Genomic DNA, 576,716 nt, shown 5'->3' with positions numbered 1-576,716 from the left:
TGTGGGTTAGAGCAGTGGACAGTGAGGTGGATTGAGAACTGGCTGAAAGGCAGAGCTCAGAGGGTCATCATCGGTAGCGTGGAGGCCAGCTGGAGGCCTGTGGCTAGTGGAGTTGCCAGGGCTCAGTACTGGGTCCCATCCTGTTCAACTTCTTCATCAATGACCTGGATGAGGGGACAGAGTGCCTCCTCAACAAGTTTGCTGATGATACCAAGCTGGGAGGAGTGGCTGACACACCTGAGGGCTGTTCAGCCATTCAGAGAGACCTGGCCAGGCTGGAGAGCTGGGTGGAGAGGGACCTCCTGAGGTTCAACAAGGGCAAGTGCAGAGTCCTGCACCTAGGGAAAAATAACCCTAGGCACCAGTACAAGCTGGGGGCTGACCTGCTGGAGAGCAGCTCTGCAGAGAAGGACCTGGGAGTGCTGGTGGATGGCAAGTTGACTATGAGCCAGCAATGTGCCCTTGTAGCCAAGAAGGCCAATGGTATCTTATCAATATCTATAGGTACCTGAAGAGAGGGTGTCAAGGGGATGGGGACAAACTCTTTCTCAGTAGTGCCATGCAACAGGACTAGAGGCAACGGGCACAAACTGAACCACAGGAAGTTCTGCCTGAACGTGAGGGGGAATTTCTTCACTGTGAGAGTGCCAGAGCACTAGAACAGGTTGCCCAGAGAGGTTATGGAGTCTCCTTCTCTGGAGATATTCAAAGTCCACCTGGATGCAACCCAGTCTAACATGCTCTAGGTGACCCTGCTTGAGCAGGTGTGGGGTTGGACTAGATGATCTCCAGAGGTCCCTTCCAACATTACCCATTCTGTGATTCTGTGATTCTGTGATGGTTACCTCTGTTAACTGCACTCTTCATAGCTGCCATGCCTGAGTTGCCATTTTGCTGACATAAATAGCGATTTGGATTATCATTAGCTTCTAGAATATAAATACTGGAATTATAATTTACATAAAAAGTATTTTTTCTCCCAGGATCAATATAAGAATCATATCAAAATTGGAGGTTAGGTAGTTTATCTGGTGTGCTCCTATTCCCTTGCAGGTGGAAATTTATTAGTTAGATGTATTTGAAAATATTTATGGCACATGTCTTACAAAGTGTAAGTGGTAGAAGACGAGTCCAAAAGTGCAGACTGAGAAGATGGTCAATCTGGAGAAGGCAAGGAAGCAAGGTAACAGTACCAAAGCAATGAAGAAGTAAGAAAAAGCAGAGAGGAGCCTAGAGAGAAAGTTAAGGTCCAGAAAGTCTAGTATGAAATCCATTTACTTGTTGAAATAACTACTATTTGCAGCTGAGAGTGTTCACCAAGTTCCAAATATTTGGCTGTGGTTCTCTTTCCATAAACATTGGAGACACATCATACATGTCTACAAGTCTCAGCCACACCTCTTCTGCCTTTTTCCTCAGAATCCCTGCCTCTAGTCATCCAGCCAACACGACAGTCCAGCACACTCTCCTTATCATTTCCAGTTCCTTCTTTTAAAGTTTATTTTGGGGCAGCAACAGGCAAAGCCTTTCCCTATGCCTTTCTCCAGTCTCAGGGTGAGTGACCTCTTTGGACATTGGCAGACCATTCTTTTCTCATGCTTCATGAGATCCTGACCTTAAACTACACGTTGATAGAAATAGCTGATGATGTCTTAACTTTCAAGAAGAGTTTGAAGCTTTAGGGCATATCTCCACCCTGTTGACCTATTTAGCCAAAATAAGTTGCCAAAGCTTTGGGGTTGCCAAAGCTTGTGCTATCTAGTTCCATTTGGGTCTCCCACCCAAACAAAAGGGTGGAGAATTCCAGACTCAGTGTGATTCAGGAAGGCCAAAAACTCTCTGTAAGATTCCATAAAAAATATTAATTTTCATCTTTTTAAGCCAATCCAGAAGAAACAGCACATCCTTTTTGCCTTTCACTCAGGCACAAGAGAAATTTGAACCACCACTGCAGGTGGAAATGATGTGGACTTGATCTTGTACGTTTTCAAGTAGAACCCTGACAGTTTTAAGTGGAGTGTTTTGGTTAAAAACAAAGATCAGGCTACCACTGGAGATGTTTTGGTTGTTCATGTTTATACAATTACATTAAAATATTGTAGAAACAGCTCTTTGCCTGTGTATTAACAATGTAGACGCAAATAATGTGTAGTTACTGTGCAAAAGGCAAATCCCGGGAAGTACCTACATATCCTGATAGCACGACAGTCTTCTGATGTCTCTGTATTTCACATGCAATGTACATATGAAGCTCAGCTTGTAATTGGTGCTAACTGTCTGACTTCTTATCCTTCTCCTGACAGCTATCTGAAGAATCCTAGGAACCATTTCATTGTACCAAAGATATCCTGACCAGGTGCAGTAAAGAACTTTCTTCAGTGGATAGTACAGATCATAACTACAGATTTCCTGTTGGAGGTTTTCCGTATTCAGATTTGAACTGCCACATGAGCCCATCTGTCTCTCTTCTGAATCCCTGAAAATTACATTACAGAATATGGTTTGGGTACTCATCATGAATATGCACCTACAATGTTTAACCAGCCTTGTTTCTGCTCTGGTGTTTACTAACCAGTTTTATTCCACTGGTAGCTGAGAGAAATAATAGATGAAGTGGATGAAATTCATCTGACTAAATATAAGCATCTACAATAAAAATAATTGCTCTTGGCTTGCTTTGTAGTCAATGAAGAGAAACAGATATTTGTAGAGTGTGATTCATCTCATGAGGTAGGTGTCTAAACTAATTTGGATGAATCATGTCCTAAAGATGCCTAAGTCTTTCCACAATGAGAGCCTTTGGTGACAAATTCAGATGTAGTTGTCTGCACTGTAAACACTGTAGGGAGGATGAGATGAATATCACCCAAGTAGATCGTAAGAAAATATAAACTACTGCATAAAGCTATGCTAGCTAATTCATCAATGGCTGTGGCCTGAGACAACATGCTTAAAGAATAATGCAAGACTAAGGCAAGTACCGAGTTATCTTTCCTCGTAATGGTCTCCCAGCTTCTGGCAGTCCGCAGATTAGAGTCTACCTGAGCCAGAAATTTTGCCTGGATCATTGCTTATTGTAGTTACTAGTCTTCCATACACTTGTTTAGCTAGTGAATAAATACACCTCACTAGCCCTCACCATCATACCCTCCCCCAAGGCTTCAAGATTCTTGTCCAAGATTAATAATGTCCTACTAGTCTTAGTCTGCTCATGCACGAAAACTGTTTTAATCTGATCATTCTGATACTTTTATTTATACTTTACCTAGTTCTGTTATGTCCTCTGAGAAGCAGAATTGCATATTGTATTTAGCATGTAGGGTACCTCATAGATTTATATTAATCTTTTTATTCTCACTTACTTTCCTAATATTGCCTAATATTCAAGCTCTTTTTAGCACCACTGGATATTAAACTATCATTTTTAGGTTGTTATTTAGCATCACTCCAGAACTGCTTTCCTGAACAGTGAGAGTAAATAAATGAATGAACCGTAAGGTACTTGTTTCTGTGTGAATTGCTTTGCACTTGTCAATACTAAATTTCAGATTCCATTTTTCTGTATTTGTCCTAAAGTATTCTGAAATTATTCTGCATTTTTTGCATTTATTTTGGTTATGGCTACTCTGCTTCTTGTTTATCCAAATCCTGTGTAAATGTGAATGAAAAGAAGAGGTCTCTGCATAGACTAGTATAGAAGAGAGATATCCTCCTATAAAACCTGACCTCTTAGCCACATTCTTTGCTTTGTATATTTCAATAGTTGTTTATCCTTTAACATTTAAGGTTCTGTATTTTTCTTTGATAAAAATCTCTTAAATTTTATGATATTTGATGTATTGCCAATTAGTGAGTAAAAGGGATTTACATCATAGAATGGGAAAGTGAGCTGTAGCATCATACTCGCAGAGAATTGGTGTATCATATAGTGAAGAAGAGGCATAGAACATCATTTTGTAAGAAATAAAAAGATAGGATCTGGGATTCTGTGTCTTGGAAAGAATGGAAAAGAAAGGTAATTGCTTTCATCATGCAATAAATTAGTTTAAATAGGCTGCAATTCTAGTATTTGGAAAGAGAAAGAGTCAAAGGAGAAATCTTCCCTCTCTCCCTATTTCCAGCCTGCTGCTTTAGATTCTGTCTGCTTCTATTGTGAAACTGTACTGCACCATGCAGAGTATAAATATGGATTCCTTCAGAGATTTGATGACATTTTGTTGGAAGACATAGACATGTTTCTTGCAGATTTGTGATCTGCAAGAATTCCATGTGCGCCAGTGCATTGGGGACCGTGCCATAGATCACAGTTCAAAATTGCCAGTTCACTCTATTTATTTACCTGGGTTAATAGAAACAAAAGAATATTGAACTGCAATTAAACTAACTTGGAAAAGGATTTATGAAACCTTGTCAACTCTGTTATCCAACACAATACCATTTGTGGGAGAGCAAAGATTGTTCACTTAGAATATGCTGAAACCATAAGTGAAATCACCTTACAAATATTTTTCTCCTTGAACGGATAACATCTGAAAAAGGGAAAGGCAATGCCTAACCCGCTATTAACCATTACCAGGTTACCATTATAGTTAATTAGCAAGGCATTACCTGTAATCCTCTAAAGACAATTGTTTTCTGGCTGGCACCCAACCCTGTGGCAGTATAGGCGCACTGACCCCAGAAGACTGGCAAGGTCTTTGTCCTGGAAGGAAAAGTATGTTGGGAAAGAACCCTGATGAAGGTGAAATACATGTTACTACTTCAGCTTTAGGAGACGAAATTGATCACATTGCCTGTAGTCATGTCCATTTGACAGTCATGGCTTTCTGCATCAATTTTCAAAAAATAACTCTACATACTAATTGCTGTTTCTTTTTGGCAGATACAAAACTTTAGCTAGGAACTAGTTTGAAACCTGTGCGCTTGTTGAGAACTCATCAATAGATCATGAGAAATCAGGCTACAGTTTAAAAAACTGCAAATTTTTTTCATGGTTATGGAGGGAAGAGGCTATTACCTGCTCAAAGCATGCACTTGTTATATAGCAATGTGTGTAATCTGACTGAGGCAGCTACCTTTTCATATATTTACATGAGTGCCTCCATTATCCCTGACAGCAGCCCTAAAAATGTCCCCGTAGAGCAGAGTAACTAATTTCTCTTTTAGGCTACTTCTCTCCAAGTTCCTCACCATTTTCTGCTCCCTAGTTCCTACTGCTGTTGGTCTCAGCAGAGTCCTACTTTGCTGCTGACCAGTATATTTTGTCTTGTTGGACTTCTCTAAAAGGATAGCCTGACGGTGATGCTGAGCATGGTTACGTGAGCACGGTTATGTGGAGATAGCATTACTATGATAGCAGCACATTCAGCTGCTGAAGTAAACGAAGTGCCTTGCAGCAATCCACAGTGACATATCCCGATCACCAAGATACAGAGTTAAGGCCTTCAGAGAGGTGGCTCTCGGGTAGCTCGCTGGCACATGGCTGTACGTAGGCATGTCAGCAGACTGTCAGAACTTTATCACACACAACTTGAGAACAGTTCAGCAAATATCAACTCTGACCATTCCAAATAGGAAAGGAACAAAAATAGGGATTGATAGGGTTCTGTTCCTAACAGTACTTCTGACTCATGTTGGTAAGTTATTTCTGGTGTACATCCTGGGATTTAAGCCCCCACATTTTCATGGTGAAATTTCAATGACCTTTCAAAGAATTCTTGCTTTTCCTCTCCTTTCATACTTTTGGTCCGTATTTTTCCATAGATATTTTAATAATAATATGTAATAGTGTTGATACCAGAGGAAGTGAAGATCAGAAAGAAAGACATACGTTATTTGTCAGGAGTCTCATTGTTCAACCAGGGTGCATTCTCCATAGCCTGTATTCAAGGCTTTGCTCATGGAAACAGCAATGTGCAGATTTCATTGCCCAGAACCTAAATTGCATTCTGAGACCTGTGTCTGGGGGTATTGGAAAAAAAAGTCATGTGACAGTCATTGCGTAGGAAAGAGTCTGAGAGCCTATACAGGCTAAAGCAAATGCTGGAAGAAAGCATGGTGATAAAAAAGTGCCATCATGGTGGTAATGGCTGCAACAGAGCTGTTTTGTAGCATCCTGCAAGGCTTACCAATAACAAAAGCAAGTGGTATGGTAGCTGAGCACTCTCACTGGTAATGTGAGGAGGAAAAATTATTAAATAGAGAGTATATATGTGGGCTTATTCCCCTTATCTTCTTCCTGTCTGGGTAGTGTAAAGGTAGAGGGAATACAAAGAACAAGTTTTCACAGCTGTACTGGTGACAAAGGATCCCTATGTGATTTTTGTTGTTAGGGTGCTGACAAAAAGCCCCTTGAAATACAGTATAATTCTGTGGGTTGGGGAATGGTGAGTCCCTCAAATCAAGGATATGGGAGAAAACTGCCCCGGTTAAGCTAATTAGTCTAGGACAGACGTTATGCACAAGCTCAGCTGCGATTCGGAAGGTAGGTAGTTCCTCATCAAAGCGCACAGAGCAGCTTTATCTGTTAAGCAGGATCTACTCAAAGGTACTGACAAAGGCATTCCTCACAGAAAGTGTCTGCAGCTGCCATTTTTAATATTAAACTGGAGCATAAGAAAACCCTCATCATCCTCCTCTGTGTAGCAATCTAAAGACATGAGCCTCCAGCCTGCAGCTGTGAGAAATCTCGATTCAGGACCTCCTTATCTTAAGAACATTCAAATTCAGATCTCCCACTAGAACGCCTTAATCTGGCTGTGGCAGAGCATGGGGAAATGATCTTTGTGCATTTTGTCAAACTAAAGGCAAAAAAAGCTAAAATTCAATGAGTCAGAGAAAAAGAGGGAGATTTGGGCAATTTAGTGAGCAAGAGAAGAGTCCTGGGCTCTTGATCTCTACTTTCAGAGAGCTGGTTCTGTTTATTGTATCAAAAAGTCACTGGATAAAATGAACTGAATTAAAAAAAAGGAAACACCCAAACAAACCTTTCTCAGAGGCCCAAGTCCTTTTTTGATTTGCCCATAGGTCTTTTCATTGCTAACTTTTATGGTGTTATATTGCTTTGATGACCCTGTTGTGAATTCCCTTAGTTTTACTGTAGCGAGCATGGTGGCCTGTTACTACAGTTTTCCTTCTGCGAACAATGACACGATTGTAATCCGTGCATGTACATTCAGAATGTGTGGTGCACATTTTAACCTGACTTCCTGGAGCAGAGGTATTATTCTTAGCTTGGCTCTGCTAGTAAGTTCACAGGGTGGGGGAAGAATAACGTAATTCTGGAGATCTGGCTCATGAGATCCAGCTGTGTGCTGTGAGTGAAGCCCCCTTTGGAGATATCTTTAGAGGCCAATTCCTTTATTTTGTAGTTAGGCAAAACTCCCATTGACGTCAATGAGAATTTTCCTTCCATAAAAATTGGGGACTTAGGTTTGGCCCTGATTTTCTTTATCAGCTTAGACCACTTAAAATAGTGCCAGTGTTCTAAACATCTACTGGTGGGCAGAAAGTTTCTAGATCTTTCAGGTAGTTAAGATGTCTGCAAGTTGGCATAAAAGAGTAAAGAAGAGGAAAAACAACTCATCAGCCAGTTTTTGCCAGTATTCTCAAATGTATCCTGGTGAGTAGCTGGACCCCCCTCAGATTCATAAGGGTAGCAGGTATTTTGAGTTTAATCTTTGAGAAATGCATTTTAAGTCAGACATCTGGTAATAGCTTGTAATTAGAAATGTTAATAAAAACGCATCATATTCAGGGACATCTACTGTTCGAACTGCTTACTCCACACCAAGCTTAGGAAAAATAAATGTTATCCATTTTCACATAATGTTTTTTAGCCAAAGTCTTTTAAGCATATAACTTTACAGCTTTCATAAAAAGGGCTTAATAATGAAAAATATGTTTTGCAATGAATCTGCCACTGATACGAGTGTTCAATTAAATGGACCATGCAAGAAAAGAGGAAAGATTTGCTACTGGGATATTGCCAATGATATCCTTTGACACTTCTATGGTCTCATGTGTTCCTGATCAAGCAGCACAGAGCACTGGAAAATCCCAGACCAATAAGCCTGAAACCAGAGCAGTCTGCATACATTTGATATGCAGTCAGGAGAAGCTGATTTGAAATGACTGGCACTGAACTATGGCCTTTATATTAATTTACCTTAAACCATTTTTGCTCTTTCGTTGACATAGAACTTCACCGACTCTATTTATACCCTGGAAAACTGAATCTTTCTGCTTAGACAACAGAAACAAATGGTATTTTTATTAGCAGCAGCCATTTGGAATTCCTTCCTACCACATTGTATTTCATTTCACTTTAAATCTTCTCTTCTGAATACATACAAAATTCATACTTCTGTAAAATCTAGTTATCAAGTTGGGTAATTTATCATTGCTCTTATCCAGTGAAATATGTAGTTGATTTTAGTCCAGTTCCTGAGTAGCGTGTGCTTCTTTCACATCACAGAAATTCTAGTGCTCCTGACATGCTCTGGGAGATCACTGCTGAGTTCTCATGGCTTCTCTGCCCGTGATCTTTTGGTTTTGATGCAACTCCTTGAACACTGGATTCTGGGAGAGCCAATAGGTTTCGGGAAAACTGCTGCTCCATCACAGGGACAGCACCTACACGTTCTGCCTGAAGAAAGAAAACACTGGGAAAAGCATGCACAAATGTTTCTATTACCTGCTTTGTCCCATACTTTTACACATACAAAGATCCATTTAGAGAGTAGTAAGAACTCTCAATAAAGAGTAAAGATCAGTTAAAGAATAAATAATACAAAGACCTGTTTTCCTTGTAAGCCTGAGAAGTAGTCCCTTAATGTCCTTTTGAAAATGGACAATAAGGCTATTTGCACCGTTGCCACTGGCTTACCTCACATAAAACTGTGGTCTTCCTTTTCCAGTGCTACAAATCTGGCACCTTTCACTACGATTAAATTCTCCTAAAGTTAAATGAAAAATAAAGAGAGAGAAAAAGAACTATTTTTTATTGCCAGGGAATGCATAAACAACTGGAAGAAGATTTTCAGAACTGTTTAACGCAACATAACAGAAAAATTATGCCAGTCTTCAGGATGAAAAAAATCTCAAGAGGAATTCAGCTTATTATTTGCTGTCTCATGTAACTGCATTCTCAAGCATGCAGATTCTGCTTAGTTTCTAAGTATAAAACTAATAGATTTTTATTTCATATGCAATAAAGCCTAATTCTATCAGTTCAAGAATCATCTGCCATAACTGAATTTGTTTTCTTGTGCATGAGGAAAGATATGTAACTCATTTTTTTCATACATTTTTCACCCAGACAAATGACATGTAAAGGGCCTGGTACTGTTCTTCTGAACAAGTCCAATTCAGATGTATCTTGGTCTCTGCTGATGAAGAATGTAATTGTCCAAGGCCTGCCACTCTTCATGGCAACTCAAGTTCCATCTCTGGCTACACTGACCACTGCACCCCCAGGAAGGACATCTCCCTCCCTGCCCTGCATATGGACTGCTTAACCCAGAGAGAAAGGGCAGATCTCAGTCTCTGGGGCCGGTGCAATGGCATGCCTTGTAACAGCTACACGCATTTCTTCTTCCAAACATGATAGCCTTGTTCATGCTCCTCCTGAGAACAGTCCCTGCCCAGTGCTACGCTGTAGCTCACACCTTAGCATTGTTGGGGAGAATATTAGCTGGCACGTGCCAAAAACAGGGAGCATTCTGACAATAAAATGTAATGGATGATCCTGGGAAATTATTCACATCTATGTTCTGACTGTGACCGTTTTACTAGTATAAATGTAGTCTAAAACAGCTAAAATCTACCCCATTCAGCCTAGAAAGCTAAGGCATGAGCTTGAATTAGTTTGCAAGGGAAGTACACAGTTTACTGTACTAGGAGTTCTCATGGGTCTTCCTGACTTAAATTGAAACTTTGCTGAATATTGCCACTTCAGGAAATGAAAAGGATATTGCCATTTAATGATAATTTGGGAAGAGAAAAAAAATAGTAAAGATGAGTAAGCGCATTATTAAGAAATAAACCCATGTCTTTGCAAATGTTGAAGAAACTTACCTATATAACTGTTCAAACAAATGATGGTCAGCTCTCTTGATCGCTGGAGTAACATAATCTCTCTTTTTTTTCTATAACTTTTTCCCCTTGTCTAAACAGGAATAATTTGGTGCAGCTGAAATTCAGGAGCTGAAATGAAAAGCAACTGGGACTAATCCCAGTAAAGTTACTTGCCTCATTCCAGCCAATGACTTCATTATGATGAGTCATTTTAACTGCACCATGAGTGTCCAAAACACCTTCTGGTCTACTGACCTCATGTAAAAGTGAAGGCTTCTTGTTGAGATAAGTTCTTTTCATTTCTTTCTGTCTCACACTGTATGAATGTTTTTCTATGAGACATATACAGGACTGTAGAAAACTGAATCATCAGATTCCAAAGTTAAGAGTGATGCTCACAACAAAGCAAGATGACTGACAAACATGCAAACCTTTATGACACCATTTTGGTCCAAGTGGGGAAATAAATAGACTTGACATTACAAACTGAAAGAAAAACTACTTATATTTTGCATATTGTTATATGAACAACCTCAGACATGAAAACTTAGCATTCTATTTCACATTTTTAGAGATAACAAAAACAATAAAAATCTGTATTTGCTACTATATTATTTTCCTTAATTATTTCAGACTTTTCATCTGTTGCATCACCAGCTTCTTTACAGAGAAAAACCAAACAATCTTATAATGTAATTTATGCAATTTCATGGCTCTAATTTCCTTTTTTTGTGAAATGGTCAAAAGAGTTTATTTACTCTGTTTCAGTTACAGAGCATTTTGGCAAAAAACTTTCTGGAATAATTTCATTGACATTTGACTTACCAGTGTAAAGGAAAATGGAGAAGGAGAAGGAGGGATTTTCATTTGGAGTTTGTCCATTTCTTGCTACCACTTATTATGTGACAATCAACAGCTATTCAAAATTCAGATTAAAGCAGTGAATGGCATTTGCATGTTCATACGTATTTTATTTTACGTGTTACAGTGTGGTTTGTTTTCATGCTAATAACAATTTGCAATGATTTAAGAAATATTATTTAATAAATAATCTAAACATGTTATTTGTTTGCATGAGAATTAGGTACTAGGCTTTAGGAAGTGAAAAGAACTCCAGAAGGACATCTCTTTTGAAGAAGATCATTTTTACAGGATCAGGGCAAAAGTGGAACTGGAATTCTTTCTCAGTAGAAGATAATGTTTCAGAGCATCATCACTGGGGACAAACCATGCGTGGTACATTGATATGCAAAATTCCTGCACAATGTTTCAGCATCACAATAAATCCCACTTTAGCCCTATTTAATTTATGTAAGGTATAGGCTTGAATAGGCCACTGCACAGTTAAAATGGATTTATAGAGCAGTGTTTTCTTTACTTGTCAAGAGAGTTGTTGAAAACCTACCCCATAATGGCAGGAAGTGGGAATAAAGTGGGAATGTGGTTGCGTGTAAGGATAGAAACCCCTCGTAAAAACCATACTCTGAGACTGAAAGACTATGGACCTGTTATTAAGTTAACAGAAGGACTTCTGACCACAAGAAATGAGTACAATTCATATGCAGAGCTGGGCTCAGTGAACAAGTTTGCATAAATGGAGCAAACTTCAAACCTTGCAAAAAAACTTGAATCGAACCAAGTGTTTTCCTGAGAGTTGGAAAAAATTTGATTAATTGTTTAATTTTCACATTCCTCATCTTTTCCATTTTCAGCTGGGAGAAAAAGTGGACAAGAGACTATTTTGTGGTATTTTTACTGGCTGGAATGAAGCTGAAGAGGTATTAAAGGTAATCTCATGAGAAAGTTTGACCTTGCAAGATTTCCAATTGGTTTTCAGAGCCAAGAGATTCAGATACATTTGCATAGACCTTGAATAAACATCTAGACTTCTGCATGTTTGTTTGAACTGAAGATATAAATGTCTTAATACTTTTCCCTCCTTGATGAACACACATGTATATTTTGCACAGATTTTCCTGTGTTATTTGTGAATCTTGGGAAAATACATGTACATTTAGGCCTTTGTTAGAGGATTTTCTGGGATGAAGTGTTAATTCATTACTGGAAATATATGTTGATATAAAACATAAGTACAAAGTACTCCAGAAAGTACATTAGGAAAAATAGCTGAGCTATATGCAGTCTTCAGTCTCATTAGGAAGTGAGAAAGAGATCACATGGAAAAAATTAACTTGTCAACATAGCCATATATAATTTTCAAAGAGCACAATGTGAACACAAGATGTTGCACTGACCATTCAAATAAATCAGAAAGCTGTGAATTGTTTTAGAGATTTATTGATTTAATTACTGATCATAACACAATGTGTTTGTTCTGAAGTAATCCTATAAAGAAAGGAAAACCATGATGTATTTATGCAGCTATTGGACAGAAAAGCACACCCTTTGAAACTGATGACTTATCGACCGTATGTGAATCACTCATTTACTACACAAAGCTTCTAAAAGATTTTCGTAGAGAATGGCAGCATCAATAGGGCATGTTAAATGTTACAGAAATTCCAGTGGAGATCTTTTTGACTTCAGAGTAGCTGAAGATTTCTCTCTGATTTTAGTTATCACTGAAACCTGAAGCAGCAAAGAAGGTGATCAGGAAGATAATTTAGCACAGGAAAATCACTGGAGTTTTTCAGCCTCACATACAGACAGCATCTAAAAATAACAACCTTGCAAAACGTGTACAGAGACAGAGATAGTCTACAGAAAATTACCTGATGCTATTACCTGAATATTTGCCAGCATTTCAATATTTAAATGTTATTAGAGTTAAGCACAAGCTTACATTTCTCGAGGCAATTCACATGCTGAAGGTTATGAATGTTCTTAAGTGCTGCCCCGGGGCAGAGCTATGTCTATACGGAACCCAGTATCCTGCAGCAGTACTGAGAAACAAGAGAAAAAGAACAGAAGTATGAGCATGTATACAGAGCAAAAAAGCAAATAGCCACAAAATAGTGGAAGAGAAGGCAGAATGAATGCATTTACTGTCATACAGTGAGTCCCTTTCTCTAAAGAAGGTTACCTCCACAGGACATGCTATTGAAAAGCCCTGATTGGGATGTCCAAGGAATTCACAAGGCACATTAGAGATCCTTATGAACAGCACAACATGGATTATCAATATTTATACAATATTTGTCATGCATAAATTTCAAAGGCTTTGTTTTTCAAGGACTTGGTTCATCCAGAATGGGGCCTGGGAGTAAACCTGTGTGTGCGCAGTGTGAGCAGTCAGGGTATGCAGTTAAGTGAAATGGGAAATAAACTACATTGATTGTATAGATAGAAGTGTATTAGACTAAAAAGTATCACCTCATGTAAAGGATGGGACAAGAACTTAATAAAGCCTCAAGGTCAAGACAGAGACCTCTCTACTTATTATATCCATCCTACGTTATATACACAGGGAGATGAAATGAAATATAAATAAATGTGAGTACTTTGAGGTAAAATTTAATTTTCCAGATTGTCCACTGGAAAAACTAATCTCTAAACTAAACCTCTGAGATTTAATTCAGGCCTGTTTTTTATTGATCCTCAAGGAATAAGAGTTAGTAACATCTAAAATAGTGTAACCTACCTCTCCCTCAGAGCTGGAATAAACAGAAATTTTAATGATCTATAAAGTTTTATGAGTGACTGAACTTTAGTCAGCAGTATTTTAACAAGATTTCTAAAAACATCAAAAGAATAAGAAATCCAAATATAACACCATTCTACTTTGGTGGCTATGAGTTAATAAAGTTGAAACTTCTTCCATGCTCTCTCATTTAACTCTATATCATAACTCTTGTTTCAGTAAGGTTTATTGCCAAGAATACACGCTAGTAGAAGAAGCAAATGAAAAATGGCCAGAAAGACCACAGTTTTGTTAAGCAAAATAGCCCAGGTACAAGAATTGGGCTGCTGTGAAAGAAGGGGAGGTGGCCAAAACTGCTTGAGTACTGCCTCCCCATATTCTGCAATTATACAACAATGAGTCTAGTCATTAATATCCATTAGCTGTCTCAAATCGCTGAGCAATCCAGTAGTACAACCCTTCCCAGCATGCACCAAGCCAACAGCCTAAAGAGGTTCCCAAGACCTAAGCGAGCAGAGTAATAATGATAGCTGGAAATAAACACCTTTGTTCAGTAAAATTAATCATTGAAATGCTAGAGTCTATGACCAGGTCATTACCTTAAAGGCAGGTCCTGACTGTGACAGTTGAGCAACCATAGTGGAAAAGTTCATATGCATAAGGCATGAAGCAGTTCCTTGTACAACTTGTAACCAGGCCAAGGGAGTGAGCGCTTACAAGTGACAAGCTAAGCTGGAGCTGGCCTCCACATTGCTAGTGTAAGCAGGAATAACACTATGGCTGTGGGATACTGCCATTATCTAGAGCTGACTTTTGCTGAATGGCAAAAGAAATGAGAAGAGAAAATGGTAACTTGGTATATGGCAGAAAAGAGTTCTGTCATGGCAGTCTGAGACTAATACAACACTGTTTCTGAAACTGAGATTTCTTTGCTGAGAAGAGAGGCAAAGTTACATAAAAATACTCCCTCCATAGCTGTGCATAGACAGTATTAACCACCGACAGCCTCTGCGGCAGCTGTTACTAGGCTTGTGGTCTCTAAAGCACACCTGCAGAGCTATGGGTGGCTCCAGTTTCCATAAGGTATCAAAATTACTATGGACTTCCAGGACAGGTTAGGTATCTAAAGAGGAGTTAGGCACCTAAACACCTTTCATGGACATAGCCCCCAGCCCCTCCAAAAATCAGATGATTTAGGATTCCTTAGTGAAAATTCCAGATAAGGATTCCTGGTGGTTGCTACTGCCATTTCTGACAGTAGTAAGGGTTCACATGTGAAGTGAAGGTCAGAGGCAAACAGAAAAAGATACAGTTTCTCTCAGTAATGGTGGATGAACTCTGTGGGAGTTAGATGAAAGGATAAGACAAGAATAAAGTGAACAGGGCTAAGCAGGTATGCTGAAATCACAGCTTTCCACTTGCTTGGCTAGTGCAAGAGAGGAGTTACGGGAATTACTTTTCTGTTCTTAGATGGAAGACTGGCAGGGGGGTTGGGAGCGATTAAATTAAGAATTCTTCATAGCAGTTTTCCTTACACATGGGGGGACAGCCAGATGAAAGCATAGAGGTGGCTGAGGAAGAAGCAGACATGATGATCAAGGCTGTCATCTTTGTCAGATCACAGGCAGCAGCTGACAGTTTGATAGGCCAATATATTTGACAAATAGAGTGAGGCTAAATGTGAAGGGTCTTAAAGGCAAAGGAAAGAAGTTTGTGTTTGAAAATGCAAAGCCACTGGGAGGACGCAAAGAGTGTGGTGGTACAGCCAAAGCAATGAGCCAGGAACGTGGTTCTAATCTCAGTGTTTTGGATGGAAGTGAGGGCAGCAGTAGGGCTGGAACATGGCTGGAGACCAGATTATTACAGACAAAGTGCAAAATGATTGGATCCTGCTATGAGCCTTAGCAGGCTGTTGAGGGAAGGGAGGAATCTGTGAGCTATTATGTATGAGGAAGCAACAAGACCTGGATCATACAGTGACTGAAAGAGGTAGGAGAATCTAAAATTTTGCCTTATCATAGGCTGGAGGAAGCGAGGTTAAGGGCAATGAAAAAATCAGGAAAGATGAACAGAAAATTAGGCTTTAGCCAATACAAGTCAACAGTTGTCAGCGATGTGGAAGTCAAGTGACAGAATGAGAATTACATGGGCAAGGAGGTAGTGAGAGACATTCGGGAATCATTTGCAGAGATTAATTTTTAGGAGAACAGTACCTACAGACAGGGTGCAGGTAGAAGACCTTTGAAAAACTCCACCTCTCTGTCCCTCTTCTCTGTGCTGCCCACGCAGCAAGAAGAGTCATGGGCATCACCAATAGCAATTCTTCATTGCTCTGCATGAGTTAAAGCACCAGCTTCTTAATTTAGTTACGCTTTTCTCACTTCTAACATAGGTTATGCTGGGGCTGCACAGCTAGTTGATTCTGCTCCATTGGAGGGTCAGGGAGTACTGTCAATACCAGTCACAACAGAGATTGTGAGTTTTATGGAAAAGGATAGTAGTTTCAGTGTGGTGACAGGAGCCACCTCAAAGTGCTGCAATCTATTGGATGCACAATGGTCCATTCTTCTGTGGATGTGATACAGAAGTACTCTGGATATATATATTTGGTTACAAGGTCCCGGGTATTCTTAAAGCAGCTTTATTTGGCTTCTTTAATTTTTACAGTGAGATAATGCCATGCTTTTCTGACTGGTCAGCAGTGAGAATCCTGATGGGAATCACCAGACTGACAGACCAGATAAGCCTCTATGGCCATGTCATTCTTTTCAAAGCCACCAGCTTTTCAGCCATGTAGGAGGAAGCCCCATCTGCATGCCGTTCAGCCTTTTTGCGCTTCCCAATACACTCTCCTGTTGATCTTGTTAGGAGATAAGACACTCTCCCTGCCAGCCTCAAGAGGAGAGGGGCAGGAAGGGCTTCCACGTCTTCTCCTGCTCTCCTAGAATAGCAGAGGGTCCTTGGTTGTCTCATTCTCTGCTGCTGAACATCAGGATGAGACAGCCTTCAAACTTGCTGCAGGAACCATCTCATGACAGGTTTTAACTTCATCAAAGAGTATCAACAACATTCTTACAGATTTCTGCTGACGAACAGAGGCCAAAAGCCAAGGAAATTATTTGAAGACAAATTAGTGATTCTTTTTCCCTACTAAATTTGTAGCCAATGTCTGAAACCAGGATGATGGCTGAAGTGCTGAGAGTAATAAAACAGAATAGTTTAGAGATCATTTTGGTTTAAGAGAATAAGAAAAGCAGCAAGTATTTGTATAGTTGCAATAATTATTAGCAGTTTTTATGAGAAAGAAACCAAACTTGTTCAGCTTCTTTTACAGTAAACATGTCTGGTGAGGTGGAGGGAAAACCATATGTATATTTTATACAGTCTGACTGGATAGTTGGCAAGTGTACCTGTAGGGCATATGTGAATGTATAAACCCACACATGTTCACTTAAAAGGACACCGTCAGCTTGCTAAACAAAACAGATTTTGTTTGCTCTTTAATCTGCATTATTTTAATATCCTTCTTAGAAGCTTAAAAAACATTATTTATTTCCCTATTGATTTCCTTCTTCTCCTTCCCCTTGTCAAACCCTTTTTGTCTGTGTTTGTTTTGCTTTGTTTTGAATGGAGATAAAATTAACACAGCTGGTTTTGTTTAACAGCCCAAACAACTTCAATTTGTACCACACATTATCAGGCTAGTATGAGTGAGAGTGAGAGTATCAGTGGACAGCGAGCCAAGTAGGCATGTGGTATGAGTGCCAGTTAGTGGCACTGTGCTTCGACTGCCCTTTGATGGCACACCAGGGCAACACAGTTCCTGTTTACAGTCATCTAGGGATAGATGGGAAGATAGACGTATTAAAGCTGTTTAGTCCGTGTAAAAGTGTGTAGCCACTTGCTGCCTCTTCTTGAACATCATGGGTAAGTTTAAAGAAAAGATGGTGGCCTTTGCAGTCAGTTTAACAGTCCAAAAAATGTCCCACATTAGTGAAACTAAGTACAAAGGCCTGTATTTTCCTCCAGTACTGCTGTTTTGAGCATAGGTGCATTTGTCTGATGCAGAGCACCGCGAAGAGCCCTGAGGGCAGAGGCTGCCCATCCTTGTGGTCACCTCTGGGTGCTGCCAGCAGCAGGCACACAGGGAGAAGCAACCTGGTGAGAGATCTTTAGTGAAAGTCACCTGCTCCTTGCTGTCCCTGTATGTAGGGGAAGCAGGGTGTAAAGAGGAATTTGCCAGAAATGCAGTGATGCGAGGGATCCATTCTGACAGCTGAGCTTTCCAAGCAGATTGAAGTGGGGAGAACGGAGAGAATGAAGAGGTGGGGAGGAGTTTCATATTCCATCCACTGTAGAGTAGTCCTTCTGTGGGCGGTCCAGCTACCTAAGGAGATTTAGTTGTGTTCACTGCTCACTCAGTGACTGCCTGGATATGTTCAAGAATAGTTTAGTTTTGCTGCTGAGTCTCATTTTTAAAGATTTGATCACATGAGGAGGTCAGAGGGACATCTATTGCTCAATATATGTTCAAATATCAAATCATGTGTCTGTCTTCAGCCTTACAGGCTTTGTCAAAACCTAGCAACTCATCTTTGAAGTTCAACATGGATGAAAGCATTTTGTGATTTCACCCAAGTGGCAGACACATGGAAGGATCATCACCTTTAATAACGTGGTTAACTGGATGAAAATGACAGTGACTGACACTGGTCACTGCATGGTTGTTTTCTTCTTCCTGATGGAATGATGTGACCAGCTTGCAAACAAACTGTTGCAAGCAGAAAGCCCAGGAAGGTCTCATTAAGGAAAATACCAGGCTAAAACATACCAATTCTGCACCAAAGCCCCAAATCTGGTCTTTCATCTGTTTCTGAGAATTTGTATCCTTTTGGAACATGACTCTTCAAAGGTTACCACAAAATAATAGATTCTAATCTCAGCAATATCCATAGCTACAAAAGCACTACAAAATAACAGGGTGACAAGAGAAATTCACACTCAGTCCATTATTGGATTAAACGTTTCATGTTCTCGGACAGTGTTCAGCTATTCTCCAGTGTCTCAGGTATCTGAGAAACATAATACACCAAGGCAAAGAAAACACTGTAAAATGCCTAAATGAAAAGACATCCTCACCTGGAAGTCAGATGTGACTATTTCTTCGTTTGTGCAGAGCAGCTCTGGGCCCGGCTTTACCACCTGTGTTGGTGGGGATGCCATTTCAGGGCTTCCTTCTGCCATCTTCTGCCTCTTTGCAGTACTGCAGCTCAGCAAACAAGCTTCTGCCTCCTGCACAGTTCTTTGGTTGGCAGTAGGACCCAGGCTTCTACCCAAATGCAGAAAACCTGATAATATTCGCACACTAAAAAGTAACTAAGAAAATTGTTTGCTTACAATAGTAGTTAATATTTACTTAGATTACACTCTAAAGTGCTATATAGGCATGCTCACCTGAACGTCCGTAGCCTGAGCATAGAGAGATAAAAAAATAGCTGACAAAAGTAACAGACCACCTTTCCCCTGAGACTTTTCATTCTGATCTCCAATTTCTAGCTACATATCCTCTGCTGAGGCTCTCAACAAGCTTTGTGCATGTGAATGAGGTGAGGCAGCTGAGCTGCCCAGCAGTCCTGCAAGGAGGTCTGGGGTTTGCATTCTTCGAGACACTCAAGAGAGCAGAAAGGGAAGGAAGCGAGAAATCATCCGCTTCTCCGTGACAGTAGATGGATGCACACTTCCGCGGGTGCCCAGGTGTTTTGCTACCTCCTAAAAAATTGCACCCAGCTACAGTATGCACCACAGAGATGGTCGACTATCTGACAGACCTGGATTACAGTGATCACTTTAATTTGGTTTGGCTGGTTAACAGTGGTACCGAAGACTGTCTTGTGCCTGGGCTTTAAATAGGGTTTCTCTCCTTCAGCTATTATGGCAGAATTATACACAGCAGTAGTTACCATTCCTGATCCCTTGGGATAGGATAAAGACTGAGGAACCCTCCTTTGGCCTCCTTTCTCTAAACTTTCCGAATGAAGGATAACACTTATTCTGGCAGGTGAAAGGCTGTTGGTTGGGCACCACCAAGCATAGAAGCTTCTGGATGTCTGCCCCCATCTCGGTACCGATTAGCCCTGGCCATTGCTGGGTTAGATATAAATATTTGAAGAGCTTTTGCATGCGTAAATGTGACATATAGTATTACTTCCTTCCAGCTGCAGCCATCCATCAAACTGGCACCTATCTCACACCTTCCATGATTTGCATTGCTATTCTGCCGCATTTATTTTCATATCAGTGAGTAACGTTTTCAGCTTTTGAGAAGACTCCAGCTACAAGATAGATACACACACATATTCTGCGAGGCATTTGCCTCTGGCATTTGAACAACAGTAACAGTGACAGCTACCAGTTTTTCTTTCGACTATTTGGATCTAAGCTACAGTTCTACATGAGAAAGTGGAAGGAGTTCAGCTATTTTCTGCTGTTCATAAGAAGTCGTTTTATCGTTTCCCCAAAAGCTTTCTTCAACTCATTTGAGCCCTGGATGTGTCTCTCTCTTGCCTCTGTTTACAAATGTTGTCCCAGAAGCATAAGGTTAAAATAGTGGCCACCCCATTCACCTCTGACTTGGACTTACAGACATAGATGTGCCATCCCTGCCAATTCCTATGAACAGCTGCCTCTAAAACCTCATCAGGCTTTGCCGGCAAAATGTTGCTTCTCATTTCCCTTCCTTTGTTACATTTTTGTCTCTGTGCAAAATAATTAATACTTTCTGTTCTGCTTTCGCTTACCTTCCACTCATCTTTATTTCATTTTGGACTTTGTAAATTGGTTTTAGAATAGAAAGGCCTTTCTCTTAGCTCTTTCCAGTAACCTTGCACATTACATTTTATGAATGATTGTGACTTTTACAGAGAACTGCCTACTTGTATGTGTGATTTTGTAGTGCTAAAGTTTTCAGCAGAATTCCTATATTGCAGAGATTTAGTTAACTGGAAAAACGAAGTTTTTTCCAGTTCTGCTTGGGATTACTTTCTTGTGCTGTTATGTACATCTAATCAACGTTGGCACAATGATTTTGTCATAAAAGTTAAGACAATACAAGCTAAATAATTCTTGCCTAAGATCTCAAAACACAGAGGATGTTGTTTCTTGTGGTTACACTGTAATTTATTTTAACGGAAAACAATTTACTCCACCAAGTCTTTTCAGACATTCTTAACCTGTGAGGTTTGTTTCCTTGTTCATGAACACAAATATTTACTACATCAATTTTTTGCCATTTTTGAGTGGTTAGGGGGAGTCTCTGTGCAGTCCTGTCCAAGTAGTCGTGTTTAATGTGCCTGGCCCCAGAAGCAGCCCAGGTGGCAATGCATCTTTCCAGGCAGCACGTCCTGGCGCAGAGACACAGAGGTGGTCACTGGGGGCTCAGCAGGACTCTGATCTAGCACAGGTGCGGGAGACTTTCACGGCCAAATCCAGAAATAGCATAAATATTGCTGCCAGTAGTAGAAAGGCATGTTATTTACACACTGAGGAGTAAGAAATGCAGAGATCTGGAGAATCAACTGACAGAAAGCCTCCAAGAAATGAATTAAAAGCTGGTTAAGCTGTAAAGCATTACGATAAATTTATGTTTAGTTTATAATTCCTGGGACAGCATTACCTCACTAAAAGTTGCTAAAAAGTGTCGGTTGCACCCTTAGTGAACAAGGAGGACACACTTCTTTACATGCTGGGAAAAAATAGACTTTTGTCGAAGAACATTTTATCTGCCATAGTATTCCTTTTCCTTCCTGATTCTTCAACAAATGTGTGTGTTACAGTACACACCGTGTTTTCACCTAATCAGTAATGTACCAGTCACCAAAGTTACACATCATCACACATGCATTCTTATCACCTTTCAAGGTGTGTTTTTTGATAAAATTTGTAAATGTAAGTGAAGTCTCCATCGTTACACAAGTTATACATACCAGTAACTGTTATCTAGGAAAATTATTTATTAACAGAACAAGGGAGGGGAAAGGCTGGGTGCAGTTGAAAACTAGGTTTTCTGTTGCTGAACCTTAATTACATGACTCACAAATAGAGGGGTCTGAATGTGTGTCCAGAGCTGTGCCTTATTGTTTAAACTATGAAAATGCTCAGGAATGTTTTAATTTGTCTGTCTCTGATCTCTGTTATTAACAATCTACTCTGTAGCCTTGCCTATGTTAGCGCCTGTCCTCCTTGTTTTCCTTTGCCCTAAGTAGCCCACAGTATTCTTCCTTCCGCTGATTTCTCTGGTAGCTTCCTAGTCATGAGTTCTCTGTCTTGTTTCTGTTTCTTGTTGTCCTCCCCACTCCTGGTGCTGGAGCAGAGCATTTGGTTTGGAGCAGGGTCAGAACTGAAAAAATCTACTTAGAGTGCTGTTGTATGCCAGAAGTCAGGGTCGCTATTGCCTGGACATGCTTCAAAAGACATTTGAAACCAGAACAGGTGACAGAGTAGTTATGCCCATTTGGTGAAATAGAGGATTCCTCTGTGCACTCATTTTGCTATCTGACTACCTTAAAGTTTTCTCATGAGAGCTTCAATGGCACCCAAACAAGCCTAATGTGGTTAAGTATTCAGCCCAGTGATCTCACATCTTCCACGGCAGCTGAAGACTCAAAAACACATTTTATGTTTGCATTGGTATGTTGTCATAATTTGGGAGACACATTGCCTAGGAACACAATAGCTGGACATGAAAGTCTAGTTAAATGCTGAGAAGTCTCAGCCAGATGTTGCATTCCAGTAATCAAGATTAAGTTATTGCAGGAGCAAATAGAAAGTAGTGGAAAGTTAACTTCATATAGCCGTTTTTCTTTTTTTTCTTAAAAATACAATCTATTTTGGCCTTTAAAAACAAGCAGTACTAGGAGAAGACAACAATGCCCACTGTGGTAGGGGAAGAGGAAATCTGTTGTAGGATCAGTAGAGATACTCGGGGAAGAAAGTATGTTATCTTGGAATGGCTATCTCATTGGAGCTTTAGGTATAATGCAGCAGAGCTCCAAGAGAAGAAGGTGTGGGGCAGGCTAAAGAATCAACTAGCGCAGGAGTACAGATGAATATAGAAAATATGGTAGAGGAAAAGTTTCATCGACAACTCAAAATTTATTGATACCTAATATACAAGACCATCTAAAGGCTATTCTAGATAAGTTAATAATGTTAACTAAGGAACAAGTTTTCTGTTCTGTGAAAAGAACAGGCAGAGAGAGAAGATGGGAGAGAGGGAATTTGGAGAAGAACAGTTAGCTTCACAAAAGATAGGAGGAAGAATGGAGATAGCTGGCAACCACCGCCTGAGGAAGAAGAGGAAAAATATTCAGAAAAGTGTGAAGAAAAACAGTAGGAAGAGATTTCCTGTAGAAAGAGGAGAGGCTGTTTTCCAGATCTCATCTGGAACTCCATGACATGAGTCTCCCATATTCAGGCAAGGTGACCTCAAGTGGGAGCAGGTGCAGAGAGACACTGTTAGGGGAATGACAAGCATCTTGCAGGAAGAAATTGGAAGAATATGGTGTCTTTAGCAAAGCATGGTCTTTCAGTTCATAAGGATGTTGCAGAAAGAAAAGAACAATTTAAGATAAGGTTGGCAGAAAAATCAAGGATAAATTGTATAAATGTAAACCGGTCATGAGCAATATGGTTTCTGTGACCCATGAGGACTTTCTGAACTCAGGGGCCAGTTTCTTAACTTAGATGTAATTTTATAGTTCATTAAATCAGCAATCATATGGCCATGAAGCACTGTCTAGCTAAATGAGACTGGATTCATATGTTCAGGTGAGGAGAGAGCATTAAGATCATCTATTCTGAACTCTAATGTAATACACTACGTAGAAATTCACTCACTCATTTTTTTGCTTAAGGCCCAGTACTTCTCTTTGATCTATAGCATATCTTTTCAGAAAGGTATCCAGATTTAATTTAAATGCTTGAAGTGAAGTAGAATCTACCACATTTAACAGCAACATCTATTGAAACTGCAGTGCAGATGTGCTTTCAGAGAACAGATTTTGACCTTGGTGATTTTTTTTTTTTTTTGCCATTGTTGACAGACATTAAGAAGAAATACATCAGACAGATCATTGTGGAAGATATTAAACTTCCAACATCTATTGTGATCTGATGAATTCCTTTTCAACAGTCTTTGAAGAGGTTAATGGACTGTGGTATGTTCTTTCTGCTGTTGAACTGAATTTTGAAATCAGCAAAGCTATTCCAATTTACATGAGGTGAGAATCTGATCTTTTATTCACATCCATAACAGACCTTCTGAGATGAGTGTTTTTTTCATAAGTAATCCATCAGGCTGGAAAAAAAAACGCAAAGAGAGATATGATTTCTATGGGATGGGGAAAAAAGACAGGAGAGGTACCCATTCAGATCTGGGAATAAATCTGACTCCTTATAAAGAGCTACAAACCTTTAAAACCAAGTATGGAGCTGAACTCTAGCAGAGCTAAATAATGATTAGATTCACGGTTATTCTTGCTTTACAACATTTCTCTTTGGTTGAAGTATTTCACTGTCACCCCTTCCAGAGATCTCAGCCACCCTAGAAAGCAGATCTGTGCAGCCAGGAGGATGCTCCCAATAGAAATGACATCTTTTGACAATCAGCTTATTGTTTGCCCTGCTGTGATTATTCTTTATTTGTAGTGAGCCGATGCCCAAAGTCTCTTTCAAGAGCAAGGTGCAGTGGTGCCTAACTTTGAACTGAATCTCAGACTAATCAAAACCCGTGCCCAAAGGGCCCTTTTTATGTATAGTCAGCATACTGTCAAGCATGCCTTTTATAAGGATGGTTTGAATATGTTTAGTCTATACTACAGTGATATGAAAAGAGAAACACTGTGTCCAAATTCTGCTGTTAGCAACGCCAGTCAGCACAGCCATCTGGAGGTCAAGTATTTTTAGTGGTCTGACTTGGATTAGAGTATGACCCCCATGCGCATGAATCATCACAAGGATTAATGAAGTGTATAAAGTGTGTGTGCTTGTTAATCTCTTCTAGGGACATGACAAAGGAAGAAATACTTCACTCTGAGGTAGCAAATGGTTTTGCACAGAGAAGACACAAAGCTTAACCATATGCTGATGGGGACCCTGCAGCTTAATGGAAGTGTCTTTTATTAACCTAACAGTTGAAGACTACAGCAATTATGCTCAAAGGAGGCCTGACATGAAAATGATCTTGTTTTACTTATAGCTGGGAATTTTTCACTCAATTCTTCGTTTTGGCACTCCTACTTCTTTTTTAAATGTTATCTGTTATATAGATTCTGTTTTAAATTAAAACTCGAGTTGCATAATTTACATTGATTTTAATTCTCACTTCCTCTAAGTTCCTCTGTCCCATGTCATCGATACAAGCAAGATCACTCCAGATTTGGCTTTGACTTGATCAGTTACTAGCAGGAGCAAGTATTTGTCATAGCAATCGTGATAACATAAAACCTTCCTAACTTAATTTTGGCCTTAGTCACCACATCTGTTTTCTAAAGGGCTGCACCATGGTGCTGTGCATGCTTCCTACCTTAAGCTTAATGAACTTCTGCCATTTGAGTTGTCTGTCCAGGGTAGACAGTATGAGGGTAGTTCCATCCTTCCCTGGCCTTTTGGAGAAGGTTTTTAAAATTTCAAAGTCATCTCTGAGAGTGTCTCCGAGCAGAGCAGTGAAAACCTTCATGAATACCAGCAATCAGACACTCTTCTTCAGCAACTCCTCTCTTCTGGCACTGCACAGTTTGATGCAGAGTGAGCCAAGGGGATCAGAGAGCAAGTGAGGAAATATAGCAGGGTCTCAGAAAAGCTGAGATGGTCTCTGGGAACTTTAGATTCAGAAGCCCCTGGTTTATTCCAGAGTATATCTTTCCTTCCTTCTCTGTAGAAACTAGGACAGTTGGACATGTAGGACACTTCTTGCAGCTTTAAAAAAGTGAATCACCTTTATGCATGAACTAAGTTATCTCCTGCTGTGATATCCTAGTTCCCTGGTCTCTCTATGTGCTTGTCTGTTCAGATGGAGCTAGATAAACAGTTAAAAGTGAAAAAAGGGAGCTATTTCTACAGTAGTGGCTAACATTTGGTGCTTGATGCTAGATGGTACTGAATTCCTCTGAAAGCAGCTCAGCGTTCTCAGCTCTGATTGCAGTCTTGCGAGACTGACAGTTCCCCAGCATGAGCGTCTTAGTTTTGCTGAGGCCTGGGTTCTTTACAGTATCTTTCTTCAATGGTTTCAGTAGGAAATTAGTTTTTAGTACAAATGTGAATCACACATGTGCAAGTTACAAATCTGGAATGTTGCCCATAGGTAGAGTCGCTAACTCTGCTCTTTGGTAGTTATTACAAAGTTTTCAGTAATACCCTTCAGTTCTCTTCCGTCCTTTCAGGGACAGGAAAAACATTTGGAAAGTAAAGAACCTTTTCATGTATATTGGGGATAAATGAATAGCACTTGAGAGACAAAGATGAGTGGGAATGAAATTGTGAGTTTTTCAGCAAACGTTTAGTCTGCAAATGATAAAATTTTCCTATTTAAGCTTTGAAAAATACAACACTCAGGCAGAAATGAAAGGTTCATGTGTGAGTGGATTAAACTGAAAAAGCAATACAACTGTCCAATTTAGAAAAGATTTCAGTGTCTACAGAGCACTGAAGACCAGCAAAGTTTAATGTCAGTAGGATTGTGAAGGTCAGTGAGCAGATGAAGGTGGAAGGAAACTCCTCTTTGGATTGCAAAAGGACTGTACACATCTGGTAGAAAAGTCCCAGGGGATCACGGAGTTTGAATGGGATGTGTAGCCCATAGCTGACATATATGGTGTTAGCATTACTCTGCCTACAGCAACCATAGAGAGATGAAGAAGCTTCCATTCAGCTTTCAGACCACTGACGTTTTACACCAAATGAGACTTAAGGAATTAATAACCTTGAAAGCTAAAGCTTGCAAATTTATGTTTGTTTTTGTATTTTTTGTATGTGTTTACTTACTTTGCCAGACAGAGGTATGCCTCAGTGAAAGTGAAGATTGAGTGTCATATTATCCTGAAATAGAAGAAACACACTTGTCAAAATACATATCAAATCTGCATTTTTGGAGCAAAATTTCATGACAGATGCTATGTGGTTCCCATTTGCTAATTCTAAACATCACTGGTGACCACATTGCCTGCATGCCCATATTATGCAGAAAGTTTTTGTAAAAGACATTAAGAAACCTTGAAGTGATTTTAACTATCTTTATAAGGAATAATATCATTCTAGTTACATAACTGATATCTAAAAGACAGCAACAGAAGAGCCTAATCCCCATTTTCTAATCCTATTAATACCTGGGTTTTTTTGGATCACAAAATATTAAGCTGTATACCTGTCTAGTGCTCATATAATTCAAGACTAAGAATTTTCCCACCCATGACTAGAGGGCAGCACTTCATGAAGGAAGTGCCACATTTTTTTGGCAGGTTTGTTCTTTTTCCCTTGGAAAGATTAGGGTAGAGAGGTGGGTTAAATATCTCGTCTCTAATCTGTACTGACAACAACTTGCCTTATAAACTTGTCCTGATTTACGTGAGCATAAATAAAATTAGAATCAAGTTCCTTGTGTTTAGAGCTGAATATGAAACCTGCACGTCCTTCTCCAGGAGAAGTACTAACTGATTAGCTCCTCCTTGAAAAGGAAGGAGACATCTGAAGTCTTTTGATGCTTCTTTGAAAATGGCTGTTCTCTATGTTTTTAAAGCATCTTTCTTCATAGTAGTCTCTCCTGTACCCTGCAGATAGTCTCAGGACGTACTGAGAATGCCTAGGGTGAAAACCACTTCTTGCGTTAGTAACAGTGCCCATACACTGTGCCCTGCTCAAGCAGTACAAACCTGCAAAAATCATTCCTTAGCAAGGATTTTGTTAACAAAGTTAGTCTTAATAAATGGTTTCCATACTTACAGGCTAGATACTGATACCCTTACTGACATTGATTAGCGGGCTTATCCATGAGGGATTCGTTCTGAAACCAACAGAATATTTTAAACCCAGAGTCATTTAGCCTAAATGAATCCTGACCAGGCCCTGGGAAATAGGAAATCCCTGACATGAGCCTTGCATAAAAGAACAGCTTAGTTCATGAAGTAGGTAAATAACCAAAAAGGATGTAAAACAGCCAAGAAAGCTAGCAGTAAATGAAAAGGTCAGGGTGGGGGGTGGGGCGGGGGAAAGGGGAGAAGGGAAAATAGAAATGTGTGGATTAGGTATGTGACTTTATTAGTACTTAAGGACTTATCAAAACTTTTCTTAGTTTAATATGAGCCAGATATCAATGAAAGCTTAAAAATATGTATTCTGCATGTGAGAATTCTCAGATGAAAGGCTTGGAGGAAAACTGCCAGTATATGGGAAGAGGAGACTGCATCCTTTGGGACGGAGTAAGAGTGGAGCTGCGTAGTTGGTTTCTGGTGGAAGAGTTGTTGCTTTAGGGGAAGTGAGAGCATTCAAGATACTTAGACCTTTCTAAAGCAAGAACATATGAGTGATGTTGGCATCAGGCCATGGAGCGCCTGGATAGAAGTCCAGCACAGAGCTGGCTGGGAATTTTCTGATGAAACTGTTTTGTCAGAACAGAAACCTTTTGTAGAGATATATCCCCGTTTAAACTCCCTCCTTCCTCCCCAGGGAAAAGGTTTCCAGCACTAAAACGAAATGTCTAGTCAGAGGAAGGGGATAATGTACCTCTGACAAATATCTCAATGGTTAACTCTCACCTGGGTTAGAAGAGCCTGGTTTGAAGTGCCTGTTCTGGGATGAAAGGTAGCATATATACACCCTGCCTTTCACCAGCCCTAGCGAAGGAGGGAGAGAGAGCATTAGGTCCACCCAGCAATACATTTCCTAGACCAGAGTTCAGATGCATCTGTCCAGCATGGAACATTGCAGGATTTTCCTTGCTCCTGAATATAAAGACATGTTTTGGACATCTAGGTTTTTTTTTTGGTGGTCAGGCCATTGCCTCTTCTGAGCTGTACAACTCACCGGTTGGGCTGTATCTCGTATATGAGAGTTGCATTTTTATTGGCTGGAATGCAGAGAAATATAGTGGTCATGAAGGAAAGGGGTTACACTCTTAATGGCTAGAAATGCTGGTTATTATAAAGTAAAAAGAAAAGCTCTAACAGGCAAGAAATCAGTTCCCAGTATAACACTAACAGGAGCCCAGTATACTCCTTTGGGCCACAAGAAACTGAGTAGCTCCAGATCCCACTCAGAGCTAGGACTTTGTTCTGCCATGTGCCAAGTGATATCCCAGTTATATTTACCCCAGATAATTATTCTGAGGTGGGCTTTTGTTCATTTGTTTTCATGAAAAGCATCAGAAATTCTAAATTTCACCCCCGTAGCAGTTCAGTGTGTGGAAGGGGGGGGAGGAAAAGAAAGCAGAGAAGGCAACAGCAGTAATTCTCACCGAAGGACCACACAGGACTGCTTTTTAGGTGGATTCCAGCTAGCCTTGAACTTGAACTGGGGTAGCTATGGTTAGTGCACTGCTGAGCTGCAAGAGATCAGCGCCTCCGAGAAACTGGGCATGCCGCTTCGCTCTCCACGTCATGGAACGGTGGGTACCTGGCTTCGGGTAGGTCATGGCAGAGCCACCTCATGGGAAAAACTGTGCCGACCTGCCCATAGTGTTAAACACTAAGGCCAGATTCTCATTTCCTCTTTTGCACTTTCCACAACAGCCTCACAATGTAAAGAAGTCCTAAAGTGGAAATAAGCCTGTTCTTCCTTTAGAGTACTGCTGATCTTTTTTCTGGGCTGCAAACTTCACCCCAAATATGGTTCTTACCCATAGAACCATGGTCACGACACTGATCAGAAATTTTGATGGTAAAAAACTTCTTTACATCCACTATCCATAATGGACTGTTCAAAGAGCAGGCTGCTGCTGAGTACAAACCGGTTTTTCAAGTTCAAGCCTTAAGGAAGGAGTGACTAAACATAGAGTGAATCATCTGATATGGAGCTTTGGTCTCTTAGTCTCTTAGCCTGATCATGGAAGGCGACCTTACACAGGAGGAACTGGAGATTTTTTTTTTTTTTTTTAATCTTTATGTATTAGCGAGAAGACATACAAAAAGCTGGGAGAAGCACATACATGCACTGCTAAAGTGAGAGAGAACTGCATATGCAAAAGGAAGAAAGATCTTAAAGGTCTCCAGCTTAATCAAAAAGATGCAGGCTGATGGGGACACTGAGGCAGGAAAAAGGCTCCAGGTGTGTATTACGTGTGTTAAGTGTCTCTGGGAGTGTGAAAAACAAAGAGCACACATGTATTTCTTGTACAGGGCAAGCTGAAGAGTGATTTTTCAAGTATCCCGACAAAATCTGTGTACCCTTTATCTAACATTTCTGAGAAGAAAAGAGCTGTTCAGTGTAAACCCGGAGGGCTGTAAGGCCGGTGCTGTTGGAAAAGATGTGCGTGGAAGAGAGCCTGGGAGGTGCGTGAGGCCTGGGGAAGCTGCCCGCAGCTCTCTTTTACCAGAGAGATCAGTAAATATGAAGCATATATAAAAGCAAACTTGGTCATTCTGTTCAGGCAACTGAGGAGGCCGTTCTTCAAGGTTTAGGGAGAACTAGATATTACTGGAACTTGCTTGTGTTTAATATTCATATTAAAAAGTATATATATCCTAGGATTCCTGGCAAATTATTCCCAGAGGTGATGCAGTGCACACTGCGTCCCAGGCAGGTCTGGGGACTTCTGGCCATTGCCCTGGAGGTCAGTCCGTGGGATTGTGGGCGCAGACCCTACTCCGTGCCCAAAGCCCAAGAGTGATGTGAGGGAGGGCAGGGAGGTGAGCAGGAGCGGGCCTCAAACACATGCCAGGTCTTTGCACACCAGCCGCTCGTGAAGGACCAGTGTGTGCACGGTCATGCTTGCTTGCTGCGTTACAGTCCTTCTACCCAAGCACAATTTACTTTAGAGATCTCTTACTGAGTGCCTGGAGTAGGCATTTCATGAAAAACAACGCTTATAACTCATGCCTTTTCTAATGAACATCTGCTGCACGTGGCAATTTATAACTGCAGCTTTTGGTACAAGAGAGCTGTTTCTGAATTCCTCTGATAGTAAACTCAGTTTACTAAAATTGCTGGTCTGATTTCAGGCTTATCTCCTCAAATCCTGTGTCATCTGTGATTCTTTTATTACCCTTCGTGGCTCTTGTCATACGATTTTATATGGCACTTTAAACTATTCTCATGATTCATCTGTGGCTATGGCGCCTCTCCATAAAGACACCCACATTTCTCAACTTACTTATTTGTTGAGTGCTTTAGATCTAAACCATACCACACAGTTGTTTCTCCCAATCCATACACAATCTGTATTTCATGAGTGCAATTATTTTTAGGAACATTCTCAGATTAAGGGTGGATATTGTGAAATAAACTAGTCAGCCAGCCAATCTCTGCGAGTTAGTAAAAAGAGAATTACTCCAGAAAAGAGTCCAGAAAGTTGAAGGCAGATATACAGCCACCCATAAAAGTGGAAATAGTTATGTCTGTTTAAATAAAATTAGTGAAGGTGACCAGAGAGATCACACCTGGACATCACACCTTCATTAAAAGCTGGTTTAGAAAGCAGCCAGAGGAAGTTATTTTCTATGTGGAGTAGATTTTTGTAGCTCCTACAAAAGCGAGGCTTTAAGTTGCATCTTTTTGTCACCATCTACAGGTGTGTAATATACTAACATGTTGCCCTTTTTTCAAACACAGACAACAGAATTGGAGAATGCAAACTGACAGTGAAGACTAAAAATTGGACTTGTACCAAAGGGGCTTCATAAATCAATTCCATTCAGCATGTTCCTCATCTTTCTCATTTAAATCTTTTGTGCTCACCTACAAAATAAAGCCTCCTTCTTATGAGGAACCCAGGGGAACATGGGTGTGACCCTTATCCACCCGAGGACCGGCGTATTGGGCTTTGCTAGAAAACTGGCAGATAGAAAAGACAGAGCAATGATACTTTTATATTTCTCTAATGATTTCTAGTTTGAGAAACACAAAAGAAAACAAACAAGACATAAAACAAAACTAATGAAACAAGTTTATTGCCTTGTCTTCTGGGACAAATCTGGCTCCTATTGCCAAGAGATATCCTGAATCTGAAGCCAGAATTGTGATTGCCGTGCTGCAGTTCACAACACTTTTTGAAACCTGCACAGCAGGACGTTCGTGCACCACAACGCTCAGGGTCCCACTTCGGGGAGGAGGAGGAAAAAGCTCTGAAACCAGACAGCAAGACAGATGTAAGGACTGCAGATTCCTTGCCCTTCTTTTGCAGGGATCGTGCAGACTCATCCCTTTATTCCGGCTGAATAGCTAGAGTGCAATTGCAAACATGACTGAATGAATTTTGGCAATGATCAGTGCAAAATGAAAGAGAGTAAGAGTTGTAATTTCAAAGCATTAAGAAATGCAGTCATTTCTTCTCTTAAAAGCAGCTCTGTGAAATACTTGTATTTTTACGTCTCTTTCTCTTGAAACTATGACTTATACTTCTAAGTATTTATTTACTTTTGGGGTGTAGGAGAAGACTAACAACTGTAAAAACATATAACTCACAAAGATACAATGAGAGTCTGGAGACTCAGCGATAACACTTGGTAGTGCTTCCCCAGTGCTTCAGTTAATATTTACCTGTGGTATATGAATTGTTTAAATAATCGTAGCTGCCTTAGTCACCATTTTTGCTTTAAGCAGCAGAGAACAGCGCATTTGACTTGGTCTGAGAGGTTTTCTGAAGAAGGAGAACCTTTTATTGAGCACAAACTCTTACAAAAGCTTCTTCCGCAGTTCTCATTTTTATCTCGGCTTTTTGAAAATGGCAGGGGTAAGCAGCTGCATGAAATATTCCATGTTCATCTTCAACTTCTTTTTTTGGGTAAGTTGACGTTTAAATTGTTATTAGTGATGCATGAAATGTGTTCAGTGTTATCTGAAGGCTGTAGCTGAGAATTTGTGAAGAAAATAGAGTATAAGTGGAACCAGAGTATGTGTCTAAATCAGGGAGAGGAGAATATTTTTTACCTTCGTCCTTCCCTTTCCTCTTTTCTTTTAAAATAGACTTCCCTTCAATTCAAAACTAGAACAGCCTGCAGTCTGTCTCCCTGCCTGTAACATACCCCTCGCTTCAGTCACAAGACAACAAGACACTCGCATAAATGCATCATTTGTCTTGCTTCTGTTGACTACTGTTTGCACCCAAACTGCACAATCCTGCAAGTGGAGTAGCAGCAAAAGAAAACCCACCTGTATTTGTAGGCTCTTACTTGACAAAAAATTTTTTTTGTGTGTGTGTGTGTGTCCTTCTTTGTGGTTTTCTGTTGTATGTTCGGTTTCATACTTAGTTTTCGACAGGGGACAGTGAATGTCAAAATGGTATGGGCTGGCAGTACTATTAATAGCTGTGCTAAATCGTCCTGGCCTGCACTCAAAACAGTGCGGTAGGCAGCTTTCTAGTGCAGCTTGAACTGTATTTGTCTATTTGTCACATCTCATCTGATCTGCAAGAATTTTAGACCTTGGCAGTTTTGGAAAGGTTTGAGTTAAAAAGCATTTTCCTCATGGTTCAGCCTCACTGTCAGGTTTCCTGCCAGAGATTTGCTAGGTTCGCCAGAAGTTCACTGAAACCAGAAGTGGAACTACTAGCCACAATATGGGATTTGCCTCAAGGGATTTCTCTTAGTGAAAAGGTGATACTGTTCAAAAGGGACCACAAACAGTAGCCCTGGAAAACCTGTGGCTAGCCAAAATGAGCAAAAGGATTAGCAAAATTCTTTGATCACTTGTGGACCTCGCAAATATATTCCTAACAGGCCAGTGATGATTTACAAATTTGGACTGCCTCCCCATCTTCTTCCTCCACCTCCAGCAATGCAGATTGAAGATATTTGACATCTGTATTGAAGTTTTTTCTGCAATAGTACTTAAAAAGGGTTAAGTATAGGACTTTAGGAGAATTCCTGCTCCTCAAGACATTTTTTCTATTAATATACATCTATATTTACTGCAAGGTAAAGCATAGGCCAGCCTCTGGCATTAGGAAAGCCCCGGACGACTTCTGGAGTGAAAACGTGAATAATACCCCAAGACTAAATCTCTAGCGGCTACGTGAGTTTCCTAGGAAAAGACAGACGTGATCCTTGGGGAGACAGAAAACAGTCAGGCTTGGAACAAACCGCCGCAGCCTGTGTTTATGTCAAAAGTAGCAAAATATCTACTCCGTTGTGGGGAGGAATACGGTGAGAGTGTTTGCTGTGCATGTGACGAGACTGGGTGGGACTGAGGAGGATAGAAATGCAGATATTTTAACTTTTTTTAAAGGAAGGCTTTTAGCACTGCCAAGGTAGGGAAGAACAGGCCATGGTACAAACATGTACCATAGGAGTATGTGCAAACAGAATACAATTAAACCAAATTCTTTAATTCACATTTCTGTCTCTAATCCCTGGAAAATGTTAAATTGCTGTGGTAAAGCACAGAGATTAGTGATGTCTTTATGGCTACTGTTCCCACAGTTGCTCTTCCAGGTGCATGAGGCAGTTGGCAGGTGGAAAATTAAACAGATACTGGAAAATGAAGGTGACTTTAACTAGACAATAGCAAATGCTGCATATTTATATGATGTCCTTTCATTTTTAAGCCTTTCAAATCCTTCTGGGAGTGTCCTCTCTTAGGGGGATCAGGAACGTGCTTTCTAGCTTCCCTGTGCCTTTTTCCCATGGCTCTTACAGCATATCTCTCAGCATATGAGCCCTGGAAGAGACTAAGCTGCATCTACAAAGGGGCTTTGGCTTCACCATCCTCAGCCTCAGCTGCCATGTGACTTGCACCACCCAGGAACCCACAGCCCCATGCTGGGCTTCAGGGTTTCCAGAGTTTTGCATCTTCCTGGTATAGTAAAAACTGAGCATGAGTTATGAAGATACGTGTTTGGGAGCTGAGTACCTATATAAAGCTTTAAGCTTCCTCAAGCCTCAAGACAGTTTGGTGTACTAAACCTGACAGTTGGGTCGGATTTTTTCTCTCTCCCTTCTGCAGAGCTTGCAGGCTGTCCAGTCTCCCCTGCTGCTCTCACACTTTCAGCCTCTGCTGCTCCACATCATTCTTATTTTTTGTACTAAATGTCGATGTCTAGTTTGATCCACTCTTAGCAGTAATAGGGTAATCTTTGACCAGTTGTTGATACCAGCCCAGACATGCAGTCCCATCTACAATCAAAGTGGCCATTTCCTTATACCTTACAGCAGGAAAGAAACTGAGCCCCTCTGTCCCTGTGAGCAGCAATGTAAACTCAGCGAGTACAAAGAGCCATCATATTCCGTCTTCTCCATAAGACATTTCTAGTACTGTTCATTTCAGGCATCTCAGGGAGGTATTTCAGTCAAATACCTTCCTCAACAGGGAGCAAGCTTGCATGAACCTCCTTCTTACACCCTTAAACTGGCTGCTTAAAATGTATGTAGCAGTGGAGGGAGTTCCCCGGGGGCCTGGTATGCCCAGGAAAGGCAGAGCTGGTGTGCTGGCCCGCTGTCACGGCAGGCTTGTCTGAGGTGGTATTACCTGAGCTGGACAGTATTTCTTTATTGCACCAAGACTGAGGGGGTCGAGAAGAGAAGGACGCACTGAATTTGAGGGACAAGAGACCTGTTCCTTTACAGTTTATGAGATTGTGATGAGATGATTGATTCTTGGTCAAGATTTGAGGCCAAGCTATGTTAGTTATCCAGTTTTGGGAAAACAAATGAGGAGCTTTTCGAAGAAGTTCTTCTCCTTCCCATTGGACAATATTAGTTCATTAAAAGTGAAACAGTTTCCTGAAATGTGTTTCTTTAACTAAAATTTTATTTCAGGAAAGACTGATAATTAGGATGGAGTATTCAATAAAAATTAAAATATTCTATTTTGGCCCTTTGGGAACAGAACATTTTGATTCATTATTTAGAATTTTTTCTTTGTGCATGATTATATATTTTATACGGTATAATGTTCAGAGAAACATGACAAAAACAAAATATCAAGATTTTTGCTGAAATGAAGCAACTATTTTTATAATTAAAATATATATGCCTTATGGAAATATTAATTTATAACCCTTTTTTGAATGGAGGAAATTAATATTGTAGAATTCTCATCTAATTGATTTGTTCCTTTATATTCAGCTTTATTTACTTCTACTACTGTGTTGTATTTTTATGGGAGTTCCCATACAACAGATAAGGAGATGGCCAAATTCTGTTTGGGTTTGTAGCAATTGCTACAAATATGCAATACAAATGCAGTAGCTACTCCAGTGGAAATTTTCATATTAGTGATCCCATATTGTCTGGTGTTGTCTAACTCGATTAGTGTTGCTGAACACATAGTGCTGCTGAGCAAGACCCAAATATAGAGTCATGATACCATCAGTTTCTGGGCAGATTCAGTGGGACTGAGAAGATTTCAGTGGGGAATTCTAATAAAATTTGATAACATGATATAGCTGTCATCAATTGTACAACTTTCTTTTTCATATTTATAATGTACTTAAAGGAACTTTACTTAGAGCGGGAAAATGTGTGGTATTCATGTTTGACTGTTGGCCACGTTCCATATTAAATAATCTGCTGTAGTCATTATGGTCTTTGATGCTGAATATCATATGAAACCTTTTGAGGGGAAAGTATTTTTTAAGAAAAATTACCCAAAACATATAAAAATAGCTTATTTAATTTTGAAGAGGAATAGTCCAAGTCATCACAGGAAGCTCGTATCATCCCATTTCAGGGTCATTTATGACTTTCAAGGTTATTAATGACATACAGGAAGAAAATTATGAATATGATGGGACTCTGGTCCTCAGTTATTCCTCTTTCCTTCCAGTCTTCTTACAGCCTTTACTCCTGCTTAGCCTCTTAATTATCTGTCTTCCACACTTATTAATAAAGAGAAACTTTCTGTGGGAATCATCACAGACAAGGTTAGGAGTAAAATGACTGACACATCCTGGAATGGTACATCAAAGATCAATGAAATAGGAGCACAGCTAGTAATTAGGAAACATGTCAAGATTCATCTGTCTTGACCTTAACATCTTAAAGCAAGTCATTCTGGGCTTCTTTTAAAGCCAGCACAGAGAGGCGCGTGGCCCCTGTGGGTGATTTAGCTCATCTGCGGACATGTGCCTGTGACGGGTCTGAGGAGTTAAACATCCCCTAGATGTTTAACTTTTACATGTGTAGGGCTGAGCAAGATTATTTTGGAGTGGGAATAATAACTACCACAATGAGCAGTTTAGAGGAGAAACAGTCTAAGGAATGGAGATGGTCAGATTATGACACAGCAGAAAAATTTCATTTTGAACTTTTTTTATGCTTGTTTTACCATGGAGAATAGGTTTCTAGAAATGTGTCCTGAATAATTCTAGAGATAACATTTATATCAATATCCCATATCAAATCTCATGTATTTCCATTATGCAAGAAACAATGTTCTTTACAACTATGTTATGTCTATATTATATTATAGCAATTTATATCACTCTCTCAGCAGACAGAATGTCTTATGTGCTTCTCAATCACATGCATAAATCATCATTGAAACATAAGTTCCTCGGGGGTGGAAACATCAGGGATTTAGTGCGTACCTGAAGATTTAATTATTCTTATGAAATTTCCTGACTATGAACCAACATTCTGTGCTCTAGCATTTGATATTTCTTTCACTTTACCAAACAAATGATTTCTTTCTTTCTCTTTCTTTCTTTCTTTTTTTTTTCTTTCTTTCTTTCTTTTGACAGCATCTAGAGCAATTTGAAGGCTGAATTTTAATCTGAAATTGCTCATCTTTCTAAATATTTTTTGTTTTCTCCTGCAGGTGTGTGGTTGTATTATTTTGGGTGTCTCTATATGGATACGTGTTAACAAAGATGCTCAGCAGGTAAATGTATTCAGTCTTACCAGATCCATGTTAATGGTGGAAGCTACTATATACATTTTAATTTCCCATGCTCATTTCCACCGATTTGTTTTTGTTGAGATGGTTTGTGTGAGCAAAGAGTAATGCATTTTATGATTAAATAAAATGATGCAGATAATCAGATTGATTTAAGTACAGACATGTGACCACAAGAAGTGTCACCTAGTGATTTCTGTTAGAAAATGTGAGCCCCTTTCTATTCTAATGAAAGTCATGATATTTTTATTATTGATTTCAATATTAGAGAGAACAGTGAGGAGCCATTCACCTTCTAAACTTTTCAGTGTCTTTCCCCATCAGAATAGCCACATACAGTCTTAACAATACTTATATATATTAAGTATATATATATTATTATTATTTATATATAAAGGATTTTTCCCTTGTATTTTTAGTGGCTTCTTAAAAATAGTTTCACTTGCATTTATAGAGAAAGAGTTTTAGGCACCCAAAAACCTTTACTTAAGATGAAATTTTCCTAACAGCCCTCCTAGAGGGGAGAAGAAAAGTTCCTGAATTCTCTTCCTGGATTTTATCTGGGTCGTTAGATTACTTCAGACTTTATGACTGTCCCTTCAAAGGTAGGAAAAATACAGTCTTGAAGAGCTCCTGAGCAGCTGGGCATGTTTGTATCAAGGCTCTTGGTGCCTGCAGGCCCTGCCCATATCTTGCCAGCTGTGCTCCCAGTGGCACTGATATCTTCCTTGGAAGGTGTTTTCTGTACTTACTGTGCTTACTGTAGTGAAGCCAATTCCAGAGCAAGGAGATGCTTCTGGAAAGGCTGCTGTGTAATCTCTGTATCTTGCTGCTTTCGTATCATAACAGGAAGAACAATTGAACTCCAAGATTTAAGCAATGTATTTCTTTTTGTGAGTTAAGGCCATAGAAAGGTAAATGAATTCAAAAATTTGATTTATATACTTTTATTTCCAAAAAGGCTTTATGCCCGTAGGAGTGCAAAAATAGCCAGGTGTGTCATGGAAGCATTTTACACAGTGTGCAGGTACAGTGTAGCTTGGGAAACCAGATCCACTATTTTTCTTTCTTATTTCTGGGGAGATTTCCTATTCAGAAAAGCATACTTCAGCATATTCCAGACTGCTTTCCTGAAGTGACATCGAGTACTCCCCAAAAGCCGTGAAATTAAGAATAGGGGCCGAAACTGAAAGGATTTTCTCTTGTTTTTGCCCCTATGCAACCAAAGATCCCTTTCCAAATCAATGTATGTTTTGCCTGACTAATAATTGAACAGACCATAAGCATTTGGCTGTAGATGAATAGAGCTTTCTAAGAATAAATAACAGGATGTACGGTCCAACTTGGAAGGGGAAAGAACAACACGTTCTTCAAATTATGCTTGTCTATATACCTTTGCAATTTCCATCAGAAGATAAATGTGACAACTTCCAGACATTTTTGCTAATCTTGGCACCAGCCACATTGGAAAATATTCTTTGAAGATTTTTCTCCATTTTGACCTTTGGCCATAGTCAGTCCTGTGGGAACTGAATAATTTGATATTTAATAATACTGAGCTATATGAATTGTTTAGTTGAATGTTCCACACATCAAAATACAGTCCTCATCTCTGAGAGTAATATTAGAAATCCTACATAAAAAAGGAAAGAAAAAGAGATCTGCATTGGAAAATATATCTAACTTTTTTTCTAGTATATCTAGCTTAGCTCTGAGAAGTGTTCTCTCAGAAACAGCAACAGAATATATTCCTGGCCTTATAATGACAAACAGAGGTTTTGTTTCTTCAACTTCAGGTTAATGTAGGAGAGATTTCAAGATAATCAATTTTGCTACTTGCAATAAAAAGCAAAGATTCATCGACTGAAAACAAAGCTATTTTAAGGGCAATCGATCTTTATTTACTGTGTAAAAGTGACTTTCATCTTGTGAAAAGACAAAGACACTGTGATAAGCTAAGTTCTACTGAGCTCCCAAACAAAAGAAGGTGAAATAGATATATATTTTTGTATGGTACAGAGCTTTTTCATGATTGCTAATAAGCATATTTCTCCATTACAAAATAAATCTCTTCTTTTGGAGGTGGGGTACAGATGTTTTTAGGAAGAGTTTTCTTGTAGCTGAAAGATTTTTTTCCCTTTTCTTTTCAGGAGTTCCAGGTGGACAGCAGCATGTTTGCAGGAGTTGATCTACTAATAGCTGTGGGCTCCATCATCATGGTCCTCGGATTTCTAGGGTGCTGTGGGGCCATAAAAGAAAGCCGGTGCATGCTGCTCTTGGTAGGAAGCAAAAACCATCAGCTAAGCTTTTACTGACCAAAGCTACATTTGACGGATAAAGTCCTTGCAAGTGGCCTTAGTTGAGGATGGGAGACACTTTTGTTTAATCAAATGCTTATTTATGATTATAATTATGAAATGTATTTTCATTGCTTACCTTGTACTTGAGACCCTGCTAAGTTCTAGTGCAGAAGAAAAGATGGGTGGCCTCAACAGCAAAGAAATTAAGTCCAGAGAGCATCTAGCAGGTCACTCCTTTTTCCTCATCCAGCTATCACAGAAGTTGCTGCCATCAGTCATCCCCTGCTACCTATCCCATTTCATCTCTATCCCATTTCATCTCCTAAATTTGCAGCTGCTCCCTCTGCTAGTCCTCCCAGAACTTCCTCCCTGTCCTTCTGCCCACAACTCTCATCCACACACTGCCCATCATGCAACTACTCTGATGTGCACCTCGTATTGATCACCCTGGAGGATCAGAAACACACTCTGTCTCAGGCACCCCCTTTTCTCATCCTCCTCAAAAGAAATAACTTGAGCAGCACTGACTAGAACTTAAGTTCATTCTACCTAAATGTTTATTCAAGCACATGAGAGCTTAACATTCACTTAGAAGAAATGATTTTGGTAAAAGGTTTTATAGTTTTCTCCTCCTCTGTTTTCTCACTAGTTTTTTATTGGACTGCTTCTGATCCTGATCCTTCAAATCACAGCAGGTATCTTAGGAGCAGTATACAGATCTCAGGTACAGTATTAGGCTGAATTTTCTTTGTAGTGTTCCTCGAGTTTTGTTTCTACAAAGCAAATAATATAATATTCGTACTTACAGATTGAAACAGCCCTTAACACCATTCTCCAAGAGAGTGTTAAGACATTGCAAAGCTCTACAGAAGAATCAAAAGCATTTCAAGAGACGTTACAGAAGTTTGAGAGTAAGGTAATTAAAATGTATCAAGGGGCAAGGGTTGTTATTATCCATCCAGTCTCTAGCATTTGCCATGCTTTATTTTACAGCTACTCTACCAAAGTTTTGGATTTCATTCCTGTGGATAAGGAAGAATCTGACTTAAATACAAGTTAAAACACTAACTACACAAGGTGTTTTCTGGTCTTTTTACATGGCATGGGCTTTCTATAATAATTTCTTTGCATGAAAGAGATGGTGAGAGAAATGAGGCAAGGACACACGACATGCAGTGAATCTATTGACAGATTTTGTTGTGTTTGAAAAAGTTCTTTTAACATACAGAAAGGACAGCATTCCCTGTGAGCCACACTGGGATTGTCTGAAAGACTGATTCTGGAGGAAATAGTTTCATAATCTGGATATCTGTATGTCTATGGATCATTTCCTTGTGTCCACATCTCCATGGTCTCAGAACAATTAGCTGTTTTTTGAGATTTAGACATTCGGAGAAAGGTTTTACGAAAGATCTCTTTCTATTTGTCTGTACGTCTGTGTAGGACTATTTTATCAGCTTGTGTGGCAGCTCTAAATATGTTTCATATATTTTTATTCAACAACAAAAAATGCATAGGATGATGTCTTAAATATCTGGGTGGTTAATTTGCAACATATATTTGAACTCTTGAGTAGATGATGAAAAGCCTTTAAAGGCAACACAAGCTAATGAAGTCTGAAGGCTATACATACGCATTCTTCCTAGATCCATTTGCCAAGTTCCACCACCTGAAACCCCATAATTTTGCATCAGTGATTATAAATTCCTCAGTGCACTGAGAAAAATTATAATTCTCTGAAAACAAACAACACAACCAAAACAAAGGTCCCCTTTCACTGGGAAGTGGTTGTTAGATGTTATCAGTTCCTTCTTTGAGGCCATGCTGTAGAGCTCATAGAGCCTACAGAGCATGCCTGTGGGGTTTGGAAGCCCCATAATTGCTATCGGACCTTTACAAACTCTGCGTGTGTTTGTATTTGCTTTTCATGGTTCTTATACACTTTGTCAATCTAGCAGCCTTACTGCAGGTCACCAGAGAAATTTGTGCATATGTTGGAGGAAGGATAATTTTAAGGTTTGTAATTCTCTGTGGAATGTGATAGACCAAATGTGCAAGTTCAAACAGCTTTCAGGAACCAAGGAATTGGACTTTGTATCTTGGCCATAAATCTACTGATTTTTATGAGACTGTTGTGTAATGCTAGAGCTGCCACTCTTGCACTAGCTAGTTAGCTAGTGGAAGTTATACATTTTATAAAGAATAAGTTTTGTTCTAGCCATGGTTACCTAAAAGGTGCAGCTTGCTTTATCTACCTGTAGCAAGGGGTTTTCCTCAGGGTGGCTGAGATTCTGATTTTTAGTCTCCTTTTCCAAACTGTCTAGGCCTTCTCAGAGCTTCAATTAGATGAACCTATGTAAGAAATGCTTAAAGATTTCTGATCCCTGTCTCAAGTTGGGAACAAAATATTAAGCAATACCTCTGGTTTTTTTTCTTACTTTTTTTTTTCCTTTTTTTTTTTTTTTTTTTTTTTCTTAAAAGCACTGCAGAATTTTTCAGTGTCCAAAACTCCCTGCTTTCTCAGATGCTTGGATCACTTTCACATACAAAAACTGGCATCTGTTTGGTCTGGTGATGGCCTGTTCTTCTAATGCCTGAAATGTCTCAGCAGTATTTCCTGATCTCTGGAAAATCTTCCTTTCCAACTCAAATGTGAGATAAGAAGACGGAATGTAGAGCAGTTTGTTTAGCTGCAGTGTTTCTATTTCTTTTCAGTAGAATATGAAAGATGGAGTTGCTTATCACCTACTGAAATTAGCCTTCTTACTTTAAAGCAAATAATCTTCATTCCATTGTTGACACAGTGGCAGGCATTTTTACAAGGCCTATATTAATGATAATGCTAAACAAAGGGTTATAAAATTTTAAGAAGCTCTGCTATCCCCACTCTCCCTTTCTTTCCTAGTCTGAGTTCATCACTTCACAGGTCCTTAATGAGATGATAACATGGAGCTGGATAGCTGCCACTGCCTGGGAGGGCTCGTGTCCCCATCCACAGGAAGCTGTTTCTGCATCTGGTTGCCCTCCGGGGCATACAAGCCTGTCTTATCACTAAGGGGATGACAGAGCCTGGTCTCCCCTTACATATGTCCCCAAGCAACGAGATAAAGTTAGATAAAGGCTTTTAGGAGAAGAAGGCTGCCTGCTACTTTTCTTTCCCTTCTGGAGGGAAATTGCTCCTTTAAGTATCACAGTACTGCTCCCCATCCAGTACTCTGCAGGCAAGAAGGTTACTCCAGGGACAAGGAAAGCTTTTAGGGTATATTTCATTTGGAATAGTCTCTTGCAATGCCATGTTTTACTGTATGAGAAGGGGAAAGAAAATACAATACAAAGGAGGTTTGTTTTCCCTGTGCTTATATTTGTTCAGACCTCTCCCACTCGCAGGACACCGGGAGGTGGACACTTAGTGCCAGCCTCCTCCTGTATATCACACAAAAAATACCCTTGAATCTCACTGATATCACTGGTGGTGTGGACCTCCCTGTGGACTTGATGGATAAGCTTAAAGGACACCTATATTTTTAAAAGCTGATGCTGTGAAAGGAAAGGAAGCAAGAGATGATATTTGAGTAGTTTATATTACTTCCCTTTCTTCCCCATTCTACCTCCATCCCGGTCTCCTGCTTCTGAGCCAATTTATTTCTTCTAATAAAATAAGCAGGTCCCTGGAGAGATGAGTGAAGGGTGAGCAAAATGAAAAAGCCCATAATTACTATATTAATTTTTAAATAGACCAAAATTGCTTTTATTATGTCCCATAGCTTTGCTTTTATACAAAACAATGTGAACATTTCCAGCTGCCTTTTCAAACAGAGGACCACAAACCCAAATCTGCACCTCTGAGCTTTAGTGGCTTGAATAAAGTGGAACCTGAAATGAAACTGCACCTGGTTTAGGTTTCACAGACCCCAAATGGACCCCTGGCCTCCTCAATCCATTTCTAATTTAAAGGGTAAACCATCATTCAAGGTGGTTATTTTTCTGGATTTCACAGTTTTATGTATCTGAATTTTACTTCTTCAGCCTGGCTTCTTAGGATGTGATTTACTGTAGATGTTACTTACCCACATGCAAGTATAACCTGCAGAGAACTTGTGCACTCACCATTCTGATAACTGGCATGGAAATTTAAACAGTATTTGAGACAGGCATCAATTTGGGAAAATTTCCACATGGGAAAAAATGGAAGGACAATTTCTCCTCCTTTGTTCCCCCCAGCTCCCTTCCATACTCTCCCCTCACTGCAAGTCACCACTTTTATCCTCATCTTTTTCCTCATTTCTTGCAGAATCAGTGCTGTGGTTTGCTGAATGGGCCAGAAGACTGGGGAAAAAATTTGAATAACTATAAAGCCTGTGAATGTGCATCAGAGAACCAATCAACAGACCTCTGCACCTATGCTCAAGGCAGATACATTTATAAAACGGTAAGAAAAATGCAATGCCCTGTTCTTCGTTCCAAAAGAGGTTTTAACACGAGTTTGTCTTTAGTGGCAGACACAGTCAGCACTCCTGCTCACACCAAAAAGACCAAGTTTTGCCTTCATTTCCTTTGCCAGAATTGCCCCGGTCCATCTGTTACGATATTACTGTGCAACATGAAATGTGCTGCTGCTTCCTCTTCCTGAAATGCCTCTATTAAGCCGTACGGTGCTGTACACTTAGGATCTCAGCAGTCTGCCTGGTTACTACAGGTGAAAACTGCTATTACGGATTCTGGGTTAGCATAGGCCACTTAGCCAGAGCAGCAAGTCGGCTACCCGTTGCCTCTCCTTGCTCCCTCAGAATGTAATGATCCTCCCCAGCCTCATTTTGATGGTAGACATGTTGGCTCAGAGTTTGACCTAGTGCTTTCAAAGGCAAAGGGTTATTGAAAAATGAACTAATTAAATACAAGACCTTTGTTTTTTGATATTTTTTTTTTCTAAAAATATCACATTCATTTTTCAGAATATGCTGGAAAGGAACCTTACACGATGTAGGCTTCCTGGCAGCATACTCAAAGTATAATTTCCTACAACTATGGCCTTTTGAAAAGCTTGTGACAATTAATATAACAATAAAGCAAAATGTCTGCTGACAGACACCAATGAAAGAGTACTCAAAAATTGATGGGTGGGCAGCAGAGATCTCAGTTCATTAATTACAAGCTTTAGCTGTCTCCTAATATGGAAATTTGGACTCCATGCATAGAAATAAAAAGCACACACACACAAAAAAGTGGAAAACTAGCACAAAATAGCTGCATTTTTGGAATGCTAGTGGTGTGAAGTTTACCAGTCTCTGCATCTAGTACAAATCAGATTTTAGCCAAAGTCCAAATTTGGTTGAATATAAATGCACACTAATTTCTTCCCTGTGCAGTCTCATGGAAGCAAATGCTGCTTTAAAACAAGGGAACAGTCTGATCAAGCAGAGGTGCCAGAACCAATCTGAAAATAAGTTGTAAACAAAGAGGCTGTTTTGACCATGTTTTTATGTCTTTGGCCTCAGACAAACCCTCAAAGGATACATGAGAAATCATCGGAGAAATTACTGCAGGTGCAGGATGGGTATGGCTCACATAAACATGCACATTTCATGGTGGTGTTAGATGTTAGTAGAGGCAGTCAGTTCTTGTGATCCAGGAAAAATGATTTGAAACTCAGATCAGTTTTAAGTCAACTTAAATGAAAAGTTTTCTAGAAGGGCTGGAAAAGGAAAGAACCTATGTGTTTGCTGTGAGAGAGTAAACATGGTGAAAGAATATAGCTACACATTGATTTTGGGGAAAGGCAGATATAGTGTTGGAACATAACTGTGGTTTTGATGGATTTAAGCCACACTTGGCTTTCCCTACAGTTTGCAAAAGGAGCATTGTCAATGCCTGGAGAAGATGTAGTCGTTACAGGAACAGATGTATGCATTTATTAAAAAGGAGAGTAGCTCTGCATACAACTTCAGACCTGATTACTCACTCTTTCCCAGCTCCAGTCCATAACCACCAAGCATTTGTCAAAATTAATATTTAAGCTTGGTTTCATATCCAAATATTGAGATAAATCTGATGCTAACGATAAGCTTGATTAGAGGTCTCAATTCCAAAGATCGGCTTAGTAAGAAATTGAAGCTCTCTTTCAAATCTGATCTTTGCTGCATGGGCCATTTCCTAGTAATGAATGATTACCAAATGAAAGTAAGAATAAATGATTCTTTCCCTGTCAACTGAAAATCATTCAAACCTTAGGCGTTACGTTCATGTGTCTTAGTTTGATTTCATAGCTTTCTATGTTCAGCTACTAAATTCATATTCATGTTTGGGAAGGCAAAGACTAGACATCTGTTTCAGAGCACAAGCTATGTATAGCTGTATACTTTGTGTTCATTAGCAACAAGTCAGAGTGAATTCAAATAGCCTTTTTTTTTTTTTTTTTTTTTTTTTACAGAGAAAGAGTAGAGTGATTTTAGAGGATGTATTTCTAATAATAACCTTAGAATAATAAGAGGACTTACCTATAATTAATCATTTTGTCTTATTTTTCAGCCTTGTGGAGAGATAATAATCAAACAACTTAAAGACCATATGATCATAATTATGGGGATAGCATTTGGACTGGCAGTTATTGAGGTACCAGTATATACCATTAAAATATTTATTAGCTGACAAACAATATACTCTACTTCAAGATGCACTAGGAATGGGATAAAACACCTGGCTCATTCAATCAACAGATGAGGGAAGACAGCCTCTAACTTTAGCCATAATCTTACTGTCATTTCATATAAACCGTATATGGTTGCAGAGCTAAAAACTTCAGGTGGGATCAGACCACCCTTCTGCCTGTATAAGCATATCACAAGGGACTTTTCCTCCAAAGATTTAACAGCCTTAGAGCCAGACCGTGACATGAGAGTAAGCCCTGAGGATGGAGCAGTATGTAGATTCTAACCCCAGAAACACATGGGGCAGAATGGCTGATCTTTTCTTCCTCATTCCCTTCCTCATTTGAAGGAAGAGTCAACTCATAAGAAAACTTACTGTTATGAGATTCCCATGCAACTTTCTGATGTCCAAAATGCTTGTCTGAGGATCCAAACTTCTGGAGAAGCACCTAACCCAAGCTCACTGTCCATTTTCTTGCAACTTTCTATATTGACCCATTGCTGCTAAGTGCAGCCTGAAGTCCATTGTCTTCTTTTTCAGTTTAGTCATAAGTGGGCTTACACCAAATCTTATTAAAGTCAAAAGAAAATCCTCCTTTTGAGGAGGATTTGAGCTTCCTCAAATCTTGACTGATGTCTCTGATGTGCCTTTAGTAAGAATTCAGACCACTCTCTCAACCTCTCTTTATTCATGCTGCACATAAGCTAGTTTTCTTTTTCTGAAAGCTAACTCATTTTCCAAGAGAAACCCTCAGCACAGCTGAAATAAGTGACCTTATGTGCTCCTGCTTTGGACTGACTTTACGGACACAAATGCATTAAGTTTGGGTCCCTGTGTTAGGACCATTCTTTCACTGCCCTCATTTCATGCCCTATGCCGTATGCACTTCATGCTATAAAAACGCCACTCCTCAGGTGGCTGTACAGCCCCTTCATTATTTTGAGAAATGAGAAGCAAAGTGAGGAGAAAAAAATTGTTTTGAGGCCACATATCTGCCATACAGGCTTAGAGCAGAAATGACCCAACTATGCTGTAAACTTCAACTAGTGAGAATATCAGCCAGTCCTCACCAGCTGGCCTTGGAGCTTTCCCTTCAAGACAGGAGAGAGAAGGCAAAGACTAACTGACCTAGTTCTTCAGTAAGAAATGCCTGGCATTTATAATAGTTCAAGGTAGTTATATCTTAGTGGTCTCTAAAGTGCGTATTTGTATAATGGAGAGAATACTTATATTATTATATGAAATTATTATTTCAAGGGCATAATTTAACCATCTGGATGGTATGTGAACGTATCTGAGTGCACACCTGTATTGCTTCGTATATTCCTGTACTTAAAGAAACCAGAGTATGTGAGCTCTTTCTTTTACTTGTTTCCTCATTTACTGAAGAATAACATGCAGAATTTTCCCAAAGAGAGAAGGAAAACTGAGGTTATCCAACCAGTTTCTTGATGAATGATAGGCTTTGATTAGGAGAAAATGACAGAGAAACTGGGAGTTTCATCAAATTACTTTCTTCCGTCATTTTTCATTCTTTTCACTATTCCTTTGTGGTTTCTGCTCCCCCCCACAACAAGTGGATGTTTGAGGTAAAAGCAGAATGATGAAGATCATTGTGCAGAGTTCAATCTGTTATTCAGATTGCAGACTTCTTAACATCATTGGCAGAAGACTGTTCCTCGTGGTCCAAGAGCGGGCAAGAGCCCCAACTCAAAAATACATTTCCAGGAAAATAATAGTAAGCAGGAAAGAGTTATGCAGCTGCAGCACTGAGATGACATGCCGCTAACTTCTTATTTGGCATCAGCTTAATGTTATTTAAGATACTATATGGGGGGAGTGGCAAGTTTCTTGTCTGTATGTAGAATTATGGGGGAAAATATATACCGATATTAAAAGATAGCTTTTAAAAATAGAAGTGTTGCATATCTATCCAGAAAGTAACTTGCAAGTCGCTTTACTCTAATCTAATATAATGAGTTATATCCTTCAGTTCACTGGCCATGATTCTTCCCTGTTCTCCAGGCAGATTCTTTGGTAGTTGCCTCTCCCAATCATAAAAGGATTAGAAAACAAAATGAATAAATAATATGAGAAAAGCTTCAGCTGATACAAATAGTCAGCTGGCAATTAACACCCTCTAAAGATTTATCCCTTCCAAAGATAGACAAACATGTTATCACAGCTCAAGTAACTGTAGATCAAAGGCTACATGCTTAACCATTTTCTCCTCTGGAAAAAAAACCAAAAAGAAATAGAAAAGGAAAAAGGTTCCCTAGCATTCCCCCTTTGCCTGCTGCTTTTTGCCACTTGTGGGCTGCTAATTATTTTAGCTCACTTTATCAGTGGAAATAATATTGAGAAGAAGGACTCAGTTTCACTTGGGCATAAGTGAAAATGCAGGCATGATTCATCAGGGAAGCTGTGACAGTTTATTCCAGCTGTGAGCCCAACTCCTTGTCTTCCTTTTATTCCATATGTTCTGTATGCTCTCCACTGTCCCTAACCTGAATAAATGAAACATCCTGGTGCACATAGATTCATAATAGTCAGTTGGATACTTCCTAGTTTTGTGTAACACCTTCACAAACTGATTAGTTTCAAATCCAGAAGGAAGCTTTCTGATCTTCTGATCTTACCAGCTGTCAGTCACAGGCTATGGAATTTTACCCAGTAATTCTTACAACAGGGATGATCCTACTGAATATTTTGGACTATAGTTCCAGCAACAGCTTTTCTGTGGACTCAGTGTTTCCATCCCAATTATCTTGCTGATAAATGAAAAATTGTTGCATGATGGGGGATGTATGTGTATATAGAGGTATGCCCATGTATGTATACACATGAATACACATGTGCATATATTTACAAAGAAGAGAGTGATAGCCAAAAAGAAGAATTCAAAGGCAAAAAAAATCTGTGTGTGCTATAGAATCAGAAAGTTCTTTCAACTTTTTAGAAAATAAAAGATTGAACTTTGGTCAAAGTTGCTTAAACTTCTATGTATGTGCTGCTTCATTGCAGCTAACAACTACATTTAAAAAATAACGGAATTATAGGACTCCCCATCTACAGGGGCATCTATCTTTTAAAGAAATTAAAGCTTTCTATTTGCAATCTTACCTGTGGTACATACTGATTTCATCAAAATGGCAATATTGTAGAGTCATGTTCTTTAAGAATTACATTGAAAAAGATCTTTTGCATAGCTGATTTAGCCTGCATGTAAATCCAAAACATTTGCAAACAAAATGTTCCCACTGTGTATCAGTTGTATCCTGGGATTTCCAGAACTGCCAAGTAATACCAGAAATGTCTTTGTTTTCCAGATTCTTGGTTTGGGGTTTTCTATGAGCCTGTACTGCCAGATCCAGAGAAAATGAAACTGTGGAAGTGTCAGAACAATGTCACCAGCCAAATCAAAACCTTTATAGATAGAGAGATATTTAGCTTGGCACTTTCAGATAAATACATGCATGTCCCAGACAGCTGTTCTGACGAAAACAGCAGCCCTTGTGTGCACAGAAACTTCACAAATTGCAAAATGACCTCTTTATAATTCATAAGACTTAATGATGTGAATGTGAATTTTTATTTGCAATAAAAATGTCTTTGTTTATATTTCTGACGAGTTTATTTTGTCTGAAGATAGCATTTAAGTCACGCTGAGATTTTGAGTTTCCCATACATGTGTCTATATGGGTGTTACACCACTCATAGCAGAGTCTTCTTAAACAGCTGCAAAATAATATTGCAGTGGTTTGGGGAATCACATGATTCCAGGCAGCTTGGTCTGTGGGGCAGGGATTTTCATTACTAGTGTCATGGGTCAGTCTGATGCTCTGTACAGTATTATGGACAGAGATTTGTTACTTGTGAGAAGCAAAGGTCCTAACTTTCATTCAAATAGGAAACCCGTATTTCCCTTCAGGGATGTTTAAATCAATATCCTTGGAGCTGAAATGGTCACTGATAGGTCTATATCATGCTTAGATCGTGTGCAGGAGTTGGATTTAGTGGGCCATGTTCTGCAAATATGCATTGAGGGTGAAATCCAAATACATACTGAGACAACTTTGGCCCAGGGAGCTGCCAACCCCCCAATCCTCTCCCCCCACTTCCCCCACCAGCACCCTGCAAGAAAATAAATGGCATCAGGGAACAGAATTTTTTCAAAGGATGAAGACATCTAATGATGCCAGTTGGGATCTGTTGAGATTTCCAAAGCATGTGGGTGGCCTCAGTGCTGTGAGTTAGGGGACTAATAGTTCTGTCATGTCACATTAGACCCTTTTTCTCATCTTTGCCAGCAGATTTAAATATCTTTACCCAGGTGGTGTTAAGGGAAAACTATGCACCATACTTTTCTACTTTAAGATTCCTCTAGTGCCTATGACTGTGTCTCAAAGCATGCCCAGACTGCTCCAATGTTGGCAGGGTCATGCAACACATGCCCGGCGGAAATCTGACTGAAGAAAGCGAGTATTGTTTTTTAAATATTTTAAAAGCTTTGAGAACTTTAAGAGGAGAACTTTACCCATGCCTTATACTGAGAAGTCTGGGTTAATGTAAAATTCAGCTGCAGCAATCACTTTTAAAACACATCCAGAAGAAAAGGCTCTGACACATCCTTCCACTCTCCCTAGGTTCCTTAGACTATTTGACCAAATAATGAGAGCTGTTTTCAGAAATTCATGTTTCCCAGGTAAGTTTTCTAACTACCAGACAACTTGGGCACTTTCCCTTCGCTCCACTGAACCTGGGAGACTGTGCCAAAAGAATTTAACTTTGTTGAACCAAAGAAAAAAACATGACTCTGTAGCCCAGTCGTTATGGTACTTCCTGGGAAGGAAGGAAGGAATATTTGGTTCTGCTTCCTGTTCCCCCAAATATTTTTTGCTCTATATGTTACCCATGATTAGAAATCCTTCAGACAGTGCTGGGAATGACCCTGCATCACACAGATTGTGGAATGGCAGCTTGACTCTTGGATTATCACTATAGAAAAATTTGGAAATGAAAAGGCAAAATACAGAAAGAATTGCATCTTTCTCATCATCCTCCTTCTCATGAGAAAGAATGCTCTCTTCTTTGACTATAGCGTCCATAGAGCCTCTCATAGAGATAGTTTAGAGCTGTGAAAACCTGATGGATGGACATGAAGAGGAAATCACAGCTCACGTTTCTTCCCAGAAGTGGTTAGCTTCAGGCAGCTGCAGACTGTTGCTCTGATAAGCACATAGGAGAAACTTTGTGAAAAGCATTGATGCTAGGTGGGCGCAAGGGTAGGTAGGCTGGCTTGGATACCAGTCTGGTCCTGTACACTACTCTGGGGGTGACAGATATATAGAAGTAAGGTGTTAGGATATCTAAGTTTTGGTTGTCCACAACTTTTATTGGATAAAGTCCCTAGATATCTAATTTTTGCAACAGAATAATGACACATGATACCTTAGACTTTTTCATTGAAACTATGATGCCATTAATATCAACAGCAACAAGTTCATTGTCTTCAGGGAGGAACTTTTTTTTTTTTTTTTTTTTTTTTTTTTTTTTTTTTTTTTGCATGGAGCTGAGGTGAATAGTTTTTCTGCTTATTTTTTGAGTTTTTTCTTTATTTCCTAATACTCTTAGGAATAAAACTGAAGTACTATGATTATAAGCTACCATGACCCTTTAGATGGGATTGAATGGCCAATAAAGCCAATCAGATGATTACTAACTAGTTGATGACATAGGTTTGTCTCTGAAACATGTCCATTGCCTTTGACATTACACAACTTCTTTACGTGTAATATTCTGTAGCCTCCTGAAGTGTTCTCTTTCCTGTGGAAATAGCAAAATACTAAGGATGACCGCTGTAGCTTGCAACAAAGAGAAATCTGTCTGGATGGGATTCACCTGGCCATACGTACATGCCAACAGCATAGAATTCATATCTGAGCTACCTGTTATAATCAATGTAGAGAAATAAGCAAATCTAGGCTGAGAGTCATTTAATTATAAAATCGATGTCCAAAGAGGTTAGATGAGTTTACATTGTAGATATGTAAAGTTAGGGTGAAACAAATCACAATACTGAACTTATTAAAATCAATAGAAGCAACGGTCAGTCAGCAAAGAGCGTGAGTATTATATTCCATAAGGATGCCACGATTACTCATTGATTCACTGACCTTTTTGCTCAGCCATAATCCAGCCTGCTAGGAAATAAGCCTGGTTACTTGCCAGGCTGGTACGAGGAGATTCTTCCGCTGTGCTGAAATATCTCTGTTAGTGCCATGATGTTGTAATAGAGATTCCAGCACCACCAAAACAACTCCTTCACAGACACCTCCTGGTATTCTTATCAGAGAGCACTTTGCATTAGCAAATGACTCAAAGTAACAAAGGGACATTTTTTTGAGCCCACATCCACTTTTTAATCATGATGTCTGGAATCATTACAATGGAATTTGACAATAAATCCTCAACGGAACAATAAAACTGTGAGGGTTTTGTAGGGTGGCGTGGGGAGGTTATTTTTGCTTTTGAACAACAATCTCATCCAAGGTTATGTTCTTCTCAGTGTTACCCAATAAAATCAAACGTACAGAGGAAAGACACGCAGCCAAGACCTTAGCCCTTTGGAATAGCAAAGGGACAAAACATACATCATTATAATCTTAAATAGTATAAGAAAAGAATAGTAGGAAGAAAAGCAATGAGTCCCTGCCTTTGCAAGGGGAGATGAATCCCAACTAAAAAGCATGTCTCTTTAATGCAAGCTGGTGATTTATCATGCCAAAGCCAAAGAACTATTTAATGGCAACAGATCAGATATCGCACCTGGGTCAAACTATCTCCAAAGAATAATTTGTTACATCATTTAAGGGATTTTGGGGGAACGTGTTGTTCTCAGAAGGGATTACATTTGGGGGGAAAATACAGCATGAATAGAAAAAGAAAAAGTTATAGTTTATGGTAATGTGAGTCAGTAAAGCAATGTCAGGAATGCCATAAACATACAAGGGAGTATTAATAGGTCCATTACTGGAAAGAAAATCAACAATGAAGAAAAAGACAGACAGACAAACAGACAAAAGGAAATCTAATTTTGAAAAAGAAAGAAGAATCAAGCAAAACAAGGAAGTTCATTAGAAAGAAGAAAGAAGAAAGATACTGAACTTACGATTTGCTGCACTTAGCTCGGTGTGAGGGCCGTTTGACACCGATCCACATTTGTGTCCAGTCTGCCATGTTGAAAGCCAGTTCAACCTTTTCTTCAGGCAACGTCAAATCTCCCCCAAATTTGATGGGCTGTCACAACCTCTAAGAAGCCAGTGTCACAGGTGGTGGTCACCAGAGCAGAGTCTGGCAGCCAAAGGCTGACCCCAGAGACAACTCTGCCAGGTGTATTGCCTCCAGCGACACTGTCAGAATTTGCCCGAGGAACTGGAACCACTGGATTTCCACCTGGGAAGGATCCTAGGGCACAGCAAATCTGGCCCAAGTATTTTTAGAGACATGATTAAATAAGGCAACAGGGTTTATTTTAAAATTAATAAGGGGGATTATCAGTTTAAATTCTGAGAGAGGATTGAAACCACAAAATTAAAAGCCAGATCCTTGGCTCTGCTATAAGACCTGTCCAGATTGCTTAACAAAAGGTTTTCTGGTATGGGAGAAAATTCATCCTATTTAAGCTGATTTAGGCTGGATTCAACTCTCCCCAAACTAGAGGATATGTGACTTTGAGCTTTTGGGGTCAGCCAATTACACAGCAAATACCTAACCCTGCTGTGGGGCCAGAACTGAAAACCACCCCTGTAAAGGTTCGGTCTGGGGAATCAACTGAAAAACTGCTCCACCAGGAGGGACAGAGCTGTCCAGATCTGTGGAAATGTTATGCTAGGACTTCATTCGGGGACCAAGAGGAGATTTGGATCTCTTCTGATGTTATCCACGGCAACTTGCTTACTCTTGATAATTATATATCAAAAGAACTGGCAGGTTTTTCCCCCCTGCCAGTAGCAATATTTTCAACCTTTCACTGAAGGGCTCTCTTTTTGTGCAGTGGTTTGGATTAAATTGCTTTTTGCTCTTTTTGAATCGTTCTCTATTGAACTGAAAGCTGACCCTTGGTAAATTTTGTGAAATGCTGAACCTGCTTGGATTTCTCTGGGAGGTAGAAGAGTGATGTCATTCACCACTTGATAAGACTGAATCCTCTATCTCTCTGAACTTGGACATTATGGAGGAATGGGAAAACTCTGCCCCTCCCTTTCTTTCTCAGATCTACTCACATACACTTTTTCCTTGTACAGAATAACAAGTCTTCACAGCAATATCCCTTCACCTCTAGATTTTATAAAATTTGCTAGAGCAGTCCAAAGTTCTTTAAAAGACAGGAACTAGAGAAGTAGAAAAGGCATGAAGAGATGACAGGCAAGAGGAGTCCTTGAGCAGGAAGAGGGATAAGAAAGGTATAATATTTTCCTTCCCAGGCTGTGAGGAGCTCAAATTCAGCTCATGTATTTTATCAGAGAATCTTCAATTTCTTCACCTACATTGACCAGTGCAAGGTTGGAAAAAACTGGTAAACCCATTTTTCATGAAGTCTAAAGTGCACTAAAAGACTTGCAAATACAAGGTCACGCAGGAAACTGTTTTTTTGCCACCAGGCACTGAGTACTGGCTGATGCAATAGACTCAGGCTCTCACCCACATCTCTCTCAGCCCAGCCTCACCAAACAGTCTCAAAACATTTCATCATGTTAGCCATTTACATTGAAACCCTGTTATCTCGTTAACATAAAAAGGTTAATTAGTGGAGAAGGCTCCAGGGACTGAATTAAGAGGATCAAAGTATCAGCAGCTTCAAACCTGCAATTAAATGAATATAATGTGACTGTTTCTAAGACTGCATTTTTGTGGTACTTGGTCTCTAAAAGATTTGCCAGGACAGCTAAACTCAGGTTGCTATTGACTATTTTGTTTCCGTAATGCATTTTCTTGCTTAACTTTCAGCTGAACATGTTATTTCACTGTAACATAAATGTTTCCAAAACTCCATTTCATTACATTCATGAACTAAAGCAGCTGCTATATTCTGAACCATTGAAGTTATCGTTATTCAACTCGGCATTAATTTCATTGGTATTACAGTTAAAATCAGACCAGGAAAGATCATCTGTATATTTGATTCTGCTTGGATTGAGAAAGAGGTTGAATGTACTCATCATTGTCTTTGTTAAAAAAAAAATCTGTTAAATAGTATTGTTTTTTACTTTAAAATTCTTGTCAAATGCATCTTTGACTAAGTCTTAGTATTATTGATTGGCGCTATATTAAGAATGATGACTATTAGGACATGAAGCCATGGAAATGAGTGTTGGATAAGGCATGCAGGGATCCATTCTTTATTTCTATTCCCTGCCTGGACAAATGTCTACTGCTGTAAATAATTTTCCCATGGATACAATCTGTTGCAAGTACAGAATTCATTTTATGTTGAGACCCTCTAACACAGGATCAAAATTCTCTCTTTCAAGAGAAGCACTGACTTAGGACCTTGTATAATGAAGAGAATGAACATAGTAATGGAGCATACACCAACAAAATATGCTCACACTCCATTACCGAGTAGGAACTGTATTGCAACCACTTTTCCCTGTGCTGTAACAAAAGTGTTGTAAGCACACTGCATTGCTACCTGCGCTATTGTGGTTTCGTATGCAGGCAGGCAAACAGACAGATCCTGTGGCAACAGGGCTCAAAACATCAGGGAAGGAAGTGGATGAGAATGGCATAACTAATTGCAACCGGGAGAGGAATTTAAGGAGCTGGAATGGAAATTGTGTGCACTGCCATGCGACCAGAGTGACGAGACAGAAGCTTACAAGCTAATCTGATGGGAAGCATGATGGACCCCTGGAGCCTCTGGCAGACGGATCAAGGTCCGTAGTGTTTGTCAGCACAGATGAGAAATTACAGACTACTGAACAGAACAGTGTGTGCTGAAAGGGGAAGGAAATGAGGGCTTGTTTTATAGTGGCTGGATTTCAGAAATGTCCTCTGTGCTAAGAGACCTTCCAGACTCTGAAGAGTTCGTCACATTAGGTACAGGAAATTGTCTGTCAGATACTGTTTTGGGTATTGTGATTGTGGTACAGAGGATCCAGATGTGCTATCTCCGACACGCTTAATACCACGGCACAGCGATGATGGATTACTTTCTCTCCCTAATTTCAGATTCTGCTCTTGTTCTATGCATAGACTCCTATTATCACATGAAGAACTTTTCTGTCATTATCCTTTTGGGATTGCTATCTCTCAACTTTTCAGTCGGTGGACAAAGGATTTTTGAACCTGGAGTTTACAATGTGGCTAACTTGTTTAAATATAATTAAATATATATATATATATATATATATACCCACACATACACACAAAGAAATACACAAATCATCTGAGAAGAAAAGAAATACCAATAGTTTTAGGATAGGAAATGCACTACAGATATGAAAAGTTGTGGACAAAAAGACTTCAAGAGCAGTTTTTCAGATCTGAAATTGGTTCTACTTCAAATATTCTCAAAGGACTAATTTTTTTTGGATGGCAGTGACTGCAAGTTGATTTTAATAATGTGTGGTTCTAACTGTAATAACTATAACAAATTTATACAAAAGAAACCCTGAATTTCATGCTGGTATGAAGACTTTTGTGAGCAGGCGGAGTGTGTTTTATATCTTCCAAGAGGGGCACTTGACATATTTCTAGTCATATGGCAGCCATTCCTGATGTTTGAAACTATAGATTGTACAGGTGGTACAAACTTTCTGTGCTTGCAAATCCACTGTTTGAATTTATGCATGTTCTCTGATGGCTATACTCTAAGTTATATTGGAATATAAATGTATTAGAGAACCAGGAACTATGTAGGCAGAAACTAGAAATATGTACAAGAGATGAAACCAGCAACAAATGTTGAAACTTACTCAAGAAAGGCAAGCCACCAGCTTGAATATTTATATAATTCATAACAAAATTAATGTATTGTGACATATTATGGAACATCATATCACAAACATATAAATATCTCCAAAATACAAAATACAGAGGGCTTCTCTGAGCTGTTCTGAACTTCAGTGGAACTATTTATCAAATTAAGATTAGATAAATGAAGTGGAATTCAGTTACCTAACTGCATTTAGTGCCTTTTTAGACAGACCGTTGAGGTCTTATGCTTGGGCTCCAGCTGCTGCTTGCAGAGACCAGGTGTATCTCTTGGGTACTGTGTCGCATCTGGCAGCCCTGTGCAGATTTCTTGGTCAATTGAGGAGATTCAAAATGAGATAAATATTTTCAGGCATCTGATTTATTTTCTTGGTTTCTAGAAAAGAGTTTGTCTCAACTAGCTGCTATTTAGGTTATCCTGACAGTCAGTCAGGCTACTTTGATGAAAAAGTTAGAAGTCTAGAAAAGTTTGGCTATGCTGCCTATAGGATAGTTGTGTCTAAATTCTGCTTTAAGGTAGATATCCAAGAATGTTCCTTTGGGAATGCTAATGGGGCTATGCTGGCTCATGCTGTCCTGGAAATAGGAGGACAATATGGCGTGCAACAGTTGACCAAGCTCTGAGGCTGAGAAACACACAAAAATGCTCTTGATCATCTTGCAGAATTAGTGACTTGTTCACACGAAGACATGCCAGGGAATCAGCAAGGCCATATGCATTTTGACTGAATTAATTTGGTGTGCAGCAGTGAGGGAGAGAAGGCTGCCAGGAGGGAACAACTGAAATATTTTAAAGCTGCAAAGGGCAATTCAGCTACAGTTTCCTTGGAGCAAAATTATATTGGCATGGGAAATACTGGGCTATTTGAAACTCAGGTGACAGAAGAAAGCAAGGCAGCACTGGATGCTGAAGTTAATAGTGGTGGGTTGTTCCTTGAGGCTCTTCCGTATGGCTGGGATGGCTTTCTCCTGCATTAGAGCTGTAAGACATTTGGCAAATCCATGACCCCAGATTTCTACTTTCCATTGGCTCTTCAGGGCATGTCTCTTGACTGTATCTTGCATGAGGTATGTGTCTTGCTGCTCTAATCCATGCAATGGTGTTGCTGTGCCTGTTGCAGGGCTCAGAAGTTCACCCCTAGCTTACAGTGTGACAAACTCTAACATGGATACACAATTATTAGGGCTCAGATGCACTGAAAGATGTGCCAGGTCATCACTGGAGATACAGGTTACAGTAGCCTTCGTGCCAGTAGCCTCTTGTGAATCACAAAACACAGTTCAGACACACTTAAGAGCCTAGCATCCGCATGCAGGCAACACCTACCTACCCCATTGGAGCACTGCACGTGGAAAATAACCTTCCACAGCACCTTATGATTTGTTATTTTGACTTGTCCATAAAAATTTGCAACAGGTAGAGAGCAGAACTAAGACTGAAGGACTCTGCAGGGCAGGTGAGGTGGTAGCAGATGAGATGAAGTTACAGAATGGCAAAGAACTAATAAGATATCAGGATCAATTTGCAGATTTTTCAGCTGTGCTCTCTACCTTTTTCTGAAGCTGCAGAATTCTGCAAAGGATGATACTTTCTTAAACACTTAAGCTGTTAAAACTGTTAGCATTTGTTTCTTAGAAAAGTATTTATTTTTAAACAAAAATTTGAGAGTGTCAGTTTGGTGCCTAGACAACCTTCACAGGCAGGAATCCGTGTTCAAGCAGATACAGTGGATTTATACAAGCTCAGAGCAGTAACAAATAGTGCCACATCACAGTCTTGTAAAAAGGAAAAGCTATTTGTCCTGTTCACCCTGATTTAGACTAAGGAATCTTTGGGAATGCAAAAAAATGAATAAATGTTTACGGCGACAGTGCTGCGCCATTTGTGGAATAATAATGTTTTCTTTAATGCAGAAAATCTTATTCACCCAGGAGACAAAACAGGGCCAAATCCTCATCTGATGTCAATCAGTGTGATTCCTTTGCCATTAGCATGGCTCCAGTGTGCTCAGTGGAGCAGCACCAACTTACAGCTGCGGAGGGCTTTGGCCCTCCATCTCCTAGCTCAAAGAAATTAAGTTGCTTTCCAAGTCTTCTGACTGAAGCTGTGTGCAGTTTAAATCTTGTTGCAAAAAGCCTGTTCGGATATGTTTTTCCTTTCTGTTTCACATGATTTTGCACATCCATCATAGGAGTTTAATGGAATCTGTCTAATATTCACCAAAGCATGGAAAACCAAAAAATGTTCACAGGTTCACGCCAGAGTCTCATTTTGCTGAAAAAAATAATAATGCACTTAAGTTAAGTTTAATTTGCAGAAGTGATTTCTCTCTTTTTTCCTTTTTTGTAATTTGTAATGAAATGTGAAGAAAGTTAAAGTATGAGCAATTATACACCTTATTAATAACACCTTACACACTCCTGCTTTGAAGGTCTTTTCAAAGTACTGTTGAAAATCCAAGAAAATCATATCAATATTATTTTAGGTTAGAAAAGCACTCTTTCTTTTTCCTTATTATTTCTTTTTTTCTTTCAGGTGTTACGTTAAAAAATAGCCTGGCTTATTTTTAGAAAATTCTGAAAATTCACTGTTAAAGATATAACTTTGTCTTTATTGAAACTAACAGTTCCAATATTATATTACCTTGTTCTAAGACCTCAGCACCCTAACTCATCTCACAAGTCAGGTAAACGATGATGCTCCTACAAAGCAGAAAGCGATAGGGCTTGCCATTTGCCATTTTACGCAGCAGGAACACATTTTTAGCAGCAGATATCAGGAGTTTTGTACCTTTCTTCCTGAGGTGATTATGTTTGGCGGTTATTTTTGCAAGCCTCTGCCTTAACAAGTTAGCGTGTTATTAACTGAAGTAGGTTTGTGCATTCATTTCACTATGTATTTTTTGTGGTATACCTAGAAAACCACTCCATAGATGGTGAGTCAAAAGGCCAAGAGGCAAGATCTACGGGGAACGTAGCAGAGACCCTGGAAGAAAGACGTTGAGGATGCTGCCCAGGAGGATGCTGCAGGCGCCTTCGAGGGGGCTGAGCCACCTCTCCACTGGGTGAGACTCACCTGGGTCTGTCTCTGACCCTCAGAGGGGAGAAGTTGCTGAGGGAGAGAGCCCCACGCGCCGCGGTACCGCTGGCATGGGAAGGGCCCTCGCCGGACTGTGGATAGTCGTTGGCGGTGTTTCCCCGCCGCGACTTTCATCCCATTACCAGAGGTTTACGGACTCGGAGCAAACATCTGGCCCGCTTTAATAGGGACAAGAGAGAAAGCTGGATATGAATTTTGATTATGAGAGTAAAGCAGTTCATACTGACAGAGTCGCCGTACCATTTATGATCTCCTAAAGTAAATTGATTTTCACACAACCCTAGCAAGATCCTATTAGGGCTGGCAATTAAGATTATAATGCAGCCAAGCCTGCTAAGAAGCAGTAACTTCTCTGGAACTTGGTTGGTTGGTTGCACTGATTTTATATTAAGTTAGAGAAAATTTTAGTCATGTAAAGGCAAAAGCAGTTTAAATCTGTTTCATACATTGCAGCGTGGGTCTCACTGATTAAAAATACCTGGGCCTCTTCCAAACTTGTCGTCATACTGGCTACATGACTGTTATAAGCAAACCCCCGCAAACAGAATGATCTGAAAGTTCAAAGCTTATTTAGCTTGAGAGCTCTTGTAAAAGGGGAAAAATGCCATTTCTGCATGGAATAATGGCTTGTAACTTTTCCAGCATTATTTTTTCATTAATATCACCTGAATCTGATATGCGTGTTTCACAGCAGACTCTAAATAAGAAATCTGGTACCTTTTGGCCTGTTATTCCTATACCATCTGGCTAACAGGTACTGTACTGTTCTTGCAGCGTGACACACCAAATAAAAAAGTCAGATCTTTTTAAAGCCACAATAAATTTCCCAAATGAGTTTGTGTGAAATGTTAAAAAGCAGAAGATAGAGGTTTTGGGTTACATTGCCTCTAATTTGAAAGGGGGATAAGTGGAGCCAGGTGGGCTACTTAGCCAATACCTGGCTGTTCCAGCTTTTTGAATCTGTGAACATTACACCCGGATACAGATGGAAATTGGAAACAATAAATAATTATTACAGACACTTTATCATCCTGTAACTCGCGCACAAAAGATGAGCCACTCCTAAGGACACTTTGAAAGTGCGCTGCTTAGGTATATATCCAGACAGAGGTATGGGAGTAGGAATGTGCTATATATCAAGTGAGAAGAATAAGATTTCTTAATTCCACTGTGACAAGCATGAGTATCTTTTTAAAAATGATCCTTCCCTTCTCAGCATTAATGCAGCTTCCTTCTGATGTCTCTTTTTGGTTAAGATGAGCATCCGCCCATTTCCAGCAATCTGCTAGCCCACAGCTGGAAGCGGAGGATGGTATAAACAGACAGATGCTAAGAAAAGTGGTTGACAATGTCTTACTTGGGTTATTAGTGCAGAAGATTATGGTAACCTCAGACAATTAAGTCCTCTTCCACTGGCCACTTCCAACTTTTAAGTCCATATTCTCATTAATGTTTAAAAAGCAATGCTTCAGGAGAATATACAACAATTAAAAGTAATGTTGGCTTAGAAATTGCTCAATGGCATACCACTCCTTTGGTTAGTCACAATCAAAACTTTCCACAGGGGTGGCCTGACTCGGGTGAGGAATGGAAGGGAAGCAGAAAATTTTCCATTACAATGTCTAGCTTCCTTCCAAATGGCCTGGTAGAGGCAAACCACCCCATGGCCTGCTATACAGCAGGCCTCCCCATTCTCCATCATCTGACATCTGCTGTAGGAGCAGAGGCTGAAGGAAAAGCCAGGCTCTTGACAGCAGCTTGGTCCAGATTCATCTCAGCCTCAGGCTGACATCCAACTGAGGCAAGAAAAATCATTCTCTTGAAGCATGTATCTTTCTCCATTAGTTGGAAAGGTGGTCCGAACACGTGCAGACATCAAGAAAAGCCAGCCAGTTAGGCTGATGTGGTGTTTGAGAGAAGAGAAGAATTTTGAGCTGGTGACAAAGCAAAAAACTGAGACACGAAAATAAATCCTCTCCATCATGGGATGATTTTCTCTGCACAGCTCTAATTATAAATGACTGCAGGGCATCCTTTGGGATGGGAGTCCGCCATGGCCAGCGCAAGTTGTGGTGGGTGTGATCTGAAGCGCTGAAGCACCAGGCAGGTCTTTATGCTTTTACCTCTGACTCTAAGCAAAGTTCATCTGCATGAAGAGACTTGCTATTTCTACTCCATTTTAAACAAACATACAAAGAGACTGATCATCATGATACTCAGTGGTGCAATGCTAAGGGCTGGGCTGAAGAGGAATTCGTATATCCAAGGTGTGGCCCAAGTTAGCTGTTCTCTGTGTAGATCATGAGGTCCATAAGAGCACTGGCCATGACAGCCTGGACTCCAGTGGGCTGCGAGGCACCTTGCTGGGGAAGAGGTGCAGGCAGGGACCACCTTGTCCCTGTGCTGGGCTCCTATTTGCAAAGCTGGGATACAAAAACCTCCTTCAGAGCTCCAGTCTGTCATAACAGACTAACCTGTTGTTGCAGGGGTCAGACTTTACTCTCTCACAGTATTGTAAGGCCTCCTTAGTAACTAAGAGGCTCCAGAGCCATGGGCAGTTGTGCTTGCTAACTCCTTGCAGTAGTATGCACGTTGCACACCTTCCTGCCTGCCAACAAACCACCACCTCCCCATTTTGCAGGCCTGAAAATTAGGGATATTTCCTGATAATGAAGACAGGTGGGTTTGCAGCCATTTAAGCAGAGGAAGGCCTAGAGCTCAGTGGCCCTATTTGCCAGAGGAATGTCCTAACCTAACCAACAGCTTCATACCAAGGTGAGGGATGTAACGCAGACTCTGAACTGCTGTATGAGTGAGGTAGGAAAGGGTGGAGAAACTGCGGTTCTGGACTTGGGTGACTAATGTCCCTCATGTTTTTTTTTCTGCATCTCACTCTCAAGCTGGCCCTTGGCACACACTTTGACACTTTCTTCTGTTGTCAACCTGTTTTCCTTTACAATGGTCAGCTCATTTCAGCTCTCAGTTCAGTGTTACCGAGTATTGCGACACTATAATTAATTAAAAGAACAGAAAGAAATTGCAGGGCTGAGAACAATGCAATTCATCCATTTTCTAGTTGTTTTTCTTTTTGCTTAGAGAAAAGAAGCATGAGCTGGAACAGCAGGAGTACATTTAAAACAACAACAAAACCATCTTCCAAAATATGTGCATGTATAATAGTAGGAAATTATTCCTTGTGAATCAGATTGAATCAGGTTATTTCACAAAATGTGAGACTCACCTCAGAAGGATCTGCTGGAACAAAGTGGAAAGAATGGAAAGTGTGGTGCCATCCTAATTTAAAAAGAAAAATGAAATCTTACAGATTGATCTTCATTTTATGAAAAATCAAATAATATTTTCAACATTTATATTCACTCTGGGTTAGTGAAAATGCCACAGTGATGATAATTTTTTTGACCTAGCTCAGAAAATGCCAGTTTCGTAACAGCTGTACATGTTAACTTACTTGTTCCCTTCAGGGTATTTCTATGTCTTACCAGCTTAAATAGCTCTGCTAGTTACAAACTAGTATACAACATCTAACAGATGTACAAGTTCACATAAAAAGGAATTAAAAAATGCACAAAACTTACCACTTCTTCTCAACTACTCTGCTTAAACGTAGTATACACAGTCCACTTGTGCTTCCTTGACTGCAAATGCTTTCTTATACTGTGGGATCCCTGAATCCCAGCCTCCTTGTTCTTTCATTTTTGAAATAGCTGTTAGACTTTTATAAATGCCCCATTGGTCTTTTTAAATTATCTCATGAGACCCACTATTCTGAACAAGCATTGCTAAATTTCTTCAAAAGCCTAGAGATGTATTTTCTGGAAAGGCTGAGCTGGGTACCTTCCTAGTTGCACAACAGCATAGGATCTGTGACCTTAAGCAATCCTTTCCTCCCCTCATCTTGCTGCATTCGTCTCTAAACATTTTGATTTTTCATTTAATTAGCACACTGAAACAGTTTTGAGCTCCTGGTTCTTCTTCTTCTTGGTGCCTTTGTGCCCTTGGGCAAAGGGAGATATATGGACCTGATGATACTTCTTTCTCCCATCTCCTGTTTGTCATGTGTGTTCTCCACGGAAAGAATGAGTTTCATGTGCATTTAACATAGACATATGTCTGTATCAAACAGTGCAGTCCTGCAAAGATGTGGTCTGAGCAGGCTGCCTGTGAACAGGCTCAGGTGCTGTGAGCACAGACACCATAGCACAGAGCTCTTTGCAGGATAAACCAACCTTCAGTTTTATCTGAGGATAAATTTATCCTCAGAATTAGAGTAAAATTATCTCTCTGGAGCTCAGTGTGAATGTGGCTCTATTGTTTCTACTGTCCAGTTAGCTTGTGTAAGGTCAAGGCAGACTGTATGGCAGTGGCATCACGAACTACATAACTCTAATTTGGCTCAGCAGTGGAGAAGACAGGGTGACTCTTCACTCAGGTGAGTTTCTCCCTCCAACTATTCAACAGACCATATACTCTTATGTGCTTTATGATACTGAACTTATTCCTGTATTCAGCAACAGTGTATCTTCTGAAAAAGAGAAGAAAATGGTTCTAGACCAATTATTAGCCCATGCTTGCTGGGGAGAAAATGAGAAATACACACCTGTCACTTCAGGAAACAGCCCAATGCTCTTTTGAGCATCCATTATCTTTGCTATCATCAAGTTTAACTGCATCCCAGTACAGGATTGCAAATGTCTTATCTTTAACAGGCCTGTGGATCTTGCTGGTTTAATGGCACCAATAGGACCAAGACAGCCTGTAATTTCCCCAAGGTTCTTTGCTATAGTTCCTGCCTATGGCTTTTGGGCTGGCACATTCTCCTTCACCAAGAGGAGCAGTAAACAAGCTAGTAACTCTGTCCTCTGAGTTCTCAGATGTGAAGTTATATTGCATCTGTACTGTCTTCTTCATTTCATTTTTTAATAATCTATTGAGTTTGTTTGTTCAAGTTAATGAAAATGGTATGTTATTGTTATGTAGTTATGCCAAAACACTTCACCAGAAATTTCATAAATGTTTTCTGGTATGTTGCCCAGTTTCATGTGGTTTCACTTTTCTCCTTCACACAGAGGAAGATCACATGGAAGATAAAGATCCTGGGGTTAACACAACTTGAAAAAGCTTTCAGGAGATTCCCTTAAACAGCAAAAAGGGAGTTAATGAAAAATCAAGGACAAATGAATTATTGTCTGTCTGGCTAGCAGAAAACCTTTAAGGTCTAGATTGCAGTGGTAACTTTCAATGGCAAGCATTTATTCTCTGCAGGAGTCCAGCCAGTTTTGCAGGGACTGTTTGTATGAGAAAGCACACATCACCGCAGGGAAAGGTCTCGCCATCTAACACTCACAGTTTCACAAGGTTTCAGAATTATCTTTTCCTGGTAGTAGCACACCTCTTGAGCCAAGCAATTTCCATACAACTAAAAGGAGATGGTCTCTGCCTCCTGGAATTCACATCTAAAGGCCAAAAACCCCAAAGGAAATCAACAAAAGGGTTTTGTGCAAATCAGCAGGATGCACTACAAGCAGCATTGCATTAGCTTGTCTTTTAGGATAACTCAGACTTCTGTTAGTCCAAAGAGGCTATTTTCCCCAAACACTTGATTATCTGTGCAAAAACACTAACTTGGAGATGACACCTGAAACATTCTGTTGCTTTTAGAAAACAAACTGTGAGAAACTATAGTCTGTGTTTATACATAATGCAAAATTTGAAGCTAATAGAATTGCAAGGAAGGATATGTATCCAAGTGTAGAATTTATCCGACTGATTGTAAGTATACCTACTAATTTAAATTTAAGGGCTGAATTCTGATATCAGCCTTATATCTCATCTTTGTGACTTAGTGGTATACATCTATTGAAGTTCAGGGCTGTGGAGCTTCCTGGATGAAGCAGCGAAATATTCCTCATTTCTGATTTCTCTGCTGTTCATGTTATAGTTAATGGAAAACTCTTTTTGACTTTATTCAAGTGGGATCAAGCTCTCAAATATAATTTAAGACCTCAGCCAGTTCTCATTGCAGCAACTAGGCCCAACAGCTAGCAGCTAAAGTTGCACATGCAGATTGCCAAATGGAAGGAAAACAGGCTGAAGGAAGCATAAATATAAGGGGCACTGAACATAAATTTGTTTGAAATGAATACTGAATCTGAATGAAACCTGAACTGCTTCCAGCTCAGTTTCAAAGAACTGATACAGGAAAAAAATGTCTTCCTAGCCAGCATTATGTCCCTTACCTTAGATAAACCAACCTATTAATGATGTATGTGGAGTCACATTTTTTTTCTCTGATGCTTCTGCCAAACATCTATATGTGCAAGTGAATTCACAGCATCTGGATTGCTTTCAGAGAAAGAGATGTAGATGTTTAAGCTCTCAAGACAAAGTAATCTGATAGTCCATTTGTATGCTTTTTGTAGGTGTTTGCATCCAGTCTGAAGCCATATATTTTTTGTTCTTGTAGTTTCATATATTCTAAGGTAAACGTCCCAAAGAACAGCCACAGCTGCATGGAGAAACGTGATGAGGGGTGGGCCTACGAGTGCCATCTATGGCAGCTGGCACGAGTGCCAACCATGCCAGCCTAGGAGAGCAATTTCTGAACATGGGGCCCAGGTTACAAGGTTGGATCACAGCCTTTCCCCTGCTCCAGGACACCTTTTGCCTGATCAGCTAGGTAGACTTTAGATCAAGCACATGAGCTGCATTTAGCATTTAGTTAAAGCAAAATTAAGTAAAATTGGCAGGAAAGGAAATGAAGAGCCTCACGTGATGGCAAATGGACTACGATCCCAGTCTAGCATTATTGGGTGGTGGAGAGAGGTCCCATGCTATCATTCCTACCTACCCCAGGGCTCTCATATTCCTCTCACCCCCATTTTTTTCAACCCTGATCCTCCAGCCCTTTTTATTTTGCAAGTCTCCAGACTCCTCCTTGCTTCAAGCCCCTCCACCCCTGCCTATCCCCAAATTCTCCTGCCCGGTACTCCCAGCCCTCCTCCTTGTGCCTTTCCTCCCAGTGCTCACATTTGTCCCTCTGCTGTAACTCTGCCCGTTTTCAGAATGATACTGATGACTTTCCTCCCTACCATGGGGAAGGTGCCGTGGTGTTGCTTTCCCAATACACAAGGCACCAGCTTTGCTGAGGGAGAGCACGAGGCAGGAGCCAGCTGCAGGAAAGGTCAGTCCTTGAGGCTTGACCAACCCACTAACAAAGGGCAAATAGTCATTCACCAAACTTAAAATAAAAGTAAGAAAGATTTGAACATTTGGAGTTAGAAGAACTAGATATGGAGCGAAGAGTCCTTCAGGGGGTTGCAGAATAAATTCAGTTCTGTGAATTTCCTCTCACAGACACATGCTATTTAAATGAACATGTGTCTATCCTGTCCTCTTCCTCCCACATTTTCACCCTCTTTCTCCACCAATATAGGCACAGCAATAAAACAAATTTGCTTTTGTTTTTTGCTTGTGGAAAGCTGAGCTGCACATTAGTAATTTGCCTTTTGAAAATCTAAATTGAAGAGTTATGTGCACTACCAGACCATATTGTGCTCTTATTTTTGAAGCCGAACTCCCCTTGGATAGCAACAGAGCTTAAAAAGCAGTGACAGGATATACAGCTGGATAGAGTATTTCCAGTGGAGCCACTTTCCATTGGACAGTGACATTTTGGTGGAATGTGTTGATTTTGTCAAAATTTGCACTGGGAGCCAATGTGGTAGGCAGGTGGGTGGCCTGAGCCACAAAAGCCATTAAAAAAAAATCCATTACAAATTTCTTTTGTCTTTCTGGCTTTTCTTTCCAATTTGAAATAAAAAATAAATGGTAAATGGTAAATTTTTCTATGGAACAGGAATTCCTGCAGCTCCAACCAAAAAAGAAACTATTTGTTTATTTTTCCGTTTGGCTCTTTCTTTTTGCTTCTTTGGCTTCTCTCACTCAGCTACCCTTCCCACTCCCTTTTTTTCCCCTTATGCTCATTTTTCCCCTTTCACCTCTTCATTTCTCAGATGAATTGTTTTCTCACTCCTGGCTTTGCAATTTATTTCACAGCTGATCCTTTGCTGAGCATGAACTCAGTAACACTGGAGGTGAACTTTCATGGTCATGTCGATTCAGAGGATTAGGATAGACAGGTTTGCCTCTCTCTACTCAGTAGGTCAGGTTAATGTATAAACTTCCTCTCTCTCTGTTTTATATTCTGCTCATTTTTATTATCTTAACTTAAGTTACTGTTACTGCTTTAAAACTCTGATCCATATCTAAACACAACCTCATGTGAACTGCCTGGCCACCACCACCATCACCACCACTTCACCTTAGCCCAGCTCCCTTCTTACAACAGCAGAATTGCTATTTGAAACAAGACTGAGAATTAAAAATGACTTCAGCGTTCACTGCAGTACCTTCACTAATGTAGTTCAGTAATGGAGTTCCTGTTGTATGCACCTTTTTCCTTTCAGCATGAGAAAAGTTTTAACTCCCTTATTAGTTTCACTAGCAGTAGCACAGGTTGTTTTAATATTCTGTGCTGCCTGTAACATATTGCAGATGTACCTGTGTGAAATGGTCTCTCGTTATTGGAATGCAATAAAAAGAAAACAAGCTTCTCAAGAGGAAAGATAATAAAAGAAAAAAGTTAACCTGGTTTGGGCCTGAAATTCTCCAGATTTTTATACTAGCATTAACATTTTATAATACAGCTATTAAATTACCCATAGAAGTGCATTTGAAAGGGCTCTAGGCCAAATTCCGTAATCTTGACTTTACTCTATCCCTGTATCTGTTGCTGAAGCAATAATAGAGCTTGCCTCACTAAAGCTGAAAAGTAACATCTTCAAAAGCACCGAAGTGATTCTTGGGACTCTTCCCTGAAGTTTTGAAGCCCAGGGATTTGCTTGCGCTGTGCCACAGAGAACGATGAGGAGTTATCTGCTGTAGCAGGCACCATGCTTGTCCCAGCAGCAGCAGGAGTGTGGCCATCCTGACTGTGCTGTACCACAGCTGGAGGCAGAGCTTGTTCACTCAGCTGACACAGCTGTAGCACTGTGGACACCAGAGCTGGTATTCACACACATTTCTGCATCAGCCTGAGAGTTTTGTTACCTGTATGCTATTTGCTTGCTTAGTGTAGATCTGTCCTGAGTCAAATTTAAAATGGGACTTCAGCTCCTAAGTTAACTGGACACTTCTGCAAAATTTCCTTGGAAATCATGAGGGCCAAATGCTTTCGCCTGGAGGAAAGCCCTCGGTGTAGATCTGATATGCTATGCCTTTCCTCATTAAACATGCATTGTACTAGGTAGCTCAAATAGGGCAAGATAAATCCCTTTATTGGTTGTACCTAAAAAGGAAGGGTCAAGCAGTCCAACAGAATATTATCCATGCTGTTCTAAGGTATGTTAGATGCAGCAAAAACTGGCAACACGATCAGATGATGTGGCTGTGCATTTGCTCTGTGCACCCACTGCCATCTCTGGAAGAGACTTCATCCAACTGAGGTGTTGGCACCATCTGAGCAGGCAGGCAGACTCATTCTCAAATTCTGCCCCCTTCAGAGGGCTGCCATGCATATGTAGAGGTCTCCATCTCTCTTGCAACATGTGGCCAGTACAAACAGGTTAATTTGTTTTAATTCAGAAGGTCCTTTTCTCCCTCACAAGAGCACAAGACAGTGCTAATCCATTTGTCATGGCAAGCAGGTTAAAATGTTTGCAAAATGCATTATTTCACTCCAAGTTCTGCAACAGTTTCTTGTAAACACTCAGAGTTCCTTATTTTAAAGTTTGGAGTGTGCAGTTGAGCTCTTCCAGTTAAAATGCTTTGTCACCCATTGACTGTGGAGTTATAAACAGGAATGGTTTCTTACCATTAGAATATCAAATGTAGTCTGAATGGACTCAGTGTACTAAAATGTAAGGTTTGAATACAAATGTGTCGTTGGTCCCATGTCAAAAAGAGTTCACTAGAAAACATGTCAGCATAGCCAGGATTATGACTTTTGTTTGTGTAAATCCTATGACTTTGGTGATCTAAACCAAGGAAAAAAAAATCTGTGTTTGTCTGTTTGTGCCTTGAGAGATGAATTGTAAGAAAGAAGCTGACTTACAATAGAGAAGAAAAAAGCCTGATGCCGCAGCTATTTGTAATGGGGTAGATCATCAACCTGGTATAACTCGGCAAAGCTCTGCTGCCTTCAAAGAAGCTGCCTTAGCTGATGCCAGCTGAAGACCTTACTTGCTATAATTTATCATTATTGTCAGCAACCCCTGTAATTTTAATCTTACAGCATCTATTAAGATCAGTGTGGACAGCTTTTTTTCTGGGCCACAGGGAATCATAAGCCTTCTGGTAATCTTGGATAATCCCTGAAGCTATGAGTCACTAGAAACAGAGGCCCTTCATGCATCGTTTGAACCCCTAATTATCCAACACATGTGGGTGAAAAGTGAGAGGCAGCAGCAGGGCCAGCGGCAGACAGAAAATACTGGATGAGTGATTTTGAAGGGAACCTTCTGTTAATAAAAACAACCTTCTTTCCTTCCTAATAATGCACCTGCTAGCAAATATATTCCTGGAGAGCTGCTCATGCATCTGCTTACGACTTTGCAGAGGAAGTAGCTAATTGACATTAGGGGACTTAGAGGTGTTTCCTGACTGTAACTGTGCAGTATTTAACACTGCTTTATGGAGCACAATGCTTAAAACACTGCCAAAACTCCAGAGCCCAGCTAAAAACGTGGAAGAAGCAAAAAGCTTCCATGTCCAGAGCGGTGACCTCAAATTTAATCTGTTTCCAGGTAGATTTAATAGCACTCTGGCATGGAGCCCAGTTCCTTCCTCCACATAGAAAGAGTCCTGATGAGAGCTTTTTTCCTCTTTGAGAGACTAATCACATCTCTTTTCAGAGTCGTGATTCCCTTGATCATCCTCTGTTCCTCAGGGTCACAAAATCTGAGCTATTGAAGAGAAAACCGAGAAACTGTAAGAACATTTTAGAGACAGCGTGCGGGCAGTGGCAGCAGGTCCCACTTTGTGCCGGGCTCAGTACGTGCTGCACACAAGGAAGGAGTCATTTGGCCCTGCAGCTGTGAACTGCTTTGAAATTGCTTGTGTCCCTAGTTGCATCTGCTTCCCAGGCAGGGGCCACGCTCTGATCTGCAGCCTCCTGAAAATACAGACGAGGAGAGGGTGGTATTAAGAATCCAAGCTCTTCTCTGAGCATTATGTTACACAACTCAGTAAAAAGAAAACAATTTAGCTGAATCTCCTGAAGAAACAGGGTTTATAAGGTCAGACAATCTGCGTTGTTTACCCCCTATCTTTTGAACATATTTGGTGATTTCAGTGAGATGTGGTGGAGGTTACAAAGATAGCTTAGTCACACGAATTCTGGAGAATTTACCAGAAGAAGAAACAGAGAGATTTATCATTGCATCAAGCATGTGAAAAGCTGCAATACAACTCAAGTCGTCTCAGATACAGATGTCAATGGAGGCACAGTTGAAACGAGGCTCCTCAGATCCTCTTCTAATTTAAATACTGCTTCTGCCATGTTTCCTGCGAGCCACATCCGAGGCTGACAGAACTGAAGGAATTTCTCACAGGACGTGCAGGCCCTGTGACCTTAGTACTGGACAGGGCCTTTTTCAATCATTCCTCTAAATTCTGGACGTTGCTCAAGACTAAGCTGGACATTTATGCTTTTAAGATGGGATTTTAGGGAGAAATAGGCTGATCAAAGTTCAGCCTGCAAGAAGGTTGATAACTCTTAACACTCTGTACTCATATGCTGTGGAACTGTGGTTGGTTTTAAGACATCTGTAAATCAACTCTGCCTATTTGGTGTCTCGGATTCACTGGAATAACTTGAGCAATTGCAGAAGCATTGCTTCTTTGAACCTTAAACTGACTGGTACAAGTAATGGGAATGGATAGTCACGGAGTATGTGTCTGAGGGAAAGATGGGACTCAGAAACTACACCATCTCTCAAAGGCATTTTAAAATTTACCCCAATGGCTGCAGACCAAAGTTTACTGGTGAAAATCTTGTGGCTCTGGTCTACTTACATAAATTACTGCAACAGAGCACCCTCAAGCAACAATCTCTTGTATTTCCTGGAATACTTGTCACTGTAGCTTGGATTTTTGCTCTTTCTTTCTTTTAGCTTGGTCTCTTGCCCACTTCTCTCTCTCTCTCTCTCTCTCTATTTGTTTTTAGGAAATTCATTTGTGAGTAATTTCAAAATGGAAAATATTTTTAAAGCTATAAACAATTTCTTTTGTTTTCTTGTTGGGGTCTGTTAGCTGGCACTGGTCTAAAGAACTCTTGCCACCAATTTGTTTTGGTTTCCTCCTTTGGTTTATTTTCTAATTATATGGGCCGGATGGGTGGAGATCAATATCATTGTGAGCCTTGTTACAACCGTCATCCCACAAATTTGTTTGCTTTCCAGAGATGATTGCTGTTGATTTCAGCAGTTCTATGAGTTATTGTATCATGCCACTCAGTGTTTCTCTCGCCAAAACACACCTACTTTATCCATACGCAGGAAGAAGTAGGTTACTTACTTACAGTTCGTGTGTGCATCAGGAAAGCTCGAATATCTCTCAGTACTGTGAGAAGGCCTCTCTCTTCTCTGTCATGTGTAAGTTTTCTTTTAATTAAACACCTCTTTCTTGTCTGCCAGTATGACAGTCTCTATGCAGAAGAGGCAGCCAAAATTTCGCTTTTCTCACTTAAAAAAAACCCCAAACCCAAACCCTAAATCCTTTGTTATGTTAAAGACATTAGAAGCAACACTGGGCTAACTGAAACCAGCGGTAACGTTGCCATATACGTTGCTAGGTCTATGCTCTCATTCAGTAATATTATGCCAGAGTGTACATCTCCAAATAATTTTCTCATTTGAGATTTTTTTCAACTTCTACTTTCATACATCCAGTCAGGATGGGAAGTAGATGCTTCCCCATTATTTAAAATGCTGCTTGTCTGGATGCCGTAGGCTTAGATCAAGACAGCATCAGGCTTGTCACAGGAGGATTTGGCACCTATGTCCCCTTTGTGAAGCCCCAGAAGATGCAGACACTGGCACCATACAAAAATAGGTAACAGAGGAAATTAAGACACTTTATGCATCCTGCAGCCAAGAAACCAGACCAGTTGCCTTGATCTCTGTCAGATAGGAAGAGGCACTAACTATAATGAAATAAAAGAAGCCTCAGTCATATTTCTTTGCTCTTTCTACTACCAGGTTCTTATGAATAGATAAATAAAACACTTTTGGGGATATTTAAACTATTATAGTTTTCCTTGACTAATTTTTCCCCAATTCTCTTGGGAAAAAGTATGCAGTAGCTCAGGACAGGGAGTGAAAGACGCGTACAGTGGCAATCTGCATTTTGACAGTGACAGCACTCAAGACTAAGATAGCTAGTGGCCAGCCCATGGAAGAGTCTGGGCCAAATTTAATGTTAATTTAAATAATATATCAGTGCCAGGGAGGTAGGAATCAGAAGCTCTGTGGACCTAGGTATTATAGAAAAATCATATAGTTTTGGCCTTCAGGGACAGTGAATAAAAATACAAAATAAGAGAATGTCAGAAAGAGAGTTGTAACAACTGACAGGGAAGATAAAAGATAACATGAGGGAGAAATATCACCTAACTCTTATCGGCAGCATTGCAGGTTTATTCTATCAAGTACTATCTCTCATTAGGTAGTGCATCTGAGAAAGACACTTGAGAACATGATATGAGTCTTACAGAGAAATAAGGATGTCATTTAAGGCCTCAAAATTGACATTTCAGTCCTTTGGTGTATGCTTATATCTTCGGTAAAAGCTGAATTCATCACATACTGTATTCAGAACTATTGGATGAATCAAAGCTGTAGGCATAAAAAGAGAGTTGCTTTTTGCTAAAATGGTTGGTTTTGTGTGACTAGAGGAAATAAAGTTGTGGATCTTCTATTATTTTTCAGTTGCACTGCATTAAAGTGTGTTCAGAAGGCTTGATAAGTATTTTTCATAGAACCATTATTGTGTGGCTTATTTATGTGGCTACTTTGATGGTAAGGAAGTTTAATTAGTAATAGCTACAGATCTTGAAGAGAATTTTAACAAGGTGCTCCACATATGAAAAGCACAGAAGTCTCTTTGTTCTAAACAACCTCTAGCAGGGCTATAAGGAGACTGTTGCCCACTCTACTCATTCTGATAAATTAGTAGATTGCTTTGAGCAAGTAAGTGGAACAAGATCACAATACCACTGAGTACCAAATCTTGGCCCACCAAAGGCACAGTTGCACCTTTGCTGAATTGCTGCAGAAAACGTTCCCTGCTATAATGTTTATGTTGGGATATTCCTCTTTGCTTCATAGAAACGAAACTTAAATTTTCAGAGAGCTTTTCCTAGCTGTCTCAATACTAAATAGCTAAAATCTAAGTTAGTTATTCTATTACTGGTGGGAATGAAGAGAAATTGGTACATCTAGAGGGCGAGTCACCTCATTCAAACACAGGAGTTCAAGATAAGTGAATCCAATTGCTTTAATCAAATCTACGGGAACAACCTTTTATTGTTTTAGTGTGTGAAGAACATAGGTGGGGCTGGTATTGCAAGGTCCTGCTCAGGCTGAGTAACTATCAGGAGAACATAATGTATTCTCATCTTTCCAGGTACTAGAATTTGGAAAGAAGACTGATAAACAGTTTGTTTGATATAACTTGTAACAGAAATTTTGGTGTTGTCTGAGAGGCAGTGCCTGCACCACTAAACAAAGCAGGCCAGGGAGCGTTCTCTGGAGTGAAGCTAGCAAGACACCGATCTCACCTACGGAGCTGAACTCACCTCCATCTCAAAACAGAGGTGCCAGATGGCCTGAAGGGAATGGGCCCTGGCTCATGGGCCATGGGAATGGGCCATGGCAAAGTCTGTGAGAATGCAAATAGGCACAAGTCAGAACCATGCAAGAGTGTGCTAGCCATTTAACACCAGAGCTGTGCTCTGGCTGCTTTTCAGTTACTAGTATAGACATAGTCAAGAGGCTTTATCCTTAAAAAAATATTTTACATTGAGCTTTCATGATAAATGTCTTCACCTCTTCTTCTCTAATGCTTTTAACAGCTAAAACCAGGGCTTTTGCTAATGGTTGAAAGTGAAAGCAAAGGACCACAGGCCCAAATGGGACACTGCTCTGGAAAAGCCTGGTTATGGTTTCAGGCCAGAAGGGCTTCCCGCAGGGTTAGTTATAATTTTGTAAGCTCTTTAAGAAAGCTCTCCAACATCAAAAGTTACACTGCCTATATTGTCTCTAAGTGAATCCTGATTGAATAACTTTTGATTACTCCAGTTGTCACAAATACAGTACCTGATACTATCTTGATGTCTTGAGATGTAGAGAGATGGCAACTCTCATACAGTTTGTAAGTGCTCTGAAATCTTACAGCTGTCCCAGAAGAGAGTGGTGAAATGGAACAAGCATTTATCTCTAGTGTCTGAAATGTGTGACACACAAAAGAAAAAAAATAGGCTAGACATTGAACAGATATCAGGTTTTACGGTAGGAGTACGAGATGCTAAGAATAATGTCCTGAATTCTATCTTTTTGATGAAGTTATTCAAACTTCTAAAACCTAAGACAGGTCTGAGGTCCTCAGTTTTGAAGGGATAAGGAACTACAGTGAACAAAACCTCTTTCTGCAGCATCACTAAGGAACTACCTCACTAGCTCTGAGATCCAAGGAGAACTGTACTGTGGCAATGTCATGTGAGAATTGAAAAGGAGAAGAATGTACACAGGAGAGGAACTAAAATCAGAAACCATAAATGTTTTCCATAGTGTCTAGAGCTAAAATGAATTTCTTTAGGTTAGTGGAATGATTTAGAAGATCCTGGCTTGCTACTATACTCCTCTGGACAGAACACTTCAGAAGGACAACTTGGGCTAACTCTAGCTTGGCCAGGTTAGTTTTCTTAACATTCCTGTCATCAACATAGGATTCTCTGAAGAGTGAAATAGCATTAGCACTGAGTATATAGAGAGAATAGTATTACTCATCTAAACTCAGCTTTTGTGAACATCTCCTCTCTGCGCTAGGTATCCACTGATTTACATGCTGATGTACATGGAATAGAAAGGTCATTTTATGACATTTAATCTTTGCCTTAAACCTCCAGCACATGAAGTCTTGTGACTGTACAACTCCCACATTTCACTCAAAGCAATAATAATAAACTGCTAATAATAAAAGGATGATTGTTAATGATGGAGACAAATAGGTGAGTTTTAATTAGATGATATGTTGCCATATACAACCATATCTGTGACAACTGGAATACAGATTTTTTTTTTCCTGTGTATACTTGGAAGAAATCAGTAAAAGGGTTTACTCCAAAACAGGGCTACCAATTTCTAACAATGCAAAGCTATGGATGTACAACCTTTAAGGCAAGGAGTTCTTGTAAGCTCTTATAAGCATATACATGGTCTGAAAAAAAAGACAGTACACAGATTCAAGTAGAATTTTTGGTCTTGGTTATACATTTTACTGTGAAGAAAATAGGATTCAGATGTGCCATTAAAAAAGCAAAACCAAACCCAAACACATGTATTTCGTAGGCGGCATGAGATAAAGAGCTATATATAGCCCCTTACATTCAAAGAGTCAAATAATCAGATAGGAGATTTTAGGCCCACAATGATGCTAATGTCTAAGAACTTTCTAAGAGTGAGGAAACAGACAGCTTCATTTATTCCTTGGCCATTCTGTTGCAGTACAGCACAGATGCCCCTTGTGATAAGGGCTATTTGTAATGTGAACAGTTATCCACTCTTCTAACCAGAAATACTGAGCCAGATTGCCTGGCACATCGCAGGCACTTTGTGCTGAGCCAGTGCCTATGTTGCTACCTGTTTTTCCAGGGTCACAGGTATGCAGCCAGAAAGCTACTACTCTCTCACTCGTCTCAGCCAGCACACAGCGCTGTGGGAGCCATTGCCAGCTGGCTTCTCTGAAGATAGGATTGGGCTTGGTGTTGCGTTGGCTTGAGACCTGGGAGCTACAAGCAGCTCCTCCCCACCTAAACTCAGCTGAAATCTAGAGAATATCTCCTTCAAAGAAGGAAGGATTAAAAAAAATCAAACAGAATGTGTAGGACCCTCTCCAGTGGCTATTGTTAGTTTATTGGGTGGATTCCTAAGCTGCTGCAGAGAGAGACAACTGTTTCACATGGATCTGTAATAAGTGATGCAAAGCTCTCATAGTTCTCAAACCTCAATGTGTTCCTACTAGTCAGCTGATAAATATTTCATTAAAATAACTGGTATATTAAGGTTAAAATTGTATTTAGAAATTTAAAATCCTTTTTAGCTTGTTAGTCTTTCTCAAATGCTTCTTTTTTTTAATAGTCTCATTTGTGAGCTTGTAAAACCTCTGTAATTTGTGGCTTCCTACATTTGTTTTGTGCAAAATGTTATAAATTAATCAGAGACGTGAAAAATCTATTAACTACAGATCTTTACAGTGCATTTCCTGGCACTCATACTTCCGAGGATCCCAGGGAAGCCATCTAATTGCAAGAAATCAAGAGCAATCAGAACAGATATAAGAAAAACTGGCTAAAGCAAGAGTAATTATGTACGGAGAACAAATTGCTGAATATATTGGAGCAAACAGAATTCTTTTGTTTAGTAGAAAAAGTACACATAATTAGGATTAGGAACCAATTAGTGTATGACAAGGAAAAATATTGAGGAATAGGGCAGATGAAACAATTAAATTATGCAGGTGAATTGATCTGGGAGAAAGAAAATGTGGGTAATTAACTGATTGCCCTAATCGAACCTACCAGGTGACTACAGCATGAGAGTTGTACGTCAGTGCGTGCACAGTTAAAAGCAAAAATGTCTGGTATTACATAGACTTTACAAAAAGAGTGGCATTCTACACTTGGTTATATGTATTACATATTACCTATTGTCTTGCAAGGAACTTTATAAATTTGGACTCTTTTCAAAGAACAGTTGCTGTGTTCATATCAACATATAACTAACTACTTTGTCAGTTCACTCCAGAAGGCTGCCAGTGCAGATTCATCTCTCCATGGGCATCTGCACTTCAGATCTTGCTGATACTTTCAGAGCATCTCAGGTATATTCAGACTGGACCATGCTCTCCATGTGACACCCATCCCGTGGCACTCATAATACTCTACAGTGGCCTTTTTAGTGCTGTCCTGGACTATTTAAAAGATGCTGCCTATATTATCTGCCAGCACCACCCAAGAGCTAAATGTTTGTTAAGAACAGCCTTTCACACCCTTCCGCAGAGCCTATGTCTACCTGGACCTGGTAGACTGTGATGTATGCCCACAGGCAGCCCTCTACTCTTCATCGCATGTAGTCTTTCCTTAATGAGGCTCTGGTACAAGACTGTGCTGTGAGGCAAGTACTCCTGATGGCAGAGCATTTGGCCTCTTAAACAAGAGGGCCACATACTTCATGGGTACTACCAAGCCCTTGAAAAGTCTCGTTGACTCTCCTGGGCTCTGGTATGAATAGCCATATTTAGTCATATTCTTAGGGAGCACTGCTAATGGTGGGGTCACCCAGACAGTGCAAGAGAGTGCTTCTTAGGGTAAAGTATGGTGTATCTGAATTGGACATTCTCCCTCCCAGCAACCCCATGGGGTGTTCTTATTACTCAGTCCCCAGTGCATTCTCCAAGACTAAGACTGAGGCCATCTAGGGTCTTGGAGTAACAGTAGCACGTAGACACAGTTTAATACATTTACAGCATCGTGGATTTTATTCTTTGTTTTTATATCTGTTTTTTTCTCTCTTTTTTTCTCTGAATGATGCATTGGGAGTATACAACAGTTCTCCAAACCTGTGTCTGTATTGCCGAACATGTTTAGTGTTCTGCAGTTTTGAGCAGTTATACTAGGACCAGATGTTCAACAAATACACTGGAGCCTGAGTTAGCACTTACAAATTTTTTTACTATAATGTGAATGCCTGTTGGCAACACAAAGTTATATAGCATAGGCCATCAAAGTACAGTAAGATGGCAAATTTTTAACTGGTGATTGCTAGATGAAAGCTCTATGTTCTACTGCTGATGGTCAGGTATCTTCAGTTGCCCCAGGATGGATTTTGCTGAGGTACAGAAAGAGAAGGCAGTAACAAGGACAGAAGCCAAAGACTTGTACAACATATTGCTATGGTTTGTGTTTCTTTTTTTCTTTTCTCTCAATCTTACTGTGATTTTTATTTGATTTTCACCACTTCTTTCAGGAGTTGTTCAGTTCTTGATTGCTGAAAACTGACAAGTGATTATTTTTATGATGCGTAGTCCACTGCTTTGCAGTAAAATGTGAATATTTTTAATTAGCTTTAATTAGCTATCAAGAAGATAGGTCTATTAGAATCAGAAAGGGTCACCAAACTCTTCTTAGACTAGTGCTGATGAGATTATTGCTAGTGTTCCAAGTGTCATACTGATTCTTCCTTTATTGTAAGAGCTCAATTGCATATTGCGTCCACAGCAGTGTGGAGGTACTTAGATGGCCTGTGCAAGTTCATCTTCTCTAACTCTCAACAAACATGATCAAATCTGAGACTCTGATTCTGGTTTTAAACTGCATTATAATACTATTTACAAATATGGATTCATTTTTGTTGCCCTGGAAAACAGTCAAACACATGCTTCTATGCTTTCCTTTTATTAAAAAAAACAACAGTGCCTGCAGCTCAGACATTACTTATAAACAACTGTAATAAAAAAAGGGAACTATGTGGAAGAAAAGGAAACCCTACACAAAATGTAATCCCCTTATAGAGAAATAGGAGCATTTGTATGATATTATTTCATTTTGTCTTAACAAAGGTAATACACTAAGGTTGAGAGCAACATTTTATAGGAAGATAGTATCTGCAGGTCGAGGCAGTTTGACTGCCGTTTTCAGGCTGAGCTCAGAATGCAAACTGGACTATTGCGCTTGGTTATCTGTATGCCTGTAATTATTCTGACTCTCCACTGGATGTCAATACTGCTTAATACAAATGTTGGCTCAGAATTCATTCCTCAGAGCACAGTAAGCCTTGCTTGTAGAGGTGATTATTATTAAAGTACGTATTTAGGTAAGGGATGTAGCTATAGCAAGTGGTAACCTGGCTCATTTGGAGGCAGGCAGAGGATAGGCATTAACAGCAAAGGTGTTTCTGTCTCCCTTCCTTGAAAAGTTAAGCTTGCAACGGAGCCTCCGTTACATAGCTGATGTTCTGCATCGCTCTGCTGATTTATCTACCCCAAACAGTTTGGCCGAATTGGGAACCTGATGTCTAAAATTTCTGCTAAATATAGAACAGATTTTCTAGGAAAAAGAGTATCCTAGAAACATTGTAAGGCTATCTTCCACTTTATACAGCAAGGAGACTGACTTATTCAGCTCAGACACTTGAGACCTGCTGCACAAAAGAAAGGCACACATTAAGTTTTCATTTTCAAAGTTGCTACGACCACATGGCTAGTGTTAAGGCTAGGATTATTGATTGCTTTGGACGAGCCTTATTTAGGCTCTGAACTTCCAGGAGCTTCCAACCCTTTTGCTCCTACCCAGAAATGATCCCGAGGTAAGTATAGCTCTACTGCGGATCTGTACTCCTGTGCACAGCAGAGGTATAGATGGTGGGGATGTTGAGAGAAGAGCTGAGAGCCGCAGGACTGCTGAAGTAGAAGAGAGGCTGGCATGAAGATAAAGGAGATAGAAGGAAGAAAAATTCCCTGTCCAGCAGATATAGGGATTTAGAAGATATGCTGTATTTCCTCTGAATTGCCAGTGAACTCACCCTTGTAAGAACTGAATTAAACGAGTAGCTCTATGGTGCAAGTTCAACACAGTTTAGTGATTCTCCACGATCCTCCTGCTACTTTCAACACAGGTGAAAACATGATGCCCTTCAAAGAGAAGAGGGAAATGGTGCTGATGATCAAATCCAAGTTAGCAAAGTACAATTTCAAAATGAACAAAATGAAAAAGAAAGCAGTCTTTTTCTTGGCAACCAACTCTGAAAGACAACCAGTTTAATATGGTACTTTTGGCAGAGTAGGGGTTTTCTGGTTTGTTTGTTTTTTTTCCACTACCATATGTAGAAAAGCAGCTGAAACAAAATGTAGAAAACAAAATGAACAGAATTGGTGTTTCAGTGATTAAGCTCCCAGAGCTGATTTGATGCCAGTGGCACCCCATGCTTCTGTGATTCTGCCTAACTGTGCCTGTGGTATTTAACTTTCATAAGGATTTAATATTTGACACAGTGACAAGATTTTTTCCAAGCATGCATGGAGTGATTTTTATACTCTTTTTTGGCATATTTATTCAAAATGTACTATATTTAAGATTGCTGTAATCACATACATACATTGGCTACTAGCCATAATGTTCTAACTATTAATCATATCCCAGAATCCACGGCAGATGTAAAAATTGTTTTATTTATCAAAATTACTCATTGGAAATGGCAGCCCAAGAAATTTGCTCCTTAGGATTTTGACTTTTCTTACATACTTCTGGCAATGGGTTCAAGTTCTAGAAAGGTGTAAATCATATTTTTGCTCAGTCCAGACAGTGTTGGCACAAAACTAAAATTATTTTTCCAGAAATGCAAACCCCTTTGTTTGTATGGCCTTTATTTTTCTGCCAAATTATACCACTGTTGCTATTTCTTTAGCCTAATGCTATTTTCCATTATAATCCCCATTAAAATATAATTTCCATCTTTCAAGAAACAAACCAAAGCACTCTACCCTTGCAGAAATTTCAGACCCACAGATATGACCACCTTTCAACTGAGCTGGGAAAGTAGTCTCCAGTGACAGTTTTGGAGGATTGTGGCTACTTTTTCCATAAATACTTAGATGAAAAGACGAAAATAACCTGATAGGGAAAAACAGGTTCCGGGGGAAGATTGTTTCCATTGTACGACCCACAAAACCTCCAGCTCTGAAAAACCTGGTATATGCATTTATTTATTAAAGATAGTATCTATGAAAATATCTTGCAGGAATACTGTTTAAGTGGAAAGGGCCCTAAATTATTGAGATGCTGTTTCTGTTATTTACTAGCATAGAAAAAGCTCCTACAACCTGCACATTCTGGAGTTTTCTATTAAAAAGAACAAATTATGCACAAGAACACAGAAAAGAAAAAAACCCAACAAATCTAGCATTATGGAACAAAAATGCACCCACCATATGAGTGTACTGAGTGTTGCTGATTTGTTCCTATTTTGCTTGTAAATTGTTTTTGATTTACAAGCATTCCTTTTGTATACATATATGATATATTAAATTGTAAGAACTAAATTAATTCCAATTGTCGCCTACTTGGACTGGATGTAAACCTTATAATGTTTGGACTTTATTATAGTGCATTTGTATTCCAAATGCTGTCATACTATATCTTACTGTTCTCTGAATGACAATAGAGCATTACAGATCTATATAGCACATTATTATTCAAAAAATCAGTTCCTTTCTTGAACAGCTTGTAAAATATCTCAAATGAAGAAGACAGCTGAATAACAGGATGCAAGAGAGGGCATGGACAACCCTGGAGCGTGTGTTAGCATAAAAGTAGCTCCTCCACCAAGATGCAGCAGCATAGGTGTCTGGGCTTAGTTCGTCCAGTCCAACCTGCCACTAAACTGCTGTTTGTGTGTTAGAAGTGTGGCTATGCTGACGTCTATTTATGAAGAGTGAAGAGAGGGTGATTCAGGTATTACATGAGCTAACTCAGTGCTTGATGTTAAAGGGGGTAAATACTTCATGTCCCAAGAAGAGAAAACTGTCACAAGTACATTGACTTAAAAAGGAAGTTTTCCAGTTTGTAGGAAATGCTCTTTAAAACATACATGGGTCATAGTCTAATCCAGAACATTGCGGTTGGTGATGCCAGTGCTTTCCAAGTAGGCAGATATTCCTGCTGCCAAAACTGGCATCTCCCCCCCTCCCTGGTGGGAGGGGGGATTAGACCCCCTAATGTTGGATTATTAGACCCCTAATGTTCCATTAAACCACCTCACGTAATCCTTTCCATGTACCTGGCAGAGCTGCTCTGCTCTGCATCATGCACTTGAAGCAGCTTTATGGAGGGAGAGATGGGGCAAAGAGGGGAGGTGGAAAGTGAAAGGATGAAAGTGCTGCAGTCTGTGCTGCACGTTGGGTGAGACGGTGACATCATTCCCCTGTCCCCCCCATAGCTGTGATCAGTCAGATGTATATAGCCCACTATATGCAAGGAGCACAGCTTGCTTTCTGGCCAGGTGGCTGAACTTCTCACCTGCAGCGAGGGAGATGTTGGCTCCAGACTACCTGCTAGGAAACATTTAATTTAGACAGGGTGGTGAAGTCTCACAGCTCAGGGGATGTGCTAGGGAAACTGATAACATCTCTACAGTCTATGTGTGACGATGCTTTCCTAGGAAAGGGAACACGAATGCTCTCAGGAAGAGGACAGGACACTACCTGTTTTTTCCTTTCTACTGTGGAGGGTCCCAAGATATGCACTGCTGGATGAAAGCACGGAGATTTCCCCTGCAACATTAGGGGTCTAATCCTTCATTTGCCTGTTTTATTTTTAGTAAAGCAGAATTTTGGCATTTTTTCACTTTGGTGAGGAAAGCAAATAAAAAGAAAATCTAAACTCAGTTCAGTATGAACCAAATCTGTGTATAACTTGGCACCCAAACTGAAATATGGACTATCTGCAAAGCCCTAAAGGAGGCTGTCATGCTGATTTGAGGTAGGCTGGTATAAATCCAACAGTTTCAATAGCCCACCTTAGGCATTTTTGTGTTAATATCTGTGCAGCTGTTACGAGGGGAAGGATAAGTAGTACCTACCAGGCTCTGTCCGTGGTTCAAAAAGTGATAATAAAAATTAATTACCCATGGTGCTGCTCAACACAGACATTATTTATTTGTTCCTAAATAGTCCTCTCAAGTTTTGCTTTGTAAGTTTTTCTACATTCCTCCTGCTTCAATGTCAATGTGGTTTGCCAGCATCGAGCTTGTACTCAGAGTGGGTAAGATTTGTTTTCTGAAATGTCAGCATTTCCAGGTGTCAATTTTCTTCTTTTTTCAGAAGAAGAAGTGCCAATGAAAGGTTGGCTCTCTCTTTCTGGCTCAACTGAGAATTAAGTTGAACCTTTCCTTAAAAAGGTTTGTGTTTCAGAACAGCTCATTAAAAAACCCTACCCAAGCCCCCAGACAGGATAGTTTAATGGAAGCAAAAGCTCTAGGCTTAGGTTTGAAAGTTCTTCAAGAGTAGGAATGCAAAGGAACTAATGAACTCAAACTCCCATCTTGCCCCTTCTCCATGCCAGCATATTTTTTTCTCTTCCAACTTCTGATCACAAATTAGTAGTTTAGTAACTGACCCTGTATTGTTTTGGATGATTATTCTATTTGGGTCTGCTTTCACCTAAATAACAACCATCTGGTTGTGTCTCAAATCAGATTGGTGTGATGGACTGTATATAATAACCAGTTCAAGGATTGTCAGGGGAAGGGTTAACATTCTTGCCCTGAGCAGAAGGACCGCAGCTGCATGCCGTAAACTTAGCACAAAGATTGCCAGGGTAGAAGGGCTGGGTCAGCTGTAAAGAATTAAGCAAATCCCCCTACTACAAGATGAGGGAAGAAGAAAAGTAGAATCAAGAAGTCCTTTTCTATTCTTGTGGTAGGTTCATAGTGAAATAGATAACTGAGAACATTTGAGGCATATCTGACCCTTAACTTCTACACATTTTTTTCTCGTGGAGGGTCTTGCTCCTTGATCTTATAGAGCCTGAGTAATTCATCTGCTCTTCTAGGAATTTCCAAGGTTTGCAGAAGGTGTGTGAAAAAGATACATCGGGAGCCTGCAATCTTTTTTGCTGCTTTCCTGGAAGTCTGTATCCTCTCAATCTAATGTTATGTTGCTAAAGGAAAGGTGCAAGGTTGACTCTATGCTGAAACGTTCATTGTGCAAATCCTTCTTCAAAGACAAGATTAAAACAAAGTAGCATAACAGTGTTTTGCTTCCCACCAAATGTTAGAATCTTACTTTGATGCAAAGATCATTTCCAAAATACAAAGTTTCCTAAAAAGTTTCTCACAGAGATGTAGGAAAATAGCAAATCTTCCTGCTAACAGTAAATCATAGGGCAACTGGAAACCAAAAGATGTGTCTCAGGATGCTAGAGATAGGAAAAGAAAATAAGGGCTAGTTAACTTTGCTTATCAGAAGTCTGTTTTGTGGAAAGGAGAAATGTGAAAATGCTGGACCATTTTGCAGAAAGGAGGGTTATATCCAGAAACACTTCTGAGGGATGCTCTTGGTAAGGATGTAGTTTGGATTCCTTATGATGTGTGGGGGAGGCCACATTCTGGTTTCTTGGATTTTTTTTCTGAAAATTTCTTGGGTTTTCTGAGTTTGTAGGGGTGCCAAAGAGTTATTGAGCTTTGTACTTTGTTCTTCTTTAGCTGCAGGTTGGAAAAAAAGCTTTTCTTTGTGTGTTTGTGGGAATGCATTTTATGTTTGTATACAATATAATTATGTATATATAAAAATATATATACATATGCATGTGTGGGTGTACATATGAAAAACTTCTTTAAGAATAGAACTTCTTATATACCAAGCTGTGCAAAAGCACAGCCACATGCTTATCTTTCTAACCATAAATAATCCTACTGAAATCAAGATTACTTCCAGTAAAGGAGGATGCATAAGGTAAGTTTTGACAATTCAGAATACAGATTGGCTTTTTCGGTTCTGAGCCCAAATCCAGGCATTTGATTGTCAGAAGACTGCTGAGTCTCTGGTGTTTTTAGAGAAGCTGCCTATGGGAGTAGCAGCCTATCTAAACGTTTGCTCCTGCTTTTCCTAAACTGTGTGAATTGAAATTTTATGAGCTTACTTGTTTTCTCTGTAACTGTTGCTGCACTGCTTGTCTCTGAAGCTGCTGTCCATCTGCAAGTTTTTTTAAAAAAGACTTTGCCTGTATCTGCTGTTGACAATGCAAAAAGCAGGTTTCTTCTTACTTTCTATTTTTTTTGGTTAAGAATATATTTGATATATGAAAATATTTTTGAAAATGATTAGATCAATCTCTCTGTAATTTGATTTGCTAGGTGGGAGGAGGGGAGGTGCTGTGAAAAAAATATTGTAGAATGTTTTTCAATAAAACTGCAACAACTAAGACTGCAGACCAACAAACACTTACACATATGCTTAGCTTTGAGTTTGTGTTAGACCCATGGGGCCTATATTTGTATTTGATTAATGACAGTTATTTGAAGAAAGATGGACTGGGTGGAATCAACTGGAAAAAATACGTAGCTATAAAAATGTATACTTACTGTAACCTATTTTTATACTGTTTCAGTTCTTTTATATTCTTTTATCTTGAATATTTGGCACACAGATGTAGTTTCCTAACATAAGGAAAAGGTTGCACTGTCAAATTCTGTTTAGCTTTAATTAGACATGTATAACTAAGCCCCCAGTTGCTAATGTGAGCCCTAGAAAAACCCTATTAATAGGAGGGAATCTGGTTGCAGAATTGGGACTTTAATTTGAATGAGTTCCAGTGGTTCATCTCCCTTCCTTGGTGTGGTAGCTCTGATGAGTTCAGTAGCTCTGCTTACCTGGTTACAAGGCTCAGCTCACAGTATTATTGCCCAATTGCTCAGTAAACTATCTGCTGTAATCCTCACATGTGTTTCATCTTGTCTGTACACGAGCTTAGCTGTTTGCCAATAGGTGTATGGGAGTTAAGTTAGGCAGAGCCAGCATCCTTCTGACAAGAACTTGTCACAGCAAACTCACAATACTGTAAGATGTATTTTAATGTAATGAGAAGTGGTAAAGTCCTGGGACGAGTCCTACTCTTCCAGGTTTATCAGATCACAGCCAAGCTCCTAAGCTCCAGGCACACAGGCTATGTTTATGTGGGTGAGCATCCAGTTTGCAGGTGAGGCTGCCTGCATGGGTCACTGTCTTCATCTGTAGAGTAGCCCTGACAAAGCCAGCAGCCTGGGTGTTCCTGGTCCAGCCTGGCACCTCTATTAATGGCTTCTGCACTTACAGCACAAACCAGCTTTGGGAACTTCTCAGGATGGCAGGAAGAGGCTCCTAACTAATCATTTCCTACTGGAGAAGGGCAGTAGAAAGTGTGCAGCAGACAGAAAGAGGAAGAACCTCTTTCCAAGCACCAAGACTCAGCCTGGGACCTGCTCGGTCTGAGCTCAGTTTTGCAGCTTGCAAAAAGACACTGATTCAAGAGCCCAGCTCACATGAGAAGAGAGAGACATCCACCTCTAGCTCAGCTCACCTTGTAGTGAGTGGCAAGAAAATGGCTGTGATTCATCTCAGCCTTAGAGTAGGAGTAGGATTCTGCTCCAGACTGACACCTGAATTGAGGTATCTACATGCAGGTTGCTACTTGTGAGCCAGGTTTTCAACTGTCCAATATACTTAGTGAAGAGATGGTCTCTACAGTCAAGGCAGATGAGTGGGCAGTTCAGCCCACTGCAGATCGTCTGTTGTAGGGTGAACTGAATTTTTCTCTGATCTTCACTGACTGCATGGTTCCACGATTATACTAGAAACTTAGACACCTTGCTTATACTTAGGTGCCTACTTTTGATATGATGTTCTTAAACTCTATCCTACCTTAGGTGTTTACAGTTGGTCAGAAAAATCAAGTCCTATAAGAACCTACTTCTCTCCACTGTTTTCAAAGGTGGCCAGCAGGTGGCTGCTGGGTGACACGAAGTGAAAAGCACCCTCCTTGCTCTGGAAGGAGCAACAGAGCAGTGACAGCTTCCTGGAAAAGACCTTCCTGGGGGTGATAGTGCCCAGCTGTGTCAGGGTACGAGGAATAACAATTTCTTCTAGCTCGGGCTTCTAGTTCTGACTGAACAGACATCCCCGGAGGACACTTCAAATGATGCTAGAGAAGTATATTTTGTTAAGTGTGTGATATTTTTTTCCTTATGAAAAATGAAAAGCCAGATTAGTTTAGTTAATTATAAAATCTCTTTTAGAGTTAAATCTCTAATTCACTGAAGAATTCAAAGAGAAATGAAGACAGGCTTGAGATGTTTGAAGCCAGAATTGCAGCTTCATTTTCTTCTGATTTCAAAGGTACATACTTTTTTGTCATTTGTGAGAAAGGAAGTTCTGGCTCTGTACATGTTAAAATGTGCCTCAGCCCTTGAGATAGCCAAACAAGCCCAGATGCCAAGGTAATGCCTAACCCTGTTGCACTAAAATAGCTGATTCTGATAAAAATTGCTTTGGTACCTTGGCTGCAGAAGACAGTTTAAGACCATGAATGCTGCACAAAGCGAGGGTTTGCCCTCAGCACAGGGAAGACACACCTGGCCTTTAACTTTCAGTGTAGTGAAAATCTATCTAAAGCATGCAGATTATCAGGACTGAAGATGGCCCTCTTTAGTATTCCCTAGATTAAACACTCTGTGTAGAAAGCCATTTTACCATGTGAAATCTGGTCTGAGGAATGTGAGTGTCTCCAGGTCTTATGTAAGGATGCTACCACCTTACTGCATTTCAGAGATAGGACTCAGAAAGGTCAAATGAGATAAAAAAATGTGCTGGCACCCAAGTTCCTTTCTGAAGCTGGCACTTAGCTCTGCCTCTGTTGCAAACCACTTATGGCGAGTAGTGTGTCTTTCTCTCTGAACTGTTGGGTATTGTACAGTGTTTAAACAGCTGCAGAGCTTCCACTCTGGAAGGACCTGCAGGCTTGCACTGGGTGAAGTCTTGTATACACAAACATAGTTTTGTATACTTCTTTGGAATACATCTGGATAAAAGGTGCTATATAAACAGAAGATTATCTTTGCTGTACAGTGAGAATTGCAAGTCTTAGCCCCGTTAGCCCCACTATGGTTGCAATAGATTTTGCCTTTTCTGTAGTACTGCCTAAATGGAAACCACTGAGATGAGACATCTACCCCAGATTTAGGCATTTGGTTATCCTGTTCTGACCAAATTTTTGGATTCTGCAAATGCATCTATCCATATTTGACTCTAGATCTTGAACTGATTTCAAGAGTCCAGAGCTGTTGAAGGCAGTGAGTATAATCAAAGCATATTCCTTGTAAAATGATTTAGGTAATGGCAAAAACTAATTTCAGTCCCTAATGTTCTCCTGAACTGACTCAGAGAGACCGTCCAACCTCTATCACAGTGGGCAAGGCCCAGTGGCAAACAAGTTAGCAAAAATGACACTGCATCTGTCTCTAGTGCAGTAAGGTCTGGTACAGAGTTTCTCAAAGTTTAGGACATTAGACTGTGAGCAATATATAAAAAAAAATCTGCAACTCAATACTTTAAATTCAGCAGATGTAACAGTAGATGCAAAAAAACTATCCTTGCAGTAAAAAGACTTTTTGCAGGCTACTCTCTAACTCCCAGTCTCTTCTTTCTGGTCCCATTGTGGGACAATTCCTGCTGCAGGAGCACAGGGTTGTATTGCTACTATTTGGTTCACACACCAAGAAAGAGTTTTGGCTTCCCCAAACCTATTATTCTGTGCTATAATTGCATGCAAATGTCCTGCAGAAACTATTTGACAAACTGTTGGGGAGGCACAGGAGCCATAGGAAAGTCATTTAGTAGAACTTGCTATATTTGACATGTCAGGGGGATTAATAAAGTGCAATAAAGAGCAAGAGAGGTTTTGATTTTATTTTCTATCAAAATGTGTTTTGCATCTCTTTAAAGACTCTAAAGTAAATAAATTGAGCAGTGCAGGAATAGCCTAATGCAGTTGTTACGCCAGTGTGTTTAGAAATATTCTTAACAATATATTCCAGAGCCAAGCAGAGACGTCTAATCTAGCACTGTCATGCATTTATAATTTCAATACAGAAACTGCTAAAGCTAAAGTACCAGGTGTATATGTAGTAATGGAAAATTACATTCCACATACATTATCAAGTGAAAATACTATTAGGTTCTATTCAGGTCAAACTTTTGCAGTTCGCTATGATGACAAACTATAGAAAATCAAAGTTTTGGCTTCCAAATGTTATCTCATTATTTAGCAGCTATTGGACTTCAGGAGAGTCTGTGCTGGAGAAAGAATTTGAGCCACAGACCTCGCTCATCTTAGGTGACTATTCTGACAGCTCCATTTTTAGCTATTCTGTGGTGGGTCCCTCTGTAGTTTTGAACAGAAATTCTACCCTCAAGCAGAGAACTCTTTCCTAATCGGTGTTTCATTGAAACTGGCACAGCCTACAAAAAGCTTTAGTTTCAGTGAGTCAGCATTTTCTAGCAAAAATTCATCTTGTCAGAAAACTGCATACCAGCTTGCACTCTGTGGCAGCTGCATACATCCCTTGCAAAGCAAAACCCCAGCTGAAAAGGAAGTTCCAACTGACGTAGATGAAGACAGACAGGCAAGATACCTGGTCTTTTGCATTCCGTCTTATGGGTGCAACTTGCTGAGCATTTCTGGCTCTCCTCTGCTTTCTCATCCAGCAGCTTGCTCCCTGGTTCATATGGATGTGATTAAGAAGAGAAGTTTCCAACCACACAGATGCCTAATTAGAGACACAACACATGAGGGTGTACTGAGTGGAGTAAAAGAGGGAAGAATCCTGGAGGACAAGTATACATAAGCTTAATATGAGATGTACGCTGCTGCTAAAACAATGATTTTTACATTAAGGTCATAGGTGAGATCAAGGTCTTGTCAATCTTTAACACAGAGCTTCTGTTGTCCTTCAGGGTATTTATTCTATCTTTAAGCTTTTTAGTAAAAAAATTTATACATTTTTATATTTATAAATGTATATATATTTTTTGCCAATACAACTAGGAACAAAACAGAATGCAAAAACTGATTAAAAGGACAACTGTATCTGACCAACAGAGTCAGCTTAAAAGTTTACCATATACAGATTAGGAAAGGCGTTTACGGAAGGAAGGATGTGGGAAAATATTTTAACATGTGAACAGTGAAGTAGTGGTATCCGAGAGAAAAGGTTAACTACTTAAGCAGGTTGTGAGTGGGAATAATAAGGTGAAAACTGAAAACTACAGAACAGAAAAATTCATACCACAAAATATTGCCAGAAACATGACAGAATTGAACAACTTGCCTCATACATGAAAAAAAAAAAAAAAAAAGAGAGAGAGAGAGAGAAAAAAAGGCAAAATGAGAATAGATAAAATCTAAGAAGCCCAGATCTATTTTTGTCGAAGATGATGACAGTTCTCAGCAGTTTCAGTAGGAGCTGCTTTGTGCTGTCCCAACGGGGTCACCATAGATCAGGTTGGGGAATGGTGTAAAATGTATCCTGGCAGTGAGACTGAAGGAGCAGGATTAGAGGAGATAGAGCTCACTGCCCTGTGCCTTACTAGGCAAGGCCTGCCTGGCAGTAAGGTGGTGCTGCATAATCCTCCCTCTTCCTCCTCTCTCCTATCACTACCAGAGGATGTGCATGAGGATTCAGCACCAAAAAACTGCTGCAATCTAACTATCCTTTTCCTTACTTAATGTACATTCAACCCAACGTCTAGGTTGTGCATGAATTCGGCTACAGTACAAAAAGCCTTATAGTGAGTGATGTGAAACAAGAGGAGCAGAAGTTGGTATTTCTCACCTTGCAATATGCTATTCTGATCAAAAATAATTTGATAGAAATATGTGTATATTCGTTTCCTATAATTTGTCTGGAAACCCATTTACGTAGTCCTTTATGAGAACTGAAATGTGGTTTTGTTATTGTACCGCCTTCATTCATAAATATTTTGCCTTAATAAAGTTGGGAAGTCTACAGTACTGAATGCAGCTAACACCATATTTCCAGTAGTAGTCACACATCCCATCTCATGAGGCCCTGCACCTTTCATAGAATAGGTAAGGTTGGAAGGGACCTCTGGAGATCATCTAGTCCAACCTCATACCTGTTCAACAGGGTCACCTAGAGCATGTTAGACAGGGTTGCATCCAGCTGGCTTTGAATGTCTCCAGAGAAGGAGACTCCACAACCTCTCTGGGAAACCTGGTCCAGTGCTCCATCACTCTCACAGTGAAAAAATTCCCCCTCGCATTCAGGTGGAACTTCCTGTGCTTCAATTTCTGCCCATTGCCTCTTGTCCTGTCACATGGGACAACTGAAAAGAGTTTGTCCCCATCCTCTTGACACCCTCCTTTCAGATACTTATGCACATTGATAATGGGCTGAGTAGAGGGGCAGGATCACCTTCCTCGACCTGCTGGCAGCAATCTTCCTAATGCACCCCAGGATACCATTGGCCTTCCTGGGTTTACACTAACTTCATCTGAAGAATCTGTATCTGGAAATACTGTGGACACCAGCTGCACTGAGCAATACACAGCTTGGTGGAATTTTGTCATCCACAACAAAAAAAAAAAAAAACCTCACACACTCTCCATTCACAATGTGCATGGCTGCCTGTCATGGCACCTTCCATGGACATTTGATGCTAACTAAACCCTATGTAGATGATGGAAGTTATGGCTGTCACGTGGCACCAGTTAAAACTATGGTATTAGAAATAGGCCGTGTTGCACATACTGTATTTTTATTCTTGGCATTATCCAGTGTCTCTGTCTTTACTTTCATCAGAGAAGAACATTAAATACTTTGATATTCCTTTTATGCAATTCTTATTATATTCTTAGTTCTCAACATATAAAAACCTTGAATCTTGAATACTGCATAGTTCCCTTTAAATATATTTCATAAGTTCACTTTGGGAGGAATGAAAAATACAGAGGTCTGCAAATAAAATTCTGATAAGCTCAGCTTTGAGATAGATTTGAGAAATACTTTAAATTACAGATAAGTGTGTGTTTTCATGAGTTCTCATGGCAGGAATATTTAATCAGAATGCCTCTGCTCAGATACTACATAAATAAGTGGAAAAAAATCATCATAGCATTTTGAAGGGGAAATATAACTGCATTTTATTACTCATTTAGGCAATATGAAGAAACACCAATTTTAATTTGACTCTTTAGTGTTGATAGCAAGTTTTGTTTAGTTTAATAAAAATATCATTATCTTTGACTTAAACTGCAACTCTAAGTAATTATGAGAGCTGGGCAGAAAAAGAAAATTCCATTTCATATAGTTCTTTGCCATTTCAAATTAGATTTTATTCTGATTTGGGAATGAAAATAAAATAAATGTGAACTTTCTCCAAGAGAGGGAGTTGAAGGTTGGCCAGAAGGTCTTGGAGCCATTGTTGGACCTACCTGGTTGGAAGCTGAGGAGCCAAAGCAGAAAGTGGCATGAAACCAGGCAGGTTCTCTTCCTGTAACCATTTTTATTTAGCAAACCCACGCTTAGCTTTCTGTATGTGTTTAAGTACTGCTGACTTTACTAGAATTAAACTCATATTTAAGTTTCAATGGGGATGAATCCAAGCGAGTTCATAAACTCTCTACTGTGAAGTAGGCGGCTGATGGCTAGAAGCCAGCACAGCTGTACTGTTGGTGCTCCCCAAGTACGTATAAGGACATGTAAAGCCTGCCAGCTGAGTAAATACAGGTTCCTTCTGCTTGAAATGGTTTGACTGGAGGTTGGAAACCCTACCTCATCTTTGTACACAGCTAGGAAATAGAACTGATGCAAGGATACCAAATACTAGTCAAGGGAGTTATTCCTAAAAGTAGATGGAAGTCTGCACACAATTCAACTCTAGATAATGAAACTTGTTCAGGAGGGAGCACTGCAGACTAAGAGTCTGCAATGTGTAGTATCTCTGTATTTCTCTATATTTTAAGACCTACCAACTGCATATGAGATGCTAACAAAAAAAGAGATAGTATCTTAGTATGACCTATTCTCATCTTTCATCAACACTAAGCAAGATCCCTCTTTAATCTGCTTAGTCTGTGTTGGATGGAGGCCTGGGAAGCAAAGCCTTCACTGGCAGCACAACAGCCACTATTCACTACTATCTTGGCTGAGTCAAATTCATTTTTATTAGCAACTAATTTATTGTACAATATAGGCAGCAGAAGGATATCTCAAAAACAATAAAGAAGTCTTCAAATATTTATAATCTGCTAAAGACAGCAAAATATGCTTTATACATAAACTATGAGTACAAAGAAATTCGAACTGTCTTGAGGCTGAGTCACAGATATGGCTGATCCTGTAGAGCAGCTACTTCTTTATATCTGTTTGTTTGAGAAGCAACTGGTTTTTTGTTTAGATATTGTTGAAATCAAAATCATAATATGCATCATGTTATGGAAATTCTATTATAATAGTATTTACAATTACCATGGTCAGGAATTTCCTTTGATTTAATATTAGCATTTGATATGCTTTAAAACCTTGTAAAGAGATGATATGATATTAAGAGACAGAAAAGTAAAGGTTGAATATGAAATAAAACTTAAATGTGAAGTAATTCTTGCCTCTCTGTGCATATGCAACATAAAAAGGCCTTAGGAGCTTTTTCCTCCCTTTACTTATACTAGAAAAAGTATTCAGCAGAATAATGAAATATACACTTTAGAGTTAACTAAACCTATTCACAGATATCTGATGATGGACATCTGTGACACTGTCGTTCAAAACCAGAGGCAAGCAGACCCAGATTTTTTTTAAAAAGATGGTAGATTGCATTTTGTAGTTCTTGTACTAAATTTTTGTACTAGTATTATTACTATCCAAGTTTTAAAAAATCATTCCTAAAAATCCTGAAACATAAACTTTTTCTCCCAGCTCTTCATTTCAGTGAGCAAACTGAAAAATCTGGTATACATAGCAAATTTAAATCAAGTACTGGGGGTACATTTGCCCTGGAAATTATTTTAGATGAAAAACCGCGTTTTGTGTTACATGATATTCTTCATGAACAATACAAGGGAGAAATATAACTTTTACTTGATAAAACATGTCCAAAATGAGTGGTTTGGGGAGTTTTGATCAAAACCAGAACACTTCAGTTAAAATATGTTAAGACAGTGGGTTATGAGAGAAGCAATGTATCCTATATCTGGCTTCCCCGGCTGAGCTATGTTCCTGCCTTTCCTGCTGCCACAAGGACTTTCAAGATCCACCCCAGCTGGACAGTCGTAGGACTGTCCTGTGTCCTGGGAGATACAGTCCTGCTGAGGAGAGGAAATTCCACATCTGTTGGAATATTCTGGGAAAAAGAAATGTAGCCTTACATTAGCTAAAGAGGACCAAAACAGGTATAAATATCTGCACTCCAACCAAATGATATTCATGATACATGCAAATGTCTTAGTTATTTCTTACCTCTCTAACAGTGAAATGTCACAACTTGTAGCTTTTGTTGCTTCTAGTCTTTCAAATTGGGGTAATTAGATCAAATACAAAGCTCTTAGCAGCTCAGTGCTGTTGCTGCTTACTTGTACATACTCCTGATACCCTCTTTAATAGTATTAAAGTGTTATTGCTAAAGAATATACACTGAACCAAAGATACCTGTTCAGACTGTGTACAAAACTTTCAGTAGAACGGAACCTTACTTGTATGGTTTGCTTATCTTTTCTTCTTCTCCAGAAAATCTGTATGGGTCTGTAAGAAACAGAACTAAGAATGACTGGTTTCTAATCACTTTATTCTTATGGTTGACTAAATTTTTTTAATGAGTTTTGCGGAAACACAATCTTATACTTTATAACACAACAAGGAATTCACATTGACCTTCAATGGTCACATTACAAGGATCTTTTTCCTGTATCTGAGAGCATATTTTCATGATGTCTTTTGAAACCTTTACCTTAATATCAGGTTAAGTCAAAACTGGTTCAAATACTTTTAGGAAGGAAATGGAGATAGATGAGTGACTGAGCAAATGAGCCTTGTCTTCTTCAGAAATTATGTTAAAATAACTCCACACCCATAGGCATGGGTAAATTTGATATTTAGATTAGCATCATTTATAAAGCTTTTTGGTGGAAAATTTAATTCTCATATCCTCATAATTTATTTCAATTTGCAACATCTTCAGTTGTCATCTCATTTTATTGGAACTTTTTGAAAAGAAAAAAAGGAGATATGTAATACTAAAATATCAACTCTGCCTTTGTCAAAAGTACCAATGATTTGTAATGACGGGAAGTTCTATGTGGCTGAACTCTACAGTGAATTAAACCCTGGAAGCCTAACTGTATTTTAGTGCTGAGCCATCAGGTGTGAATATTTGCCTGGCTGAAAGAGCCCTCATTTGTTAGTGCTGGCTGCCCCGCTGCTCTCCTCAGCCACTGGCTAGACGTGCTGATAATAAATCTAAGGCAAGGAAAGGCACAAGGATGAGCTGGCATCCCAAAATGTGTTGTAAAACCCTCATATGTTTGATTGTGTGCACCCTGAAAGGTTGACGCTTGTCCGAGTGGAAACTGTAACCTTTTATGACTGTTTTTAGACATGGGCAGCAGCATGGAGAATATAAAGCCAAACATTTGAGGGGCAGTTTATTCTACTGTCTGTAGCTATGACTGCTTTAGAGTTTGAATTAGCTCTTTTCTTCCATGACAATTATTTGCTGAAAGCCAAAGTATTTTGCAAAACATCCTGGTTCCTCTGAAAATTTGATTTAAAACGTTCTTAGATTCAGGAGTATACCAGTGTTAAAAGAGTGATGATGGCATTTACCTGGAAGAACAGAGGATCAGACTCAAACCACTTCACTACCTGGTTCTATGGGGGAGCTGAATTTGTCTCTTTTTATAGTCCAAGGTGAATAACAAATTTGTAGGTTATAGATTATATTCCAGTGGGTCTCCTGTGGTTTTTCTTCAGCATAGTTTGAAAGGAGATGCTGGTTTTGTTCACATTGGAACAAACTTTGAAACCTCAGTGAGCTGGAATTACTGCCTTTCAGCCAGCCCTAATGTGACCTTTGTTTTTACCATTCCCAAGGGTAGTTATTGTGATGCTATTTGATAGGTTTCTGGTAAATCCACATGAAGGTCCAACAGGGAGGAGATGAAAAGTAGCTGCAGATATAGTAAGCTTTCATCAGTCTAATATCTTCTCTTCTTTGGAGCTAGATGATAAAGACTGCAGTTATAATGCTTATTCTGACTATGGGAAATAGAGAAAAGGTGTATTTGTCTAGGAAAATAGAAAAGATCTATTTATCTAATAATCAAAATAAAGGGATATAATATTAGGAGTTTTTTCTATATTGATGGGTGGTCAGTAGGGCTGGCTAATAAATCCTTAGTACTACTGCATGGGCCAAATAAATGAGAGAGGCCTGACATGAATGAGAGGTGAAGAGTTCACTGAAGATCACGTACTGAACCATGAGGTTTAACATCAACCTGCCAAACCCCAGTCACTTGGAGACTAGTGTTGTGTACTCAGCTGCTTAAGGAGAGACTCTAGGCAGTTGTCACCTGCCTACAGAGTAGTTTTGCATATACCACAGACCTTTCTGTAGTGCGTGTGGTCAGAGGCTGAGCCTGTCACACAATAGATAGGAAAACGTTCACCACGAATAAACAGCCCAAACTCTCTATCCACTGAAAATGACTGTGTGGAATAATTTTTACTGTTGCTTATTCTGCTGAGTAAGAGATCTTCACAGTTTGTGATATGGATGCTACTTCATGTCCTGCTCCCATCAACAAGCATTAATACATCTGCTAGGACACCCAAGCTACAAACTGCCTGCCAAAATCTGGGTCACAGGCAGCTATATTTGTTAGAAAAACATAGTGCAGTATTGACAGAAGAAATATTTAAGGAGAATGTCAAACTTTTTTAATAATGCTTGACCTAGTCATCTTCATTTAATGTGAAAAAACACCAGACATAGATGGAAAGGAACAACAAACAGGACTGCAGCCATAAAAGCTACTATTTTTTGTGGATTTCTTCCTTGAAACAGAATTGGCAGTTAGACACTCTGCAGTATTTCTAGTCTAAAATAGAGAGACTACAGTCATGTTGCTGTTGCTTGTTTTACCACCATCTGTTTTTAAACTATTGTGGGTCTTCTCTTTCTCTCTCTCTCTTTTTCTCTTGAAGCCATGAAATGGTCCTGTACCATTTAAACTAAAAGGAAATATTCTCCATTATCTGTACTAAATGACACTGAGCCTTCAAATAGCAGTATCAGCATTCAGTCACAGAACAATGCAGATAAATAGCATGGTAAGTTGTTCATGTTAAAAAGAAAAAAGAAATAAAAGCTACAAATGGCCTTCTTGCTTCGTGGCCCCTTTTGAAAATCATCTCTATCTGTATTAAATACACTTTCATTAACTAGATTATTCCCAGTTGAATGACTAAAGCTGCTTGAAAAGCATTGGCATGATCTTATTGGATTATTAAATGTTAAAAAGCTGAATTATATTCTATTCTAGCCATAACTATGGTCTCAGCATGAACTGCCTGTGCTTCATTATATATTGGTTTCTTTTTGCTGTACAGTGTATGCACACTGAAATTCAATTCCTTAAGAAATTTCTACAATTCCCTACATAGTCAAAAAAATCTTGTTTATGCCTTTAGTATTTTTCCTGCAAATGGAAGAGGTAGAAAATATAAATTAAACCTTGAGGCATTTTATTTCTTTTATCAATTCTCCTGTGAACCCTTGAAAGAGAGATTTTTGAAAAATTAAAGGCTGACTAGTACTTCAGTATAAGATTTCTTTCTACTGATGCAAAGCATTGTTAAAATGAAAAAAAAATCATGATATGACAACTACGCTTTATAATGGTCCTTGGATATATTCGTATGAAATAGGAGCTGTCATTCTTACCTTTAGACACCTAAATCTAAAATGTAGATCAATGGTCTAAATCGTTCATCTAGTCTCCCATCATAGATGATAAAAGGAGCATATTTCCTGCGGGCAACTCATTCCATCCCACAGACATGTATTTTAAATTCAGATGAATTACCTTTTGGAAATGTCACTACACTCATTGAGGAAAGAGTCTGTGTCTTAGATTCAACACCCAGACTTTTCAATATCTAAGATTAGGAGGGCTAAGTCTCACTCACAGAAAGTATGCTACTTGGTTAACTGGGATGGGCTTTGTCCTACCAAACCTTAGATGTCAATAACCCAATCAATAATCTGAAAAAGTCAGTTTAGTCTGATGCACAATGTACAGTAGACTTCTAAAACAAGTTAGAGGAATTGTCTAATACCAGTTCTACAAAAGCGATTCTTTCTGGAAAGCCTTGGAACAAGCTGCCCAGAATGGACTTGACACCTCTGTCCTTGAATATTTTCATGACAAAGTCAGAGTTGACTTGATCTAGTGCTGCTGACCCATTCTGAACAGGGAGCTTGACTAGCTGACCCCCAGTAGATTCCTTGCAACCTACATTTCTGCCATTTTTTTCCCCCGCTGACTACAAAAGAGGTCCTGGTGACTCTGATACGGACATTGACAATTAGGTGAGATGAATATCAGCTCTAATCTTAGGCTGCTTCTATGCACAATTTGCTCTATTTTGATTATAAAGAAGTATTCTTGATAATCTATGCCAACTGGAAATAAAGTCTTCAATAGCAATAAGTATTGATTAATCAAGTGTGTTGACACCTAAATGTAAAACTGTAAAGAGCTATCTCTAGTTTGTCTAATGTAGGGCAATCTGAGAAAGGCATTTATGTTGAATGATGTGAATTCTTCTAAGGAAATATCTGCTTTCATTACTGTAGATGAAGCTTAGATAAATAGCTTAAACTGGATGTCTAACATGTAGAGATCTAAATACAAGTAATAGATCATAGTTCCAGTACCCAGGAGGTCAGCAATTTTATGAAGAATTTTCTGCCTCCTTTTCTTGCCTTTTTCAATTACCAGGGAAGCAGAGACTATATTATAGACACAAACTGTTGGAAAGAAAAAGAAAATTTTTCTAAAGAACAAGGGATTTATCTGCTCTTTTTATTAAAAATAATTGATCTTAGAATTCAGTTATTTTTTTCATAATTTTTTTAGGCTTTCACCATGTAGTGGCTTATTTGTTTCACAATAAATGAAGATATTTTAAGCTGTCATTGAAAACACAAACATCTATGACAAACTGGATTTTTCTTTCCTCCAAGACTCTTCAATAATGTACATGATCTAACCGAACAGGAACAAGGGTGTGGGATGTGTACTTGGGTAATGACAGTGTGCAAATGAGGAGATGGAGAGAAACAAAACGTTTAAGGAATAGGATTGAGGTAGAACCCCAAGGTGCAGCGGAGGAGACAGCAATGAACAGAGCACTTCAGGTTACTGCATGAACATTATTACTATTTTGGAGCATTACATATTAGCTATCTAGTAGAGGTATCAGTAAGTAATCAAAGATTTGATCAGTTTTACAGTTCCAGTACATGTAATTATTTGTAGAAGAGAGCTAGCGGTTTGTCTGGTTGGTTGGTTTTTGTTTCTTCACCTGTACATTTAGCTGTTCTGTTATCTCTAACTGTCTCCAACTCTTCTCCCATGCTCAGGTATAGCATAAATCCTATTTCAGGAGCTTGTGCTGTCAGCCACCATGTTATCTGAGCGCTTGCCATGTAAGTCGAAAGTGAACTCCTTGTTAGGCTTTATGGTGTTTCTGGCTCTTCTCCTCTTTCTGTTCTAGAAAATCCTGTTTGCCATGGGGTGTTCTTTAGGAGAAAGAATGAGAAATGTTCTGGTTATGATAAAACGTACTCTATCGAATAAATGGGGCTGGCAGAGTTTCTTAAAGCATGGTCTGGATCTGTGAAAGTTCATTCCATATTTTCTTTCTGTAATCACACATTAAGGACTAGATCCCCAGCTGGTTTAAGTCAACATAGCTTCACTGACATCAGCTCTCTGTTACCGAGGATAATCTGGGTGTTACAACACTCTGGCACATTGAAACCTAGACAGCACTATAGTTTCCAGTCCTGAACCGACTCACACAGTACTAGCGTAAGTGTCCCTGCACTGTACTCCCCCATGTATCTGATATTACTTAAGGTGCTGAGCCATGCAAACATGTGAGAATGGTGAGAGTTGAAACAATCTGGTTGTTGCTGTGCCCAAGTTTTTAGTAACTTGGGCCTTCCAGATATGGATATGCTAGAGAGAGAGAATCGACACTGGAGTAACAATGCAGTGGAGTCCAGGCCAATATTAGACCTAAATTTCAGGTATAAGCTGAGCCAGCTTGCTCCCCAACCGTGTGGAGTCTTCTGGGTAGTGCTAAGATACCCATCATGGTTGGATCGGTGATAAAGCCATGACATTCAGCCACATTCCTAAGCTGCCAAAATCCAATCAGGCACATGATGGCTTCTATGGAACCAGTTCAAATGTGTCTTTACATATGGATATAGTATATCCTAAAGCCTATCTGTCTATCTAGCCTTTGTATACAATTTGTTCCTATATAATGGAGATTTATCTGTTTGTAGCTTTGCAAGAACTAAAGCTCCTGTCCTAAGGCTTTGGATATAGTTATGTTCTTCTCTAGTAGTTGAGATAGTATCACCTTTCATTCCATAAGTAGAAGTTGGATTTTTCAACTTTGAGAAAATACTTTTCAAATTTCTCACTGAAAGCATCACAGAAGAGAAGAGAACAGAACTTAAAAGAAGTAGTTGCATAAACGTAGGGCTCTAATGCCAAAGCAGATTACTGAGGACATCTTCTTCAGCCTGCAGATGAGCAAGGATCTTCTACAGGTACTGACAGCTCCACATGATTGTGCTAAGGCATTTCAGACAGCCTTATGCCTTTTTTGAGACAAATGATTTGAGCCCTAAGACTTTGGTTTTAGGGCCTTCGGGTCTTTGCTGGATGCTGGGCTAGATCTTACATCAGCAGTAATCGAAGAAGGCAACCAACCACAGATACCAAAGATTATTCCATGTAGCCAGGAAACATGTCCTGCTAGCTTTGTTTAGAGAGGCCTAAGTGTTTAGGAAGAAGCTGACCTCTCAGGCTGTGATTAACTTGTGCATCTCCATGAACAATGTGAATGAACTGGAGAAGCTGAACATGGCTGCTGCTATGAGAAGAAATGCATTGTTTATGGAAGCAACAAATAATGCGTTTATGGAGATAATGGTAGATCCAGGTTACAGTGGCAGGGATGAAGAGAAATTCTCTATTTGTCGTAGAAGAAAACTAGAAGCTCTTGAGGAACATTTCACCCTGGAAACCTGTCTACTAGTGATCCAGAAGGAGCAGAGCGGATGATTGATTTCTTCTTCCCTTCTCTTTAACATTTCAGTACGGGTACTTCTTAAAAGAGGCACAGAAGGAGGGAAGAGATCCTGTCTCTTGCTGCAGTTCTAAGGACTGACTATTCCTAGTGACTGTTTTGAGCAGAGAGGCCAGAGACCAACATTTAGGGGAATAATGGAGCTGCATACGTCATTTTCATTCTGGCTGTAGCCAGAATCTTGTGTCTTACAGAAAGAAACACAAGAGATGGTAGTGTTAGATGTTAATTATTTATTAATTACAACTCCGTCCTTTTTTCTCTTTTTTTTTTTGCTTTTTGACTTTTTCTGGAAAGTAGGTATATCTATCATGTGGTCCTTCAACTTGCTGGAGATCATCCTCTCATACTGCTTTATAAAAATAACCTCTGTCTACCAAAGAATCTATGGCTCAGTGCTTCTGAGATGGGACATGAGGTCCCTGAAAAATGAATGATAAGAAGCAAAGAGGATCATGTGGATCCAGAAGGTGCTACAACTGAAACTCAGAAAAAGCAAAGTTGATTGCCTTTAATTTGAGAGAAAATCATATTTGTTTCCCAGTTTATACTATTTTCTATATGTTACCAAGTACCTGAATAGGTGTAGCACTGTACATACAAAAATTGCAATCCAAAGGGAGGCAGTAATAATTTAGCTCAGAAAAACAAACCCATAGAACTCTATTTCTTACTGAGTTGGCAGAAAAGCCCTCCCATATCCTCAGACGAAATGGAAACAGATGAAGAAGTCTTTCACAGTCCATTCTCTAGAAGGAAGCAGATCATATTTCTAACATCTGTTACCAACATGGCTCATCTGCTCTGTTTCCATCAGAGGGATAGTCAGGATATCTATGATTTGAGGTTTTGCTGTTTTAGGAGACATATTTTTCATCTTGTTACGTCTTTTGTTAACTTTATAGCAATTTGATGCTATGAAGTAGCTCCTCCTTTTCTGTCAATAGTACAAGGTCATTCTATCACTATAACATAATGTATTACCAGTCTGCATGCTTCAGCCATTTGTATAGTTTATTTTTTTCTGGCAGAATTTAACAATGCATCTTTACTTCCTGCTTTTCTATGAACAGTCAATCAATGGTAATGTCAAAAGTAACAGCATGTTATGGTAATACATTAGCCCCCAAAATTTCAAATAATTGAAAGATCTGAAAGTACAATGTTAGAGTTTTAGTTCTAGGAAAGAATTTTAATTTTATGAGCTATAAATAAGTTGAGTAATAGAAATCAGCTAAATAGTTTATTAATTTGTCAACTTGCCATCATGCAGCAAGGAGGGAAAAAAACAGGTTGACAGGTCTTCCTGTCTGAATGCAATACAGAAAGAAATTCAAGGATGAAACTAAAGGACCACAGTACAACTGTAGTTCCACAAATAACAAACTGTATAAATTGCCATATGAAACACTTCTGCAATATCGAAGTCTTTGACAGATCCAAAGATCTATCCCCTTCTACCTACAAAGGTTTTGAAGTATGATGAGTCTTAGTAATTTTGGAGATGGAAATTGCCAGAATAAGTCTCTATATGTCCTTAAAAACTTCATATTCTAATAAAATCTTAGTGTTTCTTCCTACTTCAACAAAAAATTTGGAGCACAGAATAATAATTAATATTAATGTGTAAGGCTGTGATTAGAAAAGGCCTAGGAGACTTTTTTAATAATTAAATAGTCAATAGTGAAATCTATCACTTACAGAAATGATTTTAGAAAAGACAAATATTACATGAAATAGATGCAGAAACACTGTGGGATCACTAAAAAGTGATAACACAATATTTGTTCTGTGTATGTTACTTGGTACAGAGTGAATACTCTAGGATATGTCAGAGGAGAAGTACAGAGAAGTAGTGATCAAGCACAGTAAGCTGAGCACCAGTCACTTGTTCAGAAAAATACGTAGAATGCGAATCTAAACAGAATATAAAGTAATGAAAAGTAAGGAATGTTCTTCATTTTTTTAATTGTTATTTTTAAGGTTGAGGTAAAGACAATTTAGAATGATTTTACAGTCACCTGTAAATGCCAGACATGAGATATGTTGAAGACCCAAGAGTTTACTTTATAGAGTGAAAGAGAAGCAGAAGAACAGAAAGCAAAGAGAGATTATCTGTCATTTTCTGCTCTGTAGACATACTTGTCCAAGATGAATTGTCAATTAAATCCTAAATTTGGGATAGGGTATTTTGGAGACCAAAGAACAGATTTTTAGTGGATCCTTTGAGAAATGTAGACTCCGAGAACAACAGGAGAATCCGCTTCTGCCCAGACAGACGTTACAGATGTACGTATCTTTAAATATCATAAATAGAAGCAAAAATTTAGATAGCTAGTAAGAAAACTACATCTTGTTTGTGCCATCTACATAGCCAGAAAGAAAAAGTGGGTGCAGCTGCCACTGCATAATAATTTTCATGCAATTTATTCGGTTAATGCAAAGCACTTGTTTCTGTTTCTGCAGAAGAGAAAAAAAATGTGTCCATTTCAAGGTAAAGAATCATCAGGGCTTTTGGTTCCAAATCAGGATATCACTTAAGGATTAGAACTCTCTTTATTCTTCCAAGTGACTAAAAAAAGCTTATCCTTACTTTGTATCTTAGTTTTTGGATGTCAAATGCATTTTTAATTATGATGTTCTTTCTGCTATGATTAGCCTTGTTAGCAGATGTTTTTGCTCAAGAATCAAGAATATTGGAAACCAATATGTTTCTTAAACTAGCTATGTTTTCCTCAAAGAGAATTCTGATCTAATTGGCATGTGTATTAAAAGGATTTCCTGTTCTAAGTATACTAATTTCCTCAACTGTTGTGACTAAGTGTAACATATGTGTCCAAAAGCAGAGTATCCTCAATTACCAATGCTCCAGAGTTCATGATGTGAAAACTCAAAAGATTTCATACAGTTTTAAAATTTCACTTTTAATTTCTGAGTTCAGTGGGATGTAAGGGCATTTATGACCTGTTACGATATTTTCAATATGTTGCAGGATCAGGCCCTTGAGTATTGCCACAAGAAAATATTCAGAATACGATTTTCTGGATTTTGTCATTCAATTTGTCATAGAACTGGCTCAACAATTGAAAGAATTTCCAAAACATCTGGAAGGTATCATATTTCATACTGATGGCACCTACTAGATTTAGGTAGGAAAGTTCCAGGTAGGTTTTTTTTTTTTTAAAAAATTTTTTTTTTTTTTTTTTTTTTTTTTGATGCTAGCCCTGTTGGAAAGCAGCTTATATGAATGTAGCTAGTTCTTAAAAATGTAGAAAATCTAACCAGATCTGAATAAGGGTTTAACAGAAGGATTTAGAAGAGACTATTATAACAGCCTTGGGCAAGTCATAAATGGGTCAGTTTGGATATTGTAGAACAGATAGAAGGTGAAAGAACCAAGATTTGTAAGCAAACTGGAATCTTAACAAGAAATATTAAGTGGAATATAAAATATTACATCCATATGCTAGAAAAACCACATGTCGAACAGAAGGAATGGTAGACTATCAAAGCAATGACTTAAAATTTGTTGGGTTTGGCAAAGCAAGTCATAATCAGTACAATAAACAGAGCACTTGAATGCTTAAATAACCTTGAAGAAATGTTGTAACTGCAAACAATATTTGCCAGTCTGCTTGATTAAAAAAAAAAAAAAAAAAAGAAGTGGGACCAATTCTGTTAGGTAGTATTAAATTTTACTTCTAAAAATTGAGGATACTCAGCATTACTGCATTTTGTTTTTACAGAAAATATATCTCTCTTGTGAAAACACTACCACTTACTAAATATTGCATGAAAAATATCTACACTTTGTGGGCAGTAAGTAAAAACAAGCAGAGCACATGCAGCAGTAAGTTCCTAATGAATGAAAGCGCTATGTGTTACCTTACAGTATTATTCCATATAAAAATACTATGCATTATTTATAGAGTTGCCTCACTGCATGGAAAGTTAGAAGCTTTTCAATTTTTTAGAATTTTTGAGGACACCATATCATCTTCAGAACTCTTTTTTTCTTTCAGATATTACAATATGCTGCACTAAACATATGCTACCTGCAGTCAGAAGCTTAAATTGTTTCTTCTTTTGCTTTACTGTGAATTGAAACAAATATCTTCCATGGCTTTCAAAGAAATGTCACAAAAAAGAGAGGTTACTTAAAAAGCTTCTACAATGTCTCATCATTTATACCAACAGTCTGATTCTAGGAATTATTACTGGTATTTACAAGCAGAGATTACATCTGAGCCACAGCACTGCACCATGTAGGCTGTATCATACATCCCTAAAGCCAGTGACTCTTTGAGAGATCATATATCGATCTCTCAACATATTTTTGTGGCTTATGAGGAATCTAACTCACATTTGCCGAACCTTACAAATGGTTTATCTACCTGTCCATGCATTAAGATAACAAATCACACAGGAACTGGTCAGCAACAATACATCCTAAATAATGTCCATCAATCAGTTTTCCATAGATCATTCCATGGTAAATCACAGTAACTGTCTGAAAAATGGAGATGTTGACGAAATCATAATATTTCTTGCAGTTTCACAGAAATGAGTCAGCACTGAGGCTCAACTCCAAAGGTCCAGAGCATGTGTGTTATACCACATCAGACAAGAGGCAGTCCCAGACAGGAAGACATTGATTGCGATCCAGTCTTTGTTTTCAGCTGGAATAGAAACAGACCCACACTGTGAATGTTTTGATTTTGAAGGGCCAGAATATAGGCACTTCCTCATTCATGGGAAGGGGTACATCCTGCAAGTGGTCTCTCCGGTAAGACCCTCTCCTGAGGCCTAATTCAACTCTAAACATCAGGGCTCACTGCAGCCTGAAAATGAAGTTTCCAAAAAGAATACGATATGTTTTCTAAGGAACTTGGCCACTATTGGTTCTGTTCGCCAGACACTGCAAGCTGCTGTTTCAGGACATTTTATCGTGAAGTTCTGAAACATGTCCTGTCCATTATGCACAGGAGAAAATGTATATGTTTACGTGTTTTTAAGTATCTTTATCATGAAATAACTGAGAGTTATCCATGGGGTTACTCTTGAAAGGAGAGGGACCACTTATAAGGGTAGATTTCCTTGGCAGTATTTCATCTGTGAAACCATAGCTCTTACAAGTGGTAGACTTTTGTATAGGCCCTGTAGTTGTGATCTTAGGACTTGCCTTACTCACCCAGGGAGGCTGGGCGTGTGTGAACAACAAGGTGGTAGGAAGCTTGCACCTGCTTCTGCTTTAACAGAACAGTGACATTCCTTAGCTCTAGCATCTTCTGTGATAGTCACCCCAGTAAACCACACTGTGAGAATAAAAATAACGTTTTGAGCAATTTTCTACCAAAGTAGATACACAATTCCTTCAATGAACTTTAATGGTTAGTTTTTCCCTTTTCCCCATCAAATTCAAGGCAGAAACTGTTGTGCCACCCTCTGCTAGGGCCTAATCTGTATTTCCAGCCCACAGGAGTGCATCAGCAAATGTTCAATGCAGAAAATCGCTGCTCTGCCCTGTTGCTCCTGCCAGGTTAGAGGGTCTCCTTCGTGACTCCTGAAGAGAAGGTAGAGGAAGAGGCAGAGGGCTCTGTCTAGATTAGGGAAGGTGGAGGGGGAATAAAGGCAAGAGGCAGAAGAAAGAGCTTCATCTTTCAGCCTAAAGCATTTCAAATAAGATTATAGTTCCCAGTTCAATAAGTGGAGTACAGCTTTTGCTTTCCAATTTGAAATTGACAAGTGTGTAATGAAGACTAATTGCATATTTTGCATATTAAAAATATTCAGTTTTACCTGCACACTAGAATCTAGATTTTCTAAAGCTGAATATGTCTTTAGGGAATTTTAAAATCACTGTTTAATGGGAGTGATTCATAAAGGATGTAGACATCAGTGACTGCAAAGATCTTCCCTTAGCCTCACTGTTTGTTCTCTTTCTCCTTTGTACCAGCGTAGTAGTCTTGGCTTGCTTCAGACATTGTTAATGATGGTACTATTGCTGGCAATGATGATTAGGAAGTCTTGGACCTTAAAAGAAAGAACGTTCCTGCAATCTCATTACTTATTATAATTTACATTATCAGACACTTTCAACCTATTAAATTGCCTTGAAGTGTATGAAATTTGTTGGAGGGGAAAGGTTCACCTCCCCAAAAGTAGATCCTTTGTTTAGCCAGGCTGCCCTGAAACTTCTTGTTTCCTGATTCCTAGACCAAGGGCCAAGTCATAGCACAATTTAGAGCAGCCTGGAAGGCAGATGATCATTTCTGCCCTCTGCTTCACTATGGAATGGCCCATTTCTGGGACCCAAGGGAGTAGGTGGTACAGACATAAACAGAATGATTTTATGGTATCCAGTTTAATGCCTATACATATGTTGGGAAATCCCCAGCTTTCCATTGCCTTATCATGACTTACCAGTGCAAGGAAGACTGAACCCAGAGCTAGAATCAAGCTTGAAATCTTCAGTTAGTTTTTTCTGTACTTTGAATAAAGGCTCACAAAATTCATCTGGAAACTCATCTGCAAGTCTAAGCCAAGAGCATTCAAAGGGAAGCTCTTCCTCAGTTTATCCATTCTGGGGTCACTTATGTTTTCTGTAAGGTTTTTAAATGCTAGTCTGTTGCTGGCTTTTAGCCAGTGCAGTATTGCTGGCGCCAGAGAGACTCATCATTTTATCAGGCCTGCCTCTGTTACATGAACATTTAATTGTTTGAGGGATATTCTTAGAACACAGAAATGATAGATCTTTCTGACTTTGCAGATTAATTCATTCATTTGATTTATTTGTTTTCCCTAATAGTACAAGAGGTTTCAGCTGAGTATTTGTTTGGAAGGGCTTGGTATATAGAGAAATGTGAAGAAAAACAAATGTTTTTGTTCCATTTAGATTAGCTGGCTGTAGTGCACATGGAGAATACACAGCCCATGCAGATGCAGAAGAGAAGCCAGTATAAATGTTTGCATTAGAGTATTCAATAAGAGCTCCTAGGTGCATAGTTTGTTCCTGGGGAAAACTGCTTGAGCTCTGCTTTCAGCACTAGCCACATGGTTTTCTGGTTTCCAGACTGGGGTCCTTCTCTGGTGTTAGTCTATAGAGGCCATGACTAAGAGCAGGGCATCACTTCAATGCATGCAGAATATAGACAGAGCAGTTATATCAATGTACATGCCTTCTCAAGAAAGGATGGGAGTGTGATTCCATTTTCTGGAAAGAAGGGGGGCTCAGCCGACTATATCCAGAGTGTCCACATGATTTAGGAACTACAGTATGATGGTGTTTACACTAAAGAGGGCAATAACTAACACAAACTTTCTACTCTCCAGAGTATCATATGCAGGAGGGAAGAGGCACAAGAGAGAAGTAATATAGTAAGGCAACCTTAATCTAGGCCCCTATAATTCCTAATTTAATCCATCTAATTTAGATGTTGGGGTTCCTCTCCACTGGCTGTATAGGAAGCAATGATTGGCAGCCTTGGTGAGAAGACAGTTTCAGAAACACTTGTTGCCTTGTCCTGAAAGATGTCATCACAGCAGTGAAGACAACTGAGGCTAACTTGTGGTGACTAAGATGGCTGATTGTAGCAGAGGCAGTGCAGTAAACTGCCCAACATCATACAGGCAAGCCTACGGCCTGCCAGAAAACTGTCCCATATCTCCTAAATCTGGCTGCAGAGTTGTCACAATAAGAAGCAGCACAGATCGAAATGACAGGGGTTGTACAGCCTATGGACATATGGTACAATGTAGGAGACTGTGCCACATTGTCTAGTGTAAATGAATGAGGCAGGAAAGGAAAAAGGGACTTGTATGCCTCTCCTCCCTCGTATATCTGCATCTGACCACATGGTAACGTTTCTCTTAACATAATGTTTAAGTGCAATCATGGAGCATATGAACATGCAACAGTGCTATAGATTTCTTCAGTATACAGAGATCTTCCAGTTAGTTTTTATTTTATTTTCAAAGGATTTGGACACAGAACATTGTAATACAAGTGGGAATGTCAGTTTTAGTTTTAAAATGCAACTTCTAAATCTCATATATGTAGCTAGGAAAATATTTAATGGTACAGTTTGCACCTGGAAAATAAAGCTTCATCAAAGTTTATATCAGAGAAAATAATTTCAATTTTCCCATATTGATAAAGCCAAAAGTTCATCTGAACTTATATTATGTTTATAATAACAATATTTCAACATTATCAGAATGAAATATGTCTATGTTTTCTTTTCTTTTTTTTTTTTTAAGAAATTATGTTTTACCATTTTTTTAACAATTTAATTATTTTGTCTGTTGAGGACAGAAATTCCATTTTATGGTTAGCTCTAGTTGTGAGGAAAGCTGGAAAAAATTATCATGGAAGGCTCAAATACCAGAAGACAAATAAAAAGAAACAAAAAATGTAGTATTTCTTAATATTTGGATTTTATACCAGTGCCATGAATGCTGGTGGCCTGATACTGTGGTTTGGCAACCCTGCATTCATTCAAATCCTGAGTATTTTTCAGCTCAGTTGTTCTCTCAGACATTTGTGCATATGAACAATTTACATATGAACGAGATGTCTGTCCACAGACGAGCCCATTTGTTCTTAGCCATAGTTATTCATTATTGATTATTTCTTATTCAGTCACTTATTAACAGCAATACATTGTGGAAACTTGTATTGTTTCACAAATGCTATATTAGCAGGACTTGCCAGTCCCCAAACCAAATCTTTAATGCACATTGTGATAAAAACTGTAACTCTCCTTTTGCTTTTTAACCAGAGGTCTTGAAGAGCTGTACAGAGGAAAAGTGTGATCATTACAGAAATGGGAAACTGAGGCACTGAGAAGTGGCTTCTCTGAAGCACTGCAGTAGGTTAGTGACAGACTCTTGCACCTTTTTGGTTAGACTGCTCAGCGTCTCTTTACTTCAAAAGATGCCTTCTAGTCTTATAGCAGTGTTAAAGTGCCAAAGTGCTTTAATGACCTTTTTATTTCTATCTTTTTTTTTTTTTAATTGTTCTGTGTGTACTTGTCCAAAATGGATAAGTATTGACTTACACTGGTAGATTCAGATGGGATAGATTAACTTCTAAGCTGTAATTTTTCACAACTAAGATGTTCTTAGCATAACAGAAATAGTTGCTAATACAGCGGTTGTGCCAGGAGAAAAAAATTGAATTCACCTAAGACAATCTTAAAATATATATTGAATTCTTCTTATTCTGTCCTGTATACTGAAACTTATTATAGTTTCCCTATTTTGATTCCAAATTTCTTCTGTACTGTTCTGGTCGATATTAAGATTTGAGTAATGCCAAAGTTTCATTTCATCTAAAATTAGAAACTATCTCACTATGGGCCCATCACAGTTAAAATTGTAAATAGTTATGGCCAACAACCATGCATATATGGTGATCAGGTTTCAAACTAAAAATGGTGTGTCCCACCTGTGACTTTTAATGTTTTCTCCATAAATGCTGTAACTTTTAAGACATCAGAGTCAAGACATGTCTTATTAAATAACATGGAAGGAATAGGACGGGGGCCCTGGTGACAAGGGATACAGAGAAGGCAGAATTACTGAATGCCGCCTTTGCTTCAGTCTCCACTGCTAAGGGCAGCTCCCAGGAATCCCGGAGCTTAGACATGAGGGAGAAAGTCTGGAGAAGGGAAGACTTTCCTTTGGTTGAGGAGGATAGGATTAGAGACCTTCCGGGCAGGCCCGGAAAATCCACAAATCCATGGGCCCGGATGGGATGCACCCACGGGTACTGAGGGAGCTGGCGGATGTTGTTTGCAGGCCGCTCTCCATCGTCTTTGAAAAGTCATGGAGAACTGGAGAGGTGCCTGAGGACTGGAAGAAAGCCAATGTCACTCCAGCCCTCAAAAAGGGCAAGAAGGAGGACCCAGGCAACTATAGGCTGGTAAGTCACCTGCATCCATGGATAGGTAATGGTAATCTCATTTTGGATGTCATCTACAGGCATATGGAGGAAAAGAAGTTATCAGAACTGGCCAGCATGGATTCACAAAAGGGAAATCCTGCTTAACCAATCTGATAGCCTTCTAGGATGGAGTGACTGGCTGGGTAGATGAAGGGAGAGCAGTGGACGTTGTCTGCCTTGACTTCAGCAAGGCTTTTGACACTGTCTCCCATAACATCCTCCTAGATAAGCTCAGGAAGTGTGGGTTAGACGAGTGGACAGTGAGGTGGATTGAGAACTGGCTGAAAGGCAGAGCTCAGAGGGTCATCATCAGTGGTGTGGAGGCCAGCTGGAGGCCTGTGACTAGTGGCGTTCCCCAGGGCTCAGTACTGGGTCCCATCCTGTTCAACTTCTTCATCAATGACCTGGATGAGGGGACAGAGTGCCTCCTCAGTAAGTTTGCTGATGATACCAAGCTGGGAGGAGTGGCTGATACATCAGAAGAGAGACCTGGACAGGCTGGAGAGTTGGGCAGAGAGGGACCTCCTGAGATTCAACAAGGGCAAGTGCCGAGTCCTGTACCTAGGGAAAAATAACCCTAGGCACCAGGACAAGCTGGGGGCTGACCTGCTGGAGAGCAGCTCTGCAGAGAAGGACCTCGAAGTGCTGGTAGATGACAAGTTGACCATGAGCCAGCAATGTGCCCTCGTGGCCAAGAAAGCCAATGGTATCCTGGGGTGCATTAGGAAGAGCCTGTTGCCAGCAGGTGGAGGGAGGTGATCCTGCCCCTCTACTCTGCCCTGCTGAGGCCTCATCTTGAGTACTGTATCCAGTTCTGGGCTCCTCAGGACAAGAGAGACATGAAGGCACTGGAGAGAGTCCAGGGTAGGGCTACAGAGGGCTGGAGCATCTGTGCTATGAGGAACGGTTGTGAGAGCTGGGCCTCTTCAGCCTAGGGAAGAGAAGACTGAGGGGGGATCTTATCAATGTGTACAAGTACCTGAAGGGAGGGTGTCAAGGGGATGGGGACAAACTCTTTTCAGTTGTCCCGTGTGACAGGACAAGAGGCAATGGGTAGAAAATGAACCACAGGAAGTTCCATCTGAACTTGAGGGGGAATTTCTTCACTGTGAGAGTGACGGAGCACTGGACCAGGTTTCCCAGAGAGGTTGTGGAGTCTCCTTCCCTGGAGATAGTCAAGGCTCGCCTGGACGCAACCCTGTCTAACACGCTCTAGGTGACCCCGCTGAGCAGGGAGGTTGGACTAGATGATCTCCAGAGGTCCCTTCCGACCTTACTGATTCTGTGATTCTGTGAATTGTTATTATAAACGGATTTCAGGAACAGTTATTGTACAAGCTGTTACAGAAATTGCCGGGCAAGTGTTGGAATAAAGCAATGTAAAATTAAAGCTAAATTTTACTGACCTTAAATTGAGTAAGAACTGAAATTATTCTTTCACATCAGAAAAGCTACATAAGTGCAGTTCTGATGAGATGACAGCTGAAAGAGATTTGAGAAAGGTTTGCATGCTGTCACTTAGACATTAGGGCTATTCTTTTCAGAGTATTGGCAAAATGAGTTGGCTGCAATCAGGCTGAGGTTTAAAATTTACATAATTCGTTATATAGTTGTCTTATGGTTTGGATTTGGTTGAGAAGAGCAAGTAGGCATCATTGAAAAATGGACATTTTTCATTCTGCTCTGTCAGGAGATCCTTAAGATCAAGATCTGGCTTTTCATGTGACAGATTTCATATAGAATCTGTTGTGAATTTACAATTTTTACATCAGCAATAATCATTTTGCTTCCATCAGAAAGGTTAGAGGCTGTCATTTTAATTTTTTTCTTCCTGCTTGTACGCTACAGCATTCACACCTGCCAGAAAATGTCAGAATGTTTATTCCAAGAAAAAAAAAATACGGGCATACGTCCACCTCCCAAAATAAATAGTATAGCAGATATATTCTGTAGCCTCTCCAGTACTCACAGGTTGGAGTTAGTCATTCTTCCTATGAAGGGGTGACAATCAATCTCTGTCAAAGGGAGCCTTGACTTTGCAGTCAAGAGCAGGGGTAGCTGCATCAATGGATAAGGAGCACTAAACTGCCTGTAGGAAAAAGGTATGTTTTTTCACATGTGTAAGTGGCAACACTGTAAATTCCCAAAAGCATCTGGGCTTGAGGGAAGAAAAATTGCAGAACAGAGGGTTTTCTCATTTGCCAAACAAATCATCTCTCAGTTCCAACTTTCTCCTCCCACAAGGTTGGAGGATGAATATTTTCATTTAGAAAATCATTAAATTTTTGTCCCTGACAATGGAATATATTCAGAAATCATCTGCATTGATTTACTGGAAAAAAAGAAATCTTTGTTCCATTGTGAAGTGGTACCACAATTTTAAGATGGCAAATGCCTAAGAAACAACAAAAGTGATATTCAGAGAGTAATTTAGTCTATCAAACTTGGCCTTTTCAAATGATTTGGATCCCAATAAACTGGTCTACTTTAAAAATCTTTCATTTAAGTGATCCGAAACTGAAATAGAACAAGTCACAAAAGCTTAACAGGGAAGGATAATCACCTTGTATTTAAAGCACTGGAACAGGAATTGGCTACATTTCTATCTCTCACAAACTCCTTGTGTGACCCTAGTGAATCATTTAACCTCTCTTTGGCTCAGTAACTAGAAAAGAAAATACTTTGTCTGCACTTGTTGCTTTGCAAAACAAGATTTGGGGGTGCAGGCATTATGGCTTAGATTCACCTGACTTAGATAAATTGAACAGAGGTGGTAAAGCAAAGAACATGCCAATTTTAGGCTCTCTCTGCCTTCAGGAATGAGACTGAAGAATCCCTGAAGGGCAAAGCAGCTTTGGTGTGAAAGGCCCTTTGGTAGCATCTCTTTTTATGCATTCACAGTAGAAGAAATTTAGGGTGATCACACCTCTCACTCCAGGCACTACTATCATACAAGGAATATTGTTAACTAAAATAGAAATCCTAAATGGCAGACTGAATGGTTTTATCCTCATAGGGATATAATGACTAGGCAAGACTTAAGCATCTGGCTGGAGAATGGCTAGGTTTACATTACATAAAGAGTTACCAATTTGAGGTCTCAAAACTGTTTTTCAGCTGAAAAAAGTCTCTTTTCTCCCTAAAATATATTTTTCGTAACTGTATTTTCTTTGAAAAATGAAAATCTTCATTACAGAATAAGTTTTGATTCTATCTAAAAAAAAAAAAAAAAAACAACAAAAAAAAAAACCAAACAAAAACTTTCCCCATCCTGCTATGCTTCAGAAGAGCTGACAACCTCTTTCTTCTTTGTGTTTCATGGGTCAAACTCCATAGCTAGACTCACCCATGAATGACTACAGGACAAAACTCTCATCACTCATGACCTTTTCTAAATAAAAAGAAAAAATGGTAACGCCTGGGAATAGTTGGTCTGTTTAGGAAACCTGTCCTGTAGAGAAGAATAGCTCTAGAAGTCTTTACTGAAATATTCCTTAATGTAGACTTAATTTTTAATTTTTCTTAAGATGTGGAAAAAACATATTCTATCTAATCAGACCTAAAACAGTTTTGGGTATATACTTCCTCAGTGATAATTTACTTGCTTTCTTGTTTGTTTTTCTTTTATTTTTTTTTCTGTTCTGTGGAATTATTATGCCCTACTTCAGATTATTCTGCAGTTCTTGTTAACTCACCTACCTATTTTCACTGAGATCAATGGACTATTCTCTTGGGTAAGATTTACTTACATGAGCAAGGATTACAAGATTGTAACATTAAAGTTGAGATATATACTAGAGGTTCTTTAGCAATTTTAGTGAACAGTAATTAAAGTAATTTCAGAAAACTTAAAAATGTTTCAACACCCGAAGAAACAATGTAGACAAGATGACTTAGTCTCCACACATTAGCTATATGATGGCCTTGAAAGTCTTTTATTGACCCCTCAGGTGACTGAAGTCAGAATTGTAGAAACAACAATTTTCCCTCTGTCAGTTTGCTTGAAGGCATTTCAGTGTCTGCAGTTCTCTCAAATTCAGGACTTCAGTGTTTTCAGCTTCTTCTGAAATTTATTTTATAAGATGTCTCAAGCAATCCTTTGGTCAAAGGACTGTCAGTATCAATACTCAGACTTTCTGTATTGCACCTAGGATGATAAGCTGAAAATAAGCATGACCCCTTTGGCAGCCACTCATTCTTACAGCATTTAAGTCTATAGCTTTCTACAAAAAACTTCTTTGAAACAGCAAGCCTTACAAGGGGCTGAAACACTGTGACCAAAGCCTAAGAGCAATGCAAGAAGAGATAGGAAGCGGTCACAGAATTTTATTGCAATATTCATACTATTTACGTATTTTACTATGTCAGACTAAAGAAAATGAAAAAACATTAAGTATTCTGTTGGCAAATGATGGCTTGAGGATATGCAGCAATGAAATGTTTAGCGTTTTTACAAAAAGAGCCTGTATTTATAAAAGGGATGGAAAATCCCTAGTAGACCTACTCAAAGCACTATCTGGAAAAATGGAAGATTAGAATCAAATCCCGGATCTGATTGCAAATTAGAGGGATCTGGAAACACAGCTTTCACATCCCAGCTGAGGTTCTGAACCTGTCCTGTTTTTTTCTTCCTTTCTACGTCTTCTATTTTTGTGCTTCAGATCTCTGAACCTTGGTGAATCTTTTCTGCATTTCCACTTCTGCAAATTTGCACTTTTGTCAATTTCCCTTGACCCCCTGAAAACCTCCAAAAAGTAAGGAATCATCAATCTCTCTAAGAACCAATAAAATCAGGATAACAAATTAGGATGGTTAGCACGTTCCCAATAGGAGATTGTCCATTTCCTTGCCGTGTAAACCACAGTCAGAGAAAACTTACTGTCTCTCATTCCTGGGGGAGACATGGGGATCCATGGCTCTATTGAGTGCCTTTCTTTTTATTATGTATAATTATATATAGATATGGTGATATCTGAGTAGGGGAGCCAAAAATTGCTCACCTGGAAAAAAATAGCATTTATTTTAATTTTAGTGTTCTCCCATGCAGGTGAGTATAAATAACCACTTCATAACCACATACTTTTCTAGGTCTCCGGTAAATGCTTGCTCTCTTCAGAATCTCTGGATTTATCATTTATTTCTCAGTATGTAGGGTAACCAAGGAGGCACATACTCCCAGACAGAATATCTTAAAGTGGCATAGACTCCTATACAGGAATAAGGGAAGTAGGGATTTGCTTGCTTGTGGCATATGAATCAATGTTATTGTGAATATGTTTTGTTAGAAAATAAACATCTTGCAGAGAAATCCTACAGATGATTGGCCAAGGCAAGCATCTGCACAAATCTGACAAATATCCAGTCAAATACTTAAAAGAACAAACTTACTAGCTTCATCCTAAGTAAGTTCAATGAAATCTTTGAATTTCTTTGAGAAATTCCACATGACAAGAATTTCAAATCACATAAGACTCTTGATGCTACTGGCTAGTTAAAAAGGCTTTGATTTTTGTCTTTCTCATACTTGCTCTTAGCAAAATGAAGAATCAGTCTCCCAGAGTACTTGGTGCTTTGTAGTGCAAAAGACCATCCATGAAATGTTCTGATATGGTGTCAAGAATGATGTGAAGTTTCTGGACAAAATGAGAACAGATGACAAGCTCAGGTAAGTAGTAATGACTCCTTAGTTCAGCTGATATATACACTTGGCAGTCAAACATGGGTTTGAAGTTTTTGATTTTTTCCCTTCAGTAATTTAAAAGGGAAACAGCTTGATCTTTTGAAATTAAATTAGACAAGCTGCTAATAAAGACTAATTTCTTTGCATAATTTAAAATACGAAGAGAGAGCCCCCTTGATCTGTGCAAGCTGTACTTGGGTTAGGATTTGGACTGAAGACAAAAGATTTCTACAAGCCATTCTTCATCCTCTTAATCTGTAACCAAACTGAGAGACAAGATGCCCCTGAGTAATCTATAGCAACCTTGAAATACACCTCAGTGCTCTCTTATTCTGCCCTGCCATATATCTTAGCTGTGCTTTAATGTTTTACTCACAAGGGAATATATGAGCTGTGTGTTCTCCACTTGGTGCAGGATTCTCATTTCATTGGCAGAGACCCTTTTCCTGCTGTGATGGAGAAAATCATGTTACTTCATCAGGCCCAGGAGTCAGAATCTGTCCGGTAAGTTTTACACTTCAGGATATTTGTTTGGGGAGTGGAGACCAAAGATACCAGGGAGAGGTCATCTTGCCCATCCTAGGCTATGTTAGGCACCTACTTACAGAGGTGGGTCCCTGGCATCACGAACAAATCTAAGTCAGGATGACTCGGGTCTTGTGTTCTGTCATCCTGACGGCACATTCCCTTGTCTCCCTTCATTAATGCCGTAGCCAAACAACAGGTCTCTTCAGGGAGCTGATCTAAAACAGAAAACTAACCTCATTTTTTTCTCTGGATTAATATTTGGCTGAACCATCTCACTCACCACCTACCAGACACGAGGGAGAAGGGCAAGAATGTGCAACTGAAGGCAGAGGTGGGTTTTGCCACACCACTGACTTAGATCAGCTTAAACTGCTGTTGAACTATGTTCTTGTGGGTGATTCACAGCCTGGTTTCTCTATATGAAAATAAAGGAGTCACTGGAGAACAGTAGACTCTACATAGTGCAAGTCAGAGCACCTAAGCTAAATGACTCAATTCAGTGTTGTGACCCCCCACGTAAAAGCATGCTGTTATTCACTAATGGTGTCCTGGACACACACTGGGTGACTGCTTGGTTAGATTTTCTCCCCAATGTTTATTGATTTAGCAAACATGAGGAACGGAGTGTCAAATATGGCAGTTATTACTGAGTCCATGCTTTAGCCTGCTTGTAAACATTTAATGTTCTGGAACAATTTCAAAAGCACCTAGTTTAACACAGCTTAATTTAATTCAGTTACCCTTTTCACTCAGGTTATCTCACTAGCAACGCCTCTGTCCTCTTCTTCCTTTCTGTTTTCTTATTAGTAGCATCATTTCTGAACTAAAATACAGGGATATCATCCAAGTTCCCTATATCTGGGAGCATTCACACTAACCAGTTTTAAGCATGTAACTTTATATGCCCAGGTAATGAAAATCAGCTGCCTGAGCTGCTGATGTACTCACTGGAAAAAGAGAAGCTCTTCCAGAAGCACCTGAATTGAGCTTCTTTTCTGAATCACTCTGGAAGACTCAATTGCTCTCTCTGATCATACAGAGAACCTAAGGAAACTAATTTCTAAGTCAGATATATGAATTTAAGTGCCTAAGTTTAGGCACTTGACCAAAGTGGCATCAAAGTATTTTAAAGTTTTATCTGCAGAGTGAAAAAATATGCACACATACAGCCATGCAGTATAAGTGCTGCATTGTCCATTTTGAGCTCACCCCATCTCTAAAGCATATGTGTCATAAAATGAGACTGTGTAAACAACTGAAAGGTGGCTGGAGTCCTCTCTGGCCATGAACCAGCACCACTTTTCATTTTTGAGTGAAGTTATTCTTTCTTTACACTGAGGTAAGTGAGAGGAAAATTAGAGAGTGCTGAAGTGAAATAAGGCATTTGGAGAGAACTTTTAGCTGAGCTATGTACATTTTGTTGATGAGCTCAGTTTCTGAAAATGTGAGTTGCTGCACTACCTTGTTAAAGACCCACTATATTTACAGCCAGAAAAAAGTGCTCACACATTTATTTGTGGAGAACAGTGACATCTAGTGAGCATTCTGACCAACAATGAGTATTCCCTGGGGCGTTCTTTAAGATTGAGCTTGCTGCTTGGATTTACTTTGTTTTGTGGCTATTTGAATGTTGCAGTCCCTTAAATCTCAACTGCATGAGCTGCTAAACTCTGGCAAGGTCAAATAAATATGAGCAGGAACGTATCTGTTTACCAGAGTGGCAAGGGAGTTGGCTGATTGAGAACATGGGACTTAAACATGGTAAATAAAATACAGGGAAGTGCCCCGGTACAGATTTGCTCCACGGCCTGTGCAAAGAGAGGCAAGCACCAAGCTGTCAAGTGGTCAAAAGCAACATCAGCCAGGAAACCACAAAGGCCAAGTGGTTCGTGAATTTAGGTACTGGTACTACTTTTCTGCTGGACCTTCTGTTCCTGGGCTCCTGGGAAGCTCCTGTCAGATTGTACAGCTGCCTTCTCCTGCTGGAGATCCTGGAGTGTGTAACTATACTCAACTTGCTGCCTTCTTAATGGGAACATTACCCTGGATACAGGTCTGTATTCCCCTCTCATGTAAATTCCGCACTTTCCTGGGGCTCAGCCTGGGACTGTAAGAGTGTGTGTGCACATCCACGTTGGGGTAAAGAAGTTACAGCTTTAAAATAAAATTCCTTTGGAATTAAAAACGCTATTTCACACAGTAGCTCTATGAATATGTGACAGGGGGGATGGTCCTCCAAGCATCCTAGGAGAAGGGTCAAAAAGGAATGGATATGTTGCTTAATTCTCAAAGATTGTGTTGCATAACTCGGTGATTAGAAATGGTTTTGAGGTAAAAGCCATCAACCTGGAAGTCTTCAACACTCCATCAGCCACTTCATTAGCAACTGGTCTTTAAAAAATGGAGAGGTGATCTTTTAACTGTGTCATAAATGACCATTATATAAAATCCTATCTGTTCAGATTATAACCATATATTTTTACTATATAAATTAGAAATATTTTGTTAGTATTCTGAAAGATACTGGGCCAGATTGAGCTGTAATTTTTTAAAGCAGTTTAAGTCTGAGGAACCTGTTTTTCTACATCTATGCCAATTTAACAGGGCAGAATCCTTTACGTAGCTTATCAAATGGTGAAAATAGTTGGGAAGCTAATGATAATTAAATCTTTACAGTATGTGCTATGTAATTCGTAGAACCAGAGGATGAGAAGTTTATTGCACATAAATATCTTATCATAAACTACCTGAATGAGTGAAATTCCTGCAGTAATATTAGTTTTGATGATTTCCTGTGACATGGCATTTATATTTTTTGTTTCTTTCTTTCTTTCTTTCTTTCTTCTCCTGCTTGTACTTGTACTGCAAATGCTGGAAGTATGTACATTAGAGAAAACTTGTGCAAATACGTCAAATGCCAGTAAGACAATTGGAAGACTATCTTACTGTACTATGTCTTTTCCTGTTTTATCTCAGGGGAGAGTGTGGCATGTGATCATCTCATGAAGGCTTCATCTTAACACATACGCACATCAGGACCACAGTAATGCTGGGCAAAACCAATTTTGATGATTCCCAACTTCTATGCCTTTGACTGTGCTACTGTAATATTTTTATAACACTGTAACAGAGTCAAACATGCTTCTAGTATTTTTTCTAAACTTCATAAGACAAATACATTGAATTTTGCGCAAGATAACCGTTGAGCCAAGAAAAGGGGATTGACATCTTCCAAGAAGAACACGGCTGACTGTCATAACTGGGCTGCAACCATCTCTCAAGTACTCACTGACTCTCTTTCAACAAGAGCTTTTCTGTAGAGATCTACTGAAGAGTTTCCTGTGATGATGGAAAAGACTGAAATGTGTCAGGGACACACAACACAGGAACCAGACTGTGTGGTAGCCAGGTTTTGGGGGCCAGTCATAGACACGTAACAGAAGGGGTTTTTAAGACAGAGGGAGTAGAACTGATTTTCCCCTTTCCACCCCCAACAATCTGACAAAGGCACTGCAAAAGGAGTGAGATCAAGGTGTGAAGAAATTTTATCTTATGGTGAGGTCTTCAAAAACCTGAGTGGCTTTAAGAATAAAGCTTCAGTGGTTAATAAGTTTTGTCATGTACTTTGCCCTTTTCCTTCCTTCTTGAAGTATCTAGCTTAGTTCCTTAGAGACCATATTTTAGATGAAGCAATGGATGTAAAATATTTAATGGGTGAGAGGGCTCTTGGACGCTGATTTGGGAATCCACTGCAGCTTCCTATCAGATTGCAAGGGAGGCTGTCAGATGAGAGGTCTGAGATGAGAAGTCTGACCTAGGTGCATATCCAAGAGACAGACCTAGACCACTAAGACTGTATTTAGCCATTCTAAGCTGGTTTAGAAGTATGTAAGATTTTTCAATGGAGTCTAAATAATGAGGTATTTGGCTAGACTATGTAAGTGTAAACACAACATTTCAATTTAAACCTTCTGTATCTGATAATTTTTCTCTTCAATTTGCATTTTACACATAATACAGAAACTGTACAGATTCTCAAAAGTCATCAACAGATGAAATCATTACACTGACCATGACTTACTGACACACTGACAGTGGCTATGACTTTAGCCACTTTAAACATTGTAGGCTATTTTTCCTCTCAGGGTACCAGCTGCTGGAGGGTGACTGATGAAATCTGACTTTGACTTTGACTTAGTAGCTGTTTTCTGATAGAAAAGTATAGGGAGAATCTTCAATACTGATGCAAAAATGGTTATTCATAAAACTGTAATGTTAAATTATTCTCAATTTTAAAAGGTATCTGTGATTACTTTTATATCACTGGTGACTGGAGAACATAAAATAGGTGTTTATGGGTTAGGTTCTGGGGGGGATTACTTTATACTAGGAAATGCCCTGGATAAATAAGGGAATTCCTCATCCTTTGTTAGTTAAGGATCAATTTCAAGTGTTAAAAGATGGAACACATTGCCATACACCACTAAATATATTTTTATGCAGGCTCAAAAGCTTTTTTTTTTCCTTCACAATTCTTTAATTTTTCACACTATTTCCTTTCATGTTACAAATTGGAAATTGCATAAAAAGCTTTGTGCTTTGTATATAATATTTTGCCTTTAATGATGTTTTGAAAGTGGCTTATATACCACTGAAGTGTAAAAGCAATTGTAAAGTGAAAAAGCAACCGATAAACAGTTAAATCATCATTGTGTGTTACTGAAAAGAGCAAGGCCTTTCACAAAGGACTCCTGTTAGGTAAAATGATCCTTATTTCAAGAAAATAAAACCTTTCAGCAGAGTTGAGCATCAGACATATTCTAGAATTTAAAAGAATCAAAGTATATTCTCTTAGAAACATAAGAGAAAGTAGTGACATGTTGGTAGCAAAGGTGGATAAAGCTTTGGTTTGGTGCTACATGATGGGAACATGTCAAAAGAATACTAGGAGTGGACCCAGGCTATGAATCTGAGACAGTAAGAAGCCCACACTTCTGACCTGATGCATACATGGGTTCCTCCTGTCATGAAGTTATAAAAAACTGATTATAAAACAAGTGGCATAGGAAAGCATTTGTTCTTAACCTGAACTCTACTGCAATATTCATAGTTTATCTGTTGGCCTATACAAATTATTAATAATCAGATATATGAAAAAGAATAGAAAAATGAAGAAGCTACAACCTACCACTTCGGAACAGTGATTTTCATTTCATGAATGTTTCTGCAATATGATGACAAAACTGCATTGCTATGTGAAAGACAAGGTAAAAAAAAAAGGTAAAGCACTGCCAAGGAACTAAACTGAAATTTCTGTTTTGAAGACCCTACCAGGATATTGAGGTACTATTTAAAACGTTGTCGTGGGGAACAGAGAACAGTAGTATGCTTTGTTTTTGATATAATTATTGATATTCATTCTTTTGATTATTATTTTTGATGACAACTCCACAAATAACTTATTTTTATAAAACCACATCTCAGGTTTTGTAAGACTTAAAATTTCTCTCACTTGATTATCTGTAATCCTACAGTTTGGGTTATCTGTGCTACATCGTATAGCGTAGATCAGTCCTCAGATGGAATTTCTGTTCCACCTATAGACTCTCTTTTTTACTTATGATACATGAAGACAAAGACTTGCAGCTACTTGGAAGAATTAAATGGTCTGGACTCCATATGGGTAGACCACACTCACTGATTTAGTCTTTGTTAAAAGCTTTCTACAAAAAGATAAATAAAAAGAATGCAAATGAACTAGTTGTTGCTCTTGTTTGTGCTCTGGTTTTAATTTTTCTTTCCCTTTTTTATCAATAAAAAAGTCATGATTAATAAGCATAATTATTTTCCTTGTCTTTAATCACTATATCCCTTAAGAGTTGGCAAGGAAGCCCGTGTGACTAAAATAGCAGGAGTCAAGTCCCTGAACTGGCATTAAGAGAAACAATTACTGAATGTTGGACTCTCATTTTTTATTTCTCCAGATTATATATTACAGAGGGGAGCTTTGTTTATTTCTTTGTTTGGATAAAATTGCTTGATGCTCAGCAAATTGAAACATGCTTTTTAAACCCACAAAGAATCTGGCATTCTTTCTCCAACTTGAGTGTGTGCTCTGCTGGCCACAGACTCTAATGCTTCTTGCTCCATCTCCTCCTGTTTCCCTGACTTTTTCGTCTTTTTTCCTGTGTTTTCCCCCATCCACTTCTGACTTCAATTTTTCTTTTTGCAATCAGACTGTACCAGGTACCAATGCCCCTGTTGTCTCCTGTTGCTAATGTCTCCTTCTCCACTCACCACTTCTGTTCTGATACTACTTCCCTTTGAGCAGTACTTCTTCCCGTACAGTGTTGGGAGCAGGTAGGGAAAGAAGCTTCCTGCTTTCCATTTTTCTGCCCTGTGGTTTGCTGGCAGTTAAGAACAGTTGCAAGGGAATTCTGCCTACCTTTATAATGAAGCATGCTCTTTCGCGCTGAAGGAGTGGTACACAAACATTCTGGCCATCAACTAAAACAGGAGTCTATCCAGTGCAGAAGAGACTTTAAGAGAATTTTGTTTCCAGATGAAAACAAACAGCAATCATTACTGCCAGAAACCCTCAAGTATATACACACACTGAAAATGTTAATTCTTATGACTTTGACAAATTTGGGACAACTTTTTATGAGAACAACAATAGATACATCCTGACACCAGAATGGCTGTTAGCTTCGATCAAAAGCTTGGAGATTTTAGAGATTATAATACCTTTTTAATGGCTACCTCTTAGTGTTAACAGGTGCAGTCAGATTTGTTGCCATAAAACTAAGCAAGAAATCCAAAACAGACATGGAAAATTTCAAGTCAAATTTTAAAAAATGAGAAGTTGTAGAAGCAACCAAAAATGAGAAGCAATCTCTAGTAGAGTGTGCCAGGAAACTTTAATTAGAAATTTACTTAAAAACTGCTGATGATTTGAAATTTTTGTTTAAGTTTCCTCTCACTCTGCCCTAAAGAATAAATTGTGTTTTAGTTGTAGATCACAATAACACTTTCAGCTCACAAAAAAAGCAATATAATTTGGTTTCTGGGCTTGCTATGAAATTACCATATAGTTCTCATAATTCATAATAACAGTTGCAACCTTGCAGTCTAGAACTTGGTTAATATTTTGCTGTAAATGATTTTATTTAAAAACTGTGCACACTGGACTTAATTGAGCTTGCGATATTAAGCTTGATATTGAGCTTGCTTTCCAGCTTATATCTGCAAAACAGTAAACAGTCAAAACACCAAGAAGTAATACTTCTAATAATAATATATCTAACAAAATGTGTGACTTCTTTAAAGATTTAGGAGCATGCTGCAAACTCCTTAAACTCACAAGTGTGTATTTCCTTATTATTGAACTTCATACACTAATCTTTTGCTGTGAGATTGGTCTGCCTTCCAGAATTGCATTAAGCAACATGACTAGCATCTGCCTGATGCAGTTTATTCTTTTCCTCATCTTCTGCCCGAGGGGAAAACTATCTGAGTGAGATTTTAAAACAAATATTATGTGCATTATACTGTGTGTTTATGTTGGATAAGGGAAGATTGAAAAAATATGACTTTGACTTGGAACAAAAGTAAATGAGCTTTTGTTTAGGTTCTTAACTCTGGTGGAATTTCCTTCCATGGTCTTGACTGGTCACTGAGAAAGACTGGTTTAGGACAGCCATGAACTTCAGCGTGACTGTGTGCAACTGCCAGCAGTTTGGGTAGAAATGTCAAGATCTGACACATATCTATTCTGCATTTGTAGTTATTATCCATCAAACTTTAAAGAAATGACTAGGGATTCTTTGTTTCTCAAGCATATGTGTGTATATAGTTTATCCAGGGATTTTATGGTGCCTAAATTCAGATATCAAAGGATGATCAGGTACCAGTAAAACATTATTTTGAGGGGTTTGAAATCTTCATAAATAATACTTAATGCCAGTTCCACAGGATGCATGAAACAGCAGTGTGCGTGTACTGAAATAAAATTTCAGTCCATGTGATGTTTATAACTTCTCCTATGGGTAAGAGCTGTAGAGCACAAGCTGTGAAGATCTGAGAATTCGTGGGCATTCCTGAACATGCTGATGATGTGCTCCTTTAGCACTGTTAACTCACCTGTAGCTGGAAAACTAAAGCACCCAAAGAAAATAATAGGTTCTACTGGGCTATTTTTGAACCCTGTATGATACAGGGAACTTTTTCTGGGTTGAATTTGGTAGGTGGTCCATCTGCCTGAGTCAGGTGAAGTGAAGTGTCATTTGGGAACGAAAGCAGCATCTGTGGCAGATGTGCACTATTCACATTGTATAGCAGTCTCAGAGCACATTACTGATTTGTTTGAGAAGAAATCAACCTGGGAAATACATCCAATGCAGAAGTGCACCTAATGAAGTTCAGCTGCTAAATAGCATCCAGTCTGAAGCAAAACCCCCTAAAATGTGTATTGTTTGAACATCCGGTCATCATCACCAATCATTTTGTCCTATTTCTATTGTGCTGCACTACTTAAAATCATAGAAGACTTTGGCTGGAAGGGACCTCTAGAGATCATCTGGTCTGATCCCCTGCTACAGGCAGGATGAAGTTTGAAATTAAAGCAAACTTTGAAAACAGACTATGTTCAGAGTCTTGACCAGCTGAGTTTTGAATATCTCCATAGACAGAGATTCCACAGCTTCTCTGGACAGATTCTTCATGGTGATTCCTTTTTTCCTAAAGTCTAGTCAGATTTTGTGTTCTTGCAGCTTGTACCAATTCCTTCTCACCCTATCACTATGCATGTCTGAGAAGGGTTTGATTCCATCTTCCCTCCATCTTCTCTAGGTTAGATAGCAATAAATCTCCCTTTAGTCTTCTTTTCTTTAGGTTGAACAAATCCAGCTTTTTTGGTGTCTCCTTGTACGCTGGGTGTCTGATCCCCAACCATCTTGATGGCCCTTCAACGAACCTGTTCCAGTAAGTCAATGTCAAAATTGATCTTGTCCTGGAAAGCCCAAAACTGGATATGGTATTCCAGTTGCAGTCTCACAAATGCCAAACACTGGGGGAAATAATCACTTCCCTTGACCTGCTGGCTACAGTCTTAAAAATACATCCCAGTACGTAGTTAGCCTTCATCACCACAGAGACACGTTGTTAACTACGAATCCCCAAGTCCCTATCAGCAAAGCTGCCTTCTAGCCAGTTAATCCACGGCTTGTGTTACTGCATGAGTTATTCCACCCCAAATGCAGGACTCTATATTTTCCTTTTTTGAACTTCACAAAGTTTCTGTCAGCCCAGCCCGTCAAGATCCCTCTGAGTAGTGGACACTTTTCCTTGAAGATAGGTGTGACATTTGTCTTCGTCCAGTCATTAGGATCTTCATGTAGACCTAACCTTTGATTTGCTCCATCTGCCATTATTCAGCTTTCAGACTGTCCTGTTTAATGTCTCTTGAGTCTTACGTCCTTACGCAAATGATGTGTGCAAGTACAACTGACCACAGCTTTTAGTTCCATTACAGGCTTTGGTATGGACATATCCTTCATAATTGGATGTTTGACATATGGAAGCTACTTCTTCACTTACAAAAACTGCTTTTGCTTCAAACTGTTGATTCACTCAGTGGATTTGCATATGTACATCACTTTCCTCACTTTAAACAGAATTTTATTCTTTTCATTTCTCCATCAAATGAAGAGCTTTCAGAATTTTTTTATAACTATTACAGAAAAAAAAAACTTTCTATTCTACACCATCTAACGAAAATGTTTTTTTCCTGAAGTATAAAAACAGCATTTTGACGTGGTGCCATCTTATTGAAACTTGCAGGAATGACTCTCAAAGATGTCCGTGATAGATTCATGAGTTTATTCAGGCTTTCAACAAAAGAAGTGACAAAACTCCAAATCCTATATTCCAGCATAGCTATTGATTCCTGGCATTCACTCAAGTACTTAGTTTCAAAAAGAAAGCAGTGCATATGGGGTGGTGTGTATGTGTGGCACAGACAAATTGGATAATGTTTTAGGTTTAAAATGTAATAGTTAAAAAATGTAAACATTTCATAACTCTCCAGTATCCCATATGCAGGGGTATAAAGGGAATTTTTAATACCACGCAGTTTACCATTGTGATCAAGTTCTGTCCCCTGTGTAATCAATGCTTGGTATGTGCTAACGGGACAAGACATCTGCATATGGAACTCCTAGATCAACTTGGAATATGTTGCATTCACTAGAAATTCCTTTACTTCAACCCTACCACCAAATGCCAATCAACCTCTGTTGTGTCCCTGTAGCAGGACTTCCACAGAAGTGAAGTCATATGAGTTATGTTATCAAAATTGTCAATTTAGATTATTTTTGATTTGATTTTTGTCCTCAGCATAAAGTCTTCCCCTTTACTCAATTACTACTACAGGACTATATCTCCCGCCCTTTTTTTTCCCTTAGCGAATGTATTTGTAAGTTCAGCCTGGCATGAAGTGATAACAGAGTCCTAACAATTATCTAAACTTTCTGGCTAGGGCAATTACCTTAAGATCTTTACATTTACAGTATTTCTTGTACCTAATCCAAAATAAATCAACTGATACACTAAAGCAGAAAAAAATAATGAAAAAAATGTTTCTACCCACTGCATCTCTGAATAGTGTCAGGCTCAATTTTAATTACACAATATTCTTTACTTGTTTTTTACTGAAGACAACTGCTATCACTCTAATCCTCTAATGTTTGATGAATGCCTATTTGATAGCGACAGTTTAAAATTTTCTGTCCATGTTCTTTTCATTTACACTAAGGTACTGTAATTTCTGGTGCACTGAAACCTCAACTGTCAGTTGCAAATATATATTAACAATACTGTTTGAAAAGCAAATTGGGCAGTCAAATCCAGGAAAATTTTCATTAAAATCAAGTTTTATGTTTATATGTGAAAACAGTCAATGTTAAACCAGTCTGAGAGAGATGACTGGCAGTTTGTTCTTGTTTATTTGGTTTAAGAAAAGAAAGTCATCTTCACACAAATATGCAATATTCAATTAATAAGATTATGACCGAGTTTCCATTCATTTCTTATTTCAAGGAATAGTACACTTTTTGAAATGTATCATCAAAGTAAACCATTTGAGGCTAATACAGCAATTAGACATACATCTAATTTGCCTAACCTTATCTGAATCCGAGTTTACCCTAATGACTGTTTCAGGCTATTTCAGAGTTGCCTGAAGTTTGACTCACTTGAGACAGAAGCTCATTATTAATATTATTTCCATGCAAGTCTAAAGTTACTCCTATGTTGGGAGGCTTATATCTGGAGTTAAAATGTACTGTGCAATTTACTTTAAATCTCAAGTATAACTGCTTAATTTAGAGATGTATTGTGTAGTTACTAGTAATAAGTAACCTGCATTCCATATTTAAATGTATAAATACAGACATATACACACTTCTTTCTTTACCAGTATCTTAGTAGAAAGGTTTATCATATTAAATCACTCACACATAAAGTAAATTAATATACAATAGGTATTATTCAAGAGACGTATTCCAAGCTTTGAATAAAGATATCTTAAAGGATAGTCTGAAATTTCTATCTTTTCTGTCAGTGTTGTAACTTCAGTATCTGAGTTTATGAATTTTGATGTCCCTGGTAGAACATTGGAGGAAGATATCTTTACTGCCCTCTGGCATGGATAGCATAAAAGAGAGAAGAATTGGAAAACAGAGAAAACTCAAAAAAAAATATTCAAAATCTAGCTGGTGAATGGCAATCTGGGCTGTATAAATTGGAGCTGCCACTTGCTGTTCAAGCTATCTGCCACGAATGGACCTGGTTAGAGTCTACTAACAGATTTGTTGATTCCATCCTTGTGAAGGGCTGTTCATCACCAATTTTAAAACACAGATTTCTCCCGCCAGTCATACACAAGCACTCAGAAGGTGACCAACTTTGTAAGAAAGTGTAAGTAAGTGTCTCTGAGCAAATATACGTGAGCTAATGATCTTAGTCCTCCTCTACAATCAGTGGAGAAAAATAGACATTTTGGGGCATGATTCATCCCAAGCTAGGTATCTAAAGTGGATGAAGTCTGCTCTAGAAGTGCCTATTTCTCTCTTTTGATTACAAAGGCAGCCCAGCATGATTACCTCAGAGGAAGATATCCGTATTGAAAATGCCTCAAGTTAGGTGAGATGAAGCCCACACCTGTATTTTGAACACTGACCCATGCTTACATGTCCCACTTTCAGGAAAAACAATGGAACAGCTAATGCAGAACAGCAGAAAGCAAAGCTAACATTTCTGGCACATTTGCACAAGGAGGCTTCAGATGAAAGCCGTGCTAAAAGACATGTCCTTAGTCATGAGCAAGAAGATAAATGGCCATTCTTATTTTTTCGAAGCTGTTTCGAAGCTGTTTATAGCTGTTTATGTTTTATAGACTAAATAAAAGATGCTAAGACAAACTGTCATCAGCCTGATAGGAATAAGCAGCTCCACATCACATTTGTTCCTCTCTTCCTTCACATGGAAGGCGCAGGGAAGACCATAACCAGCATTTGAACTGCCAGCTTCGTTTCCCCTCCCTGTCTGCAGCACTGAACACTCCTGGAGATACTGCAGAATACCACAGCTTTCAGGCACTGTAGTGGAAAGCAGGTGACTTGGAGGAATATAACTTCAGATCAAAAGAAAATAATGTAACCTTGCTAGCAATCTAAATGTATGAATGAAACTGGCTGCCAGAAGTGGAGCAATTAGTATAGCTAAATACATTTGTTAGTACTCGTGTGTTGTCTTTATTACCAGTTTGGGCTACTCCAGCCCCTTATAGGTCTTAGTCAATACTGTAGCTGCTCATTCTGGGGGTGAACAGTCAATTGCTTTACATCTTTAATAAGCAGCTTTTGGTCAGGTATCCTTTAACTCATTTGATTCTTTCCAACCTGCCTCACCAGCAGCAAATTTTTGCCAGTTTAGCTACAGCTACTGTCATTAGAAAAAAAAATAAAGTGTCACAAAAATTTTAACATGTTCTTGCCAAAATAAGTTTCAGACATACATACAGAGGCACAAATGAGTCCACTCAGAGAATAAAATATCCTTGCATACTCTCTCTGTTTTGTCATCAAAGTTTGTGTTTCAGCTAAGTCAGTGTCACTCTTTTTCATGCCTGTATTAAAGATTCTATCAGAAATACACGGGAGAGTCTCAGACCACTTTAGAAGTGCTGTAATCCTATAATGGCAATACTCATTAAGGAATATGATACATTTGCATTGGTACAATAATGATTTCCCCCACAGGCAATCTCTCAGGACACAAGCTGCTCCCTGACACTTTTCCTGCAGTTGTTACCTTTCTGCATTGTATTAAAGGGGTCTATTCCCATCTTAGCAATATTATATATCTCTAAATCTAGTCCTTTGATTTATGCATATAAATATATGCATAAATGTTCTCTATATGCCTTCCTCCTTTCTCTTATTCCTACACAGTGCTTCTGGTTTCTGCTGAAACTCATCAAGGGTGAACAGATGCATGCACCTATGTTATCTTGGGCAAAACTGTGATCTCTTCGCTGGATGTTTTCTTCTGTTTGCTAATACACGTATCACTGCACTATTAAAATAAAGACTCTTTCTCATTTGATTTTAATTGTTTAGCTTTGTCTTAAAGCATTTTGTCAATGGAAGTCTAGTGCAAAATGATCCTCCAGCCAAGAAGCTGGTCTTTCTAGCATGGCTGGTGAGAAGCAGTAAGAGCAGTAAGAGCAGTAAGAGCTCTAACATGTGGAACAATCTCTCTTAATTGCATCTACTATCAAACACGAGTTCTCAGCAGCGTACTCAACCTGTCACTTCAGAAGAGAAGAAGATACTATGGAAAAAACATTTAAAAGAAAATAACGCCCATAAAAGAAAATAACTCTCATATCATTTACCTCACTGACAAATATTGGATAAAGCTAGCATTCAGCTCAAGAGTCACTCCAGGCTTAATACATTTTCTGAGAATAAGCCATACACTAGTGATCTCTACTGCTAATACTACGTTCTATATTTGGAAAAAAAAAAATTACTGAAGCTAGAGAATTCAAGCTGATGCAACATGCGTTAGCTCATTTTTTGTGTAGCAGCTCCACAGTTATGCTTTCATTTTGCATTGATGAGACCTTTCTTTATCTGCTATGTTTTAGAGATGATGCATTGATACAAAACTCAACAAATGATTTAGAGGCTTAGCTTCCCATTGAATTCAATTTGAGTTAGGAGCCTAAATCTGATGTTGGATATGGGCTCAAAACCCTATCTAAAAGCATTTCCCCAGTGAAAACAATTTTCCGACAGAGTGGTGGTGAGTTATCTGGTCATTGTGCCTTTAGGCTCTACAAATGAGGTGAGTAGATATTGCTATAGTGCTCCATCATACAAAACCACAGCTGCCTCATTAGTAACCACATGGGGACAAGTTAATCCCGTTAGCTTCAGCAGAGTTATCTTGTTGACATATTTGACCCTAAGTCCTTGCCTAGAACACAGAGGCCTAATGACTTCTGGATAATAACAAAACATCAGAGGACTGTAAGTAATTTTTGTCTTTTCCTAGGAGTTAGCCTAGGAGTAGGCTAAATTGTAATAGTCCATTACTTATGCATACTTCTGAGGCCTAGGCACACAGGAACTGCAGTTGTGGATACACAAATAGGATGTACTGAATGGATACACTTCACTTACAAGTTTTAATTTCTACTAGTCAGATCTAGCAGGATTAAACTGGAACACAATGTGCTGCAATTTGTATATATCCACAGCAAATTACCAGCTCAGTACTGAAAGCGGAAGAGATCTTGTAACCTAGCAGGGCATCTGAGGCATGATACCTACAAAAGATACGAGTGAGGTGACAGGGCTCGCATACCACTTCTTCCTCAGGAATGCCCTTGACCAGCTTAATTCTCAATTTGGGTAGAGCTCAGGACCGAATGTGGCTTATGTCATTGTCAAGCCAGTGACCTAGCTGCCTGTGCATATGTGAACAGCAGTGCGGGGGCTGGCAAAGGAAGATTATTTGCATATGTTCAGCCACATGCAATTGCATCTAGAAATCAGGCCCTACACAGCTCTTCACATCATTAAAAGAAGAAAAAAAAATATGCACAAGAGGTCATTTAAAGCCAGTTAAGGGAAAGCAAACTCTGTTACTCTCTTTTATTCTTTTCTACTTCTCTTAAGATTACTTTAGTTGCAGAACTGTTCGTGGGCACACATGGTTTGCCCTGTTCTGCTTCAGTCTTTAGAGAGCTTGCCTGCAGGGTGACACACCTGCTACTTCCTTTCAAGGTTAGCCTCTAGTGACTCTTTTGGTCAAATAAACTCAACTTTAGAAAATGATCTTGCTGCAGGGCTGTTTTAAATTTGGCATCTTTACTGGGATCACTGATGTCCATGTAATTAAATTTGATAAGTGTGTCCTAGGTATGTGTGGTATCAACTGGTTTGAAGCGCTGCCTGGAGTTCAGCAGATCCTAAGCAAACGTTATTTTATTTCCCTAACAGCCATAATTTCCATCACACACTTCTGCATATTTTAGGTGGGGTTTCACAACACATTGAAAGGGAAGCTCGCTTTCACTGCACACATAAAAATACACATTATCAGAGCCCTCCTAGGCATGTCAAGTCTTTTGAGACGAACCTCATAAAGGCTTTAATGTCAGGGAGACACCAAACCATCGCCCCGCTGCAGCAGAGCCCTGCCGGCTGCCTCGGCTGGGTGCTGCGGGAGAGGCCGCCCCCCGCCTTCGCCTCCTGCCCCTGTGGGGAGCTGGCAGGAACTGGAGGTCTCTCCCTTCGCCTTGCAGCTCCGCATGCTTTAGCTCCCCAGGCTCCTCCCCCAACCCCAGCTCTCCCGGAGCGGAGAAGGGGGGGAGGTCTCAGGCCACCCCAGTCGCGGCCGCTTCCCCCTGCCCGAGCCGCCCCTCGCCCCACGCCGCGCCGAAGTGGCAGGTGAGGGCAACCACCCGCCCAACGGCCGCCCCGCCGCCCTCCCGCCCGCGCGGCGCTGCGCATGCGCAGCCCGCTCCCAGGCATGCTCACTGGCGGGGGGGCGGGGGGCAGCGGGACGCGGTGGTGCGGCGCTGCCCGGCTTGGCTCGACTCGGCTCGGCTCGGCTCGCACCATGCGGCGGGCGGCCGCGTGCCTCCGCGCGCTGTGCCTCCTGCTCCACCTCCGCGCCGCAGGTGAGCGGGAGCGCCCGGGGCCCGGCGCGGCTGCCTGCCTGCCTGCCTGCCTGCCGGGCGGCCGCAGCACGGGCCGGCGGGGGAGCCGCTGGCGCCCGGCGGGCTGCGGCGCACCTGTTGTGGCGAGGGGGGAGGAAGGAGGAGGAGGAGGAGGAGGAGGGCGGCTCCGAGCGGCGCGGGGGGCTAACGGCTGCCGGAGCGCGCGCGCGCGCGGCAGCTAACGGCTGCCGGCGCCGCCGGCCACGGAGGCAGCGCGCGGGGCAGGCGGCGCCTTTCAGCACCGCGGGCAGCAGCCGGCCAGGCGGGCAGCGCCGGGGCCGGGCGGCGGCGGCGGGCGAGCCCGCGCCCCACGCAGCGGCTGCCGCTGACCGCGCGAGTCGCGTGGGTTTAGTGGGGGGGAGGGAGTGCGCGGTGGAAGTGAAAATCATACGCGTTTGCCCTTTTTTTATTTTTTATTTTATTTTTCAGAAGGGGGTGGCGTTGCTACTTGTATTTGGTCGCGGGAGCAGGATTTTTAGAAAGGGAAATGTCAGCTGCTACAGCAGGCGTTTCGGCTGTAGCCGAGGAAGCGGTGATAATAAATCCTCTCTCTGCTTTGCTGGCAAAACGTGTGCCTCATTCAGAAAGGCGGCGAGCGACAAGCGCCCGAGTGCCTCCCTGAAGTTCGGCTGGCAGTTTTGTTCTGAGAATCATCGCCTGTATTTCTGGCTTAAATCTGGCTGCCTTTAAATCGTGAAAAACCGCTTATTTTTCCCCAGGTCTTTCTTTCCATTTCCTATGCAGAGTTAGACATTTATATTCTTAAACTAAAATAAAAATCTGGGGTAACAGTGTAATTAAATGAAGTTGGCTAGAAAAATCGAAGTGTTGCTTTGTTTTATGGCTTACTGCAGCATACATACTTCTGAAGTAGAAAATGGCTGTTGTGCCCTTAACTTTGCTGAAGTTTAATTAAAAAAAAAATTAAATGCACCCCAAGACACTGACTTTTTTGCTCCCACAAATAATATTTTAAGAGAGATGTTTCAGATGCTATTTGTTTGCATTTTCTTACACAGAATCATTAAAAGTCATATAAAAATTAATATCTCTTGTGACATGTAAATAAGGCATATATGTATATATGTCCACAAATAAATAATCTATGGGTGTCAGGTTTTGGAAACAGTTTAGATAGATACACCAGGTAAGTGGGCATGATGTTCTTTTTTTACTGTAGTCAAAAGAAATGGTTTGCCTTGGTTAGTGGTATTTTATTGCCTTGGAAAAGAGGCTACACTTCTTAAGATCTTGGGAACCTCTTTCCTTCATGTTTGTAGTTAGGAAACTCATGCTATTATACCTTATATTCATGTGACTGAAAGATAGGGAGCATTTTGTGATCCATTTTAATAAAAGCCTTTAGCTGCTTTTTAGATTGTTCTTTTACAACGTGTATTAAAATAATCATCTATATGAAATTAGTGTACAGCTTATATGCCTTCTAATCTCAATTTATCCTCTATTAATAGGGGACTTCACATCAGTTTAGATGCTTCATCAGTTTAGGTGCTTCATCTTTCCATCCTGCTAATGCAAACTAGTTTTATATCCAGCCAGGAAACCATTTGCTTTCTTGACCAAGTTTAACTGGTTTTATTAAGTGAGTGGGAATACTTGCAAACAAAACCTAGCCTTTATTATGAAAATGTCTCTAATCATGGGAAAAAATAGAGAAAAATATCCCACAGAAGTTTGTATGCTGTTACTTCATTTTTTGTGCAATCTTAGAAAATAATTGTTTTAGAGAAAGCAACAGAAAGAACGGACAGGAGCCAAGTTCAGCCTTCGTATACTTGGCCTGGCTCCCCTTGTAGCGAGAGTTGTGCTGCTTGGCGTACAACTTGCTGCTGTAGGGAGTCACTGAAGATGTGATGATGAAATAACATCGCAAGCTTAAACTTTTAGGATTTCTCTGTTTCATCTGATGCAGGTAGAGACTGGTCTTTCAAAGGATATCACTATGGAAATCTTTTATGTATAGCCTAAACATATGAATTATTGATGGTCATTTTGCAACTTGGGCTGCTATGGAATCATAAAATACATTCCATTTGCCACTAGTGGTGGGGTACAAATTACATCCCACTGTTAATTTGTTTTGTGTTGTGGTGGAAACTATTTGGCTTTTCAACCTTGGAACAAAAAGACTTACGAAAATAGAAGGGAGGGTATTTTCATGTAAGGGAATGCTAAAGAAACCATCAGTAGATACTAACAAGATCTTGCTTAATATCAATTGATGATGAAAAGTTTTAGAAAAAATATAGGTCAACATTAAATTGAACTAATACTACCAAAAAACAAATTCATTCTTTAATGTGTTTAAGTGTGCTTTGTAATGGAAAGATATAGGAGGTCTATTTGCCATGGCAAGACAATTCTATTACAGTTGTGTTACAGTAGCCAAACATATATTTGCAAAGAAAAGCAAATATTTGTGTCAAAAAAAGGAGATTAGGAATTTTCATGTGCTTAAAAAGGAACAATTTTAGTGTGTCAGTTTAGACATTGATTCCAACAAAGTGTTACAGCTATATAACATAAAATTAAGTCTAATTGTGTTGTTGCTACGCCACTTGCTGAAATCAAAGACCCTTGTGTGTACATAGCTGAAAACAGAATTAAGCTTGTCTCCTGAGTGCTGCAGGTGATTGGCCTGTATAGAGCTTGCTGTTGGATGAAGACCTAAATTTGTAGTGACTGGTTAAAGGTCAGCATGAACCTGTGACCTCTGTTATGCACTGCATGAGATGATGCCAAATAGTGTAGGTTATACTCTTTAGTAGGTATGATCTAATACATGTTCTTGCAATGAAAAATTAATGTCTCCCAAGATGACTAAAAAGCATTGTTTCCTTGTAAAAGAATAGCAGGTGGTAGCAAAAACATCAAGTGATGCATTAGCCTGACTTGTAATTAGAGCCATTTGTATCATCCAGATTACTCAACTAATTATCTATTTCACCTCATTTTCGCTCTCTTTTTTTTCAAATTTAATGAACAGAATTAAAACATACAATGGATTAAATATCCAGTCACAGAAAGTAGCCAAGGGAAATAGCTAGACTAGAATGAAATTTAGATAACAATCACCATATCAACCAGCGACCTGCCTTATGTTAAAACTTCGAGAGCCTTTTTGCAAAATTTGCTTTTAAGATGAGCAAGTCCTGGTCCTAGGAAAGAAAAGAAGTGGAGACTGAAGATTTGGTCTGATCATCTAAGACATAGTTTCTTGAGCCTTACAGTTGCTTGCTTGGTAAAGGCCATTACTACATTGTTTTATTTTCTTCATCAATGAAGAGATGCACTGACAACCTTAAGTAGATATGGACCAATACTTCCCTGTTAGCCTCTTCAGAGAGGAAGCATGCAGATCCCAGTCTCAGCCTCTTGAGGGATCTGTTACCCAAGCCCATCAGCTCAATCAGCTAAAATACGAAGTAGGAAATACTGGCATTTTATCTTCTTGAGGCAGTGCTTTAGTAACATCGAGACTGCTTACCTAAAAAGTGTGTAAGACTTTTTGACTGCAAACTAACACTCATTTGAGTAGAATTTACTAGGTGTAAAAACTTACAAATGTTCTAGACCAGTTCTCAGTTGTTATCTAAGTCCACAGGGTGGTTTTTACCAAGCTCTGCTCAGCAGAAAGTAGTCCTCCTACTTTCCTAGCTGAACGTGCATTGCATTGTATTCTTATGGCTGGAAATGACTTGAGTGGACTTCAGTTTCTAATTAAGAGGAGTCTATCTATGAGGAGTTTATTTTCTAAAAAGTGCATAAGTTCTGTCAAAAAAATAAGAAAATCTGAAGAATAAACTTCTGCAGTTGAGCTGAGATCTGCACAAAGTTCATTCATGATCAGATCCATTTCACTAGCCTCATGTGATGTGTGAATAATGCTACATCTAAATACATATAGAAAGAATGTGCAAAATGTATTGGAATTCTGCTTCATTATACTGACATAATCTGAATGTAGCTGGTACTTGCAAGTAGCTCCTTTAGAAAGCATATTGCTGCCCATACGCGAGTGTTTTTACTAGAATAGATATTTGTGCCTTTTATTGGTAGACTCATAGAAAATCAGAGGGTAGTCATCTATTTCTTTAAAAGTTCTGTTGGAGAAAATAGTTTTATAATTCATTACTTCATATTATTTTTGAACGTGTATTCAGTTGGAAAAAAGACTCTTCCAACATTCTTAAATGTGGCAATTCTTTCTACTCATACAAAGTCTTTCAAAATTGACCTACATGTACACTATATGCATTAGGAAATTACTGAGGTCTGTGATCCTGAATCATTTCATTTATTGCATTATGAGGAGACTGTAACATGTTAGATAGCAAAGTCTGGTCCCAGCTTCTCCAGAGAGTGAAGATCTGCTTAAAAACCATGAACTGTGCTCTTGGGAGCCTGTCTCTCTAGAAGGTGGCTAACTGGATGCAGTGAGTGGTGGTGTTTGCTGGTGGCCACCCTCTGCAGGACTTTTCTGAGGCCTGGGCAGGAGTGAGAGAGAGAAGAGTTTTGTTCTATATGAAACACAGTAACTGTTCTGTAGAATTTCTAGCATGGCTTTGCAATAAATGCTTGGGGAAGCTTAGTAAGATCTGTCAGAAATCCTTAGTGTGGTTTCTGGTGCAATATTACTGCAGCCTGTCCTTTCCACCACCAAAACCTTAAGACCGACCTTTACTTCCTCTTGTACCAGTTATTGAATTCCATGGAGATACTACACGCTTACTTACATGTTATGTAGAACAGAATTTAGCCACAGTCTTCACTTGGAAAACAACTAATCGCAAACTTAATGCATCAATTTTTCACGCCTTTTAGAGAAAAAAAAAGGTTTGATGTGAGACTGTACCATACATCAATGCCAAAGCATGAGTATGTCAGAATACTTAAGTGCCTGTGGGACCCATAGCTCATCTCTTAATTCACAGGCGCAGACCTAGTGAAATCAATGGTCTGTAATATCCAGTTTCATTACTGACGTATCAGGCAACAGGCCCATAAAATGAGATGCAAAGTGCATTTTTGAAAAAGATACCGCTCATGCTTAACACTATCCCCAGCTACAGAGTGAATTATTTTTGGCCAAAGCACTTTTTTTTTCTTTTTCCTTTCTAGTGAGAAGGACAAATTCAGCAAAAAGGAATTTGCAGTTGTTTCTATTTTCAGCAGATTGCTTATTAGAAAAGAAAAATTCCTTACAGTTCTGTCTCTTTCTCTTTCACATGCATTTTATTTTCTATGTGTTTATGTATTCATGCATGTACACACATATATACATCTATTACTTACATATGCACATAGGTGTATGTATATGTGATCCTAATTAATTTTGTCTGAAGTTTTCATTTTGGTCAAAAGTTCTGACCATTCTGTTTAAGGGTGAATCAAAATATTTTCCCAGATTTTTAGAACCTGCTATTACCTCTTTGCTTAGCTCTGGTGTGGGTTGCTTGCCCTGATTTTTGAGATGGAATGGATACTACTCCTTTGATTCAAAAGATCAAGCCTTTTGATTATCAGACCTAGCAAGGAAGGTTCAGACTCTTCCTGTAAAGGATTAAGAGACTTCTGTTAGCTGAAGGAGGCTGAGAAGTTATGCAAGAGTATGCCTGATGAAAGACTGTTAGGTCTAGTAGCCTACTTTGCATAAGGAATAGCTTCATTTTTATTGCTTTAACAGTTCTGGCTTAAGAGCAAGCTATGGTGTGGAGGAAGAATCTGAGTAGACAGTCTCACAGCCTGCAAATCACTCTACTATGGGAACTGTTTCATGTGGGAAAATATTTTCCCAGTTGAATTATTCTGCCAATTTCAAAATATCCAATATAGTTTCATGCATAGGCTACCAAACTAGCAAGTTGATTAATATTTTCTCCTCTTGAGATTTCCCTGGCTTGCTTCACAAAAGCACTTTTAAAGGTGTGTTCTGTTTATCTAATAGTGAAGTTACATCTTTGCCACTGTGTAACTGAATTTTATTGCTAATAGTTCTTGGATCTACCTTGCTAAAGTTAAACAATAGTTTGTGTTTGGCTAATGCTGCATAGCCTATCCTAATGAGAATGAGATTAGGCCTCCACTAGCATTTCTCCTTTGTCTAGAAATTTCCAGTGGTTAATGTCTTCTCTCATATCTCAGTCACCTAGACTCCTGAGAGCTAGATCCATGCTCATAAACTCTGATCACAATATTAAGCCTTTTAATACAAATTTGAGAGATTTTTTTTCCCTTCCTCCAGGCTAGTACATACTTGGCCCTTACATGGGTCAGAGAGAATTCTAAATCCTGCTTTGTAGAATGTGAGACCATCTCCATCTCAATAGAGTAGGAAGAGGCAGATTATGAATCTCCCAGCTGTAGGAACATCAACATTATTGGAAAGGACTAATCAGTGGTTGGCATAAATACACTGACCTGCCTCTCGGATAGGCTTGTTGGCTGTTTCAGAAAAGGTGAAACATTGTGCAATAGACTGTTAAGACTGAGCCTATCCCAAACCTGTTTGACTCCTATCAGTGAGGCTGGCCTGTAGGATGGGAAGAAGGATTGTACAGGACAAAGGCTATCTTCAAGAACAGTAAGCTGAAGAGAGAAGAAAGAAGTGTGGAGATCAGGGCACAGGATATTTAATTCTCAAAGTTAGTTAGTCTGCTTTCTGAAAATGAGAGGTTATTTGGCAACAGCTTTAAGTACTGGGAATCAAATTGCATTTGATTTCAATTTATCTTTGAAATCAATCAGCCATGCTGCAGCATGTTTTTCCCTTACGAAGTTGCTCTTTCAAATTTTCTATCCCTTTTCCTTCAATTTCCAGCTTGCTAACATGAAAATGTCAAGCTGTGGATGATACCAAGATATCTGTTGCTATAAACAGACTTTATTAAGTGTTATTATTGGCACTCATTAAGTTCTAAAACATATGCATTGTGCATGTATATTCATTTATGCATTTTACCTATTGACCAGATACAACACAGTAATTCTATCAGTGGATTTTGGGCTGGCTGTATTATTTACAGGTAGTAAATATATAGTACACCCCTCACTACAGAAGATAGTTACTTTAGGAATATTATGAAACATACCTTATTATGAACCTAATTTGTTCAGATTAAAACAAATTATAAGACTTCAGACAATGACCTCAAATTGTTCTTTCCAGACACAAATCAAGACTTTAGACACCATTATCTTGGCTCTGTCAGGACTACAAAGAATGTTGTGTCCCACTGGGACTCCCCAGTGGAATCAAGTTCTGGTTTCTGGCTCTAGAGTATGTGAGATAAAAATCTGTAAAGCTGTGACACTTAGTTTTAAAAAAGAGAAAACCCTGATACTGTGTTACTGGCCTGTTAACAGATATTGAGTGTCTTGAATTTTTTTATGTCTGTTTTAGAGAAAGCCAAGGTATTTTGGAGATTGGGAGTCTACAACAATTTTCTGTCAGGTTACTTTAAAATAAAAGGTTGACTGTGAGGCTATTCAGGTAGTCAAAACAATCTAGAGAAATCCTCAAATTTCTCTGTGATCAAGCTGAGGCCAATTGGGACAGTCAAAAGTGGCCATGGCATCTTTTACATCAGATTTACAATATATTATATGGCTTTCAGTTCTGCATATGGAATGCACATTTGTAGTATATGACAAGCTCAGCAGCATGTGCTATCTAGCATTCTTGTGTTTTATCTGCCTATTATGATGGGCAAATTTTGTGCTCTTTATGAATGATACTGGGACCATGAAGACATTTCACAGGGATTTCCCTTGACCCATTCTCCATCACCCTTCTTTAGATTGGATTTCTTTCTTCTAATTCAGGCCAGAAAGTGTTTTCTGTTGTTTGTTTCTGCAGACTGCTAAGAAAATTGAATAGTTGGAATGAGCAAACAGAAACAGTATCTGTGATTTTGCATGAAGTGTTGGGAGGGCTTTTCTTTCTGGTTTTCCTTTCTGGTAAGGATGCTGAAGATAAGGATGGCAACTGGTAGCAGTGGAGGAAATCTCAAAATTAATACGTGTAGTGAAGAAGGTTAGACATAGAATGCATGGCCTCTGCATGAGGCTGGAGCTTCTTTGTTGCACATTAGTAATAGAAGAAGTCTTTTAGCTGGTAAAGATTATAGAAATGATGCTCCAAGAATAGGAAATGCAACTGAAGATAGTCTGAAATTTTGAGGAAGGAGCTGTACAGGAGAATCTGAATTAAAGAGCAGAGTGGCAGTGGAGGAACAGGGAAACACAGGAACAGGACAGAAATAGAACAGCCAACAGGAAAACAAGTAAAACTGAAATAGATTTTCTTAGAAAGTTCAAAGAAAAAGCAATAGCAGCATGTGAGAAAGAAGGAAAAAACAGTAGGAAAGAGGAGAGGAAGAACTGGCAATGTTCATCGGGAACCTAAGTCTCAGAAAACTAGTGTTGATGAATGAGGATGATGTACAGATAGGAGAATTGGAAGACGCAATCAACAAATCATACCACTATATGTGTCACAGGGCAGCATCTGCTACTGAACAAAATAGGAATGGTTATTGTATGAGATGATCTAGATGATAGAAGAGTAGGTTATCTCCAGAAGCAAACATACATGATGCAGACCTGCTGTTGAGGGGAGTTCTGGTGTGTGTTTGAAAGTAGCCATTTATTTTTATTCATCTTTGAACAAATAGTATAACTGTTTTCCATTAACTTAAAAAATGTCTATACTTAGCTGAGAAAGAGATGAAATCTCAGCCTTTTTCTCTGTTAGAAGAAATAGAATGGAATTACGGTCTGGTAGTTGAGTGTGTTCTCTTCAATGACAAGGCAGAATAAGCTATGTTTCTTTGTAAATATACTTGAGGGGAAGGATTTTTAAGAGAAGGAATAAACTATTTTAATTAATCATTCATCCAGTGCTGATATCATTACAAATCAGTCATGAATAATCTCAGAATGTAAATTAGAAGTTTCTGATAAATGACATTCTAAAGTAGAGCTCAGATGGGATAGTGTGCACAGAGTACCAAAATTCACTTTTGGATCAAGTTTGTTAAGCTTATGGAAGTAGAAATTTTGTCTTTTTTCAAGCATTATCCTAAGCCTAATTTTCTGAATTCCTGTGTAGCTGTATCTTGTGATATCTGAAGTTTAAAGGGAAAGAAAATCACTTTTGCAATTATACTCTGTTACTTCAGTTCTTCAGAGCTTCTAATGTTTTCCCTTGGGGGCTTCATAGGAGTATTTTTTTCTGCAGAGTCTTCTCTCTCTCAAGGGCTGGAGATTCGCACAAGTGGCACTAAAGGTGACATGTAGCAGAAGTGTTAGTATGACTTCTTTGACTTCCTCTTTGGTACATGTTGCTGATCTGCTGAGAGCTGATTATTGGGGGCATAAAAAGTATAGGAAATATATTTACCCTTCTGTCAGATTACTAGGAAGCTTCAGGTTCTCCATAATATCAAGTATAGTCTATTTGTTAGGGTCACCTGAGGCATGGAGAGTTGTCTTAGGGTGTGATCTATTGAGATCAATTAAGTTTTCCCACTGGGCAGTGTAAATGAATGTAACCTTCTTCAACTATTAGGGCTGTATGGACTTCTCAGAAAACAAGATTCAGACGAGTAATTTTCTTAGAATATATTTGAATTTCTGTGCTGACAGCTGGCTTGTCTAAGTGCTAGGAGCTTGTTATGTATCTAGATTGGTTATATTTTTCCATTCCTACAGGATGGATCATTATCAAAGTATATTTTGTTGTCCATCTTGAATATCTGTTGCAATGGATCATGTATTAAATCTGCTCTAGTGACTTGTGTTTACTGCAGTGATTTTAGCATTTTGGTGGAGGAAAAGCTGTTGGGATTTAGTGAGAAATGGTGATACTGCTACTAGAAATAATGAGATTCTTAAGCAAGCAAGCTTTTCTGGGAGTTCATTCAACTACTGGCTTATCAAAAGTAAGACAGTTGTTCAGATTTTTGTAGGTTACTGTGGCTTCAGTCAGGATTAACTCTGAATTCGTACTTAGGTTTACCTTAACATTATTTAGTGAAGAATTTGGGCTAAAAATTATACTATTTTTCTGCTTCTTTAAGTAAATATAAATGACAGCAGAATTTGAGATTAAAGTGGAGAAGAAATATAAATAAATGAAATATAAAAAATCCCTGGAGAAATGCAGTACACTTGATTCCTTTGGAAACAAGGGAGGTTCTAGTTGTTGATGGTGGAGACATGTGAAGAGGATGACTATGAGAAGTGCTGATGTTTCCTTGTTTTTACATTGACATTCCCACAGCTCTATAAATTGATAGGTAAGACCAGCTCTTTGGATTGTATCGATGAAGCCAAGTTCCAAAAATCTTTATGAAATGCAAGAAAATTTAACAAGCCATGAGTTTCATTTTTCTTTAAGGCTGTGCTGTGTAGTTGCTCTTTTTTTTTTTTTTTTTTTTTGCTTTTAGTCATCTTCCCAATCAAAACATGACAACAGCTGTACAAATAATCTCAGTGACCATCTAGGAGACTATGTACGTGTCTTTACCATTTAAAAAAATAGCCTTAGGTTTAGTATCGTACTTTATACTGGGGGCATCTCTGAGTGTTTAAGTGCAAAATGTGTGATTTTGTGTTCTGTCGTTGGACAAGTTTCCTACTCATTTCTGCTCATGAATGTTATGAATTGCTTCACCTCCTATTAATGTGGACCCACTTTTGGCAAAGGGTGCAGTTCCCAATGATGCATAGCAATATCATAGCAAAGATAAGATACTGTCCTTGATTTTCCTAAGTTAAATTTCGTGAGGAAATTAGGTCAACAGAATGTAATTACCTACACTGAAATCTCCTAAGGGCACTGAGTAAATCTGTGCAAATGACTGATTGTTTTGATTTGCTTACGGAAGCAAAAAAAATCAAAGGAGAAAATCAGAATGAATAGAGCAAAATTATTTCTTGTTCAACCTGAATTGAAACATGTAGTTGGTTCTGAGCTTTTGTTCACAGCTCTTTATGAGAATTAAAATAATGTTGATTTTTTTTTCTAAAAGTCTGTGTGCAAATTGAGCATTTCTGTCAACTTCAACAACCTCCTGAAGAAGAACTTCCAGACTGATCAGAACTAGCTCTCAGGGTTCACTTCTCTTAAAACACAAAGCCCCTTTTGTACAACAGTGTTTCTTAGAGTGCTCATCCGGGAGGTAAGATAGCTTCAGTTACTTTTTAACTAGAAAGGCTGATCCTTGCATGTTTTTCTGCTCAGAAGGGCAACTTCTCTTCAGATGAGCTGCCAAACTAGGCTATTCCAATTGTTCTGTTCTGCATAAAGGAATTGAAGATTCACAAGGTTTCAATCACAGATAATTTGCAATAAAACTTTAGTTTTGATTCCTCTAGAAAAGGCATCATTAGGAAGTACTTTGACTAACCAAGGATGTTTTTATTAACATACAGGATATTCGAAACATATTAGCTGAAATAGTTCTTTGTTCCCAACATCATATTTTTAGTGCAAATTCCATCAGTGGTATGCAATTTACCTTGGACTTCTTCCAGTGAGGTGGCCTGATGAGTACCCCTGATGATTCAGCTCTCTCCAGTTCTGTTGCAAGGTATGGCTAAATCCACATGCCTCTACATCCTGTGCAGAGGCCAGGTGCTCTGTTGGCTGGTCAGTCAGTGTCTGGCTCTATGCAGGGCCATAACAAGAGTGGCACAGGGGACTGTAAGGCCTCCTGAACTGAGCACCAATTGTGGTAAGAGGAATCCAGGTCCCTGCTTCAAGATCTGTTTATGCATCTCTCTATTAATTAGTTAATGTAAAATACAGAAACAAAACAGCCAATGGTGTAAGATTCCTCGCACTCTCCTTTTATGTTTCAGCCAGCTGTATGGAGAGCTATGCTCATTCTTTGTTTTTTTCTGTAGCCTGGTGAATCTTGATTGCTTTGTTTTATCCTGAGGAGTGGAGCAGCTTCAGGCATCAGAGGAGAGAGCATTCCCTGTCTCAGAGCAGCTCTCAGCTGCACATCTCATAGCAGCAGGAGGGAAGGTTTGGAGACTTAAAGATGGATGTATACTCTGTATACATTGCCTAATGGGAAGGGAGTGGAGTATGCATCCCTTCAGGGAAATCCCAAACTGAGTCGTAGCTGAGATAGTTAAGGAGTTTAGGAAATTCTACACTTAATATCAGCTGAATTCACAATTACAGTTTTGGACTTAGGCACCTGAACTCTACTTTTTTTTAACGTGTTTGGTTTTTTTTGGATCTGATTCTTGATGTCTTCCCCTCAAATCTCTCTATATAAAAGTTCACAGCAATCTTCATCTTCAGTATTGATACTTGATTAAATACATCAGAAACTGCGTTGCTCATGTTTTGATATTGGAGTTGATACCGGTATGGAAAACAGATTTGGCTCAGCATGTATGTGTAAAAATGTAATATACTTCATATGCTTGGTGTATTCTGTGATACTGTTGAGCTATTGCTATGGAAATATGCATTTATGGGCTTCTAAAGGATTTCTTGTGTTCAACAAATAATCCTTCCAAATCTTGCAGAACCCAGTGACCACTTCAGCTTCCCAGTACCATCTACAAAATATTCAAGAAGAACATTCTAATCTTACTCTTTTTTTTTCCTACAGGCTCTTTTTCTGGAGACAATGACCACTTGCTGGCAATTCATCAGCGAAAGAGTGGGAAACCTGTGTTTATTTATCACCATGTACAAAGTTTGGAGAAAAGTCTGGATACAGACAGTTATAAGAATTCCAAACACAATTTTCATTCTTCTTCCCACACCAAAATAAGCCAGTTGCACCCTGCAATAATTGTTAAATCAACATTGCCTCGACCTGCCTATGACCCATCCCTCAATCTGTTAGATATGACTGGTCAAGATCCAGAAGTGGAAAACCTCCCCATTCCTGCAACAAATGTAATTGTTGTGGTAAGTGCCTTTTTATATGTCCTCGTATTTTTATGAATAAATATACCTATAAAGATACAGATTTTTAATGTGCAGTATCCAAAGTTCACATTACACTGCCTGGCATCTGAATAATAACTATCTTGTTGCTCTACTTCTCATTGAAGTAGTGCCCCCATTCACATAGCCTCAACATGATTAACTAGCAGTCTAAAAGTGCAGAATATAGCTTTTCTGTAGGTAAAGAACTTATCTTTGCCTCAGATGCCTTTACTCCTTTTGCCTTGATTGGTACATGTACTGCTTTTGCTGGATGGGTTTTAAACTTGCTCTGCATAGAGCACAGGAAAACGTGCCTCAGGGAACAATCCTGGAGAGGCAGGAAGATTTTAAAAGGCTGACCCAAAGGTCATGTTCACTTCTGTTTCTCCTGTAGTTCTATCATTATGCTTATGCAGCTGTTTGCAGACAAATGCATAAGGAGTAAGAACTGTGAGCCACATGTGCTCTCTGGGAGATATGGTCTGGGACCCTCCTTGTTCATTTACCTATGCTGGGAGGAACTTACTCATTTTCAGCAAAGTGTTGGCAATATTCCCTCTGGATGTAGAGGGCATTTGTCAGTGGTCTGGGTGCCCTGCTTTCCTGCTCTTCATGCCTGTGGGACAGGAGCCCTCTGTGGGGTGCACAGTGCAGTCTGTGTATGTTCTGTGTAGACCTTTCTGCCTCCCTCTGGTGCATTGTTAGCCCTGCTTGATTATGGAGAATTGCATTTGGCTTATTCTTCTCCTTCCTAAAGAGAAGAATAGTCATTCACAAGGCTCATCCACTCATTAGGGTGAACTAATTAAAATTAAATTGAAACAATGTGACTAATTACAATCACCACTGATTTGCCTAATTCTGTAAATTGCTCTGAATGATAGATGCTAGACTAAAAAAGAATGGCCTTTACAAACAAGGAATGATGTTTGAGTGTACAGCACTGGGGCATATTAGTACATGAAGTGTTGCAGAATAGACATTATTCCTCAGCCTTTTGGTAACTCTAGAGATCTGCACTGATGAATTCACCAAGTAGCTGTTTGTTTGCCATTGAGGTAATGGGAACACAATAAGGGCTAGAGACATGGAAAAGAATAAGGAGGGAAAAAAGGATTCCCGTGATAATTATTTTTGTTAGTCTTGCATTAATGTTTTAAATAGCTGAAACATACTATCAGAGAACTAGCCTCAAAAAGGCATGTTCTGGACATCTTTTCATCCTGCATGAACAATTCCTTATTTGAAACTAGATGATCAGTATAATCAGCTGATTAGATTCAGCTGTGTGCAAGTATGCTACTGTAAACCATGTCAGTGCATGAAAAGGGTCTGACAGCCTTGCTTCACTGAGGACATGTCAGCTGTCTACACAGTCCCCAATAGCAAATGATGCTAATCAAAAAGAAGAGGGGATATGTTTATGCCCCAAACCAACCTCAACCAGCAGGTCTCTAGTAAAGTCTACCTCCAAACTAAAGGTACGTGCTTTCTTTCCCATAGCAGGTGTTGTTTCACCTCCTGTGAAGGTGAAACCTCTCTGTCAGTGCTCATAAAAGTAGAAGCGTAAGATATTCAGAATATGGATGACTTCTTACTCTTTCATGAAATGGCCCTGTTACCTGTGACCTGTTGTTTTAGTAGAGCTTTCTACATTTTTGCAGAGTCAAAATCCTCAACTTTGAATGGAAGAATCCTGCAAAATCTTCTGGGGATACTCTGTTTTTCTCTTGCTAGCTCTGTGCCTGCATTAAAACTTAAACGACGCAGATTTTCAATTAGCAGTCACATAAAAACAGATCTATTAAATCTACATTAAGTTCTCATTAAGTGACCATGGTCTGAAGCTTCTCTACTGCATTCTATGATGGAAGAATCTGCTGCTGCTTTGAGGCATTCTGTTCTGGCTAAGAACAGTATATGCTCTAATGTGAGGGTGTAACAGTGTGAGCTAAGCATGGTGTAAAGTTGTTGGTTGGGATCTTCAACTACATCAGGGTGTGTTGAAGGACAGTATTTCTGGTTTGGTTTTAATGCCATCTTTTCAGGAAAAGCCTTTGGGAAAGCATATGTTTTAATGTGCTTTTAATGTAGAGTGCTGAGAGAGTCGAATAGCTCAGTGGGCTAATCCCACAATAAACATTTCTGAAAGTATCTTCCTCCAAAGGGCAGCTGTCCCACAGCAGGGTGGCTGCCATAATCCAAGCACAGCTCTGCTCCTTCCAGGTCTTTGCACTTCTACATTTTGTTTCTCCCTCATGAATTTCATGTTATTAGATTGTAATGTTAATGTCATTGCAAACGGAATCTGTTTTGTTTTGAATGCACATGTGTCAATTCCTCTATGTTCAGAACTAGAGCCTACTACTTGTTGCTTCTTTTTGGTTCGATCATTTAGGGCAAATGACAGCATTTGCTGTTTTGCCCTGGCTGACCCTTTCTGTTCAAGCCTTTAGCAATGTTGTTGGTTGTTCAACTTGAAAGGGCAATTGCTAGTGTTAATGCTTCCTGTAATCCAGTTATGTGACTAGTGCTTACTGTGATTTAGTATGAAAGCCTGCAAAGGAGGTTATTTTTTTAAAATAAATCAATGCTATTACAGCTCTGCAGAGGGAAGGAAACTGATTTCAATCTAATTTCAGTGAGTTAAGGTCCATTTTCTTCATGATAGAGGTGGAGAGGTAGGGTAAATGGATGCCTAATACATAACTATTGCAAGGTTACATTTTGTGCTAAGGACTAGATAATCTAACAAGTGAAACATTGCCAAGGCACAGAATTCCTGGCTTCACAGCACTCTTCTGTAGGTAGTGTGTCAAAAAGTGATGTTTTGTGACTCTTTCAGCAAAGAGTAATCTTACTGAACTTAGGCAAGCTGAAATGCTTGTGTCCCAAAGGGAGGAAGAGGAGAGATTTCTTCTTGGATAGTCAGTTTTTAAAAACTTAACACTTTCCATCATGTTGCCTAGTATTAAATTCGTGACCTTTATTGTCCACTGCTCATTGTTAGGGAAGTGTGGACAGTTGATATCCAGAGCTCTTAGAGGCATTTTGACTGTTGTATAAATGCTGTACTGTTTAGCTGTATGTTCTCTCTAGCTGTCTGTCAAAATTACATGAGACCCAGTCATCTAAAAATTTTTCAGTTAATACAGGGAATTGTTTACTTTTTAGGTGACACTTTTCAGACCTTCCTGTTTGTAGGGGTTTATTTTGGACCTTAGAAGCTATACATGCAATAAACAAGATAAGAGAGTTAGTAGTGAAATGAAGAATGTCTCCAAACAGATCTGTATTTATTTCAAGTCTTTTCAATACTGAATGGGAGTGCCTCCAAGGGCAAGGCAGTACATGGAAGGAGTAAATAATATATGGATAAGCTTTTATTATTAAAGACATTACTATCTAACACACTTGTTTAAAACACTCACACAACGTGTGTGTGTGTGTGTTAGGGTCAAAGCAGAGAGAAAGGCAGAAGGGCTCGTAGTAGTGGTTATGTCTCAGTCTAAAGTATCACCTCATGGAGATGATAAAGCATCATAATTTCTAACCTAATGTTGTTTAGTCTGTCCAAAGCCTCTCACAGATACACAGGTGTGTTGCACTGAGATTGGGCCTAGGTACTTGGATATCTTTTTCACTTGTATCTTATGAAGTGTATATATTCTGTCCATTAGAAATGTAAAGCTGATTAGCTTGCTTAATATACCAAGTTTTTCCCATTCACCCCTAATTATAATTTGCTTCCTTATATAATTTTTTGTTGTTGATGCATATATTCCTGAGGGCCCAGTGCTATACAGTAGCCTGAGATTCAGCAGATCTGTACTATTTTGTTTTTCACCAGTGCTACTGAACTGAGTTGATTTAATTAGAATTTCTCTCAGCTAATGCGGTGGGACATAAAATGCACAGACAGCTGCACAAAGCTTCTCTTTGCCTTTTCTATGGCTTTTTGTGTAAGCTTAAATTCCTCAGAGCTGTAGTAGCACTGCCATACCATTATGTCCATTTTGTCATCAGTGTCTGAACCTTCTATATTGAAGCAAAATAAAAATAAGGAAGAGCTTCAGGTGCTAGTGCTTTGAGATAGGATTCAGTGGAAAAGTAAAGGGCATAAATGTTTGTTTCTACAAGGAGACATCCACATGTGAGCTAGTTTTTCAAGCTTCAGTACAGGCAGTGGAGTCAACAACCCAGTCAACAGAGTCAGCAAAGCCTAGAGAGTTGTTAAACTGATAAAATGCTAAGATTATATCTATACAAGTAAATTAGTAGTGCCAAGGAATGTTCCCAGGCACTAGAACTTGATAGTCTTTTAAATTGTTGAATTTTTAGTAGGATCTTTGACATAGTTTTGGGTCAGGTGGACTAGCAGTTTCCTAAACAGTTTCTATATGATTACAGAGTTCATATAGGTCAGGGACCATTTCTAGCAGTCAAACTGCATGATGCCATCCTCTACTGGAGATTCAAGAGTTTAATAGTATGGCCACAAGCCGTTTCCATGTCAATTCAATCAGTGCCGGAGAACTGTACTGGACACATTTAATTTATCAGTACAACATAGCTTGATGTCTGTTTCAGGTGAGCTGAATATTTCTCTAGGCCCAGTTGTGTTACTGACAAGATTTCCCCTGATGACGATAGGTACAAAGACACCTGTACACTGCTACCTATATGTGTACATATTTCTGTGTATACATGCTCATGCACACGCACTCACGCACAGAGAAAAGTATCTCTAGTGACATGTTCTTCTAGTGCCATCTTTATCTGGAGCTGATTCCAGCTTAAATGACAGGTATCTTGAGATAATTTGGAAATCTTCTCATTGAGACGGAGCTCAAGTAGGTGATCTGCTTCTAGGTGGCTTTGGCTAGCTAGAGTCCTTCCAATGCTGAGGCTGTGAAACCACCGCAGAGCTGCTTTTACACTTATGTCAAGTTTATCCCACAAGTACTTCTACGTCTTGTTGTCTGACTTCAGTGTCATGCTCTGTTCAGGGAAGGTGCAGCTCTGAATTGCTCATTGATATGGTCTTACACATATGTTTCTCCCTCCAACAGTTCCCTATTTCCTATTGCATCAGGTTTGAGTACCAGTGTCAAAGCCTAGGACCTCAGCTACCATATTTGTTCATATGTTTTATTACATTATACTCACCACTACTACTTCCGCAAATGTCTATTTTCTGATTGTTTCTTCCAAGGCATGGCTTCCACATGGAGTGTCCTCTCTGAGTTCCTCCTGTAATATGTGAGATGTCCTGCCCTCCTTTCCTTCATATATCCACTCAGGACTTATTTCGGATTTAAGACTTGCTTCCTCCTTTTGAAGACTATCTAAACAAAGGGAATTGGACGAAAAAAAAATCTTTTGTCCTTAATGTTGAAACTTCTTTTACTGACTGACTTTGCTGGATTGCCATGATAAGAATTGTATGAGCTGAATGCCAAGGCAGGGGCATTCAACCCTTCCAGTCATTTTCAGTTCAAAAAAATATTCTCGTATATGTACATTTTTGTGGAGACATTTAATTTAGCTTCTTTTCTCTTCATAAAAATTAAACAGTATGTATGGAATTTGCCTTTTTTAACACAGAAAATGCATGTTGTTTCTTAGGAAGCTGTGAGATTTTGGTAATGTAAGAACCTCCATTCTTCAGTGCTAAGTAATAAAAGTTTTGGCTGCTGGTTTCTGTAGGTTTTAGCACCCCAGTGAATCCCTAGAAGATGCACTGATAATATTTTTCACTAATATGCTGTTTTGAGCCTTTCCCAGCTGTTTGTCTCACTGACTGTTTCTCCATAGTCTCTCACTACTGTTTTTCTCCTATGTTGAATACCTTACTTCGATATAAGATAAGGGCTCTCACTGTTCTGATCCTCCTTGTTATGAACTCTTTCAGCTTTCAAATGCTGTGGCAGCTTCTGCTGACACATTGTCAGTCCAGTTAACACATAACTGGACACCAATCTGCCTCTCTGAGCAGTGTGGTTCCTGAACTGAATTTAGTAAGGACATGGTGAACAATCTATGAAGTTATATTTAACCATGTTTCTGACACAGTCTGATAAAAATGCATAGAAATTGGAGGTTGGACTAGATGATCTCCAGAGGTCCCTTCCAACCTTACTGGTTCTATGATTCTATGAAATCTATGAGAAACTTTGATAGCTGAATGTGCTCCGCTGAACCAGATTTAGGAACTCCTTTTAGGGTACTACAGACCAAAAGTGATTTGTATTTTGGGGGTTGAGGTGGGATGGATGATGGTTAGGGGATGTTCTTAATAAGGAACAGACAGAATTTCTGAAAGCAAGTGGTAAATTATAATTGTCTGCCCTCCTTCTTCTGGTGTTTGAAAAGTTATACTACATTTGATTTAGAAGTTCTTCAAAATGGTAATTTTATCTTCCTTATTGCACCCAGTGCAGTAATGTCCTAATTTTCATTGGGATTCACTAGATGTAGTTATGCTGTATTATGGAGGTGACTAAGGAGATGCTTTTTGAATACTGGCTGAACCTAGGGTCTCAGCCCCAAATCTGTCAAACTCCTACTCCAAAGGCATTTACCTTCTGGTGCACAGTAAGATCACATGCAGCTTGGTACTGTGACTCAGATGGCTTTCTGTATCCTAATCCTCTAGTTCAGTAAAAATACCCTAAGTCCACTCCCTCTGTAGGGTTTGTGAAGAGATGATCAGAATACTTTTGAAAGTATATTAATCTACAAAATGGGGGGAAATAGGGCAAAAATATGTTATTATTCAAGAAAACAAATAGTCTATAAACTGGCAGGTAAGTTAGTATTGACGCAAACAGCCAAGCTGTCTATGAAACGTAACAGAAAGTCAGATGTCACTTCTTGCCGCTTAGCATCTGAGGCCTGTTATTGCCAGCCTAAGAGAAGAGTTGGCACTAGGCCAAGCAGAGGAGGTATAAATAGGAAATTGTGTCTTGCAGTGACTTTGCAAAGGAGCTTTCTGAGGAGTAAGATCTCCAAATCCAGCAAGGTATCAGATGTGTCCCTATTTCTCTTCAGGTCATTTACTTGCCTGATGCTTGAAACAACAGAAGGCAAATGCTGCACTGACAAACGAGGAAGTTTTAAGACCTTATAATAATTACAGTTCTGTATTGCTAACAGGCTCTGAATGTTAGTCACGCATTACAACAGTGGACAATATCAGTTACTTCCCTTAGAGTGATTGTTAATCACTGTTATGTCCTTTTACATCTTACATCACGACTCCGAACACTTTTGGTCATGCCAAATCTTCACAGTATTTGGCTCTTAAAATCCAAATCCACCTTCTAATAAAAGACTGATGCTCCCCATTATCTTAGCCTTTTCTTAAGTAATTATACTAGACATAATGTATCTGCAGCAAGCCTTGCAAACAGACCTAGTAGCCTGCAGCTTTGTCATTCTGGATTTCGTTTGCACAAAGAAGTTTAGAGAGTCTGCATTAGTTGGCCTCATTTGCTTTCTGCTCCTTCTGTGCACTTCAGCAGGGATAACTGCATGCTGAACCATTATCATGGTATTGTGTTTGCTGTCAGTCTTTGGAAGATGGCTGAAAAGATTGCATTAGGTTGTAACATGCACTGAAACCTCCTTAAGGCACATTTATTTTTATTTTTGTCATCTGACTTGCAAAATGTTAATAGAATGGTAGTGGGATATTCAGGAACCTGGTGCTTTAATTGCACCACTTAGTGCTGGAAGCTTGCCAAACAGCTCCTACAAATTGGGATTATTTTCTGTATCATTTCGTGGGATGCTAAATTTTGAACCAAAGCTAATCATATCTTTTAAAAAATGCCCAGTTCTTCTTCTTGTGGTCACACAGTTTTCCTTCACTTTTTTGCTTCGCTTTTTTTTTTTTTTTTTTTTTTTTTTTAGTGAAAGTAAACTGTTTCTTCAAGTCATTTAGTCTTCTTCACAGTTTAAATTAAGACTGGATTTTGGGAGCAGGCCTGTTTAAAATTTAACCTTTTATTTAAAAACATACCATTGACAGTTAGTATTGTGCGGTTCATCTGTAAAATAAAGATATCTAAGTGCCAGCTGTTCCATACTTCCCCTTTCAGCTGTATGTTCCTCTAACTAGCCAGTCCCAGCTATAAAATAGATACCTGTGTGTGAAGAAAGGAATTTGCCTATGCTTTTCCTTTTTTCAAGTGGTTCATTTTTTTTCTCTCATGAAAGACTTCATTAATTCAAATAATATATTTTGGCAAAGCAGAAAGTCTCCACAAAATTGGATTGAATTCAGCAACAGTTGCAGCCAAATCAAAGATCTTTATTTTTGCTTAAGCATTTCCAGGAAGTTCAGGTTTCTCAGAGACACAGGGGAACTCTAGTATGAGAGAAGAACCCAGTAGTCAGGACACTATGCCAAGTAAGACCTGGCTCAAAGCCTTGCTCTGAGGGAGGTGGAAGAGGAAACTGAACCTGAGTCTTTCCTATTTCATGTGATTTAGTCAGTAAGGGGTACAGATTGAAAATCTGTCTCGTATACAGAGATGAATGCATTGTTTCCGCCAACTGAAAATTCAAAAAAGTGTTAATCTTTGACTGACTTTTGGTTGAGACTCTGAAATAGGAAAAAAAGAACCACAGACAATCCCCTCACCACTTTCCTGTTACTCAACAGACCTACTTATTCCTCTGGTTGCAGCAGACTTCCGTACCATTTCTGTGCCTTGCTTTATTGAATTCCAGGAGAAAAGACCCAGAGATTTAGACAACAGTGAATTTTCCAAGCAGAGGAAATCTCTGTCCTCTGCTTGTCTCCTTTGGGATACCCCAAAGCTATGCTTTGGGTGTTATGGTGAAACCCTTTGCGTGGTTTAGTGTTTTGCTTTCTGAGGTAGGTTTGTATCCCTTATGAGTTGGAAGTCTGCCAACTCTGCTACCCTGAACAGTATAGACAGATCTGTATTTCTGCAGGAATTCAGATTGCTGTACTGTGATCTATGTTATGTCTTCCTTTTACAAAAGAGCTGAAACCTATTACTGCCTAAATTTGACTGAGGAAAGGGAAGAGCATCCTGTCACATATGGTTCCATTTACCATCATTGGAATAGCAGGTGCTTGACATCCAAAATCATAAATGAACAAAATGGCCCTGCTGGGGTCATGAGACCCACCAATAACAAATCGGTATGTTGACTGCTCCCTGCAATGAAACCATGCTACATGTTGATAGTGTTCAGGAATAAAGGGTTAAGAAGTGAACATTATTTGCTTTCTTTTTTTCTTTCTTTCTTTTTTTTTTTCTGTTTTATTATTCTCTTCTGTTGGAGCCCTGGGAGAACTATCTTTGTAACATTTAAAAGGCAGATAAAAGGCACTCAGATAGGAAGACAGCATGTGTTTCCTTATCAGTCAATGTTTTGTTGGATCTGGCAGTTCAGCCTCTGGAATAGTCCCTTTGGTTCTTCACTTCTGACATAGTTGTTAGGAAAAATGACAGCTTCTCAAAAATTCCTCAATGGTTCAAAGTGTGTGGGGGTTGCACGTAACTGTTTCATTGTCAATATTATAACCTTTTAAATAGCTTTTGAAAAAGAAAAATAATAAATTCTCTCTCGAAATAATTACTACATCAATATATGTTTTTTTAAAAAAAACAAGGTGATATTTTGTGTGAAAGAAACATAGTATTAGAGAGCAGAGTAAGATCTTTTGAACATACATTTCAAAAAAAAAACCATCATAATACTTGTTTTAACCAAACTTTAACTTTGGTTAAAGTATCCCTTTAACCAAAAAGAAATGCTGAATTCTGAAAAGCAGTGTGTAGACTGACAGCATCTTGATCCTGGATGAGTTTGAGAGATAAGATAGCTGTCAAATGTAAGAGTTTTTTTTCTTTTCAAACACCTCAAACTTGAAATGGTTAATGGAAAGGGGAATACCCTAGGGAAGTAGGCAGAGAGGTATTGAATCTTTTTTTTAATTTTTTTTTTCTCTCCTCTCCTCTAAAAGCATTTAAGCAATGTTTTGCCGTCCTTCTTTTGAAGGTCAGTCATGACTGACAATTAGTAATTGAGCTAATTCTTTTTTGGTTCATCATCACAGTAAAGTGGTATAAAATACTTTGGAATTAATTTTCTTAGTCCAGTATATGGTAGAAGCCTCATGAAAAGTGTGTCCAGTAAACATAAAGATTTGTAATAATGTAATATACTGGATAGTGTGGGATAGTTGTTGACAGCATATGCTGTATCTTCGTTTAAATAAACAGACTCACATTTTCAGCCTTTATTAATGGTTGGGAATATTATTGGAATGTCTACTTTATACAAATTTGGCTAAAGATACACATTTTATTTGGGAATGGTCATTGCATAATACACTGTAGCACAGAAATCAATGACTATGAATCAAGATTTTTACATTTACAGTGTGCTAAAGTCTGTTTTGTTTCACTTACACAATGTCATTGATTGAATATCTTCTTGGTTTTTTTGACCATTTTCCTGTTCCTGTCAGCATATGGTGGTGGTTTATAACAAGAGGTTATCCTTTTGCTGGGACTAATTGTACTAGTAATGTTGTTTGCTTTTTTCAAAGCACACTAGCAGAAATAATGATGACTTCTGTTACAGTCCTGTAGTGCTCTGGCAACATTTATATAATTTCTGCAAATTGTTGTTTATATGCTTTCTTTCTGCAGCACTTAATGTATTGGCTAATTAAGAACACAGTTCTCGAGGCTAATAATTACAAATATATGTGATATTTCAATTTAATGTAATGAAAATGATACCATGTTCTAATAGATTAATTTCAGTTTCTCTACCGTCTAGTTTTCTAGTCATGCAATATTCTGATCTGACAGGTCATTAAAACCCAAGTATTTTTGGCTAGAGGAAGAATGACCTAAAATACTACATTCCTCTTTTAGAATCTTTACATCCTTTAGGCAAAATAAATCTGCTTTCTATAGCATTTTAGATTCTTCGTCTTGAGATGATAATGAAAGATTAGCATGAAAAGTGCTTTGTCCTCTCCACTTCTCTCAAGGGCTATCTCTGGAATGGTTCTACAAGATGCTCTGCCTACTTACCCTAGTAAAAATATATATAGGCAATAGAAATCAACTAGCAAATTAAAAATTCTCTCTTTCTCCCACTCTTTTCTGTTTAGATTTTAGATACTCTAGTTGAAGACCTCTCTCTTCTCTTTGTCTTTAGTGCCTACTAAAACAGAAACTTAATTTTAAATGTTTCTAGATTTACCCTGATAGAAAAATTGTTAAAAATTGACTGGGGGAATAAAAGGTGGTTATTAGCTGTGGAAACACCTCTTTGACATGCTGTATACATACTTTTGTGGTTGAAACAAGTGACTCTTGACTGGAATTGAACAAACAAGGAAGCATTAACTGCAAATTTAAAAGACCAGCTAGATCATGAAACAGGAAAAAAACTATTGAATGTTGATCAAGAAAATAAAAAAAAAAAAAAAACAAATACAACAACTAACCCCTCTAAAAGTAGATAATATGATGATAATTAAATAGATATTTTGAAATCCATATACTACATCAAAAATTTGATTGTAGCTTTAATTTTTAAATATGTTTCCTAAGAAACTGTCTGAAAATGAACATAACCTATAATGAAATAACAGTAATGTGAAGCTCTCAGTAATGAATGAATTAAAAAAAAACATATGGATGCATTAAGTAGAATAATAAATGTGCCATATACAAAAATAGGACATCCACAAATCATTTGTGATGTCCCTTCTCATCAGTTCTTGGCTCTTTGAGTCTTAATTGAAAGCCAGGGTGGCTGGATATTAGAAAAACTACATTTGCTAGTCAGATAGCAGGCAACTTTCATTAAAGCTTTAATTAATTTTAGAACACTGAGGGCTTGACACATTAAAAATGCTTGCAGAGCAGTGCTACTTTAGTTGTGTTTTTTAATTACTGTCTTTCTCTGGTCATTGAAATTATTTATATTCTATGTTAACTTGCTCATTGTGTTTATGGAGTAAAGTGTTGTCCAGATCAAATAATTTCAAAAGTTAGAGTGATGAAAGAAAGATGGTGATTGTTATGGTAAGTGTGAAAGAGCTTTTTTCCACTTTCAAAGGCAAAGATTTAGAGAACAGCCCATGTTGAGCAGTTTACCCTATGTGGTCAAAATCCTTCATGCCCTTAGGTGAGCACTGCAGAAAATCTCTTTTTTTCCCCCACGTTTCTTGTTTATAAATGTGTTAATTTAAACTGTTTATATCATCTTAATAGTTTCCTTTCTGGAATCTAATTTTATTTAAAAAATAGCCAAACTAAACCCTTGGCAGCATCCTGTTGTAAAACGAGGGCACAAAATACATGCTGAAATTATTGTGAAGCCTAAGCTATGAATTGACTCTGCCAAAGAGTTACATGTCTACATTGAAATGATCAGGGTTGCTTCAATAAAATATTTTAGGCAAGTTCTGAATAAATAGGTGGATTTCCATTATTGATTCTAAAAAGATAAAAGATTTGGTCTAAGAATAATATTATTCAGTATGATATTATTCATACCTTGGAAGTAGCGATATGTATGCTAATAAAAAGTAGAGATAAACAGTTTTGTTGTTTTCATGGATCATATTTATTCCTGTCCAGATGTTAGAGTGGGACATTTTTTATAATTAATTCTCCATTATTCAAAATGATGGGTGAAGTATGTGGGAGAAAGCTGGGATGTTGTGGATAATGGTAAAAATCCTGATAGCATAATATAATGACAGATGGCACAAGAATGTATGAATGAGACATAGCAAAGGCATGATGTAGATGCAGCAGACATAGCTCACATCTACAGGGCTTACTAGCTAAGGCAGAGCATGAGTCCACAGAGCTAGCCATCTCTAACTGAAAATTCCCTTGGAGTCCCCAGTGCCAGAGAACATGTTGGAGAATGTGAGGAGCATCAACACTGAGTTAATGTATCCTCCTGACTCTGAGCTATGGCAGCTTTGAAGTCTCTTCATTTGTGCACAGTTAAACTGAAATCCAAGGATAACTGAGCGTTAACTGTATTTCTGTAGGCTAGGGGACATAACTCGGATGTTCCCAGCTGTCCTATCCACAGTCAAATCCTGTTTCTAGTTCTCATGTTATTTACCTTTTTCCTCCGGTAACACTACCAGTTTGTTTGGCTGGCCAACTGGGAGTGTTGAATGGCTGGCAATGCTTTCTCTTGGCCCATATAAAATCCACTTTTGCTTTCTCCAGCTGTCTTTCAGTGGACTAAAAAGAGGCTTGGCTTACAGCTGGAGGCTTTCCCAGAGGCCAGCCAAAGTTTCCTTGTGTGCCTTGTTTGACTCGTGGGCTGCCGGTTGACCACACCGCATCTGTTATATGAACATGGTCATATAAATTCTTTTTGCTAAAGGTAAGAGACTTTAACTAAGCGCTTTTGGCAGGCTGTATAATTGGCTCTTTTGATCAACCACTGAAGAAATTAAATGCTTCAGAAATACATATCTGCCGTTTGAAAAGAACTGTTCAATCACTGTGGCCTCATTAACTTGTGCATTGCCAGTCCCAATGATCTCAGCTGTTGCCAAACGTAGTCGTATATTTGGCAAAAGCTGCTAGCTTTTCCTTAATGTTGTTATAACTCTCTCCATCCACTGCTCTGCTGCTATTGATCTTTGGTCTCTCTTTGGCCATGTTATTACTAGCATGGTTTCTTCGTTTTTTTTTTTTTATAAAAAGACATACACTAGAATCAAAGATGACAGTCTATGGTAATTTGTTTTATTGGTTTTCCTACTTTTACACATAAGCTACATCTTTGCTTTCTTAATTATTCTGCCTGGAGGCTTGACTTAATCTGATCTTTGGCTTTCTTTTCCTTCCCTTGTCTATAATTATGAACTTTTGCTTTCAAAATTACTTTGAAGCTGATGCATTGCAAAAGTATCTGCATGTAGATATCACCTCAGCTCCCAAACAATTCTGTGATCACCTACCAGTTATGGAGTGAAACATTCATTCCTTGCAGCTATTGAGCTATACAGGAGACCACTGAAGTCAAGACTTTCAGTCAAAAAGTCAAGAAAGGCAGCCAGAAAAACAAGATTCCTTTTCACAGAATTTTGAGATGTCAAAATATATTTTAACTGAAAAAATGGAGCTATTTAGACACTCTACCTGGGAGGTGAGGAGGAGGTGAGTTATGCATCCCAGTATGGCCAAGATCCCGGTCCTCAGGGCATAGAGCTATAATACAAGCTCAAGTGCAAGCCCTCCTTTGCCACCTGGTAGGAGCCAAGACCTGCAGAGAGGAAATTAATTAAACCACCCAAGTTAGGTTATCTGGTAACTTTGTTTCCTCTTTAGAGTAGCCTGAGATAAGCTCATGCAGTAGATGTTTTCTGTTTACTTGAAACTGGTCTTGCCTTTGATATATGGGAACTCTAGGAGGACAAGTCTCTTGGATGCTGTAATTCCCCTACCTCTTTCAAGGCCAATTATTATTTAACTATTTGGACTGAAGGGAATTTGTGGTGTTGGGGAAAAAAATTGCCTTGAAGTCTAGTCATTCAATCAATCATGTGGAATGTAGAAGATAAAATATTAATTCTTTATTCTGAAGGCTGCAGATCAAGGACTTGAGTTCAGGCCTGGCATAACCACTGTAAAGCTCCAGCCTCTGGCCTGTTGCCTATTCTGAAATAAGTAGATCTCCCTGTGGTCTTTAGCAGGTGGCCCTGAGTGAGCTTATTAGCAGAAGTTGTGTCCTGCAGCACATTATAGCTCACTTAGATCCATAAAGACATACTGGGTAAAGTAATATATTATTTCTCTGCAGTATAAGACTCAATTTTAAGATGGAATTCTGGGGACAGGAGCTGGACAAGGAAGCTATTCTTTTACAAAGTTTCTGTAAAAAATCAGAAAGTAGTGTACTGGCTGAAGCCTCAACACAGATTATTGGGATAAAAGCACACTGAGATTCTTACAGAACTCTAGGTAGCAGGGAATTTCTGTATCATTGTTGGAGAAAAACGTGAAGAAAATCCTATAAAGTAAAAAGACAGACAGGTATTTCTGTACAGAGGGATAAGACTATATGTAGTCCAGGTACTTTTTCTGGTGAAGTGAGGAGACAGAAATTGTTTTTCAGAGGTGATACTGGACAGGTTACGTAAACTGAAAGGAATGAATAAAACTTTAGTGCAGTGAATCTAACAAGCTCTAATAATCTCTATTTGGAAAGATCACTTATTTATCCAAATAAGCTTTTAAAAAATCCTCCTTGTGAAATCAAGAGTCATTTAGTCAAAATCGGTAATGTCAGCTGGACAATAGTTTCAGCCAAACTTGCACTAAATTGCTTCTCTGTTATTCATTGTTCCTTGAATTATGTTTTCTGCTGGGACTTATGCTATTTTGCTACTGATGTGAATTGATGTGAAATTTATGAGAATGAGTCCTAAACACGTGATATGTTTTATGTTGCCCAGTATAAAACCTGTATTTTTCTCCACCTAATCAGGTGTGTAACATACTCAAAAGCATTGATTCAGAAGGACATTGCAACATTTTTTACACATTCTTTCTTTTTTATCCCTTTCTGTTATTGCTTTGTTTGCACTGTTTGGTGCTTACCATGCAGTATTCTCTATCCGTTTTGTCCTCTCTTTCATCCCTGTAATGATTTTGCTGGAGATCTTGCCCTCCTCCCACTCCCCGAAATCTAGTTTGTAGTGCCTAGTCACTACATTTGTCTCACTATTCATCCACTCCGTGTTGATTTTGCTCTTTCATTTACCCCTCTCTGACTCTGCTGTCTGCAAGTCATATCCTTAATCCTTTCCTCATCTATTTATTGTCTTTTCTCTTTTTTTATGTGTGTGTGGATTTCCTGCTATAACAGGGCAAGTATTGAATCTGATCCCAAATCCTTAATCGTATATTCAAACTTGGGAAAATACTTTAAATAGCACATTCATTTTCCTTGATCATGCCCCCATCTAGCTGCTGGAAGTCAAGTTCTGCTTTTCTCTTTGGAGAGCGGCATTGTTTTCCTGTGCACTTCTTTTTGTGCACGCAGCCCTCCTCATACTTTCTCTTTATTCTCATGCTCTGCTACTGTCCTCCTTTTTCCATCTCCTCAGTGTTACTCCTTACTCAGACTACTACTGAGGTCTTGACTTGCTTTCGTTTTTTAATCACCTACACCTTTTTTTTTCTTTCTGTTTCCCTTTGTTTTCTGCTTCTTCCTTTAATCAGGTAGGCTCAAATCATTGTGTAGATTTTTCTTCTTCCTCTTTTTTATAACTTTCTTGGCCCACACTTCTTCTCTTTTCTTTCCATGACAGTCTTTCCCTTTGCTGTGCGTGCTCCTTTTTTTGCACTGACCCCTTTCCGTTACCAGCTCTCTGAGGACATTGTTGAGAAGCAGATATTTTCTTAAATTGTAATGTACATTTTCTCTTCATGACTTGTGATAATGTGGCAGGTGTTCTCATCTCTGCTTTTAGTCACACGCTTTGGTCTGATATATTATTTTTATTATTATTTTATTCTTGGCTAGTAACTGCTGTGTTTTATTGTGGACACTCTGCAACCTATTTGCTTCCTCTGTTAAGCTAGGAAAAAATGGACTAGAGCAGATTCCTTCTGCTGGCGTAGGGTTGCCGTGCTTTTGCAGTCCTCGACAGACTTCTGGATTTCATTTGCTGCAGGGGGGTTATTGAAAGGCATGTAACACCCATGTATGTAAAGACTTGAAATTAAATGACATAAGTGGTTTCTGAAAATCCCATTTAAACTCAGGATCAAAATATACTTTAATGTTCAGGATTAAATTTTGCTGTTTCTGATAAAATGTTAAAGAAAATTTATTTTGCTCAAAAAGAAGTTTATGATTACTGCTTGAGTGCTGACTAAAATAATGTTTGCTGAAAGACAATGAAAAGTGATCTCATTTAAGGCTGATTTATTTTAAGGTGTACATTCCAAGGCCCCTTAGTAATAGAATAAAAAACATGATCTTCTGTAAGTGTGGGCCATTGCATAGATTAAATTTGTTCTCTATAGAGTTTTGGAGGAAAACCTATCTATTCAAAATACATAGAAAAATACCAAATAACAGTATTGTCCAGCAGATGTCCCTGGCTCATAGGTGGTAATGAACAATATTCATTCAACTATCTAATTGCTTTTATTAACGACAATTTACACACACTGTGTGTATTTTTCAAGTCTCTGTTAACTATTACATAATCAGATCATGAATAAATGGCAGTTACACTACCAATATTTGAGAACTGTAGTTATGTAAAAAATGACAGGAATTCATTGTTACATTTCTACATGTCACCTCAGTTTTGGGTACACTTCCTTCCTTGTAATCAGTTCATCTTTACCATGCCTTGCACAGTAGACATGACAAATATTAATCTTTTGTATTTGAAATATATAAATATGTACATATATGAATATAATTATTCATATAAATATTATTAATCCATGTATTCCTACCAACCTATCGATTTATAAAAGACTCTACTAGAATTAACAGTACTAGCATGCTAAAGGAATGCGGCTTTTGTGGAGATTTCTGTTAATTTTGGTAGACATTGGATCAGACTGTATTCATGGTATGTGTATTCATGCGGTATATATCATTTCTGTCAACAGCCCTCTAAAGTTACCATGCAGCATGCTCCAGCCAGATGCCTGGCCGTCAGCCACCCATGCATGTTTAGGGACTACAGCCGAGCTGTAGAGTGTTTCTCTTAAGGTGGGGGCATAGGCTATTGCCCTCAAGTTTTGTAGATAACTGTATGCCTGACCTACAGCAAGGATTGGGCAGGTCTGCCAACGTGTACGCGCTTAAGCAGTGTGGCTGGGTGGATATGGTTATCCCTAGACACCACCTGAATCTTTAGCAATGCTGTGATACAGGCAGAACATTCACTCTTGCTGCAGTGACAAAGCTGCCACAACAGCAGCTGGGAACAAGGCCTTGGTGTGATAGACATCCCACCTCAGGCACCCACTGTGGCAGATGTGTGGTGGTGGCTATCCCTAGAGAGACAGCCCGCATCAGCCCCATGGTGGCAAGCAGTTGGTCCAAGGACTTATATCTGAGATCTCCTTTTGTTTTCTATGTTGGTGCCCCTACACCCATTTGAGACTGCCTAATGCCCTGTGACCAAAGTGGGCTGAGCAACCTGCCATGACATAGCCACATTGGCAATGTGCTGTTCCAGAGAACTCTCCGTATCTGGCAGCTACTCTTCGTGGGCAAGGCAAGCGCCTCCTCAGACATGCCTTTCTCCAGCTAACCCCAGAGGCTGCCCTGGCCTCCTCCCTCATTTCCAAACAGCAGCTAGGACTGCCAAGAGCTAGTCTGCTTAGACACACAGACCCATAGGCCCAAAGAGTAAGAGTAGCCAAAGAGTAGCCCTTTGACTTGGAGCAATTTCCTTCAGAGTACAAAGCATCTCATGCAAACAGGTCCTGAGAAGAAAATAGAAAAGGCCATGAGCCTGGCACTCTGACTGCTGCCCCAGGTTCTTTTTTCTCTCCTTTTTGGTCCAAGGAGCTGGTGAATGATGGAAGGGTCCTTCATAGGCAGGACCCTGCAGGAAAGGCATGCAATGTTTGTGATGCTGATGGTGTCAAAAGTGTTAGTAGGACCTCAGGTAGATACTCAGTAGACCCAAATGTTATGCAGTGTTGACATACCTAAGCTAATCTAAGATGTCTTGGGAGCTGTAAAGTAGAGCTAGCTTTAGGCCTGAGGTATTCTTGCAAGAATCCAAAAGAGCATGAAGTAACTACAGATTTACAGAGCCAGTTCTTATATATCTGCTAAACTATATACGCATACGGAAATCACATATCTAATGGGAATCATTCACTTAAGAGTAGTCAACACTCTGCAAGTTCTGAATGTGTATTTGCAAAAATAAGTCTTATATTTGGTTATGATTAATCAACCCAAAAGTGTGGATAGAATTACGATATTTAGAATTGTAGTTGTGACTCTCCAGACATTTCTATGTTTGACAATATGAGTATTAGTTGATTAGGACATTCTATTTTAATAATGATTTTATAACCTTAAACCATAGTTACAAAGTTTTACAAGATGCATTACCTTGAAGATTTCAGTTTAATGTGTATGCATTTATTTATGGGTACTTCTGTCACCTTCTGCCCTTTTAAATAGTAGCTAAAAATTCCTAGTAAAATAAGATAAATGTTTAATTCCCATTAATAATGCCTTCTCATAATGTTGGTAGAGCAAATGTTACTGTTTCTATCATTTTTCAATGTGTGTGTGACTGTGTATTTTGGAATATAAAAAGGGACTTTCCTGTTTGGCAAGCAGCTATGTAAGTTTTCATAATACATATATAGATGATTCATCAGTAGGAATTCTGTCTTAATAAAATGACTGATTTCTGGTGTCTGTGCACTGTAAGCTTGATTAGGTAAAGGGAAATCAGCGGGAGCCAAGGGGGGCAGGAAGGGAGTAGGAAAGAACAAATTCCTTAACAAATATAGAGAAATTAAGCTACTGAGAAAAACAGACATCCTTATCTTGGTGGGTGTGCTAAGATTTTACCCTTCTTAAATTAAGATATCAACAAGCACTTTATATTCATTGCTTGAAAATATATCCTGTATTTATGTATATTTGTTTGTATATATTTTTAAATGACATACTGCTTGGCAAGTTAAGTGTTTTCTTTTGACTTTTTGGTGGCAGATTTATCTTTGTCTCCATAAAGCATATGGCTTGTCTCTCAATACCAGCTATCAAACAAATAATATAAAAAATGTTTATTGCAATAGTCCAGTAAACAAGATACGAAAACTTATTCCAAATTTTAGTGTTACAAAATGTTTCCTATGTATTTTCAAATCCATAGACCAACACAGAACTAGTTTTTAATTTTCTTCTGTGCTAAATATGTGTATATATTTATTAAGTGTTTTCCATTTATGATATAGCGTGATATAAAGAAGCTCTCAGGAAGAATTTTTAGTGGAAGAAAAAAGGTTTCATATGCATTTTAGCCAAACAGAGTGAACTAAATTTGTTTCAATCCAGTGAGCTAACTATATATTTAATCCTGTTATTTTATTTGCCATTTCCTGGATTATCTCTAGCTCTGTAATCTCATGAAGTGCCATGTTTCTGAAATTGCTTGCATGCATTGGGGAAAGATGTTGACTGAAAAAGGGATAGAGACAACAAAATTTCTTGCACAACTTTCTTAATTTGAAAGTAGGAATGTACACCAGCTACTCTATAGCCAGTAATGAAGTCTGATTATGTAAGTATTTGTCATTTTTAAATAGCTTTTGTGCTTAAACCTAGAAGGAATGCTATAAAATGTGCAAAGGTATAAGAACCAAACTGTGACTCATCTCTGTTTTAGCAGTATATTGCTAACGCTGCAGTAAGGTGTATTTTTAACCAGACCTTCACAATATAAAGCTTAAAAAACAGACAGACAGATATCTCAAAAAGATGTTTACAAATTGCTATTTTCTGTAATTACTTGAAAATGCCCATTATATCTTGTGCTTTTCATGAACTAAATTTCAGTTTACAGACCAGTCTAGCACTACTTATCTCTGCAATGATGTTGGTTGTAAAATATTACAAAAACTGTACTAACCTTGTATAAAGTGGATATCATATAAACATGGATGATTTTTGTTCAGCAGAGGCCTTTTTTATAAAATTTGCTTCTATAACGCTATTTTAGAGGAATTAAAATCCTCATATTGTGACTTACTCACTAGAATTGTTTTTACTGACATTGAGTTTAATATCTTGTTAAAAACTTTTTGAGAAGAGTTTTACAGTGGATTTTTAAGGGGAGAAAAAATACAGGAAGTAGAGGAATTGCTTTAAATAACTATTAACCATGTATACTTAGTCAACAATAGCTTAGTACCATTGAGTAAATAAATAAAAACATGTCTAGAAAAAGTGTGGAACATTTCAGTATCTCTGAATGTTATCGATCATATAGATACAACGTCTGTACAAAGGAAGAAAAGTCACATGTGCTTTTTCCCTTAAGCTAAGGCCCATATTTTCTTGGGTAATATATTTGCAATTATTTCTTTTCATTCTCTTCTTTCATCCTTACTGTATCTCCATGCCTGTACATTTTCATATTATCTTTGTATGATTAGAATATGCAAATGTATGAAAAATACTTGTGCATACTTTGGGTGTCCAGTTGTAATTTCTACCTACATCTAGTTATATCTTTGGGGGTCTGTACAGACACTGGGGCATCTGTTTGCCAGTATCTTCCTTTGGGAGTGGAGCCAAAAGTCCCATCCTATAGGCTCTTGCTCAAACTGAATGTCCCTTAGATAAGCACTAATGTCTAGCGTGATGATAAAAGATATGAGAGACTCAAGTTCAGTGAAAATTTCTGCCTTGGCCAGATTGAGATCTTAGCCCATATGAAAATGAAAGCTACAAGCCAACAGTGCAATGTTGTGAAACAACAGATGAATTAGGAACATAAAATGGACTCAAGCAGTACAGTCTGTTTTAAATTGTCATTATGAATATGACCATGTATTTTACAAATATGATCATGAGTATGTTATCTTCAAGCTCTCAGATTTCAGTGAATAAGGACAGTTGCACATTTTTGCTTTGAGCACTTGTTGAGATTGTATCTGCAGTGCCAGAATGGCTTTCCATTCACTAGAGTATCTGCTTAGCGTGATGCTGAGCTTTGTCTGAGAGCTACCTGCCTGCGTCTTCAGATGATTAGAGCTGCCCAGAATGCAACTGTCCTTCATGCCTTGTCTTGTCCTTTCTTTCTTCCAATAAGGGCTAACAGCACTCATGATATCCTGTTCTGAGGACAAACTTAACACCTGATTCTGAGTGAACTAATCTGTTTACATTTGGCTTCGCTCCATCAATGCAAACAGTATTAAGTCTGTTAAATAACATGCAGGTATTTTAGACCTTTGTGCATTAGTTTGGCAAAACAGTGCTTGAAGGTGCTTACACAATGAAAAAAGGAATGCTCCTAACTTAACATATTAGTTACTTCTGAACATAATATTTGGACACCAGTCCAGGAGAGATGTGATATTTTCACAGGGCAAAAATCCAGGAAAAAACTTTCCTTCAGCAGAATAGCTAAAATTAAGAAAATGTTCCCGATTCTTTAATTGCCCCCCACTTTTTAATGACTTGCCATATCATAGAATAACATCTATGAAATAAACTAAAACTCTGTCGGTCTCATCTTATAGCACTCATTCAAGTTGAACTCCCACATACTTCAATTTCAACCTCTCCCTTTTGGCTGAGCTCCCTTCTGCTACAAAAATAGAGGTGAAAAATGCATGACAGAAGTGCTAGTAAAGAGATGATACATGGGAGAGCAATAGTTCAGGTGATAACTACTGCCATATCAGGAAGCTCCTTTGATTCAGTTTTGGGAGGAGAAGATTGGGAGAAGTAGATTCTTCTTTCTAGAGAGTCAGAGCTCTGCCATACAGCCTGCTTTCTCTGGAGCAAGGGAGCTTCCGAACACACATTTCTTCTGAATACAGTCTTAAATCTTGCAAGGTATACTCATGTTTAAGAAAATCCCATGCTCTTAGGCATTTTAGCCAAGTTCATCTATATTTTCAGCCTCCATATAGAGCCTTCTCCTGAATGTCCGCTCACTAGTTTGAGCACTAGCCCCTTAGAAGTCAGCGCTACAAATAAGGTCCCATTTATGGTGCATTTAGTGAAAAGCTAGTTCTAAATGAGCCAGCTTGCGTACTGAAAGCAGTCTCACCATCATAGCATTGACAGCCATAGCCAGAGCTAACTTACATGTGTCAGGAAGCTATTTGGGCATCTCTGCACTACACATCAAATTGTCATGACTCAGAAGATGAAATTTGAGGGCATTCAATGCACTGAACAGGACCATGTGGCCCTAAAATCTCTTTTCTTCTAGCTCTTCTGCACGAGTGTGATTAGTACCACTGAATGTCCTTTGAGATACAAAACTATAGAGCAGTTTGCAGAAGAATGCCTCTGTTTATGAAGGATATCAAAGTTGTTGCATGATGCATATATGATAAATAGTACATGCTTATTAATAATTGTGATTAAAGGGAAAATGCAGTTTTTGTTCTCTGAAATTAAAAAATTTAATGAAATTCTGTTCAGGAACCTCAGCATAAATGGAAATGAGATACTCGGTGGGAGATGTTACTTTATTGCTCATAAATTACAGATGAGTAGTACTGGTATGGGTTACTGTTTTCTAGGGAAGAATTATTAATTGTTAATTATTAAGTCAAAAATGCCAAAATACTAATGTTACTAAACATTCGCTGGATAAAAAACAGAGATCAGATTCCAGGACTTGCCTCCTTCTGTGCCTAAAGCAATCACTAAACTGTTCTTTCTTTTCCCTCCAAGATCTAGGCTTCTTATCTGTGGAGTGGATTTGCTTTGAAAGAATAGATGGAGAATGCCCAAAGTCCTAGAGAAACCTCAGGCCTGATAGACAAGACTCATTCTTGGGAAATGTGGATCAAAGTCCCTTTGTAAAAAGGAGAGTATTGGACCTATATCATCAATATTTTGGATGACATCCCTAACCTCTAAATTACTGCAGGGAAGGAAGAAGGATACAATTACTACCATATTCTATTAGATGTAGAAATAGGCTAAGCGTAAGCATGCAAGCAGAGTCCTTCTTGAGAGCTCTAGGTGGGAGCTCTGGTGTATCCTGTCTGATACACAGGAGAATGTAGCTGTAATCCCTCTAGTGTGGAATAGAGTTTAAACTACACCACTATCCACAGTGATTTCAATTTCAGCACTAGTTTCAGCACAGACTTTCTGCATGGCCTGTTTATGCCTCCTCCATTCAATCAGGATATTATTGGTATTGCCATATTTAGAGTTAACTGCATATATACCTTCCTTAACTATTTGTGAATTTCCAAGTAAAGTGGTAATGACTTCAGAAAAAAAAGAAATAAATTAATGCAGAAGGAAAAAAAATCAACAAGTTTAAAGCAGTACACAAATAATTCTGAAAACGTGCTTGCAAAGTGGATTTTCTCACAATAACAGCAAGGAAAATCTGTTCTCCCTGAGTTTCACAGAGAAAAAATATTGATCAAATTACACAGCTTTCTGAATTCCTATAGTATAAGTTTATGATGGGTTTGTAAGACTTGGTTGAGTTCAATAGCAAGAAACTTGATCCAGAAACCTGGTAGGTATTTTCCAGTCCTATTTTTCCTGACATCTGATAATTCAACTAAAGACATAAGCAAGTTTCCACTGCAAATTCTAGAAAATTCAATCAGTGTGTTTAGACTTGAGCAACATCACACACAATTTGCCTCCAAACTAGAATTCTAGGAAATTCATTTCTTTTAATGCTACATGCCACAGAAAACCCAAAGCTTAGAAATTTTACATGCAGAATGTTCCCCAAAGTCATAACACTTGAAAATAATGATTCCCACTAAAGGCCATTTATATATACACCCTGTTACTGCAGCTGGTGTAAGCCTTCCTTCTCTCCATAAGACAATAAGAGCTAATCGGTGTTATGTCATGGGTAAAACATTCAGTAGGCTGGATCTGGCCTTGCTTTGTGAAGATGGATCATTTGTTATGAATTCATCCGTTACCAAAAACCACTGCATTAATATAACCACAAAAAATCTGACATAATGAGAGATGCCTTATGTAGAAACAAATCTACGTTTGCTTTTATGACAATTTAAGGAAAGCATTTTAGTGAAACTATTGGTAAAACTGTGAGTCAGACTATAAATATGTTTATTTTTTTGAGTGAAAGGCTTAATTTGCAAGGGAGGTACTGCATGCAGATGTTGCAGGTGAGGCAAAAGCAGAGCATGAAATTACAGGCTGCCGTCTGCTTTCAACAAGTTAATTTTTCACTTCTGCCAGTCAAAATTCATCATTAATGCTTAGGGCTCAGTTTGAAGCTGTTGAAATGACAGACTGTTCAACACAGAGTTCTGCTGTAACTAACAAGGCTGATATGTGAGGTCAGAGCTTATTTCTTGTGGTCTGACACAGGCAAGAAAATCATTCTCTTCATCTTCTCTCTCGATTTCAGAGAGCTCACATCATTTCATCATTTCTGGTATGTTTTCTCGAAAAAGAGAAGGCTACAGAAAAGAGATCGTTGGTGAAGCCCCATTCATGTCACATGTCTTCTGGTATTTTGCAGAGGTTGGTGATTAAAATGTAGATAATCATTCTAAAACAGAGAAGGTCTGTAAGGATTGATGATCATTATAAATTACAACAATTCTTTCACAAAGAATAGGGATTATAAAGGTAATTGGGAATTTTTTTAATCTCTCATATTTTTTTTCCTTTTTTTTTTTTTTTTTTTTTTTTTAGGAAAACCTCTGAAATTCTTTTTTTTCCCCCAAATTTTGGATATGTTATAGAACATTTCATATGATTGTTAAATTGAAGTTCACTTTATTTTAGTTTTTAAACTTTTCCCAGTTTTATAGTTTCTTCTCATTTCCCTTTGCTGTTATTTAATTCAGTAGAATGAATTGTACCAATGTTTTTTCATGGCTATTTTTTATTCCTCTTTTATTTTTCATTCTATGATTCTTCAAAACTTTAAGCAATTTTGATATGTTAAAAAAAGTAGTAATAAAAAGTTACAAAGCACAAAGAGAAACATAGGAAAACTGTTAAGGGAACTGAAATAAATTGCAAACCTGGAAATCATTTCTTCTACTACAGTTGATGGCAAAAAACGTTGGTTGGGGATGAAGAGTTAGAAGAGGAAAAAGATGTATCATATTCTTTGTTTTCCAAAATTGAATCAAAACAGAAATTCCAATTGGGGTAAGGTAAAGTTCGCCAGTTTTTTAACTTAACAATTTCATATTAGAAACAGTCAAATGTTGTTTTCTTGAGTAAAAGAGCAAGACCAAGCTACTTTACACTGGGAAAACTTTCAAAGTATGTCATTCAGTCTTCTTGTGCTGACAGTTTTTTGGCTCTTGTGGGTTGTAATCATGTGTTTGAAATGTTTAGGAGCTGTTCTGATTGCAGCAGTCTGAGAAACATCTCTCAGTTGCCAGATACCATGCTGTGGTTCCAAGAGGTTATAACCCCAGGCAGCACAGTTTAATCTTCACTAATTTCGTCAGCTAAATCAGCTGGCCACAAGGAAATTATAAATTGTATTTGCCAGGCCGCTTGGATTCAGACCACTTACAAGCTCCATAAGAATGAGGTGCTTCTCTTACTAACATATCATCTACGGTTTAAAAGTTAAATGCTACCTATGCTATTGATCTCTTTGAGACTGTAAACTTTGCCACTATAATTTTTCAAATTAATACTACTGTGCATTGTCTTTTATTTGAGTTAATGATAGTGTATGTGGATGATGCATAGTTAAGGAAGAAAAATACAATCTCCATTAGGAATAAAATACTGTGGGAGTAAAAACCATATTGAAATTTCAAGTACTAGACTGTACACTTGCTTGAAAGAAAGAAAGCAAGCAAGCTACAAGAAAGAGCACTTTAGATTGTGGCTTATCTTGCAAAGTCTGTCATGGAGAAACCAGTAAAGTTCTAGGTCCTCCACTGATACTGGAGGTTTCTACCTTTCCTAAGAATTGTTAATTGTATTTGCTATGTTGCCAGCACTGCCTTCTTGAGGTAGCAATGGCTGGGTGAAGAAGATCAGTTTAAGTACAAGGTTTTACACATGATAGTGTTCTGTGGTTATAATGGAAGACAAGTGTATGGCCTCTGAGGAGTGTGTGCTGGCAGATCATACACTTGGGGAATTGCTTTGCAGAGCTTTAACCAAATAATTCAGGTCGGGTTCATCATCTCTTGTGTAAAAAGTTTGCAGTGGAAAGACATACGTGATTTAACAAAAAGCATAGTTCTGTTTTTCAAATTAGCAGACTTTTTTCTCATTGTTGTTTTTAAAATTGTGATCCTGTTTCAAGTTTTCTAATAGCATGTTACAAACTTAGAATTAATTTCTATTTAAAAAGCTTGTATCTTCTTACAGAAAAAAATTCCCTTAAAAATCAAAAAAAAAATGTTGTCTTGTTTAACTCTTGACCTTACCTTAGTAACAGGATAAAACAACTTGATTCAAAGCTAGTCTTTATACAACAGATTTGCTAATCTAGAATTTCTCTAGTTTACAGATTACACAAAGTGTATATAAGGCTTTCAAAACATGTAGCATCTTTTTAATTCCAGCTCTTGTGTGTGTGTGTGCATCTGTCTTACAGCACATTTACTTAAATGACAGAATAGTTAGAAAGGTAAATATGTGTGAGAAACCGATATCTATCTGCATGTTGAATTTATGGAAATATAATGTCCAACATTTAAGAAAAATACATAATCGCACAAAGAAATATAGCTAATATTTAATATGTTCTTTATTTTGTGTGTATGTGTGTGGTATCATTCAGTGAGAGTTCCTCTTTGAAGCTGATGTACAAAGCAGTTTTCCACGTGTGATTTGCACAAAGGCTACTCTCCACAAAACAGCATCCCATTGCCCCGCCCTATATAGCTCCCTATATATGCATATGGCTAAACTTGCATACATCTATGTATATGTTTTATATATATCCATGCTGATATACACATATTGTATATATACATTTACACAATTGATGACATGTAGTTAGGTGTAGTTGTGATACAGATCTCTAATATGATTAATGAATTTTATTTTCACAGAACAGCTGGGTCTGTCACAAATCAGACATTAGTCTAGCATCTCAAAATTGTGAGAATTTTACAGCCACAGTGTTGAATGAATAGTAATTTTAAAATGAATTTGCAAATTTACTTTGCAACCAGCAACTTTACATATGCAAAATCTGTTACTGTTTCAATGCTTCAAATGTACACTGCAGAGTTGTCCTGAAGTTAAAAAAAAAAAAAAAAAAAAAAAAAAAAAAAAGTTGCTTCTAAGTTGTTCTTTGTTTATTGTATTAAAAACTGCGGTGTAGTCTTCCCTGTACGCACACATGTAATTCCCATTGGCACTGCAGTAAATATCACACAAGCAATGAGGAGACACAGTAGTTCCCCAAGGCCTTTATGTTATTCTTCATGTATTAAATCTTGTGGAGAGCAACAAAATAATCTGAAAATATGAAGGCTTTTGAAGTAGAGCTATTAAACTGCATTATCCTTGCTGCACGAATTCCACAGAATTGGCAGCAGTAACAGAACTGATCTAGACAGAACCAAAAAAGTATACAGATCTTGTTCTAGCCTTCTAGAAGATAGTGAGGGACAAAAGGCTATTCTGCTCTTGTAGATCTGGCTGGTAAATAATATTTGTGTATCCCACTAGAAAGGAAAACTCTAAACAATTGGCTGTAAGAGAGAAACTGCACAGAACATGCTGAAAAAATGATGTTTTGCTATTCTGTACTGCCTTTACCTATGTATATATAGTATACAAATATTGATGACTTCGGTCTCTTAATAGGTTATCAAAGATAAATTCATTAGTGTTCTGCAATCTTAGAGCTGATTGAAACACAAAATTCTCATTCTGAGATTTTGAAATTGGCTTGATCTTAGAATGAATAGTCAATATTGTTAAATTTCAGAATGATTTTGTCTGAATATATTATTAACTTATAATATTACAAAGTCTAGATAATTTGGGGGGAAAAATCTACAATAGCAAAGTGTTCTGCTGAAACAGCATTTTAGAATAAGAAATTGTTCTGTCAGAAAGCTTTTACAAAGTGTTTAGGGTGTTACTGAGCAAAACTAAAATATATAGCCACATTTTTTGGCTGGTAGTTGAACTAGCTCTAAAGCTAATAACTTCTGTAGGCAGTTTCCATCCTGCAAGATGTGTCAGACTGTTCTTTTAGAGGCTGATTTAAATGTGACCTCAGTGAAAGATATTGGTTACTCTTTGTGGAAAATTTAGAGAAAGCTAAAAATTCTAATGAAGATGTTTCTTGGAAATGGCAAAAAAAAAAAAGAACTAATTTGAATTTTTTAGAAAAATGTTTTGGGTAGACATTTTGCCTATATCTTTATGAAAGATATGATTTGAATATTCCTGGTACATTCTGAATGAAATTTATGATCAGATCAGTAATTTAGTTTTACTAATATATAATCTGCATTATCATGTCTTCCCCTGTGTAGGTTCATTTATTTTCCTGGTTGTGATCATGAGCTCTTATGCAGTAACCATAGCTTGCAAACATTTGTTCACTTATTGCTGATTGTTGCCCTCCTTACCTGTAATAAAACTAGGTGAATAGCTACAGGTGAAGTTTGATTTTTCTTTCCTCATTGATAGGCTGCAAAATGATGAATTAGAGAGAGTAACTATTCAAAAAATAGACCCTTTCAGAGCAGAGCAAACTACTCACCTTGTATCATCTTAGAGTCTTTTAAATATATCAGGGGAATATTGTTAGGAAGGCCAACTGATCCAAATTAATAATATGCTAACATTTATTTGTAATGTAAAGAGACAAAGTAAAAGGTCATCGAAAAATTTTATTACTATAAATCTGCCAAGATGTAGCTTCCCCACGATGTGGGACAAACTGTTCTTTAAGAGCAATGTGTTAGCAAATCTCATTTTTATAGGACTTGTCTCATTACTGACCAAATTCAGTGGCAAATGTTTTGATGACATTAACAGTGTACAGCCTGTCTCCTATAAAGTGTGCTCATCTCTTACACCTTCAGGATTTTATTCAGCAACTAATCCCTCCACTAATGTTTGAGAAGGTTGGACTCTCAGTGGATTGTCTCAATACTGGGATGCAAACCTAGCATGAGAGGTTACGTATAAGGTCAGGACTGGTGTTGGGGTGGCTACTGCATGAAAGAAACTGTGTTACAGTGTTAGGTGAAGTAACAGAAGAAGGAAAATAACAATAAGGTTGTCAATATAGAAACACCAGATTTCTTGCTTGCTTTCTTTACTGAAGATCAGGTGGCTCCCAGTTTAGTTTTTCTTGCATTACACATTGGTGACTGAAGGTCACTTCATCCTTTCATTCATGAAGGTCACTTCATTCTAGTCCGTTTCTATCATTTCTTCCCCATATTACATTTCTTCTTGTATTTCTTATGCTGCCTTATTTCCTATCTCCCTTCTATTTATTTCATCCCCTAGATTGGGAATAGACTGGTATTGCGGAATAATAGCTTTCTTTAGTAGTATTTCTTGCCCTTAGATCTATTCATAGAATCATAGAAAGGTAAGGTTGGAAGGGACATCTGGAGATCATCTAGTCCAACCCTCAGCATAGCCCCATTAGCAGCACCACGCTCTAACCAACTGAGCTAAACCTCCCCCCCATTCATGTGACTAACCTATATTGTTTCCCTAATGGTTAATACTAAATTTCTTCTTTTTCCACTTCACCATGTGGAAGGGAAGTGATGGTTTCACCATGTAGAGCCTACAGACCTGAGTGGCAATTGACTGAGACCAGTAGATAAATGGAGGTTCCCATTCCATCTACGTCTTCCTTTACCAAAAGGCTGTTAATGGAGTACCTCATATCTTCTCTTTAGGGGTCTTTTCTGAGGATACTTGTGACTTCCTTCTTCCTAATAAGAAGGCCTTGTTAGAGGAATCTAATCTTCATATTCCTTCCTATTTGTCCCAGTGCAAAAGCTCTTTAACTCTAAAGATTCTAATCTATATTTCTATTCAAAGAAATTCCTTTTTTTTCAGTCTTCTTCGCCATCTAACATGCTCTAGGTGACCTTGCTGAGCAGGGAGGTTGGACTAGATGATCTCCAGAGGTCCCTTCCAACCTTACTGATTCTGTGATTCTTCAGGTCTTGGATTATTCTGCTATGCTATATCACTATGTATTCCCTTTCCATTTTTGTTATAACTTGTGAGAAAATCAGCTACGTACACTCTGTAGAAAATTGCTATGAAATATTTCAGTATCCTCCCAAATCATGCCATGACTGGACTCCTTGTTTTTTTCCATTAAATACTGTGTAGCATTCTATTCAAAATTGTTGTGCACCCATCACCACGTTACCTCTATACATTTTGGTAGCAAAATGTTAAGCTTCAGTCAGATTAATTACTTCAATGCTCCCAGGTATGCCTGTGTACATCATAAAACTGTGTGAAAGCAGACAGTCATGGAGGACAACATGAAGAATCATTTTCAGACATTTTGAGTTTTTTTGATCAATCTTTCTCTTTCGTCCAATTCAGTTCTCCAGTGAATTGTGGAAAATGTTTCTGCAAAATGATTTAATTTTTTATGAAGCTATTGAAAGGTGGAAGAATTATTACCTGCTGAGGAAAAGAAAGCCCAAGTGGCCACATAACATTATTCTTTGATCCTATGTGCTTTAGCAGGAAAGCATGTATAAGATACATTTAAAAGCTGTGTTGGCCTGTCAGTGTGAACTGAGCTGTTCTCACTTGTTACTAAATTTAGCATGACTGCACAGAAACAGAAGAAAAAACATATAAACCTTGACTCTTCACTGCCATTAATAGTTACTTGTTAATTGCATAATGTCTTACTTAGGAGATTTTATTGGACAGACCTTCTTTATTTCAAGTGCTGTGATATTATTAGAGATAGGAAGAAATCGTGGAAAAAAGTCTGCAAATAAATGTGGTCCTTAGAGGAATAAAACCTTCTGAGATTTTTCTTCCTCGTATAAAACACTTAAGCTAGCCATCAGACTCTAATAAGGAGTACATTGGGGAAAGCAAATCAATGGTAATGTTTCATTAAAAAAAAAAGGAGGGGGGAGCTCAGCTGCTCTTTAAAGGTTTTGTGGTTTTGTATTGGTTGTGTTAATGAAGTTCATTCCCTGTAGATGATATAACTGCACATACTAATACTTCCTGCATTAGTGAATGAATTCTCTTTTCTCTTACTGCAGAGTGAGTCTCTGGTGAAAAACTGAATTCATGAGGAGATATAGGTTAGTATCTCCCATCAGACTAGGCTGATCCTGCCATCTGCCTGGATAAACTGTGATTAGTAACGAGAAGGGTGATGGTATTAGTGGAGATTAAAAGCTGTAATTGGTGTCAGTTTCATAGTGCTGAAGGTAGAAGCATGGACCTAGTTGAGAATAAATGAAATAAGTTCTGCTTGCTGGCAAAAGATCAGTTATTCTGGTCTTACAGAACAGGTGTTTAGGTGAAAAACACCTACGAACAGTGCAGAAAAAACAACAACAAAAAAAGTCATCAGCCCTTCTACTCTGGCACATAGTTTGTGCTATGCCTGAGAGCATTAGGTAGAAAGAAACCCTCCTTTAAGGGAGGATGTGCGTTTCTGGTTTGTTTCTGGTCTTCTGGCTCTCCCAGGACTGACAGTTTCAAAGGGCAGATAGAATGCAAAAGAACTAATGTCCCTCAGTTGCTGGTTAGGTGCCATCAGTAATGGAAAGGGTGACAAATGCAGAAGGAAACAGCAGATACTCAAGTGTAACTTATGTCATGTTTGAGATGACAGCAAGCCAGAAAAGAGATGTAAATGAGAAACAGAAGTTGTGATTGCCCTTCATAACATCTTCCAGCTCTGAAGATGTGGCTTTAAACTGTCTCTGCTTCAATAGGTGGTTTTTTCTTTCTTTTTGGTAACAGTAGGTGCTTAAATTTGATTTCTACTGAGAGTATAAAGGAAGCACTTAAACCTTTACCAGGACTCTGTAAAATTTGCATGAGTTGTGCAAATTGTGCAAGAAGACCACTTTTAAGGAAAGAAACTTTAACAGTGATCTCTTCCTAACAATGATGAGTTTATTTATATGTGAATATTTTTGACTTATTTCTGAGAACTCTATAGAAAGGGAATAGTGTGATGCAGTGGTTTCCACACAGCTAAGCAGAATGGCATTTCCGTAGCTTTAGAAGATGATTCTGCAATATAATGGAACAGAAGTTGTTCTGTATTGCTAGGGTTTTGGATTTGCCACGCAGAAATACAGCTGACCCTTTTAACTTTAAAACTGCTGTGATCTCATTAATACTCTCCTCCTTTTTTTCTTCTGGAAATGAAGCTGAAATTTTCTGTGTGGATGGCACCTTACCACTGTCAGCAAAGAATAGTCCCTTCAGCAAGCTCTAAAGAACTATGATGAGATGCTGCAGAGAGATATATTTAGTATAGTATTTCCCCGGTGTCAGAGCTGAATTTTAGAATGTCTCTTTGCATGTTCAATAATGCGCGATGCTCACTGGATAACTAATAAGTTACCTCACGTCCTCTGCACTGTTGACATGACCTAGAGTAACCAAACTGTCACAGTGTGTTTCAATTAGACTTGATTCCCTTACCTAAAAAGGTCTGGAAAGCTAATTGGCACACTGGTACTTTTGTCTCCCTGTTGCAGGGAAAGATACAATTATACAGCGGTCTAGGGAAAGGGAATACACAGGGTAATGATGTTTGCTAGTGTTATTAAAATATTAGGCATATCTAGAAGAGCAGGGTTCAGTGTTGCTGGAGATAAGGAGAGGGAGTAGTTAAATCTCTTCCTACCATGGATAGGGTTTTATATTCCATAAGACTATCTCAAAATTTAAATCTATGTTGTCTTTTAAGCAAAACAGCAGTGATATGATACATTCAAGTACTTTGGAAACTCTTATCCCCAGAGAGCAACATACATTTATTAAAGATAGGTTTAGGAAAAATTGATATAGCATTACTACCATTCTTCTTAAATACGAGTTCTTTGAAAGATATAGGTAGGATTCACAGAAAGCTTTAATTTCTAATGTTTGTAAATAAATTAATTAATTAGTAAGAATTATTTACTATTTTATGTTAAAAAGATTTTTTTTAAAAAAATCCACTCTTCTTTTTGCCAGTGGAAGGTAAATGCTAGATGATTGCCTATGCTCCTTTTCTAGTCTAGTATCCTCCTGTTTAGGACTATAGAGAGAACTATTTCATGCATTGCCACTACCATCTACTGTCATGAAAAATGCTAAGCAGGATTTGTATTGTATGTATTGAATTATATGTCCCTGGGTTCTTCAGGATAGTTGTTATAACAGAAGACATAGCTATTCAGTTACAGTATTTGTTTATTGTTCTCAAAGATTTCTGGTTTTGTGATGAGAGAGAGGGAAATACCAAAAATAGTTTCAGAGTAGATCTTCTGGTTTGCAGCTACACCATATGCCCACCACGCACAATATGTCTGATTATTCCAAAAATTGAAGTGTAGATGATAAAACACGATGAATGAAAGTATATGGCTGATATAGCACTACTGACTTCAAAGGAATTGCAGAATCACAGAATCACAGAATCAGTAAGGTTGGAAGGGACCTCTGGAGATCATCTAGTCCAACCTCCCTGCTCAGCAGGGTCACCTAGAGCATGTTAGACAGGGTTGCGTCCAGGCGGGCCTTGAATGTCTCCAGGGAAGGAGACTCCACAACCTCTCTGGGCAACCTGTGCCAGTGCTCTGTCACTCTCACAGTGAAATTCCCCCTCACGTTCAGGCAGAACTTCCTGTGGTTCAATTTCTACCCATTGCCTCTTGTCCTGTCACACGGGACAACTGAAAAGAGTTTGTCTCTGTCCCACTGACACCCTCCCTTCAGGTACTTGTACACATTGATAAGATCCCCCCTCAGTCTTCTCTTCCCCAGGCTGAAGAGGCCCAGCTCTCACAGCCTTTCCTCATAGCACAGATGCTCCAGCTCTCCGATCATCTTCGTAGCCCTACCCTGGACTCTCTCCAGTGCCTTCATGTCTCTCTTGTCCTGAGGAGCCCAGAACTGGATACAGTACTCAAGATGAGGCCTCAGCAGGGCAGAGTAGAGGGGCAGGATCACCTCCCTCCACCTGCTGGCAACAGGCTCTTCCTAATGCACCCCAGGATACCATTGGCTTTCTTGGCCACAAGGATACATTGCTGGCTCATGGTCAACTTGTCATCCACCAGCACTTCGAGGTCCTTCTCTGCAGAGCTGCTCTCCAGCGGGTCAGCCCCCAGCTTGTCCTGGTGCCTAGGGTTATTTTTCCCAAGGTGCAGAACTTGGCACTTGCCCTTGTTGAACCTCATGAGGTTCCTCTCTACCCAGCTCTCCAGCCTGTCCAGGTCTCTCTGAATGGCAGCATGGCCCTCAGGTGTGGGCCCAAGTAGCCTGTCCCCTCTTCCACATTCTGTGTACTTTCTTCTTCTGTCTGAATTTGTCCGGGAGCTCCTTGCTCACCCATGCAGGTCTCCTGCCCTTTTTGCTGCAGTTCTTACTCATAGGGATGCACCGCTCTTGAGCAACAAATCTAGCCCAGTGACCTAACAGGTACATCTATTTTCAGGCAGCTTCTTGTAGCTGTTTAGCCTTTCAGTATAGCTTAGTATCATATCAATGTAACTGAGAGGTTGTTTTCTACTCCTAGAGAGCTTCCAAACTGAGTTTGAAACTAATTGGAAAAATCACTTCTCTGTTTTTCACTCTCAGTTTCTTAAGAAATTCAACTTGCATGGTAAATGTGCCTTTTATAACTGCCATCCTCTGAGGGATTTTAATAGAATCTGCATTCTAGCAAGATGTTCTGAATATCTACTTACTGTCTGTTCATAAGTAAAAGAGTCATTTTGTTCTCATTCAGAGACACTGTTTTTGTTAGATCAGTGTTAAGGATATTAAAGACTCTAGAAATAGTCCCTTACTACCCACCTAGAAAGTTGCATGTTTGCTATTTATGCTGTATATCAACTAACTTCATGAATTTAACACATTAATCTATGTGAGGAAATACAGTGTAAAATCATTCACCAGAAGGGAAGTAACGAAGCAGTTACTGAGCCCATGATTCATAAACTAATGGACTTCAGCAGATTTTACGCAACAGTGATTTAAATCGTAACATTAAAGCTGTCAATAAACTCAACATGCCCCCTGAGAAGTAACCAACAGAAATGGAGGCTGTAGCAGAGGCTTGCATGTGAAAAGAGAAGTGATGTCTACAGTTATTAAGAATAGCCCAAAGAGGAGATGCGCAGTGACAAGCTTTGGGAGAAGTAAATGACACCTTGTGAATTATTTTTTGGCCTTATTCTGACAGAGCAGTATCGGTTTTTCTACTGTCACATTTGCTCACTTAATATGAGCCTGTCCCAAATCCATCAAAGTTAAAGGAACGATTCTGACCATATTCAGCTTTGGTTCCAATTTTTAATTGATTCATACTGTCTGGTTTGCTTACTTCTCTTTCTTGTATTACTACTGGAGGAGCATCACAGCTCTTCTGCCTTCCTCTCATAAGCTGAACACTTGATCTTAGCAGAGTCCAGATAGAAAAAAGAAATCTTTAGTTTGTGTCTAGCTGTCTGAAAGATTAGCCTGAAAATCAGTTATTCAAGGGCCTATGTTTGAACTTACCTTACTTATCAATTCTTTGACCTGTTCTTCTAGAGCTCTGCTTGATCCTCTTCTCTAAGCCTTTTATGAAGCCAGTACTAATGGGTTTGATGCTAATGCCTGGAACAAAGGAAAATAAGTGCTTTCATTCACTATCCTAAAGCTAGTTATTGGAGTCCAGATGAAGGAGAGAAGCAGGCTAACATTGCCTCTTCCCTGGGACACTGAGAGAGTCTGTGCCTTAAAAAACTCAAAGAATGATAAAGCCCTGGTTGATGTAAATCAGCAAATTCAAATCAATGCATTGGTGTCCCTTTTCACCATCCAGATATCTAGACAAATGATATTAACATTGAATACCCCTGTCAGATTAAACAAATCATGGAAAAAATGAGGGTTTTTTTTCTTTTTCATCTTTCAAACTCAAGATAGCTAAATTTGCATGCCCAGTGTGCAAGCCAGTGGGCAGGACCAAGCTCTGCAGCACTTCATCTCAACAGCAAGCAGAAAGCTCTGCAGCTGCTCCTCTGGATCTTTTAAGATGCTTTTTTTCGTGAATGAAGATGAAATGAATACTCAATACCACAGTACCATCTCTGTTGTTTTCATTTGACGTTCAAGTCTAAGTCATTCTCATTTTTGTACCAAGAACTTTGAGGCATATAGATTTTATGGAAGGTTATGCATCAGCTAGGGAGAAGAATGGTCTAAAAAGCATATGAGAACATGAATTCATTGGCATAAGTGGAATTACTAAGAGTATACAATTTTCGTCAGTGTTTGATGATATTAACGATGACATTTTCAGCCAGTGTCCTGGAGAGACACATTTCATGCTTCCAAAAGTGATAGTACAAACTGTTTGCAAAGCTCAGGAAGGTAACTCTGCATGATTTGAAGATCTTTCATGTTTGAGCAGAATTATTCTTGACCTTGTAAGTCCAGAAAGCATATCTTTAAAAACAAAATCACAAGTGATGGAATAATTGCAAGAAGTGGATTTAATGCACAGACAGCTAAGGAAATTTCATTTTTTAGCACAGTCATTGTTTTAAGAGATTCTTTGTTTCCTTCTCCAAAATTTCCCAGACTAATAATTAATGTGAGTAGGCAATTAAAGATGAAAGATAAGAGTAGCATAAAAATATAAAGGAACACTTCTTGCTGAGATAAGAACTGGAATAATTAACTGTGAAAGCCAAATAATAGTACAGGGTTCAAAATATTCCAACTTCACGTTTTATTCAGCAGCATCTTACTTTGCTCCTCTGGTTTCACCTGCTGGAAGTATACAATTAAGGAGCACTTTCTTGAACTGAAATAGAAAGATTTTAGCAGATAACAGTTTTAAAATGCAAGTCTTTCCTTTTTTTGTGAAAGTTCAGTCTGGTTAATTTAAAATTGATCTTTGTTATAGAACAGAATATTTTAGTAAGTGCCTGTTGTTCTGGTTTATTTAAGGAAACACATTCTTATACTGTCAGGTTTCAGAAAGTTTCCCCTGACTGTGGAAGTGAACAACTGGGAAGTAAAAATCTATACATTTCTAGTTCCTTCTGACTACTTTGTGCTTCAAAGAACAAAATGGTAATAAGAGGACAAATTCTTAAATGTGTGATATCTGGACATTCATATTCTTTTAGACAGATTTGTTTTTAACCCCTATCAAAATGCGCAAGACTGAGTAAAACTGACTGAAATATCTTTGGTGAACAAAAAATTTGTCACAAAGAAAGTAACCCCAAAGCAGTCCACATCCAGGTCTAATTCAGAAAGTAGCTTTGACTGAGAAAAAGAACTTGGAAGGGAAAAAAAGAGGACTGTGCAAAAACTCCAGAAAATCCCCACTTAAACAGCTAATGAGTCTTCAGGTTACTTTCTAGATATGGAGACCCTTCCTTATCTTCAGCTGATCTGAAGCATATCTTTATCTCATCTTCTAATTGGACTATCTGCTACACTGCATATAGGCATATATTCTGCATATAGGCACTTTCTTTTTTTTTTTTTTTTTGACAGTTTTTCACCTAAAGTGAGATAGTCAGACATTTACTAGAACAGTGGCCGTAGTATTCAAGTACTATCTCTGTGTCAGTGTCCTAACAGCTAGACAGCCTTCCTCGACCTTTTCCTGACTGAATGAGCTTTATATAAAATGGATCAGTGTTTGAAAGATAGATGAGGAGTTCCCTCATCTCACGTTAAGGCATTGCACCAAAGGTGCTTGCTGGCACTGTAAGTCACTTACTGCTGGGTGCTGGAAGAGAACTGATGTCCCTCTGCCACAAGCACTGCAGAGAGGTGGACCTCTTTTTAAGGTGATCTTGCTTTTCCAGAGGGGACAATTCTGACTGCTGTGCTGTTTTAGAATAGGTGGAAACATTGAAACAAATTTAACTTTTAATTTTCTTTGCTTTTCCTGTAAGCGCCCAAAAATGAAACATGAAATGGAAAATGTCAGACACAAGTTTTTGAGTTTTCATTTCAGTGGGAAGTCAAAATCTGTAGTTTTACTTCAAGTCTGCAGTTTGTCAGACAGACGAAAACACTGAGCATTTCTGGAGCCCTGCTTATCAACAAGGAATGGGACAGAAATGTTGAGCTCCAAAATACAGGGCTGTTCCACCTGAACAGAAAGAATAATTCTTCTCATGATACCAATAACAACAGACATTCATTATTCTGCAGCAGACAAGTGAAGTGATGGCATGTGGCAAACATTTTGCTATTTATTACACCTAATGCTGCAGAAAAGGGCACAGCTTTGGCAGAATGTAAACTGTTCAATGGCCATTAGAAAAAGAGGAAGATGCACTGGAAAACATACAGCATGGGTCTGCAGGAACAAGGATGGTGTAGCGCACGTTCTGTATTTCCTGCCCACATTATTTGCTTTATTTCTGTCAATGGTAGCTGAATCTCCATGCTAAATGGCAGTACTTTATATAATTAATACTGTATATATTTTGTAAGTCATTTTGTCTTGTATTTTAGATATCATTTTAGATGAAAGGTAATCACCATTATCTCTCTGAATCACAGACTCCTGTGTGGTCAAGAGATACAGTAAGGCATAAAACTTCTGCCACAAATCTCTTTCATCCCATGTCTTGCAGTTTTACAAAAAAAAATATCCATAGGAGTTGCATGTTTCATTTTTATATCATTAAACCAAATCTTTACCTCTCGGTCTCTTAACGATTTCCCTTGTCTTTCTTTTCCTCAATCTGTATCAGTCATGTTGACTTAAATAGTAGAAGATCTGTACAACTGCTAAAAAAAGAAAATCTAAACTCTTCTCCCTGTCCAATTCATATTTTATGATTCAATCAACTGCTTAAGGTATTAATTGCTAAAATAAAATAATGGCACCTGTGAACATCGTACCTGTATCTTTTTAGAAAGTTCACAAGTAACTCAATTATTCATTATATACAGAAACCTATCAAAAAAGCAGTTGCTTTGCTAAATGTTCTAAGAGTCATACACTAGTAAATAACACGAATATTTTAAACCCTGTTTTGGGTGGGAGAGATATAGTAACACATTGATTCAATTTAGATTAATGTGCTTAATCATCACTTGTGATGATTACTAATCTAACTAATACATCCATGTATTAGTTTCACATTGCCTTTGTGTATAATTCTTAGGAAGAGCAGGAAGCGTAATATGCTTCTTGATCTGCCTATTTCCTCCCATACGTATAGGGGCTTTGCAATAAGCTGCAGACTCTGCTTAGGGGTATCGAAATCAAGCAGCCACATGCAGGTACGTGCAGTCCTATGCTCTCCTGATGTGTCATTTGGCCATCCTTTGTTCACATTTCTGTATTTGATTTATTCCCTAAGAACAAAGAAGTTTGAAATGAGAATTTTATCCAGGAGTTCCAGATTGCTGGTATTTTCAGGCTCTGGCAGATAGGCGTGCTCAAATTGATATATTGCCATGGTTGCCTATCACCCTTCTGCTGGAGAGCAAAGAATAGGATGATTTTCTGTATTTTAGCTACTGAAGATCATGGACCAGCATCTTATTGCAAATCCATCTTCTACAGTGGTTTGCTTTCATGAACTAGAAGTGCATCTTTGTGCCATGTATGGCTTGGTTTTAAGTCCTGGTCTACCAGTCCAGCTAGGAGATCATTTATCTTTCTTCAGAAGAGGGGCAGAGCAGACTGTGTGAAGCAGTAACATTAAAACTGTCCTCCCCCCACCAAGTTCCCAAGTTTGTCAGAGCCTGACAGTGACATATGGCTTATTTTGAGCCTGTTGTCCATAGCTGTGCTGTATCTGCTATTACACAAACATATTGTTCAGCTGGTGCTAGTCCCAGTTAGGAAGGCAATTACACTTTTTCAATTTAAATTACTATTTAGTTTTGTTTGCTTAGATGAGGGCTTTTGAATAATGAATAGTACTTAATTATTGCCTCTGTTTGGAGACAAGGAATTGATTAAATGCTCTCTGACCTCAGTTTTTGAAGCATGCCTCTCTGAAATCTTAATTCTCTCCCACCAAGATATTGACAGATGGAAAAAACACATTTGTTATGGAGGTTAATTTGTTGGTATATGTTCGGTGTGCCTTATACACAGAGACAGCTGAACAGTAGGAGTTAAGTGATAATGAGTCCATAATAAAGATACATGCTAACAGTGGAGAACTGTTATCCTATACAGTAAAAAAAAAAAAAGGAGATTTTTATCATTTATGTGGGACAAGAAAAAGTACATTTTAGCCAACTATTTTTATGCTATTTTTACAACTATGTTAATGTGTTATGCATAATTTTCTTTGAACTTAAAGCCCAAGAGAGGTTTCCCACAGTAATCAAAGCTCAAAGCAAAATTACACAGATAAATTCCTGTTGCAGAGTTCCCATATATCACACTCGGAGAAGTATCCATTAAGTCTCAAGCCTAGTGAATGGAAATCATTTAATGGTCTTATATTTTATTTTAAATTATTTAAATATTACTTCTTTCAATACAAAATGAATGACAGAACCTTTATCAGGTCCTGATACTGCAAAGATGCATCATGTCGTTGCGGGCGTGGTGGTGGCTTCTTTATTGATCTGAATCAATTTGCAGTTAAGTGAAAGTGTGAATAACTAAACTGTACATGAAAACTATATCCTTTTTTATGGATGTTTTGCATATGTAGTCTGCACATGGGTGAATTTCTAATTATTCTAAATATACAGAAATGAACTTTTGAAAGCTAATTTTTGTTATGCCATTACAGATATCAAGAATGTCACATCTACCCTTCCTCGACTTAGCTGGAGGACATGCGATTTACCACAAGGCTTGTTTTGTATGGCTCTTGTGTTTTAATAAAAAGGAGAGAGAGATCTGAATTTTCTACAAAATCTTTCTTTGATTCACATGTCAATCTCTGAAGATAAATAGGCATGGAAAAAAACCTAGGCATGACTAAAATACTTGTCTGTTTTCATTAGTCTCAAATTTAAACATCCTATTATGTCACTAAATTTCAGTCTACAGTTATCACAGAGGTGGACAAAACCTGCATGTCCACCATAAATATCAGGCACACCCCACCATTCATTTTAAAAAAACCCAGGAAAATAACCAGCAGCAATGTGGGACTTCCCTGATGCCAGTCTCTTCTTTTTCTATGATTTCTGTGATTTCTCTAGTTTGTTATTCTTTTACAAGTATTTGAATTCTCTTAAGGAAATAAGCCTTAAAAAAAAAAAAACTTGAGATCAGAATATTCATTTCTTTTGTGATCAGAAATCATAGTAGTCTTTTTTTAGTAGGGGATATCTTACCTTCTGTTAACCTCTACAGAAAATGTGGAGATCTAGTGTTTGTTTAAATATCCCAAAACACATGTAGGTGTCTAATTTTAGCTGATTTTGACGTTTGCCTCCCTTATCTTCTTTTGTTTTATTTGTAAAAGGCCACAAAGTGATGTCAAGTACATGTTCATTGCACAGTTACCTAATCAGGGTTGATGTTCACATGGAGAGACTGATAGAGGGAGCGAGCTTTTCCACCGCCAAAATTTACATGGCTTTCTGTGTCCTCCTTGCCTGTCGTCTGGTCTGTGACTCCCTGGAGACATTTTCAGGCCCTTTACCTGGAACTGCTTTCAGGCCCTTTACCTGGAACTGCTTTCCCAGTAACTTGTGTCAACCTGCAGTAGTTCCTGTCTTTTATTAAGTTGGAAAAGCATTAGAAGACAGAAGGGGGTTAAGTTGCAGATTCATCTACCTAGTTGATTCCATGTTCCATTAAATCAGCAACTGCTTTCCACTCCTTAACAGAATGAGTGAGACTGTTCTAAGCTAGGAACTTTTTGCGGAGGATATTGTGCAAAAACGTTGTGCTACAAGTAAGGTGAGAGCTTCGCTGTGTGCAGTGAACACCTCCTCATTGTAGCTGTGTAGGAAAAGAAGCTGTGTTTTGCACTTCCTGTCTAGTTGCTTGTATGTTTGAAAGGGGTCATGAAAGTACAGTAAATCATTTGCTCAAATATTTTGGGAGGAGGGGACACATGTAAACCTCATGCACCAGAAGCATAAGAAGGGCAGAGTGCGTTGGGGGGGTGGATGGAGACAAGTGCACCTTGGCTGCCCAACTGTGACACTGGCAACAGTGACTGCTCCTCCAGTGGCTGGAGGAGGCTGTGAAGGATGTGATGGGACAGGAAAGGCAACATGCTTACCATGCATGCTACAGCTACAGCTCAGTCATCCTCTCCTGACTGATATTTTCCATTCTGCTGTGCCATTTCTAAATTCCTGCAGTGGTTGCAAATCAAATTCTAGTAATGTGGTTTTTGACTTATCAGTTGAATGACTAAAGTGGCTGTTTTTCTGGGTATCAGGTTGTCATATGTTTGAATCGCTCTATTTTTTACTTGATTTTTTGTTGTTTTTGTATATGAAAAATGATTTGGATGCATTTCACATACAGAAGAGTAACAGCTGGTGAGGGGGTGTGGAAGCATAAGCTGTAGCTACCAAAAAAAGGGGATAGCATTTATCACATGCCGTTACATAGAGGATTCTTGTCTTCAAATCACATCCTGTGTGACTTTTCATCCTTTATCTAAATGATTTTCATGCCTAAATTATCTTTTTGGAAGGAAAAAAAATCCACTAATGTCCTGCTTTGCAATGTTGGAATTCTGCTGAAACAAAGTGGAGTTAATCCTAGTGAAATGAATTAGTACAAGCACTAACTTAAACAACTGTGTTTGGCAGCTTGGATCTAGGTTCAGTGTCATATTCCATGAACTACAGAGGGAAAGAACTGCAGGCTTAAGTGACTGAATAGAAACTTTCTCTGAAATCATGTATTGGCACAGCACGTTTATGGACATAGTTCAGTGCTTCTTCAAGGTGGTGGGATTCTGATGCAAGACAAGGACACATGCAAGCACTGTTCCAGCCACCTGCTTTCACGTGTTGCTGTATGTGAAATGTAGGTGAAAGCCTACCCACAGCCTTAACCCAAGCTAATGCCACTTGAAGCACTTAATGAGGGGCTCTGCATCAGAAACAGTGGGCAGGTGATAGGGCATGAAACAGTGAGTTTGAAATCCTGTTTTGGCTCAGAAGCTTATCCCAATCTGACAGTTTCTGCAGAATGCTTTGATCTTTAGAAAATTCTAAGGGAAAAAAAGATTATTTTAAATATCAGTACCTAAGGAAGTAGCCTTCTTGCAGCTTCCATGTGCTCTCCTGCTATGCTTCTAATGAATGAAGCAAAATTTATGGCTGAAATCTGTATTACTGAAGCTATTGGGGACATTTTTATTGAGTTTAGAAACTGTAAATTTACACTTGCATGATTTATTTAATTGTCACCACTTTCAGAAAAGAATATATACAGAGAGAGTCTTAAGTAGTTTTCTTCAAGCTATTTAAAACCTCTTACAAACGCAAAACTCTGTTGTGAAATACATGTTAGAATTTTGCAACTGCTTATGGTGATAATTTATTCATTGACAAAAATATTCTCATTGTTGAGAAATAATCCTAGAAGAAAATAGATAAAAAGTATGTATGAAATATTGCCATACTAGTTTAACTGTAAGGCTGTTTTCTTAGAAACCAGATGAAGAAAACTTTCTTGGAGCGTGATTGAGCATGTGAAAAATGCAACGTGAGAGCAGTTCTGTTTTCTAGGGGTCTCAGATTTTTCTAGTGCTATCACTGAACAAGGTAGCTCTGGCACATGTCCTGTGCACTCGGTGCCCCAACTCGCATCAGGGAATGGCTGCACTGTGATGTTGCCTCCTAATCACATGCTGGCTTCATCTCTCCCAGAAAGAGCTAGCTTCAGAGCAGACAAAGAAGGTGGTTCTTCATGCAGGGGGCAGTAGACCTTGCCAAGGCATGCTGTGAGAGCAGGAAGGTTAGCTGGGTTCATGGAGAGAGTGGACAAGTACTTGGAAGAAAGATCTGTTGAGGGTTACCATATAGACAAATGATAATAGGCTCAGAAAATCCCCTTGGCAGAAAATGGTTTGACAGAGGAAGAGTAGCAGGGGAGAGAGATTGCGTATGCTTGCCCTGTCCTTGTTTGTCCCTGTGTGTCTACTCATGGCCATGCTGGAGACAGAAAATTGGGAGGGTTGGACAGCTGGTCAGAACCAGCGGGGCTGTGTGCTAGTGTTGTTGAAAAATGTAAGCATTGGCACAGTAAGTAATGTTTTAATTTTATTTCATGAGAGCTATTTTAAGATTTTATGCCAATTTATGCACAAATAACTGTGAAATACAATAAACATTTTAGAAAATATCATGCCGTGAAATGATACGGAGGAGACTTCCTCCTTGAAGTGTTACATGAGTAACAGATTTGCGAATAGTGATGAGAGCTGTCATATACCATGCACTGTCCGTAATCCCATTATAAGTGTTCTGTAAAATTTAAAGGCTAGTAAGCAGCAAGGCAGCTAAATGTATGCATAATGCTGAATGCATGAATAATTTTGTGGAAGTTAATAGGAGCACTCATATTCCTTGAAAGATCATAACAGCCTCTGCTCTGGAAAATGATTGCAAAATGTCACTCTTGATCTTGGCAGGTCTGTGCCCTGTGTTTATTCATAATCATAACTGTTTAATATTAGGAAAAAAGTGGGCTTCTCATTGTCTGTTTCTTTGTAAGTTTGTTTGTAGCTATAACTTTGGGAAAGTGACCTGGATCAAGCACTTGAACAGTAGGCCAGAGAATCTCTTCCTGAGGATTTTCCCTTTGGGAAAAGTCAGTGTCATTTTCTCTTATAGAATTAGCTGATGTCAGCCTGAAATACAGGTTTCAAGTGTAGAATAGTACCACTGATTCTGGCTAATTATTAAAATCTGTGTAAGTGATTGATTTTTTTTTTACAGAATCACAGAATGGTTGTGGTTGGAAGGGACCTCTGAAGATCATCTAGTCCAACTTCCCTGCTCAAACCAGAGTCAGCTAAAGCAGGCTGCTCAAGGCCTTGAGCAATCTGGTTCTGAGTATCTCTGAGGATGGATACTCCACAATGTCTCTAGGCAACCTGTGCTAGTGTTTGTCAACCCTCAGAGTAAAAAAAATCTTATGTTTAAACAGAATTTCCCATATTTCAATCTGTGCCCATTGTGTCTTGTCCTTCCACTAGGCACTATTGAGAAGAGACTGGCTCTGTCTTTTTTACTTCTTGCTATTACGCTTTTATACCCATTGACAAGATCCTTCCCAAAGCCTTCTGTTCTCGAGGCTAAACAGTTCTAGCTCTTTCATACGACAGACACTCCAATCCCTTAATCATCTCTTGGCACTTCACTGCATTTGCTCCGGGATGTCCGTGTCTTTCTATTACTGGGGAACCCAAAATTGGACACAACACTCCAAATGTGATTGTACCTGGGCTGAGTAGAGGGGCAGGATTACCTCCCTCAAACTGCTGGCAACACTCTTCCTAATGTTGTCCTTCTTTGCCTCCAGGGCGCAGTGTTTGGCTCAAGGTCAACATGCTGTTCATTAGGGCCCCCAGGTCTTTTTCTGCAAAAGCACTGTCCAGTTGGTCACCCCACAGCCTGTACTGGTGCATGGAGTTGCACTTCCCTAGGTACAGGACTTTGCATTACCCTATCTTGAACTTTATGCGGTTCCAGTTAGCCCATCCTCTCTCCAGCCTGTCAAGGTCCCACTGAAAGGTAGCACAACCATCTGGTGTATCAACCACTTGTCCTAGTTTTGTGTCATTTACAAACGTGCTGAGGATGCACTCTGACCCATCATCCAGGTAACTGATACAGATTTTAAAGAGCATCGGTTCCAGTATCCACTCCTGTGGTACACCACTAGTGACTGGCCTCCAGTTGGACATGCTGGTGATTACAGCCATTAGAGCCCAGCAGTTCAGCCAGTTTTCAGTTCATCTCACTGTCCATTTATATAACTCCTATTTCATTAGCTAGTTTATAAGGATGTTGTGGGGGACGGAGTCAAAAGCCTTACTGGAGTCAAGATAATCATCCACTGCTCTCACTCATTCACAAAGCCAGTCATCTCATTGTAGAAGGCTATCAGGTTAAGCATGATTTCCCCTTCATAAATCCATGCTGACTACTCTCAGTCATTGTCTTGTCCTTCATGTGTTTCGAAATGGTTTTCAGGATGGTTTGCTCCATCAGCTTCCCAGGGACCAAGGTGAGGCAGAGCAGCCTGTAGTTCTCTGAATCCTCCTTCTTGCCTTCTTGAAGACTGGAGTGACATTTGCTCTCTTCCAGTCCTCAGGAACCTGCCCTGATCACCATAACCTTTCAGAGATAATCCAGAGTGGCCTCATAATGACATCAGCCAGCTCCCTCAGCACTTGTGGGTGCATCTCATCAGGTCCCATGGATGTCCTCTGTATGTCCAATTTGTTTAGAGGTTCCCTAACCTGATACTCTTCCAGTGAAGGTAAGTCTTCCTTGCTCTGGATTTTTCCAGTAGTCTCAGTGACCAGTAAAGACTAAGATGAAGAGGGCGTTGAGTACCTTGACCTTTTCTATGTCCTTTGTCACGAGGTCTCGGGCCCACATTTTCCCCTGTCTTCCTTTTGCTGCTGCTATCTCTGTAGCAGCCTTCATCCCTAACAAGATTTAACTCCAGGTTGGCTTTAGCTTTCCTAATTCTATCCTTGCATATCTGCACAATGTCTCTGTATGCATCTTTGGTCATCTGACCCTGCCTGTTCAACCTCTTGTACACAGCCCATACATAGCCTTTTTATGTCTGACTTTTGTCGGCATTTCCTTGTTCATCTGTGCAGGTCTCCTGCTGCTTTTTTTCATTTCTTCCTCATTGAAATGGACCATTCTTGAGCTTTAAAGTGTATAATACTCAATCAGTCAGATGTGTATGTAATTTGAAAAAATCTTGGCATTTATCCAGATTTTATTATTAGTTTTTTAAAATACATATTTTATGCATATAATTTTACAATAGCCACATCCCTCTTTAATCTTCTGAATAAGGATAAAATCATAATGGACAAATTATGAATAAATTAAATATGACCTTGTTTCTCTTTGATTCATGGAACACAGTCAAGGTCAGTATTTCAGGGTGTGCAAGAGATTTACAACAGAAAGTTCAATCATTCTTATTCAGCTGAAAGGGCATATTCAATTTCAGTAATTATTTGCAGCAAAATAAAATCTGCATTCAATTTTTTTTTCTTTATAAAATGAATATATATTTAAATAGTTTCCAACATCCTTTTCAATTTTGTCTCAGAACTCATTTTCCATTTCAGACCTTAGAAGGGCTTCTTGAACATAATCTGGGCAAGACATTGATGCAAACTCCATGTAGTCTTTAGGACAGTGTGCTAGATAGGCTCATTTGGAATCAGCTTAATTTGGAATATGCTTAATTTTTTCATGTTGTCAGTTAGTTTGCCCTAGTTTATATCTTTGTGCATTAGTATTAACATACTAGCCTCATCACATAAAAAACACAAGGGAGAGCTCTTGTTGCAGGATTTCTTTCACATAACCTGGTGTACAGGGAACCTAGAGTATGGACATCAGCTGGAAATGGAGTTGAATGTGGAGGAGAGAGAGCAGTGGCTGTTTGAAAAGTTCCGTCTTCTCAAAGCTGAACTGAAAGTAGGGAAGAAATCATCCCCAGACAGAGAAGAAGATGTCAGTTGTTGTATCCCCTCTTCTCCACTTCTGTAGTGTTCAAGGAACATTTCTTGAAGCAGAGAGATTTGTTATACTCCGACTTTTTTATTTCAGAAAACAGCATACTATCCTTGTCACAAGTCCCCATCAAGTTCCAGCAAGTGCTTTCGAGCCTTATAGAGGTGAAGTGCTGTTGCAGATCACAGCTCTCAATGTATTTGGATTTTGGCAGGAATAATAATCACTTTCATTCACAGCCACAGTCTTCCAGTTAAGTAGAAGTCTAGAGCCATTTCCTGAATCAAACCTGGGTGGAGGCATCTGCACTCCCCCCGGCTCCATCACACTTCACGCTCAATAGCAACATGGAGCCCTTGCTGCTTTGCTGTGTCTTGTCTCTGTAAGGTGTAATGCCTCCCACCAGCTGCTAACCCCAGAAACTCACCCATCCGTTTTCCTCTCTGTGGTCACCTGGGAGGCATAGATCTGGCTCTTAGGCTTTCTATGTTACACAGTAATAGAACTGAAAGAAGAGATTTCTTCTGGCACCAGTTTTCACTTTAGTATTCAGGATTATGTCCTTACAGACTTTGCCCCAAAGCTCTTGGCCAGGGATTGTGCAGCATCTGTTGGTTTCAGCCAGGTGGAACAGGATACAAAACAAAGTAGGGACATTAAAGCGCTGAGCAGTCAGTGAACATCATACCCTCTTCCATATACACCTGTGTAGGGTAGCAGAAACAGTAAATGGTGTCCCCACCAGATTCCAAGACCTAATTTATTTCCTATGCAAAATCTGCATCTTTGGGTTGCTCTATAGGAAAACACATTCTGTGATTTCTGGAGAGAAGGTTTTTATTAGACTGCAATTTGTGTCCACTGACCATACATAGAAATAGGAATTACCCTTTAGTATGAGAAACTATTAAGTCCATCAGACAGAGATACAACATAAAAATGTTTTGATTACATTATTTTTCTACTTTAAAATCATCTATCCTTGGTGTAGAATTTAGAAAATTGATGACTGTATTTACTGTGATCAGCGTGTTTAGCATTCAAAACTGAGGTAGCTAATTAAATCATGGAAACAGGAACCAAGAGTTATTTGCAGTCTGTGCAGGTTGCCCCTCAGGTGTCTTGTGTCACCTGGTAAATCTCAGCTCATTAGCAGAAACAGGTCCATAAATGTTTACAGAAATGGAAGCAGCTGGAGAGTTACAAAATCACTATGTCCCACAGAAACTGTTTGCATGTGAATATGCGTGGTCATGGTCCCACTGCTGACCACAAACATGAGCAATACTTTAATGAATTGAGAAGGAGTAGAGAATGACAGCCTGCATGCAGTTCTCTCTGATGATTATGAAGATGAAAGATACACTAACTGAATTTTACCACCTCTCTCATGTGGCTATGCAGTCTTCAGCTGGTTCAGAAATTGCCCAAGGATTGCATTCAGATAACCTTAGCCTACATGTTGTGCTGGGAGTATCTGTTCATTCAGTTATCAGCTATGAACCTTGAGTCAGTTTCTGAGTCATTCCTTTTCAAAATATATTTCTCTACAAATTCTTTTCCCAGATGTGTATTGTCTTCAGTTTGGCCACATTAAGCACATCATATTCAAGTAAGTTTAGCTGATCAAGCTGTCTGAATCATACAATACATCTGACCTTCCTTTGTAGCTCCTTTGTAGCTCACAGAGTATTTCTGTCTACAGAGAGGTTTTAATTGTGGCCATGCACAGCAGAACCATTTCCAAGTTTAGTCTGTCATGGAGAATATTTTTTCTGGATCCGTGGGATATGTGAGATAAGTGCTGAGGTTTGGACGGCTAATCTACCGTTCTCAGAATTCAGAGCAGCCTACAACTGGTTTTGCACTGCAATAAATGAGCATTCCTAGCCAAAGGTCATATTCATTAAGAGGCATTTTAGGAAACCTGGATTTACAGCCTTTTTATAGAGAGAGAATTCACTTCTAGAAAGACAATGTTAATGGCACTACACAAGTGCAAATTTCACTAATGGTGTAAAGTTATCCCCTTCGTCAAATTTATCTATGAAATTTAAGTGCTGGAAAAAAAGATGAATGTAGAATTCCCTTTGGGGAAGCAAACTGATTGATAGCATTAAATCTGCATTCCCAGTTCTCTCTCTTTCTGTTTTTCCAAATTTCTAAGCCATTCTATTACTGCTTCTGAGTACCAACTCTCAGCTTCTGCCTTCCCACTATTTCATCTCTGAATCGAGTGGCACTGCTGCTTCTCTCTGCATCCAAACTCAGTACTTCTTCAGTCTAAAGTAAGCAACCATATGCTTTACAGATAATTAAAGTTCTGCATGTGTTCTGTTGTACATGAATTTTGAATACATAGCAATACATAAATACCTTAAGGATGTGGCCTTAAAAAGACTCAAATGTTGGAATACTAATCTTCTATAAATGTGTAGAAACTGTCAACTTAGAAGCTTCTTTCTTGCTTAAAATTTTATGAAAAATATCTTCTAATAAAAAGTTGTCAACTTTATGTATGTATTATACTTTCTTTTACTAAGGGAACTCAAAATTTATTAAAATGCATATGATTTGAGTCACTAAATGAAAAGTGTGATTTTAAACTTAGATAAACTGCACAATAGTTATTGAAATAGAGGACTAAGTTGGTTTGGACTCCTAGAAAATAGAAAGAAATTATTATTTATTTATTCATTGCATTTTGCAAGACATTTTTGCAAATGCACTTTCCTGATTTGTGACCTGCTCTGTGATCTTTCTAATCTATATATGAATTGTTAGTGTAGAAGATAGTTATATGAGGAGAGACAGAATACAGAATGACAATGAAATTTAAGAATTTCACAGTTAACTGCAAGATTACAGTTTAGAATCTCTAATCACAGGCTGAACTTTAAAAGACTGGTGAGTCATAAATACGTTTTCAAATTAGATTATGTAAAAAAGGCAGAATTCAGCTGACATGACGAAGTTTCTATCTTGTTCAGGTTATGCAAACAATTTAAATACATTTATCTTATATTTTGCATATTAGTTATGTAAGATATTACGATGATGTCAAATAACTGTGCAGAGAAGACTCTTTGATTGTGTATAATACAGGGTGCAAACAGAAAAGAACATATGTGATGAAGTAAATTAAAATAACTCAAATTAAATGATCTTCACAAATGATATGTGCTAAGTCCCTTGTTTCTGTATTTAATGATCCATATAAATCTTAAATTCTTTGAACTTTACTATAGTTAGAGAACTAATATTTTCTAACATAAACTGTCAAGAATAATCCCCAAACCTTGAAAATAAAATAGCCATGTATATTGGGCAGGATTCTGTGTTGGAAGTGCAAATCCCTCATTATTACTTATAGTTTTGACATTACTTACCATTTTTTCTGTTTGTAAGGTAAACACTTTACCTCCTAGCACTTCTTTTTCTTCAAACTTGATGATTATTCTTAATCTCCATGGCTGAATCCTTTGTTGTGCATATGTGAACTGCAAATCTAAGCAAATTTGTTATTTACTACTACAATGTTTTTCCTCCTTACATTCCTGCTCTCTCTATCACCCAGCATGACATCATGTGACATAAATATTCAGTGTACATTTGAAATTGTTTAGGAAGAATACAAGCAATTCTGCATTTAGCAGAGAAGATAGCATATTGGACTGTGTTATGCCTGCCTAACAAAAAAGAAGTTGACTCAGGAAATATGATGTATGCGATAGTAAGGGAAGAAATGAAGTTACTATGCGCATGACCAAAAGATGTGAATACAAACCATAATAAAGTCTGTCACAAACTGATGTTATTGGTTTTTTGAGATCAGTGTTTTGGCTCTCTAAAATACCTCTCAGGAAATGCATACTAAGTAAATCAGCAGGAGCTACTTGAATTGCCCAGGAGGGTTAATTGTCTGGTTGTGAGCTCTTGTTGAATGCTGGTCCGGCTCTTTGCCTCACTTGTATAGCATAAGTTTACGTGCCTTTTTGCATAGATCTATGCTTATGATGAAAAGCTTTTTTTTGTATGCTCTTGTTATAGTAGGACACAGGAACAGCAATCACCCACCTGGGGTATTCTCCCAGGAGAACACACTTCAGGAGGACTTGGACCATTTAGGTATCTGCAATAATAGCTGGCAGTTAATGAATGAGATTTGCCTTCTTTTGATTGCCTTATAAACATGCTTGATTAGGGCTGATCACTAATAGATGAAAACCAAATACTTAAAGTCGCGCACATAAATGTGACCTTAGGAGAAGTAGCTAAACAGCTTTTAGAAAAGTAAAAAATACTGGAAAGTTACTGGGAGCAGTCATAGGTCTGTTTATTGTGGTAGGCTAGGATGATGAAAGGATAAAACTGCTTGTGTATAGAAAATGTTGAACTGTTCCAAGTAGGCATAGCTTAACATGGCAAATAGAAAGCTTATGTTGATGGAGTTGAACAAAGAATTCTCCCTCATATATTCTTGTATCCTACAATAAGACACAGAATATTGAGGGCAAAGGGGTCTTATTTATGGCATTCAGCTTCACTGATTTTCTTTCACTTACTGCAGAAACAATCTGTGGAAAAATCAAACCAAAAAATTCATATTTTTAAAAAAAAATTTTGCTATACTGGCAGAGAATACTTAAGAATATTTAGCTTCTTCATGCTGTTTGCTTCGTCAAAACACTCAGATTTCTTCAAAAAATGGTCATTTTTATTAACTTTTTTTTTTTTTTTTTTTAACTCCTTTCCCTCCAGGCATTTAATTTTGCAATTTCTGAAAGTTTTTCCAGGAATTTTATGTTTGATGGGGAAAGGGACCATAGAAATGAAAATCCATTAAAGCCATTTTGTTAATTTTCTGTCCCTTTGCCCTTCCCACCATGGGGTTGTTCCGCTTTACTGTCTCTATTATTTTTGTTCAACTTAATCTCAGCTAATCGTCATAGTTCTGGAGAAATTGAACTTCCTGTTGTAGACAGCACAAGAATAGTAAGGTTACAGTAGAGATGGGGCTGAGACCCTTGCTGTGCTGTGTCATGCCATCCCGCTGGGTCTCACAGAGGGACTACATCCCCATGGTGAGTTGTATGATAGTGGCTCTGCTGTGTAGGGCTGCCGAGAGAGAGGGTGAGATGATATAATATATATTCGTATCAGGCTTCTTCACAGCACTGTGGCTTCTCTCCATCTTTAAAAAGTGAGTGAGAGAAGGGCCATCAGAGAAGACCAAAATGTGTGATTTGCCAGCCGTGCCATAAAAAACTTCCGGGGGAAAACTGCAGCAGGGGTATGGGAAGTGAGGATGGTGTGGGAAATAGAGCTCCTCCAACTTCTTAGTAAATCCATATCTGCATCTTATAGAGTACAGCCCATGTTTAGTGCAACACTGATGGGATTCATTGAATTTGTTCCTATGTTTTGAATATGTCAACCTGGCATGGCTGTTCTTAGCTGAAGCACTAGGTGCAGAACACCTGTGTCTCCCAAGTGGTCATACAAATTTTGGTGGGATAGTTCCTATAGATTTTCTTCCCAAAAGAGTTTGCAAGAATGGATTTTTGTCTTATCACAGCTAAATGAAACTAGAGCTTGTAAATGATAGGATATCACTGTGATATTTTCTCAAAATAATTAAAAAAAACAGTTGCTCACATTAGATGTTATGTATGAAAAATAGACAATAACCACAGTCTCCAGTGAAATTCCAGTCTTGCTTTTCCTGCTATGTCAATTAAATTGCATAACATATAAACACACAGTTTTAATCACTTTCTTCTGAGATTTTTGTAGCATTTTAATTTTGTTTTGCTTTTACGCTTAACTTCTGAATTTGTTTAAGTAGACACTCCTCCACTGATAAATTTAGGCTTAGTTTTTAGCGGCATGTCAACCGACAGAAGCATACAGCTTTTTATTAACACACATAGATGCTATTACTGTATCTCTTAACTCACTGATGGGTTTCCCAGAAAAAAAAGTATATGTCATGTTTTTTTTCTGAAGTTTATTGCAAGTACTACAAACCCTTTTGCCGTCATTGATAGGAGTTGGTCTGTTACGATATGACCTGTTGCAGGTATCGCTCTGAATCTGAGACATACATTTGGTCTCCTAGATGCTGAGTATTCTGGCTTAGGCTGTTATTCCTGACCCTAAAGTGGAACAATAGCCACAGAACCACAGGGAATCTCATGGATTTCCAGAGCAGGAAAGAGGCAGGAAATGTGAATAAAGAAAGGAGCGCCTGCTGCATTCTTACAGAGGAACTGAATCTCACAAACACAAATGGCACTGTTTGTGGTCACTTGTGGAAATCTGAAAGATTACCTCTTGCATGCTTGAAGAACATTGTTAAAAATTAAGAAACAGCAGAAAAGGAAAAGGAAACCTCACCCACTGAATTTGCAATTGCATTTTCTTTCTGAAAAGGGTTATGAATTATTTTGCTGGTCAGTCCTTTTATTGAATAAAGATGGCTGAGGGATAGAATGGGGATTAGAGGGAGGACTCTAAACTACTGGCAGTGATTGAAAATAGAAAATTCTATTAATAATGGAAAGAATAACAAAATGAAAAAGCAAAAAATAGGAACACTTAAAATGCTATAATATCGTTCTGAGTGTAAAAGGGAGGAAAAGATTACAAAGCCAAGTCAAGAGAGTACTAAGGTCATGTAAATATCTTTGAGGAGTTCTCATTCATTTTTCTATTTACAGAATTCATGGACAAGCATAGGCCAAGCAAGAGTGTAAAGTACAAAGCGAGCAAAGTACAAAACAAGCAATTAATTAGTTTGCACAATGACTTCAAGATTTCAGTGATATCCATGAATTGGAAATCTATGTTTACTAAAGAGTAAGTGGCCTTGCCACTTTTTTAACAATAAATTATGGAAGAATGGTGTAGCATTCATGAAATGAAGTGACTGTGAATGACAAAGCCTAAACTTCTCAGATGCTAAATTCCTTATTCTTTTACCAGGGTAAGGTAGGTATTGTAATACAAGATTGACTTACAAATACAATTTATCCTAAAAATCAGCTGATACTAGGGATGCAAATGAAGCATTTTTATTTACCTATTTGCCTTGTTTTGTGTATGTTTGAGAATGAGAATGCATGAGAATGCATGTAAACAGTTTTTAATATTCTCTTTTAATAACTGAGGCAGGAATGGTGACCAATTCTGAATATAAAAGGAAAAAAATACATTTTCCCCATTTTAAACATTTTTTGAGGTTGGCTAGGATACCTGTATTACCTACTTTCAAAAAATGTACACAGAATGATCATCTGATCCTGAGAATAATAGAACTTGAAGGACCATGAAGTGGGCTCTATCTTCCAGCCATTTTAGAGCAGTAATATGCCATAATATAAGGCAACACAGCTTCTTTGTCTTTAATCTGACAAGTGCAGTCATCTCTAAAGAAAAGTCCCCCAAATTAGACTGAAAGCCATTTTCTACAGCTTCTTCCCTAATGATTCAGCTGGAAAATTTGTCTTTTATTAAAGCATTTGGGACACAATATATCTGTCAAGTTTCCAAAACCATAAACCCAAATCTGGAATAGCGGGTCTAAAATACCATATTTTTACTAACATTAACAAGAAACATTAAGTTAAAAATCTCCTTAAATCTTTGAAAATTTGGTGTTAGTGATTTCCTTTAGCTTATACTTTCATTTTCAGCACCATATACAAGAGGAAAATCCTTTGTCCAGCTGCTCAAGAGAAAGGGAATTTGTACCTTGTAGCCTGTGGAACACAAATGCATTCTGCATTAGCAGCTTAAAGGTTTAAAGATCCTGAGACAGTTGCAAGAATCACGAGATTCTCTTTCCATTTGTCCTCCAAATTTTGAGCCTATAGGGTTCACGTATAGTCATTAATGATTTTGTTAAAACTTTGAGACAGATGCATAGCCTTTCACATGTATCCATGACAGTATAAAACCTGAAGTAATGTTTACTGTCTGCACTCAAAATATGAATTTGGAATGCTTTAGTTGTTAAGGAAGGGTCAGTCATATAAGTTTTATTACAATAATGAATCATTATGGTGATGACAATAGAGATAAACAACCAGTAAAAATTGCCTCTGAAAAGAAATGCACGAGAAAGCTAGAAGGTTAGCAGTACTGAAACCTTACTTTGATTTTCTAAGCAGACAGAAAGGACACTAAGGAGGGTAAGTCAGTGGGAGTTTTGTGGTCACATCAGTTCTTTAAAGATTTGGAAGCTGCTATATCAACTTAGGTTTCTTGTTTTGTTCTTCATTAGTATGTAAGGTTCAAAAAAAATCATTGTGCCAGAAACTAATGATAAAATTGTGAGGATAAAGAAAAGTTTGCAAATATTTTTTTGGTCTTGACATTTTTCTGGAAGGCATTTTGATGTACTGAGAACCATTTTACAATGGTAATTTAGACAGGAATTTAAACTTCAGTATCTGAAAATTCTTTGAAATATGTAAAACTAGCTGGAATGAGGGTTTAACAAAAGAAGCTAGGAGAAACAATACTTGTCCTCTGGCATTTTGGGCTTTAGGCAAGCTCTGTCTTAGATTTAATAATTGGACAGAAAAAACAAATGTATTATAAAGCATTATGCTGAGGGGGTTCAAGGATCTGTTTGCTCTGAGGACTGCAGCTGGCTTTGGAATGATGAAATAGGATGTGACTGGTACAATCATGCTGTGCTCATAAGTTATACTGGACATAATAGCACCATGCATTTCTTTTGTAATGGAAAGATTCAAAAAATTTTTTGAAAAAGGACAGTTAGGACAATTTTATACAGCTCATTATAACATGCCTCTCAAAGAACAAAAAGGTTGAAATAATGTTGAACTGAGCTCTTCCTGCTCTCCTCAAGTTTCCATCTCTCTGTGTATGCCCTTGCAGTTTTCCATTATCTTGTCCTTTTCAGTTTTCTAACATAATCTCAGGGTAAATGGAAGGGAGGAGGGGAGGGGAGAGGTGGATGGAGGAAGGAAGGAATCAAGAAATTTTTTTAGCTTTCGATTGTACTTCAACTATTAGTTTAAGAAAGGCGAAATAATTTGTGATGAATTAAATCCCAGTTCTTGAAGAAATGCAGCACCAGATGAAACAAAGGCAAGAAGTAACTTTGAGGGGCAACTGTGAAAGCAGTTGAAAAGTTCCATCCTATGTATCTGTCCCCTATGTTCTCACCACAATATGTGAAATTCTTACTTTCACAGGGCTCCTGTGAGGAAGTCAAATACTATTGTCCCCATTTCATAGATGTAGGACTGCCTGTGAGGCAGATAAACTGAGGTTTACCTTCCTCTAGCCTTTACCTAAGGCTAGAGGAACAGAAAACTTTAGGCCTGTCATTCCTACCAGTAATCAATATGCAGTTACTGCAAATGCTTTCAGTTTAGGACAGTTTAAAATAGATGTAGTATCATTGTGACCTATTTTTAAAAAGAAATAATACACTTTGACACTCAGGAGAAAACTAGATCCTTTCATCACTAGGTATGCAAGTTCCACGGCATGCAAGAAGTTCCCTTTATCTCAAAGAAGGGCTCAGAAATCAGCCATGAAGTACATTAGAATCCCTGCAGCTGCCTGCACCTGTCCTTCCCTCTTCCAAAGGGCTCCCACAGTGCAGAGAGCTCTTGTGACTGATATTATTTAATAACAAGGCTACTTTAGACTTGTGTCATGTGGACTGTAGACAACCTTTCCCTCCACTCTTCTATACCACTTCAGAAATGAGAAGCATGCAAACCGCTGAACACTTCAGATACATGATTCTGCAACCCACTGACTCAGAAAAAATCCTCTTAACTTCACAGGGCTCAGGATAAGGCTGTACCCTTACTGAGATAAGACTTTGGTCTGGAAATCTCATACAACCTGCAGTACACTTGCTGTGAGTGACTCCATAAATACCTTCTGGCCTCCAGATATATAATGCAATTGATTAATGATACCATAGAAATGAGGTAAAGGAAAGGAGAAGTGACTACAGTGAGCATCTTTAGGATAGTCTAACCTATACTCTCAGTCTGTCATGTTGCTAACGATATCAGATTGTGGTACAGGAACGACCCATATGACTCGGAAGTCGGGAGAATGAAATAATCTAGCTTCTAAGATTCCTTTCAGAAGAAGGATAGAAGACTGTTCTGTGTCTTCACATAAGATCTGATCAGGTAATCCACATTACCTTCTGACATAATGGTATCATATGACACTGAAATAGCTGGCCTTTTATCCTTGTTAGGAGACTGCAAGCCCAGAAATTAATGCAGAACATAGGAGTGATAGAATGCCTCTGAAGAGAGGCATTAACAAACCTTATCCTTAATAGGCTGAATGCATTCTCCTATGCTTTAATCATTCATGAAGGTCATGGAGTCTTTCTATAGCTGACTGACTCACTGCCCAAGTGCGTGTAAATCTCAGTGAAGGAATCTTGGACAAAAGCCAGACATTGCAGATGGGTCTTTTCTCACTCTTGTTGTAGTGCTTCCTACAGAAGTGGTCAAATCAGCTCCAAACCAGCCACTCTTATTTCAGAAATTATTTCCTCCTGTGAGAAGAATTGTAAACCTCTCACGTAGCTGAGACAAACCAGTTTAGGCATATCAACCACCTGCTCACCATTCAGAGCAGCTTTGCCAGCCTAGTCTGTGGATGCTGGTGGAGTATGCTGTCTTCATTTCAACAGCTGGTACAGCATCTTTGTCCTCTGTGATGTGGTAGTCTCTAACAAAGTCTTTAATTGATACCAACACACGCAAACAGGAATTGCGTCCAGCCCAGTGTCTAGTTAAATATCATGGCCTTCATAGCAGGCTGAAGAACTTATCCTTTTATTGCATTTGAGTTTAGCTTGGTTTCTGATAGTTATAGGTTTAGCTTCAACTGTATAGCAAATTTTGTAGTGTGTCTTCTGTATAGTTTCCAAAAACACTAGTGATTTCCAATATCCATCTAAACATCCAACCCTTTTTCTGCCACTTTTTCAGTTTTTGGCCTCAGCAACTTTCTGTGGCAAAAAGATCTATGGATTAATTACACTGTGTGAAAGATCACTTCCTTTTATAAGTTTTGATTTTTTTGGTTTTGTTTTAATGAATCTGTGCCTGAAAGACTTTGAGAAGGAACCAAAGACTTTTGTTAACAAATTAGATTAACCCTTCCTTTCCCATTAATATTATTTTTGTCTTTGATTTCTTTCAGAGAGAGCTCATAATATGCATAAATGTAGATACTTCCATGAAAAATTCATCAAGAATAAAAAGATGTCTTTAATGTTATCTAACAAATGCATAAAGCCAGGAAATATTATGCTTACTTTAAACAAAGATTTTCCCTAACTTTTATCTTTTCTGTAGCAAAATTGTGAATGAAGTTGTACAACATCCTGTCTTGAAATGCTGCACCCAAATATGCAAAACTTCACTGGAATAATCAGAACTGAAGAAACTGAAGTATCTCATTCCTACAACTTTTTCATAAATTTATATGGAGCCGTGTAAAAGATGAGTTCTTTTTCTCATCATCCAAATACTCTTTGAGCAAGTGCACTTTAATTGTTGTTGGCTTCTTGTAAAATTTGGAACTGTTTGGCATATTTGCACATTCTGCAGTGGCTCTATCTCCTCATTATAAAATGCATAATTTAAACATAGGCATGTTCCAGATCAAGACTTAGTTAGGCTGGCAAAACAAGACAGAGAGCTCTATAGATCCAAGAATGCAGAGAGTTTCTCAGCACTTTTCACTGGTTCTTATAAACTCAACCATATGCCTGTGATTTTTCTACTATTTCAGGTGTTTTTCACTACAATTTTGTAGAATAGCCAAGACTTCCCTTCACAGTGTTGTAGTAATTACTCCCTGACCTTGGAAGTATTTAAATGTCCAAGATTTATATTTTTAGTCACATTGTGTTCTAGTAGAAATAATATAATATATGAAAGTTTGAGTAGTTTGTTGCGGGCAACTGCTAGTATACACAATGAAACTCCTTTAGTTAATCATCAAAATAATTGATTTTGTACTCAGGAGAAAGTACACAAATCAGAGGTAAAATAAAACTAATTGTCAACTATTTTGTCTTAATTTATAGTCATAATTCAAAATTTAACGTGGACTTCATAAAAGGGCTGGTTTCCCCTCCTGAAAAAAATGCTGTTGTAGAGGTAGAGGGACACACAGGCAGGAGGGAAGGCCACCTCAGACAGTGGCTTGGTTTCAGGACAAGTGCCCTCGGAGGCTTGTCTTGGCAAAGTGCTTTGTTTGAATTGCATCATGTTGGCCTCCATCAGAAACGGAGGACACACAGGCTGCCATGTGATTGCTGGTCTCCATAAAACACTAATACTTGCTGTGACACCTGATACACAGAATATTATAAAAGCCGCAACGTTCCATGACTGCGGTAGGCCACCTGAGCCTGCCAAAGGGGCGAACCTGACGGCCAGTGCAGCTGCGAACAGAGATCGATGAATAGCGACGGGAAGGCAAGTCTAATGGGTTTAGGGGAAGAAAAGACAAAACTGAAATGTTTTTATAATTTGCTGCCGGATTACTTATAGTCCTGTACTGAAACTGTACAAACACAACCCTAGCACTTGATTCTTGATAAATGCATCCTTCCGTGGCTCTAGTCCTGAGGCTGCCTCATGGGGGTGACAGGGTGACAAGGGGAAGCGGTGGCACTAATTAGCTGCATACTCTGTTTCCAAGGAGGGAGCAGAACAGTAGGAAGGGGGGTGCTTAGGTGGAGGGACCTATGGTCTGGCGGATAAGCAGGATAAACCCGTGGCTCAGGTGCTGGCAGGGGGCTGGAGAGGGGCTATGTTGGCAGTACCAGTTTGGCAAAGGGATGCCCCATCTGTAGGCATAAGCAAGCAACTACCTGTCTGCAGGGAGTTATCACCCTCACCCACCCCCGCACCAACCAAACTGCAGTGAAGACACAGCTGGTTACACTGTGTTAAAATCCAGGTGGATATTCCTGACTATTCAGCTATCCCCAGCCTTTCTGTGTGGCACACGTCCCCATTTCCACGTACAAACCACAAGATCAAAACAACCAGTGAGTTACCAGAGGGGGTGCTTTTGCTCCTCTGCTCCTGATTCAGAGCGTTATGATCCTAGTATACTTTTAAGGACATGGGGGAGTTAGTTTATGCTTCTTCTCTGTTTCCTTGCCATAGTCCAGAATTTGCTTTAGAACAGCATACATTTAATAGTATTGTTGGTGATTTCCTTAAATAATAAATAAATGGAGCACAGGCAGATAAGTCAACACTTTTATGAGCTTTATTTTTTGCATTGCCTGTGCAATTTAGGGGGATCCTTCTTTTTTCTTTTTTTGTGTTACGTTTGTTTGCTTTTAGCCCAAAAAAGAACTTACTACCGAACGGCCCTGGAAGTATATAAAATTCCTAGGAAGCTTTCCTGTTTTTTTTTTTTTTTAATCTTTGTTCATGGAAGTATTATGAAGACATATTTTAACCTTCTTCAACCTGATTCTTTTTCTTCCTGAATATTCAAGTTACCTGGAGGTTTGAGAAAACACCCGTGGTTGTGGGTGCAGATGGAGTTTAGAGGGGAGGAACCAGTGTATGGAAAAAGAGTAGTGTCCTTGAGCATCATTGCAGAAAGGACATAGCTCGTGAAAAGAAAAATGATATGAGAGAGAGGCATCTCTGAATTTTCCTTAGAAAAAAGTTGGCATGGTAAATCATAACAATAGAGAAAAATGTTCTTCTAGAATTGGGTATAAATTGGTCCTTTGCATAGTTTTTTTTTTTTTCTTTCTTTCACATGACAATCTTTATCCCAAAGCCCCCGCAGGATTTCAATCTCTGTGTTGTTTTTCTGTGCTGGGTTTTCTTTTCCGGAACTCTGTCTTCCCAAGTGTTCCACTACAAGCAAAAAACCTCTTCCCCTCCAACTACCTGTTTTTCTCAGATCGGATAACCCTAGAAACTGTCACTACAGTTGCAATATCCGTATCAGTAATTGCTCAGGGAAATGAGTCCTCCAGTGTGTTTGCCTCTAGACTCAACAAGTTGCTATTGCCAACAGAGGTAGCAGATTCTAAATTGTAAACTCCTTGAGGAGTAGGTTACAATACATGACAAACACTGCAGATCGGCAAAGGGTAAATAATTAGTGCTGTCTAACACGGGATGCTTCAGCTCTCTCTTTTCCAAAGCAAAAGGAGCAACAAGAGTAACGCAGTAAGAAATAACTTTTTTATCTATGCTAATGCTTTCTTAAATTTATTTCTATAGATTAACTTTACAGAGTTTATTTTTACATTTTATTGCAAGTGGAATTATACATACTATGATTCTGTTTGTGTGATTTTAGATAGACAGGTTTACATTCTAGGAGTGATTCTCTTAATGACAGTTTATATTGACTATTTAATGTACATGCATTGTTGTCTTTGTAATTTAACCATTATCATCTTTCTATCCTAATCTCTGATGTTTATGGACTACAGTCAATATAATATCTAGACATGCCAACAGAATAGCACAGCAATATTAGAATATTAGTAATTTAATAATATTCTACTGATAGGAATATTTAAGGCTTTTTTGCCTCTAGTCTTCCTTCTTTTTCTTTTTTTCACTTCTTTCTCTAACTAAATTTCCTCAACATAAATCATGGTTGCTAGGAATTTTCAGAAAGACTACTTTATACTATACCCAAAGGACTGACAAAACTCTAGTTACCTTCAGGAGAGCACAAGTCAGAGCTGAGAATCTAATGCCCGAAGTGCTGCCTTCATCCTAGATCTTGGTAATGTCAGCATGAGCTACTGTATAATAATGTTCATGTGATCAAGGAGACCCATTGCCTTTTTGGGCTGTGGAGGCATAAATTAGTCTGGACATTGTGGGAAAGAACTTGGAAAAAGAATATATTCTTGCACAGTTCCTATTATTTTCCATAAGCATCCAGAGTTGGCCACAGGATGCTAAACAATGCATCTTCAGTCTGATCAACTCCCACTCTGTGTTTTCACAATTCCAGTGCAAACAGGGGGGTAATAGAGGGTACACAGCATGTTTGTGATGTGCTGCTCTCTCTGAGACAGGCTTGCAAAGGGTCCCATCGATCAGGTGTCTCTATAAATTATCTTTCACTGATCAAATTAGAAATCTCATTCCTAAAGTGGCAGATCATGGCTCACTAGATGTCTGTCTGACAGGAGCAAACCACACTCTCCTGATGTAGAAAAAAGGCGATCTATTTTACTCTTACTTCATTTTTACTATAATTGCCAATGAAATAAGCTTCACGCTAACATTAGCAATTGAGAAGAAAATTCCTTCAATGGATGTCAAGGCAAGATTCTTATAAAAAATTGTAACCTGTTTCTTCCTCAGATTTTTCTTGCTTTTCTGGAGGAGTAGTCATAAAAAACCTATATTGCTGCATAGGAGGGGCCCTGAGGTTAGGCTTAAAGACTTGTGCTCCTAACTGTGGAGCTTGCTTTGGAGTGTGGAGCTAGCAGCCTCACTGTACTTTGTATCCAAAGTGTCCGAAGAGCACCTACCCCATGTGTGAGCAAGCTGCAGCACTCTGGGCAACTTGTACTGATCTCCTCTGTGCAAAGTCACCACGTGGCTGACCTCAGGAAATCAGATGTGCTGGGATGCTTCCTAAAAGGGTCCTGACATCTCTTGCTGCAAGGTCAGATGAGTTTTCTATGCAAGTTGAATCCAGACTGACAGAGTGAGTGCTGTGGTCTTCAGGCTTCCCTCAGAACCATTAAGCACAATATAGATGTAGCTATTACACAGAGATATGGACTATTTAGCCTTTTATAACTGTTCGTATAGGACCAAATTCAGACCTCCAAGAATGAAATTTAACTCTCTTGAAGATAATGGCATTTCAATACATTTTATTGTCCCTCAGTATGATGAACCACAATTCTAGCATACTAAATCTATAAGAATTTATTATGTGGGCATTACCTCCTTATACCCATTTAAGCTATAAGATGAAATCTATCCACATTTAAAGGTGGATATTCAGAGACTCGTGTCTAAGTATCATCACTTCATCAACACTCAAGTGAAACAAAGTGTAACCAGCTGTCTAAATTTTTTGCTTCGGTCTTTATCAGTGAGCTCTTAACCTATTATTTAACAGCCTATTAATGTAATCTGATCCCTGACTCAAGGGTATTTTAGTGAATGTATTTTGATTTTATGCCTATTCTTTTTGTTTGTTTGTTTTTGAGTAACAACAAGTTATCAATATCCCCATAATTCAAGGGCACTGATTTGGGCAAGTAATTTCTCACTCTCTGTGTCAGCCTGATAGATAACTACGGACCCTCATGTTAGCCTTCCTGTTTCAGCTCCAACAACCTTTCTCCTTTACATATGATCCTCAGACCGTGCTGTCAGCTTTCAGTGCAGTGGCAGCTTCACAGCTGCACACCAAGGCAGGTACACTGAAGGAGCATGAACAAGCCAGCCTGGGTGCAGAAGGAATGGTACGCAGGTCTGTCAGATGTATCTGTCTTCACTCTCAAGACATTTCTCTGTTTCAGTGATGAAACTGGAGCAGTTTTTTGTTCACTCAAGATGTCTGTCTAATTCAAAGGAGTTGGTGAAGAAGCAAGCAGTGGAAGAGTCTACATTTTGAAAATTCAAGGGTAGAAAGGGTGATTTAACTTGAAGAATTCTATAATACTTTCAGATGAATTAAAGCTCAAATGTATGCTAAGAACAGACCTTAGTTGATGCATCAAGACCTGACAATTCTATTAGTGTAAAATAAGGGGAAAAAAGAAAAAAAGAAGAACATTCAATATTGATGAAAAGATCAGATTGACAGTGGAAGATGAAAGTAAATATTACATGGTTTTGCATCATAATATTTGCTACTTATAAATAATGAACGACTAAGTCAAAATGTGTAATGCTGTTTTGCTTTGAGAAAAAAATTAATTACATTTCTTTCTAGACCACAACCATATTCCCAATATGATGTCTGACCCACTGATATTTAGTTCTCTTTATGTAGCTCTGCTCAGGAAGGAAAGATCCTTGCTTGGCTCCACAGAGTAGCGAGCTGGCATACACTATGTCTTTAAATAGAAAGCTTAAACTCTGAAGTAAAAAACCTTTTTCAGCTCAAGTCAATAGGTTCAGTCAGAACTTAGTTAAGTCCCTAAGTCAGTTCCTTGCCAGGGGGGACTAGGAAGATTACATATACTCCTCTTCCCTCCATTCTTCACTACATATTGTCCACAAAGGGGTTATGGAAGCAAAGAAAGGGCACCTGAGGTGCTATGTGGAAGTAGTGTCCACGAAGCTTCATGTGCAGATATATCTGGGTCTTCTCGGAAACAGATTTGAAATTAAATTCTTTCCAGGGTGAAATTCCATCAACTTCACAGGAACAATTTGTACTCTAAGAAATATTCAAATGTCACTATGATTCAGATACAGAAAAAGAAAATACTTCAGTGACATGGTGGTCTATGGTGAGAATTAACAGCCTTCTCTGACTGAAATAAGGAAGCTTTAGGAATATCGAGAACATGAAATGTATTTAGAATGTTTTTTTTTTTCATCTCAGATACCCCAATTAAAATAAAAATTATATAATTTCCCTGTGTTTGACCCATTCATCACCTACAGAGAGTAACACTAAGAAAATGTTCAAAAGGAAATCTTCATTGTGCAAATCCAATGCCTCATTCTTTAAAAGTGAATTGGTGTTTAATGCTTGACTTTTATTTCTAATGTAATAATTGTGCTATTTTGAGCACTGTAGCTTTTCTGAAAAATTTATCCAAAAGCTTCTGGAATCTATTTTGAATATCATTAAGGAAAGGTAGTACTGCTAGCGAGCAGTATTTAAGATGCTTAAATTTTCCTTTGGACTTGTTCTTTATTGCAAATTCAAGTAGATTGCACAGATTATCATTCTAGAAAAAAATAGTGAGAGTCACAGAGGTCAGTCATCTTGAGAACTGTATCAGTGCAAGGAGCTCATTTGGATTGGTTTTGTTTTTCAGACTCTGCAAATGGATGTAAACAAGCTGAATATCACATTGCTTAGGATATTTCGCCAAGGAGTGGCTGCAGCATTGGGACTGTTACCTCAGCAAATTCACATCAACAGGCTGATTGTAAGTACCAGAGGGCTGTGTATAACAAAAATGACCTGGTTATTTTGAATCCTCTTAAATTAATTTTCCAGACATTATGGAAAAGTGCAATAAAATAAGACAGAAAAATACTTCTCTCTTTCCCCTCTGCAAAAAGAAAAATAGATCTCCATTAACAATGATATAAAATTTCTTTTGAAAGGAAACCATTATTAGTTAGAGTCTAGAGAAAAATGTAAGTCAGATAAATCTCCTCTTCCATGCCTTTTTCTTAAGCAGTTTGCCTATCCCTAGAATAGGTTTGGTTGTTTTAATTTCTATGCAGTTTTACATCACAGCCATTAAGAAACATTTATTTACGCTTTGTTTATCAGTTGTTCACATCTTGCTCAGAAAATATATGTGACTGCCTTTCTGAGGCACCTTCGCAATTTATCCTCAGACTTTCCATTACTAAATTAAATGTCTTCTCACAATATTAATATTCATGTTTTGCTATTCTGTTGTAACAACCTGTACTCAGAAGTGATCTTGTAGACTACGGTATCATGTTAGCTAAAGATGATGACAAATTTGCTTCCAGCAGGGAAGAATTTTTAAAAACAATTTTTACAGTATGCTTTTCTGTGTGGTGTGTAAAGCATACAGTATGAACACTGTTGTCTTTTTATGACAGTTTTGCCTTGAAACCAAAAACCCTAATATCATGTGTTTGTTGGTAGCGTTCAGTTCATTTTGCACAGGAAAGAGTTATTTTATTTTATTCTATATATGTGTTGAGTATTAGTAAAGAAAACAAACAGGTTCAGCATAAAAGTATTTCCTACCTTGATAGCTTGATAGGATTGTATACATCAAAAAGGATTAAAAAACTCCTTCAAATATGTCTCTGTGAGAAAGGATCACACAAGATGTATAAAACAAAAGATCAATAGGAATGCAGTGCAGCCCCTCTCTTGTTCACTGGGGATGTCACTCATTCATGACAAGTGATGCTGAATTTCCTTTGTCCTCTGCATGAGCCAGAATGAAAGGTTGAATGACAGAGAAAAGCACAATTACGTGAGAAGTCTTGCCAAGTTGGGGGTGTATTTTAACATACCATGTGAATTAGTACCTTTCTTATTATGAACTGTGGAAATTACGTCATTACGTAGAAGAAACACTGTTTGTTTTCCTACTGCCTCTATAACTTTTCACTTTCTCCTTTCATCTGTGATCTAAGGATGTCATATTGCACTTAATTAATTAGTTAGTCTTATAACTCTGCTGATTTGAGAAATCCTACTGAGAAATGCCCAGTCCCACTGGTAGACAATATTCTTATCCATCCTACCAAGCAAACGGGCCAGTGGGACATGTGAGAGCAGAGAGGGCAAATTTAGGGTAAATGTTTGAAAGTGTCCCTGTCTATGCATCTCTACATCTGAATGCTATAACTGCGTATTTTATGAATAGCAAAAAATGTCTTTCCCTTTGGTAAAACGGATGATGCACACATTGAAGGGGAGGGCACAATGGGAAATCAGGATTATCCCTATTTGAACTAATTTCTCCCAGCCCTGAAGAACAAATACCAAATAACCAGGCCAGTAAGGTTCTTGTCTGTGGAGTCAGCAGGGAGCAGGGCAGGTGAGTACCTCTGTGCCTACCTTGTATGCAGCAGTGCCCAGAGTCAAGACTGCACATCATAGCCACAGATAGGTTGCCCCAAATTAACCTAGATCCACACACCCTATGTGGACAGCAACACTGTCTGAAGCATTATGCCGTGAAGTCTGGTCTCTCTGCTAGAAGGAAATGCTGCTCTAGTTTATCACAGCGTATCCACTAAAAATAAACAAAACTTTTCTAGTGCTTTCATTTCATTTTGCCATCTTACAGAGTTACTCTGCAGTGGACTAGAAGGATATTACACTTTGTTGTAGTGTGTGTCTGCAGTGTGTTGACAGAGGATTAGAAAGCAATGCTTTCTAATTAGCATTATACTAAGCATTCCTGTTTAAGGACAAGTGTTTAAAACAGGGCTGTGCTTCAGCTCAGATCAGAAGAACTGTCTGTTAAAATCCCCATTGGATCATCCCGTGGGCCCCCCTCACCATGTTACCACAATCTATCTTGTTAATGGTACTAGACTTGGAAGAGGGGACCTTGGCAACAGTGAGTGAGACAAAGCATATGTGTACACCTATGGTATTTGCTTTTTTTCACAGTCATCTGGAATTTAAGAAAACAGGGAGTAGGTATATTATCCTCCCATAGCAGGTTGCAGCCTCTCTGTTTATTCCTTGCTTTCGTTTCTGGAAATACGGTTACAATCTATATATAGCACCGATTATCTAGTTTCAAACCCATCCTCTAATTCTGTGGTATTTTGTTTTTCTAGGGGAAGAAGAACTGTGTGGAACTGTTTGTGTCCCCAGTAAACAGAAAACCAGGTATTTCTGATGCACTCCCATCTGAAGAAGTGCTGCGTTCACTTAACATCAACATTTTGCATCAGAGCTTATCACAGTTTGGAATAACAGAGGTCTCCCCTGAGGTAGGTTACCGCTTTTCTAAGATGTAGTTTGTTACAGATTAGGTGGTTCTTACAGGTGTCTTAATTCTCAGGCTAAGGTTCCCAAGAACACGGAGGGAAATGTTTAAGCTAAGAAGGTAGTGTTACTGCTGTAAGGCAATTATAGTACTAACCCTGTTAAATTACTTTAATAATGCTTCATTAGGCTTTTTAAGCATTAAGATCCAGGTCCTCCTCACACAGCTCAGCTACCATTGAAAGCAATTTAGATCCTAACCATGCATCAGTTGCCTGCAAGTATGTGGGCCCAAGGACATATTTGGTCTTTTTTGTGGGGGCTGACAGGTAAGACAATTTCAGTAAAGAGATAAATAGAATGCAGATTTCAAGAGTGAGCATAGCTACCTAGCTACCTGGATAACTTATGTCTGACATAAATTCAGAAAATTGAATTTGTGTGTTTTTTCCATGCTTCTTTCTGTTCTCAAGAGAAGCAAGAAGCAAGCAAGTATTCAGGCAGAGTAATTTCAAATGTGATCAAGAGTCAGTGTTTTCCATGAAGAGGAGATGTTTATGTGTCGAAAAAAGTGGAGGAAAGAGTGATTTTGATAAGCTATATTACCTGTAGGAACAGGTAGGAGTTCATATTTTTTACAAGAAAACCTATGCTCAAGCCATTGCAGAGTTAGTACTGGCTTCTCTTTTCACCTGTACCTCTATGGACTGGAAGTTCTTTGATCATTTTAAATAGTCTAACTTTGTTTAAGATTCTGTAAGATATCTTCAGCATGAGAAGCGCAATATAAAAACAAGATCTCTTTAGTACAGTTCTCCATGCCCTACAGCAGCCTGCCCCTATGGAAATGAGAGGATTCTCAGGTTTTTAGCAGTTCTGATGCAAAATGAAGCCAAGCAATTCTATCCAAATGTCAAATCAGGTCTTTATATCTCTCATCAGCAACCTGGGCTAAGCTTCCTTTAGGTTAGAATTACCTTTTTTACTGAGGCATATCAGTTTGATGGTTGTGATAGATGCAATTATTTGTGCTTCATACTTCAGTTACAAATCAAGCTTTAGGCAGACATGGGTCAAGAACATATGTGAATAATGGATGAATGGAGAAATATAGTCTAGGTGTGAAAAGAAGCTGGGAAAAAACAGTGCTAAACGGAAAATCTTGTCTATTCTGGGTACATTTCAATAATCTGGAATGCCTAAGTATTTGAATTTTCTGTCTGAAAAAGCATAGAAAACTAGAATGAATCATTTATAAAAAGGATAACTCTTTGAATAAAAGTTGTAGACTATACCTTCCTGTAACACTGGTGGAGAAACAAGAAATTACTTTAATATAAAGTCTTTTTTTCAGTTGGTAGCAGTTTATACTGCTAAAATCCTGATTCTGCAAAAATTATGCAGCTTCACACTAATACGTATTCCCTCTGGATCTTCATAAACTGCTTGCCTGAGTAAGCTTTCATAGAAAATAGCAGCTAAAAACAGCAACATATAACCTTTACTTGCTACCAATTATTTACTCTTCACTCAGCTTGCCCAAAGAACAAATCATGCTGAACAAAGCAATGGCAAATAATGTAAAGATGCAAACCATTGAAAAGAGATATAGAAATACAGAGATATACAGCTATAGAAAGGTATAGCTTTGACAGGTGATTTTACCAATTTTGTGCATTCCTGAGCTATTAACTCTAATTAATTCCTGAGCTGATAGATGTGTGCAGTCTTCTACCACAATGACCAAATGCTTCACAATCAGTATTGTATGTACGCTACAACCTGTGCAGAAAGTGTTATCCTTGTCTTTGTGGGTGGCTGACACAGAGGTGTTAAGAGTTCATCTTATATTTTAGCTGTCTGTATCTTTATTAGCTGCCTAAGAATTAAAAGTCTATCGTCTCCCTCTACAGTAAACAGGAGAGAGACACTGTCAATGGGCAGTTCATTCCATCTCTCTGATACCTCTTCTGAGATTGGTTGGTTGACTCTTTCTAACAGAGTTTAGCTTAAGCTAGATTCTCAACAGTAGAGGGTTAACAGTGGGGGAGATTATTCCTATTCTAAGAAACTTTACCAAGGTTATGTAGGAAAACCTGAGTGGAAGACTGAAGCTCTCTCCTTCAAGTTACAGCACACAGTATCATAAACAGCAAAACTCTCAATTGGTGTAGGGGACTGGAAATACATTCCAGTAATAATTTGCCAGTTTGCATCTACTGGTGAATTAATCACTGATCTATTTTTAGTTAAAATTCCTGTCTCAAAATTCATATCCTAGTTTCTTATTATGCAGTAGCTGGGAGAGCAGATTGCTTATAGGCCTTTGCTGTAGGAAGCACTGGAGTTCTTTGCAGCCTGCTGTAGAATGGGATGTGCATGGATGGTAATGTGGATGTTTAATTTAACTGAGTCTCTGCCATTTCAGGGATCCAGGGCAATGGCAATGCCTTCTATATGCCTTTTCCTTTCCAACGGTTTATTGTTGTTGTAGCATCTGCTCTTTTATTACGGTCGAAAGTTTGTGTCGGAACTGGAATTCTAATCCATGATGTGTGCGGCAGTGCCTGGAGCAGACAGTCTTAGAACAAAAAACTACTGAACTGTTACTTGTTAGTGCATGGGATTAAATTCAGTGACCAAGGCAATCCATTTTACTATGATATGGGTAACCTGATTTCCCAATACCTTAAAACTGCAGTCAGAGAAAAAAGAAAATAGCACTGGATTTTAGAGCTTAGTAGAATAGAAGTGGACTTGAAGTAGTTTTGGATAACAAAAATAGCTGAAGTTAGAATAACTGAAATAAGGAGTTACTGCCTTTTGTGAAGTAAGCTAAGTGCTAGCTGGGAGATATGATACAAAGCAGAATTTTCCATTTGATAGTTTATTCCAAATTATGCAATCCCGAAATGTACAGTTACACCCTCGTTACGCAAAGCTTCTACTCTGTGGCTTTGAAGTGCATGATATTAACTTCTGTCAGAGAAAGAATCAAAGGAACTAATCATTCACCTAAAGCCTACAGAAGCCGTATGTCAGTGTAAGGATTAGTGATCAAAACCTATAGCTTAGAACCAGGATGTGTTTCTGTGATCACACAAGGCAGATGGAGCATTCTACCTGCATGGGTGAAAGCAGAGCACAGCAACAGCGGTTAGGAACCTGCTCACTGCTCGTGTGAGCTGGCTGGCCCATGGCTCCCCTGCAGGCCTCTCGACTTTCATTAAAACACAAAGTCACAACACTTTATTGCACGGACACGCTAAGGCTGAATACTGGTATGGAAAGAATTGTTGTGAAACTGCAAAGTGACTTTGGCAATAGTTAAATATCAAATAGTTAGAGTCTTTGAGGAGGCTATGTCATGGGAGACGGTAAGTGGCTATTCCCCACAGTCCTAGGAACCAGAGAGGTCACCAGTTTTCCTGCATGTTTTCACTAAGGGGAGCAAATGAATTAACTTGGCAAGTTTTCTTAACCTGCTTTAGCTAACATAGTTAAAGTAGCAGAAAAGACAAAATAACCCAATATGAACTTGGATAACTCAGTACGAGCAAGTTTGGTTCCCAGCTCTCTGTGAGCTTCTATCTGTGCTCATAACTACAGCTTGCCTTGCTTTCATTATCATTGCAGCCTAAGAACTAATTGGGGTTTACTAACCCAATTTAACAAGTCACCTTTCTTCCAGTGAAGACTTGCCTTTCCTGGCAGCTCCTGTTATCTTGGCAGCATCTTTCAGTCTCAGGTTTTACAGTGACTGCTTCAGGTCAAGATCTCTCTTTTTATTATGAAGAGCTGACTGCTCATTTTACTTGTGTGTAGAAATAATCCACTAGGTTTGCATAATAAGACCAGAAGGCCCAGACTGTGTCTTTAATGTCTTTTTTTTTAAGTTTATGAAAAATCATTTTTCCATACATATTTGTTCCAGTTTAGTTTTGAGCAAAGCAGATGCTTATGTGGACAGTCTTAAATAAGGTTGGCAATAGTGTGTGGTTACTTAGACTGCATTGATTCTTCCACATCTTAAATGATACTGAATTTAAACTGTTTAATTAACCTGGCTAATTCTGCCTAAATGACTCATCTGGTTGTGGAGACTCCTTAGAGAATGGAGTCAAACACTGGGGGATGACGTGCAGCAATGATGAGCCTTCCTCTCAGTAGCCAAGTTTGTTCTGGGACCTGAAATTGCCAGAGCTACCGGAACGCCCCAGCCAGCCCACCTGCTGCCATATTCCTTCCTGCCTTCATCAGCTGAGGCTTTTTGCAGCTCAGCTTTAGTTTATCCTTCCGCTCTCTGATGGCCGTGGCACATTCCCACTCCTCAAAAACTATCTGAATGTCTTAGTTGATTCTCAGGCAGGAGAAGGCTCCCATCAGACTGAGAGAAATATAGAATAACATCAATCAATTTAGACAGAACACAAGTCCTTGCTGGAGGCTCGAAGCCCATCATCATGAGCAGAAGCTCACTCTCTCTTTTGCTGTTTCCTTAGTGTTTGGGCCATCCTGCTTATTTTTCTAGGGCGTTAACCGGTTTGAATGATCTTAGCAGCTGATAACCCTCTTATCAGTTCTCTCAGACCTAGGAACAAAGTTCTGAATTAGTAGCACTGACATGTCAGATGGCAGTTTCTTATCACGGAAATGAAGTGACTCAGCTACTGTAGGTCACAGCCTCTTCTATCGTTAGAGAGCAGTTTAAGCAATAATTCTGCTATCCTGAATACTGTTCAGTTAGATCAAGGGGAGAGATTTCGTTGGTTAGGTAAAGGTGCTATTTCAGTGTTTCAAAATGATGTGTCAGACATGTTAAAATAGAGGCATACATTTTTCATTTTTTCTACGGTATTCATTAATATTTGTTGAACTTGATTTTTAGAAAGGCGAATCAGGGTAAAGCATATCCTAAATGCAAGTATATCATAGAGATTAATGATTTTTAGATTCATTTGTGTGTATAAAGCATATAACTATGTAAAATATGAAGTTTTGTGACATTAATGAAGTGCATTTAATTAAAAGTCTCTCTGCCATTGTGTCGAAAAATCCTATTAGGCCTTCATTTACTTTCTAGCTTTCACTAAAGAGTTACCAAAAAGAAAATGTACTCACTCACAGAAGGTCAGCACAGCCAATTCTCCTTCAGTTCTTACTTTTTATCCAGATTTCCTCCCGAGAGATCTGAAAACCCAGAAAGCCATCAGGTAACCTGCCCAGGGTCAAACAGTTAGCTTATAGCTAACAGGCCAGGGCTGCAGCTGCCGCTCTCATTGTGGGATTCCTGGGAATTCAGCAAGATTCCTGAGTGCACAGCAGCTGCAATTTTGGGCTCTCCGGCAATATTAGGATCCGCGTCCTATGCTGTGAACACAACAGAATAACCTTGTTGTGCCAAAGTAGCAAATTGCACAGAAAATTACAGAGCACTATAGTGGCAGCACTGTTTGAATATGTCTAGGAACAATTTCTGCGTTGGTTGCAGAATTTGTCTGCATTGTTTCTGCAATATTTGGCAAGATTTCCATCACTGAAACCTGATTTTTAAGTTGTTCACTACACAGAGGACAGTCACTTACAATCCTTGTCAACTTGTGGATACCTACAGTGATTTTAGGCCCAGATTGTGAAACATTGTGCACAATTACTCACTCAAATATTCACACTAATTTTGCAAGGTTAGTTTCTGTGGTTTAGCAGAAGGGGGTAAACTATTTCCATTCTGGTCCCTCATTCTGTGACTTCCAAAGAATACTCTTATTTATAGATGCTTTTAGCTTTAGTGCAGTCAACTTTTAGTTATACATATGTAATTTTTTTAGCAAGCATGTCTATAAATTAACCATACTATCAAATTCTTTTCTATATATTTGAATTTTGTGGCAGTGTGATCTGTGAATTGCAAAGAATATAATCTGCATTTTATCACCCTTTTTAATACAAGCACAGAGCAAATCTGTGCTGAAAGTAAGATCGTAACAATTATATGGGATACAGCATACAGCGGGTTTTTGTCAGCCTTTATTGTGTTTCCCAAGCCATGCTCTCCTCCTCCTCAGCAGCCCTTACCATACAAATTCAATTTTGTCAGTACTTTCTTCATTTGGAGTGTTCATGGACACAAGTAATTTTCTCGATATGTTGACTACTCAAAAGAACAAGCTAAACAGTGGCAAAGCAGACTTCGGAGCATGAACCATCCATGTTAAGTAGTAGATGGTCACTGTAGTAACACATTCAGTGTGCTACTTACCTTTAAAAGGAGGGACTCGTTCCTCTGTGGAAAGTGGGTGACTCTTAGGACCCATATGGAACGTCCCCTGAGAAGGTAAAAGAGCACATTCATAATTCATGTTAGTTGCCTTGAGATAAATTCCTAGGGAATACAACTCAGTAGTTAAACTAAAAGTTTAATTAACACCATTAGGGGATTCCCTAGGAAGGGGAAGCACTGAGACCTTGAACGTTTACAGCAGAAACCGGAATTTAAGAAAGTTGTTTTACTCAGTCTGAGAGCTGTACTGGAAATATATAATTAAGAAAGAAGAAAAAGACTGAGACTGAATTTCTGTCTTGGAAATCCACAACAGAAGATTCCCCTTTTTTTGCGAGAATATACATTTTATTCTAAATAATATAGGACAGTTAGGGTACATCTACTCCATTTCCACTACATATTTCTATTAGGAAATGTAATGAAATATTGTAATTTAATAGCCCAACCAAGTCCTCTCACTGCAATAAGGCCAAGAATATATGCTTTAAAAATTATTATTATTTCATATTCCCCAGGAGTTCTGCAAATTTTAGTGTGCACAGCCTTTTAGAAATGTAGTATCAGCAGGAACCCAAAGATAGTGAGATGAAGCGTATTCAGAATTACAGATACATGGATAATGAGATCACTTTCAGCAAATCAGAATTTTGTATCTCTATACATATATGCATGTACATATTCCAAAGGTTACAGTGCCAGGGCTTCTTGGCTCATGAAGGCAACTGGCAAGTCACCTGTTCTCACGTCTGTGTAAAGTGTAAACAGTTCAGAGGCTAGCGTGTGGGTGGTGGGGCAGGAGATAAGCAGCAGAGAGAAAAAGACAGTGTGAGCAGTTTCCTCAGCCCACGCAAGTGCAATGCCTTATTACCTGATGAGCCAGGTAGTTTCCAAGAAAGAATGTGAGTCTTGTTTGCTTACCTTAAACCAGTACATTACTTGTGTAGGAAGATCATTTCAGCAGTCACTAGGAAGATCTGAGATCATCTTTCGTAGTGTTAGGATTCTGGTGTCATGCGTATACAGTGCAGTCAGCGTGCTTATTAGCTAAGGTAGGTGTGGGAATGGCAGCATTCAAAATAAATGTTGTATACTTTGGAATGTGAACTGTAATAAAGCTAAGGAAGATGATTAATGCCTGACAAGGGCTATTTAATCTGCACACACTACTGTGTAACTTTTTTCTTTCCTTCTTTCTTTTTTATTGCTTAATAAAGAAAAATGTTTTGCAAGGCCAGCGTGAAGCAGACAAAATCTGGAGCAAAGAAGGATTTTATGCAGTTGTCATATTTCTCAGCATCTTTGTCATTCTAGTAACTTGCTTAATGGTAAGTTTGCTTTTTACCTTTTTTGTTGTTCTTTACTTAGCCTTTTTTCGGTCTGAAGGCTAGAGTCATACGTTCTTTATAGGAAAAGTGTTTTCACAAAGCTGTCAAAAGCTCAGCTACAAGGTAACAATTGGTCGTTCTCATAATTCTGTGAATCCAAAGCTTGATGAGTAATAGAAATACACAACTTTTTGCATTTTGAGTCTAATAGAAAAATGTAACTAGAAGAAAGCTTGAGAAATAAATAATGGACACTTAATTCTGCAAAATAACTCTATAGTGACTTGACTGATGACTTCACAACCTTTTATTAAGGTCCCAGGACCCCTGAAATCACTTCAGCCTACTGTACTTCAGTTTTATGCGATAATAAAACCAATACCACAATGTTGTCAATGCACATTGGTTATGTATTTTTAGAGAGAGAGAGAGAGAAAGAGAGAGAGTCAGTGTTCATATACTGAAAATATGAATTTTAAACTGAAATGACCGATAAATACATCACAGAATGATCATACTTTTAAAAAACTTCATTGACATTCACGTTGTGTGACTTCAGCAGGCAGCTTTCTGGGCATTAGTTGTACATGTAATACTCTGAATGTGAATTGTACAAGGACACATTGGGCATGAATAAGGCTCTACCACCACTGACTTTAGGCAAATTTTTGCATTTTCCTTATGTTATCTCAGATGTTTTTCTTTTCCTAATTGTATCTTTCTTCTGTGGTGCATAAATTTATGGATTTTCTGAATTCTACGACAATTCTCAGCATTTATGAACTCATAGTATCTTGGGCTCTTCTAAGATATTTTGCTTTCAAACATATTTAATTTTCTGTAACTTAGATGGATTTAAGAAAAGAACATTTAAATTGAAATTTCTTATAAATAACCACATTTATAACAAAATCTTGTTTAAGTTCATGAAGTCTCCTTATGATTTTAAAAGCATTTATTTTCTCACATAAATTGTTCTTTTATATAACTTCTACCTCCTACTCATCTCCATTTCTCTATGCTTTCTCATTCAAAGATAGCATAGTAACTCTAGAAGTAAGTTATAACTTTTACCCAAACTTTTTGCTTCCGGGAAACAAAACACAAGATATTATTGTCTGTTAAACTGAAAGTATAGAAAGCAGTGTCTATCTGTACTACACAATATTTTTGTTAGTTATTTGGAATATGTGGATGATACTGGGAGCTTTAAACCTTGTGGAGAATAGGATCAGAATTTTACATTACCTTAATATAGTAGAGAAGGGTGCGAAGTAAAGAGAATGCTGCTCAGTAGGGACAAGAACTCCAATCAGGTGCATAAATATAATGTGGTAAATATGTGGCAAAGCAACAGTTCCATAGGAAAGGCTCTAGCAGTACAGCAAAGAACACAGTCAAGTAAATCAGTAACATCATGTTATTGCAAACATAGCAGTCCTTACCCTGGGGTGTATAAATGAGGATATGACCTCTATTTCACTTGGTTCTGGTAATAATGTGGTTACAGTATTATGTCTTGCTATGTAGTCTCTTTTTTTGGGTACCGCACTTCTGAAATGGTGTGAGCCAGTTACAGCAGGGAGGAGAAATGGAAAAGTGATCAGAGATACAGAAGGCACAAAAGAATTTGGTTTATATATTATAGAGAGAAGAAGTCCAAGGACATGCATGATATTCTCAAATATGGAAAGTTTTTAATAGCTGTGGTAAGGAGGAAGGTAATACTTTGTCCACTGGGGATAGGACCAGAAGGTAATTGCTGAAAGGGAGACTCAGTCAAATCAGGTCACTGTGCGCTGAAGTACATTGCCTGGGGCAGCTCTTGAGTTTTCATCACTTAAGGCTTTAGACAGGCATCTGCCAGGAATATTTTGGGTGTAGCTGATTTCAGGGTTAGGACAGAGGGAAAGACTGGCAGACCTCTTGAACTCCCTTCTAGCTGCATATGTCATAATCTTTTCTGCAGGCATCCATTTTCTGTCCCCTCACTATTCCAATGTACATCTTTTCTACATGTACTACTGTTAAGTTTCAACCATGTAAAAGTGACACTGTCTAAGAATTTGCTTGGACTTGCTGATATATAGAGTATGTGCAATCTATAAGGCTAAGAAACATTTCACATTGTTTTTATTCTCACTTTACATGTGACAGAATGGCAGATTTGTGGAAAGTAGGAATTCAATATTTAGAATTCAACTATCACAATCTGTCAGATCCTCAAGTTTCAGGGTAAAGCATTTGACCTGATCTGAAGTAGCTCTGGCTTTATTGACCATATAACATCACCAAAATGAAGCCTCTTTTTAAAGTTACAGGATAGCCATCTATTTGCCTCTAGGTGTGTATTTGTATTTTTAAGGTTCCAATAGCAGAAAAATTAACCTACATTTCTAGATGATGAGGAAGTGTCTATTACAGTATGAAATAGAAAGTAATTAGTGATGATAATGATGATCAGCAGTGGCTACTGTCAGGCAGCTGAATTGTCAGCATTAATGAAATTACTACAGAAACTGTAAATATGTAGCCTTTTCTTTTAACTTGGGTCTTAAAAATCATGACACTTCCCTGCACAATTTTTAGACTGAGAGAACGCGACACTAACGATCATTAGGCTTCTTGACATTTGGCTGGAATTTAATAATAATTAACAGTACTAAGAAAGCAAATATCTCACCTCTATTGCATAAAAAACTCTGTGGTGCAGGGCGTTGCTATGACTTGAGATACAGCAGCACATTAGCTAAGTTCAGACCTGTAAATTGCACCTCTGAGGTTGTGATATATTTACTCATCTAGTCTTTGCTGTCAGGATGTGTGAGCCTCTTGCCTCCCAGGGGGGATTCATCGTAAGTAGAGGTCAACAGGCAACCCATTGCTATCCTCATCAGCGGTCCTGACCAAGCACTCACTTCCACTGGGAACATCATACATCATTCATAACATATGCCAAGCAAGGTGCTAATTAAGATTAATTATTTTTAAGTGCTCCTATGTGAAGAATAGGCCTCTGTACTTTTTTATGTTATATAGATGGAGAAATAATTGAGCCATCTTCAAATTTAATACCTAACCCAATACTTCACAGTGGATTAAATTATTTACTATTAATATTTCTTATTAATTTAGCCTGTTTTTATAGGTTTACATATCCTGTTGTATATATCCTTGTATGCATAAGTATCTCATGAGTAGTCTGAAAGTATCTGTTTCAAATTATAAAATATTTGTAGCTGATTGTGATGAGAAGGTTTTCTAAATGTTTTTCCTATTCCCACTAAAAAAAAAATAACTTTCAAAAAGTAGGATTTTTTTTCATTTAAAACAAAAAGCATGAGCTTTTTTGTCCACAAATTGTGAAAGCTGCAGTTTTTTATTAACGGCTCCAGTGTTTTATAAATTATGACAAGTGTGATTTTTTTTTCAGCTTCATGAATGTATTTTGGAATTCCTTTAGCAAGAAGAATATTGAATAACAAAAAAATATTTCAGCCTACTGTTTCTCACATGACCTATCATTTGTTCATAAATTTAAAAGTTTTTAGGGTTCATAAAATGGTGCAGGATTTCTGGAAGCACTTTGATTATAGAATATGTGCAACTAGTATCAGTCCCCAACTTCAGCTTTTACCAATTTGAAGTTTTAAAGCAAAATCAAAGATACGTAACTTAATCATCCTGCAAGAGTGTTTAAGCTGATTGAACTGAAATAAGAAAAAGTAGGGGTTATAATCAGAGTGCTTTTTTTTTTTTTGTATATAAAACTACATAGTCCTAGATTGTCTGAATTCTTTTATTCTGTTTCTCCAGAATGTTTGATAGTGCATTCAGCAGCAGGGTATCCAAATGCCTCCCAGTAATGCATTGAACAACATGACTAACATCTGTCATATCTTTTGTTCTTTCATCCTTTCCCCCGGGTTTGAGAGAAATTTTGCTAGTTGGTGTTCTTCTCGTGTGTGCACATACACACGACAGCACTGCTCCTACAGAGGCACACACACGTCAAAAGCACCTGCTAACAGAGAACCCTTTGTATTAGAGTGAACAGTCTTTGTTTCCCTTAGTTTCTGTGAGATTTTCCTATATAGTTTTGGGTGCCCTAAACATTGCAAGGCAGATGAGCTTCCTAACTCTGCTCCATGTGACTGTTTCCAAGATTTCTTCCCAGAGACCTTAGGGAAGTCATTGTTTTTCTCTGAAGATGAATAAAAGGGCTCTCCATTGTATTTTGAATGGGCAGAAAGGAGGTACTGGCCAGGGTTGCCTGTAGCATATCAACCTTCTGTTGTCATATATACTGAGCGCAAATATAATGAGTGAATAGAGTCCTCTGAGCACCTTCTCGTTCTTATGTATCAACAAAAACAAAGAGGAGACTTTTTGTGCTAATGGTGACTTTGAACCCTAGGCCTCATATATTAAATATTAAAGGAGGCCTCACCTTATTTGTCCTTGAAAACAGTATTTTGTATTGTTCAGTTGCTCTGCATGTTTTGGCTAACTGCACAATGAATTTTCTGAGTTATCTATAAAATGTCAACTTTCCTAATTTAGGGGGTTTATATCTGCTTCCATCCATACTGGCAGGTGGATGTGTTTAAACTGACTTGAAATATGACCACAGCTAAGTTGTTTACTTTATAAAGCTTGGAGCGTGGGTTGGCCACTGTCTTTTTGGCCATTTTCTATTTGTTTGTTTTTCTTTAATTCGTTAAAAAATTGACTGCTTCTGTCTCTCTGAGGAAAGATTGTTAGCTCTTAGATCAAATATGTTTCTTTAACTCTTTTTAGTTTCCACTAGTTGCAGGCTCTCTCTTTTCTGGAGTATTAATAATAGAGCAATAAAAAGGATAGGAAATAATACTTGTCTCAATTTTTGGAACCCAAAAGCATAATTCTCCGGGTCTCCAAAGGAAGAAGCTATGTCCAAATACACCAGCCACAGGAAGACTGGTAAACATTATCATAACTGTGAATGTCTGAGCTGTGTATCTGAGGGTTACCAGAAACAAATGAAACCAAAACAGTCACTGGGGACAGAAGAGGGTTAAACTATTTCAAGGCCCTGTTTTATCTCTACTGATACCTATGTCTTTGCTTCACAGTTTGTTTTTCGGTAAAGTAACAGCCAAGAACAGCTTATCCATACAATTTAATTCAGAATTCTTCTGAATGAACAGATGGTTTACGTAGCTAAGTCTTGTTTAATGGGTGCATTGCTAATGGCATTAGGTCAGTTCCCAGCTAAACCTCTAATACTAATCCTTGAAAAAACAAACGCATCAGACACATCCAGTCTAAACTGGAGAGCTATGAGTGAGAGATCTTTATGAAGAGCTAAGAGGGTGAGAGCCATCAAAGAACCTCTGCTTTACAGCAGAAGAAAGGTTTGTTCTAGGATCTGTTTCTATGGCTTTGCAAACCTCGATGCAGTTAGAATGCTTTCCAGCAACAGCTAGAGCTCAGTATAAGGTATGAAGGCATCAGCAAAAAGCTGTGGAAGTGGCTTTCACCCACTTCCACAAACAGCATTTAGGATACTTATGATTATTACAGAGACATGATAGTAAATCTCCCAAGTTTCTTCAGTTTTAAGGCACATTTTCAAAGTGGCAAAACTACAACTCAGAAATCATATTTTTTGTATTTCATCCAGGGAGGTGAGATCTGTTAAATAGACATAACTCAGGCTCCTTTGGAGTGACAGAACTGTGCACAGACTGCCTCCCAGTCCTTGCTAAGCCAGTGTACAACAGTTTGGATGTCGAGTTCAGGGGAAGAGGACTTGCTGCGGATAATCTGGCATCCAAGTTCATATAATAATAGCTGGATTGAGAATCCTGATATAATTATGTTTTTAGTTATCAATGTCTGGGTAACTGCAAAACAGATTTTTTTGAATGGCCACAGATCCTTAAATAGCTACACAGGCTATGCATCAGTTCAGCCTTATTACAGAACAGTGAATGCTTATTTAAGGATGTTACAAGTTTTTTGTTAGAAAAGACTTTCGGGATATTTCAGAGTAGGAGCAGCGTAGCATTACAGAAGTGGCCTAGTAAAGTTATTCTGTTCAAGTATTAGCTTCATGAGAAATGACTAATAGTTTTTAAGAACATATACAATAAAAGAACTAGAAGCAGTTATCATTAGAAACAGATATAAGCATCTATTTTATATTGTGCCATTGTTTGTCATGTTAAAATTCTGATAATTTTTCTACAATTATTTTATTTATCAGTAATTCTTTCTTCATAGTGATTTTTGCAACAACTATTTTCCATTCTATGTTTTTTATCTCTTTAATAATACAACTGCTGGTATTACAAATAATTCCTGGCTTACAATGAGAACTGTTAAAATCCTTACCACCCACATGAACACACTGTGGTTTATGTAATGGAAATATTTATCCTGTTGTGGGAAACGCCGTGTAACACAACTTGTGGATTACCTTCAAGAAATGAAAACCATGTATAGCAATCTCATCTAGCATTTGTGATGCTTCCCTTACCTTGTTTACAAGGAAAGTGAGATTAAAACGAATGAGCTTTCTTCTCTGTTTCTGTAGGTTTTGTACAGATTAAAGGAGAAGATCCAGTTGTCACTGAGACAAGAGAAGGAAAAGAAGCAGGAGATCCACCTCTCACCCCTTCCCCTCCAGACATCTCAGTCTGAATACAAGACCATTAACAGCATGGTCCAGCCTGAACAGACTCCAAAAGTTGTAAATGTTGTAGTGGACCCTCAAGGCCAATGTGTTCCTGAGCTCAAACCTCCCCTGTCTGCCAGTCCATCTCCTTTCAGAATGAAACCTGTGGGGCTCCAGGAAAGGTAGGATGGTATCCCAGCATGTTCAGGATTTATTCTGCTGTGTTATACTCATGCTATATGATTTGAGATGTGTCTTTTCTGTCAATGAACAGGAGATTTGACCTTCCAAATATCCAAGAAGTGATATTTTGGTGGGTTGGTGTTTATCTTATTTCCTCCTTTTCATATGAGCAAAGATGCAAGGGTTTGAGTTCAGATTAAGTGGAATTCTTGTTGATAATTTGTTTCTTTCTGTTTCCAGCAATTACCCAATTATTTTGTTTTTCAGTTTCATTGATTTTTGCCTCTTTTTATCTTGGAAATCCAGGCAGAGGGCATAAGGGCTGATTACATTTCTCCAGTAAAGGAGTCTCCCTGTGCCAGGGAGACCCTAATGCTTGTTGGCCTGGCTTCTTCACTGCCTTTTTTTAACTCTCCTATCCAAACGGCTTCCCAGAAGCATGGAGATGGGATGATGGATAGTTCTGTCCACCTTGTGGAAGTAAAAAAAGCAAAATGGAGAGGACCAATGAGTTCACAGCTATACATAATTCAGAAACGTCTTGTTTTCATGCCTGTCATCCCTCAATTGACCTAGATCAGACATTTCAACCCTTGGGAAACTTAGAAAAGAGCAATATTTACTCCAGCTTAATGCATTTGCCAACTTTTTACAGTGTTTCCATTTTCACCTTTAGATAATTTCCTTCTTAAATGCAGCTTCCCATCATAGTAGGGGAACAGTCCAAGGTCTACAGATTTTGCAAAAAAAGAGAAAGAATGATTAATAAAGAAACTAATACTTGTACTCAGCTTCTCAGAATTACTTAGACACCAAACATTGCCAGAAATCACTCATTCTACCTTTAAAGAACTGGGCCAGCTTCCCTTCATAAAAACAGTTTTTCTTCCCACAGGAGAATGCACACTGACATCTGTCTCTCCTCTGTTAGAAACCTATATAATTTCTTGCCTGATGGCTGCAGGCAGCTTTCATAAAGCATCAGTGCTCTGAATAACTAACGTAGCATGCAGCAGTGTAACTGAACTCTTCTACCCCTGCACAGAAGATAAGTGAAAGAACAGACACAATGCAAATATGAAGGGGAAATCAGAATGAGAAGGAGACCAAGCGGAACGTTCTCTTTGAGGACTTTCAGAGTTTAGCAGTAGCTCTGATTCAGTTTCAACAATGGGATTTCAAAGACAGAGATTTTATCAATGGTTTTATGAGGCACAGACAGAGCTAACAGACAGGGTTTGAGTCTTCCACAAGTAAAAGATGCTGAAAGGCAGATCTGTCATAAAATATGTAGCGATATCAGTGCCACTACAAAAATACGGAATGAAAGAGGCAAGTAAGTACATTTTCATAATTCTCACTCCACAACTTCCTAAAAATACAGCACACAAATACAGGTATTACATAGCCAGTTTATAATACCTTGCATTTAACATAGCATGCATAATAGTTAAGAGGGATTGGGATGAAGGAATTTGGTGAGAAAATTTATAGGTAAGGACGAGGAAGTAAATATTTGCATTTCTCAAACAAAGACAATAGAAATTACTGATCTAGGATCTTAATTTTCACCACTGCAAATAGGAGTCTGGCCTTTAATACTTCTAAACCAATTTTCATCCTTTTGAGAGATGTTCTGAGTCAGACGTCAAAATGGAGATCTAAAATACAAAGAGGAAACTAAGCCTGTTGTTTGATCAAACAAGCCAGACATTTCAGCTTATTACTAAAGAAAAGGAAGTTAAAGAAACCAAGCACTTTGGTTTTGACTGTAAAAGAACACTGAAAAGCTGATTGTTAAAAAGGAAAGCATTTGTGGTAACATCCCATTCTGGGGAGGGGGTGTTGTAATCCTTTACCACAGCTACCCTTCATTCCTTCAAGTTCATTTCTAAGAAATGGTGCTTTTGAGCTCAGTAATACAAAGGTCGGGGATATGAGGGTGAGAACTTTAGGGAATAAGCTATCTTTTCTTCCTCCAAAATAATCAGCTATTATTATATATTTTTCTTATTATTTATTTACTGTACCATGTACTGTGAACAACTTTACACACATTTTGAAACACAGGAACACTGGAGGCAAAATATTATAACTGATGCAGCTACATATTTTACCATCATCTGATGGCCAGCTATGTGGACAGTTTGAAATCCCTTTCCACTTTTCTTGCCCAACAGCAACTTTGTCCTAGATAGCCTTACAGAGTGGAGCAGTGGACCTTATAGCACATGTCTGTGTGCTGCAAGCAGCACGCGGTAGAAACAGATTGCCCACTACCCTTTTCCTGATGGTATGGAGTGGGATTAAGCCTGTAAATCCCCTCCTGATCATAGCCATAGTTTGGGTACACCCTGTTCAATAGCATTTGCTACCCTGATTTCATTTTCAACCCAGGGGAGGAAGCTTCTGGAAATGCTAGTTGGATATAGAGACTTCTTGACAAATTTATCATTTTGATTTCTTTGACCTGATGACTAGACAGTTGTTCCTGAGAGTTATTTTCTAGCTATCTGAATCCCGTATTTTGATTCCTTAAGCGTGATCTATACTCATAAAATAAAATGACTAATATGATCCAGATTGAGAAGACTGTATCTCTTTGAAGAGAAATCACAGAACCATGGGCCAAACTAGGGAGTGATCCAACTGCTGTGCCTAGCCACCAGATGAGATGTTTGTGACACTGTGTCTGGAGGATGGGACAGAAAAGCCCCATGATACCTGCCTCTCTACCTCTCTCTGCTCAGCACACTAGATACTGCTTTGGGGAGCATATCTAAAAGCAAAATACAGCGGCATTGTGTATCTACAGAGCACCGCATCAGCATCTGAGCCTCCTAACCTTTCCATTTTTAATAAAAATAGCATTGGCTGGTGCAGAGGTGGATGAATTGTTATTTGACACTGTCTGTAGATCATCAAAATGACTCTGGGAGTTTGTCCAGCCTCTGAATTTTGCTTCTGAATATTAGAGCTAACTCCATGCACATTTTTTGCAATGAATCTCTCTGAAAAGGCTCTTATTTAGCAATTTAGGTAACAATCAGTTTTCCCAGCAGATTGTGCAACATTTTCCTTATCAAACATATATAATGCCCAAAATGATTTCTATGTGACACATTCTTCAGTGCTTGGTGCCTTGATTAATGCACTTGTAAATAAGGTTTATTCCTGTGGCTTATTTCTGGACTTGTGATAGCTTCACGAGTCCAGAAAAGTGGCACATTTCTAACAGTGGAGGTAAAAAAGATTGGCAGATCAAATATTGTCATGGGTTTGATATTAAAGAATATCAAAAATCATAGTGCCTGATTTCCTACAAACCACAGCTGAACCAAATGTCACACTTCATTGCTAAGAATATATCCTCAAACTACCACTGTTTGGGAGGCCCTGTGACCTCTCTTTATAATTGGCAGGATCTGAATGTTACTGTAATTTGTGCAACATGTACTTGGGTCCTCTGCTGCTGCAGTGCTGGGAGCCATGCAGTGAACACTTGGGCGAGGGGAGAGTGACATCTAGAGCAGGCTGAAAATACTGTCGTGTATCACATGCTTCATTTCTGTCCAGGATGGAAAGAACAGCATATGCTTTTTCATGCAGGGCTTTTCACTGTGGTCACTCAAAGACCCCCTTTTCATTTCAGTGAACTCTGAAGTAAGCGTTTGGTATCAAATCGGCTAGCATTTTTTAATTTAGCTTTGGCTGTGGTTCTTGGAGCAGGGAAGGTGATCATGTAGAGTCAGAGGCGTAGCTGGCCTGTGGCCTCATTAGGTGGGTTATTTTCCTGAACAGTGACAGAGGCCGTCTGCCCATGTTTGGCACACACTCAGGAAATCATTGAAGTGGCGGTGCCCAAAATTGAAAGAGTGAATGACAGGTGTGGAGGTGATGGGGTTGTTAGAGCAAAGCTACCTTGATTTCTATTGTGGCTAATTATAGATGATTGACCAAGTGAGGTGAAGAGCTTTCCTCAGGGTCACCTGACTTATTGTGAAGCATTCAGTATAGAGTTTTTAAAAACAGCGCTTAAAAGTTAATTCTTCTAGTGTTTTTATTCTGCCTTCCTATGCCTGTTTCACTGGCAACCCACCTAGTGCTGGTACTGACAGATGGAGCAGGAGAGCTAACTTGTTCCCTAGCAGCTATCTGCTGCTGTAACCTGTCATGGTGTTGTAGGGCTGGCACTGGAATTTACAATACAAATAGTCCTTTTTTCTTCCATGAACATATCCATGAATCAGCATTTTTTTCTACTTACGCTTTTACAGGTTGATATGAATAATGTAGATCTTTTTCTTCAGTGGAGTAAGGTTTCGTTTTATTCTGCTGGCTAGTACAAAATTCATCTTGCTTTGAATGGTTCCAGCCAAAACCAGAATGTGATGAAGTGGAATATGGTATTTTAAATTCTTTTCCTTTTGACATATCAAGCACTGAAAATTCATAATAAATCCAGTAACTTATTAAAACACAGACATGGTGGGCATTGTAAAGATAAATAATTTACCACAGCAGCACAGTATTCACTTGTTTAACAAATGGATTTACTCCTTTCCCCAGCCACTACTTCTGTGAGTTTTAGTCTGTTATTAGGACAATGGTATTTCAACTAACTAATGCAGAATATCTTATTTTGTTCAAATAATTTAATTACTACCTAGCATGCAAAAGCACATGGAAAGATACAGAACATATGGAAAAAAAGTTATTCTACTATGTATGTTAAAAATACACAAATAGTGATCATGAAAGTCTTCTGAAGCATTGGTATTCCATCCTAGCTACAAAGACCTAAGACTGTGTCTATTTTATCTAAACAATTTGTGGGGAAAAAGGCAGCCCTATATTTTCTCAGTCTATTACAAATTAGTTGGATAATGATTCTGTGTATGAGGGAGATCTCCTTATGTTTACATAACTGAGCATTAGGGGCCTTTAGGACTCTCATTCCAAAGAAGTAACATTTTACATGTGCTTTGTACTCAATTTTCTTTCTATGCAAATAAATACAAGAGAGTAGAGAATAAAGAAGTCCAGTAAATACAAGAAAAATCTGTCAGATGAGTGAAATAAAATATTTTTAAACTGTGAAATAAAAGATTTTGGCAACTATGTGGAACTGCTACTGTGACACAGGGAAAAAAGAAGATGCTGTATGAAAGGGAAGGCAGTCAAAGCCAGCAGGAGTAAAACTTGGGGGAAGAGGGCAAATAAGTTTGCCACCTCTAGTGAAAATCACAGAAGGTATCAGAATAGAGAACAGTAGGAGGAAAAATCAAGGCAAGACGTTAGTTAGAGAAGATGATGATAAATGCTTACTTCTGTCCACTCTCTTATAATATTAGAACAAAAAGAAATTTAAATGGAAAAGAAAGGCAGGACATTTTAAAACTATTAGAAAAATATATTTGCTCAAATAACCCATGCTCTTCTTTGGAACTCACTGCCAAAAGATTAAGTTCAAATCAGGAACATTTAATTAAAAGGTACTCACACACAAACATGCATGCACAAAAACACACATAATGAAAATATTCATTCTTCTCTGACTGTCTTTGGCATATCTCCTCAGAAACATCTTGTATTTGTCAACATTAGAGACAAAACCCTGTGCAGTTTGGACTTCAAATGTGGAGATGGAAGGAAATTCCTATGTTAATATTGATAATTCATCTCTCTTACCAGTTTTCTTTCATAGGCACATAAAGTAAACTATTGTTCTGGCCATCTTTACAATTTCTGTGCCTTGTCAATGACCATCTGGAAGACAAATCCCATGGATGACAAATGCAGATGACAAATGTTGATTATAATACCTATTTTCCTGGCATTAGAAAAGCAGTATCCATTAAAATTAATCATTACATTAACAATACTATATACCAAATAAGTGCACTTGTTCAGCTAGTAAGAAGCATTGGAAACAGAATAGAAAAACCTGGTGTGCCTTGCTTCATTAACGTAATGGAAGTTGCATCTCAGGATATCACTGTTCAACCAAATCTCCACTCTATTTAATAGATGGGAAAATTTTCCAGCAATTCTCTATGGTTCTGTTCTGATTTTTAAATCACAGAGCACAGTTGGTGCTGCAAATGTAATTATGGTCTTGCTGATCTGCTTTCTTTATATGAAACAGTCTATTGTGAGTAATCATTTAAAGTAATACTCAGAGGGTAGCACCTTGCAGTTGGAATACTGTAAACATGCCAGTTTTTGTATTTATGACATAAGCATGGGAACTTAATTTATTTACAGGAAGAGGCCTTGAATTTCCTGACTAAAATATACTAGCTTTGCATAGATTTGGAGGATAAATTTACCCTATTGTGTGGAGCTGAATATGCTTTCTGCATTCTTAATTTAAATGCTAGGGATTGTTTTCAGGAAAATGTCAGTGTAATTGTTCAAAGCAGACTTGTGTGCCAACACAAAAGTAATAGCTGGAGAACAATTTTACAGTGATACCATATCAAAATGAATTAGAAAAGCACCAGGGACTAGTAAACAGAGTTTGAGGTAGGAGGCAGGAATTCTTGAGTTCCAGTCTGTCTCTGCTAGAGACTCATTAGAGCGCTTTGGACGTGCCACATAAACCTCCTCAGGCACTGTTGCAATCCACTGAGTAGACTGTCAGATTGGCATATCAGTCTGAAAAAGAGGTGCCAAAGATGAGAATCTTAACTGGAAGTGCTATAAAAATACTAAGAACTACTATTGGTACACACTACTTAAAAAGAATGAGAGAATACTGCAAAAAAACTTTCTGAAGGACCTAAAAATCTTTCTCTCTTTTGGCAGACTTCTCAACTTTCATATGTCCTAGTATATGAGATGCACTGGTGAATTAAATATACCCAGAAACATTCACTAGCACTGAGGTCAACTAGCACCAAGTAGCTTATGTCCATACAGCTGAAGTCCCTCTGCCTCCAAAAGAGCGGGGCTGGATGCAAGCAGCCTACTGAGAGTGGTTTGAGCGTTAGCTAGTTCTTAAACTAAGCTGGTGAATTGATTTAGGGAGCGCTGCTCAGCACAGGCTGAAAACAAGCCAAGGACAAGGCTTGAAATTAAATAATATTGATGATCGCGTTTCAGTGCCTGCAATTGTTTCCTGGCAGTGTTTTATATCTTACTGTAGATGTAGCCTGCAAATGAAGAAGTGTGCATCTGGTGCAGCAGCTCACAGAACGGGAGTAGTTCAATCATGGGCAGCTGCTGCTGTGTCTTTTAGCAATGCTCCAGTGCAAGGCCTCCCTGCAGCCTAGCATTTGGCTTTTCTGTCCATCAGAGACTTCGTAGGCCATCTCAACTAACTGGAAGACCACAGTATGACTGCTTTTACCTGCACATGAGTAACAGCATAGGGCAAGGGCTGAAAATCTGTGCTACTGATGTGGGAAAAACAGGTGTTTCAATGGAGAACTTGAAACGGGATCCAGCTATGAGTCTCCTGCTCAGGGCCTGAAAGGTAAAAAATATATTAAAGGATCCTTAGATGAAGACTAAGGCTTTACCTCTGACTTGCATTAGTGCCCTGTTTCTGTTATTGCACAGTCATTCTGAAAACTATCTGCAAACATTGGACCTCTGAATTGTACAGATGTTCTGTTCAGTCCAGTCCCTTATAGACGTCTTATCTGCAGTTTAGGAAGAGGGCAGGAATGTGAATTCCCATTTCTCTGAAGGGGAAGTGAACTCAGACACTAGCCTAACAAAGACCTTTTAAATACTGTGTTTTAACCATTTCGCTCCTGACTGTGTTAGAAGGTGTTTCGCTTTTGGCTAGAGCTATTTGAAATGATATTATACATGAATTAGGATCTCTATGAGTAGACACAAATAACTATGTACCATTGCCAAGCTTGCACCTGCAGTCCATTTCCCTGTGTCTCTAGCACCGCCTGCAAATTATTTCAGATTAGCTTGGGTAGACAGTACCTTTTCCCTCTTAACTTCATGTAGCTTTAGTAACCTCCAAGTTGTCCCACATCCCTTTTTTTCCAACAAAGAACTAGAAACTCTTCAAAGCAGGTGGCATTTTTTCTGAGAGTGGTAATTGAGGCAAATGAGCCCACTCTTTCTCAGAAAAATTCTTCTGATGAAACTTGATATTCATCTTGTCTCAAATTCAGGCAAGTTTTCAGTTTAGCATGTGTCCCATACGTACCCTTTATTTTGTCTTTACCATCTTGTGAGGTTTAGTCAGGAATTTTATAACAATTTTATTGTATTCCCAGGACTCTTATCTTGGGTTTATTCTTGTTATTGTAGTTGCTACTGGTTTTAGCTTGTACACAGGAAACTGCAGTGCCAATCAGTGTAGTTCCCAAGGTGACAGGAAACCCTATTTGGTCGGATGTTGATTGTGCTTGTCTTTACTGCTCCACCCATCACATTTTCTTCCTTTTTGGCTGAAGTTAAGACAAATTAATCAGTGGCCGCCATCTGGCAGACAATTTTTGTAGTTTTGTCAGTGATTCGTCCAGCTGATCTTTCGAAAAGTAACACGGAGTACAAGAAACTGAGGGGAAATATCTATGGTAATATTTAAATGCTTCTAGAGGCCTAGACTCACACAGGCCATTATTGCTGTGGTCAAATGAGTAATTTGAGTTCTGTGAGTAGTCCACTTGCCTCCTCCATAGCACCGGCTTTGGCCTTTTAAGCACTCTTCAGTCGGACAGTTAAACTCACATTACAACCTTGCGGTGATCGATGTCTTCAGCTCCTCTTTGGCTCTCCTCTGTTTCTGCGGTAGACCATCGTCAACAGGATTTCTGTGACTGCTTCACCACATATCCTGAGGCTCATGTGCAGGCAGAACAGGACGTCTGGGAAAGTGAGAGGATGCAAATTAGCTGAACTTGAATGCTCAGAACAGCTCAGCTCAGCCCACAGCAGGATGTGTCCATCTATGACAAGTATGACCAAAATATACTACCTTTTCATGTGAGCAGTTTGGAAAAGCAGTGCTAAGGAACAAACAGAGGGAGAAGAGCACCAGTTTCATGATGTGGCTATAGGAAGGATGAGCTACATTGTATCTCAGGACCCCTTGACTAGGAGCCACAGGTACTGATTTCAGGAAAATAAAGAGCTAATACAGAAGGGAGCATCCGTATCAGATATACAAGTTTTGATATTTACAAGTCAGGTTGATTTTTCAGATTCAGGGGCCTGAGCGCTCCCATTAATGTCTGAAAGAGAACTCAAATTAAGATAGAAATACCTACCTTTCCTCTTGTGTTAGAATGTATTTCTCACTGTTTATGCCATTCCTTCTGTGCAGCTGTTCTACAGGCCAACCGAAAGTTAAATTTAGCTCAGTTCCTATGAATTTGAAACTATAGGAACAAACACAGAATGCGATTAAGAAAAGGAGAACATCAAAGTGCCTTCCAAATTGCAATATAAAACATTTAAAGTATATCTTTGAATTGCAAGAAGCCACGTGCTGGGCAATACTTACTAAGCATCCCAATGATATTGTAGCCATCAGTTAACATGCTGGGCCATGAATCTTTCCTTTGACTGCAGTCATAATTCATTTTATTTCTGTGCATTATCAGAGGAACACTTACAAATAATGACACTTTGAATAATTGCACTGCTTCTTTCTGGAAAAATCTAGTTCTGGAAATTCAGCAGAGATCTCTTACACTGTCAGACCCAGTATATACAGAAAGCTGTTTAACACTGCTGGCTAGCAGAAATGCCCATTGTTTGTAAACACACCGTTGCTCAAAGAATATTGCATGTAAATCTGTGAGTCAGCCTGTTTCGCAGCTATTGTGGGAGATTCTCTTGAACATTTTTATAAATATATATATACACATACATATATGTTGTACTTGAGAGTCTGGGTCACAGACCAGGATCCCACTGTGCAAGTTTCTGTATATGCACAAAGATGAGATAATCCTTTATCCAAAAAGCTTAAGATCTAAACATAGACAAAATAATAGATATTTACAGGCAATCAGGGGAGCCCTAGGAAGTGGAGAAGCAATATCATTATGACAGACATCATGACGCCCAAAGTATGCTATGAGAATGGCTCAGCTCAGGAAATATTGCCCATAGGCAGTAGCCGATTTCATACAGTGTGGATATTCTGGGCAAATTCTTGTTAGAGTTGTTGGTCTGCTTTGGTACCATCACATCCAAGGCAAAGCGTCAATTTGGTTTGACTTCAAACTTTAGCTAAGTATGGCAAAATGTTTCAGGACCTCTTTTTATTGTTTTAATACTAAGGCAAATATGACATTAATTAGTTAAGTGACTGATCCAAGATCTTAATAAAATACTTGAAGCTTGAAGTCTGCATTCTGTCCTCTAACCAGTTGGATGTCCAAGAAGATGTGATAATGATAATTTTTCTGGAGACAGTGACTCTCCCTTATGTGCCTTCTTAAGGAATATACTTCTGATGTTTAACAAAGAGTGTGTATTGTCATTAATTTATAGTAGCTATAATTGTCTCTGGTATGTTAATACTATGACTTGATGTAAAGGGAAAACAAAACACAGCTACTTCAGATGGCTTCTCAAATATGTGATTGGCATCAGAAGGAGAAGTACTGTATATAACTCACATACAGAAAAATGTCACAAACTACAATGTTTTCCTAGGAAGCTCCTTCTGGATACTTCAGTAGGACCAATAGCAGCTCCCTGGGAAGCCCTGTTGCCAATGAGAGACAGAGGCAGCGCTGGGCAGGCAGCAGGAGAGCCTGTCCCAGTGGTGGAGCAGCTGCTTCTGTTCCCACTGGAAGCAGCATCTCCTCTCTTTGAGATGTCTCAAATCCTTCCTAACTTGCAGCAAATTCCACTAGATGACTAATATAAGGTCCAGAGGCTTTCAGCTCTTTTCTCTAGATTTTATAGTGAACATAACAGTATATCCTTACAAAAAAATAAAGGAAAACAAACAGAGCTACAGTACGGCACACAACAGCTGCTAAATTTGATTTACGTGGTCTTGTCTCACTTTAGATTCCATTTAGCTTGTTTGGTCTTCATGGATTTATAGAGTTATCTGCGAAGAGAATGAGACCCACAAAGCCTCATTCAGGGCAGAGTAGGCCTGTGAGAAAGTGGAAGGCATTATGAAAAAGCAGATGACTGGTATTGTAATTAAATCCAAAGGCAATCCTCAGGTTTCAGAGAATTCATCTGCAATTTACTGATAAGGTTAGAATGAAATAAATATTTTCTACTACATCACAAGGATTTTCCCAAATGTAGATGGCCTAAATTCCGCTCTAGTCCCCATGTCTCATGCTTTGCTATTGCATGGCTCAGAGTCTCCTGGCTGATGGGCATTTGTCTTAAGTTATGGAAGTTATTGTTACAGGAGTTTGTGGAGGTCGAAAGGGGACTTAGGAAGGCGTCTGAAGAAAAAATCATGGAAGATCAGTCCAGCAGATGCCAAGATGTATGAGCAACCTTTGGTTCAGGAAGTTCCTAAATTATAGATTGCCAGAAGCTGGAGGGCATACTAAAAATAAGTATCAGTGTTAATTAAGTGATCAGTAAATCCTGCTTACTTTGTTCTTGTGTTCTTTCCCTAAACCTTCTTCTGCTGACCATTGTTGAAAACAGGATGCTGGTCAACCTTTGGTCTTACATAGTACACCACGCTTACGTTTGTATTTCTACATCACTGCTTTTGATGTTTATTAATCTAAAACATACTGCATCGTGAGGTGTATGGAGCCCTATATGTTGCAAACATTTGGAGTGAGCTAGAGGTTATGGAGGGAGGGAGAGAGAAATTTGCTTTATCTTTCAAATATGACTTTTCCTCCTTTCTCTTTATGTAGCTATGCAGTGTATATTTAGAGTAACACTACTTTATAAGACTCCTTACATTTTCCTTTTCTATTTAAGTATCTGAAGGGAGGGTGTCAGGGGGACAGAGACACTTTTCAGCTGTCCTGTGTGACAGGACAAGAGGCAATGGGCAGAAATCGAACCACAGGAAGTTCCATCTGAACGTAAGGGGGAATTTCTTGACTGTGAGAGCGACGGAGCACTGGCACAGGTTGCCCAGAGAGGTTGTGGAGTCTCCTTCTCTGGAGATCTTCAAGGCCCGCCTGGATGCAACCCTGTCTAACATGCTGTAGGTGACCCTGCTGAGTAAGAAGGTTGGACTAGATGATCTCCAGAGGTCCCTTCTAGCCTTACTGATTCTATGATTCTGTGACTCTAAATTCACAGAAGTGAATTGAAATCAAGTGATTTAAGTTTCTTAATGTCATGAATCCTTTGCTAATAGAGAACTGTGAACCTGAAACAATTGTTGTTTTTTCACTCTGAAATTTCCAATCTGGAAATTTCATGGAAGAGTAGATCCAGGAAATCTTCACTCAGGTATGGGCCTGAGTATCTCAGGGCACAAATGTGGTGCATTTCCCTACTGTAGAGCCCAACCCTTGCCCTCCCCTATATAATTATATCTGATGTAGGTGTGCAGTAGGCAGCACGGTGGCCTCTCCGCATAAGCCAAGGGAGACAATGAGTTCTGAAGAACTCCAGACTACTTCCTTCACCGTTCCTCATCATTTGCTGGGCCAGATTGGGAATGTACATCTTGGCAATAGCTCTTTCATGTGTCAGTGTTTAAAAAACCCATCTAATCTCTGGAGTGCAATGGTATATGAACACTTAGAGCTGTCTTTCAAAAGCATTCAAACATGGCTGCTTTTCATATTGCAAGGCTAAATGGATTTTCTAAACCCCATTTGCAAAGGGAATACAGGCACTTTGCACATTAATTTATTTGTTTGAGTGAGACTTCCAGTAGAAAGCATGGCTGGAAAGCTAGACTACTGAAGAAAAATGAAATGAGACAAGAAGAAAATGTTACGAGAAGAAGAGTTTGCATACCTGGCTTAGATACCAGCTCTGAAAACTTCAGAAGCACCTGAATGGCAGACCTAATTGTACATTTGTGGTTACTGTCTTTAAGAGCCTAAATCCCATTAAATCTGAATGTAATTTAGGCAGTTTGGAAATGGGACTTTGCCCTCTGGGTTGTATGACCTAGATGAATTTTTGGTCTGAGCCTGTACAGCCAGCCTCAGGATACATTGTTAACCATGTCATTGAATGGAGCAATGCGTAAACTACCTTTAAAAATGAAGGACACAATCCATAGATGGCGCAACTTTGTTAAACAATGCTGTGTATCTAAAGGTTTTATGTTCTTCAGGAACTGCTGTCATTCAGTAATTTGTTCAAAGTGTACTAACAATTCATTCGTCTGTTTAGAAATCTTCTGTGTGACAGTTGCAGTAGTTTAAAGATATGAAGACCAAGTCAAATAAACAAGGAATGTGCTTTTTTATTATCTTAAGGTTGACAGGGTGTAGTAAACGCCTCTTTTCCCAGATGTTCCTTCCTGTCTTTCCCAAAAGGCAAACTCACCAGGAAAGAACTCGTTGTACTGATTAGTCTTCAAGTAACAATAAAAAGTAATTTTCTTTTACTGATACTGTATGCAGAACACTGTCTGACCATTATCATGAAGAACATTTTACCCATGTCTTTTTCCAGATCGTTTTGGTTATAGTTTTAAAAGAATATCAAAGGACCTTAGTATGTGAATAGATTATATATTTGTTTGTATTGAAGAGTTATAGATACTATTTCTTAAATGAGCAACAGGTGCAGTTTGGAGGCAGAGATTGTGCTTAAGATGTTAATTGGTGCAGAATACATGAAGCTAAATTGACTTACTCCTATTTAGAAAAAATATACTGTTTTATCTAACAGCTGAAAAATCTAAGATCTCACTCCATTGCTTATTTGTATATTGTAGGGCTGAGTAGCAAAATAGCAAAAAAGCTAAGTTAAGCAGTGTTACTAAAATACTTCATAGAATTTGTTGCTCTGGTGTCACAGATCTCCATTCTCATCTATTAGAACAAATCTCTTAGTCTGCAGTTCTCTGCATATACTGCAGGCAAGCGCCCTCACAGCATACAGTAATGCTCAAGCCTTGTGCGTTCTGGGAAAAGTAATCTGAATTTGCGCCTAGCCAAGAGACTAAAGACAGAATGATAGTGCCTAGCTCCAGCACTCATAAGGCATCATAAACTGAAAGAGTAAAGGGCCAGCTTTTTTAAGGAAAAGAAATGTATATGGCTGAAAATATTGAAGCAATGGATTTTTTTTAATTTTCAAGCAAAAGATAGGGCAGACAAAATGTGTGTGTTTTTTATCAGCTTTTACTGGCTTACCTTAAATAAACGCATTATCTGAGCTCATGAAGTTATGCATTTGTTTAATCTATGCAACCATATCAGCTAATTGTTATTCTTCCTCCATTCTCTTTTCCTTTTCCTCTATTCTTATAATCTTTTTATTTACATTCATTGTAGCATAGTTTAAATTAATATATTCATTATTTGGAGAGAGAACAGGTCATCCTGTCTGTTTGTGCCGTGAGGCCTCCAATACGAAATGCAGCAATGCTGCAATGAAAGCAAATAATAGTAGCAATAAACAAGGCTGTATACAATTAAAGCTCTACAGTCTAAAGCAAATTAACCATAAATTTGTAAACATTTATGCAGCACTTTGAGAAAACAACCCAAATATGCACAACAAATTGATATCTTCATTTTTTTACCTCTGCACTTCTAACTCAACTTTTACCCGTGCTGAAAACATGTATATGTAAGAATGAAACAGGCAGAACTTTATGGTACCATTCAAATTTTATTGGAGAGAGAAGTTAGCGTGACAAAGTATGGTTTGATTGTAGAAATAATCTACAGGAAAAGATGGGAGGTTGTATAAGCCTTGCATTTTTGAACAGGCAGTTCCCGTAGCAGTGCAGCATAGCCTTATCGAGGGCAGAACAGGAGTGAATTGGCAGTACATTAGAAAGCATGATTAAAAGAGGGAAAGTTGAAACTACTCTCATGTCAGCTGTTTTCCTCTACAGGATATTGAGCCATTCCTGTCCTAACCAGATACTGATTGCTTAAAGCTTAGTCCAGAAGTACTTGTCAAAACCATTTCCTTAGTTCATTTTGACATGTTGAGCTTTGAGTAGATTCTGAAAATTGTTTGGGATTCAGTGCTGGAGGTGTTGGCGTGCTCTGGCTCACGGCTGTGGGAACAAGATCAGTCCTTCTGGAGAGAATGTGAAGTGTCTCCATTTTCCAGAAAACTATTTAAACTTTGTAACTGAGGCTCCTGATCAGTTTCTGCAGAGTCTGAGAGAGCTGGAGGATGCTGCTGGAGGGGGGGGGGTGCCGGAAGGCTTCTTGTGGCTAGGAAACTGGGAAGGGCTGGGAGTCTTGCCTCAAAGAGTCATATATGACTCTTCCCTCTCTTCCCTCTTCCTTTTCCTTTTGGTAGGCGCACAGCCTGCTGCAGTTGCTTTCAGACCCTTCTGCAAAGTGAGAGCTGGGAAGCATCAGTTATTCAAGCAAGAAATGAGTGGGGAAAAAAACAATGTAACAGTTGAGTATTATGGAGCCAGCCATGTGAGCCATGAGAGCAAGCAAGAGTAGAAATGGCAGCTCTTCTTTCCAGAAAATGCATAGGATCAGTTTCTTTCATCCTAGTGCTATCTAAGCATCCTAATAGTCCTGAGGACAAATATTTTCCAGCTATGGCTTTCTGGTGGTAGGTATTAGCTTCAGTGTTACATTCAGCTTACCCTCTTTGCACTGCAGGTGATGTCCTCTTGTTAGTAATGTTGGGCAGCCCACAGAAATGGCTAGGAGATTCATCTCAAGTTCAGGTGATTGTGAGGCAGAATAAAAACATTATAAAAATCAGGCTTTGGAAATGAGGCCAGAAACCCATTGTTGCTAGGTATGGTAGGAGCTCAGAAGTGACTTCTGGTGTTTAAAAGTAGCACTGGTATGTCAGGGCATGGCAAGACAGGGACTCTTTTGTTGTTTTGACCACCTGCATAGCAAAGTGCTGTAGGTAGAACACTGATCCAAAGAATTGTGTGATTTTTTTTTTGTTTGTTTTCATGCATAGCGAAGTTGTTGCAAAATAACCAAACATGGAATGAGTGGAATGGGTCCTTTAAGGCATTTGGCTGTATCAATTTAGGCTTGTCACAATGTGTATTATCTTGAATGTAAAGTAAATCAGTCATTTTATAGCCATAGTTATAGCTTTTCTATCAAAATGAGTGTGTATTCCCCTGCTGTTGTTTTCTGAGTGGAAGACTGACGTAAATAATACCAAATCTTGAAATGAGTTGAAGAACTATTTCCCTTAGAGAAGAATACCTATGAGAGTTGACTTCAAAATGGTTTAAAGTAACTTGAGCAGTGACACAGGTTTAGGGAACCATGGGTTTTAGTCCTGCTTCTAACATTAATTCACTTTTAGCCTGGGTGATTGACTGGTTGCAGCTTCTGATTCTTGAGTACTGCAAGATATGATAGGGGCTTGGTTTTTTTAAAGTATTGAGTGGGTCCTTAAAAGCTGCAGCGCTTGTACAAGTAAAGTCTGAATGGAATCCAGAAATGTCAGCAAGCAAATCAGAGATCATTTGGGAAATCTGAGTTTTCATCACAGATCTACCAAGCATAGAATCTGTATAGCAATGCTTCATAAAGCACTTGTGAGTGTAAAAATAAAAAGAGTGTTATATGCCCTGTGTGCAATTTTTATTTACAAGGATGACATTCAGATAGTTACATAATGAATTTTTTATTCACTATTTTCTCGAACTTATGCTGATGATAATGTTTGACCTTTGGTGCAAGTAGGTGTGAATAAGAGAAGAGTTACATTAATCGGTGTTGAATATTTTCAGAAACTGTTTTTTTTCCCTAGCTTTAATGTGTGCTGCAGCAAACTGAAACTCATGAGCTCTCCATTTCCAAGAAAAATAATAGAAAAACTTCTCTTTTCAGGTTTGGACTGTTAATAATGGAGTTTTATTTACCACAAGCTTAGAAGACTTTTTTGAAATAGTACTCTGATGGTCAGGAGAAAAATCTAAAGATTACCACACCTATTAATGTAATCATACTCTTAATCACTGCTGCTTTCCCTAGGTACCCAGGAATATAACCAGCACAAAGGTAGCTGTGTATTTCAGGCTATCGTGTACAAAGCAGGGATAGTATATGAGCATCAATGAATACAATGTTCTTATGTTTACTAGAAATGATGGTTTATTTAACAATGCCATGATGGTTACTTTAAAATCTGTCAAGTTAAGTTTCACCTCAAGAGAGTCTTCTCTGGGTCTTCTGAGGACTAATTCTAATGGATGATGTAAATCTGGATTTGAGAGGAAATGCATCAGTTACATATTAGAAAGACTGTGTTACTGTTTGCCCAAGACTTAAAGAAAATGGCAGTATGTTCAGTCCTTTTCAATGATTTTTTAAAATCTTCTGTATTGCCACTTTCTTTTTTTTTATTCTTTAACGCTGAGGATTTGATCTTTTGATGAAGTCAATTAGGATTATGCAGTATCTTATTTATTTTAGTTCAAAATACAGCGTTAATAGCAAAGCACCAGTATATCCTCTTTTGATTTACTGTGCTTTACACCTCTTCACCCAACAGCAATTTCAGCTGTCACATTTGTTCATCTGCATGACCATGTTTTCTCTTAGCCATTTTAAAAAACAGGAAAGCAGAGTCCTACATTTTTTCAGTTGTCACTTTTTACAGATTTACAGTTACTGTTTTTTGAATTATTCTATTGAAGCATAAAACTGGATATGCAGGAGATTTTTAAAAGTCATTTCTTATTTTGGCACTAGAGAAGGCTCCAGTGAGATAGGAAATATAGGAAATCTTTTGGCTGATTATGCTCTTTCAGTGGAAGTATGGCACTGAAAAACACGCCTGAGTTCAGTGCATTTGCTCGTGAGATGCATCAACCTGAGAAGAGAATCAGGATGCAGATCGAGAATTAGTTAGTGTGTGAATACCAGAGGGAGAAAATGTACAGGGGAATCGCAACGTTTTTCCTGTTGTCCCTGCAGTAAAACCCAGAGAGAATAGCCCCGCTGAGCTTCCCCTCGTACAAATGGGATCTTAGGACTCAACTCAAGCTCCCTCCCCAGCCGTCGCAGCCAGCACCGCTCTTCCAGCTAATTAATGGCTTCCTTCCACCTGCGCAGCCGACGCTGCTCTGGCTTCGCAGCAAGCCCTCGGCAGCGCAGAAACGCAGCGGAGCGACGCAGGCCGGTGAGCGCAAAAGGAAGCACCTCCCATGTCTGAAATGCGGGGGTCGGAGGGCAATGGCTCTTGGAAGGCAGCAGCCAGCACCGCGGCTTCCAGAGCCTTTGGGGAGAGTGACAGCGGAGGACTGGGGCTCTGGGCGAGGCGTTTTTCAAGAGTGCTGAATAAACATGGGAACATGTATTTAAAGAAATTACCCAGCTTAAGTAAACAACTGGGAAAACGTGTCAGGTAATTAGATTTTCGTAGTCACAAACTATGGCTTAATTTTAGGGTCAGGGAAGACCTGGAAGTGACCTTGCTAATGATTAATAGCCTTTAGTAACCTGGTGGCCCTCTGAGGTGGACAGGTGGAGCTTCCTTTTGAAGGGTTTCAAACAAACATTGCATTAATCATTTTTTTTATCATGGTCTCTATTAAAATCTGCTTCTATAAATGTATTATTAAAAATACTCCAGTGAATTCTCATCAATGGACTTGTTCCTATTACCCCATTGAAGTATGAGTACAAGCATGTACTAAATCTCCCTCTGAGGTACTAGACAATACACAGACACAAGTGGTTTCCTGACTGAACTTATTCACATACCCAGTAATGAGGTGGCTGTCACAGCTGGTGAAACGTCAGGAGAGTTCATGTAGACTTCAATGCAATGTTGTCACGAATGTTTACAATTCCACGGATTCCTCACATAATGCTCATCTCCAGCAAGACACAACCTCAAGGGAATTTCAAGAGAGGGTATTCTGCTCACAAAGGAATAAATCAATCTTCTTCTATTGGGCCCAGGATATTTGTAAGGGGAAAAGAATATTAAAGTTATTTAGAGAGTTTAAAATGGGTTATAAATGTTCAGGAGTACGGGGGAACACCATGTATACCGCTCCTACACTGTAATTTGAAAGGGAAAGACCCCTGTATATATTCAGGATATATATGTTCAGAGACATTCAAGAAAAATGAATTCTTGGACTAGAAATGTTGCTGATTCCACTGGTCTTATTGTGATTCCTTGAATTAAAACATGTCAGAGATAAGGGAAGGCTCCCAAAAATGTCAGTGGGTTTTGGATGAGTTTGTATCTACTTGTTGCTCAATGGCCAACCTTCTGCAGTCTCACCAGTAAGGCAAGAAAAGGCGGACTCACTCTCCTAACTTTCTATGCAGGTAGAATTCTACTCTTGCTTTCTACTCTTCTATACAGAGGAAGTGCAGAATTTAGCTAGTAGAGGCATAGAGAAAATCTAAGTAGTCCAGAGCAGGATCTGAGACTGTAAGCTTGTTATAGTAGGGCATACAAAAACATGATGAGTCAGGGCCCTTCCTGACTCTCATGACAAGGCCGTAGGCAAAATGTCCTGTTGTCTTATTCCTCAGTATGGTCTTAAATGCAGCAAGTATTGTTTAATGTTAATCTTAGCAATAGTTAGTAATGCTGAGCAAAAGTTAGTATTGCTAATGTACGCATTATAAAATCTTTTTATTAAATCTTACTTTTTCAGAAGTATTATTTTAGATGCCATTTTAATGGAAAAATTAGCTTTAGATCTATTGTCTATTGTATGTCTTGTAATAGAATCATAGAATCAGTAAGGTTGGGAGGGACCTCTGGAGATCATCTAGTCCAACCTCCCTGCTCAGCATGGTCACCTAGAGCATGTTAGACAGCGTTGCGTCCAGGCGGGCCTTAAATGTCTCCAGGGAAGGAGACTCCACAACCTCTCTGGGCAACCTGTGCCAGTGCTCTGTCACTCTCACAGTCAAGAAATTCCCCCTCACATTCAGGCGGAACTTCCTATGCTTCAATTTCTGCCCTTTGCCTCCTTATTTTCAGCTCAGGACAGCTGAAAAGAGTTTGGCCCCATCCCCTTGACACCCTCTCTTCAGGTACTTATACACATTGATGAGATCCCCCCTCAGTCTTCTCTTCCCCAGGCTGAAGAGGCCCAGCTCTCGCAGCCATTCCTCATAGGGCAGATGATCCAGTCCTCTGATCATCCTCGTAGCCCTACGCTGGGCTCTCTCCAGTAGCTCCATGTCTCTCTTGTCCTGGAGAGACCAGAACTGGACACAGTACTCGAGATGAGGCCTCAGCAGGGCAGAGTAGAGGGGCAGGATCACCTCCCTCCACCTGCTGGCAACACTCTTCCTAATGCAGCCCAGGATACCATTGGCTTTCTTGGCCACAAGGGTACATTGCTGGCTCGAATAGACTTTCTATGTTTAGATTGAAGGACCTCTATCCTTAGATAATTAATTATTGTCTAGTCTGTATTCATTTTTTTTCCACTGGGTAGCTCTGAATGTGTTAAATAGTTAAGAAAATATTTCTTCTTTCCAGAGTTATTTGATTCTCAACACTGGTATTCATCAATAAACCCCATAAACAGAAAAAAATGTAAAAGTTATAATTAGATCAGATATATTTTTTGTTGTTGTTAGAAAGGAAATAGATCTTTTGCCAAGACTGTCAGATATAACAATGTAAAAGCCAAAGAAAATATTAACAATTTCACTGTACTTTGTTACTAAACAATGAGAATACGTTTCCTCGGTAATAGCAAATCTCAGTAGGGTCTTCCAGAAGTATGGCTAGATCTGAACTGCTACACATTTCTCAAACAAGATCTAACAATTTTTAAGAGGCTCATTGCACACCTCATCTGTAGATTTCTGGATTGTTTTCAAAAAAACTTTTTTGTGATATAAACCCTGAGATAGACTCAGAGCCACCTGTTTAAAGGACTGCCTTTTTCCATGGAATAATTTGTTACAGTCATGGTCAGGAGAGGTGTCGGGGTGGGAGGGTTGTTATAAGAAAGGGGTCTGACAAGATGTTTTCCTCGAGAAGTCGCATGGTGCAGTGGGACTCACTTCCCCCATAGACGGGCGTAGTCGCAAGGGATGCTGCCTGGGGCCGTTATTCGGCAGCCTCTCATAGCATCTGGCAGAGAACTGCCTGTCTTGGCTAGCTCGTGGCATGCCTACCACCCAGTCTCCCATGGCTCTATGTTTGAGTTTGAGCACTCTTACCACAGTGAAGGGTAAGCAGCAAGCCTCAATGCAGTACTCATAGCCTGTGTACATGTGAGTTACTAGTCATTCCTACTCAAGGTACCACTTCTGCCTACCCCCTAACAAAATTAGGTTTTGCAAAAGCATTTCTAAGAGTAGCATAACCATACACCGCCTACTTCACTCTGCCAACAGAAATTGTCCCTGTCGTCAAGAAAGGTCCCAGGGGGACTCTTCTCCTTCTGCTACCAGGGCTTTCTTTTCCTCCTCAAATGTGGCAACCCAATGTACTGCAGCAGGCAGCCAGCTGGCTGTAGTCACCTCAGCTCTGTTTTGCCTCCACCACCTGTTCTGCTGTCTCTGACTCACTGTTACCATCTGCGGGTCTGGATAGCAAACCTCCTGTGATCACCCACCCATCATCTAAATTGAAATACACTTGTGTACAGTAATGCATAGTCTGAGATTCAACAAATCCATCAGATGATCTCTTTTCTTGGTGATTATTGTTCTGTGTTTTACTAAGTGACAGGTGGGTGACTTAAGTCATTTCTGTTCAGGCAAACTGACGTGATAGAAATTTAAAACAAAGTTACTGAAGGATCCTTTGGCGTGTGTATAGAAGGGCAGAAAGTGCATCAAAGCTGTGTCTTGCAGTAGTGAAAAGAAAAAAACAAAGTTTTGTGCTGTGGGTATGTTTGCTACTAAAGAAGAAAGCAATAGACCCTAACAGAACTTTTTCTGATTGGAGAAGATTAGAAAACAGAACAGCAACACCAGCACTGAGTAAAAAGAGTCTCAGTGCCTGAAAAGACAAATAGTTTGTACAAACAATGTGTGTGTGCAAGTATCTATGGTCTATCCATGAATAATGACAGGACACTAAAAGTATTAGCAAAAGCAGCATTTGTTACAGACTGGAGAAAAGCATTCTCCCAATATTAATAGCAGATGCCTGACAGGTACTATTTGGTGATGTTTGTGTGATATTTTTACTAATATGTAGTAGCATATGTTACTGCTAAAGGGACAGTTGTACCTAACTGTACATCCCAATGTCCTGAGCACTGTGCAGTCACACTAATCCACGGGGAGCTCTCCTACACATAAATATAAGAAATGTACCAAATCATGTAGAATTCTGCAAGGAAAAATGGAGTCACTGGATAAGGGATTAACCAGCAAATAGTTAAACACTGTTACAGGTATTTTTAAAAAGAGCAAAGTGTAGAGTTGTATTCTGAACTGGTAGGACGACTATCAGGAGGAACTTCTAGCAGAGGTGTTATGTTATGGTTATATATGTATGAGCATGGTACAGCAGCTCAGAGTTTGAACTCCATAATAAGCAAATATTTAAGGAGAGACAATAATGTGTGAAAGAAGATATGAAACTTGCATTGTCATATCTTTTTTTTTGTTCATAGTTGCTTGGTAAATGTTGGAGATGTGTTTATGCTGAGCAGGGCATCTGTAGCCCAATTCAGAGATACCTAGCTAACTCATCTGATAGTCTTCATAGTGCTGAATTCTGATTATTAAATGTAAAAGCTTTGACTGATGCATACAAACGTGTGTTTAGTCATTACAACTCACCAGAGTATGGAATGATCATAATTAATATGCCTGATGTTAATGATTCAGTTGATAATACTTGATTGATGGATAACTAAAAAAAGAAAGACAGTTTTCTTGAGTGTTGTTTGGAGAAAGTGATAAAAAGGGTAGTGCTTATTCCAAAGACACAAAATGTCAAAATGTGCTTTAGTTATATTTTGACACCTCAATGGTGCTATTGAGTCAAACTTTGCTTTTTCTGTAGAAATGTGAAATCTTGATCAATTTGAATGTTCTGCGAGAGATGTTTCTGGTTTCTGAATAACTCCATCTAAGTCTGTGAGCATTCCTTCTCCTTGTATACAGCCCATTTAATGTGGTTTATTGTTTTTCCTTTACCTAATCTGAGACAGTGTCCACTGTCTTGATAGCCACCATGTTTGTGCTGTCTTTCCACTTACTTCTGTTGCTTTTATCACTTTTTCCCCTCCATACTGTAAATCTAATGATTTAATGATGATATTTAAGTAGATCCTTCAAGATGTAGCCAACATACTGTGAATTTGGTTCCAGGTTGTTTTCTATATTGCTTAGAAATGTATTCCCCTCAGTTTCTCTGAAACATTTCTTTCTTACAGACATTCACTTTTGGCATGCATTAAGATTAATAGGATATAGGGAACAGTTAGTATAAGAATAAGTGAAGAATAATTCAAGTAGTTTCTCCCTAGCGCAGTATTCTTGTAGAGTCAATTATTAGATTCAAGAGCTAGAATGAGCTCTTGGATGGTAACGTCTTGGTTTCCTAACCACCCAGTGCTTCCAGTGAAACCAGTCTTAAAGTCTTTGTACACCCGAATCTTCTGATGACTACATAGAAAATCAGAGTGCATTAATAACTCACAGTCAGGTGCATATGAATGGCACCTATTATAGGACAGGTCAGATGGGGACCTGATATAACTGTTAAATTATTTTTTTACTGCAGACGAGGATCCAATGTCTCTCTGACTTTGGACATGAGTAGTTTGGGGAGTGTTGAGCCTTTTGTTGCTGTGCCGACTCCACGAGAAAAAGTAGCAATGGAATACCTACAGTCAGCCGGCCGGGTCCTGACCAGACAGCAGCTCCGCGAGACAGTTGCGTGTTCTCATTTACTTCAAACAGAATTCATGGTGAGTTTAACAATAAGCTTCGAATGAGGAATTTGACATAATTGGCACAACAGAAACTGCGGAAAAAATAATTGGGCAACATTTTAGTATCAAAATACAAATCACATCTGAAGGGCAAATTAGATTGTTCCAAGGTGGTGTTTTATATTTAGAAGCTTGCACTCAAGTCAGATAAATACATCCATTATATCAATAGATAATGCAGATTCCTCTTCGTTTCAAATTCCATTCACAGATGGGAGAAGCATTTTATTAGAGCTACAGTACAAACAACTAGGGTATGTTATTTTAAAAATGAACCTGGTGTAGAGTTGCATTCTGATCTGGTGGGGTGACTGTGACAGATTCAGAGAGATTATTAAAGCTGTGATGATGGAAAACACAGTAATAATGGGAGATTTTGATTATTCCCATATAAACATCACACATGTTTGTAATTCAAGGACTAAATTGTTAGTCACTATAAATGACAGGTTTTTGGAGCAAAAAGTTAGTGAACACACAAAAAGAGAAACAGCTCTTGATTCAGTCCTGGTTAATCTGCAGCATGTGGTTCAACATGTTTTTATCAAACACTCTATAACAGTGAGCCTAATGTACCCAAGAGGAAAAAAGCCAAAAATATATTTAATTTAAAAAGAGTAAGAATATAAAATGAAGTCAATGGCCAGGATGAATCTACTCAGAGGAGCCAAAAGGGGGGGGGGAATGGGTGATTTGGCATGGAAATTATTTAAACACTATATTAAACACTCAAGGAAAACAAATAAGATTATCAATCCTTACTGTAAGAAGATCTGAAAAAGGCTGGTATTGTGAAACAACCAGATAAAGGAGGTTGGTAGAAATATGAAGACGTTGTTTGCAAGGGAGATGGAATAGAGCATAAACTCAGATCAGTTGAATGTGAAGGTTGAATAAACAGGCCAGAGAAGATTTTGAATAAAAAAAAAATCAGAGCTCCATTTTTAAACAGATCAAAATGCAGGAAGCTTGCCAAAGACTACAAGGATCAATAGAAAATCAGAGCGGCAGAAGAGAGATTTGGAGAAAGTAAAGCAATAGGAGAAAGATGAATGCCTTATTTGCATCTATGTTTACCAGGGAAGGTCTTAAGGAATTTCCCATTCCTGTGGCAGAAATAGATTCAAGCAGGTCACTGGAAGATCTGTCTAATATTCAAGTGTCAATAGAAGAGATTCTGGAACAAATCAATCAAATGAATAAAAGCAACAAGAAGAATAAGTTGTTTTTTGCCCAGGAGTCCTAAAGGAGCTCACCTATGAAATTATTGATGTGTTAACTGGGCATGTGTAACCTATCATTCGAGTCTTGTTACCAGAGGAATGAAAGAGCCAGCGGTGATAACAATTTTTAAGAAGAATACCAGAAGAGATCCAAAGAATTGCAGACGTATAAATCTGATGTCCATACCAGAGAAACTGGTAGGAAGCCACTAGATACGTGAACAAATGCAAAATAGTGGGGAATGATCAACATAGTATTTGTAGGAATAAATGGTTGCTTCTCAGAATAAAAGGAGGTTACCAGTGGAGTCTCAGAGGCATCTGTTTTGGAGCTGATACTGACCAAGATGCTAATAAGCCATCTGGAAAAGGGAACAAATAGTAAGTGACAAAGTCTGATGGTGACACTGAATTACAAGGGCAGTAAAATTTAAAAATGGACTTCAAAGAAGTTGTAGGAAGATTTTGTGATAGTGATCGGGCAGATTAAGTTCAGTGCTGATAAATGCAAGGTAATACAAATGGGGAAAATAACTTTGCATACTTTGATGGTCCTGAAATACCGTGTTAAGAATCATTGGAAAATAAATAGAGAATAAAATAGAAAAAAAATGTAAAAATCCATATTGCATTCACAGCTGCATGCTTATCTAATCTATTCCTCTCAAAACACATACAGAATTATGACAAATGTCATAATTATGACAAATTGTGACAAAAGCTAGAGCAGATTCTATATCAGGAGTTATTCAATAGACTAGGACTCTTCTCTCTAGAAAAGAGACTGTGAAAGACAAAAGCCTGTGAAATCCTGAATAGCCAGAAGGTGAATCTAGTGTTCAACATTCATTGTTTTTTATGCTAAAAGAACAGAATCAGTGAAATACCAGGTGGCCAATTCAAAACAAAACAAAAAAGCATGTCCTGTTCTAAGTTCCCTTAGATGACTTGCTACCAACTATCAGAGGATACCAGATTATATGAGCCTCACATAGCCTATCACACAACCCAACCTCAGCCTGACTTCCTGCAATCTTCTATAACTTTTATAACCCATCAGCAAACCAAACTAAACAAGCAAAGCCTTGCAAGGCTGGTTTAATAGCATTTTAATAAATATAGCCTCACAGAAATGTGTGTCCTAACAAGGCATGTAAGAGCAAGAAGATATATGCAACCCCTTTGAGAATACTAGAGGTATAACAAAAATACTCAAACAATTTATTTCATATTAAACATGCCAGAACACCTAATTCCACGTGGTTTTATTTTGTTTGCAATTTGCACTTGTAGGTGACTGAAATAGATGATGAGTGCCATCTTACCCTAAAAATAATTTTCATTATGAATAATTCCATCCTTCTGAAAGTCCTTTACTCATCTTTAAAAGCACAGAGTTTGAAGTAATTTGCTTGAGAAAAAATAAATCCCTTGGTTATTTTACTAACAATTGGTCCAACCATGTACATGGAAAGAATTTTAAATATCCAGCACCCACCATTTATACCATCCATTTTCTGCCTTTCTGTTGTTTAGTTTCTTCATGTGTAAAGCCCCTGCATTAAGAGATAGTTTGTATAGAGCACTTGGCGCCTGGGTAGAGTCCCAGTGTCTTGAATCCTCTCACAAGCTTTCATTGAGGGCTTTGGGGTCATAGATACTGACATTTTATTGGTCTCTCAGGGGAGCACTAACTACTTGATTTGGCCATTCAATGTTTCCACAGAATTTTATTGAAAAGTTCATTACTTTTCTATTACATTTTTAAAACATTTTTTATATATACTTTTAAGGTGAAGACATTGAATACTATCTGTTTAATATTTTTGCTTCAGATTATAGCTTCAGTAGAAACTTTAAGAATTCAAAGAGCACAAAGTATAACCCTCACTCATTCTGCTAATTCAGCTTGTTTTAACTAGCTGAGAAAATACAATACGACACTCTTCTTGAGAGTAGAAATTTATTTCCTGTGAAAACCTTCCAAGTATGCAAAAAATGGAGAAATGTTCTAAGCTTGCAGTAGAAAATTAAAACATGTCCAGTTTCAGGTTATTTTTATTTTTTTAACGGTAAAAACTGCTAAGTTACTATCAAAATATTTTTCCATAATATCTATTAAGACAAAAGAGCTATTTTAAGGTTTTTTTAATGCTGACAAAAATCCAGCTAGTTTTACTTGGGAGAAAATACCTGTTTGGCAATGAGGAAGAAACATAAATTGCCCAGGATATACTGCTTTGGAAGCCTGAGCTACTCATATTCAAAAGATAGAATGTCTGAAGTTGATGATAGAACAAAAAACCTCACATGCCTGAAATATTGGAATGACAGAAAATACAGTCTTGCGTGGAAAATTGCCAGACTGTTAAATCTATAAAATTTGGTTTTAATCAAAACAAAGGGATGGGGATAATGAGCATTTGCCTGAATTTTCCTGAATTTTGTCACATTTCCTTGAATGTTCTCAGGGACCCAGATCCTATCTCTTTGAATGTATGAACAGCTGTAGCATTTTAAAGGTTGATCTGAGCCAAAATAACTGTTACTGAAGAGTATACTTGTTCACAGATAAGTGAACAAGTGTGAAACCACCTAGACCATGAACAAAGGCATATATGCATATGCGTATATAGTTGAATGCTTGCAATTGAGCATATGAATGTGTATAGATTACACATTATCTATAATTATTTAATTATATATGATAGGTATATATGTCTCTTTAATAAAACAAATTGATTTATATTCCCTAAATATGTACCGATTCTGTATATATGTATGCTAATTTCCACACTTCCATGCTCTTTGCAAGCTCCTGGTTTTATTTTCCCCAGATGTTAACAAATATGTTATCCTCTGATAAAAATATGCTGAATTTTGTTCCAGAATCTTCTCTTGCATTTTGTAGACAGCTTCAGAAAAAGTGCTCTGAGTATGTATGGCTGTGATCTACTGTGTACTGTCAGATTTGTGTCTGTGCCCTTGTCCCCACAAACTCAGTACTAGGAGGAGTCCTACTGACTAGGAAGTATTTACAGGATGTAAGCAATTAATATTATTAATTGACCTTGTTGGTGGAGAGGAATGAGTTTCCGCTCTGTGGCATTTCTCCATCTGTCAGTAAATGACCAACTTATGCACTATTCTAAAATTCAGCAAGCATCGATGGGAAGGCAACCGGAGAACTGGAAAAGCCTCCCTGACCGCAGTGGTTCTTGTGTGGTCAGAGGACTTTTTCTCACACCTCTTTTTCCAGACTCCATAGATCACAGATGTAGATCACATTAAACAAAGGTTTAATTGTTCTTTCTCAGTTAGTGTATAGTTTAGCAACAAAACCTTTTCAGAAATGATACACCTGTGATGTTTATACTAAGTCAGAACTGAATCAAGGAATCTCTAGCTCACCAGCAAGACACAAGCGCAATCAAAGGTTCTTACAACTCATACCAGAGCCCGTTAGGGCAGTTCAGGTCCCAAGGGCTAAGGAGAAGAATTTTCCAGAGATCACCACTGGGAGGAGGTAAAAGTCAGAGGTGAATATCTAAGAGCAGTGGGGGCTCATTTTATACAGAAGATAAATAGGCAGTTCTGTGGAGAAGGATGAGACATCAGAAGCAGGATGAGGGGAAGAAGATGGCTTGACCTGAAGGAAAGGGATAACATTTATGGAGAAACGGAGCCTTTAAGCAAGAAGATCCTGTCCTTGGTGCAGGAGATGTATAGATGGAATTGTAGGGAACTGAAAAGGGAACTTGCATGAAGTACCAGCACAGGAAGCAGTATTTTAGCAGTACTCCATTCACTGGCCTGAAAAGCAAGGCAGAAGAGAAGAGATTAGGGAAGAGGTAGAGTGAGGGAGAAAGGAAGAGTAAAGGTCCGCTGAACAGCTAAGCATCAGTCTGGAGAAAACAGAGAAATAAAAAACACAGAAGTTGCAACCTCATGTACTAAGCTGTTTAGAAACCAAGCCAGGAAGCAGAAAGAAGTCAAAGCAGTTCATATTGACTGTTCTACATCTTAGTTAGCTTTGCCATCTCCTCTGTCAGAAAAACAGAAGGGCAGCTTCCTCTGCTTTGTGGACCTGTGTAAAGATCTGCTGTTGTGTGCATCTTAGGTAATTAGGGGTCATGTCCTGTTCCTCTCAGAAGAGCCTGCACTGGCCAGTAATGCTGCCTGAGTAGGCCCAAAGCTTGGATCTGAAGGCTTATGGCCAGGCATGTGATCTGTGGAAAAGACCTGGGGAGCATTCTGGGCCTGTGGAGGTAGAATTCAACCAATTTTGGTGGAAAATGCTGAGGAGTATTTTCCAGTGGTGCAAGTCAAAGGAGAGTTGAACTAGATAGTGTAAGAATATACCTTTTGTGCCTCTTCATGTTCCTGTGTATCTGTAAGAGGCAATTACGTAACAGGTCACTGTATGTTTGGGTAAATATCCCAGACCAGGAATGAAGTTTTCTAGTCTGTAGAAATAGCTGTGCTATTAAATAGAAATATTGATTTACTGAAGATCAAATTCTAGTTCACACTAAGATAATTTAAATAGAGCTGGGCAAAATTTGGGGACAGAAGTGAAGATTTGAGCTGACTGAAGCATTTTCTATATTTTTGTTTGCCAGATTATTTTGATTAATAACTTGTCTCCAAGAAGCGGGGAAAATACTACATATTTGCTTTTGCATTTTTCAAAGGGTTTTTTAAATTAAACTTTGAGAAGACTAACAACATTTCTGAACCTGAAAGTCAGAATTATTCCCTTAGACCAAGTGAAACATTTTGTCCAATCCAATCCAGTTGGAGGATTTTATCTTTCATCTGACAAGCAATTTGAAAAACGATAATTTAGGTTTATCTGGATTTTATCATTTGTATGTTTTTGGAACTTCAAGTAAACTGTGGTCTTAGTTATTTGCACATCTGCAGATTTAAGGAATACAACATGGGTCAGTGGATAGAAGATCAAAATCAAGAGAAGTAGCTTCAGTTTTTTATTACATCTTTGAGTCACTGCATGAAATGGAGAAAGCCACTTCATTTGAATAGCTTCTGTAGAAAGCAAATAAGATCTTTAACTGATATTAAGGGCATTGCACAAAATTAAAATGTATATACTTGCTGTTAAATATTAATATTTAATTATTCTGAGAGTTCCTGCTCCAAATAGGTAAGATCTTGCTCTTTTCTGCAGCACTATTGCACTTTTCACCTTCACTTTTCTAGAAGTATTGTGTATTTTAACCTATCCTCCTAATCCTATAAAAACTTTGCTTTTAATAATTCATCAGAAGTGTTCCTTGGAAGTCACCCCTTCAATGTGCAACTCCTGTGTTTATTAAAGGAAGGGTGTTGACAGGCTTGAGGTGGGAACCGCTTTTTTTCTTAATAACTTTGATGTCAAAAGACACTTGTGTAACAACAGATGGCCTTCTGGTGATAATTTCCTGCATGGCTCCTTTGGAAACCCCAATCTGATTTAATTTATTTTTTATAGGAAATACCAATGAATTTTGTGGATCCCAAAGAAATCGACATCCCGAGTCATGGAACTAAAAACCGCTATAAAACGATTTTGCCAAGTAAGTGACTGAGCCCATGGTTTCCTACTATGAAATTTAGCCCTGCTCTGTGAATATATTGCTGATGTACATTTATAGAAAATCTATCTGTCTTTATCTTTCAGCATTCTGTACCTATTCATAAGTGTATTTGCAATCTATGTATCAAGAAAACTAAAAAAAAAATGTAGCACTTGCAAATCCAGAGCTCTCACTGGATGCTTTAGTCAGTAGTTGCACACCTTGGCCGCATCTCAACTACATACTGAAATGCAATCTGGATGCAGGCTGTTTTGGTCTAGAAGAAAACTCAGGCAAATGGGTAGAGAGAGATCTGCCATGCCTAGCAGCCGATACTCCAATTTGGAGAATGAGAGGACCAAGCCTGTGAGCTGCGTTGCAGCCCTCACCACCCAATCACTGAATTCTCTCTGGTTGGGTCAAGCTGTTTGGAATCCTTTCTAGCACCGAGTGGCCCAGATTAAAAGAACCAGCACATCCTATCCTTTTGGTAATGGACTTCCAACCTCATACTTTTTTTTCCTTCCCCATGCTCTGCATGGATTTGTTGAAATCTTTTTACATTAGCAAGAAAACCATGCTTACACAATACTGTCTCATAGTTGCTGTAAACTTGTTGCTGCTTCATTACATTGCTTCTGTATTTTCATTGGCCCAAATTATTTATTTCCTGTCTTAGTGAGAATTGCTTTGCTATAATTAGAGGTGATTGAAAACTTTTCAGTGGAATAGTTTTCCTTGAAAATACAGGCTTCTCTGAAATGGAAGTAACATTTATTGGGGGATAATGAGATATTCTGCTTCTCATTTATTAATTATTTTGTTCTATGTAAAGTTTCAAAATAGATTGTAAAAATATTAATACTGCATTAATATATAAATAAATAGTTGCGTTTTTGTAATATTTTGACATTATCAAAGTAGAAAAGTTCAGTCATTCAAAATATGTGGGAGGGTATCACAGAAAAATTTAAACACATTTTTTTGTTTAGGTTTGGAATGAAGAATACCTTTAAATTGACAGCATATCCCATCAACTACAAATTTGTTTTCTGATCATCTCTATACTGTCCTTGTAGTCCAATGTTGTACGGTAATCACACAAATTCACATACTTTAAATGACAAAATTTCTGTCTGTGGGCCTGAATGCATTGTGGTTTGATAACATTGTACAAAGACCTTGCAGTCAAATTAATGAAAAATGATGGCCTTCAGCAGCTAGATTAGTCTCAGAAAAGTGATACATAGCTGTGAAAGAAATTCAGTGTGTGAAATGCTCACTTCCCTTCAATAAACAGTAAAATTCCCATTGACTTCAAGGCTATTTCATCTGTTGCAAAGAATAGACTGTGTGCAGTCAGTGCAATAAATGGATATGTAAGGGAATTAAATAAATGAAAGTGAGTGTATGCAAGTTATACACCAAGTAATCAGAAAATTAAATGAACCTTAGTATTTGGCCCAGCATCAACAGGATGTATACAGAGGGTGAAATCCTGACCCCATTGATGAAAGCAGGAGTTTGCTATCAGGATATCACCCAAGCCTCCCTCCTTTTTACAGGCCAGATTTTGGGAATAAGCTCTGCCTTGCAATAACTTCTAGTGTCAGAGCTCCCCCTGCTATTGCAAGGTATACCTTGTAAATGCAACGCATCCTATTTTCTGGCAGCATGTGTTTTGAATTGGGTCGCAGCAGTTGGACTGTAGTTGATGTTTTGAGAGTCAGAAAGCCTTTGTGTTTTCACTTGCAGTTAGCTGGGATGTGCCCTTAACTCCGAAGCACCTTTTCAGTCTGTGTACACTACACCTACTCGTTGACAGACACTTTATAACCATCATTGACAGAAGCCGAGGGGTCTGTTGTGTGTTAGCACCAAGCCTTTTCAAAGCAGGTATTTTCAGGATTGAGGCATATGCTCATAATAAATACTCACACACCCCACACCCAGTCCAGAAGGGTTTGGAAACGATTTGAATGATTAAATAGAACAGCTTTCCTGATTTCCTGCTCAGATGATATCAACCCATTGCTTAGTACGCCTGTGTCAGCTTTTCCATTCCCAGTGCTGGGTGCGTCTCTTGAATCAGGGCACCTGTGGTGACAAGTGACATTTGAATTGATGGATTATCTCCTAAAAATGCCATAGCCTGCGTGCTCCACCCTCTGCACTGTGGAGGATGTTCTTATTTTCTGAGAGATAAGGCTGACATATATAATTCTGTGACAGGCTGCATGAGGGCAGGTTAGTATTAATAGATACTGCTCAGTCAGACACATTCGTGTGAAATGAAGTGAATGCCTAATGAAAGTTAGTTCTGTAAGGACAACTATAAATTATAGGAAATATTACATTTCTATGAAAGATGTTTCAATTGCAGTATAAACTAGCCAACACTCATATACAAATGCAAGGATACCTCTGTCAGCTTTCTAAGTATGATTTGGTTTATAATAATATGCTGATACAGCTAACAAGACCAGCCTTTTTCAGTGTAGGGTCAGAGGCAAGATGCTAAAGATGTTTTTCCCTCCCTCCTCTCTGAGATACCATCTACTGGACCTGTTTAACTCCTCTCCATATCTTCAGCTACATTCCCTCTGCTATCCTCTTACAGCATTTCTTTCTTCCTCAGACCAGGTTCCCAGTACTACACTCATAGTTTCCCAGTCAGTCTCCACAACTATATCCTTACAGTAGAGCACCAGCCCCAGTGCTCCCTGTTCATCCTCTTCTTTCACACCTTCACCTTTCCAAAATCAAACCTTTGCCTTCTATCTCCTGCAGCCCCTACTACATGTCTCCATAGCACGACCTCAGCTTCAAAGCCATGTATTTTTTCCCTTCCAATGCCTCAAACCAGAAGCAGAATTCCCATGCTGCTTCAGAGCATATGTGGGATCCTCTTACAGAGGAGCAAGTAGCCTAACATAAAAGCCAACTATTCTGTCGGCATCTTCATGTGTGTAACACATCCAAGGTAACCTGATGTCATTTCTTACCTCTTTCTAAAAAGTACCCCCAGGGCAAAAGTGTACGTGAAAGCAGTCATTGCAGAAGAGCAGATTCACAGTAAAATGAAGGTGGAAAGCACTTGGCAGGTCAGACCCACAAATCCACAAGCTGTTGGTTAAATTACTTGTGCTAAAGCTGGCTTTCCATTTAAAGACAATGGGAAATTAATATCTAAATCGTATGAACAAAGTACTTTCCTGTGTAGGCTTCTACACAGATGCTGGGAAACAGTTCTCTTTATATTGAGAATTTTCAAACTCGCTTGTAGTACAGTCCTAACTTTGAACTTTATCATATTTACTCCAGTCCTATTCCCTAATGAAGGCAGTAGGATCACCAGCAGGCTTACAAAGACTAAAGAAAAAAATGATATTTACAAAGCGGAAGGAGATAAAATAGTTTAGTCTTAACAGAATTCAACATGGATTCATCAAACAGTTCTTTGTATTTCCATGTGAGTTGATAAAATGTATCCTAGTTGAAGTCACCGGTTTCATAACTACTACAATACTTGTAAAAGTCCAGAATTATAGTATTTAATCTGTATTAGACTGCACTGTTAAAAATACAAATGGATATTAGAGAAACATTATTCCTAGTAGATAAGAAAGATATCCTTTGCATGAATGAAACTTTTATTTTCCAATGCTGAAGCACATTTTAAAATGAAGAAACACTCAGCACTGTAAATCTGTTAGGTTTTCTATTAGGAAGTCTTGGATCATACTGGAAGTACTGGGAAATGATTCAGATGAGATTAAAAAGTAATGCATAATTTACAGGTGTTTTATACATGAGTTGTTTTGAGCCTGTTATATTATTTTTAAGGCTATTCCTTACCTGGCATAGATTGGAAATAGAATCTGGCATGATTCTTCCACATTCCCACTTACAATGTTTACCAATTAATACTAGTATCCATAATTCATTTATAGACTAAAAACATAAAGAAGCAAAGTAGGGATGGATGAATTTCAAAACATTTCAGTATCTGAAAGATTTGTGAATCTTTTGGGCTGAAAGTCTGCCTCAAAGAATTTTCACCTTCCTTTCCTGCTCACAAAACCATAAATACCATAAGGACAGCACTTCCCACAGTATTTTTGTCTTTCTTCTGCAAGGCAACTAGAAGTGAATCAAGAGTAACAAAGGACTTATTCTGTATATTCTACAAATGCAAATATACCCACATCCTAAAGAACTTATAATGCAACAGCAGTCTGAAAGAGAAGAATTAAAACAAGCCAGGCTCAATCTGTAGTTTACAGCCTTTGCAATAGAAGGGACTTGGATCTTCATGACAAAGTGGTGTTCATGGAGTGAAGGAATCTCCAGTATTGATGGCATCAGGGGAGGCTGTCTGACAGTGCCACTCTTGCTGTGACATGTGGCCCAGCATGTTCCTTATACTTGGTGTTCTCATGGGGGCCACCTACAGCCCCTTTAACTCCTATTTGTCCAGCCTGGTAAATTCACACCGGTATTAATTTGTTAGAGGAAGCTTCTTTCAGTCTAGTGGAGAAGCTCTTCCAGACTTCCTAGGTACATGGAAGAAAACAGCAGTAATTTTGCCTCAGTCAGAACTGTAGGGAGTATTTTTTAGTTGTAATTATAGTACACTGTATTTAAAACCTCTGCTGCATTTCAAGATGCTTTGCAAACACTAATGAATTCAGCCTTGCAGCCACCATCTGTGTCTTTCTTCTGTAGCTTCAGACTCTGAGACTTTACCATCCTTGACAAAAAGATTATTACTACCAAGGTATTTGTCATTCAGGAGTAAACTAATTACTTCCATTTGTGTATGGTGACTGGTTAGTGGCTCTAGATCTTTAGCAGTACTCAGGCTTTCCTCATTTCGGAGCTGAGTTTACAGCATTTCTCTATTTCATAAATGATCATGACTGTTAATTTATAAAAATATTCCCATTCCAAAGCAATGATTATTTATTTGATTGGACTTGGAAGCAAGTAACTGTGACATTGATTTAGCAGCTCCGTAGTATCATGAGAAATTTATTCCAAGATATGGTCAATAAGCTGTTGAGTCTGCTTGGGAAAGGGTTTTTAAGGTAGGGGTCAGGCTACATCAGAATCACAGGCATTGTGTGAGCTAGAGGAAGCGGGTGTTTTTTCAAGGCCACGTAGCCTGAGGCATTTGTGGAAATGGCTAATAATCACTGTGTGCTGAAAAGGAATGAGAGGTTTCCTGTCCTCATATTGTTAAGGGGAAAAAAAAAAGCTGTAAGTGAAAAGGTTGGGAAAGCTAGTACAAAGATATTTGAACACAAGCTAACTAGAGTTCATACTGTGCTGTTAACACAGAGGACAAGAGTTCCATGTACAGATTTGAACTAGAAGACATACATCCATTTGCACATTTTAAGAAACATACTTTCAAAACATTGGCCTGGGCCCTGTAGTGACCCCATTCCCTTCCCAAGAATCTCCTGTGACTTTCAGTGGGAACGGGACATAAAGTATGCTTGGGGTCACCCCTCCTCTTCTTTTGTTTTGCAAAGGTTTTATCTTGTTCTTACAAACAGAATGAAAAGTCAGAAAAGAAATCCAAAAGCAACTCTGTGAAAATATAATTTTGCTAGTAGGAAGAAGAGCATATGTACATCATTAATCTCCTTGGTGTAAACAGCAGGACCACGTAATAAATAGTGTTATCATGCTGTGCTGCAGTTTAGCATCCACGTATTTTCTTTGAACACCTTGCCTGGATTCCACTGAGTAAAGCAGCTCTCCAGACTGTTTCCAAACCAATAGCTTTATGGAAACTGTCAAAAAAGCTGCTGTTTCTACTTAGTTATTTAGCAAATTACTGGAAGAAAAAGTTTTTTTTTCAGTAGAGAAATGTTTACGTATTTTGTTAGAACTGGAACTTTTTTTTTTCCCCAAAAAGATGTGGAGGAAGTCAAAGTAGGACTCCCTAAACAGCCACAACATGGGCTCCTCACTCCTCCTTATGCCTTTCTGTGACACTGTGTTATTGAGATTTTACTAGCTTATTCTTAAAGCCTAATACATGGGGGACCTACAGCATCAAGAATGAGCAAGCAAAAACTTCCTTTGCAGGAGAGATCACCTAGCTCCATATTCAACAGAATTGCCCCTGACTCCATTCAAGATCATCCAAGACAGTGAATGAAAGAAGAGTACGAAGTAAAAAGTTCCTGTATCTTGATATCGTTTCTCCAGGCTGTTACACGGAAATGTTCACAGGTTGTGTTAGATAAGAACACAAGACTGAAGGGAAGGATATGGATCATTGAGTCCAGCCTCTTGCACTGAAAATTGTAGTGATATAAAAGTACATAGTTGATCTCCCCAGGCAGAGAGGTCAAAGCAAGGCCTTTTCCTAAATCCAGCTGTAGTCATTGGAACAATACAGCTCTATGCAAAGATATTTAAGTGGCATCCAAAGGAGTTGATATGCAAAGGTATGACACAGGTTTCAGAGACAGTCTAGGCAGGTCAGCTGATACGCAAAAGGGGCAAACAAGACCTTGCTGAATACTGCCCTGAGCTAATAGCATTGTTTCTATGCCCACAGCTTGCTGAGATGCTTCTGCAGAGCCCAGCTTTGTGCAGTGTAGGTTTACCTTCATTACATATGTTGATCCTTTGCAGAGGAAAGAATTTCATGTGTAATGTTTTAGTGTTTGGCAACCCCCAGATAACAGTAGATTATTTTCTTCAACAAATTTTTGATTCTTTAGAGAAATCTTCTAATTATGGGTTTTCTTTTCAATTTCCATCTTCCTTGTGCTCTTAGATCCTCTAAGCAGAGTGTATTTGAAACCAAAAAATCCATCTGACTCCTTGAGTACCTACATAAATGCTAACTACATTAGGGTAAGTAAATGTACACTATTCATGTGCTTTTGACAGAATATTTGATTTTCCACCTGAATAACTGATTTTGCCAAGGTGCCACTCATTTTATTCCTACGCATCTTCACTGACAAATCTTAATCTTTTTGTCTACTTGGGTGTGCTAGAAATAGTCTCATGAGCTGTTTGTAGTAAAGATCGCATAGCAATGAATGTACTAAAACGGTTGCAGTAACAGAAATAATTTAACAAATAATTTATTAAAAGCATTAAGAAACACATGCATTACAATTTCTATTTATCTCAGTATTTACTGTTTTATAGGGTCCTACTGCCTTATAGTTAGGAAAAGATATCTACATTTTAACTGCAGGAAAGATACCAAGTGTTTTGGCAAAGAAAAGATTAGATAAGCTAATATAAGCTCCATGGTTGCTCGCTATAGTGACATTATCTCCAAAAAAGTCTGATGGTGATGAGTGTTTAGTACATATTATATAAGTTGATAGCTCTGATATCCTCAGTTAAGTAATTAAATAAATATTGTAGCAAGTTTCTGAAAAGGAGCATAATCAGATGTATTAAGTATACATGTTCACCAGTACACACACTCTTTCACATATTTGCTCCCTATGTGAAATGATTGCATGATACAAAGACTTTACCAGCATGAATCCTGTTGTAAAGCACTATTTCTAAGTGTCTAACTATGAAATAATCCTCAAGGACTACAGATGGAGCCTTGTTAAACTCAGTGGCACAATATATGCTGAATACAATACTAAGAAACTGTTTTGAGAATGTTTTAGAAGTGTATTTCTCTATCTGCAAAGTTTAATGTTTTAATTAGAGTTATATGCTAGATCCTCAACTGGAGTAAATGTAATAGTACAATTGAAATTTGGCCCCCAAGCTCAACAATAATGCTGCTTATTTAAACAACAGCACCTGAATATATATGTACACATCCTCCACACCCCTTACCCTGCCTCACTCTACATCTTGTACGCTCAGTGTTTTGCAAAGACATTGGCGGAGTGGTCATCCATGAAGAGCAACAGGGCAACTGTTCACTCAGCCAGGCCACCAAGTTTTGAGGCCTGTGAAGTGTTCCTTCCCCCCACGTCACCCTCCACTAGCTAAGAGACAATGACTGCTTCTGCTGCTGGCACTGGTGGCATTGCCAGCAATCTCAGAAAAAAAATCATTGCAGCGATGAAGTGAAATTTCACATCTACATATGGAATATCATTAGGCTCGCTAGGATCCTGCCGCAGCTGACTGACAAAGTACATTCAGGCAAGTTGCTCAATAGTACGAGGACTGTTTATACCAGCTGAGGATCTACACTGTCATTTCATGCAATGGATAACAGCACAGATAGTGTTGCCAGGGTGAAAGCACACAAAAGGAAGACCTGTGGTTAGAGGCTCCTGCTTCACCTCCAGCTCTTCTCCATCCATTCATTCCTTTCAGACATTGCCAGTCTCTTCTGATCTGCGTTACTGTGGGACACCTTGTCACAGCACAAGTTTACAAGTTCCTTTCACATGAAAAATAAGAAAGTAATTTCTTGTCTTTTCCATTTCTTCCTGCCTTTCCCTCCGTCCTGCTTCTGCACTGTTTACCTGCACAGTCTTTGAGACAGTGTGTCTCAGGACACCCTGTATGGATAAGCTTTCCCTTATATAAGATCTTATTAAAGATAGTTATCACTTAACAAAGATGCAGAGTAGAGCTTTTGACTATACAGATATTCAAATAGTTTTAAATTTCTTTTCCTGTCATTATCTTCATAGAAGCCAGTCTTACAGTTCTCTCTCATTTGTATCTGTGGCTGTAAACTGCAACAATGTAAACCACAGATTAGAGTACCATTGGATGATGGAAAACCCCAACAACTTGGGGGACAGGGTAAGCTACAAGAAGCCAAGAAAGCAGGGAAATTTGAAGGAGACTGACATATTCTCAGGACTATTTCAGTCCGTTGAATTGATAGCTTCCAGAGGAAAAACTGTTCTGCTGAAAATTTTCTGGTCTGCTCTACTGTTAGTCATAATTGCTTTTGGTTCAAGTAACTTTTGTTTGGTTCCAGATTCTTCCTTCTGCTCTTTCGAACGTTCACCTGCAGTCTTGGTCCACCACCTGAATTTAAAGTAAATGCTTTTTTGTCTGTTTCTCAACCAGGGATATGGAGGTAAAGAGAAGGCTTTCATTGCAACTCAGGGACCCATGATTAATACTGTGAATGATTTCTGGCAAATGGTTTGGCAAGAGGACAGCCCTGTCATTGTCATGATCACAAAGCTGAAAGAAAAGAATGAGGTATGATAACTAGCCACACTGAGAAATTATTCCAATGACTGCAACCGGTAGAAAGAACTTTAGTAAATATGGAAGGATGCAGGCAGTTGCCTGGCTCTCCGATATTGTGGTAATGGGCATTGTGAAAAATAATGTTAGGCAGCCAAAAAAAAAAAAAAAAATTCTGATTGTGAATTGATCACAAGAGATATGTTGAAAAAAAAACAGGATTCCGTTTTCTAGATTTATCCTGTTGGATTCATTTTTTAAAGAAACGCCTCACTTACCAGTTGGTTACCTCTGTACTTACTTGTTACTTTATTTTATACAAGAAATAGATGTTTAAATGGATAATGTTCTGATCAGAGATTTCCTTACATGGTCAGAGTTTGCACTTTCGTGTAATGGCATTTTTTGTATACATTCTAGGTTTTAAAAATGATCGAGTACAACCCAGAAATATTGCTTGGACTCCCAAATGCCAATACACTGGAGAGATTTAACCAGAATGGAAATATGTCTCTTTACATTAATACCAAGCACATTTGACAATTGAATTTCAATTGATAATGGCCAACTAACTATACATTCTGTGACTTTTGGATGAATTTCCAACTACATCTTTAATGGCTTCGTTTAATATTCCATGTAGATTGTTCGCAGGCCTTCCCTGATAGTGTCAGAATCAGTATTTGTAACTGCCAGATATTAAATGTGAAAATGACTCCCTTGTGCAGAGGGTCAACACAAAGCCCTATTTTGGAAGTTTGAATATTACAGAAGTGGTTTATAGGGCTTCTGTGCAAGAGAGAAACTGAAGGGAGTTTGAATTCTCTCTTGTATCTAAACTGATAGACTTGATAGTGCTTCCTGGCTCCAGATAGGTGCATCAACCATGTCTCAGTACCATGTCAGGGAGGCACCAGGCCCATGCAGCCCCTGCTTCACTCACCTCCCTGCCCTTCATCCTCAGATACACATGGGGAACGAGAAATTGAGTATATTCAGGCCAAGTTTCTGTTCTGAGTGATGAAGGGACCAAGAGTCTTGGTGCATTCCCACAGCACAAACTCCCTGCTAAGGTTAACTTTGGGCTCAGTGGACCATACTTCCTTTCCTCTGTACCTGACCACTGCTTGGCTCTTTATTGCTGCAAGTTTTGGGTTCTAACTCTAAAATCCAGTGAATTTTAGGAAAGCTGTATGTAGAAGTCAGTACTGTAAAAGACGTACTTATAAAACAGGTGGCATTTTGAAACTGTATTTCAGTCAATCAAGTGTCCAGAAGCCTACTTTAAAGATTTATTTCTGAAAAAAGTAGGAAACTTAACCGAACCTAACTGGCCAAAAGAACAAGTATTTCACTGAGGAAATACTGACTGTTTAAACACTTACATCTGACACTGTGTAAGAAGAATGACTTAAAAGAAATGCCCAGTGGTTTCCAACATGTCAGGAAACGCTGTGTTTACCTGAGTTACGCAGGCCCTGGGCTATAGTGTTTATCCGCATTGTTGTGGACTGGCAGTGGTAATTTCCTCCTAATAGAAAGGGTGGGGGATCTCAAATAGTTCCCAGGCTATATAGAGAGGCTGTGTTTGCAAAAGCTGTCCTGCCCTGTCTGGAAACCTTAGGAATTCTCCCACCATTAACTGATTGCTCCCAAAACTTTACTTGCTACTGAAAAGAAAGCAGGTACTGACTGTGCTCAGCATATTAACTTCTCCACTGAAGTATTTGTTGCCTATTGAAAAGAGAAGAACTGATGTTTTTTAGCGTAATAGCACTTGTTATTTTTTCCTTCCCTGTGCTTTGCAGTACCTCCATCATTTTTGGGGAAGTGCATTTGCAATATACACATATACAAATACATTCATATTTGAAAGTGTACTCCTGTGCCTATCTACATACACTTTTTACCAAGATGCCTGCCCTTGTACTACCATACCTGACTTCTAGGTTTATTCCTTAATTGTTATAACATCACTCAGTCTTCATTAAGCTGAAGGAGCTCCATATAATGTGTGAGGGAGCATGCAAATGAGACACATGAGAAGCAGTAATCTTAACAATAAATTCATTTCTTTAGCATAAGTAAAATTATTTGTGACTTTAGTGCCCTCGTTCAATATACTGATAGGATGAATTTGAAAAAGACAATGATGAGAATTGTGTGAAATGATGATAGATGTAGGTTTGTATCGAGTTAATTCCTTTCATAAGATGAAAAACTTGGTTAGGACTTGCTATGGTAACTTCTATAAAATGAATGAAGATGTACGAAAGATCTATGAAAGTAGAGTGTTGAGCAAAATATTCATTTCAACTGTATGACAAAATTTAGAGTATTAAACTACTTTCTGAATCCCTCTTTATTTTGAGTCTGGTAAACAAATGGAGGTTGATTTGTAAGCAAGAATAATGGTAAAGGAACTGTGGTTCAGTGAGTATTTTAAGCAGAATCTGTAAAACCTATACTCAAAATTATACAATGTCTGAACAGATTGGAGCAGCCACCTGTCCACCTACTCATGTAAGCAGAGTAAAAAGCAATGGAACTTTTGTGTGAATAAAAAAATATGAAATTTGGAATTTCAGCCTGTAATTTTAGGATTAATGTGATGGAAAATTCATCTCACATAGTCATCTAGGTACCCTGTGTAGTCACTGAGAAGCAGTAGTTAGCTTCAGAAGATCATGTATTCTATTTGAAGAGAATGTGATAAATCACCCATTGAAGGTTACCATCTCTAATCCTACAGTAATAGTTTAGGATCTGATCTTGAAAAACATTATCCATGGAGCATGTGCAAATTTAATTTAATCATTAATTTAACAGATCATTTAGCCAAGACAAATGAACCGTAGAAATTCAACAAATATCTGAAATGATAATACACTACTTTATAGGCTTCCTTTTTATCAGCTGTTTTTCATAGTTATGCTACATATTCCATGGATAATATGCATTTTGTTTGCCTTCAAAACAAACTAGCAACCTTACATATGAACAAGGAAACATATTTTTGAATGCATAAATAAAGATTACAGTGCAGCATTCTGCAAGAAGAAAAGGCTAGTACTCTGATAGATGCCTTAAACAATATGTGTTACTCAACACAGATAATGTAATGCCCATTTTCAAATACTTATCTAGTACAATCTTGTTAACTTACTATTTAAAGCTCGTATCATTTTTATGCAACATTTTTTTTCTCAGTTGTGTAGGCACTCTTAACTATGCATAGAAAAGTAACTATTGGAAATTGGGAATCCTGCCTTTTGTAGAATTCACACAAGCCTCTTTGAAGATTACTTATTAGTTAAGTATTGGTGCCATAGATGTGTCTTGGGTTTTGGAAAAACTTAAGAAGATTTGGTCCTAGTTTTGAGGATTTGAGTAGATGAAGGCAAATCCTGCAAGCCTTCTTAAAGTATACCTCTCATGCTTGAGTTAGTAGTGACAGTAAATAAGGATAGGAGCAAAAAGGGATTTTGCAAATGAAGCTTTGCTGTAATTATTCATTACTTTTGCATGTTGGCCTGATTATTGGGACATTTAATGTATAAATATGTTTGCACAGCTGTAAGGAAAAATAAGCAGGAAAAGAACTGAAGCTGAAGTAAAGCATCTGCAAAATATCTGAGAACTATTAAAAGGCAAACCGTTAGCTTTAATCATCTGTGCCCCACCACCACACACACACTCTTCACAACTCAATTTGAAGAAGCAGTTTGGTTCAGAGGGTCCAATGCCGGAGAATGTAAACAGCTAAATACCCCGTGAGCTGAGAAAGTTTTTCTCCACTCAGCAGAATTGTTTGGGGGAAACAGACTGTAATAGAAGCACTTTCTGGCAAGTTAAAAAAAAAAAAAAAAAAAGAAAAACGTGTGCCACTGAACACAGAGCGACCGTGATAAAACTGCCGGTGGCAGGCGCAGTGAGAAGTCTGGCGCACCACCTAGGGAGGCATCCAGGCACGCTGGCACCTGGCAGGCAGGAACGGAGCACGCAAGGAGGCAGGACGGGGGACTGGCAACCTAACGCTGCAGCCTGCCAGAGAGGGAAGGACAAACATGAAAGATCGTCTGAGATACTGTTTGTTGCATAAACTTCCTGCTCTGGCCAAGGAATGTTTTTTTTTTTTTTTTTTTTAATTAAAAAAAAAAAAAAAAGGTCAGGGACCAGATAAAGAGATAATCAGCAGCCAAGGGCAGTTATAGAGAGTTAGCTGATGGAAATGAATCCTGAGGGGGAATTGGAAAGGATCAGAAAGATGGCAGGAAGATGAGACTTTTTCCACACGAACACAGAAGCTTCCCAGGCTTTTAGTTGGCATGAAGTTGGTTGTTTTTTGTTTTTCTTTTTTTTTTTAATTTGATCTTAAGCATCTTTTTAAAAATCATGCTTATACCTCTCACGTGTTTGTGGACTACATAGAGGATTGGACATTCAATGTCAGGCTCACAGAAATATGTGACCTGTTTAGAGAGAACTGCAGAAGATGAATATGCTTAACAGGAAACCAAAAGAAGCCTGAAAGAACAGCAGGGAACAGAATCAGTAACATCACAAAAACCAGAGGATTAAATGGTGATAAGAACAAATCAGTTCCTCCCTTTCGAAATATGCATATAAATATATAAAAGCAAGTAAGCCTTTACTGATTAAAGAAATGAGGCTAAAGAGCAGTTTAGTTTTCCTAACCACCATGTTTGGCTTTTGAAAAAATACTTATCTAATTCTAATGGATTGGTTTTTTTAGGTATAAGTAGTAGCTAGAAATAATTTACCACTTTTTGTACTGATGCTCCTGAGAGATTCTACATTATTATCTGTGTGTCTGATATCTTTATCCTCTCCCATCTCCTTCTTAATGCCTTGATGATAATAAACTTTCAAAAACACATTAGTTTTCCTAAATACCTGTCTTGGTAGAAGTGCCTTGACCAGCTGATTCCAGCTATATTTTCAAGACTTTTTTTAAAGCAGTAACAAATAGAATTCTTGAAAGTGTGTTAAAAATAATCCATTGTATCTTACTAAATGTAGATGGGATGTTAATTGAAAGCTATTTTAATGAACAGTCCCATTTCATTGTCCACCCAGTGCAAGTTGCCAACTGCAGTGCTGGGAGAGAGTCAAGAAAAACACTCTTATGGACTGCCTGAAGTCTTTGTAGTCAGTGCAGCATACTTTCATTTATCAAGAAGTCGCAGGGGTTGACTGAACTATTGTTGATTGTCAGAGTACAATTGTGTATTTAGACTTTTCTCTTTCCCGTATTAGCATGGCAAAACTACACTCCCCAGGGAGGGGCATGAATTGCAGATCTCACGGATGATAATAGCTATGTGTGTCACATGGGGTGATTGTGGAACTCGGGAACACATTTTTTCATACAAATTTCTGAGTATTTTGTTGCCATTCTTGGTGTCTTCGGGGAGACAGCGAATTTAGGATGTTCGAGTAACTCTCCAAAAGACAGAATTTGAACGAAACCAGTCAGATTGGCCAGCATTATTTCAGAAAATGTGGCTTTCACACACCTTACACTATTAAGGTAATGAGCATCTATTTTTAGAAAAGTATTTATACAACAGAGATATTTTCATTCAGTTCAATCAGCTATTGGGTTGTCAAGTAGAGTAGCAGCTTAAAGATCACACCTGGTGGTAAAGGCTTGCATTTCACTGTGACATTTAATTTTTTTTCCTTGCTTTTTAGCAGGATTTGCTGGAAACTATGTTTTATGGCTATGAATTAAATTAAAATGATTATTTCATTTTGCTGTGTAATATAAGCTGCTTTCTGAATATATACTAGCCTCTTCAGCAAGAGTTTTTAAGGAAATACAGACAAGTCCTTTCTAGCATTCTAATTTCTGGAGAACTATCTGCTCTCTGAGTGATTTTTGACCTGTGTCTTGAACATTAAAAATAAAATTTTCTTTGGTTGTTCTTTTTTTTAAATTAATGAATAAAACTAGGCAGATTGTCCAACATTGTTTTAGAAAATGTGGCTTTCTCGTACCTTACTCTGTTAAGGTAATGAGCATCTCTTTTTAGCAAAGTATTTGTACAACAGGTGTGTTTGCTTTCAGTTAGTGTACAGAGATACTGTAATGGAAATTAATATAAAGTTGCAATTAGCCTGAATATCAACAAGGTATTGCAGGGAAATAAAAGGGTCCATTTAGTAAATCCTAGTTCTTCATCTCCTTTTTAGTAGTGCTTGTCAGTTACATTGTTGAAATAATATAACACTTTACTGGTTCATTAAGAACTCTCTGTCTTTATATGATTTTGTGTAACTGTAGCTGAGCAATGCATCTTTTTAATCTTCATTGCCAGTAAGTAATGTGATGGGCAACTTAGGGCATGATTCTGCAAAACACTTTAACTTGTATGTTAAGTCCCATTGACTTCAATAAGATGTCAGGACATATATATGTTTTGTTGAATCAGAGCTCATGATAGCAAACAGGGTAAAATGTGTGGTGTGGAGAGGACAAATTCTGAATATCTAGCTCAGAAGGAAATCCTATTTTATTTTATATATATATATATATATATATATATATATATACACACACACACACATGTATACACACTCTATATATATATATATATAAAATATTTTATAGGTATTATATACCAAATATATTATAAAACCTATAAGGGTAAACTGAACAAATCTTAGGATTTAACTCAATGAATTATAAAATGTTAAGGAAAAATCCATCTTGAATTCTGATGTGTAAAATAGTTTTTTTAAACTGAACTTCGTTAAACTTTTAAAAACAAAAACAAACTATTCAAACTGTTCAGTGATGGGGGTCCCTAAATGTAATACTCAGATCCTGAAAATCAGGCCTAAACCATTTATTAGGAAGCCAGGAAAGCTTTTGACATGAATAACACCTAAGTTGAATTAATCTTGAATTGATTTGTCTGAACTTTTCAGACAAATACATACTGTTAAAAATTAGATATTGGTATGGCTCCAGACTCCGGTTATTTGACAATACTGATGTTTGCTTTTCAGAAATGTGTACTCTATTGGCCAGAGAAAAGAGGAATCTATGGGAAGGTTGAAGTCCTTGTTAACAGCGTGAAAGAATGTGAGAACTATACTGTCCGCCAGCTTACAATAAAGGTAACGATCTGTATCTGCTGAGAAGCATTGTTCTAATACTTTATTTTCCAGTGTTAAAGGAAGTTAAATGCTTTTTGAAATGGTCATGAATTTTTATGTGAGGAATAACTGAACTATGAAGCTCACAGCTGAAAGGTGTAATTGAGACCAAAGCTGTGGAACACTTTTCCTATTGCTACTTTGCATCATTCTGGCAATAAAAAAGGTTTCAAAAAGAGTGTAAATTTCACCTTTCAAAACAATTTGCTTTGAGGCCCTTTTAAAATTGGCAAGGCAATGTAAAGGGATTTTAGTTTGATGAAAGAACTAGTGAACATATAGCATAATTCAGAAAAAGATAAGCTGCTCATGTCATCTGTTGAGTACATCCATAGCCCATTTCAAAAGCTAAAAATATAAGGAATATATAAAGAAAGCTTCACATTTCAAGCTTCATGGTTCTGACTAAACACTAACTGTGCAGAGTAAGCCAGATGCTTCTTTGTGAGTTTCTCCATAATCTTAAATTCTGTGACAGAACATTGCAATAAATAATGAACTGGGAAAATCTGTTTGATGTTTCAGTCCAGGCAGTGAGAAGTGAGTAGAAGCCACATTGTCTGGATTAGAAGCGTTCAGATTACTCTAGTCTACATTTACCCCCTTTGGCTGTTAAAGTAAGCAGTAGCAGCCTCTGTTGGAAAGAATAACAGGAGGAACTGAGATGTTAGACTGATTTAGTAGGGCAGTTCTTCTGCACCTTTACCTTGTATACTATTCTAATTTTAGTATCAGACTTCTTATGATAATGCTCTAAAAAAGACAGCAGAAACATTTAACAATATAGAGAGAATCAGAGGCCCTGATTAAGCTCATCTCTTTAGTTACCATTGATGGGCTAACAGAAGCCTCTGACAATTTCCAACAGACCATAAAGAAAGCAAAGGCAGTAGTGAGATGGACGGAATAGAATTTAAATGGTAGGGAAACACAGGTAAAATTTCTATTTAGAATTTTTTCCCTGGAAGCATGTCTGTTTTCCTAAACTGTATCAGTCAGTGTAATAAAAAAATAAATAAATCTCTCTGAACATTTTTACTGACTTTCTACCGTAACATTGAGAGAAATAAAAAGACTTGTTCACCACAAGTGTGCATATAAAATGTTAATGTTATTTTCAGCAAGGGAGTCAGTCCCAGAGCGTGAAACACTATTGGTATACATCCTGGCCAGACCACAAAACCCCAGACAGTGCTCAGCCTCTTTTGCAGCTCATGCTGGATGTAGAAGAGGACAGGATGGAATCACCTGGCAGAGGGCCTGTAATTGTACACTGCAGGTAAATTTGCAACTGTTTTCTTAAATGGCTACCTAAAGCAAAGCCACAGAAAATCTGAACTAATTTATCTGAAACTAATTTAGGCCTGCTGAGTCAATGAAACCAAGCTGACTGAGAATCTGGCACACAATACAATACTTACTTTGTACCAAAGGTATTTTCTACTTCCTAGAAGAAGTAACAGCTTGGCATATAATTTGGAGGACTTGCATGTGTTTCTTAAATGAGAATGAGGGATAAAAATTGTCATGCTCAGAAACTTGATGCTATTATACTTACTGCTAGAAAATTTTATTCTTCTTTCCTCACCAGCTACACTCAGCTAGTGCGTATGTTCTAGAAAAAGGACACTTCCTAAATCTCTAAATCCCCGAAGCCTGACAGTCCAATATCCTACACTCCAAATTAACAGATCAGAACTATTATAAATGAACTATTACACCTTACACCCCTAAAAAAAGAAGGGAAAAACAGAAATATAGTGTTATCAGGTTGGGTGGTTGAAGATACTTCAAAACAAGTAGCCTTCCAATTGTCCAGATATGCCAGGAAAGGAATGTTAGGGGAGTGTCATTTTTATCTTGTAGTGTCCGAAATAAAGCTAGGTGAAAAGATAGGATGTGTATTGTGAGCTGAGGAAGAAGATGCATTTTTTTAAATTGCCTTTGTTTAATACATATAAAGAACTTGTCTAAGAACAGTTAATCCACAAAAAAAGAAGAAGAAAAAGAAAGAAAGAAAAAGAAAGAACTAAAAATAACCCTTCAATATGGTCAAGTTAGTGCTTAAACTTGTTAGCCCACTTTCAAGAACTTCAAAGTACTTTGAGGAAGAAAAACAGGGTATGCATTACATTGCTTTCTGCAAATCCCTCTTTATAAACGAGCTCCTTCTCCTTTTGGATACATTTATCTCACAGATATTGATGTCCAAGAAGACAAGCTGTCACCTCAGGAGTTTCTGCTCATGCAATCTTTTCTTATGCTGCCAGTTTTACTTCTCATTATCCCCTCATGGATGTCTTAGACTTCCTCATGTATTTAGTATTGCTGAATCCTCTTGGAAAATTTTACTTCCAGGTGGGAGAGTTCTTGATTCCCTGAAGTACTCCTATCTTTCAATCTACAGTGAGTCGGTAGTGATTTGTATCAGCTGTAGCAAATGGACATACTACTGGTACCAGTTTGCACTCAGCTTACATCTCAGGCACTCAGCCTATTTTTCCTGGCATTAACTTAAATAACGTTTGCAGCACTCTTATGACGTAGCATTCATGTCCATTGCACAGATGGAGAAAGTGAGACACCAAATGGTTAAATACTTCCTCTAAAGCCAGGCATGTAGACCATGGGCCCCTGACTTTATGCTTTAACTGTCTGCCCCACATTTTCCTGCCATGTAGCATGATGAGGAAGAGATTGTACTGAATTCCATAGAGCTGAAGCAAGAAAGAGGGAGGCACAGTTTTTCAAAGGTGTTTGAGGCTCAGGGAGTAAAGATAATGCCAAAATGGGAGTTTCCAAGCAGGCATCAAGAAAACCTAGAGAGTTGCAGCACCAAATCATTTTCCTTCCTGCAGAATCACGGGAGAGAATGTCAGCTCCATTAGAATGGGTTTGATCTTTTTTTATCTTCATGGTTAGAGGGACAGGTAGCTTTTAGGGCTTTGAACATAGAGCCCTACTGTCTTTTGCCTTTAAGTAGTCTTTTCCACCAGCTCAGTGTATATCTCCATTGTTTGCTAAGACTGGGTCACAGAATATTTGAACTTTATGGTGCAAAAGGGGTTTATTTTTCTCACCTTACACTTGTGTACAGACTGGAAATGGACAAGCCTCACAAATAACACACAACAGGTAAACTACTGGAGTGTGGTATCCTTTCATTTCTCTCTAAGAGAATGAGCCGAGAAGTTACCCTTGCTAGTCATGTACCTAGGAATGGTTGATCCTAGCAACTTCATGATTCCTATTTTTAGTGTTTTCCTATCTTTCTGGTGTTTTCCACTTAATTCTTTGGTCTGTGAGCTCCTTTTACTTGTTAAATTTTGCCTTCTTTTCAGTGCTGGCATAGGAAGAACTGGATGTTTTATTGCCACAGCCATTGGTTGTCACCAGTTGAAGGAAGAGGGAGTTGTAGATGCATTGAGCATTGTCTGCCAGCTACGAGTGGATAGGTGAGTTCCAGAAGAACCATAAATCAGTCAAGTAACAGGAGTTTCTTTAAAATGTCTCTGAATGAATTTAGGTCTCATGTATTTGTACGTTAGCCTCAATAACAGAAGTCTTACACATCTGTCTGGAAAGTGCCTTGCAGCTGACACAGTATCTAAAATGTGTTACAAAAGAATAAGAAATATGCAAGAGAAAAATCTGATAGTCATCAAAATTAAATATTCAAGTTGGTAAATGTCTTAACATACAGGAAGTCTTAATAATTGTAGATAACTATTGTGTTGGACTTTACTGGGCATTCAAAGCAGAGCTACTTGTTCTGCTGAGTCCAAAGGAAGTTTTACTCTGTATATCATCAGCAGCTAAACTAGTCCAACACAGAAAGCTTTTGTAAAGCTTGCTCTTTTTTTTTTTAACTATACTCAAAGATACTTTCCTTTTATATTTGGGCTTTTTCAGGACCTGAATTCCAGCTGTTGTGTTTCTCTTGTACAAAGAGATTGTATCACTAACACTCAGAGCAAGGACCTGTCTTCTGTTATGTGACTCGTGATAAGGAGCACAGAAATTGTAGGAGCTCTAATCCTGCCTTTCAAAAGAAACAGCATCCTCCATTCATATCCTGGCAGAAAAGTAGAAAGGGGAATATTTTTTCCAACAATTTTTGTTTAAAAATATGTACTTATTTATACTTTATAATGATACATGTGTTTCTTACCAGTTCTAGAGCTGAAATAAGTGTGCTGTTACCAGAGTTTCCCATGAGAATTGACTATCTTACATTGCTGTTGATTCAAAGTGAGCCTCTAGCTGATCTAACATTTGACAGTGGATTACATCAGTGTGGGGCATTCTTTGAAGGATGAAAAACTTATTGAAGGATACTTATGTCATCCAGATATCAGAGAATTGGAGAAGGAAACATAACCACAGTTAGGCACAGGCTTTGAAGTTTCTGCTGTTAGGTTGCTGATATGTCATTTTGGATGAGTGGCAGTTGGTACAGAAAAAGTGTATAGCTGGGGGAGAAGGTGCAGAGCTCATGATACACCCAGCTCACTGCTTGTCCAAACCTGGCAGACTTAGCCTGGCTTTCTTTTCAATAGTGACTTTGAAAGCCATTTCATATAAGTTTGAGTGTTGTTTTACATGAAGTGACTGCCATCACTTTTGCTGACTGGTATGAAAGCATTAGCTAAATATTCAAAGTAGCATTTGTATTTAGATCCTGACTAAGGAATATTGTTTTCTGGGTGAAACTGGATGAGACTTCCCTGAATGAAATTCTCCTGAGATGGCTGTCCTGCAGCTGCTACACATTTGGCACTCCCCTTATCCTCTCCTGGAGCTTTCTGCTGTCTCTGACATTCCCACTAGGACATAGCAACACACGGCAATCCAGAGACAAGGGATTGTCTTTAAGCCTGGATCGATAGAAACATTAAGACTTGCTCAGACTGTAGTTCCTTCACACAACAGAGAGCTAAATCTAGTGCTATTGCTATTCCCTCAGTTGTGCTGGAGCTCCTTTTGAATTGGGTTGGCAGACTTATCCAGCTTAAGAAAACAGCAAGGTATTTTTGCAAGTTTTTCTTAAGTCAAATCAATTCCCTAACTGAATTCACAGCTTGGTACCATGCTTAGAAGCAGGAACACTGTAAGCCAGCATTGCTGCAAGGTGCTTTGTTCTGTGAAACCAGAGTCAAAGAGAGATTTGTGCTGGAAAGAGAAATGTGGGTATTGTGCACAATGGAAGCTGCTAGTTTGGTTATGCTTTTCTTTCTTTCTCAGAGAGACAGGATTTTCTATGAATAAACAGGGTTGCACCAAGAGTATAGAACCCTTACTCCTCTCCTGCAGTAGGCACCAGATCATATAATCTTGTTTCAGGGATATCAACTGTTTCTGACACACATTTTTTTTTTAATGGAAACATCTAGTAGGCAGTGTGCAAAGGATGAAAAAAGGAGCTCAGGCCAAAGGGGCAATCCAGGACTTTCGTGTGTTCTCAGTTCTGAAAACTACTGGAACCAAGAATTGCAGAATCACTGTGGCTGACCATGTTTATGCATCACCTCCTCTATCCTTCCCCAGCCACATCCCTTCATCATGCTGGAGACTGTAGTATGCGCCTTTTAGGGCAACATGAGCAGTCTGGAGTGTAAAATTCTCCAAGTAGAGTTCCCGACCTAAGATCTCAGCAACAAAAAAAGTGGAAGAGCTGAGGGAAGAATGCTTCCTCTGCTTTAAATTATCTACTCTAAATTTCCAACTCTCCATTCTGATTATCTATGCATCTTGTGTAGTGTTCTTCCTCATCTTAGTATTTCTGTTACAAGATAACCTTTTTTCTTCTTGCTCTTGTACTCTGTGTAGAGAAGTGGAACCAAACTCTGCTCTCAGCTGCATCAATGTTCATGTCATTATTTCAGACATAGAAAAAAGATCTCAAATTTGCAGCAATATGACTGACAACAGCATTTAGTCTAGTGTATCTGACTAATGAACTTTTTTATACATATCACAGATAAACGTGGAAAGAGACTGGAAGTCTGATCCAAATGCAAACATTCAACACAGTAATCCCAATGACACAAAGCTTGTTTTTAAAAAATTTAAAGTCTTGTGCTTTGTAGTTTTCTGTATTTTTTTCTAGCTTCAGACTGTATGAATAGACTCCACAGATCTTGCTGCAGGCTTCTCAGCTCTTCATTTTCTCAGGAATTATCAGAGATAAAAGACATTTTAAAAAATTTTAAAGACATTTTTCTAGGAAAAACTTAGTAACCAAACACTCTTTTTCTTTCTGTAGTCTAGAACTGGCCTACCTCACCTGGCATCTAGTTTATAGCAAAGATTTCTAAAGCAGAGCTTAGCATTCTCTAATTCACTGCCAGGCCAGACAGATCTCAGGTTCATACAGTGGCCAGACATCACTATAACATACACAAAGCTCCATGAGGCCAGCTTTGTCTGATAGACTGAGTCCTGACGTGAGAGTATTGGCAGGTGGCATGAAGCTGGCAAAGTGGACTACATATCCCTCTAAGCTTGACCCCAAGAGCTGGCTCCAGCCATAGATGTGTTGGTACAACCAACAGCAGAGCAGAAGCAGAGAAGAGGACTTTCCTTGTAATACTGGTCAGCAGCTGAGCTACAATTCGTCCTTTGTACCTCAGATTGTCATCGCAAAACAGAACAAGAGAGAATTTGGCAGAAAAGACTGGTTTTATCTGACTACCTGGAAGCCAGTAGCTTGCCCCAGAGGTACACTAAATTATTTTTTCTCTGATAGCTTGTCTACGCTTGGTTCCCTGCCAGTTTTGTTCATGCTCAGAGCTGCACCATCAAAAGCCAGACCTAATGGTACAATTAGCACAGTTGATGGTTTCCACTTGTGTGTGAACTTTTTTGACACATGGGCCAACAGCCTAATTTCTACCAAAGTGAATTAAATTGATAAGAGAGAAGAAAATAGATTAGTGTTAGAGGGACTCACTGTTTAGACCAAGTGTTGCTGTAGGGATTTACCAAAACACTCACATTGCATAGTACGCTCATTGAGAAACAAACAAGCATCCAAACAAATTGTAGGTGGTGGCCAAAAGTTATGCTGAAAAATAATCTACAGGCCAAGAACTGAAACCTAGAATAACTAATTGCCCCTGTAGAGAGAGAGTGTTTGAAATAGAGTTCCAAGTCCTCTTCTTCTTAGCTGTTCAGTGTAAGATATGAAGTTGGTGGGGAGTGAAAGGATCTGGTGGCAGTCATCTGTGCTGAGTTAACATGAGAAAATGGACCATCCACTCAAAAACCTGATCCAGGATGGAGATACAGCCATGATCTGTATGGCTTCATAAAAAGACAAACCCTCTGCTCCGCACAGCTTTATTTTTTTCAGTTCTTTTTTTATGTTTTGCAACAGAAACAGGAAACATTTGATGCGAGACATCTTCAAAATTTTCTCTGATATCGAGAAACTTTGCACATTCTTAACCTTAAAGGCACATTCTTGGAATGACGTCCGATAACTCTGCTTTTGGCTCCTCAGACAGGATGGAAAGAGTTTCCAGTGTGCGTCAATGCATTGTTTAAGTGTTTTGACTAATCACTTTAGGTTAAAAAAAATCACAAACCCTGCATCACATTAATTCTGGAGCAGACTGCATCCAGCTGCACCAGCAGCAAGCCAGAGGGCAAGCTACAAGATCCTTCCCTCCCCTATGTCTGTGCAGGCAGACCTGGCTACAATCCCCAAGCCTTCAAGACACCAGGGGTTGTTTCCTCCCAGCACCACTCCAAAGAGCCCCAAGGAAGCAGAGAGCCCAGCAGCTCACAGAGGAGCCAGCAGTGCACGCTGGCAGAAATGAATGCTGCACACCTGGAGGTATAGCTGGAGGTACATCCCTTCTGGGCACCAGGGACGCAGGAGAGGAAACCTCCTCTTGAGCAGATTTCCTCCTGAAATGCCCTTCCATGCAGCCTTTTGCACAAACTGGTGTCTTAAGATCATAGACAATTCCTTTCTATTAAATATGACCCTTACACAAGACCAAAGGGATAAATCCCATGTACTATAGGACTGACAAGATCAAATTGTCTGAATCTCTGTCGGTTTAAGACTTGGCAAAAGGCATATATTCTCTTTACTGATGGGAACAAGAGGCAGGGTGCCCTAAGCCGACAGACACATGCACCAGTATGCCAACACAGGATTCAAAGGCAGCACAACATCTTAGTTATGCTTCCTCGCAGATGGCAAATGCAGTAATGCTGGACTTGGCCCCCAGCAGGCTTTTATGCAGCTTTTTGAATATTCTGTGCAGCACTTGTGCTCAGGATTAAAACAGGCAGAGTCAGAGCAGGCAACTCCACATCCAACCTAAAACTGGAGCCAAGGAACAGAGCTGCAAAATATTCCTTTTTATATTTCTATTTCAAATATTGAAACATTATTGATTTTGAAACAAAATGATTTTGATGTGTTCTCAATCTAGGTATTTTGACAACTTTACCATTATGGCTACTAAGAGGAAAAAAAAAACTGAATTTCCAATGCATCTTTTTGTGAAGACAAATGCTAACAACAGAACTAATGAATGATAATACAGGTGTACCGTCCTTTATTTTCCAAAATGTCAAGATCTGAGTTCTGATGGTAGCTCCATAGGACATCCATAAAAAAAAATCCTACAATTTATAGATAGTCTTTTATATACACATCACTAGAAGATATTCTTAATGAAAGATCTGCAGTTCCAGGAATTGCTTGTTGTGGTATTTTTGAATCGTGGCTGAATATGGAAACTTTATAGCTTTTTTTGCAGATAATGTATAAATACAAAGATTATGCTATCTGAGTATTTGCAGAGAACCTAATCTGTGGCATCTTAGTATCTCCTAAATATTTCTTAAAGGTAATAACAACAGCATTTTCTCTTTCTTTCTTTCCAGAAAGTAGGAGAAGACTCTTTGTATGTTTATTTGGGAGACCACTTTGTCTCCTTTGGGAGTGAGTTGCACAGCCTGCAACTCTAGGGCCAGCTCTGGAGGTGAATTTGGCTGCAGCCTCTCCTTATGCTCCAGTGGAATTTTACTGTTGTAGAGACCTGGATTATCACAAAAGAGGCAGGAGCAAGGGTCACCCAGCAAACAGCCTCACATGGCTGATCTCAGATTCATTCTAATCTGCCTTTCCTCCCACATGCTCCTCCCTGGATACATTCCCTTCCTCCATCTCTTTTACACAGCAGATGTCAAACTGGGAAATGCACTCCCTTAGGGAGAAGGTTCATAGCAGGAGGTGGAGAGTAAAGCTAGGGGGGAAGGGGTGGCTTGGGCAGGGCAGGACTCAGCAGTGGGAGGAAGGAAAAAGGCCAGGCAGTATGGAAGACCAGAGTAAAGCCCTCACTTCGCCTGTCAGACTCGTACTGGATCTCCATGGAGAGGCAGTAGGCAGCCAAGAGTCATGAACTTGTTGATGTCTTTATTGACAAAGCAAAGAGGTTGCTGCATTTTGCACCAGATGGGACCATTTCTGCACCTGTGGTTTAATTCCTAGGAATAAGAGATCATAATGAGTGTGCAGCTCATTAAAAGGTGTTTTACAGTTGCCTGGACTCACTGGAGGAGCAGAGACAGCTGATCACTTGCTTATAAAAATAGGCTTTATTTTAGTTATGTTTTTTGCTACCATTTGACTATCCAGTAGCACTGAGGAAAATAGAAGAAACTTACAGTTGTAGATCAACTTCTCTAATGTTAAACAGAAAACAATACTTCTTGAGACAGTTTTGCCATTTTTTGCCAGCTCTGTATGTCAATAGATCCTTTTGTTGCTGTTGTGTCTGAAGTGATCACATAGGGGTCTGTCGGATGTTCTCCTGTGGGATGCCTGGCTCAGGACCCAAAGCCTTCATGACTTCTGAAGTCAGAAGCAATGCATATCTTAATGTCATCCTTGCCACTAAAGCTTTTTACTCTCTCATCCCCCCAAAGCTAACTACCTGTTCTAATGCAATCTGAGGATGGACTGAGGGGTTGTTCCTGGAAGCAGAGCAAGTTGCTTTTAATACCCTGACAGATGAGATAATAAAAATGGAATTAAGTAAACCTGAGCCTTTGCTCCATGAGAAATGAGACCTGAAGCATCCAAGTACTGTCAGAAAGAGTCTCAGTTTAATTTCAGAGCTGAAAGGTGCCAGTTCTACTAAATATCACACTGCCTAAGCTCCCACTCCTGTAGGACATCATCCGCTTCCTACCACACTGCAGTTGACACTGAAGATGTGGGACTTTATCCTCATAATTTGACCTGAAAAAGGGATGTATTAAATGCATCTAATTCAAACTGACTGTAACTAATCCTTTTTATGGTCAAGTTAAACTCTTTTGTATTGTTGGTGTGAAATGAGTCACTGCTATAAAATTTCTTAGGTGGCTGCTGTTCAGACAGGATGCATTGTAGGCGTTAGAAAGAGGACAGGAAAAGCTGTTCTCTGTACATACGATCTGAGGGTCACCAAAGGTTACATTTTTAGTAAAAGACAAAAAATGAAAGGCCAGATTCAGAATTCTGGCTTGCCCCATCGATAGTAATGCTGATTCCATGCATCTGGCCCTCCATGCCCAAGTAACTGAGTAAAATTTACTCTGTGTTGAATTTGAAAAGTTGGTTTTAACAATGTAGATGCCAGATGCTTTTGTCTCTAGCTCTTATCTAATGAAATCAGGAATGGTTCTTCATGCAATGCATGTGCTGGATAACGTGAATTTTGAAGAAAGCATATCCACTCAGACAAATCTCTCATTTACTCAAGTAACCTCTAAGGCAAAGCCTTAGAAACCATCTAAGGCAAAACCATCTAAGGTGATGATTGAGTTGGCAGTGGTTGGAGATTGTTGCATTCTTAAGAAATAAGATTTCATTCTGTTATGTTTCTTTTTCAGAGGTGGAATGGTTCAGACCAGCGAACAGTATGAGTTTGTGCACCATGCACTGAGTCTGTATGAAAGCAGACTTTCTGCAGAAGCTGTCCAGTGAAGCCTAGGAGGGTAAAGCAGAATGTCAGTTTCTTGAGGTAATTTGTTTCATTACCTACCAGCAGCTTCTTCAAGCAGTTTACTGCAGTGGGAAGAGAGGCTTTGAAGCCAGCTTCGGAAGGATTGTGGAGAGTTTGGCAAAAGTATGACGATTGCTGGACCTTTACTGTAAATGAATGTATTGTGAGCTTCCCAAAAATGAGTTATAAAGAAGGTACTGTACTGAAACTACACGTGGATTTCACATATATATCTAAAGGTGGGTTTAATTCTGTAATACTGATATCTGCCGTATGGAATGTATGTATGTGCTACTGCTGCAGTCAGATGGACATTGGAACTTCTAAAGAAGAAATGTTTATCAAATGTATAAATGCTTTAACGTTTGCAAACTCTGTCTTGTGAATGGACTGTCAACTGTACTGTAAAGTGCTATTACTGATTATGTGGTAGGCTTGTTTCTTGGCCACATAATATTCTTGCTGCTAAAATTGCAAGTGTTCAATTATGGATTAAAAAAAGAAAAAGAAGATGAGATAAAAAAAATTTAAAGTCTTGTTTTTGAAAATATTCAAAAGCAGTTAATATTTTATATGGAAATATATGTTCTTCATACTATTAACTATTAAATGTATATTTACTGTAGGTCTTACAGAGCAGTTACAGAGCACAATGTCTGTTATTCAGTGTATATGTATTTACCCTATACTGTTGATTGTCTTAGAAGATGCTTCTGCTACAGACCCAAATCCAGTGTATTTGTAAATTGTGTAAGTCATTTTACTTTTAAAAGAAACTTTGTAGCGTATATTAAATGGTAAAGATTTTAAATATTTGTCTGTATTTTATTAATAGGGGATTTTTTGCTTATGTTGTTTAATGGCTCTATCTCTTTCAACAGAGATGGATGCCTTTAGTGATATGAACTGTTCCATGATAGGTTATACAAGAAGGAAAATGCTGCTATGAATGTTTCATTTACAATTTAGTAAGAATTTTTTCCTTAAGAGAAATAAGAAGTTGGCATTATGACTTACAGCAAGCACTGGGAGGTCTGTTCACAGGGTATAATGAGTTTTTAATGCAGTGATGTTGACTTTGCTTCATACTGCTAATAAATTACACTTGATATAAAATATTTATGAAGTCAGTGTTTTTTTTCCCTAGGGTGGTTAATGCCCCCCACACTCTTGTACTCTCATAGCAGGCATAACCCAATACAATTTGGGTAGCTCCATCAAGGCTTCAGACTGTTGGAGAGCCACTGCAGAGGACATCGACAAACTTCCCCTGACACTGAGCACAGCAGGTCACCTGATGGGAAGGCAAAGTCAACATCACTTCATCCCTCAGGGAGAGTTTGTCTAAGACCTGGTATAGACTCAGAGCTTTGCCTCCTCCTCCTCTTCCCCTTCTCCTCCCCTTTTTGACTTGGTTTTTAGAACTTGTGGAGTTAGAAGTATCAATATTGAGAATTTGCTTGATTACATGTAATTACAGAAATTGTGTAGGTGTTCCCTGTATAACATAGTATGTTATTTAGCACAGCCCAGGTCACCTGCAGACTCGCCGTATTTCACAACCAATTACATAGTATTACACAGTGTTGCAATCCCTTTTCTTTAGACTTTTAGTTCAGTAAAGTATTCAAATGTTGAATCATTGCTTTTTAGTGAGCTGATTGTTTGAAAACCTCTCTCCCTTTTGCTTTTAATTTTCCAAAATAAAGCAACTAGTAAATTCTGAAGAATCATATGAAAGGACAAAGTGGTGTAAAACTCCCCAAAACAATTGAATAGAAGGAAGTGCTCGTCACTGACTTTTTCCCCCTGTGAAGGCACATTTCCTTCCTAGCCTTCGCTTCACTTATCTGAGGTGGGTTTTTTTAAGAGAAGCATAGGGAGTTGCTAGATGGAAAATGGATTCCTTATTTCACGTCCTGCTTTTTACCTGTCTTGCTTTGACGATCTCGGGTAAGTGTCTCTCCCTACTTCTCCTCTGCTATATTACGCTTTCTGCCGCTAAGCAGGGCCCTCCAGGGTGGCAAGGACTTACAAAAACCGAGTCTCTTCTTTGATTGAGTTTATACAAGAGGAACAGGGGGCAGGGCCGACATAGCCAGTTCTGTTTAGATTTCTTTCCACAGGAAAATAAACTGTCTCATTATATGCTGGATTTACTTCTTTTTTTTTTCCTAAGACAGTATCCTACTAGGCAGTCCAGGAGCTCAGGTTTGGGACAAGCTTTTCAAAGGAGAGATTCTTATTTTTTTATTCCTATTCTGTGAAATTCCCAGAGTTGGGGCTTTCTATAATGCTTAGTTAGAAAATGCCCAGTTCTGTAAAAACTGGTGAGGTAGAATTAAACCAAGAGAAATACATGAGGTGTTTTAGCGGTTTGTATCTAATGAGGCTGGAAATGTTAGAGCAAGTGAATTATAAAATGAGAAAAGCTTAAATTAAAAATGCTGTGAGACTGCATGTGAAATAGCTGATTCTGTATTCTTTAACAAGTACATATTTTGTGCTAGTAACGTTGGGGGTTTTTTTGGTAAATGAGTTCTTGTTCTGTTCGTTTTAGTGTTTCATGTAAAGGTATAAGTATAGTGGCACAAAGAACTAATCTGGTGTGAATTATGATGGTCCCAAAACTAGGAGCTAGGGAGATTGGAGTAAATCCAGTAAGAGAGATGTACTTCCTATCAGTAAAGAGCCTCCCTTCTTGTAAAAGCACAGACACTGAGAGGCACACAGATTTGGGAATATCCTCTTACATGTTTTCTTCATGAACACTATGAGTTTTAATAAAACAATTTCCACGTAGTGAATTATATTGTAAAACAACTGTGTCATATAAATAAAAAAGGACAGAGAGCTCTTGTTGATTTCTATATGCTTTCAAGCCGGGGAAATGGGGTTTTTAGAAATAGACTTAAAGTCAATAGTTCTTGGCTTTCTTTTATATCCCATTCATTTTTTTCTTCGTTTTTATTTATAGTGACAAGGTGACCTTTACCAACTACAGTTTACTTTTTGGATTCTCACTCTTTATACTACCATGAACTAGCACTGGCATCATGTGGGTTGTAGGAGTTTTTTAATAGGTTCAACATATGGAAAGTTCATGAAAAGTTCACCACTTAGAAAGTAGAAGAGCAATTTATTTGCTGATATATTTTAAATCATGAAGAATTTTCTATTTTGTTAAACAACCACATGTAATCTATTTCATTTTTTTTTGTAATTTTCCTCTTCCAGAAGGGTTTCTGATTATCCATGTCCAGAAACAGCTGTGTCTTTCAGAAAAGAAAGGAATCATTATGGAAAAGTGCAATATGACCCATCTCAGCCAGCAGTGGAGGTGGACAGCAGATGACAGGCTCCTCCATGTTAAATCTGGCCAGTGCCTGAGTATCTCTACACGCTCTGCCCTGTCATCTCGTAGCATCATCGTTGATTGCCCCCAAGCAGTCAAGTGGACTTGCTATGAGAAGGATGGGCTCCTGAAGGTGGCCAACAGCTCTCTCTTTCTCACGAAGCAAGGTCAGAAGGTAATGGCCAAGAAGAGTAAGAAATACCTTCATTCATGGGTGCAACTGGGAGCCAGCGAGACGGGAAAACTCGTCTATATAAATCTGTGCTCCAAGCAAGGTGAGCTACTCCTTTAAGGAAGTATCCTGGAAGTTTGTAACAACCATGTCTCTTTTACCCTCGATCAAGTGCTAAGGATGATATTTTATTCATACAGAAATATACTTTTCATAGCCAAAAGCTGTTAAAGAACCACAAACAGAACAGCTGTTCTGAGATGAGAGCTGTTTTTCTGTGAGTTAGAGGGTTTTTTAGGCCAATTTATATTTTCAGCATACCCCTTCTCTTCTCCCAGTTTTGAATCAAAGCACTTATGTATAAGCTCATCTCACCGTTTTTGCATCACTTCCTCTTTTCTCTTTTAAATCTGATGGTGGGTACTAATTCCCAGTACTTTTTACAAATATGGACTGATACAAGTCCTTCTCCTCTGCATTCATTTTATCATACAAATTCACTTTCCATCTGTCAAGAGCAAAAAGGCATCTGAAAATCAAATACACACACAATCAGTTCTCTGGTTAACCCAAATGCATGAGTAAAATGGCCATATGGCTTATACATTTGAGTGTTTACACAGTGTCACTCTGCCTTTGGCTGGAATATATATGCGAACATTCAAAATTCTTAGAATAATGAACTGAAACAAAAATCTCAGAAATGCTTACAATAACACTTTAAAAAGTATGGGTTTGTGCATATACTTCTAGATGCATTAATACATCTGTGCAGTGATATGTTTATATGCATCCATTTTAAAAAGGGTAGGTAGAATGTTTTGAATACTGCTTAATAACTCTTTGCCAGTTGTCCTTTTTGGTAATCCTTCACGACAATCCTGTTGGTATTCTACTTGCACACTTTTAAATGGTTCTTCAATGTAAATAAGAGCAACCTGCACAGTTAAGCCTTTGGACACACACACACACACACACACACAGTTTATTCTTGACTTTATAGGGTTTTTTTAAAAAGGCTTTATGATCCTGTCCTTTCACGTACGAGCAAGTTTTCAAGAAATTTGAAACAACTTCCTTGTTGCTTCTAACCTGGGAGTTTTTAGGCATAATTGGCAGCTGATCCTTGCATTCTTTGTAAGTTTGGGTACCAATTTGGTGAACAAATCTGCACTTGCAGGAATCTACTCACAGCAGCAGGACTACTTACCTGTCTGGAGATCTGAAAGGGCTGCCTGAAGAATCAAAGAATGAAAATTTGGCCAAGATGCCTTCTCATATGTTTTAGGGATTAAAAAAGACCAAAATAATTTGAAATCCTGAATATAAGGCAGGCATGGCTTGTTTATTCAAAGGCACTGGGAAAAGTTAAGGTGAAGTGTCCAGGCAGTGTTATTTTCTTTAGCTAGCTGGATAAAGAGGGGCCTAATGGAGTCTAAAAGTAAGTTTTTTAATCATCCTCAGAGGAGGAAGAGGTTAAGACCAATGAATACTGAGTAACACAATTGCCATGAGGTTGTAAAGCACCTTGTCATCTATCTATTGTGCTTACTCTTTTAATCAATTTACCTTAATTTTCCTGAAATTCTCTCTGTAGACAGGTCTGTAGATCCCATTTTAAGCATTTGACTGTGTCAGTCATCTCTTTTCTGACATCTCTGGGAAGCTCTTCTGAGAAATCAACAGTACATTATGATGTATTTAAATGCCTAAGAATTCCAGGTATATAACAAAGAAGCTCAGGAAGACTAGAAGTAGCACAGAGATAGGCAGGTTTTTTAAATATATATAGCAGTAAGTACTACCAAAGAAAACTAATGCCCACATAGCAGTAAGTACTACCAAAGAAAACTAATGCCCACTGTCCTGGCCCTGAGGTCTATACAAATATCAATATTTTCAGTGTTAAATACCTAAAATTAGTCTTCCAAGCACATCTGTCTGATTTCAATGAAAGCTGAAGTGGATCAGCCTAAAACAGCGTATTTAGACTATATTTATATAAGATAGTAGAAACTGAGCAAAGTCTTCAGAGCTGAAATAGCTGTAAGTTTTTCTACTCCTGAATAACAGCCTATTTTAGTGTAATTTACCCTTTGTTTTCACAGTTCTCACAAAAAGTAGTGAGATTTTGGCAAAGAAGTAATCATTGAATTGCATCCCAATCATCTTACCAGCTCAGATACAGTACAAGCTCCAACTGCAACTACGTTTTGCAGTGAACCTAATTCAAATAGCAAATGTGATTGTTCTGAACTTGGGGAAGGTTTGAGCTTGGATTTAGGTTTCAAATTGGCCTTCTGAGATACATTTTGATAAAAAAATGTTTGCTACAATCCTCACCTAACTGACTCTTTGTGAAAGTCAGTATCAATTTAAATACATATCCCATCTCTGTTCAATTGGAGCTCACTTTAAATCTAACAACAGGCAGTCCTTCCACACAAAAACCAGGCTGTGTTCTGGCAGCTACAGAATCTACATGAAGAAAAGCCAATTTTGACTAAGTATTGAGCTCCTTTGGGGCGCTGAGACTTCAGTTTTCATTAAATTCAGTAGGAGAATCTGAACAGAGAGAGGAATAGTCTAAGCCTCTCTTTTCAAGGGTGCAGATTCTGAAACATTGACCAAGAAAGCCATCTATAAGAGCAATGATTCAAGACACCATTTAACAATGTTAACTTCATTGAGCAATGCTGATCGTTGTTCTAGATTCAAACCAAAGTGGCCTGGCCAGCTGCTGCAGTGGACTATCCAGCTGTTGGGGTCAGGGCATCTGTAGGTCTAGGAACCAGGAGAAGGCAGAAGAATGGAAAGAGGAGGAAAACATGGGGGAGTTGAAAGGAAGGAAGGCACGATGACGAGGGAGTGGATGGCACTTGAAGGAATGGAGGAAAGGAAGCAGGACTAGAGAACAAAATAGGGAATTTACAAGAAAAGAAAACTTCCACTCATTTGAAGACTGATATTTCTGGGCCAGAGGTGAAGTAAATATTGCCAGTATACAGATGGGGAATAGCAGGGGATCCTCTAAGAAGCTTAACTTAAACTTACATTCTTTTGAGGCAGTCTTAGATTAGATAATCAGCAAGCAGTTTGAAGTGTTCTCACAGAAAGAGAAGAATACATAGATAAAATATGGTTTTGCACATGAAGAATCAGCAGACTTAAGGGTTTTCAGGCTCCTATTTCATATATGAAGGTAGTATATATTTGTGTAGGAACATTACACACAGTAGCTTTTATGACTATTATAAAGCCCAAGCAATGTTAGCTTGAAAGGGGCAAAGATCACTACTATGACTGAAAACATGCCAAAAAACTGTTGCCTGCAAATAACAGTTGTGGGACAAGCCCCATCTCCTCTTGTGTGTCTGAAAATGACCAGCACACTGCTAGCACTAATGTGAATGTCATTTCTGAGTTGTATAAGCAGTTCTTACAGGCCTCTTCTTGTTCTGGGTGCCTTAGTTTGGGTAATGCATGGAAATTGCATTATCCAACATGGCAATGCCAGGCCGTACCCTGAATATTCCCAGCAAACCTCAAAAATGCTGCAAACCAACAATTATTCACTAAGGAAACTAGAGAATAATCTCAAATAGGCAGACACAAGCATAAGCCATATGCTGTCAATATTCACTCAGATCTAGAGATTATCATGCAGCCTGTAGAGCAGTCTAGACACAGAAACGGCCATAAACTGTTTTGTAATATGATGTTCTGCATTGCATTTCCCTTCTGCCCTATATTCCTATATAAATATAGGAATATAAATATAAATATAGGAATATTTATATTCCTATAAATAATAGGAATATCTCTGGAAGTGCTTGTAGCTGCAAAACACTCTTTCTCTCCCTCCTCAGAACGGAGGATTTCATGACTAAACCCCATTCAGAAGAGTCTCCTGACTTTGTAGAAGAGAATTGCTTCATTGCTTACTCTTATGTCCCAGGTACTTAAGAAGCATAGCAGGATCTACAACAAATATAGCATCTTTTCCTGTTTTGTCTGCAGTCTAAAATAGACAAAACACTAGGTACTACATATAAGCAAAAGACTCTTGTGCTAGCTGACACCCAGACTGTTACTGCTAAAGTGTTTCTTCCTTTTCTGCCTTTTCTGCCCCAGTCTCTGGCCCTCTGTCTGCTCTTTCTCATCACTTACCTTTCATATGGGCTTCTCTCTTCCCCTTATCCCATTTTCAGTCTACCCACTTTATATTTGAGCTTGAGCTTACTGGGGTCATGTCCCATTGCTGTGTTAGTCTTAAAGGGGCAAAGATCATTATTATGACTGAAAACATGCCAAAAATTGTTGCTCCACTTCTCTCAACTTCAGTGGTGTAGAAGAGACCAGAGCAGCGCAGACACACAAGGTGGAGGCCTGCTCTGGACCATGCCTACACAGGGCCGTGGTAGAAGAGGAATGCATCTTCCCAGCACCCTTCTTGGGAAAGGGGAAGAGCACCAAAGAAAGATTGCAGGAGCACAGAAATGGCAGCAACTTGCCTACAACAAATCCTTCACTCTTGCCCACCCAGCCTTGTATCTCACTTAGCTCAGAGTAGCAGGGGAGAATGTCCTCTCCAAGAGGGAGCAATTCTATCTTTTGTGCAGGAGAAGCCTAAAAAGTAGGGTGAGGAGGGAAGCGAGAGACGAGAACCAAGAGAAATCTTGTCCCAGATGTCAAAATATTTTGTCAGCTCTCTTTCCCTTCCCTCCTTCCTTTTCACCCAAGGTGAAAGTTGCAACTCCAAGCTTTGTCAAGCACTCTACATCTTTCCCTATCACTTTTCACAGAGGTTTTCTCTATCTTCCTGGGAGAAGGAAGCAGCTGGGATGGAAGGTTGTGTGCTCCTTCTGAGGGGCACAAGATGGACAATGTTGCAGTAGTTAATTAATCACAAGAGGCACTCAGTTGTCCAAAGGGACTCATATCTGGTTTTCATTAAGTGCAGGTCCCCTTGCCTCCTTCTCTGAGTCCCTTTAATTCTGGAGAGTTTACTTTTAATGATATAAACATAGAATCTTAACTCTCACTTTTACATCTATGTTTAAGTAGAAATAGATGCAACTTTGCTATCTACTGTACAGTCTTTTACTTTGCCATCTGCTATACAACCTTTTACTTTCCGTTCTTACCAGAAGTCCTGCAGCTAAATTATTCATTGCTGTCTCCAGGGTACTTAGGGACATGCTTGGGGCACTCACCATGAACCAGTACAGCTCGTATGTCTACTATGTTGTCTGAGATCAAAACAGTCATGAGACCAGCCACTACTAGCAACCACTGTCTACCTAACAGTCCGTGGACATGAACTTCTAAATTTTATTAAATATACACTGAAGGGCTTAAGAGAAGCAATTTTTTTTTAATTATAGGAGATGTCTAAGCATGCATTAGATAGCAAATTCAGTGACTTGAAAATAGCCATTAGCTCTTAACAAGACACAAAATGTTTCTGATGTATATACAGAGCTGAAAAAAGTTTTCCATCCAGGTATATTGATATCATCTCAAGGAGTTTTTTTAAATGGCACATACTAGAGATAGCCAAAATGATGAAAAAAATAATTAAAGATCATTTTAAAATTATAATATGATAACTTAGTCAAAATTACCATATTCCAGGATTTTCAAGGGGCAGCACTGTAAGCATCAAATGTAACAATAGGATATAACATGCTCAGAAGAGAAAAACAAATGTGTGTAGTGATTTTCTTTGATTAGCCTAAAAAACTTTGGGCTTTTGTATAAGACCATAAAGCCCATCCCCTCCGATCTGGAATGACTCTAGTCACTTGGCTTTCATCATGTTAGCTCAAAGATCGTGAAAAAGTATTCTCATCACAAAATATTGTGCTTCTCCTCTGAAATTATTATCTATTTTTGCAATCATGTTAACAACTTCAGGTCTTAATGGATGTTTTTGTGCATACCTTCAATATTAATAATGACTGCAACAATTCACCCACAGGTTCACAGCTCTTTTTATTTATGTGTAGCCTTTACACATTTCTCCAGGAAAAATTAGAACTGTGAGAATCATTAGTTTCATTCCACTGGCAATTTTGTGTTGACCCAAAATTGTTTTTTTCCTAAGAAACATTCAGATAAACCTTTTTTTCATCTCCCTAAATTATTATTTTAGAGGGGTTTTATAAGTAAAAGAGCTTGCTAACATCTATGTGAATCTATTAAATATTAAAATGACTTAAATCTTCTTTCTTTGATCTAAGTAATAAATGGTTGACCACTTTTACTCAGCTATGCCTGGAATAAGAAAGGAATCAATCTCAGATCCTTCAATGTAATTACAAGTCTTTGTGCACAATCCAGTATTATACTGCAAGGACCTCAAAGATAAATATGTTTTTACAGTTTGTAAAAAGAAATGGAAAAATCTGCACTGTAGCCCAGGTCTTTTATTTTGATACATTTTAAAAGTCTCAGTGAGCCATAGCACAGAAAGTACAGAGCAAAAAATAGGTAGGCTACTTTCATGGGGGAAAATGTAGTGATATGAGCAGCTCCCCAAAGCAACCAAGAGGATGGCTAGTTCTGTTGCATTATTTCATCTTCTGATGGAAGTGCACACTAAGATGCCAGTTCCAGGAACTATACTGATAATTTTCATGAATAAGACCTCTCTCTTTATTTTGTACGGATTTCTGTATGGAGGCTGGAGTAGGCTTCACCTTCCAGGCATCTAAAAGCAGGTGTCGTAAAGGAAGGGCCTGATTTAGTTACCTCAGCATAGGTGCTTTCTGCCATTTGAGATGCTCCAGGCTATCCCACCAGACCTCTTATTACCTACCCAGAAGGAGTAGGATATAATTAGGATATAGATCTCCCAGAGATCCTACGTAAGCCTTTAGCAGATGTTGTGAATTCCTTAGAGTATTTCAGACAGTGGTAGATACCCATATTAGGCAACTGAATCAAGCCCTAGGTGTCTACATAGTAGCTACATTTCTAAACTCTCTTCAGTAGAAACCTAATCCATGTAATTAATGAAGTCCAGATAGTTTTCAGTGATGAAAATTAGGTGTCCACTTCAGGGTGAGCTGGGATTATCTGAACTATCAGAACTGGACCTGGTACAGCTAAGCTGTAGGTAGTAGAACCATGGTTATCTGGGACATTTTGCTAGCCGTGATGCTGAGAGAGCCTGATGCTTTAGGTGGCTACTTCAGCATTTTGAAAACAAGCAGGTTATAAAAGCAGTTTGGGGCTAGACTGACGTTTGGAGACATTTTGTCTCTGGGACACAAGATACAAACATTACAAACCTCTGCAACATCTTAGATAAGGAAGACATTTTTCTAAAGTAACATATATTTTGTAGCTCTTAAAAACTCTACATTTGCATGGAAAGGCTGCTTAGCAGATTTCACATACGTACAATAAAAATCTAAGGTATGATTTTTATTTATTTTTTGCAATCTATTTACAAGAAGTTAGGTATCTAGTAAAAGAAATCATTTTCCTGCATATACAGACATATACAGACATCTCCTTAAATTTACATTTTAATTTACAAACTTGCTGTGAGCCAATTAGATCCAGACTTATATAACATTTTTTCATATACAGTAGGTAAATGACTCATACACGTTTCACCAGCAGTTCAGCCTCAGTTTTCTAAAACTGTGCTTTAACTAGGGAGGCAGAATGGTAAGAAGCCAGGAAATTCAGAAAGCTGCATCGTGGCAGCTCATCTGAGTTTGAAAGCGCCACCGTAGGATTTGACAACGAAGCAGTGATCCAAGTGTTGTTGCTCCATATATGCCAAACTTACGGATTTCCTTTTCTTGTAAATGGCCTGCTGTCGCGCAGATGGATGCAGTCTGCAGCGCACACCATGGATGAAATGTGCACTTAATCATAAGTCACAGTTTCTCCTGAGTGTGTTACTGATGGTTACAACGGTATGTTCACACACTGTGTGTCAGTCAGCCACTAGTGATCAATGTCAGTGTCAGTTCCGTAAATCTGTTCCCATGAAGAGTTTTATGATTGATTTCCAAAGAGACTGCTAACACAATGTTAAACCCTTCCGAAAAATCCCACTGTGGAGATTTCTGTATACTTTACTCATGTCCAGGCAGGAGCTTTACAGGATGTCCAGACCAAGTTCTCCTTCTTTAAAAAGAGATAACTAATGTGGAACACAAGATGTGTAGAAGCCTGTTTGCCTGGATCCTATAATACATAGTTTTCGTCTGTAAAAGCTTGCTATTTAAGAAAGAATGTGAGCTCTCAGGCTAGGACTATAGTGGCTTTCCTTAGAAAGATACAGTAAACCTGGATCCTGCTTTTCTTAAAGTGTGGACAGATATGGCCTCTTTTTGTCCGGTGTGACATACTGCCATGCACAAGCCACTTCCATCCATGGGTCATAGGTAAGAGTCTGTTATCAGTCTTTGACTGGAAAGATCCTTTGGCTGGAAACTGGGGTAGCGTTGAGCTTGACAAGAGCTGTTAGGTTGTACTGTGAGTGCTCCGTCATAACATCTGCTAGTGCTGGGAGAAGATTGCTGAGTATGTTTCCAGTGGAGACAGCTCCTGCACCAAGAACACTGGCTATCCCCTGGCTGCAGAGTCCCGGCAATGTCGCTGGCAGCCCCAGATTCCCTTTTATGGAGTAGCAGCTTTCCTAAAACACAATTGGTACTGGAATGCAAACGTCTTCCTGTTGGAATCGCTGCTATTTGTCTGTATATAAAGCCAAGACTTTTTTTTTTTATGTTTTTTTAGATTGGGTGTGTAAATCTATATTTAGGCACCTAATGGAATGGCCTTTTTTCCTAAATGGCTGCTGACCACCCAGGTGTACTTTTTTTTAGCTGTGTTTCCAACAGCAACCTACTCCCTGCTGCACTTGGACATCTCTGAGAGGCACAAAGCCAGCAGCCTAAATTCTGTCCATGTCTTTGTGGCCAGCATTTCTAGGTGGCTACAAAGACTTTGAGACACCCAACTAGAGGAGATCCCTAGAAACAGTGACTTGCATGCAATCTAGAGCAAATGAGTCCAGGTTTGTGTTAGCTAAAGGGTTTACTTGAGCAGCTGATGACAGCTGGAGCATAAGGCTGCCTCACTAGAGTCTTTCTCTTCCTTTTGATGGTGGCTGTGAACGTGTGTGAGGTAGCACCGCCGTAGACTTTGTGCAACAGGCAGCACACTGCAGGGGAGTCTGCAAATACTGCTGCAGCATAACCATAACTGGTTGTGCAGTGCTGGAGCAGACCTGGGGGTCAGGCAATATCTTTTACAGTGATGTAAGAGAGGGCAGAATTAGATCCCTAGTATTGTTTTCATGCTTTAATTTGCCAAAAAAAAATTGATCATTTTTTATAATGAAATGCACAGCTGGACATTTTTATCCCCAGAAAAGCAAAGTTAGATTAAAGGAAGGGAAATGTTTAATGTGAGTAACATCCCCTTTGCAAACAAGTCTTTTTCAAGAGGACCCAAAGCTGCATACCAGGTGAACACACTGTGCTGTTGAGAGCAGGAAATGCTTGCATGAACGTGTCACTTACAAGGGCTTACTATCTCATTTTTATTTCTAGATGGAAATGAGAGTACTGTAAGTTTCACTAAATAAACACATTAATGTATATATTTACACATATGCAAAAAAAAAAGATAATACTGACTTCATGGAAGTTCACCCACTGATCCTTTGGGTAAGAAGTAATCACAGGTTGGCCAGCTAAGGCATCATAACTGCATGCCACGTAATTACATTTGGAAGCTTCTGCTGCAATTTAACCCAGTCATTACAGTTTTTTTTTAGAGGACTTGTGAGCTAAAATTGTTACAAATGGCAACCAGCCCAGTGGCTCAGCAGCAAAACAAGGCTCTGTCATGCCGGAGACCCCAGTTCAAGGACAGACAAACTATCTTGGGCTGTGAGCCAATACACACTAGCTGTGCTCCAGCAATGGCAGGGCAGTGTTTTGTGAGAAGGGGCCAGTGAGCAATTCCAATTGCTTAGCTGAAATGTGATGCTACCAGATGTAGAGGCCACCACAGCTTGAACCCTGCCCTCACAGCCACAAAGAAAGGATATTAAATGCATACCAATGGGGAGGAAGAGCCATGAAAATGTGGAGGAAAAATGTATAGTAAAATCTTTCCTGCACTCTAATTGCAACTTTGGCGTTCTCTGAAGGATACGTGACTAAAAAAGCAAATCCACAGTTAAGTTTGCAGACACTTCAGCTAACTGATATGATTGTTAGCTGAACCTTGGAAATGCATCAGCCAAGCATTAGCATGGTCTCTGCATGGAACTACTTTAAAAAATGTGAGAGGAATGTCCCATGTGGACACAAGGAACTTCTTTAATTCGAATAAAATAATATTGCACTTGTACCAACAAAAGGGAAACGAGAATCTGGCCATGGCTCTTACAAGTAGGGTTTTTTTTTTTGACCATACAATGCTGAAATTGTATGCTACTGGATAGATTCAAGAAAGTGAAAAAGCCACGAGCTAAAACATTGTGCTATCCTTTCTCTTAATTTCAAAATCAGTGATGAAATACATTTAAAACAAATGGTCTGAATGGTCAGGGAAATCTTTTTTTATGCTTTTGCTTTACACAAAGTTTGATCTTGATATAAAATACCTGTTTGCACTGAAAATAAAAATTAGAGAACTCAAGGGTGCACTTAAAGTACTTAAGAGTCATATCAGCCACATTTATTAGCATCTAAAGAACTGACGATAAAAAAGTAAAGGTGATTTAAATTATTTTCCTTTATTTGTCTTAGATCTTCAAGATGCAGAAACTTCTGTATGGAGTACAACACCTACGTCCCCCCCTTTTAATGCTATTACATCTAGGCCTGGAAGTCTGCTTAAGAATAGCACACAGACGATCATCAGAAATGTAACTGAACACTTCAGTAAAAATGTCATTGAAAATCTTTATTTTGACTTGAAATCTGCGGTAACAGAGAAACCCTGGATTCTGACAACTATTCTCCCATACGCCAGCACTACAGAGGAGGTAAGGCAGAGGAATTATTGATTGATTTATATTAAGCCTGCTCCACTCTGTGGAGCCTGATAGCTACTACAGGTGGGCGTTTGGTGAATTAGAAAAAACCTAGAGAATTGAGCTTTGTTCTTTATTTTAATTGGATACTTTGCTGATTCTGATAATGCCCTCTGCTGAGAGTACGGCTGCAGAAAAATTCTGCCTGTGCTCTACAGTATGGTAGTGGCACACATTACGCGTTGTGAAAACTCTCTGACCTAAGAGGGGAAACGTTCAGGATATGTGAGGTGCGGTAGAAAGATCGTGGGTCTTGCTGGAGACACGGGAGCCTGCGATTCTGCTCCCAGTGTCTTAGTGTCTGCCACGGGCTTGTTGCATGAGTGAGGGTCTAGCTTTAACGATGCTTTAAGAAACACAGGATATTTTATGACCTCGTTTAGGGGACAGATTTAGAATTGAAAGCCCCTAACTTGTGTATGGCTTCTTGTCAAGGAGACCACACTGTGCTCAAAATACGGGGGTAGGCAAATACGTTGTCTTAGTCATTACTTTGGCTGTCGGTGTTACTGTGAATGAGACTAAGAAATATGTTTTGCATTTGGGAGGATTGTGGACTTTAAGGGGAGCTGCTACATACCCTTGGTTACCCTAAGGAAATCCGGTACAATCTGGTATGAACAACATCGCTGCGGCCTGGCTCAGAAAGGGGAAAAGGAGGCTGTGTTGACCCAAATAACCAACTCGAAGGTTTATGGAACCTGCCACTGCTATCCCAGTGCTGACCAAAAGGGACTGAGCTGATGACAGACACGCTGCACCTTGTTCAAGAGCTGATGGACGGTTCTGCATTAGAATATGATTATTCTGGCTTGGTGCAGGCAGCCTGAACTAATTTCACCATGCCCTCTGTTCATGTGCATAACTCCCACACTCTCCTGCAACTGGAAACATCCTACAAAAGCCAGTGTTACCCGAACTGCCTCCAGCACTGCTACTAAACAGCCCCACCAGTGCCAGAGCAGTGTCTGAACTGAGAGCTACCTCTGTTCCTACCCCAGTTCATCTACTGATTCACATGATTTAGAGTTGAGCAAGTTACTTAGTCAAGGCTTTCAAAACCGGTTCCTGAAGATAAGCATGGTAGGCATCACCACAAAAACAATATTCATGAGTGTCTGAACCTTGGAGCATCCCGCCAGCCATTTGAATCTGTCTATCCCATTTTAGACATGCAAGCTTACAATTTTTGGCCCCTATCTTTCAGTTTCCCTATCTTTAGAACAAAGTTTTAAAAAATTTTGTCAAGCTAGCAGGGATGTTTAGAAGATTAATTGAGATTAACACAATACTTCGAAAACACATAGTGCTAAGTGCTGAGTGTTGTTGTTAGGAAGACAATACCTCCTATGAACTGCATATGGCCAGGCCAGGTCCTCGTGTTTGTAGAATTAAAGCCTTGAAGTTACTTGGCTGAGAGCATTCCCCCCCCCTTTTTTTGGGGGGGGGGGAGGACAATGGTGGCACTTCAATCAAACAAAATGTTTAGTTTAGAGCAGCCTTGGATTTCAAGTAAAACTGCAGCTTGCACTTTCAAGACATGACAAAAGCTATGCAAAGCCCATTTCCTCTTGATTAGAGAGACAGAGAGAGAGGTTGGTGTTAAAAAAAAAAGTCAGGAAGCCTTGGGAAAGTGTCTGAAAGAGACTTTGGAGCCTGCTATTAGAGACATGTCCGGCCACTCCCAAAACCCACTTCCAGTTCTTTTTTTTTCTTTCTTTTTTAATTAGTTTCTTGGCTTGCCACAGAGATCAGCCAATGTTAAAGGCTATGATTGCCTACTTGCTAAAAGTTCATTTATTCAATACCAATGTGGAAATAAATTACTCGTATAATGTTGACTATTTTATATAAATACGTTGCCACCACTGAATGATGAACCCCTCCTGTTTTATTCCAGTGCTGGCATAGACATCTGCAGCAGATCTTACCCTTACAGCAACACTGTGCTGGTTAATGTACAGAAGGAAGTCTTAAAACCCATAAACCAGTACTTTCCTACTAATGTAACTGTAACAGGGTAGTTTTAAAGATTTTTATGATGGCAGAAATAACAGTAATAAAGCAGGAACTTCTAAATAATAGACAATGCTGAGAAGCAACAATCTACTTTTTTCTCCACACATTAACTTAAGTTAGCTGGAAAAGACAGACAAAGTATTTCCAAGAAGCTTTAGTGCTTCTTGCAAGCACTCACACTAAGTCAAATTTCTTTCCTGAATTTTGTTATTTGCACTGATTTTTCTTCATTCTTGTATTACATCTATTTAATTTGCACCTCCTTATCTAAACTATGTATTTTCCGCAAGTTCAGATTATGGACATGTTTTCAAAAATCCCTATAATGTGAGTTCTACTTCCCAAGAAAAGGCAGGTGACTGAATATTCTCATGTTTGGAGAGGGATCTGAAGCAAGCCAAACATCCTGACAAGCCTTCAAATTTGCTGTCCTCCTGTGCTGGGGAAATGCTGATGTGGTCTATGCCATCAGATCCAGAAAGTACAATCATCTAAAGATGATACTATGCTATAAAAATCTCTCATCTTGATCACAAGACCCCAGTATCATTTTAGTCCCAATTCATGGCTACTACACATACCCTGTGTTTTCCACCAACAGTTTGTTTATCATTGTAATAGCTCATTAGGACAAGGTCCCTCCTTCTGTCAGAAGTAAGTAAAATATCTGCTACAAGGGGGATCTGGTCTTGTAATGGCCTTGAGGATTAACTGATAATCAGTACATATTTGTATCATCACTTCAGGTTATTAGTCATAAATTTAAAAATCCCCACGAGCCCTTGCAGGTTAAAGCCCAGCACTTCCTTTGCCATGACACTAGGACCAGGCACGGAGCTCCACTGAGATAAATGCAGCTTTCTGCAGGTGCTGGACAACACTCTGCTCCCCGAACGGAGGAATGAGAGCTAAGGCTTTTCGGGTATTTGTATCCTTGACGGTTTGCTGCCCAGAAAAATCCTATAGTAGCTGTTCCCCTAAAGGGCAGAGTAACATTTTTAAACCACAGCATCTTTTTCTCCCTGAATATCAAAATGGGACAAAAAACGAAACAGGGACGCTGATGAATTTGCTCGAGGTGCTGCTTTTCAAAGTTGAAATCCTTTGTGCACCGCACAGTCCAGAACAGCACAGAAATGTGCCACATTCCTGTGTGAAGACAATAAATGTCATATTCCCCCCCCCTTTAAGCAATCCCAAACTTAGCCACTAACTGCTAAGTTTTTGTCTACCTGGACATCTGAAGGTCTGAATTTTAGTCATGTTTCTTCTTCCTCCCCAGTACAAATACACAGGAGTTTTATAAGGCTGAAGCCTGAGTAAAGGGAAACGGGCGTACATGACAGAAATGGAGCGCAGTGCTGCGGCTGTTTCCAAATTTGGAGCTGCGCTCAGCTTGTTCTGCTTCGTCCGAAAACGCGGCGGCTCTCGCGCTTTCGGAGGAGTGTGGCTTTAGGCTGGGAGTTATTCAGGGCACTAGGACGGAGATTGTTTCAAGGGCGGGACTGGATGCAGAACCCCAAAGCCGAGATTACCCGGCCGCCGGCGTACGAGCTGCCGTTGGCACGTGCGGGCTGCTCCGCCGCCGGTGCGTGGGGCTGCGGGAAGCAGCTCCGCGACAGGCTCTGCCAGGTGCCTCCTGGCTGCACATCGCCCTGAGAGGATGGAGGCCTTGGTGGACTCCAGCTAGCCCCCCACGGCCCTGAGGTCCTCCTGAGGGAGCCCCCGACCTAGAGGGGCTTGCGCAGCCCGTTAGCCACGGAGGGGGAAGCGAGGCAGCAGAGAGGCGAGCGGTGGGGACGCAGAGGCGAAGCGCCCGTCCGGGGACGGCACAGGCTAGCGGCGGGCGGCTGGGTGATGGTGCCGGCATGAGGCCAGCGTGCGGGCGAGATGAGGTGGGCTCAAGGCGAGGCGAGCGCCAGACGAGGCGGGAGGCAGGCACAAGGCACGGCACGTGCGACGCGAGGCGGCCACGAAGCCGGGCGAGGGGCGGCGGGCGCGAGGCGCAGCGCCCCACGGGCCCCATGCAGGGCGGCGGGCCCCAGCGACGGGGCCCACCGCAGCCACCCCGAGCCAAAACCGGCGCTGGGAGAGGATCCCCGGGGGCGAGCAGGGGAGGGAGGAAGCGGCCGGGGAGGAAGAGCGCTGCGGCGGGAGAGGGGGCCGGAGCCAAGCGAGCGGAGCGGAGCCGGCAGGGAGGCGGCGCCGCCGCCGCGAGGGGGCGGCCGCGCCGGGGGGCGCGGGGCGCGGGGCGGGCGCAGCGGCGGCCCCCGGGGCGCCGCCGCCCGGTTCCCCCCCGCGGCGAGAGGCGAGGAAATCGCCTTTTGATTGCGGAAGCCGTCGGCAAGGGCTGCGGCGGAGGCCGCCCGGGTCAGAATGGCAGCGTGGGAAGCGGCCGCCGCCTCCTGCCGCCGCCGCCTCCGCCTCCCGCTCCGGCCGCCGCCGCCTCCAGCCGCAGCCGCGGCCGCGGCCGGCAGCCCCGGCGCACCCGCCGTCGCAGGGGCAGCCCCGGCGCCTGCCCCACGGGCGGGCGGCCCGGCAGCGGGCTCGGCGGCCAGCGGGGCCGGGGAAGGAGGGAGGGAGGGAGGGAGGGAGGGAAAGGGGGGCGCCCGCGGGAAGGGGGTGCCCCGGGCGGGGGTGGGGGGTGCCCGTCGCGGCCGCTCGGCTGCTTCCCTCCCTCCCTCCCCGCGAGGGGTTTCGGCACGTAAAAGCCGGCGGCGATGCTGAGCTATGGAGCGGGCCTGGCGCTGTGGACGGCGCTGGCCCTCACCAAGGTGAGCCGCGCGCGGGGAGGCGGGCGGGCGAGGCAGCGCGCCGCGGCCGACGGGCGTCTCTCACCGTCTCTCCGCTCCTCCCGCAGGCCGGGCCCGGGCAGGCGGCGGGCTGCAGCGCCGACGTGACGGCGTGGCGGCTGGCCGGGCCGTCGGTGTGGGTGCGCTGGCGCGCCTCGGCGCCCGCCTGCAACTTCAGCCTGGCCGCCCGCTCCGAGGACGGCGCCGCCGCCGCCTGCCAGCCCGCCCGCGGCGGCAACGGCTCCTACGGCGGCGCCTGCGAGGGCCTGGCGGCCGGTACCCTCTACCGCCTGCGCATCCAGCCCCGCTCCGGCGGGGAGCCCGTCGAGCTCGCCGTGCGCACAGGTAAGGGCGGGCGGCGGGCGCGGGGCCGCCGGCTGCCGCGAAGGGCCCCCCCCGCCCCCGCTCCGCGGCGAGCGGGTCCCCCGCGAGGGCGATCCGCAGCTTCGGGGACCGTTTATACTGTTCGGGGGTTTTATTTTTAATATTTTTTCCCTCGCCGATCGCAGTCAAACAGAAAATGCAGGCTGGAACTTCTGGTGCGGTTGGGTTTCAGCACGCAGAAGTTGGGGGATGGCTCCTTAAAACGAGTACTGCCCTCCCCCCGCACACATAGTCACGATGAGAAGACTAAAAATCAGTGAGTGCAGGTACATTTTCTTTGAATACAGCCATCAAGGTGTCACGATGGACCAGTGATGCTTGCATGTATCCGTGCATCCATGACTGGCTGTAAAAAATGTTCCTGCAACCTGCTCGTGGGCTGCCGAGGGAAGCCCCCTTTCTGCGTGTGTGTGTGTGTGTGTGTGTGTGTGTGTGTGTGCATGCGGGTGCACGCCAGCAGCTGAATGCCATGAAGTGATGAACTGCACAGAGCAACTGCCTTCAGTGTCAGAAGACCTGGCCTCTTTCTGTAGGTGCCGGTGCTTTTTGAAAGAGGGTGAAACGCGGTGTTGTGCAGCCGCTTACTGGTGCTAACCTGAGACTCGAAACCGAGACGTCTTCAATAGTGTCCATCACTGCAGGGTTCCCTGATCTGTTCCCAAAGTCTTGGCTTCAGAGTGGTATTGCCGTATTAGTGTAACTGTCTGAAGGTAGCAGTAGCTGAATACTCAGCAGTTACCGGTTCAGAGCCATCAGTTAGCGTCAGTCCCCCTTCCCTGCAGTGGCTGTACAAACGCACTAGATACCCTGCATTAGCCCTGCAAAGTGTTGGTGATTCAGATTTAGAAAGTCTAATGACAAGTCTGCTGCTGTGATAGCTATACATTGAGCAGGAGTGGGGTCACTTGGTGAAAATGAGTAATGGTTTCCATAGAAACAGTCATTTAAATCCGTATCAGTCGTTGTGCCAACTGTTTTTAACATTGATGAGCTATGATTGGAAAATCGATTAAGTCAGCTGTTAGCAGAATGACAGGTATAGATCACCATCGTTGCTGGATATTAGAGATCTATTTCTGATCATTTGAGTAGAAGTAGAGAAAAGGGTAGCAAATTACACAGCATGTTGATTAATGTATTATCATTTAGACAGTAGTTCATACACGTCATTTATGACAGTTTTCTTGGAAAATAGATTTTGCAAGACTGTAAGATGATAAAAGTGATTGAAGCGACCGTTGATAATAGTCGTATTATGTAGTCAATGCCAGGGGAGATACTGAAGTTCAAATTGCAATCTTGCTAATTAGTTGAGAATAGCTCAATTCTGTTTTATATCTGGATTTTGGATAGCAGAAGTCAGCTGAAAGTGCAAAATATGAATAGAGGGGCTGTGGAAGTTTCCTACAAGGACAGCTATTGAAATCGCTCCTTGGTTCCTCACTTACTTACCTGAATTCAGTCACATCTGTTGCATCGCTTGAACATATTTAAAACCAACAATTAGCTGCAAAATTTGTCAATTTATTTTTTTTCTAAGAAATACATAGGATTTTCTATGTACCTCAACAACCAATGATGCACTGTCAATACCGTGTATTTCAATATAAAGGGAGATCCATTTTTTTAAGAGGGTTATTCCTCTGTGTCCACTAGGGGCAGCATTTTAAACTAGTTTTCTGGAAGCTCTTTCTCACCTGATCTTAGTAACTTTTGCTGTCAGTAGTTTTGTTTGACGTACTGAAATTAATGCCCGCAGGCATATGCTCCTGGAAGCTATCCTGTGTGTATGGAAGTGTGACCAATATTTTAAGCCATATTGTAAAATAAAATTCCCACTGATGTGAGTAGCAGCAGAACTGAGCTGTTGTAGGTGGGATTTTTGTTCAGCTGGCAATAGCCATCTAAAATACGGTGCCTGGCCTTGGTGCTCTATGGGGTTTCCCTCCCGAGCTCTCTGACCAAGAACGATGGGCTAAGCTGCCCTTCGGAGGTGCCCCTCTTTCTCCACTGACGCGTTGAGGTTAACGCAGGTACCTGAAATTTAGACAATTGAATTAAATGAGAGGAATTCCATCTCATGTGTTTAATTTTGCAAAATCAGTTGGCCGTTTTGAGTATTTATATCTTCTTGATACAATAAATGTACACAGAGAAATTCACAGATTCATTTATATACCTAATTCAGAAACTTTAACTTTCTGCTCATATTCAGTACTGCTGACATTTTCATAAGCTCGTTCCTGTTCTGAGTTCATTTTTTTCATCACATTTCTTGTACAAAGTGATAGAGTAGCTAAGCCCATAAAACTCAAAATATATTGTTAAATTCTGATTCAGGATTTAAGGTGAAACCAATAAATAATGTGTACCATAATTGTTATGATTCTAATATGAAGATTTAGAGAGGACCAAATCCTTAACTTAATTTGGCTTTTTGGGTGTTAATTATACATTAAAATCATGGTTATGATAGCACGTTAAGACTATGCTGTTTACAAGTTTGATATTCCAGTAGAATAAGTGTGCAGCTCAGCCAGACTGTGTAAACTCTCAAGTAATACCTGACATTCAGAGAATATTTAGGAGTAGAGAAGCCACTTTTATACCTCTGATGAATGCATCTAATGTAAGTCTAATAATGTATGAAATACTCATAGCGTAAACCACTCTAATTCACTCAGGTGGAATCTGTCATTTTGATCTCAAGTAATTTTGATCTACAGATTATCAATTAAAAAAGACAACCAGTTAATCCTCTGGAACAGACCTAAAATTGCTTCAGCAAAACCATGGAAAATGCAATCATATATGCACTATATAAGCCATGTAGACACCCATGCGTCTACATGGCTTATATAGTCTGGTAGTTGTGCTATTTTGGGAGAGTAGGAAATGAAAAAAAGGCTGGTAACACCATTTATCAGCTCTGAGCTACAGATAAATTTTCCACTGTGAACCTGAGATTACAGATGCTGGCAGGCACTAAAGTCTGCCTATCTATCTGGTATGTTTTGCATTAATATTACTGTTTGGTGTATTTGTTAATGTGCGTACATAAAACAGTATATAAGCCTGTAGCACTAAGTCGTCTGATTGAGATTCTGAAGTTGTGACAGCACAGGCACCTGCTGGTCCTTTGCGCTTATCTTTTTTTATTGATTTCAGTTAAACTATTTCTGTGACTAAGAGCTACTGTGTGAGAAAGAATAGTAGGATTGTGTCTTTCTCATTTTCAGATAAAATACTTTTAAGCCCTTAATTCTCCAAATGTCTGTGCTTCAGCGTATCTGTGTATTTCAGTAGTGTATTTTCAGTGAATGACTTTAGGTCTTTAATTAAAATTTTAGTTAAAAACACCAATATATGAACAGATTCTAAGTTACAATTAAATGTATGACCATGACATATGCTGAGAATCGGAAGTAAAATGGTCTTGAGAGCCATGAAGAAAGACTGGGGAATTCCCCCGCTTTCAAATAAATCTTTTTAAATGGGCTTATAAATACTATTCTCAAATTTATTTTATACTAAACTATTACAGTGCTAGATTTTGTTACTGCCTAATCCGAGCAAACTGTACTGATACAACTATCAGGTAAGGAAAAATTTGTCAGAAAAAATTGTTACGCATTTAAATGAAAAGAAGTTAAAAAGTCTACCTTCCAAGATACAGACTGGCAAATTATTATTCTATTGTAAAATACAACTGTATAAAAGCCAGAAGCTTGGCTTGGCCATGCATTCACTCCTGTAAATTTTGAATTATTTGGGACAAATGTGATTTATTAGCCATCTGTAGGAACATCTATTTTGACATGGCTCTGGCTGTGTACTGTATCGTATCATGCATATGATCGTTGTTTTGAGAGCCAGAGTACAAATAGAAAATAAGTAAGTGTAGCTTGTTGTAAAGATTATGCATGTCTTCCCAAAGAAATGCATATTCATACTTAAGAGCAGTGAAATGGAAACCTTTTATTTAATCCTCAGAAAAATCCTTATGTTTATGGTTACTGTTTTGTGAAAAGGGAAAACTAAGTGACTTGGTAGCAGCTAAAGATAGCTGGGACTGGAAATCAAGAATTCCCTGTCCTTAGTCCTGGGCTCGAATCTCTCAGTTATTCTTATCTCTCTGACAAGACGGGGGCGTTTCTACACTTAAGACTGTCTTAGCGGATCATGTCATTGGGACTAGACATGAAGGGACTATCCGTCCTTCCTAGAAAATACAGCAGCTGTGGAGGTGCGGTGGATTCAAACAGTGCTAAGTCTTCTGGAAGACCGCTTTGAGGACCAGGAGGCATTAATTCATATAGTATCAAACGGTATAACAAGATTTTTGAGAAAATGCTTGATTTCTGTGATGCATCGGTGTTGTACTGTTGCCAGCAGGGCCTTGTGTAACAATGTAAATGGCTTTTTAAGTGTTTGTTTCCATCCAGGGCTCTTCCAGCGCAGGCACTTCCCAGCCTCATTGTTCCTTTGTCCGAGCGGATGCGGGGAGCACTGAGTGTTTTGTTTGCTGGGCCAGATAGATTAGATAAAGTCTGCGTCTCTGAACTTCACCTTCTAGGCACGCAACCCCTCTTTCTGGTTGATACACCTTAGGAGGCAGATTGAACGGGACAGCCCAACCGCTGCGGAAAATGCCGCTGCTTCCTAGAATCTGGCAAATAATGTGGATTAAAAACACTGATTGCTTTTGCAGGGCTGATGAACGGTTACCCTAATCCTAACTGTTGCTGGAGTGAGAATTAAACTTCTTGACAGTTATCATGACTGTTCTCTTGCTATCAGTCAAATTATTTTTTTTCCAGCTCTCTGTGCATCTGACCATATTGTAGTACTGGAATTTATATCTGACTCCCAAAGTTTGACCTTTTCTGATTAGAACAATTGCCTTCAAGGAATTATACTCCCGCTATTCACTTTTGCCAGCAGAATAGTTTTTGGTGGATTAGTATATATTATAGGTGGAGCTGGTAGTCAAGCCTATTGTTAAGATTTCCTGATACCTTTCATTAAAATCTCCTGTTTGAATTGCTGAACTTGGTCAAGTTTTAACTATTTGGCCTGAAGTCTGATGTGCCTGGTCTTTGACTTGAGTTTTATTTTTTTTTCAGCTTTAAGCAGAAGTAGTTTGACCTTGAAAATGAGGTCAAGAAAGGAAAATAGTTGGGTTTTTTTATTGGTTTTCTTAATTTTCATTTCTTTTTATGAAGAGCAGTAGTGTCTCTGGGATCTGAAGCAGGCATCTGAATTTAAGCAGAGAACTAGGTTCCAAGGGACACAGTATTTTTACCCTGAAATTCCTACTGTACTTGACTGACAAGTATACGACCAAAACCTGGCACTAGTATGCCCTCAGCAGAGCCGAAGCAAACAAACCCTCCATACACCCAGGCTTTGAAGAACAGCATCAAGGCTGCTAGCCCCATGATAGGGAGACCGCTGTATTCCTGGGAGAGCGGTTAGGTTCGACTTTGCCTTTACCTTTCAGCCTTTACTGTGCGGTTTTAAATTATGTGATCTCGCATGCTTTCCTCTGCCTTTTTGGGGGAACCAGGCAGCAGCGCTGCACAGGGAAAAGAGTTTTGTTGTTCTGTGTTTAAGGCACTGCTGGTACCATAGGGACCTTGGTTCTCAGCCTAGATGTGCCACACACTCCCTTGTTGATGCTAGGCGAGATGAGCATAGAGCGAACTCATGCAGAAGCCAAATCAAGTTGTTAAGTGGCTGGACCACCTCTATTCTTAAGTTCCTAGCTTGTGAGTGGTTGATTCTGCTGCTTTGGGTTGTTTTAACATACCTTTTTAATATGCAATTGTTTAATTTTCTTAGGAGACATAAATGTCAATGCCTTAGGACATCAACGTGTAGTATATTTCTTTTGGTTTGCATGAAGTCTTGTGGGAGATGAAAAAGTCCTGGAGAATAAAAACAACCAGAGACTTTGGTTTTGGTCAGTGGTTGCCATCCTTGTAGAGTGTATACTCTTTTTCCAGGGATTTGACTTGCTAGTTACTTAATAAACAATACAAGAACATTGAGAGCTTATCAGAAAATAGTCCAAAGTAAGAATTCTTAAAAACTTATCCAAAGTATTGTGTGTGTTTTTTTTTTTTTTTTTATTATTTTTATTTATATCAACAATACTACAGCGGGGCAGAAGCATAGTCTATCAGAAGCTCTTTAAAGTGGTTGAAGGTAATACCAAAATCTAAAGGATTACTGCCCTTAAAATTTTTCATTTTGCATCAGTCTAAATGTGTAAATGCTCATGGTCAGCTCAGCAGCTGAGGAAGCCTGAGATTAAGTGCATATCTTTTTATCGTTTTAGTGCTACAAAATAAAATGTTTATGTAAGCACCAGAAAATGGAAGCTGCTGGTACCATGTATCTATAAAGCTACATTAAACTGAGGCATTATCTAATTTGATGGTTTTCATGTTTGCTGTTTCCTAATACAGTTGTTAGAATTTTGAAGCAATTTTTCAAGCTCATTTTTACCATCCACAGCTGCAAGTGCATTTCTATATGTGTGTGTGTGTGTGTGTGTGTGTGTGCGCGCGTTTATGTGAGCAAACACACATTTCTGAATCCTGCAGGACTCTCATGTAGGCTGGTTCTGGTGATAAAATGTTTAGAAATTGGGAAAAAAGACTTTTTGAAGAATATTTGCGGCAGGATCATGGAAGGGGGAGCTTTTGAAGTTTTTTTGTGCTAATATGTAAACTTCACACAATTCCAGTCCAAGAAATATCTTTTTTTATTTTATGTTCATTTTTTCTAACTACAGATCCCTTGCCACCACCTCGATTTGAAATTAATAAGGAAAAAACTACACTCACAAGCTTACAGGTTTGGTGGGATCCTTCCCCAGGAAAGGTGGATTTGTATAAGCTACTATTATCTGATCATAATAGTAAAAAAATACAAGAAGTCTCCATAGAGGGAAGAATGTCAAGAATGGAAAATACTTTTTCCGGTCTCATTCCTGGGAATAAATATAATATCATCCTCAGTGCAGTTTCTGGAAATAAGAGTACCCCTGAACTTCACATAAGTGGATTTACCGGTAGGACTTCTTTTATTGTAGTTTATCTAAATAAACTCCCTGCAGTGTTTTTCAGTTCTCCATTTTGAAATTAAAACATATATAGAGTTCTTCTACTCGGAAAGATATATATATATATGTGTATATATATATGTATGTATGTATGTATGTATATTTGGTTATAAGTAAACAAAACATGAATCTCTGGCTTACATTAGGAGTCATTTCCTAAGCATGGAGGAATGTTGTCATGACATAGTTGGCCATAAACTTGGGGCTGGCTTTTCACTAACCCTGAAGAAACTCAGCATACTTCAAAAGTTAATGTGTTCAAACTTGCTGAAATCATACAAACAAGCATTAGGCCTTAAGCATCTCTCTTTTTTTTGTATTCCAACAGTACCGTCCCCTGTGAAAAATATTCAAGTGAGTGTCAAGACAGACACTATCCATGCTTCGTGGTCTCCTGGCACTGGGCACGTGGATCGATACAGGCTGGTGTTAATGGATAGTCATGTCCCAGTTCATGAGATCAACCAAGAAGATCTCTTGACTTCCTACACTTTTTCTGGACTTACGGCTGGGCACCTGTATAACCTGTCTGTCATAAGCCAGGCTGCAGGACTGGAAAGCAGCAGTTTTCTAACAGTCAGGACAGGTATGATTTTGGAATTTGTCACAACAGAAGGGGCAGCTAAGGCTGTAATCTAGTAATGTTACAAGATGTGTTCCAGAGTAATAAGTGGATCATGTTCCAGTGTATATCTCCAAACTTCAGTGACTGAATTACCCCTTGCAGATACTTCTCTGCAAAGGCTGTAGAGGGAGTGAAAGATACTCCAAGCTAATTTAGCAGCTAACTTGGCTACACAGCTAATTTAGGCAGTTCCATTATGCATTTGAAACTAGTAGTTAACAATCTGAGCCCAGATGTCTTGGTATCACCTGTGAAAGAGATCCACTTAACTGCTGCAGTGAACTGAGACAGAATCTGGTCCAATTATTTCACGGTATGGAAGATGGTTTAACTTCATGATTCTTACTTAACTGCATGGGAGATGTAGAGCTTGAGAGTTTTATTAAAAATTATTTCCTGTGGCTCTTTTTATCTCTGGGTTGCAAAATAGTTGTAGTTTAGAAAAGGAAGTGAAAAAAAAAGAACAGATCGAGAACTTTAAAATAGAAATCTTTTTTTTTTTTTTTTCACATAAAGTATTGATTCACCCAAGCAGATTTTTAATGATGAATCTTTTTTCAGGAAGGTTTTTCAGAATAGAGTTCTGTGATTATAAGGAGAAATATAAAATGACATTCTGCCAGAGAACGGTGGTTAAAGCATTCATGTAAGCAGAAAAAGTGTCATGCCCCTGATTTTCCTAATTTATAGAAAACTGTAGTTCCAGTTTCACTTACAGAAACCTTACCAAGTGTATATAATTTAATATTAAGTGAACAATATTGCAATGTTTAGGGCATATTGGTGAGTGCTGTTGTCACCTAGCATTGCACATTCTGGGTATTATCCCCCTTGTTTTATTTCTCCAGAATTCTTGATTTCTTCCTGTTGCGTAATGCAAAAAATGTAAATCTCACAAGTTTGCTCAGAACAAAAAATTATTCTGTCTAGAATCCGCCACTGTCCTCTATTTCAGAACCTAGAGTGCCCTTAGCTTGAAAATGAAGATATTGTAGGTGGTTAATGCTTTTCATTTGATATAAAGATAGAGATGATGACTTTGAATCCAGTCCCACATAATCTGGTGCAAGTACGGCATTGCCTCAGAGATGCGATGTAATGTTTGCTCTGCTGACACGTATGCAGGTATCTCCGTTCTTAGGAGCATGGGCCTTGCTTTGTTTTACAGTGAAAATGACCAGTGTGAATGTGGACATGACTGACAGATTAGCCATTCTGTGGGGTGATAGTGGACATCATAAGAGATTCCATTTCTGGAGCAGATTATCTTAAACAGGACTGCACCTTGCTGCACTGTGACCAAGTTTTGCTATAGCCCTTTCTACTTTTCATGCTCAATCAGTCATACTCAATCTCGTATAACTGTTTGAAAGCAAGACTTACTATTGTGGTTTGAAAGCAGTAGGTTTCGTATGTTCTGTGGTTGTAGTATTTTATTCTCTTTCTTTTTATCATTTTAGCCCCAGCTGAAGTCTTAGATTTGACGGTGACTAATGACGACAGCATGGATACTTTAAAAGTTAGGTGGAGAAGACCTCCAGGAAGCCTCAGTTTCTATAACATCACTCTTTCTCATCTTGGATCAGTTAAAGAAGTCAAAACTTTACAGCCACCCGTCACAGAAACTCACTTTGACAAGCTAACTCCAGGACGTCTTTATCACGTTACTGCTCGCACGGTCAGCGGTGAACTATTTACTGATAAGATGACAACTGGCAGAACATGTAAGTCTTCTGCTTCACTGAGAATATTGTAACCAATGCTATTTTTGCCTGCTCTGGCCTGGCAGAAAATTCATTGCAGGAGACAAAATGATTTAGGTTCCAGGGAAAATAAGATAAAGAGCACAGTATTGTTCCGGGAATACCCCTTCCTGACTCTCTGGCAGCAGTAACCTGGCAGCCAATAGCAGCTACAGCTTAGCTGGAGAGCAGGAAACAGTGATGCATTTCAGGACCTTCTAGCTGGGTGAGCCTGTGACAAAACTGTTCCACACTATTCCACCTGTGGCTAATTCCACTCAGAATAATACGTAAAATGAGTTACAGTAGGGGGAAACCTGTATGTAGTTAAATTGTTTGCAGATTTTTAAGTAATTTTGATGTAATGCTATCCCTTACTCCAAGCACAAATCTACAAATAGGAAAAGATTAGGTCTCAGCTTTCTTTACTAGAAAAAGCATGGACTAAGGAAGGCATGTACCAGTCTGGGTGGTGTTGGCTTGTATTTTACTTTTCTTCTTTTAGAAGTATAATTTTCGCTGAGGTATCTCTTGTATGAATTTGGAACCTGAAAAACCCTGGCACAATTTTGCCACAGCATTACTGGCCACAAAGGCATCTATTTTCTTCACAACAGCCTAATCCAAGTAGAATTTGGATAGGAAAAATTTGTAAGTGGGTGAAGAATACATACAGAAGTTGATAATAAAACTCAGAGCCAACAAAAGTAAAATATGTATGTGTGTGTGTGAGAGAAAGCAGAGTATTTGTTTTACAGGATATTTATCATTTACAGCTAAGCAGGATATTTATCATTTACAACTAAGCAGAAATATCTTTGCCATTCAAAGATATCTTTGATATCTTTGAAATATCTAGCTGCTACACCATTCTCAGTACAAAATGATAAGCCTGAAATGTAGCTGTAAAGCTCTTCAAATCTGTTAAGTACAAAGCCAGACCAGTTATATGCATGTCATTTTTGTTTATCTAGCCTACCTCAAACACCTTTAAGATTACTGTTTCCATCTGAAGGGAGAGCTTCAGGTCCTCACTCAAACCACTGATACCTGAATTTGTGACCTATTCAGTATTGGGGATTTAGAAGTGCTGTTTCCAAAGGTGCTGAACATGCACAACTCCTTTCCCTGACTTTTCTTTTCCAAAGATACCAGGAACTTTGATAACAGGATCGTCTCAGCAGATACAATGTGACCTAAAGACAGATTTATAAACCTAGGCTGCCAGGTGTAATACTGAAGGACTTAGACACTTAGTATCTGTCTGTAACTCCTGGAGGGAGCTGGGTGCCTGAGAACATAATCCACATTGGTCTGTATTGAGGGGGATGCTGAAGGCATTATAAGCTTCTGAGGAGCATGGTGGCAAGTGCTGGATATCACAGGGACTGAAACTTTGGATCAGAAGGGCCTAATGATGTCCAGTCAGTCTGGCAAGGCTGAACGTTTTTTCTGATATGGTTCAAGTACATCCGTACATCCTAACAAAATACAGAGTGCTTTTGTCCACTTGATCAGCAATTGAAACCCATCTCCCATATTTGCTCATATGTGGGACATCTAGCCTTGATATCCAACTATGCCCGTGGCAAGTGAAGCTGATAAGCATTTTGTGATGCTGTTGGAAACCTCTTGATCTTTTGTATGTACTGAGTAATTAAACGTTAACAGAGCCAGAGAAAACATGACAGCATGACTCTAGCCCTGTAGTTCACATTTAATACTTGATGATGTCAGGGCTCTAATGCTGATCTGGGGGTGTCCTAGCACCTAATGCTGTACATCTGTCTTCCACTTGCTGCTTGGTGTGGTTACTGCTTAATTATTCCACAAAAAACAGAAAAGCCTTCGTAGTCAGGACTGACAGATCTCTATCCCAATGTGGCCTACAGCCTGAGTAGGGTAGGAAGGTTGAACACAGAAATTCTGGACTCTTCAAGCAGAGGACAGGACTGAGTGGAAGCTTTAACAAACTGAGGTTTGATCCTTGGTACTTTATGGTAGGAGGGTTGATGACACACAAGCCTGTTGTGGAAGAAGCCCCCAGACTTTGTGTTTCTGTTGCTGACATCAGAAAATTTGGCCTGTAGTGATTGAAGGTTTGGCCTTAGCTTTGACAAATTGATGAACAAATTCCAAGCGAACTTAATCAACTGCAGAAAACAGCTGGGAAGCTAACTGAAAACACTGCAAGATTTGTTCTCGAGATGCTTATGGAAGATTTTCCCTACCCCATGCAAGGTTCCCCATTTCTGCTGTCAGTAAGAAACAGTGAAACGTGGGGAAAAGTAAAAATTATCTTTAAAATGAATACTTTCCTTCGTCACAGATACCTCATGTTATTGTGATTGATCCAAGTACTACAAAGCTGTGCTGCGAGTCAGATTTCAGCAGTGTCCATGAATTTCTTGCCGGAGATTCCCTGCTTCAAAATTACTCTCTTAATCTCTGTATTTCAGTTCCCCAGAAAGTTTCTGAGCTGATTGCCAGTGGTGCTGGCTGGCTGAGGTCTCTGCGGGTGAGCTGGCTGCCCCCTGCGGGAGACTGGGAGAGGTATCGCCTGCTCCTGTGGAACCACTCCAGCGTGGTGCTCAACACCACCATAGAGAAGGACTCGCAGGAGTACTTCATCCAGGACGTGGGCCTCGTGCCGGGGAGGCAGTACAACGTGGAGCTCGTTGTGGAGAGTGGCGATTTGCAGAGCAGGGCTCGCTGCACTGGGAGAACAGGTCAGCGCGCTCGTCTGGGGAACGTGAAACTACAGACTGCTCACGAGGCTCTAAGGTTGATCAGAAAGAAATAGTGCGTGGATATCTACAAATGAATTTTACCATTTATGCACTGAAAAAGAGCTCCCTTGTCAGCAATAGAAATAAGTGTTTTTAGCAGTTCTGTGAAAACTTTCAGCAGTTATTTTCACGGTAATATATTGTTAGTGAAAGTTGGGGGAATCATATCACCATTCTGTCATAACCAAGGCACAACACTGGCTTTGCAACATTTCACTGCTACATGTTCTAGCTGGTTGCAGGTACACCTCATAAGTACACTCTAAAGAGAGTGATACCAAACTTCCTGTATTGATCATCAGTACATATGGTGACAAACTGGTTTTCCTGCCAGCCTGGATAACTAAATACTGTCACCAGGGTTAACCAAAGTTGGATGAGGTGAGTTAGCGTGGCTCTTCCATAAGTAGCAGTTCTAGCTGCTGTGCTCCAGAAAGAAAATGTGATGAGTTTGTTCAAGTCAACCTTTCCAAAGAAAATCCATATGCACTACAGTGGAATTTCACAATCCGTGGAATTCTTTGGGAGTATGTTAGAGTAAGTCAAGTCCACATCCGATTGCTTCAGACTAAAAAGATAATTGCAATATGGTTGTTAATAGTTCTGTTCTCTGAATGCAAAATGAGTGCAATTCAGAGAACAAGAAGTTTTGGAGGAGATTATCAAGCAAAGTCTGAACCTTATCTCACAGGAGAATGTGAGATAAGATAGGGGGGCCCTGTGTTATTCTCATCCTTCCTCTTGCCCTCCTTTCCTGCTACTCCCTTACCTTTCGCTCCTTGAAGGTTGATTTTGTGCAATGGCAAGACCAGTAGAAGCTACAGAACTGAAGCATCCTTGAACATTTCTAGCCAACATTGTTGGAGTAAGCAAAGTTCTGATCTCAGTTACTCTGATATAAATCAAGAATAACTTTATTTAATATCATGGTGTTACTTTCTATTGACGCTGCTAAGCGATTGGACATGGTCCAATAAATAATTTGCACCAGTGACTGCTTCACAACTATATTTGACCCCACAGTCAGGTACGTTACGTACATGTTATGAAGCATAGGTATTAGGGCGTATTCTGATTTAATCTTCTCCTGTGTAAGCCCACTGGCTTGGAAAGTGAGGTGTATTTTGATGATGCCAATTCAGAGTAAAAGACGAAAGTACTGCTGTTAGTGACAAACGGCTTGTATTCTCCTCTGTGCATGTGCACACAGCAATTTACTGATGTACTTTCCTTTATATTACTGTAAATTTGGAGTAACCCTCAACTTCAGTGAGTTATAAACCAGAGCAAAATCAGAATGTCACTCCAATCCAATAATTCACATGCTTTTTTTGTCACAGCTAAATTGACCTAGATACATCTTTTGGTACGAATGCTTTATGTACCTGTGTAGCACCCACAGTTCAAGAGGAGGTTCACTGACTTCACTGAATTTCCATTCGTGCAAAAATATATACCCTGGGATAAGTTTAAATCTAAGTATTACAGCCATAAAGCATCACTGAAGTCTATGGCCAAAGCCTTTAATTGGAAGAATAGCACAAATGCTGTATTTGTAAGATTTGCTTCCTAGACAAAGGTAAAGAATCTCCTTGTAATTACAAATACTCTGTTGCTGCCGCTCTCATAGAGTAATTCCTTCTAGCAGTTTGAGTTACAACATGTATGTTCACTACAAATTTCTGTTCTCATGGTGATATTTGTGCACTTCTGCAGCCCCAGAGCCTGTTCTCCAGCTCCGTGTCAAGCATGCTAATGAATCCTCACTTAGTGTCATGTGGATGACCCCTGCTGCGGAATGGGACAGCTACGTCGTTTCACTGGGAGACAGGGACCTTACTGTCATAAAAAAAGGGCTTGCAAAAGAAGCTAAGGAATTCACTTTCACAGACTTGGTACCTGGAAGAAAATACACAGCTACAGTTACTACCATCAGTGGGATCTTAAGCAACTGGACTTCAGTGGAAGGAAGAACAGGTGCCATACTGTCAATGTATTTTAATATTTGCTTCTTTTAACTAATGAAAGCTTAATTTGCTTCACAGTAAACTAGATGAACTCAGTGTCCAAATATCAAAAGCCTTGAATTTACATTTATTTCCTCAGCAAAAGGAGTTGTTTCTGAGTCTCTCACTTATAACCCTCTCTGATGTCTTGCAGTGTTTATTTAAAGGTTTGGGGAAATGGATATGTAATTCCTAGCAAAACTGTTTTCTGAAATACAATGTCACATCTGACCAATTTTCCTTTAGTACAAGATTCCATATAAGAAGAACAATTTTCACTGCATATCTTAGGGAAAGTCACTTCCTTGATTCAAAGCATACCTCATCTGGAAAAAAAAAAAGAAAAAAGAAAGAGAGGAACAGGAAAATGCTGCTTTAGGGGGAACATTCCAAGGTTGACAGACACAAAACATATGTGACCTTGAAAACATATTTTGAACCATTCTGTTATTCTGATTCCAAAATCTACGCCTGTTGCTCAGGGTGAGGACTCTGACACAAGGAAAGTCCCATTCCCACCCCCTGCATAGTACTAATGCTGTGCACGTGTGCAGGCTTTAAACCACATGTGTTCCTTTACTCTGCTTACACATTCTTCTGTGCAAGCAGTCCTAAAATGTAGCTCTGGTCTGGCACAGCACAGGAAGAAACAAGCTGCTAGTGCATGAATCTAATCATGCCTACAGCTTGATAGCGTCCCTTACTAAAGTGTTTTAAGTCCTTCCAAGACCTGAAAAGTTTGACTTAAACTTTCATTTCTCTGCTATGCGATTAGATAGTTGGGATTTCACTTCCTTCTGCCTTTCACCCTTTCAGGGGGCCTATTCCAGTGTAAAGGTTGCCATGTCCCACTTCACTAATACAAATCAACGCTTGAAAGCAAATGAGGTAGGGAGAACATGTCAGCATTAGGTCTGAAGTGTTGAGGAATGAACATCTATGAATTTGGAGCACAGGTCATAATAAGCGTCTCAGACCTTTGAGTCTGCTTCTCAATAGCAAAATCTACACGTAAAATATTGTTGCAAATGTGACAGAAATCTTATACGTATCCCAGATTTGTCAGCTTCCAGTGAAGCCTGAGATATCACCTGAAGAGCCTTTTGCACAGTGATTATGTTACAGAAGTATTATAGAACAGCTGAAATATTTGGTTCAAGTTTACATGAATCTTTTTTCGGCGATGTGCGTAATTTTGCAGCTTGTGTTAATGATCTCTAATTCAGTAGTATGCATGCAGAAACGTTGATATAAAACAGAAGATGATGTCTGCAGTCACCTTTTCCAAAGTTAAAGGGCTTTTTATTTCAGGTGTGCTTCATCATGTAGGCAAATATGTATGTAGGAAGAAGTAAGTGTATTCCCTTGCTTTGAGCAGATATTGTCAACTTAAAAAAAAAAGAACTTTGGTTAAATTTGCGCTAAATATTCTGTTCCTTTATTCTTCTTTTTGATATAAGTTCACTATCTCATACTTAGATAAATGCTATTGTTGTTTAATAATTATTTCATCTTCTGATGGTAGAAAAGTTAGTATCCTCAAAATCTTCTAATGTAAAAATAAAAGGTAAAACCAAAGACATCCATCTCAGTTACCACAAAAATGAAAGAGCCTGAAGCTTTTCTGAGGTGTAGTTGACTATGTCTGAGGTATTCATGGAACTGATCTGCAATTTAATAGGAATGAAAGCTGGGGAATAGGAGACAAAAAGGAGAATGAGAGAGTCTGTATACAAAGTCGTCATCACAAAAACAAGTGATTTCCGTAGGTGTTTGCTTTTGTTTAATGGCACTTATAAAATTCGATCTCTTCCAGTTCTCCAGTCTTGAATCATTTTGATCTGACCAAGAAAAGCTATGCTGAAGCCCAAAGGACCTTTCTGTGTCATAGATAGTTTCCCATAGACCACATCCCATCAGACAGGAAGCAGTCCACACTTGGATTATTTTTAGTCCTGTTGAGTCTGGCTGTAAATTGAAATGTTCTTTTGATGCACTTCCTCAGTGTGACTAAACTTGAGTTATTTGGGGGATTTTGTTTTATTTTGTTTCCCCTCAGTAACAGTATGACATTTTGCATTGCAGTGCCAGCCCAAGTGACTGGTCTGATCGTGGCAAATCAGGGATCAACCAACAGCTTATTTACCAACTGGACGAGAGCACTGGGAGATGTAGACTCCTACCAAGTATTACTGATTCATGAGAATGTTGTTATTAAAAATGAGACAGTTCCCAGTGAAACCAACAAATACCATTTCCATCCCCTGAAACCTGGAGGGCTCTATTCAGTTGTTGTTACCACTGTCAGTGGGGGCATATCTTCCAGGCAAACAATTGCAGAAGGGAGAACAGGTAAGCAAGGAATGCTCCATCATGTCTTTTGTAAACTCATAAAAGTTTAGCTCAGTTAGTTAGAGCATGTTGCTAATAATGCCAAGGTCATGGGTTTGATCCCTGTATGGGCCACTTGCTTGAGGGTTGGACTAGATGATCTCCAGAGGTCCTTTCCAACCTTACCGATTCTGTGATTTCTATGATAAAAACTGAAATTTTTAATAGAGAATGGTCTTGCAGTTAAGCCGCTGGGCCGAGAGTTCAGCAATAGAGGGGTTTCAGCCTGTGTGTGACCTCGGACACATAACGGGTCCAGACTGGGAAGCTAACTGTTCATCTACAGCAGAAACCTAACCACTATGTAGCCAAGACAAAAATAAGCACCGAGAATGACATTCAGCTAAAGTGGGTGGATCACTCCTTGGAGGGACCTTTCTTATTTCATTGATTGAATGGGAGTGTAGGGTAATTACTCCTCAGTTAAGTGTGCAAGTTGGTTGCCTAAAGATGGTGGGATGAGTTTGGTTCTCAGTCTCTCATGGTTCATTCTTTTGCTCTTATTGATCATTAAATAGTTCTCATAAGGAAAAAATACTCTTTATGAGGCCCTCATATCCTGGATAGCATAATACTTATTATTTTATCAAATTTTGAAAGTTTCATGAGCCATGAAATGTAATACCAGTCTTCTAGATACTGAGATACAGGGAAAATTTGACAAACAGTGTAAATTTTATCTTTTATGTGAATTTGGCAACAGCTAGACCTTCTACGATTTTCTCCAGCATTCTTTTTGGAAACAATTACTTTCAGATTAAAAGAAAGATGGAAAACAATTGGGGAACACTAAAAGGCATAAAATGCATAGAAATACTGTGTAAAATCTTCAAATATTACTGACTGTGACAGTTGCTGGCCAGCTCCTCTACTGAGGTATCTCAATTTAGTGCATCAGAGTCAATGAAAATGTAGCGGTTGATTGTAATTATGATCCTGCAGTGCAGTATCCCTGACAGTCTTTTACCTGAGACTGATCGCAGATCTGGCAGTGTGGAGCCAGCAAGCTCACCTTGCTGGCTTGAAAAACAAATTGCATTCGTGTTCTGGCCACTAGGCGTCAGAAGATGCATTGTAAATGAAACACGTTCTGGTGTGGGCCTCAGCACCAGCGGATGTTCCTATTAGTGATTAGTGATGAACGGCAATTTGAGAGGACAGCTCATCTTCAGGGATTTTAGAAGCGCTGGGATCGTGCCACCAAAGACAACAGCTTCCCTCACTGTATTCAAAAAAGCAGATGACCGCTGCCCCGTGGGAGTCAGTGCAGAGCTTCTTGGGGTGGAGGCCTGTTTATTTTGCAGGGTCACATTCCAGGCATACTCACAACCATAGGAATTGGCTGTTAAAGCTCTTCTGGTTTTTATTCTTTTTGCACAGTTCCTTCCAGTGTGACTGGAGTAACGGTAAATAACTCAGGGCGCAGTGACTACCTCAGTGTTTCTTGGCTGCCAGCTTCTGGAGACGTAGACAGCTATTTGGTAACACTCTCTCACGATGACCAGATTATTCAGACTCTCACCATTTCCAAAGCCTTCAGTGAATGCTCCTTCAGTAGCCTTACTCCTGGGACGCTTTACAGTGTGATGATAACCACAAAGAGTGGGAAGTATAAGAATTCTTCCTTCAGCCAGGAACGAACAGGTAAAGAGAGCTTCTGACTGAATCGAGTAGCCATAACCCCTTTGGCCAGCTGGTACCAACAATCTGTGAATGTCTGGTCACAACTGAGATGGGGGACTGGAGATGGGAGGGTCAAATCATAAAACTACAGCCTTGCAGACTTAGTCTTATTCTTATGCTTCTAGTGTTGCTTTATGTCATTATTAAATGACCTTAGCATGAATAGAAGCCAGGTGTCCTGACCTTTCTCCATTAAAGCTGGTAAAGCCCCATCAAAATCTCAGGAGCAGGGCCTCACAAAGCCGAAGTGTCACAGTGTCATAAAGAAAAGTACTGGGACTAAGGACAGTAAGTCTATTGCTTTGCCCAATAGCTTGCGCACATCAGCAAAGCTTTTGAACCTAAAATTAACAAGAGTGTAAGAATTTTTTGTTTTATGAAAGAGAAAAACCTAATAGAAGTATATCAATCCTGAGTAAGCAGAAAGCATATATCAGTTTTGACTCAAATGCATTTTCCTGCTCTTAGCCCTTCTGGCCCCTCACATGTATCCTGCAGAACATCCCTCCCCCCCAAGTTATTCAGACACTGAAAGAACATAATACGAACTAGCTGCTGAAAACACTAATAAACTACCATATTAATGAATAACACCCATGTCTTTTGCTTTTGGCCATGCTGGATTCAAGGAAACTATAACAGGAATAGAGAAATTTCAGAGAAGGGTGGCAGTAATGACAAAAAGCATTCAGAAAGTTCCTCCAGGATTGAAAAGATTGAGACTTTATACTTGGTAAACCAGCAGAATAACAGAAACATGATAATGGACTTTAAAATGACAAAGAATATCAAGACTGCAGTTCTAGGCGGCTTCTCGTATAAGAGAAAATCCAGGGGACTGTCATTTAAACAGGAAGCAGCAGCAAATTCAGGCTAGCATGAGCCTGTGAAACTTACTGCCCTAACTAGAACTGACAAAGTTGTTCCAAAAGACACAAAATTGGAAAGATAAACTGCTGTTGTGTTGTATGACGCAAACCAGTCTGTAATGGAAACTGTAAAGTTACTATTTTAGAGGGTAGGCTATTGCTTAAATCCCTGTTGTGGGCTTTTTGCAACTTGCTCAGAAGTATCTGGTAATGACCACAAATAAAATCTACTACAACAGTTCCTGTTACTTTAGGAAGTTGCTTTCTGCACCTTTAATTGTGTTTTTTCTTTCAGTCCCTTCAAGTGTTCAGGGACTTACTGTCAGCAATTCTGCAAGAAGTGACTACTTGAAGGTGTCCTGGTTACATGCCTCTGGTGATTTTGATAATTATGAAGTGATCATCAAGAACAACAATGACTTCATCCAAACAAAAAGTGTCCCTAAAGATGAAAATGAATGTGTGTTCACTAATCTGGTGCCAGGGAGGCAGTATAGCGTCACTGTCAGCACAAGGAGTGGGAAATATGAAACTAGTGCAAGGGTCTATGGCAGAACAAGTAAGTAAATATCCCAGAAACATCCTGAGGCACTCCAAGTAGAGAGTTTTTTTTTTTTTTTTTTTTTTTTTTTTTTTTTTTCCTGTTTACCATACCTAGGCTCAGAAATCTTGCATTATTTTAACACTGAATGCTGAGAGTGTGACTGTGCAGATGACTGGCATTCTGAAGATGGGAAGCAGTATTTGATTTGTGACTGGTATTTAAGATAAAGACAAGTAGAAAGTGAGAAGAGAGACCTGTGTTAGGAACTTGGAACACTTAAGTGTTAAGACTTGAAAAACTGAAAACCAGTTGTACAGATTTCTACCTCAGCCTATTATTTGTGCTTGAGCAAGGCCAGAATGTGCAAGACATTTTTTTTCTGGTCATGGAAGCACATAGGGAGGAGACAGACTAGACCTCGCTCTACCCCAAGAACTCACTTTGCTCTGAGAACTGGAGTTGTTGGAGAGCACAGGGCAGGAGCAGTAAGCTGGCTGGGTGTGAGCCAGGAGGGATCTAGATGCAGTCTGCCTCTCTAGTACTACATTCAGTACTAGTACCTAGTACTACATTCAGGCTAATGAACCATGCTAAGAAACTGAGTTTATTAAGGCGGATGCAGTGCTGGGCAGGAGTTGGGAACTGCACAGGGCAGTGCTGCGTAACACAGGCTGCTTGTCCCAGGTCTCTGCTAGCTCAGGCCTCTGCACCGCATTAGCTGTACAGATAGACCCTGTCCTGTTTTTGTTGGCTTTGCGTATCCCTGCAGGCTCCATTATTATTTGTTTATTATTTTTATGCTGATAGTTTGTGAACTCCCTGTCCTGGAATAGGGTCTGCCAGTCGTAAGTATGGTACGAACAACAAAAAAGCCACCTTTATGATTAAGTGCAATCTATTGCTTTTCCTGAGGAACTGAATGCAAAGTTTTAGCTCAGGAGCATAGTCTCAGAGCTGTTATTCTTTTGCAATGATCTGTATAATGGTATTAAGTACTGAGAAGTTTCCTGTCTTTACTTTTATTTCTTCAGTGCCAGAGTCAGTAAAGGAACTGACTCTTAGTAACAGGAGCACAGAGGATCTGCAGGTAACTTGGTTAAAGGCTGAAGGGGATGTTGATAAATATGAGATTCAGCTCCTCTTCAATGATATGAAGATCTTCCCACCCATTTTTCTTGGAAATACCGTGGAGGAGTATTGGTTCACTGCTCTGACTCCAGGACGTCTATACAAAATTCTTGTCCTGACAGTCAGTGGAGATGCGCAGCGTGCTACTTTCATAGAAGGCCTAACAGGTAAGAAATAACATGGTATGTTTAAAACATTCATTGAAGCTTTTTTAGAGGAAGAATGAGGAGCAGAAAATCAGGGATGAACTGTATTCTTACTTGAGCTGCTGTCACGCTGGCGCAAAAACAGCAGATCTCATTGAAAACCATACTAGTACTTCAGCTAACTTGATCTTCCCTTAATAAACAAATGTCACCAATATTTGATTGTTGCATAGAAAGGGTATTGAGATGTCAGTGCTCAGGTTTCTGTTACTGCCATGCAGACCAGTTGTTTACTTTGTGTCTCTGGCTAAATCACTTATGTTATTTTATTGCTCTGTTTGCATGCTTGAAATGAATGGGCTAGATTGTAAGTGCGAAAGGGCTAACTAACTGTACGGAAACACTTGGATTTTCTGAGATGTTTCTAAAACGTGATTTGAGGAAGAGGAAGGTTGTCCAGAAAGAGGAACATACAAACTTTTTTATTTAACTTACATTTTCTTTACTGTTCCAGTAAAGACATAGAATTGCTCTTCTAAAATGGTATAATCCCACACAAATGTCTGTAGCTTTATTGTGTTTACCCATACCAGTGAAATTATTTATACCTACAATGCTCTTCGTCCTTTGAATCATTTGCTTTGGCCATTAAAAAAAAAAAAGAAAAAAGTAGGAATGAAAGAATTTGAACCAAACAGGAAATTTGCGAGCAGGTGCCTTTGTGTTTCTTTTCCTTCCAGTTCCGAGCACAGTTAGAAACATTCAGGTTTCACACAATGGCATGACAAACAGCCTGAAAGTGAGCTGGACTCCTGGAGGTGGAGACGTTGATTCCTACACGGTGACTCTATATCAGCAAAACCATCAGCTTGATTCCCAGAGTGTCTCCAAACACGTCTCTGAGCTCACCTTTCACAAGCTGGAAGCTGGGGAGCAGTACCGGGTGGTGGTGCAATCTAACAGTGGCAGCTTGCACAACAGCTTGGCAGCTTTTGGGAGAACAAGTACGTTTCGTCCGAGACAAGGAGCAAGTTCCCTTATGACTTTCCAAAAGCCGAGTCTTATTAAATAAGTTACACACTGCCTGTTTATATAATGTACTGCTGGGTTTGAGAAGATGTTTTTTTATCATGAAGAGCACGACTCCTCACTCTTGCAAGCACTTAGGTGTGGCTCCACTGATAACAGTGAGACTTGGCACATGAGTAGCTTTATCTTGGTAAATGCACGCAGGATTCAGTTCTCCTGACCAAAGTGTGTCCTTGTGGGATTAACGCAATCCAGGCCTGTCCAGCCCTGGCCTCTGTCTGTCGGACACACAAATCCAGGAGTCAGATGTTGCATGCTAGCAGGTGCATTGTGTATTCGAAGCTTGTTGGATGATGCACAGCCCCAATATACTGTGTATCAACACACATACACACTGGCATGGCTTGTTTTCAGTCCTTCTCCTCTCTTGTACTTGGCATGTGTTTGCTGTGGGCTTGACTTTCTAGCTAAAATTGCCTGTTGTGTGTTGTATTTTGCACCAATTTTTAACAACTTCTTTATTGTTCAGTTCTTTTCATATGCCTTTTTTAATATATTTATCAATTCATTCCACTTCCTATCTCCCTCTTTCCATAATAATTTAAATATATCTCTTGCCTCTCCATTTCCAGTTCTGATGTCCATGATACTCTGTAACTTCATTTGACTGTATTTTATGTCTAGGAATTATTTGCACATACAAAAACATGCACAGACATCCCTAATCCCACAAGTGAACATGCAAATTTATAAAGATATTCCCTGATAATTACAGTATTCACAATTGTGTATTTAGTGACCCATATTTCACCTGGTAATGTCCTGTCTTTAATTGTTTCTTCCAGTTCCTGCCTCTGTCCAGGAATTATTTGCCGATCATGCTTATAGCAGTCATTCCTTGTTAGTAACGTGGCAGAAAGCTCCTGGTGTAGCTGAAAGATATGACATTCTGCTCTTGAATGAGCAAGGAGTCCTCCTGAGCAACAAATCAGAGCCAGCTACTGCCAAACAGCACAAATTTGAAGATTTATTAGCTGGCAAGAAGTATAAAATACAAGTTTTTACAGTCAGTGGCGGACTCTTCAGTAAACGAGCAGAAACTGTTGGCCGAACAGGTAATTAGAACATCTCAGTTTATTTATATTTCCCTCAGCCAGATATCATTAAATATGTGAATCATCTGTATATCTTGATACTGGAAAGCTTCCAGTAAGAACAGACTCCATATATTTATGCATCATTTTCCTGATATGTGCTTGATAAATGAAACTGAAAATACTTAGCACAATAATGTGGTCATAGTTTATAATAAAGATATTAAACCAAAGTGCTGAGTGCTTCCCTCAGTCTGTCCATTATGGAACCACCTGAATTCTTTGTTGTTTTCAAGCTTGTAATTTTTACACAGTCTACACAGTTTACACAGTTTAAATTTTTACACAGGTGACCTGACCCATCCTTATCCCAGGATTTATACATGTCTAAACTTAGATCCAAGTCTTGCAGTCTTTACTCAAGCCAAACTTCTTGTAGAAGTTAATGGAGAGTTCTGTGGGAGCACAGACTGGAGAACTGGGCCTACTGGGAAATACAAACATGTTGGAGAGACTCAGTGGCACCTCATAAATGCTTCCCCCTTGCTTCTGAAAGTCTCCATTGCCATTACTTAGCTGCTTGTGGCTTAATAGGAATGTATTCCCGTAATGAGTTGTTGCTTAAGTAAAGATTCAGCTTAGTGGCTAGAAACCTTGATGTTTACTCTTGTATTTATCCTTCTTTCTAGTTCCAGCAGCTGTCACAAATCTGAAGGTCACAGAGAGCACCACTGGCCGGTTGTCCTTCAGCTGGACCACGTCACAGGGCGAGCTTGATTCGTATGACATCTTCCTATACAACCCAGACAAATCCCTTCATGACAGGATTTCAGGCGAACAGCACATGCAGGAATGTTCGTTCCAGAACCTGCGGCAAGGCAGGATGTACAGGATGGTGATCGTCACCCACAGCGGAGACCTCACCAACGAGTCATCTGTCTTTGGAAGAACAGGCAAGAACATCTAAGAAAGTCATTTGTCTCCAGTGTGGTGTTCATGAGAGATAGCAGTGAGCTAGTCTGAGTGCGATGCTCACCCTAGGTTAGAATGTCTATTAGAAGTATCAAAATTGGCTCTAATACATGAAAAGAATTAAATGAAGGAGAAGGTAAATCCCAAATGATGTGGTGACAAGGGGAGAGAAGTTTATTAATTATCTGCATTTTACCAAAGTTCTCAGGTACTCAGATCCAAAGAGCACTGTGTAAGCCTTAAAGGGAAATGACTGTCTCTGAGCCTAAAAACAATGCTAGTCTATGAGCACGTGAGACAAAAAGGCAAAGCAAATAGGATTAATGGGGCAGTGAACTAAAACTTGTTTGCAGTGATGAGCTCTGGGTGTATTTTCAGCCACGTGTGGGAAGCAGAGTTCCCTAAGCACCTCTGATACTCTGTGCAACCTTTCCTTATCTTCTGAGGCCACTGTATAGTAACCCACCACATACCACTGTCTCTGATAGGTGGTGCACTTTATTCAGTTACCTCAGGACTGGATGTTTCCAAGCTCTCAATGGGAAAAAGCTGCTTAACATTTACAAAACTATCCATTATCATAATTTCAATTTCTTTTTCGGGACAATGACAGTTCAAATTAAGAAACAAAACTATTGAAATGTACTTTCTGATGGCTTTTTGGCCAGCTGTGGTGTCTGTCTAGATTATTACGTGGCTGCTGTTATGAGATAAACATAAGGTTTGCTGACTTCATTGCTCCTCTTCACCCTAAGAATGTTCTCCATAAACTCACAGCAATCTCCTTTTTTCAGTACCAGCCCCAGTTGTTGGTCTTAAGGCATCCAACAGAAACATGACAGACAGTCTGTGGTTCACCTGGGATCCAGCAGCAGGAGATGTTGACTACTATGAGCTGAATCTTTATAACCCAAACGGGACACAGAAAGAAACATGGCATAGGAAAGAGCTGAAAGAATGGCATTTCCAGGGGCTTGTTCCTGGCAGAAAGTACAACCTGGTGGTGGTAACTCACAGTGGTGACCTGACCAATACAGCAAATGCTGAAGGAAGAACAGGTAAAAGACACAAAAGCTTTGAGGTCTTTAGTTTAGTTCCATCTGGCAGAATTCATACCACTTCACAGCTATACAGCAGACTTAATTCTGAGTGATGATGTATTATAAGAGTCACTAAAGGCATAGAAGATAAGGAATATCCCACTGAAGGTATTTAACCAATGGGATCTCATTTTACTCAGCACTGTTTTCCTTGTGAAGGCTCAGGTATAAGTAATGGCTGTGGGAGTTACCACCCTTCAGCGAAGCTGTAGTAGCTGATTATGTACATGGGATAATGTAAAACACTTTGCAGTACATGAAAATGATAATAGTTTCATCTCATTTGTCTTGTGTGAAAGTTTCATAAGAATCTTTCTACTCTTTTTTTTTTTCCTTTCTGTGTAGCACCGAGTCCTCCTGACACTGTATCATTTACCGATGTTGCAAACACTTCTTTATCAATCACTTGGCTGGGTCCCCCAGACTGGACAGACTATGATGATTTTGAGTTGCAGTGGCTCCCCAAAGATCCCCTCACAGTATTGAATCCCTACAGCAGCAGCAAATCAAAAGTACGCATTATGTATGGCCTTCGACCAGGAAGACTCTATGAGTTCAGTGTCAGAACTGTCAGCGGCGACAACTGGAAGACATACAGCCAGTCACTGTCTGCAAGTGTGAGAACAAGTAAGTAATGCTTTCCATTGCATCCTAACACTCCACTGGAGAAGATGCGAAGCTGCTAAATCTTACCAATTGCACTCATAGTCAATAATTTCCATTAACAAATTCATGAATAACTGGCAGTGGATTCAACTGAACTCTAAAATGAGCCCTTGCTTTGTTCAAGATCCACTGTTAAAAGATTAAAAATTGACATAGCTATGCAAAATTCAGATCCAGAGCAGGGCTGTTTGGCTGCAGTATTTGAATCAATCAAGTTCAGGGATAAAACAAGCCTGAAGATCTAAATTAGGGTCAGTAGGATACTGAAATCATCCAAGTGTTTTTGAACAGAGAGGAAGGGTAAATGAAATTCCACTATATGAGATTTGAAACTGTGAAATCAGGGAAGTTCATTGCTCTGTGTTTCCGACATCTAGTGTTTTCAGATCCTCATTATCTCTAGCTGTATCAGCCTCAGTAGCAGGCTGATGAAAACATGACCTGGAACTGTAAAAATAACGAGCTTTGGAGAATTTTCATGCCACATGGGCCGGGCTTCAGCTCCAGATTGACACTGATGTTTAGTAAGCTGAATAGGTCCTCAGACTTCATTCAGACTTGTTATTTAAAATGAGAGCATAGCTACTTTTTTCACTTGTGTTTAAACACTGAAGTATAGGTGTCTGCCATCTGAAGGTGAAATCCATCCTTGTTATATGTCACATGTTGTAAATGACGCTCCAGTATTACATGGAAAAAGAATACATCTGTGGTATGCTTTAGTAATATAGACACACCACATCCTACCTAGCAAATCAAATCAGTTATGAGATGACAGTGTGGCATCAGTATTGATTGATACTTTTAACCTTATGTTACCTCCAAATAAGCTGTAACATAGTTCTAGAAATGCATTGTTTCCCAATGTTGCAGTTCTTGGTAAGACTTTATGGAATGGTTTCGTCAGCTTGTTTTTACAATTAATTACTGAAGCTTCAGAAACATGCTGAGTTTGACATGACTATTTCCAATTTCAAAGGGCTAAAATTAGTTAGACCACTTTGCCTAAAATCAGGCAGCACACATTTGTAGCAGAGATAGAAATTCTGGCTCCCTCCTGGCCTCCTGCTGTAATCAAACTGTTACTGTAGAATCTAGGGATGACGTCTAAGCCATAGGATGAGGAGAGAGTATATGATGCCTTTCCCACTGAGCTTCAACTTCTCAACATTTCTTTAGAACCAGACAAGATACAAAGTCTTCATTGTCGGCCCCAGACCTCTACTGCAATTGCATGTTCTTGGACTCCTCCTGATTCTGACTTTGATGGATATAGTGTTGAATGCAAAAAAATGGACACTCGTGAAGTGGAATTCTCCAAAAGGATAGAAAAAGACAAATCTCTACTTAATATCATGACTCTCGTACCCCATAAGCGATACCTGGTTTCTATCAAGGTGCATTCTGCAGACATGACAAGTGAAGTAGTTGAGGACAGCACCATCACAATGATTGACCGTAAGTGGAACACAGAGTCACTGCAGTGGGAAGCAGTGAACAGCAATAAACAATCGCTTGTGCTGGTTGAACAGCAAAAGAGGTTCTGAACTCTGCAATTGCCAGCATGCGGCACCTATGATGGCGTGGCCAAATTAGGGAGAACCTCTCCTTTGACCCCTCTTGTGACAGACAATGCAGGATTTTAACTATATTCCCTCCCATTACATTGCAAAATCTACTTATTTGGCTTGTTCACTAAATATAACCTGAGAAAGATGAAAAATTATGTTGTCAGTCATGATATTCAGCACCGAAGAGGTCATCTTTATCACACACCTTTATTTGTCCTCATTGTTGCTGCTTGCCTCCCTTTCCCTCTCTGCTTCCCCTCACACTGAGTAGCCATCCTCAGCACAAGGAAGGCACACAGTCCTTGGTAAGGACTTTGGATTGTTGCACAGGGTCCTCTTTGGGCTTTCTGTTCTCTCCTTCAAGATGCCACCTGACCAAATCACTGGCAGGAAATATTGCTGGGAGAGAATCATGGCTTTTCAAAACATGTGCTTTGAAACTATTTCTGTAGTTGGGCTGCTGATATGCACCTTCCACTTGTGCAGAGTGGAGAGTGGCGACAGCATGTGCCAGTGCCGCAGTGTTGCAAGGCATTGACTCCTCCTCAGTTGACTGCTGGCGATTGCTGGCCTTAGAGCTCTGGATTTGGTGGCATAGCACAGTGCAGGGGTCTGAACTGAACCAAGGCTAAATTTATAAAACACAGGATGGCCAGAAAGTCTACTCAGTGACGCCTCTGTGGCTGCCTTTTAAGAAACCACATTTGTGTAATATACTAGCTCATATAAATTATGTTTGGTTTGGGAGCTAGTGAGCGAAGCTACGAAGTTCAGACAGCAGCCCACCTTCTCCCTCCCCCATTAATTGTCTGTTAATTGCAAACATGTTGTCTCCTTCCTCTACCACAATGGATGCTACAAATTCAAATTTAATAAGGACTAACTACTCATATCACGAAAGTGAGACCAAGCCCTATTTGAAGGTTAGCCGTTCCACATTTTCTCTTGTTTGTTCTGACCACTGTTGCCTTCCCAGGCTCTGGTTAGCACTGGAAGCACTACCCCGAGGGAACCCAGCTCTTCCCCCAAAATTGCAGCCTGGCTTTGTAGATCTAAGAGGTTTAGCTAAGTGTTATATACACATGTGAATTATTGATTCTTTTTCAGTCTGAAACTTTGAAGTTTAGCTCCCTGCTTATGTATTAGATGTGTTTTCCATACATGCAATATAGATTCAATAATACGGATTTTTAAAAGATTCAGCAAGGTAGATCCGTAAAATCCCCATCTTTATTGCATTGTTTCTCTGAAGGCTTGTCCCTATATACTTTGCTTTCTAGTTTAGTTCTGCTGTGCCCCCATTTGAGGCATAGCTTTTCCTCATACAAAGAACATTTCCTATGAAAATTCCACAGTCACTCCGCAACCTGGTACTCTGTAGCTGAATGCTGTGTCTGACTGAGTCAGTGCTATATTCCCTGGGAAGGGAAGTAGAAATCCAGAAGTGTAAAATAAGTAACTGGATGCAGTAAGGATAATTCTCTTAATTTTTTTTTTAATTTATTTATTCCTCAGGTCCCCCTCAGCCACCTCCAGACATCCGAGTGAACAAAAAAGATGTGCTTATTACCAAATCCTCCATTAACTTTACTTTTAACTGCAGCTGGTTTAGTGATACCAATGGAGCTGTGAAGTACTTTACTGTAGTTGTCAGAGAGGCTGATGGTAAGTGTCATGATTTAATAGCACCTTTTCCATAGCCTCTGTGAGTACACAGGGAGGTGCACCACATCTGTGCACAGCAAAGAAACTTCTCATCCAGTGGCTGAGTTTCATCAGATGGTTTCATCCCCGACAGCTTGGGGGACTCACGCACTCAGTCTTCTGCTTAGAAGGCCAGTAGAAGTCAGCGGTCAGCAGAAGCTGCAGAGCTCAGCCAGAAGCAGTAGTTGCGTTCTGTACCCTTCGATACGTATGCTCACACATATGTTTGGGAAGCTTCCACAGCAGGAGACTGGATGCCATTGGCAGTGCACATAGGATTAACTACCTTACTATGCATGGTTCTCAAAAGGTGATTTAGATGTTAGATAGTAACATATTTGAGTCTGTCTTCCTTGCTTTAGAGCACTCCATTAAGCCATGCTGAGCAGGTGAGTAGGCAGAGTTAGCATGATCCTTACTGAAGAAAATGACTGTGTGAAGCACTGTAGAACGGAGCAGAAATTGTCCTCGTATCATGTATGCGAACATCCTTTTCTGCAGTTGACCTGTACGTGACAAAGCAGATGGATGTCTCAACAATTAATAGGCTTTTGTTAGAAATGGATTTATTTCCTGACATGCCAGGACATATTTTTTGATCTCTAAGCAAGTTTCTTAATCTCTCTGTCCATCAGCCTCTAGCTAAAAAAGCAGAGATAATATTTCTACTGCCTACACTCTCTGTCAGTTCTGTGCAGACTATAACACCCTTTGAGACAGAGACTACTCTGTACCATGCTTTTGCCTACCTGAACCTTTATGCTTTATCCTGAGTTTCCTTTCAGGGGGCTACTGTCATTTCCTGTTGCAGTTTTCCTCTAAACGCACTAGACTTGTTAGTTTGGGGTGTTTTTTTTACTTACTTCATGAAATAGCAGGTGGTAGGATCAAGGATTCTGGCCCACAGAGATTTCTAGCAACAACACAGGGGAAAATGCTGTAGCATTAAACTCAGCTGGTACATACCTATTCCAACATAGTATCTGAAAAAGTTAGAGCTAGCTACAGTCTCTACCCAGACAAGGCTGTATGAAAACAAAACTGTCTCCAGACAGATAGATGGTTATGTAGTGTGTTTTTTTAAATGGGTGATGCTGTGCCTGTGTTCAAGACTAAAATTTATTTCAAGGAATCCTGCCGCAAGTCAACAAGGTGTAGAGCTTTGATAATTTAGAGCAATGCCCAGCCCTGTTCTTAAAGCATCGTTCTCAGTGAAGCAAATGTTTGAGTTTATGGAGACCCATTACACAAGGAGACAGTTTTATGCAGTGTAATCATTTTCCATGGGAGATGGAATAGCTGCATGTTAGAAGCTTTTTGAATGCAAGGGTAAGTTCATCCTGAGATATAGGATTTCTTGTGTGTAGGAGGTTCATGTTTGCAGTAGGAATCACCTGTACCCATTTTCTTCTTTGGTCAAACATCATTAAGTTGTAAAACTTGGTCATTAAGAGTGGATAAAGCAGTGGTTAACAGTTCATGATTGTGTGCCTTCCATACTACTCAAAGATCTTTACTAGAGGAAGGTAAGACACATTATTTGCTGCTTGGCCAATGGGAAAACTGACGTCTGTTGAGGAAATCTGTCTGAAGTTTCCTCCCAAAATGATAGCAAGGTTGATACTAGAACCTAGGTACCGTAACCACTGTAGCTTTGTACTCACAAAGTAGCCTGTGTAGCCTTCCAAGGAATGCTAGAAAGTTGGATAATATTTAATATGTCTGTCAACATCTTGAACCTATAATACTGTATCACATAAATGGCTGTGGTATGCAAACCATCTCTTTTTCTCTGCACTTGATGTAGGTAGCGAAGGACCAAAGCCTGATGAGCAGCACCCATTACCTTCCTACCTGGAGTACAAACACAATGACTCTATACGCATCTACCAGACAAATTATTTTGCCAGTAGATGTGCTGAAAGCCCTGACAGTGACTATAAAAGCTTCGACATTAAGCTTGGAGCAGAAATGGAGAATCTGGGAGGAAAATGTGATCCCGATCAGCAAAAGTTCTGCGATGGGCCCCTAAAGCCTCGGACTGCATACAGGTTAGATTTTTTGTGATAATTGTGTTCTGTCAATTATTAGTTGTGGTGCTATCTGGATGCCTGATGCACTTGAGCTTCTGTAGATGAATAACTGGGTTGTACAATGCTTTCTACATTTCACTGTGCAATTTATAAAAGTTTTATCCTTGACCCTGCCATTCCATAGATAGTAAATAAACTCTTCCCTCACTAGCTTGGGAATGATACAATTCAATATGCACAGAACATGATGCAGTGAATAAGTTTCTTTATCTCTTTCAGTTTTTTTAGGGATTTTTTGTACATGGTTACTGAATCTCTCTTTGGAAAAACTTAAGATCATCAGCTAAGTCAGAAGAGTACTTTACAGGAGAAAGCAAGCCTGGTTCATTGTTCCTCAGTTTCTTTGGCCCCACTGCACAACAGTAATCCTTTGGAGTTATTCTAACCTGTGGCTCTGCACAGAGCTCCAGAGCTGGGCCTGGGTTATCTGTAAAGGATAGAACAGGGACACTGCCATGACCAGGCTCACCAGTTACCCAGGCTGTGGGACTGCAAACCTGAGCTCTGGAGCACAGGCAAATACTTTCCCAAGAGGTCTGTGAGCTGCCCACCGTGCAACCACAGGGCCACAAGGCAGGAGGAGGCAGAGCCCATCATGTTTCTGAGCTTCTTTCATACTCATTAAACTATTGCTGAGCAGCCCCTAGCACAGACTGTGCTCACTAGGGCACATTTCCCCAAAATTTAGTTTTGGAATTACCAGGGGAGCTGAGTAGATTATAACATTTTTCTATTAGCATTGCCAGGCCTGGCCTTGTGAAGAGGAGGCATCTCGTCGCTGAGTAGCCTTGCTGCGTCCTCTCACCTCTGCTGCTTCTGCTGGCCCTGCCTTTGGACACAATCAGGCTATGCATGCTAGCAGCAAGATCCCCATCTATTGCCTCTGCCAGGGCACCCCATAGGCCCCCATCCCTACTAGTTTGACCAGGATTCACTTCATCCGGCTGTGGGTATTTAAGTCAGGCACCTTTATATGGAGCTGTCTGTGGTCAATGGAAAGTTACTAGTTATCTCTAAGGAGCAAGTGAGTTCTTAGGTTTTTCTGTTATTGGCTGTGAACATTTGCTGAGCTCTAACTGAAACTGTACTATTTTTTTAGGATCAGTATACGGGCTTTCACCCAGCTCTTCAGTGAAGATCCAAAGGAACTCCCTACACCACTCTTTGCAGACACCTTCTTCTCTTTACCTATCACTACAGAGTCAGGTTAGTTTCAGGCTTATTTTCAGTCACTGTCACAAATATTTGAATGTGTACTATACCATAAAACCCTCTGGCATCCAGAACTATTTTTAGGGAGTGCAACAAAAACAAATAGTTATACAGTATCCTGAAAGCTGCTTTGAAATGAAGCCGGAGGTATGGCTTTTCCAATGAAAAGATATGAAAATCCAGAGGACTGCTTGATGGAGGTGCTGGCGGCAGAGGAAAGGATGAATGCTTAGTGAAGCTGTGATCAATAACATTTCAAAGTGTAAGAGGACCAAATTCCCAGATATAGGGGCTGTGCTTTTTTTTTTTTTTTTTTTTTTTTTTTAATATGGCTGAGAGTAAAAGATTTTGCATGTTTGGAAAAAAAAAAAAAAAAGCTTAGAAAATCAAGGCCTCATTTAGCCAAGCATTTAGATGGCTTAAATTTCTTTGCATTCTCGTTAGCTGATGATAACACATTTCTCAAAATTTGTTGATCTCTTGATTCTGTCATATCTTTTCCTCAAAATATATAAATGTACTATTCTGTTTCTAGAGCCGCTCTTTGGTGTTATTGAAGGTGTGAGTGCTGGCTTGTTTCTCATTGTGATGTTAGTGGCTGTTACGGCTTTATTTGTCTGCAGGCAAAAAGTTGGGTAAGTTGAGTTCTTTTATCAATCCCTGTTATGAAGTCAGGTCAAATTACATGGTGATTTGAGCAATACAATAGCTAAAGCAATTTGGAAGAATGCACTGAATAATTTTTAGAAGAATGACAGATGAAATCTAGGTCCCTCAATATCTGTATGCATTGAATATAAAACTAATGACTTACATATTAAGAGATCTGTATATTCTTGATAAAAGATTCAAATACTCACTGATGTTAGTAAGAATTATCTCATAGAGGATCCCTGCAACTATTAGTTTCAGTAGAAATGTTTGAATATTTCTGAAAGACTGGTTTATTATCCAAATTCAATGGCATTTTGTCAAAAGTGAAATGTTTCATAGGATTTTCATCTATATTTTAGGTAGAAAGCTCTTGAAACAGTTATTTTTACTCTTATCATTTCACTCCAAAACCTTAAACTGTGAAATTACTTCAGTGTCAAAGGAGTTTAAGCTTTACTTCTCAATTTCCTGTTGATTATAGTTGTGTATTTTGCATTATAGATGAATGTCAAATAATCAGTTTTAAGTATGGTGAAATAATGTTTCAAATCTGAAAAAAGCTGTAATCAGTGAAACCATTTTACATGACTGAAAGAGATACAACATTACTGATAGGAAATTCCTTGTGGCTTCCAAAATTAAAAAATTTAAACATTTGTGTTACATGGGAAAGCCTGAAAATCTGAAATTCAGCTCATCTCCTGATACAGAATTAGGTTTGTTTTGTTTTGAATTTGCCTTTTCAAATGTCAGAATTTCCCATAGAACAAAAAATGTTTTCTGAGCAGTCTTAACTCTTAGCCAGAATGGAATTACCCTTTAGCAGGGCTACTCTTAGACTCTAATGGTCAAATTCTGTTTATTCCTCTATCTGCCATCCCCTAGGAAAAGGTATGAATCATTAGCAATATAGTAATATAGAATAGTCTGCTTTTGCATGTATAGTTTTGTGCACCCTCTCAGTATATAGTTACATATAGAGCATGCATAGGTTACAGACTGACATTTGCTCCCTTGCACATCTCATTGCAATTTTTTAGTGTAGACAAAATTTCAGATAGACTGTGGTTTCTTGGAAGTTACATACTCAGCAAAGCATCAGGTATAGTTTTTCTTACCATACATGAGGAGAAAAGGCTTTCTAATGGCAGTACGTTGAAGGAGGAGATGGCAGTCAAAAGAAAAAAGACAATATGGAACCATATGGAATCAGGACCACTTATGTGGCCTTCCCAAAGCACGCTGTGGTGCTCCCGCTTACTCTGGGTCTGAACCTGGGCATGTCTTAGAGACCTGCTCTACAGAATGGGTGTGCTGGACACTGTGGTCCTTCTACAGCTCTGAAAATCAGTCCACATGTTTCTCTACCCTGCATGTAGAGGATCAACTGACTTAGGGCCTATTTTAATATAGGATGCCCTCCTTAATGATAGGCTGGGCTGTGGAAAATTCAGAGCAAGAACAAACTCATATTGTCGGGTAGTGATCATATACCTGCATCACTATCACTAAATGAAAATACAAGGAAGCTGTGCCATGGCAAAGAGTGACATCCCATTATCAAGGCACAGACTTTTTAAAATCCCTTTTTTTTCCAGCTTACTAATGTAAATTTGTTACTGGCAACTCTTGTCTGTATTGGAACCATAATGGTAAAACAGAAATGAAAATACCTTTCTTTCTATTCTAGCAATGGCCATGAGAGACCTACAGCAAGGCTGAGCATTCGCGGGGACAGGCCACTCACAGTCCATCTGAACTTGGGGCAAAAAGGGTAACATCAAAAGTTTTGTTTCTAAAAGCACTATTTTAACATGGCATCATGGATGAACAGTCCATTCAGTCACTCACTGATGAAATGTTTCTTTTTCTTTTTAAAACATTTCTAGGAACCGGAAAACTTCCAGGTAAAGAGAAATATTTAATTATTTTAAATATTTTTTTTAAACCAGTTGGATAAATTATGACTTTGATTCACATTGTGGTGACTGTTTCTTTTTTTTTCTCTTGTTGAACATTTTAGTCCGATCAAGGTCAGTCAGTTTGAAGCATACTTTACCAAACTCCAAGCAGACTCCAACTACCTTCTGTCCAAGGAGTATGAGGTGGGAACACAATACATGCAAAAGACTTGCTTTATGTAGGGGGGCAGGTAGTGGCTGAATCAATAGGTTAATGCATTAGAAAGATATGTATTTGCTTGTCTTATTCATACAAATCGAAATAAATGTGAGAGTCTCACTTGAGCTCTCCTTGTCCTAATGCCAACGCCAGCTCTCCCTATGGCAGAGCATCTTCTGTTTAGCAGCCTCTGCTTGACACCTACCTGGCTGAAGCCGGGAGCATTCAGTTGCACGACCTATCTATGTGAAAAGCATGCACAGCACTCGCCAGTTATGTGCTTGCCTTAAACCAGTGTGATTAGCTATTTCAGTTTGATTTAAAAAAAATATTCCCTCTCCATGACCTTTGAGAGCTAGTAAGCACTGTGTCCCTCTGTGTTGCCATGTCCTTTAATTATTTTCTCCTCACATTTTATATTTCCACTTTTTTTTTTTACAGGATTTAAAAGATGTGGGTCGAAACCAGTCATGTGACATAGCGCTTCTGCCAGAGAACAGGGGGAAAAATCGATACAATAATATACTGCCCTGTGAGTTTTAGGTTTGATTGTGTAACATTACATCACATGAGCTATTTTTCATGCTTTTCAGTAAAAGTGGTGGAATAGAGAATGTAGCCAATCCTTTTTCTCCTTCCAGTCAGAGATGAAATACCTCTGCCAGCTCAAGTCCTGGTGCTTAGAGGCAGATGATGTAGGGCCCTAAGTGGCTTCACACAGATCAGTAATTTCATTTCACACTAGAAATGTAATGATTAATGTTCACTGTAGAGGGAAAAAGCTCCAAGTATTTGGGGCATTAGTAGCAGAAATAACAGTAGAGTTGTTTACATACGGGGTATCATCCGTTGAATACTTTCTGATGGACCCGTTGACTCAGTTTCTTCCTCAGAGGGCACAGTAAACCCACTACACAGTGTAGAGCTAGAGAGCTTCTGCATGGCAATGCTGAAGGAATCCTCTTTCTCTACAAAATACAAAATCCCAGTTCTTACAATATGTAAAAACATGAGTCATAAGGTTTAGCCCTGTTGCCTTGGGGCAAGACCTGTCATCAAAAGTTGTCCCTTTTAATCCCTTTCCTGGCATTTTTGGAGTTGGCACATCCTGTGCGTCAAGGACAAATCCCACATGACTGGCTCATGCTGCCCTGCCGTTAGGTCTGGTGTGCACTTACAGCACAGCCTCACAGCATCTCCTGCATTTGGACTGCCAGTCTGGATTTGGGAACATGCCCCTAATCCAGATCCTGTGCTCAAAACCATGCAGTCTTGCCAGCTGTAGCTTTCCCATCACATATCCATCCCCCCACACACCTTCCCTCTTCACATGACGCATGATGTACAAGAAACTCCTTCTGACACAGATCCAATATGGTATTATCTCATGAATCAGAGATCTGGTGGCTTGGGCGCCCTGTACCTCTCTGTAGCACTGGAGATGACGCTGCTCCTGGAGAAGACAGCTGGCCTCCTCACTCAGCTGGGCATACCACTGAAGCTCTGCCACTCTTTCAAGGGCAGCACTGGGCACTGCTCTTAAATACAGCATGCTGCTGTCAGGAGCAAAGGAGCATGTTGTTGTGGCTCTTCCGTTACCATAACAAATCCTGTGCAACTCAGCAGAGGAAATTCCAGCATTCACTGCTTCCCTCTCATCCCCTCCATCTCGTAGTCTTTGGAGCACTCTGCAGCACTCCAGGATGAAGAAGGCAATGCAAATATAAACAGTTACCTCTCTAAATTAGCCCTGCAAATAAAATCCATATAAAAATTCTACCAGTCCTTTCACATCTACATTTCTATAAATGGAGGAAATCAAGACCTAACTATAAGTCTCTTGTAATCAATTTGTTCCTAGATGATGCATCAAGAGTGAAGCTTTCCAATGTGGACGATGACCCTTGCTCAGACTACATTAACGCAAGCTACATACCAGTAAGTGACTCAAGGATGTTATTTTACAGCCCTCTCTCCTGTGATAATTTGTCTTTCATCTAAAACTGAGCATACTTAAGGCTCTTCTCCTTCATTTATTCACTCTAGCTAAAATCTGAGAACTCATTTTGTGGGTGTGCTGAAAGGCTGTGTCTGGCTGCCATTAAGTTAACTCTAAATGATTTAGTCAGCATTTAAGGCCACTTCCTTGGACTGCTTTATTTATGTAAGACAGCAGGTTTAATTGGCCAAGGACGTATTTTCAAAGGACATTGATTTTATATAGTGTCCACAGTAACTGTAATTATCATCGCAGGTGGCATCCTTGTTGTGGAACTGTAGCTTATCCTGACAGTGCTTGCACCTTGCAGGATGGTGAAACTGGCTGAGATTACAGTAAAGCCCTCTGCCAGTGAGCTGTGACGGATGGTAGCCATGGCCACAGCAATCCAGATTTCATGCAGGAATTCAGCTAATTTATTAAGGAGTAAAAATAAAACAGAAAGCTCCAGTAGTTCCAAAACTGCTTGAGACAGTGCTGAACACAGTATGACAATGTAAAGCTTTGACTGCCACAGAAATAACAGTATTTAGATACACTGGTGAGGTCTCTTCCATGTCTCTGCTCCCAGCAGCCTTCTGCTCCTAGGGCCAAGGCAGCCCTTGAGTTCTCAGAGCTGTTGTCCCAGCAAGGCACTACGTGCAGCCCAGTGGCTCGTTCAGTTGCTAGAAGATCTGTTTTTCTGCCTTGATGAAGGCTAACAGAGTTCTCTTTATTTGCAGGGCAATAATTTCCGCAGGGAATACATAGCAACTCAGGGCCCTTTGCCAGGCACCAAAGACGAGTTCTGGAAGATGGCATGGGAACAAAACGTTCACAACATTGTCATGGTCACACAGTGTGTCGAGAAGGGCCGGGTAAGCAGTAACTCCACCTCATTATTAATGCATGTTTTATTTGCATCGAACTACAACACTGAAGGCCCCAGTCAAGGAGTACACAAAATACTGTAAGAAGCAAGAGCTATAATCTAAAGACAGGAGATGGATTAAGGACTGTGAAGTGTGGATGCAGTGACCATCAGCATGTCAGAGCTAGAGCTAGAAACAGCTCAGTGTTTCTGGTCTTTAGTCCAATTCACTGATACTAATATAGTCCTCTTAAGCATGCATAGAATGCACGGGCAAAAAAAAAAACACTTTTAGTCTATAAAGGGCATGACATCTGCAGGAGAAGTGACATTGCTTTCATAAGTGCTACTCAGTGAGAAGACAGGTAAAATGGGTGGGGATGTGTAAAAACAAAGTGGCAACACATTAAGATCAACAGATAAAATGGCAGCATCACATGCTATTTCCTTGTCTAATTTTCTTACACTTAGGAGATTATAACTGAGTGACTCTAGACCTCCTATCTATTTCGTTAGCCATGACTGTTCACTAAAATTTATAGATCCATACAGAAAATGAAGCATGAAAGTATTTTTCATGAACTGTGGAGAAAGAAGTAGGAAATGGATTTTTTTAATTAGTTTCCTGTGTTTTCTCCTACAGAAAAGTAATATTAAGTCACCTGAGTTTATTTCATTTTTAAGCCTCTACATATTGCAAGTGAAAATCCAGAGCAAATTCCTCCTATTTTGAAATACTTTTAAAAATCTATGTCAAATTGGCTGGAAACATGCAGGACTATCTCCAGCCCCATCTACTTGGAATGTCAAAGTAACATCTGCTTATAGTTGGTGATTATGAAATGATTTTTCCTCTTCTTTTTCTTGTACTTCAAAAAGTAGCAAGGTAGTTTAAAATGTTAGTTTTTTTGTTGCCAGCTTCACATCACAAACTGTGAACGGGTGTTTGACAGAAGTAAAGCACTCTGCTTCTTTCTCAAGCTGTTGCTTCAAGGCTGCCTGCAGACTCAGGCAGACACCACTGCGTAGTTCACATGCCACTCACCTCCTCTGTTGGTTGTCTCAATAGTTAAAAGAACTGGAGGTTTTATTTTTATTAATAAGCTTAGTACACCTACGAGGACAAACACCAGCAGCTCAGATCAACTATTACTTTAATTATATGCACTGGAAAGCAAACGTTCATCATTAAATATATGGCATTCTTTTTGACAGTTAAGTCCTTACCTAGTAAGCGAAGAGATCACTTGCACACTTAACTGCCTTACTGAGTACAAGCATATGTAGGTTATTTAGCTGTCTCAGCAATTTATCTACTGAAGTATGACAAAGATCCTGCACCTCTGTAAGACTGGGACTAGATCTGTAAAAGATAAGCCAACTTGAAGTAGTGTGACCTAGTGACATGCATGGGGCACGTGACTGGCTCAGAGTGGGCCCCACTGTCTTGTCTCAGCAGGAGGCAGGGAAGCAGGAGCTGGAGGCCTGGCTCTTGTCCATGCACAGCCATGAGAAGCTGCGGTAGCTTTGCCCAGGTGACAAGAGGAGGTTGGTGCAGAAAATACTGTGGAGCCCCAGAGAGGGCATTAGTGAAGGAATTCCCATTCCCCCTCATCACAAACATATAAGATGGGAATTCCCATTTCCTAGCCCTAGCCCAGAGCTGGTTGTTGAGCTGATAGGGTAGAAGGTGGCAACTCTCTTAGTCCGACTGCGGTCAATACTGCTTTTCTTCCTTCAACTTCAGGCAAAAGAGGCCTGATGCTGAATTCTCCTCCAGCCAGTGCTGGATGGGAAGGCTGGCTCCAGCTGTCATCAACACTGAATCCATATTTTCCTATCTCCCTGCAGGTGAAGTGTGATCACTACTGGCCCCTTGACCAGGATTCCTTGTACTATGGAGACCTAATTGTTGAGATGCTGTCTGAGTCGGTGCTCCCAGAATGGACAATACGAGAGTTTAAAATCTGCAGTGTATGTTTGAGTTCATTTTATATATTTTTAAATTAATTGTCATTAAAAAGCCTGCAGGGCTAAATTAGAAAGGTTTAATCTGACTTACCACAGTTGCATCATGTCCAGCTCATCTTTGCTGGCCACTGCAGTAAAGTAGCATTCACTGTGAAGGTGCATGTGGTGTGGTGGCATCCTCCTGTCTCGGTTGTTCTGATAATCCTCACTTCTGTGTCTCGACAGGAGGAGCAGCTTGACTCAACAAGGCTCATTCGTCACTTCCACTACACTGTGTGGCCAGATCATGGTGTGCCAGAGACCACCCAGTCTCTGATCCAGTTTGTCAGGACTGTGAGGGATTATATCAACAGGACCCCAAACACGGGACCAAGTATCGTACACTGCAGGTATGTGCAGCAGCAGTCTCTCAGTGGCGCAGAGCCCTTGTGCATACCCCTGGGAAGTTCTCCAGTATTTGTATCTGTTAGTCCACGGGCAGCCACAGAACTTGAGAGACAGCCGATGGGTTTGAGTCTCCAGGTACATCAGAGCAGCAATTCCCAAGGCACATGCACTTGCTCACAACCTCATCCTGTAGATGCCCTGAAAATAGTTCTCAGGGAACCATTGTGTCCATGTGGGACCACTAGAGGACACTAAAAGTGCCAACAGTTGCCACTTCAGAAGTGCTTCATCCCTTTTTTGCATTCCTAATTTGCTTTTGTGCTGCTGGCTATGGCCCAAAATCTAAATCACAAAAGAGCATTTCAGAAAGGTAAGATATACAGATATATATAAGATATATGAATCTGGCCAACTATGGATGTTGAGGCCAGCTGACAGATATGTCTTTTTCCCCATTCTGACTGAGGCTCCCTGTCCTTATTGCCTCCTCATGTGCTCCTGCTGTTTTACCTCTTCTGGCGGTCACAGGGCTGCAACTTTTCTTCTGCTGCACGGTCCACCCCTGCACGCACACACACACAAAAGGCACAGCTCGGCTGCCTGATCTGTGATGCAGTGTCCATCTGCAGCTGCCTAGGGTTACAGAGCGAGAAAGACAGTGCAGCGTGATGCTGTGCATGTCTTCTAATAAAGCCATATGCTTACTGGTATTACCTGAATGCAGCATGTGACCCCTCCATCTGTTATGTGGGCTGAGTCACGTATGCTACATGACCTCACCAGTGTCTGCCTGTACATCATCTGATGCAATATGTCAGAGCGTATTACTGACTTGCCAGCTTTCCTCTTCCCCTTCTTTCTGTCCCCCCATCCCACTTCCCAGGATTTCAACTGCTGGGGACTCTGGGACGTTAAAAGGTTGGCAGGACTCTGCTGTGGCTGCCCTTCTGTAAGATGCTGGCCAGCTTACCTTATAGAATCAAGCCTACTGGAAAGAAATGGAAGCTTAAAAGTCACTTACAGTCAGATGCAGTCTCTCAGTGCATCTCAGAGCCTGAGTTGATCCAGAGCAGAATGCAAGATAGGCCATAGCAGAGATCCCTCTTCCATGGCTCCTCCATGGCTGTCCTCTCCTTTTCCCAGAACAAATTTCCCTGTAAGGAGTTCAAAATCCCAGAGATGCCATATGAACAGTGAGCTTCTCTCCCTGGAGATCTGCACATTGCGGAAGTATCACATGAAGTTAACGAATGCTTTGAGCCATCTTTTTAGAATTTTTGCATGTTTTTTTCCCCAGTGCTGGTGTTGGAAGGACTGGCACATTCATTGCACTGGACAGAATTCTGCAGCAGCTAGATTCAAAGGACACTGTCGACATTTATGCAGCAGTGCATGATTTAAGGCTTCACCGGGTTCACATGGTTCAGACAGAGGTAAGTTCTGGATAGCCTACAGTACAGAGCAACACCGGCTGTGCTAAGTAGTAATCTCTCACCTTAAAGGCTGTCAAAACACTTTACAGTTACTCCACTGTGGAATACCACTTAGATGTATTTTTAGCTCTGTGAGAATCTCTAGTTCAGGATTGTTCTTACTGGCTCTCATACAGAAGTTCAACCCCTTACAAGTGGTAGCTATGCTTTCTATAGATTTCTCCCACTGGCACTGGATCACAGTCAGCCTGGCAGTGTGATGCAGAAAGCATTTAACAACATGTTGTACTGTTAGTAAAATGTCAATAAAACAAGCTCTAAAAAGAGTTATCTCCATTCGGGGTGTGGTTGGAAGGCAACCCTAAAGCAGACTGATAGGTAAACTTAAAAGGAAAAAGGAATGACAGGCAGAAATTATTATTTAAATGTTTATAATTTAAAAACTCTAACATTGACCTTGTGGTTTTGTAGTTCTTTTTTTTTTTTTTTTTTAATTGAGCTGCTCTGTCTGTCTTTCATTAATGATACTGGAGAAGTTGATTAGTCTTCTCCTAACACATTATGCAGAGGGAAGCACATGTATTCTAGCAGTGAAGAAAAGCTGAAAGTGTGGGATTTTTTTCTATGCTTTTAAAAGTGTAAGAGAATCACTTTAAGCTAATAGCATCTAAACACTTAGGAGCTGATTTAACAAAGGAGAGTTGTGGAGACACTCTGTACATTTTTTCTGTGAACTGTTAATAGAGGAATTAGAGTAGGTTTGATGGGTCTGCCTGTAGCTTGATACTAATGGAGCTCTTTGCTGCAATTTGGAAACAACAATATCAGTGGCTGAGCTTCCTGACAGATGTAAAAGTCACACGTGGGTATAAAGCGAGGCGCCTCCGGGAATGTAGGAGAGAGATTTCCTGGATTTGTCTTAATCATAGAAGAACTCCTTTCTGAGGTGAGACAGATTCTCAGCCTGATCTGGACATCATCAGAGACAGATCCCTCTCACCCTCTACTTTCCCATCAGCCATAGTCAGCGAAGACAGAGAGGCATCTCAGGAGAGTGGCTTTTTTCCCCTTTTTTTGGACTCCTGTCTGAGTACTGGGAAAAAAGAGGCGTTTCTTGCCTTTCTGTCAGCTAATTTGAGAGTCTAGATATGACACCAGGCTTATAGACAACTAGAGTTATGTGATATGAAACCAACCGTTGCCATCACCTTGACATGAGCTCCAACTCCAAAGGCAGCTAGACCTAAGCAATAGTGAGTAGCATCCCACTACCAGTACTATCTGCACTTTTGCCCGAAGCCAGCAATGGTCCAAGCCCTGCTCAAGCCCTTGTTGTGACTAGTCCTGCCCACAGAGGAATTCACAAGCACCATCCCAGAGACTGTGCTACAGAAAGCTTTTGCAGCTCTCGCATCTCACCCTACTCATGCTCTGTCAAGCTTACTGACCATTTAGCTGTGTCAGTGCACAGTCAGTGAGCTGCTGTACTCTCAGCAAGACTTAAAGAGTTGTTGGTTGCATCTGTATACAGTTTCTGATTTGGATCTGTCTTTCATCTACAGAAACAACAGCATTTGCATAATGGCAGGCATCTTCACTTTTCTAGAGCTAGAACATTAGAGAAGAATATGAAGAACAATAACTGAATTTCTTGTGAAAAATGATGAGAAGATGTGGAGGAAATGAATATGCTTATTGGAAAAACTATAACCTTAAGATAAAGTAGTATTAAAAAGATACACCTTGATATACAAAGATAGTCACTTGCCCAGACTAATTTATGGGTATCATGCTACACTCGTGTCAGAATGCTAATGACCTATTTCCTGATGCGCTGTGCATAGCAAAGCATGGGATTTAACCATCTATTCTATAAAAGCAGTTTGATAAATAGTCGGTAACATCATGCTGGCCCTCCCGACATAGGTTGTAAATGTCATCTTAGCTCTCTTCGGAAAGGCACTCTTCAGAAAGAACAGTGTCATTCGCGATGGGGTCAAAAGCAGTTTTATAACTTCTATTTTATCAAAAGATACTGCTTTATCTAGAAGATTCTGGATTCTATTATACTTTATATCAAAGCATGTCAATGGTAGTAGCTACTCAACACAGCATCAAGTCAAATTATGCCTTACAATTGATATAGTTTCCAGTCATGATGTGAACAGTCAAAATATAGTATACCTACTTATGTTATATTTGTAATATTTCTAAAAGCAGATGATATTTAGTAAAGAACAATTGAGCTTATTTTGTAAGAAGAAATACTTCTTGTATGCACCATCATGAAAAAGGTTACTATATTACCAGTGTGAACATGACATTAGTTCTAGAAGTGTGTATTCCTTTTAAACACCATCCTTATTTCAGTGTGAGAGAGTTAGCCTGGAATCATTTTTCACAATAAAGCAAATGAAATTACAGAATTTCCCAGTGTGACTTAAAAAAAAATGCAACATGTTTTGCAGTGTCAGTATGTGTATTTACATCAATGTGTGCGAGATGTGTTAAGAGCCAGAAAACTACGCAATGAACAAGAAAATCCCTTGTTTCCAATATATGAAAATGTGAATCCAGAGTATCACAGAGGTAAGTGCAAGTTTATCAAATTGTAAAATGTTCCAAATGTAATAACTCACAGACAGATTAATTGAGGGGGCTTCATTTCCTCATTGCTCTGTTCTTGTCACTCTTGCAGCTTCATCTTCCTCTCAAGGGGTTTCCCCACCAAATTTCGGCACCTCCAAATTTATTTCCTCTGTTACCAGTCACTATAGCATCTATTCCTGCTCTTATCTTACCTTCTTGCTCTCCCTGTATCGATTCCTATGTTATTAGGGAAACTGAACCCTTTCCCCATTGTAAGATGGGCTTCCTCATTTGCCTCATCGGTGTTTGTACCATCCGTTGTGACCAAATGTCAGCTACATCTTTGAGGCACTGCAGTCCTGAATGACCCATTGGAGCACATTATAGCTTGGGACTACTGCAAGACTTTTTTTTTTTTTTTCTGTGACTGTAGAGAAGGGGTGATTCCTGCAAGTCCAGTCAGCACTGGAAGCACAGCCAGGCCACATGCCTTGTCCCAGGTTTTGAGAAGTGCTCCTGATCCCAGAAATAGCCCTTCAGTCTCCTTAAAGGCAGTATTGAATAGAGGTCTGCTGTGTTCCTGAAGTGTATCCTGAACATCCAATCATTGGATGTTCCTAGCAGGAGTTCAGTCTTTCAAAATGTTGCAGCCCTGCTGGTCTAAGCTGAAGCCCTGGAGAGTTGGGGTAACTGCTGTTGCTGAAGAGGGGCTGAGCAGCAGGGGAAGATGCCTTCCAGGAGCAGTAGTCATCACCTCAACCTCACCTATCCCTACCCTGACCTGCTAGGGGCAGGAATGGCATCCTGGCACTGTCCAACTCATGGCAAGAGGACCAGCCAGGAGAAGCTGTAAGCAGAGGTAGGCTGCGTCTCTTGGTAGAGCCCTAAAGGCTGTGGAAGCTTTCAGGCTCAGAGAGCAGGATCTCAATAGGTCCCCCAAGTTGGATATTAGGAATCTAGGTAATAATGATGAGGGATCAAAGTAATTTTCTTGATCTAGCCCTTAGAGATCAGAGTTGTTATCAGCAGTAGAGCAAGCTTGGAAGAGGCCAACAATTGAAATAACCAGAGTTGTGTAAGTCAGGGCTGTTAGCAAAAGTAGTAGTTGTCATGTCACTCACCAGTCGGTGCTGCTGCCACACAACCACCTTTCAGAGTGCTGTAGTCACCTGGCAGAGATGAAAGTAAGACCACCAGTTTTTTTTTCTAATTTCAGTTTTTCTTGCTTTCAGATGCTGTTTATTCAAGGCACTAAGAATGTTACAGACATCTACTTTTGTGACCACATTTGTTAACTAGGGATTTTGTTTGGTTTTCTTTTATATATATATATATATGTATTTCATGCACTAGAAAGGTGCCAGACCTTTCTATTGAGACTGTGTATAATTTATTGGTCTGGTGATTTTTTTAAAGATATATAATTTAAGTGTAATAGATATTAATGTATATAATTGTATTTTGGCATTATGTAAATATGTATTTTTTCTATAATGTTTATATTAATATTAAGCTTCAGATAATGCTATTATTTTCTTATCACAGTTTTTATAAACTGTTCTACATAAACTATTTTAAATTTTATGGCTAACAGGACTGCTGAATTTGGGTCAGGTTACATACTGGCACATAACACACAGGAAGAGTCCTATAAGGACAGTCTCTCTCTCTCTCTCTCTCTCTCTCTCTCTCTCTCTCTCTCTTTTTAACTAGTTCAGTATTTGTGAGATGAAATAAGCTACTATTGTACAAGGGAACAGTAGTCCTGTTTAGGAATTACAATGTTACTTCACACTTTAAACTTACTGATTTCACCAAAATGGGTGAAATCCATAATACCATGACATACCTTTTACAGAACTCATCAACAGCCGAATAAAACAGGGTCCACCTCAGTAAAAGCAATTGTTGCAGTCTAATGTGACATAGTAGAAAAATATCAAACACCATATGCTGCCATGAAGGCTAATAAGACCTTCCCCAACAAACATGCTTTGAGGGGGGGGACAGGTCACTTTCTGGTTTCTTTACACTGGTTTAAGAGAGCAGAATCAGACCACAGCCTGTGTCTGTACGTTTTTATTTGAGTACAATTATAATATGAAAGATGTGCAAGGAAATGCCTCATGTATATGCATGAACAAACCTGTAAGGATACAAACTCTGACAACGTCTACTGCTCAAAAAAAAAAAAATCCTGTACTATGACAACTTGAAAAATAGATTGCAAGCATATTAAGGAAGTAAAGCTATATAAAGATGTATATTCTAGAGCTGACACACTTGGCTTCAGCCTTCAGCTGCTTGCAATCTAGCTGTTCCTTGGTCGTTCTGCTTGCATTGGCACTGAGCTTAGGAGCACACCTCCTTAATGGCAGCCTGCTGCTCAGCCCAAGTGCAGCTCTCCGCCGAATCCAGGGATTCTTCCACAAATGGCCCCAACACATCCACACAGAAGGACTCTTCATCTTGGATTTTGCCCGATACGATCACCACAAGCATAGCTGGAATAGGAGAGTGCCTGTCTATAACCCAGGGGATGGAGGCTTGCAGACCTGTGCTAATCACTGGATGCACTCAAAGCATCAAGTATGATCAAAGAACACCTCCAAGTGTCCCACCAAGGTGATCAGACATAGCCTCTTTCCTCTGTAGCGAGGCTTCTCTTGCAGGGACTGTGATCTGAACACTCCATTCTGCTATTTTTCCTTATAAAGATCTCTTCAAATGAATAGAAAAATGACAGCACACAGTTCATCTTCATCACAGGAAGAAGGAAGGGCTCAGTAGTTCTGCTTTCACCTGTTTACCCATTCTTTATGTAAAGAAAACTTGGCCTGCTGCAGAAGGCAAGTGCTTAAATTCCAGCTTTATTTTGGAGAGAAATAAATGTTTCTGAAGACCTCCAGAGGACCAACCAATACACCTGAATTAAATTCCTAAGTTATGAACTACTGCAGCTGCTGAGTCAAGACCACTGTGATTTCATTACAACTTACTGGAGCTATGCTGTCCTTGCTGTGGAAACACCCACATGACAATGGATGAAGATATTTGCAAAGCTAATCTGACACAGTTTTCTTCAAATCTTTCTGAAAGAGAACCAGCAGGCCTGTGTGCATCCTTGTCACTCAAGTTTTACTAGAGAGAAAGAAACAACCTGGTAGTCCCTCTTCCTCCGTACTCCAGTGGAGTCTCCTCCATTCCTGACCAAGTATCTTCAGATGTTTCAGAAACCTCAAGATTTACCACATTCCCTTAATGAGATCTGAAGAAGAAGGGAACAGCATTATGGTGGAAGCTGTTTTCACCTGGGGAATGCTAGGCAAAAACTCAAAGAAATGTGCAGATTTTCTTGCGGGCTCCTTTTTCCTTTGTTCTTTCTGCTAGATAAACTCTAGGTTAGCAAGGAAGGACAAAGGATGGCAGCTTTAGGTCATTGGCTCTAGTAGTAGCAGCTGAACTTAGGGCATTGTGCATATGGTCACCGTGTTACATGCACTGCTTTTAGTCCCTTCCTTTCACAGCAATAGCTGAGGAATGAAGATCACCACGTTGGTTACCAGCAGTACAATTACACTGTGAAGACATACCAAATGTCCTCTATAAATTATCTCACGCTGAATATTACTGTGTCATTTTTTATGCCGAGGGAGATGGAACTCACTCAATAATATATGATCTGAGGGCAAAAGTCAAAGATTGTGCATGACATGCATATGCCATTCATCATTTTAAGGAGGACACACATCGTTCTACTCTTTTATTTTAGCTTTGTTTCTCAGCTCCCTCTGCACGAACAAAGCTCACAAATCTGCACCAAAATGATGTTCTAGCGGACAGCTATTGTCCTCTTTTCTCTCTGCTAATAATGGACACAGTTCTTAAGTATCTTCCTCGTCACTTAGTAACACAACAAATGACCTTAAACACCCTAATGCAATGCTCCCGAACAGCTTTACATCTCTGCCTAGCTAGGTCACACATGAGAGCTGTACACACACATTATTGCTCTGGTTCTGCTTTCTACCCACTTCTGGTCATGTGAAACCAGTGTAAATCCACTAAGAATAAATAAAAAGTATCTATGTAGCATTTGTTTTAAGTATAAGACATCTACTTATCAGTGTAATTAATTATATTTACTGTGCCTCTAAGCTGAATAACAGGACCGATGGGAAACTGTTAGTGTAACAAGAATGGACTTGAAGGAGCCTGTGTATTGAACAAAGACTGCTCTTAAGGAAAAGCATCCTCCACTGAAGAGGATGTTTCTGTTTCGAATGTCTGCGAAGGATGTTCAGGATTCCCATCTTGATGTTTCCCAATAATAATGTTACAAAGCAAGGCTAGTGTTATTACTGATCCAGAAGCTAAGATTTGCACACTTGGAGCCCAGTCCTGTGAACCTCTGCACATGCAGGTTTCTCTGCATTGTCCGCAAAGCTGCCTGAGTACTTCAATGAAAGTCAACATGAAAAAAGCTTGAAAATATCGTTCAACTTCTGAAGCACTTACAGGGTTGGGCTTTTAGGTTAAATCAAAGTTTTGTAATGGAAGTTATTTAATAATGAAAAAATTGTAACTAATGTTTCTAATCTGTGCAATACAATTACAAGATCCACTACCGATTGTAGAAAAAAAAAAAGATTTTACATAGCTAGAGCTGATAAATGATATTTTTTGTTACTATTGAAACATGAAAGTGAGTGAGAGAAATAGGCAAACTGTGAAGATGTCATAAAAGTGCAACTTTATACATTTTTCTCTGCTGCTAGAGTTATTTATACAGCTTATACGCGTACCTAATATTGCCAGAAATATTATTTTATGCTATGGTATATTACGAATTTCCTTTCAGATGTAGAACAGAGAAAAGAAAATGTGTGAGCTCTATGTTTATGTTATGTGTTGTATACTGGTATCTATGCTTTGACTTAGAAAGCCAAGAGTTAAATACTGGACAGACAGGAGTACATCAGCACTTAGCCATGCTCCTCAGCCTGCGAGTTAGTGTGTGGGCTACGGGGCTGAGAGCAGTAAGCATCTAGTCACTACATCAGCATCTCCTGCCAGGGTCACAGATCAGAGAGGAGCTCTGGACACGCAGAGAGGCAGCCTGCGGCAGCGCAAGGTGCATGTCGGGTGCTCACGTTGATTCACATTTCGTTCACTGCTTCAGCGTCAGAGTTTGTGATATTAAAATGCAATATTAAATGACAGCCACTTCCCCGCCGGCTCTGTCTCAGATCTCCTGGCTCTGGAGCTGTGCGCTCCGGGACCTGGAGTCCCAGGAGGCTGCAGCTTTGCATGGGAGCTCAGCGTGCACCGCTGTATTTAGGCAGCTCCCCTAGGACCCAACGCCCTTGCCTATCCCTCTCCAGCTGACAAAAAGTCAAACTCCTGATCTGCTGGTAGCACCACTGTGGCCAAAGCAAAGTGGTCTATTACTAATGACCTCTCAGATCAATAGCCAGGGCAGACCCTAGTCTGCTTACTTTTTAAGACTCGTAGGAAGAGAGACTAAGGACTAGCTAAATTTAGCAAATGCTGTAGCATTTGGGCACATAGAGCATCAGTGAGGCTGGTACATTGATATGCAAGATTTGATTGTTTCTTGATTTATCTGCAAGCTAAAGAAATACTGTAAGTCAAATAGCTAAATACAGATTGCCCTCTAGTAGGGAAATATGTTATAGTGAAGAAGAGAAAAAACAAGATTTTGAAATATGACTAGCCATAAATTTTTTGCCTGCACCTGGAGTAAAGTGACTGAAAAACATCTTCAGCATATATTCCATTCTCAAATGCTATATAATTACTTATATTTGTGTTCCTAACAAACGCTGAGTGAACACAGAATTGTGCTACTATTGTCAGTCTAATTTATGCATTTAAGTCTATTTTTATATTTTTAGCTACAGTCAACAAATCAAATATATTTGGGTGTATTTTACACATTTTTATAAATAGTTCATGAATAAAAGTCATTAAAAAAAAAAAAACACAAACATGTCCTCGTCTCCTGTTTGACTGCTGTTGCGTTAGAGTTTGTTGTCCTGCTGCTCAGAGAAAAGGTCAGAAGTGAGTTTGATTTCAAGTGAGACAGTCTTCAGAGAACATTAAATTCATCAGCTGGCAGGAGAGGAGGCTCTGCTGCTGCCGCCGGCCCGGGCATGGAGATGCTCTTGCTCCCGCCGCCTGCCCACTTCTCTGCCCTAGTCCTTCAATAAGCCAAATAACCTGGGTTATACAAGGCGTATTTAAAACAAGGGAGGAACTGAAGTGCCTGTTATTTTGGAGGCATTTTGCAAGGCGGCTGTACCAATTAACTCTGCGCTGGAGCTACAGCGCTGTCTACCACCCAAGGAGCTGAACTGTGCTCTTTTAACAAATATATTTCTTCCCTCGACTCTGCACAGTGCTTAAAAACCATTAGTGTTCTTGTGGGTTTTGTGTGCTCAGGCAGTCGGTGCTTGTTGCCAGCACTGTCTGTCTCAGTTAATCCTTATTTGTCATCCAAAATGTTTAGGACAAGTTAATTCTGTTTATTTAAAAGGAACAGTGATTTATTAGGTTGTTTTCTTCTGCTCTGGGTTGTTCACTGAGGTGAAGGCTGCAAGGGCGCTGGATTTTCTCTTTGCGGTGTAAAAGAGCTTACCTCTTAGCCATGCTGCACCCTGAAGCCAACACAACCACCGAAGAGCAGTGATAAAGGTAAAATAATGTACAGTTAGTATCTCCACACAGGAGAGGCATGGCCATTGCATTGCAGGCAAGAGTAAATACAAATCTTTGTGTACAGAGTGCAGCAAGGAAATTGAAACATGGAGCATTTTCAGCACTCTAGTTTACCAAGAACACAGTGATCTCTATTAAAATATTGTCAGACTCAGCTTTTTAACCTTGTTATTTTTTATAAAGAGGGTCTGTCTTTTTCCCTGGGCTTGATACTTGGCAGCTGGCTTTTTTTTCTGAATATTCTATTAAGTAATTTCTTATCCTCATGCTTGAAAATAATTTTCTTCTTCTGCCCAGTCCTAATCTTCACAATCAGCTGGTTTCCTAAACCTAAAAATAGCTGCTGGTGTCAGACGTCTTATGCCAGATGCTATGTGGCAATACCAGTATGTCAGCAAATAATAGAGGGAAATTTTCAAGAGCTACTAACCAAGCAGAAGAGAAGATTAGAGGAGTTCGATCAGTCCATCACTAGACCCATTTGCAGGCCCCCAGAGGAAAGCAAAACGGCTCAGAGGAGCGATGCCCAGTCCAGCTCCTCTGGCTTTAGTCTGGGTGCAGGGGGTGCTCATGGGACGCCTTGGAGAGGAAGGGGACCTGGGAGAGGGCAGCACCATGTCCGCCTGCACACATCAGGTGGGCCCAGCTCGCCTGCTCCACTGGGTGCCTCCATGTCCAGGCCCTCAGTGGAGAGGTGCCTAGTTTTGTGCGCTTGGAAGAGCTGCAAGCAAGAGGCTGCTGCCAAGACCCTCAGTTGGGCCAAGAAGGTGACAACTGTGGCTTTGTGCAGCAGCCGCATGCTGGGCACCAAGTGTTGCTGGCAAATGCTGAGACAACTGGGCCAGAGATTTTGGTACACGAGCTTCCTCCCACTCGTGCCAAAACTCCTGCCAAGTTACACTCCATGTCCTTGCTTGTCTTTGATGTTCAAGCACCCAGACCTGCTTATGCACCAAGTTTACAGCAGAGACCTGGAACAGCTAGCTGTTACAGAGGGCAAAGACAAAAGCTGGACAAAGAGATTTCATGCTCTACCCAACCACAGTGAGGCCACACAACATGGAAGCTAGATGCCACCAGAAAGCAGCAATTTGAACTCTCTCAGGAGGAGAAGGGGCCTGAAACCAGATATTTCAACTCCCACAACTCATGCATTGCACAGAGGGAGCACTGCACTGCCTAATACTGACTCCCTCCATGCTGTTGTAGCAGTCACCTCTAGCATCTCAGATACAAAGTACCTTCTGAAGAAGCTCACTGACTGTAGAGGATGGATGAACACCAAGAGTGTTTACATGTGATCCCATACAAACATGTGCGGTGCAGAGATGTCTATCTGGGCTAATCATCCAAGGCTGCCTTTACAATCAGTGTAGATGATTGCTCTTCCCCAAGCAGACAGCCAAAGTAGGTCAGAAGTATCATATCCCAGACATGTCTGTAGAAGCATGATACCCCAGAAGTGTTTCTTTTTCACCAGAGATAAAGAAGATGCTCAGACTGGCAAAGCAGTCATCTTAGTAGACATTCACAGTGCCTAATGTAGACATCTATGACCTTAAATGACCTGCATACTATCCCTCTTTTCCAGTCACATTTAGGGATGGACTAGATATTGAGCTACTCCACCCTGCCAAATGGAGGTGATTCTGGAGTTATAAACATCTTTCAGATATCTGTGAAAGGTTTTTATCTTAAGGTGGGGCTACCCCTGGGATCTATGCCTCTTGGCGGTCTGACAGAGCTGGTCAGGGTTTCCAGAAAACCAGCTTTGGCTCTGAGCTATGCCCTTGGGATTCACACTCAAAAGCCTATCGCTAAACTAAGACTCAAGTCCTCTTCTCACACTGGTTCAGCTTATTCCTCAGGCCATGCTTCCTTCCGGCCTGCAACTGGTAAGTACGAGAGATCTGCAGCTGAAGCACTGTCACTAATGATCGGAGTATGAAAGTGTTAGGGAAGAGCAGTGCTGGAAGCCTCTTCAGAGAGAAAAGCAACCAAACTGAATGGCTCAACGGGGTGATAGCACTAGATCCCTACATTAGCCAGCAAATAGAAATAATCAGTCGGGAACACTCCTTAGAAATTACTCCTTAAGAATTACTTCTCTGTCCTTGGCATACACATGCACACATCAGTAGGGATAAGAATATATCATCACACAGCTGTCTGTTAGACCCTATTTGTTTCCATGAAACATCAAAATGGATGTTTTCATGAAAATTGAAACATAGTTACGGAAATTGTTTCCACTTTGCAAATTTCTTATTAGAATTTAAAAAAAATCTGTGTCCACTCTAATCCCAAGGTCTTCCCTGTTCCCCCTGGATACATTGGCCCAGTGTGCCTGGACTTTGTCTGGACTGGGCCTGAGGCTCTAGCATAGCCAGAACAGAAAGAAGGCTCTTCAGTTTTATTTTCCATCCTGTAGAAAGTAAAGAAACCCAACATAAGCAAAGATACTAGTAACATTATGGATATGCAAGCCTGTACTTTCTGGAAGACGAAACGCACACCAGCTGGCATGTAGTAAAGCTACCAGAATAGATTTGATATGAACTGAGCTATACTATAAAAATATAGAATAGACATAATTAGATGCAGAAAATAAAGTGAAGGTGGTCAGATTGCTGCATACTGCTTGGTGAGGAAAGGAAAATGTTATGCAAATACAGGACAGATACAGAAAGGTCCATGTATTAATTGGGGGCATTTCTCTTGCCTGTCACTGTCTGAAAATACTAAGCAAAAAGATGAATGCTTGCAAAGGTAATAAAAAGTTATATAATGACCAAAGCATCAAACAGCTCAGAAAAGATATGCTCAAGACACCAAGCATGATAAATGCCAGCAATCCTGTTATCACTGTATCTAAAAGACACTTGGAGTCAATTTATTTGTGAGAGTCCAACTTTGACAGAATAAACTGGCAGACAACTGGAATTAATTAATGCCTTACAGATCTGTGCTAGAAAGGTTGGAGAGCACTAAAAATATCTGAGGAGCCTGCTTCTTACACATCAGGCCAATTAGATCTGGTCAGACTGTGACAAATTTTCTGTATACATTCTGGGAGCTCCCTAGGTGGTTGAAATACTTGCATCAAAAATGCTTAGAATTTCAATGGCAAAAATGGAAGAGAAAAAAAAGCAGAAGGAAATACTGGCATCAAGTGTTTGATGGGTGATTAGCCTAAGTAGGTGGGAAAATTGTTGGATCTGAGATTTAATAACATTCTTGAGCGTGAATTTCTCTTTACTTTGGTGGGGTTAGACCTAAGAATCTTGTTGCACTGAGTCCATTAGAGAAAAGGGGGAAAAGTCAGAAAAAAATGGTGAGTGAACTTCTCCTGCTCTTGTTCTTGTCTAGAGAAGAGATATTCATTTTGGTGGGGAAAAAATGGGGCACAGGTACATGATGGGATGAGAAGGAAATAAGGAAGAAGGGGAAAGCCACCAAATACCCCCACCAGCTTTGTAGTGGCATCTTTTATTTAATCTTTCTTCACTATCTGACACAAGTGATGGCAAGGCATGGGTCCTCACACTCCTTGCTTGTCAGATCTTTTCCCCTCTTCCCTAGTCTATTTGCTCTGGGAAGGTCTCATCTGCCCCTCCAGAAAAGGAGAATCAAGACCAGCTCAATCCCCAACTTGCTACCTGTATCTGCAAGGAACAGGAATGATAGATTTTGAAAAAAGTGGCAGAGGTCTAACACTGCTGTTCTCTATTTGCAAATATGAGCAATGTCTGGGAGGTAGCCGCAAGGAAGAGAGGAAAAGAGAAGTAGAGAAAGAAAAAGTCTGGAAAGCAGGAGAATGATGAGTATCAGTTTATGCCCTCTGTCACACCACAGGCATGAAACGGCAGCATGGCAGGACTTTGTTTCCTGTTGCTTGCATACACCTCCTCCGAGGAGATGAGGAAATTGAGGGGTTTGTTAGTGTGATCAGGCCCACTTTGCTTCTGCAAAACCACTTTACAGTTTGTTTAAGCACACTGAAAGGAAGAATTTGGTGCAGAGACTTCATAAACAAATTTCCCTTACCTACATTCCCACTTCTTCTCCTCTCTGGGACTTATCTTAGTAATTAAATTATGTAGCCAAGGAAAGTGATCTGAAAAACAGATGGCACGCAAGATGCTATACAAAAACAGTGGTGCATTTTAAAGTTTTACAGCAGACACACAGACAGATTTGGGTGATATATGGGCCCTGAAGTATGTAACTGAATTTTAAAGGCTGCTTGTGCAATGGCCTTTAGCCAGAAGAAATGGATAGCCTTTAGCCTTTAACTTGATACACACAGTTAAATATTAAAATCAAGCTTTTCCCTGAACATTGCAGCCAATCTAGTTTGCCACACAAGCTGGTGTGACCTAACTGACATCCTGGGCAAACATCCATATCAGTGTCCACTGCATAACATACAGGATTTGGGCAAGTAAGTGGTTTAGCCAAAGGACAGACCCAACATTAGTCAAAAAAGTAAGGGAGGATGATACAAAAACGATAGCGGCTCATTAATTAATCTGCATCAAGGTAAGACACTGAGCATGTGTGAGACATTTCCCTGGAGCTCCACAGGTGAGATTGATCTCTTCCAATTTTAGCCATCCAAAAGTTATCTGTCACTTATGCCCCCCTCTGTAGGTCTCCTACAAGAACTGTATGGATCTGTGGTGGGTCATCTTGGTACTGGAGACTCCTGCCTTAGGACGAGATTAAACACCACTGGGAGGCGAGTATCTCTCTCCCTGGCTACAAAGGGCTTAAGCTCGGGCTGGGGGTCAGGTTGGAGAAGGCAACTCTTGTACCACAGGGCTTACCATTTTGACACTAAAATTCATTAGAAATGTAATTTACATATTGCAGCATTATTAGCTGTTTTATTCCTTGAAGAATGTCTAAAAATCTCCAGCATTACTGTCACGGTGCATCCAAAGCAGGCCTGTTCTCATGCCGTCCGACTTGTCTTTACCTTGGAGACCACTGTACAAAATCCCGGAGGTAAGGAGCAGGCGCCAGCACTGGCTCCCAGCCGCGGTAAAAGGAGGAGGAAAGGGGAAGGGGAGCACTTCCACACACATAGCCCAGGAAAGGGGCTTGCCAACGGCAGGTGCCCCTGTGTCAGCATTGCAGATGTCTTCACTCGAATCTTAGATGATAAAAGAGCTTGGGCTAGCGTGAGCTAGAGGGGGCTGCTGCCCCTTTCCAGGAAAATGGTAGGTCATCAAATCCCACCCTCCGAAATGGTGCTGGAAATTGCCTTTTGCTCTCCATCCCCATAATGAAAACCATGGCGAAAGGAGCTGGGGGAGGCCTGCCACTGGCAGCTGTTTCCACCACCATTTCCACACAAAGCTGGAGGTAATTCTCAGAGAGACCAATAAATTGAACATAAAGAGTTTAAACCTTCCAGATAAATAATGACAGATGTTTAGGGAAGCAATAACAGGCAAAAGTATGACTTCTGCAGTGCCTGCTGCTCAAAGAAAATTAGTTCAAAATGCAAAGGCATTATTCAGATGCACGGTGAGGGACAAACGGAGTGGGAGGAGGGAGGGAGCTGCTGCCCCCTTCCACAGGATGCCCTAAGTACCACCCCCGGCTAGCACAGTGAAATGCTGTTTAAAAGCCAGACTAGCATCCCGTATGCGAGGTGGAGCTGGAAGCAAACACAGTCGCTTGCAGTTGCACATCCAGGTCTGCAGAGTCAGCGCTGCTGGAGCGTTAGCGTTAACGGGGCAGCTGCTGAGAACAAATGCTGGATCCCACCGCAAGACATCCCCGTTACTGGAGATACTTTCAGCAAGTGACAGAGCATGAGGAACCAGTCTGGCAGCTGGCACGGGGACTGATGAATCAGGATTCCCGCGTTTCATGGCCATCGTGGCCACTGCTTCGCTGTGCAACCTTGCGCAGAGCACCTAGCCCCTGCGTGCAGGAGTTCAGCTGCCTGAGAAAGAAATTCTTACCTCCCTGGGACGTAGGGGGACTTGCGGTTCGCCTAGAAACCCTGCCTGAAAAAAGTTATCAAAACTAGCTGTGCTGCCAGCCCTCCTCTTCCTCGCCCAAGGACAGAACAGATTTTAATGTGGTGTAACTGCCAGAAATGTACTCTCTTGAAAGGCAAAGCAAACCTTTCATCGTCAAGAGAGCTGCAGCACTTCTTACATGATGGTTTTTTTTTTCAGATTGCATAGGGTATAATAGGTTTTATTTAAATGGAGAAGGCCAAATTATCAGAACTCCTTTGAGTTACACAATGAATATTATTAATAACAACGCTTGATTTGGCAACAACAGTCTTCAAGGTTACTTAGTAAAGCAGAGTGTACATCAAATAAGAAAATTAATTTTAATAAGCCTTTGCAAAATAAATACGAAACAAATTAATTTGGCATTTTACCTCTTTATTCTGGCAATCAGCAAAACCAATCTTGAAAATGAAACTTAAGAAGTGAGATGGGAGTGATAGAGGAGCAAGGTAATGAGGAAGGTGGTACAGAATGTCTCAGATCATTACAAAACTGATTACTGAGTGAGGCAGCTCAGTGCCCATGAATCCAGAATGATGACGACTTTGGTAAACATTTACCATACAATGTGTACGTATTTGCGTGCCTGGAGAAAGGGTACTTAGGAAGGGGACAACGGTGAAACGAAAAAAAAATGTGTGCGTCACCGCCACAGCAGAACGGCAGGAAGAACCAACCCCCCCATCCATCTTACTGTGAGACACAGCTAGCTCTGCAGCTAGCGTCCACGAGACCGCCACACATTGGAAATACAGAGTTTTGCCTAAACCTTCTTTAACTTTGCTCACTTTACACAGTGAAAGCTTCTTGGGAACGCATGTACATCCCGCAAGTGAGGAAAACAGGCTACCGGCACGCACCGCTATTAGTGACTTTATGTGTGCCCACGTGGGAATAGTTTTATGCCCAACCCAACCTAACTCCAAACCCTTGACATCCATGTCAGGGAAAATTTTTCTGCCACTGATTCTGGCCATCAAGTGTCCCTGGGGGAATGGGCCAGGAGGTGCTGCAGGCCTTGGACGTGCCCGGTCTCTTCCTCCTTCTGTAAATCAAAGCAAGATATAGGGAGCATCAAAGTCTGGCCAATATCACACCTTTGCACATGTTTTGCTCTGGGGACGAGTGGCCACGTTCCCCGCCCCGTCCTCGCCCCAGCTCTGCCGCGTCTCCAGCCACTGCCGAGCAGCAGCCGGGAGCCCCCGCGGGCTGTGCAAAGCCCCTGCTCGGCCGTCCCGGCTCCATGGCTTGCTCGAGGGCCTGTTTGCTGGGACGGCAGCTACACGCTCGCTCTCGGGGACCCAGCAGATTTTAGATCTCTTCTTGCACGCTGGACCCAAAGGAGAAAACCCGTTTCAAAACGTTCAGCCACGCTGTCGGTGCTAACGGGCTGCTGGGCTTAACTGTACGGCCGCCTTCCCCAGGGGAAGCTTTTAGTTAGTTAGTTTTACACAGCCATGCACAAATTTTCAGCTGGAACACGCTGCCTTTTGGGAAGAGAAATCGCTGCGACGGGCCCGATCCTGCGAGCTCGGCTCTGCGGCCGGCAGAGCCCCACGGCGCCTGCGGCACCCAGACGCTGCCCTACGCGCCACAAAATCCCATGCAGTACTGCTCTAAGACTCCCAGCAACTGTGACAAACAAAGTATTGGAAAGACACCATGAAAAGCAAAACGGCTTCAAAAGTAATACTTGAAAAATGACTTTCATCTCCCACTGAGGGCCAGCTGATGAAAAAGGCTAAGGTGGCAAATGAGGCTTTTGGTTTCAGGCCAAGACGCTGGTCGCATGCCATCAAAGTCATGGTTAGCTAGCTGTGACCAACCACTGTGCTATTTAGCCTCTCGGGGGATTTTTATTCAGTATTTTTTCATGCCAGGAAGTTTCCTTCCACTAAATGTTATGTTTGCTCTATCCCTCCAGTCCCCATTTATTAGCTTGTATTTTTCAGAATAGAAAAGACATTTTATTCTTCTGCTAATATTAGCTCTTCATACTTGCTGTTGAATCATCTGCCCATCAACCTGGTGCTTGCAAACCTCATGATCTGGCATATTTTAAAATTTCAATTAATTTTCCCTTTACTTTGCCTTTTCACATCATGAATAAGGCCACAGAGACACCTCACCCCACACCTGCATCGGTATCTTGCTTTTCATTATTGCTTTCTGTTCACAGGTCTTCAGCCCATTTTCAATCTCCCTCAGCTTGCAGGCAGCCTGATTGATAGAAATTAATTTTTCAAATAAGGTCTTGAGGCACTATATAAAATGTTCATTACAGGGTATTGCTTCATGTACATTTTCATTAATCTTCAGGTTGATTGTAAAAAAGCAGTGAAGCTCACTGGACACTAGTTGCTTTTAATAAACCTGAACCATTTACTGCTTGGGGTTCACTTGTCTGGATACTCACAAATTCATAGCATGTGCTGTGTATTTTCAATAAGGATTGAAAATTAGTCCATCAAAAGCAAGAGCATGCAGCTATACAGAAATACATTTCCATTCTATCTTTTCTTTGGTATGAGACAAATTTTCATGATGAACAGATTTTTCATGATTTCATGACTTCACTGAACCGCATCCGTGTGCACGCATTGGAAAGACACAGGCTCTGCTGCTTGCTCATGTGCAAATAAATAAAGGGATAAACCTTTAAGTTAGCCCCCAAAATTATAAACAAGATCAGGTTATGTTTGATACTGCTGTAGCTCATTAAATTAAGTTACAGATTCCTTATTTTTTTAAACACAGTACCAAAGATGATTCAGGTAATTTTTACTGCATTTATTAGAAAATTATATCAAGTCGATTGCTGTATGTGCTACATACTGTTTGGAATTTGTTTGGGTGTTGTAGGGGTGTGTGCAATTTTACAGCTATGTAAACATATTTTACAATACAATTTTACACTAAAATTGGGGCTATATAATTTAATGGGCTACTCTTTTTCTTTGTATTGCATCTCCAGCCATGCATTCGATGCATGCAAAGCGATTTCTTAGCATATGCACTTTAAAGCCGTCAGAGCACCGAAGAGCCATGAATTAAACACAGTGCAAGTAATTACACCATGTCTGTGCTAGAATATCAAACCGTAAGGAAAATTGCACAGCTTCTCCAGCATCAAACCTCCGGTTTGATTCGATCGGCGGGTCCGCGACCCGACGAGGCGGTAGGATTGACTGCATCCCTGTTCCCTCCGAGGTTTTCTCGCTCGTGCTTTCCACGCTTTCCGTGGCCAAGGCTGTTTGCTTGGTGTGTCGTTGCAGCAGCCTCCTGAAGATGCGAGAGAGGGAAAGGGTTTGCTCGGGACTGAAGTTCAATGAGAGATAGCAGCTGGTCCGTGCTGAGGAAAAAGCGTCTTTCACTTCTCAGAGGAATTACGCACAGAAATAAACCGATGGCGTTTTTTGGTAACTCCAGCTATATGAATACATGATACAATAGGCTTCTTAATTAGGAATTCTGCTTCATTTCATCTGATTTACTGAGTATAAGCCACAGCCTGAAGCTTTTTCTTTTTTCATTTCTTATTGAACACTGCTCTCGGTGGCCTTCCCTCTTTCCTGTGGTTTGTTCTCATCTTTAAAATACTTGCAGCATTTAGATTAAAGGATTTTTAATTTATGAAGGATTATGAAGGATGTATTTTTTTAAAAAACATTTTTAAACATTAGCCAGTGAGCGGGGCAGGCGGGGGGCCGAGCCCGGGGCTGCGGGCAGCAGCAGGGGGTGAAAATCATGCCGGGCACCAAGGGCTCTGCGCCCTCTCCTCCCCCTTCCCAGAGACCTTGGGTTGGACCTAAGTCAAAGCAGCCCAAGCTCACCAGCAAGGGTGAAGCTGGGCCCTGTGCTGCGTCCTCGCGACGCACATGCTGCGGCGCCTGGGGAAGAGCCCAGGTTGGCCGGGACCAGCCGTCGAAGCCCTTTGCAAACGCCTCAGCAGACAGCAGGTAAAGATGCCGTGCAAAGTTATTTAACGGCGCTGCGTAACAGAGAGCGCCGTCCATGCTGCAGCCGAGCGGCAGAGCGCACGATGGAGCAAAATCCCTCAAGGCAGCGGCGCGCAAATGTCGAACGAAACGCAAAAGTCAACTCTGCGGATGGCTCCGGCAAAAAAAGTAGACGCTCTGGTTGAAAATACGTTTCCGAGAATACTCGACAAAAACCGGAAAGTACACAAATCCAACGGGGCAATCGGTGAATAATCTGCTAGAAGGAAATCCCTGCTTCTGTCAAGCACAAGGATTAGAAAGACATTTTTAAACCAACAAAGTATAAGCCGTGATAAAAGAGTGAATTTTATTTTATTTTTTTTGTTTTTCTCGGTGTCACATATTGGCACGCCAGAGAGAGAACCACGCTCTGCCTTTGCACGCCAGTTTAGTTGTTTAACTTGTGATGTTCCACTCTATGCAAGGTGATTTAATATCACTCCTGTCACCATTACCTGCTGCCCCGGGCCTTTCCGAAAAGCAGCGCTAACCAGGCTTAGAGACACGCTGTCCTGCCGCAGGGGCCTCGTGATTCACTCCTTGCCTTCTGCTCAGCGGATCGGCTGCGCACCTCGGCCACAAAAAGCTTCTAGAGCAAAGAGGGAGGGGATTTGGTTAATCTGGATTTGCGGGCACCAAGCGACTGGCTTGAAAAATCTGGATGAATCCGTGTCACTGCATCTTTCCCTCTGCTTGGGAAAAAGACGGGACCGGCACACGCAGGAAAACACGGTTATTCACATTAGATGTAAGTAGTTATCGGTAGGGAAGGGATGAGGTGAGCTCGCCACCATCTTACTTGAACACCACCACCCCAGAGCGGCAGTTTTCTATGATTTGCAAAGTGCAAAAACTTAAAAAAAAAAAAAAAAAAAAAAAGCGCACCCCCAAACCAACCTCCCTCCCGCCCCAACGCCTGTGGAAGGCTCCCAAGAGCCGCAACGCCCCGTCCTCCGCACGCCGGCAGGACGGCGTTGCCGAAGCCATCAGGGTCCCACGAGGCAGCCGGGCGCCCACGGCCTCTGCTCCTCCCCGCAACGCGTTTAATGGCTGTTCTTTGCCGCGGGCTGAGACAGACGGCACCCACGGGTGCCTGACCATACTGACCTCTGGCTGAATGATGCTTTAAGCAGAAATTGAAGATTTTTTTCCCCCCATACAAGCAGCATTTTTCATCCACAGACGTGAAAGCGCTTTACCAGGTGCAACCGATACTAATTTGCTTGTTTGTACAGACTGACTAAAGCAGAAACATCAAATTCCTGGCTCTGCAAGGAGATCTCCTTAACTTCCTTCAGGACCAGACACCTCTCCAGAAGTCGTATGGGAAGTAAGCAGGAGAGCGAAGTCTTCTAGTCACTGGGCCCCATGGTCTCCGCTGTAGACAAGTTTACAGAATAAAAAGCCTCACAGAAACCAATCCTTAAACGTATAATGTGATTCCTCTGAGACGTACACAGGGCAATACAAACAGGTTTGCTGCTACGTTTTTTGACAACGAAGGTTACAGGCTTTCAAACCCATCACTTTTCCATCCTCAGGAAATGCCTTTCCTACGTGTTAAGAAGGCAGCGAAGCACAAAGTATTTAAAGCAGTACGAAGAACAGAGATTAACGCCACGAACGGTACATTTGGAGTTGCAGGATCGTTAACACAGGTTAGGAAGCTTCGACGTTAGCCCGGGCTGAGGGACTCGTTTTCCCGAGCGATCCGCGCGGCTTTTCTCCTTCGCCGGCCCCGCAGAGCCGCTTCCTAGAGCATCCTCTGGGAGAGGCTGGGCTGCCTTAAACGCCGCCGCAGGAAGCGACACCGCCGTTCACAGCCACCTGTAAGCGAGCACGCAGAAACATCGCTCCGCAACTTGGAGAAAATCCCCAGTAAAACTTATTTAGGTGGAAACCCTTCAAATCCAGTCCCTGTTCCTTAAAGCTAGAGAGTGTTTTGGCAGAGGATAACTGAGTGAGGACAAGAGAAGCTGTAGGGACTGAATACCACTGAGGCAATAAAATTAGATCCGGTATTTAATCACTCTTTATCCAATAAACATGAAGTTTGGGGTTTTGAGAGAGTATTTCTAAGAGATCGTTACATTTCTTCACAGTGAGCAGTTGATGATGAAGGTTTTTGTTTAGACAGAAGTTAAACTTTGAATTTTAAAGTGAAGTTCTATACAGTGAAAAAAAATCCCTCCAAATCAGCACAGTGTTATTTTTATCTTAAAGCTTTTTTAAAAAAAACAAAACAAAAGTAAAAAAAAAAAAAATCAAACAACCAACTTCCATTATTTGGAAATACAGTCTATAATAACGTTAAATATTTAAATATTTAATATGAAACAATAGTAAAGATCACTTTGCAGAGATGAAATTGGGGATTTTCAGAAACCGTCTCTCAATGCCCGGGTAGCTGTTGTTCAAGAGTAGTAGAGTACGGCGCGTTTGGTACGGCGTAGGTTCTTTCGGTGGAGTATACTTATTTATTGTCACAGCAGAAGCAGCAATGAGCTGACATTTCGTAGGGTGGTCTCCCACGACTAATCCTCAGGCAACAGCAGCTCCACGATCAGCTGCGACACTGGAAACAAGCACATCTGGGCACCCCGGAGAAGCGCAGGTGTGTCGAGTTTCCCCGCTTGCGACTTCCTTGCAACTTTTTCTTTCCCTTCAGCCCCTCTTCTGTTTACGCATGCTTCCTCTTTTTTATTGCCTCCGCTTTCACAGCCAAGCTCTTCGCGCAGATGGTCAGGACCACGATGAGGACCCCGACCACGAGCGTCACCAGGGGCCAGAGGAAGCAGTGCAAGAGCACAGTCTCGTCGTGGGTGCGCTTCAGCATTACGTCATCCGGCCTGCAAGGAGGAGGAATGGGAGAGGAGAGAGAGGAAAAAAAAAAAGAAATAAATCAACTCGACATTGCTAATTCATCATAAGTGCAAGGCATCTGCCATGAAAACAATGAAGGCATTTTATTTGCAGAGGTGTTAGAAAATGATTAAGTGGACTGCTCTCTTTCATTCATCGCTTTTGTTTGCCAAGCTATCATCAGCAGTCACGGCAGGCCACTCGAGTATTTCATTTGAAGTGTTTATAGACCAAAAAGTTCATTCAAATTAAAAAAAAAATAAAAAAAGTTAGTACTTCAGGTCTTCTTGGGGTCATGGTAATCACATACAGCAGTGAGCGATACAATATCAGGCTGACGACTGAAAAATCGCTCAAATGAAAACATACAAGATAGCAATTATACTTATCTGCCTCAAATGGCATCAGAAACTGCTTCATGAATTTAAAGTGCAGTTAGGTCTTCCCTTTCAACTCTGAGTTTTGCTATATCCATGGGGCATGGGGAGGGTCCTGCAGAGAGTCTTGGCTGCAACCTGGATCCGGACAAGGAGCCAGCCTTTTCCCTGCACTTCAGCACTTTCTGTGCATCTGATCTGATGGTTGGAGCTAGCATAGCTATGCCAGCAGGCAGGAATAAAACATATGCCTGGAAGAACTTTTCTCCAGCTCTAAAGGATCAGACTCTCCTAATTCAGCTCCTTCCTACCGGATGGTAATTTATCAATAAGCTGTGATTTGGTACTGAAAACAGCTACCCTGCAGTGGACTTCAGTACGCTCCTGCAGTCGGTGGAGAAGGGACGCTTTGGGAAACTCCCCCTCAAGATCTGATCCCCACACCTGTGCCAACAGTAACAAATACATATTCACATTTGGGTCTGCGACCGATTTATTCGTCCCCAAGGGGAAACGGAAGGAGGGTGCAGGAGAACAGCAAGGTGGAGGAGGAATCTCAAGAGGCTTGGAAATTCAGCTGGGCCAAATGTCTGCAAGATCAGGTGTCCATCTGCCTCTTCCAAGTCTGAAAGATTGGTCTGGAAATCTGATGGCAAATTTTCCTCATGTCTGGTTCTTTCTGCTTTCCCTGCAGTTTTATAGAGTTATTAAATCAGTCTCTTGGCATTTGCACTTTTCTGTTTTTTTCCCCCCATCTAGAGCCAGAGACATGTAGCTTGCTGAAAAACTATCTGTAAAGGAAGGAAACAGAACTTTTTCAAATTAGGAAAAAACACATAGTCTAGACTCCTACTAGCTCTCACTTCAGCTGAACATTTCAGTCTCAGATCGCTCTGTCAACACAACCCGATGTCCCTCAGAGCAATAAACGCCGCAGCCTAAGCTATGCACAGCCTGGCTCCTGGGAGCTAAGCTCGCGTTAAACTGGTGCCTGTGGGAACAGACTCGTGCCCAGCCACTACACCCCTGCAACCACGGTTGCTCTTCGCTAACCAGAAAGCGGCACTAAGGAAACATTGCCTGTGGGGGAAAACGGGGAGAGAATAAAATTATATTAATTTTATGCACACAAACTCACCACTTCATGGCATATGCATGATAGCACGCAAACAGAAAATGTTTTCACAGGAAGAAGAATATGGCTTTCCTTGTTTTTACCGGCAAAGAGACCATGAACAGTGTTCAACCCTCTCAGTCCCGCACAGAAAACCCCCCTTAAACTAAACTTCTTCTTGTGAGCGAATACTAATCAGAGAGTACAAAAATACAGGGAAAACAAACAAAATAGAAAATCAGAGTCAATTAGAGAAAAGAAAGGGTGATTAGAAAACATATGTGCCAACCAGAGCAGCAATAAATTATAAACGCTCATTATAGGTAGGAATTTAACTCCTGCATCTCAGTAATTTAAAAGAGTTTCCTTTTTGGAAAAGAGTCAGAGGCTTACAAAGACCCTTAGTGAAGCTGCAGGATGTGTGCTGTTTTTACATGGATATTACCAGCTGCAGCAGGATTTTCTGCGTAATTCATGCATTGCAGGAGGGAACACAGCGTTTTACTGCTGCCTTTCACACCTCTCTTCAGGGTACACGTATGGGCCTGGCCACGTCCCCCAAAACTACTTCCACTGAGTAACTACTGGTGCCGCGTTTAAGAAAGCAGACGCCCTTCTTAATTCAAGGAGAGAGAGCGGCACTCCTGGGGGGTGACCTGGGAGAGGGAAGAGCTCAGTCATCCTCCGGGACGATCACTCCTCTGCTGTCTCACCAGCACGTGGCTGTCAGCCACCAGGATGCACAACCACTCCAAAATCAGCAAGGAAGGCAGGGATGGAGACCACAGCCACAGGAGATAACAGAAAGCTGTGGTCTCCTCCCCCACCCCCCCAGCAGAGAAGAGATGAAGGACAGCATTAAGGTGGCATTTGCAAAAGGCAGAATGGTGCAGAAGCAGGAAAGACCATGCAGGCAGAGAAACAAGCATAGCAAAAATACTCCAGTGACCACCAGTGCACTGCACACTGTACTGGACTTGCAAACTGTTTGAGAAAGTAGTTGGAAGAGAGGCTGCAGGGGATGAAACTTCCTCTGCAACAGAAATGCTGGAGCCCTGGGAGCCATGCAGCTCTATAGGAAGTGCACTGCAAACTTGGAGAGGTCATCACAACCTCAAAGCACTGGACTCTGGGAATGAGACAACTGGATTCAACATCTTTTTTTTCACTGAATGCTTTATTCCTTTGAAACAGAGGTACAGAAACAGAAACTGAGTACAGAAACTATCTGCCTCAACAGCCAGGACCACACCACATGCACTATGAGTCAAGAAGACCGTCTGGCTACGAATCTGAAGAATAAACACGTTTTCATTTGTTTTCAGATGCTTTGTGCCAAACAAAACATGTATTTTATACTAGATCTGTAATCTCTCAAAAACAGAATGAGGAGAAAAGATATTGAGTGGGAAGGGTGCTGGGATCAGAATCAATCAGATGGACTAAATATAGAAAAGTCATCAGTGATTAATTAACAGGTTATTCTACAGAGGCTGGATTTCACTTCTTCCAGGCAGTTTGTTTTCCTCATGAGACTGGAAGAACTATCCTCCATCTCCTGAAGAAATTATCATGCACAGAAGAAACTGTTACCATAATCATGGTAGTCTATGAAGGAATCTGTTAGGCATCCTGACAGAGGACAGAGGACAGCAAAGCAGCTGTCTTTGGAAATCTGTAACATAAATACCAAATGTCTGGGGAAAACCCTCAGATAACTTGCAAGAGATTCTGCAATAAAAAATGAAGGATAAGAAATAAAATCTGCTTGTAAAAGATATTCAGAGCACTACACAGGACTCTGCAGTCCTCTCCTGGTTCATGGGCTGTAGCCCAGCTGCTAGAGCAGCTTGCTGCAGTATATTCTGTTAGCAGCACTAATATTTCATTATTAGAATGGAGCATTGCACCAATTCACCTTAGGGTTCAGGGTGCTTTGAAACAGTTCTGTTATTCTAGAGTGAAAATCTTTGGCTTTTGCCCCGAGGCATATGCAATAGGAAGGGAAGTTATATTAATTCAAGAGAACTACTATGCATATTTTTGAATCAGAAACATGGACACAAAGATACTTGTCTTGGCAAGCACAGGAGGACAGTGTCAGACACAAAGAGAGGAAAGCAAACTCACTGGCAGTGAACCATTAAACTTCTGTGGCCCTACACAGTTGCTTCTGAGTGCTGATATAATGATAACAGTTGAGCTGTGAGATGAGAGGACGCGGAGCCAGGCTTCAAAAGTGGAGGCAGGCTCCCAGGGCTGTGCTGTAGATGTTCTGTAGTCACAAAGGAGAAGACCAGAATTCAGAAATCAGATACACGACTGGGCATTTAGGAGAACATGCCTTTTAACAATTATTACCTACGCATGAAACAGAAACCAGAAGCACCAGGAAAATAATGCAACCACCAAGGAAGGCTAGATACACATCATAGAGGAAGAAAAGTCTAGATGAAACCTCCAAATTCCACCTCTAATTCCATAATTTTCATCAGCAGCTGAAACAAGATAAGCAGGAACATGGAAAGGAGCCACAGGGCTGCTGAGGGAAGGCAGGAGGCAGCAGACGAGGTTACAGAAACAGACAGAGAGAACAAGAGTATGGTGGTAAGTAGAAGAGAAAAAAAATGTAAGTAATAGGCAAACAGCAAAACGAACAGAGAGAGGGCTGTGCTTCCACAACCATCAGAGAAGAAGAGAAACACAACTCCATTTTGGTGCAGTGAAGACAAAGGCCAAACAGGAAAGAAGAAATTCATTTTTGGCTAGTCTTTTTGGTGTTGATCAGTTCAGAGTCTGTTTTTTCTCGCGCTGTCTGCATCCCCGCTCTCCACCAAAATGACAATCCATCTCCTCGGCGGATGGCGTTAGCACCAGCAGCGTCGCGCTGCTGCTCCTCGGTGGGAGCTGCCCCCGGAGCGGCAGCACGTCGGAAATCAGGTCCGGGCCCTGGCCCTGGCCCACCTGAAAGCCGCAGCCTTGGTCAGGCGTTTCCCCGAACGTGGAAGATTGCACTTGTCTCTGAAATATGTTTTGATGTGGATCAGGCATCCCTCAGGAACCGCTAGGTTCGGCGGAGGGGGGACAAACCAGCAACGCCACCGGAGGTCACAGCGACTGGGCAGGTTATCTGCTTGCGGCGGGTGAGGCTCTCCCAGCCTCCCATAGCCCTAGTTAGCTAGCAAAGCCAAGAGAGGTAAGTATTTCACAAATTCCTGTTTTCAGGCTTTCAAGCAAACAATCCCTTTCCTTGGGAAGAAAAATAAACAGCTAGCAGGACACCAGAACACAGTAGCGTACATGTTTCTGTTTTGCACCGCAAGATGGTCATGTACTGAAGTCACACCCACTGAAGTTTTGTTTCCTCTTTTTTGATACTTCTAAGAAGATGACCTGCCTGCTCCCAGAGCCTGAGGGCCTGTTGCTTGGCTTGGAAACAGAGGAGGGGAAGGTGCCCCCCTTCCCAGAGAAAACACCCTCACGACAAGGACACAGCTTTGCTAGAACTTGTTGCTTTTCCCCTTGAAAATCGGCAAGTCAAACTAAAGACACTGCCTTTTCCCTGCATTGTATTTAATACGCTGATCTTTGCTCGACGTCCTCCGTTAACGACCTCCTCTCGAACACGTTGACCAGAAGAGCGGCACACGTCGGCTATGGGCCGTCCCCTGCTTCTGGCGATGCTGCCAGCTCTCTCCGGTCAACGCAGAGCCCCCCGGGGGGACGGACCCAAATTCCTAACGCAGGTTACTGGTACACACCAAACAGTGGCAGGGGCGAGACAGGGACCTGAGGGGGGGCAAAGGGAAAAGAAAACCCTAATTTGTTCAAGCCGGGCTCCTGCATCAAGTGAAAAGAGGAGAGAAGGTGCCCTGGGCTGGTCACCCCGCGGGAGCGGGTTAGTCCTATGCAGTGCACGCGGCTGAGACCTGGTGGCCCATTAAGGAATAAAATGCCAGTGCCCAGCAGCTTCCAGAGCAAAGAGGAGGGGGAAAGAAGGAAAAAGGAAAGAAAACAAACCCTCCAAATCCCACACGCAAGCCTTTGACAACGCCGCCAGCTTTCCGGGCTGCGAGTCCCGGGAACGCACACCGCCTCTAGCAGAGGTCTCCACCTGAACGCCGAAAACAGACTCTTCCCTTTCACTGAACAGACGATGAGGGACGGAATTTTGACTTCATTTTTAAAAGGTGAAAATAGCATTAATTTTTAGCGGGACTCTGAGCTCACGGTTGTGACCTTATGGGGCTCTCACCAGGGCTAACTGGATTAGTTGTTGCATTATACAACACTTCACCATTATGCACTTCCAAGCTGTTCAAAGCAGATCCAGAATAAAGCAGGCCTCCATCAGATGCTTTGGAGAAACCTGCCACACTGTGCAATTTATGTGGCAGGATGGGGGCCAACAGTGGCAGAGAGAGAAGACAGGCAGGTCTATCTTACAAGTACTTCTTTTTATTCAAAGCAAACTGGATTTAAGGATCTTTGCAATCTGTATATGCTTATTTTGCCCACAGATATTCAACATGCCTTAAACTTCACTATGACAAATACTCATTAGCGTTTTTTTTTTTTTTTTTTCCTGTTGTTGCAAAACACAGCGATGCCCAGCTGGGAGCCTAGGCGCAGGGACGGTGCCTCCTGAGGCTGTGCTCTTAGCAACAGCAACGTCCTTTTCCTCTCTAGCCTGAGTACAGCTCCACAGGTGACGCAGCAGAAGCAAGGATAAGAAATAACACAATCTTCTGATTGGAGGGAATTAATTCAGTAAACTTAGTAAAGTACTAAAAGCAAACCAAGATTCCCATGCCATCCTTCATAAATGCTACCAGGATGCCTTTTGCTTCTGCAGATAATTATTCCCAGGGAAACGGTCCGCAGGGTAACCTCAGCAGTGTACGAATGGCTGCTATTCGTGTGACAGTGCTCACTCTCCAAATCTCAAGCGAATTTGTGCGCAGCAGTCTGTGCGTCCAAACCTAGCGAAGCACAAAGCACGGCTGGTTCATCTGCTGTGGAGAAACCACAGCACGTTCCTGCCACGCTGGATGAATGCCGAGCAAAATTACAGCAATGCCACGTAAACGAGACATGAGTAAGAAATGGCTTGACACGCATCGCTCTGCCTGTCTCTGCAAATGCAGGAGCACGGCGTGAGACCGAGGGGTCCGAGCCGATGGAGCTCTTTGTTTCTTTCTTTTTGCTGCTCTTGCTGCTGTTGTCAATGAGACCTTTAACCTGAAGAAATAAAGTGACAGCGTCTCCGCCACCTGGCCGTTCCCACAGGCCTCCCTCCCTGGGACATGCAGATGCGACCCTTGTTCCCTGCGGCCAGCGGTAAGCGTGCAATGCACTTAAATCCCAACTTTTGAGAAAATGAGGGCCCCTAGAGTACTCAATGCAAGGTCCACAAACCGAGAAGCACCAGAGCTTTGCAGCTTCTCAAAATGTTGGCAACAGACTGGAAATGTTTTCTTAATTTGTCATTTATTTTGTACTCCCAGTTAGTAAAAGTCGGATTCTGCTGGGCTGGTCTCCTTACAAAGCGGGAGTATCATCATACCAACAGGCTCCATAACCAAAGATCCAGAAAAGCAACTTTCCCATGCAACCTGCACCGCTCGACTCAAAGCTAACCAGGGAAAAGTAGGACACTAAAGATAAGTGCCTGCAGTGGCAAAGCAAAACCTCCACTTTCAGCAGTTCTCTCTCACGCTCTCTCTCTTTCTCTCCAAGTTAAGTTGTGCTTCGGTTCCCTACAATAAATGTTGGATAGCTAGTTGTGCTAGGCCTCTCTACTTATACTACCAGAGAATGACTGAAATTGCCAAGTCCGCTTCTCACCTTCATCTAAATTTGAAGAGCGCAAACTGCATTGCTTTTTTAATTCTGCTGTTCAAATAAGACTGTTGAAATGGGCCCCACCGAACAAAACAGAAGAGATACATAACAGTGAATTCCACATAAAGTAGTGATTCTGAGAACATTACTAAATTAAGTTTCATAAAGAGGAAAAGACGTTAATTCATTGCCCAAACATTTACCTAGGATTCTGTTCTACTATTTCAAGAGATAACATTAAATATTGCAAATGCTACACTTTCTAAGGAGCCTACGACCATCTTCTGTTTTATACAGATTTATGTAAAAGAGTTAGTTCTTCCACACAGTCCAGAAAGCACTGACTGAAAATGTGCACGCTTCTGTTTTGAAGTCAGCAGATTTTCCCTTCAGTTCATGTTTTTGCCTGCTTGACAAGCTGTTTAGTTATCATAGCTGTAAAAGCGTACCTAAGCAAGCACATTCCTAGTCAGCAAGACTTGTATTTCAACACTCATTCCTATCTCCAGAAGAAAATAGATGGCGTACACATTTCAGCTTAGACTACCTTCAAGTACATTTGGCAGCAAGCCTTGCTTCTGCTGTATATAAATTGTTGTATGATCAGCAAAAGGCAAAGTGTTTTAAGGCTGCCATAGTGTTTGGCAATAACATTTAGCAATACAGGACACAGCAACGCTAGGGAAAAAAATGTGTCTGAGAGCTGCACAATTCTTTTGAATCATCCCAGATATGTGGCTGATGCTGGACCGCATGTGACCTTGCAATAAATTTCCCTCCACCTCATCCACAGATGTGGCGCGAGAGCCACCTCACGCAGCTCTGCACAGCTGCCGTGGCAGTGCCTGCCCCAGAGCACACCACCCTCAGCTCCTCTGATAATCCATGGAGGAATTAGACACCTCAGGGCATGTTTCGTCTAACCTATATTTGGTATTTATTTTAGGATAAGATGAAATGCGCCTATTTCTCCCCAGTTCACAGCAAAGACTGGCCATGCTAGCTTGGATGAATTTGGTCTGTGATGTCCCTTGCAGAAGATGCCGTGTGTCCAACAGCCTTCCACTCCTCACTCATGCAGCAGCTGCCACAGGTCTCAGCAGTGCGGTCTTGGCAGCACCTGCCAGCCCAGCACAGATGAAGCCATCGCTCTGCTCCGGTCTGTAGACCTAAGCATTGGTACCATGAGCACCAGCAGCCCCCAGCAAGCACATTGCAAGGTCTAATGTCAACACATGTCAGCGTGGTAGTATAAACTAGTGCCCTAAGTTTCAGCCTCTGGTGCCCAGGTCCAAATTCAGTGGGCTCTCGATGATGCTTCATTCAGTGAGAACCAGCTACAGTTTTTGCTGCAAAGCACGATTGGTTTCCCTCTGGAAATGGCTGCAGAAAGACCTGGCCAGGAGAGAGCAGACAGTCATCCTGTGAAGGCCACCTAGGTCTGTGGTCTCAGGGGGGAGAGGATGAAAATCACAGCCAGCCTAGAACAAACCCAAAGCCTTCTCAACAGCCAGGAGGTTGTCCCAGGAGAGTCAGGCACCTCTTCACCTGCCACCCTGCCCCAGCTCCTCAGTACTAGCACACACTGGCACCACATTTTCCTCCCTGTGATCCTTAGTAAATCCAAGTATCTGATGCCAACACTCCCAAATGGAGCCCTGGATTGGATCAACAAGCACTGTTATTTCCACCTAAACCTCCTTCATCTGTATAACTTCCAAGTACTTGCAGGATGGGACCCCCTTCTTCCACTAGGTCCTGACACTACAGACATTTATGCAACTTCACTACCCAAAACAGTCTCCTCAGCTCTAATAGAATTACTCAGGCTGATCAGATTAAGCACATGTCATACGCTTTCAGATTTGGAGACTAAATCCCACAAAACCTTGGCTGATCTGGAGATCCTAGATATTTCCTTCCCACTTGCCAGTCAACATGGACCTATCAGCACATTCATTGCTCTTTTCTTGAGCTCCTTCCAGCGTGCCTGCATGCTGCAGTAACAGTAAGTTCCAGCCACCACGTCACCTTATAGTTCCTGATACACCATTTCCAGAAAGAGAGACAAGCAGGAGACGAGAACTCCCTCTTCTTCCCATTTACAGAAGGAAAAAAAAAACACACATAACCCTCGATATGCACTAAGTCACAGCACAACTGGTAGTAAAAGGAAGAATCAATACAGAAGTCAGTTGCTTTAAGCTACAACTTTCCATTCTGAAAGCATGAATAAAAAGTGGTAATTCTGCAAATGTTCAGTTTTCGTATCTGATTCATTAATCCCCTATGAATACAATTTCCTGAGTAGGTTTGTACTATATTTATTGGCCTCTTTTTCCTTCAGGGCCACATGAACACAGTAGGATTTCTTTTCCCTTGGGGGAATGAACATTAATATCCAAGTCAGCAGTTTGCCATCTGAGTGTTGGAAAAGAAAACAAAGATGCTTTTTTCCCATGGAATGGCATGTTTTATGCAAGTTTGCCAAAGTTTTATATTTTTGCTTCAAGTGGTAAAGATGCCTTTTTGCTTTTTATGTATTTTTCATTAATAGACAGAACTGTCTTGCAAAGTTCTGCCCTAAAGCATATATGCTAGACAACACTGCTGCATGTTTATATGTATATACATATACGTACATACACATACATATTTCAAACAGAACCAATGGACAGCTGCTAAAGAGATGCATAAATACTTCTGCCTGTGCAAATGTAGGTGATTACTTACCTTAAGTGCTGGTTAAAATAGCAAGTAAATGGTTGCGAACCCACTTTCTCTTTCCAGTATTTCTGCTTGTACGTGACGTTCTCAGAGTTCTCCTGATCATCTCTTGCACAGGGAGGAATGTACGAACACTGTCAAAATATGTTGCAAAACAGAGTTACTTCTACACTCAGGAACACAAAGCATCACTTTCTCTGTGTTTTCCTCATAATACTAATGTTATTAAAATGAACAAAGAATAATTAGTATAAGCTTCAAAGAAATGAAGAACAAAAATTGAGCTTGAATTTCCTTGAATTGTTAGCTACTGCTTACATGTACTGGAAAAGAAGCCATGAGCATTCAGAAACAAACTAAAGGTTTTATCATAATTTGCTCCTTTATCAAACCAACCTGTCACTTAACACCCTGTTGTCTTGCATGGTGAATGCAGAAATGATACTTTAATTTTGATGTATTTCTGGCCAGCTGCATGAATTGGATTTGAATTACTTCCTATTTTCAGTAAGGCATGCAATCAAAAGTTTTGCTTAGGACCAGACTAATAAATAATCAAAATATTCCAATAAACTTTCCAAGATGTTGATATCTGTTGGTAAAAGACAGGTATTCTTCCAGTTTTACAGCATGAGGAAACAAGCACAGAAAGCTAAATACCTCATTGTAGCAAAAAGGCTTAGTATCTGCTTCCACTGTGTAAGTCAACAAGATTTGAGCATGCAGTTCAGCTATTTGCAGATCCCAGCCTCAAACATCAAAGTCCAAAGTGATCAAGAGAAGTTCTCCTGCTGACTCAGTACCTTTCAGACTGGGCTTTTACGCATTCAGCTCTAGGTCTTGGAGAACCCACCATGCTTCCCTCCTAGCCACCAGGAATTTAGATCGGGGGAAAAAAATCAGTACTCAGCTAAATTCAGTAGTGGAACTATCTCAGTGCTCAAGCACAATTGCTCCTATCATTTTTAAGCATCCATAGAGATGATCATTAAAGGAGGTCTGGTTAACCCAAACTGAGTGATACTGCTTAACTCATCCTCACATGGTATAATGGCTTTTCCTCCACGAAGGGGCATGAGCAGCAAGGCCCAAAGTGCACATGCACTAACTTGCAATTTCTTTAAAATAGGAAGCTGCAAGCACAAAATAAGTGGCTGGGAAGGTAGCTAGAAAGCCTCCTACTTCCCAAATAAGCTGAGGAAGCAGGAAATGCTGAGTATGGGAAACCCCTATAGGGATCCCCACACATGAGGATAGCAAGGGTTTCTCCACAGCATCTAGAAGCCATAATAACAAGGAGAGATATATCCTCTCTAACCTGAAAATAAAGATCACCGTGACAAAAAGGTTGGAGTGGCTAGAGAGTGCTTTCCTCTCCCTTTTCATCTGGCGAGTTTTCACAAAGTCCTACCACGCCCCTAGCTGCTCACCAAATCAAGCTGTATGTAGCTAGATGCCAATCTCCAGCATGAACATCTTGAAACTTTGCCAATCCAGGGAGATAGAAGAAATCTCAGGATTTTATTGGCCTGATCATGTAAAACCTGACCACTTCTGTCTGCACTTTAAAATACTGTCAGTAGCTTCCATACTTTGAACTGGGACAATCTCCAAATTCTCGCTTTTTGCTGTCAAGCAGAAACTTGCCTTTTTTCACAGACTAGCACCCCTGTTTTCACATGGGCCCACATCTGCTGTGGCCATGGCACAGAGAGCTGTTTAGATCCCTGCTTAGATAAGCCTAAACAAAGATTCCTCTACTGCTGACAACTGGAAAAAAAAAACACAAAAAACAACAACAACAAAAACCAGCACCACCATTCTTCAAACAAACAGAATTCAGGGTTTTTCACATGCCATTATTTCCATTTTCCACAATTTTCTTTGGCCTGCAATGCCTGATACCGTACCTTGGAAGCACGAACCACATTCTTTTTCCCTTGTGCCCCCCAACACATGAGCACATCTGTTCAGCAGCCCAGGAGTTGTCCATCTGAATGGACAAGCAGCAAACTCTAAGAGCCTCTGAGGATAGACCCATCACACAAGGCTTGTGTCAACTTCACTTTTTTTTTTTTCCATCAACCCCCGTGCTTTTACTTCAGTACAACGGTATTTCTAAAAAGAGTTTGTCAGGGCAGGAATTCTGCTTGATCTGGAAGATGTGAAAGGGCCCACAAACAGCTTCCCCAGTCACCACTTCCCTCTCTCTCCATGTCAAAGGAAGACAGTGCAAGGAAGCACTTGGACACTTACAGTACCCAAGGGACCTATGTCTGGAAGTTGGGAACAACAATAAATATGCTCCTTGTAACTCAAATTCCACACAATGCTTTACATAATTAATCCCAACAACAGCTGACAGAAAACACGCTGCATTCAATTCTCTCATTATCTTCACGTGAAAATCAGGAACAAGAAAGAGGTCCAGGGGCCATGAACCATTGGGACCTCACTACTTGAAACTGCTGAGACTTGGAGCTCCGGAGAAGTGGAGTGGTCTCTGCCTGAAGTGAAATTCTTGTCTTATGGGTCACCCTGAAACCATAGTGTCTCCTCAATTTGTCGAGAGCCTTGAAGCAATCCTTGAGGCCACCCGAGGTCCAGCTCTAACCTGGATTATCGCTTGCTCCACAGAGACAGCACCAGCAAGCCTGTCTGCCTCCCTGGGATGCCAGTATGGCTCCCACTAACCTGATGCTTATTTTGACTCCTCCTGGTTCACGTAGGTGGTACAGATTTCTTTTCTAAGCTTTCCAAGCATACTTCTTGGACACTTTGCTTGATCAGCTATATCGCTTTCTAAAGCACAGCCAGTATGTAGATAAAAGGGAATCGTAATGTTGCAGCTTTTACTGACATGAATTGGGTAGATGGCCTCCTGCTTTGGAGGAGGAGGAGGAGGAGCCAGTTTCTGAAAGGTTAATTCCACAGTACACTGCGTGAAATCCTACCATCAAAAAGTAAATAAATGCCAAGTGTTAAAAAGCAAGTTAGGAAGCTTGGTGTTCATTTGTAACTCAAGCAAGAACATCTATTTTCAGTGGAAGTGTCTCACTCTATATTACTTTAAAAATGAAGAATAGCACTTAAAATTAGACATTCAGAATAAATCTAATGGAAATTTTTGCAGGAGTTCTACTGGTACATGGTTCTGTAATCACACATCCTACACTATATCATAGCAATGATAAAACTATTGTGCAATTCAAATACAGTCTCAATTACACAACTCAAAATCAGTATCAAGGTAGTAATACTCCTCTTTTAATCAAAGCCACTATTTGGATAGATGACTCAGGATTCAATTCAGTAAAAATGTCAGAGAGCAGATAATATATCTTTACAGAAAGAGTTGTGTAAGTTTTGTGTCTGGCATGTGTCTGTTGACACTTCAGTGTCTCTGAAGATACCTAAAAAAAATTCCTGGTTATTCTAAACACTTCATCAGAGCACACGTTCCTCCCTATCACGGAGAAGGGACAGAGGTACGAAGCCCTGGTTGTGGTTTAGGTTCCAGTTTGGGTTTCATACTTTTCAGAGATTAATTCTTGTCTAATCCAATAACATTTTTATGAAAAGGAAGCTAGACTTGATAGGCTCTAAGAGGAACTGCCTCAAGTCCAGAAGACAACGGCTACAAGACCAAAACCAAGAAAGTCGTGAGTATGAACATACATAAAGACCCAAAGCAGAAGCAAGCCAGCGTATCAGGAGATGAACTGACAGCACTAAAAGGAAAGTCTCTGGCCTCAGCCTCCAGGTGACTTAACTCCAGGGCCGTACACCAGACTTGCCTCCTGGGTGGTGGTGAGTTATGAAATACAATCACCGACTTTGGGCTCCACAGCACGGAGAGCTCTCAGAAACCAGCTGTGCAGCAGTGAACTCTGGCATCACTGGGCACATGGTGCGGCGAGTGTTTGTGCAAAGACGGGGAGGACCGACGGCGGGGGAGGGAGGGAGGGCAGCCCGTGGTGACCGAGGTGCCTTGCAGGGAGGCCACGACCGTCTCCCTGGCGAGGAACGGTGGCAGGAGACAAGCTGGCTGTGACCGCTAGAGCGGTCTCACGGCAGCCTGCACCGTGGCAAGGACCCCCAGACCCAAACTCGCCTCACCACAGAAATAGACACCAGGAATAGGAAACTACAGTGACAAAACCTGTGATTCCTCTCACCCAACTTGAGGCAGCCAGAATAATATAAGATCTTAGAAAACACGGCAAAGTTTTCTGATAATCAGAATAAGGAAAAGCACAAAGCTAGCAGAACAAAAATAAGGAACAACTGTTTCCAGCCAGCATTCACACTTTTTTTTTTAATTTTCTGCGTCCTTGTCAGACCAGGTGAAAGGATTGCATCCATGAAGATATCTAAGTTGGTCTGATAAAAGTTGTTACCTCTCCCAACAAATCCTGTTTCTCGATATTTCTCAAGCTCTCTGAAGAATTACATGCAGGTTAAACTCCCTGCAGTACAGGGCTCCAAACTTTTGGTGTGCAGCTATTAGAGCAGGCAGGCCACAAAGTTAATTTGCTAAGTGAAGCAGGGGAGAAGAAAGATGTCCAAGTCTCTGCTAATCCCTGTTGGCTCCCATCAGTCAATAGAGAAACCCCTCTTGCTCCCGCAGACTGTACCGAAGGAGCTGAAGCTGACGGGCACGTCTGATTTTCCCATGCCTACGTTACACAGATGAACACCTGGGATGTGACTGAACCTATGGTTTCTTCGTCAGCATTTACCTGCAGCAGCTGGAGCAGCTCCGGAAGAAACACAAGACACCCCCCCCCCCCCCCGCATGGCACATTCTTGACTCCTTTCCCAGCTCCCCAGTTCTTCTGGGGGCTAAGCTTAACTCCACAGATAGAAAGGGGAAAAAAAAAAGCAAGAAGGCAGATATTCATTTTCTTTATTTATTAGGAGCTGATATACGCCATGGTAATTCTACCCGACCAAATCTATACTCCAGCCCCCCCGTGCTGTGTACGTTATCAACTCGCTGCATGGCCAGACAATCCTGACAAATTGACTTTGGAATTAATCCCCGGAAACCTTATCTCAGAGATTACTACTGCTATCAAAGCAGCTAAAGAAAGGCTCTATTTACTGAAATTTCCTCCTCTGAGACAACAATGAAAAACAAACAAAAAAAACTCCACAAATTGCACAGGCTGTACGCAAATGTAATCGCAAGCAGTGCTTCATATTTACATTTCTGGATTAATTCTGACCCAGCCCTATAATCTTTTAAGAGCCAAAATGAATCTGGAGCTGTACAACGATGTGATTATCTTTGAAAGGAAGGAAAAAAAAAAAAAAAAAGATTTCCTATGGCCAGACCTCACTAGGATAGACAGATTCCTAATACAGGTACAGCCCTGCGCAAGCCTGCTCCACTACGGAAAGCGGAAGATTTCCAGTCTCACACGCTGGGGACCTTTTTGGTAGAGTGAAGCTGCCAACCAGTTGAGTGTGGTTGTATGGTGTAATGAGCCCGAAACATGAATTTTTCACACCATTGATTTACCAGGAAAAATACCCATCCCCGGCGCCCCCCGTAAAGGGAAGCTTTTCTACAGCATGAAAGATTCTAACACCATCCCCCCAAAAATTGCTCTTTTTTTATTTCTCTCTCTCTTTTCCCCTCGAGTTAGTTGGGATTGGCTAGTGCGAGTGGGTCTGATTGCGCTCACGCAAGCAGGTGCGCTAGGAGGCGAGAACAGAAGGGGGGGCTCACAAAGCTCCTTAACTATTCATTCATAAATCCGTACGGGATCCAGATAATGAAATCACCAGACTCCTAATCTGCTGCTATAACCAATCTATTCCGGCACAAAATTTGGAAAGCTTTTGCAGACAGTAAGACTTCAGGACAAAAATAAAAAGGAGAATTTTATTCTCAATAAATGAGAATATGTCTCAATGTCTGCTCAACTAGACAGACATTAAACTAGAGAAAAAAATATATACTAAAGCAACAGCTATACATACTTCACTTCCTCTAAAAGGACAGGTTTTCCCAATGAGAACTAAATGACTTTTAGTTTTATTTTGTATTGCTTTTGCATAAGCTCCTTAAGGTAAGCAAAACAAGTGGAGCGCATTTCTTCCTATGTTCTTTTCCACTTAGTTTAATTCAATTACTACCCCAGAATGTAGTTACATCAAAAAACACATCCTTTCTACTCGGTCCCGTCTAGCAAATTAGATTCAGCTGTCAGCAATCAATATCCTACAGTAAACAACCGGCACCTAAAGGTGCAATACTCGAGCTGGAGATAAATGGATTATATTTGTAAAAGCACACAAGCACAGCTCGCTGCCAACACGCAGGCTTAGGTTTGTTTATTAATTGTTAGATAAATACAGGTTTCCAAATTTTGTTTACGGGCCTGCCCGCTGAAGCGCAGCAGAAACCCCAGCCGTTCCCAGCTTGTTTCGTTCAGCTGCTGCCCCCGCTACGGGGGACTGGCCAGGAAGATGCGCCCCCGCCGAAGGGCGCACGTCCCACCCGCGAGCCCCGGGCCCCCGCTCGCGCTCAGCACCACCTGCCCTGCTGCATCCCCGCTGCCTCTCCCCACCTCTCCAGCGTGCCCCTCATCCTGAGGGGGTTTTCGGGGGGGGGGGGGGGAAGATCTGCTCCTTTTTAAGTTTTCTGGAAACGACTAAATAAAATCTCCTCTGCTCAGTCAAAGTGCTGTAAAGATGATGTTTACTCAATGTTAAAAGCAAAAGGAGGCAAAAATTAAATAACTGCCGTGTGAAAAAAACAAAAAAAAAGCACTCTGTGATCCTACTATCCCGCTTTACTAGGAGACGCAACTTCAGATTTAAAGACACTTTTGCTCAGCCTGTCTTCCCACGGGCAGCACAGAAATTTAAAGGGGGGAAAAAAAGAAAAGAAAAAAAATAGCAGAGAAAAGCTTTTACTTAAACACAGCCATCCCCTCCGCGGGGCCCAAGCGCACAACCCCAGGGGGGCAGCTGCCATCCCGTTTGCCGAAATAAGGATGTTTTTTGGGGGTGGGGGCGGAGGCGGAGAAGGGGGTTGCTCTGGGAAGCGCGGGACACAGGCGGCGGCGAGCACAAGCCATCCATCCCTCAGGCGCGTTTCGCCGGGGTTATTTTCCCACGGGCGTTTTTTTCTCACTACCCCCCCCGCTCCCCCAACAAGGGGAAGAATTTTTTCCCCACAAGGGTAGCTCTTCCCTACGCGGGCGGGATTATTTTCCCCCGCGGGCAGACCTCCCCCCTGCGGGTGGGCTTTCCCCACGCAGGCAGATTCTTCTCCCCCACGGGCAGAGAGGGTTGTTTTTTTTTTTTTTTTTCTTTCCTCCCCCCGCCCCGGGGCGGATTCCGCGCCGCGGCCCCGCCGCGCTCTCACCTTGGGGTTGGTGCGGAGCTGCCGCTCGTCCTCGTGGAGGAGCGCGGGGGCGGCGGAGCGCGAGGTGCGCACCAGCACCTGCAGGCAGGGGTAGCGGGCCGTGCCGCGGCAAGCGGCGCCGCACGAGAAGGTGCAGGCGAAGCGCTCGCCCAGCTGCCGCACCGCCAGCACCGTGCAGTTGGCGGCGCCGCCGCCGCGCCGCTCCTGCAGCGCCGGGCGCAGCCAGCAGAAGCCCAGCACCAGCAGCGACAGGAGCCCGGCGGCGATGAGCAGGAAGCCCAGCCGCATGCTCTTGTCCTCCGCCTCCGTGTACTCGTAGGCCGGGCGGCTCCGCGCCATGGCCGCGCTCCGCCGCCGGGGCCGCGCCGTCGGGGCCGCCTGGCAGCCGCTGCCATGAGGTAAGCGCCTTACCGCCCCCCGCCTCCGCCCTCCCCATTGCTACGAGACCCGCGCGGGGCGCCGACGGCACGGGGGGAGGGAGAAAGGGGGGGGGAAGGAAGGAGGGGTTAGGAATGTGATTTCTATTTATTTATTTATTTATTTATTTTTAAGGCTGACCTAATTGAGGTGCAAGGGACAGCTTGCAGCGGGATTATCGAGCCCGGGAGATTTGCTCCTGGGATGGCTATTCCGGATTAACGCCGTGCCACGGGGGTGGCCGGCGGAGCGGGGGTGGAGGCGGAGGGCAGCGCACTCCCTGCGCTTCCTCCCCCCTACCCCATCACCACCCCCGGCCGCTTTCCGGGAGGAGCCCCGAGGGGGCGGCTGTGCGGGGGCTTTTCCCTCTTCCTGGAGAGGTTTTCTGGGGCTCCGGCTCCCACTGCCCCCCGGACCCAGCTGAAGTTTGGGTGAAGCAGGCGGCTCTGGCTCCCAGGACTTCCCTGAGGCAGACCCGGGCTGGGCAGAGCAAACAGTGCTGAGCAGCACGCAGCTGCAGCTGAAGTCCGGTCACGAAAACATTTTGCTCTCCCCCCTCCTCATTGCCACGGTGGGGAGAGCAGGGCCTGGCCGCTGGGAAGAGTCGCGCGTCTGCTCTCCGGGGTAATTTCATAATTAGAGCAGCGGTCTGCAAAACTCTGCAAAGTCGCTTAGAGAGACTGTGTGGAGTAAGAGTCACAATTACAGAAATGCATCCTCTGGAAGTGAGGAAGCAGCTGCTATTTTCATTGTACCAGGGTTGGCCTGATGTCCTCCTACCTCAACAAGACTTTTAGGTGACTCAGCAGACCATGAGGAGTGCGAGTACTCTGGTCTGTCCAGTCCGAGACCCAGATCTGACATTTGGGGAGTACAGACAGACCCAGCTGCTGAATCGTTCGTCATCGTTTGAAGATAAAAGGTAAGGAAGGTGATAACTGTCAAAATGTTTTGTGCAGGAATTGCTTTTAACAGCAAGATGCTGACCTTTAAAAAATAGCCCTAAAAGATGCCGTCTTCAAAACAAGTCTGCAGAAAGGCAGTAGAGTTGAGAAAGCGCACCCAGGTCACAAATAAACTCCTGCTATTGCTAAGCATTGCCCGCCACAGCGCCTACAATACAAGAGGCTCTCCAACACTGAAGCTCTGTAACTCATAGTTGTGTTTTTATTCTGTAGTCTTTATCATAGTTAATTATGTAGAACAAAATGCGACCATTTGAGATGATAGCTGACCCTGATGATACAGCAGACAAGATGGAACAGAAATAATAGAAAAATAGATACGGGAAATCATCCTTTCCTCCAGCCAGGCTTTCCAATCACCTCTCCACTGTAGCAGCAAAGCAGAGCACAATGTCAAACTTTGAAAAAACAGCTATTCAGATGGAGTAGTTAGTGGCATTTGGCAGGCAGGCTTTTAAGAATCCACTCTGTGTTATGACTATATATACTATCCTTGGCGGCGCTAATGTGCAGCCACTCTGTCCTCAGGTTAGTTACTGTATAGTACCCATTTCTGTTACTAAAGGTTTTCAGAAAAAGTACTCCAGCTGTAAGCCTCAGAAACGCTTGCATGTCTCAGGTTTTACCAGTGATAGGTATTTATACTAGAAACAGAACTCATCTTGGCTCGTCCTTGGCTCTGTTCACACATTCCCTTCAGTCACACTTTGCTGCTAGCACTTTTGGTGATGGAAGTCTTTGACGGTTGACCTTTCTGTTCTGTTTTTATTATACGAAAACACAAATTTTGATTGGGTAGGTTGGTTGCCTACCACCTGAATCCTCTTCCAAAAGGAGAGGGCCAACCCTGTTTTTTTTCAATTGTCTTGCATTTTGTTCATATCATTTTTACAATTTGAACACTTGATGTTAAATCTCAATTCACTTGTTACCTAGTTGAATTCTTTGCTGTCCCCTTTATGCAAAGTACTGTCAACTGAAACGAAGGCAACAGCTTGGGCGGTATAGGTAACAGCAGCCTTGAGAGTTAGTCTTTCTGGTGGTATCAAAAATCTGCATCCATGATCTGAGGAGATGGAGAGACTATATTTTAACTGGAAACAATGTGTGACATTTACCAGACAACCTCATTGCGTTCAAAGTTCTGGGCAAATACTAAGTCAGGACTGAAACTCTATTTGGATCAGTCAGAAGTGATAAGTAATCGTCAGTGGCTGGTTTGTAAGAGTAAAGCGGGGTACCTAAGGGCCTGGTTGCAAAGATTTTAGCTCTGCTATCATCTGCTGAAGGCAGGGAGTCAGCAACCCAAGAACGTGGGTTGTATCAGGAGTAACCAGGGCCAAGAAAATCAGCGTAGAAGGTTAAGCTAAGCAGAACGACATAGTTCTGCTATCAACAGTGAGGTGCAACAGTTAAAAAATTTCATTTCCACAGTTTTTTTTTAGTTCTTTCAGATTGTGGCTTATGAGCATTCTTTGGAAGCCAGTAAATTAATCCAAACACACATCACACAATCATATTTACCAGGGTGGGAAGAGCTGAATGTCTAATGTATCTGGAAACTAACTTGAGCATCTACAGAGCTACACAAAACTGAAATTCAGACTGATTGCTTATTGCTTTCTTTCAGGTCCTTCTCCATCCTGTGCCTGAGGCGCAGGCTTACCTGTGGCTAGCAGCAAGACACCTATCACTTAACAGAAGACAGTGTGCATGTTGCACGGTGAAGGCACCTCCGTCTTGGTTATGGGACGGAAGCATATCCATATCTCTAGACTGCGCGGGACCTCGGGTATCTCTGCACGCCTCCCTAGCTAAAAGGCTGGGCATCACTCACCTGCCCCACGGATAATGTACATTAACAAGACTATCTTGTCTAGCATGAACGAGCCATGAGACTGGTTCTCCGCACCAATCTCTGTGTGAGAATTACTTTGTGTAAGCAAACAGGCAGAGGGCTGGAACGAGCTCCGTGAGGCCACGTGCCGGTTTTCTTGTGATAGTGGCCCAGAGATGGTCCCCGTAACACCTCTCACAGAACTGTCTTGCAGTCTTCCATAAAAGCACCAATAACAAACTAAAACATGTCCTTTTCAAATCTACTGTCACAGTATTCTGTGACACCCAACAGGAAACAGCTTGGACTTTGAAGGCAGGAAGATCACATGTAGCTGGCAAACACACCATGGTGAGGAGAAAAAACCCCAACCCTCTATCCAAAAAAAATTGTAGAGAGAACTGAGGAGTAGCTACAAAATTTCAGGTATGTTCACCAGAAAGGACAAATTTGCTAACTTTGTCCAAACTAAAAGTCACAAAGGTCTGAACATTTATTAAAATGTTAACTATCAATTATTTGTCTTTGCATAACTTCTGTTACTATTCAAGTCACTGCATATAAAGTGTTTCCGCAATATTAAATTAGCCTGAATTTCCTAAAGTCTTCATGAAATCTTTTAAGTCATTTTGGAGGATATAAGTTTAGTGACCCAAAGCCTATGGGAAATTCAGTACTTACAGTGGTAGATGTGCTTTCATTTTACTTTGTCCACAAACCTGAATTTACACACTTCATCCCACATCTCTAAGGGGGGAGGGGGAAGGGAACACTCGCACTCAGAAACCAAGGTCAACCCTACCCTCGTCTGCATCCGCAAGAGCACCTCTGGGATGCTTTCCATTTGCTCTTGATCAGGATCAATTTACAGGTGGCTGAAGGATGATGCAGCTAACAAATTGGCCCGTTTGCTGCTCTACTAAAGGTACAGGTCCCGTACTACAGGGTGCGTGCGTGGCTGTGCGTGTACATGCATACCTAAACATGTATACATAAGTAATCGTTCCAAAAAGTGATTTTTGCACAAAACTACTTTGGTATTTTCAGCAGCAAAATGCTGACATACACCTAGCTCTCATATTGACATATTAATTCTGGTAAGGGAGTATGTGAAATGTGAATGAAAATGCAGAGCCTAGGAAACAGATCCAAGCTCGGTCAGTGCTACTAATTCTGAAGTTGATTGAATCAATAGAATTGAAAACAATTGCTAAATGTGTTCTAATTTTACCTTCAAAAATAAGCTTTAACTGCAATAATAATCTGGTTTTAAAAGGTAAAATTGAATTTACTGAAGTAATTCAAACTGCAATTTTAAAATAAATAATGTAGCTTCATTTCCTCTAGTCTTTTAAATATACTTGCAAGCTTTTGGATTTGAGGAAATGAGACTATAGATGCTTATTAAGGGTAGGGAGAAACCAAAACAGCAGCTAAACCATTTTAATTCCTGTACTATTCAAATAATGAAGACTTCAGCTAACAATTCAGATTAACTACTTGCCCCAATCTGCAATCTTTACCAAAATTTGAATTCTAGAAGCATAGCTTTTTAAGCGAGAGGAAATACTGTAAAACATGAACAAATGGATATGGCATTTGAAAACAAGAGCACATTCAAAATTTCATTTATAAATAACTGCTTGTTATATTTAGTATTTTAAATCAAAAGCACTGTCTAGCTACATTATACTTAGCACTACAACTATGCATTTAAAAACTCCTTTTAAACATGTCACGTTTTCTTTCTGTCAATATCCAGTCATGAAAATACTTTCAGTTAGGAGTGAATTAAAAACTAAATGTGTTTTTTAACTGTAGGTGATAAATATCTTTAAAGCAACATTATTTAGGAATTGAATACCTGTCTTCAGCAGCCATTGCCACCTACGTATCAATGCAATATCCAGCTGACTGCTGCATAGACCCCTGTGCCTTCCAGTACTGCTTATGTCATTCCAAAGATAGTTTCAAGTTATTCTTTATGGTTAAATGGTTATGGTTAAAACAGCCTATCAGTACAGTGCAAGCATTCCCAAAAACAAATAAAATAAAAATATTTTTATGTTGAGTATTATTTTCCTGCAATCATAAATGTTGAAGTACAAAAAATATTGGTTGAGAGGAGGGACTTGCAACAAGCAAAGTGATGTAATTATACGTCCTTGTACAGATAGAAGTCAAGTCTGAATCAGTGGTGTGGGCCAGTCGCAAATCCCACCGTGCAACTGCCACTAAGCGGCTGAGGTTGTGGTCATATTCACAAGCAGTTTTAACCATGTGGCTATTGACAGGAGTCACTGGGTTACCTGTGTATTCAGTTAGAGCAACCAGGCACATGAAGGCAGTCACGTGCTTAAGTATTTGTGGCATTGGGCACCAAGGCAGAGACTAGGACAGCTGGGTGTTTTTTATTTATTTATTTATTTAGTGTTTTAAAACTCTTGAGTGTGTTGTCCTTACCTCCTCGATTCCTAAACCTGTATCAAATCCATTTTACACTGGAAATCCAGGCTAGTGGCTGTCCAGAGAAATGGAAGCTGTTTAAAAATACTGAGTTATTTAAATACTTAAAATGCAATAGTGAGACACAAATATGAGAATGTTTGTGAAACAGCCAGAAATACGAGTACTACTTCTTGTTTTCAAGAATGCTGGCTTTACTATTCAGAACTTACCTTGCATATTACATATTAGTATAATTCAAAAAGAAAAAAAAAAGCTTAAATAAAAATATTTTAAAGTAGCATTCTGTTCTCTTCCATAATTCATAGTGATAGCAGAATGGAAAAAACACAGAAAGAGCCTTAAACTGTCAGTTTTAAAAATCGCCAGTTTGATTCACTAAAACACAACATAACGTGCCGGGGTTTTCTTCCTTTCAGAGAGGGAAAAAAAGGTGGGTTTTTTTGTTTAGTTATTGTGATAATACCTGCTAAGATATGTTTCCAATTATATATGTTGTTTTATAGTTAAAACTGTTTCTCTTGCTTCAGGAATGGAAAAGGTGAAATGAAATCACAGATTTTAAAGTATCCATATAAGCTTCTTTAATCACAGGAAATAGGACAAGTGAGAGCTAGATTGTTCTTCCACTTTGAAGGAGTAAATCATCAGTTCCTTGCGAACAGCAGAGAATTTTGCTAGGATTACAACTTAAGCATCTCAAATTTTTGAGGTATCATACTCTTGAATGCCGCTGTGTCATTAAAATAATCTTTTGAAAAACTTATGTTCTCAATTTTAGTTTAATTTTTTTTAGAGGTATCATAAGGTATTTAATACTAAGAGATTTTTTTTTAATTCAACTTATCTTTCTCTATTTACTGTATCTGTTATACCTTTCAATAAGACTGGCCATATGGAGCAGAAAGAAAAAAGAAAGAAAGAATCACAGCTGATTCAAAGAGGTAAATTTTGGTTAGGAAACCCTTAAAAACCATTCTAAGGTTTCGGTAGACCTCTGTGTAAGAAATATCATATTTATCATGGAGTAATAAGCTTCTGGAAAATTATTCTTTCTTAAAAAAAGTTAGATGTATGTTTGAATCTGTTCTGATTGAAGAAAAAGTCACAATCTTTTTCAGCTTTGTTAATCATCATTTAGATTATAACCATTCCTTCTTTCAAGTTGAGAAAGCAGCTTGCTTTAAGTAATAAAAGATGATAATCAGTAGGTTTATATGTTTATGTCTCTCATCTTAAAATACATACAAAAAAGTAGAATTTAAAGTTGCTGTACATCTGATACAGAAACACAAGTGTCACTAATGGTCAATTGCAAAACATAATCTGATAAATGCCAGTAGGCTGCTTTGTACTATGTAGAGAAAGAGGTTAAAAACTTAATAATAATAATAAAAAAAAGATAAGATTCACTGACATTGTTTTGCTGTCTTTTCTTGCTTTGGTAACCTCAGGTATTCTGAAACTGTTCACTTCATTGGATGCAGCTGAATGAGAAAGAGCAGTCACGTCAAGAAAAAGGGAACTATTGAAATGGTTTGGGATTTTCTTCTTCCACTTTCGAGAACAGTGGCAATGTTTTGCAGAAACAACATATTCGTGTTTGCTCCAGTTCAGGTAGCTCAAGTAGTAATGATCATCAGATGAAACGTACTTCTACTTTAAGTGGTAAGAGACCAGCTTGGAACTGTGACCTGTTGTAAACCAAGCTTCTTACAAGTTTTCCTTCTGTGATGAATTCTTGAAGCATCCTTCTATCACTTGGCATGTTACCCAACCCCATTTATAAAAATAATTTGCAATTTTGCCTTTTCTTTTTTTTTTTTTTTTTTTTTTTGATTCAAGAGCAAGGTTAACCAAAATTTTTGGCCAACTGTGGAGAAGTATATGTATCTCATAAAATTACTTGTCAGCAGCAAAAAGACTCTGCAAGGTAAGTGTCTTAACCACTGTACAGTTTGATAATTTTAATACTTCAACAGTTTTTTTTTTTTTTCCATTTTCATTGTTGAAGAAATAATTTCACAATCTCAAATCAAAGTCAACACTGCAGTGAGGAGAGCTTTTCTACTTTATTACAAAGAGAAGAAGCCTTTATGTGGTCAGAAAATACAAGATTGATCTTTTTTTTCTCTTCCTATGAAACGCTGCTGTTCAAACAGCCAGAGTGAATTGTCTCAGTTCACTTCTTTAAGTCCCATCACATTCACTTGGGTATGGATGTCCTTGGCTGCTGAAAATCTGGCCCTTTAGTGCACAGGGCGACAAAGTAGTCCCCTGACCAGCAGTTCCAGAATGTCCCGTTTTCATATATTGCATCCATGCACACCTCCTAAAAATGAGGTACAGCAGGGCAAACATTTTCCAAAATAGATGTCATATATATAATATATACACATTCGTACATACATACCTTTATTCATGTGATGTCCAAAAATTTAAAAAAAATGTACACATTTATTACAAAATCGTAACAAAGACTGGACAGTGTTTTGCTCATTCTGGAAAGATGAAGCTCAGTAATACACAACTCTGGAAACTAACCAGAGATTGCGGCAATATCTTTCTTCTAAACAGTCAGATATTCTTGCATTAAGCTTGGCGAAAACTGCCTTTCAAAAACAGAAGGGGAAGTAAAATGAAGGAAGCAAACCTTGCTCATCTTTCCAAATGAAATACGAGAAGGATCTTCACATAAAAATGCACAAACATTTTTTATTACCAATAGTGCTACAATGAACAATGCAAATTTTGTTGTCTAATTTTTTGTCTTTTTTTGTCATTTTTTTTGTCTTTTTTTTTTTTTTTTTTTTTTTTTTTTTACATTTTGGAAACTAAGTGGTAAACTTTTGTCAGTGTACTCGCTTGTCTTTACAGACTCAAGCTTGTCTGCTGGCAAAAATAAAACAAAAACAAAAATTCAGACCCTGCTCAAACTAAAGAAAAACAATTACAAATTTAGTTGTTGGGCAGCACATAATTAGTAAGGCAGGACCTCAAATGGTGACCCTTCGCATGAGCCAATTGCCAGATCCTCAAGGAATTAAAACCAGGATGCCTGAGCCACATCAGTTCTGCAGTTATGTTGAGTATTGTGCTGAGACAGCCATACCCCAAGAAAAGGGAAGTCTTTAGAAGGCTTGCTGAGCAGGGTTGTAGTTGAAGGTTGATGGCAGATGAGGCCTTTCTTCTAATTTATCATATTCCAGATGGAACTCCTACAATTAAAAACAAAAACAAAACCAGACAAAAGTCAGACAACTAATCATTTAACTGTTAATAACTGTTGATTCTACAGGCCATACTTGAAATGCACAAGTATAGAACAGATCAAGTCCTAACTTACAAATAAAGCAGAAACACAAGATTTTGCTATCTGGGATACTACATTTATATATAAAAAATTTGAGAGAGAAAAAAAAAGCAGTATTCTAAGCTATTACACCTGCAGTGACACTAGCTCTCCTATTTTTTTAAGGTACTTTGCTCTCAGAACTCTAGTTATGATCTCAATTACATGTTTAGTTAAGACAAAAACATACAATTAAGACATTACCTGAATTACTAATAAAAGTTTCTGTCTTTCAACAGTTCAGACATACAGAGACTTATTCTGGAGGACCTGAAGTTTTGGGACATTCTGTGGCATGCTGTCAGGCCTACTGCTAAGTTAAACTAGCTAGGTTTCTCCTCCTTAGTACAAAATTGGAGTACAAAATCTAAAATGATAGAGACAAGCTATTTAAACCTACTTAACCTAGAATTTAAAAAAGTATTCTACCATGTTTTATACTTGAATTTAAGCTTTAGGTTTACCCATCCCTCCTGTACATCTTGAGGAATGAATAAAAGCTCCTTGCTACTACATACTTTGGCAGTGTCTTTCATGAGAAATTCTGTTTTACAAACAACTCATAGAATAGAAATCTTTGCCATGTACTGGCATGCCACACAAGCTATTGATTTTTAAACAAGCAGCTTTGTCTCGCTTGCATGATTGTTTGAATTTTACAAGTGTCTGATTTGCATAATCACAAAATATTTCAGTAATCCAATATAAACTTGTATTCTGACTGTAGCAGCTATTAAAAATCAGAATGTAAGCACCCCTGATGTCTAAATGCATCCTGATTATCATACTGAAAAGCCCACCTTTCCTGCTTTTCTGTGACCCTGACTTGTGTATACAACCCTAATTAGTGCACAACCTTGACAGGTGGTGCCTGTAACTTCATATATGCAAAAACATACAAGGACTTGCTTAAATCTTGTATTTCTCAAATCCTTTCTGCAATTTAGCTGCATTTCATCCATCCCTATATTATTTTCATTCAAGAATTAGAGTACGCAGAAGCTTCAGAATTGTTGTTTAAGGCTACTTCCTGTTAGTTCAACAATGACTACTTTGGACATACATAGCAATTTATTTAGCCTAATTCAACAGAGAATCTCAGCCGAACGTTATTTGTATCCAGAGAGCAACTCTATCCTACTATTTTTATGTACTGATGAAAACACAGAGTACTGAATAGATAGATTATTTAGAAAACTCCATGAAGCAGTTAAGTACTGTAGTATTTCAGTTTTACAGGTAGACAAACTAAAGAACAGGTCAAGGCAAGACAGGAACTCTAGGAAATTAAACTCCCAGACCTCTTTTCTTTAAAGCAAAGAAGGTTTATCTAACACTGAAAGAACATTCAGCACAGTAATGAAACGAATGAGGGAATAATGCTCAGAATTTAGTAAGTCTGTATTCCCCAGAGAACGTTGTCCCAAAACCTAGAAAATCCTAGCAAAAGATCTATGCGAGGTTACAGCCATCTGCACCAAAATGTTGTTCATCTACCTCATTTCTGGTTCCTACTCTCTACTGTAGCCTAGAGTTTTTTATAGCACACTTCCTGCAGCCTTTAAGTTCATTATGTAAGTTAATTTTTTTGGCATTCCTAATCAACACTGCATGCCAGTTGATGTATGTTCTTCTCTTACGCAGATGCATATACTCATGTTGATACTGAAGAGGCACCACCTCTCTTCTGTCAGAAGCAAGCAAGATCAATGTGTAGAAATCTATGCAGGTATTTGAGGGACAGAGGCTGGTCTAGGTTAAGGTCTTCAGTAATTCTGAAGTCATTTTATAATAGAAAAAAATACCTCTCGAACTTCTCTCCCATTCATGTCTTTCAAAGTTTCCATTTTGCACATAATCATGGAAGGGTCTGCAGATTACTATCAATCTATGGTCAGCTGTTGGGAAATTGCTTCTTTAACAAAATTGTAAACAAAAGAAAGGGTTAATAATAAAAGCTTAGATCAATTACCTGAACCTCCACATGTTCTGAAATGCCTTCAAAATTACACATGGAAACCAGCTACTTAAACTGGTAAGGCAGCATCAGTAGCCTAGAAAAGGCGTTTCCAACCTTAATGTGGTTGTGTGCTGCTTTTGAAGTAGTAGCTCCAAGCGAGATGTGTGTCTCAAGGAAGTGTTCAGTCACTTGGGCAGTGCTTTGTGTTCCACAACTTGGAAACTCCTCATTTAGAAGAAGAACTATGATCTCCTGCCAAACTTTCTTTAGAAGTATGCGACTTGATACTTCTTATTGGCACCATTTAACGTTTAACATAAACAATCTTAAAATAGCTATATAGGATGCCGGAACAGCCTTTTAGATTTGCATTCCTGTTTCAGTAATGCTAAATTCCAGCATCCAATAGTACGTAAGAACACCTAAAGTTATATTCAACAATGTCAAAAAAGAACTCACTGACCAAGTATTTGAAAACTACAAGACAATTATTTATTACATATAGAAAAATACTTTCATTACATGTACTTTATGTTTTTGTTTTTGATTCCAGGGGCCACCATTAGTTTAGGATGTGAACAATAATGCTGATATTTTTCAATGTAAACAGATACAAATAAAATGTAAAAATGCTACTTATCTATTGACAAACATTTGTTACATTGTTTTAATAATTACTTCCATATGGAAAATAAAATTAAATAGTTCTAATTAACCAAGAATAATGAATACTAAATGCGTGTGGGGAAACACATAGCATGTGCAACACTAAATGAATTGTTATATGCAATGAAATCAATCACTTCTTATGTCATTCTGTTAACTTGTTTTGACTGTTAAAAGTTGCATCAGCCTGTGCATATATGAAGTTCAGTAGGTAAGTAAGCTAAAGATAAAGGAGAATTGTTTAAGGTGACCCACAGCTTTGATAGAAAAAAAACAAAACAAAAAATTTAGCCAAACAGGAAGTGTCCTGAGGACAAAATATTCTGGACTGTGTTGTTTGTAAAAGGAGTTGTCAGAAACAGCATGGCTAGCTCTAAATTGCAAATAGGACTGGAAAAGCAGTATTTACACTGACTTAAAGATGGATGCAAAGACCCAAACTTAAATTAGGGACTGAATTAAAATGCTATGGCACATATTTATTAATAGAACAGATGCAACTTTCTAGCAATTATAAGAGTATTTCATTTAATTTTGATCCTAAAATATTAGCAAATCATTTAATACAGACAGCAATCCTTACAAGCAAATAAACACTCTGAAATTTAACCTCATGTCCCATAAAAAAATTCCACCTTTTATAAATACTAAACCGAAGGATAAGGGCTTTATAATCTTGTTCCTTAAATGGGATTAGATCTCCTTACTTTTCAAAGGAGAAATTCCAGAAAGTTTACTTCAGACAATTTATATCAGGATTTCAATAAATGTGCATTTGTAGAAGGCATTTTTGGTCTCATATCCACTTCCCTTCCTCTCTCAATTGAGTCTCTCATGTCTCCTCAACAGAAGCAAACTATATAGCCAGATCCTCAGTGAAAAATCAAAGTGTCCTTAACCATACTGTACTTTCCACAAGCCCTAGGATGAAAAACCATATACACAGTCATATCTGTAATCAGCATTTTCTTGAATTTTGTTTTCTAATTAAGGTGAATTTGAAGATATTGTCATTCATATTTTCTTGCCATTTAACCACATCTCAACATGAAATTGGATTTTATTTCCTAACATTTTAGGAATTACCCCATTACTCTGCTATTTTGATGCATTTCCTTCTTTAGTCCATTATCTGTTGTGAATGTAAAGCCTACTCTTTACTAAAGAATGTTATTTGATATTTTACTGAAAGAATTTATGCAGTCTGCTTTACTCAGATTTGTTAAAAGCAATCTCAGACACCGTCAAAAAAATCCATTAATCCAGATCAGTTTTATGCTTTTACAGACCTTCTCAAAGTTTAGTATATTATCCAAAGTAAGCAGCTAATATAGTTATATCTATTTCAATGCAGTGTAACTTTTATAATTGAGTTATTAATTTGTAGATACAATAAAAACACAAGCTCATACTTGTATAATGCAACAGATCTGCGAAGTATAACACACTAAAGTATGTGCTGCAGTATATTTGAGCATATATAGAAACAAAAGACAAGTTTATAAACCACCTTGAAGAATAATTTTAATTTGCACATAAGTGATAATAATTTACCAGAAATAACTCTCGTCTGACTGTTTCAAAGCAGCGTTAATCAAACCATTAAACAGCAGTTACTATTGTGGCCTTCTACGGAATAGATTCCCAGTATTCACTACTAATAATGTACATGTTATTACAAGAGACTGGAATTTACCAAGATACTTTTTTTTTAAATAGCTTCTTGTATTTTTATTTTGTGAAGCTTCAATTACTACTTCTGTGTTTGTTAGAACAAAACATACTTAGTCATATTTTTCTTTGCATTAAAAGCAACATTTAGTCCAACACTAACATTCTTGTTATCACTCCTCTGCCTGTTAGGAAATCTTAACTCCCCAAATTAATACCAGAGGTAATACTATTAACATACAATGCGAAGATCATACTTGACACTTATCTATGTAAGAAATTCTTATCATAGATAGAAGCCTGTCACAAAACTTTTTCCAAGTGACTCCTTTTCCAAGTAAAAATAACAATTTTTTCTCAAACCCTTCTCTAGCTTCCCTTGATCAATAGTCAGCTTGCCTGATATACCTCACACCAAACTAAAATGAAATATCAAGAACATTATTTTGAAAATGTTCCAGTTTCAATTTTTGTTTTAATAAATATGCAAGCCTAGAAGAAAAGATTGTCTCTTCCTAGGGACTTTCAAAAACTGTGTCCTATTAGCTTACTGCTGCAGGTGAAAAATTTCAGTAAAGAATATCCCTCCCCTTAATAGCCATTAATTGCTTCTTAGTGTTGGAAGAATTATTTTCAATATGCAAAGTAGAGAAAAGAAATTAATGTAGGTTTTCAGGGCTAAAACATTTGGAGAACAGCAGTGATTAGTATCTCTTTCATCACAGCGCCCTGATGGATGCCTACTATAGGAAGCTAGCTATCCTCTAAAGTGGAAGGATATAATATACTAATTAACAACTGAAGCACTGGATGCTGAATTTCAGGACAGCACTTCAGACTCCAGAAGGAGAAAATACTTCAAAAGTAAGGCTTAAACATCAAGTAGCTGTTTGATACATTTCTCCTACAGGTACAGAAAGAGCTGACACTAAAGAAGTTGCTATCTGTATAAAATGGGCACTACCTTCCTTCTAGTAAAATACATTCTGTGTTTCCAAATAGGGTATAAACTCAGTCTGATACACATTGATATATGCACTTGGTTGAGGCTGTTATTCTTCATTAATAACTGAAACACACTGGGTTGATTCTGTGAAAAAGGATCCTAACCTTTAAAAAAGTTCCCTCTCTAAAGATCTCAAGTATAAATAAAATACGTTTAAACAGATTCTCAGGAAACCTAAGGGAGTATATCAAATAACTAACCAATAATTCAAGTGAAAATTGAAAGTTAACTTTTGTTTAGCCCCCCCCTTTTTTTTTGAGGGCAATGTTGTTTTTGTTTCCTTCAATGCTTTGAAATTAACTTGCACATGCAAAAAATGACACAAGTAAAGAAATCTAGGCTATGTTACAGCCACAGGAAGAGCTACAGAGGTAACACGTCACAGATACAAGTTGAAGAGCCTCCCATAAATTTGAGACAAATAAAATGAGAATTAGAATTACTCAGTCCCTCTCTCTTCCCTCAGACTAAGCAAATTTATTGGGTATAAAGAAGAAGAAAAGAAAGAAAAAAAGAATAACCAGCATATCTAGTTAATCTAAACAGCAAACTTCTTCCTATCCAGTAGATTACTTTGTAATGCATTTAACACAGGGGAAAGTACTGAAGTCTATACCCTTCAATTTAAAATTGAAGGTTAAAAACACATTATCAGATATATAAATATTTAACGAAGTATGCCATAATATCAAAGCACATAGCTGCAACTTGATCCCAGAACCGAAATGCCTCACTAGCAAACAATTCAAGAAATCAAGATTCAAGTGAAGGATTTCTGATGGAATGAAATACATATATATGTGGAATGACAACACATAGTTCCAACACGCAGGAATCACATCTGTTGCGTTCAAGGCTTCAAGGTTAATCTGGTCTGATCTGTTAAGTCTTCTTCAGAGAAGAGGAAGAGCATGATACAGTGCATCTACCAAATGTCTGACACTGAAGTTGTATGTGTACTTTGTCATGCATGAATCAGACGTGTCAGCTAAAACTTGATGCAAATCATGCCACATCCACAAAATCTCATATAACAAAAATTAAGTGGGTGATGGCATTCCTGATGAACTATTTAACTCTAATTCCAGCTAGGTGTGACAGCTGTGTGTATACTATGCAAATATCTTTCTCAGGTGCGGCTGGAGCCAAATCTATCACTCGGTAAGACAGGCTATTTTCAAGAGCACACACCTCCTGTTGGGTTGGTGAACATCAGCACAGCACTTCTGTTTACTCAAATAATGCTGTGAAACAGAATTACATTAGGAAATCTTTGCTCTGATTGTGGGGAGGAGAAGAGAAAAAATCACAGAAATCAAGATCCAGCAAGGAAAAGATACTGTATGAGATGGTCTTAAAACTGGGAAGCTATTAATACACTGAAAACTAATCATCTTTGGGGAAGCATGGGGAAAAACAAAGCCCAGTTCTAGAAATTACCTAAGCTAACTCTTTGAAAGGGGAAAGACTGGTGTTCTTTATGGTGTTTTTTAATGCCTCTTGGCCTACCATATAGAAAATGAGCATCTTGAAAATATACCTCCCTCACAAAAAGAAGTAATTTATTTCAAAGTATTCTGATATTCAAACAACAGGGCACAAAATTCCTAGTGTGCTGAAGGAGAGACAATATCTGAAAACAAACCTTGATTTTTAAATTAAAAGTAAGCTGTTCTTGCTCCCTATTTAATTTTCTAAAGCAAAATATTTGCATGCTTGTTTCTAAAATGGCAAGAAGTACTTGTTATTCTGCAATTTGGTACTTGAAAAAATTTTTGTTTTTTTACAGAATTCATAAAAAAGTGACAAGTACTACACGCTTGTATCTCCCAGTGAAAACAGGAAAGAAAGGCAATTCCTCTTTTCCACAAAGAAGCCAGTGATTTAGGGAATCTGTATTCCCTTCCACATCGAATTTAAGATAATGAACTTAAATAGGAGGTCATGAAATCCAGAGGTTTGGGGGAGGAGGCTGCTTTTTACTTTTGTCTTTCTAAAAATACACAGTTGACAGACTTAAAAATTCTGCACAAGGGAAAAGAGATACCTTAGCTACTTTCCTCCAGTTAAGACAGTCAAAGAAGTAATATGTTCCCCTCTCGTACGTATTGGTTTTCATTGTTGGCTCCATGCCGGGTGCCCTGGTGATCCATACTCGTTCTTCTTTGTGGTATCTCCAATCTCGGTTAAATCTTTAATTTTTAATAGGAAGGAAAAATAATTTAAAAAGTATTAGTTACCTGAATCTTGACATCATCAACTATAAGAGTTTATCAAAACTCTAACATATTCAGAACCAAACCAAAATTCCTGAAGCATCATTACACCTGCTATCTCATACCTCTTCCATACAGTTATTACATCTCAAACTGATCACATATGAAACTTAGAAAGAAGTCTTGTAAGTTCAAACAACAAGCTTATTATTATCTACTGTTTTTCATTGAGACGGATAAATTTAATTACTAGCATTTGCATACCGCTTTTCCATAGTGCTTTATAATAACGCCAAATTTACAAGAAACATGCATTTGATTTCCATTGTACAATGAAAAATCCACAAAATGGAGCCAAAGTTGGAGTAGGTATTTTTAAAAGGTTTTCCAGCTTTAGATTGACTAAACTTGTTTTCATTTTTTTCATATATGTAATATTTTTTCAAAATTGCAATATTATATATATATATATATATATATATATAAAAATATATATATAATATAATAAAATAATTGAATTATTGCAATAGATTAAATCATATTATAAAACTGACAAAATAGTTTGAACATACAGTTCTACTGCTGCTAATAGCTGTAATACGTCTCCACCATTCATGTAGTAGAGATAAAACAGGAGATCTTCTCCATATCGGCCAAGTTTTATTGCAGCCAGCTGCAAAAGATCAAAAAAAAAAAAAAAAAAAAAAAAAAAAGGATGAAAAATCACAACAGATAAAGGTAGTAAAACACACTACCCCACTTAAAGCACACAAAGATACAGCCAGAATATACTACTTTCAATGTGCTGTGAATAATGATAACACTAAAAATTATTAAAACAATTCCTTTTTCTTGAAGTTAACTCTTCTAGCTTACAGGACTCAATAGGAAAATAAATAGAGGTAACAAACCCGTAAAAGAGTGTTTTTTTCCCCTGCACTTGCATGCATCTCAATCTACTTTTTACATTTACATGTATTTGTTCAGTTTTACTTCACACTGTGTGAGTAACATTACTACAATTTCTCACAATATTTCTCAATGATTCCTCTAACAGAACTACAATAGGTAAGATCTTTTTCTAAACATATCCAACAAAAAATTCCTATGTTGAAGCAACAGATAAATTTAAAAACATTTTCAGCCACTATCCTAAATTTATCTGAAGTAGTATCATCTCAATTTAATACAGCATTTAAATATTATAATATATGATTATAACATATTTGTGCTTTACATGAAGGGTATAGTCTGCATAACAAATTATTAGTTTTCAGTTAACCATGCCCATTCCCTGTTTTGTTCTCCTTATCAAAGGAGAAAAGGGTGCATGATGTGTCTAATCAGGCTGTTAATGTATTCACTTTCTTAAAACAGAATTTGAGAACATCACCAAAATGTACTGGTTTTCAAGAACAATACTTATCTGAAAGAAAATTTAGAACATTACTGGTAGTAGATTGACAAAGAAATATACACACACACACACGCTTACTCACCTTATCCCTAATGTGAATGTTAGTCAAGTACTCAGATGGAACATGAAAGTCTACAAAAGAATCAGAATTGATGCTATTATTAAGACATGTAAATTAATATAATTTGCAAATATTAATATTGAATTAAATAGTTATTTCTTTCTTACCAATGTCTTGAGGTCGACAAGGTGATGATGCCCAGGGTGACGCAAATTTGGGATAAAGATTTCTGAAGAAAAAAACCACAAATTAACCAAAAACCCTCCAAACCCTAAATAACACATCATAGAACCAAAATCACTACCTAGGTTGGGAAGGGAAGAGATGGAATTCTTCAGCCCATTTTCCTAAAACAGTTTATAATTTGTTTTCTTTCTGATACTCAGAGTATTACATTTAAACTGCCACAAGAATCTACAGAGCTAAGACTTTTTTATCTATTATTCCTTTAACTGAAGTGCCAGGTATCCCAACTCTTTTTAGGGACTCAAATTTACACAGTATTTCAATTTGCCTAGAAAAGGCCATCACAAGCCCACTGAGTCTTGGTTTATGGAAATAAAATGCAAACAATAATTAGAAGTTTTCTTTTATATAGGTTGTTTAACGTATCAGGAAAAAGGAACAATGGAGCCCTTAGTTTGCCAATGAAAATGATGGACCTTCCAACTCTACACCAATGAGTGATATACTAACAATGAAATTTATAATTAACAGATAAAGAAACAAAAAAGGAATGGAGCAAAAAAAAAAATACTTTTGGCAGGTAGTTACAGTTTAATTATACATGACAATGCAATATTATGGCATATTTTGTAAACAAGTATTCATTATGGTACTGTTAAAACCTTGCTTCCTTCTAGTTGAAGTCCTAATATTTGCTATAAAAATATCTGAAATCTAAAAAATTATCCGATATCCAACTCCAGCTGAGCTATACGGGCCACAAACTACACTGCTCGAGTGGTGTCAGTCTTACTATAGGCTAAGTACTCTTACTGTTAGTGAGAGCTTATGCTACAGAGCCTGAAGGAAGATTTCAATAGTAAAATCTGCAGACATTGAAAATAACTAAAACGTTATTTCTCCTCAAAGTATGGATAGGCATTGCCCCAAGAACGACAGATTTTTTTTTTTTTTTTTTTTTTTAAAAAAAAAACAACTTCATCACATCATACAAGCCCTAGGGATTTGGTTTCTTAGAGCAAAGAATCCAGAGACTCAAACTGTACCTCTTTATCAATAGAAACTGAAGGGTTTGTGGAAAGTATGTCTTCTGTGATACAAATAAATCTACTAATTAAACATTTTTCAAACTAGGATTGGACAGCATGCACATTATTTGATGAATATTTCAGGAAGCTTCAGAATGTGAGCAAACTGCCATATAATCTCTAAAGAACTAAAAGCATTTCTCACAGCAAAGGAACATAAGCACTATATAACCATTTTTTCAGCAACTAAAATAAAATTTAATCTACTTATATGGGAAATATACATAAAACTAGGAGTTACAGGAGTTAATTCAAATAATGAAAAATATATTACTGAATTCTAAAGTTTTGTTTCCAAAGCACATTTACTATGCTAACTATTTAAGTCAGAGAGATATCTTTAAAATCAGAAGTACCTCACAGCCAGAAAAATGCAGATTTCCGCATCTGAAATGCTTTTGATTTTTAAAATGGTAATTCCCAAATCAAACATAAAGCAAGACCACAGGCTGGACACTGAGGACTGCACAGACTCTTTGCAAAACTTGTGTACTATAAAATAAAACCAACTTAATGATACAAAACTACCCATATTATCACCTCCTTCCAAGACCATAAATACCCTATACAGTAATTTAATGTTTAAAAGCTTTTAAAAATCCAGCTCACTATTTTCAGCAAGCATAGTAAAGAAATGTGGCACCACTACATGTGTGCGTGTGTGCGTGTGTGTGTGTGAATATAAATAAATAAATAAATAAATAAACAAATTCTTTAGATATATGCACAACCACTCACACCACATAATTTGAAGGCTATACTCAGGAGCTGCATAACAAGAGTCATCACATAGCACGTTTAGTACTCTTGCCCAATGAGGCACAACTTTTATATAGATTTTCCATAAAGCTAAGTTAAGCTTTATTTTAGTCATTAAAACTACTGAATATCATTGAATGAAATATCAAATAAGATCACCAAAAGTAATATCGCTACTACTATTCTGCATGTCTATATCAAGAAAAAATAGCTGCATAACAATATTACATAACCATCTTTCACCTGTGTTAAGTGAGACAGAAGCTCAAGAATTTGGATACAGATTTATCTTAAATTCTTTTAGAGCAAAAGCATTTTACTTTCAGCTGATTTTCGTCAAGTTATGTTCAAATGATCTGTACTGAAAATTGCAAATGACTTTAATATTACAAATATCTGGGATATTCTTCTACCAGCAAGTGCCGTAAGTTCTCGAACTACTAGGGAAAAGAAGTAACCATAGGTCAGTTTAACTATTCTTTATGCATCCTCATTACAGGGTGGGGAGAAAGGGATGGGAACTGGCAACTATTAATTTCAGTGAAAAAGTGAGCTGCACGAGTAACATCACACCTAAGAAGGGATTTTGTAAACCTAAGTCTGCCAATTTCCTATATAATTGTACTAGAAGGCTGGCTTTAGAATAGAGTTTTGAAGTAAGTGTCAATGGTGTAACATTTTGAGTAAGTTTTGATGCAAGCTCTATGGGAAGAATTTTTAGAAATTATCATTTCTAAAATGTTCTATCTCTAGAAAGAAATATGCAAATTAATGCTGGTTATTTCAAGATTGCAAAATCCAGAGCCACATTTTCCCTATGCTTTCCTTCTCACCTTGGTATCTCCATTCTTCACTCTTTCCTGAACTCATGCATTCATAGTTCAGGTGCACATAAGTTTGAGAAACATAGAAACCACATGTATAAGCTGTTCTGTCCTTGTTTTGCTAATTTGCTATATGCAAGCTTTGCAATGCATATATTACTGGGTCAATAAGACTAATATTCCGTAACTCTCTGCTGAAATAAATGATTACAACTCTCTTTATGCAAGGCAACCAAACATCTCAGTTGTTCTTCGGGTAAGGTAATTGGACAAATACAGTCTCAGTGAAAGTATGCAATTGCACTGCACAAAAGTAAAGTAGGAGAACGTGGCCAATTCTTGCCTTTTCTTTGCTGAATAATGAAAAGTCATTTAAGCAACTTAACACATTAGTTCAGGACATGGAATTAATATAGAAAAGGATATAGCGAACACTCTGTTGACTATACAGGTCACACAGTACACAGATACTTCCTACCACCTGTATTTTAATATGAAAGGGAAGTAGCAGGCTATTTCCCCTCCAGACTCCAGTGGCATGGAAACTCAAAGGGTATAAAAATCTTCTGAAGTCTTCACCGTCATGATAGAAGATTCCCAGTTGATAGTCAGAGCACCACAGATTTAGATCACCCAATTTCAGTTATCAAGACGACTAGCATTTTTCCTAAACTGATCATCTAAGTTCCTTCTGCAATTAGTAAAGAAAAAGAGGCACTCTGAGCTGGTGATTCATCCTACCTGTCATAAGTACTTATATTTCAGTGGCTGGAGTCACTGATTGCAGAGGCCAGTCTTTCTCCGTACTACCTCTAAAGGAAGTCTAAGTAACTAAACTTAGAGGAATGGAATGATTGGAAGTTAACTATACAACTACATTATCATTTAAATTAATCTTTGGTGCAGGGAAACACTGAAGATACACTGTTCATTATTACACTAGTGGAAATCAAATTTACCCCCCAATGGCAATCATCTAAATGTAGATATCCTAGGGAATACTATTTAAAATATAATATATGCATAAAATTTATTAACAATATACTGTAGATCCCTTGAAGAAAGTCCTTAAGAATTTAAGAGAATAAGCGAAGCCACTAAATTTACTGAAAGCTTGAAAAATAAGATCTCAGTATGCCTCAAAGCACAATTCTTTTGGTTACGAAGGTTCTATTTTACTGTCATTACATTTTTAAATTTTATTTGGCACAGTTTCTTGTGGTTTTGACACTCACATCAGCTACCTAAGCCTGTTACTACAAATGACAGCATAATAAAAGCAAAAACCAAGACAGTACTATAAAATCAGGGAACTTACTCAGGAGAGTTGAGATTGAGACCTAGTGTTGTTAAGTCACTTCCTAATGCAAGATGTACCATTCCTGGATCTGTCTCCGCTGCCCTGATGAATGTTAACAAGCCAATCATTCCAAACTGGTCCGTCACCATCCCTTGAGGAATGTTGGTAACCCGACCTAGGCAAGAAGAACAAATTAATTTTCTCCTTTCAGCAAGTGGAAAAAAAATCAGATGATCTAAAGGATTGCCTAATTTTTTAAAGAAAAAAACATGGAATGACACATACCATCAGGTAACACTTGGATCCCTTTTTTCTGCTGGTTGTTGTTTTGCGTAGTTGAACTTTTATCTCCAGGAAACTTGGGCCCATCTGTGCTGGATGATGTTTTGCCTGATGTATTCAAGTTCTATTAAAAATAATTTGTAAATTTAGTATGATGGAAACAATCCAAAATGGAAAAACTGGTTAACTATACCTTTTGAGTCAAGTACTCCTCAAAAATCAAAGGAACTGTTACACATTTCATGTATGATGCATTTAAAATTTTAATATAAATTATAGGACTGTTAAGACAATTCCATTATTCAAATAATTACATATACCATCATTTAATTAAAATCTACAACATTTCCCAACATTCAGTTTTTGCAGTGGGGAAGAGAAAACTGATTTGCGTCATTTATCTAACATCTATTATACCACTGTTTAAGCTTGTGCATAAGGGAAGCATAAGGGAATATTCAGTACAACTAAGCACATGCAAATGCCCTCATATTTTAGGATTTATGTCTAAGCAGTATGTCAAGCCACTGTAATACATTAGGCACTAATGTGGAACAAAGCTGAAGCCCTTATGTTCTGTTGAGAAATCATAGTTAATATTTACCACTTCCTAAAATGTACCTCCCATACAGTGAGCTATTAATAAGCCTACAGCTTGCAATCAGAAAAGGGTAAGAAAATATTTTACACCTGTATTTGAACACACAATTGATGCCCAAGTGCCTGTGGCTACAGGGTATTTTGGACTCCTCACATCATGTATTTTCCCAATATAGTCTTGTTCCTGCATCCCACAACTGCAATGTAGCAAGTCAGTAATAACTCAAGCCAAACTTCAGGAGCAAGCAACATACAATGGGTACACTTACAACCATTAAGAGAGATGTAAACACTACATGTGGTGAGAAACTGTGATTGCTCTCCAGAAGGCCATATCCTGACAAAAAATACCTTTCGTAACTACTATTTCTTACTTTATTATTATTATTCTTTAAAACAAGTCTACAGTAACACAATGTATTCACATCTACTCCTTCGTTCCTTACTGTACTAAGTGTATCAAAACATTCTCTGTAATATAAACATAGCAACAGCATTTGGAGACTGAGATTCTCTCCTTTTTAGTTACATTTTTCAGTTTTCACCATGAGTTTGTAGTTGTGTCTACTACCTACACTGTAATACTCATACCACCCTGATTAATATATATTTTTGTAATAATAAGTAGCAAAACAATCATGAACTAGAACATCTTCTCAAATACTGTATTATAGTTCCTCTGCCATCTCAAGTTTAGTGTATTCATCTTTATTTAAGCTATTTTTATCACACATCTTTCAGAGAAAACAATAGAAGAAACCATAACCTTATAATTAATTTATACATCTAATATGTAATAATTACAACAATATTTAAGATATAATGTATACAACCAGTCTGCAACAAACTCATGAATGCAGTGATCTTGATTAAAATGGCTTGTTCCCTCTGCCTTCATTTGCCCCATCAAGAATTTTACCTTCAAATGATATTGTACCACCCAACATCTAAAGGCCTGACAGCTTTGAAGAAAGATGTTAAAATTTTTAAGTTACAACTACTGATGAGAAGTGCCTATAACACCGACAGCAAAGAATGAGCTGGAATTGGGAGAGAAAAAAATATGAATTGCAAAACTTGAAAGATAGATTTCAGTTCTAGAAACTAACTTTGATGTGTTCATGCAAGTCCCCTCCCCCTCCACCACAAAAAAATATATTAGTTGAACAAAACTTATGAAAATGAGAAAGCAAGGTCATATTGACTGTTGGGACAAAAAACGCCTCCTAAGAAATTCCATTTATGCAGCTATGTATTAAATGATGCTCATGTATATTTTCTTACCAACTTAGAGCGGCAAATTTGAAGATCATTAATAATAAATAAATTCAACTGGCATTACTGCGCTTTTAAAAATATAATTATCAAAAAAGAAGGAACAGTGAAAACAAGTGAGGCTGTAAAATTTACTTACAGATTTATTGTCATCATTACTTGATGTTGGGTCTTTGTAGCTGGAACCTGGTAATGCTGGAAAATCTTCATTGTGTATTGAAAAGTCTTGAGACTGCTCGCTTGCTGGTTTTGTTACCATTCCAACTATCACCAAAGTGAAAGCAGAGATGTCACTAAATGAACTCTAAGCAAAAATTTATATGCTGTTGATTTTGCTTACTATCTGTTTTCATTATATGCAAATTGTGTAATATAAATGATTTTCAAAGAACAGGCAAAATAAAGCATATTCATGAAGACATCCACACATATTTGAATAAAACCTCTTATTTAAGTGTGAGGTAAGAAACATATGGTGCTAAATTTATACTTCAGACAAATCCACTGCTTTAAGGATTAAGATCAATACTTCTGCCATGGATAGTACCTGTTTTGAATATCTAAATAATCAAAATAATATTTAGAGGCATCATTAAAAGAAGTATTTAAGGAAATCCACTGACGAAAGGAGGATGTATTATTTGAAAGATTGTAATACTTTTTTCCTCCTTTGCCCTAACTGCATGAAGAATTTCTGAGCATAATCTGGCTATGAACACATTCTTAAAAGATACTCAACTAACTTGCAACAGAACGTATCACCAATGAAATACTTGCTGTGACATATAAAGTAACAAAACTGAAAGCATTTAGCCTGCAACCCTTAGTGCTCTGACCCTAATTTATAAAAAGTAGGCCATTCACATTGGAACATGGATTCCAACTACCAAAGAGCAATGGTTTTTTTTTTCTTTTTCTTTCTTTTTTTTTTTTTATTGGCACAAAAAAGAGAAACCCCTATCTGCCCAAGGGCAAATATTTTCTGCTGAGATGCGAGATGCTGAGATGCAGAGAAATAATACAGTGATTTGGTAGCAAACTATATAGCACTAGAGTAAGGGAAGACAGAAGTAAGTGTAATCTTTTTTTTCAAAGATTCTTAATAAATGTATAATAGCCAAAATGGTTCACTAGCTGATCTATATGACTTTTTCTTATGTTCTGAAGTTAGAGGTCAGAGTTCCCTGTTTTAGAAAGCACATTGACTCAATCTTGTTTGTGCTGATCTCCCTTTTCATCCAGAGTTACTAGATTTCTTCCACTGGATGAAGAAAATTGATAACAAATTAATTACGTTGCATATACTCAGTCTATCTAAAAATTATTTAGGAAACTTAAAACCTCAAATGAGAAAAGTATTAAAAACTATGTCTCTGCTCAGAATTCCAAACCTTCTTTTTCTGAACCATAAGCAAAAGCACTCTCTACTTTTTATTGCTGAAGACAGTGCCCAATGCATCCCCTACCCCTATTTCTTCACTGCTTCTACCCTGACATCCATTCCCTGCATTAAGCAGATGCTTAACATAACTTTTCAGACAGATAAATTTCCTTCTTGGTTCACCAAATAATCTTGTTAACAGCTATGCTAGCACCAAAATGTGGAAATGGTGTAAGCACAAGGAAAAAGTGACTATAGACTGTTTACGTATGCTGCTGAAGGTGAAACCACAGTCTCATAATCGTGCCCTAAGTACATCAATGTGGACCTCTAACCTCCTTACACTCTACCAGGTTTCCATGCATTTTCTTGTTCCTCTTTCAGAGACACACACAGTCTCACAGAGCTACAAGCCATAAGAGCTCTCCACTCTGTGGGACTTTTCTATGCCTTTGTTTAGGGAAGTGACTTTTGCCTGTGTTTAGGAGTACTTCAGTTTAACTCATTTAGCTGTTTCTCACAGCTATCTTAAGCAGAGGGCAGTGGTTACACTGAGGTTACTTTCTCCTGATAATGTAGTACCTAATAGGCCTCTCCAATTAAAACTGAAGATGTCTTTGAGAAACACTAGCTTTTTTTAATTGGAAAACACTAAGCCTTTTTAGTTGGAAATCTGAGAAGTGTCCAGAAAAGAGTTTTAAGTCACAAAAGCAACTTCTGAGAATAGCTGATGCAACACCCATTACAAAATTTGCTAAAGTAGTAACAAAAAAACCACTTGTGCTTAATGCTAAATTTACTTGATTTTTTTCAGATTCACATAATAAGATCTACATGTGTCTTTTTAATGTTTCAAACTGTTCAGCAAGACTTACGTAAGACAGACTTCGAATCTGACTGATAATAGACTGAAAACCCCAACAATTGTTATTGAAGATGAACCTAAAGGAGCTGACTTGAATCTCCAATTATAAAGATATTGATTATTTATTTTCAAAAATAAAGTTTAGAAGCTCAAGTGTCTGGCATTTTGAAAAGGCTACTTATTGCTTTATGAACAAACAGTGAATCAAAGCAAATACCTGCACTCAAAAAGTTGCAAACACTACTGCACTCAAAAAGTTTTCAAAAGTATAGTCATACCATAGGGAGCCCTTCCAGCTAAAGGGTTTATTAATGGAGTTGGATTGCCACTTCCTTCCCTTCTGTTTCTGTCCGCTAGTGCTGGGAAGTCTGAGAGGTCCAGTCCTGTCACATTTTCACTTCCATCTAGAATAAAAGCAGATATTTTAAATGCCTTTAAGCTATTAACTCAAAGACTACATTACACAGAAAAACTTCACTGCATGCAGGACAAACATCAGGAATATTTTCTTCCTTCAGACTGATCTTTTCGCAACATGTAACACTCTTAGTATAATTAGGATGAATAAATATAACATCGGTGTTACAAGATTATGCTGAAGAACACCAGGATGTTTCTTTTAAAACAATTTCTGGTCAAGTAATATTTAGTAACAAGGTCTGCTCATTCCGAATTAAACACTGTACCTGGTAAAATACAGACACAGTGTTAGGATAGGTAACCTGCTTGTAACGTAAGGAGCTCTCAGGAGACTGTTTCAGAGAAGAAAATCTGTCTTGGTGGTAGCACTTAGGAGCTTTTATGTCCTTAAGACAGACAGGGGAAGGTCAGCTGCTGAGCCAGCAGGGAGCACATGGTGCTGGGCAGTGGCAGGCGAGCGCGCGTCGCGCCGGGCCGGGCTGCAGGGCTGCCGGGTGCCCCAGCCTGCCGCCCGCCCGGTGGCATGGGCACAGCCCCGCGCGGCAACAGCGGCGCGTGCACGCACCGAGCAGCGCCGGTTCCACCCCAAAACACTGGGGTGTGTGCATGCATTGCTTTCGCTATCTATACACATAATTCATTAAATTTTACACATTTTACACATTAAAAATCTAATCAAAATACTTATTCTTCTGTAGAACCTTAGAACTAGCAACATATTTTCATGCATCAAATTCAAGATTAAAAGGCACAGATATTACCTAGGAATATGTAGAAGTATTTTACAGCAGTATTTCTATGCAACACATGAAAATTATGATAAAATTGCACACAGCAAAATACTTTCCATCAGTCTTATTCAGTCAAAATACCCCCTCTACTGTACTTAAAGTTCTACACACACCAGAGCAGACTCACCTGTTCCATTGAAAATGTTACTTGATAAGGAGTTATTCATTCCAAACGCCTGATTCCTGTTCATTCCAAATCCAGACATACTGTGAAAAAAAATCCAAGTAGTCACACGAAAGGAAATACATACTTTGTAATCTCCAGTGGAAGATGTTAAGAAGAAAAAAAAAAAAAAAAAAAAAAAAAAAAAGATGCAAATTATTTCAGCAACCCACATAGCCTAAACTCATTTTTTTACTTATTTTCCTTTATACGTCTGAAAACTAGGAGCAGCAGCAAGCACCACTGAATCAAGGCAATCTGAATAATTTTGAAATAACCTTTTTTTTTTTTTTTTTTTTTTTTGACAGCGACAGTGCCTTCGGCACCTGATCATCCACAAGCTACGACAAAACGCGATCCTTACTGAGAAACGCATAAGCGGAACAGCAGTAAATGCAGTAGCAGGAGGTCAGCCTGTAATCCACTCATTGCAGGTGATAAAACGGATGCCAGGAGCGATGGAGTTTGTCATGTCTCAGCTACGAGCTCGGCAGCGCAAGCTGAGCCGGCACCCGGGAAGTCACCACGGCGCGTGTGTGATGTCGGCGCGAGCGTGGAGACGCTCTCCGAGACGCCCCGGCGTTCCGCGGGGCTCTGGGAAACACCCTGGCAAACCGGCCGCGCGGTGCTGCGCGCGCCGAAGCGGCTGCGAAGCCAAAAGGCAGCCCGCGGCTGAGCCGCAACTCGGAGTTTCTGCCCCACGCACAACCACGACGTTCATTTTTCCTCTCTAATGGGACGGAAGTTGATGGTTTAGAAGATTCTGTGAATAAAAATCCCAAACGTATTTTCTGAACGGAAATGTTATCTAAATGGACATTTTCACACTTGCAAGTCTGGAGCATTTATTTCAGTTTGAAATAGCCCCGAATCCTTTATTTTGCATGGAGACTTCCAGAAAGGGAACAGTCTGTCAAGAATGGTCCTGTCCCGCTTTGCTTCAGCAAGGTGCTGCATGTGGAAGGCATGCAGATCGACACTTCGCTCGCTCCAAGAAATAGCTTTCTGGGCTCTTCTGTGAATTCTAGACCTGGCAAAAGCGCTAACAGGAGGGCGATCTGCAGGGCCTCAAATCTAGCTTCATGAGAACCTATTTGTTAACCAGTATTACCTCATTTTACAACATGCTGCACCGATGCAACTAACAAAGAGGAAGAAAGCGAAGTATTTCATATGTTCAAAACACTAAAAGCACTCATTGCTCAAACGAAGGCAACCATTTGGAAAATACTTCATGGAAGTGACAATTTATGCAACTGTCAAGAAAACACTGTAATGACTTTTTAAATACCATTTCAAAATATTGTTAAAAATATACATTGACGATAAGATATGCATGACTACTACACTTCTATAGGCTGAGGAATAAAGACTTATTAATGTTCCCCAGTGCTAGTTTCTCCTCAACTTGTAACTGTAGTGCCCCTAAAATGAAATATACAATTCAAACAGCAAAAGATGAAGATTTTAATTCAAATGCTCCTAGAGACTGGAATTTCATTATCTCTAACCTACAGCTGAAAGAATATTTAAACTAGTACCTCCTATACTTAACATTAATCTCCAAAATCATTATCTTCTGCATTTAGAGTTTCCAAGTATGTTACTATTTCAATCTTTTATGTTGTTCAAGTTTCAAAATATTTTGAAATATAAAATTCTCTTTTAAAATCATCATCATCACAGGAAGAAAAGGCACATTCAACCCAATGAGAAGGCAAGACACAGTCTTCCACATGCCAAGGACATAAGCAGCTACTACTAGATCTCTACTGCTACCATTAAGGAAACTATTTTTATACCTCTATCATTATGTTAAACTACACAACTAAACAGATTGACCAATTTTCAGTTAACTGTAGCATTAGTTTTTATCTTCCTTTATCCAACTGGTAAAATATTGGATTGGGTAGACTGGCCATCTGACTGCACTGAGCTTATTTGTGTTCAGTGTACAAGACGGTCCTCTAGGAAGGGCCCCTCAAGTGTGGAAGAGGAAGAAACTGGCAGCCCAGGGACCATGAGGTTGTGGAATGAAGCACAGAAAGAAGTCACCTGTGCAAAGTTGTGACTATGCACATTAAATAGATAGAAAGAACAAACTTTCAGCTACAAGTTTATCAATATAAATTAAGCATAAACATAGTGACAGAACCCAAATGAAATCTTAATGATTTCTGATGCTAAAATCTTGCCCAGAGTTAGAAAAAGATCAAAAGTCACAGAGACACTTTTGGCATCAAAAAGAGCACCAAATCTTTAATTGAATGGCAAGCCTCTCCATATTGTTTCAAAATCTGAAGAGGTAAAATACAAGGTCTGTAAATACTTGTAAAATACTGTGTCCGAATCAGTTAACAATTCTTCCAGAAAAACTACTGTATTATTAAATCTTGGCTGGCTTCTTCCCAAGCTCATAGATAAATACTATTAAAATGCGACAGCGTATACACGAAATCAAGACAGTTTCAAAAAACCAGGGAACTCATTAGGAACATCATGTATTTTAAACAAGTAACAGTAGAAATTCAACAGTCAAAACCAGAATTTAGCTCAAGTCCTCAAAAAGCTTGTGCAAACAGTCAAAGCAGCTTCAAAGTTTACTGCCAAGACACTAAAACATGCAATGCTGCACTTTCATGCTTTAGTCTAATGGATTTAAAAAAAAAACCTCAAAACACTAGATTTCAAGATAAGTATTAAAACACAGGGTCATTTATGGGGATGGTCTGACTAAACAGACTTACCTGTTCACAGTAAAAGGTTGTCGAGAGGGTTGCTGCTTTGGCATACATATTATGCTTGGAGAGCTTCTGTTGGGGCTGCCTAACCCTGAACTGCTCATGCTGTTTGTCCTGCTGGGAATTCCAATGCCCTGACCAACCTGGGAGTGGTTCATCATATTCCTAGGATTCATAGGCAATATCCCCCTGAAAAAGAGAAAACATTTGAAAAGATGAATCTGTACAACAGTATTTGGTTATTCATTTAAGTTACGTACGACAGACTTTTAGCGGTTGCAACTCAATTTGTGATGAGCATCAATGCAGCATGTTTGGGTTATTACTTCTCTGTAATTAATGTAGTTTTTTGATTTCTTCAGCAATACTAGTTGTCCCATTACATACTAATCAATTCCTCGGTCAGGTTTTATATAAATATTTAAGTATTATGAATTTGAAAAGGAATTGCAGCTTTTTTTTTTTTTTAATGAGTGCTTCAGACCTATTACCTTAAAATCCTAAGCTGTGAATGACATGCATATAAAAAATTTTAATCACATATTTACCAAAACAGCCAAAAACCAACATCTTACATTCTGAAGCAGAATTTGCCAGCAACATCTCCTGCTTACAAAATCAAATACCGTCTTATAGTAAGTAAGTCCTATCTTACTGTTTTACAGTATTGTTTTCCCGACATAGATCACAATACATAGAAAATTTTTCTTCTTTATTAATTAGACTCTAACGTAGCTGAGACAACATTCGCAGAACACTTGAGAAGTGCTCTGCAGAAAGACACGACTGCAGAAATATTGGCTATCAATAAATACCTGCTCGGAGATGGAGGCGTGTGAAGTGACATTGTTGGTACCCCTGTTGTTGGCGTTACGTGGCTCGGTAACTGAGTGCCTTGTGATAAGCTGCGATTTAACTGAGGGGTATTGTTGCTCATTCCCCTCATTGGAAGGCCTAGTGCACCTATTGAGAAAAAATTCAGAGGGGTGGAAATATATAGGAACAAAGGAACAAGTCTTATCCATCTAGTGTAGATGGAAACAATTTATGCTGACAACCTTAAAAAAAAAAAGTGCAAAGACTGAAGGAAAGTGCAGTGTAAAAACTAAGTCCTTGTTTGCATGATAGAATCCCAATTATCTCCAATATAGTCCTCTTTTTGTTAAACTTTAGAAAGGCGCTTTAAGAAATTTCTTTATCTGAGTCACTAATGAAATTTCATTTCCTTTGAGATGTGGACTATAAAGGAAGGGTTTAGGTTTAGATTTTTTGATGAGGACACGCAAATCTATGTATTATCTCAGAAAGTTGGCAGCATTTTTAAAAAATTAGCATCTTCACTGAATACATAGATTAATTACTTTTGAATAAGCTGATACATATTTGGCCAGTATTTAGAACACTGCTCTGTCTCATTAAAAATGAAGCAAAATTTTTATTAAAAAAGAAAATTATGAATATATAATTCTCCATAACATTGTTTCTAGGACACCACCACCTTTTTTAGGAAAGCTCCTTATAAAGTTTAAGTTGCTGCTCTATGATAACAGAACTTCAGTGTCTATGATCACATCAGGTCTAATATTCTGAAAACTGAAAGCAAGTAGGACTTTAACTGCCCTGTACTAACAATTAAAAATATACAGATGACTTAACAGTGATCAGTAATATTCCCTACACAAGCATTTGTGTGTGACAGAATAAAATAAGCACTTTGGTGAGGAAAAAAAATCACTTTAAATAAAAACAAAAATACCCAATTAGCTGCCCTATCTGAAAATATGTCTGAAAACTTTATGAAATTTCTCACCATTCTTGCATCATTTTTCTGTATTTATTAAGTTTTGGAATTACCTCCAAAGACAAGAAAAAGCCATTTAAGGCAACCTAGCAATAGAAACAACTTGGCACATAAAATGTGATAGCTCCCAATATCTCTTCTATTGGTTTAACATCAGGCTGCTGAGGTAGACTCACAGTCAGAATTCAAAATCTTATCTTACAGACAAGTTACATTAAAAGTCATGATGAATCAGCACTCTCTGCTGATAGATAACCCTGTCAGAAGAGCTGAATATACCAGTGTAAAAGATGATTAAATACTAAAAATGCAAAGAACGGATACAGTGTGTTTGCTCAGGTTATTACCATGGACAAAGTCTGAAGAAATCTCAAAGATCTTAAGCTTTCACACTTCGAAAATTGTTGTTTTTCCACTGTTCTATATTACAATTCTCAATTTAGGACTTTTGCAATGAGAAATTTTGATAATCTGAATGTACAGAAATAAATTTGAGGGTTAAGTCGTAATGTGGCTCACTATAACGAGCCTTGTAAGATTCATTAAATGCTAATTATATTAAGGTCTTTATGGTAAATATTTTGGCAATTTGCTGCATCAGAATAATTTCAATGAGCATAAATACACATTACAAACAATATTTCACACTGATTAACAATTAGGTGGCATTTTAAAAATAAAATGGTAAAGCAAAACATACATTTATGAGCTAAATATAGCACACTGAAAAACAGGATTACTGTATTCAAGTTAACTTTGTACAAACATTCATTCCAACACAACCAATTTCTAATGAAGGTTATTTCTTGTTGGCTTTCTTTAAATTAGAATTTTTAATGAGTAGGGCTGTTACAGTAAAGTCAGACAAGTATGGGCAGTCACAATATTCACTATATAAAAATGCTTTTTTTTAATGCTTTTTTTCCTACTTTTTGTTTCTTCTTGTTTTAAACAGAGACAAGGGATCTCCTGGGCAATGCTGAAGCCTGATCAATTAAGTGGCCATTTTTGCACCTAGAGTTTAAGTTTGATTATGGTGATTCCATTCTATAATACAACATCTTGCTAAATGATTGACAGCTACCAAAATACATGGGCATTAACAGCAAGTATTTTAGTTGCAACATTATCCTCAGCATAGCACATTTCCCCCTGCCCCTCTCTCTCAGTATTTGGAAGAGACTGAACCCTAATAATATCCACTTTCTTTTAGCCATTTATGTTTCCATGTTGTGATATCACAGGCATCACATCCAATTGATTGAACAAACTTGATGGAAAAAATAAACAAAGAACTTAACCTTAGAAGAAACACCAAATTCAACTGTGATAAACAGAACGAAATGACTTCAGTAAGTATACACAGTAGAGCCTGGAAGGTTCAACAGTGCCAGATCTGGGACCAAGAAAGCCACCAGCCAACCATGACTATCAGACTGGCCAAAACTGATCATATCAATCTCACAAGCACAAGGAAGTAGCAGCTGATTTTACTTGGTTGCTCATCAACAGCCATTGAGATAAACAAAATCTCCCACACTTGCCAAAATACCCTGAAGATTATTTTCCTTGGTGTCTGTATCAGATGTGCTTGACTAGAAAGTTGCAAACATTCACAAGAGTACAGTGGTAACGGATGTTCACAAACCTATTTTACTTGCATAACTATATTTAACTTATGTATTTGGAGTCAATCTCTGGAGGCACCTGTCTGTCAGCTACAATTTTGCAACTCTGGCACCTAAGTTAATGCCTAACATTAAGCAGTATAATTACCGTGTGTCTTCCAGAGCACTATTAGATACAGACTGGCAAATACAGAAAGAGACTTCAAGAGGTGGAAAAGAGCAACACAGAAGCAATCTTACTGGTATAAATCTTTTCCAAACATGAGTTGCCAAGCACATAGACAAGATTTAATTTGATCCCATGCAATGTAAAATATCCGTTATAATTTAAGCTGTTCCTTCTACTGCTCATCAGTAGTACTTATTTTTTAGTACTAGGCTCATCTTGGCCTAGCCTAGTTTCCTTAGAGTGATGGTTAAATCACACAAATTCTTTATACGATGATGGATTATAATTGGGATTATATTTAACAGCTATATGGATATTTAACAGCTATACAGTGTCAATATGTGACATTTTGCATACTAAAGCAATGCAAAAACACATCCTCCAAAACAAAAATCCCAATCCACAATAAGACATACTAGGTCTTCTTTGTAATCAGCAAAAACCAAAACAATATGCATGTTCTCTGCCCAAAGAGCATTAAACTAAAACATCTTTAGCATAGAACAAACTTATCAAAAAAAAAAAATCTTACTTTGTTGCCCGTATAAACTTGCCCCAAACTGAGACAGCTGACCTGATGTTGATGGTGATGCCAGCATCTAAAATAAATAAATAAAAAAATTTATAAAAAGTTTATTAAAGACATGAATATATTATGCTATCTTGCCCTGAAGTTTTGTAACCGTATAATCATTTGCCAAAAAGATAAGCAAAAACCCCATCCCATTTTGAATCATCAAACATTTTAGATACCCCCAAAGTATCTGTATAGCAACAATTATAACAGACTATTCCATGCCAATAAAAGTCAGGAGCTTAGATGCATTAAAGATAACTTGCTTTTACTTTTGACAAGTAGCACGGGGGTGGTGGTGGGGGTGACGGGACACCCAAACAAAGTAATATATTCCAGATTTTCTGCCTTTTTAAGAGATGTGGCTTTACAGAAGAAGGAACACTCAATTATTTAAAACAGGTACAATTTATTTCCCCTGCAAAACATGTATCACACTCATTGTTAAATGTAGTAACAGCAAGTGTAAAGTTTCATATAATCAGCTGCAGAAACTAAAGGTGAAAAATAAGTGGCTAGCTAGCAGCAGTTATATAGAAACAGGTATGCATATCAGATGAGAAGTGAGTATGAAAATTTTTACATACCATCCTAAAAGCTAGCTTCTTGCTTGTATACACCATATAAACAGGTAAGATGTACAAATGTCAAATGATGTAATTCTTCCCATTCTTTTGTCGACTTTTGCACACCATATTACTAAATATTTCCATTATAACCTTCTTTGTCCATTTTTGCACAGCACACATTAAAAAAAAAAAACAGACAAACTAAAGAGACTCTACAGAACAGTAACAAAAAAGATCTTTTTTTTAAAAAAAAAAAAAAACACGCTCTATGAAGAACAAGACTAAGATCTGGGTTTGTTTACTCCAAAAAGAAGGCAACCGAGAAATGAATGTGACACCAGACTTCTAATCATAATTTTAAGATGAAAAGAATTAACTGAATTAATGAATTTAAGTTGATGAATAGAAAATTTTGGCTAAATAGTCAGAAAAACCTTTGCGATCATAAGGACAGTTAAGCAGCAGAACAGATTACACTGACTCTTCAGGCAAATCTCAACCCCTGAAGAACAGATTAGATGTTTATCAGTCAGGAGTAGCCTTTAGAGCAAGAAGGTGCATTCGTTGACTTGATCCCTCGAACTTGCAAAGGAACATGCTACCCATATGCTTACTGATCCATGGGCAAATGTCTGCTTGCTTACTACAGTAGTCTGGTCTTAGATTGAACTGAAGAATTATTTCAAGGAGAAGAAATGTCTGGATGCTTACATGTAATCGAATTTTAACCTTTTCTAACGTGAGAGTAAAGATTTCAAACAAAATAACTTTTACTATGATAAACTGTACACTGTTCTGTTGACTTAATTCAGACAAACAAAGTTCACGCAAAACTTGACAGACTATAGAAGCGAGAAATAAGACATGCAGGGTAGACACGGAATACCACATCTGTGAGCTGCATAAAGTATTTATGATTTTCTTTTTTAATACATACAAAGGGCATGAGTGGGAAAATAAAAATAGACAATTACTACAGGCTATCAATAAATGTACGAGAAACATCACCTGAAAAATATTATGCATTCACAGATACTTAGAACAACACACATATAACAAACAACCACAGAAATAAACATGCAACTCGCATATACAAAAGGCCTGAAATAGTAAGACAACAACTTCCAGCAGAAAAAGTATAGGCAGAAGTTGTGCCACACTGGATCAAAGTTCTGCTCTGTGAAGAACTGGCTGTGAGCAAAAGGACCATTTAAATAGCTATCAGTTACTTTGGTTTAGCACAGATATGGTAAAGTTCATTACTTGTTGATGTAGACATGGATTATGTAGTCCAAAGAGGAGAGGATTTGTATATAAAAACAGATCAAAAAGTAGGTACACATTTCTAGCTAGAATTAGTCTCCTGTTAAACCCCTGATTGCACGCAATGGTCAGGGAGGAATATCTCTTCCACTTCGTTTTGATCTCAAAGGAATCAAGTTCATTCATACCGAGACTGATCTGCAGCGTGAATCAAGGCGTTGTGAAAAGGAGAGAACCAGGTACACTTCACAAACACACTCCTTGTCCAAACTAACAAGTTTGTTAAGCATTGACAAAAACTGATAAAACAAGGTGATACAGTAGTTTTGGGGAAAAAAAAAAAAAAAAAAAAAAAAAAGGAAGGACAGAGAAGTAAAATGTTGAGGGAAAAAAATTGAATTTTGACACTAGGGAAAATCCTAGAACGTGAATTAAGACATGACAAATTACGATTCGCTTGAAAGAATAACATATACAAAGTTCCAAGATGCCCCCACAGACACAGAGACGGGCAAGAGCAGCAGCGACGAGCGGACACAGAGACCCAAATGGCAGCCACAGAAGCAGCTTTGGGATAGGTAAGTAGAACAACTTAAATCAAAAAGAAGATCCCATAAAAACACTTGCTCTGCCACAGCATATCTCTATGACAGGTGTAAGATAGTACAAATCATAGCATTAAAATATTGATAATGTTAATTTGGATACCAAAAAAAGTCTCAGACTTAAGAGATATTAAATTATTTGAAAGAGAGGAAAACAAGATCCAATCTGTTTTACACTGATTACTATCCCATTTTTAAATCTAATTAAAAGAAAAATGGTAAATAACATTTAATGAATAATACTTATTAGAAATTGGATTTCCTTTTGAAACATTACAAAGTAGGTCGCATGTATTGTGCCATTTGCTTTTACATGAAAAGTTAAATTCAAAATGACTTGTACAGAAACCCTTATAGACAACCACAGAAAAGACCAAGTAATTCAATAAGCTGAACAGAACTAGCTTTAAAGTCATAACATACTTAGAACATCAAGGGTAATAAGCCTCAAGAAGAAAGATGAAATTAAGAACAATTTTGGTGGATCTGCTCCAGAAAGAATAAATGCAGCATTTCTCAAATCACATGAGGAAGGAAATGCTGCATGGATATAGCTCTTATTCTATCTCTAGCTTATTTTGCAAAATGCCAAAAACCTCACCAATATTCACTATTTTTTTCTGTCATAGACAAGTATGCAGCAGTCTAAAATTCTGCCCTAATTTTCTATTTACATACCATTTAGGTCAACAATAAAACCACCAAATTAGCCAAAACATTATTTGCATTTGCAGTCCCTGAATCACTATTACAGCCTGCTTGAACTTAGTCTGCCACAGATACTAAAGATGTAAGATGAACACTGTCAACACTATCACTAACCCTCCTTCCAGCAGTCTGGAATTATTCAATTATTCTACTTGATTGCACTAGTGGCCACAGGATAAATAAAATACAACAGTTCTCCAAATGCATACTTAAAAAGGTGGCTATAAGTCGCCTTGAATTTCTGTTAGTCTACATCTGCCAAAGGTCATGATGAGCCTAATAAAAACTAAGGCAGCCTAGGACATAAGGTCACCAAGGCACCTCCCAGCTGGTAAGAGCCTTTAAAGCTTACCCAATTATGTCAATGCTTTAGGAAAAAAGAAATGCTAAAAACTGTATCGGTAACAGCCTACGAGAACTAAAACTCAACAAATTACTGAAACCACGTCAATGAAGAGCATATTCCAGTAGTACGTATTTAGCACCGACATTTTTAAATGAGCGACTAGGCACCTTCTACCAGAGTAGAAGTGCTAAACTAGCTTACGACACCAATAGCTTTTGCTACAGACGTACAAAAAATCCACTCCAAGTCCTGACATTTGAGTTTATTCCATTTGGTAGTGGTTAACACCTACAAAAAAGTTGTGAAATAACAAAGCAGTTTTCTTCTTATTCTAACTCAGTATGATTTAATTAAGCAAATTATTTCAGTTAGCCTTCTTTGCACGTGCCATTAAAAGAGAGAGGCTGCCTAAGACTTGCATCTCCAGTAGGCAAAGACACAAAGAAGCAAATAATACCTTGTGCAACATGAATGCAGAATGCATTTTATTCTACCGTCATACTGAAGAATCAATATTCAATATTTGCATACTGAAGGACTTGATGATAATCAACTAAGATGAGAAAATCAATTTACTCACAAGTCTCAAATGATCACAGTGCAATTCTGACCATGCAAGATTCTGCTTCTAAGCTCAAATCAACTGATGATCCAAGTAGATGGCTCAATTTCTATGGATTGGCCCACACCAGAAGCAAGCAAGTCATAGTGCACAAACAGACAATTTCCTATCCCTAATGATTAACTAGTTTTTAATGTACCTGCTTTCATTAGTTCTTGATGGGTTTATTGCAGTAAGCGTATTTAGGAGTGCCAGCATCTATCCTGAAAGAGAGGGACCAACGGTTGCTTGCATTTGCAGGAAGTGTGGAAAAAGAAGCAGCTTCCTAAACTCCCTCAGAAGACAGGTCAGGCTGCAGGAAGGTTGGAGGAGGCTCAGCAGCGCTAGGTTAGAGAGCTCCCACCTCCGACCTCTCCTGCAGCATCCTGCCTCTTCCAAGCTAACTGCCTGCTAACTGCGGGGCAGCTGTGTATCACCATAACTGCCAGGGCAGCACACCTAGGCACGGATGCACAAAGAAAATTCATTAAAGCAGCGCTCCTACAAAAGCCACTACGACATGCGGTTATATCCTGAAGCCACTTTCTTAAATGCAAAGTAAGCTGAAGCTTAAAATACATCAGTTCGGCATGGGAAAGTCAACTCCCCAAAGCAAAACATGTTAGAATAAGCAAATAAGTCCGAGTAATATCTGGGCTAATAAATGATGGCTTTCTCACAGGTGCAAACATAAGCATCATTTCGTATTTGCACTACTTTATTTCTGGCATCCGCCATCTGTGCTGTACTACTTAATAATGACACAGCTGACCCACAGCTTCAAAAGGAAAAAACATTATACCACACTCAAAAAAAAAAAAAAAATCAAGCCTACAAATAACTGATACAAATTAGACTTCTTACCATCAGTTTAAAATTTAGTACTATTGTTAGTCCTACACTGTATTACACAGTATTTTTATACAGTATTCATAAAATTCATGCATTTTAAGGAAACTTTTCCAAATCTCAAAAACAAGTATTAATGATGAAAATTCTGAAAATCTGATATTTGGAGGGGGTTTATTTGCAAGCGCTTTATTTATTTATTTATTTTAACTAATATACATTATTGACTGTGAAATAGAAAAACAAACACAAATACTGAGAGGTATGTGATATTTATTACAACTTTCAGATATCATCATTTAAGTTTGAGATCTCCTGCCTTAACTGGCCCTTGGGAAGCACGCTGAGTAAGTAATGCACTGCAAGCGGCACATTTTGCATTGAACCTATCTGGAAATTCTCTGTTGCTGGTATCTTTATCTGAAGATCTTAAAGATACTGCCTTTGAGTCGCAATGACATTAACTGATGGTGTTAATGATGGTGCTTAACGTGGCTATTAAATTAAAAATTTAAGAATGATTCTCTCACTATAGAAACATTCAGTTTGAAGGTATGATAAATTAATGAGCCAAAAGACTACAGAAAACTTGTCACAAGATGCTACAAAATAGTTCCATGAGCATTTAAGTACTAGGACGACAAAGAAAATATTTTATTTTAAATAAATAGCTATCTGCATACTGAAACTTAAAAACAAACAAACAAACAGACAAAAAACAAAGACTCAACATTTAAAACACCAGTATTACAATCGAGTAAGTTCAGCAAGCTGAATTATTTTATATGCAACCATAACCTCCTCCCATCTTGTTAAGTGGAAATCTATTAAATATGGCTCTTTGATAAAATACAGAAACACCACTTAGCACAGTGATTTAGCTGTTCTGTAAAACATTAATTCTAAATACCATAGAGTTTATATTTAACCACTGCAATCAGAAATGAAATTTATTTCTTTGTGACATATATTTCAGATCACTTACTTTTTAATCTGAAATAACTTAAAATGTAATTCAGAGATACTTCTCCCTTGCAAATTGTATGGCAGAATATGAAAACTGCTTTTCTTCTCCAAGGAAAATAGTTTATCATGTATTGTTTTATTCAACATCCTCATCTACATATATAATCTTAAAAGTGAAATAGTAAAAGTATGCATTTTGTATTCTAAACTTTTGGCTCCCCCTTTGTACTATGGAATTTTATTACAAAAATACAAGCTAGAAGCAGAACGACAAAAGTTTCTGATAAAGTTGTACTACATTAAAATACATGAAAGCTCTCTCAATATACATATTTTTTTAATTTCAACCCACAAAAGTTCTTTCAACTGTTTTCGAATAATGGCATTTCACCTTTTCTTCATTTAAGTTTGTTTTTATTTATTTTACGTATATTATGTACTGACTAAAAGATGCCAAGTGAGGTTAATCACACTCTGGGAAGATAAAGTGTTATTCCATTGCTTTGCATGTCAACAATCTCTGACACTTCAGGAAAATAAAACTACTTTAATTACGAAATCTAATTTAATGTGAAGCAGCTCTATTGAACCAGCATTAGCATTAATGTCTCTACTGCTTCTGATACCAGAGGATTCCATGGGAATTTTTCTTAAATACTTGAGAACCACTGTAAGTACTCATCTGAACATAAAATTATGACTCCGACTAAGCTAATAGACTCTCATACAACGACTAAGGCAAATGCTAAGCAAGATGTCTTGGGCAACAAAAATAACAGGTTTATTCAGAATGCTAACAAACAGCTTTAGAAAGTGCACAGATCAAGCTGGAATGGTGTGGTATGCTGCAACCCTAAAAACAAAGCTGTCTCCAGAAAATGTGACTGAACACATTTAGTTTCCTGAACTTTGCAAGACTCTGGATCTCAGGCTCCATGGTAACTTAAGTCTTGTTTCAGGGTTCTAACTACTGTAAAAGTACTACCTCTTCATGAAGCTATATGTTTGAAAACACAGTAGTACTATGTAATTGGTCTACAAATTACTTTAACAGAGGTTTTTTTTAAAAGAAAAATACAAAAAAGGAAAAGGGTTTTGATAAAAGCTTCAGAACACCCCTGCTCTATGATGAGTGCTGGGTCCATCACAAGATGGAAGCATCAACATTTCCCTTCATACAAGTGGATATGCAACTGTCTTAACAAAGGGCACAAGAATTTACTCATACTACAGATCATGCTCTTATTCTATAAGGAGGGAAGATCTATTGAATCTTAGAATCCATGAGCAGGCACCCAGAAACAGTAACTCATTTCGTAGTACTTCATAACCAAATATGAGGATCTCTTTCTTCAGGAACAGTAGTGTTAGGGAGCCAGAGTAACAGTTGTGATGAGCCAACTCTAACCTGTAGGCTAGATATTGCTTGCCTCAACGTTAAAAATACATTCGATTTCATAGAAGTCATGCTCTGAAATAACTGAGCTGCAAAAGAACATCAAATGTTAAAGTCTAGAATTTGCTAAACCATTTTCCAGAGAAGAGAAGCAGGTTGATAAACAGACCCAAAAGAAGTGCAAATCAGAATTATTACCTCAACCCCTTTGTCATCTGTTGAGCAACTGGGAGAGAAAATGAATAGGCCCTGCATCAAGAAACAAACAAAAAAAGCATTCAAGCCCCCAAATTCTACTGGCTTTCCTCATATTTTGGCAGATTTTCATCAAAAGGCATGATTGCCTATAGTCAGATTTGTAATTGAGCTCCGAGCAAGGGAAACTCATGCAAGGCATACTTTAGTTACAGAACTCCTTACCACACAGAGGTGGGTGATAAAAAAAGACTTCAAATGTGAATGGACAAATTCATGGAAGAAAAGCCCACTACAGATCTTGGTATGTAAAAAGATATCTCCTCCTAGTCAGAAGCCTCTGAGCAGCCAAAGACTAAAGGCTGGACATACATTCTGAGGAAACAGGCTGCCCTGTTCTTATGTTCTCCCACAGGTATCTTCAACAGATTGGACCACTACTGGGCTAGACTGGCCAAGCCTCATGTGGCACTTCTTGTATTCTTATACATGAGCAATCAAAGAACGTGAGACTAAATGGGACCAATCTATTCTCACAGCTGACAGTTTTTTGCTTATCTAAAAATAGTAAGTTCAAAAATATAGTAGGCCTTTAACTTTCCAATGTATACATTAAAACCCCCTCAACAGAGGTTACTCACACTATCCAAATTAAAACACACGTACCACCTTTTCTGCACAGTGATTGTGCTGAACATCCAGACAGCTCAATTAAGTTGACTAAATTAGCTGCACCTAAGCTCTAGAAGCAGTTTGTGGGCATAGTATGCACAACATTGTCAACTTAATCACAGAAACACTTAAGTTTCAAGTCCAATCTTAAGCTGTACATTTTCCCCAACTGTTCCCTTTTTCTGCATGTTCTATAAAACATCTTTGCAATTTCCTTGCCAAAAAGATTGTTGAACCAATTATTACACAGTGACTCTAGTGCAACAACATTCATAAAAAAGCATTCAGGGATCTATCATGTTCCATGTACCTACTTATCACAGCAAGGTTTCTGATGACTATAAAAACATTCAGTGACTCAAGGTAAAGCCATTCATTTACTAAAAGGAAAGCATCAGATGACTGGAGTAGAATCTAACATAAGTGACCACTATTTTGTGCCTAAAACAATAGGCCTATGCAGCATCTGTCTGAATTTGGCAGTGAGTGCGCAGATCAGTAACACGCAACTTACGCATTTCAACTATCATATCAATCTTGACTGTCTGTAACCATATTCACAGAGGGGGAAACAAGTTATTAAAACTTTGTTTTTAGTTAAACTGAAGACTCCAAAATATAAATAACATCTCCTTACTTATTTTCTAATATTTGTTCCTGCCTGAAAAGTCTTCAAAGTTTAAGACAGGAATTTAGCACCCTCTATATAGTTTACTTTGCCTTCATGCAAACATAATTCTTTTAAAACTCAAATTAATCAAAGCAACAAGTCACAAGAATACTACAGCAATGTGCCATAAAAATTGCTTATTAAAGGCATAAAATATTTTTTCAATTCTTTTTCAAATAGGTCCTAAATGTGTTCTTAATCAGAACTATTTCTTAATACCATTAAAAACCCCTACAACTCAGATATTGAATGAAAGTAAAAAAGTCCTCCTCAAAAACTCCCATTCCAGGCAAGTTTGTGTGGTCATTGCACTCAACCTGAAAACAATGCCTCTTCACAAGAACAGCAACCTCACAGAAAAAAAAAAAAAAAAAAAAAAAAAGAGCGAAATCTAAGTTCCAAAACGTATGCAAAAGAATATGCTTGCAGTGACAGTCCTTATTCCACTCTATATTGTACGAAGTTTTCACCACTCAGCATGTTCTTCTGCGTCTTTCTGAAATTTTGTGGTCATATAGAATTTCATAAAGAGCATATGTGTAAATTCTCAGGAGCAACTGCTTGGAAAGTAGTAACTTTGATGTCAGAATTAATCAGACTTTATTAAAGTGACAAAGGGGAAAAAAAATCACTTCTGGTATAAGGGCAAACTCAGAACATACTTTAACCTTTGTCATGGAGTAGAATTTAAGGAGCTACTCACAGAGAACTTCCCTCATAACTACTCAATCTTTCATTGAGGATCCTATAGCATGAAACAAACATGGGTATCAATCCATGATTCCTGTATACAGATAATACATAGGAGGAAAAAAACAACAATTGATTTTTGCAGATTCATAGCAAAAATGTTCAAAACAAATTTAATTTTATGTGCTCACAACTAAGATATATAAGGAATTGAAAATGAAAAGCCACAAGATAATTTGAATGATGTAAAGCTGCATCTTGCTTTGACAATTCTACTGCTATTAAAAAAGGCACAAAGTTGTCTTTTTTTTTTTTTTTTTTTTTTTTAAACAAGCTTATAAAAAGATCTTGTGTGTGGTAAGCTTTTTTTTTTGGCTGTTCCATTTCCATTTCTGAATATGAAAATGGCACTATTTACTCCTTTCCTTTTCCTCTATCTTTATTTTATCTATACTTGCATACTCCATTTCAAAATAATTTTTAAGACAAAAAGACTGAAAAGATGTTTCAAGATCTGGAATGTTGGAATTTTTTGCACCCAACATTTTCATAACACTAGATCCAGGTTTTAAACATTGGTTTAGTAGTTTAGTAAAAGTTTGAACATTAGTAGTTGTCTCAGGAAATTCTGAGTAAACATATGTTTGTCAGTAATAACTGCTAGCTATCCAAATAATGACACAGTCAATATATTTATTGTGTCCTCATACACATAATAGCATCTTTAGCAAGAGTCTGGTTGAAGGAATATTTAAAAATGTAGTCTTTTTAAATTGAAAAAGTTTTCACAGCTGCAAAATCAGTGGAACAACATCAAGCAAACTAAAATAAGACAATCACCATTGCAAATTTTCTCATATATTGCGAGCCAAATGAGACACCAAAAGGAACATGTAAATACATCATATGCATTTAGCTATACATGACTGATCAGAGGTGTACAAAACAATATCACCACCATATATTTATTTTGATTAACTTAAAAAATTGTTACAAGAGCATTTACCATTAGCAATTTCATAAGCATAAACTAAAAAAAAAATAGTCAATAGTGAAACCACAAAAACAAATCAACCCATGAATACAGAGCCTTAACAAGAACCTGGAAATAAAACTTCAAAAAGTTTCAGTAAAAATTACTCTTCCACTTCATGTCGATATGACATCAGTCTTCTCTGCCAACTACAGCAGCTTCTATGCCCCATTTTGTCCACTTCTCCCACAAGCTTTCATGCTTTCTCATTTGTCATTCCTGGTGTCTGGAACACCCACCTTCCTTCTCTTGATGTCCCATCCTAAGATCCACTTCTGCCACATTGCCTACAGAAAGAGTAGGCAACTAAAACATTCATTCACTGTGTCAACAACATGCCAAGCATCAGCTTTCACTGTGTAGACTGTAGCATAGCGTTAAGTCTCACTTTACCTTTCTCACTGCCTTACTCACTACTTAAATCACTTCTCTCTCAATGCATCAATCTAAAATTGAGTATGTAATATCTGAGAACCTGGTTGGAGAAATAGCACCTGTGTGCATCTATGATGCATGAGCACACATTACGTAGATACACAGAAAAGAACATGCTATTCAGTGAGAAACTTTTCACTATAATACACTTCCATCTTTTGCTGGGTCACCTGAAATTTTTCTTCAACATCATTGAAATAGTTCATAAAATTGAATCTGAAAGAAGTTTTTCTTTTCTTTTTTAAAACTCTTTTACCATAAACTTATTCTTTTATATCCTTGAAATTCTGAGTTTAATTTTAACTAGCAAAGGACTACAGAAAACGTTTGTGTGTACATAGTTTATGATCTATGTTCACAACTGCCATGAAACAACCATATTTTTTTCTGGAGAATCACTAAACTAGACTTAAAGCAGTGAAACCTTTTTTAAAATCTGAAGGGAAAGATTTTTCTTCTTCTAAATGATAAATAATCTAACATAAATGTTGCTTACACATATTAAATCCAAGTCTACTGTGACAACATATACTGTCTTCAGGTAACATGAAGTTAAAATCATGATTTCAGTATTTTCTCCTATAAAATATTTCTACATGTCACCCCATATAAGAGTGAAATATTGTACCATATATAGTTTATTTCGCCTAACGGTAAACATAGTTTAAATAACTCCAGTGCTGTTTTACTGGGCAATAATGCATTACCAAGCAAAGAAGTGTTGAAGAATGTTTGTTTTATAATTTTGTATCATTACAAATGGGAGAAATACCTAAATTAGAATACTTGAGCAGACAAGCAAGCTGTACAAGGCATCATCAGAAATGATAAACAGTTGAAGATATATCATGTAAAAATATGATAAAAACATTTCAGACAAGACGTAAGCACGAAAAATAAACCATAATCCATTTTAATTTGCAAATACATTTCCTACAGATGTATTAATAAAATCCTGGCAAGCATATAGCTGAAGCTTTAAATGCATAAATACACCACATGCCACTGAAAATAAAGTCTTACACAGCTAAATTATGCCTTTCCTCTCATAAATTTATGTACTTGAAACTAAAATCATTATTAGAAGTGTAAAAATAAGTTTATTCAACTTACATCTTTTTCTGACCGATGTGGGAACATCGATGATTGGCTGTAGTACATGTTTTCATCATGGTAGTCACCATCAACCCCCTCTACAAACTTCTTCCTTGAAGCACCAAACATGCTGTTTGTCACCTAAATAACAAGAAAAATGATTAACCTCTATGTCATACACTACTTGCTTTGAGAAATACTTACTACTGTTATGCCAGTCTTGTTTACACAAATATTCTGAAACGCAGGTAGTATTTATTTCATATTTATTTGGCTATTTAACAACTTCCCTAACTAGTTCCAGTAAACACCTTAACATCATTTGAAAACTAGGTCACTGTGCCTGAAAGTTATCTGCATGTCTGTTAGCACGAACGTTACTTTTACTTTGTGTTACTTGAGTTTCATCACAAAGTTGCACTGTGCAATACAAGAAGGCATCTTGCAGACAGCGTCATTTCAACACAAAGTTCTGAATACAAGATTTTGGCAAATACCAGACCTTCATAAATACCAGATTCTGTGAAACGAAATTCTATTTTGAAATATGAAGATTCCCATCTCTAGGCAGATGTCAATATTCTTTCCTCTTTTCTATCTCAGAGAATCCCAAGGTACTGATTTCCTAAAAGTAATGGAAATTCAAAGACACGCCTATTACATGGAGGCAGGTTAAAATACATGGATGTATATAAAATAGTTAGAAAATTTATTTCTTAAAATCTTGAAAAATTCATCTCAAAAAAATTTTTTTTTTTGTATCGGCCCACTAGGCTTTTCATCTGACCACCTCGTACTTTGAGCAGATTGGGCTGGGCAAGGGGGAGAATCTGGCTGGTTTGGGGGAGGGAGGCCCACAGGTTGTGTTATTAGTTACGCTCTGTGACCTTCCACACAGATTTACTTAAAAATTACAGACCATTAGATAAAGAGAGTAGATTTCTCCATCTCTCCTCCTCCCCCCCAATCCACAATTTAAATCTGAAAAAAAAAAAGTGGCTCAGTGTGAGCCACCCTTCCCGCCTTAACACGTCAGAGAAATCACTCTGGAGCCTCATTGCCGCAGCTCTGGCTTCCCATTAGCCATTGCCCAGGCACAGCCACAATTAAGCTAGAGAAGGCTGAGCTCAACCACGCTCGCCAAGGACATCCCCGGCTGGCGAGGCGACCGCTGGCGGCCGTAACAAACCGTCACGACTCATTCTGCCCTCGCGCCCGCAGGCCCACGCACGCGCACACACAAGCGCAAGTATTGTCGCTTGGTCAGGAACGTGCAACTGGAGGAACACCAACTGCGCAGCCCTTCACAAGACCTTAACTCCTCAGCAAACGCAATCCCACAGCAAGGTCGTGCAAGGCTGCTGAAGGACCTACTGCACACAGTGCGTATTTATACATCTGACTTTTTATTTGTATAAAAACACGCGTGTTTGTCAAGTCTCTATCTGGCTAGAAACTCTACTTCAGTAACACAGTGCAGACTAACCAAGTCCTGTTTTAACCTACCAAACCAGCTGAACGGCATATGTATTTGTCAGGGTAACTTGTCCAGTTTCTAATATTATACAGGAAGATTAGAAAGAATGGGGATTTATAAGATGTGAATCAAATCTGAACTACTGTTCTATACAACACGAACTTTTAAATAGGTCTTTAAATCACATTTAGCTTATGAAATGCTCTGAACCGAAAAGTTTACTATCCTTATTACTGAGTTAGCTTAAAAAAAAAAAAAAAAAAAAAAAAAAAAAAAAAGAGAGAGAGAGAGAGAGCGCACGTGCTTTTTTGTTTTGTTTTTTTTGGTTTTGAGAGAAAGAAAGAGAGAGAATCCTTTTCTACTACTTTAAGCTCCTGCTTTAAATTGGCCAATTTTAAAAGGATATTCATGCTGGCTGGCTGCAATAATAGTTTACTCTTAGCTCAAAATCCTCTCATGCTTACTGTCACCAAATTACTCTGGTATTTCTCACAGAATGTGGGCAATATACAGCTTATTCAAATTTCACCTTTACTGACTAAGTCTTCTGAGTAATATTTAATTATATTACTGCTCCTAGACTGGCAACAACTTACCCCCATGATTTAGATGCCATAGCAATTTTGAGTAAAATTATAGTCCACATTTGAGGTGCATTTAATGCAGTTACAAACATGGAATTTCCCTGAAGTGTCCAGCTAACCAAAGCATATTCGATTATACTATCCCATTACTCCGTTAAAAGAGGGGGTTTTGGGATATTTAGACTAGGGATGTTTCCAAATAAATTTATAATCTATTTCACACTTATAAAGGCATGTAAAGGTCCTGAGTACCTTCCGCAGTCCTGGGTACCTTCCGCAGATGAAAATACCACATTTTTGAAAATATTGTAAAATACAAAACTAGGGTCCCAAACTGCTTGCCTGTATTCAGCCGACTTTCACACCTGTGGTGAAGCACTCACTACGCTCTGAGCATATCCCGTCACGCTAATCCCTGCAGAATGCCATTATCAGCTCCCAGCTGGAATGGGACATTTAACAGGCTAAGGGGATTAGCTAGCTTGTCCTTTGCTCTGCCTCAACAAAGCGCCCAGAGGAGAGCAGTTGGCTTTAGCTACTGCAAAAAGGATAACAAAATGCTCTGATGAAGCTATCCCCAGCAATGATGATGAGAAGCTGAGCTAATCAACCAACTACTGCTCTTGAAAAAGATGAAATGGACTTTCTCAGAAGCCCCTAAGAATTTTCAGTATTCCTTTCAATACCTGGGATAAAGGAAGAAAACATTTTGCCACATAACTTATCCCCTGTTGTGACCATTCCCATCATTAGAATAACAAAATACAACTGTTCATTTAACAAACATAATAAAAATACACATGCTGTGACAGAAAGCAAGAACCATTGAGATATACACTGTAAATTTAAGACATAATACCTAACTCAGAACTACAAGATAGGAACTCTATACAGACAACAACAATTCTGTCTTCGAGCCTGTACCTTTTGATCTTATTTTCACAAAGACTCACACATGGCTATCTGGCTACATATGCACTGTAAAGACTTATGAGTCAGTGGAACAAGGTCAAAGCTTTGAGTCACAAAATACATCCTTAAAGCCACTGCAAGAAAAAAAAAAGAAAATCATTATGAAAAATGGAGTCATAATATGGAGTGTACATACTGAGAAGCCAAAAGATATTTATATACTCTACCCCAAAATTGAATTTTCTAAGACTATTTCCTATATTGATAATTGTATAGGAAAGTGGCCCAGAAACTAATCAACATTATACCAGGGCTGATGAAGGCTGATAAAGCACACTGACATTAATACGGAGACTTACAAATATATAGTTATTAAAAAAAGAAAAGACATGAAGAAAGCTTTTAATAATTAGCTTAACTTAATATCTGTTTTTTTATTGGCAACCCATATTTCTTCACGGTAACTACCTGGACTATGTTGATGAGTCCAGTGGGTAGAGCAGCATATTATTAAGATGCATCTACAGAAGGTGTGGGGAAGCCTGAAGAAACACTGCTGGCATCAGTGCACCTGGTTGCTTTGAAGATCTTCAAAAACTGGGCAAGAACTAAGACTTTTTAAAGATTCTGATACATCTTCACAGCAGCATTTTTTCTCAGTGAGTTTGTGTTTTTCAATGCTGCCAAGTGAAGCAGTTGCATGTAGTTCTCCAGCTGTCCATTCTCCCGCAGAGGGAAGTGCTATAGGAGCTGAAGGGCGTCCTGGCAGCTGCATGCACATGCTGCAATGCATGCATGCACACGCACGGCAGCTGCAATGGGGTTTCACTTAACTAAAAGAACGGCCACTTGTTCTTGGGCTGAACCAGAGCATGAATCACACCTGAGAAATGCAGCGCTGCACTTCACACTGCTATCCAATCCTTTAAGGAAACTGATAAAAGGAGGCAGGTGCTAAGGTCCAGTAACTGCAAAGGTAGGAACTAGGATTAAAGCAGCAGCTACCACACATAGTCAACAAGCCACAGTTAAGCAACCTAACATTAACAGCCAATTTATCTACTTTCCCGTAGCAGTCAGTGAAAATAAGAGGCTGGCAAACTTCCGAGTAAGAGCACCTATCTACGTGTAGACTTTTACAGTATTACAGCAAGTTTACAGAACGAAGGTGTCATACTGCCATCAAACCAGCAATAGGCACCCTCCTCATCACACTAACTTAGTCTAACATTCATTGACTGGTTTCTTAGTCAATTGTGCTACAAGCATGTGCACAGATATTGAAAAAAACACTTGCAGTACTACTCCTAAGAAGGTCTGACTGTAACAGGGGCTGTGCCAAATGCGGGAAGATCTATGGATAAAACTTAGCTGCTTAATTCCTAACAAGAAGCCACCAGAAAACTTCATACAAGAAGATTACAGCTCCTTTTTAACACAGGTTGACAAACCAATGTCCACTCAGCTACAAAAGTTAATACAGTAAAGTTCATGCTGCACTTAAATGCCAGAGCGGATTTCTACATTTCATTCTATCATTCTAGGTCTTGTGCAGGTACAAAAATGCAGGTCAGGGTTAATTTCAAAATGATTTAAAATTCATTTTAAGTCTCTCATTCACACACACACGCACGCAGTTAGGTTAATACTGTCTTACAGACATGGTACTCCAGTTCCATGGGGGTTTTTTAAAGCAAGGAATTCCTGCCTACTCAGCCTAATTTCACACCTATCTCTGTTCTAATCATGTAATAAGAGTACTTTCCCTATTCTCCTGTGGGAAGTCAGTCCTCTGTTGCACAAGACACACCCGTGGAGTAATCATTCATTAAAAATGTAAAAGTGGTGCAGTTCTTTCAGCTCATCTTTTAGCACAGTGTTGCAATGGCACAATTCCCACTGACAGACCTGGAGCATTCCTACAAGCCCAGGTACAAATATTATTAAAAAAAAAAAAATAAAATAGGGAACAGAAGGAAGGAAGGAAAGGAAAGGCAGAGTGCTGCAGTTTAGGATGCAGTTCAGAGAAGGAAGTAGCCACCCTGCCACAAACCACTCCCAATTCTGATCAGATGAACACAAGTGCTTCTGTCAAAGCAAAAGCACATCATGTCTGAAATTTGACAGCAACTTCAAATTAATATTAATCAAAGAAAATGTGGCTGCAATACCTTTAAACACTTCTATAGAATATTTCCTAACAATAACCAGTAACAATGTCAGGGACTAAAAACACAGCACAGATGTTAATATCCTGAAATATCTAATAGGTCCTTTGCTGCAATCATTTACTTTGCATCCTTCAAATAGTACATAACACTACAACCAATAATGCTTATTTCTGTGCTATTAGGATAGTATAAGGAATTTTTTTAAAAATGATTTCTGATTTCTAGAAAATCCTTTTCATTAAAAGGAAGACTGTAGCATACTTTCACACACAATGACTTGCTTGTTAACAATGACTGAAAACACCTTGTTGACACAGAATTCATCTGTCAGGAAAAGTTACTTAAAATTTTGTCTTTAAAAGCTGCAAAAAGATCTTCTCTATAATCACTTGAAATTGGTGCTGTAGCTGTATATTAATTAAATTAATTGCCTGAGGCAAATAAATTAAGAGATTTAAAATATGAAAACTAATTATCTTGTGTTTCTGTTTTGCAATATTACTATAGGTGGTACCCTAAGACAGTGCACTTGTGATATTAATGTAGCCCACTCTAAACTAAGAGGATTCTATGAAATATCCCTGGAGAATGAATATTTTAAATTTTGAACTGGCCAATAAAATTGATAAAGATTATCAGGAATTCAAGCATTTGCAACTTTATCAGAGTGGAAAACTATATGCAATAATATAAATTCAGAAAAAAGTTTAAGATCTAGCAATACCTTTTCTTCTCTGCTCCTCAAAAGACTACAATATTTGTCAAATATACATGATCATTATGCGAGACAGTAATTGCAGACTGTAATCTCAGTCTGATGCTGCATAGATTCCACCAATCTATCAACCAGGGTTTCTGATGTTCCTGTTTATGTCTTAGTAAACAAAGTTACTAATAACAAAGTTACTAATTCACTCTATTCTTTCTGTTTAAAAACAAATGTTTTTATATAAGTTTACACACTTGCATATCCAAATTATTATGAAAACATTCATTTAATGAGTCTCTCAGTGAAAAATAAAATATCCATTCAATTAAATATCTAAAGTACTATTAGCTATTGAATCACTCTGCAAATTAAGTCAAAACACAGAACACATCAGAGTAAACTTTTACAAGATAGCATAAATTCAATTTACAGTGAAAACAGTTGCAGTTTATGATACTACTTCTCAGCGTTAAAAGATAATTCCAGTGTGGCACAAACTGGAAGTGATATACTATAGACTGTAAATTAACTACCAACTTGCTAGACATAAGAGAACTCTCAAATCCCAACTCTTTAGTGATACTTTATAGTTATTAAAAAACAAACGCATGAAAGGAACGAGAGTACAAATATGGAAAAATATATTTCATTTTTAGGATGAAAGGAAAATAAAGCAAGAATTTGAAACATTTTTCTCCTCATTTAATTTCTCAGAGTCATTCCGTTTCTCCAAGGTGACTGATAACCTCTAACAAGGGTATACTATATACTTACGATATAATATGAACATGGAAAGAGGAACAAATTTCATTACATTTTTGTTCGTTTGTTAAGAAGTCTTTTTCCTTGAGGAGCTCAAAATTGGGACTGATTCATAGTCACTGTAAGAACATAACAGTAAAATACGGATTTTGTCAATCTTCATTGTTGGCTTGATTTTAACTTATACAATTTCAAGTCTTAACTTCAGAAATACAGAAGACTGAAATGAAGACCACCACAATATAGCTGAGAAACAAATCTGTTAAAAACCTTGAAGATTGGATAGCTTTTAGAATAATTTCATAGTACTTGTGTCATATGGCTCATAAATGGATTATTTTTCAAATTTATATCACGCTTTAAAAAAGAATAGATATAAAATAACTATTGGTTTACAAACTTACTTAGGTCAAGTCTTAAAGTTATTCAAGATGCAGCCTGTCTCCTTGAAACACTGCATGTTTTCTTTCAAAAAGAAAACAGTATGACAGATAAGATACATATTAACTTCTATGCAGTAACTCCAGAATGAAATTTTGAGCATACAGGAAGTGAAGAACATGTAATTTTAGAATATACTCTATTGTTATTTTCCAAGAAAAAACATTTGAAAGCTACAATTTTCCAAGTGCTTTGCGCAAAGTATAAGGTTTTCAAAAACTCTACTAAAATTGTGAATCTCTGCTGTATGCAAACTGCGCCCTGTAAGTGCAACAGTCACCAAAATCAAAAGCCACAGAAATTCCTATGACAAAGATCTACAAACCCTTTTAAACCTCTAACCACACTTAACTATTATGAAATGGATTTTTAAAAAATCTTGAAATAAAAAGAGCACAGGTGGAACAAGAAAAGCTATCCTTCATTAATAGAAAATGAATCAATATCAAAATTGCTAAAGCTACACTTCTAAATTTAGATTATAAGCAGCTCCATCTGGATTCATAACATGGTTGACACGAGGCCCACTCTGGGACAGAGACGTCCCTGCAGGCTCTGCTCCCCCTCATTACAGGTCCAAGATCTGGAAGATTTGAGAAAACCGGAGTGGTTGGGGATATAACTCCCCCTGAAGCTATGTGGATTCCTTTAGAGACCTGTTCGATGTTACACACTCAAAGAGAAGAGAGGCCAAGAAACTATCTTTGGACATGCCACTCAAAAGTATCCAAATGAACACAGGGAATATGCTTCAGACACGAGAGAGGGAACAAGGGAAATGAACAGCCGCGCATGCGACCAGAGGAGCAAACAAACTAGTAGTGCTCCTGCCTGACCAGCAGGGCAGGAAAACCCAGAAGATGCCAGACACATTCCACCTTAGCTAGCAAGGAGACCCAAGGAGAAGCTGGACCAAGGGTGGCCTTTGCAGACAAAGCGACGAAGTCACAAGCTCTGACTAACCAGCGCACACACCGGTGCACCCACACACATACTGTAAAATGTGCCGATGGATTACTGGTGGAAGACAGGGTTAAAGAACTCTGTGAACCAGGAACAACGATAATTTACCTGATAACACCATAAACCTAATAATACTTAATCGATAATAAGAAAAAAAAAATCAATACACTCCCTTCAATGGCTTATACAAAATAGATCTTCTGACTTTGTCTTCTTAATGTAATTTGAAGCAATTACAGTCCATTCAAGCCTATTGCTGGCTCTACATTTATTTTAGCACTGTACTTTTGACTTCCTATTATAAAACGCTACATGCTTGGCTGTGCAGCACCATTCAATTCAAAAATTTCACTACTAAGAACGATCATACACTAGAAGCGAGTGACAATTGTGCCGGTAATTTAAGTATGCAATATGCTGGCTGATATACCTCATGCTTTTAAATTCAGTACCATTTTAAGTATTTTTGCAGTGAACAGCAGAAAGCTTAAAATAATTATTTACTGGCATTCTCATGCCATCTTACACATAATCCCATAGACATGCACTATTAAAATGAAAGAAATTAAAAGTTACTTTTTTAATAAATTGAACTAACGTATGTTCTCTGTTGATGGCCCATCAAGACAATCACTAAATATACACTATCCATTTATCACATTAGTTTTTCCTTAGGAACACCATCAAAGCAGAAATTAATTATGCTAAGGAACCAGACTTAAACAAACGTAAGTTGAGAAATCAAACAAGCTTCTGAAGTACACATACTGTCAAGGGAAAAAGACCCCCCCCCAAAAAAACAGACAAAAAAATAACTGACAAACTTAAGATTCTAGACAAATACTACTGTAAACCTGCCTATAAAAACCAGTATTTTGTTAATATAAAAATCAGAGTCTTAGAAACTTCTCCTTTCTCAAAAAAAAAAAAAAAAAAAGCATAGTAATCAAATGTGAAGAAAAAAACACTTAGATCATGAAACAGTGCAAAATCATGATGTCACATAATCCAGTTGAGGAAAAGCAATCCAATTTGCTTGAAACATTCTCATAATAAATTTGTTATTACAGTGGCACTTGTCATGGTTCCTTGAAGTTTGTTCTGTGAGTTTCCCTTTACCAGTATTTTATACCCTATCCATACAAGAATTCTCACTGGAAGACATCAGAATGATAATTTTTTGCCTTTTTTTGTCTGATAATCTTTAATTCATTCCATTGTGTAATTCAGAAATGCACTGGTTGACAACTACTTGCAATTTCCACTAACAACTGATTTAGAAATTGAACAACATTTCATTTTTTCATATGTATTGCATTACAGCTATGGAATACTTTGCAGATGGAAACAGCTTTATCTTCAGTTTTGTATCTGGGCAATTTCTTTTTAGTTAGAACTGGTGGGGGGTGATTGTTTGCTTGTTTTTGCTTTAATGAAAAGATACTTTGCCCATTTGGAAATTCTGAATTTGTTCAGATGCACTGCGGAGAGTGTTCCTTAACAGGACATATATATCAGTAAAGTCCAGCTTTAAAAGATTTGGTTACCTCCTGCAGCACTAACTTCTTCAGAAATAACAAAATCTCTTCTCCCTCTCTTCCCCCAAAAAGCATTTTCTTAAACATCACATTATTCAGAGTAAACAATATGAATTGATAAAAGTGCAATTTCTGAGTTAGCACAATCTGATATCAAGACAAATACATACAGCAAATTTTATGTGTAGCCAAACTCGCATGATATATACAATCTGAAATCTGAATGCTAAATACAGACTTGAAAAAAAAAATATATCCCATTCCTACTATTTGTTCTCCTTTACCAAAGCTTAGGGCAAGCGTACGGACTGCAAACCAGCTCTGTTCCAGCTCAAAGGTGCTCTCAAGCAGGCTTGCCACAGTAGCTGAACTACCTTCAGTTTAGAACTTGTTCGTGTCCTGCTGACTTGGAGAGGAGCAGAGTTAAGTACAGATATACTTAAAAACACACAATATTTGGTCACAAGTATATCACGGCATGTCAAGCCAAGTAGACTACAATCCTTGTTACCTGAGAAAGAAATCCAAGAAGGAAAAATAAAATGCTGCTTGTACTCAAACACATACAGTAACAGACTAATTACCTCATGACAACCATATGAGTGGGCAGCAAATACAGGCTCCAAAAGGGTAAGTACAGGTTGCTAGCAAGACAACAGTGACCTCAGAATCGTTGTCTCCTTAGCCTTTAGCCCATGAAACTCCAATAAATACACACAAGTGTGCACAGAAGAGTCACTACACCCTAAACATGTAAAACTGGGATAACATTTACCCTCCCCAGGTGATGCACTGTTCATGCCTTTTTGCTTAATGCAGTTCTTGATTTATGGGTACTCATTTGGCAACTGCTAGAGCATGTAGAAGAAACAATTCATCTCAGATACAAAACTAAGATGTTTTGCATCTCTTGAGAGCCAACTATTGAAACTGCATCAGCAGCAGCTCAATCATTCCCTCACTACATGGACCCAAGTATTTTTCATTAAGAGTAAAGCGTCCAGAAGCACGTGACTTGAGAAAAAGCAATAGGGTTAGATATACAAAAGTACATGTTTCAGTGAGAAAACACTACCCCAGAAGACTGTTGCTTCTCACAATTTTTCATATCCTCATTTGCACATTCTGTGTTGACGCTCGTCTATTCCTGACTTCTGAAAGGAACACCTGTGCTTTCCCAGCTCTGGGCAAAACAACCACACATTTCACTCACACAGGCAACTGTCAGAAGAGCACAAGGCTCTAAAGATATATATTCAAGAGCTGTAAAACACCAGAAGTAAGGTGCTCATACAGCCCCCTATGTATTACAAGTCTTAACTTCAGGATCTCAACTTCGTTTTTCCATTGGACCCCTGCAGCTATAGGAATAAAATAAAATAATTTGTTGAATGTGTAGTCTTATCTCTTATGCCCCTATACTTGCTTAAACTCAGCTCTGAGAAAGTATTAAAGTCTCCAAAGACTTCTGTGCTGTTAGCAATTGCAGTATCTAAGCACTGTACCCAATACATTTTCACTGCATCACTTTGGGAGCATATTCTTGTCTCCTCTCAGGATTCAGTATCTGGAATCGGCCTCTCTCATTCTTCCTTAAAGGCTTCCTTCTTAAGTATCTCATTTCAACCACCACCCTCCACTCTGCTCTCTTCATTTGATCTCAGCTGGCTCCCATTCATACTGCTTTAGCAGCCAGGAACAGCAACCTTATGGAAAGCATACTCTGTGTATGAAATAGCAAGTGGAACACACACAATCCTTGGAGCAACGAACTCCTTTGAAAAAACAAAACAAAAACAAAACCAACAGAACCTCCATACTAAGCATATACAAACCATTCTCAGAGATTCAGAATGGCAACAGATTCTCTGTAGTTCTCATAGAGAAGATGCATGTCAAGCATGACACTAAGGCCACCAGTTAAACAAGTCTGTACTTCCTACTCAAAAAAAACCCAAAACATTTCTATATGAAATAAGTCTTGAAATTATCTATATATTAACTCAAATAATTTCAGCTGAAATCTTAGGGGTGAGGACGAGGGAGAGGGAGAAGATATGCAGCCAAAGCATGTGTTAGGAACAAGAAGTTTTAGCCTGAAAAAAAAAAACTGTCAGATTTGTATAAGCAACTGAAAATAGTATATTGCAACAGGGAAGTGTCAGTCAATTATTAGGGTAACAGTATCATCAACTCTTGTTACTGTATTCCCTCTTTGCTAGAAAGCAATGGAATAGGACAGGTATCTTACTAGTATATATTCCATGACATGGAATGTACGGGCATACAGCAGGGAAAAACAAAACAATAACAACAAAAAAACTCAAGGGAGATTATATATATACATACACACATTCCTATAAAGAGAATTAAGCAGGCTAAGTGATAATCAGGCAGTAACCAGATTTGCAATCCTAACATCTTGATTTACAGTATCCCCAGAGAGGACAATGTAAAGAACTGTAAGAAATTATGTTTTCCTAAGTATTTTCATGAAAAATTCAGAAAGCTCAAGGGAAAATAAAAGAAAATGTTAACTGGCTTTCAATCTTCACTGGTATTCAATAGACATGAAAAGCTCACCAAGCACATTTTTAAAGAGCAATCAGAAAAAGAAGAAAGACTAAACAAGTAGGACTTTCGCTTCACGATAAAGAGATCGAGTATGTCAAGTTGTTAAAATATTTCTCCTCTACTAAAGTACTGCTTCAATAGTAATAGAAAGACACATTACTATCTCTGACGTCTGATAGCCCTCCTAGCCACTCCGCACCTCTTCCTCAAAAAACAGACAACACAGACGATGCAGACATGGACAAACAGAGATCAGCCTGGAAAAAGAATCAGGTGCTGATGTAGTCCAAGTCAGCCAATTACTCTCTCACTCAGCTTCCACTTGTGACGCAGAGATAAATTGCTCCCAGAATTAGAGAAATGATACAATTACACATTAAAAGGTTTCTGAGGTGCTACTTACTCTGTTGATGAGTCCCCTAAGAGGCTATAAAAACAAAAAACCCCTTGCTGGACTACATATACACTCTATTTAATCCTGTAATTTCATTGCAAGCATAGGGTTTATTTTTCACTGCTTCACAACAGACAACTATGCGTTACTATACAAATTAATTTACAAGCTTAACCACAGACCCCATCTTACTTTAAACGCATACATATTAAGTTACATGCCAGCCAAATCTGACATTGTACTTAGCACAAAAAAGTGTGTGTATATGTATGCATATATACATACACGCTTAAGCCTCCAAAATGACATGACGTAGTTAAAATAAAATAGCCTTAAACAAAAGTGGCACATATATATTGGGAACAATAGTTCACATGCTGATAATCAAACATCTTAATAATTCATAAAATTTAAAACCTTTTAAGACGCATGTAAACTGTATTTCACTGCTTTACAGCATTTGCCAGACTTCTTGCAGTTGCTGAATCAGGAACTTGTACATGGGAAGATCGCAGAATCACAGAGTTATTGGCATAGGAAATCAGATTTCTCTGGATCATCTGGTCCAATCCCCCTGCAGCAGGCTGCTCAGGACCACATCCAGGTGGGTTTTGAATATCTCCTAAAATGGAGATATTCAAACTTTCAACCTGCTTGCCACCACTCTGCCTAATACAGCCAGGACACTAATGGCCTTTTTTTTGCCACACGGGCACACTGCTGGCTCAAGTTCAACTTGCTGTACACCAGGACCTAAAGGTCCTTCTCTGCAAAGCTGCTCTGGAGGTGGTTGGTCCCCAACCTTTACTGGTGCATAGAGTTTTTCCTCCCCAAGTGCAGTACTGGCTCAAGTATCAACTCTTGAGGGACACTACTAGTAACTGGTCTCCAGCTAGACTTCATGCTGCTGATCACAACCCTTTGTGCCCTGTAGTTCAGCTAATTTTCAGTCCACCTTACTAATGACTCGTCTAGCCCACACTTCATCAGCTTGTCCATGAAGATGTTATGGGAAATAGTCAAAGCCTTACTAAAGTTGGGATAAACAACATCCAGTGTTCTCCCCTCCTCTGCCAAGCCAGTCATCTCATCATAAAAAGTTATCAGGTTGGTTAAGTACAATTTTCCCTCCATAAATCCATGCCAGCTGCTTCAGATAGCCTTCTTGTCCTTCACGTGTCTGGAAACAGGATCCAGGATTAGTTGCTCCTGCATCTGTCCAGGAATTAAGCTGAGGCTGACTAGCCTGTAGTTTCCCAGATCCTCCTTCTTGCCATTCTTGGAGACAGGAGTGACATTTGCTGTCTTCCAGTCCTCAGGAACCTGTCCTCATCACCATGACCTTTCAAAGATTATCAAGAGTGTCTTCACAGTGACATGAACCAGCTCCCTCAAAACTTGTGGGTGCATCCCAACAGGGCCCATAGATTTGTGCATGCCCACTTTGTTCAAGTGTTACCTAATCTGACTCTCCTCCACCAAGGATGAGTCTTCATTACTGTAGACTTCTCTGGTCTCAAGGGCCTGGAATTCCTGAGGGCCAATCTTACCAGTAAAGACTGGAGCAAAGAAGGCATTCAGTACCTGGGCCATTTAGGTGGTCCTTTGTCATGAGGGCCCATTCCTTACTTAGTAGTGGGCCCACATTTTCCCTAGCCTTCCTTTCACTACTTATATAATTGCAGAAGCCTTCTTGTCGCCTTTCACAGTCCTTTCGCATTTCAGCTCCAGGTGGGTTTTAGCTCTCCTAATTCCATCCCTGCACACCCAGGCAGTGTCTCTATATTCTGCTTGGGACATCTGTCCCTGCTTCCGCCTCTCAGACACTTCCTTTTTATGTGCAACTTTTGTCAGCCACTGCTTCTTCTTCATCCACACAGGCCCCCTGATGTCTTTGCTCAATTTCCTTCTTGTTTGCATGGTTCATTCTTAAGCTTAGAGGAGGTGATCCTTTAAAAATCAACCAGCTCTCTTGGACCCCTCTTCCTTCCAGGGCCATATCCCATAGGATTCTTCCAAGTAAGTTCCTAAACAGGCCAAAGTCTGATCTCTGGAAAACCAGAGTGGTGATCCCGCTTCTTCCTTTTTCCCTCCTTGCAGGATCCTGAACTTCACCATCCTGTGGTTGCTGCAGCCAAAACTGCTCTCAACTTTCACACCTCTGAGCACTTCTTCCTTATTTTTAAGTAGGAAGTCCAGCAGAGCATCTCTTCTTACTGGCTCCTCAACCCCCCTGAAATCAATGCACTCTAGAAGCCTCCTGGATTTCTTGTGCCCAGCTGCATTGTCCCTCTAGCAGGTATCAGGGTGGTTTAAGTCCCCCATAAGGGCGAGAGCCTGCAAATATGAAGCTTCTTCCCATTGTTTGAAGAATGCCTCATCTACCTCTTCCTGATCTGGTAGTCTATAGCAGATACTCACTACTATGTCACCTATGCTGGTCTACCCACTAATCCTGACCCACAAGCTCTTAGCTAACTCCTCATCCATCCCCAGATAGAGCGCTATGCATTCCCACTGCTTTCTCACATAAAGGGTAACTCCCTCCCACCCCACCATCATGGCCTGTCCATCGTAAGAGGCCTGTATCCATCCACTGCAGCATTCCAGTAGTGTAAGCCACCCCATCACATCTGTGATACCAATGAGATTGTAGCTCTGTAATTACACAGACACTTCTGATTTCTCCTGTTCATTCCCCATGCCATGTTCCCATTAGTACAGAGGCACATCAGAAACACACCCTGGCATGCAATCTTCCTAGACAGGGCACGAGAGCTTTCCTCATATTTAATTGCATACATACGCTTGGGGTGACTCCACCTCAGCCCCATTTGTTCATCAAGAGGTCACTCCTGTTTACACCACACAAGACCCTTTGGTTGCCAACTCAATCCACCTCTTCCTTACCAGATGGTTGGTCATTTTCTCCAACCTCCATCGTTCCTAGTTTAGATGAGGAGAAAGAGAAAATAACATTCCCAAAGTTTTTATAGAGGCTTTATCCATCTACAGGACATAAAATTGAGGAATGCCAGCAAATGTACTGGCAGGGCAAGATATGGTACCTGTAGACATGGTACCATGGAGACAAAAGTAGATCAGTAGGAAAGGTTAAAGGCAATTGAGCCTCACACTCAAGGGAAGAAGTATGCTGATAATGCAATTAAGACTGAGTAGAGTAAAAACAATCTCAATATGTTTTGCTAGTAAGCACATAAGACTATGAGCACATCTGCATCACTGGAAGAATGCCCCTTCCCTTTCTCTTAAGCCTTGACGCATCTTTTATGTCATATCTAAGCCAAACTGGTATCATTTTCATCTATTAATTAACTTCCAGCTTTCTCTGTAAAATCATTACTTTACATACAGTTCAATGTTTCTTAACAGTTGCTACACACACACTATTCATTGAAGACAACACACACACAGGTAAGCTTTCTATGTCTGTACATCTGTAATACATTATCATTAAATAATTAATTAGTTACTCTTAACACTTCATTAAATATCATTAGGTAGTCTACATCTGCTCATTGGACACTATTCTTCTGGATCATATACATTCTCCTAAATAAATAAATAAATAGATAAAACGTTCTCCTATAACTATAAATCAGGCAAGGAAATAAAAACTATAAACTGAAAGGAAAAAAAACTCCAAAGAAATTCAAAAGTAGTTAATTTTAATCAAGATCTAGAAGTTCCAGAAGTTTCCATCACATCAAATCTCTTCATTGTGGGAGAAATTTTAACGAATAGGACTCCTTTGACTTTTTACTTGCTCTCAGCTGAGAATGATACCTGTTTACTCCCTCCTTGATATAGCAAAAACTTGTAGGCTTGTTTCATCTGAAACATTTTATTTGAAATGAACCCTGGTTTCCTAAGCATTTCCTGCAGTTAAACACTATATATACTGTATAGGCAGATGAGGATCAGGATTAACAGGAGGCAACAGTAACTTTCTTCTTTCATTAATCAAATGCAGTTTGTTGACATTAAGTGACTAGGCCCATTTTCCACTGCAGTTTCTGCCAGAAAAAAAAATGTTAAGTTGTTCAGGGTTTGTTTGTTTTATTTATGGATTGGCAGATAGGGAGAGGACAACTGAAAGACAACATAACCCATTTTTAAAGATATGTCTAACAGTATGTTCACACATACAATCTTTAATGCAAGCTGCAGGTCATGTATTTGAAAGCATTCTCAAGAAGGTGCTAATTCCATTATTTGTATTTTATGCTGAAAATGTTAAGGCTTTTTAGAAACACATTTGGGTTTCTCTTTTTCCAGGAGTATTTTAAAAATAGAAATGGCTAAGAATATTCTGGCCAGAGAACTCATTCTGTACACACAGCACGTCAAACACCTTGCCTTACCTTAGAATAAAACCAGAAAATTCAAAACACTAAGAATGCTTAGTATATTGAAGAGAAAGAAATATTTATGAGCTGCCATGACTTCCTGGCAGCATATTTGCCTCTCAGTGACTCTCCTTCTCCAGGCAAGCACACTAAAAGTACTTCTGCAAATGCAGAAGTTCCCCCAGAGCACAGGCAGGTTACAGTCAAATTCATATATGGCTTTTTATCATGCCCTCCTAAAACATATTCAAGAGTCTGTAACTCTTTTGGGCAAACCCCCATAAATACAACATTAACCAAAGGACAGTAACCTTTCAAAACTTTTTTAAAATGAAAGCACTAGAATGCTTTAAGCAGCCTGTTTCTTGAAATATTCTAGGGCCTGTTTTCTCAGCACATTCTGACTGCAAGTCAAGCTGCATTGCAATTACAACTGCATAGAGTTCAGCTTTAAAGTAAAGGATGAAAAAATAACTCTTTGATATTTTATGTCATATCTAAATAACAAGGACAAAACCCAGTCTTAAAGAAAGAAAAAGAACTACTAAGTTTATTTTAAAGGCAATGAAAACGTAGCAATGTGTTTAACACTTAAATGGCTAAACTGCAACTCTGCACTCATTTTTTATTTGTTAATTGATTTTACTAAAGGATTTTCAGAATTGGATACTACTCAATGCTGGAAGAGAAGTCACACACTAGCTGAGATCCTTAATATGCTATCACAAAAACAACCACCAAATGAAATTAAGAAAGTAGTAAAGGCAAATGAAGTCTTTCCACTGTACAAATCATCCTGTTCTCCACTAGGGTTGTCAAAAATGGACTCAGCAAAGTATGCACTCCACCATTTAAGCACGTGGCTTTCAGCCAGACTCCCACATTTTAAGACGCTGGCCTCAATGTTTACTATAAACTTTGTTCTAATATCAAAAACTGAAATAATGTCATATAACATTCTAAAGCAATTCTCCATAAAATACAATGGCATAAAGTCTGTTGCTTTAAAAACAGTTACCACAAACTGGTAGTCTAAGCTCACACTGCAAATATTGCCTAGACTTGGCCCAGATCCCAGATGTGGAATAATCCCCTACATCCTATACTTTCCTCACAGTTTCTCAGAAAAACACTATTGCATGTATTTAGAGTTTCAAGACAAGACGGCAACGTTGAGTACCCCAAGAGCCTGGTAAAAATCAACAATAGGGTATTATTTCCTGTAATGTACTGCTCTCATAGAAATACATATTTTTATTTAAGATGGGGGTAATGAATTTTCAGCTTGGAAATCAGAAACATTGCAACTACAAAGACAGAGAGATAGGCAGTCTTGCTCACAATGAAAGTTTTGCTTTTGCAAACATTTCACTAAATACAAGACCTCAATTTCAGTATTTCTTTTTCTATAGCTGGTTTCAAAATTCCTAGAATGATTCCTTATCAGTAGTATTATTACACTTCCATCTAGACAAAACATTTAAATCAATTTTAATCTCAACCCATTTTATCAGCATTACAGATGGGGAAAATATAAGGGTTTAAAATCATTACACCACAATCTGATGCCAAATCCTTTCAAATCATCTTATGGTTAGCCAAGCTCTAGAAAAAGTTCTTGCTTCTTAAGTGATACAATCCTCCTTCTCTTCATCCAGAAGGAAAAAAAAATAAAATAATCATTAAACTTTTGATTTTAAATCAGACATGGTTCCAGCCTTAAGTCTTGTTCAGGAAAGATAATTCTGGGTGGAGAAATGTTAGTTGCTTGACCACATCTTCAAAATGTAGAATACATTTCAGAAAATTGTATTTAGTTTGTCAATATATTAAGTATTAGAAAATTTTAACACCTGCACTCAAATTAATCCTTTAAAGGTATGGATATGTCTTCTGAGCATCAGACTGGTGATAAATTCATCGTGAATCTGTATAATAGATAACTGGAGGCTGTTACGCGTTACATAAATTGGTAAAATAAAAGCTGCTAAATTAAACAAAATGCCACTCTCATAACGTAGCTCTATTTTTCAAAAAAGGAGAGTATACAATACTTAGCTCAAAAACTACAAATGGCAAAAGCTACGGTATACATTGCACCTGACCTCCTCCTTTAGACGATGCTGGATGCAACCCACATAAACATTCCATGGAGAAGCACTGTGCAAAATTTACAACTTCCAAATCTAGTTTTACACACACACAAATAATTTTTTATTTTCTACTTCTTTTGATCATTGAACTGAGTTTATTTTTAGAGCTACTTTAGAAATATTAATACTTTCTATGCATGCAAGTAAGAACAAAAGAACTAAAAAAAATTCCACATACACCAAATACCTATCATACATCAAAAGCTTTCTGTTTACAATGAATAGGAAAAAAAATGACTAGATTGCTGCATCAACCATATCTAAGTACTACATTGAAAAAAATTGTCATAAACAAAAAATTTTTTTAGAATATGAATTTATACAATTATCAAGTGATTCTGTTACAGATAGAAAGCATTTGGAGCAAACTGTATTTTCCTTGAAGGAAGAATAAATTATAACCTACTACTTCTAATGTACTGATTTTAATTTTGTTGAGTAACTGTAAAGAAAAGTCTCGATGATTCACTTAAACTGAACAGTAAGCTAAATATCTGACAAAAGTTTTGAAAGTAAAACAAAAAATATTACTAGTGATGGTTAGTAGAAATCAGTTTATTAAAGACTCAGTGTCATTTGAGAACTCAGGATATTCTAAAATTAACTTGTAAGTGATAGCAGGTCACTTGCACATAACCAAGATCTGCTACTACAGGGCTACAGTTACAAAAATTTGATAGTAAGCAAGCTTTTTCAGATTTTGAAGCAAGAGAGAAGCCTTCTACACATTCACAGGACAATCCTTACTATAACGTGCTGCACAGGAAGAACTTTTCCCCACTCCATTCACAGCTTGAACCACCACTAGCTCAGCTGAGCAGCGTTTTCACAGAGCCTAAGGTACCGCAGCAGCAAAGGCTGTTGTCACCGCCCTGCTCTTGGCCGACTAAGTAAATTTGCAGCGACCCCACTTCCTCATGTGGCTTTGCTACGTGGTTACAGACCACCACACCACATAAGGGAATGGGTAGGACAACATAACAGCAGCAATCTCAATTTCTATTATGCTTAACTGCCAAGAAAATGTAATTGGAAATAGGAAGTCACAAAGAAGTAAGGAAGAGAGGATACCACCCTATTGTTCAAATTTGCACTACTGGAAGGATATATTGTTGCCTGCAGTACAGCAATGTCAAATAAACATAATACATAACTGACAAAATGCAGTGGTGTATTAAACCAAGGTGACTGATATGGCTGCCTTCTTCATTTTTCATCACACCCCTTCCTCTAGGGGTTGCTGCCCAGTTGCAAAAATAGCTGAACAGATTAAGAGGAGTAACATAGATGCCTCCCATTTACTTCAGCCGGACTCTGTCGAACACAGGATTCTGTCCAAGGCCCCTTGCTCCAACCTCTGGGACAGGAGCAGAAGAGCTGAAGATGGTAACCGCTTCAGCCATCCTACTTTTCACCTCACTGTACACATCGCCAGCCAGCACGTGCTCTCTTCCTTCACCTTCTCTATCACCTTTTTATACATAAAAGAACAGCAGCAACAAAAGAATCCATAAACCCACAGATCCTAAGAAACCGAAATCACTGTTACCCTCACACTTCTCAATAAAGCGTTAACCTTCAGTCTAAAATTTCAGTTGGAAAAAACTTAAATTACTGAACAATGTCAGTTAAGCTATACAGCTAGTACTAAAATAAATGTACTATGAGAAAATAACACTAAAGGAACAGAATCCATGAAGAATATATACAGAAAAAGATACAGTAGTCAAAGCTTCTTTTAAAAGAAGATGAATTTGCTAAGCTTTGGATAAATGCTGAAATAGCTGGTTAGGAAGACAAAACTGAGGAACTGAAAGTTTTTCTTTTGAAAGATAACTTTAAAAGAAAGCTTAAAAAAGTTTCTGCTTTTCAGGATATTTCAGAACAAGTAATTCTACAACAAATTTTTAGTACATTATGATTCTGAACTTTGAAAGTATTGTCTGCATCCTCAAAGCATTCATTTTTTTTCTGGGCTCACTGTGAGGTCTATACTCCAAACAACTGACAAAGATTGAAATGAAGTTGTTAAAGATTTTACTTTCTAGGTTAAAAATACTTCTTTGGTCACTTTTATTTTCCTTCTGTTATTATTGTTTTCCCATGTAATAGCTTGCTTTCTTACCACAATTTTGAAGAATTTCAGAGGAAAGTTATTTCAAATCTCAGCTATTTATAGTGATTCAACAAATTGACGGGGAGGTGGAAAAAAAGCTGGGGCTTATGCCTAAAAAATTCAGGAAACTTAGCAGAAAACCTGAAGTCCCCTTGGAAGTTCAGGGGCTTCAAGCATTTATCATCTCATCTTTTGCTCTGCACTGATACATACTCATTTCTTCCCAAGAAGAAATCTTCTTCTCAAGATATGCGCACATGCTGTTCTTTCCAAAGCTTCTCCAATTCCTCTCTGCAAAGAGCATTAACTTTTTTAGTTAGTCTTGCATTTTATATGAAAACCGAATTTTACAGTTTGTCTTTTTCCACGTGCGCTCATATGGACTGACAGATCCGCTAAATGGGGGTCTGTGAAATATATCTACTTAATTTTTGAGCAAAGAAGCCAATTTTCTCAAAGATTTAATATAAAAAAAAATATATACAGCTGATAGCATTCTCACGAAGGCATCTCTGCGTGCTAAGGTCTGTTGTAAAATATCTACTTTAAAGGGAAATAAAACATGCATTAGATATAATCTTCTAAGAGAGAATTCTCTAAAATTCCTTAGTATGAAAAGTATCAGACTAGAAAACACAGAGACCTGAAAAATAGGAGCACACAACCAAAGCAGTTTCTTGTAGAAGACAAAGTCGTTTCAACACTTCAGAAGGAACAGAGCTGAAGACTGCTGTCAATAAATGAATGACCTCATGAATCTATGAAGCCAGTATTTCAAAACAGGTCAGTCTGGTAAAGCTTCATAAAATATCAGATCCAAGTGCAAATTTAAACAAGCAGAGCTGAGCAACCACTCCTCAATCACGTGACAAGAGCACGCAAGCTGTACCAGTCCTTAATCTTCATACCCTCATGTGCGTATCTGCTTCAAGTATTTTGAACTACAAGAAGTGATTCCACTACCCAATTCAAAATAAATTCATTCATAAACAAGAATAGTCACCTGTCTTTCTTATCATGGCAATTAAGTTAGCCTGGCACTTGTCTTCCTGCTATCAAAGGTACCTGGAACTGCAACTTCTCTAACTTCTACTTAACGGTGTGACTACTCTGTTGCCGTGCTTTAAATGGTGCCATGCAAAACACAGCTTTCATCAGTATATGGCATGGTAATCCCATGCAACAGGCTACTCACACCTTAACTGCTTTCAACCACTATACTGGAGACTGAAGAGACAAACGCTATAAAACAGAAACCACTCTCAGTAACTATTTGAGGAAAGGCATACTCCCTAGTGGGGAGGCAAACTACTTAGGCAGTTTTGCTCTAGGAAAGTCAATATAACGTGGAAATTGTCTAGAAAACAAAATCAAGCTTTGACCAATTATTCTGAGGAGCAAGCTAAACATATTTTTTTCCCCTCCATCAATTAGGAATTCTAGTACAATAGCTAGGAATGCATAGGAGGAAAGTCCACATTCATGTTTAAATACTAGAACTTAAGTGTAACTAGGCATAATAAACAACGTAAGACAAATTAAGGGAAAAAACCACTTCAAAATGACTTCTGGGACTATCCGAAGTAACTACAAGCAAGCTATTTGTCAGGTTTACCAACTCCTACGCCCATCTTAATGAGCCCTGAACGTGTCATGACATGTTACTGGGAACATGTCCACACTATTCTAACATGCTGCTTGCCAAAACACAAAGTGAACTCTTATGTTTTTAATTTCTAGTGTCGTCATACTGCATTCAAAACTTTTTTTCAGTAAAATTGAAGGCTCTCGTTAGTTTACAGTCTGTGATCTGTTGAAATTCTTCCCTTAGAGCAATTTTAACAAAGTTTACTTTTAAAATGGCATAAAAAGTCATCCTTTTAGAAATGTTAACTTCTCCTTCTCTACTTCTAAGCCATACTGGCTGCACAATATAGCACCATGGATTACAAAACTTGCAATAAAAAACAAAGCTACAGATTTTCTTTTTTTTTCACATTAGCAATACCAAAATAGTACAAGAAGTTCCTAAAACTACACTTCCCCGCTCTAAAGATAATTTTATTGAATTAAACGCAATCCTATCTAGGAAATACCCTATTAAATATGTTTCTGGTTAAACAACAAAAAGTTGTTTTAAGGAATTATTTAGCTTTCAATATTTGAGCTGAAGGAACATAAACAGACTCCAAAGAACATTTATTTGCAAAACAGACTATATTAACATAGAAGGTTTTAGTCCAGGAGCTATTATTAAGAGGGTAAATAAAAATCTAAGTATTAGCCATATACCAAAATGCAAAACTCATCCATCCACATTGTATAGTACTACTGCTGTAAAGTTACAGCCTTGGTACTTTGACTAACGTTTATTATGATTACAGGATACTGGAAAAAAAAAAGTTTATTGAAACATTACTATTATTGCACTACATTTAGATGCATTAAATTAGTAGAATACTGATAGTTAGCAGATTAAACATGGCCGATCCCATTATAACTTGAATTAGGGAAGCATATTCAAAAAATCAGAACAAAAACAGAAAGACCTTTTTATTTACATATATTGAAAAATATTTTCAAAGCTTTAAAAATTACACACAGTAGTAAATTATTAAAAGTTATTTCAATTTCTACACATGTACATACATCATTCCACTCTTTTTTTTCCTTTCTTTTTTTTCTTTTTTTTTTCTTTCTTTTTTTTTCTTTTTTTAAGTCTCACTATAAAAGTGGGAAACACATGAATATACTTCAAAGCCACTTTTCTTCAATACCTTATCTCTGAATCCACTGCTTAAATATTTTAAAGCATAAGATCTTCTGTTTTGATGACTAGTCCATTACCTTAGAATAAGGTTCTCCTTGAAGAACCCTAAATGCACTAAAAACAGCTACCTACCTACACACTGTACTTTTGCCCATTAAAATTTTTGTCTCTGTTGAGGTAAGCAAATTTTGTCTGGCGAACAATTCCTGTAAATGAAGTAGATTAATAAAACATAATTAGTAAAAATACACTGTTACTTGCTAAAATTCTTACTATTCTCATTGTTCCATGAACTAAATGATGTCCACTTCAAAACACTTTATGCACTGAATAAAAATATGAAAATAAATATAAAAAATAAAGCTTCTGAATAGCTTTAAAGCAAGAAGCAAATGCAGTAAAAAGCAGTAATTACACATATACTAAGGCAAGAGTCAGTAACTGTCAAAATTTCACTTCTATAGCAGTATTTCTAAAAATGGAACAGTTGTAAGCCTTTTTTTTTGTTCAGAAAAAGAAAGAAATTCACAATGGGAACTGTATGGCTGCAGAGACCTAACATATCTACAGATCCTTTGTCAAGATAGAAAGAATTAGAGCACAGGTGCTCTCAACCTGTAAAGACAATTTATTTTAAAAATAATCCAAAATTAGTCTTATAAGAAAACCACACAAGACATCCAAATGCACACAAAATGCCCTCAAAGAAGGGGCATGACATATGCCCCCCCAAAATATTTTTGATCTGTGAGTATATATCATTCTGCTAATCCCAATAAAACTTGTATATTGGTCTTCTCTTTCTAATGGATACTCCAAACGGAACTTTGCCTCCTTGCAAGACGTATAGAAATATGTCTAAATCGCCCTTCTCACAGCATGGAAACAAGTACTCAGAATCGCTGGTTGTGGAATGAATCTTACATTAAGCTCTAAAAGCATACAGGGGCAACCTGCATCATATTTGACATGCAAATATAATAAAATCGTAACAGAAGTTAGGGAGGGAGGTTTATATTCTTTCCCCCAATAGTTACCATAAATTTAGTCATAGCATAAACAACTATTTTCAGGGTATAATCAGTAAACTGAGTACCATAATTTCAGCACAAAACTAGATTTCCCCTTTCCCTTGCAAGAAAGCAAAGCAAAGCACTTCAGTTGCAAAGGCTCTCTTGGCAATGCCAGAAAAGCTGCCCAGTTTCACCTCCTCCCTCTCACTTCCTAACAGCATGCGCCAACTACACCAAAGCAGCTTTGTGTTCAGTTCTAGCGGAAGAAAGATGCTTCATGTTGTTATAATGCAATCGTTATCAGAGTGATTAAAACAGTGCTGGTGAAATTCCACAACACTCCAGTCTTGTCATCCTTGGGACAATGATTAAATAAAGCAAGAATGAGACCTCACTCAAGTACCAAAATATGACTTGGTAGAGAGCCCTAGTCAAAACAAATTGAAAATAAAGTAAAATACAGTCTGGACAAGAAAATGTCAGTCTTCATTTTGTTACATGTGTATATAATGTCACATTAAGAAGACAACTTGCTAATATAAATATTAGCTTATTTCATACACACAAAATGTAATTATTAAAACCACTATAATTCCACTCCATTAAAGTGATCTTTTTTTGTCACATTTTATTGAAAATGAGCATTTCTCTGGCCCAAACTGTGCATCAAGTTGTATTCTTCTTTCCCAAATTAGATGTTAATCTGTTCATTTAAGAATTATAAAGGAAAGGCAAATTCTGCCTATCAAAGAGATCCTCATACTCAAGAGGAGTTAATGGCTGTTACCATCTCATGGATATGACAGCAGTTCCTGGCTCCTGTGGAGCTCTGACTTCTGCAGAAGGTGGGAGCCAGTGACTGCCGGGTAACACCATTACCAACTTGCAGACCCAGGACAGATCTTACACAACTTCCATAAGAAATCTGTTCCAGCATCTGACTGGCCACAAATACCCTCCTCTTTCCAAAAACCCTTGCTACAAACATCCATGACAATCTTACCCACTCCCAGAGGCAAAGAACAGCTTTTCCTTTCCCCCTCCTTTAACACTCTTGAGGCTCAATCTCCTTCTTGGAATTATTCTCTTTACAAGAAGAGAACAGTTTGAGTTCTTTCCATCTTTGCATCTGGGTAATGTTTTCTGAACTCATGTTTCTCTTCAGTCTTTTTAATGGTCCATATATTTCTTTAATTACAGTACAACACATGAAATCCTAACATCTTTGAATACTGCAGTAGTACTTCCCCATGATTTGTATCACTCCTGTTGACACAAAGTCACTCCTATTTACACTTCCTCGTACAATGTCTGCCTCCTCTTCTCTTCCAGCAACACACTACCGATCTGAATGGCTTATGATGCGCAAGCACTAGATCGTGCTCTGCTAATTAACCAGTATTCCTCATTATATATTTGTGCCGAGAGCCACTTCTGTATTTCTCTTCTTACGCAAAATGAGTACATGTACTTCACATTCTATCATTCAATAATTCAGGAAAATATTGACAAGTACTAGACTCAAGAAAATTAATATGAAACCTTTACCAAGATGCACCCTTGCAGTTTCACAGTGAACTACTCACTACACAGTTTTCCAGGTAACTTATAGTACCTTTAACGTAGACCGTATCTCCTCAGGTTAGTTGATATATGTACATAGATAGATAAATAGATATCATGTGAGAATATGTCAAAAACCCTTCTTAAGATATACAATATCAACTGTTTCCTTCTGTATTCAGATCTCTTGCTCTGCCACAGAAGGACACTGGATTGCTTTAGTGCAGTTTTGCTTCTGTATCAACCTCCTTCAGTTTAAGCTCTGAGACAATACCCAAGTCAAATTTGATCTACAGCATAGGTTCAGTCTTTATAAAGCTTCCCCCCCCCCAAAAAAAAAATTTTTTTTGCTCTCCATTCTAACAACTGTGGTGCCTAAAACACAACTTAGCGCGACACAACTTGAAAGAAATTGAAGAAAGCTTTTTGCTTAAAGTATTAAAAAAAAAGAAAGCCAAAGACCATATAACCTAAAATTAGCATATTTTAAAAGGAAGTTAGACACAGAAGAAAAAGTCACAACAAAACAATCTAATTTGAAAACAGAAATCGGGTATCAATAATTACGGAAGTGTTTGAATTTTCTGTGATTCTGTCATATTTACCATCAGGTTGCCCTAAATGCTTTTTTTTTTTTTTCCCTTGATTTTCAGAAATAGCATATAGTAACCATATCGACCCAGTTATATTTCAATACTGCAGACAGTATAAACAGCTGCTTTAATCTATTTTTACTAGGCTTGGTGTATACATTAAATGTCAGCAAAATTGGAAAATTTTACATCAAGAGTTCCAAACTTTAACATGGACTAATAAATATCTAAAACAAAGATGCTGACCAGATTACATATAGTGAGGAAGTATTACATGATTGGAAAAAAAATCCATTATCTAATTCACAAATGCAAGTAAAAACAGTTTTTATACTAAAAAAAAAATAAATAAATAGGATGTGTGTGTATGTACAGTTATATATACACATATATGTATATACACACACATGCCATTTTGTATAACATTTCCTTTCCACCAAAACCAGATAATCCAAACTAGTCTATTTCTGTTGTGACATATTAGTATTTTAATATTTGTATTTTGAATACTGCAGAAGAATGCTTGTGCTTTTCCCTGTAGAAGAGTTAATGCTGAAAGGTATTTTCTCTGCAGCCTCACATTCATTAGCCTGGACTAACATACAGTGTCAATATTCTCCACTTCGATTTTCAGTTGCTATACTTGAAAATTGAATTCCTTTCAGCATCTTCATTCAAATTCAGCCAAACCTGCTTTAACTTCATATACCTGCAGAATGAATCTTCAATTGATCGGTGATCTTAATCCCTACCATTTTAAGGTCATTTTCAGAAATTCACTGTTTACACATCAATCTCTCTCTACTCATGCTTAGACTAAACAATGAATAAAACGTTTCTCTAGGTACTGAGGTCCTTTTCCATTTCCACCAAACCAAGCAAATCTGCATTGCTCTTTGACAGCAATGTTTATGATCCATAAACAGCTACATGAAGAATGTTGCTTCTTCAAAAGCAACACTTAAGTGCTTATTTTGTGGTCATTCAAGAGAAGTATCACATGAGGAATCACCCTCTAGACTACTCTCTATACTCCCTATAAAGGAAGCCTACATAGCTAGGCAAAACCAGATTCCAAATGCGCTGTAATTAAACATAAATGAGATGGATCGATCAACTGCATCTAGCTGAGTATACTTGAAATTGGCTATGATCTTCCTGATTAGAACAAAAATAGTAATCCTAAATTTGCTATATCATAATTTTAATGGCTTATGATAAAGACAACACCATTCTACATGTCACAGAAATGCAACTACCAATTAAAATTAATTTGAATCACATATAAGAAACTAAAACAAAGCTTACCATTTACCATATTTACCTACAGCACATTTGCTTATGCTCTCATACATTCTATTTCAAACTGCATCTTATGCTAGCCTAGGACAGCTCTAAATTGCCATTAGTAAATCAGGATGCAGCACGTGAAACCTAAAACAGAACAGACACCAGCAATCTGCACTTAAAACAATGAAATATGATTTAGAAACTGCTCCAACACTCAGAACTTGTGGCAGGAGTACAAAACAACTACATTAAAGGTAGATAGTAGAAAACAAACATTAAACACAAAAGAATCATAATCTTGCATTATCTCTTCCCACAGGCACTACCACTATAATCTTTAGCAAGTGAGCGCTATCAAAGCTCAGCTGCCACTGCTTTGCAGACAGGTTCTCCTTCGTGACCTACGCGTCATACCCGACAAGTGCAGAAGCATAGAAATATCAAAAGAAGGCTCCTAATGCTTCCAACTACACAGCAGGGTAGAATAACCTAGGACCCCCTTCACCACCATAGAAGTTTGTTCTATTAGCAGTTTCCCCTTTATTTTTTCAGAAACTAAACCAAAAAAGATGACCTCTCTTTCCATCTGAAACACAGTAGCATTTTCCATTCCTACAAATTCACCATATAAGTATTTTGAAGAAATATACACAGGAAAGTTTAAATTAAAAGCTTTAAGATATTAACAGGGAGATTATCCTTAAATTAGTCACACTTTGCTTATTTTTCTGCCCCGGAAAAAAAAACAAAAAAAACAAAAAAAAAAACACTATTTGAGTTCAAAGAAGCTGCAAGGTGCCTTACAACTGAATTCTTGTTTACATCTATCAAGTGCATGACAGAACAATCCTGGCAGAGGAGAGATTTTAATCTAGCCAATGTTGAGGGGAAGGGGAAAATACATATAACACAAACATATACATACATGCCATGCCTATCTATGAAAAAGGCTTCCCCATAGACCACAGACTTCAAAAGTTCTTCTAATTGGCAGCACTTACAGGATTAAAATTGCAAAAATGCTAAGCACAAAGAAACATAAAAGAAAGGAGCTCTGTCTCTATAGAAGAAATTCTAAAGAGTATTTTGCCAGAACTTTTTGTTTAAGAGACTAGATTAACATTTGCCACGACTATGAGATTCTTTATAAACCAATTCTAAGCCAATTTCAAAGATGATTTATTCCAAAATGAGTATAAACATACAGGTTTATACAAGGTTCCTATAACGTAAGGTTTCCTGATCCTACCTTTTTTTCCTCTTACCACAACACCATGAAAGAATAATGGATAGGAATTCAAAGTCATCAAATCCTAAGTAGGTGTTCAGCTTCTAGCTAACAATGTTTACACTCTGTATCATTTTTAAAAATGCTGCTTTCTAATTTCTTCATTAGCTTATATGATTTGGTATTTTTGGATTTTATCTTTCACTTTTATTTCCTCCTCATACTGTATTTCTAACTAAGATAACTTTGAAAACTACGTCTCCTATTACTCTGCACCAACTGGTACCTTCCTTGGTGTCTAGGACAGGTATATTCATCGCAGATTTCATCGGTAAGAGTGAATCATATGGGAAGAGTACTGACTATCAATAGAAATGACTGAAAACAATAAAGCATTAAATTTAGTTAAGATTTCAGATTCCTACAGATCTTCTAAACAGATATCATTGCAAAAAACACTTAAATTGTTGCACTCCAAGCATACTTATTTGATTCACTTTGATCAGATGTTACGTAAAATCTTTTACTATGACTAACTGTAAGAATAAATACTGGTAATCTCTTTGGACAATATTCTAGCAAGAAAACAATATTCCTATGGTTTACTGGCAAAGCATGTGAAGTTTTCTACTTTGCTTCATAAACACAAAGATTACGTTTAAAAGTTCTGCACGTTAATCTTCAAAAAAATATTACACTTCCTTATCTAATATTGCTTAGGCTCATCTTTAACAGAATGAGCCATGTAAACCACAGTAACCTTCTTGTCTTCAGTAACCGAAAATGAAGGGAGTTTTGTCTCTAGAGGAGAGATTCTAAATATTTTGCCAGAACTTTTAGTTTCAGAGACTAGATTAACATTTGCCATCGCTATGAGATTCCTTATAAGTCAATTCTGAGACCTTTTCCATGCTAAATTAATCCAGAATGAGTATAAACATACAGACATAAGGGAATTTAAAAAGATACATGGTCAATAAGGAATTTAAAAACAATTATCTGGTTTGGGTTAGTATAAGTAAATGTTTACAATGTCAGAAAAGATTACCAAGTTTCCTGTTGATGCTACCTGGTTCTATGGTCTAAAATACCTGTTCTCTTCTAGGGAGTTAGAGCTACTTAAAGCATTGAAGGTGTTTTTCAGGGGTTCTCCTATCAATAAAGGACATTTCAAAATCTCAGATTTAATTCAAGAAAAGTTAGAAGAATAGGTTAATAATCAGAAAACATTATGGTTGGAAAATATAAAATGGAAGAGTATCCCAACATTCCCAACAAGATGCAGGAGCAAGTCCAAACACGAGCACTGGCAATATGTCAAAGAGCAATTGACTTTCTCACTGGCCTAAACGAATCTTGACCCTGTGGTAGTACTAAGATGCCCAAATCCCAACACACATCACTGCAGCACCGAAATTAAGAGAATCAACTTTTCAAGTGTTTTCTCTGAACGCACAACAGAATTGACTAAACCCCATCGCAAGATGTCCATCTCTAAAACACTAGTCCAAATTTCCCACTCAGGCTGAAAACATGAAGTCACTCAGACTTTTACCAAGTCTGAACTCCTAGAACATGAACTGATGATGAACCCAAACCCCTACACGTTAATTTATTTGCTCATCCTGATAAAGAAGAGGTGACTTCACAGTGCTTTGTCCTTTGATATTGCTATACTGTTACAACACACATCACCACTGTTGCCCAAAGACGGTCACCTGCAACATACACCAGGTTACTCGAAGTTCCAGAAACCTGATGTAGCATTTCTGCTTCCCTAGGATGAACAACTCTGAACTGCAAGGCCTTGTCCGTCCCATCTGAGATTAAATAAAAATGAATTCAAAGTGTGAGTTAGCTTGGAAGAAGTAGCCTATTATGAACACAATTCTAAGGGACATCACATTTAAAGAACACCTTACTCTAGCAGCAGAAGCATCATCTAGGGAATCCAAATCTAATGGTTCTGAATCCACCTAGACAGAAAAGCCTTTACAGAACCACCCCAAGCAGCTGCATCAAACTGATAGAACTTGGACAAAATTTCTAGGCACTTGGCTTGAAGTTCTGTTTTCCAGTGAGATGAAGAGAGGTTTCAATCAATAGTACAGTTTTTCAAGTCTCTTAAGAGAGCATTCTCATTATATGAAGAGAAAGGAGATATATCACCATACAATCCTGAAGGGAAAAGATGAACACTTAAGTCTAAAGTGAGTTTGTATTTCTCCTCCTTTTTTATAATAAAAGGACAGGCTGTAAAATCTTTTCTCTCTGCAGTGCAATAAAACTTTTTCTAATACACAGCGAAAGTCCACATTCTGATTCTGGAAAAGGACAACAAATTGTAAAAAGATAACAAATTGTATGACAGTAGCATGACTATAAGACTTCTGGCTAATATATCAAGGATAAGAGAAATATATTAAAAAAAAAAAAAGTTAAAAAGCATGTCATACAGGGAAAGGAAATCGTAGGCAAGGAGGACCAGGCAAGAGACATGAACCTACCAAGCACCCAAAGTGAAACTAACAGAGGAAAATAATCAGGTCAGAGATACTAGAAGTAATGTTTGTGAAGCCTTCAACATCAGCAATATTTTACTGGGAGGCTGAACAGAGAATAAGCACAGACTGAAGCTGAGGTCTTCAAAAAATGTGAAAGTCACATTACTTACAAAAAATTGTTTATTTTAAGAGAGGCAAAAGACAAGATGCTCAGTAACTTCACTGTCAACTAGAATCCTTGACAGAATGAAAGATCAACTAAACTGTCTCTAAACTGCCTTTCTCAAAAGACAGATCACCCATGACAGCTACAGGCATTTTGCTAAAACCCATATATTATTGTATATGCTGAAGTCCATCCATAGCGTGGCTGTCCCTGAACTCCAACCGTTAAACCTTCTCCAATTGTGCCAAAGCAACCAGATATGAAAGCAGTACTGGAAAAAAACAACAACAACAACAACAAAAAAAACACTCTTCAGGACCTAGAGCTTCCAATCTTTCTTTTCACCAACAGATGAAGCAGAAGTCTGCAGTAAAGCACAGCTGTGTTCATGAAGGCCACATTAACAGACAAAAAAATATTCTAGCTACTGCAGAACATCAGCGAGGGTGTGAGATGGCTCCCTTGTCCTCTTTGCTTGGAATAAGCAGAATAGCACAACTCCTGTACTCGCACCCGAAAAGAACAGGCGGTGTTGCAGCTGGGGTAGAGCTCTCTCTGAAGTAAAAAGATGGAGGAAAATCTCTAGTGTGAAGTGAAGTTATTTCACTCCCAGATGTTCTGGGGAAGACAGAGATCCACTAATGTACAGTGCTCCAAGCTGCAGAGGCACACAAGTGCAGAGAGGACAACTGAACAGCAGATGAGATGTATGCCTATTAAAGATAGTTGTAAAGAGAAGTTTCTGCATCTAGCCATCATCTTTGGCCCTATACCACAGGCAACTCAGAGTCCACCAAACCCACTGGCATAGATACCAATAATAAGTAGGGTGAAGAAATTTATAGGCCAAAAACAGTATGAAAATTTGTACAGTTCAGGAAAAAACGAGAATAGCAAGATGTTCTCAGCAAACTGGCTGGCACCAAAATGCTCCGCCTAAACCCCAGTCACAAAGGGGAACAGATCTTTCTTGCCAGAGTTTCTGGTCTCAAGTAGTTGTGGGCATACAAGGTTCTCTGTGTGAACATACATGTGGCTCACACCTCAAAGATAAAAGAATCATTACATTTATGAGCAACTTCAGTGATATTAAGAAAAGTCTTTTTTTATAGTAGGATACTGGACAGAGATGTAGAACAAGTCAAGCAAATATTTCTCTAATTGTTGGATGTAGCCTTCTAAAATCAGCTTTATAATACAAATATTGTTTGGCGTAGTGTTTATGGAAACTGAATTGTAATTGTCTTGAAACTGAAAATTCAGCTTTAGCACACTTGACATTCGTTGACAAACGAACTGGCACTACGCACATAATTGACCACACTCTGTATTAGGTTCACAGCGTTACTGCTTCCTTATTTGAAGTTTTAATAATATACATCATTGTGACTAAATACTTTTTTTAACCTTGAAATCAGATTTCATTCCATTTCCCCTTTTTATTAGAATTTCTCCAAGTTTCCCTCTACCTAACTTTTCTTCAAGCACTTTAACTTTACATGTTTACATGAAACTACATACATTTACTTGTGCTGATCTAGCATAATGACACACTGATGCAGAGCTATTTTGCTTAAACTACTCAAAGAGCACAGCCCAGACTCAACCATTCCTAAGACGTGCTTATCTATCTTCTCCGATCTTTTCATGCAACCCAACACCACATTACGTGACTGTTTCAAGGATTTTACTCATAGCTATTTAAGTTTACAGAATACAGATGTTAAGACAACCCCTAAATGTTCGTATTTTTAGCTTGTTAGTACAGCAGCTTTATAGTAACAGGAAAAAGCAAACGTGCAGTTCATAATAAATAACTACATATCTCTTAAGCAGGACCTACTATTAAAAGGAGACATGTCTTCTTCAACGTATGTCTGCTCCTTAGAGAGACAAGAGTATACGACTTCAACAAATACCTGTTGTGGACTGCGTTAGCACCACCAAACAGTGGTCTGTGCACTTGTCAGCTCTGCTTGCAAACAATCATCTCGCCGTGAGTGAAAGTAACTGAAAACATTCGCAGTACTTTTATTTTTTTTGCTAACTTGGTTTGAGCGCCCTTTGCAGATTACCGCTTTCATTATCGCAAGGCGCTTCCGGGTTCACAAACTAACACGACGTAGCGCGCTCCCGCACTGCCGCTCGCCCAGCCCAACCACAGCCTTCACCAGCCACACGCAGGCGGAGGGCAAAGCCTCCGGAGAGCCAGCAGGCAGCGGCGCGTGCGCTGGGGCGAGAACAGACTGCCGACGTATGGTTGGTGACATTCAGAAGAATTTCTGGGGCAAACTGCAGAATAGTAGCAGAGATGGAGAAAAAACAGTTTTTGAACACAGAGACAGGTTTCACGGTGAAATATTTTAAATGTGCTATTAGAAAATGTCAACTGAAAACAGTTAGCTACTAACGCACCTTCAATCATTCTCTTTTTATGCAACTACTCCTCAACTGAAGTTAAAATTGTTGTTTTTTCAAAGGGAATTGTAGAAGAACTTTTTTCCTTTCCCTCCTTTTATTTTTCTTTCTTTATTTTAAATGTAGAGCAAGGAAAAAAAATTCAAATAAAAAATACAAGACGACAAAAGCACCATGATCTAAACTCCCTGAAAATAACATTGTCTTCATACAGTTTTGGGGAAAAAAAAAGCTGATTTTGCATTAAATAATATACTATTTTTCATAACTTAATAACTGCCTGCATAACTGTAATTATAGCTGGATAGACTAAAAGTTTGGGCTTTACTGATTAAGTTTCAACACTGGGAAACAGATTAGGACTTACAGTTCTTCACAGAACATATAAATATTCTGCAGAATATTTACCATTATCATGCAAAATTACACAAATCTCATTGCATTTAACATGTGAAAGTATGGCTACAATTACCCTTCTGAAGCTCATTCTTGTTTTAAGTTCCCTCTATAGGAACAAGGCAGTATTGTCAATCAACCAATTTGCACATCTCTTCCAGCTGCTTTTGATCAGAAAACTCATTTTATTCCAAAATAACTAGAAACAACATGACACTTATTTGTTTCCTGCATACATTTTGTAAATACATATGGTTCTCAAGTCAGAACACTGTTCAGCTTTCCATTCTGTAGATCAAAAGACCTAAGTAGCAAACTTATTCTTTTAATGTACTGAGATGATTATGGGTCACACTTAGGTCACATTTTTGCACTGCTATTGCCTATGCCACTTTACACACTGGAACACAGTAACAATTTTGTTGATAGAGCTGAGGTAAAATCCTATTCTTCAGTTCCTAAGAGACATTAGTAATATTCAGATGGCAGCAAAAGGAAATAGTCTGCTTTAAGTAAACACAAATATGTCTGAAAGTATAACAATCTTCTAATTAAAATGTGCCATTAATTTTATAAATACGGCTCTACCGCAAATGATTGCTTTACACTAAGAGCCTTTCTTTTAAGAAAGTACATTGGAATACTTATATCTTTACATCAAATTTCAACATCACAAATGCTACTATGTATGCTAAACTCTTCTGCTGAAGTATTTTATTCATAATTAATTATAAGTTTCTAGAAACGAGCACCTAGAGATCTTCTGGACTGACTACATATAATTAAGATTAAAAGATATGTATGCATAATAAAGCATCCAAAAATACTCCAAAGTTAATGTTGGGGATAAGATATTTACATAGATTTAAATACAAAAATATACAATATTTAAAATAAGTTCTCCCAATGGCATCATCTCCAGACTCTCTCATATTCACATTTGTCTTGCTACATATTTCCTGGTCTTTCGTCCCTTAAAAATAGCTCCTGTAACAACACAAGATCAAAAAGTATTTGAAAACTTCGCATGACAAATCAATTAAAAATAATAAATGGTATGATCTCTGGCCTGGAGATATCTGGACTTCTGAACACACCCTAAGCTACCATATACAAAACAGTTTTTTTGGAAGTTCAATATAGTCCCATATTAATGTATTTGAAAAAAAAACAGAATGATTTATGTTTAGATGAAAAGATGGCTAAATATTGGGTCTCTCTTTTACAGTTTGCTTCGAGTTAAACTGGACAAGCCCTATATTCATTATTAGTCACTACTAATAGAAACAAAGAGCAACTGGGGCAAGGAAAAAGACCCCAAAATCTCAGACAATACTGCTGAACACCAAAAGCAACAGACAGGGGAAGTGGGGCTGACAATATTAGCAAAGATTGACAACTACAATTAATAGGATACGAGTATTCTCATTCTCTCTCTCTTTTATCAGAGAGTTTCCAAAGATAATATTTTTGCACTGAATATAAGTATTAGACTTAGTAAACGAAGTCTAGGTAAGTAAACTTAGGATTAGTATTATGCCGCTGAGAGCGGCAACGTGAACAACCAAAAGTTACAGGGAATTGTTAGTTTATTTTGTCACTATCCAGAAGAGCAAATGCTGGAGTTGCATTCTACAGAATGGTGCAAGTCCCCCTCTTTCACTTACTCTTTCTGGACAGAACATAAAAAAATGCAGCTTCTGTTTCTCTATCTAAATTTGTAGAAGTGAGAAAAGTAACACTTACTAAGAAAAGACTCCTATTATTCCTAGAGAAATAAATTCCATAAATCTGCTATGATGGCTATTCAGCCTGACTCATGAATCGCCAGTAGAAAGAGGGTCTGGCTCCTGGACACAAAACAGCCTTGAGAAGCTGAGAAATTATTTAACTGCTAGGAAAGTATCAGAGAAACAACTTTGGATAGGACAGGTATAGAAATAAAAACACAACAAAAACAAAACAAAGAGAGCTCAGGAGTCTATAGCAATGTGAGAGGACAGATTCAAACGTTTCCTCCCTATAAAGTTTCTTTCACCATAGTTTATTTTGTAGACCCATCACAATAGGCCATTTCTACACTGGGTTACTAGCTCATCAAGTGACTTTTTTACTGTTTTCTATTAAAAAAAATAATAAAAAATAACACTGACATGGAAAACAGTCTTTCTACCCATTTGCCTACAATTGTGATAGCCACCATTAAGTAGGCATCAAAGCATATCAGAAGTGTAAAAATTCTTCTGGAAATGCAGTGCAAAGGAAGGATATGTTCAACAGAGATACAACAAAAGACATGCTATACAAAAAAAAGAACAAAAAAAAACAAAAAAAAAACTTGGACTTCACCTTCGCTCAGGCAATTTCAAATGGATACTTAGTGAAGCATCATATTCACCTCACAAACAGATGCATGTTTTATCTCAATGACATCTTTATATTAGTTTATGATAAAGGATATCTTGTTCTGTCTATAGAATATTGGATCTCTGAAATCTAATTTACTGAGAAGGACCAACAACAGCAATAGCTTCCTATATGAGGTTTAAGTTGGAAAAGAGCCAGTAAATCACCTGAAAGATCTCTTTAGAAACTTTTTTTCCCCGTCTTTCCCTTATGTAGCAGCCCTCTTTGATTGAGCTGCCTTGCTGGAAATCAGAGATAATTGTCAGAGCCTAAGGCAAGCCCATCTAGCAATAAACAGCAAAAAAAACAACTTTCCAGATCTATCAGAGCAAGCTCTGCCCACTAACTTCTCCAATAGTTCTCACAGTTAACTTCGCAGCATACTTCAGTTTATTCGCTCATTGCCCTGTCATACAAGTGCCTGTGCTGGCAGGCTTTTTTTTTGTCTGGAAGTTTTTGGGAAAGAAGGAAAAATGAAAGAGCAAAGTGTTCTATGGTGATGATCGCAAAGTCTCATCAAACATGACTACATCAAAGCTAACATTTTGTGGGTTGACATTTCATTGGGAAGACTGACACTGCAGACGTAAAGCGGAGTAGGTTTAGTTTGCTCTTCCCTATCTACAACCCTAAAGGAAGCTCCTTCGAGCTAACTAAGGAAAGTTAAACTTAATGTCAGATCAAGGGTTGACAGTGACATGACTTAGGAAGTCTCTCAAGTAGTTCTAAGCACCCCAATAAAGCAAAGTGTTTCGTTAACAAATACACATTTCGAAGCAAACAAAGGCAACACTGTCATTCTGCTGCTTGGAAATATATTAAAATATATTTGAAACAATATAATCCTCTTATTTCAGTATCACCTTTACTTACTTTTCGGATTTTGAGATCGGGATCAGTCTGCATGCTTTGCAGTGGTCAATGTCACACAGGCATTTCTCTGCATTGCTCTAGATTGCTTCGATACAATTCATTATTCCTCAGAAGGAACAAAACTTGTACTATTAACTTGGTTAGATAGAAGTGTCACTGTCTGTCTTTTGGGGGGGTTGTTCTGGGCTATTTTCAACTTGGAATCTTCAATTTCATTTTCTCTATAGCAAGGATACATAAAGGAGAATTTCACTTTAGGACTAAATACTGAATTCTACAATAATACAAAATGTAGTAAGAGTACTTTAGCACAGCCACAGTCTTGGTTATGTTGCCTTCCACAATAAATCTATAGGCAAACGATTGCCTGATTTTGTAAGACGTACCTGATGTCATCATATCAATTTTGTAGTGTCCAACATGACTCATGTTTGCAAGTCAAGAATAAACATATACCTCTCACTGCCAGATTAAAAATCTGGGAATACTCTAGAAGTCTTTGGATTGCCTGGTAATGATATTGAATATGGGGTGGGATCATCTTCACTATTAAATCTATTATCTCCAATGCTGAGGAACTGTAGGTTTCAGCATTTAGAATTAGATCTAGTGAGGATTATGGTAAACACAAGAAATTGAGCTTCAAAAGAAAATCAGCCTTTCAATAATCTTCAGAACACCTAAAATGTAAGTTAAAGTTTTAACTAAAGTATGAAAGATTAACTTTTTTAATTGGCAGATACCATTTAATGTCAATTTAGCATGGCTCCAGTGTAAAAAATGCTTTCAAAAAAAGTTATCAATTAAATACAGTTAGCTTACTCGTACTTTTCTTACAGAATAAAGTGTTCCTGCATCATGACCAAACATCCCAAGATAAAAGGATAAATGCAACAAACTTTTTTAGTAGTTTACTCCTTTGAATTGCATCATGATTAATGTGTGTCAGTTTTATGATGTATGCAACAGGAATACATTGCTGCTGCCTTAACAGAGGCTCCCTTAACCACTTCCATATCTATCTGATTTCAGAGAATTAGACTTTACATTTCTTATTGAAATAACACTTTTTAAAAAAAGATTTTCACAGTAGAATTCGTAAGTCCATCAGTATCAATCATACTTCTACCACTGTAAAGTCTGATAGCTAATACATTGTAAAAATGAATTTGCTTCTCTTTTTTAAGAAAGTCGACATTATTAAAACTCGGTGACTGAAGTGTATTGCACAGGACTTCACATAAACAGAATTTCAATACAAAAAGAAAAACTGAAAAAAAATAATGAGGGGCAATGTATATAGCCTATTTTAGAATTTAGGAAGACACTGAAATTGGTAATAGGGATTTTATCTCGCATTTTAAGGTTTTTAAAAGCAAGATCAGACTAAGTCTTAATCTAACTTAACCAAGTTAGGGTATTTGCCCTGTAAGGGTTTTCTCACATGTGTAAGGATAACTGCAAAATTAGGGTACACCAACTCTTACTGAATAAAGATTATATGGTTCTTTTATTCTACATATTTTACACCTAAACCAGTTTATACCATTCTGGTTCCCTAAAATAAGCACAAAACTATAACTTTAATGTATTTAGAGGCAAAAAATTGGTAAAGATTAATATATGCATCTGAAGATGGGAAGCACACGCTGAACAGTTGCAAAACTAACAGAATTATGCATAAATAGCATACATCATTAAAAATTACACATTAAACATTATTACACATATTAGACTTTTCAGTCAATTTTTACAAATTTCAGACTGGTTTTCCACAACAAAGAAGGTGTGAGAGGAAAGATCCCAGGAGCACTGTGCCTAAGCAGGAACAGTCAGTAAACAAAACGTAATTCCCTATACTGAAAACGGCAACCACCACATTACAGCCTGAAAACAGGCCGAAAAGAGAAAAGTAAGAAACAAGTACTGGTCCATTACAGGAAAATATGCTAACCATATTCTAATTTGTAATCTCAATAAACACTACTGCTACACTCACAGAGAAGCAGTGCTCAGAAAAAGCATAATCCAATAGCATTTTTAGTCCTATACGTTGTTGCATAGTTGTTTGCATGCATAACTATCACAGTACAACCACGAAACTATCCTAACTACTTTGCTCCACCATTTAGAAGAGAGGAAAAGGATACAGCACTTCTTCCACTGACAGTATAAGCTGTTACATATTTTACAGTAACATATACACTCTGTTCAGTTACCCTTATTCATTCAGAGAACAAATGCTCATTTCTGGTATATGCACATGTTCGAGTACATATATAAAGTTATTCCATTTGTTTCATTGGATTTTTAGAGGCCTAGACTACTACCTTTCAGGCAGCCACAGTTAGAAAAATTCCACTGCAAATACTGAAATTAAGTGGAGGAAGATAATGTGGGATAAGTCTGGTCTTTAAATCGACACCAGAAGATTTATGGCCATGTCTGGGTATTAACTGCCTCACTTGTAAAACCGAAAGAGAAGGAGAAAGAGTCACATTATTTGAATAGATCTTTATTATTTTCATGACAGTTTTAATGTAGGTGGAAAACATCAAGTAAAGCTAAAACTTTCATTTCACCTGAGAACATTCATTCCTATTCTAATACACATTTTCCCTTTTGATTGCATCACCTCCTTTTTCCTGTTATGCAACTCTCCTATGCACTTACAACTAAGGTATCTTCGTTTACAAGACTAACAAAAAAAGCACCTATAAAGAACAAGACAGTGTTTTGTTTTAAGAGTAGCAATGGTAGCCACTCCATAATTATTAAGTTGTGAGATTATCTACATTAAATTGGATCTGAAAGGGAGATAGCTGCAACAGTTTTACAGGCCAAAATCTACCCTAAAACACAAATTCTCTCCTCAAGTGAAGCTTTCTTTCAAAATCGAAAAATATAGAGAAAACAGAAATAGTTTTTATTCTGTGTGTTCAACTCTAGTGCCATTTTTAAAAGACATCACGGGTAAAACTCACTTTTGAAAATTATATCAAGTTCTGAAGTTAAGAATTCTGAAAATAATCCTGTAATGTGAAGTTTATCCAATATTCATGGGCTATTTTCTAGAAATTGCAGATTTTTAAGTTTCATATTCAGCCAACTGCATAATAACTTGTGTGCATATGAATTGCACATCATTTAAGGTTGCCTTCAAATTGCTTGCCAAAATTGCTTTGGAAGAAGAGCTATGAAAACACACCGATTTGTTTTTACTTTTAAGAGCAATTTATACTGTTGAAGCCAGTAATACTGTACTGGGTGCCCTTAATTATTGATTGGAAGACCCCATACTAACTCACTTTGGAAAACTATTGAAAGCACAAGCCTTTTATGTGCAAAAACTCCCTTTAACTACCTTTCAGGTTGAACTGATGGGATTTGTTCAGTTTTAAAGCCAGCTAAGACAGTTCAATCACTTCTGAATGTTTTTAACAGGGAAATATTCCCCCCTCAGCTGAAAATATTCTAAAATCTTATCTGTTGGGAAGCTCTAGCGCTTGAACACTGTGCAATAGTGATAAGCAGCTCGTTTTCTGCCCTTAGAGGTGCACTATGCATCACCACATGCAGGTCTGCAAAAGCTGTAAGGCTCTGCAGTACCACCAGCTTGTACAACTACACAGAACTGCGCAGAATTTCACAAATTTTCCTCTCTGATCTACAAGGCACATTTCATCTCCTTACATTAGAGCTTTAGGCAATAGCACAGATTTAAGCCTGGCCTCAGAATACTAGCTTCATCCTAGGACTGAGGAAGACTAATTTTTTTTAAACATCAGTTGGGTGCCATCAGGCGATGGCTAGGACACGAGCCAGAGAAGAATCGAGGGTTCAGAACAGGAACAGAAAAAAACTGCAAAGAAGAATTCAAACCACGCAGGTGCGTAAGGTGCTGTGGGGAAAACGGTTTCGTTTCATTTTCTTTTGTTAGTCTGTTCATTTTGAGGAGGGAGCAGAGCGAAGGAGAGTGGGGCAGAAACAGGGTCCACACAATCTAGCTACTACAGCATGTGTAACTTCAGAAGCTGGAGTGGCACCCACTAGCTGTGGACGGATTCTCGCATTCCTTTGCTGTACAACCAACTGACTAGGAACCACTGTCAATGCACACACCTTTTATCTTCTTTTTGAGCATGGCTCACAGAACAATTTTCTAGGGCAAAAGCTAGTCCAGCAGCTCTGACATCCTTATTGGGACTCTTAAAAGGCCAAACCTAACCCATATGGGGATACAGTAGATTTAGGATTTGTTGCTCAGGTGAGCAACACTTTTTTTTTTTTTAAAAAAAAAAAAAAAAAGGTTAAAACGCAAATGTTGAAGTTATTGTTGCAGGACTCAAGCTTCAAAAATTGGCAAACTTCAAAACCATGGAAAAGGACTGCCAATGCAACATGCATACATAACGTGTTGATGTAGTTACCAATTGGGGTATGCTTTCCCTCTCAAAGGGTATTTGCCTCACTCAGTGTAATATTTAAATTGAGTGCTGAGAAGATGCACATTAAAGTACCGAAGTGGCTTAGCCATAGGATCCCACTGAGGATCCTACTGCTACTGATATGGAAATGCATGCAATTCATGAGGAAGAGGATTATAGAAAGAAAATGTGTTTGGTTAAGATGTTTAAATGCCACTTAGGTAATCTGATTTTATCCCTGCCTCTTAAGTTTGTTTAGGTTTTTTTCGGTTTGTTTTAAAATAACTCTGGGGATATCGAACAAAAAGATTTTCATGAGTGCCTTCAGCCTGAAAAATTTCATGAGTTTGTCTTTAAACAAAGGTTAATGTTTCTACAACATGAAATTGTGAATGGTTACTTCTGCTACAAAAGTATTAAGTACCACCCATGGTCAGCTGATATATCAGTTTCTCTATTTGTAACACAAGACTGTCACCTGAGTGAGGAAATGTAAAAACATACCTTTTAAAAAATGTATTATAAAGCATTTTTACAAAACTGTACTGAAGAAACAGAAGAAAACATTAATCCAGTATTCACTTACAACTTCCGACAGCATGAACTGAACAATGACATTAACAAAGAAAAGCCTTAGTATCTGGCCAGTTAGTTAATACCATGCGCTCTGTTCACCAAATGAGGCTTTGAGAAAAGAGGATTTCATCCAAAAAACCCCAAACCCTATATAATAACGATATGCAATAAGAACCCAATTTAAGAAGAAAAAAAAAATTAATTCCAGTATTTCTTGAGTTCAGAGACCTTCAAGTCTGCAATTTTAACATTCATTTAAGCAGGATTTTACATACTGAGTAGGCAGAAGTTTTGTTTGTTTTTAATGTAAAAAAAAAAAAAAAAAAAAAGTTTAAATGCTCTATAAAAACTGCCCTACATCCCTCTCAGTTTATGACCTGAAAATGAAATGAGACAAGCTTATGGCATGGCAATACAAAGACTAAGCATCAGGAAGAAAAAAAAAAAAAAAAAAAAAAAAAAAAAAGAGCTAATCCAAAACTGCTTTTCAATTTTAAATTGCTCATTTCTGGTTAAGGACAATGGAAATGAAGAGACAGATTGAAAACCAGAGACGAAAAAGAATGAGAAACATACAGTAGAAAACCATTAAGAATACTGAAGGTAGGATAAGGAAGTATTCTCGGAACTGGGAAACAAAAAAGGCTACTTAAAATGTTCTGCATTTATCTAAAACCCTGTCTTTAGATCAAAATTAAGTTCCCAGCATCACACGCATATACTAACACTTGCAGTCCCTTCATCACACTTGATGAAACACAGCTCTCTTCTGCAGGTTTACACACTAACACAATGCAAAATTTGTTGCACTCAGTGATAAACTTTTAATGGCTACCATTTCAAATCATATTTGATATTCAAAAAATGTAATGGAAATATTACAAAATTAATACAAAATATGACCACCTCAATAGTGTTGCACAGATTTTTCCACTACCACCGCACACATTTGACACCAGGCAAAAACTGAAATTAGCACCTCATCCATACGTATAAGCTCAAGGTATCATTATAAGTCCTATTTTACTCAAGGGACATATTCAAATTAGTAATTTAGCTACCTGTGATTCTGATCTGGTGCAAATTTTATTTTGTAAACTTTACTGTGGCTACAGAAGTCAGCCTGTTAACACGACACAAAGCTCTGAGGAATTGATGAGGTTTCTAGCGTACAACAAGAACTTGCTTTGGAACCCACTTTAACACTAGCTTTTGATCTTGTCCCAAGATAGCACAAGCACTCCACACAGGTGGGCTGTCACTTAAGACACAATAAAACCAAATGTCTCTTCAAAAAACAAACTCCCTGAAAATTCCACAACCCAAATCAAGGGGGAAAAAAAAAGTCAAGGGAGAAGAGTAGTAGCTATATTCAGAAGCAAGAAACAACACTAAAGGGAACTTTGTTTTGTTAAACAAGTCAAAACTAGATACATTTTCTTAGGTTTGCACTATATAGCAAGAGGGCAACCTAGTAGGCAAGACCACCATTCACATCTTTTTCTGTTTTATCATTAGCATTTAACACTGGCAAGTGGATTACTTTAAACTCTCTTAATGCATATAAATGAAAGAAGCTTACCTTCTAAGTGGAATCTGTCACTCTTTTACATTTTTATACACTGTTTCTTTTCCAGTAAAAACAGTAACAGATTAAGTGTCACTACAATTATTAGTGACTAAGAGTTTTCATAGCAAACATGTTCACAACTAAAATATTCATATCCATAAGGATCAAAACATACCCACACAGTTTTGTACAGTACCATAGCAAGGGCAATACTAGAGGGATGTGAGCTCATTCTGACCATGCATTATTCAATGAAAAAACTACCCATCAATTTTATAAACTGCAATTCAAAAAGACAGAAACCTAAGAAATCTGACATTAAATTTCACAGTTTTACTTGATGGGGGGAAAGGTACACCATCTCTCTTAAAATCTAAGACTTTTGATAAATAAGAGTTACATGGGAAGTGCAAGATAACCACCTTAAGTTCACAAAATTAACAGGACAATTAAGTTTTTAAAGAAGTATGTACTGCCTATTTGTACAAAAATAAATAGGAAATTCATTTCACAAGACTTCCCTCCCCTGAACCTAATGATGCCAACAGATTCCTTAGGCAGCCCTGCTCAAGTACGGTCAAGACCTAGCAATGAAACACCAACCACCCCCAAGGCCTCCTTTACACTAACACTCTTCTTCGACCAGGGCACAAGTGCACCATGGATAGCTGTGGTGAGGAAACTTTGGGATACACTCTTAGAAGAGGACAAGGCACATAAAGGCTGAAATATGCATGTGAGTTGTTGTTCTTGTGTTCACCTCCCTGGTTTACTACTCTATAAAAAGAGGAAACACCACCAAACAAAACAGAAGAACGTATTTACTATAAAAACATTTTATTTCTGCTAAACAAAAGCAGTATGAACTCAGAGCCTAGGTCAGGGCTGACACACTGGGCACAGAACTAACTTTGCTTGGCCTGCACAAGCTCTTCCTCTCCCAAACATCTCCCCAACCCCAGCCCTTGCCCTCCTGCCACTTGCCTCTCCCTGCAGCACTGGCAGCACTGGACTGTCCCACGCAGTCCTCCGCGTTTCTGTGCAGAGCGGAACACAGCCCTGGGAAGTCCCTAAGTGCCAAGCAGACCACAGCGAGTCCTTCCTGTCCTCCACAGCCAGCTACATCCCAGGGTTCTTCAGAGAGCCCCGAACCGAGACACAGCACTGGCAAAGCCTCAACCCCCTGCTAGGCAAAGCTAAATGTAATGGAGTGTTGGAGGACTTGCTCCTTCCCCTCGCAGGTGTACAGGTTGCTTCCCGGGAACAGGAGAAAAAGACCATCACCCTTTCACTAGGATAAGGGGATGGTACCTGCGGCCGCTAGAAAGGGAGGTGCAGTCTTTTGTGGTTTTCCCCCCAGCCTATGACCTAGACCAAGAGGGTTTCTTAAGGTCCCCTGCCAAAGGGAGAAAGAACAAGATGATGTTCCTTAAAGCAGGCTGTCACATACTGTCTCTGTCCATGCTCTCACTGAGCAATCCTGGTCCAATCTAGAAACAGAAGCTATCCATGTAGAAACGGCCTAAATATAAGCTTTCCTCCCATAATATTAGCAAATGCTTTTTGGCCTCAGGAAGGAAAATGTTCACCCATACTTTGCCAAGAGCAATCCTCAAACTGAAGTGTGGGCCACTGGTGTTCACAGAATCATAACAAATACTAAGCTTTGCAAGTTTAACAGTTTTTTGTGATGACATCTGTAGTTCACAAGTTAAGCTAAGGGCTGACAGCATCTCCCTGGCCCCATAATTCTGGATAACCAAGTTAGAGGCTGCAAAGAAACCGAACCATTTAAATTGCTCAGACAAAGCAATCATTACAAGCATCTACAACATCTCATTTACTACCGAAAGTGGTTGCTACTGAAGAGACTGCACATATGTTTATTTTTATAAGTGTGTATTTCTTCAGACTTCAAAATCCCCTGAATTTGCTCTTTATTGAGCTACAAGATCCCTCATGGAAAAAGAAGGGCTTTAAAACCAAACCAAAAAAATTGAATACTTAAGGATGAAGCACTTAAGATGTTAGTAAACAACACTATAGGAACTTAAGTTTTATAAGAACAGTAATAGGAAGAAGCAATAGATGCATCCTTCTCTGTTACGACCTCTAATTTTTAGGCTCACGACTTTTGACCCTGTAACTCTGAATGGCTCTCTTTGCATAAACAAACACCTTTTTCAAGAAGAAATGAAAAATGAGAAAGTCATTACACTATTAAAGCTAAAATTCATGATACACGCAATTTCTATCCCTTAATTACATATTTTAAGTTTGTTCCATACAGGTGTCACATGATCAGAGAGACAAAATGCATTCTATCATTTAATTTAACAGTAAGTCATTTACAGGCTGAATTCAATTCATTATTTCAAAATAAGAAAACAGTGCAAAACACATGAGAACACTAAAGAGAGCAAAGCATTGGTAAGACTACAGCAACAGGCATAAAACAGCTAAGAGCATAGTGTAATTTGACCACAAGTGTCATTTAAAACACTGAAAAAAAAGTAGGTTGATTTTTGAGCATTTCTCAAGTTTGCCATCAAAGCTGCATTAATATGATTAATATCTCCTTTTCACATCTATACAGACTTGCAGAATTATAATCATTGCAGTAAAGAGCCAGATTACGTGAGAAGTCTATGAGAAAGCATTGCATATGAAGCACACATACCTGTAAGGACGAATCCTTTGCGCTTCAAATTATGGAAACAAATGTCTAATTGCTGTATAATATTTTTAAATTGTTGGTTCCCTTAGATATGCCAAAATACTACAGTAAATGTTTTGTGGATGACAGAAGTGACTTACCCAACTGTATAAATAAGATATGTCAAATTCCTAAAACACAAGTTAACTATTTGTCCATACTGACACAGAAAACATTTCATAGATGAAAATACCTACAATCAAAAATTAGGTAGGATGCATTTGTATGCTGCTTCATAACAGTGGGGATGAAGCCTCTAGGTGCTAACAATACAAGAAGTGTTACATAAGACTATATACCTATTTTTAGAAGCACATTACAAAATTAAGTACTGCACTGGAATCTGTTGCAGAGCTATGGACAGTTACATCAATGTGCACACAGAACAACTGCTCAATTGAAGGAAAATATTAGATTAGATTAAGATTAGGATTCTCTCCTGCCCATCCTAAAAAAAACCCCAAAAAACAAACAAAAAAAAAACACTGAGCCTTTCAAGAAAAGAATGTTGACTGGGGTTCATCAAACAACATCACTAATAACAACACACTTACACATCACTTTCCATGAGTAGCAAAATTAATAAGAACTGGTTTTCCACAGATCTACTCTTCTGTTGCTTAATAGCCCCCCAACACCATGATAACCCTCAACTTCCCTCTTTTCCACGTCTCTTCAGGACATGCACTGTCTCTTTTCCCTGCCCCAGGTAAACGACAGTAGTAGCGCAGACAGCCTGGAAGTCTGCATGTGCTGATGGGCTGCCTGACCAGCTGCCATCCTACGCAATATGTACTAGATCAGTTTTGACTACCTTTTTTCCAAGGGGGCACACTAATTTGGATTCATCTCCTCTACCTAGTCACAATTTTATGATGCTTGAAGGATTACAATTTGAGTTTTAATTCCTCTTTCAGATTTAAGTGTTCAAGCAAGTTAAAAGCAAGCAAACAAACAAACATGGAGGCGAGGGCAGAAACCAAAAAAAAATCAGAAATCTCATTTCCTGAGAAAAAATGAATCAAAACTTCCTGAGTGTTTGCTTTTTCACACAGTACTAGACACTGCATAATGAACCAAATACGCAATTTTAGAGCATATACTCTGTTTTTCCTTCACCATCCCTGATTTTCACCATTTCTCTTATTTTTAACCTACTTAAAAAAAAATTACAGCTAACTTCAAGATCATGCATCACATCGCTTTTCAGAACAATCTCACCTGAATTTATCAGCATTGCTTCCCCTGCTTCTTACAGATCTGAAACAACCCTTTAAGAGCTTTCTACTATCAACAGACTACTACCACTGTGTTTGTTTATTTGCAGCTTATGCTATTCCTCTGCAGGCTCTCTGCTAAGTACAGTATCAGTGTGACCTGTGGACTATGCTTAGTCTACTGAGGTCTAAAACATACCTCACAAAACACTTTTGTTTTAAAAACAAGAATCTACAGGTGCAGGTGTGAGCTGGCACAGGAGAGTCCAGCAGCACTGTGCCCTGGGATATACACACGCTGTTATAGAGGCACAGTGCAAGAGGACTGCTCTCAGTGAGTCAGTCATGTTTCCCAACTGGGCTTACATTTGGGCATCCCAGTTTTCAAGAGCTGTTCAGCTCTACTATAAAAATGGATTTAGTAGTGTGCTTAAGAAAGGAGGGTCCAAATTTTAATGTACAGTTTGGACCATAAAAGGACTGCCAGATGCTTTAAAAAAACAGGTCATTTAAACTGAAGTTACATCTTTTGGGGGAGATAAAAATGAAACACAGATTATGATCACAGCTAATATTAATAGTTTTAAATTCCTAATTAAATTGTTATAAAAATCCTACTTGCCATCAAACACATACTATGGGTAGTCACAATACCTACTCTTCTGAACTCTCCTCATTTCAGGCATTAATCTTTCAAAAACTATGTTTTATCCTGCCAAGTTATTCTGCATACTTGCTAGTTTATCCAAGATGGTCCACCATATATATGTTCATATAACTAAACTTTCACAGACTAGGAGAAAAAAATAAAAAATAAAAACATGCATTTATTGTGCAAAACGTACCATTCTGAAAGTGGCAAAAGTTTCCTAAGAAAAACTAACTCTTGCATCATGATAAGACAGGAACTGAATTTACTACAATTTTCACTATTAAATAAAAAGAGATGCTGACTTACTCTGGTGTATAATGCTAATCTTAATCAATTTGATTTTGAAGATTAAATTTACTAAAAATGTGCATCCACAGTACATAAATCAACAAATTATAATTTTAATTTAAGGTACCCTTCTACTTTATGATGATGCTTTTGGCATGTTGAAAAAGTAAAAAATACAGTAAAAATAAAAAAAGCAGTACAGTAAAAATAAAAAAAGTAAAAAAAGTATCACAAACAGTAATGGCATTGCAACAAATTGATCAGACAACTCATAATAATGAGTTTTTACTGCAAACACCCAAGCTTGTTTTACAGGTAGACACTATATTATACGATACTGTTAAAGTTCTAATTTGCTGATCATCTCTTTAGTCTCCCAAACGTTGATGCTGTGTAGAACTTGAAGATTATATATCTCAGGAGATTGTATATATCCAAATCTCTGCTTTCTCCATACCACAAAGCTCTTCTCTCATTGGAGGAGAGCTTCTCCTAAACACTCTTTTAGGCTGCTTAATCATCATGTAAAATAACTTACTTCACAACTACTTTCCTGCTTTACTTTTTTTAAAAAAATATAACAAGTGATTTTCACAAACTGCATTATTACAGAACGGGAAAACACAACAAGCATATACCACACTAAGGTATATAATAAGGCAACGGGACAACAGAAGCAAGGTTGGCACACCTTTTTTCCATTGTTAAAATTTTCTGTCAACAATTCTTCTACAAGATGAGTTTTCACAATCAGAACATTTAAAATATATTAAAAACAGATAGGAAGAATAATCACTCTATGTCAAACAATGCAAGGTTTGATTAAGATGTAAGGAGAAAAATATTGTTCCACTGAAGCCTGAAGAAAAGACTTGTTCATATAGACTGTATGACAAGTATACAGCCCACTGATACAAGCAACGATTATTTATCTTGTACCAGGATGGGCATCTTCATACAACCCTCAGACAGAAAAGATGATGGATGATATTACAGTATCTTATATCAGTATTACTGAGTCTTAGAAAAGTTGCTTGCAGAGAAGTTGCCTACAAATCTAAACATTAACTATTCATAATTTGAAATAGTTTTGGCTGTTTTAATGTAATTAGTCATACTGCTTCTTCTTGGTGCCTGGAAACCCTTTGCTATTGTTTTCAAATACACATATATTCATATTGTAATGAAAACGTTACAGAGGTACAGAAACATGTAAGGGTAAACACCACAACTGCCACCTGCTGAATTAGGTACTATTTTGGCTTTTTAAGCACTGCTTTCTCCAATCATACATGCTAAACAACTACCAGTACCTAGTTCTGCAGAACACTTGGACCACGCAAGTAAAGCACTGGAAAGTATTATCCTGAAATTACAGATTAGAACTGGGCTATAAATTGGTTAAACAACTTACCCAGAACAACACATCACTTCAGTAGAAATCTCAGAAAGACAGAAAACATTCTCTGACTCTCATGCTCATGTTCAATCCACTGAACTACTGCCTGCTCAGTAAGAGTTAATACAAGTAAGATTTTCCATTTACCTATCACAAATACAGCAGTGTTTTACACTGGTTTTCCTTTCAAATAAACCATACCTTTTTCACAAATAGCTTGACCTCAACCATAACACATTCGTCCGTTGTGGATTTTGAATACATAGAAACTTGAAGACAGAGCTTTGAAAACGCTTCAAAAAGTTTACTAAACTATTCCCTGTGACCAAAAAGAATCACAAGCAACACAGAATACAAGATAACTTAAAAACACCTCCAAAAGTAAAACAAGAGAAAACAACGCTTTACCTATTAATGAATTATTTCTGATCAATGACTCTTGCACTGTAACTTAACACAAAAACGAAGTGACTGAAAAGTCTCAATTATTATCAAGCTTTAACCTACTAGCATAATCTGACAGGAATCAGGCTAGAAATGAAAGCATCTTAGTGTGTTGTGAAATTAAACATACTAGGAGTGTAGAAAGAGTGGCCAGGCTGAGAGGAGGCCAAGTCAAGGAGAAAAACAACAACACCCTAAACAAAAAAAAAAAAATAAATAAAAGGCCACTTTTCTGTAACATTGCTGATAACCAAAGCTACCTCAAGACAAATCTATGTCGGGGGCTGAGGAGCTTAGTGACATTTTTGGTTGGACAGGCATAATTTCCATCCTGTTTTGGGAACTAGTACACAACCGATCAGAAGATGAGCTGGTAGGTGCTATCACAGTACCAGTAAAACTATCCAATTTTAGACAGAGTACCATAAATACCAGACAAATAAAACATAAACTGAAAGAAATCTGAAGTTTATATGGCATCTTTTTACTTTTGCCAAATAAACCCCTAAAGATTTTAAACTCCAGGCAGGAATTTCTTACCGATTAGCACAAACCATGTTCGCTATACAAACATCTTCTCTAAAAACAAAATAATTCCATAATGACTTTTAAGTAGCCTACTGTACAATAATTTCATTTCATACAACTACTTCAATGCTGTAATAAAGTTCAATAAAAATATACTTAGTCATCAACATACAGCCTCCATCCTGAAAATTCTCACACAAGAAATTGACAGTCCACATGTGAACAGGCACTTTAAAAAAAAATTAAAAAGTGAATAAATAAATAAAACAATGAATACCTACCAACTTTCAGCTGTTCATAAGTATCTACAAGAACCTGTGTCAGAAGATTAAATACAACACACTGAATACATGCGTTAAGTATGTCCAAAAAAAAAAAATTACCTTACTCAGGAAACAGCAACCAAAACAGGTAGTTTTGTATAAACTGTCTGAGAGTACAGTGTGTTTGAGACATCAGACAAAATGTCAAGCAAAAATATTATCAGATCTCTGTTGTGTAGAAAAAAGTTTACTTATTTATTTATTTATTCTTCAAAAGTCTAAGTGAGGCAAAGTTACCCCCCAATTTGAATTTCTTGGCTTTTGCCAAGAAGTACTGTAATTTCCATACATACTACATTAAAAGACTATTCTGTATCATTTAGAGATTAACCATCTAAATTCATGACAAAAAGAGGTTTTTTGATTTAATATGGTACTGTACTTCTATATGAACTGGCATGGAGCCTTTCTAAGCTAACATTTAGAAATACACATAACAAATATGAAAAGTATTTTGTCAACTTTTTTTTTTAAGAACACGTTCTTTGCAGTGCCTTTTAAAAAACTGCATTCAGGCATATTATAGCTTTATGAGCAGATACAACCTAAAAAAAAGTTAGAAATTTTGCGCTCAGAAGCCGCATTGCACTTTTTATACGACCTCATAACAAAACATAACAAGTTATTCAATGTTTCTCTAAAGTTTCTAGAACAGGCCACAAAATTATGTGCAAGAAATCTCTATTTTAACTAAACTATAGTGTATTTTTGGTTATATTCACTTCTTGAGTCAACAATAACAAGGATATGTGTGATATTTTTAAATAAACAGAGCTATGATCCAAGGTTGTTTTTAAACTATAATGAGGTTATAATCTTTCAACTTCAGAAAAGACAGGTCCTTGCTCCAATACAAAAAAAAATTAATAAATTTATAAAAAACACAGTAGAGGCTAAAAATGCAATGAAGTTTCTACTTTCAAACCTAATTTCTGTCTAGACAGAAATTCATTTAGAAATATGGCAAATGCAAACACTTTATCAGAGCTACCATTCAATTACAGGGATACACAACTTTAAGGGGCAGAGGTAAAGACTGAGACTTTTGGGTGTAAACAGCTAGTTATGGAACCAGCTTTTAGTGATAAACTTAGACATGTTCACTGCCCTATTTCTTCCAGAGTACCAAATCCCTAAAATTAGACTTGTTTAAAGAGAATTCAAATCAAATTTCGTAAGTTCTAGGATTTTTTTTTCCAGTTCTTACCCAGGACTTTCTCTTTCATTAGCTGTTACAACTGACACACTAGCTCCAATAACAATAACTACTTTGACAGCAACATTAACTTTCTAGAAGAGGTGTGTAGACAAGGTTTATCTACTAATACTCTCTTAGCTTTATCATCAGCTTCCTGAAAGTGAAACGGAAATACACTTGCAAGTCAAGTCACTCAGCTCATGAAGTATTCAAATTCCTTCCTAAGATCATGTCAGTTGAATTCTCAACATAAACAATAGTAGCAATAATAATTAAAAAAAAAAAAGCACTGGACACATACACAGTCTTTAAGATCACGAAACTGGATCTTGCAAGCTATGTTCTCTCGTAGCCCACAGTTAAAAGAGAACTTTAAGAACACCAACGTATACACATCAACTCCTCTAGGTCCAAGCAAAGATATTTTTGCAATGTAAACCTACATAATTATCTTGCTCTTGCAGGTCTATACATGTTCTAGGAGTTTGAAACATACCCAAGTTTCCAGAAATATGAAGAGTTTTTACTAACTGATGTGACAGTAGGTTTGATCACCTTAAACTGCCTCCCCAGAGCTGGAGTTCAGTCCAGTAGCCAGCCATCAGCGCCAGATGTTACTGCAGCATAGGCCAATGCAACTGTTTTCTTCACACACTCAAGTTGTACACACACACGTATAAATTTTATACACACACACACAGAGAGAGGAATTAAAAGGAGTTTGTATCTTTCCATCGAGATAAAATAGCACAAAGTTGGAAACAAGTCGTCGTTCCCCCCCCCCCCCCCCCCCGCAATAAAACAGCCTTGGGAGAAAGTAGAAGCTGCTGAGCCACAACCAACACAGGCAAGTTGTCATTTTGTCATACTACAAACCCCCCTGGAAACAAAGTTACCTGTAACGCGATTAAAAAAACATAAATTCCAAACCCGTGATATTTGTAAGCAAATCGGAGCTTCAGTCAGAGGCGCACACGCACACACACACGCGCCGGCGGTGGGAGCACCGCGCCCGGCGCCCCTCTCCCCCCGCGCCGCTCCGCGGAGGGCAGCGCGGCAGGGCCCCGCGCAGCGGCCTGCCCCGAGTCCGCGCTTCGCAGACGCCTCCGAGGGAAGCGCGGAGCCGCCGCCGCCGCCGCCGCCGCGGGGGGAGGGCCGAGGGCGCCGGCACACAGCAACAAAACAACCCTTCTGGAAGGAAACGCGGAAGGAGGGTCCCTGCCGGCCCCGCTCCTCGCCCGCCGCCTCCTCGGCCGCCGGCGGAGCAGGCCGCAAGGCCGCTCCGGCGAGCGGCGCCGCCCGGCAGCGCGGCCCGTGGGCGGCCGCAGCGCCGCGGCCGGAGGCACCGCAGCGCCGGGGCGGGCGCCGGCGGCCGCGGCTAGGCCCGGGCCGGGCCCAGGGGCTCGGCCGGCGGCCGGGAGCCGTGCCGGGCCGGGCGGCGGGGGCGGCGCGGCCCGGCGGTGCGCGGGGCCCGGGCGGCGGCGGCGGCGGGGGCTGCGGCACGGCGCGGCGGCGGCGGGCGCCGCGCGTCCCCCCCGCTCCCCCTCGGAGACAAAAGCAAACGGGAAGGCGGCGGGGCGGCCCCGGGGCGGGCGGCGGCGCGGGCGGCGGCGGCGGGGCGGGCGGCGGCGGCGGCGGCGCGGCGGGGCGGGCGGCGGCGCGGCGCGGGGGCGAGGGGCCGGCAGAAGCGGGCCGGACTCACCGCATGAATTTTCTTGTCCCGCGGATCCAAGATGGCTGAGTATCCAGCACGGAGGATGCTGGGGGAGCAACCTTTACCCTCTGACCCGTCCGCCGCCGCCGCCGCCGCCGCCGCCCGGCCTGGCAACCCGCGCGAGGGGCGGGCAGGGGCGGCGCGGCCCGGCCCCGCCGCGGGGGAGGAGGCTGAGGCGCCGCTCGGCGCTTCCCTCCGCCTCCCGCGGGGCGGCCCGCGCGGCGGGGCCCGGCGGGCGGGCGGGCAGGCCGCGGCGCCCCGCTGCGCTGCGCTGCGCTGGGCCGGGACGGGCCGGGACGGGACAGGGGGCGCGCGGGCCCCGGCCCCATTTTGTGAGGGGGGGACCGCGGCCGCCCCTCGCCCGGCCGGGCCCCCGCGGCCCCATCGCGGCCTCCCCCCCCCCCCCCCCCCGGAGGAAAAACTGTTAGCGGAGCTTCCGCGTTAAATTCACTACAAAACCGCTCTGAACTTGGAGGAGTCAAGCCCCGAAATGAACTTTCAGTACTTTATCAGGAATAGGGGGGGGGGGAGCCGGGGGGGGGGGGAATTTGTTCGTTTGTTTTTGTTTTTTCTTCAATAACTTCACAGGCACGTTTTCTTCCTCAGGCAGGTGTCTTCGTAATTGGTGTTTCCAAACGGAACTTTTTTATGTATATGTGTGTGTATATTTTTTATATATATATATATATATATAAAAAAAATATATACACACACACACGTGTCCTACATAGGCTCAGTAGGTTACGCAACACTGATACTTTACAGAAATGGTAATATCTGCAGTAATATGTCTGTCAACATAAGCAAGTTTCGATGCTGAAAGAGCAGTTTCTGCAAGCTCGGAAACTAGTTTCTGATGCCACCACCTTTTTGCTGAGCACGGTTACAGGGTGTCACGTCACTGAAATGAATACCCGTACGCTGCACCCAGGAATATACTGTATTTTGTTACCCTTATATTGGAACTTTTCCTTTGGATCTCAAATGCTCGTGCATTTGCTGTAATCCAACTGCTACAAAAGCCCCCAAGTGACATCCTGTTTCGAGTAGAATATCTGTGCGGTTCTGGAGTATTTTTGTTGCTCAGTCAAAAGAATCAAGTATTCTTTATACCACATTACAGGCATAAAGGCTGTGCTCTTAAATGAAAACAAGCATGAATCGTACTTTTACTAAGTTTTTCTTACTGTCTTGCTGACCGTTGTACATCCCTTTATAAATGTTTTACTCCATTATCTTTCGTTTTACACTTCAACAGAGTTTCAAAAGCTAAATTTTGTTATTTCCCCAAAGAAACAAGTCATTTAAGACTTACAATATCCAATACAATATGATGCAAGTAAACTAAACCTCTAATGTTTTCATTGCATCTCCATGGACTGATCTCTTTATTTATTACAAAATTACAGTTTACATGCAAATCAGTTTAACATTTATACAAGAAGAAGGCTGTATAGCTCAGCAGAGCCAGGGAATGAAAAAAGAAATAGGTTTTCATTGTCTTAACCTGGTAAGCCTAATACAATAGCCAAAGTAGCAATCACAACACTTGTAAACTGTGATTTAAATTCTGTTAATTAAAAAATCTAACTTGCCTTTCTCCCTAAAATTGTGTTTGGTTGTGGAACGTTTTTACTGTGACTACTAGGTGTGCATTTGACTTCCTCATTTGTTTTCTTAAAGAAAGTGAAAGTTGTTAGCATTTTAATGATTGAAAGTAACCTCTGAGGTTGATAAATAGACTGAGTTGTGATGAATGTAATGCATTCATACGTTTGCTACTTTTACTATTGGCTGAATACATTTTTCTACAATAGTGAGGCCTGTTTTGCTCATCTCTACCTGCATAATTGAAGAGGTGTTCTGAACTCATTTAATTAAATGGCTACTAAGCATGTGTGGACACTCCTAATCCATTCTGAACCTGAACCTTGTATATTCAGTTTGACTTCCTTGTGTAAATCTTTGCCTATAAACAGATATGCATTCGTTATTTTTAATCCCATTTAATTAAAGGCCACGCTTTTTTTTTCTTGGCTTATTTCACCAACTCACCTGATATGCATCAATTTTTCATCAGTGTAAGAATATCTGTTGCAAACTTTTGCATACAGCAGCACAGATGAAGGAACAATATATGATGGCAGCAGCTGCAGAAAACCTGTCTTTCTGCTGATCACATGTGCAGGCCCATGTAGTCAAGTATTTATGGGGTTCTGTTAAAGTCAAAAGTATAGTTTTCTACATGAAAGGTAAGGCCCTGGCCTTACTATGCGCGTTTTAAAGCTGTCATGAACTCATCTAGCCATTCGTATTTCTAACTGACTATTGCTTCTGCTGATACCCACTGAAGAAACTTGGGAAGATGGCAACAAAAGGGAGAGATGCACTCAGAATCCCCAAATCATAGAATCATAAAATCAGTAAGGTTGGAAGGGACCTCTGGAGATCATCTAGTCCAACCTCCCTGCTCAGCAGGGTCACCTAGAGCATGTTAGACAGGGTTGTGTCCAGGCGGGCCTTGAATGTCTCCAGAGAAGGAGACTCCACAACCTCTTTGGGCAACCTGTTGCTTTATTATGATGGCTGTGTGAGTTCACCGGCAATTCTGTGCAGTTTTTTTCTTAGTCCCCGCTCCAGAAAGCCTTTATACACTCTCTGGCTCCGTTCAAAGTAGCACTGAGAGATGTAGACTATACAGTCACAGAAATGGGAAGAAAACAAATTGCCCAGAGCATATACAAGGCACAGTTAGGGAGTTCTATCTACTTTGCCAAAAGCTAAAAAAGTTTTATTAGTAAGACCACCATCCTAGACCATGAGTGGAGGCAGAACATGATGAACAGCCGGTCTTGTAGTTCATTTTAAATGGAACAAAGAAGTACATTGGAGTGTGGCAATGGTCTTTCCTTCTTCAACCTGCAGATTGCCCTAATACACCTTAAAAAAATATAGTGCAATTGCCTTCAACAAGGATTAGCAGCTTTCCACTGGTGGTGAAATAGGCAGTATTTCTCTTTCACAAATTGAATTTTAAGTGCACTGGAAGAATTTGGGTGGAGCCAGAAGATACTGCCCCTAAGTGGCAAGATACATTCGATTAACTAAAACAGTAAAATATTGCCTCCAGAAAAGGCAGAGGTTTCTGGTTTCTACAGAATTCAGAACTATACAAGACCCATGAACTGGGAGCAGCACCTTCTCACAGATATCTTTCTTGCTGCATGATGTTCAAAACTGTCCATTTTCTGGCTTTGGACAACAGCTGTAAGGTGCTCACCTGTCAACTGTTATGCACTAATCTTTGCCCTAGAAGAACATAGATTTTTTTTCATAAATATAGCCTATTCAATTTCAAAATATTTCTAAAACACAGGATAAAGATAAGTCGAAGTGTATATTATTCAAGATCTCACCCCCAAAATTTAAGATATTAACAAGATAGGAAAATATGTTATTTCAAGAGTACAAATCATAAGGCCCCTTATTTTCTAACTGTAGGGTCTCATCGTTCTTATTTATTCCACTAAAATGGAGTGCTATATACTTTCATTTGGAAGGTTTTGCTTAGTTAGGCACACTTTTGCAAGTTAGTTTGCAATTTTCAGTTTATTTAGGGGAGGTAAGGAAAGGCTCAGCTGTTTTCATGGCACTGTACCCATCTACCCTTTCACTCCTACAGGGGATTTCCAGGGATGGCTGCTGGCAAGGGAAGCCCTAGAAGTACAGCTCCATTAGCGTTTTAGTGTTAAAATGCAACACAAGGTATCCACACAGATGGCCTCTCATCTGCTGGATTTGTAGTTTCCATGAGAGAAAACTGGGAGCAGGAGGAGGCAGGAGGGGTGTCTAATTCAGTCTCAGATATATTTTTACTATCAGGAAATCCTATCTCAGCATTCGCCACAGTCCCTTCAGTGTCTGATTTAGTGTTAATTATATCAGAAAAAAAATACCATTTTTTTTAAATTTGCCAATTCTGTAAAATAGTATGACCCAAAACAGAAGATAAAATGTAAGATTTTCCAAATATAAGATAGTTCACACCTGCTGTATAACAACTAAGAGGTCAGCCAAAGAGTGTGAATAATTTAGGGGATAAACCAAGAATTAAAGATGGCCATAGTTTGCAGTAATTCTTAAGACAAAGAGAAGGATAATGCTACAGACAGAAATATGTTTTCCGAAGGAAAGAAAGTATTAGAGAAACACAAATCTGTGCCAGAGAAGGTGCTGACTGACATTCCCCAAGCACAGCTATCCCTGGAGAGACTAGAATTACAGGGGTGGTGACAGAGGAACCCTTAGCATTTCATTTCTCAAGATTGTAGTCAGTGATGGTTTTGTTGGTGGTCATTGTAGTGACGCCTGGTCAGAAGCTCTGCTTCTCTTTGGAAACTATTAAGTTATATTAAAGACAGACAATATATTACTTTCCTGGCATAACTTTTCCCTCTGATCAGTTGGTGTACTTAATATGAATGTGTGCTGCGTATGACAGTCTCTCCATCATAGTAGTCACTATTGATAAAAAGATAAGCTTATGTATTTAAGACTGTCATAATCTAATATTAATTTTAAGTGGGAAGTAAGATTTTTACAATGGTTTTGTAAGAAATGATCAATAAATATATAACCAAAAGCCTGGGGAAAATAATTGCAATATCTAAGATAAAAGGAGGACTTAGAAATCTGCCTGAATTAAGGAGTTTTACTAAGGACGGGTTTCAGCTAGGCAAGGGAACAAGGCTTTGAGAGCTAGGAGGTGCTGAATTCTGGTTGTTACTTTTTGACACTTTCTCAGGTTTGATGCTCAGGCTGGTATCCAAAAAGATGCTTTCCCCTATAGAAGAGGTGTGCTCATGCACAACAAATGAATGCTGGCAAATCTAGCTGCAGCAGATGACAATGTTACTATACCCAACTGTTTTCCTCGTCCCTTTGCCAGAGGTTACTACCTCCACAGCAGAACTGTCAGAAGTGAACTGTATGTGCCTGCATCTTAGCATTTTACATTAACTTATTAGGATAAACTTAAGCAGAAAAGTTGGCTGTGCCAACTGCTGCCAACATGATATGTCCCTGTAAACCAGCAGCAGGTAACTCAGAGGCTGATCAGATTCAAACAGCTCCATAGGACCAACTTTGTCAGCTTTCTAGCTCTCAGGGTGTAAAGTCCCATAATATATAAGGACCTGAAAAAAGCTGGCTCTGTATATACAGCCCGTGCCACTCTCGGCTATGCTTGTTCTTCATTTTTGCCTGCCTATGCTTGGTGCTCAGGCTCCATCCACGTGCCTCTTTTAGCTTGATTTTTCCTCCTATATCATGCCACACTTCTGTCTTGCAATAATGCACATCACCACAGTGTGCCATCCCAACAGAAGCCAGAGGACTCCTGTGTCATTACCTCACTGGGCAGAGCACTGGAAGCCTGGCCCAAACCCTGTTCAAACAGGCTGCCAGCATGCAGCTGCAAAATGCTGTGCTTCAAATCTGAAAAAGCACATCCAACTCTGCAAACCAAACTAGGGCAATTCGTGCTGCTTTGCAAGAATTTGCTGATGCCCTGAGGAGGCTGCCTAAGCACACCAGCTCCTTGTGCCTCATGCCAGCCCTGCAGTCTGTGGGTGGTTTCACATGTGGGCAGACCCTGGGACTGCTTGCTGACTGGGGAGGTACTTGTCTGGTCTATGAGCTCCTTCGAAGAGGAAAGTCAACTGTTAAACTACTTTGAAGACTTTGCTGGGACCTTGATCGTCATATTGGATGACTCGGAACTCAGAAGATGATTTAGGCATAAAGTGGATACATTTACTTTGCAGTAAGACCAAAGGCCAGCCACCAGGTGGTCACAAGGGTGAGGATCCAGACTGGAAGAATCTTATTAGGATTTGGGAGTGCTTGAGCTATCAGATTTCCCAAAAGCAATCATCAGCTTATCATCAGTTAAACTGAGACTCATTTACTGTAAATGTAGGCAGAAAAAGCAAAGACCCTGCCCTGGAGTTTTGGATTCTTTCTAACCTTGCTGTATCTGCCTACTTATCCCGATGAAGACTGATAACCCAGTTTTTAAGTCCAAAGTGGCTGTTTACCTGCTTAGTCAATCGAAGAGGAGACATATTGCTTGATAGGGAACTTATTGCATCAAAACTGATCTGTGTCTTGCTATACTGAACTGAATTACTTTCCATTCTGCCCTGCATAAAAACAAATCCAAGAGTGCCTGAAAGCCTCCAGTAACCCATTACCTTTGAAGGATCAAGACTGGCTGTTCTCAGCTCAGCGACAAAGCCTGAGTATCGTGGACAGTCATGACTGCAACTGAACAGCAGTAACCACTTTCTAGCTCTTCTTTGCCTTCACTGCATTATCCTTCCAGAGATACAACTAAAAGCAAAGACAGTTCAGGAGCCTCCAGAACTGTCCAGGGTCTCACTTAGGTTGGCAGGAGCCAACAGGATGCTTTTGTATTATAAATTCCCTCCAAAGCCTGGAAATCACCAATGGTTCCCAACTCCTGTCCCATTCCAAGTATGCCCCAAAATTCAGACTATTATCTCATGGTGCTTATGCTCAGCTCTAAATATTACACATGCTAACATTTGAACCTCTCCCACCTCTTTCCATGTCTATTCTGCTCATTATTTTCAATAACAGTAGAGCCAATCTGCATGAGGAGAACAACTGACCAAAGTGCTTCTTCAATCAGGAGCTACATTCAGCAGAAAGGAGCTGAATATTAAATGCAGTGGCCTCCCATGCTCCCATCACCTCTGTCAGGTTCCTGCTTCTGCCCTACTTATCTTCTAGTTCTGCTTCTTGCTTGGGTTGGGAGGTGAGAAAAGTGGCAACATCTAAAATAAGCCAAGTAAGATTCCTTGCTTCCTTCCTTGCTTCCTTCCTTCCGTCTTTCCTCTTCCTCTTCTCTCTTTCTCTCTCTTTTTTCCTTCCTTCCTCCTTTCTTTCTTTTCTTCCTTCCTTCTTTCCTTCTCTCTCTCTTTCTCTTCCTTTCTCTTCCTTTCTCTCTTATCTTCACCTTTCTATTCTTTCTTTCTTTCTTTATCTTTCTTTCCATTCCTTCCTTCCTTTCTTCCCCTTTCATTCTTTCTTTTTCTGTCTTGCTCTCTTTCTTTTCTTTCTTCCTTCCAGTCTTTCTGCCTTCGTCTGTCTTGCTCTCATTCTTTATTTTTCTTTTTCTCTCTCTAGCTTCTTGTTCTCTTTTTGTAATCATGCCATGGCATGTTCACAGTGATCTAAAAACTCTTGCAATAAGAAGCCCAGTTCTTTTTAGTATATGTGCTGTGGTAGCTACAAGTAAAAGGATAAATGGTCCTGTAGCTCTTTCTCAGACAGAAGCTGTGGCAGGTGTTTGTCTGGGCTAGACACAGGGACTGACACACAGAGACACCTTTACATATTATAAATGCTTTTTTTTTCTCCCCCCTGCCCCATACAGTTACAGCAAGCTTTCTACAGCATACACATTTCTCCTTACAACGAAGCAACAGTGTAACACCATTTCCCCTATACGCTCTCTATGGTGTCTAGACAGATACAGTGTCATGTAACACAGGAGCTGCTATATCACCATATATACATTTTTACTTTTTATATTTTTGCTTTGATGCTAAGTCAGATTAATTCAAAGGTTAGGGATGTGATTCATCTCACCAGTTTTAGCTATCTAAAAATTAGGCACCTACTCTAAGTGATTCATCTAGGCTGTCTGCAAGTCAATGGGGAGAGAAGAAACTATTTACTACTTCAGATACCTCCAGAGCATGGGTGTCTCTGTACTGACTGCACATCAGACCGGATGTGTAACATTCAGATGGCCAATGCTAGGTGGGAGAAATGCTGCCTTTTACAGTCTGTTTACTCAGAAGCCTGAATATTACTTGAGCTACTTATTTAGGAGGTGTTTTCTAAAAGGTACATTTATTCCACAAGTATAAAGATTTTCTGCTCAAGGCAGGGAAAAAAAATGGAAAATATACTAGAAGGTCTCTCTTCTATGCACTTTATAATAAATCTGTTTATGAAATAGTATGCTGGCATAGGAAAATGGGAATTATCTCAATTATAAGGTTTAACTTAAATGAAAAATCCCAGCTGTAAGACTATGTAATTCTGATGTGTATTTCAAAAACACCCTGTACTGTTTAGGGCTGGGCAAATCATCTGCAGGAATAAAAATCTGTAGTGCAAAATTGTTATTAGTGCTTAAAACATAAGGAGTGGTTCTAATACCCTCTCTTTTCATATTGATTAAATTATGTCCTTTCTATTAGTAAGGCGGCATATTTATTTCAAATTCAGCAGCATAAAGAGCTATTATGAGCTCCAGAGATCAAGGTTCTAGTGGTACAAATGCATAGCAGGAGACAGTCCTTTTCCTGAGTGCTTGCTGTCAGAACAGGCAAGTAAAAATGAGGGAGATGATGGGAAAGAGCTGAAGTGATTTGCTAAAAGTCATATATTAGTCATATCTCTCACGGTCCAGCACAGGGCTAAAGTTGCTGACTTGAACTACACTTACACTAGGTTACCATAGAGCCAGCCTGGTCCTCTCTATTCAAAGGAAAGCATTCACTAGGGAGAAAAACAATATGACAAATTATGGTTTAAATTCGGACATGAAATATTGTGAGTAAATTCAGACATGGAATAAATATTTTAAGTTGTTAAGATTTTTAGCATTGTTCCATACTAGTACCCAAATGAAATATTAGCTGAAGACCACTGAGTGTAATTTTTTTGAAAAAGCCTGAGACAAATATGAGACAGTCTGAGAAAAGGTATGACATTCAGCTGCCCAGGTATACTCTGTTGCTATGCAAACCTCCCCATGCAGCCTTCCCATTTTGCACCACCTCCCATTTGGAGCACATATCACTGCTGCATTGTACAACACTGAAAGGTATTTTTTTACTGAGAACATTTATAGAGTTTTCTCATGCTAATACACTCGAAAGCTGATGGCTGTTCTGTCCCTGACCTGCCCTGTGGTGAAAAAAAAAAATAAATCCTGACTTCAGAGTTCTCAATAGTGATTCCAGAAGACTGTGGCCTCACAGCACAAGATGCTATTCTGTTGGTTCATATTTGTTCAAGAATTAGCTTTATAACAGCAGGTTTTATGCCACTGCAAGAACCTTCCTTTATGCCAGATCATGTATAAGGTCCCTCCTTCCGCAGTCAACAAAAAACCAGGGTAGACCATGAACTAGCCCTGGCTAGTTCAGCAAGCCCATGCTGGGCTGGACCAGACTGCGCAGTAGTCCACCAGCGTATAGATCTGCCATGTTCTATCAAAGCATTACAGCCTGAATTACTGTTTTTTTATGGATGGTCACACTGCGAACTGACAAGAAGCTATTTACCCTAAGAAGCCCTGATAAGTAGGTCTCTGTGCTGGGCTAACAAAGTTGCGTTGTTTCCAGCGAGGATGAGCTGTGGGAGGGATCTCACATCTGCCTGCAACCTATCAAATGGACCTGTCCTGCGAGCGAAGTCTGCGTCATTCCGCTGTGCAGTGAAACGCCAGGAAGTTTAGTGCTTGCTCTTCCTCCCACTCTTCGTTTATTGTCTTTGGGATACACGTGATGGCACTACTCTCTCCTCTACTACAGACAGGGGTGCTGGTGTCCCATCAATGAGTCTTTGCTGCATTAAAGCAATACCTGCTTCTGACACTTCTGGTTATTGAACAGACACATTAAAGCAATGAAAGAAAGCACAGTGTATGATTGCTAAAATCATACAGTGCTGAAGTTGAAACAGAAGCACTGATTACTGGAAGTTAATTACTGCTGACTTAACTCTTCATGAGTGAATTCATATTTACGTCAATGGTTTATATACTCTCATGCGATTCCCATATGGGTCCATAAGCAGGATTCAGGGAGGCAAGTTTCACTGTTATTGGTATTGTCATTATCATATTTGCTTATTACCTGTGCAAGAGCTGCACTTATACTGAGTCTGGGTTGCAGTGTGTTAGGCCAGGACCTACCTTGAATGGGTTCACAGTTTTGATAGCCAGCTGCTGTAGAAGAGGGTGCTATTTTTCCGATGAAGTCTGGGGCAGCTTGTTTGATCACTTCTCCCAGGCAGATCTGATATCCAGGAACAAGCGCGCAGCCTATTTTCTCTATATTCCTCCCGATGGTCACAAATGTCCAGCCTCAACTTCTTTTTCCACTAGTTGTTGCCACAGTAAATAAAGAAATGCCTGTCAACCAAATTTTCACGTAATAGGGAATAACAATATTAATTCAAGGCTATTGGGAAGTTAATTGTATATCTTGGCCTAGTGATAGTTCCAGTCGGTCTTCCTGATGGTATGGATAAAAACTATGTTGGAAGGAAGGAAGTAACCCTAGTGCAAGAAACAAATGTCTTATATTTGTTAGCTAACAATGGAACATTTTAACAGAGTTTAGTCATATCTAATGCATAAAAGAATTTATCATTTGTAATATATAGTTAAAATCCCTGTGGTAGTCAAAAGCACAATGTTACAATAACTTGTACAGATTCATCTGGAGAAGCACAAACAATAATTCTTGCTTTACAGTATTAACAAACATTTTACATCTTGTGGCAGCTTGGGGAGAAGAAAAGCAATTGAATTAGTTCAGAATAATTCCTCATTTGTATTCTCTGAACTGGGCAAACAGTCTTTCACTTCTCCTTTATAACAGACATCTTATGAGCACTGGGGCTTCACCCACTCGCAGCAAGGAAAATAACTAACAATTGTATTTTAAAGACTGTCACATGCATGTGTGTCATGTGTGTGAATACTGTACTGTCATAGTACTCTGGAGAGAAGCAGAGCAGTTTTAGAGTTTGCTTTCTAAACCCATCTCCTGGGATTGTGATATATAGCTATATAGTATATATATGAGCATATATATCATGATCCTCTATAAATATGTGGGGTTTATCTATCTCACAGAAGTGGGATGCTCCACTACAGCTGTGGTGAACTCCTCTGGGCTAATGATCACCACTGAAAGCTGCCTGCTAGCTTAGCTTGTGTTATCTCAGAATCCTAATCCTGTGGAAACACTGATCTGAATTTAGCCATTCCTATGTAAACTTGATACTTGAAACAGACCACAGACTTTCTGATGTGTTCTGACGCAATTATATTTTATTTTAAATAGCATGACAAAGATGGCATAAAAATCTCTGCTCACATTCCCTACCACATTTCAGCATTCTTTGGCATTTAGGTCAGTAAACTTTTACTGTTCCTGACAGTCCTCCTGCTACTTCCTCATCCTTCTTCTGGATTCCCTTCTAGGTTACTCTCACTGTCTATTCAGGGACTCTCCCTCTCTCTCTTCCACTCTCTGTCTCTGACTTTTGCAGGACAATTTCTTCAGCTCCATTTGGTCCATCAGTGGAAAGGGGCTTTCTTGCCTATAAAGCCTCTGTCTTTCAGTGTATTCTCAGTATTGCAGCTTTTGGCAAGCACTTTGCTACCTAGGATACTTGGTTGGGCCTTTTCATTTGTTTCTTGTTCCCTGTTTGGTGCAATCTGCTGATCTGCACTTGCCTCTGGACTCTTCCAGCAAATGCACACTCCTTTGCACCTCTGCTCTCTTCTCAAAGTGAAGTTATTAATGGCTTTTTTCCCCCTTTTTCTCTTTTGCATGACCGGATCCTGACAAGCCTCTAGCTATTTTGCTGCTCTTTAAGGGAAGACACTGCACACAGATTTCTTTGGCACCATCAGAGCACACTCATTACACAGATCCTCCCTGCTGCCACAATAAGCTCCTGAATACAAGGAACCTCGTCTGGGTTGGGAATGGTTCCTTCCAACCTTGACACATCACGCAGGATCAGCTCTTTCTCCTTCTCCTTCTCCTTCTCCTCCTTCTCCTTCTCCTTTGCTTTCTTTCTCTTTCTTTCTCTTTCTCTTTCTCTTTCTCTTTCTCTTTCTCTTTCTCTTTCTCTTTCTCTTCTTTCTCTTTCTCTTTCTCTTTCTCTTTCTTCCTCTTCCTCTTCCTCTTCCTCTTCCTCTTCCTCTTCCTCTTCCTCTTCCTCTTTCTTTCAGAAGGAGACCTGAAAAAGGGGAGAAGAAACAAAGGCCCTTAGTCCTCTATAAATGGGGATTTCTAAGCTTTTGCACAGGCAATCTGCTGCTTGCGCCTTCCTCTATCTGAGGAACTGCCACGGGAGGGGGGGAGGGGAGGGAGGGAGTTGAAAGCACCAAACTGTTCAAGAACCTGATCAAAATTAAGATACCTGTTGTGCAAGTTATCCTCTACTACGAAGCAGAGGATAACAAACCAACCAAACAGCCAACAAAACCTCCCAAAGAGACAAGAATAACAATACTTTCAAATTATTGTTTTCTCTTCTCTCATTTGAAAATTCAGTCCAACATTTTCTTACACACAGTAACTAAACCCGCATGTAAAATTTTCATAGTAATCCACTTGTGGCCTGCAGTGACACTAACATGGTTCTCCAACCATTCGGCACAAGAGCTCTTAACCCTGTTCTGAAATCCTTAGCTGAACACCTTGACACTGACAGCTTGCAGGGGTGATGCCACTCACCCCAGTGCCTTTGCTCCTGAGATGAGGTTGGCCAGATCTCTGGTACAACTACCTTCCTTTTCATCTGTTCATATGGCCCTCTGCCCACTTACAAGAGCCTATGCTGGGTTTTAAGACTTACAAGTACCAAACTATGAAGGATTTAGATGAACACACTTTGACATGGGCATATACATATATATATATATATGGATGTGTCACTATCTGAGCCACCATTGTGGACAGGGAAAGGGGCAGTTTGAACATAGAGGAATCAGCAGAATATCTGTTATTCTGCAGCAAAGAGGGGAGCTAGGGGTGGGGACCACCAAAACCTTCATCTGCTCACCTGCGCTCCTGTCCTATGGCGTTGTCTGGCAGGTAGCTATTGAGTATTTGGGGGAGCCAGAGGCAACATGTTGGTGGTCCAGAGTGAAGACCGGTGGCCTTAAGTTCGTGATCATCCAGCCTGCAGCTACCCAGGTCCACCTTTGCAGAAAGATGAAAATAAACAGTAGTAAATGCTTTTCTGTGCCCTTCTTCTAATTGAAAATAAGTTCCTTTAAAGCTAAATATCTTCTTAACAAGATATACCAAATATTTTCCTGACAGATGCTAAAGCACTAGATGGTGCATTAGAGATATATAGCTAATCTATATAACTATATATATACATATACACATATATATATTCAGACATACAGTAAAACTTTTGGGATCCATCCACCATTTCCAGACTTACCCATCTTATGTGATAAATAATCAGTGTAAGTGTCCACATTTGTCTTCCGAAAACATTGGCTTTTGATTGGCTCAGGAGCAGGGTAATGGCCAACAGATCAGATAATTTGTTTGCAATGAATAATTTTGTCTTAATCATAGTCAACTAAAGTTTTAATCCCTTATATCTTCCACTAATCAACCTCACTTAGTATGTGGGGAATCAAGACAAATTCACCCTTTTAATTAGAAAATCAAAAGCCTTTATATGCCTGTTGGTTGATAATAGGTCTCATAAAAGCACATCACAGAACTGCTGATGTTTCAGCAATTTTCTGTCTAATGCAATGCAGTTCCTTGATTACCTGTGGTTTATTTAATCATGCACGTAAACTCTGTGAGGATGCCTGATACCAGAAGAGTGGCACTTCTGCTAGCACTCTTCGACCCCAGTTTTGCCCCCCGCCCTGATCTCAGGCATCAGCTGGCAGAACAGCCCTTGCTCTGTGGCAGCCAGGACTGTGGCTTCAAGTGACAAGGCAAAGGTGGCATGGCACCTGACGGCAAGCAGATGCCCTCCTTTTACAGGTGCTGGGGTAGTGTCTTCTCAGAGATTTAAGAACTTGTAAGAATAGGTCCACTTTCGGTAAATGGTATAAACCCCTACCAGTTTTTTGGATATTTTCCTAACAGAAGTATCAGCTTTTAGAGAAATATCTTCTTGCTAGTATGTTACTGTATTTTCTTGTATTTTCTGAGCAGTCAGACTAGAGAAGGAAGGCTGATTATTAAAAATGTTAGCACAAGATGGCAAAAGAGATATCTGGCCCTAAAACAGGGAAAAACAAGAGAAAAAGTTTGGTGGTTACTCCAGGAATAGAGATTAAATCAATTTAAAAACGTAACACATTTCACGTGTAAATGGATAATTTTTAGGTGCTTCCTTTCTGCTGAAGAAATAGCTCTGAAAAGGTGTATTGGAGCATAGCAGTCACAGAGGACTGTGACTCTATGTCCTCACAGAGTCCTTCCTCCAGAGGAGGACTTGAGGAAGGGGAGGTTGAGATTAGCATCCAGACCTGTGTCCGGAGAAAGAGGTCCACCTCTTTGCTCCCACAGCTTGACATATTGCCTGTTTACACTGTCTTCACCTATGGCTGCATAAAATAGGCCAAAGAGCCCTTCCCTAGCTTTAAGGCTGACGAGAACGCCACAGCTCACATTTATGAGCCTGAATATTTTTCCGCTTCACAACTACACAGCAGGCAGTGGGTTTGGGGGAACGATTTCAGGAATGTGCTACCCCTAGCCCATGCCCAGGCACGTTCTCGGAGGGTACCAGGTGCCGTGGGCTGGGGGTGACACTAACAATGGTTGGATGACCATGATCCAGGGCTCGAGCCCATATCCTATTTTATTTACCAGTAGAGAAATAGCCTTGGTGTCTGCTATGGTGTTGTATTGCTCCTGCTAACAGACAAGCTAACAGGATTATGAGAGAAGTGGGGAAAGAGACACCCAGAATCCCTCCTAGCCTTATAGAGAACAGCTCAGATGGTAGGGAGGTGAGGAAGGAAATGGGTTTTACACATAAATTTGCTTTTCCATTGGAAAGGCACTTGTAGGAGTAAAAGTTCTTCTTTTTTCCCCATTTCTCTTCCTCTTTTCCTGTTCTAAATTAAGAAGAGTGTGACAAAAGTTGCAGCACAGCCGCCCATCTCTCCCTTTCCAGGCTCTCCAGTAACCCCTCTTTTGGTCTTTGTTCCTGTTTTCAGAGTTACCATAAAGACAACATTAATTTAGAGCAATCCATCTGCAGTCTTAGTCATGCAAAGACAGAAATCTGGTCTTCATTAGGATGCAAAACCTTTACTACAATCAGAAATATGTATTTAGGAAAAGGAAACAAAGCAGAGGATTTTAAGTGCATTAGTTCCTGCACTAGAAGAAATGATTTTACTCAGGAACAGCTCTTATACAGCAGTTTCTTTTTCATTTGATGTCCCAGCCATGTTCATTTCCAGTTGTCTCTAAGTGAATGGGTTCTTCTTTGTGATAATATTTTGAAGAGATTTTAAAAAAGTAAAAACAAGAAGAAAAAAATGACATATGACTCTCCAATTTCTTTTCTGACCATGAATCACAGTTTGATACCTACAGTCTGAAATAACATGATATTTTTAAATCTAGTTGATTATTATCATGATACTGAAACCAGTGTAACATAAATACTATCCTGGCTTTACACGTCTTAAAAACTCACACCAACCTTCAAGCAGTTGTCCCTTCTTACTGAAAACAAAAAGTACAAAGGGCTTTTGATGCGAAACTCAAGAGCAGTAGCCTGACAGTCTCCACTACATTTTCTGCCTCATAGTCATGACATCCATTGCCTTCACCTCACTGGTAACCACAGGTTAGACGATGTCAGGCACTAGCAGCGGTGAAACAGGACACCCAAATTACTAAAACAGAGGTGCTGGAGGTAGGGATGCTGGTGACTCATTATGTGACACATTTCCTTCTGAGTCATGGTTAAATTAGTGTCCCGTCAGGATGCCAAGAGGCGTTGGTAGGGGCTGGCTCCAAATCCTGAAACCAACAAGAAAGTCATTTGTCGGCAATATGATCCTTCTGCACTTCTTGGTAGACCTGGAAAGAAATTAGAGAGAAATTTCAAAATTATTCTCTAGCAGGAACATATTTATCAAAAGATCTCTGTTTATTCATTTAACCATGCTTATGTTGCTATGTGTCTCTGATCTTGGTAATCTTGGAGCCTCTGATCACCAGGGTCCTATAGTTTTCAGTCCTGATCTTAAACTCCAATGTTGTGCAGTAACTTGCAATTAGGCAGAAGGTACCTCCTAGTTAACTCCTAGTATATGTTAAATTTTGTACCAGCAATCTGAGGGTTTTTTACAGTGTGGGAGCTCTGTCAGTAAGTTATATCATGTCATAGATTTTTAGATCAAGCCACTTCAGTAAAATATTTTGTAATGGGAAGGGCAATTAAATTCACTGATGCAGACAGTAAAAGGCTGTAACTTCTGCTTTCATAAAACAGAAGAACATTCCCAAGTACCAAAGACGTTAAAATTCCATTGCACACTACTTAGAGGATATAAATGCTAAAATTAATATTTCCTGATAAATAAACCCAAATTAATCAATGAGGCACAAAATATATATATTTAAGAGTAATATTTTGAGCCAATGAAGTTAACCAACAAAAAAATCAATGTGCAAATACTAGTCATGGTAGCGCTGTTGTAAGCATGATGTTCAAAAGCAAAGCAAGCAACAGCTATAGAAAGAGGTAACACTTTTGTCAGACTGTCTTCAAAAAATGAACAAAGTTTTGAGCACATAGTGCCTCTATCAGCTCTGACAAAGAAGTGCCAAAAATCAAAGGCTAGACACATTTACTTTGATATAATCATATGGGACTGAGGCAGGAATTGGTTGTCTAAAGGCCTGTTCATTTAATTTAACTGTATCAGCTGATTTAGTAAAAGATATTATCTCTGCCTACATAACTTACTTATATTGAGAAGGAATATGTAATCTGTCACAGGTCTGTCTGTCTGCTTTATTTTAAAGGCATGGGAGCAGCAATATTAGATCACATTACTTCTGCTGGAAAACACAGTTTGCTTGATGTACTTTAGCTGTGCTCCATTTTCTTTATAAAGTTACTTTTAGAAAGAACAAACACACCACACTATATATAAATGAGCACTAACGCCCTGTCTGCAAAATTAAGCAGCGACAGGGTTATGCCTTGCGAACACTGTGGTTCGTAAGTGGCTAACCGACAAAGACAAAATAAATGGTGAACTCTCTGCATTAAACTTACGGCTTAAGAAACAGTAGAAATAAAAAGGAGCACAACAAGCTATCCAGTCTGTTTAGGTGAGAGAGTTTTTTTTACCATTTTAGAGCCCAGGAAGCATCCCAGAAAACGAAAAAGCACACATGCTTCAGCTGTTGGCTTTAGTCATTCAGCGGAGATGGTTTTTTGGGAACGTTGGGCTGGTAATCCCGCCTCAAAACAGAATATTTGACATGATGAAATCTAATGTCAGCCTTTTATTTCAGAGCACATTTTGTTGAAACTGATATGCTCCTACCGCATATTTTGATTTTAATGAAACTGCATTTTCTGACAGAACACAACTCAGCCAAAATGCTTTTTACCAGACTTTCATATGCTATTAAAAAAAAAAAAAAAACACAGGAAGCTGTAATTTCAACATGAGTAACAGCTTGTCTTTTTATTCAGTAATACAGAAGCACAGATAAGCTGTTAAAGAATACTACGCACACTATAAACTCAGTCTGTGACACCTTTCCCTGTCATACTACCTCTGAGGTATTCAGTATATTGCTATCTCGGTTTTCGGTAAAAGTAAAGTAACGTTCCCAAAACGGGAAATCCCTCGTAGGCAGCGATTTGGAATTCAACCAGGTCTTTAATAATTGCTTTAGCCCTCTTCTGGAGACCGGCCTTCAGCAACGCCGCGTGTCCCGAGCCTGCCGAATACGAGCAAACAGCTGGGCTGCACCGTGGAGAAAACGCCGTGGCGATCCGAACCCGTGGGGAAACGTGTTGCAGACGGCGTTCGCTCCTGGTGCTGGTAAACGGACGTGGGGCTGGTGGCTGCGCCTGTTATTTCGGTAGCTTCAGCCTTTTTCTCCTTCCAGCGGCGCCAGGCACCTGCAGGAGCGGGCAGCGAGGCGGCCTTCGCGCGCTGTGCTTTCCCTCGCCGGAGGAAGCCGGCAGAGGCTGGTGCTGGTGCGTGGAGATATGAAGTGACAAGGACTGTGTTGGTTTTAGGCTCGCGCGCCCGCTTCTGAATCTAAGAACGTGCGACCCCTGCCTCTAGCTGCTAAAGCACATCAGCTGGCTCAAAGTGACTCATTTGTCAGGCCTCAATTATTTATGTCCAAAAGATTATTTCTTTTTCTTCATGTTCCTTGGAGGTGTCTAAACCATAAACAGTCTAAGCACCTTTCCGTATGTGTGTAAAACAATTTTTGCAGCTCCCCACCCAGTCAGCTATAAATAACTGCAGTCCCACATGATTACCACATTATAGTGGGAAGCACTTGTGAGATTATTTCTGGTATACAGCCAGCCCTTAACAGCACTTTACAACTCTGTTCTGTCATACAGAGCTTTTTTTAGTCTCCTCAAGAAAACTACCAGCACAAAGTAGACGTTTACTACTCTAGTTCTGTGACAGGACATGTTACAGCATGGGAATGCTGAATATACACACTCCCTCATGCAGCCCCACTGGATAAACATAGCTAAATTTGGCCATCCCAGCACAGTTTACAGGCACCAGAGTGTGGTGACAAAACCTCAGCGCTTGCATAAAGGACCTTTGACTAGTCTGTGTGCAGGACATCAGTGAAGGTTCGGCAAAGACAAAGCAGAGCTTAGAATCATGCAAACGGAAAATGTCATCAGTCATGTTCGATTTGAGGGTCCATTTGCCAAGTGAGGGCACAGGGCATGGTTAACTGAGCTGTGGTGTGCCAACCTGTGGCTGTGAGCTCAAAATCCCATTTACTGCCTTCCACCCTCACCGTGGTCCAGATGTCCATCCAGCTCCAGGTACATCCAGCAGGAGATGACATTGCACCCTGAGTCCTGGCACAAAATGTCCATCCATATCTGGCTGAGGACATCCTCTCTAGCCCCCTAAATAGAGGCAGACCCAGTAATGCAGCCAGCGTCATCTCAGCAGATACCAGCAGAGGTGGACAGAGAGTTTAGCTCTGTGTTATTGGCTGCCTTGCTGCCTTACATACTCGCCATGAACATCCCTCACGCTTGGGGAAGCCTCTGTGCACAAAGGCAATATCAAATGCTGACCCAAGAAGCTATCTTTCACAAGCTGATTGATGGTTTTGGTCTACAGCTGTCCCTGGATCTTTCTCTATGCAGCCTTGTATTGACGTCCACCAAGCCCTTACCTGCTCTTTGCCTGGCTTTCTCCCAGAGGAAGCGATCAGTGAGACCGCTTGTGCCTCGGACGCGTGTGTGGAGGTAGGAGATGGCTCTCCGCAGGGCAGTGCCGCTCAGCACCCCACGGCACAGATGCAGCAGAGCTCCTATATCCTCTCGGATTCTGCACCTCTGAACCCTACTCATCCCTGTTACTGTTTGGAAAAGCAGACTCGACACGCAGTGCGTAGTAATACATATGTTTCCATCAAAAAGGTATACAGCTAAGCTTCTTTTGCTGCCTCACAGTCCTTGGCTTTTTCACTTTCCTCTATCTTTCTCTACATTTTGTGATAGAAGAAGAGAGAAAAATCAAGATTTTTCTCTGTTCCCCATTTTTTTAATTCCTAGTTTTTTCCAGTGACAAGCTTGTCAATAAAAATTTAACCAAACCCATTTCTGAAGTTCCTCACAAGAGAAGTGATTTTGCTGTTGTCATTTGGCTTATGTAAAAGAGTTCATCACACAGATGATAACAAAATAGTCACAAATGCTAATGCATTGTCACAAACATAACATACAGTGACATATTTTCCTGACAAATTAAAAGTTCTTTGAAACATATGAAAAAAATAATAAAACATTGGTAAAAGCTTCTCACTCACGTACATAGAAATTTGTTAAAAGCAAAAAAAAGAGATAGACTGAAAAATGCATCTTTGAAACATGTTTACATTTTTCAGCTGTGTTGTTCTTAGTATTTTGTAAACTGTAGAAAGTTACTTGACCAAATCACATAAAACTTAAGTGAGATTAAAATCAAAAGATTTTATTTGATTATCCTTTGCTAAGCTTCGAAATGATTTTCTGCTTCAGTGGACTTGGAAGAAGCAAGAGCTTTATGGTGCATATATGTACCTTCATTTTGGATATAGCATTAAACAGTACAATTATATAACATGGTATTAATATTCATAAACTGTCCACAGTGAGCATATTCATCTTAAAGTAAACTTCACTAAAAACTCACTTGATAAAACCCTTGTTCAGCAGAAATGGCATTTGGGTGTCTGGAGCAATACACTATTGAGTGCAGCTAATGGGATTATATCAAAGTTAATGTAGCACTGTGAAATTTGCTGCTGGATTTCATTGCAGAAGAAAGCAAGGGAGCAATGATGGGGTTTGGAGGAATGGGGAGACTAAGAATGTGGACTCCAACAAAGTAATCTTTGAAACCAAAAAGCTAGCTGCAACTATAATATGGCAAAAATCTGGGCACACAGTCCACTTTTATTATGTTTATCCTGACCTGCTGAATATATTTCACAAGAAATTATCTGCCAGCATTTTATATGCTATGGCATCTTTTTGTTGAAAAAATAGGTTTTATCTGTATCATAAAGACTGACTGAAGTCTTTAGAAAGTTTTGTAAGTACATTATGAGTATTGCTTTTAGAACAAAATCTATGGATGCCGATATTGCGTCCTTGTTTTAGATTTGGCTGATTGTACAAGCAAATATGATTTAATAAACTCTAGGAAGGGATGGCAGCAAATAACTCTCATAAAATATATAAAAAAATAAAATTCCCTCTAAATTATGCATTCAAATCGCACCACAGTGCATAGTGTTCTTGCATGTTTAATGAAAATAAAAATTTCAGCAAGTTCCAGATACCACTGGTGAATAAAATATAAGTATTTTGACACATCCATCTACTCTTTAAATTTATGAATGCTGTAGGCTACATGTATAGAGCACCTGCAGCCATACTATAATTGAATGTCCAAGGTGATTACGGCACAGATAGGCTTCTCCAACCCATTACATATAGTACTCAGAACATCATCCCAGAGAAATTAATTTGAATAGAAATGCATTAGCTTATGTGGTCTGACCAAAGCACAACATTACTGAATTGGCTTTCTATATATGGTCAGTTGTGTTCTGCAACAGCATAGATATGGAGTTCTGCCATAATGAAGAAATCCTGATTGTTCCACAAAGCTATAAGGAGCTGAAGTAGAAAATACAGCCCATGTAAGACAGAACACCACCATAGACTTCTTTTTCATTGACTCAAGAGGAAAAGGCACTACCAGAGGGCAATTCATCTTATCTTGAGTCAGATCAGATAAATCAATCTCTGTAGGAGTTTGCTTCTCTCCACTGGCTAGAAGAGAGTCAGCCACCTTCTGGACACCTGATTTTTAGGTCACTAAAGATGAGAGAGATTAATCCTTTTTTTCAGCTATTCATGGTAAGATTGACTCAGCCAGGCCATTTTTACCCCTCAGAAATTTTGTCTCTGCAGTTAAGCTGATTGTCCAGGACTTCTCCAGAGAGTGGAAAGAGGGAGATGTCTCAGCAGCAGGAGTCCTTTTGAGACAAGGGGGCTGAACCATCCTCTGGGCCCCGAGCTACTGGGCCCCATGGACTAGAGGGGGACCCCAAGCAGCAAATTAAGATTATTTCATGTTTCTTAGTCTGCAAAAATTAAGTGAGAGAAATTCTATCCATAGCAGCAGTATTTTAGAAAGTATAAGTCAAGCTTTAGGTTTCCAACAGATGTGGAAGTGTCAAGTTTGCCTAGTGAGTCAAAGTATTTACCTGCCTGTAGGTTGCCTGGCCTGCGGCAAAGCCTAACCAGGCGGGTAATCACATCCACATGGTTCATTCTGTCATAAAAGTGTTTCCCTTCAGATTTCATTTGACTCAAAATCTCTATTTTTTTTTTCACAGATCATTTTGTGCCTTGTGATCATCTAGGCCTAATCCAAACCCGTCTGAAGTAAAAAATCCTGATAACTCTGAATCTGGACATTGCATTCTCCATGAGTAAGATTCTCAGGTATGACAGGGCAGAGCAGATGCCAGGGAGAGACTAACCTTTAGAAGAGAATCACATGTTTAATACACATCCCTTTTATTCTCTTATATTCATATAAAATCTGACATATTTTTCCTCTTTTATTAGCATATTTGTCTAATCTTCCTTGGCTGTGTTCTGAAATGAGGTATGAAATAAGCATTTCAATAACAGTAACAAAATGATCATTTTGGAACAAGGAAGTCCATTGTAATTCTTCAGATGGAGCTATATCTTTGTATACTAATCCTTTTTTATTCCAATAATTTCTCAGCACTCGGATATTTCACATATTTATCCTAGAACTCCACAAAAAGAGAGAAAAAGAGAGAAAAAGTAAAAAGCCAGCTTCCTAGAGATCTTCCACAAATTGTGTCTCCAAGATTATCGTATTAACACAGTAGATTAGCTTGATAGATTGAATATAATGCTCTCTCATTTTAGCTAAAGCTACTTTACTAAAGGGGCTAACAAACTTAATTCTATCCAGGGCAGGATTACCTGACAGAGTAACTGAATAATTTTGTATACTTACAGCTAGGATGAAACAGGTTAACTCATTTCTTTGCTCTGATTTAGTTGGTGGGAAAATATTTTTTCCTGGAGTTCCTCTGAAGCCCTCATTGCTGCTGCCCTGAGGCCATGGTGATCTTTGATCTGCACCCCGTGGCGTTTTGCAGCCAAGCCCAGCAGTTGAAGCCTGCTGTTGCTGTTGTCCCCTCATCTGTTATCTAGCAAGTCTAAGTCAGTGGTGTTTTAAGTTTTGGTCCCCTTTGTAGAATGAAGGTAAAGCCCTCTGGGCCAGGATCAAACCTGCTTCTCTGTTTGCACCATCTTTGTCAGACTCCAGCGTCAGCAGGCAGCTTTGCAGCCCTGACACCTTGGGTCACACCAGAGGGGAGCGCGCTGTCTCGGCTACCCGACTTTGTCCCTGCAGCAGACGGTCATAGATTAGCAAGCACATCCCTAGGCTGTGCCAAGGCACAAGAGCCAAATTCATCTGGGAAGCACTAACAACGCGGGCGCTGGATGACGAGCAGGGCTATAACTGGCCCAACTCGTGGTCAAGCGGAAGCTAACGTGTGGGTAATCTTTTAAGAGACAGCAAACTCCCAGCAAACAACAGGTTTTCTCCCATGCTCATCATTACTCTGGAGCCACATGCATTTCAAAGGCTTTCTCTGCTAGCAGACACTCGAGTGGCTGTAGCAATGCATCTTTGAAGAAGACATGCTAGCAGTGAAAAACTTGTGCAGCTTGCTGCTGGCTTCAGACAATCTCCACAGTGTTAAAGAGCAAGAGAGGACATGAAACAGGGGAGATTCAGGCCACAGGAACAGACTAAGGGGGGATCAAATTACATATCCTAGAAAGTCCTGCATGTGAGACTGATGGTGAGTGAAGAAGGGAGCCTCCATCTCAGGGAGTTTTTGTTATTGAAGTTCTTGTAAAAAATCCATTGTAAGATCCGTTCTGCTTTTCCAGATCCTCTCAAAAGTACTGAAAAACATGTCAAATACAGGAAAGTGCAGGAGAAAAAAAATAAGGAGGCAATGTGCAGGAGAAGGCACAGCAATGTTACCAAGAAGGAAGAAAATTCTTCATTTTACTGTAAAAGGAAGAAAATTCTTCACTGAGAGCTGTCTTCTAACACCTAGAACTTGTTCTATGGTACTTTCTTTTATCAAGGAGCCTACATTCCCCCTGTTTTACAAATGGAAGAGCTGAGAGCTCTTACAGACAAGTCTTTGAAAGGGTGATCACTAATTTTATTCAGTCAGTTTGACTTCACGGTAGCCTGATTCTTAAAAATTGTAAGGGACCACAGATTCCATTTCATCTGTTTATTTTGGGAGAAGCTGAGCCTGAGTGGCATGACCAAATTCACAGTGTTACAGCAGAAGAGCTTGAAATAAAAAGCAAATTTCACAGTTCAGCTTGGCATCCTCCCTACTAAATATGTGCTAGACATTAGTCCTAATCAAGCCATTAAAAAAAAAGGGGGGGGAGTTAACATGTGCAATGGGTCTAAAACTAAGAATACAAATAAATGTCAAAATTAATCTCTGTTAATCTATCTTAAAATAGCCTGCCTTACAATAGTAAGATATAACTGACAATGTGAGTGTCACCCATATCTGAGCATAACCATTTTTGAGAATATTAGGAGTTCTTAGGCTTTGGCAGCTCTCCCTTTTTGAGCTGTCTGCTCTTTCAGAACAGAGATGCAACTTGTGCGAGCGAAACTCAGGCCCCAGCTGGACAGCACAATAAGGGTGTTTTTCAGGTTCCTAGAGCCAGATCAAAAATAGACTGTGTATGTGATACACAGCGTCAGTCCTGTATAAGAAAAAGGACCTTGAGACCTACCGGGAGCGGGCGGATGTTTCTGCGGGGAGGCAGGCACATGGCCAGCAGCGGTGAGCACCAGGACCATAGCTACAGGAGCGGCTGGGGTCTGAAAAAAAGTGGTGCAGTTCAGAGGTACAGTTCACTCCAGAATGGACAAGACGCAGCCTCAAGAGGGGAGTCCGGAAGGTGCGTGGGTTTGGTCTGGAGCAGGCGGAGGCAGCGCTTACCACGCAGCCCTCTCTCCTTCTGCTGACAGCACTAGCAAAGTACCAGGCTAATGCAAATTCCAGTGAACAGTTTCCCATGTCCACAGAATGCCAATTCATTTCACTGACAAAAGGTCATGCAATATAGTAACTGTTAAATGATAACCCCTTGCTGATCTGGAGAAGCTGGTCGATCCCATGACTAGTTCACCTGCCCAGATGACCTACAGCTCATGCGTGTCAAACAGGTCTATGTCTTTGCATCAATACTGTAAAAGACAAACAAGTCTGTGCTTTGACTTTCACTGAGTTGCACTCTCTAGGTTGCTATCAGGCTGGTGACTGTGTTCATTTTTCCTACTTGAAAGAACTAACTCAGCTCCTTTGAGTTTGTCCTCACAAGTCTTCCCATAAAAAAGAAGAGAAAGCTAATGGATAATAAGATTTTTTAACTTTATGTACGGCTTACTGTCATCATTGAGTATTTTTTGGCACCTTTAATAAATGAAATACCCATGGGCATCAGGTTGTCCTCTTGAGTCTTCCATTATTGCAGGGAGTTTCCAGGGTCAAAGTCCAGCCAGTACAGAGAAATTATCTGATTAGCTCCATGTTCTTAGCGATCAAAACAGAAATTTAGAACTACAGGATAAGAATGCAGTAGTTCCTGCTACAAAACCTATTTCATAATACTGGCAGACACATTTGGTGTTTTAAATGCCGGTTAGCATACCATTGTATACTAGTTGATTCCAGCTGCTGCAAGTAACTCGATATATTCTGGTCAGGAGCAACTCCAAGAATAACACAAATATTGCCAGATGTTGGCAGTTTATATTAGGAGAAGTATTGCTATTTCCCTCAGCTTCATCTGGTTTTATGCCTCTTCAGTATAAGAGAATTTTTTTCCTTATCCATTCATAAATCAGTCCACTGTTGCTTTCTAATTCAGTGCTCATGGAATATGCTCTGCTGCCCTACTTGTGGGAAGCCAACGAGCCTCACTTTTAATTTTCCTAAGGTGAAAATGTATCACCTGCACATATAAATGAAGCTCCTATTGGCATTAGTGGATATTAGGTCCAGCAGAACACTTGAAATTTCCACACAGATGATTTTACTATTGTTCCTGTGAAATGGTGTGTGCACCTCAGTAAAAATATGGATGGGGAGGCTTTTTTTCATAAATGTAACATCTCTTTTCTAACAGAAAAGTGTTAAATTCCCAATATGATCAAAAGGAAAGGGAATATTTTTGATTAAAAGACAAAAACAGACAGTCATCCAGGGCAAAATCATTATTTTAAGTGATCATTTTTTATTTTTTTCTATCATCTCCAATACCTATATATTTTTCAATCTCTTCATTGGCTGATACACATAGCAATATTTTTAAAGTAACTGGGTACACAAGGCCTGTTGGAGAGGGATAAAAAAGTTTCATCTCTATATACATATTTTCTCCATTTTTTCTAACACTTTGCAAGACTTTGCTTTATTATCTATTTTAAAAAGTCTTTTCCAAATTCTTTGGTACATAAAAAAAAAATGTAGAGACAATCAACATTAGGAAATTCAAAACATAGATGAAGATTTTTCTCACAAGTAACTGGACACTCTTAGGAGACATTTAAAAAACAAGAAAAGCTTTAATGAATGCTGTGTATATCCACAGTAGTGATCTTCTTGCTATAGTGTACTTCTAAAAATTACATTTAACTTGGACCGAACTCTGCCTTTCTTTCTGGAATCCACCACCGCTTTTTGGGATACCTCTTTTATCAGAGGCATTTTCACTGTTTTTCGTAGTTGGAGTTTTTCTCTTACAAAACATGACTTTGGGGGAAAAAAAGACAATTGGCCTCTGTAAAAGGTCCTATTAAATTTAATGAACCTGGCATATTCTAAAAGTATTAGGTGAAAGAAATAAGTGCAATACTCAGATAGGGACTTCTGAGGATTGCACCATGAAATTATCAGTCAGAGAATTCATAACTCACCCGGACCAATTACACTCAAAACCTGAGTCTGAACAAAACCTGAACATAGATCTGTTCACTTCTGAATTGCCAAATACAACCCACCCTAGAGAGGAAATGGCAGAAAATACAAGAGAAACTGTGACCAGAGGTTGTTACACGTCAAATTGGAGGCTGCAGTCTGGCTTTTCTTCAAGACCAGCCTACATTGCAAGAAAACAAACCTCACCTCTTCTGTATATTAATTGATACCCTGCCAATTACAACAGAGGTTAAGGAACAGAGATACCAATTTGAGAGCTTGTGTCGAACATAAGGGACATAAGGCACACCACCTCCCCTGCTGCGTCCTGCGCTGTGCCAGTGCTGTGGCTGCAGACCATTTTATCCACCAGGGCCACCAAGCCTATACTCCTCCTCAAGATTAACATGCACCTCTTTGGAGCCGGGAATGTTTCCATCCCATAAAGTGTTGTATTGCAAAGCTTGTTTCCAGGTAGGACTTGGATTCGGTCGAATCTGTAGCTTGCAAAAGACTAATCGGACAGCCAAGGGTAAACTGAGCACCGCAGTACTACCTTCATACATCACGTAAGTCCTGTTTACCATTTAACTATTAATTTTGTGCCCTTGCAATATCATCCTGTGCGTGATATTTACTTTGCATGGGAGTTCCCAGCACAGGCGCAGTTTGTTTATTCCTGTTGATTTTGCTCTTTCCTGTCTGTCAGGTTTCAGTCCTAAATTGCTACTTTTAGATACACTATTAAGTGACCTTTCATGTGATGGAGATACCTTGCCTTGAAGGAAGTTTTCATGCTAAGATACTGTTCCGGACTTTGCTTTCTGAGAAACAACATGCATTCTCTCTTCAGGAGTGAGATAGGAGCACAAAATACACACATGATTACACCTCTTAATTTAGATTTATAAGGAGTAAGGTAAATGAAGAAAAAAGAATTTGTATACCAATCCTTTACTCACACAACCAGCAGAAGCAGCAACACGAGAAGAAGCAAACCATAACTTTGATCAATTTGTCGTTTTTTTTTTCATAAGAAAGTGGCTATATTTAAAATAGTTTTATTTACAATATGAATTTTCTGCAAGTGAACAGTTCAAAATACTAAGGGCTGTCTTCTATCCTGAAGGCATATAAGGACAAGGCATCTTAGGTCGATGGCCCAGGATCATCTCACCTGTTTTAGGGGTCTAGTCATGCTGTGCATTGCTGTCATCAATAAGGGACATAAACATCTTCCCATGGGCTAGTTAGTGCACCTGCAAATCTCTCTCTCTTACTTAGGAAGGGAAGCAGGTACATGCTTCGCTTAATTTGATGCCTCATTTCAGCAAGACGCATTGTGTGCCAGTAAGCTTGCAATTTTAAGCCCAAGAGCAGAATTTGGCACTGAATATGTGTGGTATTAAACCATAAGACAGGCATCCGAATTAATTTGGTAGAAAACCTCACATTACTTAAAGTAATTAAAATACATGTTGAAGTAATGTATCTTTACCACTACAAGGGAAAGGTTTGTAATGTTGTTCTGTGAACACCCATGCCTAAGTATAGATGGCATTATGCATGGGATTCATTAATAATCATAAGTTGTAAGTGACACTAAAAAGCAGCAACTTTTTGTTAACATTAAAGTTAGTGAAGCTATCAAACCACTCACTGCAACTAAAGCCCATGACTTACTGCAACAGCGGTAGATTTGGATTCAGATCAAACAGCTCTGCAAGTAGCACAGTTAGAAGCTCTAATTTACAAATCTTAATTTGCAAGAAGTCTTAATTATAACCAGTCCCTATTGACAATCTGTCGAGTCCTAGATTAAAATATTTTTTGTGCATCTTATTAAATTCTGAATGAGAAGCTATAGATTACTGGCTTCTTTACCATTACATGCTTTTCTTGATTTACTCTCCTTTTCCTTACATTTTGGCTCTCATAGAGCTTGCGTGGAGATCACAATAATTTGGGCTAAGGAGGTATTTGCATAAATATTACATTAGTATGCTTTTGCTCTCTTCCATCTTATCTAGGCAACAAAGACATTGCCTTAAATCTTGAAGCATATCAAAAATACAGTAGGATAACTTCTACAGTAAGGCAGTTGTTTGAAAGCATATAGGAATTTGACCACCCCCAATGATTAAATAAGATGCATGTATAAAGCCAATTTTGGGTGTAATTATGATTGACAAATGTAGACTCCTGCTAATAAAACTATGAATTACATTCTGCAATTGTATAGTTAGGTCAGAGAGCTTAATAATATAACATTCATAAAGATGCCTATTTTGATAGATGTCATGTGCATTAATTTAGCAAGCCCTTATACATCTCTGTGGTTCAGTGAAACGAGGAATTACTGACTCACCAAGAGCATTTAAAATAATATCACTGTTTAGGAGGATCTATTCCTTTAAGTTTCTGCCATCTTTATTTTGTCTTTTTAATTATTAGTGGTATTTACATTTTCAATGAAAGAGTAGGATTTCAAACCTTCTACTCTGAAAAGCAATGCAGTGCTTATTACAAGCAGAGGGGCTGCAAGAACAAATGTAGATATATCTGAAATGAGAATACAAGCAATCTTACAATGACCTTTTTCTGACTTGCAAGGGCCAGCTCCAAAAGGAACTGGATAATCCAGGTTACATGTCCATTTATTAGTCTTTCCAACAGGATTACCAGCAAGGCTACAACTTTTGATTGTTTTGTGATGCATCCAAAAGTTCATGGGGAATTACGCTGCCAGGACCAGACAGCCACTTGCTAGCACCAGTTAATGAAGACTTGAGTGAATTTCCATTAGCTTCTTGCACCAAACTGAAAGATTCTGTAAATGTCAAAAATCACCCAAGACATCCAGACTGTACTGAACCTTGTTTAAAAAATAATAAAAAGCTTCCTAGTGCATAAGCTCAGGGAATTTATACCTCAGCTTCCTTTCTGCAGTAATTAGGAGACAAGTTATCGTTAGTGATCTGCCTGCTCAGGACTTCAGGCTCCGACAGTCTTTTGAGAAGACTCTTTGCATTTCTAAAAAGTAGCTCCTAGTCCTATAAGCACAATTTAAGCAATAGCAGATGCCACTAGTTGCAAGATAAAACTCATATTCACTACTATGATTTTCTAGGATATAGACATGGCCCAATTCTCCTTTCCTCTAAGATGACTACATGGGTGGGGAGTAGTTTCACTGAAGTTAGAGGAAACCTGTGGGTGCAGAAATGATGCAGGTCAGAGGGAAACCAAGGCCCTGCAGACCAGTCAGTTTTAGCATTAATTGTGACTGACACAAGTCTTAAAATTGCCTCCTTCGTGTCATGCATCATGCATGCATCACTCAAAGAGCAGTCTTGGGCAGGTACCACGCCAAGGTAGAAGCAGAAGTTTCAGAATAACAGCTTTACAAAATCCCAGTCTCCTTAGAGCAAACCAGTCCTTAAGAATAAATACTGAAGTGCTCTAGAAATGATCTTTCTTATTTATTTGCCAGCTTTTCCATTTCTCTAGATTCCTCAGACACAGAAGTTTTCTGCCCAGGGAAACAGAGAGCTCAGTCACCTGGAACAGCCAGGACATGGACCTACGTTAAGGGAAGACTTCTGGAAGTCAATGTGAGGGGCACATGAAGGGATAATCCTTCCTTTCTTTTTCACCTGGTGCTGCAAGGCTGTCTAGCGGCGGTCCCACAGGACTGCGACAACTCAGCAGGTCGTCTGTGGCCAGTGTACGAGACATGCTGAGGAAACAATTCATCTTTTTTTTCCCCCCAAATTCTCTGCCATCAGTCACTATGCACAGGTACTCAGTAATTAACATCCTTTCTTGCTGAAGGGCTGGTTCATTGTGGTCTAACACAAATTTCTCCGTCTGCCTTTATTTTCTTCCTTCAGCAGCTTTACTTTCTCCTTCTCCCAATCTCACTGTTTCCTTACCTCTTCTCATGTAAAGAGCAAAAGCTGCAGGAGAAATTCACACATCATCCAAAAGGTAAAACTCTCAGATAAGGTAAATTTATAATCACCTGCTTGCAAAATCTGTTAAAGAGGTCAAAGTCGTTTGTTTCTGCATCCCACGGCATATTGATACTTCAGACAAAAATCAGCCAGGCAGGTACCTGGCATTACAAGAGAAGACTTTAAAACCCCCGGAGAAAGCAAAGTGTGCAACTTTCTGCCTATTTTGATTTAGATGAGTGATGCATCTTTTCACGTTCATGCACACGTGATGACGAAAGCTGGATTTGGATCAAAGCCTCCATCTGAACATCTCAAAATAATTCAGACTTAGATTGATGTTGCTTATATTTTGAATTCCAGGTAAGTCTCTATTCCTGGGATGTGAGAAGCAAAGAGAGTTTTCACATGCTTAGGTTTGTTTCTACTTATTTATTGCTCTTCTAGTTGGCATATTAATAGTAATTTGGAATTGGGGATTTGTTGTCCTGACATTATTTGTTTGCCTAAATTGAGGTGGGAAAATTTTTTTAATGAAAATATATGAATAATCTATATTTGCTACTGACAAAACACTTCACAGATTTATCTCATTTTTACTAATTTTAAATCAAAATCTGAGAGAGTCAGCAGGTTGCATTTCCACACATTTTAAAGGAAATGTTTCTGTTTATTTAATTCAAATGTACTTTTTGCTTCAAAACTCCTCCTGTTTTACGTTCTGTATCTTTTTTCGATACTTTTAAAATAAAATAATAAAATGTCTGATTGGAGTAAAATATATATCTATGGATTAATCATTTTGTTATCCCACTTCAAATTGTAATTGTCAGAATGTGGTAGTCTTTCAGACTTAGCAAGACTCAGTAACTCCTATGGGCAGAATACAATTAGCACAACTTTGTAGCTATAGCAAATAGTCTTAAAATGCATTACAGTTGGAGGTATCCAGACTATAGGCAAGGATACTCATCAATGACCTGGATGAGGGGACAGAGTGCCTCCTCAGCAAGTTTGCTGATGATCCCAAGCTGGGAGGAGTGGCTGACACACCTGAGGGCCATGCTGCCATTCAGAGAGACCTGGCCAGGCTGGAGAGCTGCGTGGAGAGGAACCTCCTGAGGTTCAACAAGGGCAAATGCAGAGTCCTGCACCCAGGGAAAAATAACCCTAGGCACCAGTACAGGCTGGAGGCTGACCTGCTGGAGAGCAGCTCTACAGAGAAGGACCTGGGAGTGCTGGTGGATGACAAGCTGACCATGAGCCAGCAATGTGCCCTTGTGGCCAAGAAAGCTGCATTAGGGCTGCATTAGGAAGAGTGTTGCCAGCAGGTGGAGGGAGGTGATCCTGCTCCTCTACTCGGCCCTGGTGAAGCCTCTTCTCGAGTAGTGTGTCCAGTTCTGGGCTCCCCAGTCCAAGAGAGACATGGAACTACTGGAGAGAGTCCAGCATAGGGCTACGAGGATGATCAGAAGGCTGGAGCATCTGCCCTATGAGGAATGGTTGCAAGAGCTGGGCCTCTTCAGCCTGGGGCAGAGAAGACTGAGGGGGGATCTTACCAATGTGTACAAGTACCTGAAAGGAGGGTGTCAGGGGGACAGGGCCAAACTCTTTTCAGTTGTCCCATGTGACAGGACAAGAGGCAATGGGCAGAAACTGAAGCCCTGGAAGTTCTGCCTGAATGTGAGGGGGAATTTCTTCCCTGTGAGAGTGACGGAGCACTGGACCAGGTTGCCCAGAGAGGTTGTGGAGTCTCCTTCCCCGGAGACGTTCAAGGCCCGCCTGGACGCAACCCTGTCTAACATGCTCTGGGTGACCGTGCTGAGCGGGGAGGTTGGACTAGATGATCTCCAGAGGTCCCTTCCAACCTTACTGATTCTGTGATTCTATAAGTCCACACAATTAGAGATTCCAGCTTTCCTTTAATACTCACAGCAGTATTTGCATAGTTAGGCAAAGTGACTGTGTATTAAGGAATGCCATGTGCAAAGGGATTGCCTCTGAAATTATGCCCCCTCCCCTTTTTTGTCACTAGCTATGGTTTTATGCACACCAGCTTATATTTCGTCAATCCAAAGAACAGTTTTATGATGATGTTTCCCATTATTTCCCAGTTAATTATTAAGCTAATATGGACGTATGCGAATGTTACCATGGGGAACGAAATTTCATTGAGATGGATTTTGGCAGTTTAGCTGTACTGTAGCTAAATGCACTGTAGCTTTGCATTTCCTAACATTATTTTCCCAGAATATAGATTTTTCTGAAAACTTCTTTTCTCCCTAAATACTATCATATACTTAGGCTAAATAATGATCCTAAATTAATTGTCATTAAGCTTGCCAGCCTAACCATTCTCCTTGTGTCGTTATGAAAGCATAAAACTGTGAGCCAATTTCATCTGTCCTCAAACAATTACTTAAGAATGCTTTCAGTTTTTCCAGAAAGGGAAAACAGTTTGGAGCATCTTGAAGTGAATGTGGGATTGTTTTTTTTTGTTTTGTTTTGTTTTGTTTTTTCCTGCAAGTTCTGGTTGGTTTTGCCAATAAGCTGAAAAATCAACCAGTCATATAGCAGGAGTTATAAATCACTAAAGAAGGAATAATTTTAGTATTTATTAAACATGCAACTTAAGGAAAAATAAAATACTAAAAACTGAAAGCAAATTAGTAATTCTCTCTTTTTTTCCCATTTATCTGTAGTTCATTCAAATGGAATTATTCAGAATTATATTTAAAATGCTCAGATAGCTGTGGTTTAGTTCGTATGGGATTTAGCCCCATACCTCCCTGCCTGGGAGATATTCCCTGTAAACATCCAGAGTATGGATAAAATGCTATTTAAACTGAGTTGTCTTTGTAGGGCGACACAAAACAACTGCGCAAAGCAAGACGCAGTGAGAACTGCCACGCCGAAGTCAGCTTCTGCATCTGAAGCTTGCAGATCATATGGTGCATGACCCGGTTCACCACCCTTGATCTCAGTGTTGCTCCACTGGCACTAAAAAATCTTTGGCTATGTTACTATTGTTTTCTTCTGGCCAGAGTGTGGGAGGAAAATATTTTTTTTTATTGCAAGCTTAAATTGGTTCCAGATGGACAAGCTGTACTCTCAGAGCGAGCTGCTGTCTGGGCTCTCACTGCCTCGGAGCTCGGGCACCGCGGCGTGCACCTCTTTGGCCTCGGCAAACCCAGCCTCAGCCCACTGGTGCCCACGCAGGGTGCTGCTGCAAAGAGCATTTCCCTTGCCAGTCTCTTCGTCTGCACCTGAGGCTTGTCCTCACTGCTGAGACTCGTCAGTGGTTGTTCCCTTTCGCTCTATCCATTGCTGCCTTCCATCTCCCCCTGGCAAACTTGCCTCTCTCATACAATAGCAAGAGGTGACCTTCTGCTTCCTTCTGGCCCATGATGTTAAATTCCACCGTTCACCATTGTTAGTTTTGAAGCCAGCTTTTTCACGTTTTCTTCCCTGCTTGGAAGAGGCCCCCTGTGGACACCTGCAGAGCTACCTTGTGGGCCTCTTAGAATCCTTTCCTTAAAAGTCCCTGTTCCTTTCATGGCTGCAGAAGACCTGACCATAGCCAAGCTGCAAGTGTTTTGCAGCTAGCTGCTCAGAGGAGAGTTTAAGGGAACTGGTGTGTTTCACATGGAGCTGCATCAAAATTTTGAGTATATCTGGTGCTGGTGGCCTCCATGCAGAGTGAGGGATATCATTTCCAGCAGTACCAGGGATCGGCTCATTCCCAGTCTTCCTAGGGGATAGCCAGGGACTCTTTCTTCCCTCTGCTGAGGTCAGTGAGACCTTCATAAGGGTTGCACACAGAGGCACAGCACCTATGCGTTACAGGAGCCCTCTAAAGCTGAGTCAAACATCTTTCTTGGAGGATAACTGGTTTTGAATAAAATGAGGCATACTGATGACCTGTTATTCAAATAACCAGAAAAAGAAAAGGCTTCAGCTGGATTCTGTATAATCATAGGATAGCAATCAACCTCCAGACGCACGAGTGGCTGCTTCCCCGGCACCACAGGTCTGGCAGAAGGATGCCAGGCCTGCAACCCTTAATTACTACTTGATAAACTGAACGAATGTGATTTACACTTCTCATTTACCTCTAGGAGCAAGCTGTGTTCTTCTTGCTGCCTCTGCTCCTTTCCAGATTTCAGGCCTTCCTATTTTCTTTCTGCAATTTCAAAAACATCAATTGAGAGAAAATACAATGGCATCTTTAAGCTGAGATAGACAGTTCAGTTATTGTGATTGGTGGCACTGTGCTTGCAGCTAGTTAGCAAAGCCAAAAAGCATGTGTCCTTTTTACATGTAACACTACACTAAATTGATTCAAAAGGCGTATTTCAGCTATATCTGTAAACCCGCAGTATTTTCAGATAGCACAAAGTCCCACTGTCAAAGAGAGTCCCTGTTTGGCTGTGTTTATCTGATAAGAACATGCTCTTTACACACTTAATAACTTAATTGTTATTTCAAGTTATTATATCTACCCATGGAGGTACAGCTACAGCATTATGGAGGAGGTTATGCTCTAGGCATTAGGTGAAGACCGGGGACTCAGAACCCTTAGTCTAAGCTGCTTAGCCCTTTCTATAGCTTTAGCACATCTCACAACATGTATGGCTCCTCTCTTTAAAAAGGAGATTATGCTACACTCTACAGTCTCTCATGTGTATTAGGAAACTTGGTTATCTTCATTTCCAGGCACCTGAGAGGTTAAATTATAGCTCATGACCCCATTGTACAATGGGACCCCAGGCACTGAGCAAACGGTTTCGAAAAAAAATGCAGCTTCTGCCACAGACAACAATAAAGCTTAAAACTGTTCCTGATATCTGCATGTCCAATGAAAGTACAAAGAGTATTGAGAGGGTTTATTACTTATGCTGCAAAAATGAGAAGTCACTGAAAGTAACTGCTTACTAAGCAGAGAGAAAATTAGTGTGGAGAGCAGGTATGTGTGTAAAAAACACAAAAGCATTAAGAACAACATATAAATGTTCTTTTTACCTCATTCCACAAATTTTCTGAAAATCTATTTCAAAATATACTTACTCTGATACTGTAATAATTCTACCTTCTTCAAGAAATAATTCATCTTCTTGTATCTCTAAATACTCTCTTACACTCAGCCTTAACAGTACTCCTAAATTAACTATCATTAAGATTTTCAGCCTGGTCATTCTTCTTGTATTATTACACAAGTGTAAAACCACCAGACTCTTTCATTTGACCTCAAACAAATGAAGCAGTATGAATGATAAAGACCTAGAGAAATCACAGTTAGAGCTTCCACTGACTTCAGCAGCGCCATGGTTTCATCCAGATGTTCTTTTCTAGTATAGGGTGTTTCTGAAAACACAAAGGCATTTGGTGAAGTATATGCTGACGACATCCAGTGGAGATGTAGATCCTTGCATAGTGAATATAATTGTACTGGCAATGGATCTGCATTTCTTTGTTGTGGTTTAATTCATACACACCAGTGGACAAAAGCCTGGAAACCTAGTCCCCGCTGGAATGGCAAGTTCAGCAAACAGCGAGAAGTGGTGCTATGAACCCTGCAGGGAAGTCCTGGTACTCCGCAGAAAGTGGATGTCCTCTTCTACTAATTTTATATTACTTTAAAGTAAGAGCATGAGATCTTCAGAAGTCGCTATGTGATTTAAGGGTGTAAGTCTCACTAATATTTATTCTTGAAAGTCTTCAAGCTTCTCTAAGTTACAGTGCAGAGGTTCTTCATGCTAGCTGCAAGGACACTGTACATCAAAGAAATAGTGAAGCTGTGACTGCAGCTTGCTTATTTAAAGGTGTCTGAGCTGATTCCTACCAGAAGATACTGCGTTCTGCAGTAGCCTCTGTGGTATCCAGCTATACGCATGCCAGCAAGTCAACTGAACTGCAAATGTCTAACAGTGACTGAAGAAATTGGATTATTAACCTGGGTCTAGTGACAGGAGAGCTCCTTCAATCCTTAACTCCCAAGCAATAGCACTGAGATATAATGGCTAATGCAGCAGAAGGGGACAGGCTTATAAAACACAGCTGTTAGTTGACCACAGAAGAGAATATTTAATATTGACAGGCAATTTTGCCTTTAACTTCAATGAGAGACAATGAAAGTCCCAATTCTGAGCTTTCAGATCCTGAACTTTGAGGGGAAAAAAGGTAACTTGTGGGAGGTGGGTATTAATTGATTACAATAAATGTCTATTTGTAAAATGATTCTCTTTCTGCTAAGTTAAGCTGAATCAACACCTCAGTTTTTGCTTCTCTATTTACTATAATGAAATCTGTCCTTTTTTTTTTTTTTTTTTTTTTTTTTTTTTTTTTGATTGCTTTCCTACCCTGCAATGTGAATCATTCAGTGAGGTGAATCTTTCCATTTAGAAAACAGGTGCCTTCAGGAAAATAATGTTGAGTTTTGATCCATGACACACTAGAAGTATAGGCTGATATTCACACCAGCGCTTTCCATCTGTGGAATAACTTACACAAGGATGCTGATTTTTAGGTAACTTGATTTTTAGGAGAGTTCCTCTTTTTAACAACTTAATTGAAGGGTCCTTATTCCACATTTTTCAGGATTTTTTTAACATACGCTGTAGCTTTTTGGTTCCAGAATTGCCTTTCAGCTAATGAACAAAGTATAATGACTTTTTGCTATTCTCCTCTCAGTCCATTAAGCCTTTGGAAGTAGTAAAGTATAAGGCTATGGTATGAATTAAACAAACATCTGAGATGTTGTTTTCAGTGAATGCCAAGATAGTTACTCTAAATAAAGAAGAAGACCAACTGATTTACATTTTCAATGTTTTCAGCTTTGGAGCAATGTTACTGCTGCAGACCAGGCCAGCAGTTACTAGTTTAGAATGTAAAATTAAGCAGGAGAGAGGTAAATAAATGTTTTTATTTATGGAGAATAACAGAAAAAGCAGTCATCCTGCATAAAAAAGGGTGGATGGCTTCATTTTTTACCTAGATGAGTTCACTGACAGGACTCGTTGCTCAACCCACAAATGGTGGTGACCACCCATTACCAGGACGTGCCGTGATAGGAGAATCTGCACTTGTTCTTTCAGCTGAGGAAAACATGCAAGGAATCAAACTCCATGCTCCCAGCGGTGGGCTTGCAGAAAGACTCTCCCAGTTAGAACTAAAAAAGCTTTGATTTGGTTCATTGCAAGTCAAGTTAACATTTGTGCACAGTAGTCTGCTGTGGTTTAATGAGGTATTTTAAACACTTACCTCTACTTAATGCAGATTGATTTCCTGGGGATGTGCATATATGTAAAGCTATTTTGGAAAAGAGCTCCTGGACAGTCCTGCGCTTGGAGCGCTGCTCCCAAAGGTGCTCAAAAGCCCCATGGTGGGGCAGGAAGCTGCTCCTAGGCCACTGGAGGAGCAGGGACCCCTTGAGTCACCATTTTTCTTGCACTGCAGGGCCCAAGGACACGAGAATGAGGACAGCGAATCCCAGAGGATTTCTAGGGCAGGGGACTCACACCATCTCTGCTTAGTTTGTTCTCCCTCCAAAGGCAAGCCAGGAAAATGACAGCACGGTGTAGCTGCAGGACAAGTCTCTGGCCTCAGGACCACCTTGTCCCTTGCGATTTATAATGGCGCTTCCATGGAATTACTTATTTGCAGCTTTGTGAGTATCAGCATAATTAGTGTGTTCAGTGTGAACCCCAGTGGAAACAATAATGATTTCCAGTTTATTCAAACAGGTTGCTGTTTTCCCTGACAAAAATGACAACCTAAAAATATCTGATGTATTCCTCATTACTTTGGTGACTATAATGATATGTTTGGAAGAAACACCAATTTTCCTGTCTACTGCTTTTGACACAACAACAATTAGTCATAAGCAATGAAAAAATACTTGTATTACTTTAGAAATGGCAAGCAAGACACAAATGTTACTGTATTCATAGCTCTTCCAATATTATTTGGTTTCATTATCCTGACTCTCAGCTTGTAAGAGCGGAAGACAGGGATCAACCTGTTGATAATAAAGATGCAAAAAAAAAATATTATTTCATTTTATTTCATTTCTTCCTAGAGAGAAAAAGATATTTCTGTAGCTTCAGGTATCCTATCATGTATTAAAAATAACAATACAGTAGTGAGGAAACCACAGCTAGCCTTAGGATAATAGTTTTTATTTCCTTACAGAGAGAACATAATGACATCATATTATCTCTGTATCTTGTTGCTTAGTTTGGTTATTATATCTCTAGTTTTTAAGTACGTCTATGAAAAAATACTTTTTAAAAAATTCTCCTTAATCAGTTACTTTATTAACCTTTATTAGTATGCTAGCTGACAATTACTCTTATTCATTTATTTGATAAACATATAAAGCTACAACGAAAATAGTCAACGTTAATATTTTAGAATTAAAAGCAAACTCAGTTATCACAACTTCACCTTATCAATTTTTGCCTTTACTTTCGTCTTTTTTACTCTTTCCAAGCACTTTTACGTCCAGACATCGCCTGACATTGCTCTTTCAGCTCCTGTCATTGCACATGGCACCTTACTTTCAGCTGCTTACTTACATCTGCTTTCCAGTGTTGCAGCATATTCTGCACAACCATTTTCATAAATAATTCGTAGGGGAAGAAACTACAGTTTCTCTGGCAAGCCGTAACTGGAGGGTACGTTCACTCCCGCTGCACCAGGAGGTGAGTTATTGACATACATCACCCCTTGTCATGGTTGTTCACTACAGAGCGAGCTACATCTTTCATTTAGCTTTTTCTATCACAGTGTGCTCATTACACTATATGAATTTACTGTCTATTTAATATGGGTCTAACTTCATTTCAAAGTCTAGACTCCCCAGATTACCTCCATTAGCAGCTGAGATCCAGGGCTGTGTGAGGCAGGGGAGTCCAAGCCTGTTTCACTCCTACGTGTAGACCTGAGGCCTTCTCCAGGAACGACTGAGCATGGGTGAGGCCAACGATGCTGCCTCCCAGCCAGGTCACAGACATCCCAGATTTGGCTGTTCCCAAGCAGAATATTGATCTGAGCATGAGCTATAGCTAGACAGGTAGAAGGCACATGGTCATGGGCTCAGCATTTAGCTCCCATTTAAAGTCAAAGGAAAATTTGTCTCTTGCACAATGCAAAACCGGCTTCTGCCACAGCATGAGGCTATTTCTCTATTTGTTTCTTTTTCTTCCAAAGTTAGATAGTTTCCCTTCCTTGCTTGTTCATTTTTTACTATTTCTGGTAGAGTGAGAGATATTACTCTAGTAGATTTTTATGTATTGAACACTGAAGAAAATGTTTTTATTTCATCGCTGCTCATGCTGCAAAATCTGGGTTTCCACTGTGCATTTCGCCTTTTAGTTTCCAATTACACACACAGACACACTATTAAAATGCAGAATACCTTACATCATTACTTACACCTTTCTAAACCCTACTGCTTATAGGAGTGATTTAAATAACATCTACCACATCAGCTAGACAACTCAGTCATTATTTTATACAGATAATGGGGACAATCTGTTATTAATGAAGCTTAATTAATTCACCTCATTTTCCTTGTTCAGTTCTCTCAGTGACTGAGCACAGACAATAAATAAATGAAACTGGAAAAGTTTTTGAAGAACTCAATGCAAGCATGGTCCCAGCTCTCCAAGTTAGAAGCTACGTGACTCTGTCATGGAAAGACAATCTCTCCTATAGGTTTTTTTTTCCCCAAAAAGCCCTTTTTAAAGTGTGGTATTTCTGATGGGTGAGGGGCCAGTGAGCCTCACCAGAGCTGGTGCCTCCTTAATACTGCTGTCGGCAGCTGTCTTCTTGACCTGTTGAAACTGTCCCTCTACAGCAGCAGAGACAGAGTACCACATACACCAGAAGTCCTTCCTCAGAGAGTCCTAGGACAGACCACAGGCTTTAAATAATGCCAGAATTAGGAGAAATCACTGAAATTAAGAATTGTCTACACATTTAGTCCCTGGAGTGGCATTCAAAATACGTTACAAAATAACAATTGCATTTGGTTATCGGTGAAGAACTATTTCTCAAAACTTGTTTTGTTGTGTTCCCCCTTACTGACAGAATTTCTAGTTTCTCGTATGGAAAGGATATGTCTGGTTATAGGTCATGAAATGAATGTGTATGAATGCTTCCACGCCACCCCGTATGGCAGTTTGTAAGTCCCACTGAAGTTAAAACAAAACAAAATCTCTAATTATCCTAAGACAATCCTTGTGAACAAGAGGACTTACCATCAAAGAGGAAACTTCGCACATCATCTATTCTATGCTATTAATCCCATGTATAATCTTTATCTGTACATTTTCGAGGGGTATTTTCACTCTAGAAACTAACTACTAGGGAACTAATGTCTCGAAGATGTGAAGTGAAAGTCCATCGGTACTAAGTGCTCAGGAGTGTTTTTCCTCTTTGAATTCCTGCTTTCTGTTGTGGTACCTAACGAAAAATATCACTGTTTTGATAGTATAAGGCAATATCACCAATTATGAAATATTCAGTTTAGGAAATATGATGTGAAAATCTTACAAATATTAAATCAAACTACAGTGTAGATTATAAGGAAAGACTGTCTGGGTTCAAACAATAAAGTAGCACACCTAGCCACAAATCAGGATTGCAGGTAGAAACAGAGCTGCTCAGAAGAGGACTTTCTCTCTGCACCAATAACTTCAGGCCTCGTACAAATACCACTAAACAATTACCAGACGCTAATTCTAGATGCTCGGAGTACCTCTGATAAGACAGCAGGAGATTTTCAGAGAAGATTAGTTTCCATATGTCATGGCACAATGCATGTCCCACCCTTGCAAATATTGATGCTGAGATTTCACTACTTTTGAAAATCAGGTCAGCTGTTTAAATTGCTCACTGCCAGCATGCACAAATTTGAAATTCGCAGACGTACGTAACAAGACGCACAGACTCTGTGAAGGTCACCATCCATGCTTGAGAAACCCAGCAGACACAAACAGATGATGGGAATGAGCCAGGAGTGAGCGAGAGGGAAGATTTTGAAGGCTTAAAAATCTTCTAGTTTGGAAAGAAGAGCAAGGGAGAGAGGGATGAGCACAGGGCAGGTTTCTGAGGAGGTACCAGGAACTGCTCCTTGGGAAGAGTGCTATAGCCTAAAATAGAGGAAGACGGAGGTGGTTTTGAGGAAAGGGTAGAGCGGGCCCATTCGCTTGTTTGTACAAATGTAATACACCAAATCCGAAATTTTACACTGGAGTGGCTGTGTCCCTTCCTGAATCCATGGGCAGCACAACGGACCCCGAGGGAGGCAAACCACGCATGACTGGAGACAAGTGCTGAGAGAGCAGAAATATGGTTTGGTTGCCCGTGCTGCTGCTGAGCTGTGCTGGCCAGGTCTTCGCTGTAAAGGAGGGGCCATCGTGGCTGCTGTGAATTACACACGTGTCAGCCAGGGGGATGCTCCAGCAGTGCTGAACCACTGCCGCCTTGGAGCGAATGCCAGAATGCCAGCCCCCAGCCTGGGGGGTCGCAGGCAGGCAGACGCAGTTGCTGTGTGACCCCTGGGGGGTTCCCGCTGCTGGAGAAATCCTCAGCGTTGCGGATAAACCATATTAAAGGCTGATTTGCTTGTCAGTCACTCATACCTCTACTTCAAAGCTAGTGATCCGGTTGTTAGCATCTTTGAAAATATCAATTGCTACCAAAAAATTAAAAAGAAATTTTATGTATCCCAAGCAGCTAATGCCCATAAAAAGACCACATGGCATAAAAGGGATTGCCAAGGAAGAAGAAGCATTCATTCAACGCTCTCAGCAAGAATTAAACTACAAACAGACTGGCTTAAGTAATCTGCACAATTAGCCCAAAGGCAGCTGAGAGCAGTTCCATACGTTCAATGTCACGTGTCAAAGTTTCATGGTCTGAAATGGAAGTGGCTCATAAATTTCAAGAAAGTTCAAGAGTAAGCCAAGCAGGGGACAGTTAATTGCATACTAGAAGAAATAATGTTTTTAACAAGCAAGTTTATAAGTGCTACCATAACCAGAAGAAAAAAATAAAATAAATAAAAACTTTGTATTGTCTATCCTTGGAACTATTTGCCTTTTGTCAATGTGTACTGCCTGTAGAAATCTCTCAACTGCCTTCACAGTGTAATCTTTAATTCTTTTTAGCAACAAGGAGGCCAGTTTGCAGTTTGATAATGCAGAAAGTTTATTTTCATATAGCATCCTTAGCTTTTCTGAATGAAGTACAGATAGCTGCATCTGTCTTTGACCAAGGACACTGGTGAAAGCAGGCATTTTGTTATGCAAATTGTGTTTTATTTGCTAGAGCAACAGTATTTTTGCTGTTCTTCAAATCTTTCATTAATAGGCCTAAAGATAACTCTATCTGTTGGGCTTGCTCTAGGAAAGATGTGTTATGCACTATGTAGTGTAGAAGTCAAGAGTTTGCCTGGGAAGACACAAGTAGCTTTCAATGACAAAAAGGAATAGATTGCCTGTTGTGCGTGCATGTGTACAGGCATATGTCTACATATAATGCATATTATTATAGTACCTGTCTTTTGCAAACTAAGCTGTTGATTCTCCAAGTGCATATGCACATACATGTGAGTAGAACAACCGATGCTACTATGACTAACTTATATGTCAAAAGTGAAGCATGTGTGTGCTTGTAGACTTGACGTATGGAAGAATAATCTCCACACACACTCTTAGACGGGAGTAAGAGCCTCCAGACATTTCAGGATTGACAACATGCCAAACTCTCTGGAGAGTTTGTCAGTGGAAGGTTTGGGTTTTTTAAAAACTTGTAAAACAAGAATTCCCAGAAGACAGCGAGTCTGCAGGCAATTAGGAGAAATCCATAATACCTCTACATAGTGCACCTGGTTTTTATCAAGACAGCATGTAGCTGTGTGGATATCAGTGTTATCACACATGCTGGTGCAAGTGAGACTGTAGGATCACACTCTGCCACAGCCTGAGCTTCAGTTGTGTTACTCCACTAGAGGATTTTCCACATTTTTCAATGTAGGAATGTCCAGAGGTTCCAGGCCTTCATGTTGTGCCTAGGGGATGTCTGTTGTTATACTTGGAGAAAAGAAAATTCGTTCTTCCAGCAGCCTTTAAAATCCCCCCCCCACACACACACACTCATTAAGACCCAATAAAACTGTTAACACCTCCTCAGATATCCTATTTTCTCATGCCATCTTTCAGGTGCTCTGTATGTGCTTCCCTGTTTAGTAGGTGCAGGATACATTTTAAAAGCCTCATGAATTATTTTGAGTAAAGCAAGAGGAAGGAAACTCCTGGCGTCTGAGGAGGGTTAATGTGGTAGTGGCTCCACAAATGGGTATTCTGGACCTCTGCCCAATCCCTTGTCCTTCCCAATCTCCTTTCCATTTACATATAAATTCCAAGCAGGCAACCAGAGAACTGGAGGCAGGGAGATGCAACAGAGTCATGTTTGGGCTCATTTCTTTCTGGACAGCATTGCAAAGACCTGCTGCTGGTTATTCAACCTTTGTGGAAAGCAGGTGAAATGGGAAGTGACCACCTAACATCTCTAAGATGAGAACCCTCCACCCGAGCTTGCTGGAGCAGCTTTCTGGAGGCAGGTCTGGGGTGAATGGTGAAGGATTTGCAGGTGGAGTGAGGAGGCTTGCCTTGCAGCTGAACGGAGTCACTGCTGTTTCCCATACTACTTGGCGCAGAGTTAGAATATGACAGGAAACTGTAAATGGTGTGAACAGAAAACATTTAGAAACCAGAGAAACGGCAGAACACGCCTGTTTCCTAACCAGTAAGATTCTTGCATTATCAGCCCTGTTAAGTCTATCGGCTATCAATTGTTATTTTTTTTTCCTTTGTCTTTGGTCCTGCTTATGGCACATAAATCTTGCACGACACGTTTCTCTGCCTTAAGGCTGCACTCCCAATGAATAGGTTAGATTGAGACTAATCCGAAGCACTGATGCATTAGTATAAAGCCGTTTCTGCTCTGTCCCAGGAGGAGTGTTAATGTCTGTAGTTACCTGGGGCTATTGCTGCAGGCACTTCTGTGTCACTAGGTCACTGCAGTGTAAGCACCAACCAGCAGCACCTGGATCTAAAATAGCATGTGGATAAGAGATTGCATAACAGTTTTTCCACGGTGAGATAATTCTCCCTCAAAAACATGATATTCAGCCACATTCCCTGAGCCTCACTTAATCAAGCTGTGTTATGACAGGCTGTCCACCTCCTGCCTGGCTCAGGACCTGTTTTCGGTCTCTTTTAACTGATGAGCTGGGGCTAACATTTCTGAGGCTGAGCAGGGGCTATGGGGCATCAGAGGGAGGCAGAGTGATGGGGAGTGCGGAGAGAGAAAGAGGGGTCAGAAAGTGTGAGATTGGGAGCGGGGAGGAACGAGCCGGGAGGAGACAACGGGGCGAAGATGCCGGGAGTGGTAAGTGTGGGGGCAAGGGTTGAATGGGAGGGGACGCTATCCAAGCATGGCATCCAGGAAGATAGATCCAGAAGAGAGAAGGGAAGGGAGCAGGGGGATGTCAGAAAACAGGGATTAATTGCTGAATATTTTGTGTTCTTGACGCTACAGCGAGGACAGTCCCCAGGTGACACATGGTTTATTCTGTTCAGCCTAGAAAGGTACCATCATTTGACAGTCTCAGCTGCAAGAAAGCTCTTTTCCCTTGAATAAACGAAGAGCCAGCTGGCTCTTTGTTGCCAAAATGTAGGTGAAGATCAGTTCAACAACCGAGCTCTATGTATTTTATGCTCTTCCCTTGTGAGAACTTCTGTCCTGGCTTTGTGTTGCTCACCTGTGATTAAAGCTGTGAGATGAGGAAATGCTGAAACAAAAGGAAGGAGATGTTTAAAGTATTCTCTGCAAAAGAGCTGGAAGTGTATGTTTTACACTGTTCTTAGTGCAAACAATCTTCATTTTGCTAAGCTGCAAGAGCTTTCAGAACTTAGGGCCAAAACAAATCCTTTAGCTTCGGGTACTTGTCAAGAATGGGAATTCAGTTCATAAAGAGTGGTTCATTTTGGATTTACCAAGGGAAAGAAAAGCAGCATTGAAATATCAGGCAAAGCTACAGTTCAGTTCTGAAGAGGCTTCGGATGCAAGTAAAGGAGCAGATCATTGAAAGGGTGCAGGGACAGACCCAGAAAGGGATTCTGGTGCGTTAAGGAGAATGTGGCACCCTAACCCAAAAAAGTGAGCTGCTCAGCTAACCTCCACAGCGCCTTACCTTTTACCAGAAGACTCCTGTGTCCCACTAAAACCGTTTCACCCTGCAAAAAAGAATTTGGGTTGTGCTGTGCCCAGTTAGTGCAAATCCAGCACTAACAGAGTAGTGGGGAGGTACGGATGTTGGCTGCCATCCTTCCCCAGGACTTACTGGCTCCAGTGGTCTTGGCAGATGTCCCAGCCTTTCTCCCCACTCCCAGCAGGGTGTGGGGAGATGCCCAGGGCAGTCTCCTGGGAGCTGCAAGATGTGGCTTCAAATCCTGTTGGCAAAACGGTCATTCGTGTTGTGGGAGAACATCCCCTATGAGGAGGGCTGGGACACGACCATCCACGCGTGCAAAGAGGTTGAAGCAACCGGTACCATCCCGCGAGTGACCTGACACACCAGCGTGTGGCTTTTCCGCAGGAACGACAGCATGTTGGGAGAGCAGCAGCGATGACTTCACCCCTGCGGATCCACCCTTGGCCAGAGATATTTGGCACGGAGCCTACAACAGCTTTTCACCTTGAAGCAGTGATGTGTGGATGCAGTGCTGTGGACGGCCGCGTGGAGCACGGCCCTCTGAGACAGGCGCTCTCTGAGGCCCGAAAAGGTCAGAGCAGCCGTGGCCGTGTGAAATGCACATCAGAGCCGTGAACCGTAAAATCGAGGAAATTCATGTTGATCTGTGCCTGGGGAGGATTTCAAATGCTGTCGCATGGGACCGCAGTCAGGTTGGGGGGGGGGGTCGTGAACCAAGCAGCGCGTGCAGATTCAGCAGCAGATAAAACAACCAGACCAGCAAATTAATGGCAAAACGCTGAAGGCTCGCGTTGCCGAGCGCGTCGCAAAGCCCTGTTTTAAAAGAGCAGATCAGAGCGAAGGAAGAGGCAAAGCAAAGACCAAGGGCCACTCGGGAAGACGAAACTCCCGTAGGAGAAGGGAAGCGAGCGCTGGCTGCGGCAGGCTGGCCGAGCGGCGCTGGGGAAAGCCCGTTCGCCCTGCGCACCCGGAGGTCTGCGGGGACACGTCGTCCCTGAGCGGCCGAGCTGGGGCTGCTGTGGCTCCTCCACCTCCGCCCCGACCTGCTGCCTTCACGCGTCCTGGGCTGAAGCATACCGAGTCTCTCGGAGGGGTGACGGCAGAGATTTGTTTTGAAAAGGTTACGTGAACCAAAAGTGGGTCGTTCAGACCGGTTCTTCCTCCCCGCAGAAGTAATGCCGCGTGTACGGAGCGGGCGATGGCCGGGACGTGGCAAGGGTCACGCGCGTCGCTGGGAAAGTGGACGGCCGCTGGTCCTCGCCCTCAAAGGGAGGCAGCACAGTTCCAGGGACTGCAAAACGTGCTAAGTGTAAAACCACAAAGCAGAAGCTGGTGACTGTTTGGGACAACACGGCAGTCCATCCACCCCAGATAAAACACCTCCGAACACCCGCGCTCTGTGCCCTGATCATGGGCGGGCAGGCTGGGTCACAGCCCCGCGAGGGGTCACGCTTGCTGCTGTCTCCCGTCACCTGTCAGAGGGCTGTCTTCTACAACGGCAAGTTCTTTGCTATAGGGGGTGATCTCTCCTTATCTTCTGGATAGTCCCTTGCACTACCCAGCCTCTGTTTTCCGTGAGGTTTCTAAGTGCTATTGCCAGAGGCCCGGAGAAAATAGGGAATACACTTTCTCTCTGCTGCCAGCACTTACGATTTGACATTCTGACACTACAAGCGGTCTATCTGTCTAGAAAGACTGTCTGATTATGCCATAAAAAAGTGTCGTTACAATGCTGGATTCAAAAGAGAAACGCTTAAGCCCAGAAAAACTCATTAGGATGTCATTATTAGGTGAGACTACCAGAGCAGAAGAAGGCTGGTGTATGTGTAATGGACCTTGCATATGCGTAGAAGTGGTATCATCCCTCCTGGTGATGCCATTAAGATGCAAGATTGCAATGGCTAAACAATTTCAGTGGAAATCTGTGGAGATCCCATAGAGCTACAGAAATGAAACAAGATTCTGCTGTGCAGAAGTCCCACTACCACTTAAAAAAGGAAAAAAATATATATATCCTGTTTGGATATCCTGTATATTCTATTTTGCTCCAGAGCCTCATAAAGTAAACCTCCCACCTCTTCCAGTGTTGCCAGGCATGCCAGCGGTCGGAAGGTGCTCTTCTCGCTCTTACTATGCAACGTGCACAACCGGTACAGAGCGTGCAAAAGCAGAGGATCCAGAGCAGGAGGGTTCGCTTCACTCCAGAAAGTCTAGCTAAGGTTTAATATACCTTAATATACCTAGGTACCTTTGCACCACCCTCAGCTAACAGGTAGGTGCATAGCAGTGAGACATACATCATATGCTGGAAAAATGTTTACCCTGTCTTTGTGAAACACAGAATTGGTCATTAATGTTTGTATATCTTCACTGGGAAGTAATTTTTGTGAACCTTTGGCTTAGCCTTTGTCCCATGCTTGAGGGAAGGCATGAATACCTTGTGCATCAGGATGAACTTAACTGTTACAGGAATTTGCTTGGAGAGCTGAGTGGCTGTGAAACCCCCAAGTTTCTCCAGGTTTTTTCACCCATGTTTCATGGCAGCTTCCATTCACTAGGGTTCTGTTGCCAAACAATATAATAACTTTCTTTTTTGTTTACCAAATTGTTGTACACAAAAACACAGTTGTATCTAATGCACTTGAAACCTTTCAGTTTCTCCGCTGAACCCTGCAAAGCGCCAGCATCTTTAAGCACTGTGGAGGTCACTGATTAGAACTGCGAGTGCTCGGTGCTAGCCCGGAGAGCTGTGATTAAAATGAGTGAGTAGTGAAATGGTTCGTGCAGCTCTCAGCTGCGACCCCGCTATCTGTTCTGAAGACAGAAACTACCATCACTGGCTCTTACTTAAATACAATAAAACATCTTTGGCAAAAAGGTGTGCAAAAGCCTGAACTCAAAAATTCCGGAATCAATAAATGATGAACTGACATATAACCTGCCTCTTTCCCTCACTGTGGATACATACATCCCACTGACTGCAAACGTCCCCACACAGCCGTCAAAATCCTAGTGCTGCACGTTGCATGCACCAGCTCTTCCTGAATAACATCTGCTTCCCATTAGCTGTAACTGACAGCTTACATCTATTTTACAGCGATCTAGTAACCATACTGTTGTGGTAGCTGGAATATAGTCTGGTGAATTACATCCACTTTCATGACAAATAAACCGGAGCTTCTCTTTTTTTTTCCTATTTTATCCAGCTGCGGACAATAGACGTAACTGCTCAAAAGCTCAGGAGGGTTTAATGTTACATTCAGAGTAATTCCTGAAGTCATCCATCAATTCACAGTGGTATTTTTCTACCCATTTCCAAGCCTCACTGAAACAGTAACGGGAAAAGTTGCTTTAAAGTAACTGTCTAAGGGAGAAGCCTTCACCTCCTGCTGCGCAGAGGCTCCCTCTGCATTTCAGAGGTGTTACCTGCGCTCACGAAGGCAAACGTTGGCCATTTCAACACAGCAGTGGATTGGCCAAGGTGGGAACTACCAAAACCCACACCAAGTGCAGCCTGTTCTTTCTGTTTTAAACGTATTGATGATGTTTGATGAATCATAGAATTGGTAAGGTTGGAAGGGACCTCTGGAGGTGGTCTAGTCCAGCCCTCAAACAAGTGGCCCATACAGGGACTGAACCCTCGGCCTTGGCGTTATTAGCACCACACTCTAACCAACTGAGCTAAACCTAACCCCACTATGAATGCTATGACTAAATAAATGATTTTTTTTGGAGCCAAGTTTTTCTGAGCATAACTTCCTAATTTAGCTTTGAATATAGCCTGAAATAGCTACATATAGACAAAGTGTAGTCTGAGGAGGAAACCTGGCCCCTGATGGAGCTTGCTTGGAAACTCCCAGATCCAGGTGGCTCAAAGGGAGCGCTGGCCATTTTCCAAGACTTGCCCTATTCTCTGGATTAATTCCCAGAGTAATTTCAGGAAACTTCTTGGCCATTCTGCATAAAAAAACACCTTTCCCTATAAAAGATTGAGTCTTAAAGTACTCACTTGGGAACAGACTTTGGAAGCAAATGGCTCTATAGAGCAGTGTTCTACAGGCCAGGGAAGAAAAGGTTTGGATGATGGTAAGAAATAAAAATTCTGCTTGCATTTCCTTGGGCCCCTTCCTTTCTACTTAGAATAAATGAGCTATTAGTGCTAAGTTAAGACAGATTGCTTTGGCTTTCTGTGCAATATCTAAGTTATTTAGTGAGACAGCATGAATTCAGCCAAGATATCAGTCATTTGGGCCAACTGATGACTGACATCTACCCAGTGCACTTGGAACTGAACAAAAGTTAGCGATCTAGCACATCTAAAATGTGAATGTGGATGTGTGGACCTGACTACTGCGTTCAGGACAAAAATTCCACCGACTTTAAATTTTCACCCTGATTTATTCAGGCAGAACAAAAGGATTACTATGAGAAAGCTCTCTCTAGGTTTGCTCTGACCTGTGTCCATTTGTCAAATGATTCCTCACCAAAGGGTGTAGCAACCTGGTTAAATTGTGTATATACCCACAGCACATAGAAACCTCAATTATAGCTTCAGATCCAACTGTAGTATTTAGTGGCACTTGATTTGTTGTTGTTAAACATTAAGAAAAAAGGAATAAAAGGAATAAATGGGAATTATGTTCATGCCCTCAGTGGTTCAGGTATGGAATGGACATGATTAGTACATGAAGGGGACTCGAGATGAGAATCTCTGGATGAGAATGTAGTCCTAGATTTATTTGCTGCTGTTGTGGAATTCTGTAGAACATATACTGTACTTAGAATTGTTGATTTTAAGAGTTTAAAAAGTCGTACTAGGGCTTAATATATCAGGAAGCTGTCTTAGAAATTATGAGATCATTCACCAAATTATATAATTGCATTCTAGTTTGAAGGCTTTGCTCATTCTCAGCTCATGTTTTTAGGACTTCTTGTGCTATCAGGAAGAAATCTAGCTCAAAAGAAGTAGGCGTGGATCACAGAGCAAGTACTGGAGATGCCAGTGATCGTGTAGTCCACCCTCTATTCCAATGGTAATATTCAGTTCAATCTAGACCACTTCCATCAGATGTTAGTTTAGCCATTTCTTAAAGATCTCCATCTGCAGAGATTCCATGAATGCAATTTATTCTCAAAACGGTTTCTGATAGAAATGCTAAGATTAGTCAGAATGGAGAATGACTGGAAATGTTGGAGTGTGGAAGCCCCAAGAGAAACCAGCAGACAAATAGCAGGGATTGGAGGCCCTTTGCTCAGCAGGGCATCAGGATCCCAGCACATCTACAAGCAACTTTGTAGGACACTCAGACTTGGAAAACAAGGAACTCCCTAAGATAGAGGACAACCTACGTACAGACTAAATCAAAGACTCAAGTCATTAAGAGATGATAGTGGGAAGATAAAAAAGATAAAGAACAGACTTGGAACCTTAAAGTACAATAAGGAACAGTGGGTGAATCCTGCAAACAGCTGGGGCAGGATGGAGAAACAAAATATCTTAGTTACTTGCAGCTCCTAAAGGGTGCCAAAAGCTTACTCAAAACCAGCAGAAGGTCGCCAAGCTAACTAGAATCTAGGAGAGGTGGCGAGGACTCAAGCTGGCATCTCGTGTGCTCCCCATCTTTGCAAGGATTTGACCAGACCGTTTCCATACTTGCATAGCACTTTCCAGTACCTAAAAGGATGCTATTGAGAAGACAAGGCTAAGATTTTTACAGAGTAACAAAGTGGGAAGATGAGAAACAATGGTTAAAGGTTGAACTTGGGGAGGTTCTGCCTTCACCAGGAAAATAACAGAGGTTGTGAAATCAGCAATATGGACAAAGACCTAAACAAGCTGATCTGAACTCAATGCTGACTTTCCTTTGAGCAAGAGCTTGGACTAATGACCTGGTGAGCTCCTGTTTGGCCTGAATTACCCCATAGTTTAGTGATACACACCTTTTGGTGCCTACAGTTAAACGGCTATGAGAATGTGTAACTGAATGAAATCAGTTTTGTGTTAATACAATCACCTCCCCCTCCTATAAAGTCCTTCATGGAGATGTGCCACATTGCTGCTACAACTATGCAAAAGTATTTCTTACATTTGAGGGTTTTTTTTTTTGTAACATCTAAGCTAAAACTTTCCCTGCAGAAAAGCATACTTACTTCTTGTCTGATCCACAGTGAATATGGCACAAGATTCTTTTCTGCCTTTCAGTTCCCTTCTATGTACCTCATGACCCTTACCATGCTTTTCTTCATTTCTCCTTTTCCTAGATTTCACCCTTACCTCTGTAAACCTGCTCTTGCAAGGGGTGTTTTCTAGACTTCTTATCATTCTTCTAGACTCTAAGTGGTTTGAACCTTTGTTAAGAGTAAGGCCCAAATCTGGTCATGGCATTCAATCTGGAGCCTTTTTGGTGCAAAACAGGGAAAAAAGAACAATATTAGATGCCTATCAGGCCATACTGTGTGTATATCCATATCCTCTTTTCCTTCTTTCCCAAGAGCCCAGCATTTGCTTGTGTCCGTTTGTGATCCGTTATCAACCCTCCATCCCCTTTTGTGGAGCAGCTGCCTTGGCTGGCACCTCTCACCCTCGATGCACATGGTTATTCTTATCGAACCTGCTTGCAGCTCTGCTCTGCTCAATGATGTCTGCGTATTTCATAAACACACACCCATTTCCATCATCCAAGTCATTAAGAAAAACATTGCTTAGTACCAGACATAGGGCATATCCCTGAAAGGAAGAGAGAGAGGAGAAGAACGAGAAATTCTCACAGTCAAATCACTTCTGAATAGTGTGAAACTTACACCAACAACCTGAGAGTTTGCTGCAGTGCATGGGTCAGGAGCAAGGTGCAGTCCACGTTTGGGGTCAAGCTGATGGCTGCAGAGAACTTCTGCAGGAGAGAAAAATACAGGAGGAGGTAGTAGGCTGGACTTGTGCGCTCGGCACCTCCTGCCCAACATCGCCTTCTCATGCTCAGGGCAAGGTGCTGGGGGGAGTCTATAAAGAGTTTCCACCAAAGCAGAGTGAAGAAAGTACATTTGCATGTACTCTAACACATGCAAACTCAGCATTTAAAGCCACTCTGCTCTGCCCGCACAGCCTGTTCCCCATGACAGCAAGGTAGATATGCCTGCTGTGAAATGAAGCTTCAACGGTGTGGAGCAATTATACTAGGAACAAATGAATCTCTGGCATATACACATCCCTCATTGGATTCTGCCTAGGAAACATGCACTTTCACATGAATTTGTTAAGGCAAGCATAACCCTAAGATAAATATTTCCTTTATAATATTATTGCTGTATTAATATTATACATATGATAGGAATGAATCCTCAGTTCACACATATTCTATCCGTCTAGCCGAGATACTTCCAGTGCAATCAGCCTCCTTCCTCACAAAGGCACCATTTGCAGTTCAGGATAATTTCACTAACCTGATGTTGAAAATGGAACTGCAGTGCTATAAAATATCTTCTTTCCTTAGCACTAGGCACAGATTCAGCTCTAAGTGTCAAAATCACAGTGATGGGCATTTAATTTTCTAGTGCTGTAACTAAATCTAGATGTTCAGAAAAACATTCCTAATTACAGGTTGTTTTTCGCTGAATTTTTAGATTTTATATCTCCAATGAAAATTAAAGCCCAATCTCTCAAATATAGTCATCTCCATTATCATCACTATTAAGGTTTAACACATGAAGGTTTACAAAAAAATGGGGTAATGATAGCCTGGAGAATAATACCTTGGTAGCTTATTCACCATTATTTGTTTTTTACAGGCCACAAGTGCTTGTGTTATTAGTCCAACTGTTTTATGCAGTTACTTGGTCCTTTATGCTCTGCTAATCACTTGGCTGGGCTGAATTATTGTAGGCCATGATATTTCCATACTGCTACCGGGCAACTCGCAGAAATTGGCTGTGGGCTGTTTCAGCACAGCCAATTGCTGTGAGCAAAATGCAGTACCAGGCCGGCCAGACCCCGGCTCGCAGGCAGCTCTGCAGGAGATGCTCTTGCAACCACAGCGCAAGGATGCACCCGGGTGCAAGGCTGCACCCGGGCGTGTGCCTGCACGTATGTGCTTTGGCTGCCACCTTCCTGCCGTGACCTCTAAAATGTTTCTAGAGAATTTAGGCATCGTAATGATACTCCTGGTTTTGTTCTTAATTGTCTTTCATGGACCTTGTAGAAGTCACCCCTGGATGCCACCAGATCACAGACTGACAACCACTGCTCAGAGGCAGCAGTGAGAAGATTTCATCTGTAACAAACCCACAGATGATGGCTAATCGGGGAGGGGAAAGGCTCCCTACCAATACTTTCCTTCCCTCACTCACCCTCCCAGCAGTATTAGTCATGCCTGAGAGTTCGATTTCTAGAACTGGTTAAGTAATCTTGGATTGTGAGCTCTGGGGGGAAAAAAGGGGAATAACACAGAAACTATCAGGAAAAAGAGGTAACCTTTCTTCTCATCTGATAGTGGGGATTCTCCCTCCCTCCATGCTTGTAAATAAGCACTGGTGGGAGCTACAGGACAGGCCACTTTAGTCAGAGGTGCCTGTATGGGGGCTTCTGTCAAGCTCCTATGCGCTGTTCCTATAAGCAAGCAAAATTAGGGACAAAAGGTCCTGCAATGAAGAGGTTCTACAAAGGCCATTGTAAGTAGCATTGGTGCTTATTTTGGTTAAGATGATTACGTGATTTACTCTGAGACTCTGTTTTTTAACATCAGTGTGTTTATTATAATCCCCATACAGATTTTCCCTGGACTTAACATTTAGGAAAAGATTTTTAAGTTTGGAAAGAGAGCTCAGAAAATCCAGGACTTCAGCAATCGGACATCAAATTTGATTTGCAATCTATGCAGGATATATCTATTGCTCGCAGTCTGGCTTTCGTTTCAGAAATCAGTACTAGCAGGTGGAAAGTGCTCAATATCACCTCTTTTTCTTTAAAGAAGAAACGCTTCCGTTCCGGCTTTAAATTGTTCCTGCACATTCTTGGCTGTCACTCTGCAGTCAGCCAGATTCAGGTGCATAGCTGGAGCCACCCTGCTGGAGTCAGTGGCATTGCTCCAGCTTTCCAGGATTGTTAATGAAATTCAAAGTCTAGCCTTGGAGGTTTTCCTTGTTTCAAATAAGGGTGAAGGCAGTTTAGGAGAAGTTACATTAGAGGGGGAAGATGTAATTTCTGTAGTAGAAGTTAATTCTCATAAGTAATTGTTATTCCCTCCTCTCAGCAATGCTTTAATCTTCCTGACAGCTCTCAGCACAAAGAAATAAGGCTTGGCACAGCTCCAAGCTCAGCAGACATCAGGAGATTTTTCCTCGTGTAGCTTCTCACAGGGGCAAAGCTTCGAATGCAGCGAAAGCAGAGCATGAGTCGCTCCTGCCTGTCTCAGAGACAGAAGGTCCCAGGGTGTCAGGACCCCAACCCGAACTGGGGAGGAGGAGGAGAAGGAGGATCTTGCCTCCATGAGCAGTAAGGTCTTCCAGCTCCAGGTTATTTTCTTGATGGCTGGGACCCAGACCCTCCTGTTCCTGCAAAAGGCAAGATATCAGTGGAGTCTTACCCTTGGGAGAGACAGTAACTCCTAAACCAGTCTGCTCCAGGGTGCCTGAGGACACTGAGCAGGAGCAGATGCTCTCACCCCAATGTAACACGTAACACCAAGTGTGATAGGATGTTGATTTTCTAAACTTGAAATACAGCAGCATGGCGTTCTGCAGCATGCAGCCCTTCCTGGAGCACTGAACCCCACTGCAGTGAGTGCTAACCCTGTTTGTACAGACACCACCCTCTTGTCAGAGTCAGTCTGCAGAACCTGGATTTTGCGAAGGATGTTAGCATGAGACACATCATGCCCTAGAGGAGCTGATCCTCTGCATTAGACCTCCGGGCTGCAAACTCACTGAAGGCAGTTGTTGAACCCCTAGGACAAAAAGATGCCTGAAGGAACTCTAGTATTTAGATGCCACTTTCTAGAGGGACTTTGCCTTTTTAGGACAGGCTTATGACATTTGCTTAGCTATGAACTTGTTGAGAGTTTGAAACAGGATGCCAAAATACTGTTGTCGTGTGCTGGTGGTTTATGTCACACAATATAGGACCACAAATCAAGTCCAGAATCAGAAAATCACCAGATTATTGATGGGTATTTGGACAATTCTATCCAAGCTTTTGGGCAACCCACTGATTTTGTTCCTCACCATCCTAAAAATAAGTAAAGGTTCCATATTCCAAATACTAGTGTAAAATGACATTCCACAAGTTAAATGAAAATAAGGCCTGCAGACCTTAAATCAAAGTAAGATGTGCTTTTCTTCTACGATTTGTACTTTCATGTTTGTTAATAAGACCCCAACAGCATCAGTTCCTGTTGGAAAATTCTGTATAAAATCCTAACCAACAGCCCAATACAGCTGTTAGGTTTGCTGTTTTCCCTTTCCAGGTTGGACACATCACAGGTTGTATCAGGCTGCACTGAGGCAGCATGCTGTTGCAACATGTAAAGCATAAAAACAACACTAAATGTTTCACTCAAAGGCAGACATTTATACTATTCTCCCAGAGGCAGACAGCTCAAAATCTGTGAGAGAAGCTGCAAGAAACAGTCTCTTGTCAACGAAGGAGGCTTCCTAGTCATTGGCTCTAAACCAGCTTTTGTTTGAGAGCCCTGCTAAGATTACCTGGGTCAGGAGGCACAGATTGGCAAATTTTATTCAGAAACAATAATTGGGAAAAGAAAGCAGTAAACAGGCAGAGCTAGTAATTTGTGGATCAATTTTGTACTCCTGAAAAAGCTTTCCTTTGGTCCTTATTAACATATAAATTAACCTCGAATGCACATTCTGAATAGCATGTGAGAGAAAGAGCAACCAAAAATTAGGAAAACCCAGAAAAATATGTAATGGACTCTGAACACTCACCTGAATGCTGTGGAGTGGGGAAGTGAGGCAGTAGCTTTAACAGATAGGGGCATTTGTTCAGTCTAGGAGGAAAGACAATTTCCTTTTCCAGATTTTTCCCTAGGAGACAAGACATACAAGACATGAGCTTGATCATCAGTTCTCTTTTTTTTTTGCTGCATTCAGTGTTAGTGTCTAAACTCTTATTTATTGCACTGATCAAGTGATTGTGCCTTTAAAGTAGCCTGTTGCAGTGCGGTTTCTAAGCACTGATTGCTATCAGTGTGAAACCACAAGATACTAGTGGAAGGGTATTTTTCTTCTATGTTTTTGGAGTTTGGGATACTTGAAACAGATGCCTGATTGAAAGAGATTGTCACTGACTGAGTTACAGCCATGATGCAAGTTTATGAAAGCAGTGCTAAGAGGCTAGCTACGACCAGAAAAGATGGTTATGGTGGTACGACTGATGATCTAGCTTGACTTTCTGTAAGAGATGCCAGTCAGTCATCCCAGTATCAGGGCGATTTCTTATATTTCTGCTACAACAAGCAGAACATGTCTAGTGAGTGCCAAATAGATGAGGAAAGAGACCTTCCAGGGGAGACTTTCAGACTACCAAACCTCTCACTTCGCACTTACATTAGCCCTCTGATCCCTGCAAGTACCTGTGGCAAACTGAGAGTTTCTCCCAGGTCCTCAGCGCACCTTCCTCTCCACTGGCTTCGGAGACAACGTACGGAGAGTGCGTGGTGAAACCAGATGTGCAAAGCTGCGCAGCACGACAGCTCCTGTGTGGCCCTGTGGAAAAGAATATATGCCCCAAATAAGTACACCTGAAGATAACCTGTTCCACCATAACTACATCACAGAGACCAAGTGCTTCAGTAGAGCGTGCCGGAAGAGTCCAGTAGCCACCTGATAGACTTACAAAAGGCTACGGCAGCCACAGCCCTTGCGTTGTCTCGGGAGCAAAGCAGAGAATTCTTTCAAATTGAGATACAATAGGAGAACATTTATAGAAGAGCTCTACCATTTCTGAGCTGGGTTAGCTTCAGGTGCATTTTCAGGACGTTTCCTTTACCTAGGGAAGATGTGTAATATTATACGTAAGATCCTCTTCCCTTTTTGTCATGGAGGTTTGCCAGACATCAGCTGATCAAGAAAGAAGTCCTTGCTCTGTTTAGCTTTGTCATGGAGGTAAAGCAATGTGGCATGGATCATTTCTGTGTGAAACAGAGTGGTAGCAGCCTGCTCACCCAGTTGGCAGAATTTTGGCCTGAAATAGTTTGAGCACTATTGCAAAGGGATCAGGAGTGATCAGTGGGTAAGGAGCACAGGAGCTCTCCTCCGTGGTGCCTCCTCATGCCTAAAGAGCAGAGTCTGGCTTGGAGAGAAGCTGTGTGGTGAAGGAATAAAAGCAGAGAGGAGATATGTTAGAAAGGAGAGATTTGAAGGAGAGATTTTAAACTTGTCTAGGGAGGGAGGGAAGCCCTCAAAAACATAGAATGTGGGAGGTCATAGAAAAGAAAGGAGAAAGTAAGAGAAGCCTGTACATGGGTGGTCATGGGGAACTCAGTCAGGGAAAAAGAGGATTTAACAGCACAAAACAAGCTTTTTTTCCCTAGCACTGTCAACTAAGAACAGATTCATTCTTCTTTAATAGGTTTTGGGTTAAACAAGGTGCATCTGACATGCATTCAGAGCATTGGCCCAGCTGAGCAAACTGGTTTGATTCTCTGCCAAGGACCTAAAGCATTTCTACAGTTTGGTTTTACCCTCTACTTCTCCTCACAATCAGTTCGCCTTGCTAAACAAGTCCCTGCCTCTGTGCAGGGCAGGCAGAGCAGGAGGCACAAGTGTTGCGACAGTTTTACATGAAAATGTGAACACGAGGAGCAGTGGAGGTCTTTCAGAGGGGCAGTACTCAGCACAAAGATGTGCTCCATTAGCAGCTGCTGCTGCCGCCGTTCGGATGTGACTGCCTCTGCGGTACGCTAACCATGCATACCCGACCATACTCATTCTGAAAATTCACAAAATCCTTCCCGGGGAGTAGGACAGCACTCTAAACCATTCATGATTATAAAGAAAAAAAAAGAAAAAGAAAAAGGCTCATTAGTCACTTGTATAGTTGGGATTACGAAGCAACCAACCAGATAAAGTTATTTAAAACCAGTAAGCTGGGAATGACAACCTTTCTTTTTTTACAAAGGTTCACAGAGGTCTGTAGTTATAATAAACCTCTAAAGGAGGCAACATAAACAGAGGCTTCTGAAGAGTGAAGGCAACTTCTAGTGGTCTCCAACGTGAGATGAAATCTGATATGCTGCAGTTTATTGCAGACATCCCATTTTCAGTTCAAAAACCATCCCAGTTCATTTCAAAATACCGAAAGCATCGTGTTGCTAAAAAAAATCAAAAGATCAACGTAGTGACTCTAACAAACCATACATTTCATTCCCACACAGTTCTTCCCCAAGTGTTACAGATCATTTAATGGAAGGATTGGTTATTTCAAAATGAACAGCTCATTATAGTATTTTCATTGACAGTTCAGTGAAAGTGTTTCTTCTCTCTCTCTAATTGCTTTTGATCAACAAAAGTGGATCTTGAACTCTTGAAAGAAAATTATTTTGACACAGCTGGAACTGCTCCTTGTTTAAAGACTGTCATGTAAAAAGAGCAAGCAACAGGCAATAATGAGGAGAGGTAGAAAGAAAAAAATCTGGCACTTTTTCCCCAAACATCACTTGTTACTTCAATATTTCTGCAGACAGGTGCATAAGAATTTGTTTAGCTCTGCTCCTGCTATCACTAAAGAAAAAGCCAATTCTCAATGATTTTGGGGGGAGCAAGTTGTTAGCTTGTGTTGCCTGAGTCAGATTTCTCCATCATGCCATTCAATCAAGCTACAGAGATTAATTTGGGTATATAGTCCAGGATAACTTGCAATGGAATACCAGAAAATGAATTTAGGCTACCACTCTGGTGATAACATAAGTGGCAGCCATGTAATCCTAAACTATAGTGGAAAGGGTGATCTGTCAGCACTTACGTTTTTACAGTTTTGTAAAACACCTTGCATAAAAAAAGCTTTCATCTCTAATTGGTAACTCTTTAAGCATTAGTAGATTGCAAGAAAAACTGACTAATAACATGTTAATTTAAAAATGATACTGAAATTCATATTCATTTTTGCTCTATTCCTTTTTCCCAAGTGCCGAAGCACGAAATGGAAAAAAAAAAAAAAAAAGTTGAATTCCAGTTACATTTTGGAATAAGAATAAAATCAAGACCTCGCACATTCACAAAAATTACAGGAAGATGTTGAAGATGTGGCTAGCTAGCACATTCGTTGGATCCTTCAGTAGTCCAGGTTCAGATCCTTTGCAATCTCTTGTATTGCATAAGTCAGGGCACAGACTTGAACACAGGTCTCGCCCTTCCTGTGTGCCTTTCCTCCTCATTCGCAGCTTTCCCTGCCTGAATCTCTTCCCTGCTCTTCCCTTCCTTCCCAGCATTGCAGCCTCCACTGCTCACATCCACGTGCTGCAGGAACCAGATCTCATCCGCCCTAGTGACTGAAAGCACCTGGTTCCCTCTGCAGGGCCAAGAGTATCAGGTGGCCTGATGCCTGGCAGCCTCCAGGAAAAGCCCCTGTGAGTGGGCTGAAGGCAAATTTCCAAAACAGTGATGAAGGTAGGAGTTAAATTTGGTTCCTAGCCAGAGAAGTCAGCTCTGATGTATGAATTCAGGAAAGGGAGAACAGCAGCACCTATTGCCTCGCACATCTGGTTCATGCAACAAAATGCTTTTTGGGAAAGACAAAGCGGCCTACAGGCAGCTGGGGGACCTGGTCACACATTGTGACACCTCTTTGTTCTAACAAAAAGTCCTTGATTTCTGAACATTAAAGATTAAAATTGTTTTTGTTTTAAAAAATACACTTTGCATATAGGGTATAGGGCTTACTTCATCTTCTAGGCAAAACATTCACATATATGAATGCTCAGCACTTCTGGGAATCAAATCATTTGTTTCAAAGTATCTAAATATGGACTTAAAAGCTTAACGTCTTGATATGCTCATTTGAGAAATGAAATGTAGCTGCCTTGTTCCTCGTTATACGTATATGAAGCAGCTGTAAAAAAATAGTAATAGCAGAAAATGTCACTTAACCTGAAAGATCCTATTTTGATGGCAGACAAAACAGAGGAGTGTCTCATGGGAGCATATCACAAATGTCTGTGTTTAGTTGAGAGAGCTGAAACAACCAGGCTTTGAGACAGAGGATTGGAAGATACCTTGATTTGTCATGTCCAACCCAAGAGCTATGTGAAATTTCAATACAAGTTAAACCCCTTGTTTCAAAAAAACAGTATTCAGGCATGCTGAAGGCCTTTAAAGTTCAGCTACAAACCCCAGAACAAATGAAAGAAAACAGGAACACCCAATATCTGAAAGCCCTTGGTCTAACCAGCAAAACACCTTGATTCCTAGCCTTTGTCTAACCAGTAAATTTTCACAGTATATTTGAGTTGGATAAAGTGTCTTGCTCACTCTGTAGAAATAGTGCAATCTAGAAAATCACTCTGGGCTTCACATAAACACATTTTCTTCATGGATTTGAGTAAGACAATTCACACAGATAAAGACACGGGGGTTATGCCACATCTTCGTGGTGCTATCATCATTTAGCCTATAAATGATCAAGCATAAGAACAGAAAGAACCAATAGAGACCCAATGCAGTGTCTGAATCCTGCAGTGATGGCAAACTTCCTTTTTATTTGATGGCTTAATTCTTTTTCTTCCTTGTTCCATATTTCTCCTAGAAGCCTCCCAGTCAGATTTCTTCTAATTTTGCTGTTTTTTCTATTTATCAGACATCACTGATTATTTTTACTCCTGTGTTCCTAATGTACCTTGAAATTAATGCAGCCTTTTCATTTATATATCAGCCTCCTCGGTGATGTATGCACAGTTTGAGGAGAGAAATAATTACAGGCTGTTGCAGAAGAGCACAACAGGCTGGTGTCATTACGTCCTCGACAAACTCCAGCTTTATTTGGAATTCAGAGCATATGGGAGTTTTTTTGTTTTTTTTTTTTTAAAAAGATGTTTGATCTGAATATCATTTCTCTAGACAACATAGTAACTTAAATCAGGATGCAGGCAGTTTCATATTGCTCCTAAGCAGTGCAATATATACAGTGCCTTGTCCAGCCTCAGAAGTAACAGAAAAAGGGCTGAAACAGGGCTGAGAGGACATGCCCCTGCTGCCTGCTAGATGGGGACCTGGTCTTTCATCCAGGAATTTTGGAACCCAAATAAGGAACAGTAATGTTTTGACTTATGTTTGAGTTCAAACCACTCCAAATTAATACAAATAAAACCAAGAAATGAAGACACAAAGTTCAGAAAAACCTACACTCCCCGTGCAATGCCACCGCTGTTGGATCTGTTGTGATCCCTGAATATTTGGATACAATGAATAAAATTAGAATGAATATGCTTTTCTATAAAAAAAAATCTATCATTAGAATAGAAGTATTTCTTGGAAGGTTATGGATTTTGAAGAGAGTTTCATCAGGAGCCTTCTCAGGAGACAAGAAGCAGGAGAGGGTGAGATGCCCATGGCTGCGCAAGGGGCCCTGGCCCCGCTCCGCGCTCTGCCGCCGCACGTGCCTTGCAACGATACCCTGAGCCCAAGGCAGGGGAGGGAGGTCACCTGCCAGTGAGCAAGAGCAGCAGGAAAACAGAGTCAGTCAGAAAGGGTCCGGATAATTAAAATTTGGGGAGTTTTTTTGTTTTTTGTTTTTTTTTTTTTTTTTTTGGCGGGGTGGATGGAGTTTTTTTTTTTTTAACCTGACTCAGCCGTTATGGGCAGGAGTGGAAGAGTGCCTGCCAGTAGAGCCGCCCAGGTATGTAAGCTGTCTCTGAGCTGGAAATCAGGGTACAGGACACACTGTGGCACGCTCCTGGCTGGGGGTCCGGACGCAGGCACCGTCACGGCAGAGCGCTGCGAGTGTGGCTTCACTGATTTTCAGTCGAGGCATAGTAACACCATAACTTCACTACAGCAGTTCCTCGGAGTTCACTGTGATTCAGATTAATACCAGTTGGGGAATGGTTTTCCCATGCTACAGAAAGCCCAGAGTTCCTACAATCTCTACCTCTTTCCATCGAATAAGAGGTGATGGGTGGAAGCCGAGACTGGATAGAAGAGGAAAAGGCAGGATATAAAACTCCCCAAACTTTCAATACGCAAAGCACACATTTCATTGTAAATAGAGCCCCATCTAGAGTATCTACGAATCTTTGCTTACAGGAGGGATTTTACTGTATCTCTGGAGAGCAAGTGTGTTTTTTTCCTTTTTATTTATAATTTCTATTCATTGCTAAATCAGTTTCCATTTGTTGACTCTTCTTAATTTGTTCGTTGTACAAAGGACAGATATAATATGAGTAAAGATAGGAAATAATGAAAGAATCGCCTATGAAAATGAAATTCTAATTCATTTTAAATAACATGGCACTTACTTACTATTATTTAAATGAGGTGCCACTTCTGATTAACAATGTTATGACTTTTTCTTCATGAAAAAATATAGAGCTACATTCCATGTACTGAAGCAAAAATATTTCGAGCATTCTCAGTGTACTGTGTGATCAATAAGACGTTTCACAACCTCTTGGACTAAAGACCTTTGTAACGGTTTAAATAAGTTGCTAAATTGGGATGGGAATGGTAAGTTTGTCTTATTTCAATGTAGCCTACATTAGTCTAAACTAATCATCTAGGCTCCCTCTTCTGTCCAAGCGGAAAGAGAGGCATCTCCAAAGGGCAGCTCATCTGTAGGTGCTGAAAGAGTCTTCGTGGTGCCGCTCTCCCTGCTCTGAATACGGAAGGCCTAGAAGAGGACTTTTGACAACAATCCTTAGTGCTGGACAAATAAAAATAGGGAGCTGAATCTGCGTTTTAGTAACCTGATTTTAAAATTTAAATCAAAGCCAAATCTTTCCTTTGTTAACTTCATCATTAACTGTTGCACTAATTACTAGGGAAAATAGGTGACATATTTTGGAAAAAAGACCCATGGAAATAGAACACATAGCACTTCAAAAGTCATTACACCAGGTAAACAGTTCTATATACAATGAGATCAAAAACCAAATTAAAAGAAAATCAAAGAGAGAGGAAAAAAAGTTAACCTCCTTAGGTCAATACAATTTCAATCTGATAAGAAACTTTGATAAAAAAGCAGTTGGTTGAGTCATACTCTGTAAAATATGTAAAAACACCTCAGAGGAAAAATCTAATCACACTAGCAACAACAACAACAAAAAGTCTTTTTCAGTTGACCAGCAGAGCAACGCTAGCGAAATACCCATGAAAGTATTGAGTAGAAAGAAGAGAGATGGATTTTGTTTACTTTTACACAAAAAGTTTACTGGATCTGTTGATACGTAACCTGGGACAGCCTCAACTCTGCCGACCTCTCCATGCAGCAGGAGGCAGGGACCTGTGCGGCAATGTCAACATTTTTTTTAAAAAAAACACAAGGTACTTTCTTAGCATGAAAATAAGAAAGGAGAAAAATTCATGGAAGAATTCAAGGGCTATTAAACACAAAGATCAGTGAATCAATGACACTATTTTAAGCAGAGTAGTTCATATACTGATAGCAGTACAGACACCGTGGCTTATTTCTAAGTGTCTGTGACGGCAGCTTCAGTATTCCCATATTTGCCGTATTTCTTCTCTGTCAATTGTAAATCAGCTATTCGATGCATTTACCAAGCATTTGGGGACCATATTCTTCCATGGTCATTTAGTGCCGTGCTATGGGATCACCGCAAGGTGAAGGCTCACTTCCAAGAAGGTTCCCCTCAAAAGGCTATATATTGGCCTTGCTGCCAGCTAACAGACCAAAACTCACGGTGGAGAGAGAAATGCGTTCTTTGCTGTATATCTGAAAAGGCAAAAAAAAAAAAAAAAAAAAAAAAAGAGAGAGAGAGAGAGAGAGAGTGAGAGAGAAGAAAAGGTCATTGTTTAAAGGAAAAGCCTGACTAATTATTTACTTCTCAAATATTCTGCATTTTTTTAAAAATGAAAGAATGTATTCTTTTCATGATTGTTTTTGCCCCAGGGGCTAAGACGACCATCAAATCTCCCCACACAGCACTGAACCTCTTCCCAGTCCCTACCAGCAGGGTCATGTTAATCTTTTTAACTCATGGGGCCAACTTGGGAACACTGAAGTCACCACAAAACCGCCTACAGGTTATACTCTATCACTATCATCAGCTGCAAGAATAAGCATACTATTAAAACGTGGACTGGAGATATAGTAATCTAAACAATTCAACTGCTTTAAATAGGCTGCCCTGGCATGAACCTGAACATTACTAATGTACTATGGTGCAATCTAGTCATAGTTCAAGTAGTTTGGAACTATGTATTATATAAGAGCACCAAGCTGACATCAGATGACTTAAGCCTATATTTATAGACATGAGAAAGTGGATTTTTTAAGCACCTTCTGCTGCAATTCAGCGTGACTTTTCTACTATCAGAGGTAAGGTTTGGGGATTCTTCAGACCCCCTGTGCCATTGACCTGTCCCCAGTGGGGCTCCTTGGAGCCCAAAAGGTGTTCTCTCTTCATCCATCTCAGGTGCAGCCCTATGAGCAGCTGATTCTCCCAGAGAAAGCGCCAGGTGTGGTGCTGAGAAGCAGGAGGGAGCTCATGGGACTCCCCGCAAAGGTACAAGGCAAAAGGGAAGGCATAAGGTTGCTGGAAGCGAGGAGGAACGTGAGGTGGAAATGAGTTGCACAAGCCTCATGTCCAGGTGAGACTCGACATGGCTGTTTCCCCCTTGTTGCCAGAGGCTACTTATCTTGGTTCAAGAAGAAGAGCTGTTTAAAATGAACAAAGATATTGGAGCCAAACCCTGCCCAGTTTCCACCTGAGCGGGTCCTGTGGGACATGGATCCTCCTACATCACTTACCCTGAAGCATGGCTGGTGCTCATCCCTGGTCCTCAGGACTCTCTCTGCATTAGCAACCAAAGGAAGCCTGGTGCAGGTAGAAATGCTTCCTCTCGCTGCTCGTAACCTGTGGGATCTGCTGTCGCAGGAGACTGCGGAGTTTAAAAAAGATGCAAGGTATTTCAGGAAGAGTTAAGACAAAGTCATGGGGGATAAGTGAGTCAGAGGATATTGCAGCCTCCAGCTTGGAATTATTTAACCCAGGAATCGTCCAGACAGATAGACTAAAACTGCCACTCTATACTTGCCTTAGTTTTACATTCTTCATTAAACAACCACTTCTGCGAGTGCCTGAGTTGAAATACTAGGAGTGAGGAACCTTTGATTTGACCCAGGAGAGCAGCTATTTTGATCACATTGAAGGTTTGTGAGGTCTGGAGCAAGACTTAGTCCCTCCCTAGGACTGAAAAAGTTCAAAAAACATGGTCTATGCACATTAAGAAGAAAGAGCCACTGTTTATGGGCCACAGAAACATCAGCATTGTGTCCCTACCCCATGCGCTGGGTGGACAGATCCGTTCTGTGCCCTGCTGCCCATCGCACAAAGCTCCTCTGTTTCTTGGGAAGTAAGTGTTGAATTTCACCCCTATATGAACACAAAGTGTTCTCCACAGTTTTTTGTATCTTTCTCTTATAAGGTAGAACAGAAATTTCTGCAGAGCCAGTTAGCCCCGAGCTAGTTAGCAAACATCTGCAGAATAAAATATTTCAGGAGGATGGTATTGAATGCTAAGATTATTTCACTGTAAAATCACTATATCTTCTTTACTGAAACCCATATCTGTTAAAACATGCTACATTTCAGTGTGATATCTTGTAAAATGGTGATAGTGTGATAGGCATTTGACAACTGCAAAAGTTGTGTAATTGGATGATTCAGGATGTGCAGAGCTTTTGGAATACATCAGTTTTCTTCCTTTTAGTAAGATTGCCAACAGCTGCTCTTAAGTCAGTGCATACATTTTACAACACAAAACCCCCCAATATCCTAGTAGTAGAAGGAAGTTTGGTTGGGCTGATTTACTGATCAGTAAGTACTGATCAGTACTGATTCGGTCGGGCTGATCTCTGTACTGATCACTGTTTTACATCCTTCTACCGTGTCTCTGCATTCAGTTTCTCTCTCCTGAATTTCACAGAAAACTTTTCTTGTTATTAATTTTTACGGTAGATTTCTGAGCTCCCTCTGCTCTGATAGACAGTGAGCAAGCACAGGAGGGCACAGCCTTTCTGGTAAGGGTGGACAGCGAATTCCTAGAGCATCACAATAATAATCCCACATAACCTTTTTTTTCGTTGTGTTCCATACACAATCTCTCACTTAGGCTGTTATTTTTAGATCGCTAAGCATGTCAGCTGGTTTTCTGTGATCTGTCCACAGTCATCTCTAGCTTTTCATCTCCATCCACCCTGCAAGTTACTCCAGAATCCCCTGTGGTGAATCCACCGTTCAAACCGTTCCTGTCAGCAGCACGTCAGCGTCTTAGCTGGCTCACCAGTGCCAACTTCCCCCCCAAAAGCTAAAGCTTTCAACCACCTTTTTCTTTTCAAGGCATCAGCATTATTTCCTTAAAATAACACAGACTCCACCCTTTGGCCCTACCGCTCACCCCAGCTGAGGACTACGGCGGGAGCCGGTCGATTCCCATCGGGATCTCACCCCATGGGCCATCTGTCCAAGTGTCAGCAACGGCCTCCTTTCCTCCGCTGCTCTGTCCCCTACTCCCTGCAGGATTGCAGTCTGTGACCACCTGCTGGAGCACCGTGCCTAGGACCTGCCGCTTCCCTACGCAGCTCGGACCAGCTCTACCCTTGGCTTCTCATGGGCCAACTTAAGCCGCCTCCTCATGCCAGATCTTATAATCCCACCTGGGAGGCTACTTAGGGGGCTCAGCCGCCCTGCAACAAGAACTAGCCATACGTTTTGTCCATCAGCAGGTGCATTTTATCCATCAGCAGAAGGCACGCTTGGTGTTGGCTTTCATTTACCATCCAGGAGGGGCAGAAGTACTTCTGGCCTCCGCTCCCTGCTGCAACCTCGACAGCTTGTGCGCCCTCTTATAAGCACTAAAATACAAAAGCGTTGGGTGAGTCGCTTTTGTTGGTTTGCCTGTTCCAAAAGGGAAAGTTACTGTGAATGAATAATAAACTGTGCACTTGCATATTTTCATTTTTTCTTTCCTAACTTAAATATTTGATGTAATTTGCAAACTGCGTGCCCAGGTTTTTCTTCATTCCATTTTTAGGTTATTAGTACATAGCACAAATACGGAATGCAGAAGTGTTGGTCTTCTGAACAGGTTCAGAACAGCTTGCCTATTTTGTCCCCCTCTTAATTAACAGAGAAAAGGCAGCATTAAATTCTGTTCAATTTGACTGCCGTGTACCTCCGTTACTTGAGCCAAGATATTTCTGCAAGATGCTAGAGGCACCAGAGTTACTTAGTTTCCCAGAGTCACTTCCCTTCTCTTTATTCAGCTGGGGCCAGAGAAATGACATAGCCATGTCCTGAGGAGTCCTGGCCCCTGGAAAAGCCCTGACGTGAATACCAGTGAGGGGAAGGGATCAGGCTCATTTAAAGCCCGTCGGTGTTGACTCTGGGCGATACAACCGCAGGGGTGCAAGAGTGTTTCCACAGAGAAAGCAAAATCTGCCTGGCTGGCTGAGTGTAAAACCTGATGGAAACAAAACCCTGATAAAAGATCTTTTACCTCAGCATCACGGTGAGGCAAAGCTCAGCTAAACAAAATACAGGCTTTGCTTCGAGTAGTTGCAGTGTAATGAGAAAAACTATCTTCACCGGGATTTTTACATTACATTACTGGAGTTATTCCAGTGCTAAAACCCTTTCTTGTGGTGAATACCTTAGCGCTGAAATGAAGCTTTGCAAGATACTCCCACCCCGTAAGAGACAGTCACCCATCCTCACAGAGTTTATAACTTGTTTTCTTCTCTCTTGAAAAGCTTCTTAAAGGCTAACAGCTCAGAATAATTCATTTTCCAGTTCACCAGCAGAAAGCTTGAGTACAAATAATTGTGCTTTATGGTGCTTGAGAGAGTCCAGGAAGCATTTCAGCATCAGCTTTTTCACTGAGAGGAGCCAACCTTGCAGATTAAAGTACTATTAAACATACCGAGGACCATACCTCTTGGTAAACGCTAAAGCTCATCATATTGTAAATGTAATTTCTATGATGCCTACTTTGCCATTAATTCAAAACAACAGCAGTCGTGGCTGTTTAAGCTGGCACAGTGCTCTTCGGGAAGTGCTGAGCTGACAGGGCTGGAAGTTGAACTTCTTTGCTCGTAGGCGCCTTGCGGAGAGACGAGCGCAGTACTGGCTGCAGCAAAGTTGCTCGTTCCTCACCTCCGGAGCCCCCGGCCGGCTGGTGAGAAACGGGTTTTCGCAGCCGGCGCCGGTGGGGCGACGCGGCGTTTTCACAGCCGGCGTTCACCTCAGTGGCACGGATTCACTGCTCGACCATCTCGCAGTGAGAAGCTCTCCCCAAAAACCAGCCCTGGCGCCGGGCAGAGGCCAGCGCCGGCAGCGGTGCTGCGAGGGCAGCTGAAATCCCGCCTCGGAGCAAGGGGGTCTCCGGGTGCGTCTCGGAGCACGTTTCTTTCCCCAGCTCTATTTTAAGTAACGCGTCGTGATTTAGCTAGAAGCCAGCAATCACAACAAAAATGTCTGCTTTGACGTAATGCAGCCGTTGTGGATTAATTAAAAGCCATCAAAAACATCTGAAAGCTCCTTCATAGCCAGGCAACAAATTTTATGCTTTCGAAATTCTTGTTCTCAAATATTGTTTGCAAAAATCAATTGACACTTAATTAACCTTATACTGTTGTCCCATTAAATTAAAACTGATAGTACTTGGGACATTTAACCCAATCTGTAAACAGCCCCATTAAACAAAAGAATACCCAAAGTCCCAGCTAGGTTTTCATAAAGACATTCTTAAAACTTTTTTTAACATAAGGATAAGTCAGAACACATCAGATTTAACCGGAGGCAAAAGGGAAGGCACTGCTGTGTCAGGGAAATGCTACAGAGTCGCGTGAAGACGTATTGGTTGTCCACGCTGGTCTTCCTCTCGCCGCGATCTCCGCCGAGCTGAACAGCATCCCCCCGCCGCTGCTGCGGAGGGCTCATCTCCGACACAAGCCACATTCAGCTGAGCCACCACCACCTGTCTGCCTTTGAAATTAAAGAAAAAGGAGGTGGGGAAAACCCAAAACACGAGTCACAGCCATGGTAAGCGTAGGGCAACCGAGATTCCCTCACTTACAGTACCAGGATGACAGGCCCATCGGGAGCAACCTCTGTAGCTGCCCACATGGATATGGTGAGTTGGCCGAGGCCTCAGAGCCACTGTGGGCTGGGCAGGATGTGATGCTCAAGGTGGCACTTCGCCCTTGGCCAAGGCGCATGCGCTTCCTTCTGCTCAGCCCCAAAACCTCCAGGCAGGCAGGGGAGCAGCTGCCCCCCGTTTTCCTTCCAACAGGGATGGCATTTTGGAGGCACCTCCTTGCCATGCCCAGGACCCCAGCAGCACATGGGTTGTAATCCCATTGGAGGCACCTAAACGCGAGGATGTGCTCCAGCTGCCAATAGACCTGTTCATGTTGGCCGAAATCACCTCTCCGAGGGCAGTATGGTCAGACACTGGCTCCTCTGCGTGGCCAGATTTCCTCTGCAGGCAAATTTACTCCTCCTGCCCTGTGACACTGATGCAGATGTGGCCACAAAGGTGGGAAGAGAAGGCCTTCGCCTCCCCTCAGTGCAGCAGTGGGGTGAGCAGGTCTCACTGGGTTGACGCCTTGCAGAGTGTCCAGGGACAACATCGGCCCCAGGCACTTCTTCTCCCACTTCTCCATCTCTTTTGACCATTCCCTGTGGGGGCAAGCAGCCTGATCCCCCCTGCGAGAAAACTACCAATGCACCCACACACGAAGGACGTGGGAGCTACGGACAATTTCGTTCTAAGCAATGAGCCTAACAACAGAGATACGTGGGATGGTATCTTTAGAAAGTGCTATTGGATTGAGAGGCTTTCCCAACAAAATGCTACCTATCAGCCTCAACCTGTTACGGCTGCGGCTGAAGTCTCTTTATATATATATGTGTGTCATATTTTTATAGTTCACAGAAAACTTAGGAACATTAGAGAGTCCTCAGGACACCTTTTCTATTGAGCCACCTGCATAAATGTTCTCATTTTCCATTCAATCATAATGCATTGGAGAAAAATTATAGGGATTATTGATAGTCATACATCAGACATAGGGTCGCTTGTGTCAAGGGAAATGCATTACTACAGGGTTTATGGACATTTTTCACAGCAACATTGGCCAGTATTAAACGCAGGATAATGACCTAGATGTAGACCAGGGGGTTATCCTGGAATACAGTTCGTATGTCCACAAAGCAGTGACAACAACCCATTACGAAGAATCCATCACAGATGTTTGTCAATCACCTTCTGACACATTAAACCAATTGAGAATTAAGACCCAGGGAAAACACTTCCCCAGCGATCATTTATGGCACGCAACGTAACTCCACCTAGGTACTGCAGTCAGAGAGGCAACCTCTGTGCACCGACAACAACCAGGACCTCCAGGCAACAAGTCTTCAGGGTCAGCTTGAGCTAAAATGCAGCCAAACTCCCCTAACTTTTAAAGGTGCTGGAATTTGGGGTCTTCTTCCTTGGTGTCGCTTTAGGAGAAAAAAGAACACCTCCACTCCTTCCTAGTAATTAATTAAAATAAGAAAGTTTGGGAAGTCACAACCTGCCTGGGGTAGTACATGATGGCAGCTGGAGGGAGGCAGTTACAACGCATTTTTGAACTTTCTTTGGCTTTGATTAAGGAAAAGGAGTCACTCCAATGACACTGTGCATGTTTTATGCTCTTACAGTAAGCAGTGTCTGGAGCGACACACGATACATACTTGGAGGGAGCAGGGACAAAGGCTTCAAGCTCGGCACGTCAGGCCGCGTGAAACTTTGAAGCACAGATGATATTTTTTTGTTCGTTTGCTGCATTCACGCCTTTCACTGAGTTCCTCAGGCCAAATGCAACGTATCGCACCACTGAGCAGTAGTGCAGCAGCTACTACTGGCACAGGAAGATACGAGAGTAGAAGGGAGGGCTGATGTGAAGGACGGACCCACCTCTCCTGGAGCAGCATTACCTTAGGTCACCTTAAGCACCTTAAACAAGGCACTCGGGCTCGCCTGTAGTCGGTGAGTGGGGAGACATCAACATCGCCGAAGGACAACTCATCGCCAGACGGAGGAGCCCGTCTCGTGCACACCCTCTCCCGCCACGCGCCTGGATTAGATCAGACACCTCACTTTTGGAGAGAGGCCTGGAGTGGATAGCCTTCCCAAGCCTTTAAGAAGTTTTGTGTTGATATTTTCTAAGACTGGTCGCAAACTCCTTGTGCAAAGCAACCTACCAAGCTGAACGGTAGTGGTGATTAGCACCTGTGAGATAAGTTACAAGCCGCGCTGGTACAGCCCTCACTTCTGTTCTTTCTTGTACTTGTGCTTCATCTTGATGTCTCAGAAAACACTGGAGAAGACAGTTATACTGAAACTTAGGTTTTAAAGAAAAACTTTTGTCCTTCACCACACTAAACCAAGCAACCAATTAAATGTAACCCCATTTCTTTTGCAAATGTTGCACGAGCTTGAAACACAAAAGAAATACCAGAGGAAGTTCAGTAAGGACAAGTACCACACAAATGCTTTTGGCTGAGAGTCAAATGCATTGGCTGTCAGCAACTTTACTTTGTGTCTATATATAAATATTTTCATGTTTTTGTGTATAAAGCATGTGAGGTACCTGTAGGCAATGTTTTAAGTGGGGGGTATGAAGCATGCTCAAAAACCACATCTGAAAATAGGATTTAATTGTATTTTTTCAATCATTTGATAAGCTCAGCATCAGAGGCTGAGACTAGGATAGTTTTGGATTAACTCACTTAAACTTTTTCCTAACTGCAGGCCCATACTTTAATCACATATTAAGGAAGAGCCATCACTAGCCAAGTTTTAGGTAATACATGCGATCTATTTATTTGGTCTAAACACACCTTTAATAACAATAAATAAGTCATCTTTTCTAGGTTGTTTTCTCTCATCTATAAAATTAGCATAAAAGTATCTGCATGTCTCTCAGGGAAGATACATCTTAACATTTTTATTGTGCTTTTACATTTTGAATAATGTCTAAGTCACTATTTTTATTATTATTTCTCGTCTGATTCTTCCTTACTGTTTCAGAGTTATTATACCCTGCCTGGACACATATTTCAGGAGACACATAGTCTCTCCTTTCAGGGGTATGTTTATGACTGCAAGTTTATTTCAAGTACAAAATACACGGTGTGGTTACCTCCGCTAAATAGCAAAACAGCATTCAGTCAGGAGAGTTAAGCTTATGCAAGAGACATTAACCAAAGTCAAAGATCTTTTAGAAAGACTGAAAATCTGTGCAATAACACAGATGGTTATATTAACTTTACAACAAAAAGCAATTTGACTGGATTTCTATAGAGCTGTTTTTGCTATTCTAACTAACAATATGATTAACACTGAATGAATGGAAAGGGCCTCATTCATGCCTGGCATAGACTAAATTGCCCCATCTGATTGCCTCATCTTTCTGCTCTGGCTGAAATTCCAGCATCTCCTCGGCCTTCTTTATCCAGATAGCATCATTTTTAAGAGGATTGACCCAAACCAGAAGCAAATACTAGCAGAAGACTGTGAAGCTTTTGCTCTAACACTTCTTTGTAGTTTCCTATGGACACCCTGCTGCAATTTCATGTTTATGGGGGTAAAACCCCATGGCCCACCTGCTACAGAAGATCCCACTAGGCTCTCTCAGGATAGGTCCTAGATGTATTAATATAATAACCTTAGGAATCATTCTTTCCTCAGTGAAGTTCATTTTTATCTTAAATTATTCCCATACTCCACATTGCCAATTATCAGACATCCTAAATAGAGGCTAATTCCAGACTTGGGATTAGTTGCTTTCCCTCCCTCAGAGCTTCCCCAGCTCCCAAGATGCCATAAATTAAGCTGCTGCTGAATAACCTCTTTCTGCCAAACACCTGAGGAACCTGAGAAGACCATATGGGCTGCAAAAATGACAATATGCTCAAGTGCTGTCTGTGTTCCCCGGGAGAAGACAAGTCCACCTAGATTGACATAAATGTCACCACATCGAAGGTGCAGGAAAAAATGCAAGCTGTGTATTTACCCTAGGAGCTTAGCAACCAGCCAGGGCAGGTGACTTCCCATCCCTCCCTCTCTCCATGCCCAACCTCATCAGTAATACTCTTTCACTGGAACAACCCCTTGCAAATATGTCATCTACAGTGAGAGCCTTACATGAAAGCCTTTTCTTTTTCCTCATCTTCATCAAGGCACAACACAGACCTCACTGCAGAGGCAGTGAAAATAGTTTGCAGAAAATAGTCTGTAAGCTCGGCAGTAGGCAGGCAGCTTTCCATGATGCTCACACCCTGGAGTATGTAGGTATGGTAACACTTGAATCCATCCCTCCCTTCTGCCCTAAATCTTCAGCTTGATTTCTGGAACCACATTTATTGGCAAACTGAGTCCTGGCTTTATCCTTAAGCATCCACCACTTTCGTTTCATGGCTGACTCAAAGGAAAGCTGCCAAGAACACAGTTGTGCTGCACAGACAAAGCACTCACCATGGTATTGTCATAGACCAGCAGGGTCTTATCGACCACGCTGTGACTTCTTACTACCTCCTCAACTGCCAGAAAATTGCCTATACTCTCCTAAAGGCTATTTTTTCCCATATTAGCTTTATTGCTGTGTGGTAAATAAAGTTGCTGAGATACACAATAGCTCTGTTCATATCCTGGCTTCAATACAAGTTACTTCTGTTCAACATTTATACATTTTACTTCAAAGTAAGATTATTTTAATTGCTATTCAAATCAATTGAAATTTTTTTTTTACAACTGCATCAAATGTACCAAAGCACCAACAGCACCAAGTTCCTGGCTGGACCAAACGCAGGTGAGGCCGCAGGCTCCACTCCTACAAGCACTTTGTACTTATCTATTTGAATGAAAGCAAGTGCGTAAATACTGGTAGGACCATTAGTGACATGTTGGGGCAACACAGGAGAGGCGGCTGACCCAAGCAGAACCTGCAGGGCACAGAACGGGGACAAAAGCACCAAGCCCAGTTAGCTGCAGCTTACCTGGCTTCTGCTGTTGCCTGGCACGGTACCGTGACGGTTCCAAGCTAGGAACAAATTATTCTTAATACACTATATGCTAGGCAAATCTTAACAGCGATGTTACTTCAGGCAGGGAAAATCCCAAAACAAACTCAGAGCAAAGTTAAGTGTAAAACCATTTACTGCTGACTGTGAAGCGTATGCCCATCTTATAGGTCTTTGTTCTTGTAGAACAGATCACAGAAGCTTCTCCTTGCAACTCATGTTATACTTACTTGAATAGTTCGGTTATGGAGTCTTTGTCCTTGACCCCACTGTTCAATATTACAAACAATTTGACTCAGAAAAAAATATATTCCTTCACAGAGATCACTGACATCACCATTTTGGTCTGTTTCATAAACTCATGTCAGATGCAGAAAAGGAATTTGTGAATGCTCTCTTTAAATAGCCTGCAAACTTCAGTACCGGTAACTCCTGCAAGAGGGAAGTGGCCTAAAGGTCTTTCTGGCATCTGCAGTGCATATGTCTGTGGCAACCAGAAACAAGTTAGCCCCCCCCCCACCACCACCACCATGAGTGCTCTAAGATGAACAAGAGAAGAATAGGAAAGCATTCTAATATTTTTCCTGGCAAAACTCTACCGAAGCTTAATTTTTTATTACCATTGTGTAGATTATGCCTGCAAAAGAAAATGAACTAGAAAGGAAAAAGAAAAGGTTTCTCCAAGGATGTGCATATACTTTTCGTAGCAGAGTAAGTCCTTGAGTCATGCAAAGGACAAAACTGTGATAATGCTAAAATAGTATCACCATGTTTTCAGCCCTACAAGCTCTAAACATTTCATACCTAGCAATATTTATATGCATTTTAAAAGACTAAAATAATGAATTACTACAGGAGAAAACATTCATGCATACATATAAATACATATAATATATATTTGACTCTTGGCTGAAAAAGATGTGCATTAAATTGGAATGCCCTATAGCACAGAATACAATTCCAGAATGAAAATGAGATGAAAACAAAACAAAACTCCATTGCAGCAGAATGTATTGTCATAGCTTGTCCTTAATTAAAAAGGGTCTATCATTAATTGCAAAGATTTGTCATTAGGACAGATACATGTAGTAGTGTAAACAAGAGATAGGAAAGACTATAGGATTCTGTTACTAGTTCTACCACTGATTTCTTACTTTAGACAATTCTTTCTCAGTTAACTAACTCATCCATAAACTTAACTACTTGAACAAAAGGTTTTGTGGCATGTAATGACTCTATGTTTTTTAACACCACCCTTAAATAGAAAAGAAAAAAAGGTATCGTAAAACTGCCAGTACCACAAAACACTGTTTCGATAATGATGATGGTGTTGAATCGGAGAGACTGACCACACACCCTCCAGAAACAAAGTGCGTAGTTATTAACAGGATTTCTAGAAACAAAATAATAAAATTAGTAGTATGGCACTTAAGCACCAAAAAGGCAGATATTTAAGAACAGTCTTACAGAATATCACTGAAGGATTTGGTTTTGCAGAGTATGAAGAAAGTGCTTAACTCTTGACAAAGTAAAGGCTTGGGAGTCTGGGACAGGATACATATGGAATTAATTTCACAGCAGGACAAATATCCATGATCACTGCTGTTGATAAAATACAGTATATATATATCTATTGATGGATCTATCTATCCACCTACCCAACTATCCATCCATCTACCTATCTAACAGTATGCACATTATATTACACGTTTTTTTAATCTTACGGGTTTCCCCTCCTCTGTCGCATGCATACAGTTTTGCTGGCTGGCTGCTGCAAGGACAGAAGCCATCTGTGGAAGGTCATCCCATAAGCAAACCTCTCGGGATGGAGGAGACGCCCGAGCCCTCTGGGGCCTCCTGCCTTGAGCCCTTTGATCTCGGCCACGTGGCCGTGCTCGGCAGCGGGAATGTACACTGTGCGCTGGCTCCCGGCCAGGCACACTGAGCGTCTGTGGTTCCTGGCAGAGCAAGCGCGTAACTCACGGGAGGGAAAACCTCGTCCTGGATTCCAGGCAAGCACAGCTAAATGATTCCTGGCAAGATACATAGCAGGGGTTTTCGTGCACAGCGAATCTAGGTATCAGTTTGCAGGGTCATAGATTGAACAGTTAACAAGACAGATGCAACTGGGGGAAGATGGAAGGACAAGTGGACCTGGGGAGATACGGGGGCTTGGAGTACAGAGAAGATTCTCCCTCTTTGGGAGCCAAACGTACTACTTTTGGCAAGAACATGATTAGGATTTAATTACTAGGTAAGAACAATCTTAGAATTCCCAAAGGAAAATCTTATATTGTTCATGGCAGGAATAAAACATCAAATTAATTTTTGTCAGCACATATATAATTCAGGCTGAGGCAGAACTAACGTTTGACTTAAAATTCCTCGTAAAACAAATCTTTGTCATTCCTGATAGGGATCAAATATCCATGAATACTCTCAACTGTGGTAACATAAAGCAATAGGATTTCTGGTAAAATAAACATACGGAATAAGGTTTTACAGAGCTCATTTCATAAACCAGACTACTGAGCTAATTTGGAAGGATTGTCAGTGAACCAAATTAGCAGCTTCACTTTGAGATGCATGGGGGACAACTTGAATTCCAAGCGGGAATATTTGGCTACTAGGCTCAGCCAACTCTTTTCCCCATGGCCTCAATTTCTCTTCCAGGAAGACTCAATATCCTTTGTTTTCTATGTTTTTGCAGGGGATGGGACAACCGAGTGAGGCAAGTTTGCCAGCTAAACATCTGCTTGGATAACATTACCCAACAATCACTGCACACTCAGTAAGCCTGGGGTGAGATCACTGAACTTGGGTCAAGTGCTACCACCAGCTGCCTTCAAGCTCAGCCCTGCTTGAGTCTGCAGTACGGAGCTGAATTACTAGCCAGACGATGTGCTCTAACATCCTCGGTTGACTCCCAAGCCATGTGTAACTGAACAAATCAAACACGGCAGACTGAGTGGCAGGAAGACAGTCCTGTCTTCCCTCCAACCAATGCTGCTTCTCAACTCTTCTCACTCTTTCACTGTAATACTGGAAATTACTGGCAGTTTACAGACTTGGATTTTGGGAAATGTGGATGCTTTCATACAATACTCATAAGCAGGCAAAATTCAGTAAGTCCAGTGGAATCTTTCACTACCGTCCAGTTATGAATATCAGCTAGCCCGTTGTCAGGGATAGCATGCTTTCTCAAGGTAATGGGGTAGAAGGCTTGTTTTTAATGCTTTAATTTTCCTTCCCCTATTGGGAGAAATTGAAGTCAATATACAAGCCATATGCTCATCCCTTTGATGAAAAACAATGTATGAAGCATCCAAAGAAACAAATACGTGGCTACGTGTTGCAAAGTTGATTGTAGTAAATTTCCCTTACTGAGGTAGGGGAATAGGGTGCTTGTGAATTCCAGAGGGGTCCTTGTGACTATGAAGTTGGGGACAGTCAAAGAAATTTCTCTGAAAAGAAATGTTTTCTTCTGTATTAGCAAAATAAGCTTTGCTGGTTTTTTTTTTTTTTTTTTTTTTTTTTTTTCTCCTCACGAGCAAGCCTCTAGTCTTTCCCTCCAGGCAAATTTTCAGTGCAAGCCAGTTGCTGGACAGAATCAAGGGAACTAAAACATTCACTGGATATTTCTGGACTGGGTGTTTGCTTGTTATACAATCCTCAGTCCTCAGGAGATCATGAAGAAAGCTGTAGACAGCAAGCTGAAATGTCCCTGATCTGGGGTGCATAGAGATCTCAGTTCATCATTAATGAGAACTCTGGGTCAGGATCTCAGAGAATGTCTTTGATAAAATAATAGATAAAATAATAAGTACTAGAAAGAAGACATGAGAGCTTTCCTCCACCAAACCACTGTCCCCACTGATTTTAACAGCAGCTGCTTGGAACCAAACCCCTCCAATGCTCTTAAAATGCCAGTTAGCCTCCCAGCCATGCTGTGTACATCTTTCAAACTCAGGCAAATAGTAGCAAAACTTCCAGTGACTTGATGTTTCAGTAGGACCAGGCCCCTTACAATCTGCACAGCTCATTCAGTTACATAATTGTCCTCAGCTCAGTTTCTCCTCAGCTTAAAATTACATTTATGGCTTGGTCTATTGTTAGTTGAAATTTCCTAGCAGGTCTGTGAGAAAATTCACAAAATACACATCTTGTAAAAAAACAACAAAAACAAAAGATTGAGTCTTTTAACTCTCCTAAGACCATAATGACAGACTGGAATTATCATGGCAGTTAAATTAATGCAAGTAGGAAAGAATGAAGAACTTTTTCAAGATGCTTCACAGACATAAACAGGAAGGAACCAAGAAACTGAGGGAGAGCTAATAGTACAAAGCTATAAATCTCCCACTAGCTGATGCGAGTGAAGTTGCAAAATTATGGGCTGCTTAAGAGCAAAACTGGCTATTTTTGGCCTGAAGAAAGGCTCACCTGTCCAAAACCTCCCTTGTTAGATCAGTCAAGACAGTTGGAAAACACAGACAATAACACAACTGCTCCAGTCTCCAAGACCATGTTCCTGATGGAGCCAAATATGCTCCAGACCCCTGCCCAGGACTCCCTCCCTGCGGAGCTGTGCCTGGGATGGTCCACACGCCCTGCAGCCACCTTGCTCCAGGGCCAGAATACTTGCACCAGCCTGGGGCAGCCCTGGGCTGAAGAGCCTTGGCTGTTCCTGAAGCCCAGGCTTGAGCAGCACGTGGTGGCACACTGCAGCGCGTGCACACACCAGCCTGTTTGTCACTAGCTTGGTTAATTCAAACCTGCAATTTCACTGTGCACATAAACATGCCCTTTGCATCCACGCAACCCCTCTGGATGTTTAATGGACGCAGGCTCACGCGTGTGTATCCCTGGGAGCAGCGCTGGGGCTGTGCACGCTCCATTTCTTCTGCGCATCGCAGCAGCTTTCTGCAGCACCTGCTAATCTTACTGCATGCTGCAAATGAGACCGCTTCCAGCATTTCTCCAGTTTCAAACAAAAGCACGGATCTTTGGCTGAGCACTTCAGTGTCATCCTGGCTCCAAGACACTCACTGAAGGGGCGTGAGAGACGGAGCAGAGCAGCGCAGACAACCAGATGTACAACTGTGTCTGAACAGCAGCCAGCCAGCATGTCAGATGCAGCAGGAGCTCACTGAAACAGGCCCATTAGCCAGAAATCTAGGGCTCTCTGCCAGTTAAATTTTTAACCTCCAGGCATATTCAAATGCATTGAACGTGTTCAGTTTTTCCGCTTTTACTGCTTTTGCTGTACTCAGTAATACTTCGATGTCATACAGATAGTGCTTTTCACTTCTAAATAGTAAGCTGTCTTATCTGGATAGCGTAGCATCTTTATATTATTTTTTAAATGAAGAGGAGAGACTCTTTTCTGAATCCTGCAGAAGATCATGCAGCAAGTCAAGGGAAGATCCTAAAGCAGAAGACATTATGGCTTCTGACTCCATTCAGTGCTCAGGCCATCAAATCACATTTCACTGTAGAGACATTACTGTATCTGCTACATGCTCATAAAGTTGCACGAATTCAGACAAGGTGCTAAGCACGCTTACTTTAGCATATGGGCCATCTTTTACTTAAGTGAACAGTCTCTTTGCTTGCAGCTAGACTGTTGGATTGTTTGCATGGATAAAGTTATATACATTTTAAAGTCTAGCAAAAATCTTGCATTTCAAATTCCATAAGAAAGAAAATTTACAAAAACCAGAGAATCTGTTAACTTGCACAGTACCGTTTCCTCTTCTTCTCTTCTTTTGAGCAAATGCATACTTCTATCCAGTGGCTCTCTAAGATATGTAAAGTAGGATACTTTGGCCATAAGGAACCATACAAACTCACAGCAGCAGCACAGAGTCAGAAACTGGTCAGATCTAAGTGGAATTTGATCCTCAAACTACATTTACAGTTTACAATTTTTGACTTGAGTTGAACATGACAGAGTGAAATTCTTTCATTCCTCAGGTCTTTTTCTAATCAAGTCAAAGCATTCAAAAATCACTTGATTATTTAAATCGTTCACAGCCGAGGGTGTATTTCTCCTTAGACTGAACTGGTGGGAGCAGAGACCTAAGTGCTGCAGGGGAAGAGCTGAAGCCTAAGAAAGTCAGAAGTACAGTTCTGCTGGTTTTGGGTGAGAATTACGCCCTTCAAACACACAAATGATTTTGAATATTCATTCCATCAGTGCACGTGCTCTTGTAAGCCACACGCAGAGCTGCACCGCCCTTTGGCACGGGAGGAATTCTGCCTGCTCTCCCTCTTCTCCCTTGCGGTCCTATCGACTTATATAGAGGCAAGTGGTGCCCATCCCTGCCTTGTCTCCCTTCCCACGGGTAAGGGGTAAATAATCCATCTGTAGTTCCCCAAAAGGGAAGCAGAGGAGAGAGAAAAAGAAAGTCCTTATATCAAATCATGCGGGAGCAGGACTGTCCGCTCAATATAAGAATATCAAAGGAAGTTTTCCTTAGGTTAATATATCTGTTAGGGCTTTTTAAGAGAGACAGGGAAATAGAAACTACTTTTACATAGTCTGAAAAAAAGTTATAGACAAAACCAAGTGTTAAAAAGCCTCTAATTCTGAAGAGTTTCTCCTGTTATAGTTTCTTTTGACTGTCAATATTTTAATTTCATGAAGCTAGGAGTTAAACCTCATCATGCTAGCATGCTTTAGCACCATCTAGCTTGCATCTAATGTAACTAAACTCTGTTACTTTCTCCTCAAATGTGCAAAACCTTGATCACATAATTTCTTTTAAGTATGGCTGTCTACATGTTGGTTATTTTGGGTACCTTCACACTATAATCCCAATGAAAGTAAAATTAGTGAGCACAGTAAAAGCTCATGAGGTGAAAGAAGAAAATTCTCATACAAATCTTCCGCAATGCACATGCACAGCCCCAGCTCAGAGCATCCTTGCACTGGTGTACCTTTAAAAGAGCTAAGGACTACAGAAAGGGTCATCAAACAGAACAGAGCCTAATCTGCTGGAAACCACCTAACGCACTCCAGAATGGACGGGACTTTCATGGAGCAATTCCTTAGGCTTCATCCTTATCTATCTGGTACTCTCTCCCCCCTTTTCTGGACTTGAATCCTGGCAAAGATACAAATCCATGGTAATTTTTTTTGAAAATTTACATTTCATGTTTTGTTTGCTTAAACAAAGTTCCTTAGAGGAACCTGAAAGGAGGCTGTCATTAAAGAGAACAACAAGTAAAAATTGTCATGATAAAAAGTATTGCTGCAAATAAAGTACTGAATGATAAGAAAAAAAAAACCACTCCAGAGAACAGCTAATGCTCAGAGAACAAGCAGGACTAACAGTGGGTACCAGGAATGGGTTTGCTCCC

General features: G+C 39.5%; 5 protein-coding genes and 1 long non-coding RNA gene across 14 annotated transcripts; 4 read left to right on the top strand and 2 right to left on the bottom strand.

The window, feature by feature from the left end:
* Positions 1-32,603: 32,603 nt before the first annotated feature.
* On the top strand, positions 32,604-50,042 carry TSPAN8 (tetraspanin 8). Its single transcript, XM_062567770.1, has 8 exons — positions 32,604-32,663; positions 37,637-37,699; positions 39,865-39,993; positions 40,664-40,738; positions 40,823-40,930; positions 44,306-44,443; positions 46,540-46,623; positions 49,989-50,042. The coding sequence occupies exons 1-8, from the start codon at positions 32,604-32,606 to the stop codon at positions 50,040-50,042; spliced, it is 711 nt and encodes a 236-aa protein (XP_062423754.1).
* A 98,345-nt stretch (positions 50,043-148,387) lies between these two features.
* Positions 148,388-291,477, top strand: PTPRR (protein tyrosine phosphatase receptor type R). Its single transcript, XM_062567759.1, has 13 exons — positions 148,388-148,465; positions 215,145-215,258; positions 217,624-217,779; positions 225,272-225,382; positions 231,963-232,225; positions 255,990-256,176; positions 262,918-263,002; positions 269,805-269,884; positions 272,051-272,188; positions 279,215-279,325; positions 280,486-280,643; positions 282,706-282,819; positions 290,267-291,477. Exons 1-13 carry the CDS (start codon positions 148,403-148,405, stop codon positions 290,358-290,360), a joined length of 1,674 nt encoding a protein of 557 aa, XP_062423743.1. The 5' UTR covers positions 148,388-148,402; the 3' UTR covers positions 290,361-291,477.
* Positions 291,478-292,263: 786 nt separating this feature from the next.
* Positions 292,264-360,662, top strand: PTPRB (protein tyrosine phosphatase receptor type B). Of its 4 annotated transcripts, none has more exons than XM_062584548.1 (34): positions 292,264-292,332; positions 293,617-294,009; positions 304,700-304,938; positions 309,866-310,142; positions 316,984-317,262; positions 317,642-317,899; positions 319,399-319,662; positions 322,140-322,409; positions 324,186-324,446; positions 326,561-326,827; positions 328,247-328,510; positions 329,714-329,977; positions 330,994-331,257; positions 331,977-332,240; positions 333,111-333,380; positions 334,049-334,312; positions 335,126-335,389; positions 335,777-336,058; positions 337,277-337,555; positions 339,184-339,333; positions 341,180-341,423; positions 342,565-342,671; positions 343,213-343,312; positions 345,022-345,105; positions 345,221-345,238; positions 345,355-345,436; positions 345,894-345,984; positions 347,314-347,390; positions 348,174-348,308; positions 350,153-350,275; positions 350,498-350,661; positions 351,957-352,092; positions 354,561-354,681; positions 358,840-360,662. In XM_062584548.1, exons 1-34 carry the CDS (start codon positions 292,278-292,280, stop codon positions 358,845-358,847), a joined length of 6,618 nt encoding a protein of 2,205 aa, XP_062440532.1. In that variant the 5' UTR covers positions 292,264-292,277; the 3' UTR covers positions 358,848-360,662. The 4 variants fall into 4 exon arrangements, with proteins under 4 accessions (XP_062440532.1, XP_062440524.1, XP_062440542.1 ...); XM_062584540.1 differs by having other exon boundaries at positions 355,914-360,661; XM_062584558.1 differs by lacking the exon at positions 337,277-337,555 and having other exon boundaries at positions 355,914-360,661.
* A 13,159-nt stretch (positions 360,663-373,821) lies between these two features.
* Positions 373,822-392,111, bottom strand: KCNMB4 (potassium calcium-activated channel subfamily M regulatory beta subunit 4). The gene is made up of 3 exons (XM_062567739.1): positions 391,773-392,111; positions 384,395-384,522; positions 373,822-374,313 (listed from the first exon to the last, which is right to left on the bottom strand). The coding sequence occupies exons 1-3, from the start codon at positions 392,109-392,111 to the stop codon at positions 374,145-374,147; spliced, it is 636 nt and encodes a 211-aa protein (XP_062423723.1). The 3' UTR covers positions 373,822-374,144.
* On the top strand, positions 392,046-399,133 carry LOC134136041 (uncharacterized). The gene is made up of 4 exons (XR_009957413.1): positions 392,046-392,170; positions 392,948-393,111; positions 394,785-395,417; positions 398,912-399,133. It is a non-coding gene; the product is annotated as an uncharacterized LOC134136041 (long non-coding RNA).
* A 377-nt stretch (positions 399,134-399,510) lies between these two features.
* Positions 399,511-494,267, bottom strand: CNOT2 (CCR4-NOT transcription complex subunit 2). 6 transcript variants are annotated; one of them, XM_062584506.1, is made up of 16 exons: positions 494,171-494,193; positions 462,813-462,886; positions 438,765-438,887; positions 426,612-426,678; positions 423,297-423,444; positions 422,488-422,670; positions 419,705-419,784; positions 418,645-418,770; positions 416,260-416,384; positions 414,249-414,369; positions 413,982-414,138; positions 409,974-410,035; positions 409,828-409,877; positions 408,901-409,001; positions 408,160-408,304; positions 399,511-400,675 (listed from the first exon to the last, which is right to left on the bottom strand). In XM_062584506.1, exons 3-16 carry the CDS (start codon positions 438,873-438,875, stop codon positions 400,589-400,591), a joined length of 1,563 nt encoding a protein of 520 aa, XP_062440490.1. In that variant the 5' UTR covers positions 438,876-438,887; positions 462,813-462,886; positions 494,171-494,193; the 3' UTR covers positions 399,511-400,588. The 6 variants fall into 6 exon arrangements, with proteins under 6 accessions (XP_062440490.1, XP_062440511.1, XP_062440480.1 ...); XM_062584527.1 differs by lacking the exon at positions 462,813-462,886 and having other exon boundaries at positions 494,171-494,267; XM_062584496.1 differs by lacking the exon at positions 494,171-494,193 and having other exon boundaries at positions 462,813-462,954.
* Between the last annotated feature and the right edge of the window lie 82,449 nt (positions 494,268-576,716).

The sequence above is a fragment of the Rhea pennata genome, chromosome 1 (assembly GCF_028389875.1).
Source record: "Rhea pennata isolate bPtePen1 chromosome 1, bPtePen1.pri, whole genome shotgun sequence".
Classification (NCBI taxonomy): Eukaryota; Metazoa; Chordata; class Aves; order Rheiformes; family Rheidae; genus Rhea; species Rhea pennata.
Note: the sequence above shows the minus strand (reverse complement) of the source record. Positions and strands in the feature narration are given on the sequence as shown.

Bases quoted from the DNA above. Each gene is read 5' to 3' on its own strand.
- PTPRB (XM_062584540.1), top strand. From the start codon at position 292,278: ATGGATTCCTTATTTCACGTCCTGCTTTTTACCTGTCTTGCTTTGACG. The intron at 294,010-304,699 runs GTGAGCTACTCC...TATTTGTCTTAG, and splicing joins AAATCTGTGCTCCAAGCAAG to ATCTTCAAGATGCAGAAACT. The intron at 319,663-322,139 runs GTAAGTCTTCTG...TCTGTATTTCAG, and splicing joins GATGACAACTGGCAGAACAT to TTCCCCAGAAAGTTTCTGAG.
- TSPAN8 (XM_062567770.1), top strand. From the start codon at position 32,604: ATGGCAGGGGTAAGCAGCTGCATGAAATATTCCATGTTCATCTTCAAC. The intron at 40,739-40,822 runs GTACAGTATTAG...TCGTACTTACAG, and splicing joins GAGCAGTATACAGATCTCAG to ATTGAAACAGCCCTTAACAC. The intron at 40,931-44,305 runs GTAATTAAAATG...CATTTCTTGCAG, and splicing joins TACAGAAGTTTGAGAGTAAG to AATCAGTGCTGTGGTTTGCT.
- CNOT2 (XM_062584486.1), bottom strand. The intron at 422,671-423,296 runs GTATTTATTGAT...TCTCTTTTTCAG, and splicing joins ACGCCTCCATCTCCGAGCAG to GGGGATATTGCCTATGAATC. The intron at 400,676-408,159 runs GTATCTCTTTTC...TTTTAATTGTAG, and splicing joins ACTGGAGGAAAGTAGCTAAG to GAGTTCCATCTGGAATATGA.
- KCNMB4 (XM_062567739.1), bottom strand. From the start codon at position 392,111: ATGGCGCGGAGCCGCCCGGCCTACGAGTACACGGAGGCGGAGGACAAG. The intron at 384,523-391,772 runs GTGAGAGCGCGG...ATATTTTGACAG, and splicing joins AGCTCCGCACCAACCCCAAG to TGTTCGTACATTCCTCCCTG. The intron at 374,314-384,394 runs GTAAGTAATCAC...TCCTCCTTGCAG, and splicing joins TATTTTAACCAGCACTTAAG to GCCGGATGACGTAATGCTGA.
- PTPRR (XM_062567759.1), top strand. From the start codon at position 148,403: ATGACTGGTCAAGATCCAGAAGTGGAAAACCTCCCCATTCCTGCAACA. The intron at 217,780-225,271 runs GTAGGTTACCGC...TGCTTAATAAAG, and splicing joins TAACAGAGGTCTCCCCTGAG to AAAAATGTTTTGCAAGGCCA. The intron at 225,383-231,962 runs GTAAGTTTGCTT...CTGTTTCTGTAG, and splicing joins TTCTAGTAACTTGCTTAATG to GTTTTGTACAGATTAAAGGA.